Below are 576,716 nucleotides of genomic sequence, written 5' to 3'. Positions count from 1 at the left end.
GCCTACGGGCCAAAACCAGTCTGCTGCCTGTTTTTGTAAACAAAGTTTTACTGGAACTCGGCCACGTCCATTTGTTTACATAGTATCCATGGCTACTTTAACTCTACAATGGCAGAACTGAGTAGGTGCAACAGAGACCATGTGACCTGCAAAGCTTAGAATATATTTACTAGGGGACCCTGTACAGAAAAAGTTTGCCAACCACTGCTATAACCCATTACTCTTATTTTTCTTCATACCTGAAATTATACTTCTTTTCCATTTCCCTCTAGAATTAAGCTCTACCCAGAAGGGGCACTGTCTTGTTCAGCCACACCTAGCACCTGAATAAAAGGAGGTACTAAATAAATTCCTGGGAAGGAATTAACTGAGGGCTCACTCAGTACCACGCATTATTCTAAGCTCCTCATGTATATTATTGGATTTAGTTATCATAACAATCCTTTGGGATTATCACAATTCATTTTACAATGAGAAAATTAAGGCTTAGAGAGTAGGTGGCAGAGCTAAGATTCAAACTTAGATTTATCTGATGCCAAAGAACGTATTTTTAACCACTATACTACTTTACAATTCTTTAAAATTAGTCTTTTTATCCAGGAAAATTGAACATTTTCTCCCGTATTCAAATTGCTCCGTTCCTTGTAAAGTTGTATAGTTTTCTGCAAATAAGCCCTGTGCTTTTTCTTGTTAGGGTAGTCGCTGGTACTTTGTAGTTTGGGTAGTGATTACAAACAAATTTTTAAAATTATATCCTCTAGTTGGTTTTGCTGCTATGTGAAAGCTATTTTTAAATAATTATTGTGCATTCAATCACTTGTTTGAACTCTTCTGGTCTAAGAATCAAGCAGTTGATTCTCGTGGGATTTCTAGCTACATAATCATTCAAATTTTCTACTCCATTCTAATTGCTACATCTAATTTTGTGTGTTTGTGGACTAGCCATAGGTTTCAGAACAATATTACCTCATAATGGCCAGCAAAGGCACTCTTGTTTCAATCATGATTTTCCACTGAAATGTCTCTAAATGTTTTACCTTCAGTAAGACACTGGCTATTATGTTCCATCCTTCTATTTCCAGTTTTCAGTGATGATTAAGACAAGTTCTTAATTTTATATATCAGGAAAGAATGTCTAATTTTATGAAATATCATATAGTTTTTCAATTCTGAACTGACAATATATTAAAAGGTCTAGATGTGGGTTTTACATTGTTTATCTGCTAAAGAATTCCACCCCAAAATTTAGTTTTAAAAAGTATCAGTTGAAAAACTCCATTCGAAAAATATATGATCTATCAATTTGAATACTGCTATCAACTCTGTCTTTCCTCAGAGTTGCAAGATATCTGTCTTATAAATCAGAATTTTGGAGTCAGCCAAAAAACTGCAATTGTCAAATAGGAAGCAATAATGACAAATAAATGAACATTTTAAGAACTTTACCTTCTGAGGATCAAGCTTGCCCAAGACTACTTCCATGAAATCTTCATCTGAAAGCGTGATGGTTACATCAGCAGAATCTTTTGCAGGGCCTTGATACACTTTTCCAGAACCATTTTTTAGGTCAATAGCTGGGAAAAATAGGAAGAAACAAATGTCTGTCATTTTTTTCTTCACAATATGAGAATAAAATAAACCAAATAAATGCAGAGATTTTTATAGTTTCCAAGTTACTGTGGTACTTATTCTATTGGGTTGGCCAAAAACTTGTTTGGGTTTTTCTGTAAGATATGGAAGACCCGAACAAACTTCTTGGCCAACCCAATACATTATATATTACCTATCACTTAGAAAAAAACTCTAAACCCTTGATTTTTTGAGATGTCCTCTTTATAAAGAATATGATCTTCAAAATAGTCAAATCCATAATAGTTTTTCTTCATTGAAGAAGTTTACACAACAGAGATATTTGAAATGTGAATCAATGTAGAGTAATATAAGGAAGTTAAGTGGTTGGAAGTTATAGGGTTAAGGCCTTTAGATTCAAATAAAGACTCTGTAGTCAACAAAGGAAGAAATATTGGTTGGCGTGGGGGAAGGGAATGCACACTCTAACTACCTTTCAAAAACCTGAATTCATCAAAGGTTCTGTCATATGAATTAAACGACAGTCAAATTAAATTTTAAAAAGTATTCTGATTAGTTTGCTATAATTTATTTATAAAATGTTTATTGCCCTCATTGTTGTGAAGAAACGTTAAAATTAAAATCTTTTCCCTTAAATGTTTTTGACAGAAGGATTAAGTCTCCCAGAAACAGGCTGGGTAACTGGAAAAACTATTAAAAATTTGCCTTCATTGCTCTCTATACAACACTTACAGAGCTTTATGTGAAAGTTACATTTTAGAAAGTTTTAATTGTCTCATATATGACTGAGACCAGTCATCCAGGAAGGTAATTCCCCTCATCCAGCTTCAGCCTCTTGAATGTGCTTTCTCTGCTACTGCGAAGGAGCGATGATTGCATCACTCTCCCTAAGAGTGTCAGGAAACTCCCAATTTAGGATCAAGGAAAAGCTACACACACGTAAGCAAAACCATGCATTCTGCTTAGCCAAGCCCTACTCCAAAGAGAAAACTAAGTCACTCCCACTGTCCACAGAAGAGAATCTTGCCAACTAAACTAAAAAATAATAACATGACTATGACGGTTACCTGGGAAGGAGTAAGAGTGACAAGGAGACCTTTTTGCTTTTTGTGCTTCATTCACTCACTTCATTGTTAAGTTTCTTCTGTGGGTGTCAGACAATGTACAAGGTACTAAAAGTAAGGCATGAAGAACAAAGGCTCTGTTCTTATTGGTACACACATATTACAAATGTGTTTTATGTATTATTTGTATAGCTAAAAAGAAAGGTAGAAAAAGAGAGGGACGAAGGCAGGCAGGGAGGGAGCAGGGAGAGAATAAGGGGCGGGGGTCAGAGGGCAGAAAGGAAAGACTAAAGAAAAGCAAACCTCTGGTATTCAACAGACATGATTTTAATTCTTCACAAGTAAGCGTAAGGACCACTGTATGTACTAGTCTTGCTCAGGAATAAAACTGGACTCATGCGTCTTAATACTTCAGTGTGGAATAAGTCTGTTAGCTAATGAAGGCCCTTCTAATGAAGGGCTGTCTACCTGCCCTCTCACTCACTTGGTTTTACATGCTGCTTCACAGCCATGACGTTTATGAAACAATAAAACATTATTATTATTATTTTTTTGTGTGGTACACGGGCCTCTCACTGTTGTGGCCTCTCCCATTGTGGAGCACAGGCTCCGGACGCGCAGGCTCAGCGGCCACGGCTCACGGGCACAGCCGCTCTGCGGCATGTGGGATCTTCCCGGACCGGGGCACGAACCCGTGTCCCCTGCATCGGCAGGTGGACTCTCAACCACTGCGCCACCAGGGAAGCCCAATAAAACATTTTTTCTGTGGAAAGCTAATAACTAGTGCTGGTAAAAGAAAAGAAGGCTAAAAAGGGGGAAGTTCTTAGCAAGAATACTGAAATTTGGGGTAAAGGAGTGAAACTCCCCATTCCACAGTGGCTCAAGTCATGGTCTACAAATGGCTCCTGCAGGAGGATCGTCATCCACCACCATCACTTTAGGTTTACAGACACCTGTTAGGTCATGGGTAATCTAAATGAAATGAAGAAACAAGCTATATGTATTTTCTTTTTGTGGCAGAATGTATTTTTAAAGCTTTATGAATTATTTTAGCTCAGTATTTATATAATCATTAATGCACTGAAAAAGTCCAAAAAGTTTCAGTTATACTTTACAGAATTTAATGGGGGAGGGAAAGGTGTTAGATGAGAACATATATTTGGACTTAGAGATATTTGAAGGTTTTAGAATATATACCTTACAAATTACAACACTCTTACCAAAGTGGGTATACAAGGAACATACCTCAACTTAATAAAAGCTATTTATGACAAACCCACAGCCAACATAATATTCAATGGTGAAAAGCTGAAAGCCTTCCTGCTAAAATCTGGAACAAGACAAGGATGACCACTCCTATTCAACATAGTACTGGAAGTCTATTCGGCATTCAGACAAGAAAAAGAAATAAAAGGTATCCACATTAGAAGGAAAGAGGTAAAATTGTCATTATATGCAGATGACATGATACTAAATACAGAAAACCCTAAAAATTCCACACAAAGACTACTAGAACTGATAAATTCAGCAAGGTAGCAGAATACAAGATTAACATACAGTTGCATTTCTTTACACTAACAATGAAATATCAGAAAGGCAAAGTAAAAAAAAAAAAAAATCCTTTTAAAAATCATATCAAAAACATAAAAAACTTAGGAATAAACCTGACCAAGGAGGTGAAAGGTTCATATGCTGAGAACTGTAAAACACTGATAAAGGAAATGGAAGATGATTTAAAGAAATGGAAAGATATCCCATGCTCTTGGATTGGAAGAATTAATATTGTTAAAATGGCCATACTACCCAAAGCAATTTACAGATTTAATACAATCCCTATCAAATTACCCATGACATTTTTCACAGAACTAGAACAAATAATTCTAAAATTTATATGGAACCATAAAAGACCGAGAATTGCCAAAGCAATCCTGAGGAAAAAGAACAAAGCAGGAGGCATAACCCTCCCAGACTTCAGACAATACTATAAAGCTACAGTAATCAAAATGGCATGGCACTGGTACAAAAACAGATATTGGATCAGTGGAACAGAAGAGAGCCCAGAAATAAACCCACACATCTACGGTCAATTAATCTTTGACAAAGGAGGCAAAAATATACAATGGAGAAAAGACAGTCTCTTCAGCAAGTGGTGCTGGGAAAGCTGGACAGCTGCATGTAAATTAATGAAGTTAGAACACACCCTCACACCGTACACAAAAATCAACTCAAAATAGTTTAAAGACTTAAGTATAAGACATGACACCAGAAAACTCTTAGAAGAGAGCATAGGCAAAACATTCTCTAACATAAATTGTACCAATGTTTTCTTAGGTCAGTTTCCCAAGGCAAAAGAAATAAAAGGAAAAATAAATAAATGGAACCTAATCAAACTTACAAGCTTTTGCACAGCAAAGAAAACCATAAACAAAATGAAAAGATAACCTCCACACTGGGAGAAAATATTTGCAAACAATGCGACAGACAGGGCTTAATTTCCAAAATATACAAACAGCTCATATAATTCAATATCAAAAAAAAATTTTTTTTAATGGGCATAAGACCTAAATAGACATTTCTCCAAAGAAGACATACAGGTGGCCAATAAGCACATGAAAAGTTGCTCAACACTGCTAATTATTAGAGAAATGCAAATTAAAACTACAGTGAGGTATCACCTCACACCAGTCAGAATGGCAATCATCAAAAAGTCTACAAATAATAAATGCTGGAGAGGGTGTGGAGGAAAAGGAACCCTTCTATATTGTTGGTGGGAATGTAAAATGGTGCAGCCACTATGGAGCACAGTATGGAGGCTCCTTAAGAAACCAAAAATAGGGCTTCCCTGGTGGTGCAGTGGTTGAGAGTCCACCTGCTGATGCAGGGGACATGGGTTCGTGCCCCAGTCCGGGAAGATCCCACATGCCGCAGAGCAGCTAGGCCTGTGAGCCGTGGCCGCTGAGCCTGCACGTCCGGAGCCTGTGCTCCACAACGGGAGAGGCCACAACAGTGAGAGGCCCGCTTACCGCAAAACAAACAAACAAAACAAAACAAAACAAAAAAACAAAAATAGAGTTACCATATGATCCAGCAATCCCACTCCTGGGCATAATTCTGGAGAAAATTCTGACTGGAAAAGATACATGCACCCCAATATTCATAGCAGCACTATTTACAATAGCCAAGACATGGAAGCAATCTAAATGTCCATCAACAGATGAATGGATAAAGAAGATGTGGTGTGTGTATATACACACATACACACACACACACACACACACACAACAGACTGCTACTCAGCCATAAGAATAAAATAATGGGGACTTCCCTGGTGGTCCAATGGTTAAGACTCTGTGCTCCCAATGCATGGGGGCCGGGTTCGATCCCTGGTCAAGGAGCTAGATCCCGCGTGCCGCAACTAAAGATCCCTCATACTGCAGCTAAGACCCTGTGCAGCCAAAATAAATAAATAAATATTAAAAAAAAAGAATGAAATAATGACATTTGCAGCAACATAGATGGACCTAGAGAATGTCATACTAATTGAATTAAGTCAAACAGAGAAAGACAAATATTATATGATATCATTTATATGTGGAATCCAAAATATGAACTTATTTACAAAACAGAAACAGACTCAGAGACAGAAAACAAACTTACGGTTACCAAAGGGGGAAGAGGAGAGGGGATAAATTAGGAGCTTGGGATTACCAGATACAAACTAATATATATAAAATAGGTAAACAACAAGTCCTACTCTTTTGCACAGGGAACTGTATTATGTATCTTGTAATAAGCTATAATGAAAAAGAATATGAAAAGAATATATATATGTGTATATACATATGTATATGTGTAAATATATATATATATAACTGAATCACTTTGCTGTACACCAGAAACTAACACAACATTGTAAATTAACTGTATGTCAATTAAAAAAAAAAGTATAGATCCAGTAAACAAACTAACCTAGGGATGTCATGTATTAAATAAATAAATAAATAGATAAACAGATAAGCTATATATCTATTGTATACATTGTACAACACAGGAAATATATTTTATAATAACTATAAATGAAATATAACCTTTAAAAATTGTGAATCACTATGTGGTACACCTGAAATTTATACAATATTGTACATCAACTATACCTCAATAAAAAATTTTTATTTTATAATAAATAATAGATAGTGTTACAGATTTTACTCAACAGGATGACCTTGCTACAATGTTCTGATTTCAGCTCCCAAAACAGCTGAAGAAGTCTACAGTGTTTCTCTTTCTGATTCTTTTTTATTTCATTAATATTTTGCACATCAGTATGGATAAGAAGGTGCAAGTGAGCATTCCAAGATCTGGGCTTCCTTCCCAAAAGCACCTCACTTTTTTTTTTTTTTTTTTTGCGGTACGCGGGCCTCTCACTGTTGTGGCCTCTCCCATTGCGGAGCACAGGCTCCGGACGCGCAGGCTCAGCAGCCACGGCTCACGGGCCCGGCCGCTCCGCGGTATGCGGAATCCTCTCAGACCGGGACACGAACCCGCGTCCCCTGCATCGGCAGGCGGACGCTCAACCACCGGGCCACCAGGGAAGCCCTCAAATTGTTTCTATATGTCTAAATCTACAATGAGAAGTCCCACTTCTGAACACATTTAAATTTGTGATAATCATGGTTAAAACTAGGAATATCAGAAGGGGCTTATATGCATTATTATTTTACTTAAAACAGCAATAACCACGACGAACATTATAAATCACGTATTAAGTATTTACTGTTTGTCAAAACTATGCTAATCACTTTACTTTCATTTCCTCATCTAAACCTCACAACAACTCTGTGAAGAAGGTACTATTTTTAACCATTTTACAGATGGGAAAATCAAGGTAACTGACACCCAGTAAGTGTCATGACTGACTTAAAAGCCCACACACATCCTCTGTGCTATATTAACTTGGAATTTTAGCAATGAGGAGAAAATAACTGGTGTTATTTATGTCACTACGAAGTGATTCACATCGGTATCTTGATGGCAACTGCTCATATAAATTATTTCAATTTAAGCCAACTTCATCCTCTAATTTTACCTTTTAGGTGAACAACATTCCAGTTAGGCATACGGTTTTGGCTGTAAAGCTAATTTGCCAATGTTAATAGAGCCTTTAGTATGGTCCAGGTGCTGGTCTGAGGTAGGTGTTAGTTTTGTCAACCCTACTAAAGCCCTAAGGGGTTTAGTTTATACTGCTAGTGAGCATGAGAGCTGGGATTCAAACACAGGCAGTCTGACTCAAAGGCTCCATGTTACTGCTCTATACAGCCCTACAATTAAAACAGGCTAATGAGGGGCTTCCCTGGTGGCGCAGTGGTTGAGAGTCCGCCTGCTGATGCAGGGGACACGGGTTCGTGCCCCGGTCCGGAAAGATCCCACGTGCCGCGGAGCAGCTGGGCCCGTGAGCCATGGCCGCTGAGCCTGTGGGTCTGGAGCCTGTGCTCTGCAACGGGAGAGGCCACAACAGTGAGAGGCCCGCGTACCGCAAAAAAACAAAAACCAAACAAACAAAAAAACAGGCCAATGAGCCAATAATGATAATCTTGTGCCTTGAGATGTGAGGGTCAGAGCAGAGTGCCTTGGGGGCCCAGGAGTTCCATCATTTTACAGCATAACATTTCCTCCTTTGGAGCTAAATATTATGTCAGAATTAGGCATCGGAGAGGAGAGGAATGGCCATAGCTATTCAAGTGGCCTAGGGGCCCACAGTATCAGCTCCCACTTAGTGCCACACACTTCCTAAAAGAGCAGCTGGTAAGGTTCACTGAGGGCTTGTTATTTACAGTTTGGGAATAAACATGAAAATCTTCAGAAAAGATAAATTTCTGATTGCCGGTCATTTACAGAATATCTGCTCCTCCTGTCTTACTGAGTCCATAACCTTAGGTAGGTTCAATGCTCTATGCTTGCTCATCTTTGCAATGTCTTATTAATGCCTGAGTGGAAGGCACACTACTAATACCAAATATTAATTATACTTATCTTCAGGATTATAAACATAACTACAGATTTTAATGAGGTGGCATAAATTATTAACATTTATTTAGGGCTTTAACTTTTCACAATCTTATTTAGAAGGCACAATTTGTAATGTCATTTCCATGTCTTAGTTGCAGAAACAAAGTAACACTTTGGCAAAGTGACTTGCTTAAAGTTATGCAGCATACTGATAGTGGATATTCCTAGCCTGGATAGCTCTTTGACCAAAAGTTCTTATGCCATTGGTGATATAATAACAGTAGCAAAAATGTAACGAGCACTTAACATGTACCAGATGCTGTGCTGAGCACTCTAAGCACATAATCCAATTCTTACAACAACCCCACGATGAGGTTATTATTATTCCTATTTTACAGATGAGGAAATGGAGTCTCAGAGAGGTCAAATCATTTACCCAAGATTGCACGCTCATTAAGCGGCAAAGAATCAGGATCCAAACTCTAGTCTCTCTGACTCCTAAGACTTCCCTCTAAACCCTGCAGAATAAGAGTACATGTGTAAAATATTTCCCTTACCTAAAATTTTTTAAAAAGTGAGAGGATGGGAGGAAGGGTTGCACATCTGTGCCATGAACAAGGAAGTATGGTTATTAGCTTAACCCTCGAAACCTAAGGTTCAAAAAAAAGAAAACAGAACAAAGGTATGACATGTTCCTGTGTCTATCATTAGATTTTACTCTGCTTATGTTCTAAATAAAAACCTACTGGGTTAAGGGCATTGAACTGTAGTTCAGCTGATTTAACTGTAATACTTCTCTCCATGTACAATGTTTACTAACAATGCTACATAGCAATAATAATTAGGAAACCATTAAGTGACAGCATGTAATGTTGGTTTTAGGTTGTAAAAGGGTACTACAAAAATAGGAAATGATACTTGTGGGTACACGTATACAGATATATGCACATACACAGACACACAAAGGTAAATTTGTTATTCAGGTATAAGAATATTGGCCAAGTCTAAAAGTTGCTTTGTGCACTTGAATATCAGAATATGACTGCTTTTCAAATTGAATAACATCTGGTTAAAAGTAGGTACATTTGCACAAATTTATGCTTGTCCAGAATGAGGTTTCAAAAATCTGCAGCAACTAGATTGTGGTAGGAGAAGGTATATTTTGAACATGCGGCGTAATTCTTTTCTTAAAGCTAAGTCTTAGGGCAGTTAAAAATATAAGTAAGACTATTTATCAGGGTCAAGATATATTTGTAATAGTAAAAACAGAAACTTTCAGGTAAAACACCCCATTTATTAATCAAGAACTATGCTTTTACCAAATTGCTTCCTTTCCTTTAAATTGCTTTATTCGAGGCAGGGATCAGGGTACCCACATTTCCCACGATAAACTCATCTCTTATTTCGGTCAGCCAATTTTTCTAGCCACCCAAAATGCAAGTCCTTGTGTAACAGGGAAGAGCCAAATCTGACTACATGTTGGATCTGTTTCTCTTACTTTAACTTTCGCTTCCTGTTACTTTTGATCACTACAAGGATACTGTCTATACACCATGGTCTGCCTCAGGGAACCCTGCCCCTCTGCCTGAATGTTAAACCAGAGTGCCTTTGTTCAGGGAACATCCTGACCCTGTCCACCTGTGGATGGCTGCAAGAAAGAAGAAATTAACACATTCCCTCCCCTAGGCTGGCCATTCCAGGGGATATTTGCAAATCTTATGGCCTTTTTACTTTACTTCCTCATCTCCTCCCCTTCTCTGTTTTATAAAAGAAACTGGCATCCAAACCCCGATAAGATGGTTTTTCGGAGACCCTAGTCTGCCATCTTCTCGGTCTGCCAGCTTTCCGAATAAAGTGGCACTCCTTGCCTCAACACCTCGTCTCCGATTTACTGGCCTGTCATGCGGCGAGCAGAGCGAGCTTGGACTCGGTAACAGAAGGAATGTAGCAGGATTTAAAGTATATATTATAACAATCATCAGAAATATGTAACAAAAAATGTAATAGGATTTCACAGGAGGTAAGTTTATTTACGAAGAACTGTGGTGTGTTTTCAGTGAGAATCAAAGATTTTACAGTATGGAGGAACATCGGATTTAAAGGGGGTCCCCCTAATAACGTGTCGATGTTTCTACTAGATTAGTTGCTGTGACTACTGTCTTTAGACAAAGCACAGTGGGAAGCTGATTATAAATCACAAAAGGCCCGTTCATGTTTAGGTTTCAAAAGAAGAGGTTTCCTTACCAAAGACTTAGTTCATAAAGCTGCTTTTAACAGACGCTATTCAAAGACGTCATTATTTCAGAAGAGTTGGGAATCCACTTTCTGAAAAAGTCAGTGCCATCTAGGATTCTTTGTAATTGTCTTTGTTACTGGCCTGGCAAAGCTTTGAACAGCCTATAGTCTGTCAGAAAGAAAGGGTTTATCTCCTCCGGATATATTATGTCCTAGCTAAAGAACTTTGATAAAATTATAAATTCTCTTTGGGAAACTTACAGCGTTTCTGAGCTAAAACAGTAAGTAGAGAGAATCAGTCTTGGGACTTAGATCATCTTTAGAAGACAACAAAAGGTCATCCACATTTTGGTTACACGTAGAATCACTGAGAAATTTATAGTCTATGAGGTCGTGGTTGTGGAATTGTGAAAAGCAAGAGTGTACCTCTGAAATTCTAAGCATAACTGTCCAGGATAATTACTGATTTTCCCAGGAAAAGGTAAACAAGCATTAACTATTTGATCTAGAGGAAAATGTCAAATGGTGGAATTTCCTGGGAGAATCATCAACTCATCAATAGAAGGTATCGAACAACAGTTTCCATCCCAAGACTTGCCCCCAAAGCCTCACCTTGCTGTGTCCACTAATTCTAAACTATAACATCCATGTCATTCATATAATGATCCATGTGCAATCCTAATCAACACTCCTCTCCGCCTAAAGTTAAAAGACCTGCCTTGAACCAAACTTCAAAATCTCAATAAATATCCCAACTTTGTCCTCTCTCTGAGACACCATTAAGACACTTTTGTGGTAGTGTTCTTTCTTACTGCAGTAAACAATAAACTCAGCTTTGTCGTATCCACAGACTGTTTAGCTGATGTGGGGGAACGAGCATTTGACTGTCCCTGGAGATTAAGGATTATGTCTTATTTATTTTTGTTTTTTACAATACCTAATGAAACTTAAGATACCCAGTAAACACTTTAAAATGTTGCAACTTAATATTTGCTGAATAAATGAATGATTGCAATATTTTTGAATTCTTGAATGTTAGACAAGTTGGCAAGGCTCTTTCTAAGAGGAGGTAGTTCTCATGAATGGTGGTACCACCCCTCTAGGGAGACTTTGGATTAGGATTGCCAGATTAAGCATTTAAAAATACAGGGAGGGGTTCCCTGGTGGCGCAGTGATTAAGAATCCGCCTGCCAATGCAGGGTTTGAGCCCTGGTCCGGGATGATCCCCCATGCCGTGGAACAGCTAAGCCCGAGCGCCACAGCTCCTGAGCCTGTGCTCTAGAGCCCAAGAGCCACAACTACTGAGCCCACGAGCCACAACTACTGAAGCCCGCGCACCTAGAGCCCATGCTCCACAGCAAAGAGAAGCCACGTCAATGAGAAGCCCGAGCACTGCAATGAAGAGTGGCCCCCGCTCACAGCAACAAGAGAAAGCCTGCAAGCAGCAACGAAGACCCAACACAGCCAAAAATAAAGTAAATAAATTCTTAAAAATAAATAAATAAATAAAAATTAAAAAAAATAAAAATACAGGGAGCTGGAGCACAGAGGATTTTTATGGCAATGAAACTACTCTGTAAGATGTACGTACTACTCAATACATGTCATCATACATTTGTCCAAACCCATAAAATGTACAACACCAAGAGTGAATGGTAATGTAAACTATGGTCTTGAGGTGATAATGATGTCTCAGTGGAAGTGCATCAGTTGTAGGAAATGTAACTTTTTAGTAGGAGACGTTGATAATGGGGGAGGCTATGTATGTGCAGGGGACAGGTGTATATGGGAAATCTCTGTACTTTCCTCTTAATTTTGCTGTGTACCTAAAATTGCTCTACAAGAAAAAAATCTATTAAAAAAATACAGGAAGCCCAGTTAAGTTTCAATTTCAGACAAACAATAAAGTATTTTTAGTATACGTGTATCCCACATAATATTTGGAACATACTTACATAAAAATTATTCTGAAATGATATGAAATCCAAATGTTATCGGACAATCCTATTTAGGATATGTACAGGGCATATTTGGTTGACATGTTGTGAGATGGGGGGCAGTGGGGTGTGTGAGCCCTGTTGGCAGAGGCCAGGAACACTTAATGTCCTGAAATTATGGGACAGTTCCATGCAACAAAAAACTGTCCCACCAAAAATGCCAATAGCACCATTTGTGAAAACTGGCAGACTTGCTGGGTAGGAAAAAAACTTTTCCTCTACCCTCTTCCGTATACTAATTGGGGGCATGCAAATTAAAGTGACAAAAGACAGATTAACAGGAGAAAAACAGTATATTTGTATGCATAATGGAACTAACAAAAGAAGTAGCTAGCTCATTAAGTCGTTGAAGTTAGAGGCTTATATACCTGACTCAGGAAGAGAAAAGGAGAGAGGAGAAAAGACTTCTTTGGGAAGAATTATAAGTTTATTTAAGAGAGACAAATGGGTTTTAGGAGAACAAAGGAGAGATAGAAGTTTGTGATAATGTTTTTCTAAGCAGGTACCCGTGGTCTTTCCTCTTAAAGGTTATAAATCTCACCAGAGAGGGGATTTATAATAGATTTACTCTTGGCTTCCTTCCTGGGAGTAAAAGCTGCCAGAAGAGGGAATTTATGGCAACCTCATTACCCAAAAGTTTCTGCTTTTAATAAAAGAAGCTCCAAGGCAGCTTCTTTCTTTATCTGTTGAATCTCAAATGTCTTTAGTTTCAAATAATCTTTATACCACCTCTGGGGTTCTGAGTGGATCCCCATAGACTCTTTTGTTTGGGCCGTGCCGTGAGGCATGTGGGGCTCAGTTCCCTGACCAGGGATGGAACCCGCCCCCTGCAGTAGAAGCTTGGAGTCCCAACCACTGGACCGCAAGGAAAGTCCCTTCCATAGGCTCTTATTTGTGAATTTTCTTTCTTCTTTAATGTCTTTTGTGTACAATCTTTGGAAAGAATATTCTTAATTATAAGCAGAATCTGGTAATAACTTTTCCTACTTATCTTTAGAGGAAGTCAGCTGTGATACACTGGAAAAGACAGAAATTGAAGCCTACGGTTTGAATGTGTCTAAATAACTTCTTTTCTATACTATAGACTCTCATAGTGCATAGGGTACTCTTTTAAATCAGTCCTGTATTTCCTTTTTTAAAAGTAAAAATCCAAGGGTCAATGTACTCAAAGTTAGAATTATGAACAATTTCTTCATTCATTAATAACATTGAAAAACCAGTGTGGTTCTTTTTCTCAATTTATATAATAAAAAGGTACTGTCAACTGAAAAATATTGCACAACCTAAAAGTTTTTGCCCCCCCCCCCAAAAAAAGGTAGTTGGAACACGAAGAGATTACTGCTAATTAAAGAAAATCAGACATGTCAAATTAATGAATTTAGCACTTTTCTATATATGGGAAGATGCAAGAGTCTGGGCTTATTGAAATTGTTCCTTTGATATGCACCTTAACTATCTAGGGCCAGTATCCTGCTTTTCTCCATCCTGAATCCCCTCAGGGTGCACAGTCGGGGACAGCTGCAGTGGCTGATGGCTAGATGGCCTCAACATCTTTGTTTACTGATATGGCAGGCCCTCAGCCACAGTACAATGAATATTCTTTGAGTTGGGAAGTTACTAATTAGTAGTACTCCTTCACAACATATGACATGGTCACAGTCTGAACGAAAAACAGTTGTTCTGTTTTTCTAAGTTTTTGAGTTTTGCAGGGATCCAAGGTCTGAAAAATTAGGTTACACTTTCCCAAATATCAGCACTTTTTTAGTGTTTTACTTAAAACCTCATTGAGAAGTATAGAGATGCTTAATGTGACCCAATTCAAAACTGAATGAAAAGAAAAACAAATATCATAATTAGGAGTAGTTGTTAGAAACACTTTCAGCTAACTTATTTGGGATAGAAACATCCATGCCTTTCGTTCCCTTAGGTATATATCTGGGGGTCATACAGGAGAATTCCAGGAAAAGTTAGCTGCTACTACAAGAAATCTGTAGTTCTCCCAAACTGACTGGAATCCAAAACACAAAGCTACCTTAAACAGTTTTATTTTCATAAAATATTTTCATATGCTCATGTTTTGGTTTTTGAAGTTCTGTTTGCTATTCAAGTCTGAGATATTTCTTGTCTTAGTCCTCAGTTTTTGAGTTTTATCTCAGTTTAAATGAAATCTGCTCATATTGGGAGTTCCTCAAGCAAATATTTTCTGGTTGTATTATACTTTTTCCCAGTGAATAATGTAGCAGACCGTTTGGTAGCCTACCTAAAAGCCATTTCCAGTCCCCTCCTTTCTTGTACTTCTTTATCTAAGGCTAAAAAGCCAGTTATTCATTCACTTCCCAGCCTCCCTTGAAGCTAGGTGTTAGCAATGTGACCCAATTTTGGCCATGGAAATACAATAGGAAGTTTGCTTGGTAACTTCCCAGAAAGATTTTCCTCACTGGTAAAAGAAAAGTAGAAAGTGAGGACAATGCCTCTTTCCTTCCCCATCCTTCCTGCTTTGTTTTCTGGTGAGGAAAAATCTGGAGCTGCTATAGTCAATGTGTGCCCATCAGGAGAAATCCCACATTTTGTTGCTGTACCATCCTGGAACTATTTTTATTGTATGACACACTTATATGTCTTTATTATTTAAGCCACCACTGGCTGCCTAGTCTGTTAAGTACAGCCTAAAACAGACTATATAAATATTATTTATGTATTAGAGTATTTACTATATCTGTCATGTTTACATTTGTTGATAAGGAAACATATGGTTATGTTCCATTTGTTCCTCCCCTGGAATGACTGCCAGAAAGTTGAAAAGGTTCTGTGGAAACCTTTGGAGCAATCTAATATTTCAATAAGAAAGGAAGAGGGGAACATATAGACAATTGCAGTCGCTCTATATAGAAACATCATTAAAGGGATCCCTAACTAGGAACTGCCATATTAATATGAATATGACTTCTAAAACTCAGTAAGTTTCTAATCCTATCCCATCTCTTACATGTACTCCTTTTTTAAATAGCTTTATTGAGACACAATTCATATATTATAAAATTCATACTGCCTCTTTGGAAAGGATTAGCATCCCACTTTGCAGAAAAGGTGAAAACTATCAGGTTGAACATTTCTTGCCCCACCTCTATCCTCTCTAACCAAAGGTCTCTATTTCTACACTTACCATTGACAATTCCAACCCCTCCACCCTGGATTCCTTATATCCTTGGTTTTTAAACTCCATCAAGAACGTTTAATATCTTTACATTTATGTAAGGAGGTAGCTCTTAGATGGGCCTTTCCAAAGGAGCCATAAGCAATAGGGTGTGACCCAAATGGGGCTAGCTAAGCAGTGTGGTCAGACAGCAAGAGGCCTGGGCAGGGCAAGATTGCTGACTAGACTGACCGCAGCAGGGCTTGGCAAGTTTAGGAGACTCAACAGGCTTTAAGGCTTCTTCAAAAGGTAGCAATCAAGGTCAGAGAAGCAAACTAATTAGACCCTTCAGGACAGTGCTCCAGAGCCAGTGCTACAAAGAACTAGTTCTCTGACTGAAGCCTAGGAAACCATTGCCCTTTTCTCAGTTGTAGTCTAAGTATTCTCCAGTCAGCATCTTTCCCTGTCAGAGCTTTCTAGATATTGGGGAAAACTAAAACAAAAATTAAAACAAAAAGATTTTAAAAAGAAGTATGGGGGAAAGGAAAGAAGGAAGGAAAGAAAAAAGAAAAAGGAAGGAAGGCAAGGAAAAAAAAGAAGATACTGTCTTCATCTATTTAAGAGCTCTCAGTGTCCAAGTCAGATTCAAGGCTTGGCTGAAGGACTGAGTCCCTCATGGTGGGCTAATTCTTCCAAGCCTTGTAATTTTCTTCATAGTTTTCCTTTCAGTTTCTGCCTTGAGAAAAGGACAATAAGTACAAAGGCAAAGACAATTTATAGATATTGCTGCCAGTTGATGCCTCCTTATGTCCTTTTTATGCATTTAGAAGGTCACCAGTGATCTAAAATCCTAAATCCAATGCCAATGCTCTCTTCTTAGACTTTAATTATTTTCACAATCTGAGAAGCATACTGTTTTTCAAGCAACATGCTTCTTAAAGTCCCTGCTATGTTTCCTTGATGCCTCTCCCATCCGCCTGACTACATTAGAGGAGCTGACCCCTGATTACTACTATTGGGTAGTCACTAAGCTTTAGTTTTTGGTTCTTCATTCCTTGCTTTCTTCACCCTCTCTCCTTAGAAACCACCTTTCTTCCTGAGGGTCAACTCCTGATACTTTTAATGTCTCTTTCTTGGTTTTATATTACTAGCTCTGTAATCATTCCTTAGCTCCAATCCCATTTCTCCAACTATCTTCCACCATGGATGTCCCACGATTACTTCAAACACTGAAATTAGTCTTAGTCTTGCCTACCCAAAATGGCTTGTCCTGCTATAGTCTCCTTATTTTTCACACATTAGTAAAACACCAGTCATCTAATGCTGTCAATGAGCAGCCTGTCTCCATTCCTACTCTTCTATGAGAAAAGTTCAAAATCTTATCTCCCTTCTTTTCCAAGATAACAACTTTCTAGGAAGAATATTAAGCAAACAAATGTACCATGTTCGACACCATACGTCATTATCAATGAGAGAAATTTAGAAACAGGTAAAAAATAACATCCTATATATTTTTAATTTTTTTTGAAAATCACAAACTTGAGGATTTTTTTTTTTCAGAAATAAATACTGTTAAAGTGACCTTTTCATGTACAGCAAAAGGGCATTTCTTTTATCTACCTCTGGCTCTTAAGATTTAGAAAGAAAAAAGTCCTATTTACTAAAAATCCATTATTGGTTCAGACAGATGTGCTTTAACTGAAGCACTGTTTACAACCTGGAACTCTCTCTGTGGATGCTTTTGATCCAGAAACTATAATCAAAAGCCTCTGCACTGAGCATATGGCAATGTACTTCTAGAACACAGGAAAATTGTGGCCATCTGAATTCCTGGCAATTTCAGCTACAGAAAAGTGTTTTTTTTTTAAGAAAGCTGCTTACTGAATTTCCCTCTTAAAAAGGTTCTCTTTTTCTTTCCTCTGTTGTATGGAAAGGAAAAATCAGCAGGTAAAGTCAGAATAAGTAATTTATTCATTTTTCAACTCTGTTTTCTTTTACTTGCTCGGAGCTCTATTATACATTTTCTGTGGAATTAATTTTCTACCTGGTGTCTATACTTTTATTTTTTAAAATCTTACAGGCAAGAATTAAACCAAGTTATGTTGAATTATGTAAAAAGCACTTTTCAGGAATGGTATTCTTACCTTTCTCCCATAGTTAATGCTGTTCCCTCTGCTACTTCACATGTTAATATTTCCCAAAGATTCAGGAAAATTGGAACTCTCGTGCTGGTTGGACTGTAAGTTACCATGTATTAGCCTTGTGATCCAAAGTGACAGAAACAGAATTAAAACTCAAACTAATTTAAGGGTTGGGGGAAGCAGGTGGGGAAGATTTTGGTCTTACATAATTGGGTAAGATGGGCACTACACAGGACTGGACCAAGGGTTCAAGTGAGATTGTCATGACATCCTCTTATTCCCAATCAAAAATGAACTTTACTTTTCTGTCTTTGTTCTTTCCTAAAACACTCAGACATCATTCTATGTTCAGAGATGGTGGTCCTTTCTTTCAAAAATGTAACCGTTCCCTGCCAGCTACAGCAGAGAAATCCCAGAGAAGGGTTCTGATTGACCCAGGGGTCCATCCCTGAGTCAATCACTGTGGCCAGGGAACCTAAAATGAGCAGTATAGCCTAGAGGTTAATAGCATGTACTCTGACGGAATTTTGTAGATTTATGTAATCTCCTTTTAGTGTACTCTCTGATACTTGCCAGGCTCATAATCCCATTTTCATGGGAAGTCCCACTGCCATTTCCCCAGTTCAGTGTAGGGCCCTGGAGCCTAAGCATTGACCAGTGAGAGGCAGCCCAGGTTCTGGCTGTTCATTGCTCTTTTCATCCATCCCTATATAACAGCTATTTCCACTTCCCTAGGTAGAAGAGGAAAAAAATAAGGATATACTCTCAGTCCACTTCTCTCTAAATTTGGGATTATTTGTGAGAATTCTAATGATTTGATTTTAACTTTCAAGGATTGCTTCTGGTAAATACAAGTAGAGCCACACTAAGCTTCAGCAAAATCTTCCACTTGTATATTGGTTGTAACTTTTTCTGGTTTATCTCTGTTCCTTTCCTAACGTAGCTGTTACTAAAAAAATTTTGCTGGTAAAAGATAATAATAATAATTTATATTGGGACTTCCCTGGCGGTGCAGTGGTTAGGAATCCGCCTGCCAATGAAGGGGACATGGGTTCAAGCCCTGATCCAGGAAGATCCCACATGCCCTGGAGCAACTAAGACTGTGCGCCACAACTGCTGAGCCTGCGCTCTAGAGCCTGAGAACCACAACTATTGAGCCCACGTGCCACAACTACTGAAGCCCGTGCTCCTAGAGCCCACGCTCTGCAATGGGAGAAGCCACCGCAATGAGAAGCCCATGCACTGCACCAAAGAGTAGCCCCCGCTCGCCACAACTAGAGAAAGCCCATGTGCAGCAATGAAGACCCAACGCAGCCAAAAATAAATAAATAATATATATATATATATACTTTTATTTATATATAATTTATATATATAAATAAATAAATATGTATGATTTATATAGAGAGTGTTACTTAATTAGATATTGGTGGACAGAGTGTATGACTCAACTTCACTCCCCCATCTTCATGCAGAATTAGCCTCAGCTTATATTGCACAATTAAAGGAGCCACTCAAGTGACTCTCACCTAGACATAGATTGCTTCAAGGGTACTTGCTATGTTGTCTTAGGCAGAAAAGAGGCTGGCAGTTTCTTTTATGGGAAAATTTTGTGTCCTGCCTCATCAGTTATTCTATAATACATACATGAGTGAGTGCAAGCATAGATCTGATAAGCTTTTTTTATAATCTAATTGGGTAAAAAACCTTTTTCCCCGTGCACACATCTTCTGTTTTCTTTGCTTTCAGAATATATGTCTTTTGTAATTATTCCTTCCCATGTTTGAGAAACATTCTCCAAATGTCTGTTCATTCATTTACCTCCCTATCTTGTCTTACTGTTTCAGCTAGGAGGAAGTGGTAGGCTCTGATCATTTACCGAATCATAGTAACCCCTCTTTTTTTTTTAAGACAATTTTTTGAGAGAAGTTTTAGCTTCACAGCAAAATTAAGAGGCAGAAGCAGAGATTTCCCAAATAGCCCTGCCCTCACACATGCACAGCCTCCTCATTATCAACATCCCTAACCAGAGCGCTACATTTGTTACAACTGATGAACCTACACTGACACAGCATAATCACCAAAATCCATGGTTTGGACAAATGTAGAATGACATGTACCCATTTTGACAGTACAGAGTATTTTCAACCCGCTTTTAAAAAGCCTCCGTGTTCCATCTAGTCATCCCTTACCGCCAACCCCTGGCAATGACTGACCTCTTTACTGCCTCCATAGTTTTGTTTCTTTCAGAACGTCGTATAGTTGGAAATCATACAGTGTGTAGCCTTTTCAGGCTGACTTCTTTCACCTAATAATATGCATTTAAGGTTCCTCCATGACTCATCATGGTTTAACAGCTCACTTCTTTTCAGCACTGAATGATATTCCACATTCCTGATGTACCACAGTTTATATACCTGTTAACCTACTGAAAGACAGAGTGTTTACCTCTAAGTTTTGGCAAGTGTAAACAAAGCTGTTATAAACATTTGTGTGCATGTTTTTGTATGGAAATAGTTTTTAACTATTTTGGGTAAATTCTGAGGGGCATGATTGCTGGATCGCATGGTAAGAGTATATTTAGTTTTGTAAGAAACTGCCAAACTATCTTCCAATGTGACCGTACAATTTGGCGTTCTCAGCAGCAATGCATGAGAGTTCCTGTTGCTCCACATCCTCTACAGCATTTGGTGTTGCCAGTGTTCCAGATTTTGGCCATTCTAATAGACATGTAGTAGTATCTCATTGTTGTTTTATTCTGCATTCCCTCATGACATATGATGTGAAGCATTTTTCATATGCTTATTTGACATCTATATATCTTCTTTGGTGAGGTGTCTTTTAAGGGCTTTGGCCCATTTTTCAATCAGGCTGTTTGTTTTCTTATTGTTGAGTTTTAAGAGTTCTTTATTTGTGATAACAATCGTTTATTAGAAGTATCTTTTGCAAATATTTTTTTCCCAGTCTGTGATTTGTCTTCTCATTCTTCTGACATTGTCTTTCACAGACCAGAAGTTTTTTATTTTACTGAAATTCAGCTTATCCTCGTTTCTTTCATGGATCATGCCTTTGGTATTGTATCTAAGAAGTCGTCATCAATCCAAAGGTCATCTAGGTTTCTCCTATGTTATCTGTTACGAGTTTTATAGTTTTGTATTTTAATTTTGGGTCTGTGATCCTTTTTTTTTTTTTTTTTTTTGCTGTACGCGGGCCTCTCACTGTTGTGGCCTCTCCCATTGCAGAGCATAGGCTCCGGACACGCAGGCTCAGCGGCCATGGCTCACAGGTGCAGCCCCTCCGCGGCATGTGGGATCTTCCCGGACCAGGGCACGAACCCGTGTCCCCTGCATCGGCAGGCGGACCCTCAACCACTGCGCCACCAGGGAAGCCCTGTGATCCATTTTGAGTTAGATTTTGTGAAAGGTGTAAGGTCTGTGTCTAGACTAATTTTTTTGCACATAGCTGTCCAGTTTTTCCAGCACCATCTTTGGTCCATTGTATTGCCTTTGCTCCTTTGTCAAAGATCAGTGGACTATAGATCATGGTCTATTTCTGCATTCTCTGTTCTGTTCCAGTGATCTATTTGTCTTTTCTTTCCCCCAAACCACACTGTCTTTATGACTGTAGCTGTACAGTAAGTCTTGAAATCAGATAGCATCAGTCCTTCAGCTTTGTTTTTCTCCTTCAATATTGTTTTGGCTATTCTGGGTATTTTGCCTCCCATAAAAATTTCGAGTCAGTTTGTCAATGTCCACAGAATAACTTGCCGGGATTTTGATTAGAATAATCCCTCCACTTCATTACTGTCCCAGAGCCCAATGCTCTCAAGTTGCTCCCGGCTAAACAAAACTGCCTGCTGCTGTCTTCCACATGGCCTCTCCTTTGCCTTTCAAAATTACATCTCTTGACTTCTGCTTCCCCCTTAATGAAAACTCCAGTAGGTGTTAGAAGACCCATAATCTGATGCATGTGACTTATTGGTAGTTCCAAAACATTCCAAGAAGTATTTGCCTTTAACCAAGTGAACACCTATAATTGTCTGTGTATCAGGGAGTTTTCTGGTTGGAGATGTTTATTTTACCATTTGATAAAACCTGCCCTTTATAGTCTGGGCGTGGGTCAAGGTAAGGAGGTGAGCTTTCCTTCCATCTTGAGGAAGGAGGAGAAAATTGTTCTGGGAAGATGGTTCTTTTTACCAGCTGATCACTGAAGACTCAACTTAAAGAAGTCCTGTCTCTTCTTATCTTGCCAGCTAGGGAGTAAATAGTAGGCCCTGACTGAATTCGCTTTGGGATTCAGGGGGCTTTGGAGAACACTTAAAGGGCCTTTGCAGCCCAAGAGATCTGAGTTCAAATCTTTGGGTGGCAATATGACCTTGGGCAAGTTATTTAATTTCTTTGAGTTTAGGTTTCTTCATTTGTAAAACAGAGATATTACCCTTAGAGTGTTGTTGAGATTTAAATGAGATAAATAAAATACCTATTACAGTGCAGAGCGGGTGTTTAATAAACACTGGCTTTTATAAAAAATTGCCCTTTAATTGTTTATGGGTGGAAAACCCTCCAGTTGAGCAAGTGAGGGTGAGCCAATAGTATTTAATCTTCAAATATTAGAGGTCTTGGAATTAAGTTTTCTATAGTAACAGTATTATAAATAATGGCTGGGGTCCTATACCATTGCTCAAATATCTATTTAACCTGTAACATTCTTGATGGAGTTTGCTATAGTAAGGTTGCTGTTGGCAATACAGGCAGGCTTCTGGGGCAGTCAATATCTTAGATGCTCAGAGATCCTCATTATTTTTGTGAGATAATGAGTTCAGAATACTTACATGAAATTCCAGCAACACAGTCCCCCTGATTCAGCCTTTGTTATAGGATTAGGAACTCTTTTCTTCTGACCTCCCTCATCTGTTGGGTGTTGGCTGTGGGGATGGAAGCCCCTCTTGGTGGGTCCCTTGGCACAGGTCCTAGGAGGAAAGGGATTTATATTAATGAGTTTAGGATGGCAGGGAGGAGGGTAATGACAGGGATGTCAGTAAATAAGCTAGTGAGAAAGAGGCATGATTACTTCTCCATCTGAGCTGACTTCCTATATGCTCCTCCCCCCCCCCAAAAAAAATCTCAGAGCTTAGCCTGTTTGCTTTTCCTTACACTGTAACCACCCCTCGAGTCTGATAAAAGTCCCCTTTCCCTTTAAGACCAGCACTGAAGACAGCATACCCCTTTGTCCTGCCAGTCCCCAAAACCACAGTACTTTGGTTTTCTAAGAGATTTTGTTGCTAGCAATAAGGCAAAATAAGGCAAAATTTTATTTAAAAAAAGACTTCCTTTTTCAGACCCATCCTTCCTCTTTTATTTCTTAGAAATAAAGCTGAAGAATAAAGCTAAAGAAACTACAGGGAAAAAAAGAATGAAAGAAACTAAAGGGAAAAAACACAAAGGCACATAGCCTTTGAGCATCCAAAGAACAGAATAACGAAATTCAATTACAGTTCAGGGAATAGTTAGATTCAAGAATTCCCCTGGACTTTTTGTGTTAGGAGGTGGACTTGTGGCCTTTGGGCAGAGGGGACAGGGAAGGGAGGATGAAAGACATAATTTACCTCCATCTCTTCCATTTCCTTATCTTACTAATTTTGCTACAAGATCAGAGTTATGCTCAAGTTGCATAAGAAGTCAGGACTGGATTTAGGATTGAATAGAACCTTGTTAAGCGGGAGGTGAGTGACATTACAGGGTGATCTATGAAGAGCAGCAGTTTGAAAGTAAAGGGATTGTCTATGGCCACTTCTCCAAGGTAGTTCTTCAGGGACTCTTTTTATATATATGTAAGTCAGGTCCTGTCTATATTCAGGGTTCAACTATTAGTGAGGATCTACTCTGTGCTATGATAAATATTGGGGAATCAGGGATACAATAGATGTATTTAAAGATGCTTGTGTAATCATCAACATGAAATGTTTTACTAATTAAGCTGAGTGGTCATGCAGTACAACAACCAGTCTGCACAACAAAAACTATTTCATAGATCATAGAGCAGTAGAGGATCCTTCCCATACATCAGGGGTCGGCAAACTTTTTCTCTAATGGGCCAAACAGTAAATATTTTGCTTTGCAAAATATTGTTGAAACTACTCAGCTCTGCAGTTGTAGTGTGAAAGCAGCCATAGACAATATCTAAATGCCTATGCATTGTTATGTTCCAATAAATTTTACTAATGGACATGGGAATTTCATATAATTTTCATGTATCATGAGATATTTTTCTTCTATTGATTTTTTTCAACCATTTAAAAATGTAAAAAACATTCTCAGCTAAAGGACTATATAAAACCAGACAGCAGGCCGTAGTTGTAGTGGAATAAATAGACATAGTAAAAGGATTTAGTTGTTTCATTGAAACAGTTCATCTGCTAAACATCAAAGATAGGTTGTTGAATGGGCATTTTTTTCTGAATAAGAGTAAAAGGAATATCCTCACTTTTCATTAGTTGTTGTACTGTAGTCCCATAGTTTTGGATACAGAATGGGATGGCCTCAGAACATTTGTGGCGTCTCAAACATCACTGGAAAATTTGATTTGGACTGAGGTTTGACACTATATGGAAAACTTTAGAAGGAATAAGTATATGTCAAAAGGTTCGATTTAATTTAATAATAATAATAATGAGTAGCTAACATCTATTGAATTCTGACTATGTGCTAAACACTGTGCTCATTTAATCTTCATGATAATTGTATGAAGAAAGTCTATTACTATCCCCACTTTATAGATAAGGAAAGTAAAGCACGAAGAGATTAAGCAACTTGTCTAAATGACTGATTAGGCCAGGAGTCAAACTCTTGTTTATTTCAAGGATGAAGGAATTTAATAAACACTAACAGATGTTTGTATGGAAATATGTTAATATAAATGTTTCAGACATTACATGAAATTTCTAAAAATCTTATATGTTCTGGTATAAGTCATAATTCTAGTTATTACTTTAAAATGTATATCTCAGATAACTAAATTTCCTTGTAAATTGCATTATTATGAACTTTCATCAAATCTTTAACCATGGTCATTTTAAAGTCTTTTGTCATTTACAGACAGTTCTGGGTGTGTACTCTGATGCTTTTGCAAAAATGTTCCTATAAAAGGGTTTCATCTTCAAGGAATTCATGGAAAAGACTCTGACAAGTACAGGTTTCTGGTAACTGACTATACTGCTGAACTGAATGAATAAGCATTTTCAGAACTCTAATGGAAAACTGATGAATTCATAAAAGTGCTAACAAAAGATCGAGAGGAAAAAAAATTAATTACATGGGACTGAGTGAACTGATGAGTATGATTATAATTTTTGTGACTTTCTGTTTGAATAAAAAAAAAAAAAAACTAACAGATGTTTATCAGGAATAAAAATGCCAAGCAAAATGTGTTGATAATCAGGTTAAACTTGTTAATTTTACAGATGAAGAAAACAAAGTTTACGAGACATTTTCCATGGTCACACAGCAAACGACAGATCAGGAGTAGATCTCAGATTTTCTAACTACTAGGTCCCTTAGTTTCTTTTATTCTGCTAAACAGTATGCCCTTCAAAACCAAAAGATAGGCAGAATAGAATGAGTAAACATGTTAAACTTTGGGCTATACACAGAATTTATGTGGAATATAGAAAAATCTTGATTTAAGATCTAAAATATAAAATTAAGTTAAAGTCATTTAAAATAAAATCTGAATTAATAATTAAAACACAAATTAAACTGTAAGTATGTTAGACGTCAATAAAATAGGTTTTTTTTTTTTTAAGACAAGTTAAGTTTTAAATCCCTCATTTTTATGAGGAGGCTGGGATAAATAATGCAATTCATTTACATCTTTCAAATTAAAAAAAGGGAGATGGCTCTTAAATTTATTTTTTAAAAAGTTTCTATTAGAGTTGATTTACAATATTGCATTAGTTTCTGCTGTACAGCAAGGTATATCTGTTATACATATATCCACTAATTTTTAGATTCTTTTCTTAAACTTATTTTTTAAGTAACTTTTTTTATTGCTAAACGAAGTATATGTACACTGCAAAAAACTTAGGGAAAGCAAAAGGAAATAAAATTACCAGTACTCCTCCTATCCAAGTAATAGTGTGACCTTTTGGGGGGGTTGTTTGTTTTGCTTTCTGTTTTTTGTTTTTTTACCACAAGAAAAGGGTATAAAAATCAAAATCAGTTCAGCAATTTTTTTTAAAAAAAACTACTTTTATTTTTGGTGGGTAGTTCCTATTTACATTCACTCATTTAACATTTTCTGAACACCTAGGTTGGAAAGGGCACTGCGCTAGACACTTGGGATACAGGACAGTTTGTCCCTAAGAGGGTACCTGGGAGGAGACATAAACAGACGTTTATCAATAATAATACAAAACTTGTGTTAAAATACAATTAGAGTTGAATCTCACAGTTGAGACTGTGACACTAAGCATTCTGGAATTGTTAGGTTTTTCCAAAACAGCTCAACGCAGGGCTGGTGCAGTACTGTTATCAGCACTACTTCAAAACGAATGTTAAGTTAAACATTGGTGAAAACCCTTCATTTTAGTACCTGTCAAATGTTTAAACCTTTCAAAATTTTCCTTTTTAGCGAACTGGAAAGGCGCGTCCGGCCGGGGTAACCATTGCGCGGGGACAGAGACACTGCAGGGTTCACATTCACTTGGAGTATTCGCGGGACTCCTAGGGGAGCGGTGCTTGTTGGGGCTTGTAGTCTTTACCAGGACCGAAGACACCGCAACTGCATCTATAATGCACTTCTCCCTTTTAAGCTTTCTGGCCCAACAGTCAGATTAAGCCCTAACCTAAAGCATAATTTGACAACACTTACCACTTCCAAGGCTCTTTAGGTTTTTACTAGGTTCCTTACGTTCAACATTCAAACGCACACCGTCTCTCACAAGCCTCAAAGAGATTGGTCTGTCCTCAGCAGTGGGCGGAGCCTTAGGTGGACTGGATCTCTGGATTGGCCAACATCTCACTCGAAGAGGCGTTTTCCACTTGCCGTTCTGTAGACTGTGGTAAAGAAGTCAACCCTTTCCCGCAGTGTTCCTTTTCGCCGCGAGAATCTCGCGATATTTCCGCCAAAGGGACCTAGCGACGCGTAGAGAGCCGCCGAGGCCAGTGGGGGTGGCCGGCTCCGGAGCAGGGAAGAGTCAGGTCAGGGGGGCGAGGACGAGCGGGTGCTGCTTGCGCCACTTGGGTTCGGTCCGGGCCAGCCACCCAGAACCCAGAGGAAGTGTTGTGGACGGCGTGTCCCTCCTGGCCGGTGAGTCGGCCCGGGGTCGCGGCCGCTGGGTCGACCCCGAGTTTCACCTGGGCCCGCGCGGGTTGTGACAGGTGCGCGGACGAGCGCGGCGCTCCGCCCGCTCGCCGGTCCGCCCCCTCCGGGCCTCGCCCGCGGGGGCTCGGGATGAGCTGCGGGCCGCAGCTGAGCGGCTCCCGCTCCTGGCGCCTGGCGCTGCCGTCGTCTCCTCCCAAGAGCGGCCGCCGCCCGTGAGGGAAAGAGGGAGGGAGGCGGCCGCTGACCCCGGGCATGAGCCGGACGCGACATCCGTTGCTGGATTAAGGCGCCGACATGAACCTGCACCAGGTGCTGACCGGGGCTGTGAACCCCGGCGACCACTGCTTCTCCGTGGGCAGCGTCGGCGACCAGCGCTTCACGGTGAGTGAGGGAGGCTCCCGCGTCGCCCGTTGCGAGTCCGCGCCCCTGAGTCAGCCGGGCTCGGCCCAGAGTGACGGGCAGAGGCCGAGAAAGCCTCGTCGCCCTCGCGGGGTGTCCCCTACGGAGGTCCCAGCTCCTTAGGGCCGGCGGAACTGGCCTTTGAGAACGAAGGAGGCAATAACGCTTCGGTCATTGAGTTACTTAATGTACAGAGGCTAAACTCGGAAGTTAAAATGTTTTGTAGGATTTTTAAAGTTTTTAATCTGACGTCGTTGGGCTGGGGAGGTTTACTAAAATCGTTTATCCGAGAATCGTTGGTGTGTAATGTGTGTGGGGGCTTTTTATTGCCCCACTCCATAGGCTCTAATTGTCAAGTTGAGGAATAGTTGGGATTGGATTCATTTCTTCCTCTAAGTTTAGGTCAAGTGTCTTTGTAGTTTAAAAGAGTGGGTGTCTTAAAAACAGGTAGCTGTCAACAACTAGCGCTGAGTGAAAACAGTGCTTTTCACTTATTTTTCTTTAAATTCACTGGGAATAACTTTGGAAAGAAAAAACTGTTTTTCGTAAATGGTTCACTCCTGCCATCCTTTGAATTCCATATGTAACAGTTCAGTAGTCCTGGGAGGCTTATATTTATTTTAGATTGTTCACATTAATTACTAAAAGTTGCATTACTGTTTCTCAGTAAAATTCCTCTTTGGTGTGTAGTGGTAATTCCAGGTTAAAGTTTAAATGAAAGTGTCTTGTTTTTCATTTGTTTTCCCCAGATAGTGAAAGGAAGAGGGCCCCAAACTTTTGCTACTTACCAGCATATTGACATTTTCTGCCTTAACTATAGCGTTTTTTTAAAAGAATTAAGCATAGTTTTTATAATAATTTCAAGCTATAAGTCAGTATTGCACATGATAGCCTATATCTGAATATATGTATAGCGCTCATGATTTTTGCTACAACTTGAATAGCTATCTCTTAGTTGTGATTAAAACTTAATTTTGCATAAAAAAGTGAAACAAAATAAACACCTTAATAGATGCCCCAGGTTTTCTTCTCAAACGATTTTGACTTTTTTTGGTCATCTTTATCAGTCGGAATAAATAATAGGAAAAAAATAGTAGTCATTATTTAACATGGCGTAGTCATTTAATACCTGAATTGTGCTTTTAGATCTGTGCCAACCAAGTACTTTGCTTTCGAATAGAGTCTGTACCTCCACTGTAGAGTGACTCATACACACCTTAACTTGCACTTGACACTAGCAGTTTTAGAGATTCTAATTCTAAATGTTGACCTCGCCTCAATGCTCAAGAGGAGAGTGAACTCTGAGGGTCTCAGTGGGCAACCGTAGTCTCCCTGCAGTTGAACATTGCTCACTGCTCTTGCTATTTAGAAAATAAAGATCATCCTAAGAAGATTTTGCTAGTGGGAGATTATAGGATGGTAACATTACATTCTCTGCCATCTCCTAAAATTATATGAGTGCTTCCTCAAATGTAAGTTCTAACAGCTTTTTCTGAGAAGGCATTCAGAATCTGTGTAAGCAGTGGTATGAACTTCAAAGCATATACAATATGATGGCCTATTTATACATCTAGATGATCCTTCTAAGTGTATATAAAATCTTGGTGAATGCTTCTGTTATTTTAAAGGAGAGATGAGTTAATGTACCAAAGATAAGGCTACCCTACACCATCATGTAGCTTGTTGCACAGTTCTACTGAATTTTAGAGTCTGTTTCGATAGACCAGGCTTTAATCATCTCCCACCAAGCCTACTGTAGATTTCTTCCAGATCTCAGGAAATAAGGTAAAAATAAACATTTTGTTGTTATTTAGTATAAAGAGATCCCAGGTCTCTATAATTTTGGTGATAGTTTATTAACAATCACCTTTTTTCCTTTGCAGCTAATCCATCCCTGACTCTCTAACATTAAATTGATATTCCGTTATAAACCAAGTTTCTTGCCCTCAGTCTACTGGACACTATATACATCTTAAATTTATCTCTCTTGAAATTACTGTCTTTGCTAAAATGTAGAATCTGTTGTTTACTCCTTGAATTTTGTTTTTAACCTCTTTTGATTTTGGCTTCTTTTTCTTTTCATAGAAAGAGAGCAAACATTAATGGTAGATGGTATGTGCAGACTAAAAAACTCTCTCCAAATTCCAGTTTTACTTGAGCTAGGGACGTGAAATCTTCCTCTTGCAGGCCCACTTGAAGAATTACTTTGTTTGTCCTGTTACATTATGCCTTCTCTAAAGACAGACTTTACATTCGTAATTCATCTCTTTGCATGTTTGCAGATAACTTATTTGTTCTTGTTTTGAAAGATTACAAGAGATGAGATCCTGTTTTCTGAATACAGTCTGATAGGTTTTAAATTGAAATGAAATTGAGTGCCATTTCTCATGAATTCTTGATTTTAAAATATGAAATTACTAATATAGTTAGTATATGTAAGTATTAGATACTTTTTTACTACTTAAACTGGCATCAAACAATTTTGACTTTTCTCTTAATAAGAAAGCTTCTAGTAGGCAGTGACCTTTTCTCTTATACTTTCAAAGCACTTTATTTGCACTTTCATTACATTAGTGACCCGTCTTGCCTTGTGTATGTCTTCCACAGTTTCATTGTGAGTGCCTGGAACAGTGATTGGAGTACTGGTGTCACCTAATAGTAGAGTCATTACCTGAATTTGATGTCCAACTTAGTCCTTATAGTTAGTTATGTATCCGTGGGCAAGTTCTTTTACATTCTTTGAATTTCTTTTTTTCTTACCTGTAAAGTGGGGCTAAAGAACTTATTCATAGGGTTGTTACATGAGAAAGTGCTAAGTTCATTGCTTAGTACCTGTAAAACCCTTAAAAATGTCAGTTATTATAAAGGCTAAACTCATTATAATGCATAGCACATAAAAAGTGCTTGATAAATACTGGTTGAATTGATGACTAATAGATAAAGAAGCCTTATTGCTATATAATTAAAAATTGTGTTTTTTAAAAAATGCTTTTAATAATTTAGATTTGAGTCCAAATAAAATACTTCAATTAAAGTTTAAAATTTTTTTTCCAAAGTCATTTATTACGCATTTTGCCATAAATATCAGGTGAATAACCAGGAGAGATTTCAGATATCTAAAGCAAAAATTCTTTAGTTTTTCTTTATTTACATGAATTTTTCTCTCACTCCTTTTCCCTTGTTAATCTCATACTGTCTTTAGAGCGAAAGTATATGAGCAACCTGGTCCTGATCTGTTGACAACTTTTGTTTTTAGAATAAAAATTTTATTTGTAAAAGACAAATAATAAGTTAAAAACAGGCATAGTTAGTTAGAATCTGGATTTTCTAATGTTTCTGTGCATGCTAGTGACATGTGCTTTAATATACAATAGATTATCCATACTTGGTGTTGAAATTGTGTTTTTACTGAAATGGAAAGGGAGATAATTTCCAAGAGACAGATTGTGTTAATATTTAGGACTTGTTGTCTCTAGTTTGGAATTCAAATGCCTTTGTTATACGAGGGATAACAAACATGTAATAACTCCGGACTCCCTTTTGTATTAGACAACTCTGTGTTCCCAGCCAAGGGGACCCAGATTAGAAGTCAAAAGACTGACTGCAGCTATCTGGGTGTTGGTAGAGAAATGGAGGCTGAATTAGCATTCTCCTTCTTTCTGTAACAGTAAGCATCCTTTAGTTTAACTTTTTGTTTTGTTCACTGTAGGGAAACCTTTATAGGAGGTTCTTTTTTTGGAGAAGCACGTTAATGTTTGTGGATGGAGAGATACAGGAGGGGAAAGTTTGATACTGTTTGTATCTGGAGAAAGAGAATGATTTTTGTGGTGCTCATATGCTATTACGAGTACAAATTGGACTTCTTTTTAAATATTTAGCCTATTTTAAAATTTTATGTTTTAAATAGTATTAACGTACCTTTAAAATTATTGAAGTAATACGAATTCTTAATGTTGTGTTTAAAAAAATGAGAATAACGTTAATTACAACATGCCAAACATAACTCATTTAACCAGGAAGTATACCAGGAAGAAATTCTTTGGGATATTTACCTGGTGTGGTTGGTTAAAACAAAACAGTGAAAACAGGAAATCTAAGTGTTGTACAGAAATCACAGGATTTCCAAATTAGAATGCTGACTGTTGCAGCCTTGGGTAATTTTTGAATATTGGAGAAGGTTGTCTGCCAAATTTAAAGTTAAAAATCATGTTTCAGTTGTATGCTTGAAAGCACACATATGAACTCAGTTCTTTCTTTGCACCTTGTTTGGTCTCAAAGTTAGTAAACCCAATATTATATATGCCTAGTAAAAGGATTTTCATTTCTCAATTTAATTTTCGTTGCTTAGTAATAGGTTATTCTGATTACAGATCTTTTGACAGAAGCAGCTAGTGTACCAATTACAATATATACATATTAATTTTGAAGCTTAGGTAGTGTGGCAATTTATTTGATAAACCAGTGCTGTTCTTATTGTTTTGATAGTAATAGGGCACCTTGAAATGAATTTTTCAGAACAATTTATTTTGGAAAAAATCTATAAAACTAGTTTTAGATTTTGGTTTAGAATGTTATGTATAGTATTACATCTTAGGTTTTTATTTAAAACCAGGTAGATGGGTTATTTTTATTTACGAATTTAGTAAAGATGGATTATTTTAAAATCACACACAACCCATTTTGTTTATTTTTCTTCTTTATTTTGTTTATGTGTGACTTACATTGATTGACTTTTAAAATTGAAGTACAGTTGATTCATAATACTGTGTTGGTTTCAGGTGTCCAGCAAAGTGATTTGGAGATATGTGTGTGCGTGTGTGTGTGTGTGTATACACACACACACACACACACATATATGATTATGTTCTATTATAGGTTATTACAAGAATATTGTTCCCTGTATTATAGTAAATCCTTTTGCTTATCTGTTTTATGTATAGTAGTTTGTATCTGTTAATTCCATACTCCTAATTTATCACTTGCCCCCCTCCCTTTTCCCTTTGGTAACCATAAGCTTGTTTTCTATGTCTGTGAGTCTGTTTCTGTTTTATATATGGATTCATTTGTATTATTTTTTAGATTACACATATAAGTAATATCATACAATATTTGTCTTTCTCTCCATGACTTCACTTAGTATGATATTCTCTAGGTCCATTCATGTCACTGCAAATGGCAATATTTCATTCTCTTTTATGTCTGAGTAATATTCCATTGTATATATATATATACCACATCTTTATCCATTCATCTGTTGATGGACACTTAGGTTGCTTCCATGTCTTGGCTGTTGTAAATAGTGCTGCTATGAACTTTGGGTGCAGAGCCCATTTTGAATTAAAGTTTGTTTTCCTGGTTTCGTTTGGTGTATTTCCATGCTTATTAACTCATCATGTTGTATAAACTCTAGAGATTGAATTAATTTTAATAATCTATTAAAAATATCCATAAGAAGATATGTTTATTTCAAGTGATTTTTGCATGATATCCAGTTTGAATTTTCTGTACAGATTCATCTCTCTATTTTTTCCCCCCAAGCTTTATTGACATACAGTTTACATGAACATTGTGTAAGTTTAAGGTGTGCAATGTGATGATTTGATACACATATATTGTGTGAAATCTTTACCACAATAAGGTTAGTTAACATATCCTTTAACTCACATAATTACCATTTTGTTGTTGTTATGATGAGAACATTAAAGCTTTATTCTAATAGCAACTTGCAACTGTACAATACAATATTGTTAACTATAGTCACCATGCCGTACGTTAGATCCCTGGAACTTATTCATCTTATAACTGAAAGTTTGTATCCTTTGACCGACATCTCCCATTTCCCCCATCCATAGCCCCTGGCAACCACCATTGTATTCTGTTAGTACAATGTTTCTATTAGTACAATGTTTTTATATTCCACATATAAGTGGAATACATATGTACATTATTTGTCTTTCTCTGTCTGACTTAGCCTAATGCCCGCCAGGTTGTCACAAGTGGCAGAATTTTCTTCTTTTTTATGACTGAATAGTATTCTTTTGTGTTTGTGTGTGTGTGTGTGTGTGTGTGTGTAAAACATATTTTCTTTATCCATTCATTCACTGATGGACACTTAGGTTGTTTCCATATCTTGGCTGTTGTGAACAATGCTGAAATGAATATGGGAGTGCAGATATCTCTTACAGTGATTTCATCATCTTTGGATATAATCCTAGAAGTTGGATTGGTGGAATATATGGTAGTTCTGCTTTTAATTTTTTCAGGACTCTTCCATACTGTTTTTTACAGTGGCTGTGCCAATCTACATTCACACCAAGGGTGCACAAAGGTTCCCTTTCTTCACATCTTCACCAACACTTATCTATTATCTTTTTGTTGATAGCATCCTAATGGGTATGAAGTGATATCTCATCCAGTTTTGATTGGCATTTCCTTGATGAGCAGTGATGTTGAACATCTTTTCATGTACCTGTTGGCCATTTGTACGTCTTCTTTGAAAAAATATCTGAGTCTTCTGTCCATTTTTAATTGGATTGTTCATTTCTGGTATTGAGTTATATGAGTTCCTTATATATTTTAGATATTAACTTTTTTTTTTTTTTTTTTTTTTGCGGTATGCGGGCCTCTCACTGTTGTGGCCTCTCCCATTGCAGAGCACAGGCTCCAGACGTGCAGGCTCAGCGGCCATGGCTCACGGGCCTAGCCGCTCCACAGCATGTGGAATCTTCCCGGACCCAGGCACGAATCCGTGTCCCCTGCATCAGCAGGCGGACTCTCAACCACTGCGCCACCAGGGAAGCCCTAGATATTAACTTTTTATCAGATAAGGTTTGCAAATATTTTCTCCCATTTTTAGGTTGCCTTTTCATTTTGTTGGTGGTTTCTTTTGCTGTGCAGAAGCTTTTCATTTTAATGTAGTCTTACTTATTTATTACTGCTTTTGTTGCTTGTGCTTTTGGTGTCCAAAAAGTCATCACTAATTGTCAAGGGCCTTTTTCCCTATGTTTTCTTCTAGGAGTTTTGTGGTTTCAGGTTTTAGGTTTAAGTTTTTAATCCATTTTTGAGTTGATTTCTGTGTGTGATGTAAGACAAGGGTCCAATTTTATTCTTTTGTATGTGGATATACAGTTTTCCCAGCATCAATTTATTGAAGAAACTATCATTTCTCTGTTGTATATTCTTGGCACCTTTGTCAAAGATTAGTTGACCATACATGTGTGGGTTATGTCTGGGCTCATGATTCTGTTCCTTTGGCCTATGTGTCTGTTTTTTATGCCAATACCATACTGTTTTGATTTTTATAGCTTTGCAACATAGTTTGAAATAAGGAAATGTGATGTTTCCAGCTTAGTTTTTCTTTAAGATTGCTTTGGCTATTTGGGGTCTTCTGTGGTTCCATGTGAATTTTAGAATTTTTTTTTCCCTATGTGAAAGATGCCACTGGAATTTTGATAGAGATTACATTGAATCTATAGATGTTTTTGTGTAGTATGGACATTTCAACAATATTAATTCTTCCAGTCCAAGAACAGAAGATGTCTTTTCATTTATTTGTGTTGTCAGTTTCTTTAATCAATGTCTTATAGTTTTCTGTGTATAAGACTTTTCACCTTGGTTACATTTATTCTTAAGTATTTTATTCTTTTTGATGCTATTATAAATTGGATTTTCTTAATTTCTTTTTCGAATAGTTTATTGTTAGCATATAGAAATGCAGTTGATTTTTGTATGTTGATTTTGTATTCTGCAATTTTGCTGAGTTCATTTATTAGTGCTAACAGTTTTTTGGTGGAGTCTTTAGGGTTTCTATATGTAATATCTTGTCTTCTGCAAACAGACAATTTTACATCTTCCTTTCTGATTCGAATGCCTTTTATTTCTTTTTCTTGCCTAATTGCTCTGGTAGGACTTACAATATTATGTTGAATAGAATCGGTGGGAGTGTGTGCATCCTTGTCTTTTTCCTGATCTTAGAGGAAAGCTTTTAGCTTTTTATCATTGAGTATATTAGCTATAAGCTTGTCATATATGGCCTTTATGGAACCATCCTTGCATCCCAGGGGTAAATCCCACTTGCTTATGGTATCAGATCTTTTTAATGTGCTCTTGAAATCAGTTTGCTAGTATTTTGTTGAAGATTTTTGCATCTATATTCATCAGGGAAATTGGCCTATAATTTTCTTTTCTTATAGTGCCTCGTGTAGCTTTGGTATAACGGTAATGTTGACCTTGTTAAATGGCCTCTTCAGTTTTCTGGAAGGGTTTGAGAAGGATTGGTGTTAATTATTCTTTAAATGTTTGGTAGAATTCACTGGTAAAGCCAACTGGTCCTGGGCTTTTATTTGTTGGGAAGTTTTGATTACCTTATCAATTAGTGTATTATATTTTCTCAGTTTTGTAAAAGAGTAAATATTGATAGTGATAACCCACACACACTAAAGCTCTTGGGGAGGGGGAAGCTAGGGTGGTTATCCTCAGTATTTTCTTAAGTGTACAAAGGATTACTGAAACCAGAGAGTTTGAGAACCATTGCTTTATAGTATTCCATTGTATGATTATACTGCAGTATTTTTTTTAACTTTTTATTTTACATTGGAGTACAGTTGATTAACAATGTTGTGTTAGTTTCAGGTGTACAACAAAGTGATTCAGTTATAAGTATCTATTCTTTTTCACATTGTTCTCCCAATTAGGTTGTTACAGAATATTGAGCAGAGTTCCCTGTACTATACAGTAGGTCCTTGATGGCTATCCATTTAAAATATATATACTACAGTTTATTTATGCATTCTATTATATGTTTGAGTTTGTTCTGCTTCGGAGCTTTTATGAATAGCTATGAATGTTCTTGTACATGTCTCTTAGTGTACATATAGACACATTTCTGTTGGGTATAAACATAGAGGTAGAATTGCTGGATCATTGAGTGTGCCTGTGTTTAGCTTTCCAAAGTAGTGGTACCATTTTATTTTACATTTGTATCAGCAGTTATGGGAATTCTGGTTGCTTTACATCCAAAGAAGTCATTTTTAATTATAGGAAGAAATTAGGGAACAGTTATTAAATTCACATCATGTTTATTTATAAGGCATTGTATGGCAGCATAGCAGAAGGAGTAAGAGTATGTTCTTTCCCATTAGTTATAACTTGCTTTCAGTCTCATTTGTGTCTGATACTAGCTCTGAGACTTGAGCCAATTACTCAATCTAAGTTCGAGTTTCCTTATCAGTAAAATGGATTGATTATAGTAAATATCTCACAGGATTTGTTGTGAGGATTAAATGGGATACCAGTGAAAAGAACTTCGCATTTGGCCCTGCCAAAAAGAAAAAACAGGCTCAGATGACTACAGTGAATGAACGATAGAGGAAAGCACAAAAAAGTGCCCCCCTCCCCGCCCCATCTCTTTTTCTGGCTGTTTATCTGTATCCTTTATCACACTGGTAAACATAAGTGTTTCCCTGAGTTCTCTGCACTGTTTTAGCAAATAAATCCAAGGGGGAAGAGGTCATGGGAACCTTTGACTGGGACAGAAGTTGTGGGTAATCTGAGGACCTACTGCTTGTGATTAGCATCTGAAGTGGAGGGCAGTCTCAGTTAAGGCTGAGCCCTTAACTTGTGGGATCTGATGCTATCTCCAGGTAGATAGTGTCAGGACTGAGTTAAATTGTAGGATACTCAGTTGGTGTCACAGAATTGCTTGCTTGGTGTGATTAAAACCCCCACACATCTGGTGTCAGAAGTGTTGTGAATGTGGTAATAATGTGAGAGCAAAGGAGAAACACGGGAGGAAGACTAGTTTTTTCCTTCTCACTCTCCAAGGCTGCAAACATACAGTCAAATTCTGTGTTCATAAGTTACTTAGTTCCTTTCTGCCTTCTTTCTTTCAGTGTAGATATAGTATTTGTTTGAAATGTACTTAGTTCCTTTGTTTCACCTCCCCCCCATTCTGATTGATTTAAATCAATTTTTTGAATATGTATGACGTTAACATGTTTCAAAAGTCATAACTAGTGTCCACTGGTAGATGAATGGATAAAGGTGTGTGTGTGTGTGTGTGTGTGTGTATATACATGTATACACACACACACACACACAGTAGAATATTACTCAGCCATAAAAAAAGAGTGAAATCTTGCCATTTGTGATAATATGTGTGGACCTGGAGGGTATTATGCTAAGTGAAGTAAGTCAGACAAAGACAAATACCGTATGATTTCACTTATATGTGGAATCTAAGAAAACAAAACAAATGAACAAACAGCAGAACAGTAACAGACTCATAGACACAGAGGACAAACTTGGTTGCCAGAGGGGAGGGAAGGGGGAGGTGGGAGGGATAAGTGAAATAGGTAAGGGAGATTAAGAAATAGAAACTTCCATTTACAAAATAAATGAGTCATGGGGATTAAATGTAGAGCATGGGGAATATAGTCAATAATACTGTAATACCTTTGTATGGTGACACATGCTAACTAGACTTAATGATGATCACTTCATAATGTATGGAAATGTAGAATCATGGTGTTGTGCACCTGGAACTAACAGAGTGCTGTAGGTCAGTTATACTTCAATTTTAAAAAGAAGTCATAAGTATATAAAAAGTTATACCCAGAAGTGTTATTCTTTGCTTCCACTCCATCTTCTCCCCCTTTGTAGGTTTCCAACTTCATTTTTCCCTAGTTTTATTCTCCCTTTGTTCCTTTTTGTAGCAAGCCAGGTACATGTATTTTATTTTCCTTGTTCCTTACACACAAAAAATTGCCATATGTGCTCTTTTCTACTTTTTTTTTTTCACTTTATAATATCCCCTAGAAATCACTCCAAGTCAGTTCATAGATTTCTTCCTCATTCTTTTTATAGCTGTTTAATACTCCATCGTGGCTATGTACCACAGTTTATTCAACCAGTATTCTGTGCACAGCAGGATTTTTAAGGAGATGTTTATACACTCTTGAAAATGATTAAGAAATGGAACAAAACACAAATATAGTTTGAGTCTTTAATGCATTTTATATTTAATTAATTATACAGTCAAATAAACTATAAAAATTAAAATTCTGTAGTCAAGAAAACCAGGAGGTTTTTTTATTATAAGCCCCAAGGATACCAGTCAACTGATGAAGTGTGAACTGCAGTTGGTTATATTCTTTTTTTTTTTCCCCATTTACCAGTTTATTGCCATCCATTAGTTATAACTCTGAAAGAAGAAAGTGAGGACTGAATGACAGAAATATTCCAGATGAAGATCAATAATTTTTATTCAATTTAAAGTTTACCAAAACTAGGGATAGATAGCTTTGCACCTTCTAGTACCGTCACTAAGGAAAAATTAACTGACAGGCAGTGATAGTATAATAGCAGCAGCAAAAGAACAAGGGTAATCCAGAACTGGATAAGTCTTTGAATGATCAAGGTTTATTTGTATTATAAGTTGGCATCTTTCTATAGGGATAGATGTTTATTTCTGAGGTAACTTTGCATTTATCAAGTTTATAAATGTTTAATACTTGTTGAATTAAACAGTAATTTTGTGAGGTACTTCAGGATTCATGTAGACTTAATTCAGGAAAACTTAGAGTCCTGATTGACAAAAATAGGTGCAACACAATATCTGTAAGTAGATAGATAATTGCAGGTAAACAAAAAGAAGGCAAAGTTATGAACACATTTTTTAAAATATATATATATATATTCTAGTTAATGGAAACTGAAAAAATTTTGTTTAGTGATAAGGAAATCTACATTGTAAACATTCCAAATTTAATACAGTATTTTGGTAAACAGCGGCAATCAGTATTTTATCAAAATTTAATATTCAGGAGAAAATCAGTTTCTAAAATATTAAGGTATTTTAGAGTATTGTTAATGACATTTTTCATAAATTAGTTTTTGGAATTTATTCTGGCTGTTGGTCTCGTGACAAGCCTTATGATCCTATTGTGGATATTTACACCTAGGTGAGCAGACCATCATGAGGTTTTTTGTTTGTTTACTGAGCCAGTTTTTTCCACTGTGTGACACTAGTAGAAACAGACTTGATTTCCCCTAATTCCTCTTAGGAAAATTCCAGACAAGCATGCTTAATTAGGGAAGTTCCTGTTCTGCCATCAAAATAGCACTAGATCAAAAATCAAGAGATCAGAGTTCTCAAGCCCACTCTGCCACTAAGAAGTTGTCAGCCGATTTGGGCCTCATTTTCTTGTTGGTAATGTGAGCAGATTTATTTGTATGTTCTTTCAAGTCCCTTTTCTAATATTTTTTGGTAGCTTGTACAGAACCATTTTGGCATTGGTAGGAATTACGGTCATGAAGTATAAAGTATAATATTTTTTACATTAAGTAAGGTGTATGTATATGTGCAAAAGTGATGAGAAAGTAAAGAATTACTAAAATTTTAAGAACTTAGGATGGAAAACAGTTTGTGATAGATATTTTATTTTCAGAATTATGCTGCATGTAATTTCTAGGACGACAGCCACGTACTCTTAAATGGAAGAAACTCCTGTGATCTAAGAGCAGAGAACAAGATAAACTTGAACCCTACCTTTTCATCTTGGACCTTAACTTGTAGTAATGGAAATGGATAACAAGCAAGATATTTACAAATCGTGGTATATGCTATGAAGAAGAAAAAGTAGTGTGATGGAAAGTAATTAGGGGAGGGGGGAAGAATATTGATCAATATGAGTGTATTCAGGAACTGAGACATGAATGTTGAAAAGAAGCTAGTTAGACAAAGACCAGGCAGATAGAAGGAAGGTAAACCACTTTGAGGTGGAAAAAGATTGTTATGCCCAAGAAACAGAAAGAAGGGCAATGTAGGGGCAGGAGCCAATTGAGGGAATGAAAGAGTAGCTTGAGATGGATTTGGGGAATTAGGACAATCATTTAGGGCATTGACATTGGTAAGAAGTTGAGATTTTATTCCAAGTGCAATGAGGAAACTATTGAAGGGAAAATTACTTGGTGTAATAAACATTTTTGAAAGATCATTCTTGTCTGTGTGTGGAAAGGAATTAGAGGGAAGCAAGAATGGAAGCAGTCAGAGTCTAAACAATAATGCAGGAGAGAGATTATGGTAGTTTAGATAGGGGCAGTAGCATTCAGTGGAGATGGAAAAAGTGAAAGGAATTGGTATATATTTTGCAGAAAGGACTGACTGATGGGACTATCTATGGGAGGAAAGGGGAATATTCTCAAATAATAAAGATTTTAAAAAATATTTAAAATTAGTCTGTTAAAACATAATATTTAACGCCAGTGTTCTACATGAGAAATATTTTCTTGACAATTTTATCATTTTTATTTTACTTTGTTCTTTTTTTTGTTTGTTTTTAGGCTTATGCATCTGGATGTGACATTGTTATACTGGGAAGTGATTTTGAAAGACTGCAAATAATCCCAGGAGCTAAACATGGAAATATTCAAGTAGGATGTGTAGATTGTTCAATGCAACAAGGCAAGGTTTGTAATCTTGTGGTGATATGAGATTTGTTTTGAATATGGTTTTTGTAAATATAGTCTCTGAAGTATCTATTTCCTATTGAATTAGAGACTTGCTGTGTTTCCAAGACAATGAAGCTACAGATTTCTTTGGCTCTCTAAGATGCACTCTAGAGAACAAAATTCGTGACTCAGATGTATCTTAGAGATTGTCAGGAATTCTGTTCTCATATAATCATAAAATATAGCATAGTTTTCTCCATGAATTGACAAACAAATATAATATTTATTACCTGTAGAATAGGTGTAAAGCTTACTTATTTAAAAATCGATTGGATTGAGGGAAAGGACTGACGATAAACTTCAGTCTATTTAGAAATAAACCCTGAAAAGAAATTATTGTTAGAGTCCTTTTTTGTCTATAAACAGGTAGTTATCTCCTTGTAACTTCTAGATAAACTTTGTACAAAAATGAACATAAATTGTATAATTTTTAAAATAATTTACTCCCAAGTCTATAAGAAAAATGAAAAATTTAATTTGAACTTCTGTTTACACATGGAAAGTATAAAGTTACCTTGAAAGTAAAAAAGCAACAAAAACAAAAGAAACAGGGCATATGATTTAACATCAGGTTAAATACGGTTCTATATAGTACCAGAGTTGGGAGAGTTATAACTTATAGGCAGTATAGCATATAGCTTAATATAGCACCATATAGGCATAGATGACCAGGCCTAGGTACAGTTGCAGCTAGACTAGGCTGAACTATGCAAATTTAATTTTTCTGCTAGATACTTAATTAATGTATATTGTTTGATGCTATGATTCTACCAGAACATTTTGCGTGAGAAATCAAAATGGGCCCAACCTTATTTTTTTTAATGTAATCATTCCTAATAAGCCTGCCATTCTGAAAAGTTACTTCTTGGGACCTAGTTTAAAGATACTCTTAACAAAGGAGTTTCAGCTCTTGTAGTCTTTGCCTACTTTTTGGACTACTGTTCTTTTTGTTATTCCTATGTTCCTTCCTTTCAGTAGAGTTATAGGTATTTCATCTGTCTCTCTTTTGTTCATGCCTTTCATTCTCACTGTACTACAAAAGTGATTTTTATTATGGAATGCTAAAAATCCTTTAGAGTTTTTTCCCTTTCTCTTCATGTTTGACCTCCTAGCTCTGTAGTTCTGTAATCTTGATTGTATATAAAAACTTACTTATACCATTTAGATTCACATAGGGCTTGTTAATGTTGGAAATCTAATTTTAGTAATTTTCAATATGAGTTATCTTTTAATAAGCTATATTACATGAAATCCAGGTTAGAATGAAGAGGTCATTTGGTTTTATAATTATTCTAATAAAGGGTAAATTTCCTTTGTTTCACAGATAACAGTATACTCAAATGATTCCTTAAGGTATCAAGACGAAAATTTGTAGATTTTGGTACTTGGGATTTCTGTTTACCTTTTAGAAGGAAATGCTTCTTGATACCATAGGCATCAATATTTTATCATTACTGTTTTTTTTATTTGTAGTACTGCCAGATTAATTTTCCTAAGAAAATTCATCTGCATTTGACTTGTTATTCATTTGCTTAAAACCATTCTTTGTTTCCCATGAACTTAGAAAAGTTCAAATTGTTCACCTTGGTTTGAGACCTTATTTAACCCACTCACATTTGCCTTTTTGGCCTCATGTCCATTATTTCTCTCTTCTACCTGGGCTGATGGTCAGTCACCTCCCAACATACTTTACCTCTTATAATATTTACACTTGTGGGGACTTCCCTGGTATTCCAGTGGTTAAGATTCCACACACCCAATGCAGGGGCCCCAGGTGCAGTCCCTGGTCAGGGAACTGGATCCTGCACGTGGCAACGAAGATTTCACGTGCCGCAACTATGACCCGGAGCAGCCAAATAAAAAAAATATTAAAAAAAAAAATTTACACTTGTGTTCATACTATGCCCTATTTCTAAAATTGAACACTCACTGCAGTTTGAAATCCTATCCACATTTAAAGGCGCAAACTAAATACTCCCAGGTGAAGTCACTGCAGATGATTTCTACCTTCTAAGATCTCCTCAGAACACCTTAAAATATCCATTGAAAGTTTTTTTTTTCCATATGTATGTTACATGCTCATTTCTTACTCTGTCTTCACTAGATTATGTGTTCTTATTTTTATCCCTGATCATTCATTCTATCTATATATCTATCTGATTTCTGATGTTTTAATATTCTTCATTTATGACTCACTCAAGCTATAGTAGTAGCTACCTTATAAAACAGAGCCAGCAAGGGTATGCTTCATTGATATAAGAGTAAATATTTGAAAGGTACTCAAATAAAATAGAATATTGAAAAAATATACTCCTTAGAGAGTTTACAAAGGAATAGATCTAAGTTTTACTTCTAAAAAGTTAAATATACACTGACAGAATTCTGAACTTTGAAGACAGATAACCTAAAAACTTGATTTTTAAGTCATGTCAAATTCTGTACTTGACAAGGAATACATCAATACATTTTCTTCTGTGAGGAAGGGAATTAACATTTACTATGCATCTTATATAGATAATTCTTTACCAGATGCTTTACAAATGTTATTTCAACCCTCAAAACAATCCTATTAGGAAGATCATATTATACATACTGTAAATATAGATAGAAACTAAGGTTCAGAGAGCTTAACTTGCTGGTACACAGTGACAGCACTGGGATTGTGATCCAGATATGGTAGTCCCCAAAATTGACATTCTCAAGTATTGGTGAAAGAAATTTTGTGTTGGGTATTTTTTAAGTTATACTATTAATTTCTTTTGTTCTTTTGATTCATAAGTAAGTTAACATATCCGTAAGTTTTCTTTCTTTTTTTCTTTTTTAAAAGATTGCAGCATCCTATGGAAATGTTATATCTGTTTTTGAACCAGTTAGCCTACCGAAGCAAAAGAAAAATTTGGTCAGTAATTCATCTTTTTCTTTTAGAAATGAAAATGTGTTGTGTATTAAAAGATAGCATTTTTAAGAGTACAAAATTAGAGTGATCACATAAATCAGTATAAATTATACACTGTAATTAAAGACATGTTAAATGCCACTTCCTTATTAAAGATGTATGTTTCATTGAAGTAGAATTAAACTAAATTGTGCTTATGAATTATCTTGAAATGCTTTTCTTTTTTTCCATCTATCATTTTTTTCTTTTATTAAGTATTTGAAGAGTTAACAACTTGAAACTTGTCAGTTACTTTATTGCTAGTGGCAAACATCATTGTCCAGTCATATGTGGCACTTGTTCTTTGTTTCTGTGATCTACTTTTATGTAGTTTTTCTGCTTTATATATTTTGTTCTTAAAGTGACATGTTTTAATTGCAAAGTCTTAACCTACCCCCTGAACTTACTTTCTTGCACTTACTATATCATGTAATAATTGTTAGCGGGTCAGTGAATGTTTTTTTTTTCATAAAGAAACTATATTCAGAAATAGTTCCTGAAAGTTGGTTAAAACTTTATAATTTATAAATATTGAGGTTATGTAGTAGATTTCTTGGGTGTTTAGATGCTCTTAAAGATAACAGACAGAACAGGCTATTTTATCCATCTCTACGGAAAGTTAAACTAGTGATTTGAACCATGTGGAAGAAGATCAGCATGGTGTGGTCTAAAGAGCATTGTAGTAGGAGTCATAGGACTGGCTTATTTCTTTGCTGCTCTGTAGCTATTGAAACTAAGCAGGTCAACCTTAAGAGGCTCTTTGCTCAATTCCAAAATTGGTTAATGTTTGTTTATTTTTGATGTCAAAGACTGTGGAAATGTGTTAAATGTAAAGGATTAAACAGTGTGTCAACAATAGATTGACCTTATATATCTTTTAATAGCTTTCATTTCATTTTCGCTTAGCTCATTAGTATCTTACAAATTCCCTCTGACTTAGTTGGGCAGCTGTTATTTCTTTTTTATAAATAAGGCAGCAGAGACCCAAAAATAAGTGACTTGAGCAATGAAACAGCTATTGAGCCCCAGAACTAAGAGAGAAACTAGTTGTCTTGATTCCTGGGTGTGAGCATTCTTCTTCCCTACCTTGTGTTAATGAAAAATATTTTCTCTGGGTTAATTGATATCCATTTAAAAATTTCATGGAAGGAGAGTCCACAATTCTCTCCTCATTTCTATTTGTGTTTATATATTACCTAATGAATCCACTGTTAGAGGCTCTCACACCATCATGAGTTAGTAACTGATAGCACTAAAAACAAATTTTAAAGGTGGTTGCTCCATCCAAAACACTGTGTTTTAAATAATACTCAATAAGTATTTGTTGAATGAAATAGCTGACTTTAAAACAAATCAGTTTGTTATGTTAAAATGCCTTTATTGATAAGGGTAGAATTGAGAAGTTCAGGTTTTGCCCATTTTCTCTTGTACTAATTATAATTGTTTAATATAATAGTGTAAAAACTTCAATAAGAAGAGGCTTGTTTATTGGTAGGCAGCACTGACTTCACAGAGAGGGTGAAAAAAAAGCCTGATGAATAAAGGGAAAACTGGATCAAATGGAAAAATCATAAACTTGGAAGATGCACAAAATCTTGAATTCCAGGATATAGTCTCAGGGAATCCTTAGAGCCTCATAAAAAGTATTATAATTATTCTTTTATTTGTACATTCTGGAATATTCTTTTAAGATGGTGGTTCTTCACAAGAGGTACACTTCAGAATCACTAGTTGATACGTGTGTCCAGATCCTGCCCTGGGGAATTCTAAATGTGTAGGTGTGGGATTGTGCCTGTGTACTTGTACATCTGGATCTAGAGGGAGTTCTGATGTGTGCTGTGATTGAGAGCCATTCCTGCAGGATAGTGTTTCATAAAAGCATATTCTGCAGGCCACCTGTATCAAAATCACCTGGAGATGTTGGTTTAAAGTACAGATTTCCTATGCCCAGTTCTGGACCTTTTGAATCTGAACCTTTGGGCATGGGTCTTGAGCATTTGAATTTTTAATAAACATCTTAGGCTGTTTTCATACTAAAGTATGGGAACGACTACATTAAGGTAGTGTTTATGGATCTCAATGTATTAGAGGTTAGAGAAGTCAACTTAGTAGGCCACAACCTGAATTTAAAAGAACATGAAATATAATAGAAAATGTTGAGTGCATGACATGTAGTAAGGGTGAACTTAGATGGCATTTATGTGTGTATGTGTGTGTGTGTTCTGGGTTATAGTGCAACATGTATTTCTTACTGGTTTTCAGGTTTTAAAAGTTTGAAAAATAGTGCTTTAAGGAATGAAAAGCCCTTAAATTATGTAATGTAAGGGAAGTGTTAACATGTCTTATTCTGAATTTTCACACATACTATACGCACTCAGGTGAAGATGAAACTTTATAGAAGAGGAATCCTCAAATAGCAGACACAGACACATTTAAAATTAAACCTTTGTAACTATAATAATAATAAAGTAATAATTATAACTTTAAAAGTCTGAGGTTAATATATATGTTGTCCTAGTTGGAAGATACTTATTGGTTGTTTAAATATACTAAAGACAGACTTTTGGACTTGTAGGAATGGATGTTCTCTCACTGATCTCCTCCATCACATATTTCTTATTTTTCTTGACTAGCTGAACATTTTATTCTCTTTAAGTATGACTACATGGTCAATTATACCTAAAAAAAATGAGTACATGTATTGTTAAAAATAATTAGTGTCAGTATATACATTTGACAGAAAAGATGCCAATAATTATTGACTAAATGACTTTTTAATTTTAGGAATTATATAGTCAGTGGCAGAAAAGTGGCCAATTTTTTCTGGACTCAATAGCACACAATATAACTTGGGATCCTGCAGGTAAGAATACAAGAAGAATTAACTGAAGTGAAATAACACTTGTCTAGGCTATTGCTTTTTTTTCTTACTTACATGTATTTCAGTTCTGCTTTGTGTAAAATGGTGGGGAACACAAAAGTAAGTAAAACAGGTTGTGCTATTTTAGAGCTTATACTGAAATAAGGAAAATATGCACCATAATAGTGTCCAGCTATTGTAGGAATACCTGTTGTTTTGGGAAGGAGACACTAATTCTTTGTGGGGAATCAAAGTTCCATTGAAGAGGAGCCTTTTGCCATGGGAGTAGATAGATTTTGACAATGAAGGTAGGGATAGGTTGAGGAAGGAAAAAAGAAGTGAATTCTAAGAAGAGATAATGTGTATATGTATCAGTTATCTATTTCTGCATTAAAAAATCATCCTAAAGTCATTTTTACCAATTTACCAGAGTGAGCAAAGGAACAAAGAAAGAAAGCATAAGATATATTCTAGTAATGGTTAGTACTTCATTGAGGCTGGAGTGAGTCTGGTGATGAGATAAGAATACAGCATATATGGAAAGCCTGTACAGTCATGTGAAGAATTAAAGAATTTTAATTTAATTCTTTTTAATTGTATAAAATGTATAGGTTTTTGAAGATGGCTAGTGACAGGCTAAGATTTATGGTTTTGTGAGATTTTTCTGGTAGCAGTAACTTAGAATGATCAGAGACAAGAGGAACAGGAAGATAAATACTGTATTATCTATAATTACCTTTGGAAAGTATGCATTCACAGTAGTCTGAATGAGAAATAAGAACTTGTTTCAGTGCCTTTATCATAGTAGGTGCTCAATTAATATGGAGTGACTAATGAAAGGAATACATGGATATGAAATGCATTTAGGTAGTCGAATTGACATTACTTGACAACTGGATTTCAGATTACTTTTGAGAGTATCTTTGATCACAAGAAGAGTGATATGTAGGAGTTAGAGATAGTGGAACATAAGTTTTATTTGGATGTATGGAATTTGAGATGCTTGCGTATCCTATAGCAGTATTCATTAGATCGTTAGAAATTTGAATCTAAGTGTATGAGAGAAGTTATCTTTGGAACATAGAACTAGAAGTCATCAGTTAAGATAGGTAAGATAAATTTTAATATAGTAGATAAAATGGCTGAGAAAAAATGTTAATTTAGAATATGAAGTTCAGAACCTTGGGAAATTATTTTAGAAGGTAAAAGAGATTATCTTAGATTAAATAAAAATCACATAATGTTTTAAGATGTTTTTTCTCATGAGATTGATGCTTACTAGCTGGTAGCCTACAGGTATATTTTATGCATACAGTGAAAAGAGTGAAAATTTGACCTGGGTTCAAATTTGGCATGTAGTACAGCACTTTGAATATAACTCTAGTCTGGATAGGGTCGCTGATGTCCAGTTTATGCCTGTTTCCTCATAAGATTATTAGCAGTGTCACCTTTACTTTCACAAGTGTTCCTAGTTGGATGATAAATTATATGGTTACTCTATGATAGCACTACAATTTATTGTAATTATTTGTTTACCTTTTTTTTTTATTAGGCAAGGGCTTAGATTCTATTTTATTCAGTATTTTATTTATCTTTAGGGGTCCATGATATATTAAGCTCTCAATAAATGTTTACATATATGACTACAAGTTTTGTGATCATGAGCAGATTACTTAACATACCAAGAATGGTTAACTCACTTTAAATTTAGGTAATATCTATTTCACAAGATAGTTTTTTAATGATCAGATATTGTAGTATATATGAAAGTACTTGGTACTTTCTTTTTTTTTTTTTTTTTTTTTCTTTTTGCGGTATGCGGGCCTCTCACTGTTGTGGCCTCTCCCGTTGCGGAGCACAGGCTCCGGACGCGCAGGCCCAGCGGCCATGGCTCACGGGCCCAGCCGCTCCGCGGCATATGGGATCCTCCCAGACCGGGGCACGAACCCGTATCCCCTGCATCGGCAGGCGGACTCTCAACCACTGCGCCACCAGGGAGGCCCACTTGGTACTTTCTGTAAAAAAGTATTTATATAGGTACTTACCCATAAAAATATTGTTAGCAAGTGAACTGGCTACTTGAAGTCTCATGAACAACTGTAATAAAAACATTTATTATTTGAATTGAGTGATATTTCTTTAGTAATGACATAGTAGTTGCCTGGAATTTTTGTACCTGCAGTCTGTAAGTACTAATTCTTCAGAAGGTAGTATTGATACTGTTATTGATATTGACAGTATTTTAGTTCTTCTAAAATCATCATTACAGAGTAGTATTAGAAGATAACTACTTATTTTCTTAACATATCTAGTAGTGACTTGCCAATATTTCATGACCATTATATTTTAAATCATGATTTATTTAAAATTCACATAAAAGTTTATCATTTTTCTTTTTATAATCAAAAAGTTTAAAATTTAAGTGGTTTGGTTGAGAAATGGGTTATTACTGTAATATATATTGGGGAGCTACTATTACTTTTGTAAATGAACTTTGTAATTATTTATATAAACAGATTTAGAATATATTAAGTGAAATACAGTATTTTGGTTTTGATGAATATTTACTTATTAGTATATGCCAGGTATTGAGATATAAAGAATATTTTTCAGATGGTGCTAGTAAACTGACTATAGTGCCTTTGTGTTGTCTCCAAACCCACTATTGCATCTTGCTTAAATCATAAGACTTACTATTTTAGACTTAATGCTTTTTTTCCTACTTTGATATCTATACTTCTGCCTTTCTGTTCAAATCAATGTATTATGCCATACCTTACCTACTTTTGTTTCATTCCATAACTGGGATGAATTATTTTGTATTCTATATTAATTTCTTAATCCTTCATGGGTTACCTTAGTTTCACCTTTAGTTTATGTTAAAGAAAAGAAAACTTGTCAAAACTGAACTCATAGATACAGAGAACAGATTGGTGGTTGTCAGAGGCAGTGGGCTGGAGTAGGGTGGGGTGGGATTGGGGAGAGTAGATAAAATAGGTGAAGGTACAAACTTCCAGTTACGAAATAAATAAATCCTGGGATGTAATGTATGACATGGTGACTATGGTTAATAATTCTGTATTGTGTATTTGAAAGTTGCTAAGAGAAAGTAGATCTTAAAGTTCTCATCACAAGAAAAAAAACTGTAACCACGTGTGGTGATGAATGTTAAGGAGACTTATTGTGGTGGTCATTTCACGCTGTATACAAATATTGAATCATTATGTTGTAACCTGAAACGAATACAATGATACATGTCAGTTACATCTCAGTAAAAAAAAAAAGAAAACATGTATGTTGCTAAGCTAAACAATGGAATGATAACCATATTTAAATGGAATATCTCATTAGTATCAATACTTTCTGGGCTGTTTTTATCCGTCTATAGGACTTTCCACCTACTTGCTACTATTTATTGAGCTTCTGCTAAGTGCCTAGCCTGTGCTAGATATGTAATACATATTATAGCTAATTCTTACAACCGCTCTACACAAATTTCTAATTTTATAGGTGGGAAAATTGAGGCTCAGAGGTTGCCCAACTCGATCAAGTTCACATAGCTAATTGAGTAACTTATTTGGGATTTAGACACAAGGATTTCTGATCTAAAGTCAGTGTTTTGCCACAGACTCACTTTTTAAATACAGTGATCTTTCCAGAGAGATAGAATGCCTTATTTATTGTCAGCTTTTTGGCCAAAATTATACCCCCTTTATTTTCTTTGATAGCACAATCTTCTACTCAGTTCCCCAAGTCATAAAGTTGTAATCTATCCTTGAAACCTCTTGTATCTCTCTGTTTTTTACTTGGTGTCATGCCATGAAAATTCTGTTCTTTTTTTTGAAATGGCTTTTAAATCCATGCTTATTACTTTAATATTTGATTCAGAGCCTCATGATTTCCCATCTGTATTTATTATTGTCATTTAACCAGATTTCCCAGCGTCTTACGTTTTTCCTCATCTTGCCTATCTCTAGAGTTATAAAGAATCGTAATTTACCCTTCTTTGTTTACTGGAGTTTTTTTAAGTATGATGAAAATTATGGATTATCTCTCTAGAAAAATACGCAAAGTATACCTATAACTTTCGCATATATGTCATTGGAAGGAGGTTTATGGGCATCTTCATGTCCATCTGTTGACAGCCCCTCCCAGTTGAGACCCCTTGTTCTAAAATACAGATCCACTTATGTAAATTACACCCCCCTAAATAAAACCTTTAACTTCCATCTACCTATAACAAACTCTGAACCCTTTATGAACCTCAAAAATGCTTCACAGTATGATCCCTTTTTTCCAAACTTATTTCTTTTTCTAGGTCTACTATGTACCTTATCCCTTAACCATAATGAGATGATGAGGCATTCTCTGGAATATATTTGAACTGCATGTTTTCATGCTTCTGTTCATAATATTTCTCTACTGGAATGTGAACCGATCATGAAAAAGGACAGTCTTTCATTTCTTATTGTATTGCCAGTACCTAGCACAGTGCCTGTTACAAAGAAGATGCTCATTAAATGTTTGTTGGATGAGAGATGATAAGATCTGTTCCCTTTTTTGTCTAAGCTTCTTCAACAAAGTTAAAATATAGCTTTACTCCCCCATACCCCAAATCTCTTTTTGTTATTTGACTTTTTAAAAAAGTTGTATTATCTTTATAGTATTAAATAAAACTCTTGATCATGTACTTAACTCACTAATTAAATACCTAAATAATAATTGGTGAATGATATATATATTTTTAGGCAATCGTCTTTTAACTGGTTCTAGCTGTTTGCAACTGTGGTCCAGTGCTAACCTGGAGAAATCAGCTGAAGATGAAAATCCAGATAAAACAGATCTTAACTTTGGGGATTGGAGATGCATTTGGCATTGCAAGTAAGCAATTAATTAGGGGATTAAACCAATAAACCTGTTCCATGTGGTCTTATAAATGCATTTTAGTTGGTGTAAAACCATACTAACATAAAAAGTATTGATTTTGACATGCCTTTTCTTATATACAGAGGATTCACCATTTCCCATGTTCTGCAGACCCTTTTTTACTTTTTTTAAATTGTTGAATAAACAACTAGGAAGAAACATAGAAATGTGTTAGGCCTATATGAAGATAGTTAAATAAGAACTTGCTAAATTATACAAAAGGAGACAGAGACACCTGTCATGCTTCTGAATGGAAGCTTTCCTATTGTGAAGAAGTATATTTTTCCCAGACTAATCTGTATGTTGAACATCATCCTTATCAAAATCTCATTGGAATTTCTACTTTTGAGCATAGTTCAAAATTTTATTTACAAGGACAAATATGGGAAAATCAGGAAAATCCTGAAAGAAGAAAAGAATGAAGATATACAGTATAGTAAAATGAATTCTAAAGCTACAACTGGTCAAGCAGTTTGTTGCTGATACAGGAACAGATAGATTAGGGTCCAGGGTAAGACCCAATTATACATGGAGATTCAGTATATAAGGTGGAATTTTACATCAGTGGGGCAACTTGCTAGCTCTGTGGAGAAGAAAACGACGTTAGAATCTCTTTCATACTTGGCACCAAAATAAATTTCAAAGGAAGAAGAAGCAATATCTATACAATGAAAAAATTGTAGAAGAAAACATCGGTGAATTGTCATAGTTTAATACTACCATGTCCAGTATGATAGCCGCATTTCACTGGAACCCTTGAAATATGGCTAGACTTAATTGAGATGTCCTAAAAGTATAAAATGAACACTAGATTTCAAAAACTTTGCACAAAGAAAAAAATGTAAAACTCTTATTAAATTTTAATTGATTACACATTAAAATGATAATATTTTTGATATATTGGATTAAATAAAATATACTTAATTTCACCTGTTTCTTTTTACTTTTTTAAATGTCACCACTAGGAAATTAAAAATTACATATTGGGCTAACATTTATCATTTGTGTTCTATCACTGTTGGATGAGAAGCGCCGTTTTAGAGTTATGGAAAAAATTTCTAAGTATGAAACCAAAACTAGAAACTGAAAGGAAAGAAAAGGAAAAAATTAATAGTTTTGTGTATCAATAAAAAATTTCTGTAAAGCAAAAAGACCATAAGGAAAAGAACCAAAAACTTGTTGGGAAATATGTACAATTTTGGGTTAATGCCTTTTTTAAAAGCAGGTCTTAAAAATTAACTAGAAAATAACAGATATCTCAAAAGTAAACAAAAATGGACAATGAAGAGAAAATTTTTTTTGAGAAAATTTTTAAACTGTAGTACATATGAGTAATGAGCATATTAATAGTTGATTGACCTCACTCAAAATCAAGAAATATGAAATATCCATAAAGAAGAGAATGAATAATACCCATTACGAGTGAGTGGAGAAAAGGTATTCTAATATACTGTTAATAAGGATATACAATTGATGTCACCTTTATAGAGATCAATTTGGAAGTGTGAATCAACAGCCTTACTTTTTCTTATGCCCTTTAGATAGCAAGTCCAAGTTTCTTTCATTCATTCAACAAATATTTGTTGAGTGCTTATCATGTTCCAGACAGTGGTAAAAGTGCTTAGAATATAGCTGTGAACACACAGGGGGAGATAGACAATACACCAGTAAATCAGTATGACAGGATGTTAGGAATGGCGTTCTCCCTGAGTTAGTTTTACATATTTTTTAAAAATTTATTTTTTAAAATTTTGGCTGTGTTGGGTCTTTGTTGCTGCGTGCGGGCTTTCTCTAGTTACGGTGAGCAGGGGCTACTCTTCGTTGCGGTGCGTGGGCTTCTCATTGTGGTGGCTTCTCTTGTTGCGGAGCACGGGCTCTAGGCGCACGGGCTTCAGTAGTTGTGGCTCGCAGGCTCTAGAGCGCAGGCTCAGCAGTTGTGGTGCACGGGCTTAGTTGTATGTGGAATCCTCCCAGACCAGGGCTTGAACCCGTGTCCCCTGCACTGGCAGGCGGATTCTTAACTACTGCGCCACCAGGGAAGTCCGCTGAGTCAGTTTCATATGAAGCAGTAATAAGGTATAAATCATATACCAAAGTCAGAGTAAGGCAGACCTCCTATATATATAGAATATACAAAGGAGATTTCAAAGGAGCTGGTTCCATGTTTTTTTTGCACCCCCCCCCCAGCCAGATCATGGGTGTTAAAAAGGGTTTACATGTAGAGAGGAAATAAGATTTTGCAAAGATAGTCTTTAGAAAGAGCTAATGGGGGAGAGAAGAACAAAGAAGTGCTATAGTGCCTTCACTGCAGATCTAGTAAGGGGATTCCTTGGGTTGAACTGAAAATTTGAAATGTATTTCTTGCATTTGGGAGAGGGGAAGGATCTTAAGTTAAATCATAATCAGTTATACAGTGGTAAATTGGACTAGACATACTAATTGTTTATTTGAGGTGGTTTGTTATTTAAGTAAGCAATAAAGCCTTGGAATAGAAACTATGCCAGTTTTATTATAGGATCAACTGAAGATTACCCTAACTGGAATACATTTCAAAGTTGGGTTTGATCATACATTTGTGGTGCATTTAGAACACTGCTTATACCTGTTAGATGAGGACCAGTAGGTACGATAGAGAATAATTAAATAGGGTAGGGGGAAGAAGAGTAGAGGTGACGTTTGAGTATAGACCTGAAGGAAGTGAGTGAGTAAGCTATGTGTGTGTATCTTCTGGTGAAGAACGTTGTAGGAGGAGGGAACTAGTGCAAGGCTCTGAGGTAAAAGTGTATGTTACCTTGTGGCTGGAGTAAAGTGAACAAAGTGAGGAGTAATAGGGGAAATGGTCAGAGTCAGAAGTCAGCTTATAGGTTATTGTGAGGCTTTTGCCTTTTATTTATTTATTTATTTATTTATTTATTGCGGTACGCGGGCCTCTCACTGTTGTGGCCTCTCCCGTTGCGGAGCTCAGGCTCCGGACGCACAGGCCCAGCGGCCATGGCTCACGGGCCCAGCCGCTCCGCAGCATGTGGGATCTTCCCAGACCGGGGCACGAACCCATTTCCCCTGCATCGGCAGGCGGACTCTCAACCACTGCGCCACCAGGGAAGCCCTTGCCTTTTATTTTGAGTGAGTTGGGAAGGCCTTGGGGGTTTTAAGCAGAGGGTGTGTTGAGATCTGTTGGGTTGGCCAAAAAGTTCGTTCGGTTAGTGAATACGTTCAATAAAGTTCTTCGTGAAAATGAAAAATGTCTCTTATTTTTACTTAAAACCAAACGAACTTTTTGGCCAACCCAGTGATTCCCTTTTAAAAGAACTGCTTTAGCTACTGTTTTAAGAAAAGACTGTAGGGGCAACAAGGTCACAATCATGGAGACCAGACTTTTTTTTTTTTTTGTGGTACACGGGCCCCTCACTGCTGTGGCCTCTCCCATTGCGGAGCACAGGCTCCGGACGCGCAGGCTCAGTGCCATGGCTCACGGGCCTAGCCGCTCCGTGGCATGTGGGATCTTCCCGGACCGGGGTACGAACCCGTGTCCCCTGCATCGGCAGGCGGACTCTCAACCACTGTGCCACCAGGGAAGCCCCAGACTTTTAATTATTTGTTTTAAAGATGTTCTTAGGATTAACCAGATGCATAAACATGTGTGTGCAAAAATGTTCACTGTACTACTTAATGTTCATGACGTATTTTAAAATAAATATTACAAAGCAAATTGTAAATATGGCATCAGTTTCCATCTCCTTTCCCACACCCTTCCACAGAAAGTAGATGGAGAGGGAGAGTGGAAGAGGTCTGGAAGTCAGTGTATTAAAATGTTAACCGTGATTTTGCATGGGAATGTGGTATTGGTGAAGCTATGGATGATTTTATTTTCTTCCTTTCACCCATTTGTATCAATATTTTCTGTTATGTATTTGTAACATTTAAAATCAGGGGAGGGACTTCCCTGGTGGTCAGTGGTTAAGACTTTGCGCTCCCAATGCAGGGCACCTGGGTTCGATCCCTGGTCAGGGAACTAGATCCCGCATGCCGCTCTTAGGAGCCCTCATGCCGCAACTAAAAGATTCCGAGTGCCACAACTAAAGATCCTGCGTGCAGCAACGAAGATCCTGCGTGCCGCAAGTAAGACCTGGCGCAGCCAAACAAACAAATAAGCAAACAAACAAACAAATATTTTTTAGAAATCAGGGGAAAAAAGTTATTTTTATTTGGAATGAAATGTGACAGAATACCTCTTTGGCCTGCTTTACAAATAAATTTAGGATGAATCTGTCTAAGCATGAACTTGGGTAAAGAAAAGGAAAGCAATCATAGTGAGAAGTGTCTTGAGATCAGTATATACAGGTAGCCAAAAGGGAAGGTGAGAAAGGGAAATGAGCCAAAGCTCCTTGGAGAAGAAAAGACAACTATGTACCAAGTATGTTGGTGAACTTGGAAGGCCTAATCCATGATAGTTGCAAGTCTCCCATTAACCCATACGTAATCTTTAATTATTGCAAATGCTGCCTTAAGGCAGAATTCGTTTTAAAATACTGATTTACTGGGCTTCCCTGGTGGCGCAGTGGTTGAGAGTCCGCCTGCCGATGCAGGGGACGCGAGTTCGTGCCCCGGTCCGGGAAGATCCCACATGCCGCGGAGCGGCTGGGCCCGTGAGCCATGGCCGCTTGGCCTGCGTGTCGGGAGCCTGCGCTCCGCAACGGGAGAGGCCACAGCAGTGAGAGGCCCGCGTACCGCAAAAAATAAAAAATAATAAAAAAAAAATACTGATTTACTGTCCTTGTAAATGTATGTTGGAATATAAGTATCTATGGCTCTGGAAATTAGATTTCCAGATTAAAAAATGAAACCTTTCTTTCTCACATCCTAAGGGAATGAGACCTATGGCTCTTTTGTCTTAAGCTTTAAAGACTGACAAGTCATTCCTTACATGATTCTTATGCATGGATATTTTTACATAAAAAATAATTTTTATATTTAATATTAAGTTTTCTATTTTTTAATTTATTTTATATTTATGAGATATACTTAAAAGTGAGTGTGAAACTTGTGTTATCACAAAATTTTCTATTTGAAGCAAATTGCTGAATATAGTTTAGAGAAGTAATGTTGCATTCTCTTATTTAATTTTCCTTGAAAATTATTTCTTTTCTGTTTAATTTACAGAACTGCTTCCCAAGTTCATTTAATGAAGTTTTCACCAGATGGCGAATTTTTTGCCACTGCTGGGAAGGTAATTTGTAAAAATACTATTGTCAAGTTGTGTTTATGGTATATTTTGAAATGTCAGAAAAAATTAGCTGGTTTCATTAAGTTGAAAACATTTTCTGTTAAAAATGTTAAATAGCAAAAATTGGCTAAATATTGTGTTAAAGGCAGTATGGTATAATTGAAACAACATAGATCAAAGGTAGATCTGGGTATAAATTTGCCATTTACCAACTGTTTGATCTTGGGCAAGTAGTACTCTCTTTGAGCCTTGGTTTTCTCATGTATAAACTGAGGATGATAGTACCTACCTCATAGGTCATTGATCATCAGATTAGTTTAGACAGTGTATGTAAAGTGCCTGGCACAGAGTCATGGATGAAGTATACTGTCAGTAATCAACTATAGCTACTGTTTATGTTATCTTTTAGCTGACAGCTGGATTAGGCTGTATTTACAGTAAAAGAATTTACAGACTTTCTAGAAGGACATTTGTAACTTTTCTTCGTTATTACCTGTTTATTTCAGAATAATGCATTCCCTTGAAATTATTTTTATTTTTAATCATTGGTTCACAGAGCACTTTACATACAACGAATAGTCTGAAGTTATTGTTCCCATGGCTCAAAACCTGCAGACTAAGAATATGAGATATACCTTAAATCCTCAGTGAGGTTTTTTTAGGATAAAAGTAGAGCTGTTTAATCTAATTGACTTTACAGTCAGCTTTGGCAATGCAATTAATAGCTTAAGAACAGAACCTGGTACATGCTAGTCTCTCTTGTTCTTGCTTTCCTTCTCAAATTAGGAGATGCAATTTTGATTGTGCTTAGGATATTTTACATAGTAGTAGTTGCTAACTACTTATCATCAACATTTTCTTTGAACAGTCACATGGTAATTTATAAAAACTGTGTTTTCAAAAATCAGCAGTCTTTCGAAATCTGCTAATGGTAATGCTTTCTTATTTGGTATTTGGCTAAGTGGGCACGTGAAGCCTTAACTTCATCTTTAGGTCTTTCCTAAATGACTTTATTTTCCATACCAAATGGTAACTAGCATTTTCCTTAAACCAACCCTTGCAAAATACACACATTCACACACATTAATTCTTAAAGAACAGTTAAGGAATGCTATAAGAAAAGTATCAGAATCAGAGATTTTCTTCCTAATTTCTCCATGCCCAACTCCTCTTCACATCCCTAAGTTCCTTTAATTGGGAAGAAAAATCTTACTTTTGGTATTTGACTTAACCTTTAATTTAATGATCTGGATGTTTTTTGTTTTTTTTTTTCCCCTTAGGATGACTGTCTTTTAAAGGTATGGTATAATGTAGAAAACTGGCGGACATCTGTTACCTCTCCAGATAAAAGTTCAGAAAAACAATCCCAAGGAGAAATTGACTTTTCTTTTGTATATCTGGCCCATCCTCGAGCTGTAAATGGATTTTCCTGGCGTAAAACAAGCAAATATATGTCTAGGTCAGTGGATTAGTCATTTTTTTCATGTATTAAGAGAACGTCATCTTTGTGACTTTGACTGCTTTTCTCACTTTGAGAATCATCGCTTTAGGATTTTTGCCTATGAAGGTTCAAGTAATACTAGATAGTTCTTGGACTGCAGACCTCTGGCCACCGGTCAACTATGGTTGACGCTTAAGAGGAGAGCCATATGAAAGGATAATTTACCTCTAGGTCAGATATCTTTGAGTGACAGAGTTGTGCATCCTTTTCTTCTCTATGTTATGTATCCAATTCTTTCATCTCTTAATCATTCTCCAAATTGCCATTTGCATCAACTTTTTCACATTTTACTCCCTTATCTTGTCCCTTCTATATCTCCTCTGTTTTCCCTTCTTTTTTTAATTAAAAAAAAAAGGCTTTATTGAGAACATATACCATAAGGCCTCAAATATTTCTTTTACTGCACCCAGCATCTTTGAGGAGAAGTGCATGGGTTAATACATTATGATGCCCTAAACTAGGTATTAGTTTAACCTACACATGCATGCACAAACACACCTGTTAGTACTTCTTTTCTTTCCTGTAGTCCTTGCAAGACTTGATAATCCTGTTGAATTTTTGCCTATATTTAGTAAGTTACAGAGCTATTGTATTACTTAAGTATAGGTAGAAATCCTTTTTGTTCCACATGGCCATTTTCAATTTGGCCACACTATGGATCAGTACAGGTTTTCCCTTATCTTTTTGTCATCTGAGATGTCTTAAGCTGATCCATGGTAGCATACCTAGATCATTTGTTGACTTCAGTTTTGCTCTTCTGAGCCAGCAGAGTATACCTAAATTTTTTAAAAATTATTTTAGACATTTTTTAGAGCAGTTTAAGGTTCACAGCAAAGCTGAAGGGAAGGAACAGAGATTTCTCACATAATCCTGTCCCCCACATATGCACAGCCTCCCCCATTATCAACATCCTCCACCAGAGTGGTACATTTGTTACAGTTGATGCTTATTTCAACACATTATTTTCACTTAAAGTTCATAGTTCACTTTGTGGTTCACTCTTGGTGTTGTGCATTCTATGGGTTTGGATAAGTGTATAATGGCATGTATCCATCATTGTTATACCTAGACTTTGTTGAGCTAGTTTGGAGTGCAGTAGTTACCATTCTTCCTACCTCAGTCCTACAGTCTAACAAAGCATAGGAGTAGGACACTGTAGGTACAGTGATGGTTCTTTTGTTAGAAGTATGTTTCACAGTTTTTGGGCTAAGGGAGAGTGGTGTGGGCAATCTGTATTGTTAGCAAAAGCACCTTCACTCCAGCTTCACTTTGAGGACTGTTGCTCTAGTACCTCTGAGACCATTGCCCACACGTATGAAAACATGTTGAGAATAGAATGAGCTATGACAAATGTAAAGTGAAAAAAGCTGTCATCACAAACCGTTAACCTTTTAGAACTATCAGAAGATTACATTATTTCGGAGGCTGATTTCTTCTTCTATTCCAGGTATTTTCATATGCAGCCAGTTAGACCACCAGAATACTAAAAAAGAGGCTTGTGAAATATTGTATCTTTTGAGAGAGGACAGTCACATCTGCTCCTGACCTAGTTCACTTAGTGTTGGCGAAAGTGATCACGGTGGACGCAGAGGCAATACCTTAAACTGGGGCATTACGAATGCCCAATGACAGCAAAAAGGCATATTAGGGTTTTTTTTTTTTGCCCTGCTTATTTTATCTCTTATCAACTAAATTCTACAGCATAGGGAACTGATACAGAACTAGACTTTTCTGTTAGTTATGGCATCTTTTCAAGGTTTCCAGAATTTCACTTTTGGATCCATTTCATTAAAGAACCAGCTAATCTCCCTTAGTTCTTTTAGTTTTCATTTTTGTTTCACCAGCTGCCTGCAGGTATATAGTGGGAAGGCTGACCCTTTCTCATGAGGATGAAAGAGATCCCATCAAAGACCATTATCCTTTCTGATATGGAATCTTAAAATTAAGATGCTTAACCAAATGGTAATACTTTATACAAAGGGCCTGCTGGCTTGAGAGAGAAGAATGGGGAAGTGTTTGTAATGAGCATGTACTTCTTTACAAGTTAAAAATTGATGTATGTAGGACAGGTTAGGAGGTCTGGTTATATCCCCCTAAAACGCCCAAAAGTTGGTTCTACATAACTAGTTTCAAAAGCATCTCAGCCTGTTGTTTCATCAACATAGGGCAGCTAAATAAAATAAAATTTACAAAAAAAGGACAGCTGTTGCAGACACTTACCCATCACATGGTTGCCCCATATAAGGTCATTCATTTATTTATTTATATATATATATATATATATATATATATATTTTTTTTTTTTTTTTTTTTTTGGTTGGAGAGGAGAGTGCTATACCTGAATATGATATGCTTATTGGAGAGAGAATAAGATACCTTGATGAAGAAGTGAGGAAGGGGGAGGTATTGCCTGAGCAGTGCCTCAAATACATCAGGATATTTCTTCTATGCCATGCTTATATTACCTGCCAGCTGTTTGTAAGGCGTGGCATTATTTGTAAGGCGTGGTATCCTGAAGAGAGTCATCTGGGGTCGAAGCCCTGTCCATGCTTCTGAGTTGTGCAACTTTTTAGCTTGCTTTGTTGGTCTTGCCTAAGTTCTGTACCTCTCCTGATTGCTGTCTGTTCAGGCCTTTAGTCTCCTATCTTCTGCTCTTTCTTTATAAGCCTTCCCATTCTGCCGTTTACTGATTGGCACTATGAACCTTGAACTTCCATATTGCCTTTTTGTATTTTCTTCTGTTTCTGTTTATTTTTAATCTCATTGCTACTGCTTGTGTGTATGTAAATGTACTAGAGAGAAACGAAGAGAGGGAAGGAGGGGAGGAAAAGGTCAGAGGGAGATAGAGGGAAAAAGGGAGAAAAATGAAGGAGGAAGAGGAGGGAGAGGCACAAGGCCGGGGAAAGGAAGGAGAAACAGAGGGTTTGGAAAGGTAAGAAGAAGGAGGGGCCCTAGGAGGGGGGTAGCGGTGAGAGGTAGGAGAGGTGGAAAGGGAGGGTGGGTTGGAGAAGCTGAGAAGCAGAGAATTATAGGAGAAAGCAGAGGGAGAGAAGCCCAGAGAGTAGATGGAAAGGGGAGAAAAGTAGGGGAGTATACACAGAGGGGGAGGGGAAGGGAGGGAGGTGTTAAAACAGAGGAGGGAACCTGAAGGAGAGAGCTACCAAGACAAAGCAAGCTGTTCTCCCTTTTCTTCCCCTTTGCTATTGTTCTTAAATCAAGTAGATACGTTTGTTTTAAAAAGTGACTACTATGGAATATTTTAATTTTTTTCTTTAACTTACTGGGTTACTTGATAGAAACCTTCTACTGATTGTTCTCTTTTAATCAGATATGTTTGAATAAGTGTCTATTATAGGATATTGCAACTTTTTTTTTTTTTAATTTGCTGGGTTATCCAGTAGAAACGTAGTCTTTGTTAATAGGGTTTCAGCCTTTGAACTCTTGATGCTTATGGGGTTTATTAACATATATGTAATTGTTTTGTTATTATTTTGTGGGGTGGCAAGACAGGAAATGCACTGAAAGTCAAAAATGACTAATGAAGGAGGTGGCTAAAAAATCATGAATTTTTCTATTGCACTTGACTGCTTTTGTCATATGTTAGGCAAGGAAAGAGTAAGTGTACTAGTTACTTTAGCTTATTAGTGACAAGTGCTTGTACCTTTACAGAAAGTAAAAATGAAGCATTGCGAAATAATTCAAATAAACATCCACTGAATAAATCAGAAAATTTTAATAGAAGAAGTCACGTTTTTTCCTTGTTTATTAACTGAGCAAGTATGGTATGATTTCAGTTTTTGTTCTTTAGATGTAAGAAGAATCTTAGACTACTGAAAAAGGAACTACTGAGTTCCAGGCAGAAAAGAAGAGGTTAGCAAGCATTTGCTGTGATGAAATCAAATACCCAACTCAGTTGTAATGGCTTTGGCTAAATACATTACATAAATGTATATTGACATTTTCTTCATTGATACCTTAGTTGGGTGCATTTAAATAATTATAGAAACATTGTAGAATGTGATACTGTGGGAAATTTATACTTTTGCCTCTAAAATCTTTTTATTCCTTAGGGCTTCTGTATGTAATGTACTGTTGACTTGCTGCAAAGATAACATATGTCGTCTTTGGGTAGAGACATTTTTACCAAATGATTGTTTGCTCTATGGAGGTGACTGCAACCATTGGACTGAACCAGTTAATTTAACAAATAACTTCAAGAGAAATCCTTCCAGTAAAGAACGAGTTCAAAATGCTTTAGATGTGAGTGTTTTTGTTAGATGTTATTTCCTACAAGTTTTAAAATCTTTAGTACGTGGCCTTTTTTGTAACATTCATTTTAATTAATATTCAAAGTCATGGATAGTTATGAAAAAACATATATGTCTTAGGAAAACAGTTCTGAGAAGATTTTTGGGTGTTTTTGGGCTCAACAAGTATTCTTAAGGGTTTTGTCTAGCATAAAACTGCCTATAATTACAAAGTTAAGCTTAGGTTAACTGATGATAACAAAAGGATGATTATACTTGACTTAGCTAAAATAATGTAAATTAAGATCTGAGAATGCAAAGATTTGACTGTAAAAATAATTTATTATTTTTCTTTCTGTAGAGCTTGAGGTGTTCATCCTGTCATAATTACAGGAATGATTAGAGTAGTTTATCAGATTCTGTTCTACATTTGTTATCTTCCAAATCTCCAAGAACTTGAATTATTTACCTTGCTAATTGCTATAGTATGGGAAGTAAAAGTCAGTTTTTGGTGTTGGGGCTAATTCAACATAGACTAGTTAACACAGATTCTTCTTATTATTTTCTTAATATTGAAAATAAGAAAATGACCTAAAAATGATGTATCTTTGAATGTTTTGTATGAATATGGAACCACTATTTCTCAAATTTAGATAGTATTCTAGTGACACAGAATATAATTAAGTATATATTGTGTAGAGACGCAACCACTGATAGAATGGTTATGTGTAATAATAGTTGAAAGAAGTCCTTGACTAGGAATCTGAAGACCTTTGTTCCACTTTTAGATGACCTTGTGTTCTCTATAAACTATTTTATCGTATGAAAGATGAGGATAACGATATTTGCATTGTCTGCTTTATGGGTCAAATGAGATGATCTCTGTGAAAGTGCTTTGCAAACTATGAAATATCATCCTAATGTATGATGGTAGTTTTATTCAGTGCTTTGTGGTCATAGGAAGTAAACTGAGGACACAAAGAGAACAGTAAACATAGGGACATCATTTTCCACAGACACATTGTAAACTTTTTTTTTTTTTTCACTGTTCCAGGTTTATTTATTGTTTTAGTTGGTATAACAGAGTTGGCTGCATCATTTATGTTGATTTTTCTTTTTTACATTACATGGCAATGTATACTATTCTGATACATATAGTACATAAAATAAGATTCTTTAGAACAGTTATGCACAAGACATGCAATACTGGATTTATAATCAATCCCAGAATGTAATTAATTGGAGAAAAAAAAAGTTGGACTAGGCATCTTGGCTAAAGGAACCAGAAGTTATATAACACAGAGTTAAATACGCATCTGGTTTGAAGGGCAACTGCAGCATCTGCAACATTGTCAGTGGTACCTCTTGACGAAATAGAACTATTTTACACGAACCAGTTTAGGACCACACAAGATAAGTGCCATGCAGCATCAGGATACAGCTGCAGGGTTTTATGAACCATTCCTATTGCTAATGTTAGGAAACTGATGTTTTTCCTAGGCTGTCTTAACATTACTGCTTTAGTCACAGATCAGATATAAAGGACAATATGCACAACCTCCAACTAAAATCCTGTTGTAGCCTAGACAGTGAAGTGGTATGATATTAGACTTTAAAACTGCAGCTCCTTCTGGATCCCCCAAAGTGTATCTGCACTCTTCTTCAAACAGGCCTGTTCCTCAGGAGTCAGAGTCACTTTCACAACATCTGAGATTCCATTCTGTCCCAAGATGCAAGGAACACTAAGGAAGACATCCTCTTTTATTCCATACAAACCCTTAATCATGGTGGAAATCGGATGCACCCGCCTAAGATTCTTCATTATACTTTCTGCCAAATCTGCCACAGATAGTCCAATGGCCCAGGATGTGTAGCCTTTCAGTTTGATCACCTCATAAGCACTGTCAACCACCTGTTTGTGAACTGCTTTCCAGTGTTCCTTATCTGCATCAGTGCCTAATTCGGGGTGCAGATTCTTCAGGGAGACACCAGCAACATTCATTCCACTCCATACAGGCACACTAGAGTCTCCATGCTCCCCAAGGATCCATCCATGACAGCTTAATGAGTGAACTCCCAGCCTTTCCCCCATGAGGTAACGGAACCGGGCTGAATCCAAATTGCAACCGCTTCCAATAACACGGTTTTTGGGAAAGCCGCTTATCTTCCAAGCCACATAGGTCAAGATATCCACTGGATTGGAAACAACAAGCAACTTGCAGTTTGGGCTGTATTTTACAACATTAGGAATGATGAATTTAAAGATGTTCACATTACGCTGGACCAAATTAAGACGGCTTTCTCCCTCCTGCTGACGTGCCCCAGCTGTGATAATAACCAGCCTGGAGTTTGCTGTCACACTATAGTCTTTGCCAGAGACGATTTTTGGTGTTCTAAGGAAAAGGCTGCCATGTTGGAGATCCATCATCTCTCCCTTCAGTTTGTCTTCTATGACATCAACAAGAGCAAGTTCATCTGCCAAGTCCTTCATTAAGATACTGATGGCACAGGCCATGCCCACAGCACCAACACCAACCACTGTAATCTTATTGTGGGGGACATGTTCTTCCTTAAGAAGATTCTGAATCAGCTGATCCTTGAGAGTTGCCATATTGGACTTCGAACCGAAAGGAATCGGGAGTACACGTCGGGCGGGCGGGCGTTGGCGGCAAGCGGCAGTGGACCCGGAGTTGGCGGCAGCTGCTCGGGTACCTGTAAACTTTTTTTAAGTTTAGGAAATTAATTCTCAGAAAATATTAAATAAAAATTTAAAGTATTGTGTGATGGTTAAAAGAAGAGTCAAGCAGTTTACGTTCCAGGCTTATTCCAGGTTTCACTTTTGCTGTACAAAAATACTGCAAGATATTTGTACATATAAACTTATCTGAAATAGGATATATGTACTATCTAACAATCATTATGTAACCTATACATATATGCTTATGACAATATAGGCATTAGTTTTACTTTGTTTTGCATTGTTTGACTTTGTTTTTATTCTCACAGGTAAATCTGAAACATTTTCGTAGAGGTCGGAGGAGATCACTTGCACTTGTAGCCCATACTGGATACCTGCCACATCAGCAAGATCCTCATCACGTTCACAGGAACACTCCACTGCATGCCAATGCACTTTGCCACTTTCATATTGCAGCCAGCATCAACCCAGCCACGGGTAATAAAGCACTGTTCAGAAAATGTTTTTCAAATTGAGTAGATGGATTTTTATCACCAATAAGTTATACTTTTACTTTTTTAGTAAGTAAAAAATTGTAGGTGACTTTCTTAGCTAACTTTTCATTATAGCCAGCTCACTGATTATAGAAAAAGGAGTTTTTATTTACTTGTTTGCTTCTTAAGTCTGTGATTTGGTCTGTAATTTTAGATCTTGATAAGTCATTGAGATTCTGTATTAGTTTATTCAAAAGTTGAGATTTGAGCTAATACATAACAAAGAGGTTAACACCTCAGAGTAGTATTTTATAATTATTGTATAGTTGTTCAAACGAAACCAATGTGTTTCGTACTTGATCTTTGGAGCCATTTCAGAAATAGGGCAGAAATATGTAGAAGTTATAACTGGAAGAATTAAGAAACTTATCTCTGTAGTCAAGTAGGTACTGTGAAACAGACTGAAAGATCTAGAATACCTGGGTTTATCTATGAAATTGAAGACTGAGGTGTTTATCATTTTAGTAAATATTTTCTGAGAGTTTAAAAACCAAGTGGTCACAGTTGGGGCATTTAAAGTGGAACCTTAGACTGTTACTGGGAAAAAAGTTAAAATAATATTTGCACACGATAAATGCCATCTGTACAAGAAGTGTAAAGTAAAATCCTCCTTTTGCATCTATTCCACCCTAGTCTTCCTTCCCAGAAGATGACCACTGTTGATGAGTTTTTATGTATTTTGAGATATTCTTAAAACATAAATTAAGCATAACCTATTTCCATATAACACACTGGATTAGTAGTATTGCATTCTTCAAGAAACATAGCAATAAATACAGTCCATTAGTTACTTGAATCAAAGTGAGAAGTACTTTGATAAGTTAAAAAGTGCTGAGATACCTGTGGTAGGAATAAAGAGTATTTGCTGATTTTTAAAATTTTATATGGTTAACAAGAGTCCCAGCTCTAAAAGAATCCAAAATCCATGAGCCATGAAAATGTAAATGGGAGAATATTGAATTATTTTTATTAAAATACTGTTTTATTACCTTATCAAAAAACGTACATTGTCACCGCTTATAATATACAGAGGCAACTCTAGGTCAGTGGAATAATTTTGAAAGTCTTTGCTGAGTAAAGGACAATATTTTGAGAATAAAGAAAGCTTGAATTCTCACTTTAATGGAAAAGGCTGAGGTATTATGAAAAAAAGAAACCCTAAGTTCCTGTGTAACATCTCCCTGACTACCTTGCAATAAGGAAAACTCTAAAACCTTTCTTTAGGTTGTAGGTCCCTAAGAAAAATTCATACATGTAGGGCAAATCAAAGCAAAATAATAATATTAAGAGCTATATTAGACCTTGTGAAAACTCCTTTCCCTAAATTAGGTCTGTTAGAATGACTTTCCTGCAAGGCCCAACTCAGATATGGCTTCACTTATTTGTCCATCAATGGAAAATGATACAGGAGAGGAGTTCATAATAGCATGTTCTCTTAGCTCTAGTTCTTACACGCTTTCCATGAAGATGTCTCATAAAAAATGACTTTATCAGATTCTTTGAGTGAGGTCAGGAGGCAAAGGAAATGTGAGTATCTTTTCAGCCAGAATGCTTCTGCTAAAAGTCAGCATAAGCCCCTAGTTTTGTGTACTTAACAGCTAGGCCTGTGATCTACTTTAGGCACTGCTTATCTCTTCTGAGTTGATTGTAAGTTGAAAATCAGAAAATCCTACCCATTTAGTTTTCTTGGGGACACTCTTTCAAACCCTAACACTATTGTGTATCTACCTACGAACAGTGGGATTGGCAGTTCAGCCCCTCAAGGGTTTTATTGGGTGTTTAGTCTGTGCCAGTATAGGAACTGGAGATAGTGGTAGGAACTGGAGATACAGTAGTGATCAAAACAGTGTGGTCCTTGCTCTTACGAAGCATATAACTAGGTAGGAGATAGATAAATATTAATCAAATAATTATACTAATGAATATATAGTAATAAACGGAGCTCTTGGATTAGATAATATCCATCAACTCTTAGAACCCAACGCCAATAAGAAGGGACAGAAAAACGATTCTTTTTTTTTAACATCTTTATTGGAGTATAATTGCTTTACAATGGTGTGTTAGTTTCTGCTTTATAACAAAATGAATCAGCTATACATATACATATGTCCCCGTATCTCCTCCGTCTTGCGTCTCCCTCCCTCCCACCAGGAAAAAGATTCTTCTGTCCTTTCTTTTACCATTCATCCCCTATAATACTGTTCCTATTGGTGTCCAGCAATAGACGGTATTTGAACAAATACTTAAAATTGTTTATATTTCCTTTTAAAAAAAATCAGTAGATTTGCTCTGGAGAAAATTATTTACCTTCCCTGAATCCATTTCAGCCTATAATGTTCAGCAGACACCAGCATGATCTAGATTTGGATTTTATTTAATAATGATAGACAAAGTTTCCTTTACCTCTGTTAAGTTAGGATTGTCATTTTTCACAATGTACTCTGAATTTGTACTTCAGTATACTTAGCAATGATTTCAAAAGTAATACCAAGGAACAATTTTTTTTAGCTGAGTTGGCTTGTCTTGAATGCTTTTCTTGAATATAAGGGAACCTCAGTTTCATACTTTCTAACTTCAATCTTGATGCTAATAAATAAGCAGTACCTATCTTAGAATTAGGTATGTCATGAAAAAAGTTAATATGAGAGTCTGTTAAGTAAAAGAAAGTTGTTGCTGTTGAGATAAACATATCACTGGTTCCTTTGACAACTTAATGATGGCATTTTTAATGGTAGATCAGGTTAAAATATATTTCTAACCAAAGTTTCTATACAAATTAAGAAGACTACCCTATTAACATGTCTGCAAATTATAGACATATTTCTTAATGAGAATATTTTTTAAAATTATAGAAAAGAATGTATATGTATGTATATATAAATAAGTTACGGTATATAACGTAGAATGTATAATATTATTTCCTTTACAGTAAGTGTATTAAATTTACCATTTAAGTCTGTTTTCATTAATAATAATTGTGTGAGCCATTATATTGTGAGTGTTATTTATAGGTTAAATAAAATGTATGGCAGAGGTTTAAAGATAAATGTAACAGTAAATAATAAAAATAAGAGACATGGATGTTTTGTATGCTAGCATGATAGAAATTTTAATATTTTTTTGTTGTTGTTCTTTATAGACATCCCACTTCTTCCTTCTATTACGTCTCTGAGTCTAAGTGAAAATGAAGAGAAGAGTGGACCTTTGGTGGTACACTGGCTAAACAATAAAGAATTGCATTTTTCTTTGTCCATGGAAGTCTTTTTACAACAACTTAGAAAAAGTTTTGAGCAACCATCTTCTGAGATGAGTGTAGAAGACTCTAATCAGGCAGATGTAAAATCTGATGAAGGTAAAGCTTTAAGAAGGATAAAAATTATAAAGTTTTATTTAAAATAGCAAAGATTTTTATATTATGGTAACACCAGCTACTGTTAGAAATAACTTTCAGATTGCAGGGGCTTAATACAAATTTGGACTAGCTCATTTAATAATCCAATGTAGATGCTCCTGTTCCAGGTGGCTTCTTTCCTGATGATGATATAGGGACTTAGACTTCTCCATACTTAACGCTTCTGTCACCCACTAGGGTCTTGCTACTTAGCGGACTATCTGCAGACTAGCAGCATTGTCATTATTAGGAATGTACAATCTCAGGCTCCACCTGGAGCTACAAGAATCTGTAATTTAATGAAATTCCCAGATGAGTTATATGTATATTAAAGTTTGAGAAGCAGTACACTAGGGCCTTCAGGTTTGCATTCAGCCTCAAGTAGAGAGAGTCAAGTAGAGAGAGAGAAATCAAAAATGTTTTTGTTCTTTGTTTTAATTACAAGATTGCACGTTCCCCTTTAAAAAAAAAATGAAAAAACAATACAGGCGTGTATAAGGTTTCCATATTGTTAAGTTTGATGAGTGTCCTTCCAGATTTATTCTTTTCTGTGCTCGCACAAATATATGCATAAAGGTAGTTTTTTTAAAAAGTTGTACTATGGGAGTTCCTTTTTCAATGAAAATAGTGTGCTGCAGCTTGCTTTTTAAATTCAGTAATGGGCACTTTTCTTCCTCATTATTTTTAACAGCTCCTGAGTCAAGAGACTCAAGAGAAAACTTAAGCATTTTTTCGGATGATAGCCATTTAAATTGATTTAAATTGTTTTTCACTATATACTGATAATGGTATAGTAACACATCTCTTCGTCTTTGTGTGAATTTTTCTGTAAGGTAGATTCCTAGATGGGGAATTAGCGTGGTGTATAAGCATTTTTAAATTTCAATAACTTCTGTCAGATTACCCTCTAGTAATGTTTTACCAGTATATGTTCCCTCTAAGTATATTCAGATATCCTTTTTTCACATCCTTGCCAACACTGGATCTTTCTGTTATTTTTTGGCCGTTGATATGGACAAAATGGTGTCTTGTTTTACTTTGAATTTTCTTGAGTTAAATTGAGCAGAATTATGTTAACCCTTCTGTGGTTTGCCTCTTGTGCCTTTTGCCTAATTTTCTGTTATTTTTCTTAATGATTTTATGTCTTGACTAATTTTTTTTTCTTTTTTTAAATTAGTTTCTGCTTTATAACAAAGTGAATCAGTTATACATATACATCTGTTCCCATATCCCTTCCCTCTTGCGTCTCCCTCCCTCCCACCCTCCCTATCCCAACCCTCCAGGCGGTCACAAAGCACCAATCTGATCTCCCTGTGCCATGCGGCTGCTTCCCACTATCTATCTACCTTACGTTTGGTAGTGTATATATGTCCATGCCTCCCTCTCGCTTTGTCACAGTTTACCCTTCCCCCTCCCCATATCCTCAAGTCCATTCTCAAGTAGGTCTGTGTCTTTATTCCTGTTTTACCCCTAGGTTCTTTATGACTTTTTTTTTTCCTTAAATTCCATATATATGTATTAGTGTACGGTATTTGTCTTTCTCTTTCTGACTTACTTCACTCTGTATGACAGACTCTAGGTCTATCCACCTCATTACATATAGCTCAATTTCCTTTCTTCTTATGGCTGAGTAATATTCCATTGTATATATGTGCCACATCTTTATCCATTCATCCGATGATGTTGACTAATTTTTAAAATCTGGTAAACAAGCTAACATTTTTTGAGAGTCTCTTAAGAAAGGTTTTGTATTCCTAACCAGGAATAGGGGCTGGGATGTAGAGGTCAGACTATACATATTTATTTGTATTAATAAGTTGGCATGTGTTGAAGGAAATCTGGAAATTAGGCACTATAAAATGTATTTCTTTAAAATAGTTTCTTTAAGGTGTCATATCAGTTATAAATGCTTACACCTAGAGGATGGCTAGTGTGGTTGACTTAGGTTTTATGAATCTGACATCATGAAGAAAGTACAAATTACATTCCAATAATATATTTTAAAAATTCAGCCTAATTTCAACTCCCTCATGTTAACATGAGCAAAACTAGGGTCCAGGGAAGTACTGTGTCTTACTTCTAAGTAGTTAATTGTGGTACATCTGGGTTTAGAAACCAGTTTACCTATTTTCCAGTCTAGTATTAGTCCTTCTACTAATAATCCACTGAATCAGCCTTATAGGCCTTCTGAGTACTGAGTTAACTCCGTGGCCTTATATTCCTGGAGCAAAGTTATTTTTTAAAGGGAACCCTATTTCTTGTTTATATGAAAACTTATGTTTTTCATTTGGAATGCATTTGTAAAGGTATTTCTTACTTTTTAGTAGTAGCTTGATTGTATTTACTTGGTTCATGAACCCTTTTGATTATAGAGATTGATGACGGTGTTGATGATCTGAAAATAAATCTTGAAGGAATTGGGCAGTGATAAATTGGTACCAAATTCAAGTTCTGTACCATTACCATCAGCTGCCATTGATCATCAGATTGAAGTACTTCTGTCTGAATGGAGTAAAAATGCAGACATGCTATTCAGTATTCATCCCATGGATGGTTCTTTGCTAGTTTGGCACGTGGATTGGCTGGATGAATACCAGCCTGGTATGTTTCGTCAAGTACAGGTATTATTTTTATGATCTCTGGAGAGCTACTTCTTATTAAATGTGGGTACTGTTTTGTAAAACCTCTTTGTATAATTTCATGAATTCTAATGCTACTTTCTTAATTCTAGGTGTCCTTTGTTTCCAGAATTCCTGTAGCTTTCCCCACAGGTGATGCAAACTCTCTCTGTAAAAGCATAGTGATGTATGCCTGTACCAAGAATGTTGACTTGGCTATTCAGCAAGGGAAACAAAAAACTTCCAGCCTGACACGTTCCATGTCAATGCTTATATCTTCTGGTCACAGTAAATCAACTAATAGTTTAAAATTAAGCATTTTTACCCCTAATGTTATGATGATTTCAAAGCATGCTGATGGCTCCCTGAATCAACGGCTTGTCAGTTTTGCCGAGGAATCTGCCTTTTCTACAGTTCTCAGTATTTCCCACAAATCCAGATATTGTGGTCATCGCTTTCATCTTAATGATTTAGCTTGTCACTCAGTATTACCATTATTGCTGACAACGTCACACCATAACGCATTAAGGATACCAGATGTTGATAACCAAAAGGAACCTTATGGTGCTGTGAATATTGAAGAATGTTCTTTGGCACAACAGAATAAAAGCACTATTGACGTGGCCTTTCAGGATCCCAATGCAGTTTACAGTGAGCTTATTCTTTGGAGAGTTGATCCAGTTGGGCCATTGTCTTTTTCTGGAGGTGTTTCTGAGCTTGCCCGGATTAATTCTCTTCATGTTTCTGCATTTTCCAATGTGGCATGGCTGCCCACTCTTATACCCAGTTATTGTCTAGGTAAGGATTCTGATTTTTATTTAAGAACTTGAGATTTTCTGACATTATTGCTTCAGGGTGAAATTTCAAATGTTTTTAAAATACATCTAGGTGCATACTGCAACTCTCCTAGTGCATGCTTTGTAGCAAGTGATGGACAATATCTGAGATTATATGAAGCAGTTATTGATGCCAAGAAACTTCTATATGAGCTTTCCAATCCTGAAATTTCTGTAAGTAAATGGCTTTTGAAGCTAAGAATATAATATGTTTTTAGATACTTAATTTATACTTATTGGGCATGTTCTAGAATTGTGACATATAATTTGTAATAAAATGTGTATATTTTTTAGTAATTTTTTTCACAATTGCATTGTACTCTTACAGTGATTCTAACCTCCTTTAAAAAGAAACCATATCTTTCATTCATTCCAAAAGTAGAGTCTAGCGTCCTACAATATGTGTTTCTGTTGTACTTCTTTGCTCAGGGATAAATGGGGACTACTGACAAAATAATGTGGAATTATGTTGGTTCATCTGCAGGTTTTTTTCTAGGCAAGGGAAGCTGAAATAACAGGAGTGGAATTTTAATCTTAACCAAGAGGAAAGAGCTTTCAGCTTGGTTACACTACAGGCAGGAGTTTTTTCAACACCATTGCAAACCTTTGTCTTATGACAGAGGGCACTTGTTCCTGTGCCCACCTAATAGCAACCCACCATCTGCGTTGTCTCAGCACCTCCAACAAGCCAGTATTTCCATTCTTTTGGTTTTTGTGTTTTTAAATATGCCCTGAGGTAACTTTCAGCCATACTGAGCTTCCTGTTTAGGAGAGTCAAACTGTCCTCTCAACCATCAATTAATGTCTTTGTTAATGCTCTGGTTACAGAATTGCATAGATGTCAGTGGTCTGCTCCAATCTTGTTTTTTCCCTGTTATTTTTATTGCATGGTTTTACAGAACACGAAGTTTTTCAAAACATATGTAGTGTTATAGTAGAAACGTATATTTCTTAAGGGCCTTGTATTTTTCGGGAATTGTTTTAAGTGCTGGAAATTTAGATGTGAGCAAAACAGACAAAAATCTAAGCTTACCTTCTAGTGAAAGAATATAGAAAAAAGCTGAAAATATATTAATACTTTGGAGAGAAACAATGTTGCAAAAGTAGTATGGAGTGCCAAGTAAAGTGCTGGTCAGGGAAAACCTCACAGAAGTGGTACCATTTGAGTAAAGACCTGAAGGAGATAAAGGAGCTACCTATATCGATATGTAGAGGGAAAAGATAGAGACCCTGAGGCCAGAGCATGTTTGGTATGTAAGGAACATCAAGGAGGCCATTGTGGCTGGTGCAGAATAAGTGAGGTGGAGAGTAGTCAAAAATAAAGACAGAAAGTGAGCCTGGCCAGATTGTATTGAGAGTAACAAAAGTTTTTTCTGCATCTATTGAGATGATCATATTGTTTTACTCCTTCAATTTGTTAATATGGTTTATCACATTGATTGATTTGCGTATATTGAAGAATCCTTGCATCCTGGGATAAACCCCACTTGATCGTGGTGTATGATCCTTTTAATGTGCTGCTGGATTCTGTTTGCTAGTATTTTGTTGAGGATTTTTTCATCTCTGTTCATCAATGATATTGGCCTGTAGTTTTCTATCAATGTGACATATTTGTCTGGTTTTGGTATCAGGGTGATGGTGGCCTTGTAGAATGAGTTTGGGAGTGTTGCTCCTTCTGCTACATTTTGGAAGAGTTTGAGAAGGAGACGTGTTAGCTCTTCTCTAAATGTTTGATAGAAGTTGCCTGTGAAGCCATCTGGTCCTGGGCTTTTGTTTCTTGGAAGATTTTTAATCACAGTCTCAATTTCAGCACTTGTGATTGGTCTGTTTATATTTTCTATTCCTTCCTGGTTCGGTCTCGGAAGGTTATGCTTTTCTAATAATTTGTCCATTTCTTCCAGGTTGTCCATTTTATTGGCATAGAGTTACTTGTAGTCATCTCTCATGATCCTTTGTATTTCTGCAGTGTCAGTTGTTACTTCTCCTTCTTCATTTCTAACTGTTGATTTGCATCTTCTCCCTTTTTTTCCTGATGAGTCTGACTAATGGTTTATCAATTTGGCTTCTCTTCTCAAAGAACCAGCTTTTAGTTTTATTGATCTTTGCTACTGTTTCCTTCATTTCTTTTTTGTTTATTTCTGATGTGATCTTAATGATTTCTTTCCTTTTGCTAACTTTGGGTCTCTTTTGTTTTTCTTTCTCTAATTGCTTTAGGTGTAAGGTTAGGTTGTTTATTTGAGATTTTTCCTGTTTCTTGAGGTAGGATTGTATTGCTATAAACTTCCCTCTTAGAACTGCAGTTGCTGCATCCCATAGGTTTTGGGTCATCATGTTTTCATTTCACATAACTGATGTGTCTTAGATGCTTAACATGAAAACAAATATTCTAAAATCAGCAGTGTCCTTTTGCTTTTTGTATCACTTCTATATTATATCATTATTTAAACAATACTGTAGCCAATTAATGTGCATAGGGAAAAATCAATCGACCATAAAGAAAGCTTAAGTTTTTCTATTATTTAATATCCTTTCATAGAAGGCAACTTGACAACTGTTTTCTCTCAAGAAAATGACTTCCTAGGGGTTCTCCCAGAATCAAACCCAGTCATAAACATTCCAGTTCAAATAGTTAATATGAGAAATGGAAGAAACGCCAATAGGAAAGTGAGATAGGGAAGAGAAGGCAAGCATTAAATACTGTGTTATAGCCAGGTAAGAGTGTGGAAAAGTGGAGGTAATCCACAGAGAAACTCTGGGAAACACAAGCTTCCAACTTGAAGGGCCAGGGAGCTGGGGCATTTAGATACCCACTCCCATCAGTCCTTGGTTGAGGACTGCTGCTGGGAAGCTATTAATTCCCCTCACTTCCTTCCTGCCATCTACACAGGCAGAGCAGACTTCAACAGCTTCAGAAGTTCCTGGGCTGGAAAATGCCAAATAATGGCAATTGAAAGTTTGCCACATGCACAAAATGGTAGGGTCTAAGAAATATAGGAGGGACATTGAACAAATTGCCAATAGCAGGCAACCGGCAAATGCAAATTCAGAGGGCTTCACAAGTCATCTTAGCAATTAGAATAGATAATAAGAAACCTCTCTCAACAAGAGCCTGAGATGCACTATTCTTATCATTTGAATAATGAGTGCTGGTTTCCATTTATTAAACAGTTCTTATGTGCCAGGTACTGTACCAATGGCCCAACGTCCATGATCTCATTTAATGCCCACAACAATCTTATTAGTACATCACCAGTTTATAGAGGAGGAAGCTGGACTCAGAGGCATTAAGTAATTTACTGAAGTAACAGACACCAGCCCAGGTCTCTCAGTTGCCAAAATATTTTCTCTTTCTGCCTCCCACTGTTTTCAGTGTCCCTAGATGGACAGATATATTTTCTTTAGCTTGAGTATGTCATTAGCTCTGGAAATTCTATCTAAAAAACGCCACAGTCCGCCCCTTTCAGAGAAAGACCTGTGTCTTCATATCTTGGAAATTCCAGCCTGTGTACCAAACATGGAGAGACTTCCCACCTGGTGGCCCTGCCATCTCTGCCGCGTGGACTTTTACGAGAGGCTCTCATTTGGTGCTCTGCACCTGCCCCATGGTGGTTAGCACTTTCAAAGAGCTGCAGGCTCCAGGAATCACAAAACCATCTCTGCTTCTATGTCCTTTCCCACCTGATTTCCATTCGCTCTGCCTGGTCATGATGGGAAGTTTCTTTTTTTGTAGCATCATTCCAGTCTGACTTTTCTTTCACCTCTTCACATTCCACATTCCATCAAGTGGCAATTTTATTCTACGATCACCAGTTAGAACTTTAAAATAGATTTTCAAAGAATATCTGACTGTTAGAACTTCAAATACCTCAAATATAACCATTTTCTTCAATAAACCTAAATTCTAATCTCTTTTAAATAGTATTTTGAGCAAAATAATAATTCATGCTCACTTGTATTAGTCCCTTTTCACTCCTGAGTCTCCAAGTCATTCTTAAAACCTTCAAACTTTAAGTCCTCTAATGCTATCACAGCACACTTTTAATTACTGGTATCAAAAGAAAGGGACTATCATAGGGGAAAAGCCTTCTATGTTATTTTACCAGCTTAATTTCTACACAAAAGCTTTCAAGTAATCAACAGAAAGAAGAAATGCGAATCCAAATAAGCCACAAACTAGGAAGACAGTCCAAGAATGAACAATGAAGGTCAAATCCAAGTACAACAAACCCCATGGAGAATACTGATGTTTTGCTACAGTGACATTTCATGGTTAATTGGTGGTTTGTTAAAGATTACATTTCCAAGATCAAAAAGAATAATGATAAAGCACACTCAGAAATGGAAAGCCAGGGCTCTATAAACAGTAGCTGTTTGGAAATTATAAATGATACTAAATGACTAATAAGGAAGATAGCTTACCAATTCTCAGGGAATTTTGTAACTTTCAAACCACAGACTGTTGTGGGCAGGATTTGATCAAAGGTCTCTAGAGTACACTGTCATCCTCATGAGGTTGGGGTCAGGAAGAGGAAGGAGAAGGTAAAGAGGACCAGGAGCTATAAGGCTGTGACTTGGAAAGGCCTTTTGCGGTCATCTACTTCCAGCATCCTGCCCCAGAATTCCTCAAATTCCATGTTTTCCCATAAGCTGTTATTTCCATCCAGGTGTTACATGTACCAGACCCCTTTTCTACAGCAATGGCCCTTTCAGGTCTTGAGGGAATTTAAAATCATACAAAGAAAAATCTGCCTTGCAGAATCTTAGGAGATTTCACTGATTTCACATTGCTCTTAATGGAACGAAGGCATGGCATCATCTGCTTAGCCTCATATAAAAAAGGGGGAAAAAACCAAAAAACATTCATTGCCCCATTGAATCTGGTGCCCTACATAGTCCCATGTGTGACACTGATCCCACACAGAAAAATTTGAGCTTACTGTCCACGCTGATGCTCAGTTAAACCCACCCTATACACAGTCACCTAAGTGGCTTTTCTAGGACACAGTCTGATGGAGGCACTCCTCTGCCTTCACCTTCAGTGAATCCCCATTGCTTACAGAACAAAGTCTAAATGACAGAGCCATGGCTCTCTTTCCAGCCATATCTCCTATCAACCCCCTTTCTCAGAGTTCATGCCCCAGCCATGCTGAAGAACATACAATATTCTCTTTATCTTAAGGATTTTGTACAGAGTGGTCCCTCTGTCTGAAACTTTCTTTCTTCCTTCCATCTTTGCCTGGGAAGGTCCTGGAAAATTGCTACTCACCCTGCTCATCTCCACTATCACTTCGTTCAAGAAGTCCCTCTGGGTCTCCCATTCCCTACCTCCACCACTGGACTTAGTTAAATTTACCCTCCTGTTTACACCCACAAACACCTACTTCCTCTATCAAATGACTTATTTCCGATGTTGTAATTACCTATTTCTTTACCAGTCTCTCTGACTGAACTATACACTCCTTAAAGACTGAGAAGTTGTTTTCTTCACTATCGTATCACAAAACCTAACAGACTGACACATGATAGTAACTCAGTAAATACGTGTTGGATGAATGAATGAATGAATGAATGAACGAATGAATGAACAACACACTGACCAGCTGTATGAGCTCAATCTCTAGTCCATCCCTCCCTCTCTTACCTGCAACCTAAAACAAAGCCCAGTACTTCTGGTTGTCTTCCTTGGTCCGGGAGCATTTGTGAACTTGCAACATCATCATTCCCATCCCAGACAACTCCACTTCCAATAATTTGTTCTCCTTGTCTATAGTAACACCAGTTACCTAAATTTGGCCCATCAACCCCAACCACATGCTAAATCCTCTAAGCCAGGTGCAGCACCTTCCTTTCACAATGCTAGGACCGGCCACAAAACAGATGATAATCCCTTTGCACATTTCAAGGAGCAGCACCAAGGGAACAGTACCTGGGAAAGGCCATTGACAGCTCAGAACATCCAGGGCATTTCTAGAACCTCCGCACTGCTCTCACTCTGGGAATGAAGGTCCAAAAAGCACATCGGAGAATGTTCATAATTGTAAACAAGCTCCACCTTTGAAACACAATCTAGATAGAACCAAATATACAAGCCTGCACAATGGATGAAGCCAAGGTCTCCTCCATGATTGCCCTTCTGACAACCTTATTGTCTCCTCAACCACAAAAGGTGAACTTGAAACTCACGACCTTGCCTTGTCACCAGAAACATCCAAGCTTGGATCACTCTTTCTAAGACCAGATACTTGCTCTCTGAACTATTAGAGACTTGTCACATACACAGAAGTAGAACAGGATTATTTCTATCTACCTGGGGACATGGAGTCTTTCACATTGCTCCTGTTAAAACTCTCAGAACACCAAAATTTTACCTACAAAGGGTTCAAGCTATGACACTCCCAATTTTCACAAACCTCCTCAGCTCTTGTGAGTCACATGCAGCCAATTCCAGGAATTGGAAACATGGTTGTGAGGATGAAACTGACTTTGGGGCTCCCCTTGGATATGGTCTTCCAGACTTACCAAAAGGCCATTAAGAGGACGGTTTACCCCACCTCAGGGAAACCCGAGGCAGTACTTGCAGTCAAGGGCTGGCCATGGCTTCTGAGCTACATCCAGAAAGAATTTCATACTGTACCTGGATCTGCTGAAGCCATTTCTGACTGTCCGAGAGCCAGCATGTACCGCTCCTCAACTGCCTCCATTGTGGATCATCAGTAGGGCTGTCAGGTTTACTAAATAAAAATACAGGATACCCAGTTAAACTTGAACTTCACATGAATAGTAAGTCATCACTTTTAGTATAAGTAGATCCTATGTACTATTTGGGGCATACTTATCTTCAAAATATACTCGTTGTTTTTCTGACATTCATATTTAACGGAACAGCCTATATTTTATCTGTCAACCCTACTCATCAGAAATGATGGAGTCTTATAGAGATCCAAGAGATGCCTCAGAGCATCCTCAGCTTTTACTTCTATGTCCTGGACAGTGAGCACGAGCTTCCCACTCACATTAATTGGCTATAATGGAGTATATTCTCCATTTTAGAGCCTTTTGTACTTGTCATTGTTATCATCTTCCTTATTTTAAAGAGAGGTTTATTTTTTTCCAAACTTAATAGCTCATCCAAAAGTATTTGGAAGTTCATTCGACAAGGGAAAAACAACATGATTCTGAAAAGTGAAGGAAACTGCCTGGTGTTTAGTAAAGAAGTATTAGGGAGATTGAAAAAGCCAAACTTAATAAGCAAATCTCTCCAAGGGTATTTTCAGAGCTTGATACCCTCCCACACCCTGAAAATATTATTACATCAAGAAGGTAGAACCTGCTAACCAAATGTAAGGCTCCCATATGATTCTATCAAACTGAGGATGCTTCTTTACTAAGCAGTGAGCACACTTGCTGCCCCAGGGACCTTGGCAGTTGCAATACAGAGCTCTTCCCTTTGGGATGGAAACAGCAAGTTTTCCTGTGGTCTACACGCTGGCCCCAAAAATACTACACTCCCAATACTTGTCAACTTTAAGTATTTTTCTACATATCTCCATTTTTCTGTTACTATTTGGACTACATCCTAGCCTTGACATTACATAAATTGCATTCAAGAAGCTATTTTTAAAAGTTGGTAGGAAATCTTAAATCTATAGCTTACAGTCCCTGGCTTACTTTCATCCAGGTGCATAAGGGTTTTCAAAAGTAGTCAGGTTAGTTACGCCGTATCACAGCCCCACGCTTTTCTCAGAGATACAAAAATGGAACATGGTATTTAAGGTTTTAGTTGCCAAATCATCAAGCCTCCCAGACAGAGGCAATAGAGCAAAATGATTACAGAGGCATGGATTTTGATTTGCTCCAGTGTCTTGGGCAAGTCACTTGGCCTCTGTATTTATTTGTACTTATCTGCCCTTTTCTGTCCCTTGGGAGTTATAATTGTACCTAGTCCATGGGTATGTTGTACAAATTATCTGTAAAGTAGTTAGAAGAAACCGACACAGAGTAAGCACGCCACAGACATTGGCTATTAGCTACTGGAAATATTTCTCCATGAAACAGATGACTTTATCAGTGGATGACTCGGTGGGAGACAGTGAATCACAGAATCACAGCATGTTGAAAGTGACCTAGTTCACACTCTTATGTGAAAAAAAGAAAAGTGTGCATGCGTAGAAAATGTCTGAAAGTTTACATAATGAATAGTTCATCATGTTAACTTTGAGGATTAGAATAAATCAGGAAAGGAGGAAAGAAAAACTTGAGTGTCATTTAATTTCTACATCATTTGTGTTTCTATACTGAGACTCTGAATACACTGGAAGTGCAATTTTTTTTAACGTGGCGGGATAAAGGTTTTCAAGTTCTCCTGATCCATCCGTATTATTATTTCAGAATTGCTGGCATTTCTTGCCATCTTCGGATCTACACCCATTTGAGTCAGTGGGCCATTCTGGACGGAGGAGATAATAGAGCAGAAGCGAAGTGAGAGAAAAGGAGAGAAAAGATTTTCTCTTTTCTCTTCAAAGAGGAAAGGTCTTTGGAATGGGAACAACTCACAACCAAACTTTGGGGAAAGGATGTGATGGAAAACGAGACAAACATCCTACCCCTGTGATGAGAAGGATTCCCTGGGCTGGATGGAGCGAGGTCACAGGTGGCTGGACAAGGAAACCAACTAGGGAGAAACACACACAAGTGCAGGGCAAACACCCCGAGGCCACTCAGCCTGACTCCATGCAAACATGTGTCCAGCATCCAGCCCTTCACCTGTGGCTCCCCAGCAAGACAGGTACCTCGGGGGTGCCAACTCATTCTGAGTCCATTATGCCTGGTCATTCATAAACCGCTGTCTAACTTGTGAGGAATAAACTCTCAATGTTTATGAGGAAATTGGGGAAGGAGATTGGAAGGTTACTTAAATGGAAAAAACAAAAAAAAGAGTTCAGGAAGGCAGGATGGTAGAGAGAAAAGAAAAGGACCTTAAAAGATGGAAAGGATTTGCCAAAGAAGAGAAAGAAAAAGAAATGATTCCGAATGGGTTAACCTGCACCTAGGAAGCTAGGGAAGATTATTGATGTGTGAAGACTATGGAATAAAGTGAATAAAATTTATCAGAAGTTGCTGAGACTATGGTAAGAAGCATGATTATCAAATTATGAATTGGCTGCAATGGCATTCTAGGGGGACACTAGGAAGGGGAAACAAATGTTCATGAGATGACAGTGGCAGGTGGAAAGTTGTTTCAGGGGAAGATCAGTCTTGCAGAGTGCGTGTCAGAGGAGGGCAAGTGTGAGCAAGCAAGGAAATACTAAGTGTATACGGTTCCTTCACTGAGTGCACCCAGCCCCGTGGTCAGCCTTGAGAACAAGCAGGACTTCAGGTACTGGAGCTACATTTCAGTCATCAAGACTTGAGAAGACACCCTTAACTCAGGTCTTCTCTTCAAACTCCATCTTTCCTTCTTGACCTTCATTTGGCCTCTTCCCTTACCCTCAAGCTGTGGACTAAGGCCACAAGAGCAAGATGGGTCACTAGTGTCCTCCATCCCCTAGCGACTGTGCTTCACATCAGTGGAGTACCGAAGGCAATAACCAAGTAACAGACACAAGAGGGTATGAAGACGAAGAGATTCTGATAAGGCTTTCTGTGACAGTGTGGGCCGGGTCGGCTGTATATGCCTGCTATCACCTGAAGGATGAGCAGCCTTAGGGGAGAAGTGCTCAGAAGGCAGAGCCTGGCTCTCTAGAGGCTCTGCGTCCTCACAGCCCACTCCAAGACCTCAGTTGCAGCTTCGGCCCCCAATCTCTCTCCCTCTGCCTACTCACAGTTTTTGAAGTCTTCTTTCCTCCACATTTCTCTTGAGAGGTGGGGGAGGAAGATGAGGTTCAGGCCAGCTCAGACTCCCCTGGGATCCCAGCAGGATGCCTATCATGAACCTCCCACCTTCTAGGAAGCTCCTAAGATCTCCACACTTGGGGGAGGTTTCATTTCATCTGTGCTTCAAATTGCTGGCTGGAGATGGCCTGTTGGAAGGTGGCTAAAAGCAAGTAGGAATCTTCGGGCAGCCTGGCCCTTCTCGACTGTCAGACATCTTCAGGGATATTCTAGGAAACGTTGTTTGTTCTAGAGAAGGGAGGGAAACAATCCAATTGTCCAATAATGCTTGAATGGAAAATAAATGATGCTATACGCATGTGATGAAATAATATCAAACAGTCAAAAATCAAAGACCTAGATCTATATGGACTGATATGGATAAATCTTGAAAAGATAATATTGATTGAACGAAAATAAGATAAAGAATCTTAGATTATGATAACAGGTATGTAAGTATTTAAATATTTAAATCAATTCAACATATTGCTTCTATATATAGAGATGCAAGAAAATAAACTTTATCCAAAGAACACATTATTTACATTTAATATGTTCATTTATCTAGGAAACCCAAAAGAACCCACAGATAAACTAGCAGGAACTAATAAGACGGTTCAACGAGGCACACACATACAAGATCAATACATTTAAAAAATCAATCAGGCTCCTCTACACTGGCGATAATAAATTAGAAACTAAAAGAAAATAAGAAAAAAAGAAGATCTAAAAAGAGTCACAAGAGCCATATAAATTATTTAGAGCTAAGCATACGTAAAAGTAACTATAACTAACAAACTGAGTACGACCACTTAAACTCCGCCCAACCCAAGGATTAAAAAACGCCTGTTCTTACTTTATGAGAACAGGCCCTCTTCTTAAGTAGCAGATCAGTAAGTGAGAGTGAATCAAAGAAACACAGCATTTGAAAAGTCAGCTAGGCCAAGCCTCTCGATCGCACAGACAGAAGCTGAAGCCCAGACAGGTTGAGTTACTTGGTAAAGGGCCCAAGGTCCTGACTCAAGGACTAGCATTTTTCACTAATTCGTAAGATACAGTCAAATTCAGTACCTTGGAAAGAGATGGGAAAAAATGAAGAAATCAATTATATAGTTACTCATCTTTAAGTACAGAAATAGCCGTGACAAAATTACAGGTATTGAGGGAAAATTGAAGCGCAGAGTTTAAAATGTCAATAATCCACAGGGAAACTGGAGACCATTTAAAATATTCATATTAAATCTCTATATAAGACATTAAAAGATCTCCAATCAAAATGTTCATTTTATAATAGATATGGTATGATACAATTTATAATAGATGTGGTATGAACCTTTCCCTTTCATGGGAAAGGTTCGGCTGGGAAACAGGAATTGTTCTTGAAAACGGGGCCTGTGCTATTGCAGAGACTGTGCTGAACCTAGGTCAACAGAATGCTCCGATGTCATCACTGAGGTCACAGAATTCCACTGTGCGCCTGGCAACCTTGGAAACTTAACAGCCCTGGTGAGCACTAGGCAGCACTGCTGGTTCAATAAGTGGTACCAGTTTTTCAGCCATTTAGGCGACTTGACTATTTTTATTTGTATTGAATCATTTCAACGGATTGCCCAAGAGCCAACAAGGGCCAACCTGTAGGGAAGAGGAGGAGTTGGACATCTCTCGAGGCATCTTCTAAGGGAGACTTCTAGTTGGTACGATGAAACGGCGACAAAAGAGGAAACATCTGGAAAATGAAGAGTCCCAGGAAACTGCCGAGAACGGAGGAGGTATGTGGGGGGCAACTTGGCTGGGGCACATGGGTTTCTGCCAAACTGAACCTTCTCTAGGAAGAGGGGGACTGAGAACGTGTCACCTGTGAAGCAGGGAGCGAGAGACCTTGTCTCACTGATGCTGCCGTATCCATCCGGAGCGTCCCTGTGGTGTGAGACAGCACAGAACGGCCAGATGCCCCCTGGGAGATGGGAGGTCAGCTCCGCTGCTCTTGAGGACTCTCTCCTGGGGCTGCCGGGCCTGGAGCTTTGTCGGACTCACAGCAGGCTGCATCCTGCTTGCACAGACCTAGAGGTGCAGCTTTTCTCAGTCCCCGATTTCTCTCTTATTCTCTTGGATCTTTTGCTGGGGTCATGAGGTGGGGGATGTGAAGGATGCAAGGATGCTGAGAGAGACCCATGAGTTGATTGGCCTCTTTTACCAAAGTGGAAAGAGAAGCCCCATGACTTGAAGACCCTGTTGAAAAATATCTTGACAAGTGGAATGCAGTTCGAAAGACGATTGTTTGCCTAGGGATGGTGTCATATTGAAAGCAAGGAGGTTTTATTCCTTCAACAGGAACAATTTCCCAAAGGAGACCAAGGGAAGGGAAGGGCTTTCCAGAGACTGAGACCGCGTGGGCAAGGGTGAGAAATGTCCTCAGGGTCCTGCGGGGAGCTCTGAGAGCCACGGGCCACGTGGTGCCTGCGTGCATTAAATGTAGGCGAGTAGCTTGCCCTGGGAGGGGGTGGTCACCCCAGAGATCCAGCTAGAGGTCTCTGCCCCAGATTAGAGCCCAGTAGCTCCTACCAGGCCCAGGGCCCTGGAGACTGTAGGATGGGCCCTGGGAATGGAGGTCTAGACAGCAGGCAGATTTTCAGGCAGTGGCTGGGACAGGCTGGGGAAGGCAATGACTGCCCCTGACCATTCAGAATATTTTTCTCTATGTTCCTGTGTGTGTGGGGGGGGGAGGGGCGGAGGGGGTAGTGCAGAGAAGAGCAGGATGAATGGGGGTAGAGTCCTTATCAGATATAAACTCTGCGTGGTACAGTTCTTGTCACCCTGCCTGGACCTGGCTGACACTCGGTGTATGTAAGAGTGTATACAGAACTCTTGTTACGGGTGTTTTATGAGACAGTAACTCATACACCCATGTACACTCTGATACAGCAAAAATATCATACACCCCACATATAACTACCGTATTAAACCACACACAGCACATGGAGGTATATACACGCATCCCTCCTGTACTACATTCTCATACAACCCACCTGTATCACAATCCTCTCCTCCAACACCAAACGCTGGAGATGAGATATGTATATAGACACACACACTATATATATAGGACACACACACACACTATATATATATATCTCCTCAACTCTCGCACAAACACACCTAACTTCAGCCATCTCTAAACACCTCTAAAAGAACCAGTCACGTGTCATACACACCACACTTGTAACACATTCTTGAGTAATGCCAGACCCGCTTTGTACAAACCACAGTAAACCACAGTCTCACTAACCCATGTCAGGGTTGCCAGATAAAATATGGGCTATCCAGTTCAATTTGAATTCCAGATAAACAACAAGTAATTTTTCAGTATCAGTATGTCCCAAATATTGTATGGGCCATACTTACACTAAAACTAAGTAAGACCAAATACTGCATGGGAATACTTACACTAAAAAATTATTCTGGGTTTATCTGAAACTGAAATTTAACTGGGTGCCCTGTATTTTTCTTTGCTTAGTCTGGCAACCCTTATATACTTACCACCAGCTCAGGTATTATATATTTATTGTATTTTTGTTTAGTGTGTGTCTTCCTCTACTACAATGTGCAGCGTTACCAGAGACTACAACAATGCAAGAGTGCCGGATACACAGGAGTAGCTACTTACTGAATCTTGGTGAATGAATGAATGAACACGCACCATAAATACAAGCCACACCATGTAATGAGGAAAAGTTACATGTCCCAGAATTCCTGACTTGTGAACAGAAACCATGCACACAAAGGCCACAGACACAGATAAGACACATCTCCACCGTGCTCCCCATGCCAACCCCACACTTACCACAGACTTAACTGATACACATCACTCACTCTTCCCACATACTCACGGTCACCACTGAGGCCTACATTACCAACAAGACAGTGACAGAGTAAGTACTGATTTGAATTAAATACTGGAGTATCCACTGGGAACCACACTCTCAACTGTGTGTATTCACTGCATCTGACATGTGCCAGACACTCGGGAAGTATTTGTGGACAGAGGACTGATGAACCCACCCTGAGCCTTTCATTCCTCCCTCAGGAATCTCGAAGTCACAAGAGGATCCCCCTCAGCTTGGATCCACTGTGGTGGCCCAAGGCTGCAGCCCAGGGGCAGGGGAGGTCTCCTCTGCCTCTACATACTTCTCCTGTGCTGCTTCTCCGTGCAAGCTCATCTACGCTGGTAAGGGCGCGGGGCTCCTCAGGTGAGGGGGTGCTTGGCTGTGAGGCAGGAGGCACACAGATCCCAGGGAGGCTGAGAGGAAACCCAGAGTCATCAGAGGTGATGAGGGCTCTGTGGAGGAGCCTGGGCAGGATGGCTGAGCTGTTATGAGGGCGTGGATCCCAGCTGAGTCTGGGGCGGGGGTGTGTGAATCCTGGTACTACCATGGTGGCGAAGTCAAGGAGCAGGGGCCGGAAAGGTCTGGGCTTGAGGTGGAGGGAAGAGGGACCAGATTAAGCATCTTCAGAGGAAAATGTAGGCTTTGTCTTTGCCTTTGCTTCCAGAGAAGGACAGAGTTCTGCATCATACACCTCCAGCCTGAGAGCAGGACCATCCAGCTCAGGTCCACACAACTCACACATACATCCGCCCTCCAGGCACAGCCCTTCTCAGTGCACACAGAAACCCCAAGCACCACAGCCCCATTCCACAAGTAATGCACCACCGATATTCCCAAATTCACACTCCTTGTCGTGCACGCATCCACCCGCGTCGCTCACATACCACAGCCCTCACCACCATACTCCACACCCCTGTATACAGACACCGCTCCAGTATCCCCCCACACGCACATGAAAATCCCACAGATGACACCAGATACACCGCTCCGTCCTACGGCCAACAGACACCAAGCTCACGATATAGCTACGTCATGCAAATGTCCCTCTCTCGTCTACCACACCTGCTCCCTCAGCTTCCGGCACGGCCCGTGCATGTTATTATGGTTTTAATTTCCTTTTTCAGGAATCCGGAGATCACATCGAGACACTGCCCAGCCTAAAGCACCCCTAGCCCAGGTTCAGGAAAAAGGGGAGACTGCTCCCCCATCACACTGTGTCTCCTCCTCACCCTCTTCACCCTGTAAGCACTATCTGCACCCAGACAAAGAGGAAAGGGGCATGAAAATATACTACATGCAGGTACAAGTGAACAAGGGTGTCGCTGTCTCCTGGAAGACAAAGAAACCCTTGGAGTTGCCTGAAAAGCAGCTGACGATAGAAGAAGTGACCCTTCCTGAGGATGCGTGCACAGTAGGCACTTGCCCCTCTGATGTGTTCACCGAAAGCCTCCTGTCTGACAGTGAGTCCACTGGGGAGGAGAAAGAGTATGAGGAAAGGGCAGAGCCAGGCAGCCCATCAGGGTCACCTGCAGTCCAGGAGACACCCAGGGCCAAGACACCGGCCTGGATGGTGACCATGGAGACCGGCTTCAGGTGCATGGCCTGCTGCCGGGTCTTCCACACCTCAGAGATCCTCCAGCAGCACGTGAAGGGCGGCGTCCTGGAGGGCTTCGGCTGCCGTGTCTTTCATCTCAACATCGCCCAGTGGATGGCCAATGTGGAATTCGAGAGCACCCCTGAGGAGGAGGGCAGTGTGGAACCCGAGACCACCTCTGAGGATGGGGAGGACGAGGAGGACGAGGAAGAGAAGCTAGAAGGCCTCAGCCCGAAGAGACCCCGCAGGCAGGGTCCTTTCTCTCTTTTGAGTTCCACACAGCAACTGAGATTCATGGGACAGAAGATCCTGGAGACGGTGTGGCCTTGGAAGAGGTAAGGCTTGAGGCTGGCACTCTTCTGAGCCTATGTCACGAGGGCCCAGAGGAGTCTAAGGGAAGGGGCCGCACACATGTGCTGGTTTACCTAATGGCTCTGCAGTTGCATCAACTTGGGACACACCCAGCACTTCCAAAGGAATTGAGCTCTGTTGGCTTCAACAAGAATGTGGAGCCTTTTCCTAGGAGTTTTCTCAGGGTCTGCACGATGGACCTCAACTCTTAGAGGACGTACCACCAGCAGCTCCTTTTCGGCAGAGAGAGCCAGGAGTGGTCTGAAGAGAGGACAGGGGTCCTTGCAGGACCAGAACTTTGAGGTCTGAGAGCCTTGGGCCTGAGCTGAGATCTCACCCGGACCACTGGACCTAGCCTTCTGTGACAAAGGGGAATATGAAAGAGAGTCACGTGGAAATGAGGTTCCCCGAGATATGGAAGTGTTCCAGAACCTTCGTTGCGTGGTAGTTGATCTGGAGCCAAGCTCACTGTGGTGTGTGTGGCTCTGAGCATTCAGGCAATGCTGGAGGGTAACCCTGACCAGCAGAGCTTGGAGTGCTTCTTCTCTCTTCCTGTTCTACCTCAGTTGTTTTATCCCTTCCAGGGAGAAGAAAGGACCCTCGGGAGAGTAGCAGACAGAATGCCGTGGTCTGAAGGAGGATGAAGGGACCGGCACTCAGTCTAACATCATATGACAATAGGAACGTCCTATGCAATAAAGGGCATTTTCCAAACCTTTCCTGGATGTTTTAGTTAATGACATTTTTCTATCTATGCATCTATCTTTCAGTCATCTACATCTGTATCTTTCAAGGTTTGTGAACAAGCTTTCACATAAGCACTAGAGACGTCCGCCAGCATTTTCCAGAAGGAGGCCTGGAAATTGCTGGGGACTCCTCACAAATAGGGAATGGCTACAACCCCTGCCACACAGACTATGCGCGTGGCCCTCCTGACTTACTCCCACTCTCTCTCTGAATTTCCTAAGGTCTGAGATGAGGGTGCTGGCTGGAGGCAATGATCGCGGGCAGGCTGAATCTTCTCCAGATTCTGATTCTCTTCCTGGGCCTATCGTCCTCAAGCACAGTCTCCATGTCCCTGGTCACACTGATCTCTCTCCTTCAGTCCTTCCCTCCCTCCCTCTCCTGCCTCCCAGTGCAAAGAATACTTTTTTACATTTGAGACGACATTTATTTTTTGTGCACAGAATTCTCACCTGTTCTACTGTGGCCTCTGTTTTGAACATTCCAAAGCTGAGAATTTTCTTTTTTTCTCCCTCATTTCTGCTGAGTCTTTACCTTCCTAATGCAGTGAACTCAGAGTGCCTAGCTGACTGGAGGGGGAAAAAAATCCAGGCAGCAAAGAGAAATAATAAAAAAAGTATCAGTTAATTTTTCATAGTGTTATCCAACTATATATTTTTAAAATTTTGGATTAATATTAGGAATATACTCTTTATAAAAAACTGAATTATCGGGCTTCCCTGGTGGAGCAGTCGTTAAGAATATGCCTGCGAATGCAGGGGACATGGGTTCGAGCCCTGGTCTGGGAAGATCCCACGTGCCACGGAGTAACTAAGCCCGCGCGCCACAACTACTGAGCCTGCGCTCTAGAGCCCGTGTGCCACATCAACCGAGCCCACGTGCCACAACTACGGAAGCCTGCGTGCCTACAGCCCGTGCTCCGCAACAAGAGAAGCCACTGCAATGAGAAGCCCGTGCACCACAGCCAAGAGGAGCCCCCGCTCACTGCAACTAGAGAACGCCCGCTAGCAGCAACAGACCCAATGCAGCCCCAAATAAATTAATTAATTTTTAAAAATTGAATTATTTTCAAGGGGACAATGTATAAAAGTACAATAAAAGCCCCCCTTCATAACCCCCCAACCCCACTCTCAAGATGGAATCGATATGCTGTGATACAATTTATAGTCGTAGTACTACTCCTCCTCCCACCGCAGCCAAAATCCTCTGAGCCCGGTGCAGCAGCTTCCTTTCACAATGCTAGGACCCGCCACAAGACACATGATAATCCCTTTGGACATTTCAAGGAGCAGCACCAAGGGAACAGTACCGGGGAAATGCCACTGACGGCTCAGAATATCCATGGCATTTCTAGGGCCTCGGCAGTGCTCTTGCTCTGGGAATGAAGATCCAAAAAGCACATCGGAGAATGTTCGTAATTGTAAACAAGCTCCACCTTTGAAACACAATCTAGATAGAACCAAATATACAAGCCTGCACAATGGATGAAGCCAACGTCTTCTCCATGATTGCCCTTCTGACAACTTTGTTGTCTCCTCAACCATAAAAGGTGAACTTCAAACTCACGACCTTGCCTTGTCACCAGAAACATCCAAGCTTGGATCACTCTTTCTAAGACCAGATATTTGCTCTGTGAACTATTAGAGACTTGTCACGTACACAGAAGTAGAACAGGATTATTTCTATCTACCTGGGGACCTGGAGACTTTCACATTGCTCCTGTTAAAACTCTCAGAACACCAAAACTTTACCTACAAAGGGTTCAAGCTATGACACTCCCAATTTTCACAAACCTCCTCAGCTCTTGTGAGTCACATGCAGCCAATTCCAGGAATTGGAAACATGGTTGTGAGGATGAAACTGACTTTGGGGCTCCCCTTGGATATGGTCTTCCAGACTTACCAAAAGGCCATTAAGAGGACGGTTTACCCCACCTCAGGGAAACCCAAGGCAGTACTTGCAGTCAAGGGCTGGCCATGGCTTCTGAGCTACATCCAGAAAGAATTTCATACTGTACCTGGATCTGCTGAAGCCATTTCTGACTGTCCGAGAGCCAGCATGTACCGCTCCTCAACTGCCTCCATTGTGGATCATCAGTAGGGCTGTCAGGTTTACTAAATAAAAATACAGGATACCCAGTTAAACTTGAACTTCACATGAATAGTAAGTCATCACTTTTAGTATAAGTAGATCCTATGTACTATTTGGGGCATACTTATCTTCAAAATATACTCGTTGTTTTTCTGACATTCATATTTAACGGAACAGCCTATATTTTATCTGTCAACCCTACTCATCAGAAATGATGGAGTCTTATAGAGATCCAAGAGATGCCTCAGAGCATCCTCAGCTTTTACTTCTATGTCCTGGACAGTGAGCACGAGCTTCCCACTCACATTAATTGGCTATAATGGAGTATATTCTCCATTTTAGAGCCTTTTGTACTTGTCATTGTTATCATCTTCCTTATTTTAAAGAGAGGTTTATTTTTTTCCAAACTTAATAGCTCATCCAAAAGTATTTGGAAGTTCATTCGACAAGGGAAAAACAACATGATTCTGAAAAGTGAAGGAAACTGCCTGGTGTTTAGTAAAGAAGTATTAGGGAGATTGAAAAAGCCAAACTTAATAAGCAAATCTCTCCAAGGGTATTTTCAGAGCTTGATACCCTCCCACACCCTGAAAATATTATTACATCAAGAAGGTAGAACCTGCTAACCAAATGTAAGGCTCCCATATGATTCTATCAAACTGAGGATGCTTCTTTACTAAGCAGTGAGCACACTTGCTGCCCCAGGGACCTTGGCAGTTGCAATACAGAGCTCTTCCCTTTGGGATGGAAACAGCAAGTTTTCCTGTGGTCTACACGCTGGCCCCAAAAATACTACACTCCCAATACTTGTCAACTTTAAGTATTTTTCTACATATCTCCATTTTTCTGTTACTATTTGGACTACATCCTAGCCTTGACATTACATAAATTGCATTCAAGAAGCTATTTTTAAAAGTTGGTAGGAAATCTTAAATCTATAGCTTACAGTCCCTGGCTTACTTTCATCCAGGTGCATAAGGGTTTTCAAAAGTAGTCAGGTTAGTTACGCCGTATCACAGCCCCACGCTTTTCTCAGAGATACAAAAATGGAACATGGTATTTAAGGTTTTAGTTGCCAAATCATCAAGCCTCCCAGACAGAGGCAATAGAGCAAAATGATTACAGAGGCATGGATTTTGATTTGCTCCAGTGTCTTGGGCAAGTCACTTGGCCTCTGTATTTATTTGTACTTATCTGCCCTTTTCTGTCCCTTGGGAGTTATAATTGTACCTAGTCCATGGGTATGTTGTACAAATTATCTGTAAAGTAGTTAGAAGAAACCGACACAGAGTAAGCACGCCACAGACATTGGCTATTAGCTACTGGAAATATTTCTCCATGAAACAGATGACTTTATCAGTGGATGACTCGGTGGGAGACAGTGAATCACAGAATCACAGCATGTTGAAAGTGACCTAGTTCACACTCTTATGTGAAAAAAAGAAAAGTGTGCATGCGTAGAAAATGTCTGAAAGTTTACATAATGAATAGTTCATCATGTTAACTTTGAGGATTAGAATAAATCAGGAAAGGAGGAAAGAAAAACTTGAGTGTCATTCAATTTCTACATCATTTGTGTTTCTATACTGAGACTCTGAATACACTGGAAGTGCAATTTTTTTTAACGTGGCGGGATAAAGGTTTTCAAGTTCTCCTGATACATCCGTATTATTATTTCAGAATTGCTGGCATTTCTTGCCATCTTCGGATCTACACCCATTTGAGTCAGTGGGCCATTCTGGACGGAGGAGATAATAGAGCAGAAGCGAAGTGAGAGAAAAGGAGAGAAAAGATTTTCTCTTTTCTCTTCAAAGAGGAAAGGTCTTTGGAATGGGAACAACTCACAACCAAACTTTGGGGAAAGGATGTGATGGAAAACGAGACAAACATCCTACCCCTGTGATGAGAAGGATTCCCTGGGCTGGATGGAGCGAGGTCACAGGTGGCTGGACAAGGAAACCAACTAGGGAGAAACACACACAAGTGCAGGGCAAACACCCCGAGGCCACTCAGCCTGACTCCATGCAAACATGTGTCCAGCATCCAGCCCTTCACCTGTGGCTCCCCAGCAAGACAGGTACCTCGGGGGTGCCAACTCATTCTGAGTCCATTATGCCTGGTCATTCATAAACCGCTGTCTAACTTGTGAGGAATAAACTCTCAATGTTTATGAGGAAATTGGGGAAGGAGATTGGAAGGTTACTTAAATGGAAAAAACAAAAAAAAGAGTTCAGGAAGGCAGGATGGTAGAGAGAAAAGAAAAGGACCTTAAAAGATGGAAAGGATTTGCCAAAGAAGAGAAAGAAAAAGAAATGATTCCGAATGGGTTAACCTGCACCTAGGAAGCTAAGGAAGATTATTGATGTGTGAAGACTATGGAATAAAGTGAATAAAATTTATCAGAAGTTGCTGAGACTATGGTAAGAAGCATGATTATCAAATTATGAATTGGCTGCAATGGCATTCTAGGGGGACACTAGGAAGGGGAAACAAATGTTCATGAGATGACAGTGGCAGGTGGAAAGTTGTTTCAGGGGAAGATCAGTCTTGCAGAGTGCGTGTCAGAGGAGGGCAAGTGTGAGCAAGCAAGGAAATACTAAGTGTATACGGTTCCTTCACTGAGTGCACCCAGCCCCGTGGTCAGCCTTGAGAACAAGCAGGACTTCAGGTACTGGAGCTACATTTCATTCATCAAGACTTGAGAAGACACCCTTAACTCAGGTCTTCTCTTCAAACTCCATCTTTCCTTCTTGACCTTCATTTGGCCTCTTCCCTTACCCTCAAGCTGTGGACTAAGGCCACAAGAGCAAGATGGGTCACTAGTGTCCTCCATCCCCTAGCGACTGTGCTTCACATCAGTGGAGTACCGAAGGCAATAACCAAGTAACAGACACAAGAGGGTATGAAGACGAAGAGATTCTGATAAGGCTTTCTGTGACAGTGTGGGCCGAGTCGGCTGTATATGCCTGCTATCACCTGAAGGATGAGCAGCCTTAGGGGAGAAGTGCTCAGAAGGCAGAGCCTGGCTCTCTAGAGGCTCTGCGTCCTCACAGCCCACTCCAAGACCTCAGTTGCAGCTTCGGCCCCCAATCTCTCTCCCTCTGCCTACTCACAGTTTTTGAAGTCTTCTTTCCTCCACATTTCTCTTGAGAGGTGGGGGAGGAAGATGAGGTTCAGGCCAGCTCAGACTCCCCTGGGATCCCAGCAGGATGCCTATCATGAACCTCCCACCTTCTAGGAAGCTCCTAAGATCTCCACACTTGGGGGAGGTTTCATTTCATCTGTGCTTCAAATTGCTGGCTGGAGATGGCCTGTTGGAAGGTGGCTAAAAGCAAGTAGGAATCTTCGGGCAGCCTGGCCCTTCTCGACTGTCAGACATCTTCAGGGATATTCTAGGAAACGTTGTTTGTTCTAGAGAAGGGAGGGAAACAATCCAATTGTCCAATAATGCTTGAATGGAAAATATATGATGCTATACGCATGTGATGAAATAATATCAAACAGTCAAAAATCAAAGACCTAGATCTATATGGACTGATGTGGATAAATCTTGAAAAGATAATATTGATTGAACGAAAATAAGATAAAGAATCTTAGATTATGATAACAGGTATGTAAGTATTTAAATACTTAAATCAATTCAACATATTGCTTCTATATATAGAGATGCAAGAAAATAAACTTTATCCAAAGAACACATTATTTACATTTAATATGTTCATTTATCTAGGAAACCCAAAAGAACCCACAGATAAACTAGCAGGAACTAATAAGACGGTTCAACGAGGCACACACATACAAGATCAATACATTTAAAAAATCAATCAGGCTCCTCTACACTGGCGATAATAAATTAGAAACTAAAAGAAAATAAGAAAAAAAAGAAGATCTAAAAAGAGTCACAAGAGCCATATAAATTATTTAGAGCTAAGCATACGTAAAAGTAACTATAACTAACAAACTGAGTACGACCACTTAAACTCCGCCCAACCCAAGGATTAAAAAACGCCTGTTCTTACTTTATGAGAACAGGCCCTCTTCTTAAGTAGCAGATCAGTAAGTGAGAGTGAATCAAAGAAACACAGCATTTGAAAAGTCAGCTAGGCCAAGCCTCTCGATCGCACAGACAGAAGCTGAAGCCCAGACAGGTTGAGTTACTTGGTAAAGGGCCCAAGGTCCTGACTCAAGGACTAGCATTTTTCACTAATTCGTAAGATACAGTCAAATTCAGTACCTTGGAAAGAGATGGGAAAAAATGAAGAAATCAATTATATAGTTACTCATCTTTAAGTACAGAAATAGCCGTGACAAAATTACAGGTATTGAGGGAAAATTGAAGCGCAGAGTTTAAAATGTCAATAATCCACAGGGAAACTGGAGACCATTTAAAATATTCATATTAAATCTCTATATAAGACATTAAAAGATCTCCAATCAAAATGTTCATTTTATAATAGATATGGTATGATACAATTTATAATAGATGTGGTATGAACCTTTCCCTTTCATGGGAAAGGTTCGGCTGGGAAACAGGAATTGTTCTTGAAAACGGGGCCTGTGCTATTGCAGAGACTGTGCTGAACCTAGGTCAACAGAATGCTCCGATGTCATCACTGAGGTCACAGAATTCCACTGTGCGCCTGGCAACCTTGGAAACTTAACAGCCCTGGTGAGCACTAGGCAGCACTGCTGGTTCAATAAGTGGTACCAGTTTTTCAGCCATTTAGGCGACTTGACTATTTTTATTTGTATTGAATCATTTCAACGGATTGCCCAAGAGCCAACAAGGGCCAACCTGTAGGGAAGAGGAGGAGTTGGACATCTCTCGAGGCATCTTCTAAGGGAGACTTCTAGTTGGTACGATGAAACGGCGACAAAAGAGGAAACATCTGGAAAATGAAGAGTCCCAGGAAACTGCCGAGAACGGAGGAGGTATGTGGGGGGCAACTTGGCTGGGGCACATGGGTTTCTGCCAAACTGAACCTTCTCTAGGAAGAGGGGGACTGAGAACGTGTCACCTGTGAAGCAGGGAGCGAGAGACCTTGTCTCACTGATGCTGCCGTATCCATCCGGAGCGTCCCTGTGGTGTGAGACGGCACAGAACGGCCAGATGCCCCCTGGGAGATGGGAGGTCAGCTCCGCTGCTCTGAGGACTCTCTCCTGGGGCTGCCGGGCCTGGAGCTTTGTCGGACTCACAGCAGGCTGCATCCTGCTTGCACAGACCTAGAGGTGCAGCTTTTCTCAGTCCCCGATTTCTCTCTTATTCTCTTGGATCTTTTGCTGGGGTCATGAGGTGGGGGATGTGAAGGATGCAAGGATGCTGAGAGAGACCCATGAGTTGATTGGCCTCTTTTACCAAAGTGGAAAGAGAAGCCCCATGACTTGAAGACCCTGTTGAAAAATATCTTGACAAGTGGAATGCAGTTCGAAAGACGATTGTTTGCCTAGGGATGGTGTCATATTGAAAGCAAGGAGGTTTTATTCCTTCAACAGGAACAATTTCCCAAAGGAGACCAAGGGAAGGGAAGGGCTTTCCAGAGACTGAGACCGCGTGGGCAAGGGTGAGAAATGTCCTCAGGGTCCTGCGGGGAGCTCTGAGAGCCACGGGCCACGTGGTGCCTGCGTGCATTAAATGTAGGCGAGTAGCTTGCCCTGGGAGGGGGTGGTCACCCCAGAGATCCAGCTAGAGGTCTCTGCCCCAGATTAGAGCCCAGTAGCTCCTACCAGGCCCAGGGCCCTGGAGACTGTAGGATGGGCCCTGGGAATGGAGGTCTAGACAGCAGGCAGATTTTCAGGCAGTGGCTGGGACAGGCTGGGGAAGGCAATGACTGCCCCTGACCATTCAGAATATTTTTCTCTATGTTCCTGTGTGTGTGTGTGGGGGGGGGGCGGAGGGGGTAGTGCAGAGAAGAGCAGGATGAATGGGGGTAGAGTCCTTATCAGATATAAACTCTGCGTGGTACAGTTCTTGTCACCCTGCCTGGACCTGGCTGACACTCGGTGTATGTAAGAGTGTATACAGAACTCTTGTTACGGGTGTTTTATGAGACAGTAACTCATACACCCATGTACACTCTGATACAGCAAAAATATCATACACCCCACATATAACTACCGTATTAAACCACACACAGCACATGGAGGTATATACACGCATCCCTCCTGTACTACATTCTCATACAACCCACCTGTATCACAATCCTCTCCTCCAACACCAAACGCTGGAGATGAGATATGTATATAGACACACACACTATATATATAGGACACACACACACACTATATATATATATCTCCTCAACTCTCGCACAAACACACCTAACTTCAGCCATCTCTAAACACCTCTAAAAGAACCAGTCACGTGTCATACACACCACACTTGTAACACATTCTTGAGTAATGCCAGACCCGCTTTGTACAAACCACAGTAAACCACAGTCTCACTAACCCATGTCAGGGTTGCCAGATAAAATATGGGCTATCCAGTTCAATTTGAATTCCAGATAAACAACAAGTAATTTTTCAGTATCAGTATGTCCCAAATATTGTATGGGCCATACTTACACTAAAACTAAGTAAGACCAAATACTGCATGGGAATACTTACACTAAAAAATTATTCTGGGTTTATCTGAAACTGAAATTTAACTGGGTGCCCTGTATTTTTCTTTGCTTAGTCTGGCAACCCTTATATACTTACCACCAGCTCAGGTATTATATATTTATTGTATTTTTGTTTAGTGTGTGTCTTCCTCTACTACAATGTGCAGCGTTACCAGAGACTACAACAATGCAAGAGTGCCGGATACACAGGAGTAGCTACTTACTGAATCTTGGTGAATGAATGAATGAACACGCACCATAAATACAAGCCACACCATGTAATGAGGAAAAGTTACATGTCCCAGAATTCCTGACTTGTGAACAGAAACCATGCACACAAAGGCCACAGACACAGATAAGACACATCTCCACCGTGCTCCCCATGCCAACCCCACACTTACCACAGACTTAACTGATACACATCACTCACTCTTCCCACATACTCACGGTCACCACTGAGGCCTACATTACCAACAAGACAGTGACAGAGTAAGTACTGATTTGAATTAAATACTGGAGTATCCACTGGGAACCACACTCTCAACTGTGTGTATTCACTGCATCTGACATGTGCCAGACACTCGGGAAGTATTTGTGGACAGAGGACTGATGAACCCACCCTGAGCCTTTCATTCCTCCCTCAGGAATCTCGAAGTCACAAGAGGATCCCCCTCAGCTTGGATCCACTGTGGTGGCCCAAGGCTGCAGCCCAGGGGCAGGGGAGGTCTCCTCTGCCTCTACATACTTCTCCTGTGCTGCTTCTCCGCGCAAGCTCATCTACGCTGGTAAGGGCGCGGGGCTCCTCAGGTGAGGGGGTGCTTGGCTGTGAGGCAGGAGGCACACAGATCCCAGGGAGGCTGAGAGGAAACCCAGAGTCATCAGAGGTGATGAGGGCTCTGTGGAGGAGCCTGGGCAGGATGGCTGAGCTGTTATGAGGGCGTGGATCCCAGCTGAGTCTGGGGCGGGGGTGTGTGAATCCTGGTACTACCATGGTGGCGAAGTCAAGGAGCAGGGGCCGGAAAGGTCTGGGCTTGAGGTGGAGGGAAGAGGGACCAGATTAAGCATCTTCAGAGGAAAATGTAGGCTTTGTCTTTGCCTTTGCTTCCAGAGAAGGACAGAGTTCTGCATCATACACCTCCAGCCTGAGAGCAGGACCATCCAGCTCAGGTCCACACAACTCACACATACATCCGCCCTCCAGGCACAGCCCTTCTCAGTGCACACAGAAACCCCAAGCACCACAGCCCCATTCCACAAGTAATGCACCACCGATATTCCCAAATTCACACTCCTTGTCGTGCACGCATCCACCCGCGTCGCTCACATACCACAGCCCTCACCACCATACTCCACACCCCTGTATACAGACACCGCTCCAGTATCCCCCCACACGCACATGAAAATCCCACAGATGACACCAGATACACCGCTCCGTCCTACGGCCAACAGACACCAAGCTCACGATATAGCTACGTCATGCAAATGTCCCTCTCTCGTCTACCACACCTGCTCCCTCAGCTTCCGGCACGGCCCGTGCATGTTATTATGGTTTTAATTTCCTTTTTCAGGAATCCGGAGATCACATCGAGACACTGCCCAGCCTAAAGCACCCCTAGCCCAGGTTCAGGAAAAAGGGGAGACTGCTCCCCCATCACACTGTGTCTCCTCCTCACCCTCTTCACCCTGTAAGCACTATCTGCACCCAGACAAAGAGGAAAGGGGCATGAAAATATACTACATGCAGGTACAAGTGAACAAGGGTGTCGCTGTCTCCTGGAAGACAAAGAAACCCTTGGAGTTGCCTGAAAAGCAGCTGACGATAGAAGAAGTGACCCTTCCTGAGGATGCGTGCACAGTAGGCACTTGCCCCTCTGATGTGTTCACCGAAAGCCTCCTGTCTGACAGTGAGCCCACTGGGGAGGAGAAAGAGTATGAGGAAAGGGCAGAGCCAGGCAGCCCATCAGGGTCACCTGCAGTCCAGGAGACACCCAGGGCCAAGACACCGGCCTGGATGGTGACCATGGAGACCGGCTTCAGGTGCATGGCCTGCTGCCGGGTCTTCCACACCTCGGAGATCCTCCAGCAGCACGTGAAGGGCGGCGTCCTGGAGGGCTTCGGCTGCCGTGTCTTTCATCTCAACATCGCCCAGTGGATGGCCAATGTGGAATTCGAGAGCACCCCTGAGGAGGAGGGCAGTGTGGAACCCGAGACCACCTCTGAGGATGGGGAGGACGAGGAGGACGAGGAAGAGAAGCTAGAAGGCCTCAGCCCGAAGAGACCCCGCAGGCAGGGTCCTTTCTCTCTTTTGAGTTCCACACAGCAACTGAGATTCATGGGACAGAAGATCCTGGAGACGGTGTGGCCTTGGAAGAGGTAAGGCTTGAGGCTGGCACTCTTCTGAGCCTATGTCACGAGGGCCCAGAGGAGTCTAAGGGAAGGGGCCGCACACATGTGCTGGTTTACCTAATGGCTCTGCAGTTGCATCAACTTGGGACACACCCAGCACTTCCAAAGGAATTGAGCTCTGTTGGCTTCAACAAGAATGTGGAGCCTTTTCCTAGGAGTTTTCTCAGGGTCTGCACGATGGACCTCAACTCTTAGAGGACGTACCACCAGCAGCTCCTTTTCGGCAGAGAGAGCCAGGAGTGGTCTGAAGAGAGGACAGGGGCCCTTGCAGGACCAGAACTTTGAGGTCTGAGAGCCTTGGGCCTGAGCTGAGATCTCACCCGGACCACTGGACCTAGCCTTCTGTGACAAAGGGGAATATGAAAGAGAGTCACGTGGAAATGAGGTTCCCCGAGATATGGAAGTGTTCCAGAACCTTCGTTGCGTGGTAGTTGATCTGGAGCCAAGCTCACTGTGGTGTGTGTGGCTCTGAGCATTCAGGCAATGCTGGAGGGTAACCCTGACCAGCAGAGCTTGGAGTGCTTCTTCTCTCTTCCTGTTCTACCTCAGTTGTTTTATCCCTTCCAGGGAGAAGAAAGGACCCTCGGGAGAGTAGCAGACAGAATGCCGTGGTCTGAAGGAGGATGAAGGGACCGGCACTCAGTCTAACATCATATGACAATAGGAACGTCCTACGCAATAAAGGGCATTTTCCAAACCTTTCCTGGATGTTTTAGTTAATGACATTTTTCTATCTATGCATCTATCTTTCAGTCATCTACATCTGTATCTTTCAAGGTTTGTGAACAAGCTTTCACATAAGCACTAGAGACGTCCGCCAGCATTTTCCAGAAGGAGGCCTGGAAATTGCTGGGGACTCCTCACAAATAGGGAATGGCTACAACCCCTGCCACACAGACTATGCGCGTGGCCCTCCTGACTTACTCCCACTCTCTCTCTGAATTTCCCAAGGTCTGAGATGAGGGTGCTGGCTGGAGGCAATGATCGCGGGCAGGCTGAATCTTCTCCAGATTCTGATTCTCTTCCTGGGCCTACCGTCCTCAAGCACAGTCTCCATGTCCCTGGTCACACTGATCTCTCTCCTTCAGTCCTTCCCTCCCTCCCTCTCCTGCCTCCCAGTGCAAAGAATACTTTTTTACATTTGAGACGACATTTATTTTTTGTGCACAGAATTCTCACCTGTTCTACTGTGGCCTCTGTTTTGAACATTCCAAAGCTGAGAATTTTCTTTTTTTCTCCCTCATTTCTGCTGAGTCTTTACCTTCCTAATGCAGTGAACTCAGAGTGCCTAGCTGACTGGAGGGGGAAAAAAATCCAGGCAGCAAAGAGAAATAATAAAAAAAGTATCAGTTAATTTTTCATAGTGTTATCCAACTATATATTTTTAAAATTTTGGATTAATATTAGGAATATACTCTTTATAAAAAACTGAATTATCGGGCTTCCCTGGTGGAGCAGTCGTTAAGAATATGCCTGCGAATGCAGGGGACATGGGTTCGAGCCCTGGTCTGGGAAGATCCCACGTGCCACGGAGTAACTAAGCCCGCGCGCCACAACTACTGAGCCTGCGCTCTAGAGCCCGTGTGCCACATCAACCGAGCCCACGTGCCACAACTACGGAAGCCTGCGTGCCTACAGCCCGTGCTCCGCAACAAGAGAAGCCACTGCAATGAGAAGCCCGTGCACCACAGCCAAGAGGAGCCCCCGCTCACTGCAACTAGAGAACGCCCGCTAGCAGCAACAGACCCAATGCAGCCCCAAATAAATTAATTAATTTTTAAAAATTGAATTATTTTCAAGGGGACAATGTATAAAAGTACAATAAAAGCCCCCCTTCATAACCCCCCAACCCCACTCTCAAGATGGAATCGATATGCTGTGATACAATTTATAGTCGTAGTACTACTCCTCCTCCCACCGCAGCCAAAATCCTCTGAGCCCGGTGCAGCAGCTTCCTTTCACAATGCTAGGACCCGCCACAAGACACATGATAATCCCTTTGGACATTTCAAGGAGCAGCACCAAGGGAACAGTACCGGGGAAATGCCACTGACGGCTCAGAATATCCATGGCATTTCTAGGGCCTCGGCAGTGCTCTTGCTCTGGGAATGAAGATCCAAAAAGCACATCGGAGAATGTTCGTAATTGTAAACAAGCTCCACCTTTGAAACACAATCTAGATAGAACCAAATATACAAGCCTGCACAATGGATGAAGCCAACGTCTTCTCCATGATTGCCTTTCTGACAACTTTGTTGTCTCCTCAACCATAAAAGGTGAACTTCAAACTCACGACCTTGCCTTGTCACCAGAAACATCCAAGCTTGGATCACTCTTTCTAAGACCAGATATTTGCTCTGTGAACTATTAGAGACTTGTCACGTACACAGAAGTAGAACAGGATTATTTCTATCTACCTGGGGACCTGGAGACTTTCACATTGCTCCTGTTAAAACTCTCAGAACACCAAAACTTTACCTACAAAGGGTTCAAGCTATGACACTCCCAATTTTCACAAACCTCCTCAGCTCTTGTGAGTCACATGCAGACAATTCCAGGAATTGGAAACATGGTTGTGAGGATGAAACTGACTTTGGGGCTCCCCTTGGATATGGTCTTCCAGACTTACCAAAAGGCCATTAAGAGGACGGTTTACCCCACCTCAGGGAAACCCGAGGCAGTACTTGCAGTCAAGGGCTGGCCATGGCTTCTGAGCTACATCCAGAAAGAATTTCATACTGTACCTGGATCTGCTGAAGCCATTTCTGACTGTCCGAGAGCCAGCATGTACCGCTCCTCAACTGCCTCCATTGTGGATCATCAGTAGGGCTGTCAGGTTTACTAAATAAAAATACAGGATACCCAGTTAAACTTGAACTTCACATGAATAGTAAGTCATCACTTTTAGTATAAGTAGATCCTATGTACTATTTGGGGCATACTTATCTTCAAAATATACTCGTTGTTTTTCTGACATTCATATTTAACGGAACAGCCTATATTTTATCTGTCAACCCTACTCATCAGAAATGATGGAGTCTTATAGAGATCCAAGAGATGCCTCAGAGCATCCTCAGCTTTACTTCTATGTCCTGGACAGTGAGCACGAGCTTCCCACTCACATTAATTGGCTATAATGGAGTATATTCTCCATTTTAGAGCCTTTTGTACTTGTCATTGTTATCATCTTCCTTATTTTAAAGAGAGGTTTATTTTTTTCCAAACTTAATAGCTCATCCAAAAGTATTTGGAAGTTCATTCGACAAGGGAAAAACAACATGATTCTGAAAAGTGAAGGAAACTGCCTGGTGTTTAGTAAAGAAGTATTAGGGAGATTGAAAAAGCCAAACTTAATAAGCAAATCTCTCCAAGGGTATTTTCAGAGCTTGATACCCTCCCACACCCTGAAAATATTATTACATCAAGAAGGTAGAACCTGCTAACCAAATGTAAGGCTCCCATATGATTCTATCAAACTGAGGATGCTTCTTTACTAAGCAGTGAGCACACTTGCTGCCCCAGGGACCTTGGCAGTTGCAATACAGAGCTCTTCCCTTTGGGATGGAAACAGCAAGTTTTCCTGTGGTCTACACGCTGGCCCCAAAAATACTACACTCCCAATACTTGTCAACTTTAAGTATTTTTCTACATATCTCCATTTTTCTGTTACTATTTGGACTACATCCTAGCCTTGACATTACATAAATTGCATTCAAGAAGCTATTTTTAAAAGTTGGTAGGAAATCTTAAATCTATAGCTTACAGTCCCTGGCTTACTTTCATCCAGGTGCATAAGGGTTTTCAAAAGTAGTCAGGTTAGTTACGCCGTATCACAGCCCCACGCTTTTCTCAGAGATACAAAAATGGAACATGGTATTTAAGGTTTTAGTTGCCAAATCATCAAGCCTCCCAGACAGAGGCAAGAGAGCAAAATGATTACAGAGGCATGGATTTTGATTTGCTCCAGTGTCTTGGGCAAGTCACTTGGCCTCTGTATTTATTTGTACTTATCTGCCCTTTTCTGTCCCTTGGGAGTTATAATTGTACCTAGTCCATGGGTATGTTGTACAAATTATCTGTAAAGTAGTTAGAAGAAACCGACACAGAGTAAGCACGCCACAGACATTGGCTATTAGCTACTGGAAATATTTCTCCATGAAACAGATGACTTTATCAGTGGATGACTCGGTGGGAGACAGTGAATCACAGAATCACAGCATGTTGAAAGTGACCTAGTTCACACTCTTATGTGAAAAAAAGAAAAGTGTGCATGCGTAGAAAATGTCTGAAAGTTTACATAATGAATAGTTCATCATGTTAACTTTGAGGATTAGAATAAATCAGGAAAGGAGGAAAGAAAAACTTGAGTGTCATTCAATTTCTACATCATTTGTGTTTCTATACTGAGACTCTGAATACACTGGAAGTGCAATTTTTTTTAACGTGGCGGGATAAAGGTTTTCAAGTTCTCCTGATCCATCCGTATTATTATTTCAGAATTGCTGGCATTTCTTGCCATCTTCGGATCTACACCCATTTGAGTCAGTGGGCCATTCTGGACGGAGGAGATAATAGAGCAGAAGCGAAGTGAGAGAAAAGGAGAGAAAAGATTTTCTCTTTTCTCTTCAAAGAGGAAAGGTCTTTGGAATGGGAACAACTCACAACCAAACTTTGGGGAAAGGATGTGATGGAAAACGAGACAAACATCCTACCCCTGTGATGAGAAGGATTCCCTGGGCTGGATGGAGCGAGGTCACAGGTGGCTGGACAAGGAAACCAACTAGGGAGAAACACACACAAGTGCAGGGCAAACACCCCGAGGCCACTCAGCCTGACTCCATGCAAACATGTGTCCAGCATCCAGCCCTTCACCTGTGGCTCCCCAGCAAGACAGGTACCTCGGGGGTGCCAACTCATTCTGAGTCCATTATGCCTGGTCATTCATAAACCGCTGTCTAACTTGTGAGGAATAAACTCTCAATGTTTATGAGGAAATTGGGGAAGGAGATTGGAAGGTTACTTAAATGGAAAAAACAAAAAAAAGAGTTCAGGAAGGCAGGATGGTAGAGAGAAAAGAAAAGGACCTTAAAAGATGGAAAGGATTTGCCAAAGAAGAGAAAGAAAAAGAAATGATTCCGAATGGGTTAACCTGCACCTAGGAAGCTAAGGAAGATTATTGATGTGTGAAGACTATGGAATAAAGTGAATAAAATTTATCAGAAGTTGCTGAGACTATGGTAAGAAGCATGATTATCAAATTATGAATTGGCTGCAATGGCATTCTAGGGGGACACTAGGAAGGGGAAACAAATGTTCATGAGATGACAGTGGCAGGTGGAAAGTTGTTTCAGGGGAAGATCAGTCTTGCAGAGTGCGTGTCAGAGGAGGGCAAGTGTGAGCAAGCAAGGAAATACTAAGTGTATACGGTTCCTTCACTGAGTGCACCCAGCCCCGTGGTCAGCCTTGAGAACAAGCAGGACTTCAGGTACTGGAGCTACATTTCATTCATCAAGACTTGAGAAGACACCCTTAACTCAGGTCTTCTCTTCAAACTCCATCTTTCCTTCTTGACCTTCATTTGGCCTCTTCCCTTACCCTCAAGCTGTGGACTAAGGCCACAAGAGCAAGATGGGTCACTAGTGTCCTCCATCCCCTAGCGACTGTGCTTCACATCAGTGGAGTACCGAAGGCAATAACCAAGTAACAGACACAAGAGGGTATGAAGACGAAGAGATTCTGATAAGGCTTTCTGTGACAGTGTGGGCCGAGTCGGCTGTATATGCCTGCTATCACCTGAAGGATGAGCAGCCTTAGGGGAGAAGTGCTCAGAAGGCAGAGCCTGGCTCTCTAGAGGCTCTGCGTCCTCACAGCCCACTCCAAGACCTCAGTTGCAGCTTCGGCCCCCAATCTCTCTCCCTCTGCCTACTCACAGTTTTTGAAGTCTTCTTTCCTCCACATTTCTCTTGAGAGGTGGGGGAGGAAGATGAGGTTCAGGCCAGCTCAGACTCCCCTGGGATCCCAGCAGGATGCCTATCATGAACCTCCCACCTTCTAGGAAGCTCCTAAGATCTCCACACTTGGGGGAGGTTTCATTTCATCTGTGCTTCAAATTGCTGGCTGGAGATGGCCTGTTGGAAGGTGGCTAAAAGCAAGTAGGAATCTTCGGGCAGCCTGGCCCTTCTCGACTGTCAGACATCTTCAGGGATATTCTAGGAAACGTTGTTTGTTCTAGAGAAGGGAGGGAAACAATCCAATTGTCCAATAATGCTTGAATGGAAAATAAATGATGCTATACGCATGTGATGAAATAATATCAAACAGTCAAAAATCAAAGACCTAGATCTATATGGACTGATGTGGATAAATCTTGAAAAGATAATATTGATTGAACGAAAATAAGATAAAGAATCTTAGATTATGATAACAGGTATGTAAGTATTTAAATATTTAAATCAATTCAACATATTGCTTCTATATATAGAGATGCAAGAAAATAAACTTTATCCAAAGAACACATTATTTACATTTAATATGTTCATTTATCTAGGAAACCCAAAAGAACCCACAGATAAACTAGCAGGAACTAATAAGACGGTTCAACGAGGCACACACATACAAGATCAATACATTTAAAAAATCAATCAGGCTCCTCTACACTGGCGATAATAAATTAGAAACTAAAAGAAAATAAGAAAAAAAGAAGATCTAAAAAGAGTCACAAGAGCCATATAAATTATTTAGAGCTAAGCATACGTAAAAGTAACTATAACTAACAAACTGAGTACGACCACTTAAACTCCGCCCAACCCAAGGATTAAAAAACGCCTGTTCTTACTTTATGAGAACAGGCCCTCTTCTTAAGTAGCAGATCAGTAAGTGAGAGTGAATCAAAGAAACACAGCATTTGAAAAGTCAGCTAGGCCAAGCCTCTCGATCGCACAGACAGAAGCTGAAGCCCAGACAGGTTGAGTTACTTGGTAAAGGGCCCAAGGTCCTGACTCAAGGACTAGCATTTTTCACTAATTCGTAAGATACAGTCAAATTCAGTACCTTGGAAAGAGATGGGAAAAAATGAAGAAATCAATTATATAGTTACTCATCTTTAAGTACAGAAATAGCCGTGACAAAATTACAGGTATTGAGGGAAAATTGAAGCGCAGAGTTTAAAATGTCAATAATCCACAGGGAAACTGGAGACCATTTAAAATATTCATATTAAATCTCTATATAAGACATTAAAAGATCTCCAATCAAAATGTTCATTTTATAATAGATATGGTATGATACAATTTATAATAGATGTGGTATGAACCTTTCCCTTTCATGGGAAAGGTTCGGCTGGGAAACAGGAATTGTTCTTGAAAACGGGGCCTGTGCTATTGCAGAGACTGTGCTGAACCTAGGTCAACAGAATGCTCCGATGTCATCACTGAGGTCACAGAATTCCACTGTGCGCCTGGCAACCTTGGAAACTTAACAGCCCTGGTGAGCACTAGGCAGCACTGCTGGTTCAATAAGTGGTACCAGTTTTTCAGCCATTTAGGCGACTTGACTATTTTTATTTGTATTGAATCATTTCAACGGATTGCCCAAGAGCCAACAAGGGCCAACCTGTAGGGAAGAGGAGGAGTTGGACATCTCTCGAGGCATCTTCTAAGGGAGACTTCTAGTTGGTACGATGAAACGGCGACAAAAGAGGAAACATCTGGAAAATGAAGAGTCCCAGGAAACTGCCGAGAACGGAGGAGGTATGTGGGGGGCAACTTGGCTGGGGCACATGGGTTTCTGCCAAACTGAACCTTCTCTAGGAAGAGGGGGACTGAGAACGTGTCACCTGTGAAGCAGGGAGCGAGAGACCTTGTCTCACTGATGCTGCCGTATCCATCCGGAGCGTCCCTGTGGTGTGAGACGGCACAGAACGGCCAGATGCCCCCTGGGAGATGGGAGGTCAGCTCCGCTGCTCTGAGGACTCTCTCCTGGGGCTGCCGGGCCTGGAGCTTTGTCGGACTCACAGCAGGCTGCATCCTGCTTGCACAGACCTAGAGGTGCAGCTTTTCTCAGTCCCCGATTTCTCTCTTATTCTCTTGGATCTTTTGCTGGGGTCATGAGGTGGGGGATGTGAAGGATGCAAGGATGCTGAGAGAGACCCATGAGTTGATTGGCCTCTTTTACCAAAGTGGAAAGAGAAGCCCCATGAGTTGAAGACCCTGTTGAAAAATATCTTGACAAGTGGAATGCAGTTCGAAAGACGATTGTTTGCCTAGGGATGGTGTCATATTGAAAGCAAGGAGGTTTTATTCCTTCAACAGGAACAATTTCCCAAAGGAGACCAAGGGAAGGGAAGGGCTTTCCAGAGACTGAGACCGCGTGGGCAAGGGTGAGAAATGTCCTCAGGGTCCTGCGGGGAGCTCTGAGAGCCACGGGCCACGTGGTGCCTGCGTGCATTAAATGTAGGCGAGTAGCTTGCCCTGGGAGGGGGTGGTCACCCCAGAGATCCAGCTAGAGGTCTCTGCCCCAGATTAGAGCCCAGTAGCTCCTACCAGGCCCAGGGCCCTGGAGACTGTAGGATGGGCCCTGGGAATGGAGGTCTAGACAGCAGGCAGATTTTCAGGCAGTGGCTGGGACAGGCTGGGGAAGGCAATGACTGCCCCTGACCATTCAGAATATTTTTCTCTATGTTCCTGTGTGTGTGTGTGGGGGGGGGTGGCGGAGGGGGTAGTGCAGAGAAGAGCAGGATGAATGGGGGTAGAGTCCTTATCAGATATAAACTCTGCGTGGTACAGTTCTTGTCACCCTGCCTGGACCTGGCTGACACTCGGTGTATGTAAGAGTGTATACAGAACTCTTGTTACGGGTGTTTTATGAGACAGTAACTCATACACCCATGTACACTCTGATACAGCAAAAATATCATACACCCCACATATAACTACCGTATTAAACCACACACAGCACATGGAGGTATATACACGCATCCCTCCTGTACTACATTCTCATACAACCCACCTGTATCACAATCCTCTCCTCCAACACCAAACGCTGGAGATGAGATATGTATATAGACACACACACTATATATATAGGACACACACACACACTATATATATATATCTCCTCAACTCTCGCACAAACACACCTAACTTCAGCCATCTCTAAACACCTCTAAAAGAACCAGTCACGTGTCATACACACCACACTTGTAACACATTCTTGAGTAATGCCAGACCCGCTTTGTACAAACCACAGTAAACCACAGTCTCACTAACCCATGTCAGGGTTGCCAGATAAAATATGGGCTATCCAGTTCAATTTGAATTCCAGATAAACAACAAGTAATTTTTCAGTATCAGTATGTCCCAAATATTGTATGGGCCATACTTACACTAAAACTAAGTAAGACCAAATACTGCATGGGAATACTTACACTAAAAAATTATTCTGGGTTTATCTGAAACTGAAATTTAACTGGGTGCCCTGTATTTTTCTTTGCTTAGTCTGGCAACCCTTATATACTTACCACCAGCTCAGGTATTATATATTTATTGTATTTTTGTTTAGTGTGTGTCTTCCTCTACTACAATGTGCAGCGTTACCAGAGACTACAACAATGCAAGAGTGCCGGATACACAGGAGTAGCTACTTACTGAATCTTGGTGAATGAATGAATGAACACGCACCATAAATACAAGCCACACCATGTAATGAGGAAAAGTTACATGTCCCAGAATTCCTGACTTGTGAACAGAAACCATGCACACAAAGGCCACAGACACAGATAAGACACATCTCCACCGTGCTCCCCATGCCAACCCCACACTTACCACAGACTTAACTGATACACATCACTCACTCTTCCCACATACTCACGGTCACCACTGAGGCCTACATTACCAACAAGACAGTGACAGAGTAAGTACTGATTTGAATTAAATACTGGAGTATCCACTGGGAACCACACTCTCAACTGTGTGTATTCACTGCATCTGACATGTGCCAGACACTCGGGAAGTATTTGTGGACAGAGGACTGATGAACCCACCCTGAGCCTTTCATTCCTCCCTCAGGAATCTCGAAGTCACAAGAGGATCCCCCTCAGCTTGGATCCACTGTGGTGGCCCAAGGCTGCAGCCCAGGGGCAGGGGAGGTCTCCTCTGCCTCTACATACTTCTCCTGTGCTGCTTCTCCGCGCAAGCTCATCTACGCTGGTAAGGGCGCGGGGCTCCTCAGGTGAGGGGGTGCTTGGCTGTGAGGCAGGAGGCACACAGATCCCAGGGAGGCTGAGAGGAAACCCAGAGTCATCAGAGGTGATGAGGGCTCTGTGGAGGAGCCTGGGCAGGATGGCTGAGCTGTTATGAGGGCGTGGATCCCAGCTGAGTCTGGGGCGGGGGTGTGTGAATCCTGGTACTACCATGGTGGCGAAGTCAAGGAGCAGGGGCCGGAAAGGTCTGGGCTTGAGGTGGAGGGAAGAGGGACCAGATTAAGCATCTTCAGAGGAAAATGTAGGCTTTGTCTTTGCCTTTGCTTCCAGAGAAGGACAGAGTTCTGCATCATACACCTCCAGCCTGAGAGCAGGACCATCCAGCTCAGGTCCACACAACTCACACATACATCCGCCCTCCAGGCACAGCCCTTCTCAGTGCACACAGAAACCCCAAGCACCACAGCCCCATTCCACAAGTAATGCACCACCGATATTCCCAAATTCACACTCCTTGTCGTGCACGCATCCACCCGCATCGCTCACATACCACAGCCCTCACCACCATACTCCACACCCCTGTATACAGACACCGCTCCAGTATCCCCCCACACGCACATGAAAATCCCACAGATGACACCAGATACACCGCTCCGTCCTACGGCCAACAGACACCAAGCTCACGATATAGCTACGTCATGCAAATGTCCCTCTCTCGTCTACCACACCTGCTCCCTCAGCTTCCGGCACGGCCCGTGCATGTTATTATGGTTTTAATTTCCTTTTTCAGGAATCCGGAGATCACATCGAGACACTGCCCAGCCTAAAGCACCCCTAGCCCAGGTTCAGGAAAAAGGGGAGACTGCTCCCCCATCACACTGTGTCTCCTCCTCACCCTCTTCACCCTGTAAGCACTATCTGCACCCAGACAAAGAGGAAAGGGGCATGAAAATATACTACATGCAGGTACAAGTGAACAAGGGTGTCGCTGTCTCCTGGAAGACAAAGAAACCCTTGGAGTTGCCTGAAAAGCAGCTGACGATAGAAGAAGTGACCCTTCCTGAGGATGCGTGCACAGTAGGCACTTGCCCCTCTGATGTGTTCACCGAAAGCCTCCTGTCTGACAGTGAGCCCACTGGGGAGGAGAAAGAGTATGAGGAAAGGGCAGAGCCAGGCAGCCCATCAGGGTCACCTGCAGTCCAGGAGACACCCAGGGCCAAGACACCGGCCTGGATGGTGACCATGGAGACCGGCTTCAGGTGCATGGCCTGCTGCCGGGTCTTCCACACCTCGGAGATCCTCCAGCAGCACGTGAAGGGCGGCGTCCTGGAGGGCTTCGGCTGCCGTGTCTTTCATCTCAACATCGCCCAGTGGATGGCCAATGTGGAATTCGAGAGCACCCCTGAGGAGGAGGGCAGTGTGGAACCCGAGACCACCTCTGAGGATGGGGAGGACGAGGAGGACGAGGAAGAGAAGCTAGAAGGCCTCAGCCCGAAGAGACCCCGCAGGCAGGGTCCTTTCTCTCTTTTGAGTTCCACACAGCAACTGAGATTCATGGGACAGAAGATCCTGGAGACGGTGTGGCCTTGGAAGAGGTAAGGCTTGAGGCTGGCACTCTTCTGAGCCTATGTCACGAGGGCCCAGAGGAGTCTAAGGGAAGGGGCCGCACACATGTGCTGGTTTACCTAATGGCTCTGCAGTTGCATCAACTTGGGACACACCCAGCACTTCCAAAGGAATTGAGCTCTGTTGGCTTCAACAAGAATGTGGAGCCTTTTCCTAGGAGTTTTCTCAGGGTCTGCACGATGGACCTCAACTCTTAGAGGACGTACCACCAGCAGCTCCTTTTCGGCAGAGAGAGCCAGGAGTGGTCTGAAGAGAGGACAGGGGCCCTTGCAGGACCAGAACTTTGAGGTCTGAGAGCCTTGGGCCTGAGCTGAGATCTCACCCGGACCACTGGACCTAGCCTTCTGTGACAAAGGGGAATATGAAAGAGAGTCACGTGGAAATGAGGTTCCCCGAGATATGGAAGTGTTCCAGAACCTTCGTTGCGTGGTAGTTGATCTGGAGCCAAGCTCACTGTGGTGTGTGTGGCTCTGAGCATTCAGGCAATGCTGGAGGGTAACCCTGACCAGCAGAGCTTGGAGTGCTTCTTCTCTCTTCCTGTTCTACCTCAGTTGTTTTATCCCTTCCAGGGAGAAGAAAGGACCCTCGGGAGAGTAGCAGACAGAATGCCGTGGTCTGAAGGAGGATGAAGGGACCGGCACTCAGTCTAACATCATATGACAATAGGAACGTCCTACGCAATAAAGGGCATTTTCCAAACCTTTCCTGGATGTTTTAGTTAATGACATTTTTCTATCTATGCATCTATCTTTCAGTCATCTACATCTGTATCTTTCAAGGTTTGTGAACAAGCTTTCACATAAGCACTAGAGACGTCCGCCAGCATTTTCCAGAAGGAGGCCTGGAAATTGCTGGGGACTCCTCACAAATAGGGAATGGCTACAACCCCTGCCACACAGACTATGCGCGTGGCCCTCCTGACTTACTCCCACTCTCTCTCTGAATTTCCCAAGGTCTGAGATGAGGGTGCTGGCTGGAGGCAATGATCGCGGGCAGGCTGAATCTTCTCCAGATTCTGATTCTCTTCCTGGGCCTATCGTCCTCAAGCACAGTCTCCATGTCCCTGGTCACACTGATCTCTCTCCTTCAGTCCTTCCCTCCCTCCCTCTCCTGCCTCCCAGTGCAAAGAATACTTTTTTACATTTGAGACGACATTTATTTTTTGTGCACAGAATTCTCACCTGTTCTACTGTGGCCTCTGTTTTGAACATTCCAAAGCTGAGAATTTTCTTTTTTTCTCCCTCATTTCTGCTGAGTCTTTACCTTCCTAATGCAGTGAACTCAGAGTGCCTAGCTGACTGGAGGGGGAAAAAAATCCAGGCAGCAAAGAGAAATAATAAAAAAAGTATCAGTTAATTTTTCATAGTGTTATCCAACTATATATTTTTAAAATTTTGGATTAATATTAGGAATATACTCTTTATAAAAAACTGAATTATCGGGCTTCCCTGGTGGAGCAGTCGTTAAGAATATGCCTGCGAATGCAGGGGACATGGGTTCGAGCCCTGGTCTGGGAAGATCCCACGTGCCACGGAGTAACTAAGCCCGCGCGCCACAACTACTGAGCCTGCGCTCTAGAGCCCGTGTGCCACATCAACCGAGCCCACGTGCCACAACTACGGAAGCCTGCGTGCCTACAGCCCGTGCTCCGCAACAAGAGAAGCCACTGCAATGAGAAGCCCGTGCACCACAGCCAAGAGGAGCCCCCGCTCACTGCAACTAGAGAACGCCCGCTAGCAGCAACAGACCCAATGCAGCCCCAAATAAATTAATTAATTTTTAAAAATTGAATTATTTTCAAGGGGACAATGTATAAAAGTACAATAAAAGCCCCCCTTCATAACCCCCCAACCCCACTCTCAAGATGGAATCGATATGCTGTGATACAATTTATAGTCGTAGTACTACTCCTCCTCCCACCGCAGCCAAAATCCTCTGAGCCCGGTGCAGCAGCTTCCTTTCACAATGCTAGGACCCGCCACAAGACACATGATAATCCCTTTGGACATTTCAAGGAGCAGCACCAAGGGAACAGTACCGGGGAAATGCCACTGACGGCTCAGAATATCCATGGCATTTCTAGGGCCTCGGCAGTGCTCTTGCTCTGGGAATGAAGATCCAAAAAGCACATCGGAGAATGTTCGTAATTGTAAACAAGCTCCACCTTTGAAACACAATCTAGATAGAACCAAATATACAAGCCTGCACAATGGATGAAGCCAACGTCTTCTCCATGATTGCCCTTCTGACAACTTTGTTGTCTCCTCAACCATAAAAGGTGAACTTCAAACTCACGACCTTGCCTTGTCACCAGAAACATCCAAGCTTGGATCACTCTTTCTAAGACCAGATATTTGCTCTGTGAACTATTAGAGACTTGTCACGTACACAGAAGTAGAACAGGATTATTTCTATCTACCTGGGGACCTGGAGACTTTCACATTGCTCCTGTTAAAACTCTCAGAACACCAAAACTTTACCTACAAAGGGTTCAAGCTATGACACTCCCAATTTTCACAAACCTCCTCAGCTCTTGTGAGTCACATGCAGACAATTCCAGGAATTGGAAACATGGTTGTGAGGATGAAACTGACTTTGGGGCTCCCCTTGGATATGGTCTTCCAGACTTACCAAAAGGCCATTAAGAGGACGGTTTACCCCACCTCAGGGAAACCCGAGGCAGTACTTGCAGTCAAGGGCTGGCCATGGCTTCTGAGCTACATCCAGAAAGAATTTCATACTGTACCTGGATCTGCTGAAGCCATTTCTGACTGTCCGAGAGCCAGCATGTACCGCTCCTCAACTGCCTCCATTGTGGATCATCAGTAGGGCTGTCAGGTTTACTAAATAAAAATACAGGATACCCAGTTAAACTTGAACTTCACATGAATAGTAAGTCATCACTTTTAGTATAAGTAGATCCTATGTACTATTTGGGGCATACTTATCTTCAAAATATACTCGTTGTTTTTCTGACATTCATATTTAACGGAACAGCCTATATTTTATCTGTCAACCCTACTCATCAGAAATGATGGAGTCTTATAGAGATGCAAGAGATGCCTCAGAGCATCCTCAGCTTTTACTTCTATGTCCTGGACAGTGAGCACGAGCTTCCCACTCACATTAATTGGCTATAATGGAGTATATTCTCCATTTTAGAGCCTTTTGTACTTGTCATTGTTATCATCTTCCTTATTTTAAAGAGAGGTTTATTTTTTTCCAAACTTAATAGCTCATCCAAAAGTATTTGGAAGTTCATTCGACAAGGGAAAAACAACATGATTCTGAAAAGTGAAGGAAACTGCCTGGTGTTTAGTAAAGAAGTATTAGGGAGATTGAAAAAGCCAAACTTAATAAGCAAATCTCTCCAAGGGTATTTTCAGAGCTTGATACCCTCCCACACCCTGAAAATATTATTACATCAAGAAGGTAGAACCTGCTAACCAAATGTAAGGCTCCCATATGATTCTATCAAACTGAGGATGCTTCTTTACTAAGCAGTGAGCACACTTGCTGCCCCAGGGACCTTGGCAGTTGCAATACAGAGCTCTTCCCTTTGGGATGGAAACAGCAAGTTTTCCTGTGGTCTACACGCTGGCCCCAAAAATACTACACTCCCAAAACTTGTCAACTTTAAGTATTTTTCTACATATCTCCATTTTTCTGTTACTATTTGGACTACATCCTAGCCTTGACATTACATAAATTGCATTCAAGAAGCTATTTTTAAAAGTTGGTAGGAAATCTTAAATCTATAGCTTACAGTCCCTGGCTTACTTTCATCCAGGTGCATAAGGGTTTTCAAAAGTAGTCAGGTTAGTTACGCCGTATCACAGCCCCACGCTTTTCTCAGAGATACAAAAATGGAACATGGTATTTAAGGTTTTAGTTGCCAAATCATCAAGCCTCCCAGACAGAGGCAAGAGAGCAAAATGATTACAGAGGCATGGATTTTGATTTGCTCCAGTGTCTTGGGCAAGTCACTTGGCCTCTGTATTTATTTGTACTTATCTGCCCTTTTCTGTCCCTTGGGAGTTATAATTGTACCTAGTCCATGGGTATGTTGTACAAATTATCTGTAAAGTAGTTAGAAGAAACCGACACAGAGTAAGCACGCCACAGACATTGGCTATTAGCTACTGGAAATATTTCTCCATGAAACAGATGACTTTATCAGTGGATGACTCGGTGGGAGACAGTGAATCACAGAATCACAGCATGTTGAAAGTGACCTAGTTCACACTCTTATGTGAAAAAAAGAAAAGTGTGCATGCGTAGAAAATGTCTGAAAGTTTACATAATGAATAGTTCATCATGTTAACTTTGAGGATTAGAATAAATCAGGAAAGGAGGAAAGAAAAACTTGAGTGTCATTCAATTTCTACATCATTTGTGTTTCTACACTGAGACTCTGAATACACTGGAAGTGCAATTTTTTTTAACGTGGCGGGATAAAGGTTTTCAAGTTCTCCTGATCCATCCGTATTATTATTTCAGAATTGCTGGCATTTCTTGCCATCTTCGGATCTACACCCATTTGAGTCAGTGGGCCATTCTGGACGGAGGAGATAATAGAGCAGAAGCGAAGTGAGAGAAAAGGAGAGAAAAGATTTTCTCTTTTCTCTTCAAAGAGGAAAGGTCTTTGGAATGGGAACAACTCACAACCAAACTTTGGGGAAAGGATGTGATGGAAAACGAGACAAACATCCTACCCCTGTGATGAGAAGGATTCCCTGGGCTGGATGGAGCGAGGTCACAGGTGGCTGGACAAGGAAACCAACTAGGGAGAAACACACACAAGTGCAGGGCAAACACCCCGAGGCCACTCAGCCTGACTCCATGCAAACATGTGTCCAGCATCCAGCCCTTCACCTGTGGCTCCCCAGCAAGACAGGTACCTCGGGGGTGCCAACTCATTCTGAGTCCATTATGCCTGGTCATTCATAAACCGCTGTCTAACTTGTGAGGAATAAACTCTCAATGTTTATGAGGAAATTGGGGAAGGAGATTGGAAGGTTACTTAAATGGAAAAAACAAAAAAAAGAGTTCAGGAAGGCAGGATGGTAGAGAGAAAAGAAAAGGACCTTAAAAGATGGAAAGGATTTGCCAAAGAAGAGAAAGAAAAAGAAATGATTCCGAATGGGTTAACCTGCACCTAGGAAGCTAAGGAAGATTATTGATGTGTGAAGACTATGGAATAAAGTGAATAAAATTTATCAGAAGTTGCTGAGACTATGGTAAGAAGCATGATTATCAAATTATGAATTGGCTGCAATGGCATTCTAGGGGGACACTAGGAAGGGGAAACAAATGTTCATGAGATGACAGTGGCAGGTGGAAAGTTGTTTCAGGGGAAGATCAGTCTTGCAGAGTGCGTGTCAGAGGAGGGCAAGTGTGAGCAAGCAAGGAAATACTAAGTGTATACGGTTCCTTCACTGAGTGCACCCAGCCCCGTGGTCAGCCTTGAGAACAAGCAGGACTTCAGGTACTGGAGCTACATTTCATTCATCAAGACTTGAGAAGACACCCTTAACTCAGGTCTTCTCTTCAAACTCCATCTTTCCTTCTTGACCTTCATTTGGCCTCTTCCCTTACCCTCAAGCTGTGGACTAAGGCCACAAGAGCAAGATGGGTCACTAGTGTCCTCCATCCCCTAGCGACTGTGCTTCACATCAGTGGAGTACCGAAGGCAATAACCAAGTAACAGACACAAGAGGGTATGAAGACGAAGAGATTCTGATAAGGCTTTCTGTGACAGTGTGGGCCGAGTCGGCTGTATATGCCTGCTATCACCTGAAGGATGAGCAGCCTTAGGGGAGAAGTGCTCAGAAGGCAGAGCCTGGCTCTCTAGAGGCTCTGCGTCCTCACAGCCCACTCCAAGACCTCAGTTGCAGCTTCGGCCCCCAATCTCTCTCCCTCTGCCTACTCACAGTTTTTGAAGTCTTCTTTCCTCCACATTTCTCTTGAGAGGTGGGGGAGGAAGATGAGGTTCAGGCCAGCTCAGACTCCCCTGGGATCCCAGCAGGATGCCTATCATGAACCTCCCACCTTCTAGGAAGCTCCTAAGATCTCCACACTTGGGGGAGGTTTCATTTCATCTGTGCTTCAAATTGCTGGCTGGAGATGGCCTGTTGGAAGGTGGCTAAAAGCAAGTAGGAATCTTCGGGCAGCCTGGCCCTTCTCGACTGTCAGACATCTTCAGGGATATTCTAGGAAACGTTGTTTGTTCTAGAGAAGGGAGGGAAACAATCCAATTGTCCAATAATGCTTGAATGGAAAATAAATGATGCTATACGCATGTGATGAAATAATATCAAACAGTCAAAAATCAAAGACCTAGATCTATATGGACTGATGTGGATAAATCTTGAAAAGATAATATTGATTGAACGAAAATAAGATAAAGAATCTTAGATTATGATAACAGGTATGTAAGTATTTAAATATTTAAATCAATTCAACATATTGCTTCTATATATAGAGATGCAAGAAAATAAACTTTATCCAAAGAACACATTATTTACATTTAATATGTTCATTTATCTAGGAAACCCAAAAGAACCCACAGATAAACTAGCAGGAACTAATAAGACGGTTCAACGAGGCACACACATACAAGATCAATACATTTAAAAAATCAATCAGGCTCCTCTACACTGGCGATAATAAATTAGAAACTAAAAGAAAATAAGAAAAAAAGAAGATCTAAAAAGAGTCACAAGAGCCATATAAATTATTTAGAGCTAAGCATACGTAAAAGTAACTATAACTAACAAACTGAGTACGACCACTTAAACTCCGCCCAACCCAAGGATTAAAAAACGCCTGTTCTTACTTTATGAGAACAGGCCCTCTTCTTAAGTAGCAGATCAGTAAGTGAGAGTGAATCAAAGAAACACAGCATTTGAAAAGTCAGCTAGGCCAAGCCTCTCGATCGCACAGACAGAAGCTGAAGCCCAGACAGGTTGAGTTACTTGGTAAAGGGCCCAAGGTCCTGACTCAAGGACTAGCATTTTTCACTAATTCGTAAGATACAGTCAAATTCAGTACCTTGGAAAGAGATGGGAAAAAATGAAGAAATCAATTATATAGTTACTCATCTTTAAGTACAGAAATAGCCGTGACAAAATTACAGGTATTGAGGGAAAATTGAAGCGCAGAGTTTAAAATGTCAATAATCCACAGGGAAACTGGAGACCATTTAAAATATTCATATTAAATCTCTATATAAGACATTAAAAGATCTCCAATCAAAATGTTCATTTTATAATAGATATGGTATGATACAATTTATAATAGATGTGGTATGAACCTTTCCCTTTCATGGGAAAGGTTCGGCTGGGAAACAGGAATTGTTCTTGAAAACGGGGCCTGTGCTATTGCAGAGACTGTGCTGAACCTAGGTCAACAGAATGCTCCGATGTCATCACTGAGGTCACAGAATTCCACTGTGCGCCTGGCAACCTTGGAAACTTAACAGCCCTGGTGAGCACTAGGCAGCACTGCTGGTTCAATAAGTGGTACCAGTTTTTCAGCCATTTAGGCGACTTGACTATTTTTATTTGTATTGAATCATTTCAACAGATTGCCCAAGAGCCAACAAGGGCCAACCTGTAGGGAAGAGGAGGAGTTGGACATCTCTCGAGGCATCTTCTAAGGGAGACTTCTAGTTGGTACGATGAAACGGCGACAAAAGAGGAAACATCTGGAAAATGAAGAGTCCCAGGAAACTGCCGAGAACGGAGGAGGTATGTGGGGGGCAACTTGGCTGGGGCACATGGGTTTTTGCCAAACTGAAGCTTCTCTAGGAAGCGGGGGACTGAGAACGTGTCACCTGTGAAGCAGGGAGCGAGAGACCTTGTCTCACTGATGCTGCCGTATGCATCCGGAGCGTCCCTGTGGTGTGAGACGGCACAGAACAGCCAGATGCCCCCTGGGAGATGGGAGGTCAGCTCCGCTGGTCTGAGGACTCTCTCCTGGGGCAGCCGGGCCTGGAGCTTTCTCGGACTCACGGCAGGCTGCATCCTGCTTGCACAGACCTAGAGGTGCAGCTTTTCTCAGTCCCCGATTTCTCTCTTATTCTCTTCGATCTTTCCCTGGGGTCATGAGGTGGGGGATGTGAAGGATGCAAGGATGCTGAGAGAGACCCATGCGTTACTTGGCCTCTTTTACCAAAGTGGAAAGAGAAGCCCCATGAGTTGAAGGCCCTGTTGAAAAATATCTTGACAAGTGGAATGCACTTTGAAAGAAGATTGTTTGTCTAGGGATGGTGTCATATTGAAAGCAAGGAGGTTTTATTCCTTCAACAGGAAGAATTTCCCAAAGGAGATCAAGGGAAGGGAAGGGTTTTCCAGAGACTGAGACCGCGTGAGCGGGGGTGAGAAATGGCGTCAGGGTCCTGCGGGGAGCTCTGAGAGCCACGGGCCACGTGGTGCCTGCGTGCATTAAATGTAGGCGAGTAGCTTGCCCTGGGAGAGGGGTGGTCACCCCAGAGCTCCAGCTAGAGGCCTCTGCCCCAGATTAGAGCCCAGTAGCTCCTACCAGGCCCAGGGCCCTGGAGACTGTAGGATGGGCCCTGGGAATGGAGCTCTAGACAGCAGGCAGATTTCCAGGCAGTGGCTGGGACAGGCTGGGGAAGGCAATGACTGCCCCTGACCATTCAGAATATTTTGCTCTATGTTCCTGTGTGTGAGTGGGTGTGTGAGTGTGTGTGTGTGTGTGTGTGTGTGTGTGTGTGGTAGTGCAGAGAAGAGTGAGATGAATGGGGTTCGACTGCTTACCAGATATAAAGTCTGCGTGGTAAAGTTCTTGTCACCCTGCCTGTACCTGGCTGACACTCGTTGTACGTAAGAGTGTATACAGAATTCTTGTTAGGGGTGTTTCATGAGACAGTAACTCATACACCCATGTACACTCTGATGCAGCAAAAATATCACACACCCCACATATAACTTCCTTAGTAAACCACACACAGCACATGGAGGTATATACACGCATCCCTCCTGTACTACGTTCTCATACAACCCACCTGTATCACAATCCTCTCCTCCAACACCAAACGCTGGAGATGAGATATGTATATAGACACACACACTATATATATAGGACACACACACACACACTATATATATATATATATGTATATATATATATATATATGTGTATCTCCACAACTCTCGCACAAACACAGCTAACTTCAGCCATCGCTACATACCTCTGTAAGAACCAGTCACATGTCATACACACCACACTTGTAACACATTCTTGAGCAATGCCAGACCTGCTTTGTACAAACCACAGTAAACCACACTCTCACTAACCCATGTCAGGGTTGCCAGAGAAAATATGGGCTATCAAGTTCAATTTGAATTCCAGGTAAACAACAAGTAATTTTTCAGTATCAGTATGTCCCAAATATTGTATGGGCCATACTTACACTAAAACTAAGTAAGACCAAATACTGCATGGGAATACTTACACTAAAAAATTATTCTGGGTTTATCTGAAACTGAAATTTAACTGGGTGCCCTGTATTTTTCTTCGCTTAGTCTGGCAACCCTTATATACTAACCACCAGCTCAGGTATTATATATTTATTGTAGTTTTCTTTAGTGTGTGTCTTCCCCTACTAGAATGCGCAGCGTTACCAGAGACTACAACAATGGAAGAGTGCCGGATACACAGGAGTAGCTGCTTACTGAATCTTGGTGAATGAATGAATGAACACGCACCATAAATACAAGCCACACCATGTAATGAGGAAAAGTTACATGTCCCAGAATTCCTGACTTGTGAACAGAAACCATGCACACAAAGGCCACAGACACAGATAGACACATCTGCACTGTGCTCCCCATGCCAACCCCACACTTACCACAGACTTAACTGATACACATCACTCACTCTTCCCACACACTCACAGTCACCACCGAGGCCTACATTACCAACTAGACAGTGAGAGAATAAGTATTGATTGGAATTAAATCCTGGAGAATCCACTGGGAACCACACTCTCAACTGTGTGTATTCACTGCACCTGACACGTGTCACACACTCAGTAAATATTTGTGGACAGACGACTGATGAACCCACCCTGAGCCTTTCATTCCTCCCTCAGGAATCTCGAAGTCACAAGAGGATCCCCCTCGGCTTGGATCCACTGTGGTGGCCCAAGGCTGCAGCCCAGGGGCAGTGGAGTTCTCCTCTGCCCCTAAATACTTCTGTACTTCTACTCCGTGCAAGCTCAGCTACGCTGGTAAGGGCGCGGGGCTCCTCAGGTGAGGGGGTGCTTGGCTGTGAGGCAGGAGGCACACAGATCCCAGGGAGGCTGAGAGGAAATCCAGGGTCATCAGAGGTGATGAGGGCTCTGTGGAGGAGCCTGGGCAGGATGGCTGAGCTGTTCCGAGGGCGTGGATGCCCGCTGAGTCTGGGGGGGCGGTGTGAATACTGGTAGTACCATGGTGGGGAAGTCAAGGAGCAGGGGCCGGAAAGGTCTGGGCTTGAGGTGGAGGGAAGAGGGACCAGATTAAGCATCTTCAGAGGAAAATGTAGGCTTTGTCTTTGCCTTTGCTTCCAGAGAAGGACAGAGTTCTGCATCATACACCTCCAGCCTGAGAGCAGGACCATCCAGCTCAGGTCCACACAGCTCACACATACATCTGCCCTCCAGGCACAGCCCTTCTCACAGCACACATAAACCCCAAGCACCACAGCCCCATTCCACAAGTAATGCACCACCGATATTACCAAAATCACACTCCTTGTCATACACGCATCCAGCTGCATCCCTCACATACCACAGCCCTCACCACCATACTCCACAGCCCTGTATAGACACCGCTCCAGTATCCCCCCACATGCACATGAAAAGCCCACAGATGACACCAGATACACCGCTCCATCCTACGGCCAACAGACACCAAGCTCACGACATAGCTACGTCATGCAAATGTCCCTCTCTCGTCTACCACACCTGCTCCCTCAGCTTCCGGCACGGCCCATGCATGTTATTATGGTTTTAATTTCCTTTTTCAGCAATGCGGAGATTTCGAGACACTGCCTGGCCTACAGCACCCCTAGCCCAGGTTCAGGAAGAAGGGGAGACCGCTCCCCCATCACACTGTGTCTGCTCCTCACTCTCTTCACCCTGTAAGGACTATCTGCACCCAGACAAAGAGGAAAGGGGCATGAAAATATACTACATGCAGGTACAAGTGAACAAGGGTGTCGCTGTCTCCTGGAAGACAAAGAAACCCTTGGAGTTGCCTGAAAAGCAGCTGACGATAGAAGAACTGACCCTTCCTGAGGATGCGTGCACAGTAGGCACTTGCCCCTCTGATGTGTTCACCGAAAGCCTCCTGTCTGACAGTGAGCCCACTGGGGAGGAGAAAGAGTATGAGGAAAGGGCAGAGCCAGGCAGCCCATCAGGGTCACCTGCCGTCGAGGAGAGACCCAGGGCCAAGACAGCGGACTGGATGGTGACCATGGAGACCGGCTTCAGGTGCATGCCCTGCTGCCGGGTCTTCCCCACCTTGGAGATCCTCCAGCAGCACGTGAAGGGCGGCGTCCTGCAGGGCTTCAGCTGCCGTGTCTTTCATCTCAACATGGCCCAGTGGATGGTCAATGTGGAATCCGAGAGCACCCCTGAGGAAGAGGACGAGGAGGAGGAGGAGGAGGAGGAAGAGAAGCAAGAAGAAAAGGAGAATGAGGGAGAGCAGCCCACGGGGGAAGGCCCCAGCCCAAAGAGACCCCGCAGGCAGGGTCTTTTCTCTCCTTTGAGTTCCAAACAGCAACTGAGATTCATGGGACAGAAGATCCTGGAAGACGGTGTGGCCATCCCTTGGAAGAGGTAAGGCTTGAGGCTGGCAGTCTTCTGAGCCTATGTCACGAGGGCCCAGAGGAGTCTAAGGGAAGGGGCCGCACACATGTGCTGGTTTACCTAATGGCTCTGCAGTTGCATCAAATGGGACACACCCAGCACTAACACAGGCATTGACCTCTGTTGACGTAAACAAGAAGGTGGAGCCTTTTCCTAGGAGTTTTCTCAGGGTCTGCACGATGGACCTCAACTCTTAGAGGACGTACTGCCAACAGCTCCTTCTCGGCAGAGAGAGCCAGGAGTGGTCTCAAGAGAGGACAGGGGCCCTTGCAGGACCAGAACTTTGAGGTCTGAGAGCCTTGGGCCTGAGCCGAGATCTCACCCTGACCACTGGACCTAGCCTTCTGTGACAAAGGGGAATATGAAAGAGAGTCACGTGGAAATGAGGTCCCCCGAGATATGGAAATGTTCCAGAACCTTCGTTGCGTGGTAGTTGATCTGGAGCCAAGCTCACTGTGGTGTGTGTGGCTCTGAGCATTAAGGCAATGCTGGAGGGTAACCCTGACCAGCAGAGCTTGGAGTGCTTCTTGTCTCTTCCTGTCCTACGTCATTTGTTTTATCCCTTCCAGGGAGAAGAAAGGACCCTCGGGAGAGTAGCAGACAGAATGCCGTGGTCTGAAGGAGGATGAAGGGACCGGCACTCAGTCTAACATCATATGACAATAGAAGCGTCCTATGCAATAAAGGGCATTTTCCAAACCTTTCCTGGAGCTTTTATTTAATGACATTTTTCTATCTATGCATCTATCTGTCATCTACATCTGTATCTTTCAAGGTTTGTGAACAAGCTTTCATATAAGCAGTAGAGACGTCCGCCAGCATTTTCCAGAAGAGGCCTGCAAATTGCTGGGGACTCCTCACAAATAGGGAACGGCCACAACCCCTGCCACACAGACTATGCGCGTGGCCCTCCTGACGTACTCCCACTCTCTCTCTGAATTTCCCAAGGTCTGAGATGAGGGTGCTGGCTGGAGGCAATGATCACGTGCAGGCTGAATCTTCTCCAGATTCTGATTCTCTTCCTGGGCATATCGTCCTCAAGCACAGTCTCCATGTCCCTGGCCACACTGATCTCTCTCCTTCAGTCCTTCCCGCCCTCCCTCTCCTGCCTCCCAGTGCAGAGAATACTTTTTTGCATTTGAGACGACATTTATTTTTGGTTCACAGAATTCTCACCTGTTCTACTGTGGCCTCCGTTGTGAACATTCCAAAGCTGAGACTTTTCTGTTTTTCTCCCTCATTTCTGCTGAGTCTTTACCTTCCTAATTCAGTGAACTCACAGTGCCTAGCTGACTGGATGGGGAAAAAGATCCAGGGAGCAAAGAGAAATAATAAAAGAATATATCAGTTAATTTTTCATAGTGTTATCCAACTACATATTTTTAAAATTTTGGAATAATATTAGGAATCTTCTCTTTATAAAAAACTGAATTATCGGCCTTCCCTGGTGGAGCAGTGGTTAAGAATATGCCTGCGAATGCAGGGGACATGGGTTCGAGCCCTGGTCTGGGAAGATCCCACGTGCCACGGAGTAACTAAGCCCGCGCGCCACAACTACTGAGCCTGCGCTCTAGAGCCCGTGTGCCACATCAACCGAGCCCACGTGCCACAACTACGGAAGCCTGCGTGCCTAGAGACCATGCTCCGCAACAAGAGAAGCCACTGCAATGAGAAGCCCGTGCACCACAGCCAAGAGGAGCCCCCGCTCACTGCATCTAGAGAACGCCCGCTAGCAGCAACAAAGACCCAATGCAGCCCAAAATAAATTAATTAATTTTAAAAAATTGAATTAGTTTCAAGGGTACAATGTATAAAAGTACAATAAAAGCCCCCCTTCATAACCCCCCAACCCCACTCTCAAGATGGAATAGATATGCTGTGATACAATTTATAGTCGTAGTACTACTCCTCCTCCCACCACATCCGAAATCCTCTGAGCCAGGTGCAGCAGCTTCCTTTCACAATGCTAGGACCCGCCACAAGACACATGATAATCCCTTTGGACATTTCAAGGAGCAGCACCAAGGGAATAGTACCGGGGAAATGCCACTGACAGCTCAGAATATCCATGGCATTTCTAGAGCCTCGGCACTGCTCTAGCTCTGGGTATGAAGGTCCAAAAAGCACGTCAGAGAATGTTCATACTTGTAAACAAGCTCCACCTTTGAAACACAATCTACATAGAACCACATATACAAGCCTGCACGATGGATGAAGCCAACGTCTCCTCCATGATTGACCTTCTGACCACCTTATTGTCTCCTCAACCATAAAAGGTCAACTTCAGATTCACGACCTTGCCTTGTCACCAGAAACATCCAAGCTTGGATCCGTCTTTGTAAGAGCAGATATTTGCTCTGTGAACTATTAGAGACTTGTCACATACACAGAAGTAAAACAGGATTGTTTCTATCTACCTGGGGACCTGGAGTCTTTCACATTGCTCCTGTTAAAACTCTCAGAGCACCAAAACTTTACCTACAAAGGGTTCAAGCTATGACACTCCCAATTTTCACAAACCTCCTCAGCTCTTGTGAGTCACATGCAGACAATTCCAGGAATTGGAAACATGGTTGTGAGGATGAAACTGACTTTGGGGCTCCCCTTGGATATGGTCTTCCAGACTTACCAAAAGGCCATTAAGAGGAAGGTTTACCCCACCTCAGGGAAACCCGAGGCAGTACTTGCAGTCAAGGGCTGGCCATGGCTTCTGAGCTACATCCAAAAAGAATTTCATACTGTACCTGGATCTGCTGATGCCATTTCTGACTGTCTGAGAGCCAGCATGTACCGTTCCTGAACTGCCTTCATTGTGGATCATCAGTAGGGCTGTCACCTTTACTAAATAAAAATACAGGATACCCAGTTAAACTTGAACTTCACATGAATAATAAGTCATCACTTTTAGTATAAGTAGATCCTATGTACTATTTGGGGCATACTTACCTTAAAAATGTACTCGTTGTTTTTCTGACATTCATATTTAACTGAAGAGCCTATATTTTATCTGTCAACCCTACTCAGCAGAAATGATGGAGGCTTATAGAGATCCAAGAGATGCCTCAGAGCATCCTCAGCTTTTATTTCTATGTCCTGGACAGTGAGCCCGAGCTTCCCACTCCCATTAATTGGCTATAATGGAGTATAGTCTCCATTTTACAGGTTTTGCTACTTGTCATTGTTATTATCTTCCTCTCACAGCAGTGAGAGGCCCGCATATTGCAAAACAAACAAACAAACAAACAAACAAAAAGGAATAAGCTTGAATAATTCCTCCAAATATCAGTGGTTTAAAACAACAAAGGTTGGGGCTTCCCTGGTGGCGCAGTGGTTGAGAATCTGCCTGCCAATGCAGGGGACACAGGTTCGAGCCCTGGTCTTGGAGGATCCCACATGCCGCGGAGCAATTGGGCCCGTGAGCCACAACTACTGAACCTGCGCGTCGGGAGCCTGTGCTCCGCAACAAGAGAGGCCGTAATAGTGAGAGGCCTGCGCACCGCAATGAAGAGTGGCCCCCGCTTGCCGCAACTAGAGAAAGCCCTCACACAGAAACGAAGACCCAACGCAGCTAAAAATAAATAAATTAAAACAAAAAAAAACAAAAAAAAAACATAGGTTCATTTCCCGCTCGTTGTACATGCCCATCATGGGCTGCCTAGGAGTTCTGCTCTTCATTTTCCTTATTCCTGCCCCCAGCTTGACAAAGCCACCTCTCTCAGTCATCTTTGTAGAGAGAAAGAATTCTGGAGCCTCACACTGGCAGTGTGAGTTCTCGCCCAAAAGTAACACACATCACTTCCACCCAAAATTGTTGACCACAATCTTATTTTTAGGGAAACCACTGCCCAAAACTGCCTGCCCTGACCAGGCCCGACAGTAACCACTTTCACGAGTTATCTTAAAACAGGAGGTCCTGGTAAGGAACGCGGAACTAACCAACTACCACCAACCAGAAGAATTAGGGAAAGGTCAAAAGGAGAGAGGAGACTCCTGTCCATATGTCCTACCAACCTCCCAGAATCCTTCTCTCTGGGACCTATCTTAGCTGAGCAATGTGTGCACCACCAGAAAGGATCCTGAGTCAGAATGACTGGCCGGAGACAACCCAGAAACTAACCCCATCACCATAAAACCTGAGACTGTGAGCCACATGGCAGAGCAGTTCTCCTGGGTTCCCTTCCCCTCCTGCTCTGCACCCGGACACCCCTTCCCAATAAAGTCTGTTGATTTGTCAGCACGTGTGTCTCCTCAGAAAATTCTTTTCTGAGTGGTAGGCAAGAGCCCACTCTTGGGCCCTGGAAGAGGTCCCTCTTCCTGCAACATTATCATGTGTCTCTCCATTTTCTAAACTCCTTAGGCAAAAGTAATTGTGAACAATACTACTGAATAGTACAGAAACCATACAGAAAAATTCTAATCCCTCCCTGTTAAATAGGAGACTTGACAAAACCACCAAGCTATGCATTCACAAAACTGGGTCTAGAACTCACATCTCTTAGGTCATGATTCAGAACCTTTTCCCACTATGCTATATGTTAGGATTTTTACACCAGGACAATGTAGTTGGGTTAATAATGCCTTTCATTTTTTGTTTTTGTTTTTTTTTCATAAATGGATTCAGGAGGGAGGCTTTGGAAGCCCCTAAAACACTTGCCTTAAACTGAAAAGCAACTGGAAAATAATCCCACTGCCTTTTGAAATGTTTGACCTAGTAAAGATTAGATGTCTGCGAGGCTTTTATGTTCTGAATATAAGGAATAAAAAGGAAACAATCTTCCTAAGACTTTAGGAAACAGGCGGAAAAACTCTTGACTCCCACTTTGCTATTTTGATTAGCTCGTTGACACTTCAGTTCTTTGACTAATAGCAGTGGCAACAGCTGGAGTTTAGCCAAGATATAAGTATATATAATAGGGTGGCGGCCCCTGCAGAACCACATACCACTGTAAATGCTTTAGCTCAATCCTACTTGCTCATAGGTCTGTGCAAAGTAACAAATGGTTCTGAAACATTTATTCCAAATAGCTTTCTTATTATTACTTTAAAGATAACTTGGCTGCCAAATACTTGCTCCCTGGTGAAAAAGAATGCATATATGGGAGGAGGATTTATGTATCAAGATATGCTGCTTATTTCCCTCCTGCTGATACAATGCACATCTAATGAATTAGAGTTAATCTTCCTCTCTTCCCCAAATTGTAGATAAATGAGTATGTCGTTTCTCCCTCCCTTCAATTCATCCTGGTCATAGTTATTTTCTTTAAGAATATTATTCCCCTGCTTAAATCTTAAATGGCTTCCCAATGCGAGAAGAATAAAACCGAAAAGAGTCAACCGAACGTTCAAAGCCCCGTAGGGTTGAAGACCCTGCCGAGTTTTCCAGACTAAGCGTAACACTCACCTTCCCGCCTCCACTCAACTAGGCCAGACTTCCCTCCCTCCATCAGAGGACAGGCGCTTGCTCAACTCATTTCTTTCAAGAGTATAATTTTTCAAAGTACAAATTGTTTTTAAGTTCAATTAAAATCCCACTTTCTACAGGAAGCCCTTCCAGATATCCCAGTGAGAATGGACCACACATTTTCCCAGCATGTTAGTTGTACCTCTGTGATAACTCTTTTCACATCCTTCAATCGGGCAGACTCTTAATGAATGCGTCTGATTTCCCCCACAACATAGAGTAGGAGCCCTTGGAAAGTAAGACGCCATGATTCCTTATCTCTGGATTTTCCACATCTCCTTGCACTGAGTATGATCCCTAGCAGGACCCTGTGGGCTCCTGGGCACAAAGCCTGTATCGGTGTCCCCCATTTCTTGATTACAGGAAATAGGCTTCATTCAGCCTCCATGACCTTCCCTGAGTTCCAAGGAGCAGGTTCAAACAGTTGCTAATTAGAGAAGGGAGGGGATGCGAGACAAGGGAGGAATAGTCAAAAGAAACACTAGTGCAGCCTTCGGGCAGGGTCTTGGTTCCCCCTTAAGGGATACACATAACAATATCTTTGAGCTGTTTTGCAGATACTGAAACCCCCACTAGGTGGGAGAAGTTAATGGTGTGCTACCCACAAACACACAGACCCCAGAACCAGTTGGAACCGTAAGGTTGATGATGCTGACACCCACTTACCTCACCACCAACCAATCAGAGAAATGTCCATGAGCTGATCATGCTCTCCTCTTTGAACGATTACTATAAAACTCCTCACTACCCTCTCCAGGTCAGGGACACAGAGTTTTGAGGGCAATCGCCTGCTCTAGCCCCCTTTGCCTGGCAAAGCAATAAAGCTATTCTTTTCTACTTCACCCACAACTCTGTCTTGAGATTTAATTCAGTGTCAGGGTACGGAGGCCGGATTCGGCTTCAAGTATGAGCTCCCCTACTTGCTCCTCTATCCCGCAAGAAAAAACACAAAAGCTTAAATAAATTACCAAAGTACTGGATCTTCTTCCTCCCAAGGCAAAACAATGTCCTGACCAGTGGCCTCTCTTCCTTTTCCCCATACCAGCACAGGAATGCCATCTCTGCATTTATGCTTGCCTGTCACCATGTTCATGTAACTGAACAGAAGTGACAGCCCTCAGGCTTCCCTGGTGGCGCAGTGGTTGGGAGTCCGCCTGCTGATGCAGGGGACACGGGTTCGTGCCCCGGTCCGGGAGCATCCCGCATGCCGCGGAGCCGCTGGGCCCGTGAGCCATGGCCGCTGGGCCTGCACGTCCAGAGTCTGTGCTCCGCAACGGGAGAGGCCACAACAGTGAGAGGCCCACATACCGCAAAAAAAAAAAAAAAAAAAAAAATACTATACACCATGCCCAAATGAGATGCAGTGATGATGAAACATATGAAAATCAATCATTGTAATACAGCAAAATTAACAGAAGGAAAGACAAAACCACGTGATTATATCAACTGATGTAGAAAAAACATTTGACAAAAGTCTAATACCCTTTCCTGATAAAAACACAGCGAACTATTAATAGAAGGAAAGTACTTCAACATAATAAAAGCCATATATGAAAAACCAACAGCTAACATCATACTCGGCAGTGAAAGACTTAAAGCTTTTCCTCTAAGACCAGGAAGACGGAAAAGATACCCACTCTCATCACTACTATTCAACATAGTACTAAATGTCCTAGCCAGAGAAATCAGACACACAAAAAAATAAAATAAAAGGCATCCAAATTTGAAAGGAAGAAGTAAAATGATCTGTTTACAGATGACATATTAGGCACAAAAATTCCTAAAGATTACACACACACACACACACACAAACAAACCTGCTGAACCCAAGAAATAATTTTAGCAAAGTTGCAGAATACAAAATTAACAAACACAATGCAGTTGCATTTTTATACATTAACAATGATCAATCTGAAAGAGAATTAAGAAAATAATCTCACTTACAGCAGCATCAAGAAGGAGAAAATGCTTAGGTATAAAATTAGCCAAGAAGGTGAAGAACTTGTACATTGAAAACTACAACACACTGCTTAAAGATATCAAGGAAGATTGTATTTGTATATAAATGGAAAGACATCCCATGCTCAAGGATTGGAATATCGTTAAAATGGCCACGCTACCCAAAGAAATCTACAAATTGAATGCAATTCCGATCAAAATCCCAGTAGCAGAAAAATATCTTATGATTCTTATGGAGCCTCAAGTAGCCATAACAATCTTGTAAAAGAACAAAGTTAGAAGCCTCACACTTCCTGATTTCAAAACACAGTACAAAGCAACAGCAATCAAAGTGGTATGGTACTTGTAGAAAAACATTTAGACCAGTTTAACAGAGTAGAGAGCCTAGAAATTAACCCTTGCTTATATGGCCAAACGATATTTGACAAAGGTGCCAAAAATACACAATGGGGAAAACACAATCTCTTAAACAAATGATATTGGAAAACTGGATATCTACTTGCAAAAGAATAAATTAAAGAACGAAGTACAGGGGTTCCCTGTGGCGCAGTGGTTGAGAGTCCACCTGCCGATGCAGGGGACATGGGTTCGTTCCCCTGGTCCGGGACGATCCCACATGCCACGGAGCGGCTAGGCCCGTGAGCCATGGCCGCTGAGCCTGCGCGTGCGGAGCCTGTGCTCCACAACAGGACAGGCCACAACAATGAGAGGCCCGCGTACCGCAAAAAAAAAAAAAAAAAAAAAAAGAAAGAAAGAAAGAAGTACAGGACCAAAACTATAAAACTCCTAGAAGCAAGCATAGGGTAAAAATTTTAGGACATTACATTTGGCAATAATTTCTGGGATACGATACTAAAAGCACATACAACAATGCAAAAGTAGACAAATAGGACTACATCAAATTTTAAAACTTCCATGCAGGTAAGGAAACAATCAACAGAATGACAAGGCAACCTATTGGAATGGGAAAAATATTTGAAAATCTTATGTCTAATGTGGGATTAATATCCAAAATATCTGAGGAACTTCCACAACTCAACAAAAAAAACCCACAAATAACTGATTTTTTAAGTGCAAAGAACTTGAACAGACAAGTCTCCAGTGAAGATATACAAATGGCCAACAAGCACATGAAAAGATGCTCAACATCACTAAACTTAAGAGAAATGCAAATCAAGGCCACAATGAGACATTATCTCACACCCATTGGGATGGCCACTGTCAAAAGAACAGAAATAACAAGTGTTGGAGAGGACACGGAGAGGTTAGAACCCTGTGCCCTCTTGCTGGGAATGAGAAATGGTGCAGCCACTAGAGAAAATAGTACAGAAGTTCCTCAAAAAATTAAAAATAAAATTACCATATGATCCAGCAATCCCACTTCTGGGTTTATATGCAAAATAATTCAAAGCAGGATCTCAGAAATAAATCTGCACACTCTGCAACATTATTCACAATAGTCAGGAGGTGGAAGCAAACAAAATATTCCTTCACAGATGAATGGACATACAAACAATGAAATATTATACAGCCTTAAAAAAAGAGAAGGGAATCCTGTCAAATGCTACAACATGGATGAATCCTGAGGACATGATGCTAAGCAAAATAAGCCAGTCACAAAAGGACAAATACTGTATGATTCCTCTCATATGAAGTATGTAGAGTACTCAAAATCATAGAAACAGAAAGTAGAAAAGTGGTTGCCAAGGAAGGGCTGGAAGAAGGAGGGTGGGGGAATTAGTGTTTAATGGGTATCGAGTTTCAGTTCTGCAAGATGAAAAAGTTCTAGAAGTCTGTTGCACAACAATGTGAATACACTTAAAACACTAAACTGTACGCTTAAAATGACTTAGATGATAATCACTGTCATGTGTTTTTAGTACAATTTTTTAAATATATACTGACGTCTGAGTGCTAACCACAGAGAATATCATTTAATTTGTCTGGGATGCAGACTGGACACTGGGATTTTATTTTATTTTTTTTAATTTTTTTTTGCGGTACGCGGGCCTCTCGCTGTTGTGGCCTCTCCCGTTGCGGAGCACAGGCTCCAGAGGCACAGGCTCAGCGGCCATGGCTCACGGGCCCAGCCGCTCCATGGCATGTGGGATCTTCCCGGACCGGGGCACGAACCCGTGTCCCCTGCATCGGCAGGCGGACTCTCAACCACTGCGCCACCAAGGAAGCCCGACACTGGGAGTTTTTAAAGGCCTCCTGTAATTCATCAGTGCCATACAGGACCATGGGCCTAGTGTCACATGTTATGATTTTTCCAAGACAGGCTAAAATCAAGATTTTTATCTTTATTTGTAATGTTTATATAAACACTGCTGGGTTTTTTTTTTTAATGCTGGCAACTAATTTTTTAAATTCTGTGCAAACCAAACACACCACTCTTGCTGCCTCTTGGGCTACTGATCTCCAAGTTCCTTTCTACTTTACAATGTCTGTGGATCAAAATTAAGTTTCCTGTGTCTCAGTAGGTGGCCTCCTTACCAGGGGACTCTCCTCTGGCTTTTGAATCTTCCTGTGTGAAATACTCATCAATAAAATGGGTCACTATGCACAGTGGGGTGTCCCAAGAAGTGTATCATGTATCATGGTTACAAGTCCTTGGCATGTGTGGGTTATCGTTTTGGTCAGTAAAGTCGATTGGAGGTTTCTGAACAACAATTTCAGGCAGAGAAACCTGGTTGTTTTGAGGGGGTGGGGGGATGTTTGTTTATTTGATTTCCAGTTTGAGAGAACCCTGTAGTTTAAGCTGAATAGTACATGGATTCCTAAATACACTTACCATACAAAAGTTGAATTGCTTTGATGTAAGTAGGACTGGAGAAGTGGGAAGTGAATGACTGTAATTCATCTCCTGCCTTATCAACAGGCTTTTCGGTCCTGAGCAAACTCGGCTCCACAGAGCCTCCAACCAGGTTCAAAGGGAAAGGTTCAAGGGCTGGAGGAGGGAAAGCAGTGAGCTGAACATCTTCATTCCCTGCTCCTGAGTAACCACTGCTCTTACCCACTGTACTGAGCTTCTACTTAAGCTTTTGTTAGAAAAGGGGTTCAAGTGCTTTAAAGAAAGAAGTTAAAAAAACCCTGACCTAGATGAGGGTATCTAGAATACTCATTAATTTTTCAGATAACACTAATAGAAAAGTAACTGCACAAATAGAAAATACAAGCACCAATGAACAGTGAATACATGGATGGAAAAGAAAGTGGAATTCTGAGGCTATCCAACAAACCAAATCATACGTTATTGTTTATAACACAACTTCAACCTAGAGAAAGCCTAAGTAAAAGCATGGGGATGTAAGGTCCCTTGCAGCCTGCCCACTCACCTTCCGCGTGGAGCAACACTCCAGGCTAGATTTTAGTGTCTGTGAGAGTGAAAAGCATGCTTAGCAGTGAGGTTAAGTAAAGGTCTATAACATGAATCTTGAGGAAAGAGTAAAATAACCAAGATTATTCTTTCAAGATAAAAACACTATAAAAGATTGAATCTAAAAAGACAAAGGCTGCAGAAGCAGCCAAAGAAAAAAATAGGTAAATTGGACTATATCAAAATTTAAAACTTTTATGCATCCAACTTTTGTACTATCAACAAAGTGAAAAGGCAGCTCTTGGAATGAAACAAAATATTTGCAAATTATATGTCTGACAAAGGGTTAATATCAAGAATATAAACAGAACTCCTACAACTCAACAACAAAACAAACAAACAACTCAATTTAAAAATGGGCAAAGGACTTGAATAGGAATTTCTTCAAAGAAAATATACAAATATCTAATAAGCGCATGAACAGATGGCTTTACATCTCTAATATTAGGGAAATACAAATCAAAACCACAGTGAGACACCACTTCCCATTCGTCAGAATGGTTATTATCAAAAAAACAGAAAATAACTATTGGTGAAGATGCGGAGAAATCGGAACTCTTGTGCGCTGCTGGTGGGAATATAAAACAGTGCAACACTGTGGAAAGTAGTATGGCAGTTCCTCAAAAAATTAAAAATAGGATTACTATCTGATCCAACAATTCCACTTTTGGATATATACCCAAAAGAATTGAAAGCAAGGATGTGAAAAGATATTTGCCCACCCACATTCATAGCAGTAGTATTCACAATAGCCAAAAGGAGGAAACAACCCAATTGTGCATCAACGCATGCATGGATAAAGAAAATGTGGTGTACACCTAGCGTGAAGTATTATGCAACCTTAAAAAGGAAAGAAATTCTGACACATGCTACAACATGGATGAACCTTGAAGATAGTATGTGAAGTGAAATAAGTCAGTCACAAAAGGACAAATACTGTATATTACCTCACCTATATACGATACCTAGAATAGTCAAATTCATAGAGACAGAAAGTAGAATGATAGTTGCCAGGGGCTGGGGGAAGGGAGGAAAGAGGAGTTATTGTTTAATGAGTACCGGGTTCCCATCTTACGAGATGAAAAAAGTCCTCGAAGTGGACAGTAGTGATGGTTGCACAACAGTGTGAATGCCACTGAAGTGTATACCTTTTTATAAAATGGTTAAAATGGTAAATTACATGTTATGTATATTTTACCACAATGTTTTCAAACATTTTTTAAAAACAAAGACTATAAAATCATGAAAGCATGTTAGCCCACATGCCAAGTGAGTTTCATGAGATGCCAGCCACACGGACTTAACGTATTTCTTCTTTACAATATCATCCCACTTCATTTGATAGACATGAGAACCTGTGATCCACCAGGGTGAACTCTGAGTGCACCTGCAATGGCAGGACTGGTCATAGGGACTGTGACTTAGGAAGGAAATCAATGGAAACATTAAAGAAAGCTTAGAAGGGCTGGTTGAACACAATGAGGTGAGCAGGAATACTGAAAACATTTCAGCCCAAAGGGATTTTAGTGAACCTGATGATTCTCGAACATTACTGGCAAGGCTACTTATAACAGACATCAAACTACTTATTATAACAGGGGAGATAAAAGTCAACTGGTACAGTTTGTGAGAATGAAGTCTTTAGACTACTAACAGGACAAAAGTGTAGACAGTAGGGATTGTTTATCAGACACTAAATGTAATACAGAGAGAAACTAAAGGATCTCATTCCAAAAACACATAAACTTGCCTCATGGATGCTGAAACAATCTTGCGGTTGGAGACAGCAATGATTTCACACATTTTACAATATTAGAAGGTCTGGCCCCCCTTCCTCTGGAAAAGTGAAGATGCTGATTTTTTTTTTCATCCTCTCTGCTTCAGATGGATCTGAGAAATTCAGACGTGTTTGGCATGACGTGTACCACCATTAAATATGCTTCAAGGAGTTACAATATCAACGGATAATGAATAACGTAAAATTAACCATGAATAAAAGACAGACCAAATTTGATACTTCCACGAATTGAGAACTAAGAGCAAATTCACAGCAAGTAAGAGAAAACTCCAACAAAGGAACCTGGAAAAGGCTCCAAAAGATTGAGTTATAACGTAAAAAAGAATTTTCAAGAAAACGTGTCAATTAAGCTTTTGGCAAGATTTAAGAGCAGAGGCAAAGCTCTCAAGTTCATGGTGGTGTTAGAGGATCCAATCCCCCTGCTGTGCCTGAGGTAGGCAGTGAAGGAAGAAGATAAAGACATGATGCTTCGTGGGAGCAGGAAGATACACAAAGAGCTGCCAATGAGCTCCATCAGCAAGTGGCCCCCCAGCCCACTGGCAGCACAATGGGAACCAGACACCTGCGCACAATGCCTGAAGCAGACACCAGAAGGATGCTCTGCATCCAGAGACATGCCAAGCTTCAGCGGCAAAGACCTCTCCAGGTGGGAAAAATGTAATTGACCTATGTGCTTTTCTTCTTTTTATTCCTCTTTTTATTGATGTCAGGTCACTGAATATTCATATCATAAAAGCTATGTTCCATTTCATAGAGATAGCCATTTCAGGGTTTGGGATTTAGACAAATGATCTACTTCACAACAACCATCCATAAGACCCACATCACTTTACTTCTCAGTATTCAACCTTCCTAAATCCTCCCAGATGGCTACATTTTACCAAAAGACGTCTCTCCATTCACAGGAGCAGGGCTTCATGGGGGAGCAATTGCTCACACTTTCTGTGACTCGCCAACCACGTTTCTTGTGAGTAAAGGTCACCACGGCTTAATAACACTTTCTGTGTAGAATACGGAGAGGAACACAATTGCATTTTGTAATCAGATCTACGTTTGTCCTTGTGACATAGCAACAGAGGAGAATAAAACATTCACTGACTGTCAAGCCTCGAAAGATGACTTTAAATCACCCAGCTTTATGTTTCAGTGGCCTTTTTTATTGAAACATAATCAACTCATATTTGATGAAACAGACACAAGACTATGGGAAGAACAACGATTCCAAATGTGGAGAAGGTCTGGACTTCTTACTGTTTGTTATTTCAGTAATTTAAGCATTTTGAGATTCAGGTCTATGAAACTCCTTTCTAACCCAAGTCAAGGACTTGGTCTCTCTCCAAAGTTTTTTAAAGAAAACACGGATTGAAAGTCAATGCACATCAGTCATGTGGGGGAAAGGCGGCTTTTGTAGTGAGATATGGATCTGAATCTCAGCCTTATCACTTATTAGTTACATGACCTGACATTAGTGTCGTTACCTCTCTGAGCCTCAATTTTCTGTCTGTAACATGGTGCTGATAATACTTACTTCTGCTGCTTGCTGAGGATATTAAATGGGGTAATGAATCAACATTACCTGGCACAGAGCCAGGGACATGGTCAATGTTTTAAAAATTGAAGGTAAAAAGAGGTTAGGACATTTCTGGCTTCTATATGTGCTGAGGAGAAGGAAGAAGGTGGGGAGAGAAGGAAAGAAAAGAAGGAGTATCACAGCACAATGCACTGATACCCCTAAGATACGTCACTATCCTAACATCCTTTCTAACAGAAACACAGAATAGAATCGAAGACCCATCTTATGCAGCCAACTCATAAAGCAGGTATAGGACTCCCACCATAACATCAGGAGTCCAATGGGTTCCACTGTAATTAACTTGGATTTGTACTCAGACCATTCAGATGTGAGGATAAAATCATTTCTTAAATAAACTAAAGGGAACTTAAAGCTACCCCTCTACCCCCAGTCTCTACTGCAAGGGCTAAAGAATTTCCATATTCGTCTCCCTTTCCCACTCACTTCAGACATGCCATGTCCCACCAAGATGCAGTTATCCTACTTCCCTCTCTTCCATCTCTGTTTGGGTGAAAAAAATCATCCATTCCTGTATTGGTTCAGTCTTTTGGACCATTTCTAACCGATTTTCTTCATATCTCATCACAGAATGATAACTTTAGGCAAGGCTTGAAGAGTAAACTGCAGCCAGCTAGCAAATTCAAAACAAGCCCAAGGTCAGCAGCACACCAGTGAGACCAGGGTTCATTACTTAAACGTTAGAATCATTTCACATGAAAATGAAAAGGGGGGTTAGTCAGTTAATGAATCTAGCACGGCAGCATCCAGAGCAGCAGGGGAGGACAAAACACTGAATGAGTTCAGAAACCAAGGAGACATTATAAACAAAGAGGGCCATTGCCTACATGTCCCTGCTTCTCTCCTTAAGATCTGAATGTCCTTTGAATCCTAACATTTAAGAGTGCAACCCTTTCCAGCTCTGGGAGGCTTGAATGCCTCTAGTGAAATGCCAGCGTTAATGAGAGTCTAATATACCTTTCCACCTGCAGCACCTGTGCAGACAAATTGTACCAGGCTTCAGACAAGCTGAAAAGCCTCCGTGTGCTGTAGATGGAACAGCTGGTAGAGTCAGTGTTCATTTGCTGAATGGTTCTTGTTGTCCCAGCTTGAGCTGGATAGGAAACTCTACAAAGGTAGCTAACTCGGAGCTTCCACGCAAGAAACATCTGTCAACTCGACAACTTTGTGTGAGACGCCTGCCTTCTCGGCTGTGGCGAATGACGACAAAGACTGCCACCAGATAGACTGACAATGGTAGTCAACACATCCTTTCTGAAGTGACACAGCAAGACTCCATCGCCACTAGCTCCAGTTTTGAAACAACATCTGGCACAGAACCAGGGTCATTTACCCACCCCCCTCCTTGGAATAAAATGAACACTTGGTTATTCACAATGCATTTGGTCCCCTTCCATTGAGCGGTATTTTAGCTACCTATTTGTTCTATCTATTGAGTTTATTCTGCATCATTGTATCTACTCTACAAAGCCTGTAAGCATTATTATCAAAAAGAAAGATGAAAAACACCTTTTCAGGAACAGAGTGGTAGAAACCTTCAAACCACCCAACTAACTTCAAAGCATTATCTAACTCCCAGAATTACCCCAGTGGGTACAAGCACATACTATGGAGAGAGTGTATTTTTCAATAAAATATTCCCTTTGTGGGCTGAAACATGCCCTATCTTCTTATGAAATTATTAGTTCGTTATTAAAATTCTTCAATTGAACTATTTCTTGAGATCTGTTCCTCTGCTGACTCATACCCGCTATCACTGATCCTAATCCCACCCTGTACCAGAGATTCTCAGTAAAAGGAAACGAGAAGATTGTACATACACAAAGCCTACGTTCACACCTTCTCTCCAAAACTAATACACCAATAAAGCCAATAAACCAGTTGAAAATCAACAAAGAGAAAAAGAGATCCTTCCATGCTCCATGCCCACCTGATCTCACATTGTCCTACTTCTACTCTCAGCTTTGTCTTCCATTTCTAGATCTTTTCCTACCTTTTGGGAAAATCTGAACTTATCTTCTGAATGAGAAAACTAAATGCCTTTAGTGAATACTCACCCCTACATCTTCCTTCACTACACAAACTTCATCATGCATTTTCAAGGCAAGCACCTTATCTGAGCTCCCCCTGACTCTCCACAATGAGGGAAGGGGACTGTCCAAAATTTCCCATCAGAATGAAGTTGGATGCAAACAAAGAGCCATCCGAACTTTAAGGCTACAATAGGTTGTTCTGAATTTCACTCTTTGAGGGAAAGCATTTCTTTAAATGATGGTCCTTTAAAATGTTAATCTATTGCCAATGTGCTTCAGCATCACTTTAGGGAAAATCAAATGACACTCTGTTTCCTATAGACACTTTACAGTCTACAAGCTGAGGTGATTAACGCTTGATATTCAGTACAACATGGTGGCCCAAAAGCTAATAAGAAGCTTATTATGAATGACTTCACAGCCTAAGACAGTAGCCTACAATTCCTTCCCATTACTGGTTCTGTCCTCCAAGTCTAATGAGTATTCCTGCACATAACTTTACACTTTGATTTTTTATCATTACCAAGCCATCAGACATGGATTAGGAGCAAAGTCAAAGTAATAGGAAGTTATATCCCAATATTATTTTTGAGCAACTAACAGTTCTCACTTGAATGAAATGAATTTTATTTTACACCAAACTCAATGATATAGCTGTCGTCTGGAACTTCAGTGCTATACTCTACTTCCTGGAAGTTTAGCTCATTGGATTCCTGGATTTCAGCACAGAAACCCTGAGTTCCACTCTTCAGGCCTGCCATTGAGTTACTATGTAATCATGCCTAAGTCATTTTTTGATTTGTTTGCTTTTTCTCCATTGGTAAAATGGCAATAATCCAAATTCTCCAAGCCAGGGACCTCATTTTAGGATTTATTTTTAAGCTATGTTTCTAGAAGCCCTAAAATTCTGCATAGTTGTTTCAGGTGTTACATACAAATAATTTAGTCCAAATTTTTTATTTTTAATGTATATTTTAACACTGTGGGAATATTCTAGGAGTCACTGACTCACAAGTGATATATATTAGGTTTTAACACATTTTGGTGAACCCCCTTGCAAGGCATGTCTGGTTAACTCATTCTTGTCTGCAAATCTCAGTGTAAGACTCCTACCAAATTTGTGTATATAAATGACCTTACTTTAAATATGTTATTTATTAGTAAGTGTGTAGATTGGCCCTGGTCATTTTTTTAAAACAGCAGTACCTGCTTTGCTCTCATTTCTAAACATGTGTAATCAAGTCCTCATGTCTGTGAAAGCCTTTGTCAAAGCCTACATGCTAAACCAGTCCATATTGGGCATGTGCAGTACCTAGTCTTAGCATGCAACCTTTGGGCAATGAGGCAAGATGGTGCTAGTGGTATAGTGAGAAACTGCTAGAGCCAGGTTACAAGGGCTGCTTGATTAATGGCAGATTTTGCAATCATGTTGGGGAATCATGCTGGATTTTCAGGGTGACAAACAGTTTTCAGGATCCCAAAGGGTTAGATGAGACACCATTCTGGGTTTCATGCAACTGGATAGGACCTCAGAGAATGGAAAATCCATGTTCCTTGAACATCGCACAGACTGGCCTATTGGTACAATTGGCTAAGTACATATCATCTAAGTTTATCACGGTAAACTGTCCCTTCTCTAAGATTTATATAATAAGAGAATTCCGTTTTCCCCTATCAGTAACCCACTTCTACAATAACATGCCCCTCCAATTTCTATACCATGTAAAATTCAGACTCTTCTACCTGGAACCCAGTCTTATCACATAATAGTCAATTACTCAATAACTAATTTCTAACAGATAATGTTTTAATATTACTTAGTTATAAATCTTTTAGTACTTATTAGAAGTTCTGTGTGCTTCTTCCCTGACTTTGATGCTTATGATAAGAAATACAAGGGCTTCCCTGGTGGCGCAGTGGTTGAGAGTCCACCTGCCGATGCAGGGGATGCGCATTTGTGCCCCGGTCTGGGAAGATCCCACATGCCGCAGAGCGGCTAGGCCCGTGAGCCATGGCCGCTGAGCCTGCGCGTCCGGAGCCTGTGCTCCGCAAAGGGAGAGGCCACAGCAGTGAGAGGCCCGCGTACCGCAAAATATAAAAATGAAAAAATAAAAATACAAGCAGTAGTTAGGCATTGTTGGTGATGCAATTTTGAAATGGGATTTCTTACTATACCTCCCATGGGTTTCTGGGTAAATAATAACTGCAGGGCCTCCCTGGTGGCGCAGTGGTTGAGAGTCCGCCTGCCGATGCAGGGGATACGGGTTCGTGCCCCGGTCTGGGAGGATCCCATATGCCGCGGAGCGGCTGGGCCCGTGAGCCGTGGCCGCTGGGCCTGCGCATCTGGAGCCTGTGCTCTGCAACGGGAGAGGCCACAACAGTGAGAGGCCCGCATACAGCAAAAAAAACAAACAAAAAACAAACAAACAAAAAAAAATAATAACTGCAGAGTGTCCTGAGAGCACACAGCAGTCCATTACCATTTTCAGCTACCTGCCTGTCAAATCAGTATTTTCATAATATAGTTTATACTTTGGAGTTCTAGAGAAAATTATATTTGTAAAAGGAATCAATCACTGGGGGGAAAAAACTTTGAAAGCTGCTATTTTGACGATACAACCGCTGGCACCATTTGTAAATCAACCTGATAGATAAAACCAAAACATCCAACGTGTATTCCATGCTGTATTTTGTCTGAGTTATGAGTAGGCATACCCCCTGAGAGGGAGACTGCTTACTTCAGCCCAACTCAAAACACAGATGGAACAGCTCTCCAAAATCAATTATGCAGTCAATGCATGAAAATAGAAAAAGTAAGTTTTGTGGGGAGACACAAAATTTGGGTTTCATCTGAATCAGAAAGAATACACAGAGGTCTCATGATGATACTATCATGTCACTGATATTTATTATAAATATTGGATGCCTCTGGCCTGGTTGTATATTTATGATAAGGAATTAAACCAGTTGTTAAATGCCGAGCTGTGATTACACATGGGTTCTGGTCAGATTCAATCTTTTCTTTTCTTTTCTTTTTTAACATCTTTATTGGGTTATACTTACTTTAAAATGGTGTGTTAGTTCATGCTTTATTAAAAAGTGAATCAGCTATATATGTACATATATCACCATATCTCCTCCCTCTTGTGTCTCCCTCCCACTCTCCCTATCCCACCCCTCTAGGTGGTAACAAAGCACCGAGCTGATCTCCCTGTGCTATGCGGCCGCTTCCCACTAGCTATCTATTTCACATTTGGTAGTGTATATATGTCCATGCCACTCTCTCACTTCATCCCAGCTTACCCTTCCCACTCCCCGTGTCCTCAAGTCCATTCTCTACATCTGTGTCTTTATTCCTATCCTGCCCCTAGGTTCTTCAGAACCTTTGTTTTTTTTAGATACCATATATACGTGTTAGCATAGGGTATTTATTTTTCTCTTTCAGACTTACTTCACTCTGTATAGCAGTCTCTAGCTCCATTCACCTCACTACAAATAACTCAATTTTGTTTCTTTTTATGGCTGAGTAATATTCCATTGTATATATGTGCCACATCTTCTTTATCCATTCATCTATCGATGGACACATAGGTTGCTTCCATACCCTGGCTGTTGTAAATAGAGCTGCAATGAACATTGTGGCACATGACTCTTTTTGAATTATGGTTTTCTCAGGGTATATGCCCAGTAGTGGGATTGCTGAGTCGTATGGTAGCTCTATTTTTAGTGTTTTAAGGAACCTCCATACTGACCTCCATAGTGGCTGTATCAAGTTACATTCCCAACAACAGTGCAAGAGGCTTCCCTTTTCTCCACAGCCTCTGCAGCATTTACGGTTTGTAGATTTTTTGATGATGGCCATTCTGACTGGTGTGAGGTGATACCTCATTGTAGCTTTGATTTGCATTTCTCTAATGATTAGTGATGTTGAGCATTCTTTCATGTGTTTGTGGGCAATCTCTATATCTTCTTTGGAGAAATGTCTATTTAGGCCTTCTGCCCATTTTTGGATTGGGTTCTTTGTTTTTTTGATATTGAGTTGCATGAGATGTTTGTGAATTTTGGAGATTGATCCTTTGTCAGTTGCTTCGTTTGCAAATATTTCCTCCCATTCTGAGGGTGGTCTTTTCATCTTGTTTAGGGTTTCTTTTGATGTGCAAAAGCTTTTACGTTTCATTAGGTCCCATTTGTTTATTTTTATTTCCATTTCTCTAGGAGGTGGGTCAAAAAGGATCTTGCTGTGATTTATGTCATAGACTGTTCTGCCTATGTTTTCCTTGAAGAGTTTTATAGTGTCTGGCTGTATATTTAGGTCATTAATCCATTTTGACTTTCTTTTTCGTATGGTGTTAGGGAGTGTTCTAATTTCATTCTTTAACATGTAGCTGTCCAGTTTTCTCAGCACCACTTATAGAAGAGGCTCTCTTCTTTCCATTGTGTATTCTTGCCTCCTTTCTCAAAAATAAGGTGACCAAATGTGCGTGGCTTTATCTCCGGGCTTTCTGTCCTGTTCCACTGATCTATATTTCTGTTTTTGTGCCAGTACCATACTGTCTTGATTACTGTAGCTTTGTAGTATAGTATGAAGTCTGGGAGCCTGATTCCTCCAGCTCGTTTTTCTTTTTCAACATTGCTTTGGCTATTCAGGGTCTTTTGTGTTTCCATACAAATTGTGAAAATTTTTGTTCTAGTTCTGTGAAAAATGCCATTGCTAGTTTGATGGGAATTGCACTGAATCTGTAGATTGCTTTGGGTCGTATAGTCATTTTCACAATGTTGATTCTTCCAATCCAAGAACATGGTATTCCTCTCCATCTATTTGAATCATCTTTCATTTCTTTCATCAGTGTCTTACACTTTTCTGCATACAGGTCTTTTGTCTCCTTAGGTAGGTTTATTCCTAGGTATTTTATTCTTTTTGTTGCCATGGTAAATGGGAGTGTTTCCTTCATTTCTCTTTCAGATTTTCCATCATTAGTGTACAGGAATGCAAGAGGTTTCTGCCCATTTTGTATCCTGCTACTTTACCAAATTCATTGATTAGCTCTAGTAGTTTTCTGGTAGCATCTTTAGGATTCTCTATGTAAAGTAGCATGTCATCTGCAAACAGTGACAGCTTTACTTCTTTTCCAATTTGGATTCCTTTTATTTCTTTTTCTCCTCTGATTGCTGCGGCTAAAACTTCCAAAACTATGTTGAATAATAGTGGTGAGGGTGGACAACCTTGCCTTGTTCCTGATCTTAGAGGAAAGGGTTTCAGTTTCTCACCACTGAGAACGATGTTAGCTATGGGTTTGTCATACATGGCCTTTATTATACTGAGGTAAGTTCCCTCTATGCCTAGTTTCTGAATGCTTTTTATCATAAATGGGTGTTGAATTTTGTCAAAAGCTTTTTCTGCATCTCTTGAGATGATCATATTGTTTTACTCCTTCAATTTGTTAATATGGTTTATCACAATGATTGATTTGCGTATATTAAAGAATCCTTGCATCCTGGGATAAACCCCACTTGATCGTGGTGTATGATCCTTTTAATGTGCTGCTGGATTCTGTTTGCTAGTATTTTGTTGAGGATTTTTTCATCTCTGTTCATCAATGATATTGGCCTGTAGTTTTCTATCAATGTGACATATTTGTCTGGTTTTGGTATCAGGGTGATGGTGGCCTTGTAGAATGAGTTTGGAAGTGTTGCTCCATCTGCTACATTTTGGGAGAGCTTGACAAGGAGACGTGTTAGCTCTTCTCTAAATGTTTGATAGAATTTGCCTGTGAAGCCATCTGGTCCTGGGCTTTTGTTTCTTGGAAGATTTTTAATCACAGTCTCAATTTCAGCACTTGTGATTGGTCTGTTTATATTTTCTATTCCTTCCTGGTTCGGTCTCGGAAGGTTATGCTTTTCTAATAATTTGTCCATTTCTTCCAGGTTGTCCATTTTATTGGCATAGAGTTGCTTGTAGTCATCTCTCATGATCCTTTGTATTTCTGCAGTGTCAGTTGTTACTTCTTCTTCATTTCTAACTGTTGATTTGCATCTTCTCCCTTTTTTTCCTGATGAGTCTGACTAATGGTTTATCAATTTGGCTTCTCTTCTCAGAGAACCGGCTTTTAGTTTTATTGATCTTTGCTACTGTTTCCTTCATTTCTTTTTTGTTTATTTCTGATGTGATCTTAATGATTTCTTTCCTTTTGCTAACTTTGGGTCTTTTTTGTTTTTCTTTCTCTAATTGCTTTAGGTGTAAGGTTAGGTTGTTTATTTGAGATTTTTCCTGTTTCTTGAGGTAGGATTGTATTGCTATAAACTTCCCTCTTAGAACTGCAGTTGCTGCATCCCATAGGTTTTGGGTCATCATGTTTTCATTTCACATAACTGATGTGTCTTAGATGCTTAACATGAAAACAAATATTCTAAAATCAGCAGTGTCCTTTTGCTTTTTGTATCACTTCTATATTATATCATTATTTAAACAATACTGTAGCCAATTAATGTGCATAGGGAAAAATCAATCGACCATAAAGAAAGCTTAAGTTTTTCTATTATTTAATATCCTTTCATAGAAGGCAACTTGACAACTGTTTTCTCTCAAGAAAATGACTTCCTAGGGGTTCTCCCAGAATCAAACCCAGTCATAAACATTCCAGTTCAAATAGTTAATATGAGAAATGGAAGAAACGCCAATAGGAAAGTGAGATAGGGAAGAGAAGGCAAGCATTAAATACTGTGTTATAGCCAGGTAAGAGTGTGGAAAAGTGGAGGTAATCCACAGAGAAACTCTGGGAAACACAAGCTTCCAACTTGAAGGGCCAGGGAGCTGGGGCATTTAGATACCCACTCCCATCAGTCCTTGGTTGAGGACTGCTGCTGGGAAGCTATTAATTCCCCTCACTTCCTTCCTGCCATCTACACAGACAGAGCAGACTTCAACAGCTTCAGAAGTTCCTGGACTGGAAAATGCCAAATAATGGCAATTGAAAGTTTGCCACATGCACAAAATGGTAGGGTCTAAGAAATATAGGAGGGACATTGAACAAATTGCCAATAGCAGGCAACTGGCAAATGCAAATTCAGAGGGCTTCACAAGTCATCTTAGCAATTAGAATAGATAATAAGAAACCTCTCTCAACAAGAGCCTGAGATGCACTATTCTTATCATTTGAATAATGAGTGCTGGTTTCCATTTATTAAACAGTTCTTATGTGCCAGGTACTGTACCAATGGCCCAACGTCCATGATCTCATTTAATGCCCACAACAATCTTATTAGTACATCACCAGTTTATAGAGGAGGAAGCTGGACTCAGAGGCATTAAGTAATTTACTGAAGTAACAGACACCAGCCCAGGTCTCTCAGTTGCCAAAATATTTTCTCTTTCTGCCTCCCACTGTTTTCAGTGTCCCTAGATGGACAGATATATTTTCTTTAGCTTGAGTATGTCATTAGCTCTGGAAATTCTATCTAAAAAACGTCACAGTCCGCCCCTTTCAGAGAAAGACCTGTGTCTTCATATCTTGGAAATTCCAGCCTGTGTACCAAACATGGAGAGACTTCCCACCTGGTGCCCCTGTCGTCTCTGCCGCGTGGACTTTTACGAGAGGCTCTCATTTGGTGCTCTGCACCTGCCCCATGGTGGTTAGCACTTTCAAAGAGCTGCAGGCTCCAGGAATCACAAAACCATCTCTGCTTCTATGTCCTTTCCCACCTGATTTCCATTTGCTCTGCCTGGTCATGATGGGAAGTTTCTTTTTTTGTAGCATCATTCCAGTCTGACTTTTCTTTCACCTCTTCACATTCCACATTCCATCAAGCGGCAATTTTATTCTACGATCACCAGTTAGAACTTTAAAATAGATTTTCAAAGAATATCTGACTGTTAGAACTTCAAATACCTCAAATATAACCATTTTCTTCAATAAACCTAAATTCTAATCTCTTTTAAATAGTATTTTGAGCAAAATAATAATTCATGCTCACTTGTATTAGTCCCTTTTCACTCCTGAGTCTCCAAGTCATTCTTAAAACCTTCAAACTTTAAGTCCTCTAATGTTATCACAGCACACTTTTAATTACTGGTATCAAAAGAAAGGGACTATCATAGGGGAAAAGCCTTCTATGTTATTTTACCAGCTTAATTTCTACACAAAAGCTTTCAAGTAATCAACAAAAAGAAGAAATGCGAATCCAAATAAGCCACAAACTAGGAAGACAGTCCAAAAATTAACAATGAAGGTCAAATCCAAGTACAACAAACCCCATGGAGAATACTGATGTTTTGCTGCAGTGACATTTCATGGTTAATTGGTGGTTTGTTAAAGATTACATTTCCAAGATCAAAAAGAATAATGATAAAACACACTCAGACATGGAAAGCAAGGGCTCTATAAACAGTAGCTGTTTGGAAATTATAAATGGTACTAAATGACTAATGAGGAAGATAGAGAGCTTACCAATTCTCAGAGAATTTTGTAACTTTCAAACCACAGACTGTTGTGGGCAGGATTTGATCAAAGGTCTCTAGAGTACACTTTCATCCTCATGAGGTTGGGGTCAGGAAGTGGAGAAGGTAAAGAGGACCAGGAGCTATAAGGCTGTGACTTGGAAAGGCCTTTTGCGGTCATCTACTTCCAGCATCCTGCCCCAGAATTCCTCAAATTCCATGTTTTCCCATAAGCTGTTATTTCCATCCAGGTGTTACATGTACCAGACCCCTTTTCTACAGCAATGGCCCTTTCAGGTCTTGAGGGAATTTAAAATCATACAAAGAAAAATCTGCCTTGCAGAATCTTAGGAGACTTCACTGATTTCACATTGCTCTTAATGGAACGAAGGCATGGCATCATCTGCCTAGCCTCATATAAAAAAGGAGGAAAAAACCAAAAAACATTCATTGCCCCATTGAATCTGGTGCCCTACATAGTCCCATGTGTGACACTGGTCCCACACAGAAAAATTTGAGCTTACTGTCCACGCTGATGCTCAGTTAAACCCACCCTATACACAGTCACCTAAGTGGCTTTTCTAGGACACAGTCTGATGGAGGCACTCCTCTGCCTTCACCTTCAATGAATCCCCATTGCTTACAGAACAAAGTCTAAATGACAGAGCCATGGCTCTCGTTCCAGCCATATCTCCTATCAACCCCCTTTCTCAGAGTTCATGCCCCAGCCATGCTGAAGAACATACAATATTCTCTTTATCTTAAGGATTTTGTACAGAGTGGTCCCTCTGCCTGAAACTTCCTTCCTTCCTTCCATCTTTGCCTGGGAAGGTCCTGGAAAATTGCTACTCACCCTGCTCATCTCCACTATCACTTCGTTCAAGAAGTCCCTCTGGGTCTCCCATTCCCTACCTCCACAACTGGACTTAGTTAAATTTACCCTCCTGTTTACACCCACAAACACCTACTTCCTCTATCAAATGACTTATTTCCGATGTTGTAATTACCTATTTCTTTATCAGTCTCTCTGACTGAACTATACACTCCTTAAAGACCGAGAAGTTGTTTCCTTCACTATCGTATCACAAAACCTAACAGACTAACTGACACATGATAGTAACTCAGTAAATACGTGTTGGATGAATAAATGAATGAATGAACGAATGAACAACACACTAACCAGCTGTATGAGCTCAATCTCTAGTCCATCCCTCTGTCTCTTACCTGCAACCTAAAACAATCCCAGTACTTCTGGTTGTCTTCCTTGGTCCTGGAACATTTGTGAACTTGCAACAACATCATTCCCATCCCAGACAACGCCACTTCCAATAATTTGTTGTCCTTATCTATAGTAACACCAGTTACCTAAATTTGGCCCATCTACTCCAACCACATCCCAAATCCTCTGAGCCAGGTGCAGCAGCTTCCTTTCACAATGCTAGGACCCACCACAAAACAGATGATAATCCCTTTGCACATTTCAAGGAGCAGCACCAAGGGAACAGTACCTGGGAAAGGCCATTGACAGCTCAGAATATCCAGGGCATTTCTAGAACCTCGGCACTGCTCTCGCTCTAGGAATGAAGGTCCAAAAAGCATCTCAGAGAATGTTCATAATTGTAAACAAGCTCCACCTTTGAAACACAATCTAGATAGAACCAAATATACAAGCCTGCACAATGGATGAAGCCAACGTCTCCTCCATGATTGCCCTTCTGACAACCTTATAGTCTCCTCAACCATAAAAGGTGAACTTCAAACTCACGACCTTGCCTTGTCACCAGAAACATCCAAGCTTGGATCAGTCTTTCCAAGACCAGATATTTGCTCTGTGAGCTACTAGAGACTTGTCACATACACAGAAGTATAAGAGGATTATTTCTATCTACCTGGGGACCTGGAGTCTTTCACATTGCTCCTGTTAAAACTCTCAGAACACCAAAACTTTACCTACAAAGGGTTCAAGCTATGACACTCCCAATTTTCACAAACTTCCTCATCTCTTGTGAGTCACATGCAGCCAATTCCAGGAATTGGAAACATGGTTGTGAGGATGAAACTGACTTTGGGGCTCCCCTTGGATATGGTCTTCCAGACTTACCAAAAGGCCATTAAGAGGAAGGTTTACCCCACCTCAGGGAAACCCGAGGCAGTACTTGCAGTCAAGGGCTGGCCATGGCTTCTGAGCTACATCCAAAAAGAATTTCATACTGTACCTGGATCTGCTGGAGCCATTTCTGACTGTCCGAGAGCCAGCATGTACCGTTCCTGAACTGCCTCCATTGTGGATCATCAGTAGGGCTGTCAGATTTACTAAATAAAAATACAGGATACCCAGTTAAACTTGAACTTCACATGAATAGTAAGTCATCACTTTTAGTATAAGTAGATCCTATGTAGTATTTGGGGCATACTTATCTTAAAAATGTACTCGTTGTTTTTCTGACATTCATATTTAACTGAACAGCTTATATTTTACCTGTCAACCCTACTCATCAGAAATGATGGAGTCTTATAGAGATCCAAGAGATGCCTCAGAGCATCCTCAGCTTTTATTTCTATGTCCTGGACAGTGAGCCCGAGCTTCCCACTCCCATTAATTGCCTGTAATGGCATATATTCTCCATTTTAGAGTCTTTTCTACTTGTCATTGTAATTATCTTCCTTATTTTAAAGAGATGTATATTTTTTTCCAAACTTAATAGCTCATCCAAAAGTATTTGGAAGTTCATTCGACAAGGGAAAAACAACATGATTCTGACAAGCGAAGGAAGCTGCCTGGTGCTTAGTAAAGAAGTAGTAGGGATATTGAAAAAGCCAAACTTAATAAGCAAATCTCTCCAAGGGTATTTTCAGAGCTTGATACCCTCCCACACCCTGAAAATATTATTACATCAAGAATGTAGAACCTGCTAACCAAATGTAAGGCTCCCATATGATTCTATCAAACTGAGGATGGTTCTTTACTAAGCATTGAGCACATATGCTGCCCCAGGGACCTTGGCAGTTGCAACACAGAGCTCTTCCCTTTGGGATAGAAACAGCAAGTTTTCCTGTGGTCTTCACACTGGCCCCAAAAATACTACAGTCCCAATACTTGTCAACTTTAAGTATTTTTCTGCATATCTTCATTTTTCTGTTACTATTTGGACTACATCCTAGCCTTGACATTACATAAATTGCATTCAAGAAGCTATTTTTAAAAGTTGGTAGGAAATCTTAAATCTATGGCTTGCAGTCCCTGGCTTACTTTCATCCAGGTGCATAAGGGTTTTCAAAAGTACTCAGGTTAGTTACCCCGTATCACAGTCCCACGCTTGTGTCACAGATATGAAAATAGAACATGATATTTAAGGTTTTAGTTGCCAAATCATCACGCTTCCCAGACAGAGGCAATAGAGCAAAATGATTACAGAGGCATGGATTTTGATTTGCTCCAGTGTCTTGGGCAAGTCACTTGGCCTCTGTATTTATTTGTACTTATCTGCACTTATCTGTCACTTGGGGGTCATAATTGTACCTGGTCCATGGGTATGTTGTACAAATTAACTGTAACGTAATTAGAAGAAACCGACACAGAGTAAGCACTCCACAGACATTGGCTATTAGCTACTGGAAATATTTCTCCATGAAACAGATGACTTTATCAGTGGATGACCCGGTGGGAGACAGTGAATCACAGAATCACAGCATGTTGAAAGTGACCTAGTTCACACTCTTATGTGAAAAAAAGAAAAGTGTGCATGTGTAGAAAATGTCTGAAAGTTTACATAACAAATAGATCATCATGTTAGCATTGAGGATTAGAATAAATCAGGAAAGGAGGAAAGAAAAACTTGAGTGTCATTCAATTTCTACATCATTTGTGTTTCTACACTGAGACTCTGAATACACTGGAAGTGCAATTTTTTTTAAACGTGGTGGGATAAAGGTTTTCAAGTTTTCCTGATCCATCCGTATTATTATTTCAGAATTGCTGGCATTTCCTGCCATCTTCAGATCTACACCCATTTGAGTCAGTGGGCCCTTCTGGATGGAGGAGATAATAGAGCAGAAGTGAAGTGAGAGAAAAGGAGAGACAAGATTTTCTCTTTTCTCTTCAAAGAGGAAAGGTCTTTGGAATGGGAACAACTCACAACCAAACTTTGGGGAAAGGATGTGATGGAAAATGAGACAAACATCCTACCCGTGATGAGAAGGATTCCCTGGGCTGGATGGAGGGAGGTCACAGGTGGATGGACAAGGAAACCAACTAGGGAGAAACACACACAAGTGCAGAGCAAACACCCCGAGGCCACTCAGCCTGACTCCATGCAAACATGTGTCCAGCAGACAGCCCTTCACCTGTGGCTCCCCAGCAAGACAGGTACCTCGGGGGTGCCAACTCATTCTGAGTCCATTATGCCTGGCCATTCATAAACCGCTGTCTAACTTGTGAGGAATAAATTCTAAATGTTTATGAGGAAGTTGGGGAAGGAGATTGAAAGGTTACTTAAACGGAAAAAAAAGAAGTTCAGGAAGGCAGGATGGTAGAGAGACAAGAAAAAGACCTTAAAAGATAGAAAGGATTTGCCAAAGAAGAGAAAGAAAAAGAAATGATTCCGAATGGGTTAACCTGCAGCTAGGAAGTTAAGGAAGATTACTGATGGGTGAAGACTATGGAATAAAGTGAATAAAATTTCTCAGAAGTTGCTGAGACTATGGTAAGAAGCATGATTATCAAATTATGAATTGGCTGCAATGGCATTCTAGGGGGACACTAGGAAGGGGAAGCAAATGTTCATGAGATGACAGTGGCAGGTGGAAAGTTGTTTCAGTGGAAGATCAGTCTTGCAGAGGGTGTATCAGAGGAGGGCAAGTGTGAGCAAGCAAGGAAATACTAAGTGTATACAATTCCTTCACTGAGTGCACCCAGCCCCGTGGTCAGCCTTGAGAACAAGCAGGACTTCAGGTACTGGAGCTACATTTCAGTCATCAAGACTTGAGAAGACACCCTTAACTCAGGTCTTCTCTTCAAACTCCATCTTTCCTTCTTGACCTTCATTTGGCCTCTTCCCTTACCCTCAAGCTGTGGACTGAGGCCACAGAGCAAGATGGGTCACTAGTGTCCTCCATCCCCTGGTGACTGTGGTTCACATCAGTGGAGTACCAAAGGCAATAACCAAGTAACAGACACAAGAGTGTATGAAGAAGAAGAGATTCTGATAAGGCTTTCTGTGACAGTGTGGGCCGAGTTGGCTGTATATGCCTGCTATCACCTGAATGATGAGCAACCTTAGGGGAGAAGTGCTCAGAAGGCAGAGCCTGGCTCTCTACAGGCTCTGCGTCCTCACAGCCCACTCCAAGACCTCAGTTGCTGCTTCGGCCCCCAATCTCTCTCCCTCTGCCTACTCACAGTTTTTGAAGTCTTCTTTCCTCCACATTTCTCTTGAGAGGTGGAGGAGGAAGATGAGCTTCAGGCCAGCTCAGACTCCCCTGGGATCCCAGCAGGATGCCTATCATTAATCTCCCACCTTCTAGGAAGCTCCTAAGATCTCCACACTTGGGGGAGTTTTCATTTCATCAGTGCTTCAAATTGCTGGCTGGAGATGGCCTGTTGAAAGGTGGCTAAAAGCAAGTAGGAACCTCTGGGCAGCCTGGCCCTTCTCGACTGTCAGACATCTTCAGGGATATTCTAGGAAACATTGCTTGTTTTAGAGAAGGGAGGGAAACAATCCAATTGTCCAATAATGCTTGAATGGAAAATAAATGATGCTATACGCATGTGATGAAATAATATCAAACAGTCAAAAATCAAAGACCTAGATCTATATGGACTGATGTGGATAAATCTTGAAAAGATAATATTGATTGAACGAAAATAAGATAAAGAATCTTAGATTATGATAACAGGTATGTAAGTATTTAAATATTTAAATCAATTCAACATATTGCTTCTATATATAGAGATGCAAGAAAATAAACTTTATCCAAAGAACACATTATTTACATTTAATATGTTCATTTATCTAGGAAACCCAAAAGAACCCACAGATAAACTAGCAGGAACTAATAAGACGGTTCAACAAGGCACACACATACAAGATCAATAAATTTTAAAAGTCAATCACGCTCCTCTATACTGGTGATAGCAAATTAGAAACTGTAAAAGAAAATAAGAAAAACATAAGATCTAAAAATTGTCACAATAGCCATATAAATTACTTAGAACTAAGCATACATAAAAGTAAATAAAACTGACAAACTGAGTACGACCACTTAAACTCTGCCCAACCCAAGGATTAGAAAACGACTGTTCTTACTTTATGAGAACACGCCCTCTTCCTAAGTAGCAGATCAGTACGTGAGAGTGAATCAAAGAAACACAGCATTTGAAAAGTCAACTAGGCCAAGCCTCTGGATCGCACAGACAGAAGCTGAAGCCCAGACAGGTTGAGTTACTTGGTAAAGGGCCCAATGTCCTGACTCAAGGACTCGCATTTTTCACTCATTCGTAAGACACAATCAAATTCAGTACCTTGGAAAGAGATGGGGAAAAAATGAAGAAATCAATTATATAGTTCCTCATCTTTAAGTACAGAAATAGCCGTGGGCTTCCCTGGTGGCGCAGTGGTTGAGAGTCCGCCTGCCGATGCAGGGGACACGGGTTCGTGCCCCGGTCTGGGAGGATCCCACATGCCGCGGAGCGGCTGGGCCCGTGAGCCATGGCCGCTGGGCCTGCGCGTCCGGAGCCTGTGCTCCGCAGGGGGAGAGGCCACAGCAGTGAGAGGCCCGCCTACCGCAAAAAAAAAAAAAAAAGAAATAGCCGTGACAAATTACACGTATTGAGGGAAAATTGAAGTGCAGAGTTTAAAATGTCAATAATCCACAGGGAAACTGGAGACCACTTAAAATATTCATATTAGATCTCTCTAGAAAAGACATTAAAAGATCTCCAATCAAAATGTTCATTTTATAATAGATATGGTATGATACAACTTATAATAGATATGGTATGAACCTTTCCCTTTCACGGGAAAGCTTCGGCTGGGAAACAGGAATTGTTCTTGAAAACGGGGCCAGTGCTATTGCAGAGACTGTGCTGAACCTAGGTCCACAGAATGCTCTGATGTCATCACTGAGGTCACAGAATCCTGCTGTGCGCCTGGCAACCTTGTAAACTGAACAGCCCTGGTTAGCACTAGGCAGTACTGCTGGTTCACTAAGTGGTACCAGTTTTTCAGCCATTTAGGAGACTTGACTATTTTTGTTTGTATTGAATCATTTCAACAGATTGCCCAAGAGGCAACAAGGGCCAACCTGTAGGGAAGAGGAGGAGTTGGACATCTCTTGAGGCATCTTCTAAGGGAGACTTCTAGTTGGTACGATGGAACGGCGACAAAAGAGGAAACATCTGGAAAATGAAGAGTCCCAGGAAACTGCCGAGAACGGAGGAGGTATGTGGGGGGCAACTTGCTGGGGCACATGGGTTTCTGCCAAACTGAACCTTCTCTAGGATGGGGGGGACTGAGAACGTGTCACCTGTGAAGCAGGGAGCGAGAGACCTTGTCTCACTGATGCTGCCGTATCCATCCGGAGGGTCCCTGTGGTGTGAGATGGCACAGAACGGCCAGATGCCCCCTGGGAGATGGGAGGTCAGCTCCGCTGATCTGGGGATTCGCTCCTGGGGCTGCCGGGCCTGGAGCTTTGTCGGACTCACAGCAGGCTGCATCCTGCTTGCACAGACCTAGAGGTGCAGCTTTTCTCAGTCCCCGATTTCTCTCTTATGCGCTTGGATCTTTCCCTGGGGTCATGAGGTGGGGGATGTGAAGGATGCAAGGATGCTGAGAGAGACCCATGAGTTGATTGGCCTCTTTTACCAAAGTGGAAAGAGAAGCCCCATGAGTTGAAGGCCCTGTTGAAAAGTATCTTGACAAGTGGAATGCAGTTCGAAAGAAGATTGTTTGTCTAGGGATGGTGTCATATTGAAAGCACGGAGGTTTTATTCCTTCAACAGGAAGAATTGCCCAAAGGAGATCAAGGGAAGGGAAGGGTTTTCCAGAGACTGAGACCACGTGGGCGGGGGTGAGAAATGTCCTCAGGGTCCTGCGGGGAGCTCTGAGAGTCACAGGCCATGGGGTGCCTGCGTGCATTAAATGTAGGCGAGTAGCTTGCCCTGGGAGGGGGTGGTCACCCCAGAGTTCCAGCTAGACGTCTCTGCCCCAGATTAGAGCCCAGTAGCTCCTACCAGGCCCAGGACACTGGAGACTGTAGGGTGGGCGCTGGCAATGGAGGTCTAGACAGCAGGTAGATTTTCAGGCAGTGGCTGGGACAGGCTGGGGAAGGCAATGACTGCCCCTAACCATTCAGAATATTTTTCTCTATGTTCCTGTGTGTGTGTGTGTGACTGTGTCTGTGTGTGTGTGTGTGTGTCGTAGTGCAGAGATGAGCAGGATGAATGGGGGTAGAGTGCTTATCAGATATAAAGTCTGCGTGGTAAAGTTCTTGTCACCCTGCCTGGACCTGGCTGACACTCGGTGTATGTAAGAGTGTATACAGAACTCTTGTTAGGGGTGTTTTATGAGACAGTAACCCATACACCCATGTACACTCTGATACACCAAAAATATCACACACCCCACATATAACTTCCTTAGTAAACCACACACAGCACATGGAGGTATATACATGCATCCCTCCTGTACTACGTTCTCATACAACCCATCTGTACCACAATCCTGTCCTCCAACACCAAACGCTGGAGATGAGATATGTATATAGACACACACACTATATATATAGGACACACACACACACACACTATATATATATATGTATCTGATCAACTCTCGCACAAACACAGCTAACTTCAGCCATCGCTAAATACCTCTATAAGAACCAGTCACGTGTCATACACACCACACTTATAACACATTCTTGAGTAATGCCAGACCCGCTTTGTACAAACCACAGTAAACCACAGTCTCAGTAACCCATGTCAGGGTTGCCAGAGAAAATATGGGCTATCCAGTTCAATTTGAATTCCAGATAAACAACAAGTAATTTTTCAGTATCCGTATGTCCCAAATATTGTATGGGCCATACTTACACTAAAAGTAAGTAAGACCAAATACTGCATGGGAATACTTACACTAAAAAATTATTCTGGGTTTATCTGAAACTGAAATTTAACTGGGTGCCTTGTATTCTTGTTCGCTAAGTCTGGCAACCCTTATATACTTACCACCAGCTCAGGTATTATATATTTATTGTACTTTTGTTTAGTCTGTGTCTTCCACTACTAGAATGTGCAGCATTACCAGAGACTAGAAGAATGCAAGAGTGCCAGATACACAGGAGTAGCTGCTTACTGAATCTTGGTGAATGAATGAATGAACACACACCATAAATACAAGCCACACCATGTAATGAGGAAAAGTTACATGTCCCAGAATTCCAGACTTGTGAACAGAAACCATGCACACAAAGGCCACAGACACAGATAAGACACATCTGCACCGTGCTCCCCATGCTAACCCCATACTTACCACAGACTTAACTGATACACATCACTCACTCTTCCCACATACTCACAGTCACCACCGAGGCCTACATTACCAACAAGACAGTGACAGAGTAAGTACTGATTGGAATTAAATCCTGGAGTATACACTGGGAACCACACTCTCAGTTGTGTGTATTCACTGCACCTGACACGTGTCACACACTCAGTAAATATTTGTGGACAGAGGACTGATGAACCCACCCTGAGCCTTTCATTCCTCCCTCAGGAATCTCGAAGTCACAAGAGGATCCCCCTCACCTTGGATCCACTGTGGTGGCCCAAGGCTGCAGCCCAGGGGCAGGGGAGGTCTCCTCTGCCCCTAAACACTTCTCCTGTGCTTCTTCTCCGCGCAAGCTCATCTACGCCGGTAAGGGCGCGGGGCTCCTCAGGTGAGGGGGTGCTTGGCTGTGAGGCAGGAGGCACACAGATCCCAGGGAGGCTGAGAGGAAACCCAGGGTCATCAGAGGTGATGAGGGCTCTGTGGAGGAGCCTGGGCAGGATGGCTGAGCTGTTACGAGGGCGTGGATCCCAGCTGAGTCAGGGGTGGGGGGCGGGTGTGAATCCTGGTACTACCATGGTGGGGAAGTCAAGGAGCAGGGGCCGGAAAGGTCTGGACTTGAGGTGGAGGGAAGAGGGACCAGATTAAGCATCTTCAGAGGAAAATGTAGGGTTTCTCTTTGCCTTTGCTTCCAGAGAAGGACAGAGTTCTGCATCACAGACCTCCAGCCTGAGAGCAGCACCATCCAGCTCAGGTCCACACAGCTCACACACACATGCGCCCTCCAGGCACAGCCCTTCTCAGTGCACACATGAACCCCAAGCACGTGATCCACAGTACTCTCCTCCTGCACCACCGCCCCATTCCACAAGGAATGCACCACCGGTATTCCCAAACTCACACTCCTCGTCATACACGCATCCATCCGCATCCCTCACATACCACAGTCCTCACCACTGTACTCCACACCCCTGTATACAGACACCGCTCCAGTATCCCCCAACACGCAGAAAAAAGCCCACAGATGACACCAGATACACCACTGCCTCCTACGGCCAACAGACACCAAGCTCACGACATAGCTACGTCATGCAAATGTCCCTCTCTCGTCTACCACACCTGCTCCCTCAGCTTCTGGCATGGCCCATGCATGTTATTATGTTTTTAATTTCCTTTTTCAGGAATCCGGAGATCACATCGAGACACTGCCCAGCCTACCGCACCCCTAGCCCAGGTTCAGGAAAAAGGGGAGACCGCTCCCCCATCACACTGTGTCTCCTCCTCACCCTCTTCACCCTGTAAGAACGATCTGCACACAGACAAAGAGGAAAGGGGCATGAAAATATACTACATGCAGGTACAAGTGAACAAGGGTGTAGCTGTCTCCTGGAAGACAAACAAACCCTTGGAGTTGCCTGAAAAGCAGCTGAGGATAGAAGTGACCCTTCCTGAGGATGCGTGCACAGTAGACACTTACCCCTCTTATGTGTCCACCGAAAACCTCCTGTCTGACAGTGAGCCCACTGGGGAGGAGAAAGAGTATGAGGAAAGGGCAGAGCCAGGCAGCCCATCAGGGTCACCTGCTGTCGAGGAGACACCCAGGGCCAAGACACCGGACTGGATGGTGACCATGGAGACTGGCTTCAGGTGCATGGCCTGCTGCCGGGTCTTCCCCACCTTGGAGGTCCTCCAGCAGCACGTGAAAGGCGGTGTCCTGGAGGGCTTCAGCTGCCGTATCTTTCATCTCAACATGGCCCAGTGGATGGGCAATGTGGAATCCGAAATCACCCCGAGGAGGAGGACAAGGAGGACGAGGAGGACGAGGAGGAGGAGGAAGAGAAGCAAGAAGGCCCCAGCCCAAAGAGACCCCGTAGGCAGGCTCTTTCCTCTCTTTTGATTTCCACACAGCAACTGAGATTCATGGGACAGAAGATCCTGGAGACGGTGTGGTCTTGGAAGAGGTAAGGCTTGAGGCTGGCAGTCTTCTGAGCCTATGTCACGAGGGCCCAGAGGTGTCTAAGGGAAGGAGCCGCACACATGTGCTGGTTGACCTAATGGCTCTGCAGTTGCATCAACTTGGGACACACCCAGCACTTCCAAAGGAATTGAGCTCTGTTGACTTCAACAAGAATGTGGAGCCTTTTCCTAGGAGTTTTCTCAGGGTCTGCACGATGGACCTCAACTCTTAGAGGACGTACTGCCAGCAGCTCCTTCTCGGCAGAGAGAGCCAGGAGTGGTCTCAAGAGAGGACAGGGGCCCTTGCAGGACCAGAACTTTGAGGTCTGAGAGCCTTGGGCCTGAGCTGAGATCTCACCCGGACCACTGGACCTAGCCTTCTGTGACAAAGGGGAATATGAAAGAGAGTCACGTGGAAATGAGGTCCCCCGAGATATGGAAATGTTCCAGAACCTTCGTTGCGTGGTAGTTGATCTGGAGCCAAGCTCACTGTGGTGTGTGTGGCTCTGAGCATTAAGGCAATGCTGGAGGGTAAGCCTGACCAGCAGAGCTTGGAGTGCTTCTTGTCTCTTCCTGTTCTACCTCAGTTGTTTTATCCCTTCCAGGGAGAAGAAAGCACCCTCGGGATAGTTGGTAGTAAACCAGGGTATATCCTCCCTCAAGGGGACCCGGCCTGCCCTTCATTCAAGATGCTCTGGAAATGGGAACTGACTCATGTTATCGAATTGGCTGAGGGAGCACAACTCCCATGTTGATTCCGGTCAGACATGTTCATCAGACCTAGAGCTTTTCTCCTGATTCAAATCAAGTAGGGTATTAGTAGACTTCCCATTTATTTCAGCCCTAGAGATAGCACATGAGCAAATATAAAAAATCTCTGTGTATCAAAGCATTCTAATGAGCCCTTTCATTTTGCTGTTCATTGTGAAAAACACGCTCACTTTATCTCTGCCAATGAAGTGTTTCCACTTGACCCATGATGCCCCACGATCCCATTAGCCTTACTGAATTTAGGGAGCCCATTATGATGACATAATTTCCCTCTCATTCCTGGCCTGCAGAGAAGAGCAGCTATAGAGCATTCCAAGACTGCTAACGCTCCCCTCACCAATACGTTTCTTAAACCTCTGGCAAAGCAAGTGTCCTCTGAGCCCTCCCAGGGCACATAGGGGGTTTGGGTGAGCAGATCTTATGTGATAAATCCACTCCAGTGGTCTGGCATTCCTATGCCTTTGTAAACCTTCTACAGTGGTGGTTCTCAGCTGGGGACACTTTTGGTCCCCCCACCCAGGAAATATGTGGCAGTGTCTTGAGACTTTTTTTTTTTTTTTTTGTGGTACGCGGGCCTCTCACTGTTGTGGCCTCTCCTGTTGTGGAGCACAAGCTCCACACAGGCTCCGCACAGGCTCAGTGGCCGTGGCTCACGGGCCTAGCTGCTCCACGGCATGTGGGATCTTCCCGGGCCCTGGCACGGACCCATGTCCCCTGCATCGGCAGGCGGACTCTCAACCACTGTGCCACCAGGGATGCCCCTTGAGACTTTTTTCTTTAAGGAGCTGTGTTATGAATGAGCCCCACGTGGCTGGTGCACACGGATGTATCAAGGCACTTTTTTTTTTTTTTGGTACGCGGGCCTCTCACTGTTGTGGTCTCTCCCGTTGCGGAGCACAGGCTCCGGACGCGCAGGCTCAGCGGCCATGGCTCACGGGCCCAGCTGCCCCGCGGCATGTGGGATCTTCCCGGACCGGGGCACAAACCCGTGTCCCCTGCATCGGCAGGCGGACTCTCCATCACTGTGCCACCAGGGAAGCCCTCAAGGCACTTTTGATTGTTACAACTAGGGTGGCAGGGAAGAGTATGTGCCACTGGCCCATCTTACATTGCACAGGACAGCTCCCAACAACAAAGAGCTATCCAGTTCAAAATGTCAGTCATGCCAACGCCAAGAAATTTTGCTACAACATACTTAGAAAGTCCTGGCATTTTGACTTTAGCATACGCTCACTTTGGGTACAGGTTTCAGTCATTTGAGCAAACTGTTGAAGGCATTCCCAGGTAGCCAAGCTAACACGCTGAGTCTGGAATGGGTGTTGAATGCACTCGTATCAACAAATCCAGCCTAACCCAATATTACATTACTCCCACCTGCTTCAATACCTACAAAATCCACACACATTATTTCTCAGGTTTCTATTGATATAAATTATAAAATTCCTTATTTTAGCAGATAGTGTCTCCTCATGGTCATCCTTTATACCCGGTGGGTACCCACCCCTTCCCTGCTCCCGTCCCCATTTCAAGGACTCTAGTCTGATTACTAGGTCTGGAAAAACGAGAGGTAGTGGAGGCAAGTCTTGAGGATCCACAGACCCCTGCAAGGAAACTATCTCAGAGTAGAGGCAGACTTCCTTCTAATAGCACAGCAGGCTCAACTAAGAGGTCACAGGTCAGAGGTCACAGGCCTCAGCTTTGTTGGAATCTGCCCATATATTTCCACCTCAAATTTCCAGGATTCTACTCCTTCCCACTGATGCCCTAGGACATAAGAGAATCTACAAGGTTGTGAATCAATGTGTTGTCATTCAGCCACTGACTGAATTTGACTTTGGATCCCCTTAAAAAAAATAAATAAATAGAAAGGAAGGAAAGAAAGATAGAAATGCTGATTATAACAAGTCCCCCAAAGTGTTGCTACGTAGCCAAGCCCAAAGCTAAGACAGAAAATCCCCAACGCTAAAAAGAGATTTCGAGCTCAAGCTATCAACTGGGAGTTGAAACTGAAGGCCCTACAAAGGCCAATGGAACCGGATACAAAGCTAAAGATTTAGTCTTTAGCATAGGTGGGAGTCAAGGTTAGAGGAAGCCATGCACTGGGAGTGAGTTGTGAACTACTCAACACTAAGAATGCAAGAGCAGCTCTTTCATTGAATGTGAAGAAAGAAACAGGTAGTCTCTAGTTGCTACCACTGTCTTTGAACCAAACTAAAGAACAAGGTCAACCAGAAGGGCAGATATGAGAATCAAAAAGGAAACCTCTCTGGAATCCTCACTGAACCAAGTCTAAGTTCTGCTCTACTTGTGGTCTTTCACTTACAGAGACAAACCTTTTGGGCTTACAACAGGGATCAACAGACTTTTTCTCTCAAGGGCCAGAAAGTAAATATTTTAGGTTTTGTGGGCCATCAGTGCTCGTCACAACCACTGAACACTGTCAGCACAATGGGAAACACTCAAAGATGGTAAATAAATGGATGGGCCAATAAAGAGCTTTTATGTTCCAATAAAGCTTTAAAGGCAATGAGCCAGGTTGGGCTCACAGGAGGTAGTTTTCCAGCCCTTGACTTAACTCACTAAACTACAAATTACCTTGAGAGTTGGTGGTTTGATAGCTACCAAACCAAACCAAACAAGAAAGCCCTAGGATTTCTGACATCTAATGCAATGCAATTTGAGGTAGCATGGACTTCACATACACATGTGAAGGTGTGGTCTAGGAAACCAATCTTGGAAACCTGCCTCTCACATTAAATACATCTTTTGCTGAGTAAAGCCCTTTAACCAAGTAAGTGTTAAACATCAGTGAAATGACTAAGAAGTAGGAAATGGTATGCAAACCTCCTCCTTAACAACTTGTTCCCATCAGTCGAGGTTTCTTCCCTATGCACATTTTTCCTTAGGGAATCATTGATAAATTTTACCTCTAAAACTTACCTATTTCCACTCTCTATCTTCAGGATTTGCCCAATCACTGTTACTTTGTAAACAATTTAAAAAAGTTTTTTGGGGGGTAAATTCCTTTTTTCCCACAGCTAATGGTTCTCTGTGTCATAGTGTCTGGAACGACGCAGCTACTTCTCCAGTCAGACCAAGCACTTGAAAGGACAAGCTGGTACCCCGAGCTATCCATCCATTCACCCAGTAAGGAAGCCTGATGAGGAGAACTAGGATGTGTAAATTTCTACTGTTGGAATTAAAACAGAATATTCTGGGCTGCATGGATTTATCCTAAACTTCAAATGCATTAATTATAAATATACCGTTACACTGACTACTATTCTGTATCTTTGAATAACCATATACATTTTTTCTTTTTATAACTGATTTCTAGAGGTCTATTCCTTAATTTTGGCCATATATATGTATACCTCATGATGATAGGATTTCTTACTGTGAGGGATTAATATGTTCTTAGTAATTTTTAATATTATATTTTACATTATTTTACTACCTATGTTACTATAAAAATAACAGTATTTTACTGGAAAATTGATGCTCAGTGAAAAATTTAAAATATGGAAGTTACATGTGGAAAAAATCCCTGAAAATCTTGCCACTGTTTACATAAGGGTGAATATCCCTTTACAGATGACAGGATGCATTAACACACACACATACATGTTTGATTAAGGTATGTGATGTACCTACCTAAAATACATTAAACTGTTACATGCTTCTGTCATTAAGTTTAAGCCATCATTTTAACGGACCTGTTATTACATAACTATCTTAAAATATAAAGACATTCCTATTGAATATTTCACTTTTACAAAATTTAGTAACATTGACATGCTACTCACCTTTTCTATTTGAATTTCCTAATTATAAGGTCCTATTCTGTGATTTCTATATCAAAGGGATGCACGTTCTATGTTTTGATATGTACTCAGCAACTTCACTTTGAAAATCAATTTTTCAATCCACCGCTAGGAAAAAGTGTGCAAGTCAGTCGTTGAATAAATATGTTTGATGAAATTACCAAATTTCAACAAATAATTTTTTTCTTTTTATCTCAGGCCAGAGAGGAGTAAGGAGATAGAGAACTTGACAAAAGTAATCTACTTCAAACAGCCTCTTTTCTCTACTTAAGAAGTCTTGATGAAAGTAATGCTAAAACCCTTGGGAGACAATCACATCAAAACCTAGACGGAAATGTGGTGAATAAGAAACCAACGATCAGTTCATTTACTAAGAAATGTTTGTCCTCTGTCACTGTCATTAGTAACTCTTTCTGACACTTAAACCTCTGCCTTGACATTCTTGAAAAAAGGGTCAACAGTATGTTTTCTGTATTGCAAGATGAACAATCCATTTTCAGTAAGTCTATACTGTCACAAAAGATAACTACATTTGTACTGTATAAGATTCACAGAATATTAGATAGACAAAGTCCAAGATAAGATCCAACTTGAAGCGAGGCTGGGGGGAGACAAATGGAGCTCATCGTAACAGGACGATGCCACATTAATATTACAAATTGCAATACTGAGTGGTTTTCTAACACTTCAAATTTTTGTCTCCCTGAATTACTTTTAAGGCCAGATTTAGGTTAACTGCTCTGAATACAAATTTTTATGAAATTTTGGAGGGGATTGCAACATAATTTTCAAAAAGTTTTTCCTCATTCATTAACTGAACAAATATCGAGCACCTACAAAGTAGCTGACAATGTTCAGACTGTAGATTCAGAACAAACGTCGCTGCGTTCGTGGAATTTACGTTGTAATGGGCATACATTTTGGCATGTTCATCATACTTTTGTACAAGGCCTGCTAAAACTCACACTAAGGCTTCTCCCCTAATATTTAATAGAGGTCAAAGTTCAAACTTACTACACCATTTACCAGAGTTCTCTGCCGTGTGGCCTCCTGACTACTGGGACATGTTGAGCTATGGCTGAAACACCGACTTTAATGAAACAAATGATTTTTTTTTCTTTTGAACTTGATGACTGGAAGAATTCACATGACACCTGAGTTGTTTTTGTTTTTGTTTTAATCATTTTATGGAACTTTCTTCGTGTGTGGGCTCTCTGATTGTCTTACCACTCCTATCACTTTTATAGGATTTATCAGCAGCATGGATTCTGTGATGAACTGTTAGACTGGAGCGCCAACTGAAGCTCTTACCACAGGTCTCACACTTGTAAGGCTTCTCCCCTGTGTGCACTCTTTGATGAGACTGTAGCTGTGAAGGCCGACTGAAGACCTTACTGCATCTGTCACATCTGTACGGCTTCTCTCCAGTGTGGACGCTTTGATGAAGCTGAAGACTTGAGGCCTGAATGAAGTGCTTCCCACACTCCCCACACTTATATGGCTTCTCTCCTGTGTGGACCCTCTGATGCATGTCGAGGTTCAGGCTCCACTTGAAGCCCTTCCCACACTCCTCACATTTGTATGGCTTTTCTCCAGTGTGGACTTTTTGATGGGCTTGAAGGTGTGAACTCCGACCAAAGCTCTTCCCACACTCTTCACATTTGAATGGTTTTTCTCTGCTGTGGACTCTCTCATGGGCCAGAAGATTTGAGGCCTGCCTGAAGACTTTCCCACACTCCTCACAATTATACGGTTTCTCTCCGGTGTGGATTCTGCAATGAATTTTAAGATCTGCTCTACGACTGAATCCCTTCCCACACTCTTCACATTTGTATGGTTTCTCACCGGTATGGATCAGCTGGTGGATCTGAAGTCGTGAACTCTGATTGAAGCCCTGCCCACACTCCTCACACTTGTAAGGTTTCTCTACACTGTGGGCCTTCTGATGGATTTGAAGATATGAACTCTGACGGAAGCCCTTCCCACATACCTCACATTTATAGGGCTTCTCCCCTGTGTGGACAACCAGATGAACTTGATAATGGGAGTTCCTCCTGAAGCTCTTCCCACACTCCTTACATTTGTATGGTTTCTCTCCTGTATGGACTCTTTGATGTGCCTGAAGGTTTGAACTCAGAGTAAAGCCTTTACCACACACATTATGTATGTATGATTTCTCTCCAATGTGGACTCCCTGATGGGCCTAAAGACTTGAAGGCCGACTAAAGCCTTTCCCACATTCCTCACATTTGTAGGGTTTTTCTCCTGTGTGGACCCTCTGATGAATGTATAGATTTGAGCTACAAATGAAGCCCTTCCCACACTCCTCACATTTGTACGGTTTCTCTCCCGTATGGACTCTCTGATGGGACTGAAGGTGTGAATTCCGACTGAAGCTCTTATCACATGTGTCACATTTGAATGGTTTCTCCCCAGTGTGGACTCTCTGATGGTCCTGAAGGTGAGAGGCCTGACTGAAGGCCCTCCCACACTCCTCACAATTATAAGGTTTCTCTCCCGTGTGGACTTTACAATGAATAGTTAAGTGCTGACCTACGACTGAAGCCTTTCCCACATTCCCCACATTTGAATGGTTTCTCTACAGTGTGGACTTTCTGAGGAGTCTGCAGCTGGGAGCTCTGACTGAACTCCTTGCCACACTCATCACACTCACTGTGTTCTCCTCCCACGTGAACTCTCTGATGAATATGAAGAACCGAGCTGTAACGGAAGCCTTTTCCACACTCACTGCACGTATGAGACTTCTCTTTTGAGTGTAATTGCTGGTGAAGATCAAAGGTGGAGAGATCGGTGAAGGTTTCTTTACATTCATTACACTGGTAAGGTTTTTGTCCCGTGTGAATCATAGTATTCTGATCCAGTGTTGAAACCCTCGTGCTACCTTTTCTATAATCACTGTAGCCGTAAGGTTTTTGACCCTTGTGTACTCCATGAGCATCAAGGTGATGTGAAATCCAACTGATGGTGTCAACATCCTCTTTACACTGACACAGTTTATTTTTCATGGAAATTTGCTGGTGTCTATTCTGATAATTCTGTGACTCAGCCAATGAAGTTTTCCTCCAAGAATCCTGGGCTCTCAAAGTTGCAAACCTTGGATTTCCAGGACTACTGGGATCACCTGCTTTATCATTTAATATACGGTTCTCATCTTCAGAAATTTGAATAGAGTCCTGCCCCAATCTGGCAGGGGGAATCACCTTGTTTGTGGAACTGACAACTATTTATCATGGAGTCTTGGCATCTGGTTAAGTCATTTGCAATTTGTTGCCAGATTTGCCAGCAGGAAAGCTCTTCACGTGATCCTCTGTCTTGAACGGCCCTCAACTCACTTTGATTGTTTTCTTCTAGAGGGACAGAGAATTCAGAGATGTGGACACGTGAAAGCTTTGTTCAAAGATTCAAGATTTTACACTTAAGACACAGTATGAGACTTTAATGAACCTCAGGATGGTTCAGCTTATCTTTCGCACGACAAATGAAGTTCTCTGGTTTATATACTAACAGAAACCAAGAGATGGTCTGTTAAACTCCCAAATACTTAGCATTAATGAAACCCATTTAAAACCAAATGACTACTCGGACATACTATTTCAATCATCTTTCAAAAATTACATGTCATTCCTACCATAACACAGTATCAATAAAGACAAGCATTTTGCTGTGCTCACAGCTTTAACAGTGCCTAGCAGTTAGTCAGGGCTCAAGAAATGCATGCACAGGTGAACTCAGTTTGATTTCTAGGATTCTCTACAATTCTGAATCCCAGGTTAAGTTTGAACCAAGTCAGAGAAGCGAAACAGCTTTTACAAGTCAGGTATCAGATACAGGAAAAGGACTGGAAAGTACAGTTTGGCTTAAGTTGAAAGGCTGCACCCGAGGCGGCAGCACACCAAGGGGGTTAGTGCTGAGGAGGATATGAAAGGGGCTAAAAACCGGGACTGCCCCGGTGGCACAGTGGTTAATAATCTGCCTGCCAGTGCAGGGGACACAGGTTCGAGCCCTGGTCCGGGAAGATCCCACATGCCGCAGAGCAACTAAGCCCGTGAGCCACAACTACTGAGCCCACGTGCCACAACTACTGAAGCCCGCGTTCCTAGAGACCGTGCTCTGAAACAAGAGAAGCCACTGCAATGAGAAGCCTGCGCACCACAACGAAGAGCTGCTCCCACTCACCACAACGAGAGAAAAGCCCATATGCAGCAACCAAGACCCAATGCAACCAACAATTAATTAATTTTAAAAAAGGGTCTAAGAATCAGTGGGGTTAAAAAAAAGCATGAAGACCTATGCACTGGATCCTTCTCAGGCATTTGTGCTGCCTAATATGTTCCTCCACTCCCCCTGCCAAGCAGGAGACAAAATGTAGAGGCTAGGGAAGAATGCTGTCTCTTTAAAAACAGCATGGAAAATTTTTGGACACAGATACATTGGTCTTTAACAAGAATGAGTTCCAAAGTGAAGAATGGGCTTTATGAGTGAGCTGGGAATAAATTCCATAGCCTGTGATAAGTATTGAGAAGAAACAGACTAGAAACTATTAAAGAATGATCAAAGCACTCAAGGTGACATTATCTAAAATGCCTTCTACAAGATACATACAAATGCACACACACACACACAAAATGTTTGTACAGCTAACAAAGATCGATTTCTTATTAGTGAGGTGGGCTTTGGAGGAGGCAAATGGGACGCAGTGGGGCAAATCTTTTAAGGGAAAAGCTAACTCACCAGCTGGCTGTTTTCTGAGACCTGTTCTCCCCTGGTATAAGGGATAAGGAAATAGAAATTTCTTTCCTTCTATGGGAGGGTTACCTAAGAAGTAGACATAAGAATCCTCATTCAAAACAGTATTTCCTCCCCAAATGAATTTGCTCTGCTACTGAGAGCTCAAGGAAAGTCACAGGGAAAGCATTTTACTCAGTTTGGTTATAATTACAGGTTCTGTACATATTTTTTGTGCAAGTTGATGAGGGCCAACTTGTACAGAAAGGCAAACACACACATACACACATCATGGGCACCTGAGAAGTTAGAATTAGGCTAGGAATTCATTTGAAGACAAAAAAAACATTTAGCAATATCCCTTATTCACTCGGATTTGTTCACCGCCTACTAGCTATTTTCATGGAAGGCTAATTTCTCTATCCATTAACTCATTCGTTTATTCAAGAAATATTTAAGAGTTCCTGTCATGTACCAAGACTATGCTAAGCACTGAGGCTAGTGAGCAATAAACATATAACAGACCGAATTCCTCCTGCACTCCTGGATTACCCTCCAGTGGAAGAAAGAGAGGTGAGAAACAGGTGAACAAAATGTACATGAGTGAAACGCTTAGAGACAAAACAAGGCAGGGCAGAGAGTGTAAGAAAGAGAGGACTGTATTTTCCATAGGGTGGTCAAAGGACAGCCACCTCCTCATCTTTAAGGTGACTGACTGAAAGAAGTAGAGGCCTAAAAGATTACAGGTGAAAGAGTATTCCAGGCAGAGAGAAGGACCAGGAAAAGGCTCTGTGGCAGAAGCATCCTTTGCAGGTCTGGAAAAGATAGGGTAAGAGGGAGGGGAGGTGGTGTATTCAGGGAGGTGGTGGAGAACGAACAGCAGCCCACAGAAGGCTCTAGAAGCCACTTTAAGTGGTTTTTATTCTAAGTAAAAGAAGCCACAAGAGAATTCTGAAACAAGAACATAACCTGACTTAAAGTTACAAAAGATCACTTTGCCACCTAAAGAACAAACTGTGGGAGGAGAAGGGTGGCAACAGGTGACCAGTACAAAGACTATGCAATAATCCTGGAAAGAGATTTCCAACTGGGACCAGGTGATGGACAGCACAGGGCTGGTGAGAAGCAAAACAGATAGAGAGCTAACCACAGGAACTCACGGCTGCTTGGTTCTCACCTAAATTTCTATCTGGGTTGCTGAATTCATCAACCAAAGCCTCTCTTCTCTTTCTGTATGTTTTGTATCTCGTTTGAAGAATGAGAACATGCAAAGTCACAAGTTAACATGAACGGGCTAGAGCGAAAGTTTACTAGAAATTTGAGTTCCAACTGCATATTCAAGGTATTGAAAGCTGTGTTTTTCAAACTTTGTATCACGACCCACTGAAGAAACAGCATTTATTTCACAACCTAGATACACAGGTAGAAAAGTATACATTACTAAAACGAAGCTTGAATGACCTATATCTAACCAATGTCTCTTTTCATGAAATCTGTTCCCACTGGCTCTCACACCACTCATGCCATCGCCCAGAGTTTCTGCTGCAATGTGTTGTACTCTTCCTAAGAAACTCTGATATTTTCTATACTATTTTATTTCATTAAAAAGTCACACGTAGGGCTCAATAAATTGGCTTTATGATCCACTAATGGCAGGGAGGGAAATCTGAAGAAGAATACACAAGGTACAGCAAGATACTGCCGATTTACAGTTCTTTTACAAAATAATTGAAAAGGACCTGAAACACACTGTTTGGAAAGACCAGAGACATCCTCTCGTGTCCCACAGGAATTGCAAAAGTCTGGTCCCCAAACTCAGGGAACCACCTCAAGAGGCCCAAAGCCTTGAAACACCAAGGTCACAAAGACACTCGCAGAGAAAGGCTGTCCTCACCCACTGAGACCAGGTTCCCCAAGTGTTCCACCATCACATCCTGGTACAGCTTCCTCTGGGCCGAGTCCAGCAGCCCCAGCTCCTCCTCTGTGAAGGCCACGGCCACGTCCTTGAAGGTCACCGCCTCCTACGACAAACAACACCACCTCAATCTTATACCCAGTGGCCAGTGGAAGAGGGGCAGCCCCGAGGAGACGAGGAGGATGGGAAGTTGCTCCGGCTCCTGTGAGGTGTGCAGACTTCCCAGCACCCCCTCCTTCCATCCTGCCAATGCCACACACTGACTTTCCTCAGCCTCACTGGACGTGCAGCTATGAAAGAGAAAGCTTTGTGTGTTTACCTGGGGCTCTCAGACAACTCATAAGTAAACTCCCTAGAATTCTAACCACTGGATCCTGAACTAAAAAGCTTTCACTGTTTAATTATTATTGCCAAGTGCCCCAGAAACAGTTACCAATTTAGTCCTGGCAGTATTTGATGGCACCTGCTTTCTCACTGAGGTGGGAACCAGCTGAGAAGGAGTGTTATATGTGGAAACTAACCAAAAGGCCATGCCAGGTCTCTGAATGAAAACTCTCTCTTTCCCCGTTTCTGTCTTTCGCTTGAATGCAATACTCTGACTCCAGACCCTTGGTTTTCTGGGTGAGTCTGAGTTGGTTCCTCCTTTTTTCACAACCCCGATTCTTTATATTTAAAACAAAGATGAAACCAAGCACCTCTTTATACAATTGTTCTGAGCTGTCTATGCAGTGACAAGTGCTTTAAGTACCACTGGACTTTTTAAACTAAGGTCATGCATTACTCTGATTAGAAAAAAATATAAGATGGAAAAAGAAACAAACCAGTAAATAAAATACACAAAGGGTCTGACTCAAGCATGGGGAAGACTGAATCTAACTCTGGTCGTGAGAAAACTTCTAACAATACATGATTTTTTCTGCGTGAAGCAGCAGTTTGATCCTGCTGTGCTCTGCCGTATTTGGATATTCTACCAAAAAACATCCAAGGCACCACATGTAAAACATACCTCTTAAATTCTGAATACCTAAACCTACTATGTTAAGGGCAAAAAGGGGCAATATTCTTCAGAACAGATATTTTGAGAAAAAGGTTAAATCAGGAACACTGTCACTGTAGTGCTCCTAAAACAGGAGAAGTCTTTAAACTAAATGTCTGTGCATAAAGAATAGTTTAAAGAATAGGTGCAGGGCTCCCCTGGTGGCGCAGTGGTTGAGAGTCCGCCTGCCGATGCAGGGGACACGGGTTCGTGCCCCGGTCCGGGAAGATCCCACATGCCACGGAGCAGCTGGGCCCGTGAGCCATGGCCGCTGAGCCTGCGCGTCCGGAGCCTGTGCCCCGCAACGGGAGAGGCCACAACAGTGAGAGGCCCGCATACCAGAAAAAAAAAAAAATAGGTGCATAAGTTTGCAGGAACATGATAAAGCAATTAAAAGTGAATGTTAGCTAGTATTAAATGAAAAAAACAATTTAAAACTGTATCTATGTTATAAATACAAATACACATCCATGAATACATATGATGAAGAGATTACAGAAATATAAAAGCAGCTAATTTGTAAGCAGGTAAGCAGTAGACTGGAAGATGTCCTTCATTTCCCTTAATTTTTCTTTTACTTGTAAAATAAAAAAAATGATGAAATAAAACAAAAATTAAAACCGAAACCAATTAAATTTAACAGGAATTTTAAAAAAAGCACACATGGCACACTCAGGTCCTCATATGCTTAGACTCTCCTTGAAAGAGAAAACCCATATGGAACTATACCCAATATTTCGTAATAACCTATAAGGGAAAAGAATCTGAAAATATATGTATATATATGTATAACTGAATCACTTTGCTGTACACCTGAAATTAATACATTGTAAATCAACTATACTCCAATCAAAAAAAAAAAAAGAAAAAGAAAAAAAGAGGAAAACCTGTGTCCAACCTGAGTACAAAAATGGCGTTTTTAACAGCAAGAAAGGCAAGCTCTACTCACCTGGAATGTGCTCATTTTCTCTCTCCTTCTGGGGCAGTGCAGAGTCCTAGCAAGACAGACAGGGAAAGAAGAAGTCAAACTGGAAACTGGTTTAAAGAAAAAGAAGTCACTAACCCACGTGGTGCTCATTGTGAATTACCAAGGCTCCCAGTCCTCGGGGTGGCTACAGCTGATTATGCTTGATGAGCAGAGCCCCACGCAGATACCAGATGCCCCCGTGAACCCCCTCAGTGGCTGTGTGAGGAATGACCTGCCCAGCCATACACAGTGGCCCCCTCACAGTGTGCCTGCGGCTTCCACAGGGGTCATTCTTATTCTGGGTATGGGGTAAACAGAGACCATGTAAGTCAGAGTAGGTTTTGGAGTCAGTATGCATGGGCTCTGATCAGGCTACGCCATTCACTAGCAGTGTCACCCTGGGCAAATTATTCACATCTCTTCGCCTCAGTTCTGTCTTCTGCCAGTAGGGGAGAACACGGGCATCCACCTCGTGAGATCGTCATAAGGTAGGAAGCTCTGAGAACACCACTGTCAGGGTTTCTTATTTCTTAGCAACTGCGGTAAAGCAGATGATATTTTAGTTAGAAATTATCCTTAGAGATGTGATTTCTACCAACAGAAGACTGTCAGACATGTGGAGGTCGTACGTTGTTGCCCTGTTATGTGAGAGTCTTTATAGACTTCTGAAAATCTCTGCTTGTCTTCCTAAAGATTTTGTGACTGCAACAATAATATTTAAATTGACATGGACAACTTTTTACAAAAGGTATAAAAATACGTTAAGTTTCTTTTTAAACAGGAAGTACCCTTTTGACAATTATGCACAGAGGTGAAGAGAACTAATAAAAGCCAGGATTCTGCAACAACAATAAAAAATAGTTTGACAGTCCATACCTAATTCAAATGAAAAAAAGACAGGAATCTGAATTGTAATTATATCATTATAAATATAGGAAAGTTTAAGAAATAAATGGGAGACTTCCCTGGTGGTGCAGTGGATAAGACGCCACATTCCCAATGCAGGGGGCCCGGGTTCGATCTAGTACAAAAGATGGCAATGATTCCACTCCCCAAAGCTTGGGAGAGAGATATCTTCACAACTTCTAACGACCTCCATTTTGACTCTACACTTGCTAGCTGTCTTCTGCTCAATTCAGGATTCTGAAAGGGGCCCTGACAGTTGACAATAATTAGTGGGGGAATAAAATCATTGGACTAAGTAGGCCTTTGGTGAAGCCAGCTCAGTTTTATCTGTGACATCCAGCAGGGTCAATTTCCTCGGCCTCAGTTTCCAGAAAAGACCCTCTCTTGAGCTTCTCGAATTTTCACGTGCATGTGAATTACTGCGGGATCTTGTTGGAATGCAGCCTCCTGGACCCCCTACGCAGAAATTATAAATCAGGAGGTCTCGAATGGGGCTCCAGGCTGGGCATTTCTATCCAAGTGATGCCAATGCCGCTGGTTTGTGGAACACAATTTGAGTAGCACTGCAGTGTAACATCAGTCCCACAAAAAACAGCCTCCACTACACAGAAACATACACAAAGAGTAACCAGACAAAAAGGCACTAAAACATTAACAACTGTTATCTTTACATCCTAAAGTTACAGATAATTAAAATTGTTCTTTATGTATATATCTGCATTTTTCCATAATGATTATGCTACTTCTATGATATACATATTATTTGAAATAAAATAAATGACCCAGTTGAGAAAACTATCTTAAACACTCATAAAATAGCCTAAACCTTGCTCTCAAGGTCCCCACAATTAAGTCCCAACCTCCTTTCATGATATGATTCTAGCCAGTACCCTATGCTCAAAGAGAATATACCAAAGGGATTAGCAAACTCAGCTGCTGGACTCAAACTGCCTGGGTCCCAACCCCAGCTCTGCCTCCTACCATCTGGGTGAGGATGGGCCAACAGGGTTGTGTTCCCTGCCTTAAAGTAGAGAAAACAGCAGTACCAATTCACAGAGCCACCGCCTGATGGAAATGTGTTCATTTGCATAAAGCTTTTAGAATGGAAATTAGTGACCAAGGCTCAGTTATCATCCTTACCCATGTCTCATACGTTCTACAATTTATAGGAATATCTTAAGTAGAAGAATGCCAAGTCCTACTCACGTGGGGCTCTGCTGCCTCTTCCTCCGTGCAGTGCTTTTTGAGAAGCCAGGGCTGGGGAAGGAAAGGAGACTGTGAAATACCAGGGCTGTGTTTCCATCCCCACTAATTCATACCGCACCCCCTTCCGCCCCCGTACCAGCTAGAAGTCCTCTCCTTCCAAAACAGGCCAGGAGTCCAGGACAATTCAGCTTCCTGGGCTCACAGAATCCCGCTGCGAAATGGGTGCCTCCCGAATTGGCGTAGTATTAATACCAACAATGTATCAGGCAGTTGTAGACCTTTTACTTGTGCTATCTCGTTTCTCCTCACAACACTATATTAACAAGGCATTCCTTTTTCCCCCCTTTTACCGAACAGCAACGGAGGCACAGAGGAGTTAAGCAACTCACCCAGTGTGACGCCGTATGAAGCGGTAGGGCTAGCTCATAGGTGGGGGACGGGGTCAGGTTAGGGGTGAAGAAAACCGGGGAGACCCTCAAACCCCAGGAGGCACGACCTGAGCCCACCCCATCCCGGCTACGTTACCAAACGCAAAGAAGCTCCGCCCGCGGGACGTACATCACCACTCCAGGCCCTCAAACCTCCGCTTTTAGCCGCTCCTCCTCTTTCTCCCCAAATGAAAGGTCTGCAAAGGGGAAGCTTGAATGGGTCGTGAAGAGCGGACCTGAAACACCGTCACCAGGCAGAACATGGCTGCTACGTGTCCTCCTGGGGCGGAAGTGCCTGCGACTAACCCGGAACTCCTGGACCATATTTCCCAGAATTCCGCGGGTAAACCTTTACAGCGAGGCGTTACTGTAGCTGCAGTATATGGGACTACACGAGTTTACGAGCTCTGGACTACATGTCCCAGAATGCAAGGGTGGGTGCGGGGGTGTCTACCGGCACGAGCTCTGGACTACATGTTTTCACTCTGGTTTTCACTTTCCGGAATCCCTGAGAAGGTCTCAGGCCGTCTTGCCGTTCTACTGTGTAGGCCTCAGAAGAGTGTAGATTCTGTTCATTGAAAGGCGTACAAACTCAGTCGAATTTTGGACGTCTTCAAGAGGCTAAGCGACATAAAAGCATTAACAGCCACGAAGGCTTCCTGGTAAACCCCAAAGAGTTTCACCATTGGAATAAGGGGAGAAGGAAACTGGGCTTTCTTTGGCAGGGACTGAAGCCAAACGCCAAAACACCTCATTCCCTGAAATTGTGTAAAGGTGAACGTGTTTTGTTAGCATCTTACAACCCGTGCAGAAGCAAGGGAAAATCCTTTCTAGAGACAGACATCAACATCCTAGGTCTCAAGTTATTTCTGTAATTATAAAATCTGTGACATTGCTATTTGACCAAGTGAACTTTAAGGGGAAGGAAAAAGCATTACTTGACATACGGAGGGACACTTCACAGTCATAAAAGTTTCAAATTCTCAGAAACTAATAACTTCAGCTGATACTTTATAAAGCAAACATTGACAGAACCATGAAGAGAAACATTCAAATTCATAATTGGATCTGGAGATTGGAACACATACATAGAGGGAAATGTTGAGCCTTACAAGCATATATTAAAGTAGAAAGGGGGGCTTCCCTGGTGGCGCAGTGGTTGAGAGTCCGCCTGCCGATGCAGGGGACATGGGTCGGGTTTGCCCCTGAAGCACCCAGAGCCCTTTTATAGGGTGTACGGGCGTCGGAGCCGAACCCAAGTCAGTGGGGACGTCACGCCACTCGCCGCAGGCAGAACTGCCCTGCTACGAAGTTTCAACGGGGAAGGCCAGGGTGCCGCTTCCGACCCTTTGACTGTGCCAGAAACTACACGTACTAGGCACACTGCAACTTTGATATTGCTGACCTAGTGAGAAAAGCACTATTTTCCCCACTGGAGAGCAGAAGGCCTGTGGTGTCAAATTTCCCTGAGACAGTGCTGTTCTCTGTCTGCTCTTCACAGCTAGAGTGTCTTCACGGAGAACAGAGCGTCCTTGGAGAAACAGAGAGTGTCCCGTGCATTCCAGGCGGCATCCCAGATCACCCATTGCGAAAGGGAAATCTAGACCTCTCTCCACGGTTCAAAGGATCGATCGGATGGCCCATTCACACATCGAGGCGTTCAGCGGTTTTTCCACTGCCTTCTGGAGAAGTACCGCTGGATCTCTAGTATGCTTTTCCTACGGCACCCACGTCCTCACTGTGTCCCAGGGAACAACACTGTGTACAGGATCACCCTTCCTGGCTGACTGAGCAGCACCATGCTACCTAAGGCCTCCGGATCACCTCTTTGAAAGCAGAGTGGAAGGCAACCCTCTGCTTTTTCTCCAGAGAGCTCGATGGCCAAAACATTCAACAGACTCCCGGAACACAGCACTAGCTGCTCTTTCGTAGGTGTCATGTCAGTGGCTCTCAGGGCAGAGCGTGAGCTGCAAGGAAAACACACTTCCCTCAGTGTGCGTTCCGGGTGCACTTACATGGCGGACCTCTCTCTATGCCACGCACCAACGAGAGAGGCCCTGCAGTTCTCTAAATGTAGATAGATTCGCCTGAACACTACTACACTTAGAGAAGCTGCGAGGACACGTCGCAACCTCCCCAAAGCCTTATGTCCCAGAGACCAGCCACACGTTGCACATCACAACTTCCTCGGGTTCGAACTTCATCCGGGAAGTGGCCAGAGTGCCCCCTTCTGTCTGTTTTGGCTCGCTGGAAACTGATCGCTCTCGGGCAGTTTGGAACGTTCAGATTGGCCATGTATGTGCATGGTAGCACGTCCCAGCTGTAAGGAGGACCGCTGCAGCCTCCACGCCGCCTGAAACAGAGTGCTGCTGCCAGTCTCACGTCCTGGAATGCCCTACGTAGGGAAAGGGCGTTTCCCCGAGGGCAGTACGGTGCTTCCAGTTCCCTGCAAGAGGCATTTGGAAAGGCGCCAATGCCTAAAGGGAAAACGACACTGCCTGCCAGGCTCATAGTAAGGTCCATGTATTGCATTTGGAAGATTGGGCATACATCCTTCGCCAGGAAAACCTAGTCCATGGAGTGCCTTCACGTTAGTGAGCTTCTCGGAACTCTGGGATGACTGCGTCCTCCGCACCTCCCATGAAAGAACACTGAGACCTGAGTATCCCTTCCTGGGCGACTTCACAACCCTCAGGGATCTGGGGCCTCCGGGCATCTCTGCCTTAACGCCGAGTGAAAAGCAGCACACTGCTTTCTTCGTCGGAGAGCTAAGTGCCTGAGCTTTCTAAAGTCCACCCAAACGCGGGTCCAGCAGGTCTTTTAAGTGTACGTCCAGTGGCTCACAGCACTGCACCAGGGCCACAATGAGAAAACACGCTCCTCAGTGTTTGTCTTGGGAAGCCTCACTGGCCGTCTCTCTAAGCCAAGCAGCCCGTTGACCTTCGAAGCAACCTGACAAAGGCACGGTTTGCCCCTGAAGCACCCAGAGCCCTTTTATAGGGTGTACGGGCGTCGGAGCCGAACCCAAGTCAGTGGGGACATCACGCCACTCGCCGCAGGCAGAACTGCCCTGCTACGAAGTTTCAACGGGGAAGGCCAGGGTGCCGCTTCCGACCCTTTGACTGTGCCAGAAACTACACGTACTAGGCACACGGCAACTTTGATATTGCTGACCTAGTGAGAAAAGCACTATTTTCCCCACTGGAGAGCAGAAGGCCTGTGGTGTCAAATTTCCCTGAGACAGTGCTGTTCTCTGTCTGCTCTTCACAGCTAGAGTGTCTTCACGGAGAACAGAGCGTCCTTGGAGAAACAGAGAGTGTCCCGTGCATTCCAGGCGGCATCCCAGATCACCCATTGCGAAAGGGAAATCTAGACCTCTCTCCACGGTTCAAAGGATCGATCGGATGGCCCATTCACACATCGAGGCGTTCAGCGGTTTTGCCACTGCCTTCTGGAGAAGTACCGCTGGATCTCTAGTATGCTTTTCCTACGGCACCCACGTCCTCACTGTGTCCCAGGGAACAACACTGTGTACAGGATCACCCTTCCTGGCTGACTGAGCAGCACCATGCTACCTAAGGCCTCCGGATCACCTCTTTGAAAGCAGAGTGGAAGGCAACCCTCTGCTTTTTCTCCAGAGAGCTCGATGGCCAAAACATTCAACGGACTCCCGGAACACAGCACTAGCTGCTCTTTCGTAGGTGTCATGTCAGCAGCTCTCAGGGCAGAGCGTGGGCTGCAAGGAAAACACACTTCCCTCAGTGTGCGTTCCGGGTGCACTTACATGGCGGACCTCTCTCTATGCCACGCACCAACGAGAGAGGCCCTGCAGTTCTCTAAATGTAGATAGATTCGCCTGAACACTACTACGCTTAGAGAAGCTGCGAGGACACGTCGCAACCTCCCCAAAGCCTTATGTCCCAGAGACCAGCCACACGTTGCACATCACAACTTCCTCGGGTTCGAACTTCATCCGGGAAGTGGCCAGAGTGCCCCCTTCTGTCTGTTTTGGCTCGCTGGAAACTGATCGCTCTCGGGCAGTTTGGAACGTTCAGATTGGCCATGTATGTGCATGGTAGCAGGTCCCAGCTATAAGGAGGACCGCTGCAGCCTCCACGCTGCCTGAAACAGAGTGCTGCTGCCAGTCTCACGTCCTGGAATGCCCTACGTAGGGAAAGGGTGTTTCCCTGACGAGAGTACGGTGCTTCCAGTTCCCTGCAAGAGGCATTTGGAAAGGCGCCAATGCCTAAAGGGAAAACGCCACTGCCTGCCAGGCTCATAGTAAGGTCCATGTATTGCATTTGGAAGATTGGGCATACATCCTTCGCCAGGAAAACCTAGTCCATGGAGTGCCTTCACGTTAGTGAGCTTCTCGGAACTCTGGGATGACTGCGTCCTCCGCACCTCCCATGAAAGAACACTGAGACCTGAGTATCCCTTCCTGGGCGACTTCACAACCCTCAGGGATCTGGGGCCTCCGGGCATCTCTGCCTTAACGCCGAGTGAAAAGCAGCACACTGCTTTCTTCGTCGGAGAGCTAAGTGCCTGAGCTTTCTAAAGTCCACCCAAACGCGGGTCCAGCAGGTCTTTTAAGTGTACGGCCAGTGGCTCACAGCACTGCACCAGGGCCACAATTTGAAAACACGCTCCTCAGTGTTTGTCTTGGGAAGCCTCACTGGCCGTCTCTCTAAGGCAAGCAGCCCGTTGACCTTCGAAGCAACCTGACAAAGGCACGGTTTGCCCCTGAAGCACCCAGAGCCCTTTTATAGGGTGTACGGGCGTCGGAGCCGAACCCAAGTCAGTGGGGACGTCACGCCACTCGCCGCAGGCAGAACTGCCCTGCTACGAAGTTTCAACGGGGAAGGCCAGGGTGCCGCTTCCGACCCTTTGACTGTGCCAGAAACTACACGTACTAGGCACACGGCAACTTTGATATTGCTGACCTAGTGAGAAAAGCACTATTTTCCCCACTGGAGAGCAGAAGGCCTGTGGTGTCAAATTTCCCTGAGACAGTGCTGTTCTCTGTCTGCTCTTCACAGCTAGAGTGCCTTCACGGAGAACAGAGTGTCCTTGGAGAAACAGAGAGTGTCCCGTGCATTCCAGGCAGCATCCCAGATCACCCATTGCGAAAGGGAAATCTAGACCTCTCTCCACGGTTCAAAGGATCGATCGGATGGCCCATTCACACATTGAGGCGTTCAGCGGTTTTGCCACTGCCTTCTGGAGAAGTACCACTGGATCTCTAGTATGCTTTTCCTACGGCACCCACGTCCTCACTGTGTCCCAGGGAACAACACTGTGTACAGGATCACCCTTCCTGGCTGACTGAGCAGCACCATGCTACCTAAGGCCTCCTGATCACCTCTTTGAAAGCAGAGTGGAAGGCAACCCTCTGCTTTTTCTCCAGAGAGCTCGATGGCCAAAACATTCAACGGACTCCCGGAACACAGCACTAGCTGCTCTTTCGTAGGTGTCATGTCAGTGGCTCTCAGGGCAGAGCGTGAGCTGCAAGGAAAACACACTTCCCTCAGTGTGCGTTCCGGGTGCACTTACATGGCGGACCTCTCTCTATGCCACGCACCAACGAGAGAGGCCCTGCAGTTCTCTAAATGTAGATAGATTCGCCTGAACACTACTACGCTTAGAGAAGCTGCGAGGACACGTCGCAACCTCCCCAAAGCCTTATGTCCCAGAGACCAGCCACACGTTGCACATCACAACTTCCTCGGGTTCGAACTTCATCCGGGAAGTGGCCAGAGTGCCCCCTTCTGTCTGTTTTGGCTCGCTGGAAACTGATCGCTCTCGGGCAGTTTGGAACGTTCAGATTGGCCATGTATGTGCATGGTAGCATGTCCCAGCTGTAAGGAGGACCGCTGCAGCCTCCACGCCGCCTGAAACAGAGTGCTGCTGCCAGTCTCACGTCCTGGAATGCCCTACGTAGGGAAAGGGCGTTTCCCCGAGGGCAGTACGGTGCTTCCAGTTCCCTGCAAGAGGCATTTGGAAAGGCGCCAATGCCTAAAGGGAAAACGACACTGCCTGCCAGGCTCATAGTAAGGTCCATGTATTGCATTTGGAAGATTGGGCATACATCCTTCGCCAGGAAAACCTAGTCCATGGAGTGCCTTCACGTTAGTGAGCTTCTCGGAACTCCGGGATGACTGCGTCCTCCGCACCTCCCATGAAAGAACACTGAGACCTGAGTATCCCTTCCTGGGCGACTTCACAACCCTCAGGGATCTGGGGCCTCCGGGCATCTCTGCCTTAACGCCGAGTGAAAAGCAGCACACTGCTTTCTTCGTCAGAGAGCTAAGTGCCTGAGCTTTCTAAAGTCCACCCAAACGCGGGTCCAGCAGGTCTTTTAAGTGTACGTCCAGTGGCTCACAGCACTGCACCAGGGCCACAATGAGAAAACACGCTCCTCAGTGTTTGTCTTGGGAAGCCTCACTGGCCGTCTCTCTAAGCCAAGCAGCCCGTTGACCTTCGAAGCAACCTGACAAAGGCACGGTTTGCCCCTGAAGCACCCAGAGCCCTTTTATAGGGTGTATGGGCGTCGGAGCCGAACCCAAGTCAGTGGGGACGTCACGCCACTCGCCGCAGGCAGAACTGCCCTGCTACGAAGTTTCAACGGGGAAGGCCAGGGTGCCGCTTCCGACCCTTTGACTGTGCCAGAAACTACACGTACTAGGCACACGGCAACTTTGATATTGCTGACCTAGTGAGAAAAGCACTATTTTCCCCACTGGAGAGCAGAAGGCCTGTGGTGTCAAATTTCCCTGAGACAGTGCTGTTCTCTGTCTGCTCTTCACAGCTAGAGTGTCTTCACGGAGAACAGAGCGTCCTTGGAGAAACAGAGAGTGTCCCGTGCATTCCAGGCGGCATCCCAGATCACCCATTGCGAAAGGGAAATCTAGACCTCTCTCCACGGTTCAAAGGATCGATCGGATGGCCCATTCACACATCGAGGCGTTCAGCGGTTTTGCCACTGCCTTCTGGAGAAGTACCGCTGGATCTCTAGTATGCTTTTCCTACGGCACCCACGTCCTCACTGTGTCCCAGGGAACAACACTGTGTACAGGATCACCCTTCCTGGCTGACTGAGCAGCACCATGCTACCTAAGGCCTCCGGATCACCTCTTTGAAAGCAGAGTGGAAGGCAACCCTCTGCTTTTTCTCCAGAGAGCTCGATGGCCAAAACATTCAACGGACTCCCGGAACACAGCACTAGCTGCTCTTTCGTAGGTGTCATGTCAGCAGCTCTCAGGGCAGAGCGTGGGCTGCAAGGAAAACACACTTCCCTCAGTGTGCGTTCCGGGTGCACTTACATGGCGGACCTCTCTCTATGCCACGCACCAACGAGAGAGGCCCTGCAGTTCTCTAAATGTAGATAGATTCGCCTGAACACTACTACGCTTAGAGAAGCTGCGAGGACACGTCGCAACCTCCCCAAAGCCTTATGTCCCAGAGACCAGCCACACGTTGCACATCACAACTTCCTCGGGTTCGAACTTCATCCGGGAAGTGGCCAGAGTGCCCCCTTCTGTCTGTTTTGGCTCGCTGGAAACTGATCGCTCTCGGGCAGTTTGGAACGTTCAGATTGGCCATGTATGTGCATGGTAGCACGTCCCAGCTGTAAGGAGGACCGCTGCAGCCTCCACGCCGCCTGAAACAGAGTGCTGCTGCCAGTCTCACGTCCTGGAATGCCCTACGTAGGGAAAGGGCGTTTCCCCGAGGGCAGTACGGTGCTTCCAGTTCCCTGCAAGAGGCATTTGGAAAGGCGCCAATGCCTAAAGGGAAAACGACACTGCCTGCCAGGCTCATAGTAAGGTCCATGTATTGCATTTGGAAGATTGGGCATACATCCTTCGCCAGGAAAACCTAGTCCATGGAGTGCCTTCACGTTAGTGAGCTTCTCGGAACTCTGGGATGACTGCGTCCTCCGCACCTCCCATGAAAGAACACTGAGACCTGAGTATCCCTTCCTGGGCGACTTCACAACCCTCAGGGATCTGGGGCCTCCGGGCATCTCTGCCTTAGCGCCGAGTGAAAAGCAGCACACTGCTTTCTTCGTCGGAGAGCTAAGTGCCTGAGCTTTCTAAAGTCCACCCAAACGCGGGTCCAGCAGGTCTTTTAAGTGTACGTCCAGTGGCTCACAGCACTGCACCAGGGCCACAATGAGAAAACACGCTCCTCAGTGTTTGTCTTGGGAAGCCTCACTGGCCGTCTCTCTAAGCCAAGCAGCCCGTTGACCTTCGAAGCAACCTGACAAAGGCACGGTTTGCCCCTGAAGCACCCAGAGCCCTTTTATAGGGTGTACGGGCGTCGGAGCCGAACCCAAGTCAGTGGGGACGTCACGCCACTCGCCGCAGGCAGAACTGCCCTGCTACGAAGTTTCAACGGGGAAGGCCAGGGTGCCGCTTCCGACCCTTTGACTGTGCCAGAAACTACACGTACTAGGCACACGGCAACTTTGATATTGCTGACCTAGTGAGAAAAGCACTATTTTCCCCACTGGAGAGCAGAAGGCCTGTGGTGTCAAATTTCCCTGAGACAGTGCTGTTCTCTGTCTGCTCTTCACAGCTAGAGTGTCTTCACGGAGAACAGAGCGTCCTTGGAGAAACAGAGAGTGTCCCGTGCATTCCAGGCGGCATCCCAGATCACCCATTGCGAAAGGGAAATCTAGACCTCTCTCCACGGTTCAAAGGATCGATCGGATGGCCCATTCACACATCGAGGCCTTCAGCGGTTTTGCCACTGCCTTCTGGAGAAGTACCGCTGGATCTCTAGTATGCTTTTCCTACGGCACCCACGTCCTCACTGTGTCCCAGGGAACAACACTGTGTACAGGATCACCCTTCCTGGCTGACTGAGCAGCACCATGCTACCTAAGGCCTCCGGATCACCTCTTTGAAAGCAGAGTGGAAGGCAACCCTCTGCTTTTTCTCCAGAGAGCTCGATGGCCAAAACATTCAACGGACTCCCGGAACACAGCACTAGCTGCTCTTTCGTAGGTGTCATGTCAGCAGCTCTCAGGGCAGAGCGTGGGCTGCAAGGAAAACACACTTCCCTCAGTGTGCGTTCCGGGTGCACTTACATGGCGGACCTCTCTCTATGCCACGCACCAACGAGAGAGGCCCTGCAGTTCTCTAAATGTAGATAGATTCGCCTGAACACTACTACGCTTAGAGAAGCTGCGAGGACACGTCGCAACCTCCCCAAAGCCTTATGTCCCAGAGACCAGCCACACGTTGCACATCACAACTTCCTCGGGTTCGAACTTCATCCGGGAAGTGGCCAGAGTGCCCCCTTCTGTCTGTTTTGGCTCGCTGGAAACTGATCGCTCTCGGGCAGTTTGGAACGTTCAGATTGGCCATGTATGTGCATGGTAGCACGTCCCAGCTGTAAGGAGGACCGCTGCAGCCTCCACGCCGCCTGAAATAGAGTGCTGCTGCCAGTCTCACGTCCTGGAATGCCCTACGTAGGAAAGGGGCGTTTCCCTGAGGGCAATACGGTGCTTGCAGTTCCCGGCAAGAGGCATTTGGAAAGGCGCCAATGCCTAAAGGGAAAATGCCACTGCCTACCAGGCTCATAGTAAGGTCCATGTATTGCATTTCGAAGATTGGGCATACGTCATTCGCCAGGAAAGCCTAGTCCATGGAGTGCCTTCACGTTAGTGAGCTTCTCGGAACTCTGGGATGACTGCCTCGTCCGCACCTCCCATGAAAGAACACTGAGACCTGAGTATCCCTTCCTGCCCGACTTCACAACCCTCAGGGATCTGGGGCCTCCGGGCATCTCTGCCTTAACGCCGAGTGAAAAGCAGCACACTGCTTTCTTTGTTGGAGAGCTAAGTGTCTGAGCTTTCTAAAGTCCACCCAAACACGGGTCCAGCAGGTCTTTTAAGTGTACGGCCAGTGGCTCACAGCACTGCACCAGGGCCACAATGAGAAAACACGCTCCTCAGTGTTTGTCTTGGGAAGCCTCACTGGCCGTCTCTCTAAGCCAAGCAGCCCGTTGACCTTCGAAGCAACCTGACAAAGGCACGGTTTGCCCCTGAAGCACCCAGAGCCCTTTTATAGGGTGTACGGGCGTCGGAGCCGAAACCAAGTCTGTGGGGACGTCACGCCACTCGCCGCAGGCAGAACTGCCCTGCTACGAAGTTTCAACGGGGAAGGCCAGGGTGCCGCTTCCGACCCTTTGACTGTGCCAGAAACTACACGTACTAGGCACACGGCAACTTTGATATTGCTGACCTAGTGAGAAAAGCACTATTTTCCCCACTGGAGAGCAGAAGGCCTGTGGTGTCAAATTTCCCTGAGACAGTGCTGTTCTCTGTCTGCTCTTCACAGCTAGAGTGCCTTCACGGAGAACAGAGTGTCCTTGGAGAAACAGAGAGTGTCCCGTGCATTCCAGGCGGCATCCCAGATCACCCATTGCGAAAGGGAAATCTAGACCTCTCTCCACGGTTCAAAGGATCGATCGGATGGCCCATTCACACATTGAGGCGTTCAGCGGTTTTGCCACTGCCTTCTGGAGAAGTACCGCTGGATCTCTAGTATGCTTTTCCTACGGCACCCACGTCCTCACTGTGTCCCAGGGAACAACACTGTGTACAGGATCACCCTTCCTGGCTGACTGAGCAGCACCATGCTACCTAAGGCCTCCTGATCACCTCTTTGAAAGCAGAGTGGAAGGCAACCCTCTGCTTTTTCTCCAGAGAGCTCGATGGCCAAAACATTCAACGGACTCCCGGAACACAGCACTAGATGCTCTTTCATGGTGTCCTGTCTGTGGCTCTCAGGGCAGAGCGTGGGCTGCAAGGAAAACACACTTCCCTCAGTGTGCATTCCGGGTGCACTTACATGGCGGACCTCTCTCTATGCCACGCACCAACGAGAGAGGCCCTGCAGTTCTCTAAATGTAGATAGATTCGCCTGAACACTACTACGCTTAGAGAAGCTGCAAGGACACGTCGCAACCTCCCCAAAGCCTTATGTCCCAGAGACCAGCCACACGTTGCACATCACAACTTCCTCGGGTTCGAACTTCATCCGGGAAGTGGCCAGAGTGCCCCCTTCTGTCTGTTTTGGCTCGCTGGAAACTGATCGCTCTTGGGCAGTTTGGAACGTTCAGATTGGCCATGTATGTGCATGGTAGCAGGTCCCAGCTATAAGGAGGATCGCTGCAGCCTCCATGCCGCCTGAAATAGAGTGTTGCTGCCAGTCTCACGTCCTGGAATGCCCTACGTAGGAAAGGGGCGTTTCCCCGAGGGCAGTACGGTGCTTCCAGTTCCCTGCAAGAGGCATTTGGAAAGGCGCCAATGCCTAAAGGGAAAGCGACACTGCCTGCCAGGCTCATAGTAAGGTCCATGTATTGCATTTGGAAGATTGGGCATACATCCTTCGCCAGGAAAACCTAGTCCATGGAGTGCCTTCACGTTAGTGAGCTTCTTGGAACTCTGGGATGACTGCGTCCTCCGCACCTCCCATGAAAGAACACTGAGACCTGAGTATCCCTTCCTGGGCGACTTCACAACCCTCAGGGATCTGGGGCCTCCGGGCATCTCTGCCTTAGCGCCGAGTGAAAAGCAGCACACTGCTTTCTTCGTCGGAGAGCTAAGTGCCTGAGCTTTCTAAAGTCCACCCAAACGCGGGTCCAGCAGGTCTTTTAAGTGTACGTCCAGTGGCTCACAGCACTGCACCAGGGCCACAATGAGAAAACACGCTCCTCAGTGTTTGTCTTGGGAAGCCTCACTGGCCGTCTCTCTAAGCCAAGCAGCCCGTTGACCTTCGAAGCAACCTGACAAAGGCACGGTTTGCCCCTGAAGCACCCAGAGCCCTTTTATAGGGTGTACGGGCGTCGGAGCCGAACCCAAGTCAGTGGGGACGTCACGCCACTCGCCGCAGGCAGAACTGCCCTGCTACGAAGTTTCAACGGGGAAGGCCAGGGTGCCGCTTCCGACACTTTGACTGTGCCAGAAACTACACGTACTAGGCACACGGCAACTTTGATATTGCTGACCTAGTGAGAAAAGCACTATTTTCCCCACTGGAGAGCAGAAGGCCTGTGGTGTCAAATTTCCCTGAGACAGTGCTGTTCTCTGTCTGCTCTTCACAGCTAGAGTGCCTTCACGGAGAACAGAGCGTCCTTGGAGAAACAGAGAGTGTCCCGTGCATTCCAGGCGGCATCCCAGATCACCCATTGCGAAAGGGAAATCTAGACCTCTCTCCACGGTTCAAAGGATCGATCGGATGGCCCATTCACACATCGAGGCCTTCAGCGGTTTTGCCACTGCCTTCTGGAGAAGTACCACTGGATCTCTAGTATGCTTTTCCTATGGCACCCACGTCCTCACTGTGTCCCAGGGAACAACACTGTGTACAGGATCACCCTTCCAGGCTGACTGAGCAGCACCATGCTACCTAAGGCCTCCGGATCACCTCTTTGAAAGCAGAGTGGAAGGCAACCCTCTGCTTTTTCTCCAGAGAGCTCGATGGCCAAAACATTCAACGGACTTCCGGAACACAGCACTAGATGCTCTTTCGTAGGTGTCATGTCAGTGGCTCTCAGGGCAGAGCGTGAGCTGCAAGGAAAACACACTTCCCTCAGTGTGCGTTCCGGGTGCACTTACATGGCGGACCTCTCTCTATGCCACGCACCAACGAGAGAGGCCCTGCAGTTCTCTAAATGTAGATAGATTCGCCTGAACACTACTACGCTTAGAGAAGCTGCGAGGACACGTCGCAACCTCCCCAAAGCCTTATGTCCCAGAGACCAGCCACACGTTGCACATCACAACTTCCTCGGGTTCGAACTTCATCCGGGAAGTGGCCAGAGTGCCCCCTTCTGTCTGTTTTGGCTCGCTGGAAACTGATCGCTCTCGGGCAGTTTGGAACGTTCAGATTGGCCATGTATGTGCATGGTAGCACGTCCCAGCTGTAAGGAGGACCGCTGCAGCCTCCACGCCGCCTGAAATAGAGTGCTGCTGCCAGTCTCACGTCCTGGAATGCCCTACGTAGGAAAGGGGCGTTTCCCTGAGGGCAATACGGTGCTTGCAGTTCCCGGCAAGAGGCATTTGGAAAGGCGCCAATGCCTAAAGGGAAAATGCCACTGCCTACCAGGCTCATAGTAAGGTCCATGTATTGCATTTCGAAGATTGGGCATACGTCATTCGCCAGGAAAGCCTAGTCCATGGAGTGCCTTCACGTTAGTGAGCTTCTCGGAACTCTGGGATGACTGCCTCGTCCGCACCTCCCATGAAAGAACACTGAGACCTGAGTATCCCTTCCTGCCCGACTTCACAACCCTCAGGGATCTGGGGCCTCCGGGCATCTCTGCCTTAACGCCGAGTGAAAAGCAGCACACTGCTTTCTTTGTTGGAGAGCTAAGTGTCTGAGCTTTCTAAAGTCCACCCAAACACGGGTCCAGCAGGTCTTTTAAGTGTACGGCCAGTGGCTCACAGCACTGCACCAGGGCCACAATGAGAAAACACGCTCCTCAGTGTTTGTCTTGGGAAGCCTCACTGGCCGTCTCTCTAAGCCAAGCAGCCCGTTGACCTTCGAAGCAACCTGACAAAGGCACGGTTTGCCCCTGAAGCACCCAGAGCCCTTTTATAGGGTGTACGGGCGTCGGAGCCGAAACCAAGTCTGTGGGGACGTCACGCCACTCGCCGCAGGCAGAACTGCCCTGCTACGAAGTTTCAACGGGGAAGGCCAGGGTGCCGCTTCCGACCCTTTGACTGTGCCAGAAACTACACGTACTAGGCACACGGCAACTTTGATATTGCTGACCTAGTGAGAAAAGCACTATTTTCCCCACTGGAGAGCAGAAGGCCTGTGGTGTCAAATTTCCCTGAGACAGTGCTGTTCTCTGTCTGCTCTTCACAGCTAGAGTGCCTTCACGGAGAACAGAGTGTCCTTGGAGAAACAGAGAGTGTCCCGTGCATTCCAGGCGGCATCCCAGATCACCCATTGCGAAAGGGAAATCTAGACCTCTCTCCACGGTTCAAAGGATCGATCGGATGGCCCATTCACACATTGAGGCGTTCAGCGGTTTTGCCACTGCCTTCTGGAGAAGTACCGCTGGATCTCTAGTATGCTTTTCCTACGGCACCCACGTCCTCACTGTGTCCCAGGGAACAACACTGTGTACAGGATCACCCTTCCTGGCTGACTGAGCAGCACCATGCTACCTAAGGCCTCCTGATCACCTCTTTGAAAGCAGAGTGGAAGGCAACCCTCTGCTTTTTCTCCAGAGAGCTCGATGGCCAAAACATTCAACGGACTCCCGGAACACAGCACTAGATGCTCTTTCATAGGTGTCCTGTCTGTGGCTCTCAGGGCAGAGCGTGGGCTGCAAGGAAAACACACTTCCCTCAGTGTGCATTCCGGGTGCACTTACATGGCGGACCTCTCTCTATGCCACGCACCAACGAGAGAGGCCCTGCAGTTCTCTAAATGTAGATAGATTCGCCTGAACACTACTACGCTTAGAGAAGCTGCAAGGACACGTCGCAACCTCCCCAAAGCCTTATGTCCCAGAGACCAGCCACACGTTGCACATCACAACTTCCTCGGGTTCGAACTTCATCCGGGAAGTGGCCAGAGTGCCCCCTTCTGTCTGTTTTGGCTCGCTGGAAACTGATCGCTCTTGGGCAGTTTGGAACGTTCAGATTGGCCATGTATGTGCATGGTAGCAGGTCCCAGCTATAAGGAGGATCGCTGCAGCCTCCATGCCGCCTGAAATAGAGTGTTGCTGCCAGTCTCACGTCCTGGAATGCCCTACGTAGGAAAGGGGCGTTTCCCCGAGGGCAGTACGGTGCTTCCAGTTCCCTGCAAGAGGCATTTGGAAAGGCGCCAATGCCTAAAGGGAAAGCGACACTGCCTGCCAGGCTCATAGTAAGGTCCATGTATTGCATTTGGAAGATTGGGCATACATCCTTCGCCAGGAAAACCTAGTCCATGGAGTGCCTTCACGTTAGTGAGCTTCTTGGAACTCTGGGATGACTGCGTCCTCCGCACCTCCCATGAAAGAACACTGAGACCTGAGTATCCCTTCCTGGGCGACTTCACAACCCTCAGGGATCTGGGGCCTCCGGGCATCTCTGCCTTAGCGCCGAGTGAAAAGCAGCACACTGCTTTCTTCGTCGGAGAGCTAAGTGCCTGAGCTTTCTAAAGTCCACCCAAACGCGGGTCCAGCAGGTCTTTTAAGTGTACGTCCAGTGGCTCACAGCACTGCACCAGGGCCACAATGAGAAAACACGCTCCTCAGTGTTTGTCTTGGGAAGCCTCACTGGCCGTCTCTCTAAGCCAAGCAGCCCGTTGACCTTCGAAGCAACCTGACAAAGGCACGGTTTGCCCCTGAAGCACCCAGAGCCCTTTTATAGGGTGTACGGGCGTCGGAGCCGAACCCAAGTCAGTGGGGACGTCACGCCACTCGCCGCAGGCAGAACTGCCCTGCTACGAAGTTTCAACGGGGAAGGCCAGGGTGCCGCTTCCGACACTTTGACTGTGCCAGAAACTACACGTACTAGGCACACGGCAACTTTGATATTGCTGACCTAGTGAGAAAAGCACTATTTTCCCCACTGGAGAGCAGAAGGCCTGTGGTGTCAAATTTCCCTGAGACAGTGCTGTTCTCTGTCTGCTCTTCACAGCTAGAGTGCCTTCACGGAGAACAGAGCGTCCTTGGAGAAACAGAGAGTGTCCCGTGCATTCCAGGCGGCATCCCAGATCACCCATTGCGAAAGGGAAATCTAGACCTCTCTCCACGGTTCAAAGGATCGATCGGATGGCCCATTCACACATCGAGGCCTTCAGCGGTTTTGCCACTGCCTTCTGGAGAAGTACCACTGGATCTCTAGTATGCTTTTCCTATGGCACCCACGTCCTCACTGTGTCCCAGGGAACAACACTGTGTACAGGATCACCCTTCCAGGCTGACTGAGCAGCACCATGCTACCTAAGGCCTCCGGATCACCTCTTTGAAAGCAGAGTGGAAGGCAACCCTCTGCTTTTTCTCCAGAGAGCTCGATGGCCAAAACATTCAACGGACTTCCGGAACACAGCACTAGATGCTCTTTCGTAGGTGTCATGTCAGTGGCTCTCAGGGCAGAGCGTGAGCTGCAAGGAAAACACACTTCCCTCAGTGTGCGTTCCGGGTGCACTTACATGGCGGACCTCTCTCTATGCCACGCACCAACGAGAGAGGCCCTGCAGTTCTCTAAATGTAGATAGATTCGCCTGAACACTACTACGCTTAGAGAAGCTGCGAGGACACGTCGCAACCTCCCCAAAGCCTTATGTCCCAGAGACCAGCCACACGTTGCACATCACAACTTCCTCGGGTTCGAACTTCATCCGGGAAGTGGCCAGAGTGCCCCCTTCTGTCTGTTTTGGCTCGCTGGAAACTGATCGCTCTCGGGCAGTTTGGAACGTTCAGATTGGCCATGTATGTGCATGGTAGCACGTCCCAGCTGTAAGGAGGACCGCTGCAGCCTCCACGCCGCCTGAAATAGAGTGCTGCTGCCAGTCTCACGTCCTGGAATGCCCTACGTAGGAAAGGGGCGTTTCCCTGAGGGCAATACGGTGCTTGCAGTTCCCGGCAAGAGGCATTTGGAAAGGCGCCAATGCCTAAAGGGAAAATGCCACTGCCTACCAGGCTCATAGTAAGGTCCATGTATTGCATTTCGAAGATTGGGCATACGTCATTCGCCAGGAAAGCCTAGTCCATGGAGTGCCTTCACGTTAGTGAGCTTCTCGGAACTCTGGGATGACTGCCTCGTCCGCACCTCCCATGAAAGAACACTGAGACCTGAGTATCCCTTCCTGCCCGACTTCACAACCCTCAGGGATCTGGGGCCTCCGGGCATCTCTGCCTTAACGCCGAGTGAAAAGCAGCACACTGCTTTCTTTGTTGGAGAGCTAAGTGTCTGAGCTTTCTAAAGTCCACCCAAACACGGGTCCAGCAGGTCTTTTAAGTGTACGGCCAGTGGCTCACAGCACTGCACCAGGGCCACAATGAGAAAACACGCTCCTCAGTGTTTGTCTTGGGAAGCCTCACTGGCCGTCTCTCTAAGCCAAGCAGCCCGTTGACCTTCGAAGCAACCTGACAAAGGCACGGTTTGCCCCTGAAGCACCCAGAGCCCTTTTATAGGGTGTACGGGCGTCGGAGCCGAAACCAAGTCTGTGGGGACGTCACGCCACTCGCCGCAGGCAGAACTGCCCTGCTACGAAGTTTCAACGGGGAAGGCCAGGGTGCCGCTTCCGACCCTTTGACTGTGCCAGAAACTACACGTACTAGGCACACGGCAACTTTGATATTGCTGACCTAGTGAGAAAAGCACTATTTTCCCCACTGGAGAGCAGAAGGCCTGTGGTGTCAAATTTCCCTGAGACAGTGCTGTTCTCTGTCTGCTCTTCACAGCTAGAGTGCCTTCACGGAGAACAGAGTGTCCTTGGAGAAACAGAGAGTGTCCCGTGCATTCCAGGCGGCATCCCAGATCACCCATTGCGAAAGGGAAATCTAGACCTCTCTCCACGGTTCAAAGGATCGATCGGATGGCCCATTCACACATTGAGGCGTTCAGCGGTTTTGCCACTGCCTTCTGGAGAAGTACCGCTGGATCTCTAGTATGCTTTTCCTACGGCACCCACGTCCTCACTGTGTCCCAGGGAACAACACTGTGTACAGGATCACCCTTCCTGGCTGACTGAGCAGCACCATGCTACCTAAGGCCTCCTGATCACCTCTTTGAAAGCAGAGTGGAAGGCAACCCTCTGCTTTTTCTCCAGAGAGCTCGATGGCCAAAACATTCAACGGACTCCCGGAACACAGCACTAGATGCTCTTTCATAGGTGTCCTGTCTGTGGCTCTCAGGGCAGAGCGTGGGCTGCAAGGAAAACACACTTCCCTCAGTGTGCATTCCGGGTGCACTTACATGGCGGACCTCTCTCTATGCCACGCACCAACGAGAGAGGCCCTGCAGTTCTCTAAATGTAGATAGATTCGCCTGAACACTACTACGCTTAGAGAAGCTGCAAGGACACGTCGCAACCTCCCCAAAGCCTTATGTCCCAGAGACCAGCCACACGTTGCACATCACAACTTCCTCGGGTTCGAACTTCATCCGGGAAGTGGCCAGAGTGCCCCCTTCTGTCTGTTTTGGCTCGCTGGAAACTGATCGCTCTTGGGCAGTTTGGAACGTTCAGATTGGCCATGTATGTGCATGGTAGCAGGTCCCAGCTATAAGGAGGATCGCTGCAGCCTCCATGCCGCCTGAAATAGAGTGTTGCTGCCAGTCTCACGTCCTGGAATGCCCTACGTAGGAAAGGGGCGTTTCCCCGAGGGCAGTACGGTGCTTCCAGTTCCCTGCAAGAGGCATTTGGAAAGGCGCCAATGCCTAAAGGGAAAGCGACACTGCCTGCCAGGCTCATAGTAAGGTCCATGTATTGCATTTGGAAGATTGGCCATACATCATTCGCCAGGAAAGCCTAGTCCATGGAGTGCCTTCACGTTAGTGAGCTTCTTGGAACTCTGGGATGACTGCGTCCTCCGCACCTCCCATGAAAGAACACTGAGACCTGAGTATCCCCTCCTGGGCGACTTCACAACCCTCAGGGATCTGGGGCCTCCAGGCATCTCTGCATTAACGCCGAGTGAAAAGCAGCACACTGCTTTCTTCGTTGGAGAGCTAAGTGTCTGAGCTTTCTAAAGTCCACCCAAACACGGGTCCAGCAGGTCTTTTAAGTGGAGGGCCAGTGGCTCACAGCACTGCACCAGGGCCACAATGAGAAAACACGCTCCTCAGTGTTTGTCTTGGGAAGCCTCACTGGCCGTCTCTCTAAGCCAAGCAGCCCGTTGACCTTCGAAGCAAACTGACAAAGGCACGGTTTGCCCCTGAGGCACCCAGAGCCCTTTTATAGGGTGTACGGGCGTCAGAGCCGAACCCAAGTCAGTGGGGACGTCACGCCACTCGCCGCAGGCAGAACTGCCCTGCTACGAAGTTTCAACGGGGAAGGCCAGGGTGCCGCTTCCGACCCTTTGACTGTGCCAGAAACTACACGTACTAGGCACACGGCAACTTTGATATTGCTGACCTAGTGAGAAAAGCACTATTTTCCCCACTGGAGAGCAGAAGACCTGTGGTGTCAAATTTCCCTGAGACAGTGCTGTTCTCTGTCTGCTCTTCACAGCTAGAGTGCCTTCACGGAGAACAGAGTGTCCTTGGAGAAACAGAGAGTGTCCCGTGCATTCCAGGCAGCATCCCAGATCACCCATTGCGAAAGGGAAATCTAGACCTCTCTCCACGGTTCAAAGGATCGATCGGATGGCCCATTCACACATTGAGGCGTTCAGCGGTTTTGCCACTGCCTTCTGGAGAAGTACCGCTGGATCTCTAGTATGCTTTTCCTACGGCACCCACGTCCTCACTGTGTCCCAGGGAACAACACTGTGTACAGGATCACCCTTCCTGGCTGACTGAGCAGCACCATGCTACCTAAGGCCTCCGGATCACCTCTTTGAAAGCAGAGTGAAAGGCAACCCTCTGCTTTTTCTCCAGAGAGCTCGATGGCCAAAACATTCAACGGACTCCCGGAACACAGCACTAGCTGCTCTTTCGTAGGTGTCATGTCAGTGGCTCTCAGGGCAGAGCGTGAGCTGCAAGGAAAACACACTTCCCTCAGTGTGCGTTCCGGGTGCACTTACATGGCGGACCTCTCTCTATGCCACGCACAAACGAGAGAGGCCCTGCAGTTTTCTAAATGTAGATAGATTCGCCTGAACACTACTACGCTTAGAGAAGCTGCGAGGACACGTCGCAACCTCCCCAAAGCCTTATGTCCCAGAGACCAGCCACACGTTGCACATCACAACTTCCTCGGGTTCGAACTTCATCCGGGAAGTGGCCAGAGTGCCCCCTTCTGTCTGTTTTGGCTCGCTGGAAACTGATCGCTCTCGGGCAGTTTGGAACGTTCAGATTGGCCATGTATGTGCATGGTAGCAGGTCCCAGCTATAAGGAGGACCGCTGCAGCCTCCACGCCGCCTGAAATAGAGTGCTGCTGCCAGTCTCACGTCCTGGAATGACCTACGTAGGAAAGGGGCGTTTCCCTGAGAGCAATACGGTGCTTCCAGTTCCCTGCAAGAGGCATTTGGAAAGGCGCCAATGCCTAAAGGGAAAACGCCACTGCCTGCCAGGCTCATAGTAAGGTCCATGTATTGCATTTGGAAGATTGGCCATACATCATTCGCCAGGAAAGCCTAGTCCATGGAGTGCCTTCACGTTAGTGAGCTTCTCAGAACTCTGGGATGACTGCCTCGTCCGCACCTCCCATGAAAGAACACTGAGACCTGAGTATCCCTTCCTGGGCGACTTCACATCCCTCAGGGATCTTGGGCCTCCGGGCATCTCTGCCTTAACGCCGAGTGAAAAGCAGCACACTGCTTTCTTCGTTGGAGAGCTAAGTGTCTGAGCGTTCTAAAGTCCACCCAAACACGGGTCCAGCAGGTCTTTCAAGTGTACGGCCAGTGGCTCACAGCACTGCACCAGGGCCACAATGAGAAAACACGCTCCTCAGTGTTTGTCTTGGGAAGCCTCACTGGCCGTCTCTCTAAGCCAAGCAGCCCGTTGACCTTCGAAGCAACCTGACAAAGGCACGGTTTGCCCCTGAAGCACCCGGAGCCCTTTTATAGGGTGTACGGGCGTCGCAGCCGAACCCAAGTCAGTGGGGACGTCACGCCACTCGCCGCAGGCAGAACTGCCCTGCTACGAAGTTTCAACGGGGAAGGCCAGGGTGCCGCTTCCGACCCTTTGACTGTGCCAGAAACTACACGTACTAGGCACACGGCAACTTTGATATTGCTGACCTAGTGAGAAAAGCACTATTTTCCCCACTGGAGAGCAGAAGGCCTGTGGTGTCAAATTTCCCTGAGACAGTGCTGTTCTCTGTCTGCTCTTCACAGCTAGAGTGCCTTCACGGAGAACAGAGTGTCCTTGGAGAAACAGAGAGTGTCCCGTGCATTCCAGGCAGCATCCCAGATCACCCATTGCGAAAGGGAAATCTAGACCTCTCTCCACGGTTCAAAGGATCGATCGGATGGCCCATTCACACATCGAGGCGTTCAGCGGTTTTGCCACTGCCTTCTGGAGAAGTACCGCTGGATCTCTAGTATGCTTTTCCTACGGCACCCACGTCCTCACTGTGTCCCAGGGAACAACACTGTGTACAGGATCACCCTTCCTGGCTGACTGAGCAGCACCATGCTACCTAAGGCCTCCGGATCACCTCTTTGAAAGCAGAGTGGAAGGCAACCCTCTGCTTTTTCTCCAGAGAGCTCGATGGCCAAAACATTCAACGGACTCCCGGAACACAGCACTAGCTGCTCTTTCGTAGGTGTCATGTCAGTGGCTCTCAGGGCAGAGCGTGAGCTGCAAGGAAAACACACTTCCCTCAGTGTGCGTTCCGGGTGCACTTACATGGCGGACCTCTCTCTATGCCACGCACCAACGAGAGAGGCCCTGCAGTTCTCTAAATGTAGATAGATTCGCCTGAACACTACTACGCTTAGAGAAGCTGCGAGGACACGTCGCAACCTCCCCAAAGCCTTATGTCCCAGAGACCAGCCACACGTTGCACATCACAACTTCCTCGGGTTCGAACTTCATCCGGGAAGTGGCCAGAGTGCCCCCTTCTGTCTGTTTTGGCTCGCTGGAAACTGATCGCTCTCGGGCAGTTTGGAACGTTCAGATTGGCCATGTATGTGCATGGTAGCAGGTCCCAGCTATAAGGAGGACCGCTGCAGCCTCCACGCCGCCTGAAATAGAGTGCTGCTGCCAGTCTCACGTCCTGGAATGACCTACGTAGGAAAGGGGCGTTTCCCTGAGAGCAATACGGTGCTTCCAGTTCCCTGCAAGAGGCATTTGGAAAGGCGCCAATGCCTAAAGGGAAAACGCCACTGCCTGCCAGGCTCATAGTAAGGTCCATGTATTGCATTTGGAAGATTGGCCATACATCATTCGCCAGGAAAGCCTAGTCCATGGAGTGCCTTCACGTTAGTGAGCTTCTCAGAACTCTGGGATGACTGCCTCGTCCGCACCTCCCATGAAAGAACACTGAGACCTGAGTATCCCTTCCTGGGCGACTTCACATCCCTCAGGGATCTTGGGCCTCCGGGCATCTCTGCCTTAACGCCGAGTGAAAAGCAGCACACTGCTTTCTTCGTTGGAGAGCTAAGTGTCTGAGCGTTCTAAAGTCCACCCAAACACGGGTCCAGCAGGTCTTTCAAGTGTACGGCCAGTGGCTCACAGCACTGCACCAGGGCCACAATGAGAAAACACGCTCCTCAGTGTTTGTCTTGGGAAGCCTCACTGGCCGTCTCTCTAAGCCAAGCAGCCCGTTGACCTTCGAAGCAACCTGACAAAGGCACGGTTTGCCCCTGAAGCACCCGGAGCCCTTTTATAGGGTGTACGGGCGTCGCAGCCGAACCCAAGTCAGTGGGGACGTCACGCCACTCGCCGCAGGCAGAACTGCCCTGCTACGAAGTTTCAACGGGGAAGGCCAGGGTGCCGCTTCCGACCCTTTGACTGTGCCAGAAACTACACGTACTAGGCACACGGCAACTTTGATATTGCTGACCTAGTGAGAAAAGCACTATTTTCCCCACTGGAGAGCAGAAGGCCTGTGGTGTCAAATTTCCCTGAGACAGTGCTGTTCTCTGTCTGCTCTTCACAGCTAGAGTGCCTTCACGGAGAACAGAGTGTCCTTGGAGAAACAGAGAGTGTCCCGTGCATTCCAGGCAGCATCCCAGATCACCCATTGCGAAAGGGAAATCTAGACCTCTCTCCACGGTTCAAAGGATCGATCGGATGGCCCATTCACACATCGAGGCGTTCAGCGGTTTTGCCACTGCCTTCTGGAGAAGTACCGCTGGATCTCTAGTATGCTTTTCCTACGGCACCCACGTCCTCACTGTGTCCCAGGGAACAACACTGTGTACAGGATCACCCTTCCTGGCTGACTGAGCAGCACCATGCTACCTAAGGCCTCCGGATCACCTCTTTGAAAGCAGAGTGGAAGGCAACCCTCTGCTTTTTCTCCAGAGAGCTCGATGGCCAAAACATTCAACGGACTCCCGGAACACAGCACTAGCTGCTCTTTCGTAGGTGTCATGTCAGTGGCTCTCAGGGCAGAGCGTGAGCTGCAAGGAAAACACACTTCCCTCAGTGTGCGTTCCGGGTGCACTTACATGGCGGACCTCTCTCTATGCCACGCACCAACGAGAGAGGCCCTGCAGTTCTCTAAATGTAGATAGATTCGCCTGAACACTACTACGCTTAGAGAAGCTGCGAGGACACGTCGCAACCTCCCCAAAGCCTTATGTCCCAGAGACCAGCCACACGTTGCACATCACAACTTCCTCGGGTTCGAACTTCATCCGGGAAGTGGCCAGAGTGCCCCCTTCTGTCTGTTTTGGCTCGCTGGAAACTGATCGCTCTCGGGCAGTTTGGAACGTTCAGATTGGCCATGTATGTGCATGGTAGCACGTCCCAGCTGTAAGGAGGACCGCTGCAGCCTCCACGCTGCCTGAAATAGAGTGCTGCTGCCAGTCTCACGTCCTGGAATGCCCTACGTAGGAAAAGGGCGTTTCCCTGAGGGCAATACGGTGCTTCCAGTTCCCTGCAAGAGGCATTTGGAAAGGCGCCAATGCCTAAAGGGAAAACGCCACTGCCTGCCAGGCTCATAGTAAGGTCCATGTATTGCATTTGGAAGATTGGGCATACATCCTTCGCCAGGAAAGCCTAGTCCATGGAGTGCCTTCACGTTAGTGAGCTTCTCGGAACTCTGGGATGACTGCGTCCTCCGCACCTCCCATGAAAGAACACTGAGACCTGAGTATCCCCTCCTGGGCAACTTCACATCCCTCAGGGATCTTGGGCCTCCGGGCATCTCTGCCTTAACGCCGAGTGAAAAGCAGCACACTGCTTTCTTCGTTGGAGAGCTAAGTGTCTGAGCTTTCTAAAGTCCACCCGAACACGGGTCCAACACGTATTTAAGGTGTACGGCCAGTGGCTCACAGCACTGCACCAGGTCCACAATGAAAAACACGCTCCTCAGTTTTTGTCTTCTGAAGCCTTACTGGCTATCTCTCTAAGCCAAGCAGGCCATTGACATTCAAAACCACCTGACAAAGTCACGGTTTGCCCCTGCAACACCCAGCCCCCTTTTATAAGGTATATGTGCGTTGAAGCCTAACCCAAGTCAGTGGGGACATCACGCCACTTGCCCCAGGAAGAACTGCCTTGGTATGAAATTTCAACAGGGAAGGACAGGGTGCTGCTTCCAACTCTGTGGCTGTGGCAGAAACTACTCGTACTATGCACACTGCAACTTTGATATTGGTGACCTAGTGAGAAAAGCACTATTTTCCCCACTGGAGAGCAGAAGACTTGTTGTGTCAAATTTCCCTGAGACAGTGTTGTTCTCTGTCTTCTCTTCACAGCTAGAGTGCATTCGCTGAGAACCGAGAGTGTCCTTAGAGAAACAGAGTGTGTCCTGTGTAATCCAGAAGGCATCCCAGAACCCCCATTGCCAAAGAGAATGCTAGACCTCTCTCAATGGTCCAAATGATTGTTCGCATGTCCCATTCACACATTGAGGCATTCAGCGGTTTTTCCACTGCCTTCTGGATAAATACTGCTGGATCTCTAGTATGCTTTTCATACGACACCCACATCCTCACTGTGTCCCAGGGAACAATACTGCATACAGGATCACCCTTCCTGGATGACTGCGCAGCAACACGCTACCTCATGCCTCCAGATCACCTCTTTGAAATAAGATTGCAAGGCAACCATCTGCTTTTTTCTCCAGATAGCTCGATGTGCAAAACTTTCAATGGACCCCCAGAACACAGCACAAGCTGGTGTTTCGTAAGTGTCCTGTCAGTGGCTCTCACGGCAGAGTGTGACCTGCAAGGATAACACCCTTCCCTTAGTGTCCGTTAAGGGTGCTCTTACTTGGTGGACCTTGCTCTATGCCACGCACAACCTAGGCAAGCCCTGCACTTTTGTAAATGTATATAGATTCCCCTGAACGTGATTACGTTTAGAGAAGTTGCTAAGACATGTCAAAACCTACCCAAAGCCTTACGTCCCATAGACCAGCCACACAGTGCACATGACAACTCCCTGGGGTTCGAACATCATTTGGGACCTGGCCAGAGTGCCCCCTCTGTCTGTTTTGTCTGTCTGGAAACTGAACGTAATTGGGTAGTTTGGAACGTTCTAATTGGCTAATATATGTGCATGGTAGCCTGTCCCAGCTGTAAGGAGGACCGCTGCAGCCTCCACGCCACCCAAAATATAGTGCTGCTGCCAGTCTCATGTCCTGAAATACCCTACGTAGGAAAAGGGTGTTTCCGTGAGGGCAATACAGTGCTTCCAGTTCCTTGCTAGAGGCATCGCAAAGGCTCCAATGCCTAAAGGGAAAATGACACTGCCAGCCAGGCTCATTGTAAGGTCCATGTGTTGCATTTGGAAGATTGGGCATACATCATTTGCCATGAAAACCTAGTCCATGGAATGCCTTCACAATACTGAGCTTCTTGGGACTCTGGGATTACTGCGTCCTCCGCACCTCCCATGAAAGAACACTGAGACCTGAGTATCCCTTCCTGGGCGACTTCACAACCCTCAGGGATCTGGGGCCTCCGGGCATCTCTGCCTTAGCGCCGAGTGAAAAGCAGCACACTGCTTTCTTCGTCGGAGAGCTAAGTGCCTGAGCTTTCTAAAGTCCACCCAAACGCGGGTCCAGCAGGTCTTTTAAGTGTACGTCCAGTGGCTCACAGCACTGCACCAGGGCCACAATGAGAAAACACGCTCCTCAGTGTTTGTCTTGGGAAGCCTCACTGGCCGTCTCTCTAAGCCAAGCAGCCCGTTGACCTTCGAAGCAACCTGACAAAGGCACGGTTTGCCCCTGAAGCACCCAGAGCCCTTTTATAGGGTGTACGGGCGTCGGAGCCGAACCCAAGTCAGTGGGGACGTCACGCCACTCGCCGCAGGCAGAACTGCCCTGCTACGAAGTTTCAACGGGGAAGGCCAGGGTGCCGCTTCCGACACTTTGACTGTGCCAGAAACTACACGTACTAGGCACACGGCAACTTTGATATTGCTGACCTAGTGAGAAAAGCACTATTTTCCCCACTGGAGAGCAGAAGGCCTGTGGTGTCAAATTTCCCTGAGACAGTGCTGTTCTCTGTCTGCTCTTCACAGCTAGAGTGCCTTCACGGAGAACAGAGCGTCCTTGGAGAAACAGAGAGTGTCCCGTGCATTCCAGGCGGCATCCCAGATCACCCATTGCGAAAGGGAAATCTAGACCTCTCTCCACGGTTCAAAGGATCGATCGGATGGCCCATTCACACATCGAGGCCTTCAGCGGTTTTGCCACTGCCTTCTGGAGAAGTACCACTGGATCTCTAGTATGCTTTTCCTATGGCACCCACGTCCTCACTGTGTCCCAGGGAACAACACTGTGTACAGGATCACCCTTCCAGGCTGACTGAGCAGCACCATGCTACCTAAGGCCTCCGGATCACCTCTTTGAAAGCAGAGTGGAAGGCAACCCTCTGCTTTTTCTCCAGAGAGCTCGATGGCCAAAACATTCAACGGACTTCCGGAACACAGCACTAGATGCTCTTTCGTAGGTGTCATGTCAGTGGCTCTCAGGGCAGAGCGTGAGCTGCAAGGAAAACACACTTCCCTCAGTGTGCGTTCCGGGTGCACTTACATGGCGGACCTCTCTCTATGCCACGCACCAACGAGAGAGGCCCTGCAGTTCTCTAAATGTAGATAGATTCGCCTGAACACTACTACGCTTAGAGAAGCTGCGAGGACACGTCGCAACCTCCCCAAAGCCTTATGTCCCAGAGACCAGCCACACGTTGCACATCACAACTTCCTCGGGTTCGAACTTCATCCGGGAAGTGGCCAGAGTGCCCCCTTCTGTCTGTTTTGGCTCGCTGGAAACTGATCGCTCTCGGGCAGTTTGGAACGTTCAGATTGGCCATGTATGTGCATGGTAGCACGTCCCAGCTGTAAGGAGGACCGCTGCAGCCTCCACGCCGCCTGAAATAGAGTGCTGCTGCCAGTCTCACGTCCTGGAATGCCCTACGTAGGAAAGGGGCGTTTCCCTGAGGGCAATACGGTGCTTGCAGTTCCCGGCAAGAGGCATTTGGAAAGGCGCCAATGCCTAAAGGGAAAATGCCACTGCCTACCAGGCTCATAGTAAGGTCCATGTATTGCATTTCGAAGATTGGGCATACGTCATTCGCCAGGAAAGCCTAGTCCATGGAGTGCCTTCACGTTAGTGAGCTTCTCGGAACTCTGGGATGACTGCCTCGTCCGCACCTCCCATGAAAGAACACTGAGACCTGAGTATCCCTTCCTGCCCGACTTCACAACCCTCAGGGATCTGGGGCCTCCGGGCATCTCTGCCTTAACGCCGAGTGAAAAGCAGCACACTGCTTTCTTTGTTGGAGAGCTAAGTGTCTGAGCTTTCTAAAGTCCACCCAAACACGGGTCCAGCAGGTCTTTTAAGTGTACGGCCAGTGGCTCACAGCACTGCACCAGGGCCACAATGAGAAAACACGCTCCTCAGTGTTTGTCTTGGGAAGCCTCACTGGCCGTCTCTCTAAGCCAAGCAGCCCGTTGACCTTCGAAGCAACCTGACAAAGGCACGGTTTGCCCCTGAAGCACCCAGAGCCCTTTTATAGGGTGTACGGGCGTCGGAGCCGAAACCAAGTCTGTGGGGACGTCACGCCACTCGCCGCAGGCAGAACTGCCCTGCTACGAAGTTTCAACGGGGAAGGCCAGGGTGCCGCTTCCGACCCTTTGACTGTGCCAGAAACTACACGTACTAGGCACACGGCAACTTTGATATTGCTGACCTAGTGAGAAAAGCACTATTTTCCCCACTGGAGAGCAGAAGGCCTGTGGTGTCAAATTTCCCTGAGACAGTGCTGTTCTCTGTCTGCTCTTCACAGCTAGAGTGCCTTCACGGAGAACAGAGTGTCCTTGGAGAAACAGAGAGTGTCCCGTGCATTCCAGGCGGCATCCCAGATCACCCATTGCGAAAGGGAAATCTAGACCTCTCTCCACGGTTCAAAGGATCGATCGGATGGCCCATTCACACATTGAGGCGTTCAGCGGTTTTGCCACTGCCTTCTGGAGAAGTACCGCTGGATCTCTAGTATGCTTTTCCTACGGCACCCACGTCCTCACTGTGTCCCAGGGAACAACACTGTGTACAGGATCACCCTTCCTGGCTGACTGAGCAGCACCATGCTACCTAAGGCCTCCTGATCACCTCTTTGAAAGCAGAGTGGAAGGCAACCCTCTGCTTTTTCTCCAGAGAGCTCGATGGCCAAAACATTCAACGGACTCCCGGAACACAGCACTAGATGCTCTTTCATAGGTGTCCTGTCTGTGGCTCTCAGGGCAGAGCGTGGGCTGCAAGGAAAACACACTTCCCTCAGTGTGCATTCCGGGTGCACTTACATGGCGGACCTCTCTCTATGCCACGCACCAACGAGAGAGGCCCTGCAGTTCTCTAAATGTAGATAGATTCGCCTGAACACTACTACGCTTAGAGAAGCTGCAAGGACACGTCGCAACCTCCCCAAAGCCTTATGTCCCAGAGACCAGCCACACGTTGCACATCACAACTTCCTCGGGTTCGAACTTCATCCGGGAAGTGGCCAGAGTGCCCCCTTCTGTCTGTTTTGGCTCGCTGGAAACTGATCGCTCTTGGGCAGTTTGGAACGTTCAGATTGGCCATGTATGTGCATGGTAGCAGGTCCCAGCTATAAGGAGGATCGCTGCAGCCTCCATGCCGCCTGAAATAGAGTGTTGCTGCCAGTCTCACGTCCTGGAATGCCCTACGTAGGAAAGGGGCGTTTCCCCGAGGGCAGTACGGTGCTTCCAGTTCCCTGCAAGAGGCATTTGGAAAGGCGCCAATGCCTAAAGGGAAAGCGACACTGCCTGCCAGGCTCATAGTAAGGTCCATGTATTGCATTTGGAAGATTGGGCATACATCCTTCGCCAGGAAAACCTAGTCCATGGAGTGCCTTCACGTTAGTGAGCTTCTTGGAACTCTGGGATGACTGCGTCCTCCGCACCTCCCATGAAAGAACACTGAGACCTGAGTATCCCTTCCTGGGCGACTTCACAACCCTCAGGGATCTGGGGCCTCCGGGCATCTCTGCCTTAGCGCCGAGTGAAAAGCAGCACACTGCTTTCTTCGTCGGAGAGCTAAGTGCCTGAGCTTTCTAAAGTCCACCCAAACGCGGGTCCAGCAGGTCTTTTAAGTGTACGTCCAGTGGCTCACAGCACTGCACCAGGGCCACAATGAGAAAACACGCTCCTCAGTGTTTGTCTTGGGAAGCCTCACTGGCCGTCTCTCTAAGCCAAGCAGCCCGTTGACCTTCGAAGCAACCTGACAAAGGCACGGTTTGCCCCTGAAGCACCCAGAGCCCTTTTATAGGGTGTACGGGCGTCGGAGCCGAACCCAAGTCAGTGGGGACGTCACGCCACTCGCCGCAGGCAGAACTGCCCTGCTACGAAGTTTCAACGGGGAAGGCCAGGGTGCCGCTTCCGACACTTTGACTGTGCCAGAAACTACACGTACTAGGCACACGGCAACTTTGATATTGCTGACCTAGTGAGAAAAGCACTATTTTCCCCACTGGAGAGCAGAAGGCCTGTGGTGTCAAATTTCCCTGAGACAGTGCTGTTCTCTGTCTGCTCTTCACAGCTAGAGTGCCTTCACGGAGAACAGAGCGTCCTTGGAGAAACAGAGAGTGTCCCGTGCATTCCAGGCGGCATCCCAGATCACCCATTGCGAAAGGGAAATCTAGACCTCTCTCCACGGTTCAAAGGATCGATCGGATGGCCCATTCACACATCGAGGCCTTCAGCGGTTTTGCCACTGCCTTCTGGAGAAGTACCACTGGATCTCTAGTATGCTTTTCCTATGGCACCCACGTCCTCACTGTGTCCCAGGGAACAACACTGTGTACAGGATCACCCTTCCAGGCTGACTGAGCAGCACCATGCTACCTAAGGCCTCCGGATCACCTCTTTGAAAGCAGAGTGGAAGGCAACCCTCTGCTTTTTCTCCAGAGAGCTCGATGGCCAAAACATTCAACGGACTTCCGGAACACAGCACTAGATGCTCTTTCGTAGGTGTCATGTCAGTGGCTCTCAGGGCAGAGCGTGAGCTGCAAGGAAAACACACTTCCCTCAGTGTGCGTTCCGGGTGCACTTACATGGCGGACCTCTCTCTATGCCACGCACCAACGAGAGAGGCCCTGCAGTTCTCTAAATGTAGATAGATTCGCCTGAACACTACTACGCTTAGAGAAGCTGCGAGGACACGTCGCAACCTCCCCAAAGCCTTATGTCCCAGAGACCAGCCACACGTTGCACATCACAACTTCCTCGGGTTCGAACTTCATCCGGGAAGTGGCCAGAGTGCCCCCTTCTGTCTGTTTTGGCTCGCTGGAAACTGATCGCTCTCGGGCAGTTTGGAACGTTCAGATTGGCCATGTATGTGCATGGTAGCACGTCCCAGCTGTAAGGAGGACCGCTGCAGCCTCCACGCCGCCTGAAATAGAGTGCTGCTGCCAGTCTCACGTCCTGGAATGCCCTACGTAGGAAAGGGGCGTTTCCCTGAGGGCAATACGGTGCTTGCAGTTCCCGGCAAGAGGCATTTGGAAAGGCGCCAATGCCTAAAGGGAAAATGCCACTGCCTACCAGGCTCATAGTAAGGTCCATGTATTGCATTTCGAAGATTGGGCATACGTCATTCGCCAGGAAAGCCTAGTCCATGGAGTGCCTTCACGTTAGTGAGCTTCTCGGAACTCTGGGATGACTGCCTCGTCCGCACCTCCCATGAAAGAACACTGAGACCTGAGTATCCCTTCCTGCCCGACTTCACAACCCTCAGGGATCTGGGGCCTCCGGGCATCTCTGCCTTAACGCCGAGTGAAAAGCAGCACACTGCTTTCTTTGTTGGAGAGCTAAGTGTCTGAGCTTTCTAAAGTCCACCCAAACACGGGTCCAGCAGGTCTTTTAAGTGTACGGCCAGTGGCTCACAGCACTGCACCAGGGCCACAATGAGAAAACACGCTCCTCAGTGTTTGTCTTGGGAAGCCTCACTGGCCGTCTCTCTAAGCCAAGCAGCCCGTTGACCTTCGAAGCAACCTGACAAAGGCACGGTTTGCCCCTGAAGCACCCAGAGCCCTTTTATAGGGTGTACGGGCGTCGGAGCCGAAACCAAGTCTGTGGGGACGTCACGCCACTCGCCGCAGGCAGAACTGCCCTGCTACGAAGTTTCAACGGGGAAGGCCAGGGTGCCGCTTCCGACCCTTTGACTGTGCCAGAAACTACACGTACTAGGCACACGGCAACTTTGATATTGCTGACCTAGTGAGAAAAGCACTATTTTCCCCACTGGAGAGCAGAAGGCCTGTGGTGTCAAATTTCCCTGAGACAGTGCTGTTCTCTGTCTGCTCTTCACAGCTAGAGTGCCTTCACGGAGAACAGAGTGTCCTTGGAGAAACAGAGAGTGTCCCGTGCATTCCAGGCGGCATCCCAGATCACCCATTGCGAAAGGGAAATCTAGACCTCTCTCCACGGTTCAAAGGATCGATCGGATGGCCCATTCACACATTGAGGCGTTCAGCGGTTTTGCCACTGCCTTCTGGAGAAGTACCGCTGGATCTCTAGTATGCTTTTCCTACGGCACCCACGTCCTCACTGTGTCCCAGGGAACAACACTGTGTACAGGATCACCCTTCCTGGCTGACTGAGCAGCACCATGCTACCTAAGGCCTCCTGATCACCTCTTTGAAAGCAGAGTGGAAGGCAACCCTCTGCTTTTTCTCCAGAGAGCTCGATGGCCAAAACATTCAACGGACTCCCGGAACACAGCACTAGATGCTCTTTCATAGGTGTCCTGTCTGTGGCTCTCAGGGCAGAGCGTGGGCTGCAAGGAAAACACACTTCCCTCAGTGTGCATTCCGGGTGCACTTACATGGCGGACCTCTCTCTATGCCACGCACCAACGAGAGAGGCCCTGCAGTTCTCTAAATGTAGATAGATTCGCCTGAACACTACTACGCTTAGAGAAGCTGCAAGGACACGTCGCAACCTCCCCAAAGCCTTATGTCCCAGAGACCAGCCACACGTTGCACATCACAACTTCCTCGGGTTCGAACTTCATCCGGGAAGTGGCCAGAGTGCCCCCTTCTGTCTGTTTTGGCTCGCTGGAAACTGATCGCTCTTGGGCAGTTTGGAACGTTCAGATTGGCCATGTATGTGCATGGTAGCAGGTCCCAGCTATAAGGAGGATCGCTGCAGCCTCCATGCCGCCTGAAATAGAGTGTTGCTGCCAGTCTCACGTCCTGGAATGCCCTACGTAGGAAAGGGGCGTTTCCCCGAGGGCAGTACGGTGCTTCCAGTTCCCTGCAAGAGGCATTTGGAAAGGCGCCAATGCCTAAAGGGAAAGCGACACTGCCTGCCAGGCTCATAGTAAGGTCCATGTATTGCATTTGGAAGATTGGCCATACATCATTCGCCAGGAAAGCCTAGTCCATGGAGTGCCTTCACGTTAGTGAGCTTCTTGGAACTCTGGGATGACTGCGTCCTCCGCACCTCCCATGAAAGAACACTGAGACCTGAGTATCCCCTCCTGGGCGACTTCACAACCCTCAGGGATCTGGGGCCTCCAGGCATCTCTGCATTAACGCCGAGTGAAAAGCAGCACACTGCTTTCTTCGTTGGAGAGCTAAGTGTCTGAGCTTTCTAAAGTCCACCCAAACACGGGTCCAGCAGGTCTTTTAAGTGGAGGGCCAGTGGCTCACAGCACTGCACCAGGGCCACAATGAGAAAACACGCTCCTCAGTGTTTGTCTTGGGAAGCCTCACTGGCCGTCTCTCTAAGCCAAGCAGCCCGTTGACCTTCGAAGCAAACTGACAAAGGCACGGTTTGCCCCTGAGGCACCCAGAGCCCTTTTATAGGGTGTACGGGCGTCAGAGCCGAACCCAAGTCAGTGGGGACGTCACGCCACTCGCCGCAGGCAGAACTGCCCTGCTACGAAGTTTCAACGGGGAAGGCCAGGGTGCCGCTTCCGACCCTTTGACTGTGCCAGAAACTACACGTACTAGGCACACGGCAACTTTGATATTGCTGACCTAGTGAGAAAAGCACTATTTTCCCCACTGGAGAGCAGAAGACCTGTGGTGTCAAATTTCCCTGAGACAGTGCTGTTCTCTGTCTGCTCTTCACAGCTAGAGTGCCTTCACGGAGAACAGAGTGTCCTTGGAGAAACAGAGAGTGTCCCGTGCATTCCAGGCAGCATCCCAGATCACCCATTGCGAAAGGGAAATCTAGACCTCTCTCCACGGTTCAAAGGATCGATCGGATGGCCCATTCACACATTGAGGCGTTCAGCGGTTTTGCCACTGCCTTCTGGAGAAGTACCGCTGGATCTCTAGTATGCTTTTCCTACGGCACCCACGTCCTCACTGTGTCCCAGGGAACAACACTGTGTACAGGATCACCCTTCCTGGCTGACTGAGCAGCACCATGCTACCTAAGGCCTCCGGATCACCTCTTTGAAAGCAGAGTGAAAGGCAACCCTCTGCTTTTTCTCCAGAGAGCTCGATGGCCAAAACATTCAACGGACTCCCGGAACACAGCACTAGCTGCTCTTTCGTAGGTGTCATGTCAGTGGCTCTCAGGGCAGAGCGTGAGCTGCAAGGAAAACACACTTCCCTCAGTGTGCGTTCCGGGTGCACTTACATGGCGGACCTCTCTCTATGCCACGCACAAACGAGAGAGGCCCTGCAGTTTTCTAAATGTAGATAGATTCGCCTGAACACTACTACGCTTAGAGAAGCTGCGAGGACACGTCGCAACCTCCCCAAAGCCTTATGTCCCAGAGACCAGCCACACGTTGCACATCACAACTTCCTCGGGTTCGAACTTCATCCGGGAAGTGGCCAGAGTGCCCCCTTCTGTCTGTTTTGGCTCGCTGGAAACTGATCGCTCTCGGGCAGTTTGGAACGTTCAGATTGGCCATGTATGTGCATGGTAGCAGGTCCCAGCTATAAGGAGGACCGCTGCAGCCTCCACGCCGCCTGAAATAGAGTGCTGCTGCCAGTCTCACGTCCTGGAATGACCTACGTAGGAAAGGGGCGTTTCCCTGAGAGCAATACGGTGCTTCCAGTTCCCTGCAAGAGGCATTTGGAAAGGCGCCAATGCCTAAAGGGAAAACGCCACTGCCTGCCAGGCTCATAGTAAGGTCCATGTATTGCATTTGGAAGATTGGCCATACATCATTCGCCAGGAAAGCCTAGTCCATGGAGTGCCTTCACGTTAGTGAGCTTCTCAGAACTCTGGGATGACTGCCTCGTCCGCACCTCCCATGAAAGAACACTGAGACCTGAGTATCCCTTCCTGGGCGACTTCACATCCCTCAGGGATCTTGGGCCTCCGGGCATCTCTGCCTTAACGCCGAGTGAAAAGCAGCACACTGCTTTCTTCGTTGGAGAGCTAAGTGTCTGAGCGTTCTAAAGTCCACCCAAACACGGGTCCAGCAGGTCTTTCAAGTGTACGGCCAGTGGCTCACAGCACTGCACCAGGGCCACAATGAGAAAACACGCTCCTCAGTGTTTGTCTTGGGAAGCCTCACTGGCCGTCTCTCTAAGCCAAGCAGCCCGTTGACCTTCGAAGCAACCTGACAAAGGCACGGTTTGCCCCTGAAGCACCCGGAGCCCTTTTATAGGGTGTACGGGCGTCGCAGCCGAACCCAAGTCAGTGGGGACGTCACGCCACTCGCCGCAGGCAGAACTGCCCTGCTACGAAGTTTCAACGGGGAAGGCCAGGGTGCCGCTTCCGACCCTTTGACTGTGCCAGAAACTACACGTACTAGGCACACGGCAACTTTGATATTGCTGACCTAGTGAGAAAAGCACTATTTTCCCCACTGGAGAGCAGAAGGCCTGTGGTGTCAAATTTCCCTGAGACAGTGCTGTTCTCTGTCTGCTCTTCACAGCTAGAGTGCCTTCACGGAGAACAGAGTGTCCTTGGAGAAACAGAGAGTGTCCCGTGCATTCCAGGCAGCATCCCAGATCACCCATTGCGAAAGGGAAATCTAGACCTCTCTCCACGGTTCAAAGGATCGATCGGATGGCCCATTCACACATCGAGGCGTTCAGCGGTTTTGCCACTGCCTTCTGGAGAAGTACCGCTGGATCTCTAGTATGCTTTTCCTACGGCACCCACGTCCTCACTGTGTCCCAGGGAACAACACTGTGTACAGGATCACCCTTCCTGGCTGACTGAGCAGCACCATGCTACCTAAGGCCTCCGGATCACCTCTTTGAAAGCAGAGTGGAAGGCAACCCTCTGCTTTTTCTCCAGAGAGCTCGATGGCCAAAACATTCAACGGACTCCCGGAACACAGCACTAGCTGCTCTTTCGTAGGTGTCATGTCAGTGGCTCTCAGGGCAGAGCGTGAGCTGCAAGGAAAACACACTTCCCTCAGTGTGCGTTCCGGGTGCACTTACATGGCGGACCTCTCTCTATGCCACGCACCAACGAGAGAGGCCCTGCAGTTCTCTAAATGTAGATAGATTCGCCTGAACACTACTACGCTTAGAGAAGCTGCGAGGACACGTCGCAACCTCCCCAAAGCCTTATGTCCCAGAGACCAGCCACACGTTGCACATCACAACTTCCTCGGGTTCGAACTTCATCCGGGAAGTGGCCAGAGTGCCCCCTTCTGTCTGTTTTGGCTCGCTGGAAACTGATCGCTCTCGGGCAGTTTGGAACGTTCAGATTGGCCATGTATGTGCATGGTAGCAGGTCCCAGCTATAAGGAGGACCGCTGCAGCCTCCACGCCGCCTGAAATAGAGTGCTGCTGCCAGTCTCACGTCCTGGAATGACCTACGTAGGAAAGGGGCGTTTCCCTGAGAGCAATACGGTGCTTCCAGTTCCCTGCAAGAGGCATTTGGAAAGGCGCCAATGCCTAAAGGGAAAACGCCACTGCCTGCCAGGCTCATAGTAAGGTCCATGTATTGCATTTGGAAGATTGGCCATACATCATTCGCCAGGAAAGCCTAGTCCATGGAGTGCCTTCACGTTAGTGAGCTTCTCAGAACTCTGGGATGACTGCCTCGTCCGCACCTCCCATGAAAGAACACTGAGACCTGAGTATCCCTTCCTGGGCGACTTCACATCCCTCAGGGATCTTGGGCCTCCGGGCATCTCTGCCTTAACGCCGAGTGAAAAGCAGCACACTGCTTTCTTCGTTGGAGAGCTAAGTGTCTGAGCGTTCTAAAGTCCACCCAAACACGGGTCCAGCAGGTCTTTCAAGTGTACGGCCAGTGGCTCACAGCACTGCACCAGGGCCACAATGAGAAAACACGCTCCTCAGTGTTTGTCTTGGGAAGCCTCACTGGCCGTCTCTCTAAGCCAAGCAGCCCGTTGACCTTCGAAGCAACCTGACAAAGGCACGGTTTGCCCCTGAAGCACCCGGAGCCCTTTTATAGGGTGTACGGGCGTCGCAGCCGAACCCAAGTCAGTGGGGACGTCACGCCACTCGCCGCAGGCAGAACTGCCCTGCTACGAAGTTTCAACGGGGAAGGCCAGGGTGCCGCTTCCGACCCTTTGACTGTGCCAGAAACTACACGTACTAGGCACACGGCAACTTTGATATTGCTGACCTAGTGAGAAAAGCACTATTTTCCCCACTGGAGAGCAGAAGGCCTGTGGTGTCAAATTTCCCTGAGACAGTGCTGTTCTCTGTCTGCTCTTCACAGCTAGAGTGCCTTCACGGAGAACAGAGTGTCCTTGGAGAAACAGAGAGTGTCCCGTGCATTCCAGGCAGCATCCCAGATCACCCATTGCGAAAGGGAAATCTAGACCTCTCTCCACGGTTCAAAGGATCGATCGGATGGCCCATTCACACATCGAGGCGTTCAGCGGTTTTGCCACTGCCTTCTGGAGAAGTACCGCTGGATCTCTAGTATGCTTTTCCTACGGCACCCACGTCCTCACTGTGTCCCAGGGAACAACACTGTGTACAGGATCACCCTTCCTGGCTGACTGAGCAGCACCATGCTACCTAAGGCCTCCGGATCACCTCTTTGAAAGCAGAGTGGAAGGCAACCCTCTGCTTTTTCTCCAGAGAGCTCGATGGCCAAAACATTCAACGGACTCCCGGAACACAGCACTAGCTGCTCTTTCGTAGGTGTCATGTCAGTGGCTCTCAGGGCAGAGCGTGAGCTGCAAGGAAAACACACTTCCCTCAGTGTGCGTTCCGGGTGCACTTACATGGCGGACCTCTCTCTATGCCACGCACCAACGAGAGAGGCCCTGCAGTTCTCTAAATGTAGATAGATTCGCCTGAACACTACTACGCTTAGAGAAGCTGCGAGGACACGTCGCAACCTCCCCAAAGCCTTATGTCCCAGAGACCAGCCACACGTTGCACATCACAACTTCCTCGGGTTCGAACTTCATCCGGGAAGTGGCCAGAGTGCCCCCTTCTGTCTGTTTTGGCTCGCTGGAAACTGATCGCTCTCGGGCAGTTTGGAACGTTCAGATTGGCCATGTATGTGCATGGTAGCACGTCCCAGCTGTAAGGAGGACCGCTGCAGCCTCCACGCTGCCTGAAATAGAGTGCTGCTGCCAGTCTCACGTCCTGGAATGCCCTACGTAGGAAAAGGGCGTTTCCCTGAGGGCAATACGGTGCTTCCAGTTCCCTGCAAGAGGCATTTGGAAAGGCGCCAATGCCTAAAGGGAAAACGCCACTGCCTGCCAGGCTCATAGTAAGGTCCATGTATTGCATTTGGAAGATTGGGCATACATCCTTCGCCAGGAAAGCCTAGTCCATGGAGTGCCTTCACGTTAGTGAGCTTCTCGGAACTCTGGGATGACTGCGTCCTCCGCACCTCCCATGAAAGAACACTGAGACCTGAGTATCCCCTCCTGGGCAACTTCACATCCCTCAGGGATCTTGGGCCTCCGGGCATCTCTGCCTTAACGCCGAGTGAAAAGCAGCACACTGCTTTCTTCGTTGGAGAGCTAAGTGTCTGAGCTTTCTAAAGTCCACCCGAACACGGGTCCAACACGTATTTAAGGTGTACGGCCAGTGGCTCACAGCACTGCACCAGGTCCACAATGAAAAACACGCTCCTCAGTTTTTGTCTTCTGAAGCCTTACTGGCTATCTCTCTAAGCCAAGCAGGCCATTGACATTCAAAACCACCTGACAAAGTCACGGTTTGCCCCTGCAACACCCAGCCCCCTTTTATAAGGTATATGTGCGTTGAAGCCTAACCCAAGTCAGTGGGGACATCACGCCACTTGCCCCAGGAAGAACTGCCTTGGTATGAAATTTCAACAGGGAAGGACAGGGTGCTGCTTCCAACTCTGTGGCTGTGGCAGAAACTACTCGTACTATGCACACTGCAACTTTGATATTGGTGACCTAGTGAGAAAAGCACTATTTTCCCCACTGGAGAGCAGAAGACTTGTTGTGTCAAATTTCCCTGAGACAGTGTTGTTCTCTGTCTTCTCTTCACAGCTAGAGTGCATTCGCTGAGAACCGAGAGTGTCCTTAGAGAAACAGAGTGTGTCCTGTGTAATCCAGAAGGCATCCCAGAACCCCCATTGCCAAAGAGAATGCTAGACCTCTCTCAATGGTCCAAATGATTGTTCGCATGTCCCATTCACACATTGAGGCATTCAGCGGTTTTTCCACTGCCTTCTGGATAAATACTGCTGGATCTCTAGTATGCTTTTCATACGACACCCACATCCTCACTGTGTCCCAGGGAACAATACTGCATACAGGATCACCCTTCCTGGATGACTGCGCAGCAACACGCTACCTCATGCCTCCAGATCACCTCTTTGAAATAAGATTGCAAGGCAACCATCTGCTTTTTTCTCCAGATAGCTCGATGTGCAAAACTTTCAATGGACCCCCAGAACACAGCACAAGCTGGTGTTTCGTAAGTGTCCTGTCAGTGGCTCTCACGGCAGAGTGTGACCTGCAAGGATAACACCCTTCCCTTAGTGTCCGTTAAGGGTGCTCTTACTTGGTGGACCTTGCTCTATGCCACGCACAACCTAGGCAAGCCCTGCACTTTTGTAAATGTATATAGATTCCCCTGAACGTGATTACGTTTAGAGAAGTTGCTAAGACATGTCAAAACCTACCCAAAGCCTTACGTCCCATAGACCAGCCACACAGTGCACATGACAACTCCCTGGGGTTCGAACATCATTTGGGACCTGGCCAGAGTGCCCCCTCTGTCTGTTTTGTCTGTCTGGAAACTGAACGTAATTGGGTAGTTTGGAACGTTCTAATTGGCTAATATATGTGCATGGTAGCCTGTCCCAGCTGTAAGGAGGACCGCTGCAGCCTCCACGCCACCCAAAATATAGTGCTGCTGCCAGTCTCATGTCCTGAAATACCCTACGTAGGAAAAGGGTGTTTCCGTGAGGGCAATACAGTGCTTCCAGTTCCTTGCTAGAGGCATCGCAAAGGCTCCAATGCCTAAAGGGAAAATGACACTGCCAGCCAGGCTCATTGTAAGGTCCATGTGTTGCATTTGGAAGATTGGGCATACATCATTTGCCATGAAAACCTAGTCCATGGAATGCCTTCACAATACTGAGCTTCTTGGGACTCTGGGATTACTGCGTCCTCCGCACCTCCCATGAAAGAACACTGAGACCTGAGTATCCCTTCCTGGGCGACTTCACAACCCTCAGGGATCTTGGGCGTCCAGGTATCTCTCCCTTAACGCGGAGTGAAAAGCAGCACACTGCTTTCTTCGTTGGAGAGCTAAGTGTCTGAGCTTTCTAAAATCCACCCGAACACAGGTCCAGCAGGTCAGTTAAGTGTACGGCCAGTGGCTCACAGCCCTGTACCAGGGCCACAATGAAAAAAAACACTCCTCAGTGTTTGTCTTCTGAAGCCTCACTGGCTGTCTCTCTAATCCAAGTAGGCCGTTGACATTCGAAGCAACCTGACAAAGGCACGGTTTGCCCCTGAAACACCCAGCGCCCTTTTATAAGGTATACGGGCATCGAATCCTAACCCAAGTCAGTGGGGACGTCACGCCACTCGCTCCAGGCAGTACTGCCTTGGTATGAAGTTTCAACGGGGAAGGACAGGATGCCGCTTCCGACTCTTTGGCTGGGGCAGAAACTACACGAACTATGCAGTATGCAACTTTGATATTGGTGACCCAGTGTGAAAAGCACTGTTTTACCCACTGGAGTGCAGAAGACCTCTAGCGTCAAATTTTCCTGAGATGGTGTTGTTCTCTGTCTTCTCTTCACAGCTAGAGTGCCCTTGAGGAGAACAGACAGTGTCCTTGGAGAAACAGAGAGTGTCCAGTCCCTTCCAGGAGGCCTCTCAGAGCCCCCATTGCCAAAGGGAAAGCTACACCTCTACCCAAGGTTCAAAGTATCGTTCGGATGGCCCATTCACGCATTGACGCATTCAGCGTTTTTTCCACTGGTTTCTGGAGAAGTACTCCTGGATCTCTAGTATTATTTTCCTACAGCACCCACGTCCTGTGGGTGTCCCAGGGAACAACACTGCATACAGGATCACTGTTCCTGGCTGACTGCACAGCACCACGCTTCCTAAGACCTCCGGATCACCTCTTTGAAAGCAGAGTGAATGGCAACCCTCTGCTTTCTTCTCCAGATAGCTCGATGGCCAAAACATTCAATGGACCCCCAGAACACAGCACTAGCTGGTCTTTCTTAGGTGTCATGTCAGTGGCTCTCAGGGCAGAGCATGAGCTGCCAGGAAAACTCCCTTCCCTTTGTGTCCGTTCTGGGTGCACTTACTTGGCGCCCGTCTCCTTATGCCACGCACAAACTAGACAGGCTCTGAAGTCTTGTAAATGTATATAGATTTTCCTGAACACTACTACACTTAGAGAAAGTGCGAGGACACGTTGCCACCTCCCCAAAGCCTTACATCCCATAGACCAGCCACAACTCCCTGAGGTTCGAACTTCATCCAGGAAGTGGCCAGAGTTCTCCTTCTCTCTCTTTTGGCTCGCTGGAAACGAAACATAGTTGGGCAGTTTGCAACGTTTGGATTGGCAATGTATGCACATGGTAGCACTTCCCAGCTGTAAGGAGGACCGCTGCAGCCTCCACCACGTCCGAAATATAGTGTTGCTGCCAGTCTCACATCCTGGAATGCCCTACATAGGAAAAGGGCTTTCTCTGAGGGCAATACAGTGCCTCCAGTTCCTTACAAGAGGCATCGCAAAGGCGCCAATGCCTAAAGGGAAAATGACACTGTCATCCAGGCTCTTAGTAAGGTCCATGTATTGCATCCATAAGATTGGGATTACATCATTCACCATGAAAATCTAGTCCATGGAGTGGCTTCACGTTAGTGAGCTTCTCTGGACTCCAGGACTCCTGTGTCCACCGCACCTCCCATGGAAGGACACTGAGACCTTATTATCCCTTCCTGGGTGATGTCACAACCCTCAGGGACCTTGGGCCTCTGGGCATCTCTCCCTTAATACGTAGTGGAAGGCAGCACACTGCCTTCTTCTTTGGATAGCTAGGTGTCTGAGCTTTCTAAAGTCCACCAGAACACAGTTCCAGGAGGTCTTTTAGGTGTACAGCCAGTGGCTCCCTGCACTGCACCAGGGCTGAAATGAAGAAACACTCTCCTTAGTGTTTATCCTGGGAAACCTCACTGGCTGTCTCTCTATGCCAAGCAGGCCGTTGACTTTCGAAGTGACCTGACAAAGGCACGGTTTTCCCCTGAAACACCCACTACCCTTTTATAAGTTGTACGGGCGTCAAAGCCTAACCCAGGTCAGTGGGGACGTCATGCCACTCGCCCCAGGCAGAACTGCCTTGGTACGAAATTTGAACCGGGAAGGACAGGGTGCCGCTTCCGACTCTGTGGCTGTGGCAGAAACTACACGTACTATGCACAATGCAACTTTGATATTGGTGACCTAGTGAGAAAAGCACTATTTTCCCCACTGGAGACAGAAGACCTGTTGTGTCAAATTTTCCTGAGACAGTGTTGTTCTCTGTCTTCTCTTCATAGCTAGAGTGCCTTCGTGGAGAACAGCGAGTGTCCCTGGAGAAACAGAGTGTCCTGTGCCTTCCAGGGGGCATCCCAGAGCCCCCATTGCCAAAGGGAAAGCTAAACCTCTCTCCAATGTTCAAAGTATCGTTTCGATGGCCCATTCACGCATTGAGGCGTTCAGCAGTTTTTCCACTGCCTTCTGGAGAAGTACTGCTGGATCTCTAGTATGCTTTTCCTATGGCACCCACGTCCTCACTGTGTCCCAGGGAACAACACTGTGTACAGGATCACCCTTCCTGGCTGACTGAGCAGCACCATGCTACCTAAGGCCTCCGGATCACCTCTTTGAAAGCAGAGTGAAAGGTTACCCTCTGCTTTTTCTCCAGATAGCTCGGTGGCCAAAATTTTCAATGGACCCCCGAAACACAGCACTAGCTGGTCTTTCTTAGGTGTCATGTCAGTGGCTCTCAGGGCAGAGCATGAGCTGCCAGGAAAACACCCTTCCCTTAGTGTCCGTTCTGGGTTCACTTACTTGGCAGCCATCTGTCTGCAGCCCTCATGAACTAGACAGGCCCTGCAGTCTTGTAAAGGTATATAGATTCCCCTGAACACTACTATGCTTAGAGAAGTTGCAAGGACACGTCGCAAACTACTCAAAGCCTTACATCCCATAAACCAGCCCCACGTTGCACATCACAACTCCCTTTTGTTCAAACTTAATCCGTGAAGAGGCCAGAGTGCTCCTTCTGTCTTTTTTGGCTTGCTGGAAATGAAACGTACTTGAGCAGTTTGGAACGTTCGGATTGGCCATTTATGTGCATGGTAGCACTTCCCAGCTGCAAGGTGGTCTTCTGCAGCCTCCACACCACCCGAAATATAGTGCTGTTGCCAGCCTAATGTCCTGGAATGCCCTAGGTAGGAAAAGGCCTTTCCCTGAGGGCAATACCGTGCTTCCATTTCCTTGCAAGTGACATTGCAAAGGCACCAATGTCTAAAGGGAAAATGACACTGCAAGCCAGGCTCATAGTAAGGTCCATGTATTGCATCCACAAGATTGGGTGTACATCTTTCCCCATGAAAACCTAGTCCATGGAGTGCCTTCATGTTAGTGAGCTTCTCAGGACTCTGGTACTCCTGTGTCCTCCACACCTCCCATGGAAGTACACTGCAACCTGACTATCCCTTCCTGGGCGACTTCACAACCCTCAGGGACCTTAGGCCTCCAGGCATCACTCCCTTAATGTGGAGTGGAAGGCAGCACACTGCTTTCTTCTTTGGAGAGCTAGGTGTCTGAGCTTTCTAGAGTCCACCCGAACACCTGTCCAGCAGGTCTTTTAGGTGTACGGCCAGTAGCTCCCAGCACTGCACCAGAGCTGAAATGAAGAAACACTCTCCTTTGTGTTTATCTTGTGAAACCTCACTGGCCGTCTCTCTATTCCAAGCATTCCGTTGACTTTCGAAGCAACCTGACAAAGGCACGGTTTGCCCCTGAAACACCCACCACTGTTTTATAAGGTGTACGGGTGTCGAAGCCTAACCCAATTCAGTGGGGACATCACACCACTCGCTCCAGGCAGAACTGCCTTGTACGAAGTTTGAACAGGGAAAGACAGGGTGCCGCTTCTGACTCTTTGGCTGTGGCAGAAACTACACGTACTATGCAGTATGCAACTTTGATATTGGTGACCTAGTGAGAAAAGCACTATTTTCCCCACTGGAGAGCTGAAGACCTGTTGCGTCAAATTTTCCTGAAACAGTGTTGTTCTCTGCTTCTCATCACAGCTAGAGTGCCTTTGTGAAGAACAGTGATTGTGGCAATGTCACCATGAGAACTGTCACTATGCACACTGTCACCTTGGGCAATATCACTGTGAACGCTGTCACTATGAGGACTGTCACCCTGTGTACTATCATCAGGTGCACTGCCACCATGTGCACTGCCAGTATGAGCACTTTCACCCTAGGCACTGTCTCCATGGGCAATACCACTATGGGAACTCTCACCATGGCCCTATCACCATGGGAACTGTTACCGTTGACAATGTCACCATGGGTACTCCCACCGTGAGCACTATCACCATGAGCACTGCTATCCTGAGCATTATCACCAGATGCACTGTCACCATGTGCACTACCACCATGGGCACGGTCATCGTGGGCACTGTCAGAAAGGGCACAATCAGCGTGAGTACTGTCAACATGAGCACTATAACTGTGAGCACTGTCACCATGGGCACAATCACCGTGAGCACTGTCACCATGGGCACTGTCACCATGGGCACTGTCACCATAAGCACTCTCAGCATGTGCACTGTGACCATGGGCACTGTCACTATGGGCATTGCCACCATGAGAACTGTAACCATGGGCACTGTGACGGTGTTCACTTTCACTATGGTCACTGTCACCGTGGGCACTGTCACCATGGGCACTGTCACTGGGAGAACTGTCACCGTGGGCACTGTCACCATAGGCAATGCAACAATGGGCAGTGTCACCATGAGCACTCTCACCATAGGCACTGTCACCATGAGAACTGTCACTATGCGCACTGTCAACATGGGCAATATCATCGTGAGCACTCTCAGTATGAGGACTGACACCAAGGGTACAGTCATCAGGGGGCACTTTCACCATGGGCACTGCCACCATGGGCACTAACACCATGAGCACTGTTACGATGAGCATTGTCACCATGTGCAGTGTCACCATGGGCACTATCACTGTAACGACTATTACCGTAAGCACTGTCTACCATGAGCAATGTCACCATGGAGACTGTCACCATTTTGCACTGCCACTATGTGCACTATCACTATGGGCACTGTCACCATGGGCACATCAACAATGAGTACTGTCACCATATGTAATGTCACCATGGGCACTGGCACCATGGGCACTGTCACTTTAGCCTTTTCATCAGGGGCACTATCACCATGAGCAGTCTCACTGTGGTAACTGTCACCATGGGCACTGTCACCATGAGCACTGTCACCGTGGTCACTGTCACCATTGGCACTGTCACCATGTGCACTCTCATCGTTGGCACTGCCACCATGAGCTCTATCACCATGAACACAGATACCATGAGAACGATCATCATAAGGACTGTCACCATGGGCACTGTTACCATTGGCACTGGCATCATGGGCACTATCACCTTAAGCACTCTCACTATTGGCCCTGTAACCGTGAGCATTATCACCATGAGCAATGTCACGATGTGCACTGGCACCATGGGCACTGTCACCATGAGCACTGTCACTATGGGAATGATCACCATGAGCAGTCTCACCATGGTAATTTTCACAATGGGCACTGTCACCGTGAGCACTGTCACCATGGTCATTGTCTCCATTGGCACCATCACCGTGGGCACTGTCATCATGGGTACTGCCACCATGAGCACAATCACCATGAACACTGCTACCGTGAGCACTATCATCATAAGCACTGTCACCATGGGCACTTTTACCATTGGCGCTGCCATCATGGGCCCTATCACCGAGAGCACTGTCACCATGGGCACTGCCACCATGGACACTGTCATCATGTGCACTAACTCCATGGGCACTATCACTGTGAGCACTGTCACCATGGGCACTGTCACCACGTGAACTACTACCAGGTGCACTGTCACCATGGACACTATCAGTGTGAGCACTGTCACCATGGGTACTCTCACCATGGGCATAGCCACCATGGTCACTGTCAACATGGGAACTGCCACCATGGGTACTTTTACCATGGGCACTATCACCATGAGCACTATCACCATGGGCTCTATCACCATTAGGACTCTCAACACGGGCACTATCACAGTGAGAACTATCACCATGTGCACTGTCACCTGGAGCACTGTAACCATAGGCACTGTCATGATTAGAACTGTCACTATGTGCACTGTCTCCATGGGCAATATCACTGTGAGCACTGTCACTGTGAGCACTGTTTCCGTGGGTACTCTGATCATGGGCACTGCCACCATGAGCATTGCCACCCTGAGCACTGTCACCATGAGCAACATCACCATGGGCGACGCCACCATGGGAAGTGTCACCATGGGCAATATCACCGTGGGCACTGTCACTGTGGGTACTGCCTCCATGAACACTATCAGCATGAGCACTTCTTCCGTGAGCATTATCAGCAGAAGCACTGTCTCCATGGGCACTGTCACCATGGGCACTGTCATCATTTACACTGCCACCATGGGCAATGTGATCTTCTACACTGTCACCATGGGCACTGTAATTGTGGGCACTGTCACCATGGGAAATATCACCATGGACATTGTCAGTGTGGGCACTGTCATCATGGGCACTGCCACCATGAGCACGATCACCATTAGCACTGCCACCTGGAGCACTATCAACATGAGCACTGTCACCATGGGCACTGCTACCATGAGCACTGCCACCATGAGCAATGCCACCATGGGCACTGCTACCATGAGCACTGCTACCATGAGCAATGCCACCATGGGCATGGCCACAATGAGCACTGTCATTTAGGGAACTGCCAACATGAGCACTGTCACCTTGAGCACTGTCACCATGAGCACTGTCATGATGGGAACTGTAACCATGGGCAATGTCACCGTGAGTACTATCATGAGCAATGTGACCATGGTCATGGTCACCACAGGTACTGTCACCATGAACAATGTTACCATGAGAACCGTCACCATGTGCACTGCCACTGTGAGCACTGTCTCCATGGGCACTGCAACAATGAGCACTGTCACCTTGTACACGGTCACAATGGGCAATATCACCGTGTGCACTGTCACCCTAGGCACTGTCACCATTTTGCTCTGTGACCATGTGCTCTAAAACTATGAGAACTGTCAGTATGGGAACTATACCGTAGCACTGTCACCATGGGTACTGTCACCTTTGGCACTCTAACCATGTGCACTGCCACCATGAGAACTGTCACCATGGGTACTGTCACCATGGGCACTATCACCATTTTGCAATGACACCATGTGCCTTAACACCATGGGCACTGTCACCATGGGCAATATCACCATAAGCACTGTTACCATGTATACTGTCACCATGGGCATGGTCGCTGTGAGCCCTGTCACAAAGGGTACTGCAACCATGAGCACTGTCACCATGAGCACTGTCACCATTGCACTGTCAGCATTTTGCTCTGCCAACTTGTGCACTACCACTATGGGCACTGTCACCGTGGGCAGTGTCACCATGAGTACTATTACCGTAAGCACTATCACCATGGGCACTATCACCATGAGGAATTTCACCATGGGCACCATCACATTGAGTACTATCACCATGGGCCCTGTCACATTGAACACTGTCACCATGTGCACTGCCACAGTGGCCAGTGTCATCATGAACACTGTCACCATAGGCACTGTCATCGTGAGAACTGTCACTAAGTGCACTGTCAACATGGGCAATATCACCATGAGCAGTGTCACTATGAGGACTGTCACTATGGGTACTGTCATCAAGGAAAGTGCCACCATGAGCACTGCCACCATGAGCACACTCATCGTGGGCTCTGTCTACATGGGTGATACCACCATGCCAACTGTCACCATGGGCACTGTCACTGTGGGCACTGTCACCGTGAGTAGTGCCACCGTGAACACTATCACCATGAGCAATGCTACCTTGAGCATTATCACCAGAAGCACTGTCACCATGTGCACTACCACCATTCGCACTGTCACCATGTGCACTGTCACCATGGGCACTATCTCCGTGAATACTGTCAACATGAGCACTAAAGCCATGAGCACTGTCACCATGGGCACTGTCACCATGGGCACTGTCACTATGGTAACTGCCACCAAGAGAACTGTAACCATAGGCACTGTGACTGTGGTCACTGTCACCATGGTCACTGCCACCATGGGCAAAGTCACCATGGGCACTCTCACCGTGGGAACTGTCACCATGGGCACTGTCACCTTGGGCACTGCAACCATGTGCACTGCCACCATGAACACTGTCACCATGGGCACTGCCACCATAAGCACAGTCACCATGAGCAGTATCACCATGAGCACTGTCACCTTGTGCACTGTCAGTATTTTGCACTGTAATCAGGTGCATTACCACCATGGGCATTGTCACCATGGGCACTATCACCATTAGCACAATTACCGTGGGCACTGTCACCATGTGTAGGGTCAATATCAGTACTGTCACCATGGGCACTGTCACCATGAGCACTATTACCTTGAGCACTATCACCATCAGCACTGTCACCCTGTGTACTGTCACCATGGGCATGGCCACCAAGTGAAGTATCACCACAGGCAATATCACCGTGAGAACTGACACAATGGGCACTGTAACCATGGGCTCTATCACTGTGAGCAATATCACCATGGGCACTGTCACTGTGAGCACTGTCACCATAGGCACTGTCAACATGGGACTGTCCCCATGGGCACTGTCACCATGAGCACTGTCACCACAGACACTATGTCTGTGAGCACTGTCACCATGGGAACTGGCATCATGGGCACAATCACCTTGAACAATGTCACCATGAGCATTGTCACCATGGGAACTTTCACAGGGAGTAGTGTCCCATGGGCATTATCATTATTGTCACTGTCACCATGGGCATTGTCACCATTGGCACTATCACCGTGGGCAATGTCTCCATGGGGATTTTTCCCGTGAGCACTCTCACCATGGGCACTGTCACCACAGGCATTGTCACCATGGGCACTGTCAATATGCGCACTGTAACCATGAGCACTGTCACCATGGGCACTGTGATCTTCGGCAGTGTCATCATGGGCACTGTCACCATGAGGACAGTCACGAAGAGCACTGTCACGATGAACACTGCCACCATGAGCACTGTCACCTTGGGCACTGCGACCATGAGCACTCTCACCATGAGCAATATCCCCATGGCACTTTCACCATGAGTACTCTCAGCATGGGCAATATCACCATGAGCACTGTCTCTGTGATCACTATCACCATGAGCAATGTCACTATTTTGCACTGGCAACAGGTGCACTACCACCACGGGCACTATCACCATGGGCACTATCAACCTGAGCACTGTTACCATGGGCATTGTCACCATGTGCAGTGTCACCATCGGTAGTGTCACCAATGGCACTGCCACCATGAGCACTGTCACCATGAGCATAGTCACCCTGGGCACTGTCTCCATGGATGATAAAACCATGGGAAACATCACCATGGCACTGTCAACATGGGCACTGTCACCGAGGACAGTGTCACTGTGAGTATTGCTGCCTTGAGCACTATCACCATGAGCACTGTTACTATGAGCATTATCAGCAGAAGCACTGTCACCATGTGCACTATAACCATGGGCACTGTCACTGTGGGCACTGTCACCATGGACACTATCACCGTGAGTACTGTCAACATGAGCACTATAACCATGAGCACTGTCACCATGGGCACTGTCACCGTGGGCATCACACCATGGGCACTGTCACCGTGGGCACTCTCACCATGGTCACTGTCACCCTAGGCACTGTCACCATGAGCACTGTCACTATGAGCATTGTCACCATAGGCACTAACACCGTGAGAACTGTCACCATGGGCACTGTCACCATGGAGACTATCACCTTGAGTACTGTCACCATGAGCACTGTCACAATGAGCACTGTCACCATGGGCACTATCACCATGGGCAATGTCACAATGGGCACATTCACCGTGAGCACTGTCACCATGGACATTATCACCATGGACACTCTCACCATCGACACTATCAACATGGGCACTGTCACCATGAGCACTGTCACCATGGGCACTGTCACAGTGAACAATATCACCATGGGCATTTTCACCGTGTGCCCTGCCACTGTGAGCAATATCAACATGAGCACTGCCTCCGTGAGCACTATCACCTTGGGAATTGTCACCATGGGTCCTATCACCATGAGCACTGTCACCATGGGTAACATCACCATGGGCACTGCCACAATGAACACTGTCACCTTGGGCACTGCCAACATCAGCACTGTCACCATGAGCACTTTCACCAAGGACACTATTACCATGAGTACTGTCACCCTGGGCACTGTCACCATGAGTACTATCACCATAAGAACTGTGACCATGGGCACTCTCACCATGGGCACAGTCACCATGGGCACTTTCTCGGTGAGCACTCTCACCATGGGCACTATCACCTATGGGCATTGTCACTGTGGGCACTGTCACCATGGACATTATCACAGTGAGCACTATCACCATGGGCACTATCACCATGGGTAATGTCACCATGGACAGTGTCATCATGGGCATTCTAACCTTGGGCACTGTCACCGTGGGCTGTATTACCGTGGGCACTGGCACAATGAACACTATCACCATGAGCATTGCCACCATGAGAACTATCACCATAAGAACGGTCACCATGGGCAGTGTCACCATGGGCACTGCCACCATGGTCACTATCACTGTGTGCAATATCACCATGAGCACTGACACAATGGGCACACTGCCGGTGAGCACTGTCACCATGGGTACTCACAACATGAGCACTGTAACCATGAGCACTGTCACCATGGACATTATCACCGTGTGCAATGTCACCATGGGCACCATCACAATGGACACTCTCACCATTTTGCACTGCCCAATGTGCAGAACCACCATGTGCACTGTTACCAAGGGCACTATCAATGTGAGCACTGTCACCATGGGTCCTGTCACCATGTGCACAGCCACCATGTGCACTGTCACTATGGTCACAGTCACTGGGAACTGCCAACATGGGCACTGCCATCATGAGTATTTTCACCATGGGTACTGTCACCATGGGCACTATCACCATGGGCACTGTCACCTTAAGCAGTGACACCATAGGCACTCTCACCATTTTGCACTCTAACTATGAGCATTGTCACCTTTTGAACTGGCACCATGAGGACTGTCACGATGAGCACTGCCACCATTGGCACTTTCATGATGAGTAATGTCACCATGATTATTGTCACCATGGGCAGTGTCACCGTGAGCACTATCACTGTGAGCTCTAACACCATGAGCAATCTCACCATAGGAACTGGCACCATGGGGACAGTCACCATGAACACTGTCACCATGGGGACTATCACTGTGAGTACTGTCACTGTGTGTACTGTCACCATGGGCACAGCCACCAAGTGCACTCTCACTATGGGCACTATTACTGTGAGCACTGTCACCATTGTCACCATAACCATGGGCACTATCACCATGAGCACTATCACCATGGGCACTGTCACCACGGGCACTACAACCTTGGGCACTGGAACCATGAGCACTGTCACAATGAGAACTGTCATTGTGAGAACTGCCACCATGGGCACTTTCACCATGAGTTCTATCTCTGTGTGTATTGTCACCTTGGACACTGTGACTGTGAGCACTATCATTGTGTGCACTATCACCATGAGCAGTGTCACCATGGGCACTGGCACAATGCAGACTGTCACCATGAGCACTGTCACTATAGGCACTGTCACCATGAGCTCTTTCACCATAGGCACTATCACCTTGAGCACCATCATCATGGGCAATGTCACCATGGTCACTTCCACCGTGAGCACTGTCACCATGGGCACTATCACCATGGGCTCTCTCACCGTGGGTAGTGTCACCATGGGCAATATCACCGTGGGAAATATCTCCATGGGCAGTTTCACCGTGAGAACTGTCACCATGAGAACTACCACCATCAGCACTGTCACCATGGGAATGGTCACCGTGAGCACTGTCACCATGGGCATCATCACAGTGGAAACTGTCACCATGGTCACTGTCACCATGAGCAATGTCACCATGGGCTCTGTGTTCTTGGGCACTATCACCATGGGAAGTTTCACCGTGAGCTTTGTCAACATGGGCACTGTCACCGTGTGCACTGACACCCTGAAAACCATCACAATAAGCACTGTCACCATGGGCACTGTGATTCTGTGCACTGTCACAATGGGCACTGTCACCATGGGCACTGTCACCGTTAACACTATCACCGTCAGAAATGTGACCATGGTCACTGTCACCATGGACTCTTTCACAGTGAGTACTGTCACCATGGGCACTATCACCATGGGCACGGTCACCATGGGCACTGTCACCATGGGCACTAGCACCGTGAGCACTGTCACCATGGGAAGTATCACCATGAGCACTGTTACCTTGAGCCCTATCACCATGAGCACTGTCACCATGGGAACTATCACTGTGAGCACTGTCACCATGCGTACTGTTACCATCAGCCTTATCACCGTGAGCACTATCACTGTGATAACTATCACCGTGAGCACTGTCACCATGAGCACTGTCACCATGAGCACTGTCACGGTGTTCTCTGTCACTGTGGGAACTACCACCGTAAGCACTATCACCGTAAGCACTGTCACGTTGGGCACTCTCACCATTTTGCACTGCCACCATGTGCCCTGTCATCATGGACACTATAACCGTGAGCACTGTCACCATGTGAACTGCCATCAAAGGCCCTGCCACCATGCATACTGTCACCACAGGCACTCTCACGATGGGCACTATCACTGTGAGCACTGTCACCATGGGCACTGTCACCATGAGCACAGTCATCATGGACACTGCCATAATGGGAAAGGTCACCATGGAAACTGCCACCATGGTCACTGTCCACCTGCGCACTATCACCGTGAGCACTGCCACTATGGGCACTGTCTCCATGTGCAGTGTCACCATGGGTACTCTCACCATGAGCACTGCCACCATCGGCACTGTCACTGTGAGCACTGTAACCATGGGTACTGCAACCATGAGCACTGTCACGATGAGAACTGTCACCATGGGCATTATCACCATGTGCACTCACCTTGGGCACTATCACCATGAGCACTGTCACCACGGTCACTGTCACCACTTTACACTGCCACCATGTGCACTAGCACCATGTGCACTGTCACCATGGGCCCTATCCCCGTAAAGACGATCACCATAGCACTGTCACTATGAGCAATGTCCTCATGGGCAGTGTCACCATGCTCACTGCCACCATGTGCACTATCTCCATAAAGACTATCACCGTGAGCACTATCACCCTGAGAACTATCACTGTGAGCACTGTCAACATGAGCACTGTCACCATGGGCACTATCACCATGAGCACTGTCACCATAGGCACTGTCACCATTTTGCACTTCCTCCATGTGCACTATCACCGTGGGCACTGTTACCATGGGTACTGTCACTATGGGCACTCTCACCATGGGCACGGCCACCATGTACACTATCTCCTTTGGCACTATTACTGTGAGCCCTGTCACCATGGGCACTGCCATCATGGGCACTGCCACCATGAGCACTGTCACCATGGGCAATGTCATCATGGGCACTGTAACCAGGGGCACTATCACCTTGAGCACTGTCACCTGAGCACTCTCTCCATGAGAACTGCCACCATGGGCAATGTCACAATGAGCACTATCACCATGAGAACTGTCACTATGAGAACTGCCACCATGGGCAGTTTCACCCTGTGTACTGTCACCATGGGTATTGTCACCATCGTTAAATCACCATGGGCACTGTCACCATGAGAACTGTCTCCATGGGCACTGCCACCATGGGCAATGTCACCATAAACACTGAGAACATGGCCACTATCACCATGAGCAGTGTCACCATGAGCACTGCCACAATGAGAACTGTCACTATGGGCACTGCCACCAACATCAGTGTCACCATGGTAACTATCACCATGAGTACTGTCACCATGGGCACTGTCACTATTTTGCACTGCCACCTTTTGCACTACCACCATGGGCACTGTCACCATGGGCACTATCACCGTGAGCACTGTAAGCATTTACAATGTTACCATGGGCACTGTCACCATGGGAACGGCCACCATGTGCACTGTCTCCATGGGCTCTATCACCATGAGGACTGTCACCACGGAAACTTTCACTATGGACCCGATCACCATGTGCACTGTCACCATGGGCACTATCAGCATGAGCACTGTCACCATGGGCCCTATCAACATGAGCACTATACCATAGGCACTATCGCCATGAGCTCGGTCACCATGGTCACTGCCAACGGGAGCACTATCACCATAAACACTGTGACCACTGGCACTTTCACCATGGGCACAGCCACCATGGGCAGTATCACTGTGAGCACTGTCAGCATGGGCACTATCACCATGAGAACTGTTACCATGGGTACTGCCACCATGGGCACTGCAACAATGAGCACTGTCTACATCAGCACTCTCACCATGGGCAATATGACCGTTTGCACTGTCGCCATGGGTACTATCAGCATTTTGATCTGCCACCATGTGCACTACCGCCATAGGCACTGCCCCCATGAGCAATGTCACCTGGGGCACTGCCACCATGAGCACTGTCACCATGAGCAATGTCATCATGGGAACATTAACAGTGAGCACTCTCACCGTGGTAACTGTCACCATGGCCAGTGTCACTGCGAGCAATATCACCATGAGCATTGTCACGATGGGGACAGGCACCATGGGCACTGTCACCATGAGAACTCTCAACATGGCTACTATCACCGTGAGCACGCTCACCATGGTAACTTTCACCATGGGCATTGTCACCGTGAGCACTGTCACCATGAGCACTGCTACAATGGGCTTTATCACCATAAGCACTGTCACCATGGGAACTGTCACTATGGGCACTGCCACCATGGACACTGTCACTGTGAGCATTGTCAACATGGGTACAGCAACCATGAGCACTATTACTATGAGCAGTGTCACCATGGCCATTATCAACGTGTGCACTGTCACCATGGGCACTGTCACCATTTCACACTGCCACCATGTGCACTACCACCATGGGCACAGTCACCATAGACACCATAACCGTGTGCATTGTCATCATGGGCACTATCACTGTGGGCACTGTCACCAGTGGAAATATCAACATGGGCACTGTCACCATGGGCACTGCCACCTTGAGGATTATCACAATGAGCACTGCCACCGTGAGCAGTATCACCATAAGCACTCTCATCATAGGCACTGAAACCATGGGCACTATCACCATGAGCAGTGTCACCATGAGCACTGTAACCATGAGCACTGCCACAATGAGCACTGTCACTATGGGCACTGCCACCATGATCACTGTCACCATGGTAACTATCACCATGAACACTGCCACCATGGGCACTTCCACTATTGTGCACTACCACCATGTGCACTGTCACCATGGGCACTATCACCATGAGCACTGTCAGCAGTGATATTGTCACCATGTGCACTGTCTCCATGGGCTCTATCACCGTGAGCACTGTTACCATGGAAACTTTCACCATGGACACTATCACTGAGAGCAATGTAACCATGGGCCCTATCACCATGAGCACTATCACCATAGGCACTGTCACTATGAGCACTGTCTCCATTTCCACTGTCACCATGCACACTATCACCATGAGCACTGTCACTATGAGCACTGCCACACTGGGTACTGTCACCATGGGCATTGCCACCATGAGCACTGCCTCCATGAGCACTGTCACCATGGGTGCTGCCTCCATGGGAACTGTCACCATGGTCACTATCACAGTGGGAACTATTACGATGGGCACTCTCACCATCGATATTGCCACCGTGAGCACTATCACCATGAGAACTGCTACCATGAGCACTATCACCATAAGCACTGTCACCATGGGCACTGTCAACATGGGCACTGCCACCATAGCACTATCACCGTGAGCACTGTCACCAGGGGCACTGTAACATGGGCACTTCCACTGAGAGCAATGTCACCATGAGCACTGTCACCATTGGCACAATTACCATGAGCACTCTCACCATGGGCACTGGTACCATTTTGCACTGCCACCATGTGCACTACCACCATGGGCACTGTCACCATGGACACTGTCACCATGAGAAATGTCTCTATGGATATTGTCAGATTGGGCAGTGTCACCATGGGCACTGTCACCATGAGAACTATCACCTTGAGAACTGTCACCATGAGCACTGTTACCATGGGCACTGTCACCATGGGCTCTTCCACCATGGGAACTGTCTCCATGGGCACTATCACCGTGGGCTGTGTCATCGTGGGTACTGCCACCATAAGGTCTATCACCATGAGACTGCTACCATGAGCACTATCACCATAAGCACTGTCACAGTAGGCACTGTAACCATGGGCAATGCCACCATGAGCATTGTCACTATGATTACTGTCACCATGGGTAATGTCGCCATGGGCACTGCCACCATGAGCACTGCCAGAATGAGCACTGTCACCTTGGGCAATGCCAACATGAGCAATGTCACCATGAGCACTGTCACCAAGGGCACTGTTACCATGGATACCATCACCCTGTGCACTGTCACCGTGAGCACTTTGACCATGGGCAATGTGACCGTGGACACTGTGACCATGGGCACTTTCATTGTAAGCACTGTCACCATGGGCACTTTCACCATGGGGACTGTCAACATGGGCCCTGTCACCATGGGCACTATCACGGTGAGCACTGTCACCATGGGTTCTATCACCATGGGCACTGTCACCGTGGGCACTTTCACCATAGGCGCTGCAAACATGAGCACTCTCACCATGAGCACTACCACGGTGAGCACTGTCAAAAGGGCACTATCACCGTGGGCAATGTCCCCATGTGCCCTTTCACCGTAAGCACTGTCACCAGGGGCACTGTGATCTTCTGCACTGTCACCATGGTCACATTCACTGTGAGCACTGTCACCATGGGGACTATCACCATAGGCTCTGTCACCATGGGCAGGGTCACCATGGGCACTATCTCCATGAGCACTGTCACCATGGGCACTGTCACAATGGGAAGTATCACCATGGGCTTTGTCAGCATGGGCACTGTCACCATGGGCACTGCCACCATGACAAAGCACTATAGCCTTGGGCATTGTCTCCATGAGAATGGTCATCATGAGCACTGGCACAATGAGCACTGTCAACTTGGGCACTGCTAACATGAGCACTGTCACCATGAGTACTGTCATCAAGGGCACTGTCACCATGGGTACTGTCACCATGGGTATTGTCACCAAGGGCACTATCACCATGAGCATGGTCACCATGGGCAGTTAATGCACAATGCGGACTGTCACCATGAGCACAGTCACCATGGGAACTATCACTGTGAACACAGTCACTGTGTTAACTGTCACCATGGGCTCTGTCACTGTGAGCATGTTCACCATAGGCAATGTCACCATTGTCACTGTTACCATGGGCACTGTTACCGTGAGAACTACCACCGTGAGATTTGTGACCATGGGCACTGTCACCATGGGCACTGTCACTGTGGGCTCTGTCACCATGGGCACTTTCACTGTGAGCAATGCCACTGTGACCACTATCACCATAAGCAAAGTCACTATAGGCATTTTCACCATGGGCACTATCACCATGAGTACTGACACAAAGAGCACTATCACCATGGGCAGTGTCACCATGCACACTCTCACCATAAGGACTATCACTTTAAGCTATGTCACCATGAGCAATAACGCAATGGGCACTGTCACCATTTTCCACCATGTGCAGAATCACCATGGGAACTGTCACAGTGGTCACTTTAACCATGAGTACTGTCACCATGGGTAATATCACCATGGGCACTGTCAACGTGAGAACTATCACCATGAGGAATGTCATGATGGGCGCTGGCGCCATGGGCAATGTCACTATGAGCTCTGTCACAATGGGCACTATCACCGTGAGTAGTCTCACCGTGGTAACTGTCACCATGGGCAATGTCACTGTTTGCACTGTCACTATGAGCACTGTCACCGTGGCACTATCACTGTGAGCACTGTCACCATGTGCACTATCACCATGAGTCCTATCACCATAAGTACTATCACCGTAAGCACTGTCAGCATGAGCAATGTCACCATGGACACCATCACCATTTTGCACTGGCATCATGTGCACTACCACCATGGGCATTGTCACCATGGGCACTTTCACAATGTGCACCGTCACCATGGGCACTATCAACACGGGTACTCTCACCATGAGCACTCTCACCATGGTCACGGCCACTGTGAGCAATATCACCATGAGCACTGCCACCATGAGCACTATCACCATAAGCATTCTCACCATTGGCACTATCACCATGAGCACTCTCATCATGAGCACTGTCACCATGGGTAATGTCACCATGAGTACTACCAACTTGAGCACTGTCACCATTAGCACTGTCACCACGAGCACTGCCACAATGAACACTGTCATCTTGGGCACTGCTAACATGAGCACTGTCACCATGAGCACTGTCACCAAGAGCACTGTCACAATGGGTACTGTCAACCTGGGCACTGTGACTTTGATCACTATCACCATGAGCACTGTCACCATGGGCACTATCACCATGGGCACTCTCAGCATAGGCACTCTCACCATGGGCACTATCACTGTGGGCAAATTCTCCATAGGAAGTTTCACCGTGAACACTGTCATCATTGGCACAATCACCATCGGCACTGTCACCATGGGCAAGGTCACTGTGAGCACTGTCACTATGGGCATTGTCACCGTGGGCACTGTCATCATGGGCACTGTCACCATGAGCACTGTCACCATGGGCACTTGACCTTGGGCACTGTCACTATGATCACTGTCACCATGGGCACTATCACCATGTGAAGAATCACCGTGGGCTTTGTCAGCATGGGCACTGTCACTGTGGGCACTGCCACCGTGACAACTATAACCATAAGCACTGTAACCATGGGCACTGTCACCATGGGCACTATCACCATGAGCACAGTCACCATGAGTAATGTAACCAAGGGCACTGTCACTATTTTGCACTGGCACCAGGTGCACTCCCAACATGGGCACTATCACCATGAGCACTGTCACCATGAGCACTGTTACCATGGGCACTGTCACCATGTGCAGTGTCACTTTCGGTATTGTCACCATGGGCACTGCCACCATGAGCAATATCACCATGAACACTGTAACCACGAGAACTGCTACCTTGGGCACTGCCACTATGATCACTGTCACCATGGGAACTGTCACTATGAGAAGTGCCACCATGGGAACTTTCATCATGAGTACTGTCACCATGAGTATTGTCACCTTGGGCACTGTCACTGTGAGCACTCTCAACGTAGCACTATCACCGTGAACACTGTCACCATGGGCACTATTACAGTGAGAACAGTCACCGTGGGCACTGTCACCATGGGCACTGTCACACTGGGAGCTGTCAGAGTGGTAAGTATCACCATGGGCTTTGTCAGCATGGGCACTGTCACTGTAGGCACTGCCACCCTGACAAATATCACTATAAGCACTGTATGGGCACTGTAACCATGAGCACGGTCACCATAACCACTGTCACTATGAGCACTGTCACCCAGGGTACTGTCAACATGGGCACTGTCACCGTTATCACTGTCACCATGGGCACTGTCAACCTGGGTACTGTTACCATGGGCACTGTCACCATGAACAATGTCACCATGAGCACTGTCACACTGGGTACTGTCACCATGGGCACTGTCGCCACAGACAATTTCACTGTGAGTACTGTCACCATGGACATTATCACGATGGTCACTGTCACTGTGGGCTCTGTCACCATTGGTACTATCACCGTGCAAACTGTCAGCATGGGCACTTGCACAATGCAGACTGTCACCATGAGCACTGTCACCATGGGCACTATCACCGTGAGGACAGTCACCATGGTTACTGTCACCATGTGAACTGCTACTGTGAGCACTGTCACCATAGGCAATGTTACCGTTGGCACTGTCACCATGGGCACTGTCACCGTGAGTACTATCACCATGAGAATTGTGACCATGTGCACTGTCACCATGGGCACTGCCTCCATCGGCACTGTCAATGTGAGCACTGTCACCATGGGTACTGCAAACATGAGCACTCTCACCATGAGCATTGTCACCATGGACATTGTCACCATGGGCACTGTCACCATGGGCATGATCACCATGAGCACTGTCACCGTGGGCCCTGTCACCATGGGCAATGTCACATTAACATTGTCACCATAGGCACTGTCCCGTGAGAACTGTCAACAGGCTCACTGTCATCCTGGGAACTTTCACCATGGGCACTGTCACCATGGGCACAGCCACCAAGTGCACTATCACTATGGGCACTATTACCGTGAGCACTGTCACCATGGGCACCATAACCATGGGCACTATCACAGTCAGCACTATCACCATGGGGAATGTCACTGTGAGCACTGTCACCATTGGCACTTTGACCATGGGTAGTGTCAACATGGGCAGTGTCACTGTGGGCACCATCACCATGGGCACTCTCACTATGAGCATTGTCACCATAGGCACTGTCACCATGAGAACAGTCACCATGCGCACTGTCACCATGGGCACTATCACCTTGAGCACTGACACCATGAGCACTCTCATCATGAGCAATGTCATCATGGTCACTTTCACCGTGAGCACTCTCACCATGGGGACTATCACCATTGTCGTTATCACCAAGGGCAGTGTCACCATGGGGACTATCACTGTGGGCAATGTCTCCATGGGCAGTTTCACCATGAGCACTCTCACCATTGGCACTATCACTGTGAGCACTATCACCATGGGTAATGTCACCATGAGCACTGTAACCATAGGAACTATCACCGTGAGTTCTGTCACCATGGGCCGTGTCACCATGGGCACTGTCACCATTAGCACTGTCACGATAGGTGCTGGCACCATGAGAACTGTCACCATGACAACTGTCAGCACGAGCACTGCCACCTTGGGCACTGCCACCATGAACACTGTCACAATGAGAATTGTCACTATGAGAAGTGCCACCATGGGTACTTTCACCATGAGTACTGTCACCGTGGTTATTGTCACCTTGGGCACTGTCACCATGAGCACTAGCACCGTGAGCACCATCACTGTGAGCACTCTCACCATGGGCATTGTCACAGTGGGCACAGTCACCATGGGCACTGTCATCACGAGCACTGTCACCATGGGCACTTGATCTTTTGCACTGTCACCATGGGCACTGTCACCATGGGACACATCACTGTGGACTATGTAACCGTGGGCAATGTCACCATGGCCACTGCCTCCATGACAACTATCACTGTAAGCACTGTAACCATGGGAACTGTCACCTTGGGCACTATCACAGTGAGCACTGTCACTATAAGCAAGTTACCATTGGTCCTGTCACCACTGTGCACTGCCACCATGTGCACCACTAACATGAGCACAGTCACCATGGGCACTATCACCGTGATCACTGTCACCATGGGCACTGTCACTGTGAGCACTGTCACCATCGGGACTGTGACCGTGGGTAGTGTCACTATGGGCATTGTCACCATGGATACTGTCACCATGGGCACTGTCACTATGAGCATTGTCACCATAGGCACTGTCACCGTGAGAACTTTTCCCATGCGCACTGTCACCATAGGCACTATCACCTTGAGCAGTGCAATCATGAGCACTGTCACCATGAGTAATATTACAATGGTCACTTTCACTGTGAGCACTGTCACCATAGGCACTATCACCTTGAGTACTGTCCCCTTGAGCATTGTCACAGTTGGCACCGTCACCATGGGCATTTTCACCATGAGCACTGTCACCAAGGGCACTTGATCTTGGGCACTATCACCATGGTCACTGTCACCGTGGGCTTTGTCACAATGGAAGTATCAGTCGGCATTGTTAGCATGGGCACTGTCACAGTGGGCACAACCACCATGACATCTATCACCATAAGCACTGTAACCATGGGCACTCTCACCATGAGCACCATCAACATGGGCACTGTCACTATTTTGCACTTCCACCAGATGCAGTACCACCATGGACACTGTCACCATGGGCACTATCACCTTGAACACTGTCACCATGGGTACTGCAACCATGAGCACTGTCACTGTAAGCAATGTCACCATGGCCTTTTTCACTGTGTGCACTGTCACCATGGGCACTATCACCATGATCACTGTCACCATGAGAAATGTCACAAGGAGCATTGTCACCATTGGCACTGCCACCATGGGTACTGTCAGCATTTTGCAGTGTCACAATGTGCAATACCACATGGGCCTTGTCATCATGGGAACTATCACCGTGAGCACTGTCACCATGGATATTGTCACCATTGGCACCATCACCATGGACACTATCACCATGAGCACTGTCACCATGGGCACTTTCAACATGGGCACTATCACCGTGGCCATTGTCACCATGGGCACTCTCACTATTGGTACTGTCACTGTGCGCATTGTCACCATGGTGACTGCCACCATGAGTAGTATCACAATGAGCACTTCCACCATGAGAACTATCACCATAATCAATGCCACCATGGGCATTGTCACCATGGGCACTGTCACCATGTGCATTGTGATAGTGCCCTTGGTGACAAGGCACTTGGTAATAAAGCCCATGGTGACAGTGTTCATGGTGACAGTGCCCATTTTGGCAGTGCCCATGGTGACAGTGCACATGGTAAGGGTGCCCATGATGACAGTGCCCACTGACATTGCTCATGGTGACAGTGCTCATGGGGACAGTGTCCATGGTGACATTGCCCATGGTGGCAATGCTCACAGTGATAGTGCTCATGGTGAGAGTACACATGGTGATAGTGCTCACGGTGACAGTGCTCATGGTGGCTGCATGAAAGGTGACTCTTCTCAGGGTGATAATACCTAGGGTGCAATGCTTATGGTGACAGTGCCCATGGTGACAGGTCCCATGGTGACAGTTCTCACAGTGACAGTGCCCATGATGACAGTCCTCACAGAGATAGTGCCCATGGTGATAAACTTAACAGTGATAGAGCCATGGTGAAAGTGCCCATGGTGACAGTTTCCATGGTGAAAGTGCTCATGATGACAGTGCCCATGTTGGCAGTTTACATGGTGACAGTGCTCACGGTGATAGTGCCCATGGTGACAGTGCACATGGTGTTAGTGCACATTGTGACAGTGCAAAATGGTGCCAGTGCACATGGTGACATTGCTCATGGTAACATTGTTTAAGGTGACAGTCCTTACGGTGATAGTGCACATGGTGACACTGCCCACCATTACAGTGCTCTTGGTGCAGTGCTCACGGTGATAGTGCCCATGTTGGAAGTGCGCATGGTTAAAGTGCCCATGGTGACAGTTCTCAGGGTGACAGGGCCCATGGTGATACACTTCACGGTGATAGTGCCATGGAGAAAGTGCCCATGGTGACAGTTCCCATGGTGAAAGTGCTCATGATGGCAGTGCCCATGTAAGCAATTCCCATGGTGAGAGTGCTCACGATGATAGTGACCATGGTGACTGTGCACATGGTGGCCATGCCCTTGGTGACAGTACACATGGCGACAGTGCTCACAGTGATAGTGCCCATGGTGAGAGTGCACATGGTGCTTGTGCACATTGTGGCAGTTCAAAATGGTGAGAGTGACCATGGTGAGAGTGCTCATGGAGATCGTGCCCATGGTGATAACGCCAATGGTGACAGTGCTCATGATGACAGTGCTCACGGTTGCAGTACCCATGGTGACAGTGCTCACATTGACAGTGCCCATGGTGGCAGTGCCCATGGTGACTATGGCCATGGTGACACTACCCATGATGACAGTGCCCATGGTGACAGTGCCTTTGGTGACATGACCATGGTGATAGTGCTGACGGTGATAGTACCAATTGTGACAGTGTTCACGGTGACAGTCCACATTGTGCTAATGCCCATGGTGAAAGTACTCATGGTGAAAGTGCCCATGGTGGCAGTTCTCACAGTGACAGTTCTCATGGTGAGAGTGCTCATGGTGGCAATGCCCAAGGTGGCAGTGCTCCTGGTTACAGTGCTCACAGTGACAGAGCTCATGGTGGCAGTGCCCATGGTGAAAGTACCGATGGTGACACTGCACATGGGGAAAGTTCCCATGGTAACAGTGCTCACGGTGATAGTTTCCATGGTGACAGAGCCCATGTTGCTAGTGCACATTGGGGCAGTACAATAGCGTGACAGTGCCCATGGTAACAGTGCTCATGGTGATGGTGCCAATGGTTATAGTGCCCACTATGACAGTGCCCATGGTGAGAGTGCCGACAGCGACAGTGTCCATGGTGAAAGTGCTCATGGTGACAATGCCCATGGTGACAGTTACCAATGTGAGACGGGTCATAGTTATAGTGCCCATTGTGAGAGTGTTCATGGTGACAATGCCCATGCTGCCAGTGCCCATCATGACATTCCTCACGTTGAGAGTTCACACGGTGACAGTGCCCATGGTGATATTACCCATAGTGACAGTGCTCATGGTTGCAGTACCCATGGTGACAGTGCTCACACTGACAGTGCCCATGGTGACTGTGCCCATGGTGACAGAACAAATGATGACAGTGCCCATGGTGACAGTGCCCACAATGACATTGCCTATGTTGAGAGTGCTCATGGTGACAGTGCCCATGGTGACATTTGAACATGGTGACAGTGCTCACGGTGATAGTGCTAATGGTGAAAGTGCTCACGGTGACAGTGTGCATTGTTCCAGTGCCCATGGTGACAGTGCTCATGGTGATAGTGCTCACAGTGATAGGGCTGACAATGACAGTGCCCATGGTGCAAATACCCATGGTGAGAGTACTCATGGTGAAAGTGCCCATGGTGGCAGTTCTCAGAGTGACAGTTCTTATGGGGAGAGTGCTCATAGTGGCAGTGCCCAAGGTGGCAGTGCTCGTGGTGACAGTGCTCATGGTGAGAGTGCTCATGGTGTGAGTGCCCATGATGAAAATACCGATGCTGACACTGCACATGGTGCCAGTGCCCATTGTAACAGTGCTCACAGTGATAGAGTCGATGGTGACAGAGCCCATGTTGGTAGTGCAACTGGTAGCAGTGCAAAATCATGACAGTTCCCATGATTACAGTGCTCATGGTGGCAGTGCCCATGGTGAGAGTGCACACCATGATAGTGCCTATGATGATGGTGCAAATGGAGCCAGTGCCCATGGTGACAGTGCTTATGATGATAGTTCTCATGGTAGCAGTGTTCATGGTAATAGTGCTCAAGGAGGCAGTGCCCACGATGACAGTGCCCATGCTTACAGTGTTGACAGTGACAGTGCCCATGGTGACAGTGTTCATGGTGGCAGTGACCATGGTGACAGTGCACACGATGATAGTGCCCATGGTGGCGGTGCCAATGGTGAGAGTGCCCACAATGACAGTGCCCATGGTGAGAGTGCCGACAGTGAGAGTGCCCATGGTGACAGTGCTCATGGTGACAATGCCCATGCTGCCAGAGCCCATCGTGACATTCGTCACGGTGATAGTTCACATGGTGACAGTACCCATGGTAATATTACTCATGGTGACAGTACTCATGGATAAGTGCCCATGGTGACACTGCCCATGGTGATAATGCACATGGTAGCAGTGCAAAATAGTGACAGTGCCCATGGTGACATTGCTCAAAGTGACAGTGCTTACGGTGATAGTATTTACAGTGATAGTGCCCATGGTGACACCACCCATGGTGACAGTGCTCATGGGGACAGTGCTTACAGTGATAGTGCCCATGGTGGCATGCCTATGGTAAAAGTGCCCATGGTGACAGTGCTTATGGTGATAGTCATCACACTGGCAGTGCTCATGGTGATAGTGCCCACGGTTGCAGTTCCCACAATAACATTGCCCATGGTGACAGGGCCCACGGTGAGCATGCCCATGGTGACACTGCGCACAGTGACAATGCCCATGGTGAGAGTGCTCATGGTGACAGAGCCCATGTTGACCATGACTATGGTGAGAGTGCCCATGGTGTTAGCGCTTACGGTGATAGTGCCCATGTTGACAGTGCTCACGGTGACAGTGCCCATAGTGATAGAGTCCTTGGTGAGAGTGCTCACATTGAAAGTGCCCATGGTGACAGTGCCCACGATAACAGTGCTCATGGTGACAGTGCTCATGTTGGCAGTGCCCTTAGTGATATTGCTCATTGTGGCAGTGCTCATGGTGACAGTGCTCATGGTGATACCGCCCATGATGACCATTCCCATGATGACAGTACACATGGTGACAGTGCTTACGTTGGTAGTGCCCATGGTGAGAGTGCCCATGGTGGCAATACCCATGGTGACAGTGCTCACAGTGACAGTGCCCATGCTGGCAGTGCTCATGGTGAAAATGCTCATTGTGGCACTGCTCATGGTGACTGTGCTCATGGTGGAAGTGCCCATGGTGACATTACCAATGGTGACAGTGCTCATGGTGATAGTGCTCAAGGTGGCAGTGTCCATGGTGACAGTGCCCACGATGACAGTGCACATGGTGACAGTGCCCATAGTGACAGTGCCCATAGTGACAGTGTGCACGGGGATATTGCCCATGGTGACAGTGCTTATCATGACAGTACCCATGGTGCCAGTGCACATGGTGTCAGTTCTCACAGTGATAGTGCTCATGGGGACAGTGCCCATGGTGGAAAAACCCATGGTGACAGCACTCATAGTGAAAGTGCCCATGGTGGCAGTTCTCATGGTGATAGTGCTCATGGAGGCAGTGCCCATAGTGAGAGTACCCATGGTGACAGTGCACATTGTGGCAGTGCTCATGGTGTTAGTGCCTGTGGTGAAAGTGCCAATGATGATAGCGCCAATGGTGACAGTGCTCATGGTGAGAGTGCTCAAGTTGATACTGTCCAGGGTGACATTGCCCATGGTGACAGTACACATGGTGATAGTGCTCATGCTGATAGTGCCCAATGGTGACAGTGCGCATGGTGACAGTTCTCACGGTGACAATGCTCATGGTGATGGTGCCCACGGTGACAGTGCTCACAGTGACAGTGCCCATGGTGATACTGCTCAAGGTGATAGTGCCCATGGTGACAGTCCTCACGGTGTTAGTGCCCATGGTGAAAGTGCCCATAGTGACAGTTCCCATGGTGAAATTGTTTATGATGACAGTTCTCATGTTGGCAGTTCCCATGGTGCCAGTGCTCACGGTGATAGCTACCATGGTAACGGTGCACATGGTGGTCGTGCCCTCGGTGACAGTGCCCTTGATTTCAGTACACATAGTGAGAGTGCTCACAGTGATAGTGCCCATGGTGACAGTGCACATGGTGGTAGTGCACATGATGGCAGTGAAACATGGTGAGAGGGCCCATGGTGACAATGCTCATGTTGATTGTGCCCGTGGTGACAGTTCACATGGTGGTAGTGCACATGATGGCAGTGAAACATGGTGAAAATGCCCATGGTGACAGTGCTTATGGTGATAGTGTTCACAGTGGCAGTGCTAATGGTTATAGTGCCCATGGTTGAAGTGCCCACTGTGACACTTCCCACGGTGACATTGCTCACAGTGAGACTGCCCATGGTGACAGTGCCCATGGTGACAGTGACCACGGTGACAGTGCCCATGGTGATATTGTCCATGGTGACAGTACCCATGGTGACAGTGCTCACGGTGTAAGTGCCCGTGGTGAAAGTGCTCATGGTGACAGTGCTCACGATGACATTGCCCATGGTGACAGTGCCCATGGTGACAATATCCATGTTGACCATGCCCATGGTGATAGTGCCCATGGTCTTAGTGATCACGGTGATAGTGCCCATGTTGACAGTGCTCACAGTGATACTGTCCATGTTGACAGTGCCCACGGTGACAGTGCCCATGGTGATATTGTCCATGGTAAGAGTACCCATGGTGACAGTGCTCATGGTGTAAGTGCCTGTGGTGAAAGAGCTCATGGTGACAGTGCTCACGATGATATTGCCCATGGTGATAGTGCCCATGGTGACAATATCCATGGTGACAGTGCTCACAGTGATAGTGCCCATGGTGACAGTGCCCATGGTGACAGTGCACATGGTGGTATTGAGCATTGTGACACTGCAAAATGGTGACAGTGCCCATGGTGACAGTGCTCAAGGTGGCAGTGCCAATGGTGATGGTACTCCTTCTGACATTTCTCATGGTGACAGTGTTCATGGTGATAGTGCCCATGGTGACAGTTACCACAGTGAGCGTGCTCACAGTGATATTGCCCATGATGACAGTGCTCATCAGGACAGTGACCATGGTGCGAGATCCAATTGTGACATTGCTCATGGTGATAGTGCTCCCGGTGACAATGCCCATGGTGACAGTGCTCACGTTGGCAGTGCCTAAGGTGACAGTGCTCGTTGTGACAGTGCTCATTGTGACCATGCTCAAGGTGACAGTCCCCATGGTGACAGAATTCATGATGACAGTGCCCATGCTGACAGTGCCCATGCTGACAGTCCCTATGGTGATAGTGCCCATGGTGACAGTGTCCATGATGGCAGTTCCTATGGTGACAGCACCAATTGTGACAGTGCTCATGGTGACAGTGCCTGTGGGGAGAGTGCTCATGGTAATATTGCCCATGGTGTCAGTGCCCATGGTGACAGTGCCCATGGTGACTGTGCTCACAGTGAAAGTGCCCATGGTGACCGTGCCCATGGTCACAGTGCTCACAGTGATAGTGCTCATGGTTACATCACCCATAGTTACATTACCCATCGTGACAGTGCCCATGGTGACAGTGCTCATGGTGACAGTGCTCATGTTGGCAGTGCCCTAAGTGACATTGCTTATTGTGGCAGTGCTCATTGTGACATTGCTCACGGTGACAGTGCTCATGGTAGTGGGGCCCAGGGTGACATTACCCATTGTGACAGTGCTCATGGTGACAGTGCTCATTGTGATAGTGCCCATGGTGACACTGCCGATGGTGACAGTGCTTATGGTGATAGTGTTCACGGTGGCAGTGCTCATGGTAATAATGTTCACAATGGCAGTGCCCACAGTGACAGTGCCGACACTGACAATACCCACGGTGATATTTCCCATGTTGACAGTGCCCACGGTGACAGTGCTCACGTTTACAGTGCCCATGGTGACAGTGCCAATGGTGAAAATGTCCATGGTGAGAGTGCTCACGGGAAAACTGCCCATGGAGATATTACCCACAGTGATAGTGCCAATGGTAACATAGCCCATGGTGACAGTGCCCATAATCAAAATACACATGGGGACAGTGCTCACAGTGAAAGTGCCCATGGTGACAATGTCCATTGTGACAGTGCTTATAGTGGCAGTGCCCATGGTGACAGTGCTTACAGTGATAGTGCCCATGGTGGTAGTGCACCTGGTGGCCATGCAAAATAGTGATATTGCCCCTGGTGACAGTTCTCATGGTGACTCTGCTCATGGTGATAGTGCCCATGGTGACAGTGCCCATGGTTATAGTGCTTATAGTGATAGTGCTCGTGTTGACATTGCTCATGCTGGCAGTGCCCAAGGTGCTAATGTCCATGGGGACAGTGCTCACAGTGAAAGTGCCCATGGTGACAATGCCCACTGTGACAGTGCACATAGTGAAGATACCCATGGCGACAGCACTCATTGTGAATGTGCCCAAGGTTGCAGTTCTCATAGTGACAGTTTTCATGGTGACAGTGCTCATGGTGGCAGTGCTCATGGTGACAGTGCACTTGGTGGCAGTGCACATGGTGACAGCTCCCATGGTGACAGTACCCTTGGTGACAGTGCTCACAGTGATAGTTCCCATGGTAACAGTGCCCATGTTTGTTGAGCACATGGTGGCAGTGCAAAATGATGATAGTGCCTATGGTGAGAGTGCACATGGTGATATTGCCCATTGTGACAGTGCTCATGGTGACACTGTTCACTGTTGCAGTGCCCATGATGACACTGCTCACAGTGGCAATGCCCATGGTGACAGTGCTCATGGTAACCGTGCCCATGGTGATAGTACACATGGTTACCGTGCCCATGGTCATGGTGCTCACGGTGATAGTACTCATGGTGACATTGCCCATGGTTACAGTACCCATCATGACAGTGTCCATGGTGGCAGTGCCCATGGTGAAAGTGCCCATGGTGAGAGTGCTTATGGTGATAGTGGTCACAGTGGCAGTGCTAATGGTGATAGTGCCCATGGTTGAAGTGCCCACTGTGACACTGCCCACAGTGACAGTGCCCACAATGAGACTGCCCATGGTGACAGTGCCCACGGTGACAGTGCCCACGGTGAGAGTTCCCATGTTGACAGTGCCCATGGTGTTAGTGGTCACGGTGAGAGTGGCAATGTTGACAGTGCCCATGGTGATATTGGCCATGGTGACTGTACCCATGGTGACAGTGCTCATGGTGTAAGTGCCCATCGTGAAAGTGCCCATACTGACAGTGCTCACGATGATAGTGCCCATGGTGATAGTGCCCCTGGTGACAATATCCATGGTGACAGTGCTCATGTTGATAGTGCCCATGGTGATAGTGCACATGGTGGTATTAAGAATTGTGACACTGCAAAATGGTGACAATGCCCATGGTGACAGTGCTCATGGTGGCAGTGCCAATGGTGACAGAACTCCTTGTGACATTTGTCATGGTGACAGTGCTCATGGTGATAGTGCCCATGGTTACAGTGCACACGGTGAAAATGGCCATGGTGACAGTGCTCACAGTGACACTGTTCATGGTTGCAGTACCCATATTGACAGTGCTCACAGTGAAAGTGCCCATGGTGGCAGTGCCCATGGTGACAGTGCCCATGGTGAGCATGCTCATGGTGAAACTGCCATGGGGTATTGCTCATGGTGACAGTGCTCATGGTTGCAGTGCCTAAGTTGACAGTGCTCATGGTGGCTGTGCTCGCCGTGACAGTGCTCATTGTGAACATGCTCATGGTGACAGTGCCCGTGGTGACAGAATTCATGATAACAATGCCCATGGTGACAGTGCCCATGGTGGCAGTTCCTATGGTGACAGCACCAATTGTGACAGTGCTCATGGTGACAGTGCCTGTGGGGAGAGTGCTCACAGTGAAAGTGCCCATGGTGACACTTCCCTTGGTGACCATGCCCATGGTCACAGTGCTCACAGTGATAGTGCTCATGGTGACATGGCCCATGGTTACAGTACACATCGTGACAGTGCCCATGGTGACAGTGCTCATGGTGACAGTGCTCATGTTGGCAGTGCTCTAGGTGACAGTGCTTACTGTGGCAGTGCTCACAGTGACATTGCTCATGGTGACAGTGCTCAGTGGTGACATTACCCATGGTGACAGTGCTCATGGTGATAGTGCCCATGGTGACACTGCCCATGGTAACAGTGCCCATGGTGACAGTGCCCATGGTGACAGTGCTTATGGTGATACTGGTCACAGTGACAGTACTAATGGTGATAGTGCCCATGGTTGAAGTGCCCACAGTGAGACTGCCCATGGTGACAGTGCCCACGGTGACAGTGCCCATGGTGAGAGTGCCCATGTTGACAATGTTCATGGTGAGAATGCCCATGTTGACAGTGCCAATGGTGATAGTCCCAATGGTGAGAGTTCTCACCATGAAATTGACCATGGTGACATTGCTCATGGTGACAATGCTCATGGTGACAGTGCTCAAGGTGATAGTCTCCATGTTGACATAGTCCATGGTCACAGATCTCATGGTGTCCATGCCCATGGTGACAGTGCCGAGGGTGATAGTGCCAATGGTGACCGTGCCCATGGTGACACTGCCCACAATGACAGTGCCAATGGTGATAGTCCCAATGGTGACAGTTCTCACAGTAAAATTGACCATGGTGACATTGCTCATGGTGACAGTGCTCATGGTGACAGTGCTCAAGGTGATAGTCTCCATGGTGACATTTCCCATGGTGACAGGTCTCATGGTGACAGTGCCTACGGTGACAATGCTCAGTGACAGAGCTCACGGTGACAGTGTCCTTGGTGATAGTGACCACGGGGACTGTTCTCACCGTGATAGTGTCCATGGTGTAAGTGCTCATGGTGAGAGTCTGCATTGTGCCAGTGCCCATGTTGACAGTGCTCACGGTGATAGTGTTCACGGTGACAGTGCCCAAGGTGACAATACCCATGGTGACAGTACTCATGGTGAAACTGCCCATGGTGGCAGTTCTCATAGTGACAGTTTGCATTGTGACAGTGCTCATGGTGGCAGTGCCCAAGGTGACAGTACCGATGGTGACACTGTACATCGTCCCCATGGTAAGAGTGTTCACAGTGATAGTGCCCATGGTGACAGTGCCCATGATGGTAGTGCACCTGATGGCAGTGCAAAGTAGTGACAGTGCCCATGGTGACAGTGCTCATGTTGACAGTACTCATGGTGTTAGTGCCCATGATGACAGTGCCCACGGTGACAGTGACCATGGTGATAGTGTCCAAGATCATGTGCCCATGGTGACAGTGCCCAGAGTGACACGGCCCCCTGATGACAGAACCCGTGGTGAGAGACCACATAGTGACAGTGCTCAGGGTGATATTGCTCATGTTGAGAGTGCACATAGTGACAGTTCTCAGGGTGACAGTGCCTATGGTGACAGTACTCATTGTGACAGTGCCATAGTTGCAGTGCTCACGGTGACAGTGCCCATGGTGACAGTTGCCACAGTGACAGAGCCCATGGTGACAGTGACCACGGTGACAGTGACCATGGTGACAGTGACCACAGTCACAGTGCCCATGGTTACAGTACTCACGGTAGAAATGACCATAGTGACAGTACCCATGGTGACAGTGCACCTGGTGACAGTGCTCATGGTGACAGTGCCCATGGTGAAAGTGCCCATGGTGACAGTGCTCACGGTGTTTGTGCCCCTGGTGACAGTGCTCCCGGTTGCAGGGCGTATGGTGATAGTTCTCACGGTGGCAGTACCCAGAGTGAGAGTGCCCACGGTGACAGTGTCCAAGGTGATAGTGCCATGGCGAGAGTTCCATGGTGGTATCGCCCATGGAGACCGTTCCCATGGTGACCATACTCATGGTGGCAGTGCTCATGGTGGAAGTGCCCCTGATGACAGTACCCATGGTGACAGTCTTCATAGTGACTGTGCTCACAGTGATATTGCCCATGGTGAGAGTGTGCATAGTGACAGTTCTCATGGTGACAGTGCCTATTGTGAAAGTGCTCATGGTGACAGTAGCCATTGTGACAGTAACCACAGTGACAGTGTTCAATGTGACAGGGCCCATAGATATAGTACTCAGTGTGATAGTGCCCATGGTGACATTCCTCATGGTAATAGTGCCCATGGTGATAGTGCTCACGGTGATAGTGCACATGTTGGCAGTGCAAAATGATGACAGTGCCATGGTGACTGTGTTCATGGTTGCAGTACCCAGGGTGACAGTGCTCACCGGGACAATACCCATAGTCGCAGTGCCCATGGTGAGAGTGCTCACCGTGATAGTGCCCAAGGTGGCAGTGCCAATGTTGACATTGCCCATGGTGACAGTGCTTATGGTGATAGTGCTCACAGTAGGAGTGTTCATGGACATAGTGCCCACGATGACAAGGCCCATAGTAAGAGTGCCCACAGTAACAGTGCCCAAAATGACAGTGCCAATGGTGTCAGTGCACACGGTGACAGTCCCCATGGTGACAGTGCTCATGACAACAGTGCCCACGGTGACAGTGTTCACGGTGACAGTGCCCATGATGACATTTCTCATGGTGGCAATGCCCAAGGTAACAGTGCTCATGGTTGCAGTGCAAAATGGTGACAGAGCCCATGGTGACACTGTCCATGGTGACAGTGCCCACGGTGACAGTGCTCAATGTGACAGTGCCCATGGTGATAGTGCTCACAGTGATAGTGTCCATGGTGAGAGTCCTCATGGTGATAGTGCCCATGGTGATAGTGCTCACGGTGATAGTGCCCATGGTGAAAGTACCAATGGTGATAGTTCCCATGGTGAAATTGCTCATGATGGCAGTGCCCATGTTGGCAGTTCCCATGGTGAGAATGCTCACACTGACTGTGACCATGGTGACAGTGCACATGGTGGCCATGCCCATGGTGATAGTGCCCATGGTGACAGTACATATGGGGACAGTGCCCATGGTGGTAGTGCACTTCGTGGCCCTGCAAAATAATGACAATGTCTTGGTGACAGTGTTCATGGTGACAGTGCTCATGGTTGCAGTAAACATGGTGAAAGTGACCACAGTGACAGTGCTTACAGTGATATTGACCATGATGAGAGTGCTCATGGTGACAGTTCCCATGGTGTCAGTGCCTATGGTGAGAATGCTCACGGTGTTAGTGCTCACAGTGACAGTGCCCATGGTTACAATACCCATGGTGACAGTACTGATGCTGAAAATGCCAATGGTGGCAGTGCCCATTGTGACAGTCATCATGGTGGCAGTGCCCAAGGTGACAGTGCTCATGGTCAGAGTGCAAAAAGGTGAGAGTATCCTTGGTGACATTGCTCATGGTGTGAATGCCTATGGTGACAGTTCTCATGGTGACACTGCCCATGGTGACAGTGCCCATGGTGACAGTGCTCAAGGTGAGAGTGCCCATGGTGATAGTGCTCACTGTGATAGTGTCCATGGTGACAGTCCTCATGGTGATAGTGCCCATGATAAAAGTGCCCATGGTTACAGTTCCCATGGTGAAAGTGCTCATGATGGCAGTGCCCATGTTGGCATTTCCCATGGTGACAATGCTCATGGTGACTGTGACCATGGGGACACTGCCCATGGTGACAGTACACATGGTGGCAGTGCTCATGGAGACAGTGCCCATGGTAGCAGTGCCCATTGTGGTAGTGCACATTGTGGCAGTAAAAAATAGTGACAGTGCCCATAGTGACAGTGCCCATGGTGGCAGTGCACACATTGATAATCTCCATGGTGACAGTGCTCATGGTGGCAGTACCCATGCTGACAGTGCTCATAGCGACAGTGCCCATAGTGGCAGTGCTCATGGTGATAGTGCCCATGGTGACACTGCCCATGGTAACAGTGCTTATGGTGATAGAGCCCATGATGACTCTGACCATGGTGATAGTGCCCATGCTGACAGTGCTCACCATGAAAATGCCCATGGTGTCAGTGCACACGGTGACAGTCCCCACGGTGATAGTGCCCAGGGTGAGAGTGCCCATGGTGACATTGCTCATGGTGAGTGTGCCCATGGTGACACTGCTCACAGTGAAAGTGCACATGGTGACTGTGCCTATGGTCACAGTGCTCACGGTGATAGTGCTCAGGGTGACAGTGCCCAGGGTGAGAGTACACACGTTTACAGTGCCTTTCGTGACAGTGCTCAAGGTGACAGTGCTCATGTTGGCAGTGCCCAAGGTGACAGTGCTTATTGTGGCAGTCCTCATGGTGAGAGTGCTCATGCTGATAGTGCTCATGGTGGCACTGCCCATGGTGATATTACCCATGGTGACAGTGCTCAGGTGAGAATGCCCATGGTGATAGTGCCCATGGTGCCAGTGCCCAAGGCGAGAGTGCTTATGGTGATAGTGTTCATTGTGGCACTGCTTATGGTGATATTGCTCACAGTGGAAGGGCCCATGGTTGCAATGCCCATGGTGACAGTACTCATCGTGATAGTGCCCATGGTGAGAGTGCTCATGGTGCCAGTGCAAAATGGTGATGGTGCCCATGGTGACAGTGCTTACAGTGATAGTGCTTATGGTAATAGGGCTGATGGTGATAGTGTTCACAGTGATAGTGCTCACGGTGACAGTGCCCATGGTGACAATACCCATGGTGACACAAGTCATGCTGAATGTGCCTATGGTGGCAGTGCTAATGGTGACAGTCGTCATGGTGAAAGTGCCCAAGGTGACAGTGCTCATGGTCAGAGTGCAAAATAGTGACTGTGCCCATGGTGACACTGCCCATGGTCACAGGGCCCATGATGAGAGTGCTCAAGGTGACAGTGCCCATGGTTATAGGGCTCACTGTGATATTGTCCATAGTGACAGTCCTCGTGGTGATAGTGCTCATGGTGAAAGTGCCCATGGTGAGAGTTCCCTTGGTGAAAGTGCTCATGATGGCAGTGACCATGTCAGCAGTTCCCATGGTGAGAATGCTCACTGTGACTGTGACCATGGTGACAGTGCACATGGCGGCCGTGCTCATGGTGATAGTGCCCATGGTAAGAGTGCTCATGTTGGTAGTGCTTATTAGGGCAGAGCAAAATGGTGAGAGTGCCCATAGTGACAGTGCCCCTGGTGATAATGCCCATGGTGACAGTGCTTATGGTGATAGTGCTCACGGTGGCAATGCTCATGGTGAGAGTGCTCATGGTGGCAGTGCCCATGGTGAAAATGCACACAGTGACAGTGCCCAAGGTGAGAGTGCCCATGGTGACAGTGCTTATGGTGACATTGCCCATGGTGAGGGTGCCCATGGTGACCGTGCGCATGGTGACAGTGCTCATGGTGAAAGTGCCCATGATGACAGTTCCCACATTGATAGTGCCCATGGTGACAGTGCCCATGGTGAAAGTGTCCATGGTGACAGTGCTCATGGTGAAAGTGCCCATGGTGACATTGCCTATGGTGACAGTGCCCAAGGGCAGATTGATCAGGGTGATAGCACTCATGGTGACAGTGCCCATGGTGACAGTTCCAATGCTGAAAGTGCTCATTGTGACTGTGCTCATGTTGGCAGCGCTCAAGGTGACAGTACACATAGTGACAGTGCTCATGGTGTTAATGCCCATGATGAGAGTTCCCATGGTGACCTTGCTTATGGTGATAGTGTGTACAGTGGCTGTGCTCATGGTGAATTTGCTCACGGTGACATTGCCCATGGTGACATTGCCCAAGATAACAGTGCCCATGGTGACACTGCTCATGGTGACATTTCCCATGGTGACACTACCCACGGTGACAATGCCCACAGTGACATGGCTCACAGTGAGAGTGCCCATGTTGACAGTGCCCACAATGACAGTGCCAATGGTGTCAGAGCACACGGTGAAAGTGCCCACGGTGACACTGCTCACCGTGACAGTGCCCATGGTCACAGTGACCACAGTAACATTTCTCACAGTGATAGTGCCCATGGTGACAGTACTCATGGTGGCATTGCCCAAGGTGACAGTGCTCATGGTTGCAATGCAAAATGGTGACAGTGCCCATGGTGACACTGCTCATGGTATTAGTGCCTATGGTGAAAGTTCTTATGGTGAGAATGCTCATAGCGATAGTGCCCATGGTGACAGTGCTCAAGGTGACAGTGCCCAAGGTGACAGTGCTTACAGTGATAGTGCTCATGGTGGCAGTGCTTATGGTGATATTGCTCACACTGGCAGGGCCCACAGTTAAAATGCCCATGATGACAGTACTCACTGTGATAGTACCCATGGTGAGAGTGCTCATGGTGACAGTGCCCATGTTGATAATGCCCATGGTGAACTTGCACACGGTAAAACTGCCCATGGTGACAGTGCTCACGGTTAGAGTGCCCATGGTGAGAATGCCCATGGTGGTAGTGCATATGGTGCCAGTGCACAATGAGACAGTGCCCATGGTGACATTACCCATGGTGACAGTACTCATGGTTAAAGTGCTCAGGGTGACTGTGCTCATAGCGATAGTGCACATATTGGCAATGCAAAATGGTGATATGCACAGGGTGATATTGCTCATGGTGACAGTGCTTACGGTGATAGTGCTTATGGTGATAGTGCCCATGGTGACAGTGCTCAAGGTGACAGTGCTCATGGTGATAGTGCCAATGGTGGTAGTGCCCATGGTGACAGAGCCCATGGTGACACTGACCCCTGATGACAGAACCCTTGGTGACAGTCCACATAGTGACAGTGCTCACGGTAATATTGCCCATGTTGACAGTGTGCACACTGAGAGTTCTCATGGGGAGTGTGCCTATGGTGACAGTGCTCATAGGGACAGTGCTATGGTTGAGTGCCCATGGTAACAGTGCCTATGGTGACAGTTCCCATGGTGAGAGTGCCCATGGTGACAGTGCTCATGGTGATTGTGCCCATGGTGACAGTGCCCACGGTTATAGTGCTCATGTTGACAGTACTAATGGTGGTAGTGCCCATGGTGACAGTGCCCACGGTGACAGTGCCCATGGTGGTAGTGCACATGGTGACAGTGCTTCTGGTTTAAATGCTCACTGTAGCAGGGCTCATGGTGATAGTGCTCATGGTGAATGTGCCCATGGTGACAGTGCCCATGGTGACAGTGCCCACTGTGAAAATGCCCATGGAGACAGTGCTCATGGTTACACTGCCAATGGTGACAATGCCCATGTGACAGAACCGATTTTTATACTGCCCATGGTGAAAATGCTCACGGTGATATTGCCCATGTTTATAGTTCTCACGGTGAATATGTTCATGGTGATAGTGCCCATGGTGGCATTTTCCATGGTGACCATTCCCATTATGGCAGTGCCCATGGTGACACTGCTAATGGTGATAGTGCTCACGGTGGCTGTGCTCATTGTGATATTGCTCACTGCAGCAGTGCCCATGGTGACAGTGCCCACATTGATATTTCCAATGGTGACAGTGCCTGCAGTTATAGTGCCCATTATGACAGTGCACAAGATTACAGTGCCTATGTTGACTGTGCCCATGGTGGTAGTGCACATGGTAGCAGTGCAAAATGGTGACAGTGCCCATGGTGATGGTGCACACGGTGATAATGGCCATGGTGACAGTGCTCATGGATGCAATACCCATGGTGATAATGCTCACAGTGACAGTGCCCATGGTGGCAGTGCCCATGGTGGCAGTATCCATCGTGAGAGTACCCATGGTCACAGTGCCCATGATGACAGTCCCCATGGTGACAATGCCCATGGGGACATTGCCCATGCTGACAGTGCTCACGGTGATAGTACTCACAGTAATAGTGTTCATGGTGACAGTGCTCATTGTGAAAATACCCTTGGTGACAGTACTTATCGTGAAAGTGCCCATGGTTGCAGTTCTCATAGTGACAGTTCTCATGTTGACAGTGCTCGTGGTGGCAGTGCTCATGGTGACAGTTCCCATGCTAACAGTACCGATGGTGACACTGCACATGGTGACAGTGCCCATGGTAACCATGCTCATGGTGACAGTGTCCATAGTGACAGTACACATGGTGATCCTGCTCACAGTGATAGTGCACATGGTGACAGTGCACATGGTGACAGTTCTCATGGTGACAGTGCCTATGGTGACAATGCTCATGGTGACAGTGCCCATGGTGACAGTACACATGGTGATAATGGGCATGGTGACACTGCTCATGGTGACAATGCCCATGGTGAAAGTGCTCATGATGACACTGCCCATGTTGGTTGACCCCATGGTGACAGTTCTCACGGTGATGGTGACCATGGTAACAGTGCACATGGTGGCCGTGCCTTGGTGACAGTGCCCATGATGACAGTACTCATAGTGAGAGTTCTCACGGTGATAGTGCCCATGGTGACAGTGCCCATTGTGATAATGTCCATGGTGACAGTACTCACGGTGAAAGTGTCCATGGTGACAGTGCCCATGTTCACAATTCTCACGGTGATAGTGCCCATGGTGACAATACCCAGTGTGACAGTACCCATGGTTACAGTGTTTATGGTGATAGTTGTCACAGTGGCAGTGCCCACAGTGACACTGCACACGCTGACAAAGCCCATGGTGATACTTCCCATTGTGACAGTGCGCACAGTGACAGTGCCCATGGTGAGAGTTCCCAAGATCACAGTGCCCATGGTGACAGTGCAAAAGATGACAGTGCACATGGTGACAGTGCCCAGTGTGACGAGGCCCATGGTGACACTGCTGATGGTGATAGTACCCATGGTGACAGTGCTAATGGTGACATAGCTTACAGTGATAGTGGTTACGGTGATAGTGCACATGGTGACACTGCCCACAGTGACAGTGCTCATGGTGATAGTGCCCATGGTGGAAGGGCCCATGGTGACAGTGCTTATTGTGATAGTGGTCACAGTGGCAGTGCCACGGTGATAGTGCCCATGGTGACAGAGCTCACGGTGACACTGCCCATGGTGGTTGTGCACCTGGTGGCATTGCAAAATATTGACAGTGCCCATGGTGACTGTGCCCATGCTGACAAAGCACATAGTGATATTTCCCATGGTGACAGTGCCCATGGTGGCAGTTCCTATGGTGACAGCGCCAACTGTGGCAGTCCCCATGGTGACAGTGCTCATTGTGACAGTTCCTGTGGGGACACTCCTCATGGTCATAATGCCCGTGGTGACAGTGCCCATGGTGACAGTGCCCATGGTGATACTGTCCATGGTACACTGCTCACAGTGAAAGTGCCCAAGGTGACAGTGCCCACAGTGACCGTGCCCATGGTCACAGTTCTCACGGTGGTAGTGCTCACTGTGACACTGCACATGGTTACAGTACCCATCGTGACAGTGCCCATGGTGACAGTGCTCATGGTGACAGTGCTCATGGTGACAGTGCTCATGGTAGCAGGGCCGATGGAGATATTACCCCTGGTGACAGTGCTCATGGTGATAGTTCCCATGGTGACAGTGCCCATGGTGACAGTGCCTAAGGTGATAGTACTCATGGTGGCAGTGCTCATGGTGACAGTGCCCATGGTGATAGTGACCATGGTGAGAGTGCTCATGGTAAAACTGCCCATGGAGACATGCCCATGGTGATAGTGCCCATGGTGACAGTGCCCATAATGATAATGCCCACGGGGACAGTGCTCACGGTGAAAGTGCCCATGGTGACAATGCCCATGGTGACACTGCTCAAGGTGGTTTTGCCCATGCTGACGGTGCCCATGGTGTCAGTGCTCACAGTGACAGTGCCTGTGTTGACAATGCTCATGGTGACAGTGCCCATGATGATATTGCTCATAATGATAGAGCCCATGGTTAAAGTGCCCATGGTGACAGTGCTCACACTGGTATTGCCCATGGTGATTGTGCACTGGGTGGCCATGCCCATGGTGAGAGTGCCCATGGTGACAGTACACATGGTGACAATGCTCATGGTTATAGTGCCCATGGTGTTAGGGCACATGGTGTCATTGCCAAATGGCGAGAGTGCCCATGGTGACAGTGCTCAGGATGATAGTGCCCATGGTGACAGTGCTCATGGTGGCAGTCTTCATGGTGGCAGTGCCCATGATGAGAGTGCTCATGGTGGCAGTGCCCATGGTGACAGTGCCCATGGTGACAGTGCTCACGGTGATAGTTCCCATGGTGACAGTGCCCATGGTTGTAGAGCACATGGTGGCAGTGCAAAATGGTGATAGTGCCAATTATGAGACTGCACATGGTGATATTGCCCATGGTGACAGTGCTCACGGTGATAGTGCTCATGGTGATATTGTTCATGGTGTCAATGCCCATAGGCACTATCACCGTAGGCAGGGCCCATGGTTACAATGCCCATGGTGACATTACTCACCGTGACAGTGCTCATGGTTGCAGTGCCAAATGTTGACAGTGCCCATTGTGGCATTGCTCATGCTGTTAGTGCCTACGGTGAGAGTTCTCATGGTAGCAATGCCCATGGTGACAGTGCCCATGGTGACGGTGCTCAAGGTGAGAGTGCCCATGGTGAGAGTGCTCTTTGTGATAGTGTCCGTGTTGACAGTACTCATGGTGATAGTGCCCATGGTGATAGTGCTTACGGTGATAGTGCCATGCTGAAAGTGCCCATGGTGACAGTTCCCATGGTGAAAGTGTTCATGATGGCAGTGCCCATGTTGGCAGTTCCCATGGTGACAATGCTCACGGTGACTATAACCATGGTGACAGTGCACATGGTGGCCGTGCACATGGTGACAGTGCCCATGGTGACAGTACACATGCTGACAGTGCTCACGGTGATAATGTCCATCATGACAGTGCTCATGGTGACAGTGCTCATGGTGGCAGTACCCATGGTGACAGTGCTCACAGTGATAGTGCCCATGGTGGCAGTGCCCCTGGTGACACTGCCAGTGGTGACAGTGCTTATGGTGAGAGTGCTCACAGTGGCAGTGCTCATGATGATAGTGCTCATGGTGGCAGTGTCCACGGTGACACTGTCCACGGTGACAGAGCCCAAGGTGAGATTGCCCATGGTGACAGTGCCCACGGTGACATTGCCCATGGGGAGAGTGCCCATGGTGACCGTGCCCATAGTGAGAGTGCTCATGGAGAAAGTGCCCATGGTGACATCGCCCACGGTGATAGTGCCCATGGTGACAGTGCTCACCATGATAGTTCCCATCGTGACAGTGCCCACGGTGACAGTGCCTATGGTGATAGTGCCCATGGTGACATTGCTCACAGTGGAAGTGCCCATGGTGACTGTGCCCATGGTGACAGTGCTCATAGTGATAGTGCTCACAGTGACAGTGCCCAGGGTGACAGTACCCATGGTGACAGTGCACTTTGTGACAGTGCTCATGGTGACAGTGCTCATGTTGGCACTGCCCAAGGTGACAGTGCTCACTGTGGCAGTGCTCATGGTGACAGTGCTCATTGTTACAGTGCTTATGTTGGCAGTGTCCATGGTGACATTACCCATGGTGTCAGTGCTCATGGTGAGAATGCTCATGGTGATAGTGCCCATGGTGACAGTGCCCAAGGTGACAGTACTTACAGTGATAGTGCTCATGGTGACAGTGCTCATGGTGATATTGCTCACAGTGGCAGGGCCCACGGTGACAATGCCCATGGTGACATTACTCACCGTGACAGTGCCCATGGTGAGAGTGCTCATGGTGACAGTTCAGATGTCGATAGGCCCATGGTGACTGTGTGCATGGTGAAAGTGCCCATGGTGACAGTGCTCACGGTTATAGTGCCCATGGTGACAATGCCCATTGTGGTAGTGCACATGGTGCCAGTACAACATGGTGACGGTGCCCATGGTGACATTGCTCATGGTGACAGTGCTTATGGTGATAGTGCTTATGGTGATAGGACTCAAGGTAATAGTGCACACGGTGATAGTTCCTACAGTGATAGTGCCCATGGTGACAGAGCTTATGGTGACAGTGCTCACGGTAATAGAGCTCACGGTGACACTGCTCACAGTGGTTGGGCCATGGTGACAGTGCTCACGGTGACAGTGTTCATGCTGATGTTGCCCATGGTGGAAGTGCCCATTGTTACAGTGCTTATGCTGATACTGCTCACTGTGGCAGTGCTCATGGTGGCAGTGCCCACGGTGCCAGTGCCCAAGCTGACAGTACTCACGGTAAAAATGCCCATTGTGAGAGTGCTCATGGTGACAGCACCCATGGTAACAGTGCCCATGGTGACAGTGCTCATTGTGGCAGTGCTCATGGTGACAGTGCTCACAGTGACTGAGCTCATGGTGGCAGTGCCCATGTGGACATTACCCATGGTTACAGTGCTCATGGTAACAGTGCTCTCGGTGATAATGCCCATGGTGACAGTGCTTATGGTGATAGTGCTCACGGTGGCTGTGCTCATGGTGACACTGTTCATGCTGACAATGCCCACTGTGATAGTTCGCATGGTGACAGTGCCCACGGTGACAGTGATAATGGTGACAGGGCCTACGGTGACAATGGCCATGGTGACAGTGCTCATGGTGACAGTGCCCATGGTGACAGTGCCCATGGTGACAGTGCTCAAGGGGAAAGTGCCCATGATAACATTACCCACAGTGATAGTGTCCCTGGTGACAGTGCCCACGGTGACAGTGCCCATGGTGATAGTACCTTTGGTGACAGTGCTCATGGTGAAAGTGCCCATGGTGACAGTGCCCACGGTGACAGTGCATACGGTGACAGTGCCCAAGCTGACAGTACTCACGGTGAAAATGCCCATTGTGAGAGTTCTCATGGTGACAGTACCCATGGTAACAGTGCCCATGGTGACAGTGCTCATTGTGGCAGTGCTCATGGTGACAGTGCTCACAGTGACTGAGCTCATGGTGGCAGTGCCCATGTGGACATTACCCATGGTTACAGTGCTCATGGTGATAGTGCCCATGGTGACAGTGCTTATGGTGATAGTGCTCACGGTGGCTGTGCTCATGGTGATAGTGCTCACAGTGGCAGTTCCCATGGTGACACTGCTCATGCTGACAATGCCCACTGTGATAGTTCCCATGGTGATGGTGCCCACAGTGACAGTGACAATGGTGACAGGGCCCATGGTGACAATGGCCATGGTGACAGTGCTCATGGTGACAGTGCCCATGATGACAGTGCCCATGGTGACAGTGCTCATGGGGAAAGTGCCCATGGTGACATTACCTACAGTGATACTGCCCCTGGTGACACAGCCCACGGTGACAGTGCTCATGGTGAAAGTGCCCATGGTGACAGTGCTCATGGTGATACTGCCCATGGTGACAGTGCACATGGTGGCAGTGCCTATGGTGACAGTGCTCGTGGTGACAGTGCCCATGGTGAACATACCCATGGTGTCAGTGCAAACTGTGATAGTGCCCATTGTGACAGTACACATGGTGGTAGTTCCCATGGTAACAGTGCTCACAGTGATAGTGCTCACGGTGATAGTCCTCACGGTGATGTTGCCCATGGTGACAGTACCCATGGTGAAAGTGCCCATGGTGACAGTGCCTACGGTGATAGTGCCCATGGCGACAGTGCCTTTGGTGACAGTGCTCATGGTGACAGTGTTCATGGTGACAGTGCCCATGATGGCTCCTGCAGTGGCCCCATTGCAGAGAGCAGTCCAGCAGAGGCACGGCACTCTCCAGGTCAAGACATGGCGACCAAGGGAAATGGTAAAGAAACACCCCTTGGGACAGGGGGAAGATGTAGGAAGACTAAGACATGGAGATCACCTTCCTCCCCACAGATACATCAGAAATACATCTACACGTGGAACAACTCCTACAGAACACCTACTGAATGCTGGCAGAAGTCCTCAGACCTCCCAGAAGGCAAGAAAGTCTCCACGTACCTGCATAGGGCTAAAGAAAAAAGAATAAACAGAGACAAAAGAAGAGGGACAGGACCTGCACCAGTGGGAGGCAGCCTTGAAGGAGGAAAGCTTTCCACACACTAGAAGCCCCTTTGCAGGCAGAGACTGTGGGGGGTGGAGGGGGAGCTTCGAAGCCGCAGAAGAGAGTGCAGCCACAGTGGTGTGGAGGGCAAAGTGGAGAGATTCCTGCACAGAGGATCGGTGCCGACAGGCACTCACCAGCCCGAGAGGATTCTCTGCTCACCCGCCGGGGCGGGAAGGGCTGGGAGCTGAGGCTCGGGTTCGGCTGGAGTGCAGGGAGAGGGCCGACAGTGCGAAAACAGCCTGAAGGGTTAGTGCACCACAACTAGCCAGGAGGGAGGCCAGGAAAAAGTCTGGACCTGCCGAAGAGGCAAGAGACTTTTTCTTCCCTCTTTGTTTCCTGGTGCACGAGGAGAGGGGATTAAGAGCGCTGCTTAAAGGAGCTCCAGAGATGGGCGCTAGCCGTGGCTAAGAGCGCGGACCCCAGAGACGGGCATGAGATGCTAAGGCTGGTGCTGCTGCCACCAAGAAGCCTGTGTGCGTGCACAGGGCATTATCCGCACCTCCCCTCCTGGGAGCCTGTGCAGCCCGCCACTGCCAGGGTCCCGGGATCCAGGGACTTCTTCCCAAGGAGAACGCAGGGCTCGCCTAAGGCGGGTGCAACGTCACGCCAGCCTCTACCGCCGCAGGCTCGCCCCTCATTCTGTACTCCTCCCTTCCCCAGGCCTGAGTGAGCCACAGCCCCCAAATCAGCGGGTCCTTTAACCCAGTCCTGTCTGAGCGAAGAACACATGCCCTCCAGTGACCTACATGCAGAGGCGGGGCCAAATCCAAAGCTGAAATCAGGGAGCTGTGCGAACAAAGAAGAGAAAGGGAAATCTCTCCCAGCAGCCTCAGGAGCAGCGGATTAAATCTTCACAATCAACTTGATGTATCCTGCATCTGTGGAATACCTGAATAGACAATGAATCATCCCAAATTGAGGAGGTGGACTTTGAGAGCAAGATTTATTATTTTTCCCCTTTTCCTCTTTTTGTGAGTGTGTATGTGTATGCTTCTGTGTGAGATTTTGTCTGTATAGCTTTGCTTTCACCATTTACCCTAGGGTTTTTATCCATCCATTTTTGTTTGTTTTGTTTTTTACTTAAATTTTTTTTTCTTAATAATTATTTTTTATATTAATAACTTTTTAAAATTTTACCTTACTTTCTTTTCTTTTCTTTTATCCTCTTGTTTCTTTCTACATTTTCTCCCTTTTATTCTGTGCCGTGTGGAACAAAGGCTCTTGGTGCTGCAGCCAGGAGCCAGTGTTGCGCCTCTGAGGTGGGAGAGCCAACTTCAGGACGCTGATCCACAAGAGACCTCCCAGCTCCACGTCATATCAAATGGCAAAAATCTCCCAGAGATCTCCATCTCAACACCAACACCCAGCTTCACTCAACGACCAGCAAGCTACACTGCTAGACACCCTATGCCAAACAACTATCAAGACAGGAACACAACCCTACCCATTATCAGAGAGGGTGCCTAAAATTATAATAAGGCCACAGACACCCCAAAACACACCAGCAGACATGGACCTGCCCACCAGAAAGACAAGATCCAGCCTCATCCACCAGAACACAGGCACTAGGTCCCCTCCACCAGGAAGCCTACACAACCCACTGAACCAACTTTATCCATTGGGGACAGACACCAAAAACAACGGGAACTATGAGCCTGCAGCCTTCAAAAAGGAGACCCCAAACACAGTAACATAAGCAAAATGAAAAGACAGAAAAACACACAGCAGATGAAGGAGCAAGGTATAAACCCACCAGACCTAACAAATGAAGAGGAAATAGGCAGTGTACCTGAAAAAGAATTCAGAATAATGATACTAAAGGTGATCCAAAATCTTGGAAATAGAAGAGAGAAAAAGCAAGAAACATTTAACAAGGACCTAGAAGAACTAAAGATGAAACAAGCAACAATGAACAACACAATAAATGAAATTAAAAATACTCTAGAAGGGATCAATAGCAGAACAACTGAGACAGAAGAATGGATAAGTGACCTGGAAGATAAAATAGTGGAAATAACTACTGCAGAGCAGATTAAAGAAAAAAGAATGAAAAGAACTGAGGACAGTCTCAGAGACGTCTGGAACAACATTAAGCACACTAACCTTCGAATTATAGGAGTTCCAGAAGAATAAGAGAAAAAGAAAGGGACTGAGAAAATATTTGAAGAGATTATAGTTGAAAACTTCCCTAATATGGGAAAAGAAATGGTTAATCAAGTCCAGGAAGCACAGAGAGTCCCATACAGGATAAATCCAAGGAGAAACAGGCCAAGACACATATTAATCAAACTGTCAAAAATTAAATACAAAGAAAACATATTAAAAGCAGCAAGGGAAAAACAACAAATAACACACAAGGGAACACCCATAAGATAAATAGCTGATATTTCAGCAGAAACTCTGCAAGCCAGAAGGGACTGGCAGGCTATATTTAAAGTGATGAAGAAGAAAAACCTACAACCAAGATTACTCTACCCAGCAAGGATCTCATTCAGATTTGATGGAGAAATTAACACCTTTACAGACAAGCAAAAGCCAAGAGAGTTCAACACCACAAAACCAGCTTTAAAACAAATGCTAAAGGATCTTCTCTAGGCAAGACACACAAGAGAAGCAGAGGGTGAATTTTATGGCATGTGAATAACATCTCCAAAAAATAATTTTGAAAATGAAAATTGCCAGTTTTCCTATGGTCACTGCCCACGATCCACTGTCTCCATCTATCCATTCGCCCCACTGCATTCCTTTTCACGCCCACCCCCTGCCGCTCTCTCCCATTCTCACTGCCTCAAGCTGCCCCACGAGGCCTCACAGGGAGGCCCTGAACCACTGGGTGCCGGCGTCCTGTGGCTGTTGGAGCAGCTGCCCAGTGCCCATGCCCCCACCGCTCTCACCCATGAGAGTGGACGCTTCCATCAGATTTTTCTCGTGCATTTCAGTTGACGGTGATGTTGACAGAAGGCGGCACGCCCCCTGGTCAATGAAGGAAGCCCCTCAAGTTAGTATTTAGGCCTGTCCAGAAGTCTGATCTCGTCCACCAGTAACCTCAGGATGCTGTGCTCTGAAAGCCAAGTTGGCTGCCTATGGTCATTGCAAATACTGAGGACTTCGGAGGCATTTGGGCCTCAGATTGAGGCCTTGTACCTCACATGCGATGTGACCTCAGCCCTGTGCTGTACATCTCTAAGTGAAGTGGCACAGGAATACTGGCCTTGCCTCTCGTTGCCAGGATTAAGTGAATAGTGCATTAGCTGCCCTGGTGCTTAGGTGTTGAGTACATGGTGATTTACATACCAGGCCCTATTCATGGGCCTCCTGAGGCAGCAGTTCCCTTGGCTCTGCCTCTGTCGTCAGCTGCCCCTACGATAATTCTGAGGCCTAGCCACATCTCTGGTAGATTTCCCTATTCCTCCACTATAATCACACCTGCATAAGGCAACTCAAACCTTTCAGAGATGTGTCCTGAACCTCTTGTTTTCTTAAATACCTATGTGGTGGTTGTGCGACTTAAGGCCCAACCTCCCCAAGAGACTTTTGTCTATTTCTCCTAGTAAACCTAGACTCACCTTCCGTCATCTTCAACTGCACTAAAATTTTGTTCTTTCAACCCTGACCTCTGACCCTGCTTTTTACTTCTGTCATTTCATCCTCAGTCCTGCTTCCTTTCATAAATCCATAAATCTCTTTTAGCCTTCCTAGCCCTGGGCCAAGTTCCTACCACTTTCCTCAGTTTTTACCCCTTTCCTCCCCTTTCCTTCATTCTCCCATCCGACTTTCAGTCCTTCCTTTCTCATGCAGACTTTGATTCCAACCCCATCAAAATAAAAGATGCCACAGATAGCAGCATCTCAAAATTCAAAAGTTTTATTACTCATCTATTAATTCCATTACATTTATTTATTCAGATTTATTGTTTTAAAATATATGAAAATAAATAGAGAAATTTATACCTATCTTATCTATATATGGAAGAAGAGCTGGTAACCAAGGTGGCACCAACAATCCTAGCAGCTCTTACTTTACATATCCGTAGTAGTCAGCAATTTCCATTTCTTTTTTCCTCTCAATGAAAAATTGCAGTTTCCCCAAAGAGGTGTATTTGGCGGCACTCTCACATTGTTTTTGACCGGCCTCTTCATGGCCTCTTGCTATGGCCTCTGCTCTTATTCCTACGGGCTTTGACATTACTGGCTCAGGAACATTGGGTTCCCTCCATGGAATACATTGCTTGCTGAAGTCATGGAGTAGAAATGGGGTTTGGAGCTTGGGTGGGGACTGGCGCTTAGTCACAGCAGGGGGAACAGGCTCCCACTGGAGAGAAGTGCAAGATGAAGTTTTGTAGGGTGCAGGTCTAGGAGCAGCAGACTGAGGGACACTAGGCTGGGTATGGTCGGTTAAACCCGGTTGGGTTGGGTTGGTCACAGTTGGCTGAGCTGGTTTGGCAGGACCTTGCAAAGAGCCAGGAGCTGGCTGCGATGAACTGACTGCAGCACTTTGAGCTGAGTTAGTAGAAGCAGGCTGGGCACGGTCAGCCACAGCAGGCTGATGTGAGGCCAGAGACTGTGGCCTCTGTGGAGCAGGTCGAGCTTGAGGCTCCTCCCAGGCCGAAAAAGGCAGAGGTGTCAAGTTGACCTTCCCAGGAGGAGGCAGCTCATACTGGGATGGAGATGGATGGACACTCGTTTTCAGCACTCCTGCCTGGTTTCTGGGCTTCGACTTGAGTTTTCTCAGGACTCTTACCCTCACGTGGGGTATGCCATCATGGCTGGATAGGTGGGGGTGGCTGGCGGTCTTTAGGGTTGCTTGAATTTTCCAAGACCCGACAGGAAGAGAGCCCAGTTTTCTTATCATTCTTCTCCCCAGTGCATGAAAAACCTTCACAGACTCCAGCATGCGCATGCCTAGGGAGGTTCGAGGCTTTTTAAAGCTCTCTTGGATAAGCTCAGTTTGGTGTTCCTTTCGCTTCATCTGGGGAATTGTTGGCTTCTCTTCTGCCTTGACTTTGTTCTCTGACTGCTTCTTCTCTTCAGCCTTCTTTCTTCCTCTGGTCCTTCTGGTCTTTTCCTGCCCATGGCTCTTAGTTTTGCTGATTTTTCTGGATGGAGCTTTGTGAGGTTGGCCTTTAGAATGCTTGGCCGTGTTCACAGGAGCCCTGTCACTGACTGCAGCATTGCATAGAACCACTTCTCCCCCTAACAGGCACTCTGGATTCTTGGGCTGGATTTTGGCCTTGGGAGCACCACTGATAGGCTCAGAGGCTTTATGTTTGTTCTTCCTGGGTTGATCAGAGGGAACCTTTATGACACTTGGCTTTTCCTGCACCTGATTCACCTTAATGGCTCTGGTGTCTTTGGCTTTGATCATGTTGGGATCTTTGGATTGATGAAGATCTTTCAAAGAATTAAAGAGCTGGGGAAGGTGACTATCCTCCACCAGTGTAGTAATGTCTACAAAATCACTGCTAAATTCCATCCCATTTTCAAGTGTCCCTAGGTCCTCAAGACTCAGGCTGTTCTTTCCCAGATGAGCATTTTCAGCACCAGGCTGCTCCTCTTGGCTGACGGGGTCAGTGCAGCCCGGGAGCTGGTGAATATCAGGGATTTCTGAAGGGAGTAGTGGAGGCTCTTGGTTTTCTCTTGGGATCTGGTAGGCATCCAGAGGCTTTGAAAACTTGGCTTTCATATCCTCCAAGTTCTTACTCTCTATTTGTCCCTGGCTTGGAGCTCCAGGCAAGACCAGGAGACTACTGGCACTCTGGACTGGAGATGTCCCTGAAATGTCCCCAAGTTCAGGTGGTGGTTTACTCTCAAGTACCTGAATATTTCTGCTCCTGCAGGACTTGGGGAGTCCTTGAGGTTGTGTCACACAGATGTCTGGCTTGGAGGTTGCAATCCCAGGGAGTTTTTCATCACCAGGGAAGTCTCCATCCCTAAGAAGCAATCAAGGTAAAAGTCAGTCCATGATAAGTAAGAGGCTCCTCCTAAACACCAACACAGCAATCATGTGCCTTGAAAAGTACATTATTGCTGTGTTCATGTTTAGGGGCAAGATGGGAAAGGCATTTCTACTAACTCTTCTTAAGGATCATGGGCAGTATCCTATGCTACGAGATAAGTGGTTACTGTTGTAATTCTTACTGGTGATCATTTCATGTCACTGATTCTTGGTTTTCTTTGTATTTCACAGGATTGTTATAAGTGAAATAAAAAATGAGTCTTATTTTTCAAAAATGAAAAGTTTTATAGGCCTAGAATTCTCATATAGAGTCCGTTCAATTCTCCCCACTTTCCTGAGAGGCTAAGAACACTTCACACCATGAACTAGGAGAGGGAGTAGAGCCCTTCCTGATGAAATAGATAAACAAAGACAGAGTCTTAGCCTGCTTGCTCTGGACAGGATCTCAGACCCTAAGGTGTTAAATCCTGGAATAAATTAAGGAAGTGAGGACAGTTAAACTGGCACTATCATAACAAGAGTTCTGAAACACCTTCCAAAGAGACTCTAGCAGTACATCAGGGAAGGGAGTGATACAGTGTGGTAGTATAGGGGGAATGATCGGCTACAGCAGTGAAAAATGTGGTACCTATTGGTATGCTCTCAGGATTCTTGTACATGTAGCATAGATGACCTTTACAGTGTCCCTCCCACCTTCCCACCTGCATTAGGTGTTCTTTTTTTTCAATTTATTTTCATTTATTTATTTTTTGAACGTATTTATTTTATGTATGTATTTTTATGGCTGCACTGGGTCTTCATTGTTCTGCATGGGCTTTGTCTAGTTGCGGCTAGCGGGGGCTACTCTTGGTTGCTGTGTGCAGGCTACTCATTGCGGTGGCTTCTCTTGTTGCAGAGCATGGGCTCTAGGTGCGTGGGCTTCACTAGTTGTGACTCACGGGCTCTAGAATGCAGGCTCAGTAGTTGAGGGACATGAGCTTAGTTGCTCCAAGGCATGTAGGATCTTCTCAGACCAGGGCTTGAACCCATGTCCCGTGCATTGGCAGGTGGATTCTTAACCACTGCGCCACCAGGGAAGCCCTACGTGTTCTTATGTAGAGCCTAAAAACAGAGAGCACTGAGCGAAGGTAGTGGTTATTAAAGGCTCAGGATCTAAATTCTACCTGTCTATACACCACTTCCCAGCTGTAGATTTGACCCCATTTTTGAATGCTGACCTCATTGTTCAACTTTCTTGCTGTTTGTACTCACCTTGAAAACTTGTTTCTGTGATGCGTTGAGCAGACACAGTGTAGTAGATTCCAGAGGTGGAATCTGGTGGTAAGATATTTGTGGGCTGAATCTCCTTTAGTATCATTACCATTTCTGGTTGCACAGAGGCCCTACCTACTGCCTGTGTATGACACAGAGCCATAGGATTGCAGGCAGGAGCCAAGTTCTCCATACAGTAAAGACCCCAATGTGCCTTGGTTATAGTAATATCCATGGCTTCCTTCCTGGTAGGGAAGTGACAGGCTATGTCCCTGATTTGGAATCTGAGATGGTGTTCCCTGAGCAAGTCTGGCAGAAAGTGATGGATATAGAGGGACCATGTTATTGGTGTCTGCAGTTTTATCATACTGGGCTGCCATAAACATGGAGGAAGCAGCTGTGTGCTGGTCAGTGAGTGCCAGAGTAAAGTCTCCGAGTGAAGAAGAATTCTTTTCAGTGCTTTCTGTGATGCCCCACTCAAAAACACCTGGATAAGAAGCAACTGAAGTGGAGATCTGGCTCTGGTCAGTAACTCCTGATAACATAGTTGTGCTAGAATGTTGGTGAAGGTTGGCACTACCCATGTGTGTCTGGAAAGAGGTACCAGTAGCTGATGCCAAGCTGACGGCAGGAGCAGAGACTCTGGAGAAGTTGCAGACACTTCCCGTTAGGGAAGCTGCATTGCTCACCACAGGAAGAGAGTGCTGCAGAGAATTCAGAGTTCCAAGTACAGATGGACTTTGGCAATTTTCTGTAAGAACAAGAGGGTGATGAAAAATTAGGGAGATTAATAAATTCTCACTATGTTTGAGGAACAGCATTATCTTAAGCTTCTTGCTATCAGGACACCTTTAATGTCAATACTTACTGAGAAACCAAAAATCAGACAGTTATGATGGTTGTAAGGACTAAGCAGTTTTACACTCTTTTGTATTAACTGCCTGTGCTCCCATCTTGGGCACAGATGGGCAGAAGACCCGAGTGGTATGGTTCAGATATTGTTCTCTAGGATGGAAGCAACCTTCTCCCTCCCCTATCTTTCCCTTCAGCCTGCACTAGTATTTACTTCTATGCTGTTTCCTAGACTGGAAGCATTTTAGAACTAGGAGGTCTTAGAGAACTTCCATCTTCACAGTCTCATTTCATGACGAAGGAAACTGAGGCTCAGAGAGGTCAGGTTGACTTGTTCAAGTTCTCTCATTATGTTAGTTTCCTTACCAGGTTTCAGAACCTAAGTATCCTGACTTCCTTGCCAGGACGCTACTCTGAGCATGATACTGCCAGAAAGCAGGAGAAATAGAACTTATAATATAGGCATATTTTTTGGTTGTTAGAAAACAGTACGGCTATTAATTACCATTGTGATCTTCAGTGTCTCACTTTGCTTGTGCAGTTCCCACGCTATTACCTAGAGTTCACATATAGCTGAGTCCAACTGGTAAATTTGAAGAGTCATTTTTACCCTCTTCAAGCCTCAAAATGATTACCCGAAAGTGATTTTCTTAATTGCTTTTGGAAAGAAAAAAGTTATCTGATTATTTCAGATTGCTCCTCTGTAAAGTGGTTATAACACCACCACCAATAATAATAGCAGTAATAATTAATACATGAATAAACTGATATATTGCATATGATTTATATGGAGGAAGATACAATAAGTTCTAGAAAGACAAAGAAAAATCATGAAAGACATATTACATAACGAAAAAGAAATACATAGTTATTAATGAAAACTGGGGTATGTGGCAAGTATCAAAGCATAATGAATTTATTAACAAATGACATTCTGTACCATACAGGCAATATTATGAAAGTGAATTTTGCCCACTCCATTTTCACGAATAGTATTAATCAAAACACACGATAGAAGGTGATTTTGAATGAATTCCTAGCAAATACATACAGACAGAGAAGATACATCAGTAATAATGCATAACAAGGAACAAAATGCAATAAATGTAAATGTATAGGTAGCCACATATATATAGACAAGTATTTCAATGAAAACTGGTACAAAGCAGACAGCAAAATAATAAGTGTAAAAACTTTCATTATTCTGCTCTTACACATTTTTACCCAGCAAGTAACAGGTGTTCAGCCTGCTAGAAATATATATTTCAAAGAATAGAAACATATAATAAGCAGAAAAGAAGCTTAAAAAGTATGAAGAAGGTTTACATATTTATCCTAGAACTTAGAATATAATCATCTTCAATATGTAAGAAGATGACATCCCAAAACCTAAAAGAACCATCATCATTAGAATCCAATTTAAAAAGATTTTCAAATGTAAGAAAATCCAGACGACTCCACAATATTGTTTTAGATAAATGGGGAAATTTTTTCTCTTTTTTTGCCGCGTCGCTTGGCCCTGGCAGTGAAAGCACCGAGTCCTAACCACTGGACCGCCAGGGAATTCCCGCAATGTGGTATTAGAGATGTGGGGCTTGACTTTTTCTTTTCCTTCTTAGGTAGCTAAGATGTAAAAACGAACAGTGGCTGTTGATCAATGTGCTCTCTGTGTTAGGAGGGAAAGAACTGTAAAGATGAAAAGCAACCTTGCCTTAGAACCTACATATCACACAAAGGAAATAGTCCTTCTGATTCAATTTAGAAGATATCATTTACAATTTTTAATTGGTAAAAGTCTACATAGCTCAAAATTTAGAAAGAATAAAACATTGAAATGCAGGCCCCTAGATAACCACTTTGGTTTCTTGTATATAGGAAGCATCATTTCTAGAACATATTTCTAAAATGTTTACATTCAAAACTGTCAAGTGCCATCTCTATTCAGAGAGGCAATAAAAGAAAAACAATTGAGTATGACTTTTCTGATAAGCTGCTGTTCCTGGTGATACCCTGTTCTGTCCTTACTTTCCTTCTTAGTCTGTTAAAATAAGGATTTGCCACAATGAACTTTGTTTTGCCCTGCTCTGAGCAGAATTCCCTCTATGCTGTTTCTGCTTTAATTTAAAATCTTTGGTTCCCATCAACATTCCATTGCAAACTACGTTTTTCTTGTGAGCTCCTCTATGCTTTCCCTCTTCATTCTTATATTTTTTCCTATCTCTTGGTTCCTGTTGGCCTGTGCTGATGAAAATAATCCTAAAGTTCCTTACGTTTGACTCTGTTCCTCCCTCTAGACCAGTACTCTCCATCCTCTCTCCCTATATTATCTTTTCAACTAGTCGAATTATTAGTGGAGGGAGACAATTAGAGATGAAACATCTTGGTATATATTGCTAGTTTTCTATGTCACCTGGCTTTTCTGTGTTTATGTTAAAACATGCTTGAGAAGTCTCTGATTTCATTTTCTACATGGGTACCCTTTAAGGCTCAATATTAAAAAGAAAGGGATCAGAATGATCAACCAGTGTAGTATCCTAACCTCACAGATAACGACAAAATTAGGCTTTGTGAGACAGTCAATGATTTGTCCAAAGTCACACAGATAGTAAATGCCAAAGTCAAAAGTGAAATTAGGTCTCCAGATTTCTAGTTCAATACTTTCCCTCATTATTCCATGCTATTTAGAATCTACTACTAAATTTAGGGGCAAAATAAATCTAATGAAAAACTTTATAAAGTTTCTTTCCTTACCTGACATGGTCAGAGAAGAAGAGAAAACGTCAACTGCAGATACAACGGATGAGGAGACAACACCAGAGGATGTCTGAGTGGCTGCAGCTGAACGGAGCATGTGTCCAGTAAAATGGTCACTGGTTACTGGTCACTGGTCACTTGTGATGATCCAAATTTATTTATAGACAACTCCACGGAAACCCCAAGTCTCTACCAAGTGGTAGTAGGTTTGGTAGGAGAATGATGTCACAAAGCAGGCAGTTGAAAGGTATGAGATAGCCAATAGGGAGGTCCGATCCCCAACAGGAAGGTGGGGTTGGGTGGAGAGAGTGTAGGAGAGCTAAAACAACGCCTAAATTTCTGAGCTCTGGGGAGAAAATCCTAGAAGAGAGATTTACTTCCCCCAGGCTCTTACATTAGGGAAAACATTGCAACATTTCTTACAGATGTTCATTAATATAATTAACTAACAGTTAACTTGTATTCTACAGAGTATTATATTTTATGTATCATATACTTAGAGCTATATATATATCTATTTAATTAATATCTTTAAGAACGAAAGAGCCATCTACTTTGAACTATTACAGTTGTTCTGAAATCATACCTGCCTAATTCGTGAACGTATAGCAGCTTTTAAGGAGCAAAAGTAGGGATTCAGAGGCTCTTTTTGTAACTTGGTTAAAGAGTAGGGTGAAGTTTGTTGAGTGTACCTTGTGGAGAATGTTGTGGTCCATGGCTCTTCTCTTTTAGCTTCTTCTCCTTGACTCCTACCTTCCTTGGGCTGCGCTACGCTGGGCCAGGTTGGACTTACATTTCTCTTCTGCTTTCTTTTTTTTTTTTTTTCCCATTATGTGCATTGTTTCTAGGACAAGCCTTGATCTTGCATTCTTACCCTCGTGGATGTTACTTGCTGTCAACTTCCAGCAGGAGGAGTCTTCTTTTCAGTGCTTGATGCTTCACAAAATAGACTCTGCCCGTTGGAAGCAAATAGCAGAGAGCTAGGAGACAGAGCTGGTTGCAGACCTTTCCTCTTCCAGCCTTTGGCTGCAATTCTTTTGCCCATAATTTGCTACCTCTGGTTCCTTGAGCCACACAGGTATCCTGCCATCCAGCTCTTTTATATGTGAGAGACATTCTGAATACTGTAACTTTTTCTTTGCACAGAAGTATATACAGTGTGGCAGTTACTGTAATCCCCTCCCCCTTGCAAACAGCCACTCTAGAATTTTGGTCCTCTAGGATTCTCTGTCTTGCATGCTTGGGTGCAAGGCCAAGCAAAATGAAGAGGAGAATATTTAGGGAAGGAAGAGGACATTGGTGGAGAACTGGGAGCAGATAAGGTGAAAGGGCCCAGGAGAAAAGAGATTCATGTAGAGTTTTTGGTTTCTGTGGGAAACAAGTTGACACACTTTGGCCTCATTTTGTATGACCAGAACAGACAGTCATAGATATAAGTAGCTCGATATTGCAGCAACTGCCATGAATTCTGTACACTAAAGAGAACAGTCTTACATGTATTTCTCATTTTATTTTATGTCATATTACCTTATTAATAGAATTCACTGGTATGTTTGTAGAATACAGATTTTTTACAATGCTCTGGTTTTGTCTACATGGTTATTTCCTTGTCATATTTTTAAGGACTCAAACATTGTAAGACATATTGCATGTTTTTCTCGTGACGATTGTTTATCTTGAAGCATCATGAACGAACTTGACCTGTTGGATTTTGTGGAGAAAGTTTAAAAAGGGTCTGTGAAAAAGGCATTTTGGTGAGTCGCATTATGCACCCAAGCGTAAGGAGCAGATATCTGCCATCAGCCCAACTTGGCCTGGATTGCCTCTGTTTTAGTTCCCGTGGTTAGTGCTTTTCTCCCTAAGCACTCTTGTGACTGTGATAATGTGAGTAAGGGCTGAGTTGCTGTTGATTTATATGTGAGGTTAGCCGGTTTGAGGGAGGAAATCTATGGATCTAGTCATTTTCCTTGGTGGTAAGCTTTCAGGGAGGGGTGCAAAGATAGATATTTCTGGGGACTTTTCTAGTACCAGGAAGATATCCCATAGATGGGACCTCCAAAGACACACGTTTAATTTTTAGGCCTGTTTTTCCTATTATGAGATATGAGTTGTTTCACTGATGGGGATGATGCTTATCTGAGGAGAAATTGTGAAAGGTGTTGTAGTATAGAGATGTGGCTTAAGCTTTTAAGTTTTTCTCACGGTTTTTCCCCTAAGCTTCCTACTTCAGATGGCCTACTTACATGATACTAGTATGTGATGTGAGGCTAACATCTTACTAAATACCTGCAAGCCAGATCAGTGTCTCTTTTCTCTATATTTCCATGGAAATCAAGGGACCCATAGCTACTGCAGGTCAGGGTGGGTGGTGTGAGATTGGGGGAAGTGTGTTAAGACACATTTTGGGATCAGTAAAATGTTTACATATTAAAATATTCAGTTCCAACATTCAATTCTATTGAGGCAAACCCTAAGTTAGGCTTTTCCTGGTTCCAAGCCTATGTAACTTATTTGCTCTCCCTAGTTCCAGCCATTAAACTTTAGCTTGCAGGCTCAGCTTCATCTTAACCTCTAAAAGAATCTTACATGTTGGGGGAAGAAATTAAAGAGCTCTATTTCAACACTTAGGAACATCAGGCCCTACCCTGACCTAAACCTTTATTCTTAGAGTTAGGGTATCGTCTTGTCCCGTATACCCACTTCCTGCATTTTGAACCCATCAGGTTAACTGAGACATGTCTTGGTGTAACATCCCCAGTTCATCTACCCCTGAGGCTCTCCTTAATTCTTCCCATTGTCACATTGTGATTTAATTAAATACTGGAATCCCTCAAACCCTTGCATGGTACCTGAGGCCCTATGGGATACTGGTCGATCTTGTTAGTGTCAAATACTTAGCTGTCTGATTCTCCAAATATCCCTTGCTCCTATATTTTCCATCCCAGCATACTACATACCCATTAAGGCATTGTTTCATCTAATGTTGCACCCACTCCCATTGAGAGGCCTACTCTTTGTTACTTCCCATACTTTCTGGAAACCCTGTTATGGCCAGGTCTCGATTTGTTTGTGTTCCCACCCAAAGCCTGTATCTTTTAGCAAGCTGGAACTATAAGCCAACATAGATTTTCTAGTTTCTGATAGATTTATGTCACAATTTGTACATTGTCATGTCTATAGATATTTCTATCAGTTGTACTTTTTGGCCATTACATGCCTATTGGATATTTTTCGTAAATTGCAAAAGAATATTTTATGACTTAGCACCAAATTGAATGTGCCTAATTGTAAGTTTGTAAACTATGTTGTGCTCACTTGTATCTTGTCTTTATCCAAATAGTACTTTACTAGTATTGTCCCATTTGTAATTATGTGGAAGTTTTCAGAATTGTAAATAAATGCTTGTGGATTAAAACTTGGTTAGACTGTGACTGTCCCAGATACGTTAAAGCTAGTGATCTTTTTACTCATTCCTTCATTCATTCGTTCATTCAATAATTCTGACCTTCCTGACTCAGTTTACCCAGCTCAAATGGTTGTGAAGATTACTAACAGTGTATGTAAGATACTTTCAGAAATTAGAAACTAAAACTAACAAAAAAACACTTGTTATTATCAATAAGAATGGAATTTAGTATGCTATTATACCTTCAGACCTACTGTAGGACATGCTGTTGTTTGCTGTCCCACTTGTGGCAGGATTCATAGTTTTTCTAACAGGTACAGATCCCTATGCCTGATACTGTGAGGAAATGTTATACTTGAGCTCCACTCTTATCTCTCTCAGGCTGTTTTTGGTATTGTCTAAAATGTAAATACATACTGTCAACCAACCTCCAGCATGATACCAGGCACATAATAGAAACCCAATAAATGTTTCACTATGAGTGGAGTATAAGTTGATAGAATATTTTTGAAGGTTGATTAGGCAGATTAGATTGATTGAAAATCTTTCAATATTTTAAGTTTGCATCTCTTTCATTCCAGAAATTCTATGTCTAGAAATGTATATATAGCTCTACACATGTATAAATAGGTTCACATTGCAGCCTATCTGTAACAGAGGCCAAAAACAAAAAAACAAACAAAATACCCCCAAACTGAAAACAACTAAAAGTCCATCAATATTGGACTGGCCATGTAAATTATGTAATGTGACGCAGCTATTAAAGAGAATAGAATGGATGTACGCAAAAATGGACTGGGAAAATCACTATCCAAGACAGATTGTAGACTGTGTATAGGATACTGCTCTTCTATAAAATACAGGATATCCATTTCGTAGAAGGACATACAAGATAGAACAAGTGTGAATGTAAGCACTTTGGAAATACCTGAAAGAACCACACAAGAAACTGGGAGAGTGGGACAACTTTCCATGTCCCGTATGAGTGGAATTCTGAAGGGTACACACACGAACTAATGAACTTCTGCGACCAGCCTCCGGCTAAGGAGGGAAATTGCAGGCGTCAGAGTCCTCTTTCCTAATGAAGCGTCTCAGTCGGCCAGTGTGAGGACGTCATCTGGACGGGCGGTGGCGCATGCGCAGTAGAAGGAGGTGCACGAGCTGTGTGGGCTTGTGCCTAGGCACTTGTGGCTCGGGGCCTTGTGCTGGCACCGGGGCCCCCGGGTTGGCGACTTTGGCACTCTTGGCATTGGGTGGGCGGCATGTTGGGGGTGACATGAGCCAGTGGCACCATGCCCATGGGCGCCGGGGTCAGCGTCGCGGCTTTTCCGGAGGTTCGTCGGCCAGGAGGAAGGGCGGAAAGCACATCCCGGAAAGGTAATACGCCTTGGCCCCTGGGCTTTGCTGGTGGAGCTCAGAGCCCCTGGGCCTGGGCTTCATCTCTTGTGCTGTCTCCTGTCACTGTTGCCCCCGCGCGCTGCCCCGTCCGCACTGTGCTAGGGGGTATTGGTCATCTCGTGGGTCAGTTCACAGTGGCTGAAAGGGACAGTGTGAGATGTTCTGATTTCCCCCCCATCGTTTTAAAACAGAGGCTCTGGCCATTGCTCCTCGGGTAAAATGCAGAGGGACTGCTTTTTTTTTTTTTTTTTTTTTTTTTTTTGCCGTACACAGGCCTCTCACTGTTGTGGCCTCTCCCGTTGCGGAGCACAGGCTCCAGACATGCAGGCTTAGTGGCCATGGCTCACGGGCCCAGCCGCTCCGCGGCATGTGGGATCTTCCCGGACCGGGGCACAAACCCGTGTCCCCTGCATCGGCAGGCGGACTCTCAACCACTGCACCACCAGGGAAGCCCGGGACTGCTTTTTAAGATGAGACTGTCAGTGTTGGGGACGCTCCTTAATTACCAAAATGGAATCCCCTTCAATTCCTCAAGCTGTGGTGTTTTGGCAGAGAAAATGTGAGTAAGAGGAACTGGAACTAAGTTTGAGTGAAAAAACGCACGGGTACTGCCGAATTTTCCATTGAAACAGTTGATTTGTGTTGTCTCTAGGAATTATAAAGGGCGTACTGTTGCTTCCTAACTGGTGTCATTTGAGAGATCTACCTCTGTACGTTCAAATGATTAATTTTGAGACTTTGCTCATGTGTGCAGTAAACCCTTTAATTCCCTAAGACCTTCCTTTCCTCCATCTCATAGCCCATTAAGCCCGCTTCAGTTTATCTCCTGCATTTTTTTGAATCTGTCAACTCTTCCTCAACCTGCTAATACTGAACTTGCCTGTCTGTTGCAATTAGGTCCTAACTAGTGTCCATATTTCTTGTTTCCTTCCAATCCATTCTTCACACAAGAAACCTTAAAAGCAAGTTGGAACATTGCTCATGGACAGCGCTCAAAAACATTGTTTTGAGAATAGAAAACAAACTGTTGGCCTTTAAGACTCTGTGTGGTCTAGAATCCTCTCTGTTTCTCTAGCCCCATCTTGTGCCATTATTGCCCTCACTTTCTATGCTTCAGATACACTGAATTAACCTTAGTTCTCACTCATCTTACAGAAGTCAGTTCAGATATTATTGTTCACTGTGATTCCTAGCATTAAGGAATTTTATTATCAGGTTTTGTATGAGGACTAAAACTAAACTGTGAATTGGAAGAATTGAGTTCTAACTCTTTCAGTCAACATGCATGTATTAATGATACCATAGTAGTCAACACTGGGCTAGGTTTTATCAGGGATACAGAAGTTCTGGCCATCGCTGGGTTTAGATATCCCTTATTTGTTTAGACCTTTGCATTGTTTTGTTGCCTTTCATCTGCTTTCAAGATGGGAAAACAGGAACAAGGGAAGCATAGCTTATTACAAGGTGGGGTTGAATAAGTGTAGCAGCAAAATGCAAAGCAGAAAGAAGAGGGACCTACTATAGAGGGATATGATTTCCATTTTCAGGGCGCATTCATCCTATGCAGGGAAACAGCCTAACATAAAATTTGCCTAACAAAGAATATATTAATAGTTGGCAAGACTATCTCCCAGTTGGACAGCGGATGCCTGGGACTCGTTTCATTGCTTTCAAAGTTCCTTTAAAAAAGGTAAGCAAAAGTTAATACCGTATTCTTCCAGAAATCTTTTTTTTAATATTTGTTATATTTTATTGATTGATTTTTTTTTTTTGGTTGCGCCAGGTCTTAGTTGCAGCCGGTGGGCTCCTTAGTTGTGGCATGCAAACTCTTAGTTGTGGCATGCGTGTGGGATCTAGTTCCATGACCAGGTAACGAACCTGGGCCCCCTGCATTGGGAGTGTGGAGACTTTAGCCAGTGCACCACCAGGGAAGTGCCCCGGATCCTTTTTTCTGATCCATTTCTTCCAGGGTCATAAACTCCTTTAGGCTGATGCTGTATGAGGCCTATTCTTTTGAGCTATCCTATTTGGTTCCTCTCAGCTGAGTTGCTAGGCGAGTCTGGCTAGGTGTTGGATGGTAGACCAAAACTAGAACTTGATCCAGATATGGCAGCAGCGGCTCCTGATCCAGCTCCGTCCCCTTGCCAAATCTAGCCCAGTCGGACTGAGACTTGTGAGGCAGGGAGATGTCATCCACAGTGGGGGACTTAAGGCACTTCCTCATCTTCCAGGGCTTGAGTGTGTGATCTGTGTGCTGTTCTGAGAGTCTTCCAGCTTCATTCTTCTTTTTTTTTAATGATTTTTTTTAATTTATTTTTGAATTTAAAAAATTTATTTATTTTTATACAGCAGGTTCTTATTAGTTATCTAGTTTATACATATTAGTGTATATATGTCAATCCCAATCTTCCAATTCATCTCACCACCACCGAACCCCGCCCTTCCTCGCTTTCCCCCCTTGGTGTCCATACATTTGTTCTCTACATCTGTGTCTCTATTTCTACCTTGCAAACTGGTTCATCTGTACCGTTTTTCTAGATTCCACATATATGCATTAATATACAATATTTGTTTTTCTCTTTCTGACTTACTTCACTCTGTATGACAGTCTCTAGGTCCATCCATGTCTCTACAAATGACCCAATTTCGTTCTTTTTTATCTCTGAGTAATATTCCATTGTATATACATACCACATCTTCTTTATCCTTTCATCTGTCGATGGGCATTTAGGTTGCTTCCATGACCTACCTATTGTGAATAGTGCTGCCTTGAACATTGGGGTGCCTATGTCTTTTTGAATTATGGTTGTCTCTGGGTATATGCCCAGTAGTCGGATTGCTGGATCATGTGGTAATTCTATTGTTAGTTATTAAGGAACCTCCATACTGTTCTCCATAGTGGCTGTATCAGTTTACATTCCCACCAGCAGTGCGAGAGGGTTCCCTTTCTTCACACCCTCTCCAGCATTTATTGTTTGTAGATTTTCTGATGATGCCCATTCTAACCAGTGTGAGGTGATACCTCATTGTAGTATTGATTTGCATTTCTTTAATAATTAGTGATGTTGAGCAGCTTTTCATGTGCCGCTTGGCCATCTGTATGTCTTTGGAGAAATGTTTATTTAGGTCTTCTGCCCATTTTTTGATTGGGTTGTTTGTTTTTTTTTAATAGTGAGCTGCATGACCTATTTATATATTTTGGAGATTAATCCTTTGTTGATTTGTTTGCAAATATTTTCTCCCATTCTGAGGGTTGTCTTTTCATCTTGTTTATACTTTCCTTTGCTGCACAAAAGCTTTTAAGTTTCATTAGGTCCCATTTGTTTATTTCCTTATTTTTAATGCTGCATTGTTCCTTTGCTCACTGATGAACATATAAAAGTCAGAAGTTTTTGATATTATAAAACATGAAAGTAATGAACATTCCTGTGTGAGCACCTTTGAATATATATGCTTTGTCTCAGTTAACTTCATTCAGAATGGGACTTCTGCATCAAAGAGTTTATGCCCTTACGCTTTTGGTGGATGTTGCTACGCTGTACCAGTTTTTGGTTGTTCATGCAGGAAATACTTATTGAGCACATGTTCTGTTTAAGCACTGTGCTGGGTGCTAGCAAAAAGACTTGTGAAATTTTGTGAGTGAAGAGACTTGACCTGCCCTTTGTGAATTCTAAGAGTCCAGAGAGGGAACAGATATTCAAGGATCATACTCTGCATGTAGAATTACAACTCTGACAAGTGCCAAGGAGAGGAACATGGTATCATGAGAGCATATTTTAGGGAGGATTTGATCTCATCATGGAGATTAGAGAAGGTTTATTTAGGGATGTTTCAGCTGATATCTGAAGGATGAGTAGGTATTAACCAGATAGGGACGCTGGGGAGAGATTTCTGAGCATAAGGAATAGCAAAAGACCCTATAAGAGGAAAGCATATGCTGTGTTGGAGGAACTGGCCAGGAAGGTGGGGCTGTTGGGGGAGCATGTGATTATAATGGAGCTACAAGGTGGGTAGGAGCTCGATCGTGCAGGCTTATGTTTAAGGTTTCAGACTTTAAGAGTAATAGAAAACCATTGAACATTTTTTGTTGAAGGTGAGTGTGTGGAACATACCCAACTGCATTTTCAACCTATCATTTTGCTACCGAGTGGAGAATACACTGCAGGGAGAAAGAGTGGAAGCGAGGAAACAAGGTAGGAGACTTTTGTAGAAATTGGGCATAAATGGTGGCTTGGACCAGTGTATGGTGGTCATTTTGGTGGAAAGATGTGGACAGATTCTAGAGGTACGTAGGCAGTATCATTGTTAGCACTGGTGGTGGGTTGAGGATGAGGGCGAGGGAGAAATAGCCGTCAGTGATGGTGATTCCTAAGTTTCTGGTTCCTATGGTTGGTTGGATAGGGTTTTTTAGATATGATGTTAATATTTATCCTAATTTGTCTTTTGTTATTTGTTGGTTCTTGATGAATACTCTGTCCTATTAAGTCTCCTGTTTTTAGCGTACAGAGCATTTTCACCGAAACTGACTGTTGCATGTTATCACATAACTTTTTACCATCTTCCAGTTTGGTCCTGTATTTTATTCTCTTTCATTTATTAATTAAATTGTTGTATTAATGTAAATAGTTATATTCATAGGCTTTCTAAAGTTGCGTTATCCTTGAGTCCTTGGAATAACACCTTTTTGTAGTCATGGTGTATATCATTCTTTAATAATTATTGATTCCATGTTCTGATATTTTCTTAGTATTTTTATATCTATATTTGTAAAGTGAAATTGGACCTTTTTTGCAAAAACTTGATTTTCTTTTCTTTTTATTTACAAATGACTCGCATTTTGTTGTTTTGTAGATATTTGATTGATGTAGAAGGCATGTGGCCAGATGATGCAATTGGATGTAAGTATAAGGGTTGTCACTACTTTTCCATTTTTATAAAATTTGAAGGTAGAAGTGTAGGGGAATTTCTCAAATTTTGGAAAAAGAGAAAAGTTTGTAGTTCATTTGTTCTGACATAAGATAACCTTTTACCAAAAATTTTTAAAGGGATGTATCTGGAAATAGTGAGATATAACAGCCTGAATAATTAGTCAGTGGATTTCAGCATTTTATTTTCTTTTTTAAATTTAATTAATTAATTAATTAACTTTTGGCTGCGTTTTGTCTTCATTGCTGTGTGGGCTTTCTCTAGTTGCCACGGTCAGAGGCTACTCTTTGTTGTGGTACGCAGTCCTCTCATTGTGGTGGCTTCTCATTGTGGAGCTCTGGCTCTAGGCACTCACGCTTCAGTAGTTGTGGCACGCAGGCTTCAGTAGTTGTGGTGCATGTGCTTTGTTGCTCCGTGGCATGTGGGATCCTCCCAGACCAGGGCTCAAACCCCTGTCCCCTGCATTGGCAGGCGGATTCTTAACCACTGTGCCACCAGGGAAGTCCCTGGATTTCAGCTTTTATCTGCTTTCTCTGGGAAAGATTTGCTTTTTGTACAGTTATTTCTATCAGTTCATCCGCTCCTCAGTATTTAATAGGAGCCGTGGACATTGCTTAGAAAGACAAAACTACATTGAAGACCCTCAGAATGGTCCCATCAGAAAGTAAATTGCATTTTATATGTGAAATTTGTGGTTAGGAAGATCTATTTTTATATCCTTTAAGTTGCAAATATCCCTTCTTCTTGTAGCTTGTTTACTTGCTCGACGAAACCAAAACAAATAGGAATGGGGGAGGATGGAGTTGTTATTTTCACGGGCCAAAATATTGTCACTAAATTGGCTACTGAATTTGCAGACCAGTAATATTTTGTGGAAACATTCTGTTTCAGGAATCGGGATTCCAGTGTATCCAGAGCAAGTGGTTTTCACGACTCAGCGCATATGATGGAACCAGTTCACACAGCTAATAAGTCTGTTAACCAAGAACAGAAGTATAACCTACATCAGACCCCAGGTTACCCAACATCTCGGCATTTCCATACCCAGACCCAAGATTTTCAGCAATCAGAAAGGTATCTCTGCTTTCCCTTTTTCTAGAATTGAAATAGAAATTAATATTATAAATTAGTGTGAACACATTATAATGTGAAGAATTGGTGTTTTCTTGCTGATCAGTGTCATCCAGGAGGTATTGTTTGTTCCATATTTTGCATTTAGGGCTGGAAAATCAAGTATAGGAGGGGGAATAGGTGATTTTTCAGAGGCAGTTGGGAAGAGGACTTAGAAACTTTCATTGATTCTTAAACTTAGTTTAAGCCAATAATTTGTTGTGAGTGTTCAGAAAGGATCTCACATTCTTAGGCTGCAGTAATAGTGGTGTAGTTTCCAGAATAAAGAAGGTTGCTTTGTTTAAAGAGTAAATACAAATTATAGGGGAAATAGTAACATTCCTGTAGAGAAACTTGCAAAGTAAATCACAAACATACTTTCACTTGGGAAACAGGAAAAACCTCAGCACAATTAAAACAACAACAGTTTTTCCTATTTTGCTATTACTTTAGCAAGTTTTTGACAAGGTAGTCCAGTGTATTGATTGTCAGGCTGGACCTGGGTTTGCATCCTGGCTCTGCTGTTCACCCTGTATGTGATCTTGAGTAAGATCTCTAAATTCCTATTTTCTTATCAGTTAGATGGAAATTTTAATAATATTATAAATAAAATTTTAATAACATATACCTTGGGATTGTTGTTGATTATTACATGAGTTAATAAAGCACTTTAGCACATTGTAAACTTTCAGTTTTCAAAAAGATGTTTTGGCATTTTTAGCAGATGTAAACATTTCAAAAAGGTGTTGCTTGTGTTGCCAGCGGCACTGAAAAATGGTATAGCCCTTTTGAAACATAACTGTAATAGCCATAAAAATGTTCATACCTGGTAATTCCACCATGAGGTTACAGAAATACTTAAAAATATGGGAAAATCTACATGCATTTAATCATTCAGCACATTTCTCAAACTCCCTACTATGTATCAGACTCTGGACTAGGTGCTTACGATACAGTGTATATGTTCTGGGATGTTAATGCCAGCATTATTTACAGTATTGGAAAAATTGGTAGCAGCTTGCATTTCTAACGATGAAGAATAGCTAAGTAAATTATGATATCCATACTATGATATTTTATAAAGCCATTGAAAGTGATAGCTTACTTATGATAAGTGAAAATTATAGGTTATGATTCAGCAGTCAAAAAAAGATGCTGGGGGAAAGAGACCAAAAGTAAATATTAACCAGTTTACTTAGATTAAGTGGGATTGAGGGGTTTTGGGGGGTGTTTACTTTTCTCAGATTTCCAAATTTTCTTTTGTCTGATTATATTAGATTTACTGATGTTGCTTTTGAAACAATTAAATTTTAATTTTCCAAATTTGCTGCATACGCCATGGTTAGATTTCTACATTTTATAATTAATTTATATATGTATTTACTTATAAAGTGAAAGTAGGTTCCTGGTTTCAAAAATAAATAGCTTATTCTGTTTCATGTCAGCCCTGCCACTCTTGGAGAGAATGTATCTGATTAGAATAGTATGGGCACTTATCTCTATAGGGAAAGGTGGAAAGGCTTCTGGGAACCTACAGTGTGCCAAGGCATTGTGGTGGGTAATTGAAGTATATCATCTTAATTTACCTTCAAAACAATCCATGAAGATGGAAGGTATTGTTAGCTCTATTTATAAAGAACTAAGAAATCTAAAGATTAAGCAATTTTTTTTTTTTTTTTTTTTTTTTTTTTTGCGGTACGCAGGCCTCTCACTGTTGTGGCCTCTCCCGTTGCAGAGCACAGGCTCCGGACGCGCAGGCCCAGTGGCCATGGCTCATGGGCCCAGCCGCTCCGCGGCATGTGGGATCTTCCCGGACCAGGGCACGAACCCCTGTCCCCTGCATTGGCAGGCGGACTCTCAACCACTGCGCCACCAGGGAAGCCCAGATTAAGCAATTTTATCTGCTAAAATCACACAGGTAGAAAGCAGTAGAACCAGAGTGTCTATGTATAATTTTATAAAGCTTATTATATATACTTATTAAAACTAATAATGGTGTATTACTTTTATTTTGTTTAAGAAAATTTTCACAGAATCAGAACATTTACCAGAGAAGCCATATTCCTCCTCCTGTTCCCCATGGAGAGGACTGTTTACAAAGGAGGTACTCTTGGAATGTAGAGCCAAACGCCAGTCAAGCAGCACAGAACAGAAGGTGTTATCCTGGCAGTTACTACAGACTACCCTATCCGACCTATTATAGATGGACCAAGTGACACAAGCCTACCCTGGAAATCTATCTGGAGACAGAACAGGACTGAAGACAGCCAGAGTGACTTTTTATAAGATCAGGTCAAATGAGGTTTATAATCTATTTTAGTGCTCCCTTGTGTGTTCGAGCTTAAGGAAAAATTATATTGATACTTAGCTCTGCTGATAAATTTGCAGTATTTACAACAGTAAAGGAAATAGTCTGTCATTCCAGTCTTAAGTTTTTTTAAAGGAGGATGATATTTTAGAACTGATAAAAAGTAATAAAGAACATCCCTTGTAAATTATTTTTAAAAATTCTATCTTCCTTTTCTGGTGTATTTCCTTCTGACTACTTGTAATGTTCGAGTGTGTGTGTGTGTGTGTGTGTATGTATGTGTGTGTGTGTGCAGAAAAATTTTAGTGTTTCTGTCATGTTCTGTTATTACCCAATCATCAGGGTATCTCCCCCCTGCCAAACTGTTCAAGATTTCTATCAAAATCTACCTAGGAGATAATCTCTTTAGAACCTAATCACTATTTGTAATTAGTTGTAGTATTTTTGTGATTAGACATTTCTTTCTTTCTTTTGGCCGTCTATTGTTGGATTTGACCAATTTCCTTTCACTGAATTGTCAGATACGCCATCTTACACTGGATAAACTTTTAGGGATTGATTGTCAATTGAGTAGGAGAGACCAGTTGATAAACGTAAATGCTAAATGCTGGGTAATTTACCTGACAGGGTAATTGTTATCAACTGGGTGGAGCTACTCAGAAAACTTGAAAATGTTTATAGACTATAAAGGTTGCTTGATGAACAGAACAGGGTGAGACATTTAAAGCCTGGAATATCTGGGGAGACTTGCATGGCTCCTTGTGTTGTTGCTTCTTTGTTGAACGTAACCTGCCACAGTCTTTCTCCACTTGCCTCTCACAGTGGAATGGTGCCTTGACCTTGACTTTTTCTAAGTTGCCCCTTCTGGTAGTTTTCCTCTGGAACACACAGCTGGATCATGTGGGAGGTGTTAATTATTTTTAGTTGCAGAGGTAGCCAGAAATCTTTGTTTGCTCAAGAAAGGGTCTAACTGTCATGACATCATAAGCCTTGGTAAATATTTGATGAATATTTGGGCAAATTGGCTTCATTGTTTAAGTCTCTGATTTTGAAGCGTTGTATCATGGAAAGTCTGATACTGTATATGATAGTTGTTTTCTCTGTTCTGTGTTATAAATGAACATCATGTGGAACCTGACCCTAAGGAAGTGCTCTAACTCAGCTACTCCCTGGTCTGTGTCTGATGAGCTTAGTCAGGTTGCTACCTTTCATCTAGGTGGTGGCTCAGAAAGTTTTTTCTGCCCACCACATTTAACAGAGATACAAGAGTTCTTCTTGCCAGAGGCTGCTCTGTGGAATTGTTCCTTCGCATACATCATGAACTCTCCCTTGGAAAGATACTGGCGCAGCAAGACAACTGGTGAGGCAAAAAAAGAACCACCAGGGACAGGCATGGGAGTCCAGCTAATCTAATAGTTTTAAGGAGTTCCTTGGCAAGCAGTTTCTGAGGAGGACATTGTCAGCAGAAGTGTCATCTTAAGCACTGCCACCTTTGAAAACCTTCTTTGATCATGTTGTCCTCTCTGTCCCCATCCCATTTCATTTATCAACACAGCTTATTGAAAACCAGTCTCCTTTTTCTATCTCATGTCTCATTTATTCTTCAACACACTGTGTTCCCGGCTTCTGCTCACATCACACCACTGAAAGTCCTCTGGCTAAAGGGATGAGCAACCTTTTTTAAAGGTCTTTAGTGGTCTGTTTAAGCTGTTAAATTTTTTATTTTTATTAAAAAAACACTGGTAAGTATTGGGTTGGCCAAAAAGTTCATTTGGGTTTTTCTGCAGGATGTTACGGAAAACCCAAATGAACTTTTTGGCCAACCCAATAGTTTAAAATTCAAATAGTTCTACCGAGATTTCTATGAAAAAGAGTAGTCTTCCCATCAGCACCCCTGCCCTATCCCCTGATTGTCACTCCCCAAAGGCAATCACTTTAAGTATTTTAGCATTATTTTCTAATATTTGTCTCCATATTTAAATACTAGGCTTATATTACCACGTCTTGATTTTTCAGTTTCTGATACTGTCTATTGACTTCCTACTGTGGAAGATGAGAATTTAGCTCTTTCACATCCCCTGTCCACATACACACTTCTGTTCCCCTCATCTTTTCAGGATAGTTATTTCCCAACTTTTGGTTAAATCGGTGTTCTGAGTTTATGTTATTTGCTAGGTAAGTATCATTCACCTCTGAACCATCATGTATGAGTATGTCTCCATTCTTACACCATTTTGTCCCCTTCATTTTTGTTTGCGTCTTTTCCTATGAACCTATCACTTATTCATCCTCCAAATCTCTAACACCACTGTAACATTTCTCAGTGTGGATAGGGTAAACACATCAGATTCTTTTTTGTTTGAAATCTTTCCTGGATTGATTGGACTTATTCTCGACCTGTTCTAGGTTGGGCACTGTTTTTAGTTTGCCAGGGCTGCCATAAAAAAGTACCACAGACTGGGTGGCTTAAACAACAGGTGTTTTATTTTCTTACAGCCCTGGAGGCCAGAAGTCCAAGATCAAAGTGTTGGCAGGGCTGGTTTCTTCTGAGGCCTCTCTCCTTGACTTGTAAATGGCCGTCTTCTCCCTTGGTCTTCACATGGTCTTCCCTCTGTGTCTTCGTCCAGATTTCCTTTTCTTATAAGGATACCCAGTCATATTGGATTAGTGCCCACCCTAATGACCTCATTTAAACTTATCTCTTTAAAGACGCCATCTCCAAGTACAGTCACATTCTGAAGTTAGGACAACTTCAACATACGACTTTTGCGGGAGCACAGCTCAACACATAACAGGCACGTTGGTTGTTCTCTACACCTGGGGCATAGCTCTTGCCCTGAGATTTCTCTTTGCCTTCACCCTTGTCCTTTCTTATGCCCCTCTTCTGTTTCCTGGATCCACAGCTGCTGCTTTCATGGTTTACTTCCCTGTTTGGTGGAGCATATCCTTCCATGGTTTCCCAAGGATTAATGGGATGTAAATTTTTTGAGGCTTTTGCATGTCTGAAATGGGTTTATTTTATTCTTGCACTGCATTGATAGTTTGATAGACTGTACAATTGTAGGTAAGCACTTTAAAATGCATTTATTCATTGTTTTCCATAGTTCATTGTTGCTGTTTGAAGCCTTGTGCTATTCTGATTCCAGATCTTTTATTTGTGACCTGTAATTTTTCTTTCTGCAAACTTTAGGATCTTTGTTTCAGGTGTCCTGAAAGTTCATGATATGACTTAGTGTGGGTATTTTTTTAATTCGTAATGCTAGATACTAAGTGAGGACTTCCAGTCTGGCAGGCTATGTGCATCAGTTCTGGGAAATTTTCTTTTCACTTTATCTTCTCTATTTTCTTTTTGGGGAACTTCTATTAGTTGACTATTGGATTTTCTGAAATGTACCTCTAAGTTAATTATATTTTTTCTTTTATTTTCCATTTTAATCTTTCCTTTCTTTTTTTTTAAATCACAAGAATTTTCTCAGCTTTATTTCCACCCTTCTGTTGATTGTTTAGGTTTTCTGCTACATATTATATACATATTTTTCTGCTATATGTTTTTTTTTTTTAAATTTGATTTTTATTTTATATTGGGGTATAGTTTTTTTTTTTTTTTGCCTTATAACAAATTTAATCAGTTATACATATACATATGTTTCCATATCCCCTCCCTTTTGCGTCTCCCTCCCACCCTCCCTATCCCACCCCTCCAGGCTGTCACAAAGCACCGAGCTGATCTCCCTGTGCTATGCGGCTGCTTCCCACTAGCTATCTACCTTACGTTTGGTAGTGTATATATGTCCATGCCGCTCTTTCACTTTGTCACAGCTTACCCTTCCCCCTCCCCATATCCTCAAGTCCATTCTCTAGTAGGTCTGTGTCTTTATTCCTGTCTTACCCCTATGTTCTTCATGACATTTTTTTTTCTTAAATTCCATATATATGTGTTAGCATACAGTATTTGTCTTTCTCTTTCTGACTTACTTCACTCTGTATGACAGACTCTAGGTCTATCCACCTCATTACAAATAGCTCAATTTCATTTCTTTTTATGGCTGAGTAATATTCCATTGTATATATGTGCCACATCTTCTTTATCCATTCATCCGATGATGGACACTTAGGTTGTTTCCATCTCCGGGCTATTGTAAATAGGGCTGCTATGAACATTTTGGTACATGTCTCTTTTTGAATTATGGTTTTCTCAGGGTATATGCCCAGTAGTGGGATTGCTGGGTCATATGGTAGTTCTATTTGTAGATTTTTAAGGAACCTCCATACCGTTCTCCATAGCGGCTGTACCAATTCACATTCCCACCAGCAGTGCAAGAGTGTTCCCTTTTTTCCACACCCTCTCCAGCATTTATTGTTTCTAGATTTTTTGATGATGGCCATTCTGACTGGTGTGAGATGATATCTCATTGTACTTTTGATTTGCATTTCTCTAATGAGTAAAGATGTTGAGCATCCTTTCATGTGTTTGTTGGCAGTCTGTATATCTTCTGTGGAGAAATGTCTATTTAGGTCTTCTGCCCATTTTTGGATTGGGTTGTTTGTTTTTTTGTTATTGAGCTGCATGAGCTGCTTATAAATTTTGGAGATTAATCCTTTGTCAGTTGCTTCATTTGCAAATATTTTCTCCCATTCTGAGGGTTGTCTTTTGGTCTTGTTTATGGTTTCCTTTGCTGTGCAAAAGCTTTTAAGTTTCATTAGGTCCCATGTGTTTATTTTTGTCTTTATTTCCATTTCTCTAGGAGGTGGGTCAAAGAGGATCTTGCTGTGATTTATGTCATAGAGTGTTCTGCCTATGTTTTCCTCTAAGAGTTTGATAGTTTCTGGCCTTACATTTAGGTCTTTAATCCATTTTGAGCTCATTTTTGTGTATGGTGTTAGGGAGTGATCTAATCTCATACTTTTACATGTCCCTATCCAGTTTTCCCAGCACCACTTATTGAAGAGACTGTCCTTTCTCCACTGTACATTCCTGCCTCCTTTATCAAAGATAAGGTGACCATATGTCCGTGGGTTTAACTCTGGGCTTTCTATCCTGTTCCATTGATCTATCTTTCTGTTTTTGTGCCAGTACCATACTGTCTTGATAACTGTAGCTTTGTAGTATAGTCTGAAGTCAGGGAGCCTGATTCCTCCAGCTCCATTTTTCGTTCTCAAGATTGCTTTGGCTATTCGGGGTCTTTTGTGTTTCCATACAAATTGTGAAATTTTTTGTTCTAGTTCTGTGAAAAATGCCAGTGGTAGTTTGATAGGGATTGCATTGAACCTGTAGATTGCTTTGGGTAGTATAGTCATTTTCACAATGTTGATTCTTCCAATCCAAGAACATGGTACATCTCTCCATCTATTTGTATCATCTTTAATTTCTTTCATCAGTGTCTTATAATTTTCTGCATACAGGTCTTTTGTCTCCTTAGGTAGGTTTATTCCTAGATATTTTATTCTTTTTGTTGCAATGGTAAATGGGAGTGTTTCCTTGATTTCACTTTCAGATTTTTCATCATTAGTATATAGGAATGCCAGAGATTTCTGTGCATTAATTTTGTATCCTGCAACTTGACCAAATTCATTGATTAACTCTAGTAGTTTTCTGGTAGCATCTTTAGGATTCTCTATGTATAGTATCATGTCATCTGCAAACAGTGACAGCTTTACTTCTTCTTTTCCGATTTGGATTCCTTTTATTTCCTTTTCTTCTCTGATTGCTGTGGCTAAAACTTCCAAAACTAGGTTGAATAAGAGTGGTGAGAGTGGGCAAGCTTGTCTTGTTCCTGATCTTAGTGGAAATGGTTTCAGTTTTTCACCATTGAGGACGATGCTGGCTGTGGGTTTGTCATATATGGCCTTTATTATGTTGAGGAAAGTTCCCTCTATGCCTACTTTCTGCAGGGTTTTTATCATAAATGGGTGTTGAATTTTGTCGAAAGCTTTCTCTGCATCTATTGAGATGATCATATGGTTTTTCTCCTTCAATTTGTTAATATGGTGTATCACGTTGATTGATTTGCGTATATTGAAGAATCCTTGCATTCCTGGAATAAACCCCACTTGATCATGGTGTATGATCCTTTTAATGTGCTGTTGGATTCTGTTTGCTAGTATTTTGTTGAGGATTTTTGCATCTATGTTCATCAGTGATATTGGCCTGTAGTTTTCTTTCTTTGTGACATCCTTGTCGGGTTTTGGTATCAAGGTGATGGTGGCCTCGTAGAATGAGTTTGGGAGTGTTCCTCCCTCTGCTATATTTTGGAAGAGTTTGAGAAGGATAGGTGTTAGCTCTTCTCTAAATGCTTGATAGAATTCGCCTGTGAAGCCATCTGGTCCTGGGCTTTTGTTTGTTGGAAGATTTTTTATCACAGTTTCAATTTCAGTGCTTGTGATTGGTCTGTTCATATTTTCTATTTCTTCCTGATTCAGTCTTGGCAGGTTGTGCATTTCTAAGAATTTGTCCATTTCTTCCAGGTTGTCCATTTTATTGGCATAGAGTTGCTTATAGTAATCTCTCATGATCTTTTGTATTTCTGCAGTGTCAGTTGTTACTTCTCCTTTTTCATTTCTAATTCTATTGATTTGAGTCTTCTCCCTTTTTTTCTTGATGAGTCTGGCTAATGGTTTATCAATTTTGTTTATCTTCTCAAAGAACCAGCTTTTAGTTTTATTGATCTTTGCTATCGTTTCCTTCATTTCTTTTTCATTTATTTCTGATCTGATTTTTATGATTTCTTTCCTTCTGCTAACTTTGGGATGTTTTTGTTCTTCTTTCTCTAATTGCTTTAGGTGCAAGGTTAGGTTGTTTATTCGAGATGTTTCCTGTTTCTTAAGGTGGGATTGTATTGCTATAAACTTCCCTCTTAGAACTGCTTTTGCTGCATCCCATAGGTTTTGGGTCGTCGTGTCTCCATTGTCATTTGTTTCTAGGTATTTTTTAATTTCCTCTTTGATTTCTTCAGTGATCACTTCGTTATTAAGTAGTGTATTGTTTAGCCTCCATGTGTTTGTATTTTTTACAGCTCTTTTCCTGTAATTGATATCTAGTCTCATAGCATTGTGGTCGGAAAAGATACTTGATACAATTTCAATTTTCTTAAATTTACCATGGCTTGATTTGTGACCCAAGATATGATCTATCCTGGAGAATGTTCCATGAGCACTTGAGAAAAATGTGTATTCTGTTGTTTTTGGATGGAATGTCCTATAAATATCAATTAAGTCCATCTTGTTTAATGTATCATTTAAAGCTTGTGTTTCCTTATTGATTTTCATTTTGGATGATCTGTCCATTGGTGAAAGTGGGGTGTTAAAGTCCCCTACTATGAGTGTGTTACTGTCGATTTCTCCTTTTATGGCTGTTAGTATTTGCCTTATGTATTGAGGTGCTCCTATGTTGGGTGCATAAATATTTACAATTGTTATATCTTCTTCTTGGATCGATCCCTTGATCATTAGGTAGTGTCCTTCTTTGTCTCTTCTAGTAGTCTTTATTTTAAAGTCTATTTTGTCTGATACGAGAATTGCTACTCCAGCTTTCTTTTGATTTCCATTTGCATGGAATATCTTTTTCCATCCCCTTACTTTCAGTCTGTATGTGTCTCTAGGTCTGAAGTGGGTCTCTTGTAGACAGCATATATATGGGTCTTGTTTTTGTATCCATTCAGCCAATCTGTGTCTTTTGGTGGGAGCATTTAGTCCATTTACATTTAAGGTAATTATTGATATGTATGTTCCTGTTCCAATTTTCTTAATTGTTTTGGGTTCGTTATTCTAGGTCTTTTCCTTCTGTTGTGTTTCTTGCCTAGAGAAGTTCCTTTAGCATTTGTTGTAAAGCTGGTTTGGTGGTGCTGAACTCTCTCAGCTTTTGCTTGTCTGTAAACGTTTTAATTTCTCCATCAAATCTGAGTGAGATCCTTGCTGGGTAGAGTAATCTTGGTTGCAGGTTTTTCTCCTTCATCACTTTAATTATGTCCTGCCACTCCCTTCTGGCTTGTAGAGTTTCTGCTGAGAGATCAGCTGTTATCCTGATGGGGATTCCCTTGTGTGTTATTTGTTGTTTTTGCCTTGCTGCTTTTAATATGATTTCTTTGTGTTTAATTTTTGACAGTTTGATTAATATGTGTCTTGGCGTATTTCTCCTTGGATTTATTCTGTATGGGACTCTCTGTGCCTCCTGGACTTGATTAACTATTTCCTTTCCCATATTAGGGAAGTTTTCAACTATAATCTCTTCAAATATTTTCTCAGTCCCTTTCTTTTTCTCTTCTTCTTCTGGAACCCCTATAATTCGAATGTTGGTGCGTTTAATGTTGTCCCAGAGGTCTCTGAGACTGTCCTCTGTTCTTTTCATTCTTTTTTCTTTATTTTGCTCTGCATCAGTTATTTCCACTATTTTATCTTCCACCTCACTTATCCGTTCTTCTGCCTCAGTTATTCTGCTATTGATCCCATCTAGAGTATTTTTTATTTCATGTATTGTGTTTTTAATCGATGCTTGATTCATCTTTAGTTCTTCTAGGTCCTTGTTAACTGTTTCTTGCATTTTGTCTATTCTATTTCCAAGATTTTGGATCTGGGAAATAGAATCTTGGATCATCTTTACCATCATTATTCTGAATTCTTTTTCAGGTAGACTGCCTATTACCTCTTCATTTGTTAGGTCTGGTGGGTTTTTATCTTGCTCCTTCTCCTGCTGTGTGTTTTTCTGTCTTCTCATTTTGCTTATGTTACTGTGTTTGGGGTCTCCTTTTCGCAGGCTGCCGGTTCGTAGTTCCCGTTGTTTTTGGTGTCTGTCCCCAGTGGCTAAGGTTGGTTTAGTGGGTTGTGTAGACTTCCTGGTGGAGGGGACTAGTGCCTGTGTTCTGGTGGATGAGGCTGGATCTTGTCTTTCTGGTGGGCAGGTCCACGTCTGGTGGTGTGTTTTGGGGTGTCTGCAGACTTTTTATGAGTTTAGGCCACCTCTCTGCTAATGGGTGGCGTTGTGTTCCTGTCTTGCTAGTTGTTTGGCTTAGGGTGTCCAGCACTGTAGCTTGATGGTCGTTGAGTGAAGCTGGGTGCTGGTGTTGAGATGGAGATCTCTGGAAGATTTTTGCCGTTTGATATTATGTGGAGCTGGGAGGTCTCTTGTGGACCCGTGTCCTGAAGTTGGCTCTCCCACCTCAGAGGCACAGCACTGACTCCGGGCTCCTCAATTTGGGATGATGTGTTGTCTATTCATGTATTCCACAGATGCAGAGTACATCAAGTTGATTGTGGAGCTTTAATCCGCTGCTTCTGAGGCTGCTGGGAGAGGTTTCCCTTTCTCTTCTTTGTTCTCACAGCTCCTGGGTCTCAGCTTTGGATTTGGCCCCGCCTCTGCGTGTAGGTCGCCGGAGGGGGTCTGTTCTTCGCTCAGGCAGGACAGGGTTAAAGGAGCAGCCTCTTCGGGGACTCTGGCTCACTCAGAACGGGCGGGAGGGAGGGGCACGGAGTGCGGGGCGAGCCTGCAGCGGCAAAGGTCGGCGTGACGTTGCACCAGTCCGAGGCGCGCTGTGTGTTCTCCCAGGGAAGCCGCCCCTGGATCCCGGGACCCCGGCAGTGGCGGGCTGCACAGGCTCCCGGAAGGGCGGTGTGGGCAGTGACCTGCGCTCGCACACAGGCTTCTTGGCGGCGGCGGCAGCAGCCCCAGCGCCCCACGCCCGTCTCTGGGCTCCGCGCTTTCAGTCGCGACTCGCGCCCGTCTGTGGAGCCCCTTTAAGCAGCGCTCTTAATCCCCTCTCCTCGCGCACCAGGAAACCAAGAGGGAAGAAAAAGTCTCTTGCCTCTTCGGCAGCTCCAGAGTCTTCCCGGACTCCCTCCCGGCTAGCTGTGGCACATTAGCCCCCTTCAGGCTGAGTTCTCGCCGCCAGCCCCAGTCCTCTCCCTGCGCTCTGACCGAAGCCCGAGCCTCAGCTTCCAGCGCTGCGCGCCCCGGCGGGCGAGCAGACAAGCCTCTCGGGCTGGTGAGTGCCGCTCGGCACTGATCCTCTGTGTGGGGATCTCTCCGCTTTGCCCTACCCAGGTATGTGGGGGGTTTCTTGCCTTTTGGGAGGTCTGGGGTCTTCTGCCAGCGTTCAGTAGGTGTTCTGTAGGAGTTGTTCCACGTGTAGCTGTATTTCTTGTGTATCCGTGGGGAGGAAGGTGATCTCCGCGTCTTACTCTTCCGCCATCTTACCCGGAACGCTCTGCTATATGTTTTTTAAAATAATTTTATTTATTTATTTATTTTTGGCTGCATTGGGTCTTTGTTGCTGCACGCAGGCTTTCTCTAGTTGCGGGGAGTGGGGGCTCCATAGGAGTTTGGGAGTGTTCCTCTCTCTGCTATATTTTGGAAGAGTTTGAGAAGGATAGGTGTTAGCTCTTCTGTAAGTGTTTGATAGAATTCACCTGTGAAGCCGTCTGGTCCTGGGATTTGGTTTGTTGGAAGATTTTTAATCACAGTTTCAATTTCAGTGCTTGTGATTGGTCTGTTCATATTTTCTATTTCGTCCTGGTTCAGTCTCAGCAGGGTGTGCATTTCTAAGAATTTGTCCATTTCTTACAGGTTGTCCATTTTATTGGCATAGAGTTGCTTGTAGTAATCTCTCATGATCCTTTGTATTTCTGCAGTGTCAGTTACTTCTTTTCCATTTCTAATTCTATTGATTTGAGTCCTCTCCCTTTTTTTCTTGATGAGTGTGGCTAATGGTTTATCAATTTTGTTTATCTTCTGAAAGAACCAGCTTTTAGTTTTATTTATCTTTGCTATAATTTCCTTCATTTCTTTCTGATCTGATTTTTATGATTTCTTTCCTTCTGCTAACTTTGGGGTTTTTTTGTTCTTCTTTCTCTAATTGCTTTAGGTGCAAGGTTAGGTTGTTTATTTGAGATGTTTCCTGTTTCTTAAGGTAGGATTTTATTGCTATAAACGTCCCTCTTTCATTTGTTTCTAGGTATTTTTTGATTTCCTCTTTGATTTCTTCAGTGATCACTTGGTTATTAAGTAGTGTATTGTTTAGACTCCATGTGGTTGTATTTTTTACAGATCTTTTCCTGTAATTGATATCTAGTCTCATAGCATTGTGGTCAGAAAAGATACTTGATATGATTTCAATTTTCTTAAATTTACCAAGGCTTGATTTGTGACCCAAGATATGATCTATCCTGGAGAATGTTCCATGAGCACTTGAGAAAAATGTGTATTCTGTTGTTTTTGGATGGAATGTCCTATAAATATCAATTAAGTCCATCTTGTTTAATGTATCATTTAAAGACTTGTGTTTCCTTATTTATTTCATTTTGGATGATCTGTCCATTGGTGAAAGTGGGGTGTCAGAGTCCCCTACTATGATTGTGTTACTGTCTATTTCCCCTTTTATGGATGTTGGTATTTGCCTTATGTTGAGGTGCTCCTATGTTCGGTCCATAAATATTTACAACTGTTATATCTTCTTCTTGGATCGATCCCTTGATAATTATGTAGTGTCCTTCTTTGTCTCTTGTAATAGTCTTTATTTTAACGTCTATATTGTCTGATATGAGAATTGCTACTCCAGCTTTCTTTTGATTTCCATTTGCATGGAATATGTTTTTCCATCCCCTCACTTTCAGTCTGTATGTGTCTCTAGGTCTGAAGTGGGTCTCTTGTCAACAGCAGGTCTTGTTTTTGTATCCATTCAGCCAGTCTGTGTCTTTTGGTGGGAGCATTTAATCCATTTACATTTAAGGTAATTATCGATATGTATATTCCTATTCCCATTTTCTTAATTGTTTTCGGTTTGTTATTGTAAATCTTTTCCTTCTCTTGTGTTTCTTGCCTAGAGAAGTTCCTTTAGCATTTGTTGTAAAGCTGGTTTGTTGGTGCTGAACTCTCTTGGCTTTTGCTTGTCTGTAAAGGTTTTAATTTCTCCATCAAATCTGAATGAGATCCTTGCTGGGTAGAGTAATCTTGGTTGTAGGTTTTTCTACTTCATCACTTTAAATATGTCCTGCCACTCCCTTCTGGCTTGCAGAGTTTCTGCTGAAAGATCAGCTGTTAACCGTATGGGATTCTCTTGTGTGTTATTTGTTGTTTTTCCCTTGCTGCTTTTAATATGCTTTCTTTGTATTTAATTTTTGATAGTTTGATTAATATGTGTCTTGGCGTGTTTCTCCTTGGATTTATCCTGTATGGGACTCTCTGTGCTTCCGGGACTTGATTAACTATTTCCTTTCCCATATTAGGGAAGTTTTCAACTATAATCTCTTCAAATATTTTCTCAGTCCCTTTCTTTTTCTCTTCTTCTTTTGGGACCCCTATAATTTGAATGTTGGTGCATTTAATGTTGTCCCAGAGGTGTCTGAGACTGTCAGTTCTTTTCATTCTTCTTTATTCTGCTCTGCAGTAGTTATTCCCACTATTTTACTTTGCAGTTCACTTATCCGTTCTTCTGCCTCATTTATTCTGCTATTGATCCCTTCTAGAGCATTTTAAATTTCATTTATTGTGTTGTTCATCGTTGCCTGTTTCATCTTTAGTTCTTCTAGGTCCTTGTTAAATGTTTCTTGCATTTTCTCTATTCTATTTCCAAGTGTGTGGATCATCTTTACTATCATTATTCTGAATTCTTTTTCAGGTAGACTGCCTATTTCCTCTTCATTTGTTAGGTCTGGTGGGTTTTTACCTTGCTCCTTCATCTGCTGAGTGTTTTTCTATGTTTTCATTTTGCTTATCTTACTGTGTTTGGGGTCTCCTTTTCACAGGCTGCAGGTTCGTAGTTCCCGTTGTTTTTGGTGTCTGTCCCCAGTGGCTAAAGTTGGTTTAGTGGGTTGTGTGCGCTTCCTGGTGGAGGGGACTAGTGCCTGTGTTCTGGTGGTTGAGGCTGGATCTTGTCTTTCGGGTGGGCAAGTCCACGTCTGGTGGTGTGTTTTGGGGTGTCTGTTGCCTTATTATGATTTTAGGCAGCCTCTCTGCTAATGGGTGGTGTTGTGTTCCTGTATTGCTAGTTGTTTGGCATAGGGTGTCCAGCACTGTAGCTTGCTGGTCGTTGAGTGAAGCTGGGTGTTGGTGTTGAGCTGGAGATCTCTGGGAGATTTTTGTCATTTGCTATTACGTGGAGCTGGGAGGTCTCTTGTGGACCAGTGTCCTGAAGTTGGCTCTCCCACCTCAGAGGCACAGCCCTGATGCCTGGCTGGAGCACCAAGAGCCTTTCATCCACACGACTCAGAAAAAAAAGGAGAAAAAGAAGAAAGGAAAGGAAAGGAAAGGGAAGGGAAGGAAAGGAGGGAGGAAGAAAGAAAGAAAGGAGAAAATAAAATATAATAAAGTTATTAAAATAAAAAATAATTATTAAGAAAAAAATTTTTTTAAGTAAATTAAAAAAAAACAGACAGACAGAACCCTAGGACAAATGGTGAAAGGAAAGCCATACAGACAAAATCTCACACAGAAGCATACACATACACACTCACAAAAAGAGGAAAAGGGGAAAAAATAATCTATCTTGCTCCCAAAGTCCACCTCCTCAATTTGGGATGATTTCTTGTGTATTCAGGTATTCCACAGATGCAGGATACATCAAGTTTATTGTGGAGCTTTAATCCACTGCTTCTGAGGCTGCTGGGAGAGATTTCCCTTTCTCTTCTTTGTTTGCACAGCTCTCCGGGGTTCCGCTTTGGATTTGGACCTGCCTCTGCGTGTAGGTCACCTGAGGCCGTCTCTTCTTCGCTCAGACAGGATGGGGTTAAAGGAGCCACTGATTCGGGGGCTCTGGCTCACTCAGGCCGTGGGGAGGTAGGGGTATGGATGCGGGGCGAGCCTGGGGCGGCAGAGGCCGGCGTGATGTTGCACCAGCCTGAGGTGTGCCGTTTGTTCGCCCGGGGAATTTGTCCCTGGATCACGGGACCCTGGCAGTGGCAGGCTGCAGAAGCTCCCGGGAGGGGAGGTGGGTATAGTGACGTGTGCTTGCACACAGGTTTCTTGTTGGCTGCCGCAGCAGCCTTAGCATCTCATGCCCATCTCTGGGGTCTGCACTGAGAGCCGTGGCTCGCGGCCATCTCTGGAGCTCCTTTAAGCAGCGCTCTTAATCCCCTCTCCTCGCGCACCAGGAAATAAAGAGGGAAGAAAAAGTCTCTTGCCTCTTCAGCAGCTCCAGACTTTTTCCGGAGTCCCTCCCAGTTAGCCGTGGTGCACTAACCCCTTCTGGCTGTGTTCATGCCACCAACGCCAGTCCTTCCCTGTGATCCGACCGAAGCCCGAGCCTCAGCTCCCAGCCCCCGCCCACCCCGGCGGCCGAGCAGACAAGCCTCTCGGGCTGGTGAGTGCTGGTCGGCAGCGATCCTCCATGCGGGAACCTCTCCGCTTTGCCCTCGGCACCCCTGTTGCTGCACTCTCCTCCATGGCTCCAAGGCTTCCGCCCTCCGCCACCCGCAGTCTCAGCCCGCGAAGGGGCTTCTAGTGTGTGGAAACCTTTCCTCCTTCACAGCTCCCTCCCACTGGTGCAGGTCCCGTCCCTATTCTTTGTCTCTGTTTTTTCTTTTTTCTTTTGCCCTACCCAGGTACGTGGGGAGTTTCTTGCCTTTTGGGAGGTCTGAGGTCTTATGCCAGCGTTCAGTGGGTGTTCTATAGGAGCAGTTCCACGTGTAGATGTATTTGTGATGTATCTGTGGGGAGGAAGGTGATCTCCACGTCCTACTCTTCTGCCATCTTCCTCAACTCCTTACCTGTCTTTTTGTTTAAAGAAAAGTATTGACCAACATGAGCCCCAAGCATAAAAAACATGGAAAATAATTCTCTACAACCTGTTCAGCAGATTACCTCCCCTTTTGGAGGCTGATACACAGGATGACAAGTCAAATTTGTGAGCCTGCTGGATGAAGAGGTGGATTCCATTAACGTACTGTCACCTCTCTCTGAAGTACCTCAGGTAGGTCGCCGACTGCATTCATCTCCAGGAGATCTTTCCCCAGTGAGCGTACCCAGAACAAGAAGCAAACTGAATCCTGCCTGCCTCGAAAAAGAACTGTTGAATCTCGAGCAGCGGAGACGTACGTAGAAGCTCATTGGAGCCAATACTTTTCTTTGCATGGGAAGAAACTGAGGACGTCTCGTCCAATGCCAAGGTGCTTAAGGACCTGGCGGAGACCCACACCCATCCCTCAGCTTCCGGACCCGCCGGAGGAGTCTGGCCTCCTCCCTCGCCCGAAGAGGCGGATGGAGCCCCGGCTCTCCTTCGTGTCCGCTGATGCGAGGCAAGCCGGGGAAAAAGGGTGTGCCGGGAGGGCAGAGAAGGGGCGCAGCTGAGGGCGATCTTCTGGAAGTTCAGGGCTTTGTTTCCATGGGGAAGATGTTACGAGAGGAACAGGGACGCGACAGTGAGTCCTTGCTGAGCAAAAGCTGGCCGGGCGGAACGGAAGACGCAGTCCCGGCACCCATTTTCTAGACAACAGATGTGATTCTTGGTGTCCTTGTTTATCGAGCACCTCCCGAGGCCTGGCCCTGTGATGCAGCCCGGCAATGATCGGCTTAGTCTCTCCCTGATGTATCAGCTGACGATACATCATCCTGATAAGGCCCCGACTCACCAAAGTTGTGACAGAGGAGCTCCTAGTATAGGGAGCTAGTCCTCAGTTCTGGGCGCGCTGGTAAACGGACTCTTACCGGCAAGTTGAAGCGAAGGAGGATTGCATCAGGGGAACTGCCTGTCCTAGAGTGAGAGGTTAGTATCCAATGATGATTCGAAGTTTCTGACCTGAGTGAATTATATAAAACAAACAAACCATTCTGACGTTTGCTAGGGGGCCTTTTTCCTCTAGTGTAAAAACAAAAACCACAAAAAAATTTTTTTTCCTCCCTGGTTATATGTACTCATTATATTTTGTGTGCACACTGCAGAAAATTCAGAACATACACACAAAAATACTTTTTATAGAAAACAATAAAAATTACCTGCAATTCTGCTATACAAGATGGCCATATTTTGGTGTGCTTCCTTTATGTTTTTGCTTTCTGAGTGAATCTTTTTGTATAATTGGGTATACATTCTGTCTGTATCTATTTTTGTTCCATTGAACGTTATCATGATAATAAAGGTTGAACTGCTGTGTGCTAGGACATTATTCACAAATTTTATTATTTCCTGATTGTAACAGAAAAGATCAGATGTAATTCCAGCATTTCAAGGATAACTTTTTGTTGTATTTTTCTTTCAATATTTTTTCTTTTTGTGTATCTTTTAAAAAACCCACAATTTGTGCCACATTTTGTGTTTTGTTTTCCAATCAGATGTGAAGTACTTAATGTTATTTATTGCTATATTTACACATCCTTAACTACTCTTCAAGACTAGTTTTTAGTGGTTGTTTAGTAAAAACCAGTCCCCTGTTACTAGTTAGGTAGGTTTTCAACTTTTTACTCTTAGGATGATGAGAAGGACATCTTATTACATAAATCTTCAGATTGCCAATTTATTCCTCAAGAAAAATGTTAGCAATGGAACCTCCTAGGTAAAAGGATAAAATGAACCTATAAAATTGCCTCACCCAAATATCTCATTGGAACTTTAATTGAAATTGTTTTAAAGATCAGACTTTTTCAGTGCTTAGTTTTTCCATTTCAAAGATAGATTGTGTCTTTCCAGTTATTTGTCTTTTATGTCCTTTTCTTGTTAAATTTACGTCTATAAAGGGTCAGTATTATTATTTAAGAATTGTACCCTCTTGGCTAAATTCCCATGTGTGAAATGAATATCTTTGAGTTGTGTCATACTTTCTTCTATAAGATTATTTTCTTTATATTTGTGTCTAGGTTCTGCTAAAATATAAATAAATGGTGAGATCAGAAAGCTAAAAAGACCAAGTTAGAGTGAGGTTTCCTTAATGCTATAAGTAACCTGTGGTCTAAAAAATTTTTGGTTTTCTGCTCCTAGTTGTCTGTTGGGAAGCTGCCCTTCTTCCATGCATCAGAGCCTGCCTTATCTGCACAACTAGGGGGCCAGGTGTCAACCCTGATCCTTTACCAGGAATGGTAAAGAAGCTAGAAACAGCTCAGCAGGGTTAGGAAGACAGCGTCTCATGAGAATGCCAAATGTTTTGGGGTGGATTTTTCTAGTTTAATAGCTCTACATCTTATTATTCAAGTTACTTTAATATATTTAATTGTTAGTAAGGATATTTGTGACTTACAGTTGTTAACTTTTGGTCTTTTTGTCTTGTGCAATAGAATCTTGCTTATCGATGAAATGCAGTTAACACACCAGCTGGACCTATTTCCTGAATACAGGGTGACACTTCTGTTATTTAAAGATGTAAAAAATGCTGGAGACTTGAGAAAAAAGGCCATGGAAGGTGCCATTGATGGCTCATTAATAAATCCTACAGTGGTAATTACTCGTGGGAATGAGTGAACTATATGGGGAGTTTAAGAATATGATGATTTTTCATGACGTTATAGGTTAGCCTAAAATTGTTATCTTCAGGTAAAAAGTTCTTGTCCAAGCTGTAGAGTGGAATCAGATTTGGCCAGCCTTGAATTTAACAGTGAATAGAAGCTAAAGTGCCAGGGTCTGCCCTTGGAGATGTGAAAGGTGGTCTAGCTCTGATGTGATGGCAGAAGCCTGGATCTCCATCTTCTCTTCTGAACTAGAAAATCTCTGTAAAGGAGACATTGCATAGTGGTAGAATCAGCAGGACTTAAATCCCATTTATGGGTATGCCATTTATTATGATATGATATGCCATTTATTATGACTTTGAGCAAGTGGTAGCCAACCTTTATTAGTGCTTATTTGGTTCCTGGTATTGTTCTAAGTTCTTTACATATACCACTAACTCACTTAATCTTCACAACCCTGTGAAGTAAGTATGGTGATTACCTGCTTCTACAGATAAAACACTAAGGAATTTGCCCAGGTTCCCTCGGTGGTAAGTGACAGAACTGGAATTCCAACTCATTCTTTTTTTTTTTTTTTTTGCGGTATGCGGGCCTCTCACTGTTGTGGCCCCTCCTGTTGTGGAGCACAGGCTCCGGACGCACAGGCTCAGCGGCCATGGCTCACAGGCCCAGCTGCTCCACAGCATGTGGGATCTTCCCGGACCGGGGCATGAACCCATGTCCCCTCCATCGGCAGGCAGACTCCCAACCACTGCACCACCAGGGAAGCACCCCCAACTCATTATTTGCCTTGGTTTCCTCATCTATTGCATGTGAATAATGATACAGATGTCATAGGGTAGTTTTGAGAAGTATAGAAAATGAAGGTAAAATGTTGAGAATATGGCCTTTCCCATAATAATAGCCCTCAATAAGTGTTGTTTTAAAACTTTTTACTATTTACGTAAGTTGCTTGCAGCTGTAAATTTCTGTGATTTTCTAAACACCATACGCCCTTAAGATTTTGAAAATTTTGAAAATGTAGTCCATAGGAATTGCGATGAAGTAAAACCCCCTGACACTGAAGTTAACATGATATAGGGCATACGTCTTCAGAGTACTCCAGATTCTCTGTTTGTAATTCTTTTTGTTCTCTTTGGTAGATTGTCGATCCATTTCAGGTACTTGTGGCAGCAAACAAAGCAGTTCACCTCTACAAACTGGGAAAAATGAAGACAAGAACTCTATCTACTGAAATTATTTTCAATCTTTCCCCGAATATCAATGTAATTAATATGGAATTTACTTACTTTATATCTTTTGACCTTGTCATGGTAGCCTTTGTACTCATTGTTGGGTTGGAGCCTGTTGTTAGTAACAAATGAAAATAATAGTGAAGAAAGAATGCTGGACAGAGAGTTGAGGTTTAGCATTGCCTCTTACTAGACAAATAAGCTTTGGAGTCACTTCACATATGAGTAAACTAAAGTTTAGCTAAATTAAGTGAGGATAGTTTTATTTGTCCTTCCTGACCATATAGAGTCAGGAAGATCACTCTAAGTGATACTTAAATCTAATGATAAAAATTAGGCATGGATATTTGTGTGTTATCATGTGTATTTTTTGTTCTCCCCATAAACTCTTTGAAGATAGAACCCATGTCTTTTCCATACACAAGCCTGCCTGGGACCTAGAACAGCCCTTTAACACATGCTCACACACCCACTGCATAGGAAGAGTTTGTGGTTTGAGATACTGATAGTAACCAAAGTTATTGAATTAAAAACATTCTACCTGGGGCACATTTGAAAAAAAATGTAATTTTGCTGACGAAGTTTTAGTATTACTACTACTATTAACAACACAATCAAGTGCTGACATCAAGAGAAAAGTTAGGAAACCCATGGCATAGTTTAAAATACAGATGTTTGAAAAGTTTATAAAATGTGTGGTGATAGAATTCCCCAGTACCTGGGGGAAAATTACTGGGTAACTATTGTTTCTTTGAGATCACTGAAATAACTCAAGAGACTGTACAATTCATAAACATCTGTTGAGCTTGTCCCTGTTCCAGCTGTAGGGGCAGAAGAAACAGATATGTTCCTGAGGAAGGCAGATGAACAAGACAAAGTCCAAATGCCCTAAGATAACTGATATAATGGGAATAATAATGCAAATCTGTGGGAACAAAGAAGCAATTCATTCTGTAAGGAGGAAAGTGCAAGGGGAGTGACATTTGAACTGGACCTTGAAAGATGAGGGCACTCCAGGCAGAGGGCAAAGTGTGAGCCCAGGCAAAAAAAGTATGAAATGACGGGAGCCCCAAACAGTCCCGAATGGCTAGAGGGCAGGAGTGCATGGCTAGAGGGTCACTTAGGTCCAGGGGGAGTGGGTGTTTGTGCGCCATGCCAAGTCCAGGCTTGACTCTATGGGAATGAGGTGCAGCTTTGAGCAGGGAGTACTCAAGAGGCAGAGCTGGTAGATATTAGGAAGAGATTGTTGAAAAACTGTAGACAGAGAAAACCATTAGGATACAAAAAATAAGAATCTGACCAGGAAAGAACACAAACGGGGAGAGATATCAGAGGTTGAAACTACTGGTTTTATTGTCTTTTTTCTCCCCCTTAGATTTCAGAGGCCTTGAAAAAATTTGGTATCTCGGCAAATGACACTTCAGTTCTGATTGCTTATATTGAAGAGGAAGAAAAACAAGTAAATCAAGAATACCTAATATCTCAGGTAGAAGGTCATCAAGTTTCTCTCAAAAATCTCCCTGAAGTAACAAATATTACGGAAGTCAAAAGATTTGTAAGCCTGTATTTTTAGAAAGAGCATGATAGATGTGGAATAATACTGTTTGCTTATTGAACACCAATGCTTCTATATATTTTAACTTTTAAGAAAGGTTAATGTAATTAAAATTTACTTTAAAAATAATTATAGATGCAAAGAATTGGAAATGCAGGTTTATGTAACATATAATTAAACTTAGTTGATGCATTCTTTTTATATATATATATAAATTTATTTATTATTTGTGGCTACGTTGGGCCTTCGTTGCTGCACACGGGCTTTCTCTAGTTGCGGCAAGCGGGGGCTACTCTTCGTTGCAGTGCACAGGCTTCTCATTGTGGTGGCTTTTCTTGTTGCCAAGCATGGGCTCTAGGCACGCAGGCTTCAGTAGTTGTGGCACACGGGCTCAGTAGTTGTGGTTCGTGGGCTCTAGAGCACAGGCTTCAGTAGTTGTGGTGCATGGGCTTATTTGCTCAGCAGCATGTGGGATCTTCCCGGGCCAGGGCTCAAACCCATGTCTCCTGCATTGGCAGGTATCAGATTCTTAACCACCGTGCCACCAGGGAAGCCCGATATATTCTTTTTAAAAGAATAGATAATTTTAAATATCTATATTTTACACAGTACATTTGAAATGTAAAATGTAGTATGAAGTTAATGTCTAGATGAATGCTTTTAAAATTGCATTTCTTTTAAATTTCTTTTAAAATGTATTTCTATGTTTAGAGAGTTATCACCATAACTGCAATTGAAACTTTTTTTTTTTTTTTTTTTTTTGCGGTACGTGGGCCTGTCACTGTTGTGACCTCTCCCATTGCAGAGCACAGGCTTTGGATACGCAGGCTCAGTGGCCATGGCTCACGGGCCTAGCCGCTCCGCGGCATGTGGGATCTTCCTGGACTGGGGCACGAACCCGGGTCCCCTGCATCAGCAGGCAGACTCTCAACCACTGCGCCACCAGGAAAGCCCCTGCAATTGAAACTTTTGATGTAAGTGATGAATTGTCATCTACTTTCCATACTTTAATCACACTGTGATTTTACACCATTATCCCAATAATTGAGTAATAAATAAATTCACATATACATGCTCGTGTAATGAAAATTAGTAGTACATGAATATGTCAGCATGTCATAATCTGTCTTTTATTTTTACAGATATATAAACTATCTTCACAAGAAGAAAGAATTAGGACATTATTGGATGGTATCATTTGTAGGATGTCAACAAAAGATGTTTTGTGAAGTGACAGAAATATTAAAAATTTTCAGCAATTATAAAAAACATTCATTATTTTTTCCAGATTATAAAATCTATTATGTTTGTTGTAGAAAATTTTAAAGCACAGAATGGTAACAAAGGAAAAAAAAAACAGTCCTGATCCTATCTCTTAATATTTTAACACATAACCATGGGGGCCTCGGGGTGGCGGCGGTGGCGGACGCGGCCTGAGGGAGCGGCCGGCTGCCGCCTTGCCCGCCGTGGGGTCCATGGCCTGAGTGGCCATGTCCAGCGTGGTGCGGACCCTCAGCCGCTGCCTGCTGCCGGCCGAGGCCAGCGGGGCCCGCGAGTGCAGAGCAGGTGGCGGCGGGGCCCGCGACGCAGAGCGCGAGGCGTGGCGGTGCAGCCGGGACATCGACGCGGGGCTGGCCCACGAGCGGCGCCTCGTCAAGATTCTGCTGCTGGGCGCGGGCGAGAGCGGCAAGTCCACCTTCCTCAAGCAGATGCGCATCATCCATGGCCGCGAGTTCGACCAGAAGGCACTGCTCGAGTTCCGCGACACCATCTTCGACAACATCCTTAAGGGCTCAAGGGTTCTGGTTGATGCACGAGACAAGCTTGGTATTCCTTGGCAGTATTCTGAAAATGAGAAGCACGGGATGTTCCTCATGGCTTTTGAGAACAAAGCAGGGCTGCCCGTGGAGCCTGCCACCTTTCAGCTGTACGTACCTACTCTGAGCGCGCTCTGGAGGGATTCGGGCATCAGGGAAGCTTTCAGCCGGAGGAGCGAGTTTCAGCTGGGTGAATCGGTGAAGTACTTCCTGGATAACTTGGACCAGATTGGCCAGCTGAATTACTTTCCTAGCAAGCAGGACATCCTGCTGGCGAGGAAGGCCACCAAGGGCACCGTGGAGCATGACTTTGTCATCAAAAAAATCCCCTTCAAGATGGTGGATGTGGGCGGCCAGCGGTCTCAGCGCCAGAAGTGGTCCCAGTGCTTTGATGGGATCACGTCGATCCTGTTCATGGTCTCGTCCAGCAAGTACGACCAGGTCCTCATGGAAGATAGGCGCACCAACCACCTGGTGGAGTCCATGAACATCTTTGAGACCATCGTTAACAACAAGCTCTTCTTCAACGTCTCCATCATCCTGTTCCTGAACAAGATGGACCTCCTGGTGGAGAAAGTAAAGACTGTCAGCATCAAGAAGCACTTCCCAGACTTCAAGGGTGACCCCCACAGGCTGGAGGACGTCCAGCGCTACCTGGTCCAGTGTTTCGACCAGAAGAGACGGAATCGCAGTAAGCCCCTCTTCCACCACTTCACCACCGCCATAGACACCGAGAACATTCGCTTCGTGTTTCACGCTGTGAAGGACACCATCCTGCAAGAGAACCTGAAAGATATTATGTTGCAGTGAAAGAGGAGGCCCCTCGCTCTAGCGGTCCTTCAGCAGCCTCGCCGGCCACAGGCCAGATCTCCCTGGTGTCCCGGAGCGGGTTTCCCGAATCCATGCCCTCAATACCTGGCTCAGGGATGCTGTGAGGCCCGCCACGCTCTAGGCCAAAGGACGTGACACTTTGATGTTAGCTACTGAATCCTGGGGACTAGTGAAACTACTGAAAATCCAAGCGATCACTTTGGTATTAACGTGTAATGCCTAATAACACAGCTTTCTTTCTTTTTACAGAAACTATTCCTTCTCTGACACAATGTAATCGAGGACTGCGTGTGTGTGCGCGCGCACTCTGTCTTTAATGACAGAAACACGAAAACCGACATCTTTGCAGATGGCTTTTCTCTCTAACTCGAGAGTGCTTGGTGAGGAGTGTTGCCGGGGCGGGGGGGGGTGGTTTGTAGGAGGTGAAGCGCGGGCTGTCGCCACCACCTCCCCAAGGGAGCGCACTGCCTTTTAAGTCTCTTGTGCCAATGTCCCGAGAGGCCCTGGCCCGGCCGTCAGATGAGAGGGTGGCAGTGAGAGCTGGCGGTGTGGACTTAAGGCCCCACAGCCTGCGCTCTCTTCCTGCCCTGTCCGATCAGCCCGCAGCATGACGGGACACGGGGCGGAAGGTGTGCGCATGGGCGCTGCCGTGAACGGCCCCCTCTCCTCTGCACAGGGCAGTGCCCACTGCCTCTGTGCCCACCCTCCCCACCCCTCGGCAGACTTCAACCAGCTGGCCTTGCAGATGACTCTTCTGTCTTTTGAGTCGTCTCCGACGCTGCAGTCGGCTGCAGGGAGCCTTTCCTTCTTTGGAGGAAGTGGAGAGCTCCTTTCCTCTCAGGGGCTTCCGAGAGCTGGCGGCATTGCCAGCGGAGCCCTCGTTAATGCCCCCAGGCTCCGCGCTGCCTTCTAGTGGCCGAGAATCGAGGTTCTCATTCACGGTCTCTCGCTTCTACTAACGTACACACGTAGCAGGAAAATTGTCGGACGTGGTCTCTTCTGAGTGAAACTTCAGAGGCTGTGAATGTCGATGCGAGCTGGTCAATCTTACACTCAGTTAACTTGTCCGGTTACTCTGTCCAGGTGTCTTTCACTGTGTTTAAAAATACATTGCATTCCAAACTGGTCCCCGCTGTGTATTACTCTACTCAAGAGTGTCTGGCGTGTTGAAGACCCTGCCTAGCATTTAAAAGAGAAAAAAGCTTCCTCTGTCAGTGGCACTAGAATGTTCCTGTGGTTGAGTAACTGTCCCCGGGCGCCATCCCCAGGCCACACTGTTCCCGGTCCTGCGTCCCTGGTGAGTGGCTTGCTTGCCTTCACCCAGCAGATAAACAGGGATCTTGTGGCAGATGCTGACCCAGGAGGAAAGGGAGGAAAGAAACTGCTTCTGAGTCAGCCTTGTTATCACAGGGTTTTAATGAGGAGATGACATGAAATCCTGTCTCTCTGGGTGCTCAAGGCTTCCTGTCGATGTTTGCTGGGGTTTCAGCTCTTTTTTTTGGCTGGAGAAAAGTTGCTGTTTTTGTACTGCTTTCCGTGGCTCTTCATAAACTGAGAGGACGTGCCCCGGGATCGGGGCCGATGACCGAGGCTGAAAGGAAAAAGAACATTCTCAACGGGCTGCGTCAGGGCGGCCCAAGACCCCGCTATCGCCGCTCAGAGGACCCTGTCCTGGGGCACGAGCACTCCTCGCCTGCCGGGTTCCAGGTCTCACACGTGTGTCGGGACCCGCGCACTTCCTCACCAGCCTGGAAACGCTCCCTGTGGTCTGGTGGAGGGGGCGGTCGGCGTAGCCAGTGCAGGTGCCCGTCCGAACAGCTTGCTGGCGAGTGGGGTCAGCACGGTCGGCAAGTACCGTTTGTCCTTTAAACCGTCTGACGCGGCTGCTGGTTTGCTTTCGGAGGCGGAAGCGAGTTGGTGTAGACAGGGAAGCTGAGCGGACTGGGAAGCAGGGGGGACGGCCTGAGGGGGGCCCCTGCCCGGCCCAGAACTGACCCGCTCTCCCCGCTGCGGCCGAGCTCCCCTCTTCACGGTAAGCTGAGTGGACGGCTTAGTCCTGCAGGGCGCCTGGCCCTCAATTCCATGATTGGTCGGCATCTGCGAAGAAGATCGCTCTTTGCAAGGTCAACTGAAACCATTTACAGCCTTTCTACACATAGATTATAGTCAGTAGGAAGACTCATTGCAGTGACTCAGGAATCCAGTCAGCCGAAGGCTTTATGTCAGCATGCGCTCTGTGGGTCAATGCACAGCTGGAAGTCATGCTGTGAGTTACATGGTGGCTCTTAAAGCTCCCATGTGGAAGTGACAGATATTGCTTATCTCATGTTTCACTGTCCAGTCACATGACCATGCCAACATCAAAAGGGGTGGGGAACTGCGATCCTGCACCATGATAGAGAATGGAGAGGTAGAAATCCTTAGGGGACAAACATATATTTCCATTGTGGTCATAAATAGTAAGGTACCAAAGCACATCATTAGCATTTCTTGCATGTGCTGCACTAAGCTCTTTCTATGCACCGCCTCATATAGTCCTCTCTACAACCCCAAGAGATTTTACCACCTTCAAGGAAGCAAATTTAGTCTCTGAACTCTATTTCAAAAAGTTTCAAGCCTACAGAACAATTGAAAATTATACAATGAACATCCATGTGACTTTCATGTGATTTCACTATTTGTTAACATTTTGCTACATTTGCTTGCTTTTCTGAAATATGAAAGTAAATTGCAGACCTCATGGCACTTCACCCTACATTGTGTTGTCATGTCTCCTTTAATCTAGAACAATCTTTTTTTTAAGGATTTTTTTTGATGTAGACCATTTTTTATAAATATTTATTCAGGGGCTTCCCTGGTGGCGCAGTGGTTGAGAGTCCGCCTGCCGATGCAGGGGACGCGGGTTCGTGCCCCGATCCCGGAAGATCCCACATGCCGCGGAGCGGCTGGGCCCGCGAGCCATGGCCGCGGAGCCTGTGTGTCCGGAGCCTGTGCTCCGCAGCGGGAGAGGCCACAGCAGTGAGAGGCCCGCGTACAGCAAAAAAAAAAAAAAAAAAAAAAAAAAAAAAAAAAAAATATTTATTCATAAGTATTTTAAAAAATATTTATTTATTTAATTTGGTTGTGCTGGGTCTTAGTTGCAGCAGGTGGCTCCTTAGTTGTGGCTCATGTCGGCTCCTTAGTTGTGGCATACAGACTCCTTAGTTGCAGCATGCCTGTGGGATCTAGTTCCCTGACCAGGGATTGAACCTGGGCCGCCTGCATTGGGAGCACAGAGTCTTAACCACTGTGCCACCAGGGAAGTCCCGATGTGGACCATTTTTAACGTCTTTATTGAATTTCTTACAATATTGCTTGTGTTTTATGTTTTGTTTTTTCGGCCACAAGGCATGTGGGATCTTAGCTCCCCGACCAGGGATCAGATCTGCACCCCTTGCATTGGAAGGCAAAGTCTTAACCACTGGACCACCAGGGAAGTTCCATAGAACAATCTTTCTTTCTTTCTTTCTTTCTTTCTTTTTTTTAAAGTGATGTTGACATTCTTTGACGAGTACCCTAGATGTGTTTCAGAATTTCAGAATGAGTTTGTTCATGATTCGAGTCAGTTTAAAAATTTTGGGGAATGATAGTAGATATTGTGTCCTTCCAATTGTGTATTGTTGGGAGGCACATCATGTCAGCTGGCCTCTTCATTGGTGATACAGTTTGGTCACTTCATTAAGATGGTTCCCCACCCCCTGCCAGACCTCTCCATTATGAAGGCATCTTTCCCTCTGAAGCTTAGGGAGTCAAAGCTGCCCTAAAGCTCAAAGTGCTTGTGGTCAAAATTAAAACTCAGGTCTATCTGAGTGACCCCTGCTTCTATGCTCCTAACGACTCCATCACACTGCTTCTTCCCGCGCCATCACTCTCAAACATGTTTTTATCAATGTGAAACATCACGTTTGTAATTCTGTTTTTATAGAATGACATTGCTTTCAATTTTTCACTTCACTTTTGCAAATAAATCTCTGTACATGTCTCTTTCTTTAGGATAGCTTCCCTGAAGTGGAGTTATTAGGGAAGAGGATATGAATTTTTTAGTACCAGAAAGGTGCCATTTTGCACTTGTAATTGGCACAAGTGTGCCAGTCTCAGCAGACTCGCCAACAATGCCTTTTAACTTTTCAACATTTTCACCATTTTGAGTTGTCAGACTTCTGGTGAAGTTGAACTGTTTATTAGTTTGTTATGAAGAGTGTTTTGAAAGGGTTTATTTCTGTAACTATTTATAATGTTTTCAACTCTTTGTGAGCCTTTGGGTGAAGAAGAAAAAAGAAAAAGTAATGCCATTTCCTGGGAAAGAAGTTAACGTAAGCTCCACAAGCTTTTTCTCTAAAAAAATTGATCCAATTTAGGAACAATGTTCTTTGTTCCTAAATTAACCAGGTTGCTTCAGAGCCTAAAGGCTCCCCAGCAAATGCAACCTGTAATTATAGGGACTTTGGTGCTGGCAGAGAAGGGATGCAGTTTGGTAGGACACCATTATCTGGCTCCTTAGTCAAGGGTTACATGTTAAAGTAAAAAGCCAGCTGTCTCTGGGATAAGGTGAGGGCAGGGGGCTCTGTTACCCAAGCAATCATTGTTGCTCCCCATCTCCCCAGTCTTGGGAACAACTAAGGCTGTAACTACAGTGAAATGGTCTTTAATCCCCTATTCCCCTCCCCACCACACACTCAGAACTACAAGAACTGCTCCCAAGCCCTGCACCTTCTTTTTAGAAGGAGCCTCATGGCTCACAGGCTACTTCAGGCCCCCTGCTGCCATTCTCATTCTGCTTTTGCCCTTGATAACCTTTCCACTTGTCTGCAAACTACAGTAGTCAATTCTTCTGCTCTGGAAACTGTGCTGGGATTGCAGCTGCTTCTCTGCTCCTAGCTTTGTTTTGCTGACTGATGTGCCATCTGTACTCCATGTTACAATATTGAGTAAAGCACAGCTCTTTAGGTTGATTGGGTGCAATGAGCTAAGTTTGTATTCATCAAATTTGCCTGTTCTTGTTTTCATATCCTCTGTGCCAGTAGTCTCCCACTGTTCCCTCCAGGTCACCCTTCATCTTTCTCCACTCTTCTCTCTGCCCTGGAGGCTGACTTACCATGTACCCAGCAAGAGGTCCTCCCTTCCCCTTGGCTTCTACTTGGGTTCGGCCAGTGTATGAAGGGGGGGAGGCTAGCAGGAGAACGAGGCCAGGGTATTTATTCTCCTGGTCCCTCCCTGCAAGGACCCCTAGGCTGGCTTTGGCCCTGAACCTCTCAGGGAGATCTGCACTAGTCAACTCCTGTGTCAGGCTCCTGTCACCTCTCCCTCCACCTCGCTTCAGGCCTCTGAGCAATAACATGCCTGGTTCCCCTCTACCCATCCACACCTTCATAATTAGGCCCTTTGGTGATCTATATCTGTAAAATCAGCTCGAATTATCCTAATTTGAGTGCTGATACCATCTCCCTTTTGCTAAATTTGTTAAAAGGTAAGTTAGGTTAGATTAGAAACATTTCTGTAGAGCTGAATCATTGTTCTAGGATTTCTGAGCATCCTGCCAAGGACCTATTAGTCCACTTTCTTTCCCCTTGAAATGATTTGCTGTATTTCCTCTCATTCGTCTCTTTTAAGTTATGAGTTCTCAGTGGGAGACCAGGGCATTGACCTGAGGCTAGGTTATTGGGAGCCCCGATGAGAGATCAGGGCAGATGATGTTCTTTCCAGGACATTTTCCTTCTCTTTCTGAGGCTTCTAAAACACTATGAGTCTTGATTGTCTACCTTCCATTTCATTGGCCCATTTCTGGACTGAGCTGGTCTATTAGGCAAGTGTTCTTCATAAATGCAAGCATGGTATTTCATTGACATGCTGCTCTCAAGTCCCACAACTCTGGGAATAACAATGATTCCAAAAATATAATTACCTATTATAATCAGGCTCCTATAGGCAATAGAAGAATAAAATAATTTATCCAGTTACTTGTAACTGTTTAATTAACTGTAATAAGTTAACAGTTACTTGTTAAGCAAGTAACAAATTAACAGTGATATATGTGCTTAATGAGAAGGGCAAAGGCTTCAAAGAGGGAGCAGATACAAGATCTATCTGCTTGGGAGGGGTCAGAAGTCTTGATGGAGAAGGTAGCACTAAAGTGGATCTTGAAGAAAGAACAGAGCCTTGGTCACGTATTGGAATTTGGTCAAGTATGGTCTGCCCGCTGGTGATAGGGGCGTAATGAGGCTTGGAGGTGAATCTTGCATCCCAGCAGACAGAGCTGGTTCTCCTGGAATACAGTGCTTTACACTACTTAATAATTCACTTGTCAGACAGCTGCCTGTTGGGGTCGGCATGTGGTACTGAAAAAGCGAAATGTTCAGGCCTTCAAGTCAGAGCTGCCAAGGCTTGGGTCCCACCCTGCCATGTTCTATGGGGTTGTGGGTAAGATATCTCAGGCTTGTGGGCTTCGGTTTCCCATTTGTAAACTGGAAACAATATCAACCTTAGCTCTTAGGTTGCTGCCAATATCAAATAGTACAGCATAGGAAAAGTGCTTTCTCACAGTGCCAGGCATCTAATATCTCAGTGAGTAACAGCTGTCTGTCCTTCCCTGTATGTACCTGCATAGTGCTGAGGCAGATAGTAAAACCAAATAAGACTCACTGCTAGTGGGAAAGTAAAACTCTGGACAACAGTTTGGCAGTTCCTCAAAATGTTAAAATAGAGTTACCATATGACCTGGCAATTCCACTCCTAGGTATATACCAAAGGAGTTGAAAACAGGTGTTGAAACAACCACTTGTACAGAATGTTCATAGCAGCACTATTCACAATAGCTGAAAGGTGGAAACAATTCAAGGGTCCATCAATGGATGACTGGATGAACAAATGTGGTCTATCCATACCATGCAACATTATTCAGCCATGAAAAGCAATGAAGTACTGATACATGCTAGGACATGGGTGAATTTTGAGAACAAGAGTGAAAGAGGCTGAACGTAAAAGTTCACATATTACGTGTTTCCATTTAAATGAAACATCAAGAATAGGTAAATCCATAGAGACAGAAAGCAGGTTAGTGATTGCCAGGGGTTCGGGAGTGGTGGAAATAGGGAGTGACTACCTACTGACTAACAGGTCTCCTTTTGGGGTAAAGAAAATGCTTTGGAACTAGATAGAGGTGGTAGTTACACAACATTGTGAATGTACTAAATGCCACTGAATTGTACACATTTAAATGGTTAATTAAAAATAAAATAATAGAATAAAATAACACACCTGCCTTACCTTTAGGAGTTCACAATCTTAGCTGGGTCTCTTTAGACTCTTAAGAGTTGGCTGAGGGAACTTCCCTGGTGGTCCAGTGGTTAAGAATCCACCTTCCGGGCTTCCCTGGTGGCGCAGTGGTTGAGAGTCCGCTTGCCGATGCAGGGGACACGGGTTTGTGCCCTGGTCCGGGAAGATCCCACATGCCGTGGAGCAGCTGGTCCCGTGAGCCATGGCTGCTGAGCCTGCATGTCCAGAGCCTGTGCTCCGCAATGGGAGAGGCCACAGCAGTGAGGGGCCCGCCTAATGCAAAATAAATTAAAAAAAAAAAAAAAAAAGAATCCACCTTCCAATGCAGGGGACACGGGTTCAATCCCTGGTCGGGGAACTAAGATCCCACATGCCGCGGAGCAACTAAGTCTGCACCACAACTACTGAGCCTGTGCACCACAGCTGGAGAGAAGCCGGTGCACTGCAACAAAAGATTCTGTGTGCCACAACTAAGACCCGATGCAGCCAAAAATAAATAAATATTTAGAAGAAGAGTTGGCTGAGGCACATTTGCAGCAACATGGATGGACCTAGAGATTATCATGCTAAGTGAAGTCAGAAAGAGAAAGACAAACACCATATGATATCACTTATATGTGGAATCTAAAATATGACACAAATGAAATCATCTACAAAACAGAAACAGACTCACAGACGTAGAGAACAGACTTGTGGTTGCTAAGGGGGAAGGGGCGTGGGGGAGGGATGGATTGGGAGTTTGGGATGGGCAGATGAAAACTATTATATATAGGATGGATAAACAACAAGGTCCTAATGTATAGCACAGGGAATTATATACGATATTCTGTGATACACCATAATGGAAAAAATCTGGAAAAGAATGTACATATATGTATAACTGAATCACTTTGCTGCACAGCAGAAATTAACACATTGTAAGTCAACTATAGTTCAATAAAATGAATTAAAAAAAAAAAAGTTGGCTGAGGCAGAGACAGGTAGATTCCCAAGCCTCAGTTTCACCATCTGCATGCAGGGCCGAGTCTGGAATGTGCTGAGACTTCCAGACTTCATTTCTTATACAGAGAATTACCCATAATTCTTCTATCCAGAGAAAAATGCTGCCAATGTTTGGTGTAACCATTCAGACTTTTCTCTCTGCATGCTTGTGTGTATAAGTTATTTTTGTTATGTTTTTCCAAAAATGAATGAAAACATACTGTTTTATAAACTTTATAGCTTGGTGCTATATTTTGACAATTATTTTTCTTGTCAATAAATCCTCCTCATTATTCATGGCTATGAGGAAGGTTGAAAAGCCTGAATGTAAACCAAGGCCATTGGGTGTTGAGGAGGCCACAGAAGCCGGTGAGAATACAGGAAAGAGAGGGCAGGGACAGATCAAGGACCTCTGGCCCCTCGGCTTGACTATTAGGTTTCTGACTGGTTATTAGATAGACTCATTAGGGACACTCAGCTGAACTTTGGAGCCTTCTATTCTCTTTTGACTCTTAGTTCAAGTTTTGCTTAACATTTAAAAAAATATTAAAATGTACCGGAAACAATGTAACATACCCATGGCTCACCACCCTGCCTTCATGTTAGTTAAACCCTTGTGGCCTTTTTGCGTGCCAAAGATCTGGAGCCTCAGCAGTCTCCATCACCAGCCCTGGATTCCAGCTGCCAGGACGGCACCTTTGGGGTGGTCATGATCTTTCTCTCCAAGTCTGGTCTCTCTCCAGCGTCTTCCTAGATGCTCTTGCCAGAAATCTGGCTGTCATCTCTGACCACTTCTTCATCCTCACATCAACTCCTGCCGTTTCTGCCCCCAAAGTGCACCTCCAAGTGGGCCAGGTCACACCCATGGCCCAACTCTGGTCCAAGTCACTGCTTTCTCTCGTAGGACCCCTGCTAGCCTAGATGGCTCCTTTGTGAACATAGAACAAGGAACTCCTTTCCTTCACAAAGACACAACTTATTGGAAACACAGTTCAGTGAGCAGCGACACCTTTGAGCAAATAAGAAAAAGGTGCCTTTTCCTTTGGTCAGACTCAGCTCTGTGCCAGGGCTCATGGATTTTAGTTCCCACTAGCCTTCTTGGGTGAGGTGCTCTTTTACAGTGAGCAGCCCGCATATCTGTATCTGGAGGCCCGTCTTTTGCCTGGACTGCTGTACTAGCCTCTGGGGGCAGGGGGATATATGCTTCCATTCCTGGCTCTTCCAATCCATTTTTCACATGTAGCCAGAGTAATAGACACACACCACACACCCCACCCCTACCTCTGGTTTACTCCCCAGCTAAAAGCATAACGATGGCCTCCTGGTGTTCTTGGAATAGAGTCCAAACTTCCTAACCTGGATGATAGGCCCTGCATGGCCAGGTCCCTGCTGCCCTTATCCAGCTGTGAAGCACCTTGTGTGCTGAGCCAGGGGACTTGGACTCTGGTCTGTGATGACAGAGAACAGGGTGAGGGGCAAATTCCCCAGGGTCATAGCAGCTGTGTGGAGGGGCTGAGGGTGGACATCAGAGAGCACCAAGGTGCTAGGTGAACTGCCATGGTGTGGGGTGTAGGCCGTCCACAAGGGCAAGGACTCCTGAGCTGTTCCAGACCCTGTGTACCCCTCCAGGCTAATTCCCCAGTGATCAGAGAGTGCAGAATGCACTCCCTGCTCCATCATAGTCCAGCTATTTGAGCCTGGGATTTATGATGAACAAATATCCAGGAGCTGGCCAATGAGGTGCCATCCAGGACCTGGTCCCTGGAAGTGGAGCGTGCCCTTGCAGTCTCTCCTGGATGCCAGGTGGAGGCTGAGGGCAGCGGCTGCCCTGGACACTCAAGGCTCTTGTGGTAGCAGGTGAGAGGCTATGGGTGGAAGGACAGTGTTCTTAGGTGTGGCCTGGAGCTCTGGACCCTCCTCTGGCTCTCAAGGCTGGTCTATTTTTGGTGTTTGGCTCTTATGCCACCTCAACAGCCTGAAAATTTGCAAACAAGTGGGAAGAAGCCTTTGTTGAAACTTGTACTTGGTAACACAGGACTACTGCAGTGTATGGTCCCTGGGAGAGGGACACATGCTTGGCTGCTGCATGGTGCCACCCCAATGTATGGAGAAGCTGAGAGAGCCAGGGAAAGGGGAAAGAGGGGGAGGGGAGGGTACTTCATAACCAGAGATTTGTATATGTTATTTTTTTTAAGTATATGTTATTTTATTAAAGCCTCTAAACAACTTCAGAAGGCAGGTTCTTAGAGAAGACTATGTTACATGCCCAAGGCCATGCATGGAGACAGGATCAAACGCAGACCTTTCTGCTGACTCTACACCTTCTCCCAGTGGTTGTGGCCTATTTCCTCTTGGGTAGAAGCAGAAAGACACATCCTTGAGCAGAGTCATCCCCGGTTCTGGGGGGTGGCTTCTTCTCTCTCCCCCAGGGCTGCCAGGAAGTCATACAGGGACTCCTACCTCTCTCTTGAACTTTGAGATCCAGACACAGAAGTCTTCCATGTGGCTCCTTATCAAATCCACAAATACCAGGAAAATTATCGCAAATGGGTCGCGGGCTTGTTCTCCAAGGTGATGACCGAGCACCTTCCCATCACCTTCCACCACATCCTAAAGCTGCCCCGAAACCTTGTGCTCTTGCTTGTGGGGGCCTCTTGCCCTATTCCTGGTCTCTGGCTCCTGGGTCCTGGCCTTCATGGCCAGCCTCGCCCTCCCTGCTGCCCTGAGGTTTCTTGCCAAATACCACTGGATCCAGTTTGAGGTCATGTCTTTGCACACAGACATGTCTGACATCACCAAATCCTACTTCAGTGAGAGTGGCTCCTGCTTCTGGGTGGTTGAGTCTGAGGGGCAGGTGGTGGGCATGGTGGGAGCGCTGCCTGTTAAGAAGCCCACCCTGTGGAATGAGTAGTTGCAGCTGCTTCACCTACATGTGGCTCTGGAGCACCGTGGTCAGGGGATAAGTAAAAGCCTTGGTCAGGACTGTCCGAGTCTGCGTGGCACCAGGGCTACAGCGAAGTGGTCCTCAGCACCAGCATGCTGCAGTACTCTGCCCTGGCCCTTTACCAGCGCCTCGGCTTCTGGATGATGGGCTAGTTTTTCTTCTCCACAAGCTATAGGCTAGGTGTTGTCCCTGCAATTCAATTTATCTACCGTCTCCCCTCTGCTCAGGTCTCTCAGGCACTGGAGCAAGGAGGGGGCCTAAGATCTGTGTCGTTGTGGATTAGTTTGGAGGAGTCGGCTCTGCTGCGGTAATAAGCAAACCCTGAAGTCTCACTGCGACGGCACAGGAAAAGCTTACTGCTTGTTCACATTGGAACCCAGTGGCCTTGGTGGTGGGGTGGCTCTGCTTCATTCAGTTTTTGGGGTTGCTACTGTTTCATTTATCTAGTGCCACGAGAATGTTGCATAAAAAACCACCACAAAATAATGATCAACATTTTTTTAGCTCATGAGTCTGTGGGTCGGCAGCTTAGGCTAAGCTCGGCTGGGCCGCCCCTTAGATCTCCAGGTGTCATGCCCTGCCTCTTCAGTGCGAGGAAATGCGAAGTCATGTGGAAAGGGCGTGGAGAAGGAGTGTGAGAAGAATCCACATGAGAAGGATCAGGGCCAATGATGCCATCAGTCTGCTATGGCCCCCAAGGTCTCTGCTGAAGGGGAAGAAGGCAGCCAGGGACAGTGTGGGATTTGACATGGACTAGACCTAGAAGTGGCACAACCCACATCCCACTGGCCAGGACCAGGTCATGATTTAAATCAAGCTTCTGTTGCCTCTTGAGTTGTGTCTACTAAAGGCTAATGGCCCCGAAGGAAGCTGGAATGAGGCTAGGAGGTAGCTCTGGACCCAAGGCATCTGTGTCTGCTGAGAGTCTCTGGGCCCACCTGATGGCTACCCTAACCAGACACTGTCTGACACCAAGTCAACAAAAGGGCTCTCACCGTGTTATGTTGCATTTCTTTTCCTTGACTGGTGCTTTCAGATTGAAGTTTCCCACACACCTCAGGGAGACACTGCATAGCTCCCTGCACCTCTACAGATGGGAAATAAATAACCCTCTGCTGCTGCTTTACTATGAGTCAATCAGAAGTTATTTTCTATAAAAACACAAACAAAAAGGGACTTACTCTTGCCTAGAATTAAGATAATACCATTGTAACAAACATCCCTGTGGGCAAGGCCACTGTGGAGAAAGTATTGCTCCTAAACCATCACTAATCTTAGTCATCATTCTACCCAAGACTCTTTAGAAGGTTACTACTTCTAAATTACACATGGACAACAAGATAAGTTTTATTAAACCAGACTCATAAAAGTAAGGATTGTGCTCCTCCAGGCTGATAAAATATAATTCCAAGGCTCTGAGGAAAATACTCTTATGTCAGTTCCAAGGAACTTTTCTCCCCAAGAGTTGACTGGTCACTTTCTGTGGAAGAAAAGAAAGGCAGGAAAGAAAGTTAGATACTCTTGCCACTAGAGGCAGACAGCCACTCCTCACCCCAGACATGTTGCTGAAGAGACCAGTGTTGTTCTCCCCAAATCTTGTTTATCTTTCCCAGCTACAGAAACTATGGTAATTATACAAAAAAATACTTCCTGAAGTGTTTAGGGAAGATGATCTGTAGTCTATTATAGTCTATACAGAAATATAATATTAATATAATCCTAATAGACTAATCCATCTATCAGTTCATAAGCACAATAAGAGGCCTGGCCTTGTGATGCTGACACACCAGACAGGCTATGTAGTGCCTGGGGCATCCCCACTTGAGGGAGCCCAGCCTGAGCTGCGGTATGCGCTCCAGAAGCAGCTCTCCAATCCCACATCAGTCTGGTATGAACTCGTCTCTTGGTTTCTGACTTTCAGAGTCCTCTGGGGGTGAAGTGAGGTGGTTGGGAAAGAAATGAGAACACTGAAGGATCTGGACCTTCAGGCATAGTAGCCCATCTGCTTTCTCAAGGAATTAATTGGTAGCAAGTCCCCTGGCCTGTGAGGTTCTGGGACTTGCAGTACCACTGATTCTACTGGGGCTGTGGGCAGGAAATGGTAGTGGCTCCAAGGCTCTGAGTACCCAAACTGCCAACTTGTATGCTACACTTGGACATTTTCCAATTTATTTAAAAAGTTCTAGTGGTATATGATTCACCCATAAGGGGCATAAAACTATCATTTGGGACTCTGGATGAAAACTCATCCGTTCTGAAAGATGTGGGCATTTCCAGCATGGCATCTAAACTGACACCCAAGTATGAAATTTGGTTTCATTCCAAATGTATGCCTGGAAGGTGCCTTATTTATTAAACAATTTTAAAACATTAAAACAATTTTTTTTTTTTGGCCGTGCCGTGCGGCATGTGGGATCTTAGTTCTCTGGCCAGGGATCAAACCTGTGCCCCCTGCAGTGGAAGCATTGAGTCTTAACCACTGGACCATCACGGAAGTCCTTGGAAGATGCCTTTTTTAGATTTGCCTTTCTAGATTTTCAGATTTGAAGTCTAGTTACAGGTGCTTTTATCTTCTAAATTTTAGTAGTGGTACAATGCGTTATGAGCTTAAGTCCACTCTCCAAATGTGGTTAATTCAAACAGGTCAGATGTGTTTTTCTCAATTTCTCTTTCCCCTGATAAATCTCATCAATCCTGCTCTAGGACTGACTGACCTTTTTATATAGCTGGGCTCGCAGCCGGTAGGACTTATATTCCAATCTCCTCTTTTCCTCTTCTCTCTTTTTCTGTACTTCTGGAAGCTGTTCATAAATCCTTAGAAATGGCACCGATGGAAAGACAGAAAGCAGTGAAGCCACCTGACCACAGAGGCACATGATCACTCCTCCCCACATCTCCCTAAGCTCTACTGCTCTCCAGGCACTCAGTCCCTCAGACAGCTGTGGGCCTGTTGTGTGCCCAGCTTCCTGTTAGACACTTGGACACAAAGAACCCTGGCCTGGAGCACTCATGATCTGAAAAGGGATACAGATAAAAACATAATAAAATCCTGCTAATAGTGGTTACTTATGGGAAAGAAGTGGAATAAGGGGTAGAGATGAACTTCTTTTCACTCTATATGGAAAAATGTATGGTTTCAATATAGGATAATGACTTTGTATTACTACCATATTTTAAGCATGAAAAATAATGCAAAAGAAAATACAATAATCGTCATATCTACAAAATGCTACATAGAGTTATAGGAAAAGAAACAAAACTTATTCTGATTGAAGGAGGTCAAGGAAGACCAGAGAGGAGACTAAGCTTGAGGTAGGTCTTGAAGAATAGTTAGGAGCAGAAAGGGGAGGTGGGGAGAAGGGAGTGTTGGTAAGAATGGAGTCAAGGCTTCACGGAGAGAGTGTAGGGGAACAGGAGGGAAGCAAATGGGGTGAAGGTCTTGTAGCCATGTGAAAACCTTGGGCTCCGTCCTATCAGGGACTGGATGCCACTGATTTTAAGTAGGGAGGAACATGATCAAACGTGCATTTGATAAATACACTCTAACTGGAAATAATGTAAATCTCCAACAAAAGAACAGTTAAACAAATTATGGGCTATAATAAAATTATTACAAAGCATAAAATGTTTCAAATAGTTTTTATGCTATGGGAAAACGTTCACAATACAATGTTAAGCAAAATAAAGCAGGCTACAAACCTGTATATATAGTATGATAAACAATCTGGGGAGAAAGAAGTGTGTTAACACAGGTCTCTGCAAAATCCCCATAGAAACAGGACTGGTGTTAGTTATGTTTAGATGGAAGAATTACGAGTGACATTTATTTTCTTCTTTCTAATTTTTTCTATATTCTCCAAAGTTTTCTATAATCTGAAAAAAAAATCATTGATAATGATGTAGCAGCTCTGTGGAAAAGAGATTAGAGAAGATAAAGAGCAGAAGTGGGAGAAGAGCAGTCCTCCGAGAGAGGAGGCCAAGCCCGCATCAAGGCAGTGAGGAGAATGGGTTCCAGAGTAATCATGAAGGCGAGTCTCCAGGACGCACTAGCCGGCTGCACGTGCAGTGCGGGGTCACAGAGCTGGAGGCAATAGCTCCCCAGCTTTTCTAGTGGGTGAGTGGGTGGCCCAAGTAAGTGTGGGAGAGGAAAATGGGTAGTTCCACTTTGGACACAGTGAGGATAATCACTAACTGAAAACACAAAAGTGGAGGTCAGGAAAGAGACCAAAGAAGAACAAACATATATTTTAAAAAGTCACTGTTGGGCTTCCCTGGTGGCGCAGTGGTTGAGAGTCCACCTGCCGATGCAGGGGACACGGGTTCGTGCCCCGGTCCGGGAAGATCCCACATGCCGCGGAGCGGCTGGGCCCGTGAGCCATGGCCGCTGAGCCTGCGCGTCCGGAGCCTATGCTCCGCAACGGGAAAGGCCACAACAGTGAGGGGCCCGCATACCACACACACACACACAAAGTCACTGTTGATGAAAACCACAATGAAGATAGCACATCACATCTGTTAGAATGGCTATTATCAAAAAAATATGAGATAAAAAATGCTGAGGAGGTGAGAATGTGCTCTGTTGGTGGGAATGTAAACTGGTGCAGCCACTATGGAAAACAGTGTGGAGGTTCCTCAAAACATTAAAAATAGAACTGCCGTATGATCCAGCAATCCCACTTGTGGGTACATACCTGAAGGAGATGAAATCATGATCTCAAAAAGATATCTGCACCCCCATGTTCACTGCAGCACTATTTACAATAGTGAAGACATGGAAACAACGTACATGTCCATCGATGGATGAATGGATAAAGAAAATGTGATATATATATCTACATGTAATGGAACATACATATAATGGAATACATATAATGGAAAATGTGATATATATATACATATGATGGAATAGCCATAAAAAAAGAAAAAAATCCTGCCATTTGCAACAACATGTATGGACCGTGAAGGCAATGTGCTAAATGAAATAAGTCAGAGAGAGAAAGACAAAACTGTATGATCTCACTTATATGTGGAATCTAAAAGCATCAAACTCATAGAAACAGAGAACAGAATGGTGGTTGCCAGGAGCTGAGGGATGGGGAAATGGAGAGATGCTGGTCAAAGAGTATAAACTTCCAGTTTTATGATGAATAAGTTCTGGGGAGCAAATATGCAGCACAGTGACTGTAGTTAACAACACTGCACTGTATACTTGAAAGTTGCTATGACAGTAGAACTTTAACGTTCTCACTATAACAACAACAAGAAAAATAAAATGGTAATTATGTGAGGTGAAGGATTTGTTAACTAACTTTATTGTGGTAAACGTTTTGCAATACAAATGTATGTCAAATCATCCCATTACATAGCTTAAACTTATACAATGTTAAATGTCAATTATATCACAGTAAAGCTGGAAAAAAAGTCACGGTTAGGGAAGGGATAACAAAGCCCATTGGAAAAAGACGAGTTATCCAAAGGAGAACATGTGGTGTGCTTGGGCACATCTGCTTGGGCCAGTAAAGGTTGTATTCTAGGGCTGGAAAGCTGGGAGTAGGGCTAATCAGAGTAGCCAGAAATTGCATTTTGTACATGGATCCTTGAAAGCAATTACTACATACTACTGGAACTGTCTGTCTGCTCATGGTCTGGAGCCAACTATCTTTCATTTGTAGTACCCAGTCCAGTGCCTGGCGCATACCCAAATATATGCATTAATAAGTTAGTGAAAACACTTCTCTTAAAGGACACATTGGAAAAAATGTTTCAAGTTAAGAGAGTCAGGTTCTCTCTTCTTCAAATCTTTTCTCTTATCGGAAACATTTAAACATCTTTGGTAGAGGTAGGTGATGGGAAAAGATGATGAGTAACACAGAGCTCCAAGTCCGCCACATGATACAGTTGAAGGAGTACTGGGTGGGGAGCCTGCTGCCGGACTCTAACCCCAGCTCTGGCCCTGACTTGCTGTTACAGTTTCCTAAAAGTTAAAGGTAGACTAGATGATCTTGAAGATCCCACTCAACTCTATGATTCTCACATGGAAGTAGATGGCTTCTTTGAAAGGGGGCCATATCAGAAATAAAATGGAACAGAAGTACTCTAATGAAAATGTATCAATTTAAAACCTGTCTCTTCCTAGAAGATGGGTACTTAATCCACCCCTACAACTATACTTATATTTTAAAGCACAGATACCTTTCAGAAGATGCCCTACCTTCTTGCAGGCAAGCTTCATAGTCCCATAGAGCAAGGACTCCTCTTGCTGAGGTGAGAGTGTTATTAGCTGGACACAATGAACACTATGTAATTTCCATTAATTAAATTTTGTGACACTCAGAATGAAGCAATAATTCTCAAAGTTTTTGGACTTTCGACACCTTTATACTCCTAAAAATTGAGGGCATTTTTGGTGAATGTGGATTTTATCTATTGATACTTACTGCATTAGAAATTAAAACATTTTTAAAAAATTAAAAAAATACTTATTTCACAACCTAAGTGTCCATCAACAGATGAATGGATAAAGAAGGTGTGGTACGTATATACAGTGGAATACGACTCAGCCATAAAAAGAATGAAATTCTGCCATTTGCAACAACATGGATGGACCTAGAAGGTATTATGCTTAGTGAAACAAGTCAGACAGAGACAGACAAATACTGTATTACATCATTGATGTGTGGAGTCCAGAAAATAAAACAAATGAATGTATATAACAAAACAGAAACAGACTCACAGATACAGAGAACAAACCACTGGTTACTAGTGAGGAGAAGGAAGGAGGGAGGGGCAAAATAGGGGTATAGGATTAGGAGATACAAAGTATGTATCAAATAAATAAGCAACAAGGATATATTGTATAGCACGGGGAAACATAGCCATTATTTTGTAATAATTTTAAATGGAGTATAACCTATAAAAATATTGCACTATGTTTTATGCCTGAAACTAATATAACATTGTAAATCCACTATACTTCAATAAAAAAACTTGTTTCTTAATTTATTAAAAGAAATAAGCCTGTTACATGCTAACATATAAAATAAATATACTTTCCAAAACAAAAATAAGAAGAGTGGCATGTTATACATATTTTGCAAATCTCTTTAATGTCTGGTTTAATAGAAGACAGCTGAATTCTTATATTTGCTTCTGTATTAAGTTTGCTGTTATATGTTGTTCTGGTTAAAGTGTACATTAAAAAAATCCAGTTTACACACATATGTAATTGGAAAAGAAAAGAGTATTTTACTATTCTTTTCAGATAATTGCTGATTTTCTTTTTTTTTTTTTGGCCACTCAGCTTTCGGGATGCAGGATCTTAGTTTCCCAACCAGGGACTGAAACTGCGCCCTCAGCAGTGAAAGTGCCAAGTCTTAACCACTGGACCACCAGGGAATTCCCTGATTTTCTTGATACTATACCAAATCTTGACAAGTGGTAGTTTAAATGTTGACATATTTACTTATATAATATGAAAAATACTACAATTATTTATGTCACTGCTGATCTCATCAGAAAAGTCTAAGTACTGGGAGATAGTCAATCTCATAGTGGTAGACACAAGTTTTCTAGAATTCTATTCTTTACTTGAAAGCTCAGATTTTCTCTTTGGCAATAAATACTGTCAGCTGTTTTCCCGGAGAAGTGACAGATTCACTTCCTCATTTTCAAGAAAATATCTGTCATATACCCAATTTGGAATAATTAGTTTATCAGTCATTCTTTCAAGTAAAAGCTACGTTCCATGAAAAAGGCAGCTAGTTCAGCTCACTACACAAACCAAGGCTTTTCCTTGAACCAATCATCATATCTTGGTATGCAGCAGAAGTGCTTTATGTGTACTTCCATTACACTGCTGCCATGTGGCTGTGAAGAATAAAATGCCAACTAGACCAGCACAGTTTGGTCCACTGTCTCAAATAGTACTAAGGCATCAGCAGTTTTAGTCCTCCCTTCATTACTTTTGCATCATCTGTACAAATGTCAATACAGTTTAAAAGACACATAATATCCTAGTATTATTTTGAAATTTGTTTTGACCTGGCAAATCCCCCGAAAGTGTCTCAGCAACTTCCAGAGGCCCACGGACCACACTTTGGGAACCACTTGATTAAAGCATCCCTTTGAAATACCTATAAGGAAATGGTTTACTAAATGGAGAGTAAAAAGATTTCAAGAGGAATGCTTTAATTTACCTAAGATAAACTGTTTTCACGCACTATGCCAACTATAAAACTGTTCTTATTAAAGGAAGTCTCCAATGACCCCCTAAGAGGTAACCAACCATTAACTTAGTTATATGGCAGTCTCATAAGCAATATATGCATATTTCTAATTAATTAATTGCTAAGGAATGCAAAGGCACAAAATTTCAAAAGGTAAAAAATTAGTCTTTCTCCAACCTCTGTACCCCAGTCACTCAGTTCCTTGTCCCAAAGGCAACAACTATTACCAATTTTTTGGGTATCCTTCCAGAGATAGTCTATGCATATACAAGCATATGCATCTATGTAAGCACAAATACTTTTTTATTAAAGACTATAAATGGTGGCAGTGTACCCATGCTTCTGAAACTTGAGTTTTTTTTAAGCCTAATTTACTGTGTCTTGGAGACTATTCCCCTATCTCTCATTGTACTGGATACAATTCCTAGTAAAAGGATTGCCTAGATGTAAGGCCCCAGGTATTTACTTTTATTTAAAAATATTTTTTATTTATATTTGTTTCTAACAAACACAAGCCTGACTAAGGCAAGCAAATTAGTGGCAATTCTTTGTATTTTTTATATATGAGGCATCCATACCATGATCTTCTATTTTTCATTTCTTTTTTAGTGCCATAAGTGAGAAACTATTTTTATAACTAATTTTCTCATAATGTATTGTTTTTTCTTTTTTTTTTTTGTCTCTCATAATGTTTTAACTAGAGCATAATGCCTTTATTCTGGAGCCAAGCTGTAGCTCCTGACCTTTGGTGGCCTGATTTATACTTTTATAGTTACTTATTCTTTTGGCCTTACCATTTAGACCGCTGAATCATTTCCTTCTTTCCAATAGGCCTTTTCTTTTGGGCAGCCAGGAAGCCTAAGCAAAAGAAGAAGAGGTTTTTTTAATGGATTGTGTCTTTTTTTTTTTTAATTGAGGTATAGTTGATTTACAATGTTACATAAGTTTCAGGTGTACAACATAGTGATTCACAATTTTTAAAGGTTATACTCCATTTATAGTTATTAGAAAATATTAGCTATACTCCCTATGCTGTACAATATGTCCTTGTAGCTTACCTATTTATTTATTTTTTATTTATTTGCGGTACGCGGGCCTCTCACTGCTGTGGCCTCTCCCGCCGTGGAGCACAGGCTCCGGACGCGCAGGCTCAGCGGCCATGGCTCACGGGCCCAGCTGTTCTGCGGCATGTGGGATCCTCCCGTACCGGGGCACGAACCCGCGTCCCCTGCATCGGCAGGCGGACTCCCAACCACTGCGCCACCAGGGAAGCCCAGCTTATTTATTTTATCTCTGAATCCCCTACCCCTATGTTGGCCCTCCCCTCTTCCCTCTCCCCACTGGTAACCACTAGTTTGTTCTCAATATCTGTGAGTCTATTTCTTTTTGTTATATTTACTGGTTTGTTGTATTTTTTAGATTCCACATATAAGTGATGTAATACAGTATTTGTCTCTGTCTGACTTATTTCACTAAGCATAATACCCTCCAGGTTAATCCATGCTGTTGCAAGTGGCAAAATTTCATTCTTTTTTATGGCTGAGTAGCAGTGGTGTCACCCATACCAGCCCCTAAAAACTGAAGGACCTGAGACTTGATTTATTTCTCTGTTTCCATACCAGCCCCTGAGAGCTGAAGGACACTTGCCCTGATTTATCTTTGTGTTCGTTTCAAAAGTACCTGGCATTTGGCAGAGATGTTTTGCAGCCGTACTTTGAGAGATACATGCTTTGAGAGATATATAGTGGTGAACTCCCCCAAACCAGTTCTGACTTGACCATAAGAACAAGTGTGCACGGATGAAACCTGGAAGTGTCCAAAAGTTACCTTTGCTTTGTTACCATGCTATGATCTCTGCTCAAAGGGAGCATCTGTACTCTGCTAGGCACAATCTGTGCCATGTGCAAAGGACCATGGAAGACTGTGCATGCCCTGGCTGCCCCCAGCTGCCCCTGAAAATCTCCACCCCTTTCCTTAAGCCCTAATGACCTACCTGCCTCCTAACCCTTAAAATCCCTTACTCTGCTCCCTTCAGGGAGAAAGTATATTTAGAACATGACCTCTCCTTTCTCCATTCCTTGATCAATGAATAAAGTCGATGCTCTGCTATGTCGAACCTGGTCTCATTCAATTGACATTTGTGACTCTAGGCAGAGGACCCATTGTGGGGTCCCCGACCCTTAGGGGATCAGTAACGGGGGATTGTGCCTTAATAAGGAAGGGTGTGCTGCTCAAGAACTGTGAGAGGGAGCTGCTAGGACTTTGCGCCCCTACCCTGAGCTGGCAGTGCTGGGTGGTGAGTAATGGCCAAGGCCAAGGCCAGGGTTAGACTATGATGACTATGATAGCAGCCTGAGACTTCTGAAGACACAACACTGTGGCACAGACTAGACAGTGTGCATTGAAACACTGACCAGGTTACAGGTAAGGCTGTGATGAAAGCATTAGGTAGTACTGTATAGTTTTCACAGATTTCACATATTCTTTTACTGAGATCTTACATCTAGCATAATTGTTAAGAGAACAGACTCTAGCGCCAGCCCACCAGGGTTCAAATCCCAGTTTAACAGGTGTGTAAATCTTGGGCAAGGTACTTAATCTCTCTTTGGCCCAGTTTTCTCATCTGTGAAACAGAGATATTCATAGTATCACCTCAGAGAGGTTCTGCAAGCATTAAACAAGAACAATGCTGGGCAAAACATAAGGGCTATATAAGTATTTATTATTATTATTATTATTGCTACCCTATGAAGACGGCAAGCCTGGAATCAGCCCCAAGCCCCTCAAAACATTATACTTTTGGAACTAACTTGCTCATGGTGACACAGCTGGTTTTTAAAAACACCATTCTTGGGAATTCCCTGGCGGTACAGTGGTTAGGACGCCATGCTTTCACTGCTGAGGGCCCAGGTTCAATCCCTGGTCAGGGAACTAAGATTCCACAAGCCACGTGGTGCCCCCAAAACAAAAACAAACCCAAACACCATTCTCACTGCACACTCTCATTTTTAAAGTGTAGGCAAGAGTAACTGGGCTTATTTGGATTGTGAAAGTGCTGAGAGCTAAATTGGGCAGGTTCTGCTACCTAAGGAGATTTGAGTCTCAACAAGCAAAAGGTCACTTTCTTACCTGTAACTAGCCTGGCACTGAGCAGTGCTGCCTTGCATGAAGCAGACCTTGCCCTCTCTACCAAGTAATAGGAAAATGAACAGGAAGAGTATACCTTTCTTAGGGAGCAGGTGCATGGCATCCCGGTGGCCCTGCCATTCTCGCACAGTGTTGAACAGTGCCTCCCGTTCACTCTGTAACATGTTCTGCAGCTTCCTCTCCTGGACTATTAACTTCAGGCGCTTTATCCGTTCCCCAGAGCGGGAGATGAAGTCAGGTCTGTGAAGTTGCAGTGATTCCTGAGGAGGAGAAAAAGCCCCCAACCTCACATTAATGATGTACATTTTTCTCCAAGGGCCTAGAAAAAACAGTACCTGCCTAACAGGTTTGGAAAGCCTGTTTGTAACTAACAGAAAATATCTAGAGTTGAAGAATTATCTAACAACTCCCTGTGAGGGAAAGCTCTACTAGGAAAATCAGAGGGATCAAAGAAATGCCTTTGGAATAAGCTAAGAACTAAGACTGTGGCAATTACAACTCTCCCCAGTGTTGATGGGATAAAGCTTGGCCCATTGTGCTATTTTTAATTTCCCTTCAAAGAAATACATCATTAAAAAAAACATTTTCTGGACTTCCCTCGTGGTGCAGTGGTTAAGAATCCGCCTGCCAATGCAGGGGACACAGGTTCGATCCCCGGTCTGGGAAGATCCTACAGGCCACGGAGCAACTAAGCCCTTGTGCCACAACTACTGAAGCCCACGTGCCTAGAGCCTGTGCTCCGCAACAAGAGAAGCCACCGTAATGAGAAGCCTGTGCATCGCAAGGAAGAGTAGCTCCCACTCGCCGTAACTAGAGGAAGCCTGCACGCAGCAATGAAGAACCAACGCAGCAATCAATCAATCAATCAATAATAAATAAATAAATAAATAAATGTAAAAACCAAAACAAAAACATTTTCTTTAGCTCCCCAGGTACTTATAAAGAAGAGAGCCGGTGCCTTTAAAACCCTGTGTTAAGCAGAAATCGGAGCTATGTAAATGCAGGAACAAATATAAGGCTGACGCAAACATCAGACCTCTACTGCACGCCACGTGCTGGTATCTATCTACAAACCCAATGAGCAGCTACACAACATCCTCCCTTCTATTGCCTGGCCCCCAGATACTGAGGGTGATGCACGATTTATAACGGCTAACAGTAAGGCAGCCTTTGATTAATGAATGTGAGAACAGATGAACTGTGGAGGTGCTAGAAACGAGGATCACTTGACTGTACTTCAGAAAGCCAAGTCACAGGTTTAACTCTTGTATCTTGCCCCTTCTTCCTCCTTAAACATATGGCTCAAATTAACTCAATGTCATTGTACCTGTAGGGTTGCTCTCACAAATGGCTTCAGTGGATCTCTGCCTGGGCCTGCTAGTGAACTGTGGCTGTCCACGTGCTGTCCTTGCCAGTTCTGTTCCTGTAGTGGCTCCCTCCAAGGCATGGTGTTGGTTACTGGTGCAAACCAGGAGACACCAGGGCCATGAAACTTGGGCAGGTTTTCCTTCTTAGGACCAGACTTCACATTTTCCACAGGAACAAACCATGAAACTCCTATAGGAATTATTTTTAAGAAAAAAAAAAGATTTTACACTTTTTTCATCAGAGACGTGCACAATATAGGCTCTCAGGGACTCAGTTGTCAGCAGCCACCAGGATGCCCTGGAGTCTGCTTAACTGCAGGTGTGACTCAGTAATTGTAGTGCTGGATGCAGTCAGCCCTCTGTATCCATGTACACGGAATCCTTGGATTCAAGGGGCAGTACTATGCCATTTTATATAAAGGACTTGAACATCCATGGATTTTGGTATCCATGAGTGGTCCCGGAACCAATCCCCTGCAGATACGGAGGGATGACTGTACTTTGAAAATTTGCCAAGGTGGTGCTGGGGAAAAGATAGGGTCAACATAAAGTCATTTAGAAACAAAGAATCATAGCTTTGCAAAAGACTTGAAATTCACTATTTTTCTACTAAGAAAGCAGAATTAGAAACTGACCTTCCCAGCAGCTCTGCTTATTCTTCCTTAACTTTCTGTCCCCAAGATAATTGTTAAGGAACCTTTTCTCTTCTATCTTTTCTTCTGACCAAGAGGTCACATCACTGTCCTCTTCTACTCTAGCCTCGCTAGAACTTGGAGTTGGGAAAGTCATTCCAACATCTCGAGTGTGTTTTCTGACACCATTCACAATCTCCAACGTACCTAAGGGGAAAGATCACAGCTATCTCTGGGAAGAGCCTTGAGACTTGGTTGGCAGGTATATTCAAGTCAGTAAATGAAAACTTAAAAAAAAAACTAATCATATATTTTCTATTCTGCAAAGAAAAGGAATTGAGAAGATCTATAGTTTTCATATCTAAATCTGGTAAAATAGGGAATTCCTGGCGGTCCTGTGGTTAGGACTCCACACTTCCACTTCAGGGGGCACAGGTTCGATCCCTGGTTGGGGAACTAAGATCCCACGTGCCGCGCAGTGTGGCAAAAATAAATAAATAAATAAATAAATAAATAAATAAATAAATAAATAAATAAATCTGGTAAAATATTGAAAACAATCATTGAGACACATTTTTAACAAGTATCATTATGCAAAAATATTTGTTGAAGATAGTGCTTTGAATGAATGCAAAAGACAATGCAAGCAGAGTGGAAAGGTGATATAAACTGTTTTGGAATCATATTATTGTACTTACTATATCAAGCCTCTTCAAAGTTTTATTGTAATTTCGGTATGTGATATTTTATATTTCCTTATTTTTTAGAACAAGTTTGAGTTGTATTTTCTCTTATGGTCATCAGAAAGTATCCTAACTATGATAAGTAATATACATGTTTTTCTTATTATGATACCTGAATAAGGAAGGGTAGTTTCACTATTACCATTAGAGTTGGATTTTTTTATTCCACTTCAGTAAATGAAAAAAATTTAAGCCTTCAAAATCGCGGGCTACTGTTTCCTCTTGGGTGGGGTGAAGGGGTATGAGGGAGAGAGAAGAAGAGAGGGAAGACGAGGGTAGAGATAGAGAAATGGAGGGGGTGTGTGTCTGTGACAGAGAGAGAGAGGGAGAGACGGTTTTCATTTGTCAGTTTAGATATTAGAGGGAAAGAACTACTAATATGGATTCAATGGGAAAAGGATTTCAGTTCTGGTCCCAAGTGAGAGGGACAGTAAGTGCTTATAGTCCTACTGGCAGTTACCGAGGTAAGGAAGAGGTTAACAGATGTAAAGATATGACTCGAAGGGAAAAATAATCAAGGAGCAAGTTTATTTCTGTATTATAAAGTCAAAAGATATAGGAAGTCATAAAGTGAAAAGCTTCCTTCCCACCCTTGTTCTCCATTCATTAAGTTTTCAACCCTGTGATTCCAGAGAATTTTTTGCACACATTCAAGCAATTCTCTTCCTTCATTTTTTAAATACATGTAGTAGCATGCTATACACTATTTTGTACCTTGCTTTTTCTTTTTAACTATATATCTTGGAGATCTTGACATATTAGTAGCAAGAGCTTCCTCATCTCATGTAGGACTTCATTATACGGATATACAATAATTTATTTAACAGTTTGGCTACTGATGGACATCTAAGTTGATTTTACTTTTCTGCTTATAATAAACAATACTCCAGTGGTTAATTCTGTACACTTGCCATTTTACACATATGCACTGTATATTTATAGGCTAAACTCCTAAAGTAAAAGTGCTGGGTCAAAGTAATTTTGATAGAAACTGTCAAATAGGGGTTGTACTCCCAACTTATATTCCTACTAGAATGTACCTATTTCCTTACAGGCTTGCCCACAAACTTACTATCAAACTTAGATTTTTGTCAATCTGATAGGTGACAAGTGGCATTTGAGTATAGTTTTAATCTTCATTTCTTTTATTGTGAGTGAGGTTGAGTATCTTACCATAGTTTTAAGTGCTACCTGTATTTCAATGGAAATGTTTAAATTAATTTACCTGCTTGTATGCCCTTATTTAACATATGTACATTTTGCTTGTTGCAAAGGGTAGAGCTCGAGCTCCAGAAACTGCTGGTAGAAGACGAAACAGAGTCAGAAGAAATATGGTCGCTCACCTGGAAAAACAAGAGATCCTGTCATCATTACCTGTAGTCAATGGCACAGTTACCCAAGGGATAAGAAAATACTATCACCAAGAGCCCTTTCTAATTCAATTCAAACTGTTGAGATGAGGTTGCCAGGAAGCTTGTGACAATGTGAACATACTACTACACACTTCGGGATGGGGAGGGGGATGCTGCTGCAGTTGGATACGGGCCTGAGCTGTTTTAAGAAGGCAGGACAGACTGGTTATGTTCCCAGGACTTGAAAAAACTCTGAAGAGGATGCGAGACAAAGATTAGCCTGGTGTGCCTTCAGAGTGAAATTCTGAGTTGACACCAGCATAAAATTTTGATGAGAGATAAAGAAGGCAGGGGATAACTAAAGAGACTGAGTGATGAACTGCAGAGAGTGCTTTCCAATAAGATCCGACTTAGAAACTTAAAAGGGTAAATGCCAAAGACCTGAGAGGCGCCATGAGAAGTCCTGAATGAGTGGAATATTGCAAAAAGCACTTAAAGATTTGAGGCCAAAAGGTTGTTTTTAGCAAGTAGAGCAATAAAGGGAGTTGATGGTGGAGTGCTAGTGGATGACAAAAAGATTACCAAAATATAGTCGAACAAATACGATATAAAATAGTATTTCTTAAACTTGTTCATCAGAACAATCTCCTGAGGGAGGGTCCTAACCCAGAACAATGAATTGGAGTTTCTAGGTGAGGGCTCTGGGCATCTATATTTTGAATAAATGTCAGGTGCTTGTCTACTTAAGCACATTTGGTAGAGTAAATTGAAGCCCAAGTCAGGAAAGGAAACAGAGTATCTGCTTCCCTGAACTAGATAAACTATATTTCAGGGTCTTCAGGGAATTTGCAACAGATCCTGGAGGAGACAGGGCTGGCTATGTTAGATGTCTGGGGACAGGAAATACTTTAATTTTTTTTTTTTTTTTTTTTTTTTTGCATTACGTGGGCTTCTCACTGCTGTGGCCTCTCCCGTTGCGGAGCACAGGCTCTGGACGCGCAGGCCCAACAGCCATGGCTCACGGGCCTAGCCGCTCCGCGGCATGTGGGATCTTCCCAGACCGGGGCACGAACCCGTGTCCCCTGCATCGGCAGGCGGACTCTCAACCACTGCGCCACCAGGGAAGCCCGGAAATACTTTAATTTTAAAAAAGATAAGCATTGCAAACTGCAGGGTTTAATAATGATGACCTGTAAAATTCTAGCATGGATCACAAATTTGATAATTTGCAAGCATTTGGAGGTTAAATAAAAGATGAGAAAAATTTAGCCAAGGTTCATTAAGGCTGGCAGAATAAGGCCTGCCAGGTTAGCCTTGTTTTTCCTAGTAGACATGGTCACAACTAGATTTGAATAAAACAACAAAATTTCTCATTACATACTTGAGGGCAAGATGGAGTTATAGGGGTTGAAGGATAAGGTTGGTAGAACCAGCTTTCCCACATAATGCACATCTGGGAGGGCCGAAAGGGCTGTCAGGATCCCAAATAATAACAGGCATGACAGGTCAAATCAAACAAGGGGTAATTGTCAGGCCCTACACATCAGGCAGGAGGAATAGCAGCAACTCCGAGGCAGTAGAAAAGGCTCTGAGTCGGGTGTCCAAAGACCTGAACCAGCCTCAGATCTTCCCTTTACTAGCTGTCTCTACTTGAGCAAGCCATAATCTCTGTGCCAGTTTCCCCATCTAGAAAAGGGAACACCTAAATTTCTGAAATTATAGAAGTGTTACAAAGAACAAATGATTTAGATTAAAAAATGTAAAAACCTACTAATATAAAACTATGAGACTATGATGATGTTAAATCAATATGTATGAAAGGGTGGTGAGGAAGATCTGAATGGCAATACACTATAATTTTTCTGCAGCTGTTTTTTTTTAAAAAAAAGAGAGAGAACACTTTGTGCACTAAAATGGACTTTCAATATAGACTGTCAAGTACAAAAAACAAAGGTTGCTGCCATTTTTGTGAAAAGGGAAGAAAACACATGCAGTTACTTGCTTTTTTATGTATAAAATATCTGTGAAAGTATTGGAACTAATAAATAAGTTTAGCCAGACTGCAGAATACAAGATCAACAAGATAAAAAAATCAATTGTATTTCTATATTCTAGCAACATGCAATCTGAAAATAAAATTAAGGAAACAAAATCAGGGAATAAATTTAACAACATAAGTGCAAGGCTTGCACACTGAAAACTATAAAACATTGGTGGGAGAAATTAAAGGTTTAAATAAATTGTGAGACATTCCACATATGTAATTTAAAAATGGACAAAAGATTTGAATAGACATTTCACCAAAGAAGATATAACAGTGGCCAATAAACATATGAAAAGATGTTCAACGTTATCAGTCATTAGGGAAATACAAATTAAAATCACAATGAGATACTACTTTACACCCACTAGGATGACTATAGTTAAGAAAGATGGGCAGTACTAAGTGTTGACAAGTAAGTGGAGAAACTGGAACCTTCACAAACTGCTGCTGAGAATGTAAAATGGTACAGCTACTTTGGAAAACACTTTGGCATTTTCTTAAAAACTAAACATAAACTTACCATATGACTTGGCAATTCCAGTCCTACGTATATATGCAAAAGAAATGGAAACATATGTCCACACAAAACCTTTTACAAAAATGTTCATAGCAGCATGATTCACGTTATCCGCAAAAAAAAAAAAATCAAACAATCCAAATGTCCAACAACTGGCAACTGGATAAACAAAATGTGGTAGAGCCATACAATGGAATACTAACCAGCAATAAAAAGGAGTATTGATACATACTATAACAAGGATGACTCTTGAAAACATCATGCTAAGAAGCTAGATGCAAAAGACTAGATATTATATAATTCTATTTACATGAAATGTGCAGAAAAGGAAAAAGGCAGATTGGAGGTTGTCTGGGGCTGGGAATGTGGATTGATTGCAAACAGGTATAAGGGACTTTTCTGGGTAACAGAAGTATTCTAAAACTGGATTGTGGTGATGATTGCACAGCTCTGGAAATTTACTAAAAATAATTTGCAAGAACAAGTAACACAGTAGCTCTGGAAAGGAAAGATGGGTGCCTGGGGAACGGGAGAGGGAAGACACTTTATCAAACACTCTTTTATATATTTTTAATGTTGTACCATGTATTATCAGTTTAAGAAATGAGAATAAACAAAACAAAAACTTATAAGGAAGAGTGTGGCAATAAAGGTTTAATGGCTTTGGTGAGTTCAGTAGGGGTAAAACATATGTTAGGCCATAGAAATGTTCTAGCTTACAGAAAGGAAGATGATAAATCGTCTGTCACCATCTGAAGCACAACATGCTTATTTCAAAGGGACATGCTTAAAAACAGGATGTCAACAAATAGACCCAGAAGCTGTCAACTTAGGAAAGGGGAGTAGAAAGGATGACCTGTGAGAAATGGTTCAAAGAGTGAAGACCTGAGGGAAAATACTTCAGGGAAGGAAGTGGGGACCTGAGAGGTAGAAGATTAGATCTCTTTTCTGTGCCTTCAGAGAGCAGACCTGGAAGCAGAGCCAGGAAATCTAGTACAGGCAGATTTGGGATCTTTTAAAGTTTTAAAACCTTTGCCAACTGGAGCCTTAGACAAATGAAACAAGTTGCCAATGAGCGGCAAGTGAGTGGTGGAGCTGTTGAAGAAGAGGCTGGAGCACCCTGGGGAGCAGAGGCAGCAGAAGTGTTGATGGTCCCTTCCAAGAACGAGTCTGAGAACCTCTGGCACTTCCAAAGTACATGGTATGCACCGCTGGGTGTAAAGCACACACGTTTACATCGGATTAAATGAGAAGCCTTGGTGTGTGTGTTTCTGCTCCTAGTTTCAATCTTTCTGATTAAGTTCATTCCTGCCTATAAAATGGTAAACATTTAAAAATAGAAAAGTCTAAAAATAAATTCTTTCTCAACAAAATGTATCTAGTTAGCACTCTACGACGGTGAAAATCAAAAGGACAGACAAAAACAAGTGTTTTCAAGGATGTGGATAAATGAGAACCTTCATACATTGCTGCTAGGAATGCAAAATGGTAACAATACTTTGCATAACAGTCTGGTAGTTCCTCAAATGGTTAAATATAGTTACCATGTTATCCAGAGTATATCCATTCGTAGGCATATGCCCAAAAGAAATGTAAAATACGTCCACACAAAAACTTGTACATGGGGCTTCCCTGGTGGCACAGTGGTTGAGAGTCCGCCTGCCGATGCAGGCGACACGGGTTCGTGCCCCAGTCCGGGAAGATCCCACGTGCCGCGGAGCGGCTAGGCCCATGAGCCATGGCCGCTGAGCCTGCGCGTCTGGAGCCTGTGCTCTACAACGGGAGAGGCCACAACAGTGAGAGGCCCGTGTACCACAAAACAACAACAACAAAAAAAACTTGTACATGGATGTTCACAGCAGCTTTGTTAATACTAGCCAAAAAGTGGAAGAAATCCAAATTGTCCATTAACTGATGAATAGATAAGTAAAATATGTATATTCATACAATGGAATATTATTTGGCCATAAAAAGGAATGCACACATGCTACAATGTAGATGAACTCTGAAAATATTAAGTGAAAGAAGCCAGTCACAAAAGATCACATATTGTATGATTCCATTTACATGAAATGCCCAGAATAAAGAAATCTATAGACAGAAAGCAGATTGGTAACCACAGCCGGGGCAGGGGCTAGGGCAGGGGTGGGAGACGGGGAGAAATGAGTGCCTGCTAATGTATATAGGGTGCTTATGGTAGGTGTTGAAAATGTCTTAAAATTAAATTGGGGTGATGGTTGCACAACTCTGTGAATATACTAAAACACACTTAACTGTATACTTTAAATAGGTGACTCTTATGGTATGTTAAAGATCTCAAGAAAGCTATAACAATGTGTTTATCCATGTACGCAAACTGAAATACATGTAGATTATGAAGCCTTATTTGGAGAAAAAAGCTTCTCGTTCTTTCTGTTCTTATATCTTCTGTTACTGAATTAGGCGTACAAGAACAATGGAAGGTGACCAACAGTGTCATTTCCATTTAACAGTGGACAGTCCTAACAAAAATGTGGGCGCTGGGTATGGTACGTATGGTGCAGCGCTACACACACTACGGCTAGCGCTAAGTGCAAACCGTCAGAACCGTGCCGTCACGCTATTTTGACTTCCACAGATTCAATCAATAACCACAATTCACAGGCTTGCACTGTGCCTGACAATTTGTGCTGAGGACCCACCATGGGATAGAACATAATTGCTGCTGAATTCATTTACAGATGCTGTCGGTAAACCACAACAATCCACTTTCCTTAGTTCCTGGGAGAGTCTCAGGCATGTCCTCTAATGATCTCATCGTCCCTTAGTGCCTGGATGTGAATCAACCCACCCAGTTCTCTGCAACTGGGCTTACACATAAAGACTTAAGTGACTACAAGTCAACTCACATTATCAGCTACCATGGTTTAAGCTTTCTGTTGTAGAGAGTCTTGAAAGGAGATACACACTGGCTGGCTTCTTCTGTTTGAATTTCTATTATTGTGAGAGTAAACTCACCTGTTAATGCCTTATTACAACTGGGGAAAAAGTAACTGCCACCATCTCAGAGATGTTTCAGGCTTTTTGTAGTACTTTTTAGTTTAATTAAAATCTAGGTGAAATTCATTCCCATATTCATTGATCAGACAAACCATCATAGAGACCCAGAAAGAAAAAAAAAAAAAGCTTTTCAATTAAATAATGACTTTTTAGGTGGAAGCTGAGCTTAGGAAAACATATCAAATATAGGAAAAAGGCTATATTTTCTTACATCACATTATACAGCTATTCTTCATGTATGAAGATTGTTATTGCTGACCTTCTGCCGGCAAGGTGCCTGCTGAAAGATGCTTTTCTTTCAGAAAAATGGGTTTATGCTAATTTATTTATAACCACTAAAGTTTAGGGCCAGAGATACACATTGATAAGACAGAGTCAAAATTAGAAATACAGTCGATGGCACCAAAAGACAGTCTTTTCTTGTGAAAAGTTTTTAGATATGTGCAGATCAAACTGGCAACTGGAGTTTCAATACTAAAACTTACTAGCCAGTCTGCCCCCAAAATAACATTTTGACGTAGATTTAATTCTGAGAGGCAAGATTAGAACTTATAAAAGCAGGAACTAAGGTGATAACTGTCTATTATTCACCATCAGAAAATCAGAACTGGTCAATTATTTCTGCAAGTATGGCAGATGATAACTCTAATATATCCTCCCCCTCAAATCAAAAATGCATTGTGCCTGCAGAATGGTCCTCAGAAAATTTCTTTTCATACATGAATGAGTAAAGATTGCAGACACATAACGAATCTGAATAATGCCAAAATTCAAAGTATGGCCATGAGACTGTATAGTTAAAATGTAATGGAAGTACTTGTCATTAGAACCGAGGTCAAGAAACTAACAGGATGGTAAGGTTTCCCAGATAATGGATGGGTTTGGGGTAGAAAAGAAAGAAAATCAAGAGCTAAAGTCCTCAATTAATATACAGGAAAAACTGGAAGGTTAGCAAATGATCATTAAAATCTTGTAGAAAGTGGCAGAGCTAGATGACATAAGTCCCAAAGGATTTGCTATCAGGTTTGAAAAATTATGGTCTGGAAGTGACCCTCTCACTCTCTTTTCTTCTCTGCATTCTCTGAAATCTTTCCTCTTAGCTTTAGTATTTATGAGGATTATGATCACCCTTTTTACATGGATGGCTCTAAAATCTTTATTCCACTCATGACATACTCATGAGGTCATATGTATCTATGTTTTTAGATATTTTCACTTGGATGTTTTGATCTAACTTCAAGTTTAATAAATAAAAATCTTTCATATATCAGTCAGAATTAGTTTCCTCTTCCAATTTCTCCATTTTGATAAGGTGTTTGCATAGTATTTTAGTTGCTTTGGGTAGAAATTTCAAAAGAACCACAGCTATTAATTACCAAGTCCAAGTGATTAGAGTCCAGCTTAGTTTCTTCTCATAAATTAATTCATGAATATCACTTTCTTATTTAAAAATCTCTACTGACAATTAGCTAAACATTTGGCAATAAAATTATATCTAGACACACAAAATAAATTCCATGTGGATTAAGTGTTTAAATGCATTGCCCTCCACCTTAAATAAGTATATAAAAAAAAGGGGGAGAAGACTTTTTTATAATCTTGTGGTTGGGGACATCTTTCTTAGCATGGAAAAAAGAAATAAAGAAGTTGAGTACACAACAATGCTATTACACTATAAATACAATATAAATAATGCTCAAGAATTAATAAGAAAAATTCTTCAGAGAAAAATGGGCAAAGGATATAAGCAACTAATTCTCAAAACAAGAAATGTAAAGAGCAATCTCTGAAACCTAATATTTAAAAAATGCAATTTAAAGCAATGAGTTTTTTCACACATCAGATTAGCAAATATTAAAAAGACGGATGCTACCCATAGTTGGCAAAGGAATGAAGAAACACATTCTCTCATACTTTTGGTGGGCACATATATTTGTACAAAATTTCTGGAGGGCACATAGTTAGAGGTGGGGAGGTCTACAGATTACTGACAGTCTTTCAAATTTCTATTATTAATGATCTACTTAGGATTTAAAACTTCTTGGTCAATTCTGTTAATTTATATTTTCTTAGAAAATCACCCATCTAATTTAGGTTTTAAAATATATCAGCCTAAAGTTGCATACAGTTATCTTTTTAAAAAAAATCACTTCTTTGACTGTGGTTATACCCTTCCATGCTATTAGTGTTGATCCTTTTCCTCATGATCAGAATAACCAGAGATTTGGTCTATTTTTTCTTTTTTTTTCTTTTTTTCTTTTTTTTTTGCGGTAGGCGGGCTTCTCACTGTTGTGGCCTCTCCCCTTGCAGAGCACAGGCTCCGGACGCGCAGGCTCAGCGGCCATGGCTCATGGGCTCAGCCGCTCCGCGGCATGTGGGATCCTCCCAGACCGGGGCACGAACCCGTGTCCCCTGCACCGGCAGGCGGACTCTCAACCACTGCGCCACCAGGGAAGCCCTCTTTTTTTTTTTTTTTAAAGAACCAGATCTTGGTTATATCGATCCATTCTGGGGACTGATTTATAGAATGCTTATTTCAATTATTTCCTAGGTGAGTTTGTTGAACTAAAATATCATTTAAGGCTATACATTTTCCTCTAAATATAGATTTAGTCACATCCCGTAAGTTTTGGATATGTGCTTTTACTGTCATTAATGAAAAAAAACTCTATAATCTCAATTCTTAGTTCTCCTATAGCCCAAAAGTTTAGAATGTTTTAAAATATTTAAGGAAAAAGTTATAGTTGTTAAATTCCAACCTTATTGTATTGTGGTTAGAGAATATAAGCTTAGTTAGAAATGTTCTACTTTGGGGATTTATCAACATTTTGCCTAAATGTACAGTTAATTTTTGTAAATATTCCATGGGCATTTGGAACAACTGTGGATGCTGTGTTTTGGGAATAAAGTTTTATATAGATATTTTAAACTTCTTAATATTGCTATTAAAATCTTCCATATCTTTTATCTGTTATATGTCAAAATCTGATTAAAACAATGAAAACATCCCATTCTTGTACTTTTGTCACGTTGTATATTGTAATTATGTCTGGATGAACATATGAATGCACTCTGGTGGAAAGCACAGCAGTAATTTTGGAAGTCTCTGAAAGACTCTTTCTTCCCTTGGATATTACAGAGTGGAGATATGGTAGATTCTCAAGACAAGTAACATTTATTTAAAAATGACCAAAAAACCCTACCTTTCCATGGTATAGAAACTTGTACTTCTACTTTTTTTTTTTCTTTTTCTTTTTTGCGGTATGCAGGCCTCTCACTGTTGTGGCCTCTCCCATTGCGGAGCACAGGCTCCAGACGCACAGGCTCAGCGGCCATGGCTCACAGGCCTAGCCGTTCCGTGGCACGGGGGATCTTCCCGGACTGGGGCATGAACCCGTGTCCCCTGCATCGGCAGGCAAACTGCGCCACCAGGGAAGCTCGAAACTTGTATTTCTAATCTGGCAAAACTATAAATTATTGGCAGAAAGGCGGAAGTATAGGAATTTTCATGCATTGTAGGTAGGAATATAGACTGGAAATTGATTTGGTACTAATGTAGAAAATTAAGTATACATATAGCTTATGATCCAAGATTTCCACTTCTGGGTCTGTGCAACAAAGGTAGTCTCACAAGGTCCATAAGGCAATATGGACAAGGATGTGCACTGCTGGTGCTTTGCACTGTTGGGAATTGACAGCAACCTGGGTGTCCATTACAGGGAAAGTGCATAGGTAAATTGGTAGATGCACTCAATGGAGTACTATGCAATGATCAGAAACCTGAATTAGATGTATGTATAGCAATGTGATGAATCTTAAAAATACAATGCTTAGTGAAAATAACAAAAATAACGATATACCTTTTATATAAATTGAAAATACATGACAAACACAGAATACATATTTTTTAAGAACTCTTGTAAGCCAAAAGATATTTACATAACAAGGCCAGTTCCGACGGGAGGACAGGAATGAGGATGGGATATGGGAATGAAATTTTAAAAAGAGAGGCCATGGATGCCTTAGGGACCAGGAGAAAATGGCGAAAGAGTAAGACCCAGAGATCACCTTCCTCCCCACAGATACATCAGAAATACATCGACACATGGAACTGCTCCTATAGAACACCTACTGAACGCTGGCAGAAGACCTCAGACCTGCCAAAAGGCAAGAAACTCCCCACGTACATGGGTAGGGCAAAAGAAAAAACAGAGACAAAAGAATAGGGATGGGACCTGCACCAGTGGGAGGGAGCTGTGAAGGAGGAAAGGTTTCCACACACTAGGAAGCCCCTTCGTGGGCACAGATTGTGGGTGGCGGAGGGGGGAAGCTTCGGAGCCACGAAGGAGAGCACAGCCACAGGGGTGCGGAGGGCAAAGCAGAGAGATTCCCACATGGAAGATCAGTGCCGACCAGCAGTCACCAGCCCAAGAGGCTTGTCTACTCACCCGCCGGGGCGGGCGGGGGCTGGGAGCTGAGGCTCAGGCTTCGGAGGTCAGATCCCAGGGGGAAGACTGGGGTTGGCGGCGTGAACACAGCCTGAAGGGGCTAGTGCACCACGTCTAGCCGGGAGGTAGACCGGGAAAAAGTCTGGAACTGCCGAAGACGCAAGAGACTTTTTCTTCCCTCTTTCTTTCCTGGTGCGTGAGGAGAGGGGATTAAGAGCGCTGCTTAAAGTAGCTCCAGAGACAGGCGCGAGCCAGGGCTGTCAGCATGGACCCCAGAGACAGGCATGAGATGCTAAGGCTGCTGCTGCAGCCACCAAGAACCCTGTGTGCGAGCACAGGTCATTATCCCCACCTCCCCTCCCCAGAGCCTGTGCGGCCCAACACTGCCAGGGTCCCACGATCCACGGACAACTTCCCCAGGAGAACTCATGGCACGCCTCAGGCTGCCGCAAGGTCACACCAGCCTCTGCCGCCGCAGGCTCTCCCCGCATCCATATCCCTCCCTTCCCCCGGCCTGAGTGAGCCAGAGCACCCGAATCAGCTGCTCCTTTAACCCCGTCCTGTGTGAGCAAAGAACAGATGCCCTCAGGCGACCTACACGCAGAGGCAGGTCCAAATCCAAAGCTGAATGCCTCAGAAGCATCAGATTAAAGCTCCACAATCAACTTGATGTACCCTGCATCTGTGGAATACCTGAATAGACAACGAATCATCCCAAATTGAGGAGGTGGACTTTCAGAGCAAGATATATTATTTTTCCCCCTTTTCCTCTTTTTGTCAGTGTGTATGTGTATGCTTCTGTGTGAGATTTTGTCTGTATAGCTTTGCTTTCACCATTTGTCCTAGGATTCTGTTCGTCCGTTCTTTTTTTTTTTTTTTACTTTTTAAGTTTTCGCATTTTTAATTTTAATAACTATTTTATTTTATCCTATTTAGATTTTGTCTTTCTTTCTTTTTCTTCCATCCTTCTTCCCTCGTTTCATTCTTTCTTTCTTTCTTTCTTTCTTTCTTTCTTTCTTTCTTTCTTCTTCCTTTTATTCTGAGCCATGTGGATGAAAGGCTCTTCGTGCTCAAGTCAGGAGTCAGTGCTGTGCCTCTGAGGTGGGAGAGCCAACTTCAGGACACTGGTCCACAAGAGACCTCCCAGCTCCACATAATATCAAATGGCAAAAATCTCCCAGAGATCTCCATCTCAACACCAAAACCCAGCTTCACTCAACGACCAGCAAGCTACAGTGCTGGACGTCCTATGCCAAACAACTAGCAAGACAGGAACACAGCCCCATCCATTAGCAGAGAGGCTGCCTAAAATCATAATAAGGCAACAGACACCCCAAAACATACCACCAGATGTGGACCTGCCCACCAGAAAGACAAGATCCAGCCTCATCTACCAGAACACAAGGCACTAGGCCCTTCCACCAGGAAACCTACACAACCCACTGAACCAACCTTAGCCACTGGAGACGGACACCAAAAACAACGGGAACTATGAACCTGCAGCCTGTGAAAAAGAGACCCCAAACACAGTAAGATAAGCAAAACAAGAATACAGAAAAAAACACAGCAGATGAAGAAGCAAGGTATAAACCCACCAGACCTAACAAATGAAGAGGAAATAGGCAGTCTACCTGAAAAAGAATTCAGAATAATGATAGTAAAGATGATCCAAAATCTTGGAAATAGAATAGAGAAAATGCAAGAAACATTTACCAAGGACCTAGAAGAACTAAAGAGGAAAAAAGCCATGATGAACAACACAATAAATGAAATTAAAAATACTCTAGAAGGGATCAATAGCAGAATAACTGAGGCAGAAGAATGGATAAGTGAACTGGAAGATAAAATAGTGGGAATAACTACTGCAGAGCAGAATAAAGAAAAAACGATGAAAAGAACTGAGGACAGTCTCAGAGACCTCTCGGACAACAGTAAATGCAACAACATTCAAATTATAGGGGTGCCAGAAGAAGAAGAGAAAAAGAAAGGGACTGAGAAAATATTTGAAGAGATTATAGTTGGAAACTTACCTAATATGGGAAAGGAAATAGTTAATCAAGTCCAGGAGGCACAGAGAGTCCCATACAGGATAAACCCAAGGAGAAACATGCCAAGACACATATTAATCAAACTATCAAAAATTAAAAACAAAGAAAACATATTGAAAGCAGCAAGGGAAAAACAACAAATAACACTGAAGGGAATCCCCATAAGGTTAACAGCTGATCTTTCATTAGAAACTCTGCAAGCCACAAAGGAGTGGCAGGACATATTTAAAGTGATGAAGGAGAAAAACCTCCAACCAAGATTCTACCCAGCAAGAATCTCATTTAGATTTGATGGAGAAATTCAAACCTTTATAAACAAGCAAAAGCTGAGAGAGTTCAACACCACAAAACCAGCTTTACAACAAATGCTAAAGGAACTTCTCTAGGCAAGAAACACAAGAGAAGGAAAAGACCTTCCATAACAAACCCAAAACAATTAAGAAAATGGGAATAGGGACACACATATTGATAATTACCTTAAATGTAAACGGATTAAATGCTCCCACCAAAAGACACAGACTGGCTGAATGGATACAAAAACAAGACCCATATATATGCTGTCTACAAGACACCCACTTCAGACCTAGGGACACATACAGACTGAAAGTAAGGGGATGGAAAAAGATACTCCATGAAAATGGAAATCAAAAGAAAGCTGGAGTAGCAATTCTCATATCAGACAAAATAGACTTTAAAATAAAGACTACTACAAGAGACAAAGAAGGACACTACATAATGATCAAGGGATCGATCCAAGAAGAAGATATAACAATTGTAAATATTTATGCACACAACATAGGAGTACCTCAATACATAAGGCAAATACTAACAGCCATAAAAGGGGAAATCGACAGTAACACAATCATAGTAGGGGACTTTAACACCCCACTTTCACCAATGGACAGATCCTCCAAAATGAAATAAATAAGGAAACACAAGCTTTAAATGATACATTAAACAAGATGGACTTAATTGATATTTATAGGACATTCCATCCAAAAACAACAGAATACACATTTTTCTCAAGTGCTCATGGAACATTCTCCAGGATAGATCATATCTTGGGTCACAAATCTAGCCTTGGTAAATTTAAGAAAATTGAAATCATATCAAGTATCTTTTCCGACCACAACGCTATGAGACTAGATATCAATTACAGGAAAAGATCTGTAAAAAATACAAACACATGGAGGCTAAACAATACACTACTTAATAACCAAGTGATCACTGAAGAAATAAAAAATACCTAGAAATAAATGACAATGGAGACACGACGACCCAAAACCTATGGGATGCAGCAAAAGCAGTTCTAACAGGGAAGTTTATAGCAATACAATCCTACCTTAAGAAACAGGAAACATCTCAAATAAACAACCTAACCTTGCATCTAAAGCAATTAGAGAAAGAAGAACAAAAAACCCCCCAAAGTTAGTGGAAGGAAAGAAGCCAGAAAGATCAGATCAGAAATAAATGAAAAAGAAATGAGGGAAACGATAACAAAGATCAATAAAACTAAAAGCTGGTTCTTTCAGAAGATAAACAAAATTGATAAACCATTAGCCAGACACATCAAGAGAAAAAGGGAGAATACTCAAACGAATAGAATTAGAAATGAAAAAGGAAAACTAACAACTGACACTGCAGGAATACAAAAGATCATGAGAGATTACTACAATCAACTCTATGCCAATAAAATGGAAAACCTGGAAGAAATGGACAAATTCTCAGAAATGCACAACCTGTCGAGACTGAATCAGGAAGAAATAGAAAATATGAACAGACCAATCACAAGCACTGAAATTGAAACTGTGATTAAAAATCTTCCAACAAACAAAAGCCCAGGACCAGATGGCTTCACAGGCGAATTCTATCAAACATTTAGAGAAGAGCTAACACCTATCCTTCTCAAACTCTTCCAAAATATAGCAGAGGAAGGAACACTCCCAAAGTCATTCTACGAGGCCACCATCATCCTGATACGAAAACCAGACTAGGATGTCAGAAAGAAAGAAAACTACAGGCCAATATCACTGATGAACATAGATGTAAAAATCCTCAACAAAATACTAGCAAACAGAATCCAACAGCACATTAAAAGGATCATACACTATGATCAAGTGGGGTTTATCCCAGGAATGCAAGGATTCTTCAATATATGCACATCAATCAACATGATACACCATATTAACAAATTGAAGGAGAAAAACCATATGATCATCTCAATAGATGCAGAGAAAGCTTTCGACAAAACTCAACACCCATTTATGATAAAAACCCTGCAGAAAGTAGGCATAGAGGGAACTTTCCTCAACATAACAAAGGCCATATATGACAAACCCACAGCCAACATTGTCCTCAATGGTGAAAAACTGAAACCATTTCCACTAAGATCAGGAACAAGACAAGGTTGCCCACTCTCACCACTCTTATTCAACATAGTTTTGGACGTTTTAGCCACAGCAATCAGAGAAGAAAAGGAAATAAAAGGAATCCAAATTGGAAAAGAAGAAGTAAAGCCGTCACAGTTTGCAGATGACATGATACTATACATAGAGAATCCTAAAGATGCTACCAGAAAACTACTAGAGCTAATCAATGAATTTGGTAAAGTAGCAGGATACAAAATTAATGCACAGAAACTTCTGGCATTCCTATACACTAATGATGAAAAATGGAAAGTGAAATTAAGAAAACACTCCCATTTACCATTGCAACAAAAAGAATAAAATATCTAGGAATAAACCTACCTAAGGAGACAAAAGACCTGTATGCAGAAAATTATGACACCGATGAAAGAAATTAAAGATGATATAAATAGATGGAGAGATATACCATGTTCCTGGATTGGAAGAATCAACATTGTGAAAATGACTCTAGTACCCAAAGCAATGTACAGATTCAATGCAATCCTTATCAAACTACCAATGGCATTTTTCACATAACTAGAACAAAAAAATTTCACAATTTGTATGGAAACACAAAAGACCCCGAATAGCCAAAGCAATCTTGAGAACGAAAAATGGAGCTGGAGGAATCAGGCTCCCTGACTTCAGACTATACTACAAAGCTACAGTAATCAAGACAGTATGGTACTGGCACAAAAACAGAAATATAGATCAATGGAACAGGATAGAAAGCCCAGAGATAAACCCACGCACATATGGTCACCTTATCTTTGATAAAGGAGGAAAGAATATACAGTGGAGAAAAGACAGACTCTTCAATAAGTGGTGCTAGGAAAACTGGACAGGTACATGTAAAAGTATGAAATTAGAACACTCCCTAACACCATACACAAAAATAAACTCAAAATGGATTAAAGACCTAAATGTAAGGCCAGACACTATCAAACTCTTAGAGGAAAACATAGGCAGAACACTCTATGACATAAATCACAGCAAGATCCTTTTTGATCCACCTCCTAGAGAAATGGAAATAAAAACAAAAATGAACAAATGGAACCCAATGAAACGTCACAGCTTTTGCACAGCAAAGGAAGCCATAAACAAGACCAAAAGACAACCCTCAGAATGGGAGAAAATATTTGCAAATGAAGCAACTGACAAACGATTCATCTCCAAAATCTATAAGCAGCTCATGAAGCTCAATAACAAAAAGACAAACAACCCAATCCAAAAATGGGCAGAGGACTTAAATAGACATTTCTCCTAAGAAGATATACAGATTGCCAACACACACATGAAAGAATGCTCAACATCATTAATCATTAGAGAAATGCAAATCAAAACTACAATGAGATATCATCTCACACTAGTCACAATGGCCATCATCAAAAAATCTAGAAACAATATATGCTGGAAAGGGTGTGGAGAAAAGGGAACACTCTTGCACTGTTGGTGGGAATGCACATTGATACAGCCACTATGGAGAACAGTATGGAAGTTCCTTAAAAAACTAAAAACAGCATTACCATATGACCCAGCAATCCCACTACTGGGCATAGACCCTGAGAAAACCATAATTCAAAAAAAGTCATGTACCACAATGTTCACTGCAGCTCTATTTACAACAGCCAGGACATGGAAGCAACCTAAATGTCCATCAACAGATGAATGGATAAAGAAGATGTGGCACGTATATACAATGGAATATTACTCAGCCATAAAAAGAAACAAAATTGAGTTATTTGTAGTGCGGTGGATGGACCTAGTCTGTCATACAGAGTGAAGTATGTCAGAAAGAGAAAAACAAATACCGTATGCTAACACATATATATGGAATCTAAGAAAAAAAAAGTCATGAAGAATCTAGGGGTAAGACAGGAATAAAGACACAGACTTAGTAGAGCATGGACTTGAGGATATGGGGAGGGGGAAGGGTAAGCTGTGACAAAGTGAGAGAGTGGCATGGACATATATACACTACCAAACGTAAAATAGATAGCTAGTGGGAAGCAGCCGCATAGCACAGGGAGATCAGCTCAGTGGTTTGTGACCACCTAGAGGGGTGGGAGGTAGGGAGACACAAGAGGGAAGAAATATGGGAACATATGTATATGTATAACTGATTCGCTTTGTTATACAGCAGAAAGTAACACACCATTGTAAAGCAATTATACTCCAATAGAGATATTAAAAAATATTTTAAACTTTATCTTGACATAGAAACTGCGTATTAATTCCATTCTTTCACTCCGCTTCTAGAAGGATTTGTTATGACTAGATTGGCGGTACAAACAGGTACTTTAGGCAGAAACTAGAACACAATGAAAAGCTTGAGAATTCTCTCTTCTAGGTCGTAACTAACGTTTTATGTTTGATCAGTCTGGCTGAGGTCACTTTTTAATTAATGTCACAAAGAAATTTTTATGGTTTCATATTAGAAAAGATGTGCTTCTTGTTTAAAACAAACATGAAAAATTAAAAAATGTATAATCCCATAATCTTAAAGTAATCTGCTAATATTTAATTTTGTTCCAGTCATATAAATACATGTAAATATTATATCTTGGTTTTTACATGTTAGCATATAATGAAATTTATCCTTGGGTTCCAAGATACTGCTTTTGACTGTTGTTTCTCTCCATATATGTGTGATTGTGAAGAGTGATACGAAATTAGCCTGTTTTATAAAAATGTAAGAAACACTGGTAAACAATTAAATATTCCTAAAGCTCTCATTTTATTCTCTCATGGAGATCTCTTTGTTTGGTAGTTAGCTTGTGTTGTTCATTTACCCCACTGCTGAAAACATGGGCAACTGGAAATAATGAGAGGTCAAAAATACAGAGAAATCATTCATCTTCAGCTTTTTCTCCATAAACAAAAACTGAATAAATATGACCTCTTTTGTACTGACAGTAGTAAACTATCCCTTTTCTTTGATCCCAATATACATCCAGACATTGAGAGAAAAAGATGGGAAAGGGAGTGGGGAAAGAAAGAAAAAACAGGGAGAGAGAGAAAGAGCACAGAGACAAACACAGCAAGAACATGAGAGAAAGAGAGGAGAAAAGGAGTAACCAGAAAAACAAGAGAGATACACAGCAGAGACAGTGAGACAACAGACAGCATGGGATGGGGTGGAGGAGAGCACAAGTGCACAGAATGTGGGTGCACAGAGGCAGAGAGAAAGAACATAAAAGCAGACAGGGTGCAAAGATACTGTAATAAGAGAAAAGCATGAACTAGAGAGCCTGGGGACAGCCTGCATAGACACAGCAGAGAGAGGCACAGAAAGAATGAGTCAAAGAAAGAGTAGGTGTAATCAAAGGAAGAAGGGAAGAACAAGCAGGCAGTTGCACTTATTCCCTTATATTCACTCTTAACCCCTCAAATGTACATGTCCTGGGTACACATGTACAGGAAAAAAAAGCATTAGCATATCTAACGAAACCTGGGTTAAAGATAAGATAGGCAGTTCAAAAAAGAAGAAATACAGTCGATAAACACACAAAAGAAACTAAAAACTCCGTGTGATTAAAGAAATGTGGATCAGGATAGATACCATTATTTCTGGCCTATGTGGCAAATATTAACAAGAATGCTATTGGCAGGTATTGACCAAAATATTATTACACATTACTGGTGAACAAATAATTGAATCAACATTTCAGAAGGACAATTTAGTAGTGTGGATTAAACATTTTTAATGCGCACACTTGGTAATCCAGAAATTCCATGTTTAGAAATGTTTCTCAAGGAAATTGAAAAATTCAGAAAGATGTAACAAGACTACCCATCGAAGTGCAGATTATGATAAAGAAAAATTCAAAAAACCCTTAAATATGTGTCATTAGGAACTATTATATTTATACAATGGAGCCCATAAAGCTATTAACAATGACTACATAAATTTTTATTTACTGCATAGAAAGATGTCTATGATATACTAAGTGCAGAGCTTCAAAACAATATACATAGTATGATTTCATTTTTTGGACTGTTGTTTCTCTCCTGTTTTATAAAAGTGTAAGAAACACTGGTAAACATTTAAACATTAATAAAGCTCTCATGGAATTCTTCATTTGATATTTAGCTTCACTAGATGCAGACCTAATAAAATAGATCAAAGATAGGCAGTAGGTATGTGAATCATAAAGTATAAACCTGGAAGCTTATCTATAATGTTAATCATGACTATTTCAGGATGGTGAGAATTATGGGTGGTTTCCAAGGTCTTTATATTTTACATATTATCTAAACTCTTTATATTTAGTTACCTTCTTACTTTTATACTCAAAAGTAATAAAATATCTTTTTTGACAAAAGTATTTAGTAATAAAGAGAAGAGAGAGATGTAAAGTGGTAGAAGCATCAACCGCAGGCAAGTCCTCCACTCCACAGTCTATGATAAGGAAAGACATAAGCGTGGTTCTAGCTGAGAGGAAGGAGCCTACAGAAAAGGAAGAAATCGAATATAAAAGAGAGAGAGAAAACAAAACTGAGAAAACAGATAATGGATTTTAGAAAACATGACAGCACAGAGACCTTAATGAACCTTTTCTTTCATAACTGAAAGACACAAACAAAAAGCATCAAAAAGTAAAAAAATAGGGCATCCCTGGTGGTGCAGTCGTTAAGAATCTGCCTGCCAAGGCAGGGGACATGGGTTCGAGCCCTGGTCTGGGAAGATCCCACATGCCGTGGAGCAACTAAGCCTGTGTGCCACAGCTACTGAGCCTGTGCTCTAGAGCCCACGAGCCATAACTACTGAGCCCATATGCCACAACTACTGAAGCCCACATGCCTAGAGCCCGTGCTCCACAAAAAGAGAAGCCATGACAATGAGAAGCCTGCACACCACAATGAAGAGTAGCCCCCGCTCACCACAACCAGAGAAAGCCCGTACACAAAGACCCAATGCAGCCAAAATAACTAACTAAATAAATAAACAAATTTATTAAAAAAATACTCAGAATCTAGGGAACAGACTCAACTCACACCACAAAATTCCAGAAATAATATCTAAAGAAACAACTGGGAATAAATATAAGGAGCCACCACAAAGCTCTTCCTACACAAAGGACCATACAGAAGGGTAAAAGGTGAGTCAACAATTCAAAATACCCCACTGGTATCTCAGAAAAGGGACTGAGGTAATAAGTGGCCCAGGAGAAAGATAAATGTCCCAATTGGAGACACGTTCCCTGTGAAAAAATAGCTCCTTATGCCCTTGCCAGAATGGTTTATTGTATGCCAGCTTTCGCCAGGAAGAAGTCAGAAAAAGGGATGGGAAATAACTTTTTAAGTCTAAATATCTTAGTTTTATTACTAAGATTTGCTAGAAAAAAATAAGGCCTCAGCCATATCACTGCCCACACAACAATGCTATGAAAGCAGCTACCAGGTGACTTTACAGTAGTGTAATAGCAAAACCCCAAGGGCATGTGCTATAGAACAAGATACTTTCCTCACCTCCACACTTGATAAGGTGGCCATCAATTTATGACTTTCAAAACAATGGCAGAGAAAAATGTCACCTACTGTAGCTGTCCAGAGTCCTAGAATCAATTACTATCCTTCTGCCTTTCCCAAACTCTGAGGGGCAAAAGAAATACAAGCCATATACAATCAGCCTTCAAGTTCACGTCCTAGGAAGGGGACTCAAGCAATATCTTGTAAATAGGTAATAAGGTCATCAAATGTGATCAAATAAATGGTTGTGATCAAATAAATGGTTTCCACAGAACTGTTTTGAGACAAAGGTAATCTGAAAACAAAAAAGGATTTATGTAAATATTCTATAGCATTAAAGTGGAAGAAAGGGGGCTTCCCTGGTGGCGCAGTGGTTAAGAATCTGCCTGCCAATGCAGGGGACACAGGTTCAAGCCCTGGTCCGGGAAGATCCCATATGCCGTGGAGCAACAAAGCCAGGGTGCCACAATTACTGAGCCTGTGCTCTAGAGCCTGCGAGCCACAACTACTGAGCTCACACGCCACAACTACTAAAGCCGGCGTGCCTAGAGCCTGTGCTCCACAACAAGAGGAGCCACAGCAATGAGAAGCTCGTGCACCACAATGAAGAGTAGCTCCCGCTCACCGCAACTAGAGAAAGCCCGGGCGCAGCAAGGAAGACCCACGGCAGCCAAAAATAAATAAATAAAATAAATAAGTTTATAAAGAAAAAAGTGGAAGGCAGGAAAAAAAGAAGGGAAAGAGAAAGAATTAATTTTGCCAGAAGGTTTACCCATTTTAGTCAGTAAATAATTTGTACTCTCACTCTAGAGAAAATTTAAAAAGAACATGGACTTAAAAAAATGGATCCAAGATAAGCTAGGACAATAGAGGGAGACTAAAAGTTAGTTGACAAATTAACACACTTCATCAAAAAATTAACAAATGTCTGCCATGTGTTGGAAAAACAAGGACAGGTACCAAAGGAAAAAAACTAACAGAAATGAAGGGAGACATAGACAATTCAAGAGTAATAGCTGGAGACTGCAATATTACACTTTCAAAATGGATAGAAAAACTCGACAGACCAATAAGGAAATAGAAGGCTTGAACAACACTATAATCCAACTAGACCTAAAGACATATACATAATACTCCAACCAACAGAAGCAGAATAAACACTCTTCTGAGGGCACATATAATGTTCTCCAGGAGAGACCATATGCTAGGTCATAAAACAAGTCACAATACATTTACAAATTATATAAAGTATGTTTTCTGACCACAATGGAATGAAACTAGAAATCAATAAGGAAATTTGGGAAATTCAAAAATATAGAGAAATAAATGACACACTCTTAACTACCAATGTTCAAAGAAGAAATCACCAGGGCAATTAGAAAATACTCTGAGATGAATGAAAATGAAAGCAAAACATACCAAAACTTATGGGATGCAGTGAAGAAAGGGCTTACAGAAATTTGTATCTGTAAATGTCCATATTAAAAGAAGAAAGATTTTGAAACTATAACCTCACCTTCAACCTTAAGAAACCAGAAAAAGAAGACCAAATAAAACCCAAAGCAGGCAAAATGAAGGAAATTATATAGATTAGAATGAAAATAAATAAATCAGAGAATCAAAAAAAGAGAAAAATCAAAGAAATCAAAAGTTGGTTCTTTGAAAAGGTCAACAAAAATGGACAAATCTTTAGCTAGAACTCACTAAAGGAAAAAAGGGGAAAACTCAAATCATTTAAATTAAGAATGAACCAGGGGATGTTACTACCAATCACACAGAAATTAAAAAGGATCATAAGGGAATATTATGAACAATTACATGTCAACAAATTAGGTAACCTAGATGAAACAGACAAATTCCTAGAAAAACAACCTACCAAAACTGACTCAAGCAAAAATAGAAAATCTGAACAGACCTATAATAAGGACAGAGGCTGAGTCAGTAATCAGAAATCACCCCCCAAAGAAAAGCCCAGGCCCAAACTGGTGAATTCTAAAAAACATTTAAAGTAGAATTAACAACAACCATTCACAAACTCAAAAAACAACATCATCATCAAAACAAAATGAGAAGAAGGATCACTTCCCAATTCATTCTGTAAGGAGAGTATTACCCTGATAAAAAAGGCAAAGATACAGTAAAACTACAGACCAATACCCCTTATGAATATAGTAGGAAAATCCACAACAAAATACTAGCAAACTGAATCCAGCAACACAGAAGAGGGATTATACATCAAAACCAGGAGGAATTTATCCCAGGAAGGCAAAGTTGGTTCAATATATGATTATCAATCAACGTAACACACCATATTCATAAAGAAAACATAGGATCATTTCATTATACATAGAAAAAGCACATGGCAAAACCCAAAACCCTTCCATAATAAAAACACTCAACAAAACAGGAATAGAAGAGAACTTCCTCAACCTGATAAAGGGCATTTATAAAAAAACTCACAGTAACATCATGCTTAATGACCAGAAAGATTTCTCCTTAAAATCAGGAACAAGACAAGGATACTCATTCTTAACACTTCTATTCAACACAGTACTGGAGGTTCTAGCAAGGGCAACTAGGCAAGAAAAAGAGATAAATGACATGATATTGGAAAGAAGAAGGAAAACTATCTCTATTTGCAAATGACAAAATTTTATATAGAAAACACTAAGGAACACATGAACACACACACAAACACATAAACTTATGTGTTATGCTTCCCTGGTGGCGCAGTGGTTGAGAGTCCGCCTGCCGATGTAGGGGACGTGGGTTCGTGCCCTGGTCCAGGAGGATCCTACGTGCCGTGGAGCGGCTGGGCCCGTGGGCCATGGCCGCTGGGCCTGCATATCTGGAGCCTGTGCTCTGCAACGGGAGAGGTCGTGGCAGTGGGAGGCCTGCGTACCACAAAAAAACGGCTAGGAAATGACTGTTAAGGGGCACAGGGTTTCTTTTTGGTATGACAAAAAGTTCTGGAATTAGTGGTGACGGTTGTATAACCTCCTCTGAATATACTAAAAACCACTAAATTGTATACTTTACAAGAATGAATTTTAAGGTATGTAAATTTTATTTTTAAAAAATCAATAGAGATTGACCAACACTGAGACATACCCTGGGAAAGTAAGAAAACTTCAATTTTAAAAACCCAACAACAATCCAGAATCCAAGAGGGAAAAAATATTAGGGTTGCCTCTGGCACAGAAATATTAAATATATGTGCCCAGAAAGGGGGAGCAAATCTGACTGAGTTTTGAATTAAAGATTATTATTCAAAAGTTTTATACCCAAAGAAGTTGTTATTCCTATACAAAGGTTACAGAATGATAATCTCAAATTTATAAGAACTGAAGAGATGCTCACTCCTGAACAACTGTAGAAAAATCTAGTTAAACAATAAAATTATTTAAATTAATAAACTCACAGTTACACTGAAAAGACTCATGATACTGATCCTCTTTAAAAAACACATAAAATGGTGATTTTGCTTATAACATGGAAGTAAAATGGTATACTTCTTAAACATAAAGCTTATCAATACAATAGTAATACTACCATAATGAACTGAGACAACATTCACAAAATATAATGAATATTGTTATGTTGGGGGAAGTGTGTGTAGGTGGGGAGTGGGGAGAAGTAGGGCAAGTGCAACCAGTTTCTTAATTTTTCATATAATGGAGTCAATAGATACTATTTCATATCTGGGTGATACACTGAGACAGTGGCTTAAGCATAATTGTTAATTACATGGCTGCTAAGTTAGCAAAAAAACAACTCAAAGAAAATCATATAGCAATAAAAAAAATGAAAACAGTAAGAAATCATTAAAAATGATATGAAACCCTGAAGAACGAAAACAATTTTGAAAAAGAACAACAAAGTTGGAGGATTCACACTTCCTGATTTCAAAACAGTAATACAATAACAGTGTGGTACTGGCATAAAGATAAATAGATCAATGGACTAGAATAGAGAGCCCAGAAATAAACCTTTGTGCCACATGGTCAAATGACCTCTGACCCTTGACAAGGGGCCAAAACCATTCAACAGGAAAAGAGCAGTCTCCTTAACAAATGGTGCTGGGAAAACTGGATATCCTTAAAAAGGATATCTTAAACTGGATATCTTAAAAAGAATGAAATTGGAAAAGAATGAAGTTGGAGCCTTATCTTACATCATGTACAAAAATTACCTCAAAATGGATTAAAGACCTAAAACCATAACATTCTTGGAAGAACACAGGGGGAAAGCTTCATAGCATTGGACTTGGTAATGACTTCTTAGATATGACACCAAAAGCACAGGCAGCAAAAGTAAAACTCGACAACTGGGACTACATCAATATTAAAAATTTCTGGGCATCAAAGGACACAATCAACAAAGGTAAGAAGGGAACCCACTGACTGGGAGAAAATTTTATAAATCATATATCTGATAAGAGGTTAATACTCAGAATATGTAAAGAACTTCTACAACTCAATGACCAAAAAATAACGTGATTCAAGAAGGAGCAAAGTACTTGAATAGACATTTCTCCAAAGATGATATACAAATGGCCAAGAAGTATATAAAAAGATGCTCAATATAATCATGAAAGAAATGCAAATCAAAAACATATCACTTCATACACATTAGGATGCCACTATAAAGAAAACAGAGAATAACATGTGTTGACAAAGATGTGGAAAAAGTGGAACCATCGTGTGCTGTTGGTGGGACTGTAAAATGGGCAGCTGCTGTGGAAAACAGTATGGTCGTTCCTCAAATAATTAAAAATAGAATTACCATATAATCCAGCCATTCCACTTCTGGATATGTACCCCCCAAAATTGAAAGCAGGATCTTGAATGGGTATTCGTACACTCATGTTCATAGCATCATTATTCACAATGGTCTAAACGTGGAAGCAACACAAGTATCTATTAACAGATGGATGAATGAACAAACAAAATGTGGTATATACAGGGCTTCCCTGGTGGCGTAGTGGTTGAGAATCTGCCTGCCAATGCAGGGGACATGGGTTCGAGCCCTGGTCTGGGAAGATCCCACATACCGTGGAGCAACTAGGCCCATGAGCCACAACTACTGAACCTGCGCGGCTGGAGCTTGTGCTCCGCAACAAGAGAGGCTGCGACAGTGAGAGGCCTGCACACCATGATGAAGAGTGGCCCACGCTTGCCACAACTAGAGAAAGCCCACGCACAGAAACAAAGACCCAACACAGCCAAAAATAAATAAATAAAAAATTTTAAAAATGTGGTATATACATACAATGCAGTATCATTCAGTCTGAAAAAAAAGACAATCCTGTCAGATGGTACAACACTGATGATCCTTGAGGACATTATGCTAAATGAAATAAACTTGTTACTTAAAGACAAATACTGTATTCCACTTACATGAGGTACCTAGAGTAGTCAAATTCTTAGAATGGTGGTTGCTAGGGGCTTGAGCCTAAGGTGGAATGGGGAGTTGCTATTTGAGTCAGTGTAGAAATTCAGTTTTGCAAGATGAAAAGAGTTCTAGAGATGGGTGATGGTGATGTCTGCACAACAATATGAATGTATTTAATACATTAAACTACCCCATGAACAAAAATAAATTCAAAATGGATTAAAGACTTAAATGTAAGAACTGAAACCACAACCAAAAAAAAAAAAGACAAAACTTCTTGAAGAAAACATAGGCAGTAAGCTCTTTGACACTGATCTTAGTAATTTTTTTTTGGATATGTCTCCTCAGGCAAGGGAAACAAAACCAAAAATAAACAAATGGGACTACATCAAACTAAAGAGCTTTTCCACACTGAAGGGAACTATCATCTACCGAATGGGAGAAGATATCTGCAAGCAATCTATCTGATAAGGGGTTAATACCCAGAATATACAAAGAACTCATACAACTCAACATCAAAAACCCAAACAACCTGACTTTAAAAAATGGGCAAAGGATCTGAATAGACATTTTTGCAAAGAAGACATACAGATGGCCAAGAGGCACATGAAAAGATGCTCAGTATCACTAATCATCACGGAAATGAAAATCAAAACCACAATGATATATCACCTCATACCTGTAAGAATGGCTATTAGCAAAATACAACAAGTACTGGCAAGGATGAAGAGAAAAGGGACTGTTGGTGGGAATGTAAATTGGTACAGCCACTATGGAAAACAGTTTGGAGGCTCCTCACAAAATTAAAAACAGAACTATCACATGATCCAACAATTAACATATGAGTATTTTTCTGAAGAAAACAAAAACACTAGTTCGAAAAGATATATACACCCCTATGTTCACTGCAGCATTATTTACAATAGCCAAGATATGGAAGCAACCTAAATGCCCATGGATAAAGAAAATGTGGTGTATATATTTATGAAATGGAATACTGCTCAGCCATAAAAAGAATGAAATCTTGCCATTTGCAACAACATGGATGGACCTAGAGGGTATTATGCTAAGCGAAATCTAAAAAACAAAACAAACAAACATAACAAAACAGAAACAGAGTTATAGATAGGAAAAAAACAGGTGGTTGTCAGAGGGGAGATGGCGAAGGGAGGAAAGAAACAGGTGAGGGGGATTAAGAAGTACAAACTTCCAGTTGTAAAATAAATGAGTCACGGGTGTTAAGTGTACAGTGTGGAGAATACAGTCAATAAGTATGTAATATCTTTGCATAGTGACATATAGTAACTAGACTTACCATGGTGTTTGAAATATATAGAAATATCAAATCACTATTTTGTGCACAGGAACTAACATAATGTTGTAGATGAATCATACTTCAGAAAAAAAATAACGAACTCATAGAAAGAGATCAGATTTGTGGTTAACAGAGACAGTGGGTGGCGGGAGGGAGTGGGAATTGGTTGAGGGCAGTCAAGCTTCCAGTTATAAGGTAAACAACTGTTACGGATGTAATGTACAACATGATAAATAAAACTAACCCTGTTGTATATTATATAAGAAAGTGATTAAGAGAGTAAATCCTAAGAGTTCTCATTACAAGGAAAATATTTTTTTCTATTTCTTTAATTTTGTATCTGTATGAGATGACAGATGTTCACTAAACTTACTGTGATAATCATTTCATGATGTATGTAAGTCAAATCATTATGCTGTACTCAAACAGTGCTGTATGTCAATTAAATCAATAAAACTGGAAGAAAAATAAATAAAATAGAATAAGAAAAAATGGTTAAGATGATAAATTTTGTTATGCATACATTATCACAATTAAAAATAATAAAGAAAAAGAAAGAAAACACAAGAATCAAATACTTAGGAATAAATTTAGACAAGAAGGTATAACACTTGTACATTGGCAACTACAAGACCTTACTGGAAGAAAATAAAGTCCTAAATAAATTGGAAAACATCCTGTGTTTATCAACTGGAAGACAATGTTGTTTAGATGGCAATAAACCCCAAAGCAAGCTACATATTAAATGCAATTAATATAAAATTCCCAACAACCTTTTCAGCAGAAATTTTAAAAAGCTGATCCTAAAATTCATATGGAGACACAAGGGCCCTGATTGGCCAAAACAGTCTTTAAAAAGAATAAAGTTGGAAGATTCATACTTCTCAATTTTAAAACTTACTACAAAGCTACAGTAACCAAATCAGTGCAGTAATGGCATATAGATCAGCATACAGATCAATGGAACAGAACTGAGAGCCTAGAAATAAACCCTCACATCTATGGTCAACTGATTTTTGACAAGGGTGCCAAGACCATTCAATGGAGAAAGAACAGTCTCAACAGCTGATTTTGGGACAATTCCATGTGGAAAGAATGTTTGACCCCTATCTCATACCATATAAATAAATTAACTCAATATACAACCAAGATGCAAATGAAAGAACTAAAAGTATAAAATTCTTGAAAAAAAATATATGGACAAATCTTCATGACTTTGGATTTGGCAATGGTTTCTTAAATATGACACCAAAAGCACAAGCAACAAAAGAAAAAATAGGTACACTGGGGCTTCATTGAAAGTAAACTGCTGTGCTTCAATAAAGAGTAGTAAGTGAGTGAAAACACAACCCAGAGAGTGGAAGCAAATATTTGCAAATTACACATCTGATAATATTCCACAATCCAGAATACATAAAGAACTCTTACAACTCAAAAACAAAAAGGCCAAACAACTTAAAAAGTGGGCAGGGACTTCCCTGGTGGCACAGTGGTTAAGAATCCACCTGACAATGCAGGGTTCAAGCCCCAGTCCAGGAAGATCCCACATGCCACAGAGCAACTAAGCCCAGGTGCCACACTACTGAGCCCGCGCTCTAGAGCCCATGAGCCACAACTACTGAAGCCCGCACACCTGGGCCCGTGCTCTGCAATGAGAGAAGCCACCGTAATGAGAAGCACACGTGCCACAATGAAGAGTAGCCACCACTCGCCGCAACTAGAGAAAGCCTATGCACAGCAATGAAGACCAAATGCAGCCAAAAATTAATTAATTCATTAATTTCAAAAAAATGGCCAACAAGCACATAAAAAGATACTTAACATCATTAGTCATTATGCAAAGGGAAAGGCATAACAAACCACAATCAAAATGACAATGAGTATGAGATACCACTTTGTAGCTACTGGGATGGCAAAAAAAAAAAAAAAGTAAATAAAGAGTGTTGGTGAATGTGGAGAAATTGGAACCCTTAGAAATTGTTGCTGGGAATGTAAAATGGTGTGGCCACTGTGAAAAACAGTTTGACGCTTCCTAAATAAGTTTAAAATAAAATTTCCAAATGACCCAGCATTTTCAACTCTTACGTGTATACCCAAAAGAACTGTATGTAGGTGTTCAAATAAAAACTTGTACACAAATGTTCATATCAGGTCTATTCACAACAGCCAAAAGGTAGAAACAACCTAAACGTCCATGAATGGATGAACAGATAAATAAAATGTGTCTAAACATATAATATTATTCAGCCATAAAAAGCAATGAAGTACTGACAGATGCTAGGACATGGATAAATTTCAGAAAGATTATTCTAGAGTCAAAGAAGCCTGACACAAAGGCCACATATGATATGATTCCAATTAAATGAAATAACCAGAATAGGCAAGTTCACAGGACAAAAAGTAGATTAGTGATTGACAGGGGCTGGTAGGAAGGGGGAATAGAGAGTAACTGCTTAATGGGTATGAGGTTTCCACTAGGGTGGTGAAAAAGCTCGAAACTAGATAGTGGTGATAGTTGTAAAACACTGTGAATATACTCAGTGCCACTGAACTGCATACTTTAAAATGATAAAACTGTAAACTTTGTTATGTATATGTATTTTAGTACACACACCAAAAAACTCTCTATCTGCATTTCCCCCTACCTCCTCTATGGAACAAAAAGCCTCATTCTGTGTCTTTCCCAATTTTTGGCTTACTTTAAAAAAAGAGTCTTATTGTACTATTTATATGTGTAATTACTGTCATTTAATACCTACCAAAAACTCAATTGAGAAATAATATATATGGTTAAATGTCTGAATGTTTTGTGCCTTCTTTCAGCTAAACCAGTGGTCTCCAAATTGTTTTGATCATGGGGTCCCACTGATAAAACATTTTAAGTACAAATTACTAAAGTAGATATTATTTATAAATTATATATTATTGCTGTACTCATACACTGTAAAACATATACAAAAATATAAACTTTAAAAGGTTCATACTCCAATGAACCATTTTGCAAGTATCCCTATTTGGAGAGCACCTGTCCAAATCAATGTTATCTTGGCTTAAAGTAATGGTCTGCATTTACTGACCCCTTGAAATCTGCCTTTATGGAATTCCCTAAACAAAGGCCATATTAGCCTTATATGATTGTCGTTACTGAGAATGTACTGTAAGGATGCCGTTGAGGATTTTGTTACACCACAATGCCTTCTTTATGAGGACAGACGAGAGAAATTTAAGAAGGCTTAGTACCAGAAATATCTGTAATGCTTTTGAAAATTTAGTTTGCTTTTATTATTAGAGTTATGTAATTGATCACAAGATTCTAGCAACACTAATTGCTAGAAAACATAAAGCAAAATTTGTGGCTCATTTTTAGCAACCATATCCACAAGGTATCAACTTGCCTTCCTGTCACTCTTAATTCTTCATGTATTTATTTTTTAAATCATGTTGTAGCTCACCCCTCCCTGGCTTCAGTCTAATTTTCCATCATTCCAATTCTTCATTTACTTAAAAAATAATCATATTACTTATATGTGTGTGTGTGTGTGTGTGTGTGTGCTTAAAAGCACCTCAAAATTTCTTAAAAGACAGGGAGGAATGAATAAACAAAAACCAACAGGCAAAAAAAACAGGTAATATTGTTCAGAATGGAGGTCATTCTAAACTTGAAGATCCCCTGTACCAAAGGTATAGACTTTGCAGATTTTGAAGCATTTAGCAGCAAAGCCTTTCATCCAAAGGGTAATTCGTAAATGAGTGTTAATGAAAAGAATGACAACTCAAACAGCACTGTACTACACTTTCTCACTCTTTTCCAGCTGGTAAGAAATATTATAGTGAGGAAAGGGCAATTGGTTTTTTTTCACCTGTGTGCAAAGCTTAACTAAAAAGTCCATGAAAAATGTAGTCATACTGCCAGATGGAATTTGTAGCCATGTACCTGGACGTGTTTCCTTCTGGTGTGCTCTGGAGTAATTTGGGGATAACCTGTATTCAGTGGTTTCTTGTTTTTCTTGCTCCGCTTCTCAAGGTATCTCCTCTGATGGTCGGTGATGCTGCTGTATAATTTAATTCGCCTGGGTGACAAACAAACTCTTTCATGGCCAAAAGCATGGATCAGTCGGGCAGTATCAATGGTGGAAATAGAGCTGCTCCTCTCATGCAGAGTTACTTCCTTATCTGTTTGGGTCAATATATCTGATTCCACAGAAGTGGTGGTGGAAAGGATGTTGGTGGCAGTATCTGTGAGCAGCTCACTCTCCTCTGAGTGTCTAGAATCTGAAGAAGTGTTATTTATATAATGAAAACCTGGCTGTTTTCTCAGAATATATTTATCAAATTTAATCTGTTCAATTTTAATCTGATTGGACCTCCCAGCTTGATGAGTAGAAAGAACCTTGTTTTTTTTAAGATCGCCTGTATTTTTATGGCATTTCTCCAGGCTTTTATACCGTTTCTTTTTCTGAAGCTTGTTTTTCTGCTGTTGCTGTCTACTACTCCGTTCCTTAACGTCTTGTTCCCCCTTGTTATCATCCTGTGTACTTTCTGAGGACTGGAGAGAATGTGTGATGGGATGCTGAAGAAGTTTAGCCAAACGATCAAGTCGCTCCACCAAGGAAAGTTCCTTCTTGGCACTGAACTCAGGAGGTTTCTGTTGCCTCTGTCGCTCCTGATACCTGTTCCAGAGTTCATTTAAACTCACAGTGTGCTGAGTTGTTAACTCTGGGGTGGCCTTATGATCCCTTTTTAGGTCATTAACTTGTTTGTCATATTTTGGGAAATGTCTAGCCTGACTTTTAGTAGTATGCTTTACTTCTTTGTTTTCCAAGTTTACATTGATACTGAGGCTCTCTACTGTGGTATAATCTGACTTTGTCTTTGCCACATTTTGATAAGAGGAAGGAAGACAAGTGTGTTCTCTTTGTTTGTCTGGATGATGCTGAAAGGAATCTTTCCAAGAATGCCTCATGAAAACTCTTCTTCCTAAGGATTCATGGCAAAAATCTTGATCACTTCGTAGGTGCACTGGATGATGAAAGTAAAACTTAGCTGACCTGAAGACAGAATGGGTGGTATTTTCAAATTCTGAATGACATCTGGACTCTGAAAAGGCGAAAAAAAAAAGATTTTGAAGGACTTTCAAAATATTTGCATTCCCTTTAGAAATAGTATTCACATTTAATTCTTTAGATACAAAACAAAGACTGAAGGAAAGAATGGTCTATATAAAGATTCAGAAAATTCTTGATTCATGCCTTGTGCCTAGTGGCCAGAATGGCATGGTAATAGTTTAAGAGACTCAGGATCAAAAGACCCAGATTCTGGGCTGGATTCTGCCACAGACTGGCTGTATGACCTTGAGGAGGGCATTTTGGTTCCTGGGATTGTAACAGCAGCTGCTATGTATTATTGCTTGCTATGTGTGCGGTATTATGATATATGCTCTATATCTGTTTTTTTCCCCTCTTATAAAACTGAGAGAGAGGTATTATTAATCTCATTTTCAGCTAAGAAACCTGAGACTTTATTTTTATCATCAGTAATTAAATGGATGGAATTTAAAAAACTCCAACTCTTTACATGTTTTAGAGCCTTGAAAAATTCTTTTTTGTGAACCATCTTCACACCCCCTCAATTTTTTTTATTGTGGTAAAATACACCTAATATAAATTACCATCTTCCATCTTCACATTTTGACAGTCATTGTAAATCAAAATAGGCATTTTAAGATGTAGAACATCTTAACAACTATAAACCGTAATTGTAAACATTAATTCAGTTTCCATACACATTTTTAGAGTTCTAAGTCATGGAAGAAACAGACATACACATGAAACAAAGTATCACTTGTAACTATGGGATCCATTCTACCTTCTCTATAGATTATTGGTAATCAGAATTTTCACTGGGATGAATACTCTGGGAATACTCTGGGAATCCCTAAGACAATTTCTCCAAAATATAGTGGGATACATGGAATCTGCTTTTATATCTAAAGTATAAAAAGACTCTCAAACCTCCCAATGAACAAAAGTCCAGGACCAGGTGGCTTCACTGCTGAATTCTACCAAACATTTAAGGAAGAATTAATATGAAAGATTCTCAAACTCTTTCAATAAACAGAACAGGAGAGAACACTTCCAAACTTATTTTATAAGGCCCACGTTACCCTGTTACCCAGACGTTACCTAGATACCCAGTGTAGATACACTACAAGAAAATTACAAGCCAATATCCCTGATGAACATAGATGCAAAAAAAAAACCAAACTAAACATTAGCACACCCAATTCAATAATATATTAAAAGGATTATACACTATGATCAAGTGGGATGTATTCCAGGGATGCAAGGACGGTTCAACATCTACAAATCAATCAATGTGGTACATGACACTAACCAAATAAAGGATAAAAATCATATAATCAATAGATGTAGAAAAAGCATTTGAGAAAACTCAAAATCCATTCATGATAAAAACTCTCAACAAAGTAGGTCTAGAGGAAACATAGCTCAACGACCATTTCTGACAAGACCATAGCTAACATACTCAACGGTGAAAAATGGGAAGCATTTCCTCTAAGATCAGGAACAAGACAAGGATATCCACTGGCATCACGTTTATTGAACACAGTATTGGAAGTCCTAGCCAGATCAATTAGGCAAGAAAAAGAAGCAAAAGGCACCAAATCAGAAGAGAAGCAAAATTGTCACTATGTGAAAATGGCATGATTTTATATATAGAAAACCCTAAAGACTCCACCAAAAAAAACTGTTACAACTAATACATTCAGTAAAGTTGCAGTATACAAAATTATTTAACAGACAAAAATCTGTTGCATTTCTATACATTAATAATAAACTACCAGAAAAAGAAATTAAAACAATCCTATTCATAATTGCATCAAAAGAATAAAATACCTAGGAATAAATTTAACCAAGGAGGTAAAAGACCTGTATACTGAAAACATTGATGAAAAAAGCTGAAAAAGACGTGAAAAAATGGGAAAATATTCTGTGCTCACAGATTGGAAGAATTAATATTGTTAAAATGTCCGTACTACTCAAAACAATCTATAGATTCAATGCAATCCCTATCAAAATTCCAGTGGCATTTTCCACAAAAATAGAACAATTCTAAAATTTGTCTGTAACCACAAAAGACTCCAAATAGCCAAAGCAATCTTAAAAAAGTAGAAGAAAACTGTAGGCACCACACTCCCTGATTTCAAACTATATTACAAAGCTACAGTAATCAAAACGGTATAGTACTGGCATAAAAACAGACATGTAGATCAATGGAACAGAATAGAAAGACCAGAAATAAACTCACATATAAGGCCAATTACCTTATGACAAAGGAGCCAAGAATATACAATGGGGAAAGGATAGTCTCTTCAATAAATGGTACTGGGAAAACTGGATAGCCACATGCAAAAGAATGAAACGGAACCATTATCTTACACCATACACAAATATCAATTCTAAATGGATTGAAGATTTAAATGTAAGATCTTAAACCATAAAATTCCTAGAAGAAAACATAGGCAGTTAAGAGCTTTGACAGTGGTATTAGCAATAATTTTTTGAATTTGACACCAAAAGCAAAGACAACAAAAGCAAAAGTAAATAGCAGGAGCACATCCAACTGAAAGGCTTCTGCACAGCAAAAGAAACCATCAGACTACTGAATGGAAGAAGATATTTGCAAATGATATATCTGACAAGGGGTTAACATCCAAAATACACAAAGAATTCAACTCAAATAAAAACAAACAAACAACCCAATTAAAAAATGGGCACAGGATCTTAATAGACATTTTTGTAAAGAAGACATACGAATGGCTAACAAATACAGGAAAAGATGCTCAGCATCAATAATCATTGGGAAATGCAAACCAAAACCACAATAAGATATCATGTCACACCTGTTAGAATGGCTATCATCAAAAAGACAAGAAATAACAAGCATTAGTGAAGATATGGAGCTAAAGGTTCCTTTTTCTGTGCACTGTTAGTGAAAATGTAATTGGTGTTGCCACTATGGAAACCAGTATGGAGGTTACCCAAAGAGTTAAAAATGGAATTACCATATCATCCAGCAATTCTGCTTCTGGGTCTATACACAAAACAATTGAAAGCTTGGTCTTGGAGAGATATTCGTATATCTGTGTTCACTGCAGCATTATTTAAAACAGCCAAGACATGGAAACAACCTAAGTGTCCACTGATGGATGAATAGATAAAGAAAATGTAGTATGGGGGGTGGGAGATTGGGACTGACATATATACACTACTGATACTATGTATAAAATAGATAACTAATGAGAACCTACTGTATATAGCACAGGGAATTCTACTCAATGCTCTCTGGTGACCTAAATGGGACGGAAATCCAAAAAAGAGGGGATATATGTATACGTATAGCTGATTCACTTTGCTGTACAGTAGAAACTAACATAACACTGTAAAGCAACTATACTCCAACAAAAATTAAAACAAAACAAACAAAAAGAAAATGTGGTATAGAGGAAAGTGGGCAAGATGGCAGAGTAAAAAGACCTTGAGCTCACCTCCTCTCATAAGCACACCAAAATCACAACTATCCGCAGAATAACCATTAAAAAAAAACATACACACACAAAAAAACTGGAACCCACCAGAAAAGATCTCCTACACCAAAAGACATAAAGAAGGAACCACAACAAAACCGGTAGTAAGGGCAGACTCATGATATAATCAAATCCCATAACACCTATGTAGGCAACCTGAAAACTGGAGAGTAAATATATTACAGAGGTTCTCCCAGGCTGGGGGTCTGGCACTGTTGAGATGAGCCCACAGAACATTTGGCTTTGAAGGCCAGAAGGCTTAATTGCAGGAGCCCCACAGGACTGGGGAAAATAGAGATATTGCTCTTAAAGGGTGCACATGAAATCTTGTATACCCTGGGACATAGGGCCAAAGGAGTAATTTGATAGGAGCCTGGGCCAGACCTACCTGCTGGTCTTGGAGAGTCTCCTGGAATGGCAGGGGTTGGGGGAGGGTGGCTGCAGCTCACCCTAGGGACATAGACACTGGTGGCAGACATATTGGGGAATACTGTTGGTGGATGACATATTAGCTCATTAGCTCCAAAACCTGGCCCCACCCAACAGCCTGCAGGCAACAGTGCTGGGACGTCTCAGGCCAAAGAACTAACTGGGTTAGGACACAGCTCCACCCATTAGCAGACAGGCTGCCTAAAGACTAAAAAGCTCACAGCTGCCTTTGGACTCACCCCTAGACATGGCCCAGCCCACCAGAGGGCCAAGACCCAGCACCACCCACCAGTAGACAGGCACAGGACTCTCCCACCAGGAAGCCAGGCAAAGCCTTTAGACCAGTCTCATTCACCAGGATGCAGGCACCAAAAGCAAGAAAACTATGATTCTGCAGTGCAGGCCAGAGCCTACCCTGGGACCAGCTGGGCCCTGGACTGGCCCACTAGCAGGCCAAAGAAACCTTCAGGACACTCCAGACCCTGTACCCAACTGTGTCAGGAACTGACACCACCCCCACAACAATCTGAAATGAGCTCTGGGATCCCAGGGCCCTGCAGCTGGACTCCAGGGGCCAGCTCTGCCTGCCAGTAGACCAGCACTAACCCCAGGATCTGGCTTCAACTACCAGTGGGTAGGCAACAACCCTAGGGTCTTCAGGACCCTGACTCCACCCACCAGTGAGCCAGCATTAGCCCTGGGGCCCCTAGGATTCTGCAACCAGCCACATTGTGACCAGGCCCTGCTAAACAGCAGCCAGCAGCATCCACACAAGGTAGGACCTGGCAACCAACCAGACTAGGGGCCTACCAGACTGCCCACATAGTTAGCCCACCACAACACAAGGCCCAAGTAGCCCTCTTAGGGTGAACCCCTAGAGCACACAGCTTGGGTAACAAGAGGGGAGTGTACTGCTGGAGTGCACAGGATGCCTCCTACAGAGGGCCACTTCTCCAAGGTTGAGAGATGTGACTTACCTACTACATACATAAAAATACAAGTAGCAAGTTATTGACAAAATGAGATGGCAGAGAAATGTTTCAGATGAAGGAACAAGATAAAATCCCAGAAGAACTAAGTGAAGTGGAAATAGGCAATCTACCCAAGAAATAGTTCAGAGTAATGAGCATACAGATGATCAAAGAACTCAGGAGGAGAATGGATGCACAGAACGAGAAGTTATAAGCTTTAAGAAAAGAGTTAGAAAATATAAAGAACAACCAGAGATGAAGAATACAATAACTGAACTGAAAAATACAGTGGAAGGAATCAAAGTAGACTAAAGGATTCAGAAGAATGGATCAGTTAGCTGGGAGACAGAGTAGTGGACATCACTGCCACTGAACAGAAAAAAGATTAAAGAAAAAAATGAGGACAGTTTAAAAGATCTCTGAGACAACATCAAGAGCACTAATATTCACATTACAGGGGTCCCAGAAGAAAAGAGAAAGAGCCTGGGAAAATATTTGAAAGAAAGAGCTCAGGAAAATGTTTGAAGAGATAATAGCTGAAAACCACCCTAACCTGGGAAAGGAAATAGTCATCCAAGTCCAAGAAGCGCAGAAAATCCCATATAGGATAACCCAAAGAGGAACACACCAAGACACGCTGTAATCAAAATGTCAAAAATTAAAGATTCAAACTGATTCACTTTGTTATAAAGCAGAAACTAAAAAAAAAAAATTAAAGATACAGAGAAAACTAAAAGCAGAAAGGGGAAAGCAACAAATAACATACAACAGAACTCCCATAAGACTATCAGCTGACTTTTCAGCAGGCACTCTGCAGGTTGGAAGGGACTGGCATGATATATTTAAAGTGATGAAAGGGAAAAACCTACATCCAAGAATACTCTACTCAGCAAGGCTCTTTTTCAGATTTGACAGAGAAATCAAAAGCTGTATAGACAAGCAAAGGCTGAAAGAATTCAGCACCACTAAACCAGCTTTACAACAAATGTTAAAGGAACTTCTCTAAGTGCAAAAGAAAAGGCCACAACTTGACATGAGAAAATTATGGAACAAAAAAGCTCACCAGTAAACATACAGTAAAGGTAGGAAATCATTCATAAACAAAGCTAGCAGGAAGATTAAAAGACAAAAGTAGTAAAATCATCTGTATCCATGCTAAGCAGTTAAGGAATACAAAAAACAATTTGATGTAAAACATGACATAAAAAACAGTAATTATGAGGGAAGGAGAGTACACATGTAGGGTATTTAAGATGCATTTGAAATTAAGACATCAGCAACTTAGAAGAATCACATATATAGAGAGAGAGACTGCTATACAATAACCTCAAGGTAACCACAAGCCAAAAATCTATAACAGATACACACATACACAAAAAAGGAATCTAAACATAACACTGAAGATAGTCATCAAATCACAAGAGAAGAGAACAAAAGAAGGGGGGAAAAAAAGACCTACAGAAACAAATCCAAAACAATTAACAAAATGACAGTAAGAACATACATATCGATAATTACCTTAAACGTAAACAGACTGAATGCTCCAACCAAAAGACACAAACTGGATGAATGGATACAAAAACAAGGCCCGTTTATTTGCTGCCTACAAGAGACTCACTACAGATCTAGAGACACATACAGACTAAAAGAGAGGGGATAGAAAAGGTATTCCACACAAATGAAAATCAAAAGAAAGCCAGAGTAGCAATATTTATATTAGATGAAATCAACTTTAAAATAAAAACTGTTACAGGAGACAAAGAAGGACACTATAGAATGACCAAGGGATCAATCCAAGAAGAAGATATAACAACTGTAAATATGTATGCACCCAGCATAGGAGCACCTTAATACATAAGGCAAAATATTAACAGACATAAAAGGAGAATTCAACAGTAGCACAATAATAGTAAGGGACTTTAACACCCGACTTACATCAAGGGACAGATCATCCAGACAGAAAATCAATAAGGAAACACAGGCCTTAAATAACACATTAGACCAAAGGGACTTAACTGATATTTATAGAGCATTCCACCCAAAAGCAGCAGAATACACATTCTTTTCAAGTGCACATGGAACATTCTCCAGGATAGATCATATGTTAGGCCACAAAACAAGCCTTGGTAAATTTAAGAAAACTGAAATCATATCAAGCTTCTTTTCCAACCACAACTCTATGGAACTAGAAATCAACTACAAGAAAAAAAAACCTGCATAACTCACAAACACGTGGAGGCTAAACAATATGCTACTAAACAACCAATGGATCATTGAAGAAATCAAAGAGGAAATCAAAAACTACCTAGAGACAAATGAAAACGAAAACATGATGATCCAACACCTATGGGACACAGAAAAAGCAGTTCTAAGAGGGAAGTTTATAGTGATACAGGCTTACCTCAGGAAACAAGAAAAATCTCAAATTAACAACCTAAACTTACATCTAAAGCAAGTAGAGAAAGAAGAATACATAAAAACCAGAGTTAGTAGAAGGAAAGGAATCATAAATATCAGAGCAGAAATAAATGAAATAGAGACTAAAAAAACAATAGGAGGGCTTCCCTGGTGGCGCAGTGGTTGAGAGTCCGCCTGCCGATGCAAGGGACACGGGTTCGTGCCCCGGTTCAGGAAGATCCCACATGCTGCGGAGTGGCTGGGCCCGTGAGCCACGGCCACTGAGCTTGCGCATCCGGAGCCTGTTGCTCCGCAACAGGAGAGGCCACAACAGTGAGAGGCCCGCGTACGACAAAAAAAAAAAAAAAAAAAAAAAAACAATAGGAAAGATCAATGAAACTAAAAGCTGGCTCTTTGAAAATATAAACAAAATTGATAAACCTTTAGGGAGACTCATCAAGAAAAAAAGGGAGAGGGCCCCAATCAATAAAATCAGAAATGAAAAAGAAGTTACAACTGACACCACAGAAATACAAAGGATCATAAGAGACTACTATGAGCAACTACACGCCAATAAAATGGACAACCTAGAAGGAACTGATGAATTCTTAGAAAGGTACAACCTCCCAAGACTGAATCAGGAAGACACAGAAAATATGAATAGACCAATTGCCAGAACTGAAATTGAATCAGCAATTTAAAAATTACCAACAAAGAAAAGTCCAGGACCAAATGGCTTCACAGGTGAATTCTACCAAACATTGAGAAGAGTTAACACCCATCCTTCTGAAACCGTTCCAAAAATTTGCAGAGGAAGGAACACTTCTGAACTCATTCTAGGAGGGCACCAGCACCCTGATACCAAAACCAGACAAAGATATTGCAAAAAAGAAAACTACAGACCAATACCACTGATGAACATAGATGCAAAAATCCTCAACAAAATACTAGCAAACCGAATCCACTAATAAACTAAAAGGATCATACACCATGATCATGTGGGATTCATCCCAGGGATGCAAGGATTTTTCAGTATCTGCAAATCCATCAGTGTGATACACCACATTAACAAACTGAAGAATAAAAACCATATGACCGGGCTCTCCTGGTGGCACAGTGGTTAAGAATCCACCTGCCATTGCAGGGGACACAGATTTGAGCCCTGGTCCGGGAAGATCCCACATGCAGCGAAGCAACTAAGCCTGTGTGCCACAACTACTGAGCCTGTGCTCTAGAGCCTGTGAGCCACAACTACTGAGTCCGCGTGCTACCGACTACTGAAGCCTGTGCACCCAGGGCCCATGCTCTGCAACAAAGAGAAGCCACCGCAACGAGAAGCCCGCCCACCGCAACAAAGAGTAGCCCCCGCTCGTTGCAACTAGAGAAAGCCCACGCGCAGTAATGAAGACCCAACACAGCCAAAAATAAATAAATAAAATAAATTTATTTAAAAAAACATACGAGACTTCCGGGTAAGATGGCGGAAGAGTAAGACGCGGAGATCACCTTCCTCCCCACAGATACACGAGAAATACAGCTACACGTGGAACAACTCCTACAGAACACCTACTGAACTCTGGCAGAAGACCCCAGACCTCCCAAAAGGCAAGAAACTCCCCACATACCTGGGTAGGGCAAAGCAGAGAGATTCCCGCACAGAGGATCGGTGCCGAGCGGCGCTCACCAGCCCGAGGGGCTTGTGTGCTCGCCCGCCAGGGCGGGCGGCACTGGAAGCTGAGGCTCGGGCTTCGGTCAGAGCGCAGGGAGAGGACTGGGGCTGGCGGCGAGAACTCAGCCTGAAGGGGGCTAATGTGCCACAGCTAGCCGGCAGGGAGTCCGGGAAAACTCTGGAGCTGCCGAAGAGGCAAGAGACTTTTTCTTCCCTCTTGGTTTCCTGGTGCGTGAGGAGAGGGGATTAAGAGCGCTGCTTAAAGGGGCTCCACAGACGGGCGCAAGTCACGACTGAAAGCGCGGAGCCCAGTGACGGGCGTGGGACGCTGGGGCTGCTGCTGCCGCCGCCAAGAAGCCTGTGTGTGAGCGCAGGTCACTGTCCACACTGCCCTTCCGGGAGCCTGTGCAGCCCGCCACTGCCGGGGTCCCGGGATCCAGGGGCGGCTTCCCTGGGAGAACGCACGGCGCGCCTCGGGCTGGTGCAACGTCACGCCGACCTCTGCCGCTGCAGGCTCGCCCCGCACTCCGTGCCCCTCCCTCCCGCCTGGCCTGAGTGAGCCAGAGTCCCCGAAGAGGCTGCTCCTTTAACCCTGTCCTGTCTGAGCGAAGAACAGACACCCTCCGGCGACCTACACGCAGAGGCGGGGCCAAATCCAAAGCTGAGACCCAGGAGCTGTGAGAACAAAGAAGAGAAAGGGAAACTTCTCCCAGCAGCCTCAGAAGCAGCGGATTAAAGCTCCACAATCAACTTGATGTACCCTGCATCTGTGGAATACATGAATAGACAACAAATCATCCCAAATTGAGGAGCCAGGAGTCAGTGCTGTGCCTCTGAGGTGGGAGAGCCAACTTCAGGACACTGGTCCACAAGAGACCTCCCAGCTCCACATAATATCAAACGGCGAAAATCTTCCAGAGATCTCCATCTCAACAGCAGCACCCAGCTTCACTCAACGACCAGCAAGCTACAGTGCTGGACACCCTATGCCAAACAACTAGCAAGACAGGAACACAACGCCACCCATTAGCAGAGAGGTGGCCTAAAATCATAAAAAGTCCACAGACACCCCAAAACACACCACCAGACGTGGACCTGCCCACCAGAAAGACAAGATCCAGCCTCATCCACCAGAACACAGGCACTAGTCCCCTCCACCAGGAAGCCTACACAACCCACTAAACCAACCTTAGCCACTGGGGACAGACACCAAAAACAACGGGAACTACGAACCTGCAGCCTGCAAAAAGGAGACCCCAAACACAGTAACATAAGCAAAATGAGAAGACAGAAAAACACACAGCAGGAGAAGGAGCAAGATAAAAACCCACCAGACCTAACAAATGAAGAGGTAATAGGCAGTCTACCTGAAAAAGAATTCAGAATAATGATGGTAAAGATGATCCAAGATTCTATTTCCCAGATCCAAAATCTTGGAAATAGAATAGACAAAATGCAAGAAACAGTTAACAAGGACCTAGAAGAACTAAAGATGAATCAAGCATCGATTAAAAACACAATAAATGAAATAAAAAATACTCTAGATGGGATCAATAGCAGAATAACTGAGGCAGAAGAACGGATAAGTGAGGTGGAAGATAAAATAGTGGAAATAACTGCTGCAGAGCAAAATAAAGAAAAAAGAATGAAAAGAACAGAGGACAGTCTGAGACCTCTGGGACAACATTAAAGGCACCAACATTCGAATTATAGGGGTTCCAGAAGAAGAAGAGAAAAAGAAAGGGACTGAGAAAATATTTGAAGAGATTATAGTTGAAGACTTCCCTAATATGGGAAAGGAAATAGTTAATCAAGTCCAGGAGGCACAGAGAGTCCCACACAGAATAAATGCAAGGAGAAATACGCCAAGACACATATTAATCAAACTGTCCAAAATTAAACACAAAGAAATCATATTAAAAGCAGCAAGGCAAAAACAACAAATAACACACAAGGGAATCCCCATCAGGATAACAGCTGATCTCTCAGCAGAAACTCTACAAGCCAGAAGGGAGTGGCAGGACATAATTAAAGTGATGAAGGAGAAGAACCTGCAACCAAGATTACTCTACCCAGCAAGGATCTCACTCAGATTTGATGGAGAAATTAAAACGTTTACAGACAAGCAAAAGCTGAGAGAGTTCAGCACCACCAAACCAGCTTTACAACAAATGCTAAAGGAACTTCTCTAGGCAAGAAACACAACAGAAGGAAAAGACCTACAATAACGAACCCAAAACAATTAAGAAAATGGGAATAGGAACATACATATCGATAATTACCTTAAATGTAAATGGACTAAATGCTCCCACCACAAGACACAGATTGGCTGAATGGATACAAAAACAAGACCCATATATATGCTGTCTACAAGAGACCCACTTCAGACCTAGAGACACATACAGACTGAAAGTAAGGGGATGGAAAAAGATATTCCATACAAATGGAAACCAAAAGAAAGCTGGAGTAGCAATTCTCATATGAGACAAAATAGACTTTAAAATAAAGACTACTAGAAGAGACAAAGAAGGACACTACATAATGATCAAGGGATCGATCCAAGAAGAAGATATAACAATTGTAAATATTTATGCACCCAACATAGGAGCACCTCAATACATAAGGCAAATACTAACAGCCATAAATGGAGAAATCAACAGTAACACAATCATAGTAGGGGACTTTAACACCCCACTTTCACCAATGGACAGATTATCCAAAATGAAAATAAATAAGGAAACACAAGCTTTAAATGATACATTAAACAAGATGGACTTAATTGATATCTATAGGACATTTCATCCAAAAACAACAGAATACACATTTTTCTCAAGTGCTCATGGAACATTCTCCAGGATAGATCATATCTTGGGTCACAAATCAAGCCTTGGTAAATTTAAGAAAATTGAAATTGTATCAAGTATCTTTTCCAACCACAATGCTGTGAGACTAGATATCAATTACAGGAAAAGAGCTGTAAAAAATACAAACACATGGAGGCTAAACAATACACTACTTAATAACAAAGTGATCACTGAAGAATTCAAAGGGGAAATTAAAAAATACCTAGAAACAAATGACAATGGAGACACGACAACCCAAAACCTATGGGATGCAGCAAAAGCAGTTCTAACAGGGAAGTTTATAGCAATACAATCCCACCTTAAGAAACAGGAAACATCTCGAATAAACAACCTAACCTTGCACCTAAAGCAATTAGAGAAAGAACAAAAACATCCCAAAGTTAGCAGAAGGAAAGAAATCATAAAAATCAGATCAGAAATAAATGAAAAAGAAATGAAGGAAATGATAGCTAAGATCAATAAAACTAAAAGCTGGTTCTTTGAGAAGATAAACAAAATTGATAAACCATTAGCCACACTCATCAAGAAAAAAAGGGAGAAGACTCAAATCAATAGAATTAGAAATGAAAAAGGAGAATAACAACTGACACTGCAGAAATACAAAAGATCATGAGAGATTACTACAAGCAACTCTATGCCAATAAAATGGACAACCTGGAAGAAATGGACAAATTCTTAGAAATGCACAACCTGCCAAGACTGACACAGGAAGAAATAGAAAATATGAACAGACCAATCACAAGCACTGAAATTGAAACTGTGATTAAAAATCTTCCAACAAACAAAAGCCCAGGACCAGATGGCTTCACAGGCGAATTCTATCAAGCATTTAGAGAAGAGCTAACACCTATCCTTCTCAAACTCTTCCAAAATATAGCAGAGGGAGGAACACTCCCAAACTCATTCTATGAGGCCACCATCACCTTGATACCAAAACCAGACAAGGATGTCACAAAGAAAGAAAACTACAGGCCAATATCACTGATGAACATAGAAGCAAAAATCCTCAACAAAATACTAGCAAACAGATTCCAACAGCACATTAAAAGGATCATACACCATGATCAAGTGGGGTTTATCCCAGGAATGCAAGGATTCTTCAATATACGCAAATCAATCAACGTGATACACCATATTAACAAATTGAAGGAGAAAAACCATATGATCATCTCAATAGATGCAGAGAAAGCTTTCGACAAAATTCAACACCCATTTATGATAAAAACCCTGCAGAAAGTAGGCATAGAGGGAACTTTCCTCAACATAATAAAGGCCATATATGACAAACCCACAGCCAGCATCGTCCTCAATGGTGAAAAACTGAAACCATTTCCACTAAGATCAGGAACAAGACAAGGTTGCCCACTCTCACCACTCTTATTCAACCTAGTTTTGGAAGTTTTAGCCACAGCAATCAGAGAAGAAAAGGAAATAAAAGGAATCCAAATTGGAAAAGAAAAAGTAAAGCTGTCACTGTTTGCAGATGACATGATACTATACATAGAGAATCCTAAAGATGCTACCAGAAAACTACTAGAGCTAATCAATGAATTTGGTAAAGTTGCAGGATACAAAATTAATGCACAGAAATCTCTGGCATTCCTATATACTAATGATGAAAAATCTGAAAGTGAAATCAAGGAAACACTCCCATTTACCATTGCAACAAAAAGAATAAAATATCTAGGAATAAACCTACCTAAGGAGACAAAAGACCTGTATGCAGAAAATTATAAGACACTGATGAAAGAAATTAAAGATGATACAAATAGATGGAGAGATGTACCATGTTCTTGGATTGGAAGAATCAACATTGTGAAAATGACTCTACTACCCAAAGCAATCTACAGATTCAATGCAATCCCTATCAAACTACCCCTGGCATTTTTCACAGAACTAGAGCAAAAACATTTCACAATTTGTATGGAAACACAAAAGACCCCGAATAGCCAAAGCAATCTTGAGAACGAAAAATGGAGCTGGAGGAATCAGGCTCCCTGACTTCAGACTATACTACAAAGCTACAGTAATCAAGACAGTATGGTACTGGCACAAAAACAGAAAGATAGATCAATGGAACAGGATAGAAAGCCCAGAGATAAACCCACGGACATATGGTCACCTTATCTTTGATGAAGGAGGCAGGAATGTACAGTGGAGAAAGGACAGTCTCTTCAATAAGTGGTGCTGGGAAAACTGGATAGGGACATGTAAAAGTATGAGATTAGATCACTCCCTAACACCATACACAAAAATAAGCTCAAAATGGATTAAAGACCTAAATGTTAAGGCCAGACACTATCAAACTCTTAGAGGAAAACATAGGCAGAACACTCTATGACATAAATCACAGCAAGATCCTTTTTGACCCACCTCCTAGAGAAATGGAAATAAAGACAAAAATAAACACATGGGACCTAATGAAACTTAAAAGCTTTTGCACAGCAAAGGAAACCATAAACAAGACCAAAAGACAACCCTCAGAATGGGAGAAAATATTTGCAAATGAAGCAACTGACAAAGGATTAATCTCCAAAATTTATAAGCAGCTCATGCAGCTCAATAACAAAAAAACAAACAACGCAATCCAAAAATGGGCAGAAGACCTAAATAGACATTTCTCCACAGAAGATATACAGACTGCCAACAAACACATGAAAGGATGCTCAACATCTTTACTCATTAGAGAAATGCAAATCAAAACTACAATGAGATATCATCTCACAACAGTCAGAATGGCCATCATCAAAAAGTCTACAAACAATAAATGCTGGAGAGGGTGTGGAAAAAAAGGAACACTCTTGCACTGCTGGTGGGAACGTGAATTGGTACAGCCACTATGGAGAACGGTATGGAGGTTTCTTAAAAAACTACAAATAGAACTACCATATGACCCAGCAATCCCACTACTGGGCATATACCCTGAGAAAACCATAATTCAAAAAGAGACATGTACCAAAATGTTCATAGCAGCCCTATTTACAATAGCCCGGAGATGGAAACAACCTAAGTGTCCATCATCGGATGAATGGATAAAGAAGATGTGGCACATATATACAATGGAATATTACTCAGCCATAAAAAGAAATGAAATTGAGCTATTTGTAATGAGGTGGATGGACCTAGAGTCTGTCATACAGAGTGAAGTAAGTCAGAAAGAGAAAGACAGATACTCTCTGATGACACATATATATGGAATTTAAGGAAAAAAAATGTCATGAAGAACATAGGGGTAAGACAGGAATACAGACACAGACCTACTAGAGAATGGACTTGAGGATATGGGGAGGGGGAAGGGTAAGCTGTGACAAAGTGAAAGAGCGGCATGGACATATATACACTACCAAACGTAAGGTAGATAGCTAGTGGGAAGCAGCCGCATAGCACAGGGAGATCAGCTCGGTGCTTTGTGACCGCCTGGAGGGGTGGGATAGGGAGGGTGGGAGGGAGACGCAAAAGGGAGGGGATATGGGAACATATGTATATGTATAACAGATTAAATTTGTTATAAAGCAAAAAATAAAAAAAATTAAAATTAAAATTAAAAAATAAAAATAAAAAATAAAAAACATATGATCATCTCAATAGATGCAGAAAAAGCTTTTGACAGATTTCAACACACATTTATGATAAAAACTCTCTAGAAAGTGGGCACAGAGAGAACATACCTCCACACAATAAAGGCCATATATGACAAACCCACAGCTAACATTATACTCAATGGTGAAAAGCTGAAAGCATTTCCCCTAAGATCAGGAACAAGACAAGGATGTCCACTCTCGCCACTTTTATTCAACATAGTTTTGGAAGTCCTAGTCAGGGCAAGCAGAGAAGAAAAAGAAATAAAACGAATCCAAATTGGAAAAGAAGTAAACTGTCTGTTTTTACAGATGACAAGATACTATAAAATCTTAAAGATGCTACCAGAAAACTACTAGAGCTCATCAATGAATTCGCTAAAGTTTCAGGATATGAAATTAATACACAGAAATCTGCTGCATTTCTACATACTAACAATGAAAGATAAGAAAGACAAATTAAGCAAACATTCCCATTCACCATTTAGAACTAATAAACGAGTTCAGCATGGTTGCAGGATAAAAGTTAAATATTAAAAAAATCAATTGTATTATTATATACTTGCAATTAACAAACTGAAAATGAAATTAAAAAAACCATTCTGGGGGAATTCTCTGGCGGTCCAGTGGTTAGGACTCTGCAATTCCACTGCAAGGGGGCATAAGTTAGATCCCTGGTTGGGGAACTAAGATCCCTCAAGTCAAGCAGCACAGCCAAAAACAAAATCAAAAACTAAAACAAAAGCAAAAGAAAACCATTCTGTTCACAACAGCCTCAAAAAAATTAAAATATTATATTAATGTAAATTTAACATAAGAAGAGAAAAACTTCTACTCTGAAAGCTACAAAAAATTATTGCAAGAAATTAAAGAATATCTAAATAAATGCAAAACATCCCAAGTCCACGGACTTAACTGTTAAGAAAGCCATTCTCACCAAACTGATCACAGATTCAACACAATCCCTATCAGAATCCTAGCTGATTTTTTAGTAGAAATTTTGCAAGCATATGGAACCGTAAAGGACCCAGAATAGCCAAGACAATCATGAAAAATAAGATAATGTTGGAGGACTAATACTTCCCAATTTTAACTCACAGAATGGGAGAATATATCAAAATCAAAATTTTGATAAGAATGTGTATCTAGAATCCATAGAACTCTTAAAACTCAATAAAAAAGAGGAATAACCCAAATGAAAACCAGGCCAGGATCTTAATACACATTTCTCCAAGGATAACACACAACTGGCCAATAAGCACACAGAAAGATGTTCAACATCATAATCATGAGGCAAATGCAAATCAAAAGCAAGATGAGATACAAATTCACATCCACTACAATAGATCCAATGAAAAAGTCAGATAATAAGTGTTGGTGAGTTTGTAGAGAAATTGAAATCCACATACATTGCTACTGGGAATGTAAAATGGTGCAGCCACTTTGGCAAACAGTCTGACAACTCCTCAAATGATTAAATATAAAGTTATCACATGATCTAGGAATTCCATTCCTGGGTACATACCCAAGACAAATGAAAACATACTGTCCATATAAAAACCTGTACATGAATATAAAAGCATTTATATTTTATAAATATAAAATCATTATTTTATAAAAGCATTATTCATAGTAGCCAAAAGGTGGAAACAACCAAATGTCCATCAACAAACAGATAAACAAAATGTGATACATACATATGATGAAATATTACTGAGCCATTAGAAGGAATAAAATAATGATACAAGCCATAACTTGGATGAACCTGAAAACATCATGCTGAGTTAAAAGAAGCCAGTCATAGAAGTCCACACATTAAATGATTCCATTTGTATTAAAATAGGAAAATTTATAATAGAGACAAAGTAGATCAGTGGTTGACTTAGGGCTTGGGGGGAGGTTTCTTTCTGAGGTGATAAAAATGTTCTAAAATCAACTGTGTTGATGGTTGCACATATCTGTGAATAGGGTAAAAATCATTAAATGGTACACTTTAAGTGGGAGAATTATATATATGTGCATTACATATCAAAAAAGCTGTTGAAAAAAATGTTCTATGAGCATTTGAAAGTTTTTTTTTAAAAGCATACAAACATTTATACACATCAACCTCACTATTTCCAGATGTTTCTCTAACTCTGCTTTTTTTTTTTTAAATTTCATATCTATGGTCTGTCATGGGCTAAATATGTGTGTTCAAGCTCCCTAGTGTTCTGTATAATCCATTTCTCCTTGAGGGTCCTCTAGGGCAGCAGTCCCCGACCTTTTTGGCACCAGGGACCAGTGCCATGGAAGACAATTTTTCCACAGATGGGGGTGGGGGGTAGGGGGATGGTTCAGGTGGTAATGTGAGGAATGGGGAAGGATAGGGAGCTGCAGGTGAAGTTTCTCTCACTTGCCCGCCACTCATCTCCTCTGTGCAGCCTGGTCTAGAGTATGCTTCTGCAGGTTATGTTTCCATCTTTCTTTTCCAAGCTATGTCTCCTAGACTACCCACTGCAGAGTTGCAATGTTGTTTTTTCATCTTATACATTCTTTTTTGTGTGTGATAAACACAGAAGATTAAATTTACCATCTTAACCAATTTTTAAGCATACAGTTCAGCAGCGTTAAGTATGTTCACACTGTTGCACAACAGATCTCTAGAACATCTTCATCTTGCAACACTGAAACTCTATACCCAATAAATTCTCCCTCCTTTCTCTCCCCAGCCGTTGGCAGCCACTTTTCTACTTTGTTTCTATGATTTTCACTATTTCAGATACTTCATATAGGTGGAATATACAGTGTTTATCTTTTTGTGGCTGGCTTATTTCACTCAACACAAGGTCATTGAGATTCACCTATGTTATAGCATGTGACAGGATTTTCTTTTTTTAAGGCTGCATAACATTCTATTGTATATATATCACATTATATTTATCCATTCATCTGCTGATGGACATATCTTGATTATTGTGAGTAATGCTGCAATGAACATGGGTGTGCAGATATCTCTGAGATCCTGCTTTGAATTCCTTTGGATATACACCCAGAAGTGGGATTGCTATATCATATCGTCATTTTATTTTTAATTTTTTAGGAACCTCCATACTGTTTTCCATAATGGCTGTGCCATTTTATATTTCCACCAACAGTGCACAAGGGTTCCAATTTCTCTGCATCCTTGCCAACAAATGTTATTTTCTGTTATTTTGATAGTACCCATCCTAACAGGTGTGCAGTAGTATCTCATTGTGGTTTTGATTTGCATTTCTCTGATGATTAGTGATATTAAGCATCTTTTCATATACTTGTTGACCATTCATATATACTCCCTGGAGAACTGTCTATTCGAGTCCTTTACCCATTTTTAAATTGGGTTTCTTTGTTGTTGAGTTTTAGAAGTTCGATCACTTATCATGATTTGCAAATATTTTCTCCTATTCCACAGGTTGCCTTTTAACTCTGTTGATTGTGTCCTTTGAAGCAGAGTTTTAAATTCTGATATAGTATAATTTATTTATTTTTGCTTTTGTTGCCTATACTTTTGATGTCATATCCAAGAAATCATTGACAAATCCAATGTCATGAAGCTTTTCCCCCATGTTTTCTTCTAAGAGTTTTATAACTTTAGCTCTTCTGTTTGGATCTTTGATCCATTTTGAGTTAATTTTGTATATGGTAAAAGGTAATGGTCCAAATTAATTCTTTTGCATGTGGATATCCAGTTTTCCAATACCATTTGTTGAAGAGACTATTCTTTTCCCACTGTGTAGTCTTGGTGCCCTTATGGAAAACCATCCAATACATTCTTTTTTTTTTTTTTGGTGGGGGGGTACGTGGGCCTCTCACTGTTGTGGCCTCTCCTGTTGCGGAGCACAGGCTCCGGACACGCAGGCCCAGCGGCCATGGCTCACGGGCCCAGCCGCTCTGCGGCATAGGGGATCTTCCCGGAACGGGGCACGGACCCATGTCCCCTGCATCGGCAGGTGGACTCTCAACCACTGCGCCACCAGGGAAGCCCCATCTAATACATTCTGGACGTTAGCAGCTGCACAAGGACTATCTTCAAAATACAGTATCGATAGCTTCTTGACTCCTTTCTTTTCTTATCCGGATACTGTTCTATATTCCTCTAAGACATAAAGTTTGACAGCTAGGTAGTAACGGCTTGTGTCCTGTACACTTTTCTTTTATGTTATTAGAAAAAGGGGGCCATGTGTAAACATAAATAGATTTGATCTTGGGTCTTTTTTATTGTAATTTTTAAGAAGTTTGTATTGAGGTTCTTTCTGTCTTTGCCACAGTCATCTGGAATGCCTTAGCTTTCCCCTGTTTCAGTGTTGAGACATGATACTTCACTTCTAATACTATCAGCCTTGGGTATTTAATTGTAATTTTATTTCTAAATTGCCAGTACCTTTTCCCAGAAGTAACAATTATCTTACAAATAAATACATACATCCACACAGACAAAGAAGCACTGAAGTGATATGCATAACAAAGCAAAAAATTTAAAAATGGAAGTCTGTTTAAATTGTGAGACTATAGTCTCATCAGAATTAAGTGGAAACACGTAGACACAGGTGTTTGCGTATGTGTGCTCTCTCTCTCTCTCACATCCCCTACCCCACTCCCCATTACCTGCAGTACCTATTTGCAAGGATTTCTTCTCTTCGGGCCAGCCTTCCTTAGGAACTGTCCTCTTACTGTGAATCTCCTCTTTCTGTTTAGTGGCTGTAGTGTCTGGTAGACTATCAATCTTCATGTCTTGTAGTTGAGCTGACTGCTCTGAAGCAGCAGCAGCACTGGAACCTAAGAGAGGGAAATCAAGATTCAGACAGGAAGCTGACAAAAATTATTTCAAAATACCTCTCAAGCATCTACTAGTGTGAGAAGATAGTTATGCTGGATAAACAGTGAGATGGATGCAGGACAGGAATAAAGAAGCAGACGTAGAGAACAGACTTGAGGACACGGGGAGGGGGAAGGGTAAGCTGGGACGAGGTGAGAGAGTGGCACGGACTTATATACTACCAAATGTAAAATAGATAGTTAGTGGGAAGCAGCTGCATAGCACAGGGAGATCAGCTCAGTGCTGTGTGACCACATAGAGGGGTGGGATAGGTAGGGTGGGAGGGACATGAAAGAGGGAGGAGATATGGGGATATATGTATATGTATAGCTGATTCACTCTGTTATAAAGTAGAAACTAACACACCATTGTAAAGCAATTATACTCCAATAAAGATGTTTAAAACAAAAAAATTTGAGATGGAGGGCTTCCCTGGTGGCGCAGTGGTTGAGAGTCCGCCTGCCGATGCAGGGGACACGGGTTCGTGCCCCAGTCCGGGAAGATCCCACATGCCGCGGAGCGGCTGGGCCCGTGAGCCATGGCCGCTGAGCCTGTGTGTCCAGAGCCTGTGCTCCGCAACGGGAGAGGCCACAACAGTGAGAGGCCCGCGTATCGCAAAAAAAAAAACAAACAACTGAGATAGAAAGAGAAAAGCGTTTTGGGCAAAGGTGACTACATATGAAAAAATGTAATCAGGAAAGCAACTGAACATCTAAGAAACAGTGCAAGTATATAATTTATTATAGAAATTGTAAGGAAAAGAGAGAAAAATTAGCATTTGAAAAGTTCTTTGGGAGCCCATTCTACTGTTGTGAAAGACTAGGCTAAAAAAGTTTAGTTTTCATTCTTTTTTTTTTTTTTTTTTTTTGCGGTACACGGGCCTCTCACTGTTGTGGCCTCTCCCGTTGCGGAGAGCAGGCTCCAGAGGCGCAGGCTCAGCTGCCATGGCTCACGGGCCTAGCCGCTCCGTGGCATGTGGGATCTTCCCAGACCAGGGCACGAACCCGTGTCCCCTGCATCGGCAGGCGGACTCTCAACCACTGCACCACCAAGGAAGCCTTTTTTAAAAAAATAAATTTATTTGGTTGTATTGGGTGCTCATTGCTGTGCGCGGGCTTTCTCTAGTTGCGGCAAGCGGGGCTACTCTTCATTGTGGTGCACGGGCTTCTCATTGCGGTGGCTTCTCTTGTTGCGGAGCACAGGAGGGCTCAAACCCGTGTCCCCTGCATTGGGAGACAGATTCTTAACCATTGCACCACCAGCAAAGTCCTAGTTTTTATTTTCAAGGGCAATGAAAACTTTTTGATGAGATTAACATGATCAAAACTTTTTCTGAAGCATTTGTTTAAAAACAGCAAAAAAGGTGTCTCTAAGGACCCGGGTTGAGAAGCAGATTTTAAAAGCAGTTTCTCTTCAAATCATCTTTCATACCACCTGATAAGCATCTTGATTCACCATGGCATTGGCAGCAGTAAAATGGGCTATATCAAGCAGAACTATCTTGAAACATTTATTTCCAATTCAAAATGGAGCCTTATATTGTGTTTGTCATAAAACTACGTATTCTTCTCTTCCAGATGACTATAATTGCAAAGTAGAGCTTGCTTTGACATCTCATGGCAGAACAATAGTATGCTATCACCCTTCTGTGGACATTCCGTATGAACACACAAAACCTATCCCTCGCCAGATCCTGTGCAGAATAATGAAGAAACACATGATCTAGTGCTGAAAACCAGATTAGAAGAAAAAGGTGAATACTTAGAGCAAGGACCCATGATAGAACAACTTAGCAAAATGTTCTTTACTACTAAGCACCATTGGTATCCTCGCAGACAGTATCACAGATGTCGTAGGAAACTGAATCCTCCAAAAGACAGGTGATATTGAGGTTTTCAGGAATCAAAGAGAAATGTTATCCTGCGTCTCATTTGCCATTTGAGAAAATACAATTGGGTATATTCACTGTTATATAGTAAAATAATAAAATATCTTCTCATATAAAAAAAACAGCAAAAAAGCGAGTAAACTTTCAAATACAATATTTGCCCAGAATACAATATAACTTCTGAAAAGGAAGCAATACACAAAAAAAGAGAAGTGGCTAATTATACTCCAAAATATGTTTCTATTTATACTTGTGGCAGACTACCAGCTGTCCTGTGAAATCCACTGTCCTTTTCCTCTAAAATAGAACCTGACTTAGCTGGGCATACCATAATAGAGATTATATTTCCCAGCCTCCCTGGCCACATAGGTTGGTGTGACCATGTGAGTAAGTCTGGCCAATAGGATGGAAGGGGAATGGTACATTTAACTTTTGAGAAGTATTTAAAAGAAGAAATACACATTTTTTCCTTTTTTTTCCTTTTTGCTGGCTGGAATACGTGTCTGATAACTACAGCATGAGAATGGAGGCTAAAATGTTGAAGCAACAGGAGAGAAAGAGCTTTGTTCCCTGATACTCTTTTCTGTCTTCTTTAAGCCAATGTCATTTTGTTTTTGTTTTCATCTCTCAGAGCCGAAACTATCCTAAACTAAACACACTTTTACAGGCATTTTTAATCAGCACAGTCCTACCGAAGTAAATTAACTGGGTAGGTAGTTAGGAAGTAAACAAGCTAAATTCCTGAAGAACAAAGGCCTATGTAAAAAAAATTTATTAGAGAATTAGCATCTCATGGCAACAAATGTTTTTATCAGTAGAGTTTTTAAAAGTCCATTATGTGAATTTCTGGCAATGAGATTAATTTGTGTATAATATTCATAAAGTTCTCCAAAAATATCTCAAAGGGCTTTAAAAATGTTAGTTTTACCTGCCAGTGTATACCAAAAGTTGCTGCTAACATCCTATTTCACATATGAACAAGATGGAGGGTTGAAGAGAGCAAGAATATATAATACTTTTCTATTTATATTCATTTTAGAAGGTCAGAATAAAACAATAGGCAGATAATTCAGTTCCACTACCTGTAGTGTCTTTCTGCAAGGATTCTTTTTCTTCAGATAGAGCAGCCTCGGTCACTGCCCTTTTACTGTAGATCTCCTTTTTCTGGTTTTTGTCTGAGAGGTCCTCATCCCCAGTGATCAGAACTTGAGCTTGAGCATCTGGAATAATGAAGTCATTTGATCCCAGGGAGAAGGAAAAGATAATACAAGCAAGTAATCCACCCCCTCTACCCCAAACAAAAACAAAAACAAAAACCTCTTTATTATATATTAGGAAAAAAAGCATCTCTTAGGCTCAACCATATAAAAGCTGTGACAGTTTTAAGGACTTTATAACATATGACAGTTTTGGGGGGTTTGGAAAATTTTCCATATTTTTCTGTGTACAATCACTTTAAACAAAATCTGTTCTTTGCTGATTTGATGCAACAGTTAAAAAAAAAAATCCAGATCAGGTATCTTTCAAAGTAGAAAAGTACATCAGAACAAACCTATTCAAAATTTTTGTCACTTAGGGGGCAAATTCTGATATTTCATATAATCCTAGAAAAGCATCTATAGCATCTAGATTTTATATATAGTATTTATATAATTTTTAAAAATCTCCTGAGGTTAAATTTGTCTAATGCTTTCTATTTTCTTTCTGTTTTTCTTGGTCATACTTGCTAGAGACTTATCTACCTTATTGGTCTTTTAAAATCAGCTTTTTTTTTTTTTTTTTTTTGGCGGTACACGGGCCTCTCACTGTTGTGGCCTCTCCCATTGCGGAGCACAGTCTCTGGACGCGCAGGCTCAGTGAACATGGCTCACGGACCCAGCCGCTCCACGGCATGTGGGATCTTCCCGGACCAGTGTCCTCTGCATCGGCAGGCGGACTCTCAACGACTGCACCACCAGAGAAGTCCTCTTTTCTTTTTTATTGTATGAGAAAACGCCAAGTGCAAAATAATAATGTTGGTAAATAAATTAAAAATCACCCATACAACAACTAGGATACAGTTATCAAGCAGTTAATATGGTTATGTTTTTTACAATGGATTGACAAGAGATTCATCTCCTATCTCTAAGAATGAATATTTTTCAACAAAGCAGTCAGAAAGGCAATAGAGATTACTAAAAACAACATAATGAACACCAATGTGTCTACTATAGAGCTTAAGAAATAAAACATTAGATATAATGATATAATGATAATGATACCCCGTGTAAAGTCTCAATACCATTCTCTTTTCAGCAGCAACCTTAAGCTCAATTTAGACTTCGTCAATCTCAAGGATGTTCTTGAACTTTTTACTATACAGTGCTGCATGTATTAGTCAACAATGTACTGGATTGTTTTGCATGTCTTTAAACTTTATATAAAGGGTATAATAATCTGTGTACCTTTAAGTAACTTGCCTTTTACACTCAGTATTACGATTGGGGGATTTACTCATAGTGACTCTAATTAACTCATTCTCAGTGTTATGTAGCATTCTATGGAATTAATATATCAATTTTCACCTATTGGTAAACTTTAGGCTATTTCTAATTTTTTAATATTGAAAAGCATTACAATGAACATTACTATAAATTTCTTTGTAGGTTGTATGAGTTTCAAATACCTTCTCTCAGTCTGTGTCTTGTCTTTGAATTATTTATGATGTCTTCTGGTGCACAAAATTTTCCGTTTTAATAATACCACTTATTTTCTTTTTCCTTCATAGTCTGTGCTTTGTGTGTCTTATTTAAGAAATCATTCTTTCATGGTCAAAGGACAGTCATCTAAATTCTAAAAGCTTAAAGTTTTCCTTTTTACATTTAATATCATTTGGACTACACTTTTGTTTAATGTGCAGCAGGGATCTGATTTTATTTTTTCTTACATATATAATCAATGGCCCAAACACTACTGAATAGATCACCCTTTCTCCAGGATTGTTATGTCATCTGTATCATATATTAGTTTCCACATTCATGGGTGTGTTTCTGGGTCAACACGTTGTTCCACTTTTCTTTGTTTATTCCTTTGCAAGTGAGGTCTTAAATATATATATTTTATATATATATAAATTATATACAAATTTTATATATGTGTATATATATATATATATGTATGTGTATATATATATATATATATATATATATATATACACACACACACACACACACACACACAAAGTTTTTTGATGTCTGGTATGGCAAGTTCCCTTACCTTATTCTTTAAAAATACTTCTTGATTTTCCAAAAAATTTTGGAATCAGCCTGTCAAGTTCCATGAAAAAATCTACTGGAATTTTGAGTAGCGATTCACTGAATTTATTTAAGCTTTCCTTAATATATTTCAATGAAGCTTTATCATTTTCTCTACATTAGTTTTGCATGTCCTTTGTTAGATTCATTTCTAAGTACTTATTTTTTGTTGTTTTTTAAAAAAGTATCTTAAAAAAATCTTTTGCGGTCTTCCCTGGTGGCGCAGTGGTTGAGAGTCCGCCTGCCGATGCAGGGGACACGGGTTCGTGCCCTGGTCCGGGAAGATCCCGCATGCCGCGGAACGGCTGGACCGGTGAGCCATGGTCGCTGAGCCTGCACATCCAGAGCCTGTGCTCCACAACGGGAGAGGCCACAACAGTGAGAGGCCTGCGTACCGCAAAAAAAAAAAAAAAATCTTTTGCATTATGTATCAGAAGACATGTATCAAAAAATGCACAGAGAACTCAGTGAATTGTTAAAAAGTAAACACGTACCCAGGTTTAAAAAAAAAAAAATCTGCCTAGAACCCTATATGCTCTCCCCTCATTCTTTCTATCTCCCCCAGGCTGAGCATAACACCCCATTTTAAATTCGACAAATTACTTATATTTCTGAACTTTATATAAATGGAATAATACAGCACATAGCCTTTATGTCTTGCTTTCTCCTCTTACATTATATTTGTAAGATTCGTTAAGTGTTAAAACATATATTTGTCTTTTACTCAGTCTCATTTACTGGTTACTATTCAACAGTGTTAATATGGTACAACTCACTCATACTACTGGAAAAATAATGGCATAATAAATATAAAAATAATGGCATCTGGGTAATTGCCAGTTTGGAGCTATTACAAAAACTGCTGTAAAGAATATTCATGTGGCAGAGGACACACCGCTGCAGTTGCCGCCACCTCTGGGATTTCTGGTTCTTTTCTCTTCGCCTTAAATTCGGGTGTCTTTTATGAATAATCAAAAGCAGCAAAAGGCAACGCTATCAGGCCAGCGTTTTAAGCCAGAAAGAGGGCATCCCTGGTGGCGCAGTGGTTGGGAGTCCGCCTGCCGATGCAGGGGACACGGGTTTGTGTCCCAGTCCGGGAGGATCCCACATGCCGCGGAGCGGCTAGGCCCGTGAGCCATGGCCACTGGGCCTGCGCGTCCGGAGGCTGTGCTCCGCGACGGCAGAGGCCACAGCGGTGAGAGGCCCGCGTACCGCAAAAAAAAAAAAAAAAAAAAAAAAAAAAACACAGAAAAAGATGAAAAAGAGAGGTTTGACCCTACTCAGTTTCAAAACTGCATTATTCAAGGCTTAACTGAAACTGGTACTGATTTGGAAGCAGTAGCGAAATTTCTTGATGCTTCCGGAGCAAAACTTGATTACCACCGATATGCAGAAACATTCTTTGACATTCTGGTGGCCGGTGGAATGCTGGCCCCAGGTGGTACACTGGCAGATGACATGATGCGTACAGATGTGTGGTCGCACCACAAGAAGACCTAGAGACCATGCAAGCATTTGCTCAGGTTTTTAACAAGTTAATCAGGTGCTACAAATACCTGGAGAAAGGTTTGAAGATGAAGTTAAAAAGCTGCTGCTGTTCTTAAAGGGTTTTTCAGAGTCGGAGAGGAACAAGCTGGCTATGTTGACTGGTGTTCTTCTGGCTAATGGAACACTTAATGCATCCATTCTTAATAGCCTTTATAATGAGAATTTGGTTAAAGAAGGGGTTTCAGCAGCTTTTGCTGTAAAGCTCTTTAAATCATGGATAAATGAAAAAGATATCAATGCAGTAGCTCCAAGTCTTCGGAAAGTGAGCATGGATAACAGACTGATGGAACTTTTTCCTGCCAATAAACAAAGCGTTGAACACTTCACAAAGTATTTTACTGAGGCAGGCTTGAAAGAGCTTTCACAGTATGTTTGGAATCAGCAAACCATAGGAGCTCGTAAGGAACTCCAGAAAGAACTTCAACAGGTGTCCCGTGGTGATCCATTTAAGGATATAATTTTGTATGTCAAGGAGGAGATGAAAAAAAACAACATCCCAGAATTAGCTGTCATCGGAATAGTATGGTCCAGTGTAATGAGCACCGTGGAATGGAACAAAAAAGAGGAGCTTGTAGCAGAGCAAGCCATCAAGCACTTGAAGCAATACAGCCCTCTACTTGCTGCCTTTACAACTCAAGGTCAGTCTGAGCTGATTCTGTTACTGAAGATTCAGGAGTACTGCTATGACAACATTCATTTCATGAAAGCCTTCCAGAAAATAGTGGTGCTTTTTTATAAAGCTGAAGTTCTGAGTGAAGAACCCATTCTCAAGTGGTATAAAGATGCACATGTTGCCAAGGGGAAAAGTGTCTTCCTTGAGCAAATGAAAAAGTTTGTAGAGTGGCTCAAAAATGTTGAAGAAGAATCTGAGTCTGAAGCTGAAGAAGGTGACGAATTTGAAACTACACCCTCAGTAAAGCAAACAGGAGTTGTAGATAAAATGTCATGTCTCATGTGTCCTGGTTCTTACATCTTCCTACCTCCCTATATCAAGCATGATATAAGGGCTTTCATGGCAAATTTTATTTGAACTGTTTCTATGGTTACTGGAAATGTTGGACTTAGTTTCTGAAACCATGTTTTAAGTAGCTACAGGAGCTATAGATTTGAATTTAATGTTGCATTAGTCTTTTCAGTTATCTTCTACCTCCTGTATTTTCTACTGTAATAATGTAATTTAAGGCCTTCCACAATGAACAGTTCACTTTTTCCCTGGGTTTTCTATATAAACAGTTTTCAAGATATGATTTGGTTAAAAATAATGTTATAAAAATTCTGTTTGCAAATTAAACTGTAAAAGTAAAAAAAAAAAATATTCATGTGTGTCTCGGTGCTCATGCAAATCCTTTTCTGTGGAGTATATAGTTAGGAACAGAATTGCTCTGTTATGCTTTTGTGTAACTTAGTAGATAATGGCAAATTGCTTTCCAAGGTCACTCTACCAATTTACATTCTTACCAGCAGTGAATAAGTACTGTTTGTTCTATATTCTTACCAACACAGTATTAACTTTTTCATTTCAGTCATTTTAATGGGTATGCAGAGATATCTTATTGTGGTCTTAATTTGCAATTCCCTGTTGATGAATTAAGTTGAATATTTTGCATATGTTCATTGGCTATTGGACAGTCTTTTATAAAAAGTACCTATTCAAGTCTTCTGTCCTTTTTAAAAATTGGACTAACTTTTTCATATTGATTTGTATGAGTTCTTTTTATATTCTGGATAGAAGTCCTTTATGAGATATGTATTGCAAATATCTTCCCCACTCTGTGGCTTGCCTTTTACTCTCTTATTTGGTGTTTAATTAATAGAATCCCTTAATTTAATGTGGCATATTTGTCAGTTTTTTCTTTTATGGCTACTATTTTTTGGGGGTAGGGATCCAATTTAATAAATGTTTTCCCATTCCAAGATTGTGAGGACATACTCCTCTGTATTTTCTTGCAGAAGACTGACCTATCCATCTATCTATGCCTTTCATATTTAAATCTAAAGTATATGGAATTGATTTTGGTGTACAGTGTAATGTAGGGGGGTCATAGTTCTTTTTTATCCCTAACATCCAATTTACCTAACATCATTTTACTGAAAAGATCATCTTTTCCCCCACCATATTGCAGTGGTACCTTTATTGTAAATCAGGTGTCCATATATGTGAATCTGGAGTATTCTCTTCTATGGTCAGCCTGTTTATTCTTGTGCCAACATCACACTGTCTTAATTACTAGTTTTATAATAAGTTTTGATACTTGGTAGTGTAAATCTTCCAGATTCTTTTTCGATTTTTTATTATTTGTATTTAAGGGTGTAACATTACCCCTAATCACTTTGGCTACCTTCTATACATTTTGATAGCAGAATTTTATTATTATTTAGTTTTAAATATATTGTAACTTCCAGTATGACTTTAACTTCTGAGTTACTTAGAATTACATTTTTAAATTTTCAAATACATGTTTATTATATTAGTATATATATATAATATTTACATATTAGGTATATTAGTTTCCTAGGGCTGCCACAATAAATTACTACAAACTGAGCGGCTTAAAACAAAATAAATTTATTCTCCCACAGATCTGGAGTCTATAAATTGAAATCAAAGTGTCAGCAGGAACATGGTCTCTCAAAAGTCTATCTGGGAGAATCTTTCCTTGTCTCTTCCAGCTTCTAGTGACCCCTAGTGCTCCCTGGCTTTGGACAGAATAATTCCAATCTCTGCTCCTGTCTTCATGTGGCCTCCTCTCCTCTTTTTATAAGTACACTAATCATTGGATTTAAGGCCCACCCTACATCCAGGATGATATAACCTAGAGATCTTTAACTAATGACATCTGCAAAGACCCTATTTCCAAACAACATCACATTCTGAAGTTTCCTGTGGACCTGAATTTTGGGGAGATTACTACTTAACCCATAAAACAGATTTTTGTTTCATTTTGTTATTCCATGTTTTTATTGTTGAGTTCTAATTTAGCTACACTGTAGTCAAAGAAGCTGTTCTGTTTGAACATCAATTCTTCAAAACCAACAGCTTCATCAATTTTTCTAAGTGTTCCGTGTGTTCTTTAAAAAATGAAAAGTTCTCTATAGTAAGTCAAACTTTTAAATTCCATTTTAAAATCTTGTCTACTTTAATTTTCTTTCCTGGTCTCTCAGTTTCTGATAGATATGTATTGTTGGGTTTACCTATATTTTCCTGTCATTTTTCCTGCATACAAGTTTGAGTAAAAGAAAATAAACTCAAATTTTATCTTATTGGTATATTTGAGCCTTTTGTTATTACACGGTAAACTCATAATATATATTAATATTTTTTGGCCTGGAATTTTATTTTGTCAATATTAACATTGCTCATTAGCTTTATTTTAGTTAGTATTTGCCAAATATATCATTTTCTATCTCTTCCATGTTTTGGGAGGTAAGGCAAAATAAACTGTAATCTAATCAAAAGAACATAGACAAATGGTTTTGAAAGTCAAATAGTTCCAGTAAACTTGTAACAGAAATCAACAGTTTTCAAAAACCACCGATTTATTTAGCCATTTCTTCTAGTATCACTATCCTTGCTTCCCAATAACATGCCTTTATATTGCTGTATCCTTTTTAGTTCCAGAAATTATTTTTTTATTTCCTTTTATGATCAATATGGATTTACCTTTTATAGAACTTTCCTGTCACACCCATATTCCCTCAATATATCTTCTGAAAAGTTTTAGCCCTATATTAATGTTCACTGTTTATATATTATGTAAGTTGTAGTCATGATGATTAAATCAATATTCAGTGATTGTGTTATGTTTCTATTATTCACAGTTAAACCAACTAGTATACTGTAATCACATTTATTTTCTTTTACAAAGTTTTGCTTTTACTGAGGAGTTAATAATTGCCTATTTTTGCATTTGCTATGTTTCTATATACCAATCCCTACATCATCCTCATAAATGTAAATAGAATTGAAAATCTCTTCTAAATACAGTCAACTACATAAGGTATTCTATCAACTGGACCTTTTTCTTAGTCCTCAATCTGAACTTGTTCTAGATCTTCTGTACCACTGCTGCAATGGCAATTCCTTTCCCCTCTCTTCTATGTTGGCCCCATTTCCTCCATCCCATGTTTTCCTTTAAAAAAAATTAAATCTACTCCTTCGTTTTATTTAGTGAAATAATTTTCCCTCAGAATTTCAAGGCATTACTCCTTTGGTTTCTAGTTCCATGTATTATTTTTGAAAAGCTTAATGTCAGTCTAATTTGCATTTCTTTATATGGTACCTGCTGTCTTTCTGGAAGCTTTCAGAATCTCCTTCCTTGCCAGTGTTTCAAAATTTCAAGGTCATGTGCCTTGGTGTGGATTTTTATGTACATGACAGTTCCTATTAACATGGAAATTCATATCCTTCAGTTTTGGAATTTGTTCCTATACTAGTCCTTTGAGTTTTTCTTTTCTATCTTCTCTATTATCTCCACGGAACACCTGTTTTTTGATGTTGTCCCTCTGGGGCCAATCTTGATTTTTTTTTCCTTTTCCCTTCTTTTCATGTTCTGTTTCCTAACAGATTTTCTCACTTTTATATTCCAATCCTTCTACTGAGATTTTTACTTCTGATATATTTAATGGGCTCACTTAGCTATTATACAAAAGTCACTATTCAATTTTCCCCAGCAGGTACCTTCCCTCTATTCTTCTTAATCCTTTAAAGTGAGAGGCTCTGAGGCTGGGCTTCTCCAACGGTGAAATAGGAGGACTTTTCCTTAGGATGTAAAGTCTGGAAATAGACCAACAATAATAGTAGCAGTAGACCCACATAACACGTGGGAGGTTATAGGGGTCCCTCAGTGAACAAAGCCCAACTTTATTTCACACACATCATCCTTACCAAATGCAAACTAGAGGGGAGTTATATTTGGTAAGTTCATTGTGCAGACTTCTGATGGAGTTCCCTTAGTCTATCACTTTGTTCCCTGCCAATTTTTCCATATCCACCTCCTTCTCAATTGTCGGACAGTGGGATCACAGGGTTATCTATATGTACCAAATTGCCACTAGTACATAGCTAGTATATGAGAGTTTTCATTTATGAACTACATTTTGCAAAAATATTTGCCTTTCTATTTACATGGCAGCCTCAATGTTAACTGGCAGATGTGCTTCTTTTATCTTATTTCAAAAGACTTCAAAATGCTTTTCAGTGCAACAAAAAGTTATGTGGAAGAATAAATGTGTGCACTTTAGCAAGCAGTCTTTCATTCGGTTTCCTCATAAAAGCATTAACATCACATGAAGCCATTAACACTATGCCAAAACCGGAACATAGAGCCAGCCTATGTTTGAATACTGCCCCAGGATCAGTAGGTCCTACTTGGCTAATAGCTATGCACAGGAATAAAAAACTGTAAATGCAACAAAGCAACACACGCAAGTATACATGTAGAATTTTCAGTGGCTCCTGGAATTTTCATTTAATAAATACTATTGTGCATCAGTTAAAGAAGCACAATGTCAGGGATGCAAAGGAAAAAAATCATGCAGATTCCTAAAGATTAAAAGCTTTTATAAAACAGTGGGACCTGTATCTGGGGGCAAGGATGAAAACTCAAATACCCACAGTCACCAGACTGACAAGGTAGATGTATGAAGTGGATTGAGTCCGAGACTCGTGGGGACTGAAGCCAACAGGAGAATGTATGTCCTCTCTGCAGAGGACAAGCATGCCTCAGGGTCAACTGATAACTGCCATGGAGGAATACAAGTTGAGTGCAACTACATATGCTGACTTCTCAAGGGAAGCCCAAAATCTTATTTTTAGATCTTGGCAGCAAAATTTAAAAAAATTTAAAACACCATGTGAGCCATACACTTTCCTGCAGAATCCAACCTATGAGACATTAGTTTGTACCATCTGACAGATAAATTCATGAGGCATTTTAATCAAGATTTTCTACGAATTTTAGTCTTTAAAACATACTTAAATGGATATTATTTCATTTCAAAAGTTGTAATATATTTCCCATAGTGAAAATAAAGTCTACAGTTTTAAAAAATCTAAAGCATTTAAAAAGATTTTATATTTTACTTCTTGTACATATCCAATAAAACAGCTAGGAGAAAAGTTTCCATTAACAAAGCAGAAAAAAAAAAGAAAGCCTGGAGAATACTCTCATTTAAGATGAACAGGAAAAAAAAACGACACAGAGGGCTTCCCTGGTGGCGCAGTGGTTGAGAATCTGCCTGCCAATGCAGGGGACACGGGTTTGAGCTCTGGTCTGGGAAGATCCCACATGCCCCAGAGCAACTGGGCCTGTGAGCCACAAATACTGAGCCTGCGCGTCTGGAGCCTGTGCTCCGCAACAAGAGAGGCCGCGATAATGAGAGGCCCACGCACCACGATGAAGACTGGCCCCCGCTCGCCACAACTAGAGAAAGCCCTCGCACAGAAACGAAGACCCAACACAGCCATAAATAAATAAATAAATAAATAAATAAATAAATAAATAAATAAAGCAGTTCCTTTAAAAAAAAAAAAAAAAAAGCCACAGAATACACAAAGCCAATCCAGTCACCTGCATTATCTTTCTGAAAGGGTTTTTTCCCCATTGACAAGGATGCCTTAGGTACCACCCTCTTACTGTAGATCCCCTCTTTATGTTTAATGTTAACAGTGTCTGCCAGGTCATCATTCCTTGTGCCTAGCACCTGAGCCGGGAAGTCTGGAGCAATGGCATCATTGGATCCTACAGAAAAATGGAAAAGTAGTACAGTTAACACAAGTACAGATTGAAGAAAGACAAAAAATTTACCTCTTAAACCACTTCTATAAAAAAGGCACTACCATGGGAGTGTTACAGGGTAATCAGAAGGAGACATCAGTCAAACTGAAGCTGTCAGAAATGTACAATATTGCAACAATATACTGGAGTAGCAAATGACATAAGAGGAGACATATAAATTAGAAGGGAGACAATTTCTGGCTCAGGAACGGTTTCAGGAGGAGAAAATAGTTTGTACCTTAGAAAATAAGTAGGCTTTTTGAAATATGGAGAGGAAGAAACAAAGGCATTTTAGGTAGAGGTTACAGCATTAGCAAAGACCAGGAAGCAGGAAAACAGATTAAACAAAAAAATCAGATACTTTTGTGGTCAGACTGTATTATGGACTGCATTAAAGACAGTGGTGGGAGATATTAAAAATTGTTTGGGGGCTTCGCTGGTGGCGCAGTGGTTGAGAGTCCGCCTGGCGATGCAGGGGACACAGGTTCGTGCCCCGGTCCAGGAAGATCCCACATGCCATGGAGCGGCTGGGCCCGTGAGCCATGGCCGCTGAGCCTGCACGTCCGGAGCCTGTGCTCCGCAATGGGAGAGGCCACAACGGTGAGAGGCCCGCATACCGCAAAAAAAAAAAAAAATTGTTTGGGACAAAATTCAGCAGGGCATGGAATCCCAAGCTAAAGGGGTAAAGAGTGTAAATCTTACTGTACATGAAATGCAACATCATTAAGGATTTTTTAATAAAGGGAACTGCAATCAGTTACATTTTAGGAAGCTTAATCTGACAATAATACGAAAGACAAAACATTGTAAGGAAAATTTTATGTGATAAAGTAATACAAGATTTGAAAGTAACTTTATTTTCTTTAAAATATATTTCAATATTCTTAAATCCACTAATATAGGAACTGATAAGAGAAGTTTATCCATGTCACATCTAAGAGGCAAAAGAACATCTCTGGATGTACAAGAGTTTATAGTAACTATAGAATTATCTTCTACAAAGATGCTTTTCTTTCTTAACTGGTACTCCATACTTCATGAATTTTCTAAGCACCTAAAATGTGCATGGCAATAAAAGCTGGGTAAGTATCAGTTCATTTGTACAGCATAAATATAAATAAGTCATGAGTTATATTTCAGGACAGATTGCAAGGATCCTATTAAGCCTTCTGGGTCATATGTACACTCAGCTTTTCTTTGCTTCCGTGGCATCACGTTCTTTTATTTGCTCCCTACCTCTCTGGTAAATCCTTAGTGTCCTTTCCTCCACCAAATCTCTCAATGCTGGAGTTCCTCAAGGGGTCAGAACTGGGTTCTCTTCTCTTTTTGGATGAACTCATTGATCATCAATGTATGGAACACTACATGTGGATGACCAACAAATATATATCTCTAGCTGGAACCTGTTTTCTGAGCTTCAGATTCTAGCATTCAGGACACAGCTAGCCTCTAAAGCATTTGGAGGAAAAATCAGAAAAAGATGTCCCTTCCTCATAAAAAAATTTGTTTTATATATTATGATACAACACAAACAACTATACGTGAGAGTCTCTTCACCACCTCCCTTTATTCTCCAAGAGAGGTGATTATGTCAGGTTCAGAGTTAGGTAAGGAAGAATAATTAAGTTCCTGAGAGCAGTGAATGGATGTACAAGAGAATCAACCTCCTTGGAGCTGAGAGGCAGTTGAAAGAGAGTGTAGCCACACATATGTGTATATGCTATTGAATGTATGTGTAGTTATTTTCCTGCATCTGTGCAGAGCTGCAGAATATGTGAAGATTTACGTTTCGGGCAGGAAGAGAGTTAACATTATTGCTCCAGAACTCTAACAGGAGATTTGGAATCTTCACACCTGGATGTTTTCATAAAAAATGGCATATGTTTATGATGTGAACAGAGCCACCTTCTAGATAGTGCCCTTGCATACAAATTCAACTGTAAACCGACTTTGTTTACATTCAACTGCAGGTTTAACATCTCTTCATGGATGTGGAACAGAAATCTCATTTTTAACATGTCCAAAGCAGATATTTTGACCATCTTCTCCAAATCTGCTTCTTCCTCAGGCTTCTCCATTTCAGTAAATAGCACCTTTATTTACCCAGTTGCTTATTCTAGAAAACTAGAAATCTTTTTTTTTTCACTTCCTTCTCCCTTACTCTCCATATTTTACTACCAAGTCCAGGAAGAACTATTTCCTAAAAATAAGTTGAATGTGTCTACTTTTCTCCATCTCTGTCATCATCACTCTAATCCTAGGTGCTACCATCTCTGACACTAATTACTGCAACAGCCTTCAGCTAACTGGTATCCTCACTTCTACTTCTTGACCCTCCCTGCACCTGGGCTCCCTGCCTTTCCATCCACAAGCTATTCTCTATATAGCAGCCTGAAAAAAATTTACAAATGTAAATCAAACCACAGTTGCCTACTAGAAGGAAGTTCAAATGCCTTAATATGGTTTACACAACCCTGGATCATCTTGAACCTACCTATCTTTAACCATGTATAGCCACAGCTCTGCTCTACCCACACTGCCTTCTTCTCACTTGTCAAATGCATCAAACTTTCCTGTTTCTGGAGCTCCTCCCATTCTGCTCCCTTCCGCCAGAACACTCTCACTCCCCACTCTCTGCTTGCCTAACTTATCTATATCCTCTAGATCTCAGCTCAAAAGTTTCTTCTTTGGAAAGGCCTTCATAGGCTCCTAAAACTAAACTGGATCCTTTTACTCTCTTAAAACTCTTCTTTATTTTCCTAACTCATCATTTGTAATTATGTACTTATTTGTATCTATTTGTTAATATGTGTCTCCCCACTTGAACATGATCATAGGGGGCATGTTTATTTTGCACAGCCGTATAAATGTAGCACCTAGCATAGTATCTGCCAGAAACACAGTAAGAACTTTAATACTTTTTTGGTTGAAGAAAAGATGAACATAAGCTGAAAGTTTCTGTGACCTTAAAAAAAAAATAACCTGGTCATTGCAGAAAATTCAGAAAAGTAAGCAGAAAACAAACAAACCAAAAAACTCGACCATACTTTGGTTATAGATCCTTCTAAATGAATATATAGTGGGATCAAAATGTATATAGTTTCAATATCTTTTTTTCACACTCAAATAGAGATATATTTTATTTAAATGGAATTTAAAGTCAGCATATAAAATGAAAAAACATGCAGGGTCAAAATCATCCTTGAAGGTTGAAATTGATATCTTGTCTGCTCAATAAATCCATCAGAGCCCACTTTTTCCCCCTGGCTTGTAACAAATCACTGTGCCTGCATCTAAGCACCTGATGAAGTACCTGACTTGTGTTTAGAGACCACATTGTACTAAAAACACTTAAACTCTAGAATCATACTCATGGAAGCAAGTTAAAAGATGCTTAAACTATAAAAGTCAAATGTGGACACTGAACTTCGAGAACTGAGGTTTCCCACCTCTCATTTCAAACTCTCTCATGATAATATGCTGATAAGAGTGTGGAGGAAAAAAAAAAAGAGTGTGGAGGGTACAACACACTTGTACTTTTAAGATTCATTCTCCTCTTCTCTTTCTGTTAAATACATGTAATTGAACTTGTTTAAATGTATGTGTGACATAATGCCAATGTATGCCAAAATTACTTATCATAGTTAAAGATATTTCATCGTAATCCATTCATCTGACTTATTTATGCTATCTTAAAGTTTCTTGTTTCCTGTTTTTTTTTTTTTGGCTGCGTTGGGTCTTTGTTGCTATGTGTGGGTTTTCTCTAGTTGCGGCAAGCAGGGGCTACTCTTCCTTGTGGTGCGCGGGCTTCTCATTGCAGTGGCATCTCTTGTTGCGGAGCATGGGCTCTAGGCTCGCAGGCTTCAGTAGTCGTGGCATGCGGGCTCAGTAGTTGTGGTGCATGGACTTAGCTGCTCCACGGCATGTGGGATCTTCCTGGACCAGGGCTTGAACCTGTGTCCCCTGCGATGGCAGGCAGATTCTTAACCACTGCACCACCATGGAAGCCCCTCTTGTTTCCTGTTCTTGTTCTATGTTATTTTGCTAATTTTATATACTCAACAATAATTTGGAAGACAGATATCTAGTTTTAAAATTCTTTTTGAGTTTTTTTTTGGTAGCTTTTTTCCATTGTGGTAAAATATACATAAAATTTACCATTTTAAACATTTTTAAGTATAGAAGTTCAGGCATTAAGTATATTCACATTGTTGTGCAACCATCACACCATCCATCTCCAGAATTAACTCATTTTCCCAAATGGAAACTCTGTACCTACTAAACAATAACTCGCTTTCCCTCCTCCTCCAAACCTTTTGTGACTGGCTTGTATTACTTAGCACAATGCCTTCAAAGTCCATCCACAGTGTAGCATGTGTCAGAAATTCACTTTTTTTTTTTTTTTTTTTTTTTTGCGTTACAAGGGCCTCTCACTGTTGTGGCCTCTCCCGCTGCGGAGCACAGGCTCCGGACGCGCAGGCCCAGCAGCCATGGCTCACGGGCCCAGCCGCTCCACGGCACATGGGATCTTCCCGGACTGGGGCATGAATCCGTGTCCCCTGCATCGGCAGGCGGACTCTCAACCACTGCGCCACCAGAGAAGCCCCAAAAATTCACTCCTTTTTAAGGCTGAATATTCTACTGTATGTATGTATCACATTGTATTGATCCATCCATCAGTTGATAGACATCTGGATTGTTCTCACCCTTTGGCTATTGTTAATAATGCTGCTATGAACCTGGCTGTTCAAAATCTGTTCAAATCCCTGCTTTCAATTCTTTTGGGTATATACTTAGAAGCAGAATTGCTAGATCATATAGTAATTCTATGCTTAATTTTTTGATGAACCACTACACTGTTTTCCACAGTGGCTATACCATTTTACATTCCCATCAGCAATACACAAGAGTTCCAATTTCACCATATCCCTGCCAACCCGTGCTCTTTTTTATTTCATAAAAGCCATCCTAATGGGTATGAAGTGGTATCTCTTTATAGTTTTTATTTGCATTTCCTTCATGACTAATGATGTAAAACATCTTTTCACGTTCTTTTTGGCCATCTGTATCTTTCCTGGAGAAATGTCTCTTCAGATTCTGTACTCATTTAAAAATTAGATTGCTTTTTGCTGTTGTTGAACTGTAAGACTTCTTCATATATTATGGATAGTCATCTCTCATCAGATATACGAATTGCAAATGTTTTTCCCAATTCCGTGAGCAACCTTTTTACTATGTTGATAGTGTTTTTTTTGGTGCACACAAGTTTTAAATTTTAATCAAGTCCCATTTATTTTTTATGAACACTTCTTTAACCTATCTGATCACCAAGTCATGAATAAAATGACACCTCTTTAGTCAAAAAGACAAAAAATACAATTGTTTTTTCTTTTCATGCCTTTCATTCCAAAATTAACTTTTGGCCTTTTTTTTTCCACCTTGTAACTAAATTTTCTATTTAGATGAGTGTTGTGTTAAACTGACTTCAAAGTTCACCACTGATCACTTTCAGCATTGCTTCATTTCTCTGTAATGAATTCTTCATTTTGATTCATCTCTTCAGCTGGGTGAGTCTTCAAGTGAATTTTTCAAGAAGGTACAGAGGTTGAATATACTTTCTAGCTGCTGTGTACTTGTGAAAATGTCTCTTCATTGTCACATTGCTTAATGAAAATGCACTGGGTCCATAAATCCTTGAATTTTCCCATAAATACAGATTTGGTTCCATTATTTTTACATTTATTATTTTAAATAAGCCTGATAGAATAAATTTTGTTCTCTTAACTTTTTTTTAAATTGTGTATTTATGGGATTTTTTTCTTTTTATTTTGACTCAAAAATCTTTTTCTGATATGTATCTCAGTCTCTGATTTTTCCCTGAATTTTTATGACAACTTTCAATCTGCATACAGTGTTCCCCTTTTCAGGAGAGGGATGTTTTAGTCAATTAAGTGTTTGAATATTACCTTCTTCCTCAGCTACAGATATAGTTCTTGGTTTGGTTTACTTAGCTATGTTTCTTATGTCTCTCATCATCTTTCACAGCATTTTCATTTTCTTCTTTTTCCTCTGTAATTTTGCAGACTCTCAGATTTGTCCTCATCACTAATTTAACTTCCTTTATGTTAATTCCACCCTTTCTTGCCTGAAAAATGTATTTTAAATCTGTTACCAAATCTTTACAGTTTTAGGCAGTCTTTTCCTTCATATGTTCATTCCTGCCCCCCCAATTTTTTTCAAAATTGAGACAAAACATAAAATTCACCAATTAAAGTAATTGTACAATTCACTAGTTCTTAGTATTTTCACAACCAATATTGCTATCTAATTCCAGAACATTTCTGTCATGCTCCCACAAAGAAATCTTGTATATGTTAGCTGTTACTCCCTATTTTCCCCTCCCCAACATCTCCTGGCATCCACTAATCTACCTTCTGTCTGTATGGATTTGCTTATTCTGGACATTTCATATACATGGAATTATACAATATATGACCTTTTGCTGGCTTGAAATATTTCTCCCTTTAATAGTGTCAGTTTTTTGGACTTCCCCAGTGGTACAGTGGTTAAGAATCCACCTGCCAATGCAGGGGACACGGGTTCGAGCCCTGGTCTGGGAAGATCCCACATGCGGCGGAGCAACTAAGCCCGTGCGCCAAAACTACAGAACCTGCGCTCTAGAGCCCAAGAGCCACAACTACTGAAGCCCATGCACTTAGAGCCTGTGCTCCTCAACAAGAGAAGCCACCACAACGAGAAGCCCGTGCACCACAACTAAGAGTAGCCCCTGCTCGCCACAACTAGAGAAAGCCCGCCCCGCGCACAGCAACGAAAACCCAACGCAGTCAAAAATAAAACTATAAATAAATAAATTTATTTTAAAAAATAGTGTCAGGTTTTTTCATTTTAATTCTGTTAGTTTTTCTTTATGTATTTGGGACTTGCTTGTACTGCATTTGTCTTTTTAAGTCATATAGGAGAAAAACTGAATTACAAACAAAAATACATTTATACTGTCTTTTGTATTTACTTATGTAGTTACCTTTAGTACTTTTTTCGTGTGGTTTTAAGTTACTGTCTGGTGTCCACCATTTCACCTTGAAAAGAATCTCTTTAGTATTTTCTGTGGTTCAGTTTGCTAGCAGTGGAGTCTTTCAACTGTTGTTTATCTGAGAATGTCTTAATCTCTCCTTCATTTTTGAAGGGTAGTTTTGCTAGGTACAGAATACTTGGTAGGCAGGTGTCTTTCCTCAGCTCTTTGCATATGTCATTGCAATGCCTTCTGGCCTTTATGGTTTCTGATGAAAAATCAGCAATTAGTCTTATTGAAGATTCTTTGTACATGATAACTCTGCTCTTGCTGCTTTAACACTGTCTTTGTCATTTGATGGTTTATGATGTATCTAGATGTGGATCTCTTTGACTGTATCATGCTTGGACTTCCTTGAGCTTTTGGGATGTGCAGATTAACAGCAGTCATCAAATTTGTGAAATTTTAGGCCATTATTTCTCCAAATACTCCTTCAGTCTCTTTTTCTGTCTCTTCATCTGGAACTCCCATTATGTGTATAATAGGATGCTTGAAGGTGTCCCATAGGACTCTGAGATTCTGTTAATTTCTCTTCATTCTTTTTTCTTTCTGTTTCTCACACTGGATAATCTCAATTGGCCTATCTTCAAGTTCACTGATTCATTCTTCTGCCTGTTCAAATCTGATACTGAGCTTTCTCCAGTCAATTTTTTATTTCAGTTATTGTACTTTTCAACTACAGATCTTCTATTTGGTTCTTTTTTGTAATTTCTCTTTATTGATATTCTCTATTTGGTAAGACACTGTTCTTATACTTCTTTAGACATCGTGTCATTTAGTTCTTTGAACATATTTTAAATAGCTATTTTAAAGTCTTCATTTAGTAAGTCCAATGTCTGAGATTCCTCACAGACAGTTTCTAAACTGCTATTTATCTTTTGTATGGACCATATATATATATTTTTTATTTTGAATTTCCATATCTTGTAACTTTTTGTTGAAAACTGGACATCTTAAAAAAAATAATGTGACAACCCTGGAAATCAGAGTCTACTACCTCCCTAGGGTTTCCTGCTGTTGCTTTATGCTGTTTTTTTAAAGTAACTTTTCTGAACAAATTATATAAAGTCTACGGAAGCTGCCACTCAACTAGCTTAGTGGTCAGCTAACACCTAGATGGAGATATCCTTAAACATCTAGAAACAACAAATCTCCCAGTCTTTGCCGAGGGACTACATGCACATAGCCGTCAACGCTGAGGGCAGGGAGTTATCAATTCTGCCTTAGCCTTCTTTTTCTTCTTGCCCAGAGCCTCAAGGGCAGCCAAAGTAAAGGGTAGGTCCCTCTCAGGTCTTTCCTCAGCATGCACTCAGGCCTGTGCACATCTGTGGTCTTCTAGAGTCCTAGGAATATGTTAATGCTTTTCAAAATATCTATGGACATCTCATCCTCAGTTTTTCCGTTAAAGCTTTTGGTTAGTCTATCGTTTGTCTCAAGTGTTATCCACTGCCTCATGCATTGTGACATTAAAACACTTGCCTGGGGACTTCCCTGGTGGTCCAGGGGGTAAGACTCCGAGCTCCCAATGCAGGGGGCCCGGGATCAATCCCTGGTCAGGGAACTAGGTCCTGCAACTAAGGAGTCCACATGCCGCAATGAAGATCCTGAGTGGTGCAACTAAGACCCGGCGCAGCCAAAATAAATAAATAAAATAAATAAATATTTAAGAAACTAAAATAAAACACTTGCCTGTAAGTGTTTTTTGACAAACACCTCACACATAGACACAGAGGCTCATACACACTGGATAGCTCTGAGTAAGGTCAAATAAAGATAAGCCTTTTAAGTGGAGTCTTCCAGAGAGCCATCAGACAGGTCAAATACTGACAATTCTTTGGGAATGAAATTTTGAAAGAGGTCCAGCTCTGTTCTGCTCCCTCCAGTCCTGGGAATGAAGGCTGATATTTTTCAAGGTTATCACTGAGCTGAGTGTGGCAATGAGAATAGGGCAAGTTAAAATGCCACAAGCCTACTATTCTTATCAAGGTTCAGCCATTTTTCTTGAATAAATGCTTACCACAAAAGCTACAAGCCTTTAGCTAATTTCCAGAGTTTTGGAAAAGTTTTCCATAAAGTTTTGCCAAAATTCTGTTGCTTTTATTACAGGGCAAAATTTTGGAGGTCTTTACTCTACCATTTTTTTCTGCTATTAACTCCTCACTTTGTTTTTAAAATCCCAGCCAGTTCTCTCCCCATGGCTTTTTGCTCCTGTTGACAGTAAGTATTAGTACATAAAGTATTTAAATGTCTTTAAATGAATATAAAAATAACATCTAAATTACATATTGGTATGAGGTATAAAATGGCTTAAAAAAAAAGACATAGTACCTAACTTCACAGAACTTACCGTCAGATATAAATGAAATCCTGTTACTACTTAAGAGTGTTACTTGGGGCTTCCCTGGTGGCACAGTGGTTGAGAGTCCGCCTGCTGATGCAGGAGACACGGGTTCGTGCCCCGGTCTGGGAAGACCCCACATGCCACGGAGCGGCTAGGCCCGTGAGCCATGGCCACTGAGCCTGTGCGTCCGGAGCCTGTGCTCCACAACGAGAGAGGCCACAACAGTGAGAGGCCCGCATACCGCAAAAAAAAAAAAAAAAAAAAAGAGTGTTACTTGTCCTAATGAGTAAATCTCTAACATCTATCTCTTTCTTTGCAAGATTACCTTTGCCTTGCATTTTTGTTTTGTTTTTAATTTATTTATTTTTATTTTTGGCTGTGTAGGGTCTTCGGTGCTGTGCATGGGCTTTCTCTAGTTGTGGCAAGTGGGGGCTACTCTTTGTTGCAGTGCGCGGGCTTCTCATTGCAGTGGCTTCTCTTGTTGCGAAGCACGGGCTCTAGGCGTGCAGGCTTCAGTAGTTGTGGCACATGGCTCAGTAGTTGTGGCTCACAGGCTCTAAAGCACAGGCTCAGTAATTGTGGCACGCGGACTTAGTTGCTCTGTGGCATGTGGGAACTTCCCGGACCAGGGCTGGAACCCATGTCCTCTGTATTGGCAGGCGGATTCTTAACCACTGTACCACCAGGGAAGTCCCTTTGTTTTTGTTTTTAAAAGAATTTTATGAGTTCAATTGTTTACTCATTCTCAACTGAAGAGAAATTATTTGGTCCAAATATTTGCAATGGTTTATGACTTGCCCTTGGCCCCAAACTCTAGTTGGATCTTTCTAATATCTATAGAATCACAACATACTAACAGACAATATCTATCAGAACAATTCCTAGGCTTTCATCTAGAACGGCTCTACTGGTCTAAGAAACTATTATCTTCTACTGTCAACTCCCTCACTCTCAGAATAGATGCAGAACATGAAAAATGACAACCTCAAGTGTATATAGCTAACAGATCTCTTCTTGTCTAATTGATGCATTCAGTACTTTATTTATAGGGACAGTATTTCTCAGGATACAATGTACCATCCCTGAGTCATTTTCTCTTCCTACTACTGTCTAAGTTTTCTCAAAGTTAATGTCTCCAAAGGGAAGAGTTAGGATGTAAATGAATAGAAGTACACAGGAGGCCTCAAAAAATATTGGAACACCTGATTAGACTTCTATTAGTACATGCTGTCTTCTGAACTAGGCGGCTGAAAGTGAGACTGAGATAAAAGATTTTCCTACCTACAATCAATTAAGTAAGCTTGTGTAGCCATTAAGTGTGTTTTTAAAATCATAGCCATGCAGGTAGTGAAAATTTCTTCCAGTTCCTGGTTACAGGCTTAATAAGCAATCCTAACATATGAGCATTTTGTGGTTCTTTTTTTCAGTGGCATCACAGTGGGAAATCAGGAGCAATTATACCAGGGCCTTTAACTCAGTTACTATTAGATACTAGTTGGGTCCTCTTAAAATTAACAGAAAATCTGCGTTAAGACCGGGGACAACTTCTTTCTTTTTAATTTCTACACCTATAAAGATATCTTATGACAAATCATGAACAATTTATATCTAAACTGAACCGAGTCAACGCCTGTGGACCAATCAATATGTTATCCCAACAATCAAAACCCCACACCATACCAACTCAGTATCCTTATCTCATAATTTTCCACAGAAAATATTTATTCAGTTCCTCTATGGGATGCTATTCATTTTCTAAATCTGCAGTTCTATTGTGGTGATCTCACGGGGATGCTGTGGGATATTTTAAAATTCTAGGGAAACAGTGATATTTAATATCTGGTGTACAGGACAAAAACTAATAGCTAAAGATAGTTTAAAGTTCCAACATTAGATACTGCTACATTCCTTTCAATGCTGCTGTCTGTATCTCTGCAGAGTTGGATTTTTGACAGTTTCTATAACAAAAGCAATAAATGAGGGTGGTTGTGTCCAATTTCATCTCAAGGTTTGAGAAACTGTGCCCTAATAGCCAAACATATCTCATTAGCAAGTAATTATGCATATTTATGAACAAAGTAAAATGTTTTCTTTCAAACACAAAACCAAAAATATTTTGTTTATTAAGTTGTAAGATCAAAACGGTAAATATTTTTATGTTCTAATAACATAATAGCTTAGTATCTGAAAAAGTACTTCATGTATTTATATGCTGCTGATGATTTATATCCCCATGATGATGAGAAAAGAAATCACCCAAACACTAAGGTGACTGTGAACAGAGAAAACTTGGAAACCTTTGTCCTAGATGGAGCCCACTAACCCAAACAAGTAACTGTTCATACAATTTTCTTCAAATATTTATCAAATGTTTGAGTGCACACAATACATCTGACCAAATAACTCACCTATCAGAACCAGAAACTGAGTCATGAAAAGCTCCATGTTTCACTTAAAGATTAAATAGCCCTGAGCTTTCATATGTCATCCAGAATTAAACAGCCAATCCACAAATGAAATTTCAAAAAATAAAATTTTGAATAATTTCTGCATAATACCTGAGTGTGAGCTCTCAATGGTGGTGTCTGACTTGGAATCCAGAGATGAAGGAATTTGTCTTAATTGGGGAACATAGTACATCTTCGTACTACCAGAAGGCTTATATGGCAACAGTAAAGGTTGGCCTAAGGAGATAAAGATCAGAATAATTAATAAGAAAACATTTATTAATTAACTGAACATATATTAAGTACCTTTAATGTGCCAAGCAGTGGTCAAGATTCTTGGAATATATCAGTAAACTAGCATTCTAGAAGAGGGAGATATATAGTAAACAATTAGCATACTAAGTAAGTAAATCATCTAGTATTTTTATAGATTATTAGTGACATAAAAAATTAGAAAATACGGGGCTTCCCTGGCGGTGCAGTGGTTGAGAATCTGCCTGCCAATGCAGGGGACACGGGTTCGAGCCCTGGTCTGGGAGGATCCCACATGCTGCGGAGCAACTAGGCCCGTGAGCCACAACTACTGAGCCTGCACGTCTGGAGCCTGTGCTCCACAACAAGAGAGGCCACGACAGTGAGAGGCCCACGCACTGCAATGAAGAGTGGCCCCCGCTTGCCACAACTAGAGAAAGCCCTCGCACAGAAACGAAGACCCAACACAGCAAAAGTAAATAAATTAATAAACTCCTACCTCCAATATCTTCTTTAAAAAAAAAAGAAATTAGAAAATACTGGGACTTCCCTGGTGGTGCAGTGGGTTAAGAATCTGCCTGCCAATGCAGGGGACACGGGTTCGATACCTGGTCTGGGAAGATCTCACATGCTGTGGAGCAACTAAGCCCATGCGCCACAACTATTGAGCGTGCGTGCCACAACTACCAAGCCCATGTGCCACAACTACTGAAGCCCGCCCGTCCTAGAGCCCGAGCGCCACAACTACTGAGCCCATATGCCACAACTACTGAAGCCCACGTGCTCTAGGGCCCTCGTGCTGTGAGTACTGAGCCCTCGTGCTGCAACTACTGAAACCTGCGCGCCTAGAGCCCATGCTCCGCAACAGGAGAAGCCACCACAATAAGAAGCCCGTGCACCGCAACAAAGAGTAGCCCCCACTCGCCACAGCTAGAGAAATCCCGTGTGCAGCAACAAAGACCCAAAACAGCCACCCCCCCCAAAAGAATTAGAAAATGCTGAGGAAGATTAGAAGTATTTGGGAAATTGCAACAGGATGCAGTTTAAATAGAGTGGTAAGGGTAGGATCCATTGAGAAGATGACTTGTTAGCAATCTATTCCATATTTAGATGGCTCTAACTAAGAAACACTTTATCTTATATTGAACCCAAACCTGGTCGTTGTTAACCCCTACTACTGATCTTTGGAGGTTCTCCCTCCAGAGTCATAGAAAGTAAATCTAATTCTCTTCTATGTGGCAGATTTTCAAAATAAATTTTCCATTATAAAAGTATAAATTCTCAATATTAAAAAAATACACAGAAATAAAAAAGACAAAGTCTTACCACTCAAAGATAACTATTATTAATATTTTAATGTATTTCTACAGGTCTTTCCTCTGTATTTCTTATTTGTTTACATAGTTGTGTATAGTATGTATAATTTGGAATTCAGTTTTTCTACTTTACATTAATAAAAGATTCATTTTATTTCCTATCTTCACATTTTTTATCATTATACTACAGATAAAGTGCATTTAACCCTTCTCATAATGTTAAAAATTTAGGCTGAATTAAATTTTCAATAATAAAGAATTCTGTAAATAAAGACTTCCTGTTTATAGCATACCCATTCTCCCCTGCTGCCCCATCTCACATAAATTTTCTGATTTGAGTGAAAAATTATGTCATTTATAAAGTTTCTTTTTTTTAAATACTAACTGCTAAAATTCTTTCTAAAATGTCTGTGACATGGTAGCAATTTGATTATTATAGAAGATGAAATCTTTTTCTTCTTTTTTTTTTTTTTGCTTCATTGGGTCTTCATTGCTGGACGTGGACTTTCTCTAGTTGTGGAGAGGGGGCCTACTCTTCGTTGTGGTGCACGAGCTTCTCACTCTTATCATTGCAGTGGATTCTCTTGTTGTGGAGCACAGGCTCTAGGCACGTAGGCTTCAGTAGTTGTGGAGCATGGGCTCAGTAGTTGTGGCTTGCGGGCTCTAGAGCACAGGCTCAGTAGTTGTGGCACACGGGCTTAGTTGGTCCGAGGCATGTGGGATTTTCCTGGACCAGGGCTCGAGCCCGTGTCCCCTGCATTGGCAGGCGGATTCTTAACCACTGTGCCACCAGGGAAGTCCCTGAAATCTTTTTCTATATACTTGTTTTTCTTTCATGATATGGTAGAAACTCTCTCTCTGTAACAGCATTTTGATATTTAGCTGGGTACATACTGCTCATCTGTACACTGTATTTCCCAATCTCCCTTGCAGATATGTATGGACATATGACTAAGTCTTGGCCCATAGGTCAAGGGTGAGAATAATGTCTGCAACTTCCAGGCATCCCATTAAAACACTCCACTGGCTGCTGCTAAACTTTATCCTCCCCATTACTCTTCTTTTCCAGTATTTTCTTTATTATTCTTCCTGAAAAAACTTAAGATCAATTAAACAAGTTCAAAAGAACAATTCCATTAGAATTTTTTAGTAGAATTACGTTAGAGTTTAAATTCATTTGGGAATAAATGACATCTTTACAATATTCAATTTTCCCATTCAGAAATATCCCATCCCTTCTTTTAGTCTACTGTCCTTTTCTATGCCTACACAAAGGATTAGTATTTCCATCACATGAGTCTTATAAAATTCTTGTTTAGGTTACTCCTGAGTATTTATGGGGTTGTACTGCTCATTCAAATAGAATTTTGTAGATAGCTACCACTTCTCCTGATTAAACACAACAGCTTCTTCAGTTTATCCTTATAGACCATGGTCTTCTCTTGCATCCTGTAATTACCACTAAGAGGTGGACTCCTAGTTGCCCATGTCTAGTTTATAAAAATCAGAATACTCTAGACAGAGTCTGATAGTCCCAGAAAAGAATGAGATCTCCTTCATTCTGGACACAATAACAACTTTTACATTACTTAGAATTGTGCTACCATCCTTGACCACTCCATCATTCTGATGATTTGACATGGAATCCATATTATTAGTACCCTGCTTCCAACCAAGGAACTGACTTCATAGTGAAGGAAATGAGACAAAAGGCTGATGCTTAAAGGGAGTCACTGTTCTCATCACAAGCCTGATCACCCATAACTATGGTAAACTCAAAAAAAAAAGTGAGTGAACAATTTACTGATAACTGTTATGGCACAAGCTGGGAGGCATCACTTTCTGAGGTCGAAATCCTAGCTTACAGAATATGGCATGTGCTCAGAACCATATATGGTACTTGCCTATCCCACAGACAGAATGCATGTATTTAGGAACAAAGGCAGAAGCCTTTAAAATCTTTTGCTTTCTATCTCTGTGATTCTGCTTTGTTTGATGGAAGATCTTAGAAATAAGGGAGGGGCACTTCTACCAGGAGACAGGAGCCATCTAGCCATTTTACATTCTTCATGTCACTGAAACAATACAGGGAATAGGATGCCATAGTGTTGACTAAAACTACAATTGACCTTAACTATCAGGGAGAAATAAGGTTACCTTAAAAAAAGAAAGTCAATAGGAGTATGGCTTACACCTAGGGGACCACTTTACCAAGCCTGGTCATAGAAATTAACAAAAAATTACCTTAAACCTATGCAGGGCTAGCAAAGTCTTAGACTACTTAGGAATACTTGTACCAACCTATCAGGTAAAACCCCAGCCAATGAGAACCTGGCTGAGTTCAAGGAGAATGAAGAAATGTATAGAGGAGGGAAGAATTTAAATAACAGAAAAAATAGGCTGTAGCCTCTACTTCTACTTGGACATTGCTGTAGTCATTATTGTTAGAATATTGATATATTAGTTTTCTTCCTCCACCAGTGTATATAAAGCTTGGTAGTGATGGTTAAATTTACCATTTAGTTCAAAGTTTGCAGAAAATGAACAACAACAATTGGGCAGAATTACAATGGACCCAGAGCAAGAATGGCTACCATGTGGAGATGGAGAATTCAGAGACAAGATAAGTGGCTTTTTGAAATTCTCAACAACTTCATGTTTGAATGCAGAAGTCTTAAAGTTACTTTGGACTGCCTACTCTGGGGGAAGAAGCGACTATTCAGCAAATAATGGTTGTTCCTGGGAGGGAAAGAAAGGACTGGAGAAGGGTAAAGAAGAAAAGTCCAACCATAAAATTTATTTCTTCAAAAAACTTGAAAATGGAACTAAATATAAACATATAACATATTACTCTTAATTTGTTAATTCAGAGCAATGGACAACACATAGTCATAAATTAAACATACTATTCTGTATACTTTTAAAATATTTTTTAAAATTTTACTTCTGAATCCACAGAGTTAAAAATAATATTTTATTAGTAAACCAAATAATATTTATCTTTTAAAGGAGTCCTTTCTACCAAGTACCTATATGTAAAGATAAAAACATGAACTGTGGCCTCTATATAGACTGATCCATTTGCTGTCAGAAGAGGTATAAAATACACTTTCACAGTTGGATTTCCTCTCCTGTGCTCTGCTACCAACATGAAAACAACATAGCCCAGAGTAGCCTGGGTTTCAGTACAAGCATGTGGAACAGACCCAAACCATTTCTGCATCCTGATGCCAAACTCCAACTGACTCATAAGCCCATGAGTAAGGAAAGCAAATGTCTGTTGCTATAAAGCACTGAGATTTTCGAGGTTCTTATACAGTATCACGGTGGCAATAGGTAACTGACACATTAAAGGTGTTCTCTGTGATATTTATTAGACTCTACATTTGGGGGGCATAATTTTATTTCACAATAAAAATGTATAAGAAATATAACCATCTCGGGCTTCCCTGATAGTGCAGTGGTTAAGAATCCGCCTGCCAAATCAGGGGACACGGGTTCCAGCCCTGGTCCAGGAAGATCCCACATGCCGCGGACCAACTAAGCTCATGTACCATGACTACTGAGCCTGCGCTCTAGAGCCCGCGAGCCACAACTACTGAGCCCATGCACCACAACTACTGAAGCCCACGCGCCTAGAGCCCGTGCTCTGCCACAAGAGAAGCCACCGTAATGAGAAGCCCGTGCACCGCAATGAAGAGTAGCCCCCGCTCGCCGCAACTAGAGAAAGGCTGTGCGCAGCGATGAAGACCCAACACAGCCAAAAATAAAATAAATAAAATTTAAAAAAAAGAAAAGAACTATAACCATTTCAACATATAAATGTATTTATTCAAATTAAATTCAGTGCAATTTAAATGTGGAACTAAGCAATTTTCTTCATACATTTAGACATAGTCCATTTATACCTACAGACAGATAAACTTTTTGCTTAAGTAGGAAAGCTTAAAATATATTTTAAATAGATTTGTACAAACTACAGAATACTTTAAAATTAGTAATTTAAAGTTCCCACCCTCATTTGGAGGTAGAATGGGAACTTAACTTTCCAGTTACTGGTCTGAAAAAGAAAATAACTTGCTATAATTTTGAATGTTGTATAGTATAAGCACTATAAAAATATCACTGTCATGATAGCATGTGAACACTCTAAATGTAGACCTTATGGTAGAGATTGCTAGCTGTTCACCAAAACTCATTTCTTCTTCATCCTGGAAAGCACAACTAAACTATTCCTAGTCAGTGGAAAGTGATGTGGGCCACAACTAGGGCTAGCCCATAAAAGCCTCCCAACATGTGCTCCTCCATGCTTCTCGTCGCTTCCAGTTGACTATGATGATGAATCCAAGGTTCCATGTTTTAAAGAAAGCAGGGTCACAGTCAACCTGGGTCCCTGGTCAACATTTCTTGAGCAAGAAATAGACTGTTATTGTGTTTACTATCTGTTCATTGTATCATGCAAAACAATAGTAAAAAAAAAAATGCCAAATAATTATCTACCTCCCTAAAATTGAACCTCTATAGTTTTTATGTTTTCATGAACTACTTGCATTCTTATGACAAGTACTATGAGTTGAAAATACGTCAACCACAAGTAGCATGAGTTTCACATAGGTTGTTGACTTCACTAGAAATTGAAGTAAAAACATAATATATTCTCTTCATAGTTATGTAAATAAAAGATGATATAATCATGTACAACCTAATGCTTAAAATTAAAATTAGGTTTTCTAACTAGAAAGACCCAATCAAGAAATTTCTTAGTTAATTACATACAAAAGTTGGTAATATGACCTAAAATTCTCTTACCATCTGTGCCATGAGGAACAGTAATCTGTTGGACTGAAGATGATGAAGCAAACTTAACAGGAACTTTGCCCAACCTCCGTGTACTGAGCTCTGGAATATCATGTCCACGATCTTCAGCATTAACAAAAATCTCAGATGAAAACATGGCTTTTCCTGGACTTTCTGTTGTTATCTGAGTGACTGCATCAGATGATAATTTTCCAGAGAAGGGAGAAAACGGGGTCTTAATCTCCTTTGGTGATCTGAACAAAAAAGAGAAAGCACACAGCAGGTCATATCCTTGGCTTATCAAATACTGTAATTTCTTTCCAAACGTGGCTTCAATATTTTTTGGAGACACAGCCAACTCAAATGGTTAAGTTATTTCTGCAGTACCCTTTGCTTTTTTACATACTTATTACAGTGTGATCATGCATGAGTTTACTTTTACTTATTTTAAAATCTACTTTTATTTTGTATTTAGAATGCTATTATATAAGGAAAGGGTACTTTTCAGTTGAAGTGAAAAGATATCCATTAAAAAATAATTACTGGAAGTCCACTATAAATTAGGGGACTATGCTAAACGCATAGAGTGTACAAAAATAAAAAAGAAACAAAGCCTTTTCTCAAAAAGTTTATATGTCAGTGGGGGAACCAGAGGTTTTTAAGGTTGTAATTATGTATATAGATTATAAAGAATCCATATTAAAACATAATGGAGTAAATAAATGAGTGTATAAATAAATAAATAATAGGAGGGAGGGAGAAGGCAAATCTTGCCAACATAAGAATTCCATATGTAGGTAACCTCACCCCCGGCATCCATCTCCTCCCCAAGGAGGTGGAGGTGAAGCTTAATCTTCCCCTTAAGTCTAGTCCTGGGCTGGCCTTAATGACTGAATTCCAAAGAGAGTATAAAATAGGAGAAAAAGTAACTTTACAGTGGAGAAACCTAGCAAACACCATGTATGCAAGTGATGATGTTTCACATCACCAGTGATGTCACGGAGACACTACATACTCTCTGTTAATGATGTGATGAGAAGGTTACTTCGCTTCTGCAGTATTCTTTGCCAAAACCTATAACTCCAGTCTAATCATGAGAAAAACATCAGCCAAATCCAGATTGAGAATATCAGACCAATATTCCTCAAGACTGTCAAAATCATGAAAAACAAGGAAGGAATGAGGAACTGTCATAGACCAGAGAAGACTAAGGAGACATGACAACTAACTAAGTGGAGTGTGATATACTGGATTGGGTCCTAGAACAGAAAAAGGTCATTAATGGGAAAACTGGTGAAATCCAAAAAAAGTCTTAAGTGTAGTTAACAGTAATGTATAAATGTTGGCTTTTTAATTTTGAAAAATATACTATGGTAGTATAAGATGTTAGCAATAGGAAAAACTGGGAGAGAGGTAAAGGGAACTCTATTATGTTTGTATCTTTTCTGCAGATTTGAAATTATTTGAAAATAAAAAGGTCATTTTTTTAAAATGGAGTAATACTGTATTGTATTATATCACACAAGAAGAAGACCTTTTAAGAGGTCTTTTAAATCTCTACCCTCTATATACTATTTACTAATTAAAAGGACAATTATGAGAAAAGAAAATAGGCCCATCTCCCTTATGTATACAGAAGCAAAAATCATAAACAAAATGTTAGACAATCAAATGTAGAGTGTGAGTGAGTGAATGTGTGAATTCCTACCAAGCTGTTTTACTCCAGAAATGCAAGGTGAGTTAACATTCAAATATCAATAAATGTCATGCACCACATCAATAAAATAAAGGAGAAATGTATATGATATCAGTATAGTCAGATAAAACATTTGACAAAATTCAATAATTATGTATGATTAAAAACTCATAGCAAAGGGAAACTACAAAAAACTTTAGAGCCACCATCCTATTTATAGTGAAATGTGGAAAATGTCCACTGTAAGATTAGGAACAAAATAAGAATGCTAACTCTTACCTTTTTTATTCAACATGTTAGTAAAAGTATTAAATGGAATTAGCAGTAAGGCAGGAAAAAGAAATCAGAAATATAAGGATAAGAAAGGAAGAAATAATACTGTCACTTTCCATATTTGATATAATTAAGGATACAGAAAATCCAAAACAATTTGCAGATAACTTATTATATCAGTTAGTTTTTAGAAGAGTTGCCAGATAAGAGACCAAACTTTAAAAAATTCCACTAACGGGGGGACGGAGGAAGATGGCGGAAGAGTAAGAGGCGGAGATCACCTTCCTCCCCACAGATACATCAGAAATTCATCTAGGGGCTTCCCTGGTGGCACAGTGGTTGAGAGTCCACCTGCCGATGCAGGGGACGCGGGTTTGTGCCCCCGTCCGGGAAGATCCCACATGCCGCGGAGCGGCTGGGCCCGTGAGGCATGGCCGCTGAGCCTGCGCATCCGGAGCCTGTGCTCCTCAACGGGAGAGGCCACAACAGTGAGAGGCCCTCGTACCACAAAAAGAAAAAAAAAAGAAAAGAAAAGAAAAGAAATTCATCTACACGTGGAACAACTCCTACAGAACACCTACTGAACGCTGACAGAAGAACTCAGACCTCCCAAAAGGCAAGAAACTCCCCCACATACCTGGGTAGGGCAGAAGAGAAAAGAATAAACAGAGACAAAAGGATAGGGACGGGACCTGCACCAGTGGGAGGGAGCCGTGAAGGAGGAAAGGTTTCCACACACTAGAAGCCCCTTCGCGGGCGGAGACTGCAGGTGGCTGAGGGGGAAAGCTTCGGAGTAGCGGAGGAGAGCACAGGCGGAGAGATTCCGGCACAGAGGATCGGTGCCCTCAGGCACACACCAGCCAGGTCGGGCGGGGCTGGGAGTTGAGGCTCGGGTATCGGGTTTCAGTCGGAGCGCAGGGAGAGGACTGGGGCTGGCGGCAGGAAGAGAGCCTGAAGGGGTTAGTGCACCACGGCTAGCCCGGAGGGAGTCCGGGGAAAAAGTCTGGAGCTGCCGAAGACGCAAGAGACTTTTTCTTCCCCTTTGTTTCCTGGTGCGCGAGGAGAGGGCATTAAGAGCGCTGCTTAAAGAAGCTCCAGGGCTTCCCTGGTGGCGCAGTGGTTGAGAATCTGCCTGCCAATGCAGGGGACATGGGCTCGAGCCCTGGTCTGGGAAGATCCCACATGCCGCGGAGCAACTAGCCCCGTGAGCCACAATTACTGAGCCTGTGTGTCTGGAGCCTGTGCTCCGCAAAAAGAGGCCGCGATAGTGAGAGGCCCACGCACCGAGATGAGGAGTGGCCCCTGGTTGCTGCAACTAGAGAAAGCCCTCGCACAGAAACGAAGACCCAACACACACATACATACATACATACACACATACATACATACATACATAAATTAGCTCCAGAGACGGGCGCGGACTCCGGAGACGGGCGTGGGACGCTGGGGCTGCTGCTGCCGCTGGCACAAGATCTGTGTGCGAGCGAAGGTCACTGTCCACCCCCCCTTCCGGGGAGCCTGTGCAGCCCGCCACTGCCGGGGTCCCGGGACCCAAGGACGGCTTCCTGGGGAAAGTGCACGGAGCGCCTGGGGCTGGTGCAACGCCACGCCGGCCTCTGCCGCCGCAGGCCCGCCCCGCACTGCGTGCCCCTCCCTCCCCTCGGCCTGAGTGAGCCAGAGCCCCCGAATCAGCGGCTGAGCGAATAACGGACGCCCTCCGGCGACCTACGCGCAGAGGTGGGGCCAGGTCCAAGGCTGAGACCCGGGAGCTGTGACAGCAGAGAAGAGACAGGGAAATCTCTCTGTGCAGCCTCGGAGGCAGCGGATTAAAGCTCCACGGTCCGCTTGATGTGCCCTGCGTCTGTGGAGTGCACAGCGAATTATCCCAAATTGAGGAGGTGGACTTTGAGGACAAGATTTCAGACTTTTTCCCCTTTTTCCTCTTTTTACAACGAATTATCCCAAATTGAAGAGGTGGACTTTGAGAGCAAGATTTTCGATTTTTTTCCCCGTTCTCTTTTTGTGAATGTGTATGTGTATGCTTCTGTGTGAGATTTTCTCTGTATAGCTTTGCTTCCACCATAGGTCCCAGGGTTCTGTCTATCTGGTTTTTTTTCAATACTTACTTTTTTATTTTAATAACGCTACTATATTTTATACTTTATTCTATTTTACTTTATCTTCTTTCTTTTTCTCCTACCTTCCCTTCCTCCCTCCCTCCCTCAGCCCCTCCTTTCTTTCTTTCTCTTTCTTTCCTTCCTCCCTCCCTCCCTCCTGTCTTTCTTTCCTTCTTTCCTTTTTTCTTTCTTCCTTTTTCTTTCCTTCTTCCCTCCCTCCTTTCTTTCCTTCCTCCCTCCCTTCATCCTTTCACTTTTTTCCTTCCTCCCTCCCTCCCTTCTTTCTTTCTTTCCATCCTTCCTCCCTCCCTCCTTTCTTTCCTCCTTCCTTTCTTTCTTTCCTTCTTCCTTTCTCTCTCTCTTTCTTTCTTCGACTAATTCTTTCTTTCTACTTTTTCTCCGTTTTATTCTGAGCCGGGTAGATGAAAGGCTCTTGGCGCTGCAGCCAGGAGTCAGTGCTGTGCCTCTGAAGTGGGAGAGCCAACTTCAGGACACGGGATCACAAGAGACCTCCCAGCTCCACATAATATTAAGTGGCGAAAATCTCCCAGAGATCTCCATCTCAACACCAACACCCAGCTTCAGTCAACGACCAGCAAGCTACAGTGCTGGTCACCCTATGCCAAGCAACTAGCAAGACAGGAACACAACCCCAACCATTAGCAGAGAAGCTGCCTAAAAACATAATAAGGCCACAGGAACCCCAAAACACACCACCAGACGTAGACCTGTCCACCAGAAAGACAAGATCGAGCCTCAACCACCAGAACACAGGCACTAGTCCCCCCCCACCAGGAAGCCTACACAACCTACTGAAACGACGTTACCCACTGGGGACAGACACCAAAAACAACGGGAACTACGAACCTGCAGCCTGCGAAAAGGAGACCCCAAAAACAGTAAGATAAGCAAAATGAGAAGACAGAAAAACACACAGCAGGTGAAGGAGCAAGATAAAAACCTACCAGACCTAACAAATGAAGAGGTAATAGGCAGTCTACCTGAAAAAGAATTCAGAATAATGATGGTAAAGATGATCCAAGATTCTATTTCCAAGATCCAAAATCTTGGAAATAGAATAGACAAAATGCAAGAAACAGTTAACAAGGACCTAGAAGAACTAAAGATGAATCAAACATCAATTGAAAACACAATGAATGAAATGAAAAATACTCTAGATGGGATCAATAGCAGAATAACTGAGGCAGAAGAACGGATAAGGGAGGTGGAAGATAAAATAGTGGAAATAACTGCTGCAGAGCAAAATAAAGAAAAAAGAATGAAAAGAACAGAGGACAGTCTCAGAGACCTCTGGGACAACATTAAACGCACCAACATTCGAATTATAGGGGTTCCAGAAGAAGAAGAGAAAAAGAAAGGGACTGAGAAAATATTTGAAGAGATTATAGTTGAAAACTTCCCTAATATGGGAAAGGAAATAGTAAATCAAGTCCAGGAGGCACAGAGAGTCCCATACAGAATAAATCCAAGGATAAATACGCCAAGACACATATTAATCAAACTGTCAAAAATTAAACATAAAGAAATCATATTAAAAGCAGCAAGGGAAAAACAACAAATAACACACAAGGGAATCCCCATCAGGATAACAGCTGATCTCTCAGCAGAAACTCTACAAGCCAGAAGGGAGTGGCAGGACATAATTAAAGTGATGAAGGAGAAAAACCTGCAACCAAGATTACTCTACCCAGCAAGGATCTCATTCAGATTTGATGGAGAAATTAAAACGTTTACAGACAAGCAAAAGCTGAGAGAGTTCAGCACCACCAAACCAGCTTTACAACAAATGCTAAAGGAACTTCTCTAGGCAAGAAACACAACAGAAGGAAAATACCTACAATAACGAACCCAAAACAATTAAGAAAATGGGAATAGGAACATACATATCGATAATTACCTTAAATGTAAATGGACTAAATGCTCCCACCACAAGACACAGATTGGCTGAATGGATACAAAAACAAGACCCATATATATGCTGTCTACAAGAGACCCACTTCAGACCTAGAGACACATATAGATTGAAAGTAAGGGGATGGAAAAAGATATTCCATGCAAATGAAAATCAAAAGAAAGCTGGAGTAGCAATTCTTATATCAGACAAAATAGACTTTAAAATAAAGACTATTAGAAGAGACAAAGAAGGACACTACATAACGATCAAGGGATCGATCCAAAAAGAAGATATAACAATTGTAAATATTTATGCACACAACATAGGAGCACCTCAGTACATAAGGCAAATACTAACAGCCATAAAAGGGGAAATCGACAGTAACACACTCATAGTAGGGGACTTCAACACCCCACTTTCACCAATGGACAGATCATCCAAAATGAAAATAAATAAGGAAACACAAGCTTTAAATGATACATTAAACAAGATGGACTTAATTGATATTTATAGGACATTCCATCCAAAAACAACAGAATACACATTTTTCTCAAGTGCTCATGGAACATTCTCCAGGATAGATCATATCTTGGGTCACAAATCAAGCCTTGGTAAATTCAAGAAAATTGAAATTATATCAAGTATCTTTTCCGACCACAATGCTATGAGACTAGACATCAATTACAGGAAAAGATCTGTAAAAAATACAAACACATGGAGGCTAAACAATACATTACTCAATAACGAAGTGATCACTGAAGACATCAAAGAGGAAATAAGAAAATACCTAGAAACAAATGACAATGGAGACACGACAACCCAAAACCTATGGGACGCAGCAAAAGCAGTTCTAAGGGGGAAGTTTATAGCAATACAATCCTACCCTAAGAAACAGAAAACATCTCGAGTAAACAAACTGACACTGCACCTAAAGCAATTAGAGAAGAACAAAAAAACCCCAAAGTTAGCAGAAGGAAAGAAATCATAAAGATCAGATCAGAAATAAATGAAAAAGAAATGAAGGAAACGATAGCAAAGATCAATAAAACTAAAAGCTGGTTCTTTGAGAAGATAAACAAAATTGATAAACCATTAGCCAGACTCATCAAAAAAAAAGGGGAGAAGACTCAAATCAATAGAATTAGAAATGAAAAAGGAGAAGTAACAACTGACACTGCAGAAATACAAAAGATCATGAGAGATTACTACAAGCAACTCTATTCCAATAAAATGGACAACCTGGAAGAAACGGACAAACTCTTAGAAATGCACAACCTGCCAAGACTGAATCAGGAAGAAATAGAAAATATGAACAGACCAATCACAAGCACTGAAATTAAAACTGTGATTAAAAATCTTCCAACAAACAAAAGCCCAGGACCAGATGGCTTCACAGGCGAATTCTATCAAACATTTAGAGAAGAGCTAACACCTATCCTTCTCAAACTCTTCCAAAATATAGCAGAGGGAGGAACACGCCCAAACTCATTCTATGAGGCCACCATCACCTTGATACCAAAACCAGGCAAGGATGTCACAAAGAAAGAAAACTACAGGCCAATATCACTGATGAACATAGATGCAAAAATCCTCAACAAAATACTAGCAAACAGAATCCAACAGCACATTAAAAGGATCATACACCGTGATCAAGTGGGGTTTATTCCAGGAATGCAAGGATTCTTCAATATACGCAAATCAATCAACGTGATACACCATATTAACAAATTGAAGGAGAAAAACCATATGATTATCTCAATAGATGCAGAGAAAGCTTTCGACAAAACTCAACACCCATTTATGATAAAAACCCTGCAGAAAGTAGGCATAGAGGGAACTTTCCTCAACATAATCAAGGCCATATATGACAAACCCACAGCCAGCATCGTCCTCAATGGTGAAAAACTGAAACCATTTCCACTAAGATCAGGAACAAGACAAGGTTGCCCACTCTCACCACTCTTACTCAACATAGTTTTGGAAGTTTTAGCCACAGCAATCAGAGAAGAAAAGGAAATAAAAGGAATCCAAATCGGAAAAGAAGAAGTAAAGCTGTCACTGTTTGCAGATGACATGATACTATACATAGAGAATCCTAAAGATGCTACCAGAAAACTACTAGAGCTAATCAATGAATTTGGTAAAGTTGCAGGATACAAAATTAATGCACAGAAATCGCTGGCATTCCTATATACTAATGTTGAAAAATCTGAAAGTGAAATCAAGGAAACACTCCCATTTACCACTGCAACAAAAAGAATAAAATATCTAGGAATAAACCTACCTAAGGAGACAAAAGACCTGTATGCAGAAAATTATAAGACACTGATGAAAGAAATTAAAGATGATACAAATAGATGGAGAGATGTACCATGTTCTTGGATTGGAAGAATCAACATTGTGAAAATGACTCTACTACCCAAAGCAATCTACAGATTCAATGCAATCCCTATCAAACTACCACTGGCATTTTTCACAGAACTAGAACAAAAAATTTCACAATTTGTATGGAAACACAAAAGACCCCGAATAGCCAAAGCAATCTTGAGAACGAAAAATGGAGCTGGAGGAGTCAGGCTCCCTGACTTCAGACTATACTACAAAGCTACAGTAATCAAGACAGTATGGTACTGGCACAAAAACAGAAAGATAGATCAATGGAACAGGATAGAAAGCCCAGAGATAAACCCACGGACATATGGTCACCTTATCTTTGATAAAGGAGGCAGGAATGTACAGTGGAGAAAGGACAGTCTCTTCAATAAGTGGTGCTGGGAAAACTGGACAGGGACATGTAAAAGTATGAGATTAGATCACTCCCTAACACCTTACACAAAAATAAGCTCAAAATGGATTAAAGACCTAAATGTAAGGCCAGACACTATCAAACTCTTAGAGGAAAACATAGGCAGAACACTCTATGACATAAATCACAGCAAGATCCTTTTTGACCCACCTTCTAGAGAAATGGAAATAAAGACAAAAATAAACACATGGGACCTAATGACACTTAAAAGCTTTTGCACAGCAAAGGAAACCATAAACAAGACCAAAAGACAACCCTCAGAATGGGAGAAAATATTTGCAAATGAAGCAACTGACAAAGGATTAATCTCCAAAATTTATAAGCAGCTCATGCAGCTCAATAACAAAAAAAACAAACAACGCAATCCAAAAATGGGCAGAAGACCTAAATAGACATTTCTCCACAGAAGATATACAGACTGCCAACAAACACATGAAAGGATGCTCAACATCATTAATCATTAGAGAAATGCAAATCAAAAGTACAATGAGATATCATCTCACACCAGTCAGAATGGCCATCATCAAAAAATCTAGAAACAATAAGTGCTGGAGAGGGTGTGGAAAAAAGGGAACACTCTTGCACCGCTGGTGGGAATGTGAATTGGTACAGCCACTATGAAGAACGGTATGGAGGTTCCTTAAAAAACTACAAATAGAACTACCATATGACCCAGCAATCCCACTACTGGGCATATACCCTGAGAAAACCATAATTCAAAAAGAGACATGTACCAAAATGTTCATAGCAGCCCTATTTACAATAGCCCGGAGATGGAAACAACCTAGGTGTCCAGCATCGGATGAATGGGTAAAGAAGATGTGGCACATATATACAATGGAATATTACTCAGGCATAAAAGGAAATGAAATTGAGCTATTTGTAATGAGGTGGATGGACCTAGAGTCTGTCATACAGAGTGAAGTAAGTCAGAAAGAGAAAGACAAATACTGTATGCTGACACATATATATGGAATTTAAGAAAAAAAAATGTCATGAAGAACATAGGGGTAAGACAGGAATAAAGACACAGACCTACTAGAGAATGGACTTGAGGATATGGGGAGGGGGAAGGGTAAGCTGTGACAAAGTGAAAGAGCAGCATGGACATATATACACTACCAAACGTAAGGTAGATAGCTAGTGGGAAGCAGCCGCATAGCACAGGGAGATCAGCTAGGTGCTTTGTGACCGCCTGGAGGGGTGGGATAGGGAGGTGGGAGGGAGACGCAAAAGGGAGGGGATATGGGAACATATGTATATGTATAACTGATTAAATTTGTTATAAAGCAAAAATAAAAAAAAAATAAATAGATGTTATCTATTGACATCCACAAAAAAAATAATAAAATAAATATCACTTTCCTCTAAAAGAAAGCAGGTTCCTTGGAAAAATGGCCAATTTCAGAGCTGGGGAGGAAAAAGCTATGAGCCTGAAGTATCTTGTTGTGCCAGAAGGCAAAGACATGCACAAAAGATGACAAGAACATGTCAAAAGGATACAGAAACCAGCTTGAAGGAGCTGCCACTGGTCAGTAAATCAGTGCCATTTTGAGCATGAAAACAAATTATAATAGTAACACTGAATATAAGAAAACATAACTTTGTATAAGAGCTCATATCCAACAAAAAACTTTTATACAGAATAGATTAAAACTCTCTAAATTCAACAGTAAAAAAAAAGTGCAGTTAGAAAATAGCAAAACTTAAACACACACTTCACCAAAGATAATATATAGAAGACAAACACAAGAAAAAATGTTCATCCTCATTAGTCATTTAGAGAATTGCAGATTAGAACAACAATGAGATATCCCTATATACTTATTAGGATGGCTAAAATAAAAAATACTGACAATAAGAAAAGCTGACAAGGATGTGAAGAAACTGGATCCCTCATATATTGCCAGTAGAAATGCAAAATAGTACAACCACCCTGGAAAACAGTTTGGCAGATTCTTAAAAAATAAACATATACTTACTATACAACCCAACAATCACACTCTTGGGCATTTATCCTAGAGCAGTTTCTCAACCTTGGCATTACTAAAATTGAACCAAATACTTCTTTGTCGTGGGGGACTGACTACTCTTGTGTATTCCAGGGTATTCAGCAGCATCCCTGATGGCAACAGCAAAATTCCTTCCCAGTTGTGACAATCAAAAATTACTTCAGATGTTGCTACTGTCTCCGGGGAGCCAAACTCACCCCTGATTGAGAATCACTGTCTGAGAGAAAAAGAAACTTCATTTGTGTAAAAAACAAGTATATGAATATTCACAGCAGCTTTATTAATAACAGTCAAAAGTAGGAAACAACCCAAATGTCCTTCAACAGGGAAATGGTTAAATAAACTGGTATGTATCCATACAATGGAATGCTACTTAGCAATTAAAAAAAAAAACTATTGATATACACAACAACTTGGATGGATCTCCAGGTCATCATGTTAAGTAAAAAGAGCTAATCTCAAAGGTTACATGTTATATGATTCAATTTACAAAACATTCACAAAATGACAAAACCATATAGTAGGAAAACAGGTCACTAGTTTCCAGGGTTTAAAGAATGCAGAGCGCAGGGGAGAGGAGTGTGACTACAGAGGGGCAGGCATAAGGGAATTTCTTTGTGGTGACAGAATATTTCTGTATCTTGATTATAGTAGTGGTTATGTGAAATCACAATGTGATTAAATTTCACAGAATTATACATATATGCATTCAAAAAAACCTGAGTTCATGCAAAACTTGGTGAAATCTGGTTAAGTTCTGTAGTTTAGTTAATTATATTGTGCCCATGTCAATTTCCTAATGTCATTTTGAAAATGTACTACAGTTATATAAGACATTACCAATGGGAAAGCTGAGCGATAGATACCTGGAACTCTCTGGACTATTTTGGTAATCTCTTGTTAAGTCTATGTATTTTTAAAATAAAGAGTGAAGAAAAGATAGTAATAAATCATAACCCACTGAATGAAAGCATGATTCTGTACAGATATAAATAAACTAAAAGTCTGCTGAGGACTGAGATACTTACATAATTTCAAAGTTCCTCCCCATAAAACACTTAGTTACAAAGTGGAAAACAGTAACTTTCCAGTTGAGGAACCTAGCCCAGAACCTTATTAAGTAATTAAAGTGATCACTGTTAGCAGTGGGACAAATAGAAGTGTACGACAGCTGCTAAGATGTTATAAGAAGAATTCAATGTCAATTCTGTGATACCCCTACCAAAAATATCTCACCTGAACTTAATCATGAAGAAACATCAGAGAAACCCAAACTGAAAAACACTCTACAAAGCAACTGACCTGTAACCTTCAAAAGTGTCAAGGTAGGGCTTCCCTTGTGGCATAGTGGTTGAGAATCTGCCTGCCAATGCAGGGGACACCGGTTCGAGCCCTGATCTGGGAAGATCCCACATGCCGCAGAGCAACTGGGCCGGTGAGACACAATTACTGAGCCTGCGGGTCTGCAGCCTGTGCTCTGCAACAAGAGAGGCCGCGATAGTGAGAGGCCCGTGCACCGTGATGAAGAGTGGCCCCCACTTGCCACAACTAGAGAAAGCCCTCGCACAGAAACGAAGACCCAACACAGCCATAAAAAAATAAATAAATAAATATATTTTTTTAAATGTGTCAAGGTAATGAAAGTGAAGGAAAGACTGAAGAACTGTTCCAGATTAAAGGAAATTAAAGAGTCATGACAACTAAAGCAACATGTGATTTTGAATGGCTCCTTTTTGTTATAAAAAATCTTACTGGGACAATTGGAAAAACTGGAATAGTGTCTATAACACATTCATATTAATTTCCTGATTTTCACAGCTTTACTGGTTATGTAGGAGAATGTTCTTTTCATAGGAAACGATGAGAGTGATGGGGCAGTAGGTCAATAACTTACTACCACACGGCTAAGGAGAAAAAAGGAGGTATTAACATGCTGTTCTCAAACGCTGATTAAACAAGCAGACAAAAATTCAGCAAAAATGAAGATTTCAACATAACAGCTGACCAAATGGACCAAAGTAACATACACAGAATATCACAAGAAGCAATGGCAGAATACACATTTCTTTCAATTGCACACTGATCAAAATAAAAATATATCATATCATAAACCAGTTCTAAATAAATTTAAGTATACTAAGATCATTCAGAATATAATCTCAATGACAAAAAGAGTTAACTAAAAATAAAAAATCATTTATATGTTCTTATATAATTGGAAATTAAGAAACACATCTCTACATAGCCATGGATCAAAGAAAAAGTTATCATATGAGAAAATATTTTGTACAAAGATGATGATGAAAAACTACATAAAAATCTGTGTACACTAGAAAAGAAAGCTAAAAATTAATGAATATGTTAAAAAAGTATCTATTCTCAGAAAGATAGAAAAAGTTAAGTTAAACCCAAAACAGAAAAAAAAAGAAAACAAGATACAGCAGCAATTAATGAAACAGAAAAAACACATCAGAGGATCATAAAAACCCAAACTGCTAAAGCCCTAGCAAGAGTGACCAAACAGAAAAAGGATAAAACACAAATTACTAATATCAGACATAAGAAAGCTAGTATCACTGGAGATTCAGAAATTGAAAGGATATGAGGATATTGTGAAAATAACTCATGCCAACAATTTTTGACAACTTATTTAACTGAAGAATACTTTCCAAACTGACACGAGAAAAAAAAATCTGCATAGTCAAATCTACTAAAGAAATTGAACCTATAATAAAAACTCCAGGCCAAAATGGTGAATTCTGCCAAATATCTAAGAAAGAAATAGTACCAATCTTACACAAATTCTTTCAGTGTTCCGATATACTTATGAGGTCAGCCCAATGCTCATACCAAACTCAGACAAAGACATTGCAAGAGAAGAAAATTATAGCTGAATATCCCCCATGAACACAAATGTACAATTCCTAACAAAATATTAATTAGGTAGATTGTATCTAGCAAGAAGGATAATACATAAATTAGGAATACATATGATAATCTCTACAATAACTATTGCAATAGTCGGACACAATTTTTGATTACTGACTTCTTTTTAAGCCTCACCTTTTTACTCTACATCTGGAAAGGCTGATAAGAAAGCCTGAGTATGACTGCCTCCTCCTTTGGCACCAGCAGAAAATTTAAACTGCCCATATATAGACTTTTTTCTCAGTTCCACCCTACAAAGCCCTCTCTGCTATGCCCAAGCCAGCCTGGACCTGCTTGTGCCCACCCAACTCTTCCCAGGGGTCCCCGTGTGAGTAATAAACTTCCTCTCAAATTCTCTGGGTTTGAGGAGTGTCCTAAGCCTAGGTATCTGAGCAAAATTTTGGGTGGGAGCCCATCCCACTTCTGTGGGATGGCCACAACCACTAAAAAATAAACAAAGATGTATATTAAAACAGCCAATAAGGAGAATAAAATGGAATAATAAAAGATAAATCATTAATACAAAAGAAGGCAAGAAAGAACAAAAACCATATGGTACAAATTGAAAGCAAAATGTAATATGGTAGATTTAAATCAAATAATACCATTCTGACACAAACTCAGAAAATGAGAAAGAGGTTTTTTTCTTAAAAGCCACTGTAACTCTGCTATCCGGACACTCCAAGAAGATTATAGACCAATATTAGCAAGTTGAATTCAGCAATAAATATAAAAAGGGACAATATATCATAATCAAGTGGGATTTATCCCAGTAAGAATAATATTTGAAATCTAATCAATATAATTCACATCAACAGAAAGGAGAAAACAAATATGATCATAATACAGCAGGAAAAAGCATGTGACAAAACTCAACACCCACTCACAGAACTCACAGCAAACTAAGAATATAAGAGGTCATCCTTAATCTCATAAAATGCATCTAATAAAAATCTACAGCTAACATCAAATTTGATGAAACACTAAATCCACTCCCCCACCCATGCAAAGATGGGGAATAAGGTAAGATGACTGTTCTTACTACTTCTGTTTAATATTATACTGAATGTCCTAAACAGTGCATTAGGCAAAAAAATAAAGACATGAAGATTGGAAAGGAAGAAGTAAAACTGCTGTTCATTCCCTGGCAACATGAGTGTCTATGAAGAATAGACATTAAAGTTGAGGATATCACTAAATTTAAACAAAGCACTCCCTAGATCTTAGGGAAGTTACTAGACACAAATTGAGGACAAATAGGTATGCCTCAACTTAACCACCAGAAGTATTACCTTGCCTAAATTCCCTATGGTCACTGCACACAAATTGCCTAAATTATCCTGGAGTAAGCAAGGAAGCTCTGACCCAGTGAGTAAGAAATTAAAATTAAAATTAACTTGTTGGTATTGGTAAACTGGTTTGACAACAGCATTTGTATATATAAGCAACAAATAACTAAAAAATACAAAATCTAAAATACCATATACAAAAGTGTCATAAAACAAAATAATGAGGAATAAATTTAATGAAAAATGTGCAGGCCTACACACTGAAAATTACAACATCTTACTGAGAGACATTACATAAGTGGAGGGAAAAACATGTTCATTCATGGGGAGAGTCCATATTACTAAGATGTCAATCGTTCACAAAATGATCTATAGATTCAATGCAACATTGAACAAAATCTCAGGAGGTTTTTTTGGAGAAACTGAGAAGACTATTCTAAAATTTATACGGAAATGCATAGAAGCTAAAAGAGCAAAAAATATTGTTGAAAATAAAAACAAGGCTGGAGGACATAACCTGATTTCAAGACTTATTATAAAGCTACAGTAATCAAAACACCATGGTATGGGTGTAAAGACAGACAGTTCAAAGGAACAGAGTAGAAACTCTTAAAAACAAACCCACATGTAAAAGGCCGATTGATTTTTGACAAAGGTGCCAACTAAGTTCAAAAAGGAAATAATCATTATTTCAAAGATGGTGCTGGAATATCCAGTGAAAGAAAATGATCCTAAACTGTGTAAATTACAGTATATACAGAAATTAATTTGATATAGATCACAAACTTAAAAAATAAAGCTAAAACTATAATTCAAGATGAAAATATAGGAGAAAATTTTCATAACACTGGGTTAGGCAGTATTTTTAGATAAGACACAAAACAGTACTAACCATGAAAGAAAAATTTAGAATGTCCATTAACTGATGAACACACACACACACACACACAATGAAATACTACTCAGCCATAAAAAGAATGAAATTTGCAACAACATGGATGGACTTGGAGAGTATCATGCTAAGTGAAATTAAGTCAGAGAGAGATAAACAAGTCCTGTATGATATCAATTACATGTGGAATCTAAAAAATACAACAAACTAGTGAATATAACAAAAAAGAAACAGACTAACAGATATAGAGAACAACCTAGTGGTTACCAGTGGGGAGAGGGAAGGGCGAGGGGCAATATAGGGGTAGGGAATTAAGAGGTACAAACAATTATGCATAAATTAAGCTACATAAGCTGTATATATTGTACAACACAAGGAATATGTCCAATATTTTATAATAACTATAAATGGAGTATAACCTTTAAAAATTGTGAATCACTATATTGTACACTTGTAACCTATACAATATTGCACATCAACTATACTTCCAATAGAAAAATTAACAAACTGGATTTCATAAAAATTAAAACTTTTTCTTCATCAAAAGACACCAGTAAGAAAATGAAAATCAAACCACAGATTGTGAGAAAATATTTGCAATATACAGAGAATCTGTACCTTGAATATATTAAAAATTCTTAAAGTCATGAGACAATCCAATGGAAAAATTAAACGGACACTTCATAAAAACATAAAAATGGCCAAGAAGCACAGAAGCAATGCTCAGCATCATGAGTCATCAGGGAAAAACAAATTAAAACCACAATATCATACCATTTCACACCACATTTAGAATGGCTAAAATTAAAAATAATGAGGGACTTCCCTGGTGGCGCAGTGGTTAAGAGTCTGCCTGCCAATACAGGGGACACGGGTTTGAGTCCTTTTCTGGGAAGATCCCACATGCTGCGGAGCAACTAAGCCCGTGCGCCACAACTACTGAGCCTGTGCTCTATAGCCAGCGAGCCACTACTGAGCCCACGTGCCACAACTACTGAAGCCCGTGCACCTAGAGCCCATGCTCTGCAACTAGGGAAGCCACTGCAATGAGAAGCCCACGCATCACAATGAAGAGTAGCCCCCGCTCGCCGCAACTAGAGAAAGCCCGCACGCAGCAACAAAGACCCAATGCAGCCAAAAATTAATTAATTAATTAATTAATTATTTATTTAAAAACCCTGGAAATGCCAAGTGTTGCAATGGAACTTGCATATGCTGTTAATGAGAATGAAAAATAGTACATTCAGCTCCAGTTTGGGGTAATCAATCATAACCCATTCTGTCTCTCCCACTAAGTGCAGCTATAAAACCTAGACAAACTACATGGAGCAGCTATTAGAAGACTCTTGAAAAATAGGAGCAGGCAAATTGGTGAAGACCAGCAACATCTGAAGTACCATTAAATTGGTGATGAGTTAGTTTATCATTGTGTCCTTTAGTATTCAATGACCTGAACTCAATAACAGAGTCTGACACTTAGAAGTGGACATTAGCACAGACAGAAAGACCTCCAGAAGCCCTCTATTCAGGCATGAGGAGTGGAAGCAGAAAAAGTGTGAAAAAATCCCTGTTTTTCTTTTTTCCCTTTCTAGTAATCTCAAGCACTCAAGTAATCTCATGGAGGCAGTGGTACAGCAGTAACAGGGACCAGAAGAAGTTTAAAATTCTGAGGTAGGGAAACCCTCCTCTTTTACCAGAGAAGTTGTGGTCTCAAGAGGGTGAGGTGAACCTGTGTTGATTTTTTTTTCTCTTTACTGAGCCACCTGGCATTGACACAAAGTAGCCACAGGAAGCACATAAAAGAGAGGGGTAAATTAAGCCCTTGCTTTCTGTTCTGAGGACCAAAAAAGGGGAGCACAAGGCGAAACATATAGAGGAAAGTCCCTATTATAATAGTTAAAATATACTGACAATACCACAAGTTAGGGAGGATAGAGAGTAACTGAAACACTTGTATATTCCTAGTGGAAATACAAAGATACAGCCACCCTGGAAAAAGTTAAGCATAATTTACTTCTAAACATTTCTTGTAAAGTTAAACACAAACATATACCACATGACTCAGCAGCTCTAACTGTAATCACCCCAAACTGGAAACAACCCAAATATCCTTCAAAGAGTGAATGTATCGATAAATTGTATTTTTTTTAACTTTTTATTGCTTTATGCTTGTACTAAAGCATCAAAAAGTAAAAAACTGATTCATAAAATGAGACGGATAAATCTTAAATATACTTTGTAAAGTAAAAGAAGCCAAACCCAAAGGGCTATTATATATTTCATGATTTCATTTACATGACACTCTGGAAAGGTAAAACTTGGAAGAAAACAGACCAGGAATTGCCAGGGGTCAGGGGAGGGACTGTCTATAAAGGGATGGCATGTAAGAATTTCTGGACTGACAGAAATGCTTTGTATGGAACTGTGATGTAGATTTATCAAAACTGATAGAACTATACACGACAAAAAGTAAATTTTACAGTATGTAAATTTTATAGTATGTAAATTTAAAAAAATTAACCAAGATATTGGGGCAAAATGGAATATAGGATATAAGAAATGAATCTAACTGTATTATAAATGAATCACATCCTCATGCTGAAGTCTATAAGGAAGAAAAAAGCTAACCCAGGAAACAGCAACAATGTCTGGACTGGATACTATACATAAAACCTGTACTCCAGTTGGAAAATTTGCTTCTCACCTGGGTATGGGATAAGAATTCTGAAACTTTATTTATATACTAGGGTAAATATACTGTAAATAATGAGAGCCATGTTTATCACCATTGGAGAAAGAAGTTATAAATAAATAAAGGGAAAAGGCTAGAATCAACCCTGTGGTTTTGGACTAGTTGGAGGTATCAACATCGACTTGTGGTTTAAAAAAAAAATACATACACATACATATATATATATACACACATATTATAATAGAGATGGAAATGAATATAGGTGTACATATATGCATGAACTAATACCTATAATCTTTAGTTTTATTCACTCAGAGGGGCAAGAAGCAGTGTCATCCTAGTAGCAATGAACAAACCTCATTGGTTTCTAAACACCACTTTCCATTGTTGAAAGTGGGGTACTGAAGTCCTCGATTATTACTGTATTGTTGTTTACTTCTCCCTTGAGATGTTAGTATTTGCTTAATATATTTAAGTGCTTTGATGTTGGGGGTGTTTGTGTATGTGTACTGTGTGTGTGTGTGTATGACTGCTATATCATCTTGATGAACTGACCCCTTTAATAATTATATAATGACCTCCCCTTTGCCTATTGTTACTATTTTGTCTGCTACAAGTAGAGAGCCCTGCTCTCTTTTGGTTTCTACTTGTAAGGAGTATCTTTTTCCATTCCTTCACTTTGAGCTCACATGTCTTGATTTTGTGTCCATCAAGTCTTTTGATTGGAGAATTCAATTCATTTACATTTAGAGTAATTATTGATAGGTAAGGTCTTACTTATACCATCTTATTGTTTTCTGGCTGTTCTGTAGATTTCTTGTTCCTTTCTTCCTCTCTTGCCGCCTTCCTTTGTGAACTGGTGATTTTCCGGAGTAATATTTTCTGACTGCCTTCTTTTTGGTGAATCTACTATACGTTTTTGCTTTGTGGTTACCCTGAGGCTCACATAAACATCTTACAGATAACAATATATTTTATATGATAACTTAACTTCAATCACATACAAAATCAATACCCTTTTACTCCTCCCACTTTTATGTTTTTAAACACCCTACTTTTCAACAATGGATAGATCACCCAGATAGCAAAATCAACAAGGAAACATTGGACTTGAAGCATACTTTAGACTAAACGGACTTAACAGACACATACAGAACATTCAGCAGCTGAATACATTCTTATCAAGCATACACAGAACATTCGCCAAGTTAGATCACATATAGGCTGCAAAACAAATCTTAGCAAATTTTTTTTTTTTTTTTTTTTTTGCAGTACGCAGGCCTCTCACTGTTGTGGCCTCTCCCGTCACAGAGCACAGGCTCCAGATGCGCAGGCTCAGCGGCCATGGCTCACGGGCCCAGCTGCTCCGCAGCATGTGGGATCTTCCCAGACCGGGGCACGAACCCGTGTCCCCTGCATCGGCAGGCAGGCTCTCAACCACTGCGCCACGAGGGAAGCCCCAAATCTTAGCAAATTTAACAAGATTTAAATCATACCAAGTACCTTTTCTGACCACAATGATATGAAACTAGAAATCAATACTGGGGGGAAGCAGGAAATTCTACAAATATGTGGAAATTAAACAACACAGTACTGAATACAAATATGCCTAAAAAATCAAAAGGAAGAGCAAAAAATATCTTGAAACAAATGAAAATGTGAACACAACATATCAAAACCTATGAGACAAAAGCAGTTCTAAGAAGGACATTTATAGTGCTAAATGCCTTTATTAAGGAAAAAGAAAGGCCTCAAATAAATAACTTTACATCTCAAGAAATGAGAAAAAGAACAGACTAGCCCAAAGTCAGCACAAGAAAGGAAAATAACAAAGACCAGAGCAGAAATAAATGAAGTAGAGACCAGAAAAATAGAAAAGGTCAGTAAGATTAAGAACTAGATTTTTGAAGATAAACAAAATTGACAAACCTTTAGCTAGACTAAGAAAAAAAGAGAGGACTCAAATACATAAAATCAGAAATGAAAGAGAAGACAAAGCAAATGATACCACAGAAATATATAGGATCATAAGAGACTACTATGAACAATTATATGTCAACAAATTGGATAACCTGGCAGAGATGGAAAAATTGCCAGAAACATACAACTTACCAAGACTGAATCATGAAGAAAGAGAAAATGTAAACAGACCCATGGAGTAAGGAGATAGAATCAGTAGTCAAATCTTCTCAACAGAGAAAAGTCCAGGACCAGATGGTTTAAGTGGTGAATTCTAACAAACATTTCAAGAAGAATTAACACCAATCCTTCTCAAACGTGTCCAAAAATTGAAGAGGGAGGAGCATTTGAAAACTCATTTTATGAGGCCATCGTATTACCATGATGATCCAAAGCTAGATGAAGACACTACAAGAAAACTACAGACCAACAGCTAATGAATACAGACATAAAATTTCTCAACAAAATATTAGCAAACCGAATTCAACAGCACATAGAAGAATTATACACCATGATCAATTGGGATTTATCCCTAGGATGTAAGGATAGTTCAACATATATGAATCAATAAATACAATATGCTTCTTTAATAGAATAAAAGATAAAAATCATATGACTATCTCAATAGATACAGAAAAAGCATTTGATAAAATACAACATCCTTCAATGATACAAACTCTCAACAAATTGAGTATAGAAGAAACATCATTCAACATAATAAAGATCATGTATGACAAACCCTCAGCCAACATCACACTCAATGGTGAAAGGTTGAAGCTTTCCCTCTAATATCAGGAACAAGATAAGAGTGCCCACTGTCACCACTTTTACTCAACGTAGCACTGGAAGTCCTAAGCAGAGCAATGAGGCAAGAAAAAGAAATAAAAGGCATCCAATTAGAAAGGAAGAAGTAAGTTGTCTTTGTTTGTACATGATGTGATCTAATATCTAATAGAAAATCCTAAAGATTCCACCAAAAACTGTTAGAAATAATCAATGAATTCAGTAAAGTTGCAGGATGCAAAAATCAACATACAAAAATCAGTTGTTTCTATACACTAACAGCAAAATATCTGAAAAGAACTAAAGAAAACAATCCCATTCACAACAGCATCAAATCAATAAACACCTAGAAATAAATTTAACCAAGGAGCTAAAACATCTGTTCACTGAAAACTAAAAGACTTTGATGAAGGAAACTGAGGAAGATGCAAACAAATGGAAAGACACATGAAATGTGTTCATGAACCAGAAGAATAAATATTGTTTAAACATCCATACTACTCAAAGCCATTGACAGAGTCAATGCAATCCCTACCAAAATTCCAATGCCATTTTTCATAACAAGAGGAAAAACAATTCTAAGATTTATATGGAACCACAAAAGACTCTGAATTGCCAGAGCAATTCTGAGAAAGAACAAAATGGAGGCATCATACTTCCTGATTTCAAACTATACTACAAAGCTATAGTGATCAAAACAGTATGGTGCTGGCACAAAAATTGATACATAGATCAATGGAACAGAACAGAGAACCCATAAATAACCCCCCACATATAGAGTCAACTAATATTTTACAAGGGAGCCAAGAATACTCAGTAGGGGAAGGATAGTCTCTGCAATAAGAGGTGTTGGGAAAACTAGATAACCACATGCCAAAAAAATGAAATTGGACTCCTACTTTTACCACTCACAAATTAATATGAAATGGGTTTAAGACTTAAACATAAGACCTGAAACCATAAGCTCCTAGGAGAAAACATAGGGAAAAACTCCTTGACATTGGTCTCACCAGTGATTTTTTTGGATGTGACACCAAAAGCACAAGCTACAAAAGCAAAAATCAGTAAGTAGGACTCCATCAAACCCCAAATTCTCTGTACAGCAAAGCAGTCAACAAAATGAAAAGGTAACCTACAGAAGAGGAGAAAATATCTGCAAACCATATATCTGATAAGCGATTAATATCCAAAATATATAAAGAACTCATAAAACCGAATAACAAAAAAACAACCTGATTTAAAAATGGGCAGAGGAACTAGAACTGAATAGACATTTTTCCAAAGAAGATATACAAATGACCAACAGGTAGATGAAAAGGTGCTCAACATCACTATGTATCAGGGAAATGCAAATCAAAACCACAATGAGATCACCTCACACCTGTCAAAAAGGCTATGATCAAAAAGACAACAAATAACAAGTGTTGATAGGGATGTAGAAAAAACAGAACCCTTGTGCACTGTTGGTGGGAATGTAAATTAGTGCTGCCACAATGGAAAACAGTAGGGGGGTTCTTTAAAAAATTAAAATAGAACTACCATATAATCCAGCAATCTCATCTCTGGGTATACATCCAAAGGAAATGGAAACAGGTATCTGCACTCCCATATTTGTTGCAGCATTATTTACAATAGCCATGGTATGGAAACAACCATATCTTGTGTCCATCAATGGATAAATGGATAAAGAAGACATGGTGTAGGGACTTCCCTGGTGGTGCAGTCATTAAGACTCCACACTCCCAATGCAAGGGGCCCGAGTTCGATCCCTGTTCAGGGAACTAGATCCCACATGCATGACGCAATTAAGAGTTTGCATGGGCTTCCCTGGTGGCGCAGTGGTTGAGAGTCCGCCTGCCGATGCAGGGGACATGGGTTCGAGCTCCGGTCCGGGAAGATCCCACATGCCACGGAGCGGCTGGGCCCGTGGGCCATGGCCGCTGAGCCTGCACGTCCGGAACCTGTGCTCCGCAACGGGAGAGGCCACAACAGTGAGAGGCCCACGTACCGCAAAAAAAAAAAAAAAAAAAAAAAAAAAAGAGTTTGCATGCCACAACTAAGGAGCCTGTGAGCTGCAACTGAGACCCGGCACAATAAAATGAAATGAAATGAAATGAAAGACATGGTGTATATATACACAAAGGGATATTATTCAGCTGTTAGAGAGAAGGAAATCCTGTCATTTACAACAACAACATAGATGGACCTTGAGGGCATCATGCTAAGTGAAATAAACCAGACAGGGAAAGAGATATACTGTATGATACCATTTACATGTGGAACCTAAAAAAGCCAAACTTGTGGAAACAGAGTAGAATGCTGTTTACCAGGGGCTGGAGGGTGGGGGAAATGGGGAGATACTGGTCAAAGGGTACAAACTTCCAATTAGAAGATGAATAAGTTCTGGGGATCTATGCACAGCATTGTGATGACAGTTAACAATAATGTACTATATAGTTGAAAGTTGAGAGTAGATATTAAATTTCTTAATACAAAAACAGTAATGATAACTATGTGACGTGATGGAGGTGTTAGCTAATGCCATGATGGTAATTATTTTGCAATATAAGTGTATCAAATCAAAGCACTGTATACCTTAAACTTAAACAATGTTATATGTCAATTTTATCTAATAAAGCTAGGAAAAACAATCTTATTCTCCAAAAAAAAAAAAAAAGAGGGTTCTTTGGGGAAATAGTTGATTTCAGGGTTGTGGCAAGGTACAGGAGCCAACATGAAAATGTTCTCAATAGCTAAAACTAAAACAATTTGAGTAGTATTGGATTGTAATCCAAAGAATGAAATAAATACCCCTGAGTTCATACTAATGTACATGGAAAACTAAAGGAATAAATAAATGGGAGAGGAACAACAGCTCTTGCTTACAGAAGAATTCCAATTAATAAATGTAGAAGGAATAAAGGAAATATGAAAACTCCATTAGAATACCGGAGTAATAATTGCTACAAGCAAGATCCACTGAAGGATGCTTAAAATTAGTGGTCAAAGTTTAAGCAGAAACAGGACATTTGCATAGTCTATCAGTATCTCCCTTAAATATTTAGTATCAAAAAAATTTAATATCTACAAAGGAAAAACATTAAGTTTACAGTGGAGAATCTTGGTAGATACTACTTTAGCCAAGTGATCAAGGTTAACATCACTAGTCTTGCGTATCAACTTAATGTGCTCCCTGATGAAATGCACTGAAAGCGTATAACCTCAGTCTAATCTTGAGACAACATCAGACAAAGCCAAATGGAAAAGACTTTCTCCAAAATAACTAATTCTCTTCAAAGTGTGAAGGTTAATGAAAAACAAGGGAAGTCTGAGAAACTGACACAGATTGGAGGAGATTAAGGACACAACTACATGCAAGGTGAGATTATGGGATGGATCTGAAACAAAGAGGTTCATTTGTGGAAAAACCAGGTGAAATCCAAATTGGTCTATACATTTAATTATAATTTTATATGAAGGAGAATTTCTTAGTTTTGGTAAATGTTTTATGGTTATGATGTTAGGGTAAGATGTTAACATAAGGGGAAGCTTTAGCAAAGGGTATATTGGCAACCTCTAAAATATGCCCCCAATGGGACTTCCCTGGTGGTCCAGTGGTTAAGATTCCACGCTCCCAATGCAGGGGGCAAGGGTTCGATCCCTGGTCGGGGAACTAAGATCCCATCCCTCATGCCACACGGCGTGGCCAAAAAAAAAAAAAAAAAAAATCCCCCCAATGATCTCTGCCTCCTGGTATTCATGCACTTGTGTAATCCCTAACCCTTGAGGATTGGCTGGAAATAGTGATTCATTTCTTTCTAGTAGAATGTGGCAGATGTGGTGAGATTCACTTCCAAGGTTAGGTTACAAAGTAATGACGGTGGGTTTTGTCTTCAGCACCTTCTCCTGCAGTCTCAATTGCTCACTCTGAGAAAAGCTTTGCTGTCATAGCTGCCATATGGAAAGAAGAAACTGATTATTTCTGGCCAATAACTGCGTGAGTGAGCTTGGAAGGACATTCTCTTAGTCAAGCCTTGAGATGGGACCACAGCTGTAGTCAATACCTTGTTTGCAAACTTGTGAGAGACCCTAAGCCAGAAGCACCCAGCTAAGCCATGCCTAGATCTCTGACCCACAGAAACTTTGGGATATTTATTGTTTTGAGCTGCTACATTTCAGGGTAATAGGGACACTGCAATAAATAACACAGGAACTCTACTATTTTTTGCAGCTCCTCTCTAAGTCTAAAATAATCCCAAAATAAAAAAGTTTAACACATATATAAATGTTTTATGCATATATATATGCACACATACACACACACATAGATAAGTGTGTATACGTATATACAGTTTGAATTATTTACGGACTCTGGAGTCAGACAAACCTAGGTTCAAATGCCACCTCCAACACTTAATGGCCATGTGATCTTGGACAAAACATTTAATTTCTCTAAGTATTAGATTTTTAAAATCTATAAAATTGAGGTAATAATATCTACCTCTGGATGATTATACTAAGTATAAAATGATATACACATTGACTACAATGCCTGGCATTTAGTACATTCTGAACAAACAGCAATATTATTAGTTCATATTTAAAATCATCTATAATTTTCTTCTCATTCAAGGAGTTCAGCTCCAATAACTTGGCATTTTATCACTTAGAAGAGTTTAAGTATTGTATGTAAACTTGTCAATCTTTTAATTTCTAAACATTTTTCACACACAGTACTGATCTCTATAACACTCTACTATTTATAATAGTATTGAAATCAGAGACTGACCTTGTTTTTTCCTGCCCCAATCCAATTCTCAACCACTAATTTTTTAAGCTGTAATGGACGTTTAAGCTTTCCAACCCTTTCCTTCCATCAATCATCCATATATGAGTGCCAAAGATATTAAATGACTTGTCCAAGAGGACAGTTGATAGAATAGTTTAAGTAGGGTTTAGGATTTGGGAGAGACAGTACCACGTGGTGAACAAGCTCTTGCTTAGACTGAACAGACTGCATTATTTGAGACAATGCGGTTTGCTGAAAAGGTAGCAATGTCAGTGTCTCAGTTTCCCAGAGGGCAAATAAGGATACCACCACCTACCTCATAGGGTCATCACAAGTATTAAATGAGATAACATATTTAAGTCCCTCACTGCAATGACTACCACATGCGGATGTGGATTAAACATCTTTTCCCTCTTTGTAAGGCCAGTGTTCTCCACTATGAAATACTACCTTCTCAACTATAAGGTGGAAACATTAAACACAGACGGTAATTCGTTTAGCCATATGGTAAAAGACTCATTAATGTAAAACTGAATCAATGACAGCCTTAAAATCAATCTGAACAGTATAAATCTAATGCATTTATCCCTGAGTTGGGTTTCCATTCCTACAATCATTGTGAAGTAATAAGGCATCACATCAGGGACCACATTAGGTTGACGTGCATTACTGGTGATGTTAACCTTGACAACTTGGCTGAAGTGATGTCTGCCAGGAAATTTCACTTTTTTTCATTCTAGGTACTAAATATTAGAGGGGAATCATGAAATGGAAACAAAGAGAGAGGGGGAGAGGAAGCAAAACCTGGTCTTCAGCATATTTCCAATGTAATAAATAAGGAATTAGTAAATTGTACCACTCAATGATCAAAGATTCTTCTTAGAGTAATTCAGTGTTTTAAAATACTTGATGTCAAGTCATTTTCCAAAAGCTCTTTGAGAGTATAAATACATTACTCAGGTGTTTTCTCTTAGTTATGTGTTTATTCCTTGAAAGAATTCTAGCTTAGGCAGATACAATCTCCCCTAAGAGAAATCATACTGCCTCTCCCCAAAGAACTTACACTTGCTTAAGTATTTTAAACCCTTTATCATAAATTCCATCAGCTTGCTTGCAATCACAATGAGACTCACCGAACTGCAGATACCGGAGTCCCTTCTGGATTGGAATATCCTTCCAAATCTGAAATGTTCACTTGTGTTTGCCTGGAGGTTACTATCTGGCTATTCTGAAAAGGTATGGTTTTCAGGTCCTGAGAAATAATATTACTATCTGGAAGAGAAGACTGTATGACTTGGAAGTCCGGTGAAGATTTAGGTCCTAGAAAACCTAAAGATTCTTGATCCTGTGCTACAGGTTTACTGGTCAATAATTTGGAGGTTGGTTCCAATGATTCTGAAGATATAGTCTGTAGGTCAGAGTTAAACTCACTATTCATCCTTGTTTTAGAGGCAGGATCCAATGAATGAAATCTTTTATCTAAGGTTCCACTACCCAACTTGGAAGGAGTCTTGGGACAAAGAGTTATACGAACACAAGAAAGTGCTTTTCTATTTGAAGGTGGAGTAGATGCAGATGTTACTACTGTACATTGATTTGGGGCTGATGGGGAGGCCACATCACTGAATTCGGCTTCAACATTTATCATATCAGAAATGTGTAATTTAGGCTTATGTTCATTACTCTTTTCTACTATACAATCCTGACCTTGAGGAAAGGGAGAATGGTGTTTTCCCATGTGGTGATCTACATCTGGGGCTTTGCTTTGTTCAAAGAGCTGACGTTGTTCAAGAAAAATGGGAGAAGGAAGGTCTGAAGCTATATAATCCTGACTTTGAGGAAGGGGAGAGTGGTTTTCTCTCAACAGATTTTCTTTATGTTGGGTCTTGCTTTGTTTAAAGAGTTCTCGTTTTTCAAGAAAAATACGACAAGGGAGATTTGCAGCTACATAATCCTGATGTTGAGGAGGGGGAGAATTGTGTTTTCTCACACGGTGATCTGCATGTGAGGCTTTGCTTTGTTCAAAGAGCTCTTGTTCAAGAAAAATGTTCGAAGGAAGATCTGGAGTTATAGTTACATTCTTCTCTTTTACTCCTAGTGTGGAACTTGGTCTGCCCATGCTAATGAGAGCATCGTTTTCAGAAAAATGAACTTCCTTGAAATTGCTATCATTTGCACTGGTACTGGGCTTAGAATGACTGCCTTTAAAATCTGATCTTTCTAAGGGTTTTTCTTCTTGGTGAGAATGTTCAACAGATAATTTTTGGCTTTGCCTACTATTTTCTGCTAAAATAGTCACAACTTTATCTGGTGACTGACTAATGATTTTAAATGATGAAGGGGAAGAGATTTTCTCTTTTAGATCTCTAGGAGGATCTTGCTCTTCAGTGATATGAGAATTAACTAGCCCCACAGATGCTCCAGTACACTGGCTACCTTCAGTACCACCAACCTTAAGAAAAGAGGAATCTGAAAAGCATTTAGAATGTCGGTGAGATGAGAAAGTGATGGAGGTAGTAAACTTTTTCATGGGTTCTGGGGGCAGCATTTGTGATGAAGACTGACAATCCATTTCTTCAGGTGACATACAAGCAGGTTCTACTAATTCTGACAGCCAAGGGTCCAACTTTTCACGGAATGGCATTCGAAGACCCTTGCTAATTTTCAAGTCATCACCTACAAAGTTTTGAAATGGGGAATGACTTTGTAACTGCAATGAATTCCAAACTTTGAAATGGGAGTTGTTCTGGTCCAGTGACTTGGCAAGGTTGATGTGCCTGGTTGTCCATGATGATGGGCTCCGTGGTCCTCTGATCATTTCTGAGGGTTCAGCAGATCTGAAAACACAAGGGTGGCTGTCCAATTGTGGCCGTTCAGCTGTTAGAGTCCTGAAACATCCTTTTTCATGGCTCTCAATAATAATGTGACTACATACAGCTTCTGGCTTGCATCCTATTCCCTGTGGACTCTGTAAACCCTAGAAGATATAAACAAATTCTTACTTGACGTAGTCCAAATAGTTATATAAAAATTAGATTCCTATCTAGGATTAGACCTGACCATGAAGGTAATGTTGATCTTTTATAATGAAACAGGTAAGAACACAACAAGAAAAAGACAGCTAAATATAGAATAAAATGGCTCATGATAAATAAGACCACACAGTTAATTTCTTCTAAAAATTTTCACTGAAGTAACAAAAGCAAAGACTCACCTTTTTTGTTTTAGTAACAGAGGTCCCTTACCCCAACTTCTGCTGGTCACATGACTACCAGCAGAGACATTTCCAGTTTCTTCTGCAGCCAGATGTGACCATGTGACTAGGTGTAGGCCAATGGGATGTGAGCAAAAGCAGTAAGTACAACTTCTGGTTCCTGTCCTTAAAAAAATCAAGTTCCTGACCTCTATGTTTCCCTACCACAGCCATCATTACCATCACCATTACCTTTGCCAACTGAAAATGGTGATGTCTAGAACAACCTTGGGAAGCCAAATGTAAGGATGGCTCAGCTGCCCACCCAGTTTGGTTCCTCAGAAGACCTCAAGAAGCAGAGCTTTCTTTCCTACCCTGGATATGAGAGAAAAATACAGTTCTACCTTATTTGAGCCATTGTATTTGAGTCTCTTTGTTACAGAAGCTTGGCCTACAACCTAATATTTACCATTAACAATAGGAAAAAGAACTAGTACCTCTTTCTGGGGTATAGGATCAGTGCCTAAAGATAAGTATAACATTTCTTTGAGATTTCTGTGTTTTACCTATAAAGTTATAACCTGGCATTCTATTTAATTTTAGTGCCACATTTGATTTCATATAAAAATATTTTAAATTATGGTGCTATTTCTCACATAATGGAGGAGATGTACTTTTCCCTATTCCTCCTGCTAAGCACAACTAAAAATCCTGGATATTATATACACAACAAACTTAAAAAGAATCTGAAAGGTGTAGAGAAAAAGGCAAACTGGCTAGGGACCTTGGGACCTGAGGAGTAACAAGGTAGTGAGATCCCTGGGTTTTCTTTTTATTTCAAATATCCCAGACTTGGAGGTGAAGACAGCGACCCATGTACAAAGAGCACAGAAGAGCACAAAGAGCACAAAAGCTCTAACAAAAACCTGCTCTCATTAGCTTAAAAACAAGCAAAGGTAAAGTTTAGCAAGACACAAAACTTTTAGACAATAACCGCTCTCTTCCAGCCAAATATCACAGAAAAACACTGTGGCCTCACCCACACTCACACCAGCAAAAGCCAAGTGAGGAGCTTGAGATCTATCCTTTCAAAACTCTAATAAGGAACCCCAACATCCAGGCCAATGTGGAATTAGAGATGGTGAAGCAAGATCCCAGAACTATTTTCACCCCTGATGGCTAGTAATGAGCTGCCCCTCCCTGTGATGTCAGTAGAGACAACATGGGGAGACAGCTTTCATTCCCACTTAGCAGTAATGAGGTGCCTCTCTCTCTCCCAGCTGCAGACTGGAAGAAAAGATTTGCAAATTTCATATCCAATAAAAAACTTACAAAGAACTCTCAAAATTGAGGAGTAAAAAAAAAAATTTTTAAACAATCCAGTCCCCCAAAGGGGGCAAAAACATATACATTTCACTGAACAGGACAGAGATGGGAAATAAGGGCATGAAAAGATGTTCAACACCATTAATCATTAAGGAAATGGAAATTAAAACCACAATGAAATATCACAACACACCTATCAGAGAATGGCTAAAATAAAAAATAACGACAGGACTTCCCAGTGATTAAGAATCCACCTGCCAATGCAGGGGACACGGGTTCCAGCCCTGGTCTGGGAAGATCCCACATGCCGTGGAGCAACTAAGCCCGTGCACCACAACTACTGAGCCTGTGCTCTAGAGCCTGTGAGCCACAACTACTGAGCCTGCGCTCTAGAGCCAATGAGCCACAACTACTGAGCCTGCGCTCTAGAGCCCATAAGCCTAGAGCCCACACTCTGCAACAAGAGAAGCCACCACAATAAGAAGCCCACGCACCACCTCAAAGAGTAGCCCCTGCTCGCTGCAACTAGAGAAAGCCCATGCAGCAACGAAGACCCAACGCAGCCAAAACATAAATAATAAAAATAGAATAAATTTAAAAAAAATAATGACAACATCAAATGCTGGTGTGGCTGTGGAGTAATGAGATCACTCACACATTACCAGTGAGAATGTAAAATGGTACAAACGCCAAATGGTACAAATGGTGTGGAAGTTCTCAAAAATTTAAAACATACAATTACCATATGACCCAGCAATAGTAATAAAGACCTATGTTCATCAAAAACCTGCAGAGGAATGTCTATAGCAGCTTTATTTGTAAAAGTGAACAACTAGAAAACTACCAAGTTGTCATTCAACAGGTACATATTTAAACAAATTATAGTACATCCATACCATGGAATACTACACATCAGTAAAAATGAACAGACTGTTGATACTGAATATTCTGCAGAGAATTATGCTGAGTGAAAAAAAGTCAATACTAAATGACTGCACACTGTATGATTTCACCAATATGAGTCTTAAAATGACAAAATTATAGAAATAGAAACTAGATTAATGGTTGCCAGGGGTTAAGAAAGGAATGGGAATAAGAGAGAAGTGGATGTAGCTATTACAGGGCAACATAAGGGACCCTTGTGGTGGTGTAAACATTAAGTAGCCTGACTGTATCAATGTCATTATCCTGGTTGTGATATATTGTTACAGATTTGCAAGATGTCATTGTTGGAAACTAGGTAAAGGGGAAAAGCAATCTTTCTATATTATTTCTTACTACTTCATGAGAATCTACAATTACTTCAAAGTAAAATGTTTAAATTTTTAAAAAGCCAACAAACTAATTAAAACACCATTGGACAAAAAACCCTTTAAAAATGTGATATTTATTCCAGGGCTTCTTATTACCCTGACACTGCCTGACATATCACTGGGAAATAAATATTACAATTGGAAATAAATACGCCAATGACTAAGAATCATAAACTTAGTCCAGCCTCTTAAAACAGGGCATGATTAGATTTATATTCATCCCAAAAGGCATTTCTTCCTCCTTTCCAATAATCCGTATCTTACAATTCTTTGGAACACTCCAAACCCTACAGCCTTCCATCATCTCTTTCAAGCTTTATAATAATTATAAACAGCTTTCAAATAACTTTTCCATTTAAAAAATTCTTATAGCTTTGGTATTTGGCAAATAAATTTTAGTATTTTCATATAACCTTTTCCAGATAAGCCGTAAAAACTTATCTTATATCCCAACAATGTATCACATGTTAAAAGCTACTATTTACCTCAACAAAATCCAACACTCTTTAATGATAAAATCATTCAGTAAACTATAAGTGAAAGGGACTTCCCCAAACAGATGAATGGCATTTACAAAAGATGCACAGCTAACATTATACTGAATAGTGAAAGAGCAGATGCTCTTTCCTTAGGATAAGGCCAACACAAGTATGTCCATACTTCCTCTTATCATCTGGAGGTTCTAGCCAGGGCAATCTAGAAAGCAATTTAAAGAAATCCAGAAAGGAGAGGAAGGAGTATCTCTATTTGCAGATGACATGATCTTCTACACAGAAAACAGGAAGGAAATCATACAAAAACCAACTAGGACGAATAAGCAAGTTCATTGAAGTTTAGGATGTGAGCTCAACAGACAAAAATCAATTGCATGTCCATACACAGTGAACAATCCAAAAATGAAATAGAACAATTCCATTCACAACAGCATAAAAAAGAATAAAATACTTAAGAATATATTTATCAAAATAAATAAATAAATAAAACTAGTACACCACAAAACATTATTGAAAGAAATTATAGAAGATCAGAATAAATGGAAAACTGGCCCAATGGATTGGAAGACTTAATATTGTTAAGATGGCAATATTCCCATATTGATGTACAGATTCAAGGCAATTCCTAACAAAATGCCAACTGGCTTTTTTTCTTTGCAAAAATTGACAAGCAGATCCCAAAGTTCATACAGAAATTCAAGGGACCCACTGTAGCCAAACCAATCTGGAAAATGATGAACAAAGCTGGAGGACTCAAGTTCTGATTTCAAAACTTATCACACAGCTACAGTAATCAAAACAGGGTGGTACTGGCACAGGAACAGATATATAGATCAAGAGAATAGAACTGACAGTCCAGAAATAAACACTAACATTTATGATGAATTGACAAAAAGGCCAAGAAAATTCATAGGGAAAGAATAGTCTTTTCAGCAAACATTGCTGGGACAACTAAATATCCATGTGTAAAAGAATGAATTTGCACTCCATATATTAAAAAATGCCTCTAAGGGGACAGGCAACAAAAATAAAAATATATACATGTAGTTCTCCAGTTTTCCCAGCACGAGTTATTGAAGAGACTGTCTTTTCTCCACCGTATGTTTCTGCCTCCTTTGTCATAGATTAGGTGGCCATAACTGCATGGGTTTATTTCTGGACTTTCTAGAAAATCAATAGTTCCAATGACCTATATTTCTGTTTTTGTGCCAGTACCATACTGCTTTGATTACTGTAGCTTTGTTGTATAGTCTGAAGTCAGGGAGCCTAAGTCCTCTAGCTCTGTTCTTCTTTCTCAAGATTGCTTCCACTATTTGGGGTTTTTTGTGTTTCCATAAAAAGTGTAAAATTTTTTGTTCTAATTCTGTGAAAAATGTCCTTGGTAATTTGATAGGGATTGCATTGAATCAGAACACTCCCTAACACCATACACAAAAATAAACTCAAAATACTTATTTGCGAAGCAGAAATAGAGTCACAGATGTAGAGAACAAACGTATGGTTACCGAGGGAAGGGGGAGGTGGGATGAACTAGGAGATTGGGACTGACATAAAAACACTACTATGTATAATATTGATAACTAATGAGAACCTACTGTATAGCACAGGGAACTCTACTCAATGCTCTGTGCTTACCTAAATGGGACAGAAATCTAAAAAAGAGTGGATATATATATACATATAGCTGATTCACTTTGCTGTACAACAAGAAACTAACACAACATTGTAAAGCAGCTATACTTCAATAAAAATTAATTTAAAAAATACAAACCAAATTAAAAAAAATACAGGTGCATATAATCAGTGAAAGACCCTTCTCAAAGAAAACTAATGTTAATACTTCTGTTGTTTTTTTAAAGAGAGAAATCTTAATTACATAAGCTCTGCTTTGGTTATTTTTCAGTAAATTTGAAATATTAAAGATCTCTAGATTAAAATAAAGACAGGTACAATTTGAATCTTTCATATATAATTTAGTTTTAACAAGGAAATTTACAAATTTGAGTTTAAATCCATCACAGCATTCAATGGTAAAGGGTTTCACCAGAACTCAGATTAACTCTTTTGATTCACTTCAGTAGGAAAAATAAAAACTGGAAAATAAAAAAATAAATTAAAAAAAGTAATAATATATAAATTAGACATCAAAACTTAAAACTCTGTATCAAAATATGCAATCAAGAGAGCTAAAAGGCAACCTACAGAATGGGGGAAAGTATCTGCAAATCATAAATCTGATAAAGGGTTAATATCTAGAATATATAAAGAATTCTTACAACTCAAACAAAAAAAAACCCAATTCAAAAATGGGTAGAGGGGGCTTCCCTGGTGGCGCAGTGGTTGAGAGTCCACCTGCCGATGCAGAGGACACGGGTTCGTGCCCTGGTCCGGGAGGATCCCACATGCCGCGGAGCGGCTGGGCCCGTGAGCCATGGCCGCTGAGCCTTCGCGTCCGGAACCTGTGCTCTGCAACGGGAGAGGCCACCGCAGTGAGAGGCCCGCGTACTGCAAAAAAAAAAAAAAAATGGGTAGAGGTCTTGAATAGACATTTCTCCAAAGAAGATATACACCTGGTCAACAAGACCATGAAAAGTTGTTCAAGTCAATAATCATCAGCAAAATGCAAATGAAAAGCACAATAAGTTGTCACTTCATACCTGACATGGCCATTATAAAAAAAAAAAAAAACACACAGAAAAAAACAAAACACACAGAAAGTATTAAGTGTTGGTGAGAAGGTGAAAAAATTTAAATCCTTATGCACTATTGATGGTAATGTAAAATGGTATGGCTGCTATCGAAAACTGTATGGCAGTTCCACAAAAACATAAAAATAGAATGACCATATGATCTAGCAATTCCACTTCTGGGTCTATACCAAAAGAATTTAAAAGCAGGGTCTCAAGGAGATATATTTATATGCTCATATTCACAGCAGCACTATTCAGAAGAGCCAAAAGGTGGAAGTTACTCAAGTGGCCGCTGATGGATGAATGGATAAACAAATGTGGTACATACATACAATGGAATATTATTCAGCCTTAAAAAGGATGGAAACTCTGACACATGCTACAACATGGATGAACTTTGAGGATGCAATTTAAGCAAAATAAGTCGGTCACAAAAAGAAAAAAAATGTATGATTCCACTGTTATGGAGCTATCTAAAGGAGTCAAATTCAGAGACAAATTAGAATGGTGGTTGCCACGGGTTGGAGAAGAGGGGGGATAGGAGATTGTGGTTTAATGGATATAGAGTTTCAGTTTTATAAGAAAAAGAGTCCTGAAGATTGGTTGACAACCATGTTAATACAGTTAACACCATTCAACTTCAGAGTTAAAAATGGTTAAGATGATAAATTTTGTTATGTATTATTTTAGCACAATTTTTAAAAACAAAAAGAAAATAATTATAATTGCCTCAAAGAGGATCACAGACCTAGATATAAGAACTAAAACTAAATCTCTTTGAAGATAATGATGAATTTTTGTGACTCTGGGTTATGCCATGATTTCTTAATATGACACCAAAAGCACAAGCAATAAAAGAGAAGTATAATTCGGACTTTGTCAAAATAAAAAACTGTGGGACTTCCCTGGTGGCGCAGTGGTTAAGAATCCACCTGCCAATGTAGGGGACATGGGTTCAAGCCCTGGTCCTGGAAGATTCCACATGCCGTGGAGTAACTAAGCCCGTGTGCCACAACTACTGAGCCTGAGCTCTAAGGCCCGTGAGCCACAACTACTGAGCCTGCGTGCCACAACTACTGAAGTCTGTGCATCTAGAGACTGTGCTCCACGACAAGAGAAGCCATTGCAATGAGAAGCCCGCACACTGCAATGAAGAGTAGCCCCCGTCTGCCACAACTAGAGAAAGCCCACGTGCAGCAATGAAGACCCAATGCAGCCAAAGATAAATAAATAAATAAATTTATAAAAAAATAAAAAACTTGTGTTTCAAAGGTCAGCATCAAGAAAGTGAAACGACAGTATAAAGAATCAGAGAAGGGGCTTCCCTGGTGGCGCAGTGGTTGAGAGTCTGCCTGCCAATGCAAGGGACGCGGGTTTGTGCCCCGGTCCGGGAAGATCCCACATGACACGGAGCGGCTAGGCCCGTGAGCAATAGCCGCTGAGTCTGCGTGTCCGGAGCCTGTGCTCCGCAATGGGAGAGGCCACAACAGTGAGAGGCCCGTGTAACACACACACAAAAAAAAGAATCAGAGAAAATACGTACAAGTAATATATCTGATAAAATCTAATATTCAGAATATACAAAGAACTCTTACAATTCAACAGTAAAAAGACAATTAAATTTTAAAATGGGCAAAAGATCTGAATAGAGATGTTTCTGCAAAGAAGATAAATGACAAATAACCACATGAAAAGACACTCAGTATCATTAATCATTAGGAAAATAAATTAAAAACAAGATGAGACACCACTTCATACCCATCAGAATAACTATAATCAAAAAGGCAGAAAATAGTGACATTGAAAGGGTTTTCTAGTATGAGAAACTAGAAACCTCATACACTGTTGGTGGGAATGTAAAATGGTACAGTTACTTTTGAAAAACAGTTTGGCAGTTCCTTAAGATGTTAAACATAAAGTTATTATATGTCCTAGCAATTCCACTTCTAGGTATATATAGCAAAGAGATAGGAAAACATGTCCACTCAAAAACTTGTACACTTATGTTTATAGCAGCACTATTCACAATGGCCAAAAAGTGGAACATGTCTATCAACTGGTGAATGGATAAATAAAATACAATATATCTATACAATGGTATATTATTTGGCAATCAAAAGTACTGAAGTACTGATTCATGCTACTATACAACATGGATGAATCTTGAAAATACTATGTTAAGTAAAAAGAAGGCAGTCACAAAAGATCACATATTAAATGACTCCATTTATATGAAACGTCCAGAATAGGCAAATCCATAAGGAGAGAAAGTAGATTATTGGTTGTCTAGGGCTAAGGGAATGGAGGTGGAGGGGTAGAATGGTAAAAATGTTCTAAAATTTAGTTATTGGCCAATTCTGTAAATAAAGTAAAAATGATTGAATTTTATATTTTAAATGGGTGAATGTTACTGTATTTAAATTGTAGTGAGATAAAGCTGTTACAAAAGTACTTTTAGCTGATATGTCCTTTATGAATTTCCAGACTATTTCTTAATTAAAATTTTCACCTAACAGAGCTACTTCAGTTTTGTCAGATTATTCACTCATTGCTCAGCTTAATATCACAAGTCACAGACCTCATGTAACAAACCAGAAAGGAAATAATAGTTCCTCCCTGTCACATAAAACAAAACTAAACACACACATGCACATGTGCACACACACACACAGCCACACATACACAGTCATCTAGCACTAAAAGTAAAAATCTACTCTCTACAAAGAAATGAAACATGGATTACTATTTCATGCAAAACTCCCTTGAGGTAATACCCTCACAGTCCAGTGGTTAGGGCTTCCGTGCTCTCACTGCCGAGGGCCCTGGTTCAATCCCTGCTCGTGGAGCTGAGATCCCACAAGCCACACGGTGCAGACAAATTAATTAATTAATTAATTAATTAATAACTAAGTAAAGCTTTTAAAAAATAAAAATTATTTTAAAAACTCCCTTGAAAATCAATAAATTTATGGAAACAAATGTTTTAAACATAAATAAGGGTTATTATAAGCTTGAGTGTAAAATTTCAGAAAAATCTATAAACTACCACGGAATTACTTGACAGGATTAATTTTCTAAGTTGTTCATAATTTTATATTTTAGGACCTCAAAGTCAAAACTTAAAAAAAAAAAAACTACAACAGTTAAAGCAATTTCTACTTGCATTAGAACCAATGAGTATGCTAAGTCTTCTTTTAAAATGTTTTCTGGAAAAACCTGAAAATCTTGCTATACATTTAAAATCAACCCTAAACCTACTGGGATGAGAACTTCATTATTTATATTCAAAACAACAGTAAGTCTAAGCAACAATACTTTGTATGCGTGTGGATATTTTACAGCTCTGTAAAATACATTCTTTCAGAACAATGTTTAATGTAAAAGCAAGCACAACATACACAAAAGATCAGAGACAGAATATAAAAACATATTAGTCAACTTATATGCAAATGTTTTATAGAGGTAAAATTCACATAACATGAAGGTAACCATTTTAATGCGTATAACTTGTTAGCATTTAGACCACCTCTATCCAGTACATAACCATCGCCTCTATCTAGTTCCAAAAGTTTTATCAACCCAAAATGAAACCCATATCCATTAAGCAGCTACCCCTTCTCCCCTCTCTGCTCAACATTTGCCAACTATTAATAAGCTTTCTGTTTCTGTTAATTTACCTATTCTGGATATTTCATATAAATGGAATAATATGTGACCTTTCATATCTGGATTCTTTCACTCAGCATAATGCTTTCAAGGTTCACCTATACTGTAGCATGTACCAGAAATTCATTGCTATTTATGGCTGAATAATATTCCATTATATTGGATATACCACACATTCTTTATCTATTCATTAATTGATGGACATTTAGCTATTTCCAACTTTTGGCTTTTGTGAACAGTGCTATTATGAAAACTTATGTAAAATTTTTTGTTTGAACACCTGTTTTCAATTCTTTTGGGTATACACCTAGTAGTGGAATTGCTGGGTCATTATTATTATTATTCCACACTATTATTATTTGTTACTCTATGTTTAACTAATTGAGGAACTGCAAAACTGGTTTCCACAGTGACTGCACTATTTTACACCCCCACCAGCAATGTACAAGGGTTCCAATTTTTCCATACCCTTGCCAAGACTTTTTATTTTCCATTTTTTAAATACAGCTATCCTAGTAGGTTTGAAGTGGTACCACTGTTCTTTATTTCTTCACATGGCTTTGAGTTGCTGTCAAGTGTCCTTTCATTTCCCCTGGATGACCGACTTCCTGTAGCATTTTTTGCATGACAAACTTCCTAGGTTAACATTTATCTGGTCTTAAATTCTCATATATTTTTAAAGATAGTTTTGCCAGATGTAGAATTCTTGGTTGGCAGTTTTTTCCTTCAGCACTTTAAATATATCATCCCACTTCCTTTAGTCCTCTTAGGTTTCTAAAGAGAAGTTCACTGCTAATCTTATTGAAGATCACTTGTAAGTGATGAGTTGCTTCTCTATTGCTGCTTTCAAGATTTCCTGTCTTTGGTTTTCAACAATTTGACTATTCACTTGACCCCTGAACAATACGAGTCTTGAACTATGCAGGTCCACTCATATATGGATGTTTTTCAATAAATATGTACTACAGCACTAAACGACCTGCAGTTGGTTAAATCAGAGGATTCAGAACCATGGATATGGAGGGATGACTGTAAAGTTACATGTGAATTTTCAGCTGTACTGGTGGGGGTTGGGGGCGGGGGGGTCGGAGTCCCTAACCTCTGCATTGTTCAAGGACCAACTGTAATGTGTCTCAGTGTGAAACTCTTTCAGTTTTTCCTGCTTGAAGGTCATTAAGCTTCTTGGATGTATATATGCATGTTTTCCATCAAATTTGGAAAGTTTTCAACAATTACATCATCAAGTATTATTTCTGTCCATTTCTCTTTTCTCTCACCCTAGGACTTCCATTATACACATGTTGGTATGCTGGTGGTACCTCATGGCTCTGTTAATTTTTCTTCATTCTTTTCTCCTTCTGGGCTCTCAAACTTGGTAATCTCAACTGACCTACTTTCAAGTTCACTGATTCTTTGTTTGACCTGCTCAAATGTGCCCTTCTAGTTGGACTTTTCATTTCAGTTATTGTACTTTCAGCTCCAGAATTTGAATTTGGATCCTTTTTCTAATTGCTATCCCTTTTTTGACATCTCTATTTGGTGACACATCCTTTTCTTGGTTTTCTTTAGATTGTTGGCCATAGCTTTCTTTAGCTCTTTGAGCACATTTAAGACAGCTGATCGAAAATCTTTTTCTTATAATTCCTGGGCTTCCTCATGGACAGTTTTTATTAATTACAGTTGACCTTTGAACAACTTGGATTTGAACTGTGAGGGTCCACTTGTATGTGGATATTTTGAAATAGTAAATACTACAGTACATCGTGGTTTGTGGTTGGTTGAATCCACATATGGGGAAAAAATATCACAGAAATGGAGAACTGAGGGGCTTCCCTGGTGGCGCAGTGGTTGAGAGTCCGCCTGCCGATGCAAGGGACACCGGTTCGTGCCCCGGTCCGGGAAGATCCCACATGCCGCAGAGCGGCTGGGCCCGTGAGCCATGGCCGCTGAGCCTGCGCGTCCAGAGCCTGTGCTCTGCAATGCGAGAGGCCACAACAGTGAGAGACCCGCGTACCACAAAAAAAAAAAAAAAAAAAAAGAAATGGAGAACTGAATGTAAGTTATATGTGACTTAATCCCTGTGTAGTGTTACTGTAAACTGTATTTCTCCTCCTGACAAGAGCCATATCTTGTTTCTTTAAGTGTTTCATAATTTGTTGAAAACTGGACATATCAAATAGTCTGGAAACTCTGGATACTAGATTCTCCCCTCTACCTGGAGTTTGGTGTTGCTGCTTGTTGTGGGTTATTGTTTGTCTCTTTGATACTTTTCTGAACTACTTTTGTAAAAAGTTTGTATTCTTTGTTGTGTGTGGCACTGAAGTCTGTGTTCTCTTAGCTTAACTGTCAGCTATTATTTTGACAGCTTCCTTAAACACCTGCAGCCAAAAAAGAAAAAGAAAACAGAAAACAACCTCTCCCAATCTGTTCTGATTTTCTCTATGTTGAAGCATTCCAACACTTAGTTAGCCAGGTCCTTCAACCTTCACTTACAGCTTATGCAATGCAAAGCCTGAAAGGTCGGCCAGAGGTGAAAGCTTAAGGTCTTCTTAGGCCTTTGCTGAGAATGAGTCGAGCTCTGGGCATGCACATGGCCTCCTAAATTCCCCAGTATAAGCAGGACCTTTAAAAAGTCCTATTCCCCATGTATCTCCTTTCTCAACTGCTTCCTTCCCAAGCTTTTCAGTGTGCCTACTGTTTATCCTGACTGTTATCCCTAGACCCAGACTGCTGCAGCCGATGCTTTGGCCATTAAATGCTTTTGTCAAACACTGGCAGGGAAGCTGCCTCAGCCTTGGGAAAGCTTTTAGTTGAGTAAAGCAAAGGGAAGTTCCTGCACTAGTCCTTCAGGGAGCTGTCAGACAGGTTGAAACACTCACTAACAATTTTTTACGAATAAGGTTTGTATTGTGCCCTCTGTAACTATTAACCTGCATCAGGAGTGTGGTCTGTCATCATCAAAGCTACGATTTAAGATACCTCAGTCAATGCTCTCCTACTATAGTACAACAGCTCTTTACTTTAGTAATCATTCCCTATTTCTTTTTTAAATTCTGACTAGATTCCGGAGATCTACAAAAGTTGGTTCTGACAGATTTTGCCAGCTTATTCGTTCTTTTTGTGCAGAAATGGAGCCCTGGAGTTCCCTACTTGACCATTTATGGTAACATCACTCACAAATGTTTTATATGTATAAAAAAAGTATATGACCTTTGACTATGCTGACTGCTAATTTCAAATACATATTCTTTATTATACTGAGGCATTATTGCTCTACTCTAATTTAGAGAAGTATTTTTAATTGGGAACAGATTTTTACTTTTTATTTTTATTCCTAAATACCTTTTTGGAACCTACTGAAATAACTACAGTTTTCCTGCTAATGTAAAATGTATGTTTATAAATTTCCTAAGACTGAACTATCTGCTTTGCTGGCTTATGCTCTACCTGTTCATGATACATTATTTTAAAAAATATGATACTGAATACCAAATACTAATATTTATTTAAACATTTTTCATCTATTTGACACATTACATTCTTTTTTTAATATGTATATTGTGTTAAGAACACTTAATATGAGATCTGTCCTGTTGACAAAGGGTCCACTTTTTTAAGTGCACCATGATGGGGAATAGGTATCTCTCTAGGATTCATTTATCTTACATAACTGAAACTGTACGCTAATTTCCTACTTCCTACTTATTACAGCCCTAGCAATCACCATTCTACTCTGTTTTTATGAATTTGGCTATTTTGGAAACCCCATGTAAGTACAATCATGCAGTTGTCCTTCTGTAACTGGCTTACTTCACTTAGCCTAACAGCCTCCATATTAATCCATGTTGTTGCATATGGCAGGATTTTCTTCTTTTTAAAGGCTAATATTCCATTATACATATTTACCACATTTTCTTCATCCATTCATCCATCAATAAACATATAGGTTATTTCCATATCTTGACTATTGTGAAATCTTGACTACTGTGAATAATGTTGCAAAGAACAAGGGAGTGCAGATATCTCTTTGAGATCCTGATTTCAATTCTTTTAGATATCTACCCAGAAGTAGGATTGTTAGATGATATAGTAATTCTATTTTTGACTTTTTGAAAAACCTCCATACTGTTTTCTATAGTGGCTGCACAATTTTACATTTCCTCCAACAATGTACAAGGGTTTCAACTTCTCCACACCCTCTCCAACCCCTGTTATCTTTTGGGGTTTTTTTTTAAATAACTTTATTTTATTTATTTATTTTTGTCTGCACTGAGTCTTGGTTGCTGTGAACGGGCTTTCTCTAGTTGTGGTGGTGGGGGGGTACTCTTCATTGCGATGCACGGGCTTCTCATTGTGGTGGCTTCTCTTGTTGCGGAGCATGGGCTCTGGGCACGTGGGCTTCAGTAGTTGTGGCATGTGGGCTCAGTAGTTGTGGCTCACAGGCTCTAGAGTGCAGGCTCAGTAGTTGTGGCGCATGGGCTTAGCTGCTCCATGGCATGTGGGATCTTCCCGGACCAGGGCACAAATCCATGTTCCCTGCATTGGCAGGCAGATTCTTAACCACTGTGCCACCAGGGAAGCCCTCTTTTGGCTTTTTGAGCCATCCTGATGCATCTGAGGTGATATCTCCTTGTGGTTTTCATTTGCATTTCCCTTTTGATTAGCGATGTTGAGCATATCTTCATGTACTTGTTGGAGAGCTGGATATCTTTGGAAAAATGTCTATTCAAGTCCTTTGCCCATTTTTTAATCAGGTTGGGGTGGTTTTTTTGGCTATTGTGGTATAGGAGTTCTCTGTGTATTTTGGATATTAACCTCTTTATCAGATACATAGTTTGCAAATATTTTCTCCCATTTCGTAGTTTGTCTTTTCAGTCTATTGATTGTTTCTTTGCTGTGCAAAAGCTTTTCAATTTGATATAGTCCCAGCTGTCCATTATTGCTTTTGTTGTCTATGCTATACCCATAACATGTTTTATGTAGCCTCATGATAGCCACGAAGAAAATACCACAAAAGATAAAGAAGAGAAACAAAGAAAACAGTCAAAACATATCCCTACAAAAAAATTTTACAAATCACAAAGGAAGACAGATTGTTATCATGGGGAAATCTGATGCTTTCATCTCACAGGACAATATAATTTACATTTTCCCCAACATTTTTGAATCCCCTTACAGACTTTAAAATGTCAATCATCTTGTCTTCCAATACTCACCTGCAACCGGACTGGGGATGGGTGGTTAGCTATGACCCACCCTGGTCAGAGACAGTCCTGGCCCATTAGAGGAACACAGACCCACTAGGTTACTACTGGACCACACTTATCCACTTGATATGCAAATTCCCACTGAAATTCCAATGTATAGTGAGTGCCTTTAGTGGATGGCTCCTTTCTCCTAACTATACCTCCCCACAGGAAGTAGAAATAATTAACCTTCGGCCCAGTGAAAGAATGGTGTGGATGGAACTCCAAAAGGGGGGAGAAGGCACTCAGGTTGACACCAGCAACATTAGAAGATGACATCATAGTGATACAATCACAGCACCTGGCCCTACCTCACTGTGGAGGAGGCTGCCAATGAGATATTGACCTACAAGAGCCCAATAACAAATCATCACAAGGGGCACACAGCAGGCAGGCACAAAACTGTAAAATATAGATGCCTGCTACTGTTGTTCCTGCTCTGTGCCATCTGGGTCATGGGGCTTTCTCCATGACCCCAAAGAGGAAACACCAGAAAGTTACTGGAAGACGACAGCACTCGCCCACAACTGAACCCCAGGATGGGGGGATGGTGTATGTTGGAAGTCAGCCCTAGAGGGGCTGGGCCCAAAATGCCACCAGGTATAGATACTAGCCGGACAATTCAAACCCTCTATCTTAAATGGGACCAAGGGCACAAATGCTTAATTGCCACCAGCCATTACACTGCCCTAATTTCAACACTAATTGGCTGATAAGATTATGCAGTTCAGACCCATCTCTGGTAACACAAGACTAAACATTAAATTGTCATGAGCATATAACTAAATATTCTTGGGCCTCTAATCTTTACTATTTATGATGGAGACTTCCTATGCCTTGGAGAACGGCACTGCTTAATCATATGCGAGGGGCACACCCAAAGACCCTTAAAGTTTACTGAGAATTTGAGATACCAACAGACACTCCCAATGGTGCAAGCAAACCTTAATCAGAGCATCCCAAATCTACGCAACCCTATTAGACCCCTTGGCCCCTCAGTTCCCCTCCTGGGTGGCTGGAGAACCACCCACTCTAGAATGGCTCCCTTCACCTGCAACAACACTGCTGATGACAATGCCCCAGCCCATGACAGCGCAGGACACAACTTCATCACAAATGCCACCTCCGCAACCTTCCACTATAAAAGAGGTGACACCCAGGAAAACATGGCAGCTGATAATGGCAAGCACTCCCCAGGACTTGGTTGCTGAATGGAATGCTTATCTAAATTCCCTGCTGATGACCCACTTCAGTGGCATTTTGTAGAGTTAAATATTATTTACCCCAAGGTCCCCTTGCTTATTATTATGCTTGCTGCTCAAGTGTCCAGTGGCACTGTGACTGCCAGGCTGCTCTCCACTGCACCTTTAAATTTTGATAGGCCAAGGTACATGTCAAGTCTCATAACCTTACAGAGGTCTGATTAAATGCTTCATTTAATTGCTTGCCCTCACTACACACACTAGATTGTTCCACATTATGTGAGCTACTGAGGGTTAGTGAATTTAAATTCTGTTGGGAGGCCCCCTCCCTGGCTACAGATGCTACAACCACCAGAGGACCTCCCCAACCCCCACACACATACACCCTCCACAACTGCAGCCAGAGTCATCTCCCTACACCACCCCAAGGGGGTCCTTTCCCACTGTCAGCACTCTGGGCTCTACAATCTTCTCATTCAAGCCCTCCCACAGTCTTAATATTTTTATGCAATGGGCAGAAACCAGTGCTCATTTTTTGGGCTGCTGTAATTGCTGAACATATTATCAAACTCAACAAAGGCTTCTTCCTGAGTTAGTGGCCTACCTGGCTAATTTCTTGACTCTGCCCCATTTGCCCAACAGAGGCATCCCATGCATCCCTGTGGCTTACCCAGCTACTCTCTATGGTGCTCAACAGCCCCCATGCAACACTTTGCAATACAGTATGTAGCATCTGGCAGGAGCCCCCACATGCCCTTTATAATCTCCCATATCTGTCCAGGCACTAACACACTCCACCTGTGACACAACATGGATGAATACGACCTATACCTCTCATCCCAAGAAGCACAATCCCCACGGTCTTAGACATCCCCAATCCAACAGTCAGTGTCCACTGTGGGTCCAGTACCCAAGAGCCAGCATATATACATGATTCCCCATATGTGCACTTCTCCTTTCCTCAGCCTCCAATGCATTTGCCTCCTCCTGTCTTGTTCATACCAAGGTACTTTAGTCTTGCTGGGACTACCCTTACAAATCACTGAATAGGATCCCCAAACTGTATCTCTTTATGCCACCCCATGTAAAAAATCTTCAGTACTCATCCCCAATATGTTGGGAGTAGGGCTGAGACAATCCTGCATGGGAACTGGGTTAGGCACCACCACAATAGGCATGCGACAACAAATTATTAAGGCAAACACAAAACTGTCAGCTACCCTGGCTAAACACATTGGGCTGTTACATGAAAGCCCAGCCCTAATGCAACAACAACATGATTCTTTAGTGCAGATGGTTTTGGATAACCATTTAGGTTACTAATGGCCAAGGAAGGGGGAACTGTAAAGGGCACCTCTTGCTGCATGTATATTAATAATTCTGGACAAATTCTGGTAAATTTACAAAAGATGGCCCAACAGGTACAAGTATTCCATAATCTCACCCAAGTTTTAAATCAAATACCTACCTTAATCTTATCCATGGACTTTCATTTATTTTCTTGTCTGGACCCCAAAAATGGGAGGAGATGGTTACAGACAGGATTACAAACTACCATTTACCTACTGATATTGCTGAGTGGCATTTTTGCTTTGTTCAGATGTTTCATGTGCTGGGTGACCAAAACCCCACCAGTGGCTTTTAAAATCTCCACCATCTAAACAGTGCCCATGACTTTCCCTGAAGACTAATGCCTAGGCATCACAGAGTCAATTGTGATGAGAAAACAGCTACTCTGAGTTGTTACCTAAGCATTTTACAGTATGACAACCCTGCTCACACCCAGAGTCTAGATAGTTAGATAAGGACCTGAGCTTAGGATTCCTGCCACAAGCTCGTGCTTGCTTTTTCTCAGGGAACCTTTTAAAATAACCACTTAGAGTTGAATTTCGAAAAAGGTAGCAAAATCTGCCCCAAACACTTTACAAGTAATAGGTGCTTGCTACTGTGCTCTCTATCTCCTGTTCACTTGTGACCTGGGACAGAGGACTGCCCTTCCCAGGCTCTTGCACACCCCACCCCCACTTCTGGGATCGTAATTAATAAATCTTGTGACTTTCCTTCCTTGTGTGAGTGTACTGACATTGTGCCTTCAATCAAAATGACCCACTATTTGCACTTACCCAAAGTGAAAGCTCAGATGCTAAGAGAACAACAGTATGCCAAGCCCATGTGGATGGCTTGTGCCTATTCATTCAGCAAGTCATAATGTTCTTAATATTAAGAATATTCTTAATTTAATATACAAGCTACAGGCCCCACAACACAACATATTTAAAAAGCAAAAAAACTACATATTTAAAAAGCAAAAAAACTACCTGAAGAGACAAACAAGCATCGAAACCAGATATGGCAAAGATGCTGGAATTATAAAATTGGAATATAAAACAACTATGTGCTCTAATGGATAAAGTGGAAAGCATGCAAGCATGCAAGAACAAAGGGACAATGTAAGCAGAGAGATGAAAACCCTAAAAAACAACAAAAAACAGATGCTAGAGATCAAAAACACTGTAACAGGGGCTTCCCTGGTGGCGCAGTGGTTGAGAGTTCGCCTGCCGATGCAGGGGACAGGGGTTCGTGCCCCAGTCCGGGAGGATCCCATATGCCGCGGAACAGCTGGGCCCATGAGCCATGGCCGCTGAGCCTGTGCATCCAGAGCCTGTGCTCCGCAACAGGAGAGGCCACAACAGTGAGAGGCCCGCGTACCGCAAAACAAAACAAAAAAACACTGTAACAGAAATGAAGACTGCCTTTCATGGGCTTATTAGTAGACTGGACATGGTCAAGACAAGAAACTTTAAGCTAAAGATATCTCAATAGAAACCTCTGAAACTGAAAAGCAAAAAGAACAAAGACTGGAGGAAAAAAAAAAAGCAGAACAGAACATCAAACAACTCTGAGAAAGCTCCAAAAGGTGTAATACATGAGAATGAAAATACCAGAGAAAGAAAAGGACAGAAGACATATTTGAAGCAACAATGAAGAATTTTCCCTAAATTAATGTCAGACAACAAACTGCAGATTCAGGAAGTTCAGAGAACATCAAAGCAGAATAAATGTCAGGAAAAAAACACTATGCCTAAGTATAACATTTTCAAAGTACAAAAAATCAAAGATAAAAAAAAAATCCTGAAAAAAGCCAAAGGGGAAAAAAAAATTAAAGAGAAACAGACAATTGCTCCCAACTTCTCCACAGAAACCATACAAGCAAGAAGAAATAGAGTGAAATAATTAAAGTGTTGAGAGAAAAATCCCTCCAACTTAGAATTCTATACCCTCCCTATGAAATTATCTTTTAAACTGATAAAGAAATACATTCTCAGACAAACAAAAATTGAGGGAATCTGTTACCAGTAGGTCTGCTATGCAATAAATGTTAGAGGAGAAAACATAGTTCAGAAACTCAGATCTACATAATGATAGGGAGAGCATCAAAGAAGAAACAAGTGAAGGTTAAAAAAAAGAAAACACTTTTTTTCCCTTATCTCTAATTGGTCTTAATAGTTTTTTCAATGAATTTCTCACGCATCTTTTCTGACCACAATGGCATGAAACCAGAAGTCAACCACAGAAAAAAAAAAACAAGAAAAAAACAATTACATGGAGACTAAAAAATATGCTGCTAAAACAACAATGGGTCAACAATGAAATCACAGAGGAAATCAAAAATACCTCAAGACAAATGACTATGAAAACACAACTATACAAAATCTATGGTATGCAGCAAAAGCAGTCCGAAGAGGGAAGTTCATAGCGATACAGGCCTTACTCAAAAAAACAAGAAAAATCTCAAATAAAAAACCTAAAAATTAGAAAAAGAAAAACATGGACTTCCCTGGTGGTCCAGTGGGTAAGACTCATTGCTCCCAACACAGGGGGCCCAGGTTCGATACCTGCTTAGGGAACTAGATCCTGCATTCATGCCACAACCAGGAGTTTGCATGCTGCAGCTAAGAAGTCCGCGTACCGCAACTAAGAGTCTGCATGCTGAAATGAAGATCCCGCTAGCTGCAAATAAGACCCGGTGCGGTCAAAATAAAATAATTAATTAATAAATATTAACAAAAAAGAAAAGAAAATCATTTTTTAAAAAAAGAAGAACAGGGCTTCCCTGGTGGCGCAGTGGTTGAGAGTCCACCTGCCAATGCAGGGGACACGGGTTTGTGCCCTGTTCCAGGAAGATCCCACATGCCGCGGAGCGGCTGGGCCCATGAGCCATGGCTGCTGAGCCTGCGCGTCCGGAGCCTGTGCTCCACCACGGGAGAGGCCACAACAGTGAGAGGACCGCGTACCGCAAAAAAAAAAAAAAAAAAAAAGAACAAATAAAACCTAAAGTCAGCAGAAGGAAGCAAATGATAAAGATCAGAGGGAAATAAATAAAATAAAGATTTTAAATGATATTAAAAAATCAATAAAAGCAACATCTGGGTTTTTGAAAGGATAAACAAAATCAACAAGCCTCTAGCCAGGCTCACGAAGAAGAAAAGAGGACCCAAATAAACAAAATAAGAAATGAAAGAGGAGAAAAAAACACCCAACATCACAGAAATACAAAATATCATAAGAAAATACCATGAACAGTTATATGACAGGATGGACAACCTAGAAGTGGAAAAGTTTCTAGAAACATACAGACTGCCAAAACTGAATCAAGAAGAAACAGATAATTTGAACAGAAAAATCACTAAAAGTGAAGTACAATCTGTAATTTTTAAAAAAATCCCTACAAACAAAAGTTAAGGACCAAATGCTTTCAGTGGGGAATTCTACCAAACATACAAAGAAGAACTTACACCTATCCTTCTCAAACTCTTCCAAAAGATCGAAGAGGAGGGAATACTCCCAAAGTCATTCTGTGAAGTCATCATCACCCTGACAACCAAAACCAGACAAAGACAATACCAAAAAAGAAAACTAAAGGCCAATATCTTTGATAAATATAGATGCAAAAATCCTCAACAAAATATTAGCAAACCAAATTCAACAACACATAAAAAGAATCATACACCATGATCAAGTCGGATTCATCCCAGGGTCACAAAGATGGTTCAACATACACAAATCAATCAATGTGATACACCATATCAACAAAAGAAAAGACAAAAACCACATGATCATTTAAATAGATGCAGAAATAGCATTTGATAAAATTCAACATCCACTCATGATAAAAAACTCTCACCAAAGTGAGTATAGAGGGAACAAATCTCAACATAATAAAAGCCATTTATGACAAACCCACAGCCAATATAATACTCAACAGTGAAAACCTGAAAGCCTTCCTGCTAAATTCTGGAACAAAACAAAGATGCGTACTCTCACCACTTCTATTCAACATAATATTGGAAGCCCTAGCTCCAGCAATCAGACAAGAAAAAGAAATAAAAGGTTTCCAAATTGAAAGGGAAGAGGTAAAATTGTCATTGAATGCAGACGACATGATAGTGTATAAAGAAAACCCTAACGATTCCACATGAAAACTATTAACTATTAGAATAAATGAATTCAGCAAGGCAGCAGGATACAAGAATATATAGAAATCTATTGCATTTCTTTAAGAAATAACAAAAAAAAGTTAAAAAAGCAATCACATTTAAAACTGCATCAAACAAAGAAAAAAAAAACCTAGTGAGAAAACGTAACCAAGGAGATGACAGACCTATATGCTGAGAACTGTAAAACACTGATAAAGATAATAGAAGATGATTCAAAGAAATGAGATATCTCATAGTCTTTAATTGGAAGAATTAATACTGTTAAAACGGCCATATAACCAAAAGCAATCTATAGATTTAATGTGATCCCTATCAAATTACCTGACATTTTTCACAGAACTAGAACAAACTATCCTAAGATTTATATGGAATCACAAAAGATCCAGAAATGCCAAAGTAATCCTGAAGGAAAAGAACAAAGTTGGAGGCATAATCCTCCCAACTTCAGAGAAAACTACAAAGCTACAGTAATCAAAACCATATATATCAACAGAAAAGAACAGAGCGCCCAGAAATAAGCCCAGGAACCTACAGTCAATTAATCTTCGACAATGGAGGCAAGAATATACAATGGGGAAAAGACAGTCTCTTCAGCAAGTGGTGCGGGGAAAGCTGGATAGTCAATAAAGTTAGAACACTCCTTCCCACCATATACAAAAATAAACTCAAAATGACTTAAAGACTTAAATATAACACATGACACCATTAAACTAGTAGAGAACATAGTCAAAACATTCCCTGACATAAATCACAGAAATATTTTCTTAGATCAGGCTCCCAAGGTAAAAGAAATAAAAGCAAATGCAAACAAATGGGACCTCATCAAACTTACAAGCTTTCGCACAGCAAAGGAAACCATAACAAAACAAAGACAACCTACAGACTGGGAGAAAATATTTGTAAATGATGAGACCATCAAGGGATTAATTTCTAAAACATACGAACAACCAATAAAACTCAATATCAAACAAACAAACAACCCAATCAAAAACTGTGTAGAAGACCTAAATAGACATTTATACAAAGAAGACATATAGATAGCCAACAGGCACATGAAAAGATACTCAACATCACTAATTATCAGGGAAATGCAAATCAAAACTACAATGAGGGCTTCCCTGGTGGTGCAGTGGTCAAGAATCTACCTTGCCAATGCAGGGGACATGGGTTCGAGCCCTGGTCTGGGAAGATTCCCACATGCCACAGGTTCGAGCCCTGGTCCAGGAAGATTCCCACATGCCACAGAGCAACAAAGCCTGTGCACCACAACTACTGAGCCCATGCGCCACAAATAATGAAGCCCGTGCACCTAGAGCCCATGCTCTGCAACAAGAGAAGCCAGTCCAATGAGAAGCCCGTGCACTGCAACGAAGATAGCCCCCACTCACCACAACTATAGAAAGCCCACGTGCAGCAACAAAGACCCAATGCAGCCAAAAATAAATTTAAAAAAATAAATTAAATATTCTCTACCATTAAAAAAATGAACAAAAAACTACAATGACCTCACACCAGTCAGAATGGCCATCATCAAAAAATCTACAAATAATAAATGCTGGAAAGGGTGTAGAGAAAAGGAAACCCTCCTACACTGCTGGTGGGAATTTAAATTGGTGCAGCCACTATGGAAAACAGTATGGACATTACTTTAAAAATAGAGTTACCGGGGCTTCCCTGGTGGCTCAGTGGTTAGGAATCCACCTGCCAATGCAGGGGACACGGGTTCAAGACCTGATCTGGGAAGATCCGACATGCTGCGGAGCAACTAAGCCCGTGCACCACAACCACTGAGCCTGTGCTATAGAGCCTGCAAGCCACAACTACTGAGCTCACGTGCCACAACTACTGAAGCCCATGTGCCTAGAGCTCGTGCTCTGCACGCAACAAGAGAAGCCACTGCAATGAGAAGCCCGCGCACCACAATGAAGAGTAGCCCCTGTTCGCCACAGCTGGAGAGAGCCCGTGTGCATCAACGAAGATCCAACGCAGCCAAAAATAAATTAATTAAATTAATTAAGCAAAAAATAAATTAAAAAAATAAAATAGAGTTACCATATGATCCAAAAATCCCACTCTTGGGCATATATCCAGGAAAGACAAAAACTCTAATTCAAAAAGATACATGCAGGGCTTCCCTGGTGGCGCAGTGGTTGAGAGTCCGCCTGCCAATGCAGGGGACACGGGTTCGTGGCCCGGTCCGGGAAGATCCCACATGCCGCGGAGCAGCTGGGCCCATGAGCCATGGCCGCTGAGCCTGTGCTCCGCAACGGGAGAGGCCACAATGGTGAGAGGCCCGCGTACCGCAAAAAAAAAAAAAAAAAAAAAAAGATACATGCACCCCAACGTTCATAGCAGCACTATTTACAATAGCCAAGACATGGAAGCAACCTAAATGTCCATCGACAGACGAAAGGATACAGAAGACGTGGCATATATATACAATGGAACACTACTCAGCCCTAAAAAGAAAAATGAAACAATGCCATTTGCAGCAACGTGGATTGACCTAGAGATCATCATACTAAGTGAAATCAGATGCAGAAAGACAAATATTATGACATCACTTACATGTGGAATCTAAACAATAATACACATGAACTTATTTACAAAACAGAAATAGACTCACAGACGTAGAAAACAAACTTATGGTTACCAAAGAGGAAAGGAGGGGAGGAGGGATAAATTAGGAGAATAGGATTAACAGATACACACCACTTAAACTGATACAGCCACTATGGAGAACAGTGTGGAGGTTCCTTAAAAAACTAAAAATAGAACTACCATACGACCCAGCAATCCCATTACTGGGCATATACCCTGAGAAAACCATAATTCAAAAAGAGTCATGTACCAAAATGTTCATTGCAGCTCTACTTACAATAGCCAGGACATGGAAGCAACCTAAGTGTCCATCAACAGATGAATGGATAAAGAAGATGTGGCCCATATATACAATGGAATATTACTCAGCCATAAAAAGGAATGAAACTGAGTTATTTATAGTGAGGTGGATGGACCTAGAGTCTGTCATACAGAGTGAAGTAAGTCAGAAAGAGAAAAACAAATACCGTATGCTAACACGTATATATGCAATCTAAAAAAAAAAGAAAATAAAATGATCAGAAGAACCTAGGGGCAAAACAGGAATAAAGATGCAGACCTACTAGAGAATGGACTTGAGGATACGGGGAGGAGGAAGGGTAAGCTGGGACAAAGTGAGGCAGTGGCATGGACATATATATACTATCAAATGTAAAATAGCTAGTGGGGAGCAGACACATAATAGCACAGGGAGATCAGCTCGGTGCTTTGTGACCACCTAGAGGGGTGGGATAGGGAGGGTGGGAGGGAGGAAGATGCAAGAGGGAAGAGACATGGGGACATATGTATATGTATAACTGATTCACTTTGTTATAAAGCGGAAACTAACACACCATTGTAAAACAATTATACTCCAATCAAGAGGTTAAAAAAATGTTTTTAATAAAAAAATAATAATAATAATAAAGATACACACCATTATATATAAAATAGATAAACAACAAGGGTTTACTGAATATAGCACAGGGAATTATATTCAATATCTTATAATAACCCATAATGAGAAAGATTCTGAAAAAGAATCTATAAAGGGAAAGAATTATGAATATGTATGAATTACTTTGCTGTATACCTAAAATTAACACAATACTGTAAATCAACAATAGTTCCACACTTCCGGGTAAGATGGCGAAAGAGTAAAACGCGGAGATCACCTTCCTCCCCACGGATACACCAGAAATACAGCTACACGTGGAACAACTCCTACAGAACACCTACTGAACGCTGGCATAAGACCCCAGACCTCCCAAAAGGCAAGAAACTCCCCACATACCTGGGTAGGACAAAGAGGAGAGATCCCCACACAGAGGATCGGTGCCGAGCGGCACTCACCAGCCCGAGAGGCTTGTCTGCTCGCGCGCCGAGGCGCACAGCGCTGGAAGCTGAGGCTCGGGCTTCGGTCAGAGCGCAGAGAGAGGACTGGGGCTGGCGGCGAGAACTCAGCGTGAAGGGGGCTAATGTGCCACAGCTAGCCGGCAGGGAGTCCGGGAAAACTCGGGAGCTGCCGAAGAGGCAAGAGACTTTTTCTTCCCTCTTGGTTTCCTGGTGCGCGAGGAGAGGGGATTAAGAGCGCTGCTTAAAGGGGCTCCACAGACGGGCGCGAGTCGCGACTGAAAGCGCGGAGCCCAGTGACGAGCGTGAGACGCTGGGGCTGCTGCTGCTGCCGCCAAGAAGCCTGTGTGCGAGCGCAGGTCACTGCCCACACCGCCCTTCCGGGAGCCTGTGCAGCCCGCCACTGCCGGGGTCCCGGGGTCCAGGGGCGGCTTCCCTGGGAGAACGCACGGCGCGCCTCGGGCTGGTGCAACGTCACGCCGACCTCTGCCGCTGCAGGCTCGCCCCGCACTCCATGCCCCTCCCTCCCGCCCGGCCTGAGTGAGCAAGAGTCCCCGAAGAGGCTGCTCCTTTAACCCTGTCCTGTCTGAGCGAAGAACAGACGCCCTCCGGCGACCTACACGCAGAGGCGGGGCCAAATCCAAAGCTGAGACCCAGGAGCTGTGAGAACAAAGAAGAGAAAGGGAAACCTCTCCCAGCAGCCTCAGAAACAGCAGATTAAAGCTCCACAATCAACTTGATGTACCCTGCATCTGTGGAATACATGAATAGACAACACATCATCCCAAATTGAGGAGCCCGGAGTCAGTGCTGTGCCTCTGAGGTGGGAGAGCCAACTTCAGGACACTGGTCCACAAGAGACCTCCCAGCTCCACATAATATCAAACGGCAAAAATCTTCCAGAGATCTCCATCTCAACACCAGCACCCAGCTTCACTCAACGACCAGCAAGCTACAGTGCTGGACACCCTATGCCAAACAACTAGCAAGACAGGAACACAACGCCACCCATTAGCAGAGAGGTGGCCTAAAATCATAAAAAGTCCGCAGACACCCCAAAACACACCACCAGACGTGAACCTGCCCACCAGAAAGACAAGATCCAGCCTCATCCACCAGAACACAGGCACTAGTCCCCTCCACCAGGAAGCCTACACAACCCACTAAACCAACCTTAGCCACTGGGGACAGACACCAAAAACAACGGGAACTACGAACCGGCAGCCTGCGAAAATGAGACCCCAAACACAGTAACATAAGCAAAATGAGAAGACAGAAAAACACACAGCAGGAGGAGGAGCAAGATAAAAACCCACCAGATCTAACAAATGAAGAGGTAATAGGCAGTCTACCTGAAAAAGAATTCAGAATAATGATGGTAAAGATGATCCAAGATTCTATTTCCCAGATCCAAAATCTTGGAAATAGAATAGACAAAATGCAAGAAACAGTTAACAAGGACCTAGAAGAACTAAAGATGAATCAAGCATCGATTAAAAACACAATACATGAAATAAAAAATACTCTAAACGGGATCAATAGCAGAATAACTGAGGCAGAAGAACGGATAAGGGAGGTGGAAGATAAAATAGTGGAAATAACTGCTGCAGAGCAAAATAAAGAAAAAAGAATGAAAAGAACAGAGGACAGTCTCAGAGACCTCTGGGACAACATTAAAGGCACCAACATTCGAATTATAGGGGTTCCAGAAGAAGAAGAGAAAAAGAAAGGGACTGAGAAAATATTTGAAGAGATTATAGTTGAAAACTTCCCTAATATGGGAAAGGAAATAGTTAATCAAGTCCAGGAGGCACAGAGAGTCCCATACAGAATAAATCCAAGGAGAAATACGCCAAGGCACATATTAATCAAACTGTCCAAAATTAAACACAAAGAAATCATATTAAAAGCAGCAAGGCAAAAACAACAAATAACACACAAGGGAATCCCCATCAGGATAACAGCTGATCTCTCAGCAGAAACTCTACAAGCCAGAAGGGAGTGGCAGGACATAATTAAAGTGATGAAGGAGAAAAACATGCAACCAAGGTTACTCTACCCAGCAAGGATCTCATTCAGATTTGATGGAGAAATTAAAACGTTTACAGACAAGCAAAAGCTGAGAGAGTTCAGCACCACCAAACCAGCTTTACAACAAATGCTAAAGGAACTTCTCTAGGCAAGAAACACAACAGAAGGAAAAGACCTACCAAAAACAAATGCAAAACAATTTTAAAAATGGTAATAGGAGCATACATATCGATAATTACCTTAAATGTAAATGGACTAAATGCTCCCACCACAAGACACAGATTGGCTGAATGGATACAAAAACAAGACCCATATATATGCTGCCTATAAGAGACCCACTTCAGACCTAGAGACACATACAGACTCAAAGGAAGGGGATGGAAAAAGATATTCCATGCAAATGGAAACCAAAAGAAAGCTGGAGTAGCAATTCTCATATGAGACAAAATAGACTTTAAAATAAAGACTACTAGAAGAGACAAAGAAGGACACTACCTAATGATCAAGGGATCGATCCAAGAAGAAGATATAACAATTGTAAATATTTATGCACCCAACATAGGAGCACCTCAATACATAAGGCAAATACTAACAGCCATAAAAGGAGAAATCGACAGTAACACAATCATAGTAGGGGACTTTAACACCCCACTTTCACCAATGGACAGATCATCCAAAATGAAAATAAATAAGGAAACACAAGCTTTAAATGATACATTAAACAAGATGGACTTAATTGATATTTATAGGACATTCCATCCAAGAACAACAGAATACACATTTTTCTCAAGTGCTCATGGAACATTCTCCAGGATAGATCATATCTTGGGTCACAAATCAAGCCATGGTAAATTTAAGAAAATTGAAATTGTATCAAGTATCTTTTCCGACCACAATGCTATGAGACTAGATATCAATTACAGGAAAAGAGCTGTAAAAAATACAAACACATGGAGGCTAAACAATACACTACTTAATAACGAAGTGATCACTGAAGAAATCAAAGAGGAAATTAAAAAATACCTAGAAACAAATGACAATGGAGACACGACGACCCAAAACCTATGGGATGCAGCAAAAGCAGTTCTAAGAGGGAAGTTTATAGCAATACAATCCCACCTTAAGAAACAGGAAACATCTCGAATAAACAACCTAACCTTGCACCTAAAGCAATTAGAGAAAGAAGAACAAAAACATCCCAAAGTTAGCAGAAGGAAAGAAATCATAAAAATCAGATCAGAAATAAATGAAAAAGAAATGAAGGAAATGATAGCAAAGATCAATAAAACTAAAAGCTGGTTCTTTGAGAAGATAAACAAAATTGATAAACCATTAGCCAGAATCATCAAAAAAAAAGGGGAGAAGACTCAAATCAATAGAATTAGAAATGAAAAAGGAGAAGTAACAACTGACACTGCAGAAATACAAAAGATCATGAGAGATTACTATAAGCAACTCTATGCCAATAAAATGGACAACCTGGAAGAAATGGACAAATTCTTAGAAATGCACAACCTGCCGAGACTGAACCAGGAAGAAATAGAAAATATGAACAGACCAATCACAAGCACTGAAATTGAAACTGTGATAAAAAATCTTCCAACAAACAAAAGCCCAGGACCAGATGGCTTCACAGGCGAATTCTATCAAACATTTAGAGAAGAGCTAACACCTATCCTTCTCAAACTCTTCCAAAATATAGCAGAGGGAGGAACACTCCCAAACTCATTCTACGAGGCCACCATCACCTTGATACCAAAACCCGACAAGGATGTCACAAAGAAAGAAAACTACAGGCCAATATCACTGATGAACATAGATGCAAAAATCCTCAACAAAATACCAGCAAACAGAATCCAACAGCACATTAAAAGGATCATACACCATGATCAAGTGGGGTTTATCCCAGGAATGCAAGGATTCTTCAATATACGCAAATCAATCAACGTGATACACCATATTAACAAATTGAAGGAGAAAAACCATATGATAATCTCAATAGATGCAGAGAAAGCTTTCGACAAAATTCAACACCCATTTATGATAAAAACCCTGCAGAAAGTAGGCATAGAGGGAACTTTCCTCAACATAATAAAGGCCATATATGACAAACCCACAGCCAGCATCGTCCTCAATGGTGAAAAACTGAAACCATTTCCACTAAGATCAGGAACAAGACAAGCTTGCCCACTCTCACCACTCTTATTCAACATAGTTTTGGAAGTTTTAGCCACAGCAATCAGAGAAGAAAAGGAAATAAAAGGAATCCAAATTGGAAAAGAAGAAGTAAAGCTGTCACTGTTTGCAGATGACATGATACTATACATAGAGAATCCTAAAGATGCTACCAGAAAACTACTAGAGCTAATCAATGAATTTGGTAAAGTTGCAGGATACAAAATTAATGCACAGAAATCTCTGGCATTCCTATATACTAATGATGAAAAATCTGAAAGTGAAATCAAGGAAACACTCCCATTTACCATTGCAACAAAAAGAATAAAATATCTAGGAATAAACCTACCTAAGGAGACAAAAGACCTGTATGCAGAAAATTATAAGACACTGATGAAAGAAATTAAAGATGATACAAATAGATGGAGAGATGTACCATGTTCTTGGATTGGAAGAATCAACATTGTGAAAATGACTCTACTACCCAAAGCAATCTACAGATTCAATGCAATCCCTATCAAACTACCACTGGCATTTTTCACAGAACTAGAACAAAAAATTTCACAATTCGTATGGAAACACAAAAGACCCCGAATAGCCAAAGCAATCTTGAGAACGAAAAACGGAGCTGGAGGAATCAGGCTCCCTGACTTCAGACTATACTACAAAGCTACAGTAATCAAGACAGTGTGGTACTGGCACAAAAACAGAAAGATAGATCAATGGAACAGGATAGAAAGCCCAGAGATAAACCCACGGACATATGGTCACCTTATCTTTGATAAAGGAGGCAGGAATGTACAGTGGAGAAAGGACAGTCTCTTCAATAAGTGGTGCTGGGAAAACTGGATAGGGACATGTAAAAGTATGAGATTAGATCACTCCCTAACACCATACACAAAAATAAGCTCAAAATGGATTAAAGACCTAAATGTAAGGCCAGACACTATCAAACTCTTAGAGGAAAACATAGGCAGAACACTCTGTGACATAAATCACAGCAAGATCCTTTTTGACCCACCTCCTAGAGAAATGGAAATAAAGACAAAAATAAACACATGGGACCTAATGAAACTTAAAAGCTTTTGCACAGCAAAGGAAACCATAAACAAGACCAAAAGACAACCCTCAGAATGGGAGAAAATATATGCAAATGAAGCAACTGACAAACGATTCATCTCCAAAATTTATAAGCAGCTCATGCAGCTCAATAGCAAAAAAACAAACAACCCAATCCAAAAATGGGCAGAAGACCTAAATAGACATTTCTCCACAGAAGATATACAGACTGCCAACAAACACATGAAAGGATGCTCAACATCTTTACTCATTAGAGAAATGCAAATCAAAACTACAATGAGATATCATCTCACAACAGTCAGAATGGCCATCATCAAAAAATCTAGAAACAATAAATGCTGGAGAGGGTGTGGAGAAAAGGGAACACTCTTGCACTGCTGGTGGGAATGTGAATTGGTACAGCCGCTATGGAGAACGGTATGGAGGTTCCTTAAAAAACTACAAATAGAACTACCATATGACCCAGCAATCCCACTACTAGGCATATACCCTGAGAAAACCATAATTCAAAAAGAGACATGTACCAAAATGTTCATAGCAGCCCTATTTACAATAGCCCGGAGATGGAAACAACCTAAGTGTCCATCATCGGATGAATGGATAAAGAAGATGTGGCACATATATACAATGGAATATTACTCAGCCATAAAAAGAAATGAAATTGAGCTATTTGTAATGAGGTGGATGGACCTAGAGTCTGTCATACAGAGTGAAGTAAGTCAGAAAGAGAAAGACAAATACTGTATGCTGACACATATATATGGAATTTAAGAAAAAAGTCATGAAGAACATAGGGGTAAGACAGGAATAAAAACACAGACCTACTAGAGAATGGACTTGAGGATATGGGGAGGGGGAAGGGTAAGCTGTGACAAAGTGAAAGAGCGGCATGGACATATATACACTACCAAACGTAAGGTAGATAGCTAGTGGGAAGCAGCCGCATAGCACAGGGAGATCAGCTTGGTGCTTTGTGACCGCCTGGAGGGGTGGGATAGGGAGGGTGGGAGGGAGATGCAAAAGGGAGGGGATAGGGAAACATATGTATATGTATAACTGATTAAATTTGTTATAAAGCAAAAAATAAAAAAAATAAAAAAAAAAACAATAGTTCCAGAAAATTTTTTTTATAAATTATAAAATAAATGCCCAGTGATAAAAAAAAAAATAGTTGAGTAAATTAAGGTATATTGATGAGACATTATACTGTATTACACTATAGTTCAAACTATGGCCTGTGGGCTGAGTCCAGTCTACTGCCTGTTTATTTTTTCCTGCTTTTGTCAATAAAGTTTTATAACAAAACAGCCACATTAAAAAAAAATAAAATTACATCTTCATTATATACTACTCAAAAATGATTAAGTGATCTTTAAAATTCTTTTGTAGCTGGGAGGAAAAAAAGATATATAGAGAGAGAGGTTGTGCATGTGTATGTGTATATGAAATAAATGGCAGCAATGATATAAGAAATAGGAGGGAAGAATTGGGATTATTTTAGTATTAGAAGGTGCTCAATACTATCTGTGAAGTGGTGTAGTGTTATTTGAAACTAGACCTAGATTGGGTGCAAATGTATTTTACAAATTCTAGAGATTGGTTCAAGATGGTGGAGTAGAAGGACGTGCACTCACCTCCTCTTGCGAGAGCACAGAAATCACAACTAGCTGCTGAACGGCCATCAACAGGAAGACGCTGGAACCCACCAAGGAGGATACCCCATATCCAAAGACAAAGGAAAAGCCTCAATGAAACGGTAGGAGTGGCGAAATCACGATAAAATCAAATCCCATACCCACAGGGTGGTCAACCCACAAACTGATGAACCATTATACCAAAGAAGTCCTCCCACTGGAGTAAAGGTTCTGAGCCCCATGTCCAGATTCTCAGCCTGGGGGTCCAGCAACAGGACTGGGAATCCCCAGAGAATATGGCTTTGAAGGCCAGTGAGATTTGACTGCAGGACTTCCACAGGACTGGGGGAAACAGAGACTTCACTCCTAGAGGGCACACACAGAGACCTGTGCACACCAGGACCCAGGGGAAAGGAGCAGTGACCCCACAGGAGTCGGAACCAAACCTACCTGCTAGTGTTGCAGGGTCTCCTGCAGAGGCAGGGGGCAACTGTGGCTCAGCATGGGGACAGGAGCATTGGCAGCAGTGGTTCTGGGCAGCACCCATTGGCATGAGCCCTCCTGGAGGCTGCCATTGGTCCCACCATACAGCCTGTAGGCTCCAGTGCTGGGTCACCTCAGCCAACAACTAAGAGTAAGGGAACACAGCCCCACCCATCAGCAGACGACCAGGTTAAAGTTTTACTGAGAATGGCTCTCCCCTCCAGAGCAAGACCCAGTTCTATCACCAGTCCCTCCCAACAGGAAGCTTGCACAACCCTCTTAGATAGCCTCATCCACCAGAGGGCACACAGCAGAAGCAAGAACTACAATCCTGCAGCCTGCAGAACAAAAACTGCAATCACAGAAACTTAGACAAAATGAAAAGGCAGAGAATTATGTTGCAGATGAAGGAACAAGATAAAACCCCAGAAATATAACAAGTGAACTGGAGATAGGCAACCTTCCAGAAAAAAGAATTCAGAATAATGATAGTGAAGATGATCCAGGATCATGGAAAACAAATTCTAGGGCAAATACTAAAAAAAATTTAAAAAGAGAAAAAGCTATAACATATATGCTAAGAAATGAGGGAAAATGTAATCACATAAATGCTCAACTAAAACCATAAAAGGCATCCACCAGGGGGAAGATAGCAGAAGCAAGAACTACAATCCTGCAGCCTATGGAATGGAAACAACAATCACAGAAAGTTAGTCAAAATGAGACGGCAGAGGAATTTGTGAAAGGACAAGATGAAACCCCAGAAGAACAACTAAGTGAAGTGGAGATAGCCAACCTACCAGAAAAAGAATTTAGAATAATGATAGTGAAGATCATCCAAGATATAGGAAAAAGAATGGAGGCAAGGATAGAGAAGATTCAAGAAATGTTTAACAGAGACCTAGTAAAACTGAAGAACAAACAGAGATTAATAATATGAGAACTGGGCTTCCCTGGTGGCGCAGTGGTTGAGAGTCCGCCTGCCGATGCAGGGGACACGCGTTCGTGCCCCGGTCCAGGAAGATCCCACATGCCGCGGAGTGGCTGGGCCTGTGAGCCATGGCCGCTGAGCCTGCACATCCGGAGCCTGTGCTCCGCAACAGGAGAGGCCACAACAGTGAGAGGCCCGCGTACCGCAAAAAAAAAAAAAAAAAAAAAAAAAAATGTGAGAACTGAAATGAAAAATACAGAAGGATTCAATAGCAGAATTAAGTGAGAAGAACGTGACCTAGAAGATAGAATGGTGGAAATCACTGCTGCGGAAAAGAATAAAGAAAAAAGAATGAAAAGAAACGAAGACCATCTAAGAGACCTCTGGGACCAACATTAAACACACCAACATTCACATTATAGGGGTCCCAGAAGCAGAAAAAGAGAGAAGGGCCCTGAGAAAACACTTGAAGAGATAATAGCTGAAAACTTCCCTAACATGGGAAAGGAAACAGTCACCCAAGTCCAGGAAGTGCAGAGAGTCCCAGGTAGGATAAACCCAAGGAGGAACACACCGAGACACATGGTAATCAAATAGACAAAATTTAAGACAAAGTATTAAAAGCAACAAGAGAAAATTGTCAAATAACATACAAAGGAACTCTCAAAAGGTTATCAGCTGATTTCTCAGCTGAAACTCTGCTGACCAGAAGGGAGTACCACAATATATTTAAAGTGATGAAAAGGAAGAACCTACAACCAAGAATACTCTACCCAGTGAGGCTCTCATTGGGATCTCATGGAGACATCAAAAGCTTTACAGACAAGCAAAAGCTAAGAGAATTCAGCACCACCAGACCAGCTTCGAAACAAATGCTAACGGAACTTCTGTAGGTGAGAAAGAAAGCAGCAACTTAAAACAATCTTGTACATATACAGATGGCTATATCAAAACCCACGGGAAAAGCAAACCCAAAAACTACAATAGATACACACAAAAAAAGAAAAAACAACCCAAACACAACTTTAAAGATGGTCATCAAACAAGAAGAGAAGGGAAGAAAAAAGACCTCCAAAAACAAGCCCAAAACAATTAACAAAATGGCAATAGGAACATGCATATTCATAATTACCTTAAATGTAAATGGATTAAATCCTCCAACCAAAACAGACCTGCTGAATGGATACAAAAACAAGACCCGTATATATGCCGTCTACAAGAGACCAACTTCGGACCTAGGGACACATACACATTGAAAGTGAGGGAATGGAAAAAGGTATTCCATGCAAATGGAAATCAAAAGAAAGCTGGGGGGACTTCCCTGGTGGCGCAGTGGTTGAGAATCTGCCTGCTAATGCAGGGGACACGGGTTCGAGCCCTGGTCTGGGAGGATCCCACATGCCGCGGAGCAACTAGGCCCGTGAGCCACAACTACTGAGCCTGTTCACCTGGAGCCTGTGCTCTGCAACAAGAGAGGCCGCGATAGTGAGAGGCCTGTGCACCACGATGAAGAGTGGCCCCCGCTTGCCACAACTAGAGAAAGCCCTCACACAGAAACGAAGACCCAACACAGCAAAAATAAATAAATTAATTAATAAACTCCTACCCCCAACATCTTTAAAAAAACAAAAAAAGAGAAAGCTGGAATGGGAATACTCATATCAGACAAAATAGACTTGAAAACAAAGACTGTTATAAGAGACAAAGAAGGACACTACATAATGATCAAGGGATCAACCCAATAGGAACAAGATATAACAACTGTAAATATATATGCACCCAACATAGGAGCACCTCAATATATTGAATGTAAGGCAAATACTAACAGCCGTAAGGGAGACATCGACAGCAACACAACAATAGTGTGGGACTTTAACACCCCACTTTCATCAATGGACAGATCATCCAGACAGAAAATCAATAAGGAAACACAGGCCTTAAATAACACATTAGATCAGATGGCCTGCATTGATATTTATAGAGCATTCCATCCTAAAGCAGCAGAATAAACATTCTTCTCATGCGCACACAGAACATACTCCAGGATTGACCACATGCTGGGCCACAAAGCAAGCCTCGGTAAATGTAAGAGAACTGAAATCATATCAAGCATCTTTTCTGACCACAACACTATAAGGTTAGAAATAAACTACAAGAAAAAAAAAGCTTTAAAAAACACAAACACGTGGAGGCTGAACAATATGCTATACTAAACAACCAATGGATCACTGAAGAAATCTAAGAGGAAATCAAAAAATACCTGGAGAAAAATGAAAACAAAAGCACAATGATCCAAAATCTATGGAATGTAGCAAAAGCAGTTCTAAGAGAAAAGTTTATAGCAAAACAATCTTACCTCAGGAAACAAGAAAAATGTAAAATAAACGACCTAACCTTACACCTAAAGCAACTAGAGAAAGAAGAACAAGCAAAACCTAAAATCAGCAGAAGGATATCATAAAGATCAGAGCAGAAATAAATGAAATAGAGATGAAGAAAACAATAGCAAAGATCAATGAAACTAAAAGCTGGTTCTTTGAAAATATAAACAAAATGATAAACCTATAGCCAGACTCATTAAGAAAAAAAGGGAGAGGACACAAATCAATACAATTAGAAATGAAAAAGGAGAAGTTACAACTGACACCACAGAAATACAAAGAATCATAAGAGACTATAACAAGCAACTGTATGCCAACAAAATGCACAACCTGGAAGAAATGGACAAATTCTTAGAAAGGTACAATCTCCCAAGACTGAACCAGGAAGAAATAGAAAATATGAACAGACTAATCACAAGTACAGAAATTGAAACTGTGATTTAAAAACTCCCAAAAAACAAAAGTCCAAGACCAAATGGCTTCAAAAGCGAATTCTATCAAACATTTAGAGAAGAGCTAACACCTATCCTTCTGAAACTGTTCCAAAAATTTGCAGAGGAAGTAAAACTCCCAAACTCATTCTATGAGGCCACCATCACCATGATACCAAAAACAAAGATACCACAAAAAAAGAAAATTATAGGCCAATATCACGGGTGAACACAGAGGCAAAAATCCTCAACAAAATAGTAGCAATCCAAATCCAATCATACATTAAAAGGATCATACATCATGATCAAGTGGGATTTATCCCAGAGATGCAAGGATTTTTCAGTATCACAAATTAATCAGTACGATACACCACATCAACAAATTGAATAAAAACCATATGATCATCTCAATAGATGCAGGAAAAGCTTTTGACAAAATTCAACACCTATTTATGATAAAAGCTCTCCTGAAAGTGAGCATAGAGGGAATCTACCTCAACATAACAAAGGCTATATACAACAAATCTACAGCTAACATCATACTCAATGGTGTAAAGCTGAAAGCATTTCCTCTAAGATCAGGAAAAAGACAAGGATGTCCACTCTTGCCACTTCTATTCAACATCGTTTTGGAAGTCCTAGTTACAGCAATCAGAGAAAAAAAAGAAATAAAAGGAATCCAATTGGAAAAGAAGTTGTTAAACCATCACTGTTTGCAGATGACATGATACTATACATAGAAAATCCTAAAGACATTACCAGAAAACTACTAGAGCTCATCCATGAATTTGGTAAAGTTGCAGGTTACAAAATTAATACACAGAAATCTGTTGCATTTCTATACACTAATAACCAAAGATCAGAAAGAGAAATTAAAGAAACAATCCCATATACCGTCGCATCAAAAAGAATGAAATACCTAGGAATAAACCTACCTAGGGAGACAAAAGACCTGTACTCCAAAAACTATAAGACATTGATGAAAGAAATCAAAAACAACACAAACAGATCAAAAGATACACCATGTTCTTGGATTGGAAGAATCAATATTGTCAAAATGACTATACTACCCAAGGTGGTCTACAGATTCAATGCAACCCCTATCAAATTACCAATGGCCATTTTCACAGAACTAGAACAAAAAATCTTAAAATTTGTATGGAGACACAAAAGACCCCAAATAGCCAAATCAATCTTGAGAAAGAAAAATGGAGCTAGAGGAATCAGGCTCCCTGACTTCAGACTACACTAAAAAGCTATAGTCACCAAAACAGTATGGGACTGTCACAAAAATAGGAATATAGATCAATTAAACAGTATAGAAAGCTCAGAAATAAACCAACGCACCTATGGTCAATTAATCTATGACAAAGGAGGCAAGACTATAAAATGGAGGAACGACAGTCTCTTCAATAAATGGTGCTGGGAAAACTGGACAGCATGAAATTAGGAAATTCTTTAACACCATACACAACTCTTAAGAGGAAAACATAGGCAGAATACTCTCTGACATAAATCACAGCAATATCTTTTTCAATAAATCACAGCAATATTTTTTTCAATAAATCACAGCAATATCTTTTTCAATCTGTCTCCCAGAGTAATGGAAATAAAAACAAAAATAAACAAATGAGACCTAATTAAACTCAAAACCTTTTGCACAGCAAAGGAAACCATAAACAAAACGAAAACACAACCCACAGAATGGGAGAAAGTATTTCCAAAAGATACAACCAACAAGTGATTAGTCTCCAAAATTTACAAACAGTTCATGCGGCTTAATAACATAAAAACAAACAACCCAATCAAAAAATGGGCAGAGGGCTTCCCTGGTGGCGCAGTGGTTGAGAGTCCGCCTGCCAATGCAGGGGACACAGGTTTGTGCCCCGGTCCAGGAGGATCCCACATGCCGCAGAGCGGCTGGGCCTGTGAGCCATGGCCGCTGAGCCTGCGTGTCCGGAGTCTGTGCTCCGCCACAGGAGGGGCTGCAACAGTGAGAGGTCGGCGTACCGCAAAAAAAGGGCAGAAGACCTAATAGACATTTCTCCAAAGAATACATACAGGTGATCAAGAGGCACATGAAAATTTGGTCAACATCGGTAATTATTAGAGAAATGCAAATCAAAACCATTGATGCAATGAGATATCACCTCACACCAGTCAGAGTGGCTACCATCAAAAAATCCACAAAAAATAAATGCTGGAGAGGGCGTGGAGAGAAGGGAACCCTCCTACACTGTTGGTGGAAGTGTAAATTGGTACAGCTACTGTGGAGAACAGTATGGAGGTTCCTTAAAGAGCTAAAAGTAGAGCTATCGTATGATCCTGCAATCCCACTCCTGGGCATATATTCAGAGAAAAGCATGATCCGAAAGGATACATGCATCCCAATGTTCACTGCAGCACCGTTCACAATAGCCAAGACATGGAAGCAACCTAAATGTCCATCGACAAATGAATGGATAAAGAAGATGTGGTACACATATACAATGGAATATTACTCGGCCATAAAAAGAATGAAATAGTGCCATTTGCAGCAACATGGATGGACCTAGAGATTGTCATACTGAGTGAAGTCAGACAGAGAAAGACGAATATCATATGATATCACTTATATGCGGAATGTAAAAACAAATACACACACACACAAACACACACACACACATGAAGTAATTTACAAAACAGAAACAGACTCACAGACTTAGAGAACAAACTTATGGTTACCAGAGGGGAAGGGTGGGGGGGAGGGAGAGTAAGGCAGTTTTGGGATTGACAGGTACACACTGCTATATTTAAAATAGATAACAAGGACCTACTACACAACACAGGGAACTCTGCTCAATATTATGTAACAAACTAAATGGTGAAAGAATCTGAAAAACAGATACGTGTATATGTATAACTGAATCACTTTGCTGTACACCTGAAACTAACATAACACAACATTGTTAATCAATTAGATTCCAGTATAAAACAAAAAGTTAATAAATACATACATACATATAAAACCATAAAAGGCAGTATTACTGAATCACTTTGCTGTACAGCAGAAATTAACACAACATTGTAAATCAACTATACTTCAATAAAATAAATTTTAAAATAAATAAATCCTCCATTTTATATATACACACAAAATAAAACACAAACAGCAGAAAAGAGTGGAAGACAAAAATATTAGCAAAGAACAAGGGCAACGATAGAAAATAGCAATAAATATGATAGATATCAATCCAAATATATTAATAATCACTTTGAAAGCCAATGGTCTAAGTATTATAATAAAAAGACAGAGATTGCCAAAGTGGATCAAAAAACAAGACCCAACTATATGTTATCTACAAGAAAGCCACTTTAAATATAAAAACACATGTAGATGAAAAGTAAATGAATGGAGAAAAATATACCATGCTAATACTAATCAAAAGAAAGTAGAAGTGCTATATTAATTTCAGACAGGACAGACTTCAAAGGAAGGAAAGTTATCAAGGATAAAGAAGGGCATAACATAATGATAAAGGGGTCAATTCTCCAAGAAGATGAAACAATGTATACACAGCTAACAAGACTGTCAAACTACATGAGACAAACAATGATAGAAGTGCAAAGAGAAATAGATGAATCCACTATAATAGTTGGAGACTTTAACACCCCTCCAACAGAAATGAACAAATCCCTCAGGCAGCAAATCAGTAAGAGCTTACTTCACCTCAAAAACATCAATAAACTGGATATAAATGCACATCTATAAATTACTTCAGTCAAAAACAGCAGACTACACATCCTTCTCAAGCTCACATGGAACATTAACCAAAATACGCCATGTTCTGGGCCATAAAACACACCTTAACAAATTTTAAAAAATAGTAACCATACAATGTCTGCTCTTAGACGAGAATAAAGTTAAACTAGAAATGACACAAAGACAGTTGGAAAACCCCCAAATATGTGGAGATTAAACAACATACTTCTAAAAACATATAAATCAAAGAAATATATTAACTTAAATGAAAATGAAAAGACAACTTGTGAAAATTTGTGGAATGCAGTGAAAGCAGTGCATAGAAAATTTACAGCACTGAATGCATATATTAGAAAAGAAAGATCTAAAATCCATAGTCTAAATTTCTACCTTAGGAAACTACAAAAAGAAGAGCAAATTAAGTCCAAAGTAAGCAAAACAAACAAATAAATAAATAAATATCAATAAGCCAAGCAAACTAAGAAAAGGAAAGAGCAGGCACAAATTACTAATATCTAAAATGCAAGCGGGACATCACTACAGATCCTATGGACATTAAAAGGAAAACAAAGGAATATTAGGAACAAACCATATGCCCACAAATTTGACAATCTAGATCGAATGGACCAATTCCTTAAAAGATACAATGTGCCAAAACTCACATAAGAAGAAAAAGACATGCTGAATAGGCACCAATTTTTGTAAGAAACTGAATCAGTAACTTAACAACCTTTTAAAAAGAGAAAGCAGTAGGCCCAAGTAGCTTCACTGGTGAATTCTACCAGACATTTAAGGATGAAATTATACCAATTCCCTCCAATCTCTTTCAGAGATAGAAGCAGAAGAAATACTTCCTAATTCATTCTATGAAGCCAGAATTACCCTAATAAAACAACCAGACAAGGACACTTCAAGAGGAAAAAAAACAAAATACCACTACAGACCAATATCTCTTCTCATGAATATAGTTGCAAAAATCTTTGATAAAGTATTAACGAATCAAATCCAACAAAGTATAATTATATGCAGTGACCAAGTGGGATTTATCCCAGGTATGCAAGACTGGTTCATTATTCAAAAATCAATTAATGTAATCCATCACATCAAAAGCCTAAAAAAGAAAAATCACACAATTATATCAATAGATGCAAAAAGCATATTTGAAAAAATCCAACACCCATTCATGAGAAAACTATCAGTAAACCAGGAACAGAGGAAAACTTCCTCACCATATTTCATGGTGAGAAACTAGCTTTCTCACAAGGATCAGAAACTCATTAAGGATGCCATTCTCACCCCTCTTTTTCACCATCACACTGGAATTCCTAGCTAATGCTTTAAGACAAGTAAAGGAAATAAAAAGTATACAGCTGGAGAAGGAAGAAATAAAACTGTGTTTGCAGATTACATGATGATCTGTAGAAAATCTGAAAGACTCAACAGAAAAAACTCTTGGAGCTAATAAGCAATTACACTAAGTTGCCAAATGCAAGGTTAATATACAAGTCAACACTCGCCTATGTATCATTTATGAACAAGTGAAATTTGAAATTAAAACCACAATACCATTTATATTAGCATCCTATAAAAATGAAATGTTTACATATAAACTAACAAAATATATACAAGATCTATATGAGGAAAATTATAAATTCTTGATGAAAGAAATTAAAGAAGAATTAAATAAATGCAGAGAGATTCCATGTTTATCGACAGGAAGACTCAATATTTTCAGGATCCTCAGTTCCTCCTAAACTGATGTATAAATTCAGTGCAAGTCCAATCATAATGCCAGTAAGTTATTTTGTGGATATTGAAAGACTGATTCCAAAGTTTATATGGAGAGGCAAAAGACCCAGAAGAGCCAACACAATAATGAAGGAGAAGAACCAAGTAGGAAAACTGACACTTTCTGAATTTGAGACTTATTATAAAGCTACAGTAATCAACGCAGTGTCCTACTGGTGAAATAGACAAATAGATCACTGTAACAGAACAGAGTCCACAAACAGACCCATGTAAATATAGTCAACTGATCTTTGACAAGGCACAAAGGCAATACAACAGAGTAAAAGTAGCATTTTCAACAAATGGTGCTGGAATAACTGGACATCCATGTAGAAAAAATGAATCTAGACACAGACTTTAAACCCTTCACAGAAATTAAATCAAAATGGATCATAGGGCTTCCCTGGTGGCGCAGTGGTTGAGAGTCCGCCTGCCGATGCAGGGGACACGGATTAGTGTCCCGGTCCAGAAGGATACCACATGCCGCGGAGCGGCTGGGCCCGTGAGCCATGGCTGCTGAGCCTGCGCGTGCGGAGCCTGTGCTCCACAACGGGAGAGGCCACAACAGTGAGAGGCCCGCGTACCACAAAAAAAAAAAAAAAAAAAAAAAAAAAAATGGATCATAGACCCAAATGTAAAATGCAAAACTCCTAGAAAACAACATAGGAGAAAACCTATATGACCTCGGATATGGTGATGAATTTCAAGATACAACATCAGAGATACAATCCTTGAAAGAAATAACTGATAAGCTGGACATACTAAAATTAAAAATTTCTATTCTGTGAAAAACAATGTCAAGAGAATGAGACTGGGAGAAAGATATTTACAAAAGACACATTTGATAAAAAACTATTATCCAAAATATACAAAGAACTCTAAAAAGTCAACAATAACAAAATAACCCAATATAAAAATGGGCCAAAGACACTAACAGATACCTCAGCAAAAACGATATACAACTGGAAAATAAGTATATGAAAAGATGGCCCACATCACATCACCAGGGAAGTGAAAACTAAAACAACAATAAGACACTACTTACACACCTATTAGAATAACCAAAATTGAGAAAACTGAAAATAACAAATGCTGGTGAGCATGCGGAGCCACAGAAACTCTGATTCATTGTTGGTAGGAATGTGAAATGAAACAGTCACTTTATAAGATGGTTTGGCAGTTTCTTATGAAACTAAGCATACTCGTACCATACGATCTGGCATTTGTGCTCCTTGATATTTACCCAACTAAGCTGAAAACTTATGTCCACACAAAAACCTGTATCTGATGTTTATAGCAGATTTATTAAAAATTGTCAGAACCTAGAAGGAACCAAGATGTCCTTCAGCAGATGTAGGGATAAATTCTATTAAGTAGATGAATGGATAAACTGTGGTACATCCAGACAATGGAATATTATTCATTGCTAAAAAGAAATGAGCTATGAAGCCATAACAAAACATGGAAGAACCTTAATGCATATTACTAATCGGGAGAGCCAATCTGAACAGGCTACAAAACGTATGATTCCAACTATAGGACAATGTGGAAAATGGTAAAGTATGGAGACAGTAAAAAGATCAGTGGTTGCAGTGTGGGTGGTAGACTTGAATAGATGGAGTACAGAGGAATTTTAGGGTGGTGACAATACTCTGTATATTATAATGATGGATACATGTCATTATACACTATCCAAACATACAGAAAGTACAATACCAGGAGTGAACCCTAATGTAAACTGTGGACTTAGGGTGCTTAAGGCATGTCAGTGTAGGTTCATCCATTGTAAAAACTGTACCACTCTGGTGGGGTATGTTGATAATGGCAGAGGAAATGCATGTGATGGGGGCAGGGGGTATATGGGAAATCTCTGTATCTTCCTCGCAATTTTGCTACGAACCTAAAACAGCTCTAAAAGATACAACCTTTTAAACAAAAGTTGATAGAATGTTTAAAAAAATAAACACTTGAAGTTGAACACAAAATCCAAAGATATACCTTGCTCATGAATTGGAAGATTAATACTGTTAAAGTGACCATACTCCCCTAGGCAATCTACAAATTCAGTGCAATGCCTACCAAAATACCAGTGGCATTTTTCACAAAACAAGAAAAAATAAATCTAAAATTTGTATGGAAACACAAAATACCCCAAATAGCTTAAACAGTGTTGAGAAAGAAGAACAACGCTGGAGGTATTACTATCCTTGACTTCAAACTATACCATAAAGCTACAGATGTCAAAACAGTATGGTATTGGCACAAAAACAGACATATAGAACAATGGAACAGAATAAAGACCCCAGAAACTTACACGGTCAACTAATCTATGACCAAAGGGGCAAAAATAAGCAATAGGGAAAGGTTTCCCCTTCAATAAATGGTATTGGGGAATCTGGACAGCTACATGCAAAAGAAGCAACCTGGACTACCTTCTCACACCATATGCAAAAATAAACTCAAAATGAATTAAAGACTTAAATGGAAGACCTGAAACCATAGAACTCCTAAAAGAAAATATTGGCAGTACACTCTGAGATCACTCTTAGCAATATTTTTTTGAATACATCTCCTTAGGCAAGGGAAACCAAAGCAAAAATAAACAAATGGACTACATCAAACTAAACAGCTACTGCACAGCAAACGGAACTATCAATGAAACAAGATGGCAGCCTACTGAATGGAAGAAGATATTTGCAAATGATATATCTGACAAGGGATTAATATCTAAAATAGACAAAAAATTCATACAACTCAATCAAAAAAAAAAAACAAACAACCCAATTAAAAACTGGTCAGAGGACCTGAATAGACATTTTTGTAAAAAAGACATACAGATGGCTAACAGACATACAAAAAGATGCTCAACATGACTATCATCAGAGAAATGCAAATAAAAACCTCAGTGAGATATCACCTCACACTTGTTAGAATGGTTATTATCAAAAAGAGAGCAAGTAAGTGTTGGTATGGATGTGAAGAAAAGGGAACACTCATGCACTGTTGGTGGGAATGTAAACTGGTGCAGCCACTATGGAAAACAGTACAGAGGTTCCTCACAAAATTAAAAATAGCATTACCACATGATCCCTCAATTAACTTATGGGCATTTTTCCAAAGAAAACAAAAACACTAATTCAAAAAGATATGTGCACCCCTATATCCAGTGCATCATTACTTACAATAGTCAAGATATGGAAGTAACCTAAGTGTCTACCAAGAGATGAATGGATAAAGATATATATATATATAGACACACACACACACATATATACACACACACCCCATATGGTTAATAGACCATGATATACATATATCATGGTCTATTAACCATAAAAAGGAATGAAATCTTGCCATTTGCAACAACATGGATGGACCTAGAGGGTATTATGGTAAATGAAATAAATCAGACAAAGAGAGACAAATACTGTATGATTTCACTTACACGTGGAGTCTAAAAACAAAACAAATGGATAAACATAACAAAAGTATTCTCATAGATACAGAGAACAAACAGGTGATTGCCAGAGGAGAGGGGGATGGGAGGGAAGAGTGAGATAGGTGAAGAAGACTAAGATAAACAAAAAAAAATGAGTCATGGGGATGAAATGTACAACATGGGGGAATATAGTCAATACTAGTGTAAAAACTTTGTATCGTGACAGATGGTAACTAGACTTACCTTGGTGATCATTTTGTAATGTTAGAAATATCAAATCACTAAGCTGTGAAGCTGAAACCAACATAGTCAATTATACTTGTACTTCAACTTTTGAAAAGGTAATTTAATATATCCACTTGTACATTTCATTGAGGAAAATGAATAGCAAATAGCTTAATAGTCAGAATAGACAACTTGACTTTTGTTATGTGTTCACAGAAGAATATTTAGAAAAATTACCAGCAGAGTCCAAAAATCTGCTATACAACATTAACTATAAAACCTAGGGCTTCCCTGGTGGCGCAGTGGTTGAGAGTCCACCTGCCGATGCAGGGGACACGGGTTCGTGCCCTGGTCCAGGAAGATCCCACATGCCACGGAGCGGCTGGGCCCGTGAGCCATGGCCGCTGAGCCTGCGCGTCCGGAGCCTGTGCTCCGCAATGGGAGAGGCCACAACAGTGAGAGGCCCGCATACCGCAAAACAAAAAAAGCCTATAGTTAATGCTGTATTCTGCGTTTAAGAGTTTCTTAAGAGTGTAGATCCCATGTTATCTTGCCATAATAAAAAAATTCCGGAAGGAAGGAAGGAAGGAAGGAAGGAAAGAAGGAAGGAAGGAAGGCAAATCACTGGGGGAAACATGTGCTTTTAAAAAAGGGTGCTAGAACAACTACTTATGCATTTTATTATCTGTTAATTTTGTTTTTCACAAGCATATATACAAAACTAAAATCCATCTAATTTATACTTTCAAAAAACTTTTCCAAAATTGATAAGTCAAATAATTATGTTACATCACTGACAATTTTCTAAGAAACTGTATGAATTATGCCATTAAGTGTACATATCTGATAGCTATATCAATTTTTATGGAATTAATAACAGCTGCCAATTATTGAGCAATATCGCACACCCTAATAAGCATTTTATAGGCATTATCTCATGTAAGCCATAGCAAAATCCTGTAAGATAGGTATCATTATACCCCATTATTGTTCATAATAGCAGACCAAATGTCCCAGGCACAAGAGAATGGATAAACTATGATATATTCATACACTGGAATACTTACAGCAATAAAAAGGAATAAATTAAAACTATGTATATCTATCTAGAAGAACCTCAGAAGCCAAAGACTGTGTGAAAATTGCAATTCTCAGAAGAATATATAACATCTTAATATATAACATCTTTATTCCATCTGTTATATAGTTCAAAACCATACTGAGCAGCAAGAAAACCAATACATGTCAGGATAGGAAGTAAGAGTGATATAACTGGGGAAGAGAACACACAGTAATTCAGTGATATTTGGTAACATTCTACTTCTCAAGCTGGATGGCCAATAAACAGGAATTATTTCTACTTTTTCTTTATACGCGCTTTATATATATTCTTTTCTATGCATGAAATAGTTTATAGATGGAAAATGAGTACTATTAAAAAGAAAGTCATTCAAATACCGTATGCTAACACATATATACGGAATTTAAGAAAAAAAAATGTCATGAAGAACCTAGGGGTAAAACAGGAATAAAGACACAGACCTACTGAGAATGGACTTGAGGATATGGGGAGGGGGAAGGGTAAGCTGTGACAAAGCGAAAGAGAGGCATGGACATATATACACTACCAAACGTAAGGTAGATAGATAGTGGGAAGCAGCCGCATAGCACAGGGAGATCAGCTCGGTGCTTTGTGACCGCCTGGAGGGGTGGGATAGGGATGGTGGGAGGGAGGGAGACGCAAGAGGGAAGGGATGTGGGAACAGATGTATATGTATGACTGATTCACTTTGTTATAAAGCAGAAACTAATAAAAAAAAAAAGAAAGTCATTTATACATAAGCTGTTATAGCTGTGTGTTCTTAAGCAGAGAATATACATCTGAAAATAGCTGGACTGCATCTGCATCTCAAGATACCACCCTCAAGAAAAAATAAAAGTGATAAGAATACATTGATAAAACAAGCAAATCCATTCTTATTTTTCTAAGACAAAAGTTTTTAATAGATTTAGAATTAATCAAAACCTATAGAACCTAATCCTAAATCTTAGCTTTTGAAGACTTAAAGACTCCTAACACTTCAGCCAAAGACTATCAGTGACTCAGCTGGAGTCATCAATGCCCAGGTAAGAGATCCAAATGTCACCCCCTTTCTGTCACATTTTCTCTCTTAATTTCTAGATTTCTTTTATACCTTGGGCAAGTCAGTTGTTCTCCCATGACCAAACAACTTTGCTTTGATCTCTTCTACTTTTCTCCTGTCATCTTCATTTAATTCTGAAATGGAGTAGCCATACTCATGAGCCATATTAAACTTCAGATTCCAGGCTGGAGAGAAAAGCATAAAAACATTCAAGATCATACAATGCAAAAGTATCAGTGACTGTAAGAGCACAGAAGATCATCAATATATGCAATTTAATGCCCTACCACAGTGCTTACTAAACAGTGTGTACTCTCAATTTTATGACAAACTATTAGAAGTTCTTGAGAGACATAATTTCACTGAAAAGTCAGATTTTTTAAAAACATTCTACAGACATTTCTCCAAAGAGACCACTTTAAATATGGTATTCAGCCATTTTATCTTTATCTTCCTTCCAATCAAAAGAGTCCCTATGTCTCCCCAATTAGCTCCTGCTACAGTCACTGCCACTTCCATGATAGTTAATATTGTAAAAGAATAAATAAAACTTGAAGTTTTTGGAGAATCAAAATATGCATAAGTGATAGAAGGAATGGTATAGGAAGTTAATCTCAAGAGAAGATTTCCAAGTAGGCCTGAACTGCTTATAAGTTGCCTTCCAAAACATATTTATTCGCCATGTTATCTTAAAGACTTTTTTTCTTTTTTTTAATGGAATTCTACAATTAGAGATTAATGGAATTTAACTCTAACCCAAGTTCTAGTGTGAAATACCTTGACTTGGTTTTTTCTGATGTCTATCTAAGATCTGCTTTAAGAACTTTATTAGAAAAGTGGATAGAAAGTATATGTAGTTTGATGATACAGAGTGACTTAGAGAAGCACAAATTGAAGTTTTTTACTGCCTCCAAAATAAGGACAGTGCAATGAAAAAGATCAGGAAAACATCCAAGCTTTAGGAGTTTGGAAACCCAAGTTTTATCTCCCCTTTTCTTCAGACATCAGAACTTACTTTTCCTTAAGACCTTAAACTAGCACTATTACTACTGTGACTTCATTATTGGTTAAATGAGTTTATTCTGGGTTGCCAGTAGAAAATATAATCATCTAACAGTTCTACAAGAAAATTAATTTAGAGCTCCAACACTTAACATTAAGCAAATTATTAAACTATAACGTTTATGAGTTTGACCTGCCTTTATAACAAATTATCTTTTCCTACCTCGTGCCCGTACCCGAGATTCCTCCTCCTCTGCATTTCTGAGTATTTGTTTAGCATGGTTCAACGAGGATTCACATTTCAGAAGGTTTTTCACATGTGCAGCCAGTGAATCTACACTGCTACCACCACCATTGTCACTCTCTAACACACCCTCTTCCTCTCTGCTATCTGTCATGCTTGTCTTGGGTGAAGAATATGGAAAGAAGTTTAGAAGCACATCAGAAACTGACTCCAAGGAATTACTGTCCCATGAGCAGGAACTTGCATCACTACTTGAATCACTTTTAATGACAGTCATCATAGGAATAACAATCTTATTCTCAATGGTTCTACTATACCCTTCAGGGTCAGATCTCATTACAGATCTGGCTGCTTTATGTTGCCTAAGGGTTTCGTCTAATGCCACTCTGGCTTTGCTTTCTGCTTCCTGTAAAGGACTTCTAACTGTAGTTGAACTAATAAACTCCCAATTTTCAATGCCTCTCTGGCATTTCAGATTCGTCTGTGTGCTAATATCCTTCTGTATGAACTTGTTGCTTGGGCTTTCTTCTGTGAATGGCTGTCTCTGAGACAAATCACCATTAGATGCATCAGTTGTGGGGGGTTCTTTGAAGCAAACCACCTTCTTAGATTGTATAAATGAAATATCACTAACATCTCCGAAAGGGACAAGTGGAACAGGAAAATTGCATCGTCTCAGTGCTATATTTTCTGCTTCCATTAAAAGTGTCTGAATCTCTTTAAGAGTTTTGGAACTGTTTTCCGTATCCTGGATTTCCTTAGAGCCAACATCTTCAAAACCTGAAGATTCTGGCTTATTTCTTACAACTCTACCATCAGCCTGAGAATTTAAAGGCATATTGTTTGAGATAACACTGGTGTTAGAAGAATCTAAATTATCTATCAGCCTTTGGACATGGTCTGAAACAAGTTTGTGCTTCTCACTATGTGAATAAGTACTAGGGGGAACTGTTGATAACCCAGTAATCTGACCAGCTTGCCCAAGATTACTTGAGAACTTCAGGTTATTTTCAGTTAGATGTCTTTCTGGAGAATCCTGTTGGTAGAAAAGAATTGGTTTCTCTCTATGTGAAAAGGAACTAGGAGGAACTGCTGGTAACACAGTTTTTTGGTCAGCTGGTCCAGGAACTGTTGAAACCTTCAGTGAATCTTCAGTGAGATGTTTGTCTGGCAATTCCTCTGGGTAGAAAATATTAGATTTCTCTCTGTGTGAATAGGAACTAGAAAGAGGTATTTGTATCCAAGAATTCACATCAGTTGGTTCAGGAACGGGTGAAATCTTCAGAATATCTCCACTTTGATGTCTATCTGGCAACTGCTGTTGAAAGAAAATACTGGGCTTTACTCTCTGAGAATAAGAATTAGGAAAACCTGTCAGTAATGGAGTCTTCTGGTCATCTGGTCCAATCACAGTTGAAGTCTTAGGCTTTTCTCTATGTGAGTAGGAACTAAGGGGAGCTGACAGTAACTCAGCCTTCTGGTCATCTGGTAAAATCCCGAGTTTCTCTTTATGTGAGTAAGAACTAGAAGGCCCTTTTGTTATCTCAGCGCTCTGGTCAGCTGGTCCAGGAAGAGCAAAAACTTTTAAAGTTTCTTCAGTAAGATCTGGCAACTCCTGCTGGTAAAAAACATCGGCCTTCTCTCTATGTGAGTAGGAACTAGAGGGGACTGTTTGTATGCCAATCTTCTGGTAAGCTGGTTCAGGAACAGCTGAAACTTTCAAAGTTTCTTCAGTAATATCTGGCAACTCCTTCTGGTAAGAAAAGATGGGGCTCTCTCTATGTGAATAGGAAGTAGGGGGCACAATATGCATACCAGTGGTCTGGTCTGCTTGTCCAGGAAGCTCTAAACATTTTAAAGCATCTTCATTAGGATCTGGCAACTCTTGCTGGTAAGAAATGATGGGCTTCTCTCCATATGAGGAAGAAGTAGAGATTATTGCTGGTATCCCAATCTTCTGGTCAGCTGGTCCAGGAACCTCTAAAACTTTTAAAGCCACTTGAGTAAGATCTGGAAACTCTTGCTGGTAAGAAATGATGGGCTTCTCTCTACATAAATAGGAACTAGATGGTACTGCAGGTATCCCAGTCTTCTGGTCAGCTGGTCTGGGAGCAGTTGAAACATTCAGAGCCTCTTCAGTAAGGTATCTATCTGGTAAGGCCTGCTGGTAGAAAATAATGGGCTTCTCTTTACGTAAGTAGGAAGCAGAGGTTACTATACGTATCCCAGTCTTCTGGTCACCTGTTCCAGTAACACCTGAAACCTTCCGATCCTCTCCAGTTAGATGACTATCTGGCAACTCCTGTTGGTAGAAAACACTGGATTTCTCTCTATGTGAGTAGGAACCAGAAGGTTCTGATGTCCCAGTCTTCTGATCAGCTAGTCCAGAAATAGCTGAATCTTTCAGAGCCTCTTCAGATAGATGACTGCCGGGCAAGGCTTGTGGGTAGAAAATACTGGTCTTCTCTCTATGTGAGTAAGAAGTAGAAGTTACTATAGGAATCCCAGTTTTCTGCTCAGGGGGTCCAGGAGCAGGTGAAACTTTCTGAGCTTGTTCAGTTAGATGACTGTCTGGCAACTCTTTCTGGTATAAAATACCGGGCTTCTCTCTATGTGAGTAAGAAGTAGAGGGTATGGTAGGAATCCCAGTCTTCTGCTCAGCCAATCCAGGAGCAGCTGAAACTTTCTGAACCTGTTGAATTAGATGACTATCTGGTAACTCTTGTTGGTACAAAATACTGGGCTTCTCTCTATGTGAATAGGAAGTAGAGGGTACTGTCGATATCCCAGTCTTCTGCTCAGCCAATCCAGGAGCAGCTGAAACTTGCTGAACCTGTTGAATTAGATGACTATCTGGTAACTCTTGTTGGTACAAAATACTGGGCTTCTCTCTATGTGAATAGGAAGTAGAGGGTACTGTCGATATCCCAGTCTTCTGCTCAGCCAATTCAGGAGCAGCTGAAACTTGCTGAGCCTGTTCAGTTAGATAACTGCCTGGCAACTCTTGTTGGTAGAAAATAAGAGGGTCCTCTCTATGTGAATAGGAAGTAGAGGGTATGGTAGGAATCCCAGTCTTCTGCTCAGCCAATCCAGGAGCAGCTGAAACTTTCTGAGCCTGTTCAGTTAGACGACTGTCTGGCAACTCCTGCTGACACAAAATACTGAGCTTCTCTCTATGTGAGTAAGAAGTAGAAGTTACTATAGGAATCCCAGTCTTCTGTTCAGGGGGTCCAGAAGCAGCTGAAACTTTCAGAGCCTGTTCAGTTAGATGACTTTCTGGCAATGTCTGTTGATAGAAAATACGAGGCTTCTCTCCATGTGAGTAAGAGGCGGAGGATGCAGTAGGCAACCCAGTCTTTTCATCAACTGGTCTAGGAGAAGGTGAAACTTTCAGAGCCTCTTCTGGTAGATGACTGCCTGGCAAGGCCTGTTGGTAGAAAATACCAGGCTCCTCTCCAACTGAGTAGGAACTAGCCGGTTCTGTTGGTTTTCCAGTCTTTAGATCAGCTAGTCCAAGAAGAACTGAAACATTCAGACCCTCTTCAGTTTGATGACTGTCTGGCAATGCCTGTGGGTAGAAAATACTGTGCTTCTCTCCAGGTGAGTAGGAACTTGGAGGGACTGTAGATATACTTGTCTTCTGGTCACCAAGTCCAGGAACAGCTGCAACTTTTAGAGCCTCTTCAGTTAGATGACCGTCTGGCAAGCCCTGTGGGTAGAAAATATTTGGCTTCCCTCTTTGTGAGTAGGAACTAGAGGGCACTGTTGCTATCTCAGTCTTCTGGTCAGCTAGCCCAGGAACAGCTGAAACTTTTAGAGCCTCTTCAGTTAGACGACTGTCTGCTAATGTCTGTTGGTTGAGAGTATCAGTATGTTGACCAATATTCTTCACTTGAGGAGACCTTCCAGCCAACTGAGGAAAGTCCTCAGGGGACAAGGATAAATGAGATACAGTGTCTGAATCTTCAGGAGTGGTAGTGATGCCTGGTTTCAAGGTGGATTGAGGAATTTCAGCTATGTCTCCTTTGGACGTATCCCCTAAAGAAAAAGAGATTTGTTAATATTGTTGATATTATATATATATTTTTTGAATTAAAAAAATTCCTTTTATGCACTAAAAGAAATAAAGCAAACTTTCCTTCCTTTGGCCTTTATGCTTCCAGAAAGGATTCCTAAAGAAATATTCATCAGAAGAAATAAAGATTTATATATAAAGATATTAATTACAAAGTGATTTATAAGAGCAGACTAATGTGGAAATAATTAAGTACTCAACAAGAGAGTAATGTTTTTAAATAGCAGTATATATACTTTATGGAATATTATGTGGATCTTAAAATTTAGATTTTAAATTTCAATGTGATGGAAGTTCAATGTGATGGAAAATCCTATCTAGTAAGGGATTTGATTTCCCCCTAAGCTAGTAAGTTAGCCTGTTATTGTGTCATGTATGTTTTCAGAAGACATAAAACTCCTCAATCAGAGACAAAATACTTTACTCCAAGGCATAGCAAAGGATCATCACTTATTTTCATGAAATCCCCTTTCCCCTAAGTCATATGAGGGCAAAGCAATATAGCCCAGATGGATGCTATGCATGCAGTGGATTTAACTGACTCTCCTAATAAATACACCCTGAATAAAATATGTATTTTTAATTAAGTGAAACTGTAAAGACTCTAAAGGTTACACTAAGGAGTTTGAAATTAATTCTACATGGCATGGGGAGCTGTTGACAGATTTGATCAGAACTGTAATGCAGAAATACAGATTCTCTTGAATCTGGGTGGAAGGGAATGCAAAAGCGTCGTAAGCAGTACTATCTAAAAGAACTTTCTGCAACATTGGAAACGTTCTATATTTGTACTATCTAATACTAAATGAAAGTAGCTCTAAATAGCAGTGAAAAGTAAATGACTGCAATCAAATTACAAGATTTGACATTCATTTGCTGATTCAAAAAAATGAATGTTTAGTATGTACTAATCACTGTTCTAGATATAGAAAACAGAGCAATAAACAAACAGACAAAACTTACATTCTAATTCTCCCTCACAGAGCTTACATTCTAATAGGAGGAAACAAATTACTAAAACATATGCTATGTCAGATAGTGATAAGATGATTAATATATACAGCAAGTATTGTCTCTACTTTACATAAAGTTTCAAAGATGATGATATAACAGTGCTTCTCTTTGTGGAGATCTCATTAACTTGCAGATTCCGACTGAGTGAGTAGGTCTGGGGTGGGATCTGAAATTCTGCATTTCTAACAAGCTCCCTGATAATGCCCAATACTACTCATCCTCAGACTATATTTTGAGTAGCAAAAATATATAATTTTTCTAGAGTTGTATGTTGAGTAAGTGACAAAAACAGGCACTTTAACCTTTTAATCCTAACTCCAAATTCTGAACTCTTTTCACTACAACTAACTGCCATTCTAAATCCACTAATAAGCTTCAAAAAAGTAGCTGAATGTATGATGAAACAGCTTGAATAATGATTGTAAAGTAAAGAAGTACCAAGTACTAACTCTTCAAAAAAACTAAACGACAAGGAACAATGTAACCTGCATAGTAACTTGAGAAGGAAAATGGGATATAGAAATTTTTGTGAGAAAATAAACAGCTCAGAAAATTAATAAATCAACAAAGACTGACAAACTGAACAACCAACAGGTCAAAGAAGAAATCAAAAAGGAAATAAAAAATACCTGGAGACAAATGAAAATGGAAATACAACATACTAAAACTTATGGGATACAGCAAAAAGTTCAAAGAGAGAAGTTTATAGTGATAAATGCCCACATAAAGAAACAACAAAAATGTAAAATAAACAACCTAACTTTACACCTCAAAGAACCAGAAAGAGAAGAACAAAGCCCCAAGTTAGTAAGGAAGGAAATAACAAAGATCGGACTTGAAATAAATGAAATAGAGACTAAAAATACAATGTAAAAGATCAATGAAACTAAGAGCTGGTTCTTTAAAAAAGATAAACTAACACTCCTTTAGCTAGACAGAGGAAGAAAAAGGACTCAAATAAATAAACTGCGAAATGAAAAAGGAGACTTCCAAATAATAGCACAGAAATAACAAGGGTAAGGGACTGCTATGAACAATTTTAGGCCAACAAATTTGACAACCTAGAAGAAATGGATAAATTCCTAGAAAAGTACAATCTACCAAGTCTCAATCATGAAGAAATTGGAAATCTGAACAGCCTAGTAAGGAGATTGAATCAGCACTCAAAGTGTTCCAAAAGGGACTTCTCTGGTGGAACAGTGGTTAAGAATCCACCTGGCAATGCAGCGCACACAGGTTCAAGCCCTGGTCCGGGAGGATCCCATGTGCCACAGAGCAACTAAGCCCATGCGACACAACTACTGAGCCCAGGTGCCACAACTACTGAAGCCCACGTGCCTAGAGCCCGTGCTCCACAACAAGAGAAGCCACCACATTGAGAAGCCCACGCACCACAACGAAGAGTAGCCCCCACTTGCCACAACTAGAGAAAGCCTGCGTGCAGCAACAAAGACCCATCATAGCCAAAAATAAATAAACAAATAAATAAATAAAACGGAGCAATGGGATATTAAAAAAGTGTCATAACAAACAAAAGTCCAGGACCAGATAATTTCACTGTTTTATTCTATGAAACATTCAGAGAATAAAAACCAATCTTTATTAAACTTTTCTAAAATATACAAGAGGAGAGAACACTTCCAAACTCATTTTACGAAGCCAGCATTACCCTGATACCAAAACCAGACAAGGACATTACACAAAAAGAAAATTACAGGCCAGTATACCTGATGAATTTAGATGTAAAAATCCTCAACAAAATATTAGCAAACCAAATTCAACAATACATGAAAGGGGTGATATGCCATGACCAAGTGGGAATTACTCTAGGGATGCAAGGATGGTTCAGCATCCACAAGTCAATCAATGAGATACACTTTGTTAACAACATGAAGAATAAAAATTATGATCATCTGAATATATGCAATATATTGGGATTGATATATACATACACTGGTATGTATAAAATGAATAACTAATAAGAACCTGCTGTATAAAAAAATAAATTCAAAAAAAAAAGAAGCTTCCTATGAAGGGTAATAGGTCAGGAAGCAGAACTTGTTTCTATCTCTACATCAGTCTTTATCTTCCTGAGTGACTATGTCTGAATTACTTGTATAGCCTTCAGTTTCCTCATTTACCTTACATAGCCTTGGAATTTATAACCTCATAACACTGTATAAATCTCTCAAATTTGAGTGGCTCCCTTGGCCTCACAACTGATTCATTTTTGTCCCATTAAACAAACTAGTGTTTTGGGAAAAAAATGACCAAATGCATCCAAGGCCATGTTGGGTAAGTAACTGACCTGGACTCAGAAACCTCGGTTTTTGGTAATCATTCCTTTATGGCCTTAGGAATTTTGCTTGGTCTCTGTGAACTTAGATTTTCTCATCTGTAATAGGAAAGTATATGAAAACCAAGACCCCTATCCACTACTCTTATTTTTTTCCTACAACAAACTATATCATTTTATAATGTAGAATTTCCTCAGCTTAAAGTACATTTCTAGTGTAAAAAAATAAATGATTTTCTTTAAAAAAAAAAAAAGCATTTGACAAGATTCACTACCCCCTTATGATAAAAACTATCAACAAAGGGATACAGAAGGAATGTACCTCAACATAATAAAGGCCATATACAACAAACCCACAGTCAACATCATACTCAGTGACTCAATGGTGAAAAGCTAAAAGCTTTCCCTCTTAAGATCAGGAGCAAGACAAGGATGCCCACTCTCATCACTTTTACTCAACATAGTACTGGAAGTCCTAGTTGGAGCAATTAGGCAAGAAATAGAAATAAAAGATATCCAAGTCAGAAAGGAAGAAGTAAAATTGTCTCTCTCTGCAGATAACATGATGCTATATATAGAAAATCCTAAAGACTCCAACAAAAAACGATTTCAGTGAAGTTGCAGGATACAAAATCGCTATACAAAAAACAGCTGCATTTCTATGCACTAATAATGAATGATCAGAAAAAGAAATTAAGGAAACAATCCCATTTACAACTGCATCAAAAAGAATAAAATACCTAGGAATAAATTTAACCAAGGAGGTGAAAGAGCTATACACTGAAAATTATAAGACACAGTTGAAAGAAATGGAAGACCCAAAGAAATGGAAAGATAGTCTGTACTTATGGACTGGAAGAATTAACATTGTTAAAATGTCCGTATTACCTAAAGTAATCTATAGATTCAGTGGAATCTCTATAAAAATACTAATGGCATTTTTCACTGAAATAGAAGAAGCAATGCTAAAACTTATATGAAAGCACAAAAGACCCAAATGCTCAAAGCAATCCTCAGAAAAAGGAACAAATCTGGAGGTATCACACTCCCTAATTTCAAATTTTACTACAAGTCTATAGTAATCAAAACAGCATGGTATTGGCAGAAAAACAGATATAAAGATCAATGCAACAAAATTGAGAGCCAAGAAATAAACCCACACACATATGAACAATTAATTTATGACAATGGAGCAAAAAACATATCATGGAGAAAAAACAATCTCCTCCATTAGTGGTGTTGGGAAACCACCACCGCACAGGAAAAGCACCTGCAAAGGAATGAAACTAGACCACCATCTTACACCATACACAAAAGGTAACTCAACATGGACTAAAGACTTGAATGTAAGACCTGAAACTATAAAACTCCTCGAGAAAATATACGCAGTACACTCTTTGACATTGGACTTAGCAGTATCTTTCCTGATATGTCTCCTCAGGCAATGGAAACAAAAGCAACTACATCAAACTAAAGCTTCTGCACAGCAAAGGAAACCATCAACAAAATGAAAAGATCACCTACCAAATAGGAGAAGCTACTTGCAAATCATATATCCAATACGGGGTTAATATCCAAAATATGTAAAGAACCTATACAACTCAACAACAACAACAACAACAAAACAACCTGATTAAAAATGGGCAAAGAACCTGAATAAACGTTTTTCCAAAGAAGACATATAGACAGCCAACAGACACAGGAAAAGATGTTAAACATCATTAGTTATTAGGGAAATACAAATCAAAATCATATGAAACTATCACCTCACACCTGTTAAAATGGCTATTAATAAAAAGACAAGAAATAAAAAGTACTGGCGAGGATGTGGAAAAAAAGGGACTCCTGTGCACTGTTGGTGGGAATGTAAATTGGTGTAGCCACTATGGAAAACAGTATGGAGTTTCTTCAAAAAATTAAGAATAGGGACTTCCCTGGTGGTCCAGTGGTTAAGAATCTGCCTTCCAATGCAGGAGAAGTGGGTTTGATCCCTGGGCAGGGAACTAAGATGCCACATGCCTCAAGGCAACTAAGCCCGTGTGCTGCAACTACTGAGCCCACATGCCACAACTAGAGACTCCATGTGCTGCAACCACAGAGCCCACACGCCACAACTAGAGAGAAGCCCATACGCCACAATGAAGAACCTGCATGCCGCAGTGAAAGATCCCGTGTGCCGCAACTAAGACCCGACACAGCAAGAAGAAAGAAAGAAAGAAAGGGGGGGAAGGAAGGGAGGGAGAGAGAGGGAGAGAGGGAGAGAGAGAGAGAGAGAGAGACAAAGAAAGAGAGAAGGAAGGAAGGAAGGAAAGAGAGAGAGAGAGAGAGAAAGAAAGAAAGAAAAAGAAAGAAAGGTCAAGGAGAAATACATAGAGACCCCTTCAAGGGTCTGGACTAATGAATATTAAAAAAAAGGATAGAACTACCATATGACCCGGTTATTCCACTTCTGTGTATTTATCTGAAGAATATGAAAACACTAATTATAAAAGAAAAAATACTAATTATAACACCCTTGATTGCAGCATTATTTACAATAGACAAGGTATGGAAACAACCTAAGTGCTCATCGACAGATGAACGGAGAAATAAGATGTGGTACATACAGTTGACACTTGAACACTGTGGGTTTGAACTTTGCAGGTCCACTTACACGTGGATATTTTTCAACAGTAAACACTAGAGTACGACACAGTCTGTGGTTGATTGAATCCACAGTTATATGCAGACTACCCCCACGTTGTACAAGGGGTCAACTGTACACACAATGAAATACTACTCAGCCATTAAAAAAAAGATGAAATCTTGCCATTTGCAACAACACAGATGGACCCTGAGGGTATTATGCTAAGTGAAATAAGTCAGAAAGAGAGGACAACACTGCATGATTTCACTCATATAAATAAAATAATAAATAATAAATACCCAAACAAACAAACCAAACTAAAATAAAACACACAGATACAGAGAAGAGAGTAGTGGTTACCAGAGGGGAAGGAGGGTGGGAGGTGGCTGAAATGGGTAAAGGGGGTCAACTTGGTGACAGAAGGAAACTACACTTTTGGTGATGAACATGCTGTAGTGCATACAGATGTCAAAACATAATGTTGTACATGTGAAACATATTTAAAAATGAAAAATAAACAGATTAAAGAACAAACACTTGTTGTTCCAAATTATTTTCTAATTTTTCAAAGTTTTTACATGATTTGATCACTACAAATTAATAGTGACATCTAGTACCTAGAAGGGAACAAATGAGATAACAACCAAGGAGTTAAGATATACAGCCCAGATCCTTGAAAGATGTGTTACACAAAATAATGAGTCCTTACTTAAGAAGACCTCAGCAGGAAGGAAAAGATTAGTAAAGGAAACTAAAAGAACTACTGCAAGTTAAGCTTGTGGTGTTCACGAAGAAATTTCTGGCAGTTCCATATAAGCTTAAGGACATACACTTCAAACTGTCAGAAGCAATGTTGATCATAAATCCAGTATCATTTTTGAAATATGTTTGCATACGTAAGGAATACATGATGATGGATGGCATAGTTGTAGAGTACTACTCTCTCAGCCCTTGAAACAGGAATAAATATGCTGACTGTGAATGTTACAATATTACTATATATCTATTGAATTCTTCAAAGTCCATTTTTAGGGGAAGGGTTGAAGAGAAAAGTCTGGACATGAGGAAGAAGAGAACTGCCCAGAAAAAGATTATAATGTTCCAAAAGTTTATATTGATGCCTTTTAGAGACAGACTAACAACCTGGTTAGGATTTGCTGAAGAATTATTTACCCATTGGAGCCAAATGCTTATTAACATAGAGGGTTTCTTTGGGAGACAAAGAGAGCATAGTTTTATTTCTCAAAGTATAATCTGAAATCCTCTATGACCTCATTTAATAAGAACAACAAGCAAGTACTTTATTTCTCACAGACAAAATGAGATGCAATTCCAGTTTTGTTTTACATACAACTAAGGGCTTCTTATTAGTAATCATTCCAAGTGAATTATTATGGATTATTAATACTAGCACACAAAAATAAATTAGCATATTTCTGGATTTCAAGACCTCCAATTCAGTCACCATTAACAGGTCTGGCTGTCCTGAAAAGAATCTATTTTGTCTGCACAGCAAGTACACTGAAATTCCTGCAGTTTTAAAAAGGATACTGGTAATATTTTAAGTTGGTCTTTGTTTTCATTGCTGTTATTCTTGCTCTCTAATTATGAACTACTGTAACTTTGCTGTTTTTACAATTTCCTAATTAGTAATTACTGATAACTAGATAAGTATAATTTTTTGTGGGTTATTTGGTTAATCCTTGAGTAAATTGATAGATGTTTGCATCAACATTAACCTAAGTCTTCTCAAAACTAGACTATAATACATGTATATATTATAGTTCAAATAGAAATTCTTGATACCATTATTGACAAAGCAGATGTAAATATAACCCTTCCAAAGTGCCTATAGGGACTTCACTGGTAGTCCAATGGTTGAGAATCCGCCTTCCAATGCAGGGGATATGGGTTCAATCCCTGGTCGAGGAACTAAGATCCCACATGCCATGGGGCAACTAAGCCCACATACCACAACTACTGAGCCTGTGCACCACAACTAGTGAGCCCACACGCTCTGGAGCCCGAGCGCCACAACTACAGAGCCCATGCATCGCAATGAACAGCCTGCATGCCGCAGCAAAAGATCCTGCGTGCCACAACAAAAGATCCTGCATGCCGCAGCTAAGACTTGACACAGACGTACATACATACATACATACATACATACATATTTTTTTAAAAAAACAAAGTGCCTATATAGTGTGATACTTTATGGATGTTGTCTTCTTGACAAATGTATGTCATCTGAATAACCTGCAACACAATATCAAGTTAAATGTAAGAAAACTGCTGAGTTTATAGGGCACTGTTTTGTAACATGAAAATCACATATAGAAGCTCATTAAATAACCTCACTTTTTTGTTGCTATCACCAAGTTCTTTTTCTATGTGAAAGTGGTATTTGGTAAGGTAAGTGGGCTATAGACTCCTCTGCATTCCTAAAAGGGCAGCAGTTCCTAAAAGCTAAAGAACTACTGGTCTTGTGTAAAGTTCATGAACCCTGCACTCAGACACAGGTTCAAATCCAAAGTTTACTATTTCCTAATAGAATAACCAGAAAGTCAGTTCCCTCATCATACCACCCTCATAGGGTTGTGAAGGTTAAATGAGATAAGTATGTAATATACCTGGCAAATAGTAAGTGCACCCTTACAGAAGGGAGGGCAGGCGGAAGATGGTATTTTGGGTCTTGCTTCCAGACCCTTCATCTTTCAGAGAATGCTCCCAATATCCTGCCCCAAACCAAAGTCACATCTCCGAGAGAGATACCAAACAAATAACGTGAAGTAGGCTAAACCAAAGACGTGACTTTAATTGTAAATTACGGCAAGAAAACTAATGGATAATTAAACCAATTAAGTTTGTCGTCAGGGATCACAAACCCTAATAACAGCCAAACAACATAAAAAAAAAAGGCATATATGCATACAAGTCATAGAGATGGCCCCATATTAATGAGATCAATAAAAGCTTTTAATACAAGAAACAAATCCACAAGCCTTCATAATAACAACTGAAATAAAGTTGTTTATATGATTTTTATTTTCATTTGACCCACTTTCTTGAGAACTGATCTCCCCAAAAAGGACAAAGCCTACCTCCTTATTTCACCCATCTCTTACTGAAGTCTACCCAGACATCTAATTCATTTAATATTCAATAATTCACTAAGTCCTTCAATATGTACTATTTACTAAGCACCTCTCATGGCCAGAAGTAAATAAAATAATAACAAAGCCCCAGCTCTACCCTCAAAGAGATTAAAGTCTAGTGGGAAACAGAAATAAGTAAACAAGCAATTACTATACTATGTGTTCAGAGCAGTGATGAGTGTGAGTGTTTACAGAATACCATGAGAACACATATACAAGGAGTACTGACTCTTTCTCAAGGACGCATTGTGAATGGTGGAAACCAGGAAATATTTCCTAGAAGACATCTAAGCTGAGAATGAAAGGATGAAGAGTTGGGCAAAGATGGGGCACAAGGAGTAGAGGAAGAAAGTCATCCAAACAGAGAAAACAGCATCTGTAAGATCAAGGAGTCTAGAGGACCTAGCATAATGAATGAATAGCAGTAGTTCAATATGATCAAAGAGGCAAGCGTGAGGCTGAAGAGGTGAGCAGGGACCTCCTATGACATATTAAGGAGTTTGGAATTTATCCTGAAGGTAACAATGGAAAGCAGGGGTTTCAAACTAGAAGTGATATTATCAAGTGTGTCATGAAAAAAGACTATTCTGGCTTAATACAAAGAATGGATAGGAAGGCAGAAAAGATGACGAGTTTCCTATTACTAATGCAATAACCCAAAAAGGCGAAAATAGTAGTTTGAGAGTCATAATCAAAAAGACTGTGTAAATGGACAGGGGTGAGAGCAAAAGTAGAAAGAGAAGTTTCTAGCTTGGCAACTAAGTAGATAGATGCCCATTCACTAAGAAGAAAGAGTATGTTGAGGGCTTCCCTGGTGGCGCACTGGTTGAGAGTCTGCCTGCCGATGCAGGGGACACGGGTTCCTGCCCCAGTCTGGGAAGATCCCACATGCCGTGGAGTGGCTGGGCCCGTGAGCCATGGCCGCTGAGCCTGCGCGTCCGGAGCCTGTGCTCCACAACGGGAGAGGCCACAACAGTGAGAGGCCTGTGTACCGCAAAAAAAAAAAAAAAAAAAAAAAGAGTATGTTGGAAAGATGACGATCACTTCCTTGGAGTTCTGGGGCTATAGTGCCATGGGACATATAAATGAAGATTTTCTATAGGTAGTTAGCCACAAACATCTAGAGTATGAGACATATCTGGATAGAGTGCTACATTTGGAAGTCATCAGCCACAGAAAGTAAATGAAGCACTGGGAGCAGATATCACCTCAGAAGAACTTAAGATCCATTATTGCACAAAGCATTGTTTCCTACCATGTTCCTGCCTGCTGCTATAAACAAGCTGAGGACAGCCAGTACTGTTCCACTGACTGATACTCTTAAGTTAGGAAACAACCATCAAGATTTTTCCATGCCTTTATTATGTGCCAATATTTGTGTTAGGCATTGAACAGAAATAAAATGTGGTGCCCTTTATACATGAGAATTTTAATAAACTGTAGGTGTGCTATTTATGGTGAGGTTACATAGGTATTTAACATTCAAAAAAAAAAAAGGAAGAACAGTATGGAATGAAGTAATCAAAAATCAAAAAAAGTGAGGCTTGAGCTAGGCCTTAAATTATAAGTAGAATGTAGAGATGTGAAGAAAGGAACTGGCATTCCAGGGAAGGGAAAATGTATAAGTAAAATACCAGGGTAAGGAATGAACATGACTTTAGAGGTAGAAAAGTAAACAAAAATAACAACAATAAAAGTTTGCCTGGAATGACCAAAATGTACAAACTTAAAGCTGGACAAATAGAAATCAGAAGGTCTTAATCAGCCAGAAGAGTTTAGATTTGATAGAGAAGAAAGAAATACATTATCACTGATGTTTAAGAAGAATAAAAGAGTTGGGTTTAGGGAAGATAAAAGGTGGAATAATGTAGTGATTAAGAATGCAGGCTCTGGAGGATATTGCCTGGGTTCACAACTGGCACTCCACCAATTTACCAGCTATGGGGCAAGTAATTTAACCTCTCTAAACTTCATTTTGCTCAGTTATCAAATAGGATAATAGTAGTACCTAACATCATAAGTTAGGTATAGATATAAAATAATATGATCTATAGAAATGCTTAACAAAGTAAGCAAGGAATGAATGTTAGCTATTATTTTTAGTCCATGATGGGGCAGATTTTAGAAAACCTAGGGAAAGTTCATGGCATAGGTGTCCCTACCGTCTGTGGCTAGAGATCCCTGAACTTATTCAATAATGCCTGAGAAAGATCTTTACTTCACTTCTTACCACCGTGACTCCCTCATTTGATGATTTCTACCACCAGCCCAAAGACAATAATGCCTCCAAGGTTTTCACATATTCAAAATTGCAGTTGTCTTGTAGTCCCCAGACAAAAAGAGTATAAACTCACCTTTCTCTGCTCCTCCCTGTAAACAATTCAACAGAAAATCATAAAAAGACTCTGAAAGGTTGGAAAGTGGAAGGCCAAATGGCTAGGGACCACACTTGAGGAACAACACAAGACTGAGTTCCCTGGATTTTCTTTTTAATTCTCATACATCATGAATGGACCCAGGAGAGGCTAGTATCCTGGAACCTGCACCAAGATGGGGAAGGAGGAAGAGAAGGCCTGGATGGAATCTCTTAACCCTCTGGCCAGCAACTGATTCCAAATCTCCTGATTTCCAACCCAGTGACAGAAGGCAACCCAGGTATGTGCTTTCCTCCCCAACTGTACTGGCAGAGACTTAGAGAGAAGCCCATCAGCATTAAGAGGCCCAGAGAGTTGGCCCAGGAAAAGTCTGTATCCTAGAAGCCCAGAATTCCTACATCCCCCACCTAAATGCACCAGGAGGCCTAGAAAAGCACTTTTTGCCCCCACTGATGGCAGGAGCAAGAATCAAGTGGGAGATCCACTGGCATCAGGTGCCCAGGGAGCAGGCCCAGGAAAGCATCCTCCACCCTATGGGCCAATATCTCCCACTTTCCACTCAACAGCAGTAGGCCTAAGGAAGAGCATTCCACCCACATGAGCAGCACCAGCAGAGATCAAGCATGAGCCTCAGCAGCACCACTGAGCAAAGTAGACTATAATGCAAGTCTACTTTGTTCAGTAAAAACTCTGAAAACTAGTCTCTGAAACCACAGCCCATACAAGTAGGCCATGACCTATATGTTACATATAAATAAGACAAGTGAATGCTAAAACAGAGATTAAATAGGATCCAGTCTCTTACTGTAACATTCAAAATGTATAAAACACAATTAAAAGTCATTCACAATATAAAGAACCAGGAACATCACAGCTTGAATGAGAAAGATAATCAGATGATTCCAACATCAAGGTGAAACAGATGATGGAATTATCTGACAAGGATTTAAAAGCAACCATCTTATATGCTTGAGCAAGCAATTAAGAATCTCTTGAAGAAAATGAAATAAGATAAAAATCTCAGCAAAGAAACGTAGTTATAAAAAAGAACAAACGGAAATTGAAAAAAATACAGTAACAAATAAAAACATTTGAGAGGATCAATGACAGAATGGAAATGACAGAAGATAGAATAAGTGAACTTGAGGACGTATCAATACAATTAATAACTCTGAACAGCAGAAAGAAAATCAATTTTTAAAAGATAGGGGCTCTTGGGCTATAACAAAAGCTCTAACATTCATATCAACAGAATGCCATAAGCAGAGGAGAAGGGGGTGGGGGTGGGGAGGGATGCGCTAAAAAAAATTATTCACAGAAATAATGGGAAACTTCCCAAATTTGGTGAGACATATATCTACAGGTTCAAGAAGCTAACTGAATCCCAAATACGAAACTCAAAGATATCCACACCAACACAATTAAATTTCAGAAAATATAGGAGAACACCAATTTGAATGATAGTAGATTTCACATCTGAAAACATGCAAGCCAGTAGGAAGTGTTGTGCCATTTTGCAAATACTGAAAGAAAAAAAACCACAAACCATTAATTCTATGTCTGGCTCAATTATCCTTCAAGAATGAATGAGGAATAAAGACATTTTCAGGTAAAGAAAACAAATCTGTCACTAATAGACTCACCCACATAGAGGGGCTGAGAAATTCTCCAATCGAAAGAAAATAGCAGGAAAAAACCTCAAAGTTCATGAAGACCAAAAAAAAACAAAAACAAAAACCACAACAGAATGGATAAAAATAGAGGAAATATAACAGACTTTCAGTCTCTTTATGAGTTTCTTAAATCGCATTTGATGACTGAAGCAAATAGTCTAACACTATTTGCTGTGGTACTCAATATATGTAAACGAAATATTAAAACAATTATTATTTTTAAAGTGGGAAGGGTAAAGGGAACTAATTCTACTTCACTCTCAGAGGTGAAAGTTGATACCAGTAAACAGTTATAAATTATGTATGTATATTGTAACACCTAAAGCAACCTCTAAAGAAACAATACAGTGCAATATACTCAAAATACTATACATAGATCAAAATGTTCCTATAACCCACAGTAAGTCAAGAAAAGAGAAACAGAGGAACAAAGAGAAAACAAATACAATGGTGGACTTTAAGCCCAGTATATCAATAATGGTTTTAATGCACACAGTCTAGCACACCAACTAAAATACAGACATTAACACAGTGCTTAAAAAAAACACAACTATACGCCCATTGTGTTTGAAGAAAATCCCTTCAAACACAATGACATAAGAAGGTTGAAGTAAAAAGACAGAAAAAGAAATACTGTACAATTTTTTAAAAGCAGTAATGGCTATAATAGCAGATAAAATAATCTCCAGAATAAAATTAATTACTCAAAACAAAGAGCATTACCACATAATGATAAAAGGATAAATCCACCAAGAAGATATAGCAATCTTACACGTGTATGCAACCAAATCCAGTGTGATGTGACAAAGGCAATAAGAAATGGGAATAAAAACTGAAAGAGTAAAAACTAAATCTGATTAATAAATTAAACAAAATATCTGTTCCTTTTCTGTATTCTCTATTGGCTCCCCTTTCTCCTACTATATTCTATATAGTTTTATCCTTGGAATTTTGCTGTTCTCTCTGGCTCCCCCAGAGAGCTTAACTATTCTTACAGCATAATTTAATCATGGGTTGTTGAAGTCTTTCAAATTTATCTTTCTCATTTCCCATTTTTTCAACTGTTTCAGATGTCAAGGCAGCTGAATCTAATTTCAGGCTTTTCACCGAACTACTATCACTCAGGAGCTCAGGGTCTTACTGGGAGGAATGAGACATAACCAAATGGTACAACTGGGTGCATCAATAGAAATAATGCATAAGGTAAAGAGGCTGAACAGAGAGGATGTATTGGAACAGAGGATGCAAAAGAAGAGCACAAAGAGTGCCCTACCTCTACCTAGTTTCCCGCTTTTAGAGATTTACCCCAGAAATGGCAGGCTGAGAATACTGGGCTGCGGCCCCACCCGACCTTGCTCGTAGGACGGAGGTTCCACTCCAGAAGAGGCAATCAAAGAAGACCAGAGAATACCATCCACACCCAACACCATTCTTATATAAAGAAGGGACGTGTTACTCCAATACAAGTGGGTCACTATTCCAACTCCCAGAGCAATGTCACAAAGCTTTTTCCCAGGAGAGGCAAGCCATAAGAACAGAGAGCTCCACACATCCCCATAAGCAGACTGACTTCATTTGGAATAGAACACGGAGAAGTTCAGGCCTAAGAACGCCAGCAAAAACAATGCTGATCACAGTGGTAAGCAATTAAGAGGAAGCTGCTAGCTACATGATATGAAAAAGCCATACAGTAGACAAGCTAGAAGTTTAAAAGAAAGGCTCAAAGACTGACCTAAAAGACTACCTCTAAGAAAGGGCATTACCCTTTCTTAGAGGTACAGTAACAGTAACTGAATCAGACCACGGAGCAATTTATGCCTCAAGGCATTGTTGAAAACAATACAGCAATCAGCGTAGCTGTGGCTAACAGCTGATACCAATATTGCAAGACAAACAAGAAGATTAACAAGGAGATGAGAGAGACAGTAAAACAGAACTGAGTTAAAGCCATAGTCATAGGAGGAGGGAATGGATGGAGACCAGTCAGGGAGGCTGTACATATACCAAAGACTCTGCTTTTGGGACTTCCCTGGTGGTGCAGTGGTTAAGATTCCATGCTCCCAATGCAGGGGGCCTGGGTTCAATTGCTGGTCAGGGAGCTAGATCCCACATGCATGCCACAACTAAGGAGCCCGTCTGCCACAACTGACAGGGCACAACCAAATAAATAAATAAAATATTTTTTAATAAAATAAAATAATCAAATGCAAATCCAATTAAAAAAAAAAAGACTCTGCTTTCCAGTGAGGAAATTCAGAAGGTGCATACTGCAGGGGAAACAGACTTCACTTCCAAACTAGTCACTAAATAACCAGACAAGCAAAACAATAACAAATATTCTCAGCCCAGAGAGGGAATCAGTATCCAGAGCTGCAACAATATATTATCTAAAATGTCCAGTTTATAACAAAAAGTTGTGACACACACAAAGAAAAAGAAAACTGACCCATTCACAGGAAAAAAAACAAGCAAGCAATAGAAACTGCCTTTAAAGAGACCCAACATTTTGGATTTAGCCAGCAAAGACTTCAAATCAGTTATTATAAATATGTTCAAAGAAGAAAAGGAAATCATGCTTTAAAAATTAAAAGAAGCTTCAATGAAATCCCTATCAAACTACCAATGGCATTTTTCACAGAACTAGAACAAAAAAATTTCACAACTTGTATGGAAACACAAAAGGCCCTGAATAGCCAAAGCAATCTTGAGAAAGAAAACCAGAGCTGGAGGAATCAGGCTCCTGTACAAAGGTACAGTAATCAAGACAGTATGGTACTGGCACAAAAACAGAAATAAAGATCAATGGAACAGGATAGAAAGCCCAGAGATAAACCCACACACATATGGTCACCTTATCTTTGATAAATGAGGAAAGAATATACAGTGGAGAAAAGACAGACTCTTCAATAGTGGTGCTGGGAAAACTGGACAGCTACATGGAAAAGAATGAAATTAGAACACTCCCTAACACCATACACAAAAATAAACTCAAAATGGATTAAAGACCTAAATGTAAGGCCAGACACTATCAAACTCTTAGAGGAAAACACATGCAGAACACTCTATGACATAAATCACAGCAAGATCCTTTTTGACCAACTTCCTAGAGAAATAGAAATAAAAACAAAAATAAACAAATGGGACCTAATGAAACTAAAAAGCTTTTGCACAGCAAAGGAAACCATAAACAAGACGAACAGACAACTCTCAAAATGGGAGAAAATATTTGCAAATGAAGCAACTGACAAAGGATTCATCTCCAAAATATACAAGCAGCTCATGCAGCTCAATATCAAAAACACAAACAAACCAATCCAAAGATGGGCAGAAGACCTAAATAGACATTTCTCCAAAGAAGATATACAGATTGCCAATAAACACATGAAAGGATGCTCAACATCACTAATCAATCATTAGAGAAATGCAAATCAAAACCACAATGAGGTATGACCTCACACTGGTCAGAATGGCCATCATCAAAAAATCTACAAACAATAAATGCTGGAGAGGGTGTGGAGAACTGCACTGCTGGTGGGAATGCAAATTGATACAGCCACTATGGAGAACAGTATGGAGGTTCCTTAAAAAACTAAAAACAGAACTACCATACGACCCAACAATCCCACTACTGGGCATATACCCTGAGAAAGCCATAATTCAAAAAGTCATGTACCACAATGTTCATTGAAGCCCTATTTACAATAGCCAGGACATGGAAGCAACCTAAATGTCCATCAACAGATGAATGGATAAAGAAGATGTGGCACATATATACAATGGAATACTACTGAGCCATAAAAAGAAATGAAATTTTTTTTTAAATTTATTTATTTTTATTTTTGGCTGTGTTGGGTCTTCGTTTCTGTGCAAGGGCTTTCTCTACTTGTGGCAAGCGGGGGCCACTCTTCATCGCGGTGCGCGGGCCTCTCACTGTCGCGGCCTCTCTTGTTGCAGAGCACAGGCTCCAGACGCGCAGGCTCAGTAGTTGTGGCTCACGGGCCCAGCTGCTCCACAGCACGTGGGATCTTCCCAGACCAGGGCTCGAACCCGTGTCCCCTGCATTAGCACGCAGATTCTCAACCAGTGTGCCACCAGGGAAGCCCGAAATTGAGTTATTTATAGTGAGGTGGATGGACCTAGAGACTGTTCATACAGAGTGAAGTAAGTCAGAAAGAGAAAAACAAATACTGTATGCTAACAAATATATTTATGGAATCTAAAAAAAAATTGGTTCTAAAGAACCTTGGGGCAGGACAGGAATAAAGATGCAGACATAGAGAATGGACTTGAGGACATGGGGACAGGGAAGGGTAAGCTGGGACGAAGTGAGAGAGTGGCATGGACATATATACACTGCCAAATGTAAAACAGATAGCTAGTGGGAAGCAGTCGCATAGCACAGGGAGATCAGCTCGGTGTTTTGTGTCCACCTAGAGGGGTGGGATAGGGAGGGTGGGAGGGAGAGGCAAGAGGGAGGAGATATGTGGATATATGTACACATATAGCTGATTCACTTTGTTATACAGCAGAAACTAACACTGCATTGTAAAGCAATTATACTCCAATAAAGATGTTAAGGAAACATTAAAAAATAAAATTAAGAGAAGGTAATGGCAATGTCTCATCAAATAGAAAATAAGCTAATAGAACTTACAAAAGAAGCAAATGGAAATTCTGGGGTTGAAAAGTACAACTAAAATGAAAAATTTCCTAGAGGCTCAACAGTAAATAGGGACAGACAGAAGAATCGGTGAATATGATGATAACAGAGACTATGCAAGCTGAAGGACAGCAAAAAGAAGAATAAATAAAAATGAACAAAGGCTCAGAGAGCTATTTGACAAGAGTAAGTGTACTGACATATGTATAATGGGGGATATCTGAGACAGAAAAGAGCAGAAAAAAATAATGGCTGAAAACTTCCCAAATTTGATGAAAAACATTATTCTACACATCTGAGAATCCCAATGAACTCAGTGATAAACAGAGAGATCCATACCAACACATCATAATCAAAATCAAAATGCTGAAAGACGAAGAGAATATCCTGAAAGCAGCAAGAAAAAAACAAATCACATACAATGGAACACTAATAAGAATAGTTGATTTCTCATCAGAAACAATAAAGGCAGAATACAGTGGAAAGACATATTCAAAGTGCTGGGGAAAAAAACTGTCAACCAAGAATTCAAAACCCAACAAAACTATCTTTCAAAAAGATAAAATAAAAACATTCCCAGATATACAAAAACTGAGAGAATTTGTTGGTGGCAGGCCCATCTTACAAAACATACTAAAGGAAGTTCTTCAGGCTGAAAGGAAGTGACACCAAACAGTAATTCGAATTTACAGAACAAAACAAATAGTGCTAGTAAAGATGATTATATTAGGTAATTACAAAAAGACAGGACACTTGCATATTTTCCTTTCTTCTAACAGATTTTAAAAGCCAGCTTACATAAAACAACACATATATAATTGTATTATTGGGGCTATAACATATAGAAATGTAACATATTCAACAATAACAACAAAAGGAAGTACATGGGAGCAAACTTAAGAGTACAGCAAGGAAATGACACTGGGTGATAACAAATCCACAGGAACAAATAAAGAGAATAAGAAATAAGAATAAATTCAAATATTAATGTAATAAGCTCTATAAATATAAATATTTGCTCTCTCTACTTCTCTGAGCTTCTTTAAAATACATAAAGTTATATAAATAATTATGACAATGTAACAATCTACTCTTGGGTTTGTAACACATAGTTGTATTATGTATTATAATAATAGCAAATACAAAGAAGAGGAAATAGATCTATATAGGAGAAACATCTCTGTATCACACTAGAATTTAGTTAGTATAAACTGGGAGTATATTCTGGTAAGTTAAGATAAATTTTATAAGCCCTACAGGAACCATTAATAATATAACTTTAAAAATTAGCTAGGACTTCCCTGGTGGCACAGTGGTTAAGAATCCGCCTGCCGGGCTTCCCTGGTGGTGCAGTGGTTGAGAGTCCGCCTACCAATGCAGGGGACACAGGTTCCTGCCCCGGTCCGGGAAGATCCCACATGCCGCGAAGCGGCTGGGCCCGTGAGCCATGGCCGCTGGGCCTTCACATCCGGAGCCCGTGCTCCACAGTGGGAGAGGCCAAAACAGTGAGAGGCCCGCATACCAAAAAAAAAAAAAGAATCCGCCTGCCAATGCAGGGGACACAGGTTCGAGCCCTGGTCCGGGAAGATACCACATGCCACAGAGAAACTAAGCCCATGTGCCACAACTAATGAGCCTGCAAGCCACAACTACTGAAGCCCACATGCCACAACTACTGAAGCCCGCGCAGCTAGAGCCCATGCTCCGCAACAAGAGAAGCCACCGCAATGAGAAGCCCACACACCACAACAAAGAGTAGCCGCTGCTCGCCGCAACTAGGGAAAGCCCACATGCAGCAACAAAGACCCAACGCAGCCAAAAATAAAATAAATAAAAATAAATTAATTAATTTAAAAAAAAATAAAAAGTAAAAGATAAAAATTAGCTAGAAAATTATTAAAGAAATTAAAATACTGGAAAATATTCACTTAATGCAATAAAAAGCAGTAAAGGATGAACAGAAGAACCAAAGAGTCATGAGGCATATGGAAAAGAAAAAGTAAACCAGCAAGTGTAAATCCCATGTTATCAATAATTACATTAAATGTGAATGGATTAAACAATCACATCAAAGGCAAAGACTGTCAATCTGGAATTAAGAAATAAAAAAGATACAACTATAAGCTATTTACAAGAGATACACTTCAGCTTCAAAAACATAAATAGGTTGAAAGTAAAGGGATGAAAAAAGATGCAACATTCAAGCAGCAACCATAAGAACTGGAAAGTCCACACAGACATAAGATAAAATAGACTTTAAAACAAAAAAATATGTTGCTAGAATTAAAGATGGACAACAGCAAAAAGGTCAATTCATCAGGAATATATAACAATTATAAACATAAATGCACTTAATATCAAAGTCTCAAAATATGTGAAACAATTCTGACAGAAAAGGGAAAAACAGACAAACAATAATAATTGGAGCCTTCAATACCCTACTTTCAAAAATGGAGAAAACTAGCAGAAGATCAACAAGGATCAGAAGACTTGAACACTATAAACCCACGAGAACTAAGAAACATGTATAGAACACACCACCTAACAACAGCAGAATGCACATTCTTCTCAAGCGCAAACCATACATTCTACAGGATAAACATTACGGTAGGACATAAAACATGCCTCAGTAAAATTTAAAAGCACAAAAATCCTATAAAGTATATTAGGAAATAGTTTAGATGAATTAAAACAAAAACACAACACGCCAAAGCTTAAGGCACACAGCTAAAGTAGTGTTTAGAAATCTATCAATGTAAATACCTACATTAAAAAGAAAAATCTCAAATCAATAACATAACATTTAGGGAAATGTAAACCAAAACCACAAGATACCACTTCACAGCCACCAGAATGGCTATAATCAAAAAGACAGAAAAACAAGTGTTGTTGAGGGTGTGGAGAAACTGGAACCCTGATAATGCTGGTGGGAATGTAATATGGTGCATATTATTTGGAAAACAGTTTAGCAGTTATTCAAAATGTTAAACACTGTTACCATAAATGAGAAATTCCACTCCTAGATATATACCAAAGAGAAATAAAAATAACAAATACACAAACCTGTACATGAATGTTCATAACAGCATTATTCATAAGAGTCAAAAAGTGGAAAAAAACCCAAGTGTCCATCAACTGATGAACAATAGGTAAACAATATGTGACATATCCATACTATGGACTATTATTTGGTAATAAAAAGGAATGAGTACCAATATACACTATAACATGGATAAATCTTGAAAACGTACTCAGTAAACGAAGCCAGCCACAAAAGATCTCATATTGTATGATTTCACGCACATGAAAACGTCCAGGATAAGCACCTCCAACCTCAGCTGACTTCTCAGAACTACCTGCCAATCCATCTGCTTATCCTTGGTCAGCTCCATCCCCTATTCACTTCAACATAAATTCTAAGCCTTCACCAAGCCACTCTCCTCAAATCCCTTAACCCACCTCCACAACTCTCAACCTCCCTCAGCAGACAATCTTGCTTTTTACCTCAAAACTAATCTCTCAGTTTCCTCTCTGTAAACTTGTATCTGTTCTTATGCTCATTTAATTCCCTTTTCCCTTCAAGTCACAGAAAGGAATATAGAAACAAACTGACTCTAATATCAGACTCCTCCAGGTAATTCAGTTCTAAACACTGTCATGAAGAATGCAATGAAAATCAAATGGTTCATCTCATAAAAGATCTGAGGATCTATAAATAAATCTAATCCAAAGTTAACATTATTGCAGGAGTTTAAAAGTAAAAAATTAGGCACAGCAAGATATTTTTAACAAGCTAGTCATAAGGACACTTAATATCTCCTTCTCTACGTACCTGGTGAATGTTTGAGAGTCCCTGGCACAGTGTCAGGAGATACCCTCAACATTCTGAGATCTGAAGAGTGATACTCCAACTCTCTAGTTGGCTCATGAGGAACAAATGGAGGCAATACAGATGCAAAAGACTGATTACTGTCCATATTAGAAGGACATACCTATGAAAAGAGATAAAAAATGAAGAAAATAAGATTAATTTTAGACTTCATCTACTAAAAAATAACCTCATTTTTATGAAAATGAATGCTAAGCAGTCATACCAGTTCCTCAAGATCATATTCTCAACCCTCCTGAATTCATATATAGGTCATATCTTGTTTGGTTAATTCCAGGAAGGCTCTACAAATTATTTGAGGGTTTGGAAGTCTACCTGTATAGAATATTACAGATAGGAGACCTAGAAGTGTTCTATTACTCAGAAGTTTGCTACTTAACATAGTATGATCTGAACTACGGTAATATTCTTGACAAGCTCAAGGACTTTTTTTTTAAGAAGGAGAGGTATGTTAGGGAAAGGAAAGAGGAAAGGAGGGAAGAGAGAACAGAAATATTTTCAAGAAATCCACAAATGTTTAGAAGAAAACTAAATGCATCAAAGAACTGTATCTGTGATCAGTTACCAAAAAACATAAGTTCTCAAATTTTTTGAAACAAAAGTAGTGGGAAATATAAACTGATGAGGTAAAGGTTAAGTGCTAAAAAAGAAATTCCTGAAGTTTCATGACATTCCAGCAAGTCAAAGAAATCAGAGGGGACTTCCCTGGCGGTCCAGTGGTTAAGACTTCGCCTTCCAATGCAGGGGGTATGGGTTTGATCCCTGGTTAGGGAGCTAAGATCCCACATGCCTCATAGCCAAAAAAAAAAACAAAACATAAAACAGAAGCAATATTGTAACAAATTCAACAGACTTTAAAAATGGTCCATATCAAAAAAATATCTTAAAAAAAAAGAAATTAGAAACTATTAGTACTGATGTTGGTACATAAACATTACACAACTTTTCACCAAATTCACAGTATACTCTCATATAAAAACAACATACCACTTTTATTTTCCTAAAAAGTTATTCCAGTGCTGCCCTCTCAGGAGGGAGTCTAAAAATGTACATAAGCATGAATTTTTCTATCCTCTTTTATGAAGGGTTTTTCAGTGTGTAGTAACAAACATTCTTAAGAAGCTGGCAGAATGGGGAAATAAATAATTCTACTTCTACTGCCCATATAGTTTCTCTAGACCCATGGTTCTCAAATGGGGAAGATTTTACACTCCCCCACCTCCCCCCACCAAGGAACATGTGGCAATACCTGGAGACATTTTTCGCTGTCATAACTTTAGTGGGGGTAATGTTACTGGCATCTAGTAAGTAGAGGCCAGGGATGATGCTAAACATCCTAAAATACACAGAACAGCCCCCCACAACAAAGAATTATCCAATCCCAAAGCAATAATGTAGAGTCACCCTGCTCTAAATATAGCACAAAGTTCTCAGTTTTCAATTATCCTACTGCCAAAGGAGACATGCAGCTCATTAACAGCATGGGTTTGAAGTGCACTGGTTCACTTATACATGGATTTTTTTTTCAATAGTAAATACTACAGTACTACACACGATCCAAGATTGGTTGAATCTGTGGATGTGGAAGAACCATGAATATGGTGGAATCGGGGATACAGGGGGCCAACTGTGGATTTTCAACTTCGCAGAGGGTCAGTGCCCCTAATTCCCACATTGTTCACAGTCAACTGTATATATCACATATATGATAGATAAATACTTGTGTGTGCTCATGCATGCACTGTGTTTAATACAAGTTTTCCCCTAAAGCTTCCAAACGTAGGGAAAAAAATTTCTATTCCAACCTTGACTTCGATAACATTTCAAAGCTTTGAAATATATAGATTATTAGAGCAGTTAATAAAAAAGAAAATGCAGAATGAAAAAGATAAGATGTATTTATTTAAGAGATTAACAGATGTTTATCACTAAAAATTAAAGGAGTCAGGAGGGAAAAAAAATCAAGATTGGTTTATCTCCTCGTTTTTATCAGTAATGAAGACAGAATCAAAGACAATGAAGAAACCAAGAAATGCTAACTCTATAAGAACTGAGAAAATCTGTAAGTCACTCTGATTTTAGGGGAAAAATGAGTTATTCTGATCTAAGCAAGGTGAATTTGAGATGTTGGGACTATTCACAGGAAAATTTCATGCAAGATAGAATATGGGGTCTACCTAGGAGAAATAATACTAGGGTCTTAAAATAGAGATGATAACCATCCACACAGAGAAAAGCATTTAAACCTTGAGAGGAAACAAATTCTTTGGGGTGGAGGGGGAACCAACAAAATAAACATGAAAGAAATCTAAGGAGTCAACCTTAAATAATACTTAAGAGTTATGTGGCCAAAATAAGGGATACTAAAACAGTATTTTATTATAGACGCTAAAAGAATGTAATATGCTGCTGCCAGGAACAAGGAGAGAGAAGGAACAGAATAACGAATTAGAGTAGGAAAGCCCTGGTAACAGTCTAATGGTCTAGTTTCAGTAAAGGGAACTAACAGCCAGTCACTAACCATGTAAATGCTACATTCCTTACACCCCATTTAATGTAACAACATTTGAGGTTGATTATTATTGTTCCTATTCTTTATGTAGACAAGGAAGGAGAGTGATCCTCCAAAATCATTTTCCCAAGGCACAAGGCTAACAAAGTAAATGAACAGGATTTTGACTCCAATTCTCCACAGTCTCTTCATAGCCCCAACCTACATCATACATAAGTGGATACCCAAATAATCATTTAGAGAATGACGGATACATATCAAAGTGAGGCAAACAAGTATGAATGCCTCTTTTGAGACACAGATGAGAATAAGGAAGAAACCGAAGAGTAGGCAAACCCCCTGAGAGCAAGCTGGGCCATGCAGGAAGATTATCACCATGTCTGGCTCATTGTTTCCCTCATATTAGCATTAGATAACTCCCAGATCATAGAAGGGAGCTAAGAGTGAAAGACAATATAGAGAACAGCATCCTCCTTGGACTAAAAACCTACAGTTAAGGGCAAATAAAATTTGAAATTGTGTCAGAGTTAATCTCAGCACATCACTGTTAATTGAATATACATCTTCATGTCTTTAAATATATATATATATATATATATATATTTTTTTTTTTTTTTTTTTTGCGGTACTTGGGCCTCTCACTGTTGTGGCCTCTCCCGTTGCGGAGCACAGGCTCCGGACACGCAGGCTCAGTGGCCATGGCTCACGGGCCCAGCCGCTCCACGGCATGTGGGATCTTCCCGGACCAGGGCATGAACCCGTGTCCCCTGCATCGGCAGGCGGACTCTCAACCACTGCGCCACAAGGGAAGCCCTTTAAATATATTTTATCTACATGAAAAGTTGACATAAATTACAGAAGTAGCACTATCGAAAAAATTAGAAACTCTCAGTTTAAATATAATTAACACTGCTGTATGTTATATATGAAAGTTGTTAAAAATAAATCCTAAGAGTTTTCATCACCAGGAAAAACATATTTTTTCTATTTCTTTAATTTTGTATCCATATGAGACGATGGATGTTCACTAACTTTATTGTGGTCATCATTTCATGATGTATGTAAGTCAAGTCATTACGCTGCATCCCTTAAACTTATACTGTGTTGTATGTCAATTATACCTCAATAAAACTGGAAGAAAAAGGAAAAAAGAAACTCTAAGCTTAAAATTGATATTTTGTTTCTCATTCTTATTAAAACTAACTTTGACCTTCACTCTTGCCAAAATGATGCAAAATCTTGGCTTTGGTTTCACTGAAGAACAGTTTATGGTATAGTGGTTAAGTATATTGACAAGGTTAGTTTAACCCTCTAAATATCAATTGTAAAATGGGGATGATAATAATCCCCAACAATCCTCCCTGATAGGATTGACCAAAGGCCTAAATGAACTGAGGCATGTAAGTAAATCTCTTAGCATATTATTTGAGCACAGTGTGTTAGCTATCATTTTCATCCCCATTGTTATCAAATTGAAAATTAGAATTAAACAATTGTCTAGAATGTTGAAGAAAATAAAACTAACCTAACAGTTCTCTATATTAAAATTTTTAAATAAATTCAATAAATTGTAAATAAAAGGAAAAATTCATCACAATATCTTTGTTCAGTTTCTCTTTTCAACTACCTGAACCTAAAGGTCAAAATATAATTGCAGGGACTTCCCTGGTGGTCCAGCGGTTGAAACTCTGTGCTCTCAATACAGGGGCCCAGGGTTCGATCCCCGGTCAGGGAACTAGATCCCACATGCTGCAACTAAGACCCGGCGTAGCGAAATAAATAAATAAATAAATATTTTTAAATATAATTGTAACTCAAACTAGCAGCTTTCCAATGACACACTAATCTTATACATGGGAAAATAGGAAAAGGAAAGTAACATTAAGTATACCACATATATGACCTAACTGTCTTTAATGACTAACAGAATGTAAGGGTATATTATCAGGAAGTGGGACCCAGATTGGAGCTGACAGTATCAGACAAAACCGGATGGGCAATGGGACGAGAGAAACATTAAAGCCAAAAGATCCAAGGATCCAGGTAAATGAAGCCTTGTATATAAAAGAAAATTGTGACTTCAAGATACCTCTGAAGTTAAAATCTTTCAGGGGTTTCTAAACAAATACTTGAATATGTCAGGGCCTATATACCAAGGTCTGTACATTGAAGGCCAGAGGGGGAAAAAAGCACAACTGAATATCTCCATGAATGAGTCTAATCTTAACACCATCCCAAAGGTTCTTGCTGGCACAATTTGGAAGAGTTAAGATGCCTCAAGATGAAAGGCCTGCAAGCTCCAAAGGATGGCCTTTTCCAAAACACCACAGAAGTCACTAAGTCTCATGGTCTACGAAGCACAAATATTTCTTTTATGCCAACCTCTAACAAATTAATGCAGCATATTCCTGGATATCAGATGAAAACCAGATTACACATCACAATTTGGTGTTAGAGGATATAAACGGCCCTATACTTTCATCCCCATTTTTCAACTAAAATATTTCTTTCCCTACTGCATAAGAAATGTCAAACAGAAAAACTTACAGGCTCTTCAAAAACTGCTCTCTTCCTTACATGGTAGCTGTACAGTAGACTGCCAGTGCAGGGAGCTGTCACAAATCTCTAGATTATCAAGCAAATTTTCTAAACCTGCTAGCTTAATGCACTCACCAGTCAAGTCACCTTGGCCACATATCTGGGAAACAGTAAAGAGTAAAAGTAAAAACAAATAACAATACCATTTTCTGAAACAATACTGGAAAAGACCATGTCTCTCCCCAACAATCATTTTATTGTCTCACCTCTCTTTGTAGTTCAACAACTCTTTTCCTGCATACAACATCATTTTCATCTAGGCTACAGCATTCAGTATCATCATCCAGAGTATAGATGTCAGATTCAGCCTTCCCCTGCAGGCCCTCTACAAAATAGGAGTCATTTTGCATAATTGTATAGACAGTAAAACTGGACTTGGCTCCCACAGGCGGAGGAATTTCACCTTGGTCTATATCAGCTTTCAGCAATGTCTCTTGGCCAACTGCAATTAATGACGCATCACTGATCACTGGCAAAGCACCTTGTGACTTTGCATCACATGCCACCAAGTTTGCTGAAAAGCTGCTTCCTAAAGCTGCAGATGGACTTTCAATGATGTTACTAGAGTTTCCATTCTTACCCAAAATACAGTTTGAGGAAGCTGCAACTTCTTCAAAGGTGTGCTGCTTTAAATCTTGTAAAACCAAAGAATCTGAAGTCCATACTTTCATTGGATAAATAATGTCTGAAGATCCTAACTTCTCTGCAAGGTCAAGAGCAGAAACAGACTTTATCTCCCCAATGGGAAGAAATGGTTCATTGTTTGTATCATACTGAAATAAAGCTGACTGTGTCTTGCCAAGACCAACAGCTTGTCTGAGAGATTTTTCACTTAAAGAAGATGACGACTTAAGCTCTGGACTAAGAGAGAGTGGCTTAATGAATATTTCCTGAGGAGCACTGGGGAGTGATTTTAAATTGGGATGCCAGTACAGGGAGCTATCACCATTATCTTTTTTATACGACAATGGTTTTGAAGCTGCTGATTCAAACACCCCAGGAGTAGACTGATAGCGTGGGTGATTAAGTTTATCAAAGAAAAAGTTTTCATCATAATTTAATAGGGAAAGATCTGGATTTTTTGGTTCATTTTCTTGGCTGTCATTTGTTAAAGACTTATTGATGTCAGTTTGGATTTCATTTACTGTACTCTCTTTCTCAGAAGGTTCAATAGAGGCAATAACTGCCTGAAAGGCTACATTTTCAGTAGCATCAACATTTTTCCCACCAAAAGCAGAAGGTGGCTTTTGGTTTCTTTCTTCTTGAAAATACAGCTGTTCTGATGTCTCATCTGAGTTGGATTTAATAGTCTGAAGACGACCACCAAAAACCTCCATCTTAGAGGTATCATGCCCCGTGGAGAGTATATGTGCTTCTGACACTTCTACAGAATTATCAGTACCTACAACATTCTCAATATATTGTATTTCTGCAGATCTGGGATGCACCTCTGAAAATACTAAAGTATTTCTATTCTCCTTTAGTTCAAAACATTGAGATAATTCTTTCCCCAGATCTTCTTCATTTCTTTTATAACCCTCCAAAGAATCCATCTTTTGTTTCATCTCATTCTCAGCAGGAGCCCTTAAATAAACACTCTCAAAATAATGACTATCAGCTGTCAAGGGAAACTCTCTTCCTCCTCTTTCCAACAAACAATGCGAAAAACAATGTGGCATTTTACTATAAAAACGAGGAGCAACTTCATGTGGAAAAGAAACACAGTCCTTACTGATTAGACATTTTTCTGGATGGTGTGAAGCTCCCTGTTTGTTCCATGGCATATCTGAAAAAGGGGCACTAAAATTGTCACTTTCCTTAGGAATTTTATTTTTATCAATTGTGTCAGATGAATCTGAATAAGAATCACGCTCCTTACTGGTTAAATATTTTTCTAACTGTTGTAAAGATTCCTGTTTCCCATATTGCACATATGAACAAGAAGCATCAAAACTGTCACTTCCTTTAGGAGTTATGTATTCATCATTTGTATCAGATGCAGTTGAAAAAGAAACTTGATCTTTATCAGCTAAATTGGTTTCTGGCTCCTGTATAACTTCTTGTGTCTTCCATGACATATATGAATAAAGAGCATCATAACTATCAGAGTCTTTGGGGGTTTTCAGATCCTCAAGTGTATCAGGTGAAACAGTTTCTTCTTTAGTCCCTCGTTCAAGAGTTAATAAGCGCTGAGACTCAATAGCTGTACTACCTATAAGTGGGTGCTGAGATACACTAAAGCAACTGTTAACTAAGTTTGAAGCTACTTCCGAGGCTGCCTGGAATAAAGCTTCACTAACTTCCGACGGTCGAGAAAACCATTCGGTGTCTTCAGACTTACCAGGAATTCCCCTGAAAATATACAGTTAAAAATAAATAAATAACACATTAAAAACATTTATTTTTTAAAATACTAACATGAAAAAATACAAAACTGATATGTCACTGAAATCGAGGTTATTTGAAAGTATATTGAAAAACAAAGTCCTAATTTCAAATTCCTTTAGGGTGGCTAATGACTGAACAAAGCAAATTTTTTTAAAACAGAAGGTAAACTACCATCCTATGACCCTGATATTTTCTCAGGCTTCCCTCAAAACAATATTGCCCCCAAGTGATTCTTTAAATGAAAATATCAAACTTTACTATTTAAAATGTGTAGTTTATCACCTACCATAATTTAATATTCATTTAACCTGCATTAATTCTTCTATTTATTATGCTCCTGAAAACCAATTAAGTAAGCTACTCCCCAAACAAAACAGTAACCTAATCATTGGTTGACTATTGTGTATAGAACACTTTTCATAAAAGTAATTTTAAAGTAATACATAGCACAGGGCAGAGGTTTTTCTTCTGTAAACATTTATACTTTTTAATTTAAGGCATCTTTTTTATTTCTAAAAGAAGAAAACATATTCTTGGATAATTCCAAATATGCTTTGGAGAGTTCCAGACTTGTCTCTCATTATGACTAAAGGGCATTAATTTGGAGTAACTGTTAATTTCGATGTGTCTATTAGAAAAATCGTGTTAGTTCATATTCGCACCTCCTTCGAAGGAGAGATAGCTAGGTTCATTCAATATTGGCTGACAAAAATGACAGTGCCAAACAAGCTAGTGACCATGAAATGGATGCTTTTTACAGAATGGGTGTGGGCTTATGAGTAGCAAAAGGGGAGATTTAGAAGGAAGAAAATTAGTGTGCCTTCTAAATTAAAATATGCCTAATATACTAGAATACATTAGAAATTATTTTTAAAGAAACTGAAGTCCCCTGGCTCATTTTTACACATATTACTATGCCAAATTAACATGTATCATGCCTTAATTTAGGGCCTTGTTATCTTCAGAGTGTGTACTGAGAATATCTAGCTCCCAACCCAAAGTCTCACCTGATGTCATTAATATTAGTAACAACTTAGAAGAAAAGAAAGAGTAGAAAGGTTACATGCAAACAGAAAAATAAATCATCCTACCTCAGAGGTGCAAAATCTAGTTCACTTTGGTGAAACAAGGAATCAGGCCCAAACTCTTGATCTTTTGTCAAACATGTCAGCAAAGGCAAATCAGGAGAAGCGAAATTGTCTTGTATGACTGCAAAGTTTCAAATATAAAGATGTTGGGAATGCTGAAAATTAATTGTTTAGCTTATATAGTATTTTAAAGAACCTAAATATGCTGCCATCTGGAAGTTTCTACAAGCATTAGTATGATAATATAACAGCAGCAGCAGCATATACCATTTATTAATAGCCTGAAAAGATCCAGGCACTTAACATATAATATTTTATTTAATCCTCATAACAACCTTGAAGAATAGGTATTTTTATACCCATCTTATAGATGAGGAAACATGATCATAAATCTTAAAGAATACTAAGTAATTTGTCCACATTCAAATAGCTTAAGTGCCAGAGTGCGATCTGAACCTAAACACTCTACTTTTTAGCAAATGCTCCTAACCATTATGAGTGTTTCTTCCTATCTTACATCAAAGTGTGGTCCACAGGCTCCCAGGCATCCCTAAGACACTCTCAGAAGATGCCTGGGGTCAAAATTATATTCAAAGTAATATTAACATATCATTTGCCTTATTCACTCTCATTCTCTCATAAGGACACACTGGAATTTTCCAGAAGCTACATTACCTATGATAAAGCAACATCCTGAATGCAGAAGCAGATTATCAGAACCCACCTGTATTCTATTAAGTCAGACATTACAGTTTTTTCTTTTTTAAGTAAAACAACGCTAGTCTTCCAAACATTTTTGGTTTGGAAAATAGTTATTTTTCTAAAAAACTAGATAATTTATGTTAACATGCAATGGAGTTGTTACTTTTTAATGAGTTGATAAATATTTTTTAAATTTCTCAGTTTTAATAATTTCTAATATGGGAAAATATCAATAATCCACATCAACAAAAGCTCTCAGTAATTTTAAAGTGTGTCAAGGAAATCCTGTGAACAAGAAGTTTGAGAACTGCTAATTTAAAGGAAAAAAAATTCTTCTGAAATGCTGAATGCCACCTTAAATAAGGTTTATTATAATGTCCTTAAATATGTACAACAAGGTATAAACTTCTTATTCCTTATAGTATTTCTACAACTATAAAACAAAAAATTAAACATTAATAGAAACAAAACTATAAAAAACCAACAGCATTCTATTTCATATTAATTTAAATAGATTGGTGATGTTTTGTTAAAACTGAATTGTTCTTTCAATATGAAGGTAATACTGTTGCTACAGTATACTTTCTTGATTTCAGAATGCCTATAATAATACTGCATACCTTCCCTATCATAACTGTCGCACTCTTGTTTTAATCTTTGGTCTGTCTGCTTCCCACCTAGATTATCAACTCCGTGTCTGCATTATTCACAGCTGTACCCTCAGTGCCTAGCAAAGTACCAACTACACTTAGTAGGCACTCAAAATACAATTATTTATTTACTGAATGGATTAATTAAAAATAAGAACCTGAAAGATAACGATAACCTTTACCACCAAGGACTAATTGGTATGGTTCCTCTTTGGCTACAGACTCAGTCTTAAACCTTCATAACAGAAATCTTTACCCCTCTAAGAATCATGAAGATTTTTTAACAAAGACCCCACATTTCCTCACATTTGGGCAACTGCTGATGGCCTGGATCACTCTCTTTTGAGATACCTAACTGTTCTGGCACGAGTCATCATCATGACATTTGCCATTGGTGAGATACACCCTACAATGACTGGATTCAAGCATAACAAAAAAGCAATGATGAAATTTCCTCTGACCATCAGATCCTGGGATCTGATCTAATAATTAAAATGTTCTACTTTATCTATAGTAAATGAGAAGCTGGAGTTATAAAACTTTACATTAGAAAATACTTTAGAAGCCATGTAGCACAATCTCCAACCCAATGCTGAAACTATTCTATTAGAGAACTTTGCTTGACATTTTGCTATGACATAATGCTCACTTTTTTTTTGTTATATAGCCTTTCCAGTATTAAATGGCTCTATTAGAAAGTTCTTTCTTGTATCAAGTTGAAAACAGCCTCCCTATAAGCTATGTAGTCTCATTTTAACCTTTAGACTAGGAATTAGCAAACATTTTCTATAAAAGGTCAGCTAGTAAATATTTTAGGCTTTGTTGATCACACATGGTATCTCTATCCTATATACTTCTTTTGTTTTTACAATCCTTTAAAAATGCTAAAACCTTTTCTAGCTCACAAAATCAGGCCTTAGGCTATGGCTAGTAGTTTGCAGACTCCTGCTCTAAACCACTATCCAACTCATCCCATGGTACTATTATTTTCCTTTTACTGTATTGTCTTCCCAAAAGAGGACGTAGCTTTCATCTATATACCCCTAGCGTCCAACACACAATAGGCACTTAGATATTTGTTAAATAAATGAATAAATGAAAAATACGTTGCTTCCTCTTTAGCATGACAGCCCTTCAAATACCTGATCATAGCAAAGTCTTCCCTTTCATCTACTATCATAGTAATCTCCTCCCACAAGGGAACTCTAATGTTAACATCTTTCTTAAAATATAAAACTAAAATTGACTTTGATGATCTACATCACTGAATATATTGGCACTAGTATTTTTACTTGGATAGTATTTGCTTGTATTTGAAAGGAACTTGTTGAATTAATTCCTAATTCTTGCTCCTCTACAAAACTCTGATAAGACAACTCCATGGTTGAATCCCACTCCCTTGACAAAAGTTAATTGTAAAATATGTGGTTGTTGCATTTTCTTCAATTTTTGAAAGTAAAAATCTGAAGAAAATGGAAGGAAAAAGCAAAGAATATTTGTCTGAATTATGATTTAGGCATGAAAAAATTGAAATTACCATATTGGCTAAGCATTCTTATATATGGGCAACAATCCAAGGTAGTGATAATACAACTTTACCTCCTACCTTGATGATTTGAAAAGTACTTAAAGTTCATCTTTTGTAAGAGCTAATAAATCAGTTCCATATTAAACAGAGGAAAGCAGGAAGCGCTACCTCAGACAAGTCATTTAACCTCTTTATCTCAATGTTTGGGTCTGAAAACTTAGGATAATAATATATGTCTTAACTAATTTTAAGAATCTAATGAGCTTAAGCATGAACATGTTTTTTGTTTGTTTTTTAAACATAATGGAGCCTCCACTGCTGAGAGAAGTAGTCAAAGGATAATATATGGTTTACCCCAAGAAAAACTCCACAAATTCAGGACTAAGGAGGCATACCTACTAGAGGAAGTTACCACCTTTTTGCCTTCTGAGAGCAACAGGGGAAGATAAAATGAGGAGCAACTGCACATTTAAATATAACTAGACCAGCTGGCCAGTGTGGAAAACCAGAAATAAGCTACTACTTTTGAGTGCAGTTCTACAGAGCTCCTCAGCTCAAGAAAGGATTTAGACGCAAGATTTGCAGTCCCCCATAAGTATTTTACAAATGTGAGGTATTACTACTAGTTAAAAATAAAGAGGCATTACCTAGCAATGGAGAACATAAGAGATCTCTGTTCGACTCCTTTACTTGATTTTCTGATCGGGTCAATATACCTTCCTCCAGAGAGGGGAAGTCTGTCACTTCAGTCCCTTTCTCTCTCACATTAAACCTGGTCTGGGTTGTATCCAAGGTGTGGGAAGAGTCCATTTCTTGAGGAAGATAATGCCAAGATTCTGTTCTCTAAAACAATAATTTTGAAGGAAAATATGCTAAGTCATTAACTGAGTTACCATATATATTAACATTTAGATTAAAACGTCCATTCACTTAGCATACAGCTTCCTATTTCACAACATTCCCATCAAAATTTGTAAAAAGTAAAGCTGTTCTTTCTGTGTTTTTCACAATATTAATAACATTTTTGATCTTTTCCCATTATTACCCATCTTTTAACGTGTTGAATCACTGGCATTTCTGCTATTCTTTAATAGTTACTTCTCATCATTAAAACAATAAATTTGGTTCTTCATGATGAAATCTTACAATTTGATAATAATAAAACTGAAAAAAAGATTCCAAACCTAAAGCTACAATATTCTCTACATGTGACCACTTTACTGAATTCTTACTTGCTATACTAGTTTCTAGCGGACTTCTCGGTGGAAAACATCATATGGTTCATGCGTAGTGAGTGGTTCATTTGTCTCTTTCAAATATTTACTCTTATATTAGTGGCATGATTCAGAAAAATGTTTCTCCAAGTATCTATAGGAAGGATCAGTTTTTCCTACTTCCAATTCATTACAGACTGACATTTTATTAAAATACTAATAAAAATTAACAGGTAACAAGTAAAAAAAATAATAAACTAATTTTAAAAACTAGTAAAAATAACTAGGAAAATGAAATTGAAAAGATATATAAGCCCAAAATACAAAACACAAGTCTAAGTACCTGATTTCTAGTTCTAAAAAACATCAAATTGCTATAAAAGTTTCTAAACACTTCTTCTTAATTCTTGTACTTATCTCTTGACAGTAACAAGCAATTCATGGCCTGGCACCAATCCACAGACCACACTAGGTAGCAATGTTGAAATAAAGTTGAATTAAATACTAATGGTAAGCAGTTTTTAAACACATTTTCTTTTTAAATTTGGTATTAGTTAATAATTAAGAATATTCATCCTATCATGCTATTATTCTTTTATTTTCATTTTAAATTAATTTGATTAGGAATGAGCACTAAATTTGATCAAATTACATTATAGCATCTTTTTTTCCCCAATTACATCTGATAAAATACAGCAATAAATTTCTTCATATTGCAACAACTTCACATTTCTTACTTGGTAGTAGTAGATTAGACCTTAATCATATTTGCTAGCACAGTCTTTTACATTTTCACTCATAAGATTAATCAGTATTTTAGAATGCTTCTTTTGTTTTCTAACCTTGTTCTATATTTTTTTAATACAAGGAAATTTGATTTTCCTTAAAAATATAAAAGATTTCATCAGTGAATCCATTAGAGCCAGAAACCTTTTTGATAGCTGGTACTATTATAACATTCTTGATTTCTTCCTAGTTGTAATCCAACTCTATAAGCTTTGATAGGTTTGTATTAAGTCTATTTCATTAAGGTTTTTTTCTTTTTCTTGACTGGATTTACTAGGAATGTATATATTTTGTCTTGAATTTAAAAATTCTATTTTCTAACTTAATTATTTGCTTTTCTCTTTGCCATGTTTCCTCTACTTGCAGTTTTTCATTATTTACATAATTTTTTTGTTAAATAATGAATTCATTTGATTTACATTTATTTGTTTAAATAAAAAGATGAGACATTATACTGATGGCAATCAACATGCTTAGATATATAATGTACTGATTTTCATTATTTTGTAGTCTACTACTCTTCTTCCTTAACCAACTCAAATTTTTTTAAGAGAATATATATTTTTTTCATTCCCAAATGACCCACCCATAAAAATATGTTGTACTACAATTTAGAAAGATTTCACAATTTCAACAAGACTTTTTTCTTTAAAGGATTATTTCCAGTATTTAAAATTCACCAACCAAATGCTTACAGTAAGTTTAAAAAAAAAAATACACAACTATCCACTACCTAATATCAGTTATATAAATAGATATAGAGAAAAATATTGGAGTGAATATTCTAAAATATTAACACTACTCTTCTATGGCTTATGGGATTATAGACCTTTGACATTCCAAAATATACCAATCCCATCTATGTCAGATAAATCAGTCAAATCCTTAACATCAAACATTGCTACTGGAAACATGCTTTTTACATTTTTAATACTTGAAAATAAAAGGAATATGGGAATGATTATTGTAATTTTTTTCTTTTGAGAGCACTCTATTCAATAGGGGATAGTGGGCCAAATGAACGGGTTTTGAAGCAAGGGAATTCCAGCCATCTTGTGACTCTCACTATAGCAAAATCTCGGGTCCCCAACTCATCTCTTAGCCCCTTTGACCAGGGTTTGAGGCTCATCCCATAGTTTATTCCTCACTACTGATGAGAGATGTATCCATGTGTTCTCCTGCCCGTCCTTTGACCTTCACAGATCACTTACTTAACTCTAGCTCCTCAACTACAATAATTTTGTAACCTTCTGAAGACAACTATCCTATCACATTTACACTTTTCATAATTCCTTTCTTACCTGTATTTCCCTCGTTACCACTCTTGAGAGTTCATAATCATCCTTATAATCACTACCTTGCAAACATCTCTTCTTTCTCTTTTCCCCCACTATCCTATTTGCCTGGCAAAAGCTCAGTTCTGGTTGAACCTTCTGCTTGTCTTAATCTAAGCAGCAGCACACTGCTGAAGAAAGCACACACCTACACTGGTTTTCCTTTAGACTGATGACATTAAACCTCAAGGGCACTCAGCCCTGCCTGGAAATTCTACTCTATTTTCCGGGTAAGTTGATTGGCTAAAATGATTACTTTATACTTTCTCTCCTCAGAACTACTGAACCCTCCTTCCTCATTTTTCAACTGATGACCTCATTTCCTACTTCAGTAAGTGAAGAACAGGAGGTGGACCTTCTTTATCTTCCTAGCACAAGATCTACAACCCCATTACCTAACCCAGCTTTTCATCTTGTGATTTAAAAAAAGTCTTACTACCTATCAAAGACCTTTCCATCTCATTCCATATTTTTTCAATGATTTCTTTCCTATATGTGATTCTCCCATTTTCCTTCATGCATTTTCCCTTTCTACTGAATCATTCCTCTCTCCATGTAAACATGCTCTTATAATTTCCCCTCATAAAATAAAATTTTAAAAAATCTGTTGACCGTTTTTCTCTTTCTGCTCATTTTGTTGCTATGTTTCTGAGTGTTATACCTTTTTAACCAATATAAAAAGGGCCTCAAATCTCTAAATATTTTTTGAAAGATGTGAAGAGGGATGACAAATAAACAACAGAATAAATACAAACAAATTTTGAGGGAGAAGTAAAGGTTGGAGATACAAACTTGGGATTTTTAAGTACACAGGCATATTTAAAGCCCTAGATCTAGATGAGAACCAAAACATTCCAACATTTCAAGCAGAAGTTAAAAACTCAAATGTGCATACGTACAGGGAGGTAAAAGAAATGAGTAAACCTGCCTGATATTAAAGAGTAATGGGACCTGTGGCCAACTATGCACTGCATGCACACTTTAAAGTATTCTGTTTAAAAATTTTTAAAACACTGTGCCCCCCAATTTTTTTTGTCTGCAAACCACATTTGAGCCATGTGCAGGTCCACAGCTTGCAACCTCTGATTTTAAGGTTTAACAGGGGATGATAAAGCAGCAAAGGAGACTGAGGAAGAATAGCCAGAGGAATAGAAAGAAAACCAAGAGAAGCCAAGAAAGGAAATAATTTTAAGAAGTTAAGCACTGGTTAAGAATATGAAATGCTATTTATTGCATCTAAGATGAGTACAGAAAAGTGCTTACTGTATTCAACTACACAAATTTGTTGGTGACACTGGCTTTCACAGAAGTGAGCTTAGAACACAAGAAGATCAAGTGGAAGAATAAGTAGATCTTAGCCAGTAGATAAGGCACATATATCAAAAAGGAAAAAGGAAAAAAAATACAATGGATATGATTGTCTATACATTAAAAAGTCCTAAAGAATCTACAAAAGAACTATACTAGAACTAGTAAATGAGATTAGCAAGGTCATAGGATACAAGGTCAATATAGAAAGTCAATTATATTCCTATATAATTGTGATGAACAGTAGGAATTGAAATTTTTTTAACATTTCAGTAAGTCTAATACAAACATGTATTAAGTTTGGTACACTGAAGGCAACAAAACACTGATGAAGAAATTAGCAATCTAAATAAAACTGTAAGAACTGTTGTGTCTATGGATTAGAGAACTCAATATTGTTAAGAGGTCAATTCCCTTCAAATTGATTTACAGACTCAAGGCAATTTTAATCAAAATTCCAGCAGACTTTCAAAATAGAAATTGACAAACTGATTCTAAAATTTATATGGAAGTTCAAAGAATCTAGCATAAACAAAACCATTTTTAAAAAGAAAAACGAAGTGGGAGAACTCACACTATCTGATTTCAAGACAGTACAGTAATTAAGAGAACAGTATTAGCATGATAATAGAGATATAAATCAATGGAATAGAGAGTCCAGAAATAGACCCACACAAAGATTTCAAGGGAAAAGGGAGTATTTTCAGCAAATAGTGTTGGAATAACAATTAGATATGCATATGTAAGAAAATGAAGTTGGACACCTACTTCACACCGTAATCAAAAACCAACCCAAAACAGATTTAGATATAAATGTGAAACTTAAAACTATAAAACTTCAAAAACTCGTTCTCAACTGGGCAAGATTTTGACACCCTCCTCTTCCCTCAACCACGATACATTTGGCAATGTTTGGAGACATTCTGATGTTTACCAACATGGGGCAGTATTACTGATATCTAGTGGGAAGAGGCCAAGGATGCTACTAAACACCTTACAATACACAGGTCAGTCCTGTAAAATAAAGAATTATCTAGCCCAAATATCAAAAGCACCAAGGCTGAGAAACCCTGTTCTACAAAAAAAATATAGGAGAAAATCTTCGTGATCTAGGATTAGGTCAAAATTTACCAGGTTAGACATAAGAAGTAAAAACCATAAAAAAAAAATCAATAAACTTCAACTTCATCAAAATTAAAACTTCTACTCTTCAAAAAACAAATAGGGGGGTTTCCCTGGTGGCGCGGTGGTTGAGAGTCCGCCTGCCAATGCAGGGGACACGGTTTCGTGCCCCGGTCTGGGAAGATCCCACATGCCGCGGAGCGGCTAGGCCCGTGAGCCATGGCTGCTGAGCCTGTGCATCCGGAGCCTGTGCTCCGCAACGGGAGAGGCCACAACAGTGAGAGGCCCGCGTACAGCAAAAAAAAAAAAAAAAAAATAGGACAATTTAAAGGAAAACCACAGACTGGGAGAAAATATTTGCAAAACATATAAAGGACTTACATCTAGAATACATAAAGAACTCTCAGAACTCAACAAATGGAACAAATCACCCATTTGTTAAATGGGGAAGAGATTTAAACCAACCCCTTCACTAAAGAAGAAACATGGATGGCAAATAAGCACACAAAAAGATGCACATTATCATTAGGAAAATGCATATTAAAACCACAATGAGATACCACAACATACCTAGAATGACTAAAAATTTTAAAACAAAAACAAAAAAACCCTGACAATACCAAGAGCTGGCAAGGATGCAAAGCAACTAGAACTCCTATACATTGTGGGGAATGCAAAATGGTATAGGCACTTCGGAAAACAGTTTGGCACTTTCTTATAATGTTAAACGTACAGTTACCGTATCAGCCAGCAATTCCATTCCTAGGTATTTACCCAAGAGAAATGAAACCAGCTGTCTACCTAAAAACCTGTACATAAGTGGAATACTACTCAGAGATTAATTTTAAAGAGCTACTGATTTATGCAACAACATGGATGAACCTCAAAACCATGTGCCAAGTGAAAGAAGCCAGATTCAAAAATCTACACATGGGACTTCCCTGGTGGTGCAGTGGTTAAGAATCTGCCTGCCACTGCAGTGGGCACGGGTTTGAGCCCTGGTCCGGGAAGATCCCACGTGTCACAGAGCAACAAAGCCCATGAGCCACAGCTACCAAGCCTGCGCTCTAGAGCCTGCGAGCCACAACTACTGAGCCCACGTGCCACAACTACTGAAGCCCGCACGCCTAGAGCCCGTGCTCCGCAACAAGAGAAGCCACTGCAAGAAGAAGCCCGCACACCACATAGAAGAGTAGTCCCCACTTGCCGCAACTAGAGAAAGCCCACATGCAGCAACAAAGACCCAATGCAGCCAAAAATTAATTAATTAATTAATTTTTTAAAAATCTACACACTACAATTCTGAGCAAAACTATAGAGAGAAATGAGATTAGCGGTTGCCAGGGACTAAGCATGGGGGAGATGACTGACTACAAAGGGGCACAAGGAAACTTTTTGAGGGTGATGGCAATCAAATGTGTAGTAGTTATATAACTGTATGTATTTGTCAAAGCTCATCAAACTGTACACCTAAAAGAGTTAATTTTGCTGTATTTAAATTATACCTCAATAAACCTGACTTTTTAAAAAATGAGGATAAGGTATCAGAAAATAGAGACCAAAAACTCTTGAAAATTTCACTCAACAGGGAGCAGAAATACTAAATGGGGCAGTAGCTGGAGGGAAGAAAGGATGAGACATTTGTACTCAAGTTGCTGGAGCTGATAAGGTCTAGACTGTGACCATAGGAGAAGGTTGGGAGGAGTGGAGGAAAAAAAATCTCTGCACATTAGATCAAAGATCCAAGAGTTTCAGACACTGGATGGGTAATGTAAGCTGAAGTGAAAGAAACTAAAAGAAGACAGTGTAGCAAGGGCTATAGTTTTCAATGAATAAAAAAAAGTTAACTTGGATGACAGCGACAAGGATGAATGAGCAGAATAACCAGAAGGAGAAAAGAGGGGAGAGAATTAGGAAGTGGTATAATCCTCCAGTTCTTCTGAGGAACCCAGGCATAAAGGCAGAAATGAAGAGCTACAGGATCTAATCATGGTTTATATTTTATAAAACAAGGACCAAAAAAAGGCAAGATATCCATTTTTGGACTGTGCTCTACCATAAACATGCCCTCAGAGAATATTAAACTATTTAGGAATATACCTCTGTATTCGTTTCCTAAAGCTGCCACAATGAACTTACACAAAGTGGAGGGCTTAAAACAACAGAAATTTATTCTCTCACAGTTCTGGAGGCTAGAAGTCTGAAATCAAGGTGTTGGCAGGGCCATGCTCCATCCAAAGCCTCTAGGGGAGGATCCTTCTTACCTCTTCCTCCTTCTCGCAGCCCCAGGCATTTCTTGGTTTATGGCAGCATAACTCCATCTCTGCCTCTGTCTTCACATGGCAGACCTCTTCCTGTGTGTCTCTCTCTTACAAGGACACCAGTCTTATTAGATTAAGGGCCCACCCTAAATCCAGTATGATCTCTTCTTAACTTAAATAGTTCTATCTGCCATCACTATATTTCCAAATAAGGTCACATTCTGAGGTACTGCAGATTGAGACTTCAACACATCATTTTGGGGGACACAATTCAACCCATAACAATCCCCCTTCCATTTAATGATCACAGAGTACCGTGCTTTTTCTGGTCAGGGTTTCTCTTAACCCTTTTCACTTGGCGACAGTAAATCTCCTTCCTCCATACCTTGCATTTAATGGATAATAAATGCAATTTAGGGGAAATTGAAGGTACTAGAAGAAATCTGATACCCAAGTTATTAGATAATCAACCTTAAATATTTAATCATTATGAGTAAGGATGCATTTTTTTCTCCAACAAACATATATGAGGCTTTTTCCTATCTGCTCACAATTTTTTCCATTTCTTCTAAGTTTATTACTGTGTTCTAGATCAGTGGTTCCCAAAGTGTGGTCCAAAGATCCCTGGGGGTCACTGACACCCTTTCAGGGAAGTTAAGTGAGCCTCCCTTTTCTAACTACATATCTATGTAAGGTCAGATTTTCTTCACATAATTCAACCAAAACGATATATCCCAATGGACTAAATGCAGAAGCAGATCTGAGAATTCAGTTATGATGGTTAACTTTATGTGTCAACTTGGCTGTGCCACAGGGTGCCCATATATTTGGTTAAACATCTGGGTGTGTCTGTGAGGGTGTGTCTGGATGAGATTAACATCTGATCTACAGACTTAGTAAAGGAGACTGCCCTTCTTAAGGTGGGCAGGCCTCATCCAACCCATTAAAGGCCTGAATAGAACAAAAGGCTGAGCAAAAGATAATTCGCTCTCTCTGCCTGATGGTCTTCAAGCTGGGACATCAGTCTTCTGCTTCGGACTTGGACCTGGAATGGAACTTACACCATCAGCTCACCTGGTCATCAGACCTCTAGACTTGGGCTAGAACATACACCATCAGTCAGCTCCTGGTTCTCGGGCCTTCCGATTCAAACTGGAACTATACTATCAGCTCTCCTGGATCCCCAGGTTACAGATATTGGGAATTCTCAGCCTCCATAATCACATGAACCAATTCCTTATTTTACATATATATATATATATATTTATATATATATATATATATATATATATATATTTGTATATACCTATTTACGTATGTATATGTTTCCTATTGGTTCTATTTTTCTGGAGAACCCTGCCTAATAATACACCAACTGTCTTCTAGTAAGCCTGACATTAAAGAGATATGCAAAACTGTAAAACAATGCCACCCTTTTAACTAATTTTTTTTTTGTTTTGGAAAATAGCCATTTTTCATTTAAAAACATATTTTTATGTTAATATGTAATGGGTTTGTTATTTCTAAATAAATATTTTTTAAATGTTTTAATATTTTTGTAAGCTAAATATTGATACAGATAACCCTTATAAACAAAAGCTCTTTAAAATACTTTTGAAGAATGTGAAGGAGTCCTGAGACCAAAAAAAAAATGTAAACTGCTGTTCTACATAATTAAGGCTGCCAAAGATCTATTAGAAAAATGGAATATTAAAGTAATTCACCTCTTTCCATTCTTCATAGCTAAATCAGAATTTCTCATGCTGCTTACCAAAAGATAGTTTGCCAGTTATACAAGACATACCTGATCATCCCCAGAACACCACTGAGCTATTTTTTCCAAAGAGACCACATTAGTATCAGAAATCTGTGTTCCACTATTGTTTTGATATAATGGCTGTTGCCATACATGACAGGTCAATGGAATAACCTGAAAATCAAAAGATTTAAATAGAATAATAACACAATCCTTATGACTAAACAATAATAAAGTCTAACATTCAGATTATGTTTCTCTGATTATAAAGCACTTTCACAAATATAGTAACATTTGGGCTTCACAACCACTGACCAAATTATCTTCACTTAAAAATAAGGAAACAGGGATTTAAGGTTATCCAGTAAGGACTCAACATATTCCAACAAACCACAGCAGTTCTTTAATCTCCTATATTTGTAGCAGTAAAAGAAGCAAGCAGAAACAAGCAAGTTATCTATTTTACAATCTTACTATTTGAGACACCTAAGAAATTAACTCTAATAATAGGAACTAAAATCATCTTATAGCATGGAAAGTGGGGACAAAGTTAGGCTCATTTTGTGAAATCAGGAGTTGAAGCAGGGCTCTCCCATCTGTGAAAGAAGGCAATAAAAGCTGTGACTACTGCTCAAGGCTGAAGCAATGCACATGGCAATGATCAGAGGTAATCAAACAAAAGTGACCTCAGTCAAGTCACCTGCTGGTTCAGGGACTGGTTATTGAGATTTTCCCCAATATTCCTGGAGAGTAAGAACCCAAAGCTTCCAATATAAACCTTCCTTATAAAGAAGGAGCCACAAGGGGCAAGGCAGAGACAACCAAAAAAAAAAAACACCAGGTACAGAAGGATACACCAAAAGACAAAACAAAATAACCCTCCTGCTAAAAATGAGATTACAAACTATACTTTCAGAAGACTTTAAAATGAGAATATCTCAGACCCTTAAAGAGACTTTTTAAAAAGACACAATGTCCATAAAAAAAGAAGAGATTATTAAAAGTAAAACAGGCAGTTATGAGTCAAGAAAAGGTGAATGCTAACACAACCACAAATGTGAAAGAGCCTCTGAAGGAAACCCAAGGTCATAAGATTTTTTTCCCCCAGAATTAAAAGTTACTACACTAACAAAACATTTTTACAGAGCGCTTACAACAATGTGCTTTTGACCATAGAAAGGCAAGCTTAACTTAAAATCTATTCAACTAAAGAGATTTCTATGGTATCAACTCTTCCAAGAGGTTTTTCTCAAAAGGCAGAACCCCATGGGGCACACCCACCTTGCTTCAATGGCATTTTTTAAGGGATAAAGAATAAAAAGCAAAGAAAGGCATTTTGCAAATTCATTTCGGCAATTTGAAATCCCTAAATAAATAACAATACAGCCAGTGTTTTGGCACAGTTAGTCTTCTTTGAGCCCTTGAGGAAAGAATGCCAAAATGAATGTTAAAAAATGCTATTCACTGCAACTAAATAATACTGGGTGTAGAGCACAGGGTGTTGCCTTTGAAAATTGCTGATTCACATTAGCTTACAAAAAGACAGTTTGATTCATTAGGATATTTGTAGAACACTAATGATGCAATATTAAGAAACCAGCACTTTGACAACTAACCCAACGTGTGAGAAAAAAGAACACTCTCACTTTTATCAGCTAAAAAAAAAAAACCCAAGTTCTTATTAAAAAATACATTTCCCCGAACTTACTTTTATTACCTACTTGATGGTTTATAGACTTCATTAAGGAAATTAATTTCTAATAATTCCCATATGTTTGATCAGTTTTCCCAGTTGCCTCTGGATAGTGGTATAACCCAAATACTTGAAAGAGAATTCTTAAGATGAATGCTTCAAAACTAAGCAGGTGTCATCAGCAACTCTCTGATCTGAGATTAAATATCTTTTGGTATAAATAAACAGTTTCAGAGTCTTTCCCTGAGTCATTTTTTAATATTAAAAGTTAGCAGTCTGGGTCTTCCCTGGTGGTCCAGTGGCTAAGACTCTGCGCTCCCAATGCAGGGGGCCCGGGTTCGATCCCTGGTCAGGGATATAGATCCTGCATGCATGCCACAACTAAAGATCCCACGTGCCACAACGAAAATCCTGCAGGCCACAACTAAGACCCAGTGCAGCCAAAATAAATAAATAAATATTTTTTTTAAAATAGTGGTCTTTAGTGGTCTTCCAACTACATGTTGTCTATCAAAAAAACATTTTAGATATAAGGATACATATTGATTCCAAGTAAAAGGATGAAAAAAGAGATTTCATGCAAATAGTAACCAAAAGAGCACAGGAGTGGCTATATTAATTTCAGACAAAATAGACTTTAAGTCAAAAACCGTTACAAGAGACAAAGAAGTACATCATATAATGATAAAAGGGTCAACTCAGGGTTTCCCTGGCTGTGCACTGGTTAAGAATCCGCCTGCCAATGCAGGGGACACAGGTTTGAGCCCTGGTCCAGGAAGATCCCACATGCCGCGGAGCAACTAAGCCCATGAGCCACAACTACTGAGCCTGCGCTCTAGAGCCTACGAGCCACAACTACTGAAGCCCGCATACCACAACTACTGAAGCCCACGCACTTAGAGTCCGTACTCTGCAACAATAGAAGCAACTGCAATGAGAAGCGCGCAACTAGAGAAAACCCACACAAAGCAACGAGGACCCAATGCAGCCATAAATAAATAAATTTTATTTTTTAAAAAAGGGGTCAGGGCTTCCCTGGTGGCGCAGTGGTTGAGAATCCGCCTGCTGATGCAGGGGACATGGGTTCGTGCCCCGGTCCGGGAAGATCCCACATGCTGTGGAGCGGCTGGGCCCGTGAGCCATGGCCGCTGAGCCTATGCATCTGGAGCCTGTGCTCCGCAATGGGAGAGGCCACAACAGTAAGAGGCCCACGTACCGCAAAATAAATAAATAAATAAATAAAAATAAAATAAAATGCAATGTATGGTAGATCTTTGGATACTAATTCAAATAAAGCAAATGGAAAATAACATTTAAAAAAAAAAAAGGGGGTCAATTCACCAAGAAGATTTATAAGTATTTATGCACCAAACCTCAGAGCTCCTAAATTAATGAGGCAGATGTTGAAAGAATTGAAGGGAGAAATACACAACAACATAATAATATTAAGAGGCTTCAACACCCACTTTCAATAATGAACAGAACAACCATACAGAAGAATAAGGAAATATAGAAATTGAACAGCACTGTAGACCAATCAGACATAACATATATACAGAACACTCCACCCAACAACAGCAGAACACATTTTCTCAAGTACACATGCAACATTCCACAGGACAGAACACACGTCTAGCCACAAAGCAAGTCTTAATAAATTCAAGAAGACTGAAATCATAATACACAGTATCTTTTCCAATCACAATGGAATGAAACTAGAAACAAATAGCACAAGAAAAACTGGAAATTTTACAATATGTGGAAATTAAACACTACACTCTTACAAAACCAATGGGTCAAACAAGAAGTCACAAAGGAAATTAGAAAATACCTGGACACAAATGAAAACGCAAAATGCCAAAAAACTTATGGACGCAGTGAAAGAAGTACTAAGAAGGAAGTTTATAGCCGTAAATGCATATATTAAAAAAAGGCAAGATCTCAAGTAAACAATCTAACTTGTACCTCAAGGAACTAAAAGAAGAACTAAACCTAAAGCAGACAGAAGGAAGGAAGTAATAAAGATTAGAGCACAGATAAATGAAATAGTCAACAGGAAAAAAAAACTCATGAAACTAAAAGTTTTTTTCAGAAGATCAACAAAATTGACAACCTCTTAGCCAGACTGACTAAGGAAAACAAGAAGACTCAAATAATAAAATCAGAAATGAAAGAGGGAATATTACAACCAATGCCACAGAAATAAGGATTATAAGAGAATACTATGAACAACTGTACACCAACAAATTGGATAGCCAAGAAGACATACATAAATCTCTAGAAAGATACAACCTACCAAGACTGAATCATGAAAAAATAGAAAATCTGAACAAACATATAACTACCAAGGAGATTCAATCAGTAATCAAAAACCTGCCAACAGAGAAAAGCCAAGGACCAGGTGCCTTCAATCATCCTCAACAAAATACTAGCACACAGAATTCACAACACATTAAAAGAAGTATGTATACACCATGATCAAGTGGGAATTAACCATGGAATGTAAGGATGATTCAACACATAAAAATCAACCAATATGGGCTTCCCTGGTGGCGCAGTGGTTGAGAGTCCGCCTGCCGATGCAGGGGACATGGGTTCATGCCCCGGTCCGGGAGGATCCCGCGTGCCGCGGAGCGGCTGGGCCCGTGAGCCATGGCCGCTGAGCCTGTGCGTCTGGAGCCTGTGCTCTGCAACGGGAGAGGCCACAGCAATGAGAGGCCCGCATAGCACACACACACACAAAAAAATCAACCAATATAATACTTCACATTAACAGAATGAAGGACAAAACCACATGATCATCTTGACTGATACACAAAAAGCAGCTGACAATCCTCAACACCCTTTCATGAAAAAGCACTCAACAAATAAGGAATGGAAGGAAACTAATCAATATAATAAAGGCCATTTATGAGGGCCCACAACTAACTCACACCACACTCAACAGTGTAAAACTGAAAGCTTTTCCTCTAAGACCAGGAACAAGGCAAGAATGACCACTCTTGCCACATCTATTCAACACATTATTGGAAGTCCCAGCTAGAGCAAAGAGACCCAGGAATAAACTCTCACATACATGGTCAAATGATTTTCAGCAAAGGTATCAAGACCATTCAATGGGAAAAGGATAGTCTTTTCAACGACTGTTGCTCAAAAAACTGGATATCCACATGCAAAAGAATGAAGTTACACTCTCACCTAGCAACATACATAAAACTCAACTCTAAATGGACCAAAGACTTAAATGTTAAGACCTAAAACTATAAAACTCTTAGAAGAAAACTCAGAGCAAAAGTTGCACAACGGTAGATTTGGCAATGATTTCCTGGATATGATACCAAAGGCACAAGCAACAAAAGAAACAACAGACAAACTGGACTTCATGAAAATTTTAAAATTCTGTATATCAGAAGACACCATCAACAGAGGAAAAAGGAAACCTGCTGTATACCACAGGGAACTCTATTCAATGCTCTGTGGTGACCTAACTGGGAAGGAAATCCAAAAAAGTGGGGATATATGTATACATATAGCTGATTCACTTCACTGTACAGAACAAACTAACACAACATTGTAAAGCAACTACACCCCAATTAAAAAAAAAACAGTAAAGAGGCAACCCACAGAATGGGGGAAAATATTTGCAAATCACATATCTGATATGGGATTAATATCCGTAATATATAAAGAACTCAAACTCAAAAACAAAAACAAAACAAAACACCCAATTAACCAATTATCAAATGGGCAAAGAACTTGCAGAGCCATTTCTCCAAACATATACAAATGGCCAATAAGCACTTGAAAAGATGCTCAACATCGCTAATCATTAGAAAAATACAAATCAGAACTACAATGAGGGACTTCCCTGGTGGTCTAGTGGTTAAGACTGTGCTCCCAATGCAGGGGGCCCAGGTTCGATCCCTGGTCAGGGAACTAGATCCCACATGCTGCAACTAAGAGTTCACAAGCCACAACTAAAAGATCCCACAGGTCACAACTAATACCCAGTGCAGCCAAATAAATAAATTAATATTTTAAAAATAAATTAATAAAATAGATAACCAACAATGAACTACTGTAAAAACAATTTTTAAAAACCTACAATGAGACATCACCTCACACTCATCAGGATGGCTGCTATCAAAAACAAAAAAAGAGAGAGAGAGAGAAAATACCAAATGTTGGCAAAGATGTGGAGAAACTGGGACCCTTGTGTCGTGTTGGTGGGAATATAAAATGGTGCAACCACTATGGAAAACAGGAGGGAGGTTCCTCAGAAAATTAAAAGTAGAACTATGACATGATCTGGCAATCCCACTTCTGAGTATATATCCAAAAGAACTGAAGGCACTGTCTCAAAGAGATATTTACAAACCCATGTTCACAGCAGCACTACTCACAATAGCCAATAGGCAGAAACAATCCAAGTGTCTTATTAACTGATAAAGGGATAAACAAAATGTGATACAAAACTACGAGAGGATTCTGGAGAAGATGGCGGAAGAGTAGGACGCGGAGATCACCTTCCTCCCCACAGATACATCAGAAATACATCTACACATGGAACTGCTCCTATAGAACACCCACTGAACGCTGGCATAAGACCTCAGACCTGGGCCTCCCTGGTGGCGCAGTGGTTGAGAGTCCGCCTGCCGATGCAGGGGATACGGGTTCGTGCCCCGGTCTGGGAGGATCCCATATGCCGCGGAGCGGCTGGGCCCGTGAGCCATGGCCGCTGGGCCTGCGCATCCGGAGCCTGTGCTCCGCAACGGGGGAGGCCACAACAGTGAGAGGCCCGCATACCGCAAAAAAAAAAGAAAAAAAAAAAAAAAAAGACCTCAGACCTCCCAAGAGGCAAGAAACTCCCCCACGTACCTGGGTAGGGCAAAAGAAAAAAGAAAAAACAGAGACAAAAGGATAGGGACGGGACCTGCACCAGTGGGAGGGAGCTGTGAAGGAGGAAAGGTTTCCATACACTAGGAAGCCCCTTCACGGGCGGAGACTGCGGGTGGCAGAGGTGCAAGCTTCAGAGCCATGGAGGAGAGTGCAACCACAGGGATGCAGAGGGCAAAGCGGACAGATTCCCGCACAGAGGAACGGTGCCGACCAGCACTCACCAGCCCAAGAGGCTTGTCTGCTCACCGCCGGGACGGGCCGGGGGCTGGGAGCTGAGGCTCGGACTTAGGTCGATGCAGGAGAGGACTGGGGTTGGCGGCAGGAACATAGCCTGAAGGGGTTAGTGCACCACGGCTAGCCAGGAGGGAGTCCAAGAGAAGTCTGGAGCTGCCGAAGAGACAAGAGACTTTTTCTTGCCTCTTTGTTTCCTGGTGCACGAGGAGTGGGGATTAACAGCGTTGCTTAAAGGAGCTCCAGAGACCGGCGCGAGCCACGGCTATCAGCGCCGACCCCAGAGACGGGCATGAGACGCTAAGGCTGCTGCTGCAGCCACCAAGAAGCCTGTGTGCGTGCACAGGTCACTATAAATACCTCCCCTCCCGGGAGCCTGTGCAGCCCGCCACTGCCAGGGTCCCGGGATCCAGGGACAACTTCCCCGGGAGAACGCACGGTGTGCCTCAGGCTGGTGCAACGTCACGCCCCGCACTCCGTACCCCTCCCTCCCCACGGCCTGAGTGAGGCAGAGCCCCCAAATCAGCAGCTCCTTTAACCCCGTCCTGTATGAGTGAAGAACAGACGCCCTCAGTCGACCTACATGCAGAGGCGGGTCCAAATCCAAAGCTGAACCCCGGGAGCTGTGCCAACAAAGAAGAGAAAGGGAAATTTCTTCCAGCAGCCTCAGAAGCAGCGGATTAAAGCTCCACAATCAACTTGATGTACCCAGCGTCTGTGGAATACCTGAATACACAACGAATGATCCCAATTGACGAGGTGGACTTTGGGAGCAAGATAGATTATTTTTTCCCCTTTTCCTCTTTTTGTGAGTGTGTATGTGTATGCTTCTGTGTGAGATTTTGTCTGTATAGCTTTGTTTTCACCATTTGTCCTAGGGTTTTGTCCTTTTTTTTTTTTTAATTTACTTTTAAAAACTTTTTTCTTAATAATTATTTTTCATTTTAAGAACTTTATTTTATTTTATCTTACTTTATTTTTTATTTTCTCCTCTTTCTTTCCTTCCTTCCCTTCCCTTCCCTCCCCTCCCCTCCTCTCCCCTTCCCTTCCTTTCTTCTTTTTCTCCCTTTTATTCTGAGCTGTGTGGATGAAAGGCTCTTGGTGCTGCAGCCAGGAGTCAGTGCTGTGCCTCTGAGGTGGGAGAGCCAACTTCAGGACACTGGTCCACAAGAGACCTCCCAGCTCCACGTAATAGCAAATGACAAAAATCTCCCAGAGATCTCCAGCTCAACACCAACACCCAGCTTCACTCAATGACCAGCAAGCTACAGTGCTGGACACCCTATGCCAAACAACTAGCAAGACAGGAACACAACCCCACTCGTTAGCAGAGAGGCTGCCTAAAATCATAATAAGGCAACAGACACCCCAAAACACACCACCAGACGTGGACCTGCCCACCAGAAAGACAAGATCCAGCCTCATCCACCAGAACACAGGCACTAGGTCCCCTCCACCAGGAAGCCTACACAACCCACTGAACCAACTTTAGCCACTGGGGACAGACACCAAAAACAACGGGAACTACGAACATGCAGCCTGCGAAAAGGAGACCCCATACACAGTAAGATAAGCAAAATGAGAAGACAGAAAAACACACAGCAGATGAAGGAGCAAGGTATAAACCCACCAGACCTAACAAATGAAGAGGAAATAGGCAGTCTACCTGAAAATGAATTCAGAATAATGATAGTAAAGATGATCCAAACACTTGGAAATAGAATAGAGAAAATGCAAGAAACATTTAACAAGGTCCTAGAAGAACTAAAGATGAAACAAGCAACGATGAACAACACAATAAATGAAATTAAAAATACTCTAGAAGGGATCAATAGCAGAATAACTGAGGCAGAAGAACGGATAAGTGACCTGGAAGATAAAATAGTGGGAATAACTACTGCAGAGCAGAATAAAGAAAAAAGAATGAAAAGAACTGACAGTCTCAGAGACCTCTGGGACAACATTAAACACACCAACATTCAAATTATAGGGGTCCCAGAAGAAGAAGAGAAAAAGGAAGGGACTGAGAAAATATTTGAAGAGATTATAGTTGAAAACTTCCCTAATATGGGAAAGGAAATAGTTAATCAAGTCCAGGAAGCACAGAGAGTCCCATACAGGATAAATCCAAGGAGAAACATACCAAGACACATATTAATCAAACTATCAAAAAATAAATACAAAGTAAACATATTAAAAGCAGCAAGGGAAACGCAACAAATAACACACAAAGGAATCCCCATAAGGTTAACACCTGATCTTTCAGCAGAAACTCTGCAAGCCAGAAGGGAGTGGCAGGACATAATTAAAGTGATGAAGGAGAAAAACCTACAACCAAGATTACTCTACCCAGCAAGGATCTCATTCAGATTTGATGGAGAAATTAAAACCTTTACAGACAAGCAAAAGCTGAGAGAGTTCAGCACCACCAAACCAGCTTTACAACAAATGCTAAAGGAACCTCACTAGGCAAGAAACACAAGAGAAGGAAAAGACCTACAATAACAAACCCAAAACAATTAAGTAAATGGGAATAGGAACATACATATGGATAATTACCTTAAATGTAAATGGATTAAATGTTCCCACCAAAAGACAGACTGGCTGAATGGATACAAAAACAAGACCCGTATATATGCTGGCTACAAGAGACCCACTTCAGACCTAGAGACACATACAGACTGAAAGTAAGGGGATGGAAAAACATATTCCATGCAAATGGAAATCAGAAGAAAGCTGGAGTAGCAATTCTCATATCAGACAAAATAGACATTAAAATAAAGACTACTAGAAGAGACAAAGAAGGACAGTACATAATGATCAAGGGATCGATCCAAGAAGAAGATATAACAATTGTAAATATTTATGGACCAAACATAGGAGAACCTCAATACATAAGGCAAATACTAACAGCCATAAAAGGGGAAATCAACAGTAACACAATCATAGTAGGGGACTTTAACACCCCACTTCCACCAATGGACAGATCATCCAAAATGAAAATAAATAAGGAAACACAAGCTTTAAATGATACATTAAACAAGATGGACTTAATTGATATTTATAGGACTTTTCATCCAAAAACAACAGAATACACATTTTTCTCAAGTGCTCATGGAACATTCTCCAGGATAGATCTATCTTGGGTCACAAATCAAGCCTTGGTAAATTTAAGAAAATTGAAATCGTATCAAGTATCTTTTCCAACCACAACGCTATGAGACTAGATATCAATTACAGGAAAAGATCTGTAAAAAATACAAACACATGGAGGCTAAACAATACATTACTTAATAACAAAGTGAGCACTGAAGAAATCAAAGAGGAAATCAAAAAATACCTAGAAACAAATGACAATGGAGACACAACGACCCAAAGCCTATGGGATGGAGCAAAAGCAGTTCTTGGAGGGAAGTTTATAGCAATACAATCCTACCTTAAGAAACAGGAAACATTTCAAATAAACAACCTAACCTTGCACCTAAAGCAGTTAAAGAAACAAGAACAAACAAACCCCAAATTTAGAAGAAGAAATCATAACGATCAGATCAGAAATAAATGGAAAAGAAATGAAGGAAACGATAGCAAAGATCAATAAAACTAAAAGCTGGTTCTTTGAGAAGATAAACAAAATTGATAAACCATTAGCCACACTCATCAAGAAAAAAAGGGAGAAGACTCAAATCACTAGAATTAGAAATGAAAAAGGAGAAGTAACATCTGACACTGCAGAAATACTAAGGATCATGAGAGATTACTACAAGCAGCTCTATGCCAATAAAATGGATAACCTGGAAGAAATGGACAAATTCTTAGAAATGCACAACCTGCCAAGACTGAACCAGGAAGAAACAGAAAATATGAACAGACCAATCACAAGCACTGAAATTGAAACTGTGATTAAAAATCTTCCAGCAAAAAAAAGCCCAGGACCAGATGGCTTCATAGGCGAATTCTATCAAACATTTAGAGAAGAGGTAACACCTGTCCTTCTCAAACTCTTCCAAAATATAGCAGGAACACTCTATAGAGGCAGGAACACTCCCAAACTCATTCTATGAGGCCACCATTACCCTGATACCAAAACCAGACAAAGACGTCACAAAGAAAGAAAACTACAGACCAATATCTCTGATGAAAATAGATGCAAAAATCCTCAACAAAATACTAGCAAACAGAATCCAACAGCACATTAAAAGGATCATACACCGTGATCAAGTGGGGTTTATTCCAGGAATGCAAGGATTCTTCAATATACGCAAATCAATAAATGTTATATACCATATTAACAAATTGAAGGAGAAAAACCATATGATCATCTCAATAGATGCAGAGAAAGCTTTTGACTAAATTCAACACCCATTTATGGAAAAAACCCTGCAGAAAGTAGGCATAGAGGGAACTTTCCTCAACATAATAAAGGCCATATATGACAAACCCACAGCCAACATCGTCCTCAATTATGAAAAACTGAAACCTTTTCCACTAAGATCAGGAACAAGACAAGGTTGCCCACCCTCACCACTATTATTCAACATAGTTTTGGAAGTTCTAGCCACAGCAATCAGAGAAGAAAAGGAAATAAAAGGAATCCAAATCGGAAAAGAAGAAGTAAAGCTGTCACTGTTTGCAGATGACATGATACTATACATGGAGAATCCTAAAGATGCTACCAGAAAACTACTAGAGCTAATCAATGAATTTGGTAAAGTAGCAGGATACAAAATTAATACACAGAAATCTCTGGCGTTCTTATACACTAATGATGAAAAATCTGAAAGTGAAATTAAGAAAACAGTCTCATTTACCACTGCAACAAAAAGAATAAAATACCTAGGAATAAACCTACCTAAGGAGACAAAAGACCTGTATGCAGAAAATTATAAGACACTGATGAAGGACATTAAAGATGATACAAATAAATGGAGAGATATACCATGTACTTGGATTGGAAGAATCAACATTGTGAAAATGACTCCACTACCCAAAGCAATCTACAGATTCAATGCAATCCCTATCAAACTACCACAGGCAATTTTTACAGAACTAGAACAAAAAATTTCACAATTCGTATGGAAACACAAAAGACCCCGAATAGCCAAAGCAATCTTGAGAACAAAAACTGGAGCTGGAGGAATCAGGCTCCCTGACTTCAGACTATACTACAAAGCTACAGTAATCAAGACAGTATGGTACTGGCACAAAAACAGAAATAAAGATCAATGGAACAGGAAAGAAAGCCCAGAGATAAACCCACATGCATATGATCACCTTCTCTTTGATAAAGGAGGCAAGAATATACAGTGGAGAAAAGACAGCCTCTTCAATAAGTGGTGCTGGGAAAACTGGACAGGTACATGTAAAAGTATGAAATTAGAACACTCCCTAACACCACACACAAAAATAAACTCCAAATGGATTAAAGACCTAAATGTAAGGCCAGACACTATCAAACTCTTAGAGGAAAACATAGGCAGAACACTCTGTGACATAAATCACAGCAAGATCCTTTTTGACCCACCTCCTAGAGAAATGGAAATAAAGACAAAAATAAACACATGGGACCTAATGAAACTTAAAAGCTTTTGTACTGCAAAGGAGACAATAAACAAGACCAAAAGACAACCCTCAGAATGGGAGAAAATATTTGCAAATGAAGCAACTGACAAAGGATTCATCTCCAAAATTTACAAGCAGCTCATGAAGCTCAATAACAAAAAACAAACAACCCAATCCAAAAATGGGCAGAAGACCTAAATAGACATTTCTGCAAAGAAGATATACAGATTGCCAACAAACACATGAAAGAATGCTCAACATCATTAATCATTAGAGAAATGCAAATCAAAACTACAATGAGATATCATCTCACACCGGTCAGAATGGCCATCATCAAAAAATCTAGAAACAATAAATGCTGGAAAGGGTGTGGAGAAAAGGGAACCCTCTTGCACTGTTGGTGGGAATGTAAACTGATACAGCCACTATGGAGAACGGTATGGAGGTTCCTTAAAAAACTACAAATAGAACTACCATATGACCCAGCAATCCCACTACTGGGCATATACCTTGAGAAAACCATAATTCAAAAAGAGTCATGTAGCAAAATGTTCACTGCAGCTCTATTTACAATAGCCAGGACATGGAAGCAACCTAAGTGTCCATCAACAGATGAATGGATAAAGAAGATGTGGCACATATATACAATGGAATATTACTCAGCCATAAAAAGAAACGAAATTGAGTTATTTGTAGTGATGGACATGGAGTCTGTCATACAGAATGAAGTAAGTCAGAAGGAGAAAAACAAATACCGTATGCTAATACATATATATGGAATCTAAGAAAAAAAATGTCATAAAGAGCCTAGGGGTAGGACGAGAATAAAGACACAGACCTACTAGAGCACGGACTTGAGGATATGGGGAGAGGGAAGGATAAGCTGTGACAAAGTGAGAGAGTGGCATGGACATATATACACAACCAAACGTAGGGTGGATAGTTAGTGGCGAGCAGCCGCATGGCACAGGGAGATCAGCTAGGTGGTTTGTGACCACCTAGAGGGGTAGGATAGGGAGGGTGGGAGGGAGGGAGGGAGGGAGACACAAGAGGGAAGAGATATGGGAACATATGTATATGTATATCTGATTCACTTTGTTGTAAAGCAGAAACTAACACACCATTGTAAAGCAATTATACTCCAATAAAGATGTTAAAAAAAAAAGTACAAGAGAATATTATTCAGCCTTAAAAGGAAGTTAATCTGGTCGCATGTTACAACATGCATGAACCTTGAGGCCATTAAGCTAAGTGAAATAAGCCAGTCACAAAAGACAAATACTGTATGATTCCTCTTAAATGAGGTATCCAGAGTAATCAAATTCACAGAAACACAAAGTAGAATGGTTGTTACTAGGGGCTGGGGTGAGAGGGAATGCGGAGTTGGTTGTTTACAGGTGCAGAGTTTCAGTTTAAGAGTTCAGGACATTGGTTGCACAACAATGTTAACATATTTAACAGCACTGAACTGTACACTTTAAAATGGTTAACATGGTTAAGATGTTATGTGTATTTTACCACATAAAATTTTAAAAAAATTTTTCCATCCCCACATAAACCAAAACAGAAAATTTCTTTATTTCTTTTACAAGAAATACTAAGGGAAGTGCCTAAGGGACATTTCAGAATGATAAAAGGGTCAATCCACCAAGACTACCTAATAATTAAAAATATATATGCACCTAGCATCAGAGCTCCAAAACACCTTAAGTAAAAACTAACAGAAGTGGGAACTGCCCTGGTGGTGCAGTGATTAAGAATCCACCTGCCAATTCAGGGGACGTGGGTTCGAGCCCTGCTCCAGGGAGATCCCATATGCCACGGAGCAACTAAATCCATGCACCACAACTACTGAGCCTGCATTCTAGAGCCCACAAGCCACAGTTACTGAGCCCATGTGCCGCAACTGCTGAAGCCAGCGCGCCCAGAGCCCACGTTCCGCAAAGGGAGAGGCTACCGCAGTGAGATGCCCGGGCACTGCAGCGAAGAGTAGCCCCCACTCCCACAACTAGGGAAAAAGCACACACGCAGCAACGAAGATCCAACACAGCCAAAAATAAATAAATAAATAAATAAGGTTATTAAAAAAAAAGGGCTTCCCCGGTGGCGCAGTGGTTGAGAGTCCGCCTGCCGATGCAGGGGACATGGGTTCATGCCCCGGTCCAGGAGGATCCCACATGCCGCGAACTGGCTGGGCCCGTGAGCCATGGCCGCTGAGCCTGCGCGTCCAGAGCCTATGCTCCGCAATGGGAGAGGCTGCAGCAGTGAGAGGCCCGCATACCGCACAAAAAACAAACAAACAAAAAAAACTAACAGAACTAGAGAAAGAAAAAGACAATCCAACAATAATTAGACCTCAATACTCCAGGTTCCAACAGCAGTGGATGGATAGAGATTCTGTGGATGATTCTTGAACATTTAAAAAAAAAAAAAAAACAAAACAGAGCAAATGTCAATGGCTTTCCTATATACCAGCAATGAACAACTGGAATTTGAAATTAAAAACACAATATCATTGGGGCTTCCCTGGTGGTCCAGTGGTTAAGACTCCACACTTCTGCAGGGGGTGCAGGTTTGATCCCTGGTCAGGAAACTAAGATCCTACATGCCACATATCATGGCCAAAAAAAACCCCAAAAAAAAAAAAAAAAAAACACAATACCATTTACATTAGCACCCCCAAAATTAAATACTTAGGTATAAATCTAACCAAATATATACAAGATCTACATGAGGGAAACTATAAAAACTCTGGTGAAAGAAATCAAAAAGGAACTAATTAAATGGATGGATAGCCCATTTTCATGGTTAGAAGGACTCAATACTGTCAATGTCAGTTCCTCCCAACCTGTTGCACAGATTCAATACAATTCCAATCAAAATCCAAGAAAATTATTTTGTGGATATTGACAAACTGGTTCTAAAGTTTATATGAAGAGTCAAAATACCCAGCATAGCCAGCACAAAATTGAAGAAGCCAAAGTGGGAGGACTGATACTACTTGACTTAAAGACTTACTATAAAGCTACAGCAATCAAGAGTGTGGTATTGGTGAAAGACTAGACAAACAGATCACTGTAACACAACAGAGTCCAGAAATAGACCCACATAAAGACAACTGATAATTGACAAAGGAACAAAGGCAACGTAATAGAGCAAAGACAGTCTTTTCAACAAATTATGCTGGAATAACTGGACATCCACATGCAAAAAGTGAATCTAGACACAGATCTTACTCCCTTCACAAAACTTAACTCAAAATGGATCATAGATGTAAATGTAGAATGCAAAACTATAAAAACTATAAAACACCTAGAAGATAATATAGGAGAAAACCTAGATCACCTTGGCTATGGTGATCACTTTTTAGGTACAACATGAAAGGCACAATCCCTGAAATAACTGATAAGCTGCACTCATCAAAATTAAAAACCTTTGTTCTGTGAAAGACAATGTCAAGAGAATGAGAAGACAAGCCACAGACTGGGAGAAGATATTTCTAATAGACATATCTGATAAGGACTGTTAACCAAAATATACAAAGAACTCTTAAAACTCAACAATATGAAAACACACAACTTGGTTAGAAAATGGGCAACAGACCACCAAAGAAGATATACAACTGGAATAAGCATATGAAAGAATGCTGAGTATCATTTATCATTAGGGAACTGTAAAGTAAAACAATGAGACACTACTACCTACCTATTAGAATAGCCAAAATCCAAAACACTGACAACAAATGCTGCCAAGGATATGGAACAACAGGAACTCTCATTCACTGCTGAATGATGGTGGGAAAGCAAAATGGTACAGTCACTTTGTAAGACAATTTGGCAGTTTCTTATAAAACTAAACATATTATTAGCATGCAATCTAGTAATCAAGCTCCTTGGTACTGACCCAAATGGACTGAAATGATATGTCTACACAAAAACCTGCACATGGATGTTTAGAGCAGCTTTACTCATAACTGCCAAAACTTGAAAGCAACTAAAATATCCTCTAGTAGGTGAATGGATAAGATAAACTGTGGTATATCTAGACAACGTAATATTATTCAGCACTAAAAAGAAATGAGCTACCAAGTCATGAAAAGACATGGAGAAACTATATTGTACCATAATGGTGGATACATGCCATTATACGTTTGTCAAAAACCACAGAATGTACAATACCAAAAGTGAGCCCTAATGTAAACTCTGGCTTTGGATGTCAATGTAGATTCATTGTTAACAAACACACTACACTCTGATGTGGGATATTGACAGTGGAGGAGGCTGTGCATGTGTGGAGGCAGGAGGTAGATGGGAAATCTCTGTACTATCTGATCAATTTTTCTTTGAACCTAAAACTTCTCTAAAAAATGGTCTGTTGAGGGAATTACCCGGGGCAGTCCAGAGGTTAGGATTCCGTGCTTTCACTGCCAAAGGCACGGGTTCGGTCCCTGGTTGGGGAACTAAGATTCCACAAGCTGGGGGGTGCAGCAAAAAACAACAAGAACAAGAACAACAACAACATAGTCTATTGAAAAACAACCAAAACAAAAAAAGCTCTGGTCCAGCAATGCAAGGAGTTAGGAAGTCATCACTCCCATCCCCACAAAAAGAAAAAAAGCTGAACAAATTGAAAATCAACAACTCTTCTTACATCCACCAGAGAACTGAAATGAAGGGCAAACTACAGTCCCCCAAATTAGAGAGACAAACGGATACAGAGAATCACAACTTAATGGAACAGAAGCCCAGAGCAGACACCACCATGGGGACCTGTACTAGGGTAGGCAAGCCTAAACTGTAATTGACACATTGCTAGAGGCTCAGGGTAGACAACCCTGAGATTTAAAAACTCCTGGGAAACAATCTTAGAGGGGCTCCCACACTTTATGAGTTTTACCTCCAGGAACTGTACCAGGTTCCACAGTTAAGATCAGAGAAAAATCTCCTCTTGCTCTGGCAGGGGGAGGGCAAAAGCAGCCATTTTGAAATAAGCCTAGAGCATTCTGTTCTTAACAAGATCTGCCCTCAAAAGAAACTATTTTACCAGAGCCCAGGGTTTTACCAGAGACTAAGTGATGTAGGGGAAGGAAAATACCCAACTCCAGCCCCCTTCTAGCTTTCCTGTCTCACCTAAGGGGAAAACAATGAGAAACCCTAGTGAAGATCACAGCCCGGGGAAAGTCCTAATAATAGGACTATAGAACACTTACCCTCCACCCACACCTTACCACTACATCAACAGGGCTCCTGATAATGATGGTATATGAATGAAAGAACAGCACAACTCATACCTTACTTAAGAAGTCCTTAGAGGGACTTCCCTGGTGGCACAGTGGTTAAGAAACCGCCTGCCGACACGGGTTCAAGCCCTGATCCAGGAAGATCCCACATGCCGCGGAGCAACAAAGCCCATGCACCACAACTACTGAGCCTGCGCTCTGGAGTCTGCAAGCTGCAACTACTGAGTCCGTGTGCCACAGTTAATGAAGCCCGCACGCCTGGAGCCACCTCAACAAGAAGCCTGCACACCTCAACAAAGAGCAGCCCCCACTCGCCGCAACTAGAGAAAGCCCATGCACAGCAACAAAGACCCAACACAGCCAAAAATAAATAAATAAAAATAAATAAATTTATTTTAAAATTCCATATTAAAAAAAAAAAAAAGTCCTTAGAGAAATCCAAAGACAACAGGGGGAACAAAAACAAGGTCACCAGAGGAAATTTTAGCCTTTGACACCTACAGCTATAGCAAACAATAAACACAAAATCACCCCTAACCAGATAAACTTATAAAACTTCATATTAAAGCTCTATTTACTTCAGTTCCTTTCATATCATATTCATTCAGTACATGCCTGGTTTTCAACAAAAAAAATTACAAGACATACAAGACAAAAACAAAAATAGTTTGAAGACACAGAGCAAGCATCAGAACCAGAATCAGATGAGGCAGACATATTCGAGTTTCAGTTTGTAAAGATGAAGATGTTTTGGAGATGGACGGTAGTGAAGATTACAAAACAGTGTGAATGTACTTAATGCCACATAAAAATGGTTAAAATGGAGAAATTCCCTGGTGGTCCAGTGGTTAGGACTCAGTGCTTTCACTGCTGGGGCCATGGCTTCAACCCCTGGTCGAGGAATTGAGATCCTGCAAGCCACACAGCGCGGCCAAAATAAATAATTTTTTTAAAAGGTTAAAATGGTAACTTTTATGTGATATATATTTTATTTTACCACAGTTTTTAAAAAAAGAAAAAGAAATCAAGTTGGAAAAAAAGAAATGAGCTACCAAACCATGAAAACACATGGAGGAAACTTAAATGTATATTGCTAAGTGAAAGAAGCCATTCTAAAAAGGCTACATAGGGACTTCCCTGGTGGCACAGTGGTTAAGAATCCGCCTGCCAATGCAGGGACACAGGTTCAAGCCCTGGTCTGGGAAGATCCCACATGCCGCAAAGCAACTAAGCCTGTGCGCCACAACTACTGAGCCTGCACTCTACAGCCCGCGAGCTACAACTACTGAGCCCGCATGCTGCAATTACTGAAGCCCACGGACCTAGAGCCCATGTTCCGCAATAAGAGAAGCCACCACAATGAGAAGCTCGCACGCCACAACGAAGAGTAGCCCCCGCTCACCGCAAGCAGAGAAAAAGCCCACGCGCAACAACAAAGACCCAACACAGTCAAAAATAAATAAATTTATTTTAAAAATAAATAATAAAAAATAAAAAGGCTACATACTGTATGATTCTAACTATATGACTTTCTGGAAAAGGTAAAACTGTGGAGGCAGTAAAAATATCAGCAGCTGCCAGGGTTTCAGAGGGAGAAAGGGAGGGATAAACATGTAGAGCACAGGGATTTTTTTAGGCAGTGAAACTGTTCCGTGTGATACTGTAATAGTGGATATATGTCATTATACATTTGTCAAAACCCACAGAACATACAAAAAGTGGACTCTGATAAAAAACATGCACTTTAATTAATAATGTATCAATATCAGCTTACCGATTGTAACAAATGTGCCACCCTAATACAAGATGCTAATAATAGAGAAAATGGGAGGAAAAAGAGGTACATGAGAATTCTGTACTTTCTGCTAAACATAAATCTGCTCCCGGGCTTCCCTGGTGGCGCAGTGGTTGAGAGTCCACCTGCCAATGCAGGGGACACGGGTTCCTGCCCCAATCCGGGAGGATCCCACATGCCGCGGAGCGGCTGGGCCTGTGAGCCATGGCCGCTGGGCCTGCACGTCCAGAACCTGTGCTCCACAATGGGAGGGGCCACAACAGTGAGAGGCCCACGTACCGCAAAAAAAAAAAAAAAAATCTGCTCCCAAAAAAGTCTATTAATTAAAATGAAAAAAAATGATAGCTACCTGTGACAAGACCAACAAGGAAACATAAGATGTGAATACTCTATAAACAAACTACGTCTATGGATATTATAGAACACTCCATCCTAGGGTAGCAGAATACACCTTCTCAGCATACATGGAACAACTCCAGGACAGACCATATGTTAGGCCATAAAACAAGCCTCAAATTTTTTTTTAATTTTATTTTATTGAAGTATAGGTGATTTACAATGTTGTGTTAATTTCTGCTGTACAGCACAGTGACTCAGTTATACACATAAGCCTCAAATTTTTTAAATAATTGAAATCATGGAAAGTATATTCTCCAACCAAAATGGAATGAAATTAGAAATCAATAACAGAAGGAAATTGAGGAAATTCACAAATACGTGGAAATCAAGCAACAGACTCCTAAATAACCAACGGGTCAAAAAAAAGAAATCACAAAGAGAATTTTCAAACATTTTGAGATAGACAACAGGCAGAAAACAACCCAAATGTCCATCAGTTGATGAATGGATAAAAAAATGTAGTATATCCATACAATGGAATATTATTAAGTCATAAAAAGGAATGAAAAATTGATGTTATATACATGGATGTTTCCTAAAAACATTATGCTAAGTGAAAAAGTCCAGTCATAAGACCACATATTGGAATTCGCTGGTGGTCCAGTGGTTAGGATTCGGTGCTCTCATTGCCAGGGCCCTGGGTTCAATCACTGCTGGGGGAACTAAGATCCTGAAAGCTGTGTGGCATGCACCACATATTATATGATTCCATTTATATTAAAGGCCCAGAATAGGCAAATCTAAAGAGAGAGAAAATAGATTAATGGTTGCTTAGCAGAATGGAAGCTAGAGGGGTGATAGCTAAAGTATACAGGGTTTCTTTTTAAGGTAATGAAAAAATTGTTCTAAAATTGTGGCGATGGCTGCACGTATCTATTAATTTACTGAAACCACTGAATTGTGCCTTAAAATTCAGGGTAAATTGTATGGTATTTGAATTATATCTCAACAAAACTGTTAAAAATGTTTTTAAATAAGCCAGGTAAGCATTCAGCACATTAAGTATAATTAAATAAAATAAATCTAGGGAAATAGTAAAAGATGAGAACTGAAATTAATGAATTAAATGATGAAAAGCAATAGAATTAAACTTAAATCCAAGAGCTGTTTCCTTGGATGAAAACAATTAACAAAACAAATCCATAGCTAGTCAGATCAAGGGAAGAATAAAACATAATCATATAAAATCTGGAATGAGAAATGGAAATAACCACAGATGCAAGAGAAAAAAATAAAAAATACTATGCAACACTCCATTTTAATTAACTAGAAACCCTTGCTGAAATGATTTTCTAGAAAAATCATAAATTACAAAATTAACCCAAGAAAAGTGAGAGAGTATATACATATTATAACCCTGAAAGGAATCCAGGGGCACAGTAGTTTCACAAGTGATTATTTTTCAAACATGCAAAAATATTTTACATTATTTAAACTGTTCCAAGACACAGAAAAATAAAAATCTTCCCACTACCTTGCAGAAAAACGACATAATTCTGATTCCAAATTTGACAAAGAAAGGTCAAGAAACCACTTTTTAAAAAACTTAAGCCATTATCATTTATCAAATATCTACAAATAAAATCCAGCACTTCCTTAAGAGAAAAACACGCAATAACTGATAGTTTTTATCCTATGAGCACAAGAAAGGATTAATACTAAGTATAAAATCTGTATTAACAGGTCAAAAAAGATTAAGAATCATACAGTGTAGATAAATTTGGAGATGGGGAGCAGGAAGGTGTAGGGGTTCAGGCCTGTGTTCTCTCCTTCTATGAAATGGTAACCTGTTGATAGGAGAATGCTGAACATTGGGTGAAATCTAGAGGATAAGAGTGAAAAAGCAGAAGCTGAAGGAGGAAACATAAAAAGATTTCCAAGCACTGTTGATGACCCATTTAAAAGCTGAAGACCAGACTTCCCTGGTGGTGCAGTAGTTAAGAATGTGCCCGCCAATGCAGGGGACGCGGGTTCGATCCCTGGTCCAGGAAGATCCCACATGCCATGGAGCAACTAAGCTCATGCACCACACTACTGAGCCTACATGCTGCAACTACTGAAGCCCATGCACTCTAGGGTCTGCATGCCACAACCACTGAGCCCGTGTGCTGCAACTACTGAAGCACACGCGCCTAGAACCCAGTGCTCTACAACAAGAGAAGCCACCGCAATGAGAAGCCCTCTCACTGCAATGAAGAGGAGCCCCCACTCGCTGCAACTATAGAAAGCCCACACACAGCAATGAAGACCCCGCAGCCAAAAAAAGAAAATGGAGTCCAAGTGGTCAAAAGGTACAAACTTCCAGTTATAAGATAAATAAGTACTAGGGATGCAATGCACAACATAATATAATTAACACTGCTGTATGTTATATGCAAAAATTGTTAAGAGTAAATCCTAAGAGTTCGCAACCCCAGAAAAAATTTTTTTTTCTATTTCTTTAATTTTCTAGCTATATGAGATGACTTATTGTGATAACCATTTCATGAAGTATATAAGTCAAATCATTATGCTGTATATCTTAAACTTATACAGTGCTTTATGTCAATTATATTCAATAAAACTGGAAGAAAAGTAAATAAACAATAAAACTAAAAGAAAAAAAAAGTTGAAGACCAAGAATTTCTATGATACCAATCCACAGAATTGAATTATTTTTCCTAGCACAGTTCAGAAATTTAGGTTTAGGAATTACAAGTAGAGGTGTTTGAAATGGTCCATGTTGAATGGTCTGCAGGACCAGCATAAGACCAATAAAGAAAAGGCTCACTTCCCTGAACTCAAAAAAACTTGGTTGTAAGGCTGGTCATATTTTGCATTGACCTTAAAACAGTTCCACGCCTTAGCTCAGTTTCATTAATAGGACTTGCAAACTTAATCAACACCTTACAGATCACCACTAGAACAACCTAATTGCCTACTAAGAGAGATACATGAGAGTGAATCAGATATTACAATTTTGTCATTTAACTTGAGACTAGACTGAATGAAATTAATGTTTCCTATCATTTGGTGTCTTCCTTTGAATACACTGAATTAAATACTACACAACAAACTCATCTTCAAAAATTTTATAATTCAGGGCTTCCCTGGTGGCGCAGTGGTTAAGAATCTGCCTGCCAATACAAGGGACACAGGTTCCAGCCCTGGCCCGGGAAGATCCCACATGCCGTGGAGCAACTAAGCCCGTGTGCCACAACTACTGAGCCTGCGTGCCTAGAGCCTGTGCTCCGCAACAAGAGAAGCCACCGCAAAGAGAAGCCTGCGCACCGCAACAAAGAGTAGCCCCCACTCACCGCAACTAGAGAAAGCCCACGTACAGCAACGAAGACCTAACACAGCCAAAAATAAATTAATTTTAAAAAAAGTTATAGTTCATAAATTTCTAGCAAGAAACATATTAAAGTTTCTCCTTTAAACATTTTTCAACTTACACAAGTAAATCTTAATATGTTAGTGAACAAAAAATTATTTTAATACTCTTTATATCATCTTAAAACTACCTTTAATACAGCACATCACCCACACCTTCATATACCCTCCAAGGTAAATAGGACAGTATCTGATTTCTCTCAAAAACAGAAACAAAACACCTCTACGGAAAAAAACACTCTGGGCTCTAAGAAGCAATATCTTCTATTACACATAGATAGATCACTGTTAGACAGGATAATAATTTTTTCACACTGGCTGTAATAAGAGGTAAAGTGGTTTAATTAAAATCTTCCAGGAATATTAAATTTATATATGAATAGTTATTCAAACAAGAAGTCATGGAACAAAATTAAAGTTAGGAGACCTCATCCACAAGTGTGGCTTTAATTATGGTCCATATGTAGATAACTTACAACTTGAAATGTCCAGCCCAGACCCCTCCTCTGATCTCTAAAACCAAACCCATAATCTTAACACCCATCCCAACCATCCCATCACCCCACCCCATGGCCACCACCCCTACCATAAACCTGGCCATATTTCAACCATTTATCCAATAACCTGACACCTTCTTGCCCTAGTGTTCCACATCTAATCCATTATTAGTGTAATAATAATGTAAAATTAGTGTATCAGTGTGATTACTTTACCTCTTAAATCTCTCTCGAATCAGTCTACGTTTTTCTATATCCACCAACACTTCCCTATTCCAAAATATCATCATGATCATTTGCCTGGCAATACTGCAATGACCTCCTAATTAGCATCCCTCACTTATTATTGCAGCTCCCCACCCCACCCTGCTGTCAAAGCTGTTCTCTACTGTGCTACAAAGTGATCTTTCTGAAACACAAATCTTATCCTATACCCCTTTGTTTAAAACATTTTCAATGACTTCCCGGGATAAAGCTTCCAAATCCCTTGCATAGCACACAAAGCATTGAAGTCTCTGCTCAACCCATATTGGCTTTTGGTTCCTTGAAAATGCCACACTCTCTCTTACCAACAGTACCTTTCCATGTGCCTTTCCCTCAGCTGCAAAGCTCCTTCCTTTTCCCTTCACCTAGTTAACTGTAACCTGTCTTCAGATCTCAGCTTGTCATAACTTCCTCAGGGAAGCTTTCCCCAGCTTCACTGACAAGATCAAATTCCCTTACTGAATGTTTTCAAAGCATGTTAGCACGTATCAATTTTACTTTTATTTTTGTGACCCAACTGAATTTTGTCTGCCTCCCTCTCTAGACTGCGTTGTACACTAGAAAAGCAGAGACAACAGATGTTTGGGTTCACCAAGGTTCCATAGCATCCAGCACAATGTGTGGCCCATGAAGAATGCTCAATAATATATGTTCAATGAACTCAGCACCGATTGGAATATTTACCAGGCAAAACAACAACTATTACTCTTTAATGATCAACAGTCTACAGCATCAATGTCCAGTAGAACTTTCTGTAGTGATGAAATTATTCTATATCTGCACTATCCAATTAAATAGCCACTAGTCAAGTGTGACTACTGAGCATTGTTCGTACAACAGAAGCACTGTATTTTTAATTTTATTTAATTTTAACAAATTAAGATATAAGGAGCCACACGCTGCTATGACTACTGTATTGAACGGCACAGGCCTATATAATCTTTCCTGTCTTTTCAGTTGTTGTACCTTGTTGTTTTACTCTGCACAGTTGACATCTTGTCTAAGGAGCAGTCCTAGACAATTAATCTTAGGTTTCTTTTTGTCCCCACAATGTACCTTTCACAGAATAGAAATTTAATAAATGTCTGATGACTAGATATCCGAATGGTATAGCAAACCTTTCCTTTGTCTCTGAAAAGAAATCAATTAAATGCAGTTATTTTCAAAATGATCTTCAGGAGCCAACCATAAAATCAGCTCTTTCTAGTTTTCCAGACAGTTGGGAGCTGCAACTTAAGCCTCCTGCGTTTCTAAGCCCCTCCTACCGGCTGGGGACCCCTTTATTGCTACAAACGAGAGGTCAGAGAAGCACAGTTGGCAAGAAGCCTCTAGAGACTAACTACTCAAAGGGTGCACAGAATCCACTCTGCTCCCTCAAGGGAAGTCCCGCCCTTCAGGCAAACTAATCTCCTAATTGTCTCCCCAACAAGATAGCCCTGGGCAACCACTGTCTCCACTCCTACAACGCCCTTTTCCCCTCCCTCAGGGTATAAGGCCCACCTCCTCCCCAGAGCGTTTCTTAAGCACAATACTGGCTCCTCTGAACATCTGGAGTAATTAAAAAAGCCCAGGGGAGAGAGGGAGGGTGGGGAGGAAGGAAACAAGAGAGATCTTTGCCTGAAAGAACGGGAGACTTGGAGTAGTCGGCCAGAAGCCTGGGCAAGAGTCGGGGCCTAGGAGACGAAATGGCCCTAAAAGCCTTTAAAAGCACGCGTACTATTTGTCAGGCACCGTGACAGGCAGAGAGCAAGAGGCAGCCCGCAAGGGAGAGCAGGCAAAGCGCTCAGGGACCACCCGTCACCCTGCCCGACGACGGCCCATACCCCTCCCCGACCCGGCTTACCTTCCCCGGGCTGGTCAGCTCGCCCTCCGAATAGCGGTGCCTCGGGAGCGACGGCTGAGGCAAAGTCCGGCCGGGGTGAGCCTGCAGCAAGGCCTTGGCCTCCTCATCCTCCTCGTCGTCCGTACTCTCCCGACGCTGGCTCTCATAGTTAAAATCCGCGTCCGGCTCCCGCCCCTCCTCTTCCTCCATCTCCTCCACCATCACCACCTCGTCCTCGTCCAAGTTCTCCGCCTCCTCCTCCTCCTCCTCCTCCTCCTCCTCCTCGAGCTCTCCTGGCCACGGCATGTCCTCTGGCTCCATATTGGCGTCTAGCTCCAGGAGGCTGAAGAGGAGGAGAGGGGAGGGGGGAGGGAAGGGAGGGGAAGAGAGCCTACTGGCGGTTGTGGCCGCGCGCAGGCGCAGAGACCGCCGACGCTTCGCGCCGGTGTCGCGCGGACTGGTCCGGGCTGGGAGTGCGCGCGCGTGTTGCTAAGGCTGCCCCGCGGGGGCAGCGGGGATGCCAGAGGGGCGGAGCTGCTGACAGGCGACGCCGACGCCTCGCCCCTGTCACGAGATGGGATCTTGCTCACAGTACTGTAAACTCACGATAAACCCGGACTGGGCTCCTGCCGGTAGAGGGGAGAATTTAGTCCTCGGCGGGGCCGGGCCAAAATTGAATTTTGCCCCTGCACAGAGGGACGATCAGATCCTCGGACAAACCCAAAATAATCGAACCTGCAAATTATAAATTTTTAAAAGTTGAGTGCCTAATGTATGACAGGCTGTATCATGGGCATTTGAACCTAACAGTGGAAAAGTGTCAGAGGCAGTAGAGGGTTAAGTAAGAACTGGGCTCTGGTATGAGAAAGATGGGACTTTGAATCCAAACATGGCCACTTAAACAGCAGTGAGACTAAGCCTCTGTGAAATGAGGTAGTAGGCCCTCGCATAGGATGGTTGTGATAATTAAGGGAGATAACCAATATGAAGGACTTAGTGGTAGGTATTATTTGTTGATTACTGTACAGTAACATTAAATGCTTACAGTTCTGTGAGATAAGTATTATTACCATTTTGTATCTGAAGAATCTAAGCCTCAGAAAAATAACTTGCCCAATGTCTCTTACCTCGTAAGGGGCTGGCAGTGCCATCCCAGGCCTTCTGTAAGTCCAGTAGATGCCCTCGCCCAGACCTATCAGCTAATAAAGGATAAAAGAGCAAATATTTATACTGATAGTACCTACATTTGGGGGTTAGTCAATGATTTCAAAATGCTTTAAAAACAAAGATTTCCCTATCACCTTAGAACCCCTATGAAATGAATGACAAACTAAAGAATCTTGAGATCCTTTGCTATTATTTAAGGAGATAGCCACAATTAAAGTGGAGTCCAGCAAAAAATTCTTCACGGTATAACCCACAAAAGCAGAGATAAATTGGCAACCAACATTGGTGGCATAAATTAGGGGTATTGCCAAGGATGTAGGTCCTATCTGCCAATGACTCAATCCTGGCAAAACTATAAAGATAGAATATGGACTGGAGCCCAAAGCCTCAGTGCTCCTTTGAACACCTCAAAATGAACTATGAGTACATACAAATACAATTCTTTTTACGGTAGATTGAAGATTTTCCCTGCTGGAGAGCTATGGCTGTAATGGTGGGAAAAAATTGCTTGATTTTATATTTCTGACTTGAGAAATTCCAATGTACCTCTCCAGTAACAGGGTCACATATTTCACTGACACTATCATTGAGTAATTCTGTAAAGCTTTACGATTTATATTACCCCACTGTCCTTATCATCCACAAATGTCAGGAAAAATAAAGGGAACTAATGGAATTATAAAACTAATTATCAAAGCTCTCAGAAACCCTCAAACTTCCAAGGCCCAAAGAACTTCTACTTACCTTGATAGCAATAACATGAACCATTCTAGGATATACATATCTCCTTCTGAGTTAATAATAGGCTGCCTCATGTATTTGGGAATTACTTCCAGTACTAGATTCTACCTTGATGCAAGCTGATATAACTAATTACTGCAGGGGGCCCACACAATAACTACTGCTTTATGATCAATAGGTAGGAGCTGCATTTCCAAAGCACCCACCTAAGCAACCTCTGCATGACCTCAAAGCTGGAGATTTGATCTTTCTGAAAAAACATCAGAAGAAAACTTCCCATGAACCTCAATGAAAAAGACTTTGTTAGGCACTGCTGACAACTGACTCAGCAGTAAAATTCCAAGGCATTGATCTTGGGTTCACGTTTCCCAGCTAAAAATACATGCATCATTTTTGCCTGACTACTGGACGTCCATTCCTTTGGAAGACTGAAGATCCTTGGGAATTCTCCAGAAGCTGCTGATTATAGAAATGGACAGCTTGTACCCATGACAACAGAAAAAGATTAATTTTCTGATTCTTCAGCATCCTTTACCCTACCGCTAATCTTGCCTATTATTGTACTTTAACAACTAACTAAATGATTTCTCAGTATGATCTCCCTTATCTTCATCCTGTTAGGTTTGACTCCCTGTGCTCTTCTGCTGCTTAAGAAAAAGAAGCCTCGTGGTGTATTTTTCTCAAACCATAGCTACTGCTCTTAATTAAACTGACTATTGGCAAAATTCAGTAACTGCACTTTTAAACACTTCATAATGTAGATTTTCATCTATAGGTCCCTTCTGGTTCTTAAGCTTTTCTCACATGATTAATCCCAAACTTCAATCTTATAAAAATTGGACTTTGATCCACACCTCAGCAAAATGTTTCTCTGAGGGTATCACAACCTTATCAGAAAAACCTAGCCTTTCAGGAATAGCAACTAATATTGGGGCCATCCTTGCTCCAACAGTCAGTTTGTTCTCTTCAGAAACACTGCAGCCACTTTGCAAAAACCTATTTTACTTAAACAAAAAATCTGCCCATCTTGAGGACAAAATACTGGCTTGCTCCTGATATACTTAATAATACTTATACTCCCAGTATAGTCTGTACCGCGCTAGAGTACTACTTTTTACATAAACATCAGGCTTACACCCTCCTACTAACTTACCCTATATATTGAATCTAATTGTTAGAGGTTTTCAGGAGCTTAAAATTACCACTCCTCCAGTGGCTCATATTTCTCTGAGAGCAATACCCACAAACCAAGAAAATGAGGCAAGCACAGACTCACAGACTACTTGGGAGAACTCCCAGGAGGGATAACTGACTTTCTCTGCATATGTACTCTGAATGAAATTCAGTCCCACAACAAAAGTAACACAACTGAAAAAGACACTCCAAACTCTTTTCTCTGACTTTAGCAAACATTATAAATATCACAACTTCTGCTACAGAAGCTCAACCAATTAAATTTGAGTTCATTAGCCAGAGTTTTCATGAACAATCACATAGGCCTTGATTTCCGTTTAGCTAGCCACAGGGGAGTTTGTGTTAACAATACTTATTGCTGCATCTGTATCTTCAGGGTAGTAGAACATGAGTAGGCTAAAAGATGATAAAACCACCTGGCTTTCTAAAACAGACCCAGCTGGATTATTCTGGGGTATTTTTTCATTGCCGGGTTTTATAATGTGGGCCCCTGGCTTCCAGACTTACTGCAAAGGTGAATAATCATTTTGTTTCTGGTAATTGTTTTTTTGGCAGTTGGTCACTGTACCCTGTCCAGAGTACTAAATGTTACTACACAGTCATTGTCATGGCGTATGATTCAACAACTTATCCTACAGCTGGAAGACAAGGAAAGATTAACCCTAGTCCAACTACAGTCCATTCTCTGAGTCAGCAGAATCCCAGCGATAGTAAAAAAAAAAAAAAAAAAAAAAAAAAAAAAATCTGAATATCATGGATTAACATTCCATGGCCTAACTTTGCCTTTGACCAAAAGTATTGGGGTTGGGGGACTAAGAAAATAAAGCTCTGGCATCTGGAAACTGGCCTGACACTAAGAACTAAGCCTCAGTGTTGCTAGGAGCTGGCCTGGCAGTCGGAGCTATGCCATGATATTTTCCTATTGAGCATAAGCAATCTCATAGAACACCAACATCACACAAGGTCACTCTGTGACTGATGAAAGGAGACAAAAAACAAGACTGCTTCATAGTCTTGTCTAAGCACAGAGACAATGTTACTGTGCAAACCATAAACATACTAAACATCTCTCTCTTCCAACTAATTTGAGCGACTGCTGCCGCTTTATCAGTTATAGCTCTAGCATCACTCTGTTCTTCCCTTCATTAAGATACTCAATCATAGAATTATCCCCCCGATATCATCCAACTCAGTAAAGCCCTGCTTCTCTGAACCTTCCTCAAAATCACTTAACACAAGCCCAAATTCTGTTAAGTCCTAACAACATCCTCTTACTGAGATACTCCACAATTTCCCATTATGTGTGTTCTCCCTTGTTGCAACAAATAATAAATCCAACTTTGCTTAACTATAGGAATGTTCCCAGTGATCACTGGCCGGAGAGCATTGACATATTAAACTAAAGGAACTATGTAAGTTCTATGCTAGTTTTAAATTTACTGTGAGTGGAGTGCATTCTCAGTTACTAGAATTCTGGTTTCTGCTCTGAAGCACAATACCTCCTGATCAAAGATTGATTGTTTTGTAGGTTCAAGGCATTGTGCTAGGAAGTAGGAATGCCACCTCCTGGCGCCAATCTTTCTATGGCTAAGCAAGCGCCCCTGTTGATATTTCCTTCTAGCAGTAGTAGTAGCTGGTGTTAAAGACAGCGCTGCCACAAGAAGACAGGACAGGAGCTGAGGATCCTTTTTCCCTGAGAGCACGGAGAAACCTGGCCACCCACTATAGTAAGATTAAACCCAAGCCTCATCATTCAGACTCTTCCTATTCCCTGGGTTCTCCATACTGTTTCCCTGCTGTTATCTCTTTGGGGAGTTCAGCTTTTGCCCAAATCAGGATTCAGGCCTTCCTGTTTCTCTAGGAAGGAAGAAACTGGACAAGGATGCACTCAGTGCAAGAACAGAGAGCTTTAGTCACCAAAAGAGAGTGGTGATTCTGAACACACTGTGCTTGGAGACATCAAAAACCACACGCACATACACTTTTACCACCCATAATACATTGTAGTGGCTCCAGCTCTGGCAAAGCGTGCTGTGCAAATGTTGTTTACAGATGTATTTATTTATTTATTTATTTATTTATTTATTTATTTATTTATGGCTGTGTTGGGTCTTCGTTGCTGTGCACGGGCTTTCTCTAATTGCGGCGAGCGGCGGCTACTCTTTGTTGTGGCGCATGGGCTTCTCATTGCAGTGGCTTCTTTGGTTGCGGAGCATGGGCTCTAGGCATGCGGGCTCAGTAGTTGTGGCTCATGGGCTCTAGAGCATACGCTTCAGTAGTTGTGGCACACAGGTTTAGTTGTTCCACGGTATGTGGGATCTTCCTGGACCAGGGCTCGACCCCGTGTCCCCTGCATTGGCAGCCGGATTCTTAACCACTTAACCTTGTTATAGATTAAGTACATAGATACATCAATGAATAATTACCTTGCATACTGCCTGAGATTATGGCAAAGGGTCCTAGCTAAAAATGTTAAGCATAAATTAGGTACTGATACTGCACTCAGAAAAAAAAAATTACTATTATTTGTGATAGCCATCTATTGAGGCAGAGACCCAAAGGATAGGAAAAGACAGGTGGAGAAATATAAGGAGGGTGAGACCTACCCATACACCTTGAACAGAGGGTCTGACGACTGAGACTTACAGTGCAGGTTCCTGGCTATCACTTCCTATAGCAGGAGTACACCTAAATGAGTGCATAAAAAGTTGAAGTTTGCCAATTCAAAATGGTATAGATTCCCATACCACATATCTAATGTGCCCACAGAACTGAGAGGCTGCTCAGACTAGACCTGCCCACTCATGGGGCATACCCACTCCTTCATCTAGGAGCCAGGAGGCAGTGAAACAGGGGTAAGGGCATCACGCCCTCCGTTCCCCCACCCACATCCATTGTCGTTGCCTCACCCTCCTCCATGTCCTTTCTTCTTCCCCCTCTCCTTTTCTGGATAAACAGAGATGATAAAAGCAAAAAGCTGTCTATTAAGAAGGAAAGAAATCTTAATTGGGTTTTTGAAGTTCAAGTGTAGAGCAAAAGGCAGATTTCAGTAAAAAATGAAGGATCTGATTCACTAAAACCGTAAAACACGAGATCACATGCAAACTACTACAAGGTCTTTGCATTTGCTGTCCCCCCAGATACCCCCTGTTGCTCACTCTTTTACTTTATTAAGGTTTCTGATCAAACGTCAGAGGTCTTCTCTGATCACCTGGTCTAAGACGGCATCCCTATCCCCGCCTCCTCCTTCATTCTCTAACCCATCACTCTGCTTTATTTTTCTTCATACATTTATCATTAGCTGACATTGTATATGTTTGTTTATTTTCTATTTCTACCCACTAGAATATAAACTTCATGAAAGCAGAGACCCTATCTTTTTCACAACTTTAACACCTGGAATTATGCCTGCTATATAGTTGCCCTCAATATTTGTCCAGTGAATGAATAAATGAATGCTATTTTGGTAATCCTCTCACAAAAGGAATTTAAAAGGAGCAAGAGGCATTCTCACCCATTCTACCATAGATGTCTGGAAAGTCAGATGTGAGGGCTTCCAGACTTTGGTGGTGAGGCCCAGAGATGCCCAAGGCAGCTTTGATGCCAACTGAAGACCACAGGGCCTATCAGGCAATAGCAGAAGCAATTATACAGTCTAGTGGAGGAATTAGTGCTCCAGAGATGAACAACCTAGGAGAAACTACAGCCATGCCCAGATGAGGCCAGTGTGACCATGGGAGAAGCTGTCCACTGCTGGA

At 41.7% G+C, this 576,716-nt stretch overlaps 12 protein-coding genes, 1 long non-coding RNA gene and 2 pseudogenes across 30 annotated transcripts in view; 10 read left to right on the top strand and 5 right to left on the bottom strand.

Annotated features, from left to right (window-relative positions):
* LOC309815747 overlaps positions 1 to 27,105 on the bottom strand; it is a 34,902-nt gene extending 7,797 nt beyond the window's left edge. The window contains exons 1-3 of one of the 2 annotated variants that reach the window (XR_014295930.1): positions 27,035 to 27,105; positions 22,998 to 23,135; positions 1,447 to 1,574 (exon numbers count right to left, since the gene is read on the bottom strand). This is a non-coding gene — a long non-coding RNA (uncharacterized lncRNA). Of the gene's footprint in view, positions 1 to 1,446; positions 1,575 to 22,997; positions 23,136 to 26,755; positions 26,771 to 27,034 lie in introns of those variants that run through there. The other variant, XR_014295931.1, reaches the window with a different exon arrangement.
* The window catches only part of LOC309815695 (uncharacterized protein), a 274,409-nt gene extending 97,867 nt beyond the window's left edge, over positions 1 to 176,542 (bottom strand). For both annotated transcript variants that reach the window (XM_082642625.1, XM_082642624.1), the window contains exons 1-3: positions 176,461 to 176,542; positions 175,936 to 175,986; positions 173,806 to 173,851 (exon numbers count right to left, since the gene is read on the bottom strand). In XM_082642625.1, the coding sequence (XP_082498751.1) occupies positions 173,806 to 173,851; positions 175,936 to 175,986; positions 176,461 to 176,495 (132 nt within the window). In that variant the 5' untranslated portion in view covers positions 176,496 to 176,542. The remainder of the gene's footprint in view (positions 1 to 173,805; positions 173,852 to 175,935; positions 175,987 to 176,460) is intronic.
* Positions 27,262 to 88,158, top strand: LOC309815746 (dmX-like protein 1). 4 transcript variants are annotated; one of them, XM_082642748.1, is made up of 15 exons: positions 27,262 to 27,868; positions 41,228 to 41,353; positions 44,223 to 44,294; positions 47,115 to 47,193; positions 51,939 to 52,071; positions 57,277 to 57,343; positions 58,621 to 58,799; positions 62,912 to 63,101; positions 66,095 to 66,263; positions 69,459 to 69,671; positions 72,083 to 72,311; positions 72,442 to 73,126; positions 73,217 to 73,338; positions 87,119 to 87,259; positions 88,043 to 88,158. In XM_082642748.1, exons 1-11 carry the CDS (start codon positions 27,782 to 27,784, stop codon positions 72,136 to 72,138), a joined length of 1,371 nt encoding a protein of 456 aa, XP_082498874.1. In that variant the 5' UTR covers positions 27,262 to 27,781; the 3' UTR covers positions 72,139 to 72,311; positions 72,442 to 73,126; positions 73,217 to 73,338; positions 87,119 to 87,259; positions 88,043 to 88,158. The 4 variants fall into 4 exon arrangements, with proteins under 4 accessions (XP_082498874.1, XP_082498871.1, XP_082498873.1 ...); XM_082642745.1 differs by having other exon boundaries at positions 72,083 to 72,331; XM_082642747.1 differs by lacking the exons at positions 87,119 to 87,259; positions 88,043 to 88,158 and adding an exon at positions 81,553 to 81,571 and having other exon boundaries at positions 72,083 to 72,331.
* On the bottom strand, positions 64,187 to 65,816 carry LOC309815442 (L-lactate dehydrogenase A chain). The gene has a single exon (XM_082642269.1). The coding sequence runs from the start codon at positions 65,697 to 65,699 to the stop codon at positions 64,701 to 64,703; it is 999 nt and encodes a 332-aa protein (XP_082498395.1). The 5' UTR covers positions 65,700 to 65,816; the 3' UTR covers positions 64,187 to 64,700.
* Positions 88,213 to 89,547, top strand: LOC309815914 (protein FAM170A-like; the record flags this gene model as incomplete). The annotated part of the gene is made up of 2 exons (XM_082642996.1): positions 88,213 to 88,847; positions 89,448 to 89,547. 2 exons carry the CDS (start codon positions 88,213 to 88,215, stop codon positions 89,473 to 89,475), a joined length of 663 nt encoding a protein of 220 aa, XP_082499122.1. The 3' UTR covers positions 89,476 to 89,547.
* Positions 96,512 to 101,373, top strand: LOC309815913 (protein FAM170A-like). The gene is made up of 5 exons (XM_082642995.1): positions 96,512 to 96,630; positions 98,945 to 99,085; positions 99,869 to 100,044; positions 100,081 to 100,673; positions 101,274 to 101,373. Exons 1-5 carry the CDS (start codon positions 96,561 to 96,563, stop codon positions 101,299 to 101,301), a joined length of 1,008 nt encoding a protein of 335 aa, XP_082499121.1. The 5' UTR covers positions 96,512 to 96,560; the 3' UTR covers positions 101,302 to 101,373.
* Positions 108,336 to 113,199, top strand: LOC309815381 (protein FAM170A-like). The gene is made up of 4 exons (XM_082642140.1): positions 108,336 to 108,454; positions 110,771 to 110,911; positions 111,695 to 112,499; positions 113,100 to 113,199. Exons 1-4 carry the CDS (start codon positions 108,385 to 108,387, stop codon positions 113,125 to 113,127), a joined length of 1,044 nt encoding a protein of 347 aa, XP_082498266.1. The 5' UTR covers positions 108,336 to 108,384; the 3' UTR covers positions 113,128 to 113,199.
* Positions 121,805 to 128,112, top strand: LOC309815912 (protein FAM170A-like; the record flags this gene model as incomplete). Its single annotated transcript, XM_082642994.1, has 3 exons — positions 121,805 to 121,820; positions 123,703 to 124,263; positions 128,108 to 128,112. 3 exons carry the CDS (start codon positions 121,805 to 121,807, stop codon positions 128,110 to 128,112), a joined length of 582 nt encoding a protein of 193 aa, XP_082499120.1.
* Positions 176,543 to 264,206: 87,664 nt separating the features above from the next.
* LOC309815532 (uncharacterized protein C2orf78-like) lies at positions 264,207 to 272,307 on the bottom strand (annotated as a pseudogene). Its single transcript has 4 exons — positions 272,208 to 272,307; positions 268,605 to 269,355; positions 265,422 to 267,327; positions 264,207 to 264,371 (listed from the first exon to the last, which is right to left on the bottom strand). The product of its transcript is annotated as an uncharacterized protein C2orf78-like (transcript).
* Positions 272,308 to 300,666: 28,359 nt separating this feature from the next.
* On the top strand, positions 300,667 to 306,740 carry LOC309815745 (EKC/KEOPS complex subunit TPRKB-like). 2 transcript variants are annotated; one of them, XM_082642744.1, is made up of 5 exons: positions 300,667 to 300,970; positions 302,547 to 302,706; positions 303,860 to 303,982; positions 305,325 to 305,501; positions 306,647 to 306,740. In XM_082642744.1, the coding sequence occupies exons 2-5, from the start codon at positions 302,566 to 302,568 to the stop codon at positions 306,731 to 306,733; spliced, it is 528 nt and encodes a 175-aa protein (XP_082498870.1). In that variant the 5' UTR covers positions 300,667 to 300,970; positions 302,547 to 302,565; the 3' UTR covers positions 306,734 to 306,740. The 2 variants fall into 2 exon arrangements, with proteins under 2 accessions (XP_082498870.1, XP_082498869.1); XM_082642743.1 differs by lacking the exons at positions 300,667 to 300,970; positions 306,647 to 306,740 and adding an exon at positions 301,013 to 301,044 and having other exon boundaries at positions 305,325 to 305,654.
* A 248-nt stretch (positions 306,741 to 306,988) lies between these two features.
* LOC309815744 (guanine nucleotide-binding protein subunit alpha-12-like) lies at positions 306,989 to 308,852 on the top strand. The gene has a single exon (XM_082642742.1). It carries the CDS (start codon positions 306,995 to 306,997, stop codon positions 308,129 to 308,131), a length of 1,137 nt encoding a protein of 378 aa, XP_082498868.1. The 5' UTR covers positions 306,989 to 306,994; the 3' UTR covers positions 308,132 to 308,852.
* A 9,327-nt stretch (positions 308,853 to 318,179) lies between these two features.
* Positions 318,180 to 320,634, top strand: NAT8 (N-acetyltransferase 8 (putative); the record flags this gene model as incomplete). The annotated part of the gene is given in 7 exon segments (XM_082642399.1): positions 318,180 to 318,294; positions 318,874 to 318,947; positions 318,950 to 319,084; positions 319,086 to 319,352; positions 319,356 to 319,409; positions 319,411 to 319,430; positions 319,432 to 320,634. Coding segments are annotated over 7 exon segments (774 nt in total). The 3' UTR covers positions 319,541 to 320,634.
* Positions 320,635 to 320,710: 76 nt separating this feature from the next.
* Positions 320,711 to 570,242, bottom strand: ALMS1 (ALMS1 centrosome and basal body associated protein). 10 transcript variants are annotated; one of them, XM_082642966.1, is made up of 22 exons: positions 569,878 to 570,242; positions 544,135 to 544,260; positions 534,953 to 535,148; positions 531,429 to 531,546; positions 528,156 to 530,301; positions 522,783 to 522,942; positions 497,056 to 501,114; positions 495,882 to 496,015; positions 445,919 to 447,762; positions 418,647 to 418,888; positions 412,381 to 412,506; positions 400,185 to 400,355; positions 389,857 to 389,994; positions 386,676 to 386,846; positions 365,471 to 366,633; positions 334,728 to 334,845; positions 332,763 to 332,966; positions 332,088 to 332,317; positions 330,837 to 331,020; positions 328,408 to 328,471; positions 322,103 to 322,202; positions 320,711 to 320,868 (listed from the first exon to the last, which is right to left on the bottom strand). In XM_082642966.1, the coding sequence occupies exons 1-22, from the start codon at positions 570,175 to 570,177 to the stop codon at positions 320,824 to 320,826; spliced, it is 12,039 nt and encodes a 4,012-aa protein (XP_082499092.1). In that variant the 5' UTR covers positions 570,178 to 570,242; the 3' UTR covers positions 320,711 to 320,823. The 10 variants fall into 10 exon arrangements, 8 of the variants coding, with proteins under 8 accessions (XP_082499092.1, XP_082499094.1, XP_082499096.1 ...); XM_082642968.1 differs by having other exon boundaries at positions 386,685 to 386,846; XM_082642970.1 differs by lacking the exon at positions 332,763 to 332,966.
* On the top strand, positions 388,255 to 388,817 carry LOC309815874 (large ribosomal subunit protein mL42-like). The gene is given in 2 exon segments (XM_082642975.1): positions 388,255 to 388,568; positions 388,571 to 388,817. Coding segments are annotated over 2 exon segments (426 nt in total). The 5' UTR covers positions 388,255 to 388,342; the 3' UTR covers positions 388,771 to 388,817.
* On the top strand, positions 393,486 to 394,889 carry LOC309815872 (eIF5-mimic protein 2-like; annotated as a pseudogene). Its single transcript has one exon. The product of its transcript is annotated as an eIF5-mimic protein 2-like (transcript).
* Positions 570,243 to 576,716: the final 6,474 nt, after the last annotated feature.

Source organism: Mesoplodon mirus (genome assembly GCF_964341445.2).
Source record: "Mesoplodon mirus genome assembly, chromosome: 14".
Lineage (NCBI taxonomy): Eukaryota > Metazoa > Chordata > Mammalia > Artiodactyla > Ziphiidae > Mesoplodon > Mesoplodon mirus.
The sequence above is the reverse complement of the archived record's forward strand: the minus strand, read 5'-3'. Positions and strand labels throughout refer to the sequence as shown.

What these genes read in the sequence shown, in the direction of transcription:
- ALMS1 (XM_082642966.1), bottom strand. Translation starts at nt 570,177, where the DNA reads ATGGAGCCAGAGGACATGCCGTGGCCAGGAGAGCTCGAGGAGGAGGAG. An exon ending in AAATAAGGGCATACAAGCAG is followed by an intron (nt 332,967 to 334,727) that starts GTAAATTAATTT and finishes CTTTCCCCTTAG; the next exon opens with GTACGTTGGAGATTGTGAAT. An exon ending in GCACCTGCTCCCTAAGAAAG is followed by an intron (nt 328,472 to 330,836) that starts GTATACTCTTCC and finishes TCTTTTGCTTAG; the next exon opens with GCTTCCTGGCTGCCCAAAAG.
- LOC309815381 (XM_082642140.1), top strand. Translation starts at nt 108,385, where the DNA reads ATGAAACGGCGACAAAAGAGGAAACATCTGGAAAATGAAGAGTCCCAG. An exon ending in AACTGCCGAGAACGGAGGAG is followed by an intron (nt 108,455 to 110,770) that starts GTATGTGGGGGG and finishes TTCCTCCCTCAG; the next exon opens with GAATCTCGAAGTCACAAGAG. An exon ending in GCGCAAGCTCATCTACGCTG is followed by an intron (nt 110,912 to 111,694) that starts GTAAGGGCGCGG and finishes TTCCTTTTTCAG; the next exon opens with GAATCCGGAGATCACATCGA.
- LOC309815913 (XM_082642995.1), top strand. Translation starts at nt 96,561, where the DNA reads ATGAAACGGCGACAAAAGAGGAAACATCTGGAAAATGAAGAGTCCCAG. An exon ending in GCGCAAGCTCATCTACGCTG is followed by an intron (nt 99,086 to 99,868) that starts GTAAGGGCGCGG and finishes TTCCTTTTTCAG; the next exon opens with GAATCCGGAGATCACATCGA. An exon ending in TGAAAATATACTACATGCAG is followed by an intron (nt 100,045 to 100,080) that starts GTACAAGTGAAC and finishes GTCTCCTGGAAG; the next exon opens with ACAAAGAAACCCTTGGAGTT.
- LOC309815746 (XM_082642748.1), top strand. Translation starts at nt 27,782, where the DNA reads ATGAACCTGCACCAGGTGCTGACCGGGGCTGTGAACCCCGGCGACCAC. An exon ending in AGATGCATTTGGCATTGCAA is followed by an intron (nt 52,072 to 57,276) that starts GTAAGCAATTAA and finishes TTTAATTTACAG; the next exon opens with AACTGCTTCCCAAGTTCATT. An exon ending in CAGCATCAACCCAGCCACGG is followed by an intron (nt 66,264 to 69,458) that starts GTAATAAAGCAC and finishes TGTTCTTTATAG; the next exon opens with ACATCCCACTTCTTCCTTCT.
- LOC309815744 (XM_082642742.1), top strand. Translation starts at nt 306,995, where the DNA reads ATGTCCAGCGTGGTGCGGACCCTCAGCCGCTGCCTGCTGCCGGCCGAG.
- LOC309815442 (XM_082642269.1), bottom strand. Translation starts at nt 65,699, where the DNA reads ATGGCAACTCTCAAGGATCAGCTGATTCAGAATCTTCTTAAGGAAGAA.
- LOC309815745 (XM_082642744.1), top strand. Translation starts at nt 302,566, where the DNA reads ATGCAGTTAACACACCAGCTGGACCTATTTCCTGAATACAGGGTGACA. An exon ending in ATCTTTCCCCGAATATCAAT is followed by an intron (nt 303,983 to 305,324) that starts GTAATTAATATG and finishes TCTCCCCCTTAG; the next exon opens with ATTTCAGAGGCCTTGAAAAA. An exon ending in ATATTACGGAAGTCAAAAGA is followed by an intron (nt 305,502 to 306,646) that starts TTTGTAAGCCTG and finishes TTATTTTTACAG; the next exon opens with ATATATAAACTATCTTCACA.